General features: G+C 38.2%; 1 protein-coding gene across 3 annotated transcripts; it reads left to right on the top strand.

The window, feature by feature from the left end:
* The first annotated feature begins 58,889 nt into the window (after positions 1–58,889).
* Positions 58,890–497,785, top strand: ntm (neurotrimin). 3 transcript variants are annotated; one of them, XM_067494550.1, is made up of 9 exons: positions 58,890–59,117; positions 352,515–352,605; positions 442,344–442,576; positions 461,845–461,970; positions 482,821–482,949; positions 484,436–484,556; positions 484,808–484,959; positions 488,760–488,795; positions 491,241–497,785. In XM_067494550.1, exons 1-9 carry the CDS (start codon positions 59,057–59,059, stop codon positions 491,339–491,341), a joined length of 1,050 nt encoding a protein of 349 aa, XP_067350651.1. In that variant the 5' UTR covers positions 58,890–59,056; the 3' UTR covers positions 491,342–497,785. The 3 variants fall into 3 exon arrangements, with proteins under 3 accessions (XP_067350651.1, XP_067350652.1, XP_067350650.1); XM_067494551.1 differs by lacking the exon at positions 58,890–59,117 and adding an exon at positions 230,241–230,259; XM_067494549.1 differs by lacking the exon at positions 58,890–59,117 and having other exon boundaries at positions 352,281–352,605.
* The last annotated feature ends 17,644 nt before the right edge of the window (positions 497,786–515,429 follow it).

The following is a 515,429-nucleotide window of genomic DNA, read 5'->3' as shown; positions in this document are numbered from 1 at the left end:
TGCTGTGGCTCCACAGTTTGCCAGTCAATGTTTTTTCACTCTCTTCCAACTCAAGCCCCCCTCCCTCCTCAGTTCCCTTCCCGCTGCAAGAAGTTGATTTGCCATCAATTGCCATCTTGGCTGGCGCCATTAATGCACGCCCACAAAAGGATGACACATCGCATTATCACCTCACTCCCTTTCAAATTAGAGCTGAGCGATGCTTCGGCGCAGCTTGTGACTGGCTAACACTATCAGCTATTTGTAGGGATTGTTCCCTAATACGCAGCGTCTAAAGATTTCATCAGGCATTTGATGACAGAAATAAACCACTGCCCACTGGGAAATTGGACTGATTAATGGAATTATGCGATGGAGGGGAGTCGATACAGGCAGCAGACACTCACATAGGGATGAGCAGAGCTGTCTGTCATGGACCAGACGGGAGTGGCTTGGCTAACGTGCCTTGGCCAGCAACAGGGCCTGTCAGGAATTAAGAGCTCAGTGTGGCTGCTCTCGACCTGCCTTCAATCTAAATGCCCACAACCGTATGGAGACAGTTCCAGATACAGATTTACATCATCCATCTCAAAGAAAAAGGGCTATAAATCATAGCATGTAGGGTGGGAACAGCATTGAAACGCCACTTCTTCTGCTTTTGTGCTCTTATTCTGAGACAGTTTTGCGCCCTCACTCAGACTGGCCCCCCTCAGCACTGTTAAGTGCTCTCTTAGTCCTCCCTAATGCACCTCTATAACCACCAAAACTGTAGACGACTCCCATCCACCACCAGAGCCCAGTCTGCCTTTGCTGCACAAAACAACCTGTTTTTGCATGAATTGTTTCTTGTTGTTAGGGAGGGTGCAGATATAGCTTGTCCCTTGATAATAATCCATACACCTTGAAGCAAATGGCCTATAAGCTTTTTTATTCGTTCCCTCATACAAACTACTTTAGTGAAAAAATCTTTTTCATGAAATGTCTTTGGGTATTTTATGTGAACAAAATGAAAATAATTAAAATAATTTATGCATGTTTATATTCTAGTTGTCAGTGATTAATTTGTTGAAAAGAGTGGTTAACCTATCATAACCCTTCCTCAATCGACTAACAAAATATAAATGCTATAATTGAACAAATCTGTTTGGCGTATTTGAATAGTGTTTGTGCAGAACATTTACCATTTAATTAAATTATCACAGCTGGTAGAAGTACACAAACTCAGTACTTTTCTAAAAGTGCAAATAAATGGTCTGCACCTATAGAACTTTTTTACCTATGGTACTCAGAGCCCTTTACACTGGTTCTCATTAACCCATTTGAACCCGCATTCATGCACACTGATGGTTGAGCTGCAACTAAGTTGGCGTGTCTTGGACACTTTAACACGTGACCGGAGGACCCAGGGATTGAACCAGCAACTGTGTGATTGGTGGACAACCACTCTACCTCCCACGCCAGAGCTGCCCCACAGTTGCAAATACCTGACTAAAGCAGGGCTCCAGTAGATGTAATCGTCTTATCTTTATTGAAGTTGAAGTGCTGAGTACAATTTCACAAGATAAAACAATTCAGCCACAACATTGGTCTGAATGTTGTGGCTGTGTTCACATTTAATGTAAATGTTGCAACTCAGTGTATATGCACAGAATATGAGAAAGTAGAAATAATTCTATCAGTATAGTCAATATAATGTACGTTCAGTTGTATTTATCTGATATTATGTGAATATAAGGAAAAAACGATTTTTGCCAAAATTACTATAATTTACCTAGTACAGTATGTACTTTTCTGTATGTGTGAGAGTTAATTAACACGTTTCAATATTATATTCAATATTATATTCATATGCTGGCGTATTGGTTGGAGAAACTGGCTACTGTACTGTACTGAACCTTCACTGTAGGTCGAGGGTTGTAATCTCCCCCATGACAATTTGGGCACATGCCACAAAGGTCCTCTATCCCCTGTTAAAAGACTTCTAAACAGATATATTCAGTTTATCAAAAGTATCACAATATTGACAAGAACTAGTTTGTTAATGGAAATCATTAAGACTAATAATCAGTTTAAAAAACCTCTTTCATATCCAAAACCATGCAGGTACTTTTGGTGCCGATATGTCCTCAATTACGTTAATAATTCAAATGTGTGATGCATTCACCTCTTGAGTCTGTGAGAGATCTGTTGATGAGTTACATCAACATATCAAACATAAGTGTTGTTATAAAAAGAAATGAAGTGGTTAAGGTCAGATTGAGTTCAATACCTGTGCTGTAAACTGCTCTAAGAAAATCTTGGCCCATTCCTCTTCAAAGCTTTAGCAGGAGTGCCCTCTGGTGTATTGTTAGTGAAAGTGGAGCATGTTCGGTCCAAGTTCACTAAAAAAACTGAATGGAAAAACACTACCTTTAATATCCACAACATATATGAGTATGTACATCAGATTTTGTACAAACTCAATGTTAGGCAGAATCCATTTAGAACGGAACTGCTTGTACACATTTGTGATGGTTTAAATATTATTGGTTGCTAAGTGTTAAACCATCAATACTAAAAAAATATTTTGGGCTCAAAACCAAAGAGTAACAAAAATCTGGTATGAATGAACAGATGAGCATTATGCCACTAGCAGATCCAAAACAAAGAGTTACTAGGCATTTTCATGAATTTTAGCACTGTGATTGATTTTTCAATTTTTTAATTAAACGGCAAGTCCACCAATGTTCAACAAACTAGAACCAAAAGAAGCAAGTTCAAAATCAGTGGAGGTGCCCTTTAAATTAAAAAGTGAAAGAGTCTATACCCAAGGGGAATAAAACGGTTCACCAGTATTAGGTTTTTATAGTCATTTCACAGGTACTGTATTTTATAGATTTACAGGTATAGATTTAATTGCTTTAAGTATTTTCCCAAACAATATTTCTGTGAACAGTTTTTGTTCAGTATTTAATATTGTGGTTTTACTTGTGTTGGCATATAACTGAGAAAAGCTTTCTATTCATTTTCATATACTCCTAGTCTTTGGCAGATCTTTCTTTTTATGGAGGATATATAGGCTCTATTTTCATTACATTTTGCAGGTCACGCTGAGTTAACTCTTGTTCTAAAACAAGTTGGTCAAATGAAGAAGATTATTCTTATTTTACCTAGTGTTGCTGTTTTTTTCTATTGTTTTGGATTAAAGCCATTTAAACCATTCACCTCACTAAACTGGATGCACACAATGGTATATAACAATACCACTTTCTTATCCTATTACTTTGTATGTACACTGTATTATTATGTGTAACAGCTACTGCAACACAAACATATCCCTCTGGGGATTAATGACATATCTATCTATCTATCTATCTATCTATCTATCTATCTATCTATCTATCTATCTATCTATCTATCTATCTATCTATCTATCTATCTATCTATCCTATTTGATTCCTCCCCCCCCCCAGTGTGATCCTGAATGGGAAAAGAAAGAACCCACTGTACAACTTAAAAATTGATGTTATGCCTGATTGGTTTATATGTGACAAATAAAATGCACAGTTTCCTCTTTTTATTCCAATCTTCCCACAGTATAGGCCAAATTGTATGATTTATTATGGAGTGCTGAAGCAGGGAATCAATTTACAGATGCAATGTTTTTAATTAGGTTTCACTGCAGATTGTAGCATGAAGAATGAATGTGAATTGTTAAAAGCATAATTAAGGCAGGTTTCAGTTTGCAAAATAATTATTTCACTCTATTTTACACTGGTATAGGATTCCTAAAGCTGCAAAACAGTGCTTATTATTTCTGCAGGAGAGTTAATGTGTGATTTAAGATTGTGATTGTAACTAATAGACATTCTTATAGTGACTTTGACTTATACTTTGGGATCAGTTCAGAGCCATCTTTTTTATAATTATTTTTAATATGAACCACATTAAAATCATTTGCCACGGTGTTTTTTTGTCTTGTTCGGCTGGGTCTTTCAGATCTCTTTCTGCGGCATTAAACACACCATTTTTGTGGTACTTTCCTTTGAAAATGAATGCTGATCCATCTGACCCATTTATAGACTGATAGAAACATTCATTAATTACGTCACAGTGTCAGTCAATTTCAGAAGGTAATGTAAGTTTTAAAAGTAAAGCAAAAGTTGACATCATAACCAAGTGTAACAGTGATGAATGCACAATTGCATGTTTGAAGCCACAGATGGGCCAATTAGACATTCAGTTTAAAAGCAGAGGGATAAGTAATCTGTGCAGTGCCTCTCCTTCAAATCCCCTTAGTCAAGGTTTCTCTGCAGTGATCAGCTTTGCTGCAGATCCGGCTGAAACCGGAATCTTCACTCATGTCTGGAAATAACCAGACCTTTCACCCATTAACCCTTAACAATCAACTAACACACTCTAAACTGCATCTTGCCATACATTTCGCTAATATGGGGGAAGAGCTTGAGAGGATGGGATTCATTAATTCATTCCATTCTCCTAATGTGAAAACATTGCTAAAAACCTCTGACAGTGGCATTATGGGAGTTTCTGGTAGGTCTTCTGAACCAGCTGAGGGGGAATAAAGTGACTACAAGTTAATCACTTCATTCCCCAGGATCATCTGTCTTCTGTGTTGACTTGCTATTGGTTACTACAGAAGCACAAGATTGGGAAGTGATGGGAGTCACACAGACTTAGCTTTTGCCCTGATTTAGGGAAACAATGTAAAAAAAATACCACAGACCGCACTCTGAACCCCTGGAGACAGTGTTTTTAAGCTTCTGGTGGTTTGTTCCTCAAATACATTAAATAAATCCCTTTTCCACTGGCAAGTCGATAATGAGATTACACAGAGGCTGTGAGGAAAGTGGGCCGAGGAGAACAGCAGGGCTGAGTCAGGTTGGAGAGATGAGAGATTTAGGATTGTATAAATCAGAAGCGGGTGGAGGATGGTGCAGACGGCAGAAATAAACCAATGAGTTTAGATAATGCTGCTTTGGTGCAATGAAAGGCAAAACAATGAGCTTGTGAAACAGGTATGATTAAAGCTGGTATTATCTGCTGTGGTAATATATTATGTATTAATATTAGAGCACATCTACCTGTGCATGTGAAAAAGGCCTGTGAGTCTGAGCTATTTGAATAAATAAAGAAGCAAGCGTGTTTTGATGCTACCAAGGCTATCACAGTCTATGTAAGGGAGACACACTCAGAGAGCAAAATGCCAGGAAAAAAGGGGAAATCACTGACTTATTTAAGCAACCTCAGCTCTGAAACCCTCTCTGTATAGTTTTATGCAGTAGACTTATATAATGCATGTCTTATAATACCTTTTTCTTAGGTCTGTTAATCATCAATCAGTCCTTCTATTATCTGTAACCGCTTATACTGATCAGGGTCACGGGGGGCTGGAGCCTATTCCAGCTGTCATTGAGTGAGATGCAGGGTCCACTCTGGAAAGGTCTTAGGGCTTCTGTTACAGTAATCATATCCTAATATAAGTATTATAATTAGCTTTGGGATGTACACTTGGATGGTGATTTGCTTGTGAAAAATGACATAGGAGGATTGATACCAGACAGATGTCCTGAAGCTACAGCTAAGTGGTTAACTGCTCTGAAAACTGCATTTCACCATCTCTGTTAGTCATCAGATCACAGACTCACACTATTTAGAATCACTAAGCCAGGAATCTGTAAAGATGTACTTCTGGAATTTGTTAGTTTGCTGCTGATACATTTGAGTGCGAGGATCAGTTGATCTAATGTGATGAAAACCAAAGTTAATTTTTATCCCCAACAAAGGATGAAGATTAGGTAAAATGGTAACAATATACAACGGACGAGGTTCTGAGACAAATCATCACAAAATCAAGTGTGTATGTTCCCACACATTTTATTTTATTTTTTTATTTATTTTTTGTCCTTTTGGCTTATCCCATGAGTTCAGGGTCGCCACAGCAGATCATGTTGATTTGGCAGTTTTTATGCCGGATGCCCTTCCTGGTGCAACCCTCCCCAATTTCTACCGGGCTTGGACCAGCACTGCACAGATGGGGAGGGGAATGGGCTCTTGGGTGTTCAGTGTCTTGCCCAGAGACACTTCGACATATAGCTGGGGCTGGGGATCAAACCACTGACCCTGTGTCCGTGGATGACTCTCTTTACCAACAGAGCCACAGCTGCCCCCGTACGTTGTACGTTCCCACGCATACTGTTTATACTCAGTAGGCACTTCGATTTAATGGACTTCCACTGCCATGACACTCCCTCGCCAGGAGGTGTCTCTGTAAGACTGTGACTAGACTATGGGGATTCAGTACAATAGGGGAAGTGTTTCACTCATCAACACAAGAATAGGACAGACTGGGAAACACAATGGCACAAAATGACAACAACCCACATCATCCAAATTGACACTAAAGCAGAAGAATGAAGCAGCGAGTATAAAACCAAGACAATTCAACACGTTCAGTTTCAAGTACAACTGACTGAACCCCAAGTTGAGCACTGCATGAGTCATGTCAGTGGGCCACAGTTTCACAGAAAAAGAGTACGGAGCATAGGGATGTCTGAGGAAAGCCTGGAAATGTCCGATGGTAACTGTAAAGGACGAAAAAAAACAATGATGTAAAATAAAGCAAAAACAATAAACAATAAATTCATCCATCCATCCATCGGAGGGGCCTGCTGGATCAGTGACAGAGCATTGGGTTGGGATGCAAAAGGCCGTGGGCTCAAATCCCAAACACCGAGCACGGAAAAAAGTGGGATGGTTGCGGTAAGAAGCGCATCTGGCATAAAACTCACTGCAAATCTACTTTCCTGAAATGACAAGCTGAAAGCTGTTGATCTATCCATCAATTATCTGTAAACGCTTTTCCTGTGTAATGTCACAGGGAGGGCTGGATCCTTGGGCTGTCATTGGGCGAGAAGTGGTGCACTTCCTGGATAGGTTTCTAGTCGTTCTGTCTCAGAACTAGCACAGAGAGACATACACAGACTGACAAATATTCACGCTCACATTTACACTTTCAGGAAATGTACCTGTACCTGTTTTGGGACTGTGGGAGGAAAATCCGCACAATAGAATTTAATAACATTTGCAAGCAGGCAAGTTATTTAGTATTTTCTTACAGTTATTATTGTGAGAAGTGGCATATCAGAAGTGGCAGAAATAACCAAGTAAAAGTACAGGTCTAGTCCCATGTTCAAAATTTACCTCATAAATGAGGTTTGTGCATAACTCTCCAGTTTAGGTCTTGCTAAGTTTGATTCATGTACACATACAAGGAGAGAACTGCTTCGAAAACATGAAAATCAAAAAACAAAATTCATTTAATTTCCTCTATTTGAATCTGGCCATTAAAAAACAAATGATGCATTTATTTTGTTTGGACAGAAGGTCAATCTGTCATAACACATGAGCATTTATTACTTGGGTAACAGTATATTTTGTATCTGCATCTGCTAAGTAACTAGTTACTACAGTTGACAAATAGAGGAGTAAAAGTAACACAAAAATGACAAACCCCATTAAAGTACAAGTACCTCAAAAATGACCCTAACATGAAAGAGTCATGCTGTTTCCAGCTTTTGTGCCAAAATAATGTGAACTGCCAGGTGTCATATTCAGTGCAAAGATATCAGTATGGCATCAACATTGTCACGGAACTCTCAGGAAGAAAGCTAGAAGCTTTCTAAACTAACAGCTGGTTTGCAGCTGGTTACCTCTGTATAATTCTCCTGATTTTCCTTCTCCTCCAATCATCACTGTTATTGATTGTCTTTGTTTGTCTTTTAAGTCTTTGATTTTCATGTTACTGATCATGCAGAGCATTGATAAGACTAATTACCAGGGAGGAATGTTCAATGAAAAAAGGATCTGAAAAAAGAGTCGTAATCAGAACTGTGGTGTGAGGTCAGTGTGTAACTGAGTCAAAAAGACAGTTGCTTCAGAGGAAATGCTAAAATATGCAAAAACATTTAACCAGTCATTGGTATCGATCAGATATCATATTTTAAAGACTTTGAAAAGACTTTGTCACTTAAGCAATTAAGTTTACTGTGTAAACAGATGGCCATAGCAGGACGAGATAAGACAAGCCTCTAAGCACCTTGAAAATCGCTGCCTATTGAATTAGCTGATTCAACCTGTCTTCTCAGCCAGAGTACAGGGAGGCCTTGCTCCTCTCACACACTACACATGTTGGCATCCTTTAAATGCTTTTCTTTGAGAGGTTGGTGTGTTGTAGCAGCTAAACTTTCTTTGACTTCATTTTGCACTCAAGTCTTTTTCACAAAGTCTACTTTGCTGCTTCACTGGAAAAAACTAAAAAGGTTATGGTGATATTTTCAAATCATTACTGTTGCAAACCATAGCAGGTAGTTACATTATACAAGAATTCAATATCCTTGCACAGCTGACCCCAACCTAAGAGCGAGCAATGGTAAATGGTCTGCACTTATACAGCGCTTTTCTACCTATTGGAACTCAAAGCTCTTTACACTGCTTCTCATTTACCCATTCACACTCACACACACACCGATGGGGGAGCTGCTGTGCAGCAACTAAGGCCCAGAAGCAACTAAGTCGGGGTTCAGGTTCTTGGTCAAAGATACTTTGACATGTGACCGGAGGAGCCGGGGATGGGAACCAACAACTATAAGATTGGTTGACGACCGCTTAACCTCCTGCACTACAATCCATTCTACAACTGCAGAAAACTTTCAACCCATATTATACCTGAATAACAAGCTCTTGCATGGAGTTGCTTGAAAACTGTTGATGAATCTATCCTGTTAATTCTTCCAAATACAGTTGCTTGCTATTGCATTTTAATTTCTCCTGTGTCGCTTTTCTTCTTCTTTATCTTCTTCAAACAGATTTTTTGTATAAATGAAATGCCGGTAACTCATTGTAACTCCTGTAGCAGGCACAGGTAAAAAGACCACAGTGATAACAAAATGTTCCCCACATCTTTCAACAGTGTCTTAATGTGACATAATTTCACATTCTCCATAGCGTGAAATGAATCTTAAAGCCTGGAAATCAATCAGCATCTTCTGGTTTCCTCATCCCAAAGCCCATAGATTTTTTGAATGACTTATTGGCTAAAAACCTGAAAAAAGGTCTGTTGTTACACAAGGTCGAAAGATTTTCACTTTTTATTCCTCATAAAATCAGTAAATAAATCACTGGATTCCACACGCTATTTTTGCACTTCAAAAGACATTTGCTAACATTAACTAAATGAGAATAAAGAAATCGTTGAAAACATAAAATGTCATTATGTTGGAGACAGAGACTCATCTACTTACTAATCCTAGAGGACAGGACCACTAACTATGTAAATTCAATCAAAATTAAAGGAAGAGAGGTAGGAACTGGCCTTCTGACATATTTGAGACTACTATGAGGCATCAGGAGAAATTAATTACCCTGTTTTGTGGGGCAGTTTTGTATTATCCTATTGTTCATGTGTGTTCCAACTCATATGTTTTTCTGTTGGTGTTAGTGTGTTTAAATGTTAGTGCAGTTGGAGCCTTCTCTTACAGCTTGTTATTTAGTGTGCACATAAGTGAGTGCTGTACAGTATGTGTCTCACAACCACATCAGTTAATGTGCATTACCCTTCAATACGCCAGCAGGACAAATGCAGTGTGCTGCAGCAAACAGAAAGGAGGAGCTGAAAAAGAAAAGCAGACATGGTAGATAGAGGGTTGTCAGTGTAATAAAAAAGTAGACGAAGTGTTTGGGCGTCAGTGTCACTTTCGGGCTCCAGCAGCAGGATCAGTGCATGAATCTCAACATGGAGCAATGTCCATTTTGCGCACAAGGCACTGTAGCTGTAAATCCAGTGGCACTGTGCTCTTTGTCTCTTTATCTCTCTTTATCGCTCTAATTGACCTATTGCCTTTTCTTAACAGTTCACTATAGGGCACTATACAAACATTAATTATTGTCCTCGCAACCATAATTTTCTGGTAAGTGATTTGCAAATCATCACATTCTGTTTTTTTTTTTTGTCCTTTAGGCCTATCCCATGAGTTCAGGGTCGCCACAGTGGATCCCTGTCCACATGTTGATTTCCTGAAGCAACTTTCCCCAATTTCTACCGGCCTTGGACCGGCCATCACATTCTGTTTTAACGTGCATTTTAAACAGTGTCGTATCCCTGTTTCCAGCTATTTGTACATTCACTGACCACTTTATTCCATACTGATGTCTCTAGTACATGTAGTCCAAAAATCCTCCCATAAATATTACCTTCACACTGCCAACATTGGCCATGGTTATAGATAATGTTTTCTACTGCATTAAATAGTCTGTGATAATGGATTGTCCTAATATGTGCTCTACGTTTGCTTAATTTAATTACAGTTTTTATATAAATTTGAGTAATGTTGTTCTTCTCTGAATTCCCACAGATTTTATTTTCTCTACTGCTTCAGCAAGATATTTTTCTCCGGGTGATCATTAGACCTAATGGCTAACTCTCCTTCTTTTTCCCATAGTTTCTTGTTGGCTGAAGGTTTGCAAAAGAAGTGAACTACAGATTAGAGAGAAGCTAAAAGAAAACTATATAATTCTAAGAGAACTGACAAGAGAAGTGTGGAAATGTATAACTGTATGATCATGACAGAACATGAAATATTCTTCTTTATAGATATTTTCCTTTATTCACTTGGCATTTATGTAGTGTGTCTGCAGCACACTGCTTATAATCATGCATACTTAATCATCTTCTAAATATCTTCTTTTTCCTCCCACAGCTTTGGGAAAACCCAGGCAATATACATCAAACTGAGTTGTTCATCTGTATTAGTGTGCTGTGACTTTTAGTAGTGATCAGTGTTACCATGGTGACGACAACAACTATGCATAAAGTTTGCATTCAAATGAATGGGACAAGCAACTTGAAACAGGTTCAGACCCAGCCCACTTTCAAGCCTGTGTACAAACTGACAGTTTGTCTACCTCATGATAAACAGTGGAGACAGCAGCTTCATTCAGATAAACACACACAGAGAAGCATAGAGATACAAACCTAGATGCCACATGTCTGCCTACTCCTACATTAACGTGGATGCTGGGCCCTATTAGACATTATCATTTTTTTGTATTTTTTGTAGTAGTAGTTATCATTATACTACTACTTTCTTTTATATTTTTACTTACCTATACTCTCCACTATTATAATATTATTTTCATAGTATTGCTACCATAGTAAGACAATAATAGTTTATCTTTCTATACATCATACTATTTACACTGAACTATATTTTCACTACTTTTATGCATTTTATAAATATTCAAAGCAGACTGAATGGCAGAGCCTAACTGCTTGATATGTATAAGACATCGTTATCTCTGTGTTGGGGAAGTTATATAGGCCTCTCTCCACCTCTCTCTTCAAATCTGTAGTTGACAAAGTTTAATGATTCTGTATGACAGTCAGTTATTTTGCATCATGTTAGTAGTTCACTTCATGCTTACACACACTTCTAAAGTGTCCAGCAGTCCAACTATCCAGATTCTGATTAGCTGTACACAAGACATTTTTTTAACTACACTCTTTAACATAAAAATAATGTATTGAATTTGGTTGACAAATTTAAACATTGTAATGCTTGAAAACTGATCTCCTGTGTTTCTTTGTACTTGTCTAGGCCTGATCCAGTGTGATGGTGATGTTGGCATATCACTGCAATGGGCTAAAACAGCCATTGCTGCATATACATATATATAAGTAGGTATAAATCCTAACATTTTAATTAGCTTTTGGGAAACTCTATCTTCAGTTATAGGCACAAGTTGTAAAATTAGCTTTCAACCACTTTAACTAAAGGATTCATGCCTTCAAAAAACAAAGCTTGTTTTTTTTTATAGCATTCAATAAGCATTGAACTGCTGAACAAAGCTTGGTGACCACTGCCTAGTTCCATACCATCACAACTCCTACTTAACATCAAAATTGTCCGTTTGTGTTTGTAGTGACATTTATGTGTTTATGAAATAAAAGGCACAGATTGTAACATGAGCTCACATCAGCGCCCAGCATCATTTAGCCTTTCAAAACTAAAGCCTTTTTGCTGATATCCTTCAAAATAAAAGCTGTGGGTTCTGGATAGTGGCTAGCTGTCTCAGCTATTTCTTAAGCTATCTTAGCTACAATAGTTTATTATTTGGCAGCAGGCACATGATCATAATTTCTGTTGTGGAAAGTTTTTAGTTTTCCCTACATCACTGTTTCCACTGCCAGAACATACAAACACATTAACTCCAACCTCAGTTTAGAGGACATTTAACCAGGAACTTCCCCCTGAGAATCAGAGAGCATCACTCTGTTGTTACAAAGCTCTTGACTCATCTCATCACGTCTCTCTGTCTCCTTTCATTTGATATATTGTGTACTATTTCAACCCATTTGCAAGTCATTATTCTGGGTAATGCCTGCCTCACAGCTCCTATTAACTCCAAGCTGCTTCTAAAGTGCATGAAAAATACCCTTGAGAGGGTTCAGCTAAATGTATACACGGATATTCCACCTTCACAATCACTGCTGTTAAATAACTTTCACATCATATTCAAACAGGAAATGCAATGGCATCAGAAAATAAGGGTAGCAGCAGCTGAGATTAGCCCATGCAGATGATGGAAAAAACAAAACTTTTTTTCAAGTGCAAATATTGACACAGCAATATCAAGTTTTATGTGATCTCAGCGGCAAGTTTGACAATTTACCAATGTTTGACAGTTTACCCATGTGCACAAGACGCACATTAGGCTTACATCAGTGGTACATCATGCAAAAATGGTAGAGTAAATTGTTTCCTGCCAGTTAAAGCAGATACAGGTGTGTTTCCTCTCTCCTAATACCAGAACCACAAACACACACAGTTGTAATTTGCCTGATGATGGATGACAAGAATCATATTTATTGAGATGGAGTTTTGTTAGGAAAGTCAGCAGAGGGCGCACAACTCAAATCTTTACAAACAACATCTTTGTGAATGTAACGGGTGACAAAAATTTCAGTAAAAGAATAAATCAGGTTATACGGAAAGTCTTATTATCCCAGTTGTTTGGAAACAATGCCTGAGAGTGACAGAGATGGATAAAGATAAAACAGAGAAGCAAAAATAGTGCAGAAGCCACAGTATAATTAAAATATAACCACAACATCAAGGCTCAGCAGATTATCAGTTAACACAAACAATTTCTTTTTATGTTAATATTTTTTCAGTTGCATGCAAATTAAAGTTTTTGTATCAGACTTGATATATTCTCCTGACGATAATAAAATCCTGCACAGACTCAGAACTGTGAGATATAATAAATAAATACATAAACAGAGAAGCTTGTTATGCTAATAGAATAGAAAAGACTTTGTTGTTGCCGTCAGAAAGATCATATTCCTCTCCTTCCAGACACAGACTGAGGGTTAAATGAGGCATCTCATTAGACTTTTTCAATGGGTTTCATACATTACAAGACTACAGCCCTGGCAGTGCTTCAACACAACACAAGAGAAAAATGAGTGAAGAGAAGTGTTCATCCTGTGAACAAAGAGGATATTGCTTTTCTCTGCTTTGCCTTGTTGCATGAACAGTAAATTATCAATAACACAAAAGAGAAAGGCATATATCTAGAGTAGACAAAAAACATCTGCAGCAAAGCCAGTCTGGGCATGAATGCAGTCATAGCAGCTTCACCTGTAGCAGTGTGTGCAGTATTTCGACAACACACTGCTACCTTGTACTGTATGTTAGAGCAGGGGAAAGTGGATGCAATTTATACTACAAGAATGCCAGTGAGGAAAGAGCTTCTCTACAGGGCTGCTTTTTATTGCTCCTGGACGCTAATACATTTACAGTATACTTTCATCTAAAATTTTGGATTGTCCATTACTGTAACAGTACACATACAGATGTACTATATATTTGCATGTTTGAGTCTCCAGTCAACTAGATCTGCCTGTCTCTGGACTCTGGGACACAATATGTGGGGGCACCAGTGTCAGATGGAGCTTTTCAGTTCCAGCCTGTTTCACATAATTGAGTTTTGTACATCATGCATGTGTGCTCACTCACCCCACTGTTACCTTATACATCAGTGACAGTCTTAGCTGCTGTCTATCAAACTACAGGTTTGTGGATAAAGACACTCTAGGGGTCTGATCGTAAGCTCATGTAGAAGACAGACTGAAGCTGGAGATTAATGTGTATGCAGACAGGGGCATGTAGGGCTGCCCAAAGCGGTTAAATCTGATTAACGTTTTTTTTAAAGAGGCAGTATTATGGAAAACAAGAAAAACTAGTTTTGTGGTGGACTGACGTGATGGTGGAGGTACTGTTGTCATATTCAATTCCTGAACTCTCTGTCTATGAATCTCCCGTCTAAGTGTTTGCATTGCAGCCAGATGAGGACCAAGACAGAATGGTTGCTCAGTGTGGCCTGATGGGCAACTCTTTTTCTGCTCTATCACTTTTATAACAATTATCACTTGGCTCCTGGGGACATTCTGAGCTTCAGAAATAGTTTTGTCTTCAAAGACTTGAAACTAAAATATAGACATACAATGTGAGTAGTGGGGCATTAAATTTGCCTTTCTGAACTACATCCAATCAATTTAATTTTCAACAGGTAGACTTGAGTCGACAAAAAATAAAAAAGTAAAAACAATAGAATGCACCTGACCACAATTGGTCCCAATTGTGTCACAGCAAAGAATCTAAATACTTTAGAAATTATACATTTCAGTTTTCATGTTTAATAAAGATATAAATAATTAAAACAAATAAAGTGTTGAAATTTGTGGTTTTTGGTTGTAGTATGACTGCTAGACTGCTACTTTTAAAATGTATAACACTAGAAAATGTACAAAAAGTGCTGTATTCTGACGTGACTGTATTCTGAAGCTCAGCTGGCCTGGTGGTGAAAGACCACACCTCCTGCCATTTGGAGAAGATTCTCATGAATAATACATATTTCATATTAATAGCTTCCGAAATAGCTGCCAGAGGGCAGAGGGGAAGCTGTTTGTAAAGCTTGATATAATGAAATGTGAACAACTTTAGATAAATAAAATATCACAAACATGTTTAAAATACTCTCAATATTTCTAATCAAAAACTAAGCTGATTGTCTTAATTACAATGTACTGTATATACTGATATATCACCAACCAGATGTCTCTTTACAGTATGAGATGCCTGATTTCAAGTCTCCTTCTAAACCACATAATAAAGTTTACTGATGTTCTCCAGCCAAGGAGACATAGAATGAAACCTTAAGACCTTCACTATCCTCTAAGAAGAAAAGGTTTGGCAAAGAGAACACATGCTTTCTCAGTTTTTAAGTCAAAAGTTGAAATGTGCTTAGTACAGCTATAATTGTTCAGGTGTGACTTCAGCAGAGTCGTGCACTTTTCAGTGTCCAGCATCTCCAACACACTTAAATAAGGACATCATCAGCTTAATCAAGAAAACCCAATAAAGAATTTCTTCCTGCGGCACTCTGTGACTCACAACTGATCCAGGTCCAATTCTACCTCTCAGCACTCGAAAGCTTTCCCTGCATCATCCATCTTTAAGTCTAGTTTCTCTCTGCCTCCTCCAACCCTGAGGCGTAACTTATTTTCTACGCTGGTGAGAGGGTCACCAGGAGTAGTAAAGTAAAATAGAGGAAGTGAAAAATATAATCTATAGGTGCAGATAGTCTCCGTGGTTCGTTTAAGACTAAACAAGCTTAAAAACTCGGGAAAACTTGATCTCTCTACACAGCAGCCAATGCTTTTTTTTTGTTGCTACGGTCTTTTAAGCAAAACGAGAAAAACTAAAGTATTTATATGGTGAACACTTGACACTTTTTGCTATCGCCAGTGCTCTTTTGTCTATTGCCTCAGTTGTGTTTACAAGGGACCATTGTTAATAATGATATAGCTGTATAGCCCTGAGATAGACTGAAGACATTTCCAGGATATAGCCCGTTTCTCACTCATTGACATCTGGGATAGGCTGCAGCCCCCTACGACCCTGAACAGGATAAGCAGCTAAGATAATGGATGATTGGGTTTTTTTGTTTCCATATACCTACCCTGTAAATATTATTTTATTATGGTAAGTCACAGGTGGAAATCTAAAGCATTTTTAACAGGCACTCATGGATGAAACAATGCCCATACATCTTATTTTGAACTATGGGAGGATTGATATTTAGCTCACAGTGAAAAGTCTCAGCAACTGTTTCGATATTCGATATTCTGCAGTTGTATCAACAATGATATCAACAGGTTTTGGAGCAAAATATATTTCTTTTCAGCTTACATTTCTTTTAAAGAAGGTGTATTTGTGTATCTTAGCAACAAAATACCAAACCAATGTACTTGTGTTACATCAACATGGCTCAGTAGTTAAACAGTGCAGGTGCTAAACTGACCTGCCTGCAGTATGGACCTGTCATCCACTGAAAACGTGTAAACTAATATGTCTAAGGAGCATCCAAAATCCTTTATATAGCAAGAATAGGAAAATAATTTATTTTAAAAACATTTTAAATTTATATACTGTCTTCTTACTATCTAAAATATTACACATATTTCACATTATTATGTGCTGAAAGTAACAATAATAGCATTTTTCTTACTGTCTAGTTTTTCACAATTTATTTTAATAATTTGTATTTTTGTAAGGTCCTGCACTTTGTGTTGTCACTGTTAAGCTCATGTTTTAAATGTTAGTTAACAGTATTAGTTAACATATTTTAAATGTTAGTTATAAATAAAAATAAATAAGTAAATAGTATATATAAATAATACTTTATGATAGGATAATTTAATAAAGAGACTACTTAAAGTCTCTTTTAATAAATGGTGAAGCAGGGATTCTGACATAATCAGTCCACCTTTCTGAAAAAGTTTATGAGTTGAACATGAAAAGCACAGGAACAAGACAGGAACGAGCTCTCTGTTCTTTTAGAATGACTTACTTTTTCCTCAACAGGAAGGAAGGAAATATCTGCTGTGCAACTAAGAGAACAATTAGTACCAGACACAGTTTCATCTCGTCACTTTGAATCAAATTCTGGCCATTGCAAACCTTTCGTGGAGTTAGAAGTGCTGGGGTGGCTGAAATAATGATTGAATGAGTCAAAGATAAAATTTCCCGTTAACAAGGCAAATGGTCCCTCTGGCTTGGGATTGAGTTGCTGCCCCAAGTAAAGGAGTTCAGGGTGTCATTCATGAGTGAGGGTAAAATGGACCTGGAGATTGACAGCCAAATTGGTGCAGTGTCAGCAGTACTGCAGACATTGTACTGAACCGTTATGGTGCAGAGCGCTAAGCCAGCAGGTAAAACTCTCAACTTTCCAGTCTACGTTCCAAATCTCACCTATGGTCATAAGCTTTGAGTAAAATCTGAAAGAATAAATTTCTTAATGCAAGCAACCATTAGGAGTTCGTTCTATAGGTTGGCTGGGCTGAGCCTTAGCAATAGGATATGGAGTTCAAACATTTGGAAGGAGCTTTGAGTGAAGCCACATTGCAAGGAGCCAGTTAAGGTGGTATTGACTTTTTTCAAGGCTGTTATAAGCACATCCAAGTGGTGGGTGACCCTTGGTTGGATTATATTTTTCATCTGGCCTGGGAACACCACAGAATGCCATCAGAGGAGGTGGAAAATGGATTCCCTTGTTGAACGCATTTTCACTGTGACCCAACTCCAGAAAAATGGGTGAAAAATGATACTCAAAGGGCTCACAAAGTCAGGAGAATGTCAGGATTCCAGTGCATCTCTGAAAGGGGCTCAGGTGTGACCTGTCTGATTCTTGTGTTTCTCTCATTTGACAATTGTGGGTGTCTTTTTCAGTCAGTACTACAGGGTGAAGATGTAAAGAAAATGATGCTCTCACTAGGCAATTTTATCTTGTACTGTGCCTGAACATGACTGTCTCCCCCGCCCCTCTCCCCTGCAGGCCAGTGGTCACATTGCACGTATGCACTATATCCACTTCGCGTGACTTTTTGTTTTAGGGAGGAGTGTATAGCCACACCATTGGTGTTCCATGCTTGGGCACAGTTAGAAATCTCACTTAGTGTTTATCACGCATCCATCAAACTTGAATCATATCAAAGCCCAACTCTTCACTGCACGGAGGGATCACACTAGTCAAATGAACCACACTTTAGGGTTCAAATGTGCTTGGCCATAAGGCAGATTGCCTAGTGACTTAATGCGGTTAAAATGTGCAGGAATACATCTAACATGGCCAATCATCTATCTATAAATCCAATTATCCCGTTTTAGTTGAAAGGTGCTAGAATCTATCCCAGATCAGATTAAGTGAGAGATCTATCTCAGGGCTCTCACATAGAGACAGCCAAACACTCATGGGGAGACCATGCAGCAGCGCTTAACACTTTACTACCTTGCTGCCCACCAGCTGGTTTTTCAAAGCAAATTACAGAATGCATAAGATAAAATTTAAAGGCCATGAATGGTATTCAGGCAGTTTCATATAAGCCCAAGAACCTCAAAGTGCTCTTGAAGATGGAAAAACTGTCCATGCTAACAGAAACCATTCATCAGCACTCAGAGCAAGGCCAGAACTTATATTAAACGCTTTTATCAAGACAGACCTGTTCATACCAATAATCTTCACCATACAAAGGCTTTTAGTATAATTCATCTCTTTGCTCTCCCTCAGAGTGCCCGAAGATGATCATTCCTGTAAAAAAGTGTATAGTTTGTGTCTTGGAGAACAACTTATATAGGCAGTTTAATCAAGATGTCATCAGGATTACAAATGCTGTAAAATTTAAGGGATATTTAGATCTGACATGCATTGAGATTGTTTTTCTAGGTTGACAACAAAAATATATTTTGTGTTTAATGGATAATGGTTTAATGCATTGTTCTTGTTAACTTACCTTTTGTTAATTCTCTCAGTATCACGAGGGAACATGAAATGCTGACAAATAGGATGCAAAAATTCTTGAAATGACATTTAATATTAAACGGTACCAGCAATTATTGTTTCTGTGACATCTTGAGTCCTGAAGTTACTTTTTGCCTCTGTTGCTTCTGCCTGTGTCCTATATTTGTTCTTCTTTCCTCTCTCCTCAAATCTTGGGATGAACTAAGATTCAGGGATAGACACAAGAGAGGGAAATGTGGGGGCAATTAACTGTGATGTAGCCGAGTTAAGATTTTGTCTTTCCAGTGCAGTGCTCTGAGAAATGTTTGAAAGTCACTTATAAACTTCGCCTCTCCCCCTGGTCAGAAATTGTAATTATCTATGGGAGTAGCCATATTCATACCACTGAGTTAAAAATTCTGTCCTCTTTTGTGCTGAAACAGCAGAATCTGACGTTCTTATTGTAGCAATTGATTGAGTTTGTTTATGAAATTCTGTGGATTTTTCTGTAGGCTCTGTCTACATGATAAAGGACTAGAGGCTCATCCTTCACCCTCATCGGGCAGTTTTCTAATCAGCTCCATCGACTGTAGTGGCTACAAACACTGTTTAGTGTTTTAGTACAACCAGATGAGGAAAACAGCATTGGACTGGACTGTTTCTCAGAGGAAATACTGGTACACTCCTGCTAATTCAATGAAAGTGACTCTGAAGGGGATTTATTTGCACACCAGCACATAGAGCTGCTTAGTCTGTGTTGTTTAATGAAGGAAAGGAATTCATCCAGGTGAATGTGTGATTCATGAGACCTTAGAACTGATCAAGACAAAAACATTTAAAGAACATGGAGCCATGAAGTTACCCCAATGTTTCCATATGCATTCAGAATTATAAGCATTTCAGCATTTCCACTGGTACTCACGCTTTTTGCATCAGGACTCTTTCAGCTCAGGGCTCTGCTCGAAGGTCTTTCAACCTAAATGACCAGAAAGGTAGTTTGTCCGTATAACCTCATACTGTATGACTTTATGTGAAAAACAATGGGTCACTATCCAGTGTCTTTTAGTGCCAGACCCAAGTCTGGATACATTTATCCAGAGGGTTGTGTCAGGAAGGGCATAAAATACATACCAAATCAAATACGCAAATCGTGACTTCCATACTGAATATGACTTATGTATGAGCCAATCAAGGGTTTCCTAGTTTTAGTGTTTTTGTTATGTAGTATGTATTGTGTATTGTTAACTGTACTGTAATGTGTGTTGTGTTGTCTGTCTGTGTACTGATGATGTCATTAGTGAAATCATTTGGCTTTGATAGTTGCCTTTGTAGTTTACCTTTTAAGTTGTTGTCCACTTGTCAAGGAAACAAAGGATAGCAATGATTTTGTTACAAGAGAGTGCAGTTCAGCTCAGCTCCTGAAGGGTGCACCAGATGTGAGATGGTAGCTGGAGCAGAGGAACTGACTACAAAGTGGTTTGGACCGCAACAAGGTCGAAGAAAACAGTTCAGTGTGTAGCTGTGGAGGCACACGGTTTCTTATTGAGTTCTGCGAGTCCTGTGAGTTCAGCCATACTTTGAGAAACTTTTTTGATGAAGCTGTTTGCGAACGTGCTAGTGAGATTGCTGTACTTAAACTTGTATGTTTAAGTACATAAACATATTAGTAAGTAATTTCCCCGTCATCGGCTTAGTTGAGAAGCAAGTACAGCAAATGCATAATGTTCGTCATACAATGGTCTCCAGAGTGAAGTATTTGCTGGAGCAGCAGACTCGTCAGATTTGAGTTAGATCGCCTCTACAACTATCATATTACAACTATCATATTAGTGGCAGCCCGGCTTAAAACTAACAACTGGTGCAGTTGACATACAGGGTGCCGGTGGAAATTGGGCTACTGTTGGTCAAGAGGAACAAGGCTTGTTGGTAGGCAGAAAGTGAGGGGAATGCCAAGAGTGTAGGACTGACAGTAGGGACTTTGAATGTAGGGACCATGGCAGGGAAGGCTAGAGAGTTGGTTGACATGATGCAGAGAAGGATGGTGGACATACTGTGTGTCCATGAGACCAGGTGGAAAGGTAGCAATGCTAGAAGCTTAGGAGCAGGGTTCAAGTTGTTTTACCAAGAGAAATGGAGTAAGAGTTATTCTGAAAGAGGATTTTGTGAAGAATGTTCTAGAGGGGGAAAGAGTATCAGACAGTTTCATGAGTCTGAAGCTGGAAATTCAAGGGATAATGTTTATTGTTGTTAGTGGTTATGCCCCACAGGTAAGATGTGCGTTGGGTAGGAGGGAGAAATTCTGGAGTAAGTTAGATGACGTGATGCAGAGTATCCCCAGAGGTGAGAGAGAGGTGATCCATGGAGATTTCAGTGGACATATTGGTGAAGGGAACAGAAGTGATGAGAATATGATGAGCATTTTTGGTCTTCAGGACAGGAACAACGAAGGACAGATGGTAGCAGACTTTGCAAAGAGAATAGAAATGGATGTAGTGAACACTTTCTTCCAAAAGAGGCAGGAACATGGGGTGACATATAAGAGCGGTGGTAGAAACACTGTGGAGGACTACATCTTGTGTCTACATGTTGTGTTGTACGAAATCAGTGACTGCAAAGTATTGGTATGGGAGATTGTAGCCAGACAACACAGGATGGTGGTGTGTAAAATGACTCTAGTGGTGAAAAAGATGAAGAGGACTAAGGTGTGGAAGTTGAAAAATGAAGAATGCTGTGTAGCTTTCAGGGAGGAGATGAGCCAGGCTCTGGGTGATCAGGAAGTCCTTACAGATGAATGGACAACTACAGCTAATGTGATCACAGGAAGAATAAGGAATAAGAAAAGTGGACAAGGAGACTTGGTGGTGGAACGAGGAAGTTTAGAAGTGTATACAGAGAAAGAGATTAGCTAAGAAGAAGTGGGACACTGAGAGGACTAAAGAGAGTACACAGGAGTACGGGGAGATGCATCGTAAGGTGAAAGTAGAAGTGGCAAAGGCTTGGTGCCAATTTTTAAGATCAAGGGAGATGTGCAAAGCTGTGGCAACTACAGAGGAATAAAACTGATGAGCTATCAGTTGTGGGAAAGAGTAGTGGAAGCTAGGCTTAGGGCATAGGTGAGCATTTCTGTGCAGCATTATGGTTTCATGCCTAGAAAAAGTACAACAGATGTAGTATTTACTTGGATGCTGAAGTACAGAGAGAGTCATAGGGAGATGCATTGCTACTTAGTAGATTTAGAGAAAGTGTATGACAGGGTGCCTAGAGAGGAGCTGTGGTATTGTATGAGGAAGTCTGCAGTGGCAGAGAAGTATGTTACAGTGGTGCAGGACATGTATGAGAGCTGTAAGACCGTGGTGAGGTGTGCTGTAGGTGTGACAGAGGAGTTCAAGGTGGAGGTGGGTAATTGTTTACCCCGTTGTATGTACTCCTGTCTACCTTGCTCAGCCTGATCCTCATGTTTGGACTCCTCCATCCTGAAGCGTGAACATTCCTATGGACATTCTTTTTTGCAGTTGTGTGTACTCCTTCCGGGCTCAGCTCGATCCTCATGTTTGGAGTCTCTCCCCTTACCTTTTGGTCTGAGGTTTGGTTTCCTATTCCTTTTTCACCAGTTGTTTCATTCTGTTTCCGTGAGTAGGTTTAGTCTTGTTTGGTCCAGGTATTATGTAAGTCTGCATTTTATGCTTGTTTGTTTGTTTGTTTTCCCCTTTTTACTTCACCTTAGGTTCTTAGTTACTTCCTTGCTTCCGTGACACGGTTATAATTTAGGTTACCTTCCCTTTCCAGTGTATTTAAGTTCATGTTATGTTTTACCTCGGTTATCTAGTTATTACTATTACTACCTGTGCTTTCCTGCCCTCCACGTGGAGGGATTTTCAGTTGTTTGCCTTTTTGTTAACAAAAACCCTAATTTACCATTAAACCTCCCCTCTCTGTCTCCTCTTTTGGGTCCTAATACTAATTTAAATATACGTGTAAGTGTGACACCTTGTTTGCTCTGGTTATAGAGGCTAACACGAGGTTAGACAGGAATCTCTATTGACTATGATGTATGCAGATGACATTGTGATCTGTAGCAAGAGCAGGGAGCAGGTGGAGAAAGATATAGAGAGGTGGAGGTCTGCTATCAGCAAGACAGAATACATGTTTGAATGAGAAGGACCTCCACCACTATAGATTTGTGGGAATCAGAGGGACCCAATAGAACAGTGAAGTTACAGGGAGCAGAGGTGAAGAAGGTGCAGGACTTTAAGTACTTAGGGTCAACGGTTCAGAGCAACAGAGAGTGTGGAAGAGAGGTTAAGAGGCGAGTGCAAGCAGGTTGGAACGGATGGAGAAAAGTGTCAGGTGTGTTGTGTGATAAAAGAGTATCAGCGAGAATGAGACCAACAATGTTGTTCTGCTTAGAGACAGTGGCACTGAAGAAGAGACAGGAGGCAGAGCTGGAGGTAGCAGAGCTTAAGATGTTGAGGTTCTCTTTGGGATTGACGAGGATGGACAGGATCAGGAATGAGGACATCAGAGGGACAGCTCATGTTAGATGTTTGGGAGATAAAGTCAGAGTGGCCAGATTGAGGTGGTTTGGACATGTTCAATTCAATTCAATTCAATTCAACTTTATTTATATAGCGCCAATTCACAACAACGTTATCTCAGGGCACTTTACAGAATAAAGTCAAGATTATAAAGATGTAAAAAGAGAACCCAAGACACACAGCTTCAAAGCCAGGGACACCTTCAGAAAGGGACAGAGAGAGGTGGACAGAGAAGGACAAAGACAACTAGGGGAGAGAACACACAGAGTTAATGACATACAGTGGTGACAATTTGGGGGGTGAGAGGAGAGGAGAGAGGGTCAAAAGGAGGAAAGGAGATCAGTGCATTGGGGGGTAGGTCCCCCAGCAGTCTAAGCGTATAGCAGCATAACTATAACTAACTATATGCTTTATTAAAGAGGAAGGTTTTAAGCCTAGACTTAAAAGTAGAGAGGGTGTCTGCTTCTCGAATCTGAACTGGGAGCTGGTTCCACAGGAGAGGAGCTTGATAGCTAAAGGCTCTGCCTCCCATTCTATCTTTGGAAATTCTGGGAACCACAAGTAGGCCTGCATTCTGAGGAGAAACTGAATATATCGGTAGAAGGATGCTGAGGTTGGAGCTGCCAGGCAGGAGGTCTAGAGGAAGACCAAAGAGGAGATTTATGGATGCAGTGGGAGAGGACATGAAGTTAATTTGTGTGTATTGTTCCCAAAATAATTTTGAAAAACTATCCAACTATCTACACTACACAAAACACAGATGGCCTACATTTTGCAGTGTCCCTGAACACATTTTTCTTGCACAATGCATCAGACTTGCAGCTTTTTCTGCACACTCAATTCGGCTTAAACAAAAACAATATTGAGGTCAATAAAATTGATCAAAGTCATGTCATGTCATTGATCATACGATAAGTCAATAATTGTGACAAGAACATTTCTTAAATTTTCACCCCCATGGCAGCAGGTGTCTTTGAAAATGGTAAATGGTCTGTGCTTATATAGCTCTATAGCTCTTCTACCTATTGGTCCTCGCTGCTTTGAGGACATTGCTTGAGGACACTGCTTCTTGTTTAACCATTCACATTCACAATCACACACACTCACACACCGACGGGCGGAGCTGCTATGCATATGGCCAACACTCACTGGGAGCAGCTAAGTTGGGGTTAATTGTCTTGTTTAAGGACACGGGGGGAGCCGAGGATCAAATCAACAACAGTGGGATTGGTAGGTGACCGCTCTATCTCCTGTGCCACATTTGCAACCGTCTCAAATTCAATTACATTCAACTATATTTTTATAGTGCCAATTCAACAGTCATCTCAAGGCACTTCCCAGAATAAAGTAGAGACTAAAAAGATGTATAGAGAAAACTCCCTTCAATGGTAGAAACCTCCAGGAGAACCAGGATCAGGGTGGGCGGCCATCTGGCTAGACCGGTTGGGTTGAGTGGAAAGTGGAGAGAGAAAAGAAAAGAGCAACAAAAGCTACAAAAAAACATCAGGCAGATTGGTAGGACCAGTAGCTGTGTACTGGAAAAAACACAGCTCTAAAGTCGGGGACACCTGATGAAAGGGACAGAGAAAGGCAGACAGAGATGGACAAAGAAAATTACCAAAGAAAACACAGAGTTAATGTCATACAGTGGTGATAATTTGGGGGTGAGAGGAGAGGAGAGAGGGACAAGAGGAGGAAAGAAGCTCAGTGCATCGGGGTATGGTTCCCCTAGCAGTCTAAGCCTGTAGCAGCATAACTATAACTTACTATAAGCTCTACATTAAAATTTAGTCATTTAGCAGATGCTTTTATCCAAAGTGACTTACAAGTGAGGTACAAGGCAGCAAAAATCTAAGTCAAGGAGAAATCATCAAAGCGAAGTCTTATCAGAAAAGTGTTTACATTTCATGAGATGCAAGTGCAAGTGTTTTTTTTTTTATAGATTTTAAGTGCATAGGAAGGTGCGGAAGAGTTCTGATTTAAGAAGTTTTTTGAATATTGGGAGGGAGTTTGCTGAACGTGCTAATTCAAGCTCTATCAGAGAGGAAGGTTTTAAGCCTAGACTTAAGAGTAGAGATTGTGTCTGCTTACTGAATCTGAACTGGGAGCTGGTTCCACAGGAGCTTGATAGCTAAAGGCTCTGCCTCCCATTCTACCTTTGAAAACTCTGGGAACCACAAGTAGGCCTGCATTCTGAGATGTCTACTGGGATGATATGGTGCTATGAGGTCTTCTATATATGATGGAGCCTGACCATTCAGAGCTTTATATGTAAGAAGCAGGGTTTTAAATTCTATTCTAGATTTAATGGGAAGCCACTAAATGTTCTGCACTTATATAGCACTTTTCTACCTATTGGCACTCAAAGCAAATTACACTGCTTCTTATTCACCCATTCACACATGCATAGGGGAGTTGCTATGCAGCTGGCCAAAACTCACTGGGAGCAACTAAGTAGGGAATCAGTATCTGGCTTAAGGACACTTGACATGTTACCAGAGCAGCCAGGGAGCAAACCAACAACTGTGGGATTGGTGAATGACCACTCTACCTTCTTGCACGACAGTGGCCACAAGTGGAGAGAAGCTCGTGAAGGCGAAATATGATCTCTCTTGCAGTCCAGTCAGCACTCTTGCTGCAGCATTTTGGATTAATTGCAGGTTCTTTAGGGAGTTACTGGGGCATCCTGAAAGTAAGGAATGCAGCATTTTGGATTAATTGCAAGTAAGGAATTACAGTAGTCCAACCTATAGACAAATGCATGGACTAGTTTTTCGGCATCACTTTGAGACAGGATTCGCCTAATTTTGCAATGTTCTGTAGATGGAAGAAGGCTGTTCTAGAGCTTCGTTCTTAATGTGAGGTACAAATAACTCCAAGCTTCCTTCCAGTAGTGCTGGAGGCCATCTGATGCCATCTAGAGTCACGATATGGTCGGACAGTATATTTCTGAGATGTTTAGGCCCAAATACTATGACTTCAGTTTTGTCTGAGTGTAGAAGTAAAGATTGTGGGACATCCGGTCCTTTATGTCTTGTAGCCTGAAGCTTGATTAACTGATTTTTTTCTGATTTGTCATCAGTGAATTGAAGCAATTCATTTTAACACCTAACCATTCTTATCCAATACCTATCCCAGCGGGGATGTTCCTGTGTCTAACCCTAACCAAACCACTATGTGTCGTGTGTTGTAGGGCAAAAAATACAATGAACTGGGTGCCATTTGTAATTGATGGAATCATATTTTCTAGTGCCTGTTGCCAAAAAGTGCACAATAAGAACATTTTTGCTTGCCTATGTGGGCTATTATTTTAAAAAAATGGCTGTTTGCCCATGTGAGAGGGTGTTAAAGAACTTGTTGCTCTAAATGCATCTGGATATTACACTTCAGAATGTAATGTCTAATTTTTCAAAAAGCGTGCAGACATACTTTTTTTAATAATAATAATTTTTCTTGCACAAGCGATAAATAAATTAAAACGTTTTAAGATGACAATGCAGTCTTCAAAGAGGTACACTATTAGACTAAATTGGTACAAGTTTGTCCCATACATTTATCATGTTTATCAACCTTGGAGGAACATGGTTGCCAATCAGTCACTTTAGTGTTAATAAGGGGTTGTTTTTTATAGATACAAATGTGTAAAAAATGTACATTGGAGTGAAAATTTTTTAAATCAATAGGTGCTCAAGCTTAAGTGTTTTTCCTTAAAAGAAAGGAAGACAGGTAGTGCAGGTGAGGAAGACAAGAACAGAATGACCAGCAACAACGACAGAAGACAGAGTAAAGAAGATTAGCGGTTGGTCTGCATCAAGCAGCTCAACACACAACAAGGGAATCCATTACCCTTACACATGTAAATTAGGGTTTAGTATTGCATGCTTGTGGATGCATAGTGCAGCTGAAGAAACAAGTCCATGAGAAAACAGTTACTGTAGTGTAAAACCAGGCTGAGGTATCCAGGTTTAGTATTGGATGTTGGAGTTTATATGCAGCAACTCAGGCCAGGCAAATGTTTTTGTGGTTGCAGTGGTCCATGAGGGGATATGTTGAGTATGGTTCTAGGTTTAGTCCCAGTTTTAGTCTGGATGTATTTTTGATTTTGTCATGTGTTATGCATATATTAACTTATAGTGGACATTTTTAGGCCATTGTGGGGGAAGACAGTGGAAGACTCACACAGGAAACATGGCTACAGGCTAACTCAAAACCATAAAGCAGTTCTGTTAGCTTCCTGTTCTTTCTACTGCTGCTACTGCTGAATGTTCAGTTTGAAACATTGTAGCTCTTTCCATTATCCCTCCTGATGGTGGAAGCTTTTCTAAAACTGTGCTCATCTTTCATTTGGTGTATATAGATCTGAGTCTGTCCTGCATTAGGATTCAGCAGGGCCATTATGCACATTATAATATTCTGCTTTGAACAGAGAAGCCTTTGTAATGGCTCCATTGAGTGGTACAGTGTGTGACTGGCAGGGACAACTTAATTATTGATGACAAAGACGAACAGTGTAAGTGAGGGCACAGTTTAATAAGCATGAATAGTGCCAAACTTATATGGAATTTGGGGACAATTTTTATTTGAGTAGATGCTCCAAAGTAGCTGTGAACTCACCAAGGTTAGTTAAATGGTTCTGGAACAAGTCCATCCAGCCATCACATATGCATCAGATCCCTCAGTGTTCCATTCGACCCCCAACTGTTCACCATTTATTCTTCTCAGTCAAAACACTTTCTTAGCCAGCATTTAATCTTATTCATGTTCTATAATGAATCATATCTATGCTTCTCATTTCCATCCAATTTTCTGTCTCTCCATTCAGTCCCCAGATTGTTTGCCTACCATCAGTACTCTGACAGTAACCACACCACTTCTAATCTTCCTCAGCATGAGTTTACTGCCACTCATGAAAAGGCTCCACACTGAGTGTAACTTTGTTCTCAGCGTATAAATGATCAGTTTTTCAGAGGAGCTGCTGCTTTTGTTTCATCAACTGATTACACATACTATAGGTATATTTGCATAAAAGACTAAGTTAATGAAACGTTTGTCTTATATGCTAGTCTGAAACTTTTATTTTGATTACAAATAAGAGATGAGGTCCAATAGCACAAATGTAAGTTATTACTCTGTCACCAAATACCCCACAGTCTTACTGATCATGCTAAGTTTAATATTAATGAGGTAACTTGTTTTTTTTCTCAATTGCTAAGATTCGTCATCATCACTTTTTTACCATAACCAAAGCCTGCTCTTCTAAATGCCTAAACCAATGTCATTTTTCACATCGTTTTTTAAAACAGTTAACAAACATGTCAGGGACCCAAAACTTTATTGAATAACTGTCACAGTATATAAGAAAGCACATGTTCCCAGCTGATAGAAATTACTTTGATAGGAAATTAATTATGAATCATGTACTGAGCAGTTTCTCGATCTGCGTTCTTCAAATTCAATTCAATTCAACTTTATTTATATAGCGCCAATTCACAACAAAGTCATCTCAAGGCACTTTACAGAATAAAGTCAAGACTATAAAGAAGTTTAGAGAGAACCCAATGGGTATGGAGCAAGCCATAGGCAACAGTAGAGAGGAAAAACTCCCTTTAATGGAAGAAACCTCCAGCAGAACCTGCAGAAAGGGACAGAGAGAGAGCGAAAGAGAAAGACAACTATGGGAGAAAACACAGAGGGACAGGAGGAGGAAAGTAGCTCAGTCCATTGAGCTGGTCGCCCAGCAGTCTAAGCCTATAGCAGCATAACTATAACTAACTATAAGCTTTATCAAAGAGGAAGGTTTTAAGCCTAGACTTAAAAGTACAGAGGGTGTCTGCTTCCGGAATCTGAACTGGGAGCTGGTTCCACAGGGGAGGAGCTTGATAGCTAAAGGCTCTGCCTCCCATTCTACCTTTGAAAACTCTGGGAACCACAAGTAGGCCTGCATTCTGAGATGTCTACTGGGATGATATGGTGCTATGAGGTCTTCTATATATGATGGAGCCTGACCATTCAGAGCTTTATATGCAAGTAGCAGGATTTTAAATTCTATTCTAAATTTAATGGGAAGCCAATGGAGAGAAGCTAGTGAAGGTGAAATATGATCTCTCCTACTAGTTACAGTCAGCACTCTTGCTGCAGTATTTTGGATGATTGCAGGCTCTAAAGGGAGTTACTGGGGCATCCTGAAAGTAGGGAATTACAGTAGTCCAAACTAGAAGTAACAAAAGCAAGGACCAGTTTTTCGGCATCACTTTGAGACAGGGTGCTTCTAATTTTGGTAATGTTCTGTAGGTGGAAGAAGGCTGTTCTAGAGATTTGTTTTATATGTGAGGTAAAGGGAAAATATCCTGGTCAAAAATAACTCCATGTTTCCTTGCAGTAGTACTGGAGGCCAGACTTATGCCATCTAGAGTAATGATATGGTTGGACATCATATTTAAATATATAAATAATGTTCTGGGCACAGAATGCTATTTGCTGCTGCTTATTTTTTGCGTTTTCACAGATGGTATTTACAGTAATGGGCTTTTTGAAAAAAGAATAAAATCTTAAGCAGTAGAGTAAAAAATAGTTTTTGATTTTAGGTGAAATTTTTACATTTTAGTTGTTCTTTTATTGAAAAACAGTGTGAATGCTGTGCCATATAGAATGTCTGTCTGAATTGGTCTGGTCTAGATGCTCACTGTTGGTCTAGCATGTTCATAGACTGTTGGTTGCTAAAAGACCTCAACACAGGCATGAATGAAGAAACTTTCTTAGGAAAGAGTTTCAACAGGCCATAATAAGTGCAGGTGCAGAGTGCAGCTGGGCTTGTTTGCTCATGTTTTAAATGTTTTGTCAGTGTGAAACATTTTGCAAACAAATGTGTGATTTTGGTTCCGTCTGTGTGTTAACTGTTGAAAATGTGACTTGAGTGGACACCAGTGTAACAGACACAGCTGTAGATTACACTGACTTAATTTGGGTTGGGTGTAATCAGCTGACAGCTGAGTGTGATAGAGTGTTCCATGCTGTACACATTGTATAGTCCTTTGTGGCAAATTTGTCATTTCCTGCTAGGTAAAAATGACAGTAGATTTACTGTCACTTAAATGGATAAAGAGATTGTCAGGCCTCAGCAGTTAATGGCCAAAATGTGAAGTTGTTGTCTCCTAAAATTACATTTCATTAAGACCTACTTCTTCTTCTTTTCATTTCATCTGTTCCCTTTCAGGGTTCGCCACAGCGAATCATGTGCCTCCGTCTAACCCTGTCCTCGGGCCTCCTCTTCCCTCACACCAACTAACTTTTCATGTCCTCTCTCACTACATCCATAAATCTTCTCTTTGGTCGTCCTCTAGACCTCCTGCCTGGCAGCTCCAACCTCAGCATCCTTATACAGATATATTCACAATTTCTCCTCTGAACATGTCCAAACCACCTCAATCTGGCTTCTCTGACTTTATCTCAAACACATCTAACTGTCCCTCTGATGTCCTCATTCCTGATCCTATCACTCCCAAAGAGAACCTCAACATCTTAAGCTCTGCTACCTCCAGCTCTGCCTCCTGTCTTTTCTTCAGTGCCACTGTCTCTAAGCCAAATAACATCTCTGGTCTCACCCCAGTCTTGAACACCTTTCCTTTTGTTCTTGCTGATACTCTTTTATCACACAACACACCTGACACTATTCTCCACCCGTTCCAACCTGCCTGCACTCGCCTCTTCACCTCTTTTCCACACTCTCCATTGCTCTGAACCGTTGACCCTAAGTACTTAAAGTCCTGAGTCTTCTTCACCTCTGCTCCCTGTAACCTCACCGTTCCACTTGGGTCCCTCTCATTGACAAACATGTATTCTGTCTTGCTGCGGCTAAGCTTCATTCCTCTGTTTTCCAGAGCAGACCTCCAACTCTCTAGATTTTCCTCCACCTGCTCCCTGCTCTCACTACAAATCACAATGTCATCTGCAAACATCATAGTCCATGGAGATTCCTGTCTAACCTCATCTGTCAGCCTGTCCATCACCAGAGCAAACAAGAAGGGGCTCAGAGCTGATCCTTGATGCAGTCCCACCTCCACCTTGAACTCCTCTGTCACACCTACAGCTCACCTCACCACTGTCTTACAGCTCTCATACATGTCCTGCACCACTCTCACATACTTCTCTGCCACTCCAGACGTCCTCATACAATACCACAGCTCCTCTCTCTGCACCCTATCATACACTTTCTCTAAATCTACGAAGTCCCAATGCAACTCCCTATGACCCTCTCTGTACTTCTCCATCAGCATGCTCAAAGCAAATCATTAGGACCTACTACTTCTCCTTTAAATTGAGCCAGCTACTAAGACAGACCATTATCAGAAGACAGAGGAGCTTTTTTTTAAAATGTGGCCTGTGATAATTTCCCTAGCCCTATTTGTAATTTAACTATAACTGCATTATGTAAAAAGTATATGTTGACAATGTTATTCACAAGTCACAAATACATTGCCAAGGAACATATCAGTTCACTCCAACCTCAAAAATGTTTCAACAATTCTTCTTAGATGGAAGAAACAAGTCTCTTTAAAAGAATCTAGTTTAAAAATTTTCTTAAATTAATATTTTTAAACTTCTGAGCAATATGTGGATTTGTCTGAATATATATTACTTCTCCTTTAGCTACTTTCAAAAAGAGTAAATTGTAGGTTTCTTGGCTTGGGCTACAAGCAAAGCTCTAGTTTGAAGATGCATGAGTCATCAGTATGTGGAGTGTCTCAGGCAACTTCATGCCTGAGGAGTTAAGACAGGCAGCATTTATATCCCCCTTTTAAAGCGTTATTCTAATTTACCATTTATGAGCTTGAGCTATCCTCACTACAACAATGATTCTGAAATTCAATGATGAAATCTACTGAACTTTGCCACCTAGTTCCTTGTGTTATTTGATGTCCGCATGTAGACAAAATCAGCAGAGTCAACCATCCACTTGTCCACAGCATTACCATCAGCACTTAGAAGCACCTTATTTACCAGCTAATTAGAAATGATGCTGAAGCTTTGAGCAGAATTAAGCATGAGATGAAGTCTCTCGTCATTCGACCTCACTGTTAGGCAGGTCTGGTTTGATAGCTAACCTATCAGATGGCCAGTGGTGATTATCATGCAATACAGGAACAACAAATAAATGTCAGAAAAAGTCAGGCTATTCATCTGTCTCTCTTGGGTTTAAACGTCATTACACTGAAAACGATTAACTACAAGTGGGCGACATTCAAGCACAAGGACACAGCAGCTGTTAACTCATCAACTGCAATTCAGTCTTTTATCAGCAGGGAGGAAGCCTTCTTTTGCTGTCCATCAACACAGCATGTCTCCCAGTGACCCCCCACCCCTTCCATCTTTGGTGCATCACATAGCTTCAACTGTACAGCTCGAACACTCCAGCTCAGTGTTCTAGGAGTTCCCTTTTTCTAAGCACCAAATCACACATGCACGCACGCACACAAATGTATACCTTTCCCTACCCTTTCACCTAGTATTCTTTTCTTGGACTCATTGCAAATCCTTGTGTAGTAGAGGCAACACTGAAATTTACATGTGGATTAATCGGACTAAGGCATAATTTTTCTATGAAACACATGAGATGCTGGTGGTGAATAAAAATGCACAACATTGCTGGTATTAAATATGCCAACATCTTTCCCAGGTCCCCCGAGTTAGAGCCTCTGGCATATTCATCTTTGCTCTATTTGTCACTGCTCCCCACAAAACTTGTTATTTTTTCATTCCGTCTTTTTCCATTTCGATTTCAGCACAGTTGCCAGGTCGCTGAGGTATTTTAACAATTGTTCTTTTCTCTGTCAATTCTGCTGGAAGAATTGCAAGAATAGATTGGTAGGTGCAATTTTCTAGAATACAAGCAAATAATTTGACACAGTGCAATGTTCTCTCTGGGAGGTCCATGAGCAAGAATCCTAGGAAGTATTGAAGCTACTTGATATTTCAGTTCTCAAAGCTGCTGCATTTCACATCTGCTCTTGTCTGTTCTGGAACTGGTATAGAAGGTGAGGCTGTATTAGCGTAAGGAAACCAGCATCAGTGGAGAGCTGAAATATGCAAGGAGGCACATATAGGCTGGTGGACCTTCATACTGAGGGGCAAACAGATAAAATTAAAAATGAAATCGATGGTTCACTGAATAGAGACGTTGACTCTTGAGGACACCTTTTACTTCATTCCCTGAGCAGATTGTCTAAGGGGCGACTGTGGCGCATGAAGGTAGAGCAGTTGTTCACTGATCTTGCAGTTGTTGGTTCAATCCCCAGCTCCTCCAGTTACATGTCAATGTGTCCTTGAGCAAGACACAACCCCAACTTAGTTGCTCCCAGTGAGCATTGCCCAGCTCCCTCATTGGTGTTTGAGTGCATTGGGTTGTGAGGGGGAATGGGTGAATAAGAAGCAGTGTAAAGATCTTTGAGTGCCAATAGGTAGAAAAGTGCTATGTAAGTGCAGAACATTTACCATGATCACATTAGACCTTTCTGGACCTAACTTCACATCTCAGCTTTTACCTCTTGATGCCGAAGTACTTGGCAACACAGATATGTTAAGGGTATCATAAGACAAAAAAACTTATTTTCATTTACATTTAGACGCAATAAATTCTGCATGTACTTTAAATTTTATACCAGACCTGTATAGTATATGTCAAATTGTCATCTAATGCTACAGCAGTGTTTTTATGGATGTCAGACAGATATATAAAGTAGGTATCTAATGGCAAATACCCAAGACTAACTGAAATATAGTCACTGTATAGACCAGCAGTAGAAAGTAACAAAGTACAAGGACTTTGTTTCTGTCCTCAAGTTCCTTTTTTCACATATCTGTACTTAAGAAGATTTAATTATAGCTGGTTTGACTTTTATTCCACTACAATTCTAATCAAGCTGTGCTACCCAGCTGCCTTTTAGCTGAAAGTTGTAGAAATCCAGCACCCAGCCTGGATTTGTCCCTGCTGAGGATATGACACTAACTCCAGCCTGAGGTCATAAGCTCCTAAAAAAAGTCATCTTCACTTTTCCAACATTCCAAGCTATGCACACCTGGGAGTAACTTCTGTCTCATTTTAATAATGGTAAACAAGAATTTATTTAATAATTGGCATCATCAGAGTTGGCAGATCTCCGTTATTAACAGGGTCATACCAAAGTCTCTGTTAATAAAATGTTTTAATTCATGTTGTGTCTTTCCCGATTAAACTGTTTACTCTTTATTGTTTTTTATTAAAACTAAGGGTTCTGACACCCAGGCTAAATTTAAAAATTTGGGGTATTTTCAGAAACTGTAAAAATTCTGTAAGAGTAGGTGAAGTAACCTGGGGGAGGCTTAAAAAACACTTCTTTTATTACTTATGTTATTTTCAGCCTTATTGGTTAACATTAGTTTTATTATAATTATTATTACTACTATTATTATTGATATTGTTATGAGCATTATTATTTTAATTCCTTGCTATGTAGATTTATGTGTGTGTGTGTGTATTTTTTATATAATTTTTTCTCTTTTTGTTCTGTTTTAGCTCATTTATATGAAAGTACTATCAGTTTTCTAATAAGTATTATACAATATATATGCTTAGAACATGTTTATATCCTTAGTTTGTATACCCCTACCCTGTACTTTCCCATCCCCATGCCAACTGTTGTTTCTTTTTTGATTATACCCTTCCTACTCATCCTCGCTCTCGCTCATCCTCACTACCCATCCTCACTTCTCCAACCCCAATGCACCTGCACAAGCAAACATACAATGTACAAAGGTAACAAATGTGTTGTCTTTTTACCGTATCTCGTGCTGTATGCTGTTATGTTTTGTTTTGTGTGATTTGTACTGTTTTTTTGTTTTTTTGTTTGTTTGTTTGTTTGTTTTGTTTTGTTTTTTCAGATCCAATCACACATCTTCACACATTTCACAAAAAAGTGAGACAGGAGTCAATCCACTCAACCAGAGAGGGCAAGCAGGTGTTATCCCCTTCTCCCAAGGCCTTATTTCAAATGTTTGAGTGAAGAGTAAAGAGCACAGTTTTCTATGAAATGCCTAGTAAGTAGTAAGTACATTCTAAATCATGTACTTGCTTTGTTGGTATATTTGTAATTTTACTTAAGTACATTGGATACCGCAAACTTTTTAGTTGAGAGCACAGTTTGTGAATAGAAGACAATGCATCCATTTGGTTGGTGAATACAGTATTTTGTTAAGGCTTCTGTCAGTCAAGTTTGCATTTTCATCATTATTCCCATAATGACATTATGGACTGTCTGATGAACTGATATGTTTGAGATGCCTTTGACACCCACCAGGTCCGGGATCAGGGCTGATCTGGGTCTGTTATCAGCTAACCTTTTACCCTGAATTCTTTTCCATTACTGGGGTTTTAAGACCTCCTTCTATTACTCACATTAAGATGCATAGATGTCATTCATATGAAGGTTTTAGCACATCCTATTGTACTTTCAGCTAATCTGCCATTTTAACCATCTTTTGCAAGAGACACATTCCTTATTCCATGCAGAAACTGCTGGTTTATAATCCACATCTCAGACAAACACCTTCAATAATCTGAGGGAGCCAGGCTAATCTGCCTTTTAGGTGAAAGTTTTAGAAATCCAGCACTACTCTTAGCACTAACTTCAACCAGAGGCCATAAGCTCCCTAAAGTAATCTACACTTTGCCAATGTGCCAAGATATGCTCATCAGGGAGCACTTCCTCTGTCTCCTATTAATTTTGGTAAGCAAGATTTTATTTTATTTTGGGGGGATCAGATTTGACACATTAATAGGGTCATTTCAAAGTCTCTGCTAATAAAGCGTTTTAATTCATGTTGAGTCTTTTTCTCTGTTTATTCTTTATTGTTTTTCATTAAAACTCAGGATTTTGACACCCAGGCTAAATTTTGTCATTTGGGGTATTTTCTGAAGTGTTGGGTATTCTGTGAGAGTAAGTGAGGTACACTGGGTGGGGCTTATGTAGTATATGCACATGTGAAAGATAGGATAATACTTGTGAAAAAATAAATAAATAAAAAGCTCTGAATGTGCTCTGTGCCTTTGAGAAGCTGGGAGAAGACTAATCATGTTGATTACGCTGGGTGTTTGTGATTAACTCGACATGTAGTGCATAGATTCTTGGCCACCAGTCATCCTCTGCAGCGGTTTTATCTGCTGTGCTAGACATAACTGTTACTGATCCTCTGGCTGGGCAGCACACAGTATATGTGACTTACTGTCCATGAGTGCAATGTTAATCCATAAGGCTTGGCTTGCTGTGTAGAGTTAAGCAGGATTGTCAAATAATCAATTTCACCCCAACGACTTATTATTTGCCAAACAGCTTTGCTGTTTCTACGGGGAGTTGTTTTTGATTTCTTCAATTGATCCAGGGGATTTTATAGACACATGGGCTTGACTGCTCTTGCACTTTGTTGAACTTCGTGGCAGTCAAGCTTGGCTAGCCTGCTTAATGATTTCTTTTGTTGCATATTTATCTAGTAAGATGGCTAGGTTTTTCAAAACAGAGTGGCACTAATAGTGCATCAATAATGTATGTGATGGCCTTACAAAAACAGTTTGATAGACACTGGGACAGAATTCAAATAAATAGATATCTGTATTGCTGCTGTTACATCCGACAGTCATTCACTATATATTATACTGGACACTTCTGCTGTTAAACACGGGGGATCCATAATGAAGCAACTCACTGATGAATGATCACTGAGGAGCCTTTGTGTGGACACACATGTCCATCCTTCATGTTAGTCTTTTAATGGTCCAATGCAGCTCTTATATTGGAAATCTTTTAGTTGTTTCACTGAACTAAAACTGTATTGTTGTATTATTTCATCATTTCATCACTGCACCTGTAAGCAGATATACAGTAAAAGTAACCAAACCAGTTTAAAAACATTATTGTTACTGTTTGTGAAAACTTTGTATGAACTTTCTATGAAAAAAATTCTATGAAAAGTCTAAACTAATCACTGATGCTTTTAATAGTTTTGAATAACTCGGCTACAGGCAAAAAGGCTAAATCAGGTTCAGGATCTATAAACCTTATGGAAGCACGTGCAATTGATGGATGTTTTTGGTCACTTTATGGGGTTTGTGGGCAAAACACAGACTCACTGGCTTTAGTCTCGAGTTTTTATTGTACTAGTGTATTTGTTTTTTTTTGCTATTTATTTGTGTAATCTGTAGGTCTGACAAATTAACTACAGAACACTTTCTCCATTTATTAGATAGATTTTTTTAGGATTGTTATTTCCTTCTATAAAAAGAATGTCAAGGTGAGGACAAGAGTTGAATGTAATTTGCCAATAAACACATTTCTATTAATGACATGTTTATGAAAATTTCCATTCTATAACATTTGAGGCTGAAAGATGCCCCAGCAAATGGAGCCTGAGTGAAAAGTGACTACAGGGAAGAGCAAGATGCACACAGTTAACGCACTCAGACCTGTGACATGTGACTTGTTCAAAAAAGAGTTTGACCAGCAACTCTAAGTTTTCAGAGTAATTTTAAAAACCCTGGATGAAGGTGTGTATAGTTAAGTAACCACAGCCGTCTTAGCTGTTTGAGGAACTAAAAATCTATGATAGTCATTTATCTGCAGAAAAAAAAACAAAAAAAAACTCAGTTGCTAAAAGTTTTTCAGTGAGTTCGGCTACAGTGTCAAAAGGACATTTAGAACTATTTTTAGTGCTGATCAGAGGAGATGAGTTTATCCTGTTTAAACAAGGAGCAAGGACGTCCAGTAATTACTGCCAGTAGAGCTATTGAAGTTATTGCACCAGTGTGATGAGTGGTACTGTAAATAAATTTGCACCAATGCAACAAGCTGGGCTAGTGTCCCCTCAAAAATGAGAAAGTGATTTCACATAATGGATGTAACAGTGGAAGCACATTAGAAAACACTTGTGGGATAGTAAGGTGGTGATCCACCACACAGGAGTTACCCAGCGACTGCTAAACTCAACAATAACAATCTTAATGCAGTGTGAAACAAGGACTGTGATAAATTGTCTAGATCCTTCCAAGAATGTGAATATGGGCCAGATGGTCTATAGAGAACCACAAGTTGGAATAGACTTTTTTTGGCAAAGCAATTTGTAGTCAATGGTTGCGTATTTTAGATAACTTAAAAAAAGTAAAAAATAATATCATGCTCAAAGGCTAAACTCAAAGTAAATTTATAAACCATGGCAACACCAGCATACTGTTTAGTAACCTGTTCAAAGGACATTTGTATTTGTATTTTTAGCCATGTATTACATAAACCTACAAAGTCAGGGGTCAATGTCCCTTATTGTCATTAACATAGGTCATAGGCTTAATTTTGGTGGTTTACTGTATGATAAATCAGTTCTACAGTTGGTCAATGCTATGTGTGATACAGTTAAAGGGCAATAAAACCTCACTGACACATCACTATCAGTAAATCTTCTTCCTGATTCTTCTTCCTTTGCTTTTGTGTTGTGTTTTAAGTTGCATGAATGTATTATGACATATACATGGTTTACAAAAAGTTATAATAGTATAATTTGAATAAATAAAGATTTATTGTAATAAACTGAATCCCTGAGTAGTTTTGATTTGTTTTTGCTTTGTTATTCTAATAGTTTTACTGCAAGGACTAAATGAAAAGACACTGTCAGCATATTCCACTGGCTATCAATGCAAGCATCAAACAAAGTCGTCCTGAGCAGGAGCATAGAGAGAGAAGATGGCAGTAGTGCATGATAAGACTTTGAATGCTTTATTGTTATTGCATAGAGGATTAAACCATATTTACTAGATTACAAAAGTGTTATGTGGGGCCTTAACAAAAATGTGCTTTATACAGTATTATGCTTGTTAACGCATGTGTTCATTTAAAAAAAAGAATTTATTTCTCTAGCGTCTTTGTTATTACGTTCACTGTTTCAGAGTGTAAAAGAATCATGTTGACATAACAAGTTATTTTATGTCTGAAACTGTCAGTGTTGTGTGTTCATGGATGGATATTTGGAGTGGAAAGTATTAGTTCTATTCATTGATGCTTTTTGTCAGACACTGCTGCCAATTAATTTGCATTGTATCACTAATGACTAACTGCTGAGGTTATACTGTGCAAGTGAAACTGATTATGATTGTTTTTCTTGTTTTTGTTGCTAGGACATTATATTTAAGCATTTATTTATGCTGTTATATTTTCTGGCAGCTGGTTGAGATGAGGGGCTAGCTTCCTGTATTCTAATACTTTACCTGCCTTTTAAGAACTGACAAACACTGTCCATAAAAAAAAAAAAAAAGAATTTCAAAGAATTCACAAACATCAGAGCAAATAAAAAAATGCTAAATTACAAAATAATAGCTGGATCTTGCAGAATAATGAGAGTAGAGTAATTTTAACAGAGTGAAGAAGTACCACAGCAAGAGACACATTGGAGCTTGGCAGGTATGGTGTTGACCCAAAAAATTAATGACTGACAGATTTTCCGGGAACCCCGCAGGATTCATTTGAAGAAGTAGGTAACAGTTAAGCATGCAAACTGCTCCCAGCTTTCAGCGTCGACAATGATACCCATTGTTATTTAAAATTAACAGTGCAGATTTCAAAAGCAGAAGTGGTGGGTGCAGAAGCAATTAAAGCATAAAAAGCAATTTAAGATTCATTTAAATATAATATAAATAAAATAAAAACAACTGTTTTAAGATGAATTGCTGCACTGAAAAATGTGTTTGCACAGGTTCCAGAATTCACTATTGCCTTTTTACTTAAAAACAGGAAACCCCTTTCCATTTGGTAGTTACAAATTTTTTTTTAATTCTGTGAGGAATGTGGCAGGTGATAAACCATCCCATTTCTTCATGACACTTTTTTAACCTCATTTTTGTGGCCCTGACATTTTAAAAGTTGATTAACATTCTTCTCTATTTCAGAGTGCAGCAGTAAATATTTTTCCATTGCAGACGAGGCTGCACAGAGGCACAGACCATTTTCTTTATATTGCTGACCTTTGAAACTGAATATGTTTGAGTGATATTGATCTTAAATCCTTCAGTCACTCACTAAAGGCAAATGTTTGACTAGTTGGTTCGGCTAAGTGTAGTTAGCGATTGTTCTTAAAATCTCTGCTTTTGACTCCCTTCACCCTCTGTCTACAGACTCTCCCAAACCCAGACAATCAGATCAATAGCATCTGTTTAAAAGTGCAGTAAAAGTGCTGGTCTGAACAAGGCACCTGTATCTGAAGGACACATTCATAACTTTTGCTAGATTCAGGAAAGCGAGGATTTTATTGACTCCCTCCTGCGGCTCTAGTAATTGAGGCAAGTGATTGCCAGGGAGCTCACCATCCATAACATATTGAGGAGCCCTTCGGAATTTCTAGCAGGGCATTTTACCATCTCATCAAAAGACGCTTAGAAGCTATTTATCAACGGCAGCATCACTGAGGATGTGCTTCCCCTTGAGGAATGGAGAGCAGCAGACATCCAAGGCAAGCAGAAGGAAGAGATCGAACCAAATTAATTCTTTTGTTGGTCTGAGTCTTCTTGAAGGGAACAAGTAAATCTTGGATGTAGTGGTTCGTGAACAAATTAATGTTCTTTTACAACATGTGCACAGCCTCCATGGCCACTGAAATCCATGACTAATCTGCCACCCAAGGGCACTAGAAATGTTTGAGGAGAACAGTTAATATATGGCAACATTCTAAGGGGGGGACTTTTCAAGGACAGGCACAATACATCCTATGTAGATGGATGCAATGGATTGGAATTCTTGCATACTGTGCATCAGAGCACGATAATTCATTGCAGTGTAAAGAATCCTTTTTGCTGTAAGTATATCTTCATAGAGGGAACATGCACATTTACAAAAGCTTAGACCAGTGGTTCTTATGAAACGTCAACATTGCCCAAGATTTCTGTGGCTGAAAACTGACTGAAGAATTGGATGATGTGGGAATGCCTTTAGACGGGGCTTATGACAGATGCGTAGGAGTTTATTTGAAAGACCAGGTAATCATAGAAATGAAAGCGGTTAGTGGCATTTTATGGAGGACCGGAGTGAGTAAAATAACTCATAGCTTCTTACGTGCAGCAACAACACCACCAACACCAAAGGAGCATCTTTCCCTTTAAATTGAATCTGTACGTATGTCCACTGGAGAATTACAATGGGAAAATGCCAGTCATATTTAGACAACGTAGTAAATGTAGTAAAGTGTAGATTTAAAACGCACACTCAGTAGAAGTCAGCATGTAAATCCTGGTTTAGAAGTAAGCAGTTACACAATGAATAAATGAAAGGCTCATCAGATTCTGTCTGGATTTGATCTTCTAGAAATTGGCACAGCCTCCATTAACAGGCAGGTGTGAAAGGCCATACGCAGAAGAGTGTTTCTGTTACTGATCCAGTTTTAATGTGGATGTAACAAACAAATGTGTGGTTCCAAGCCTGTGCAGTGCCATGTACTGTGTAGTACATTAAGACCTTGTTATAGTTTGTAGCTGGATTGCTGTGTTGTAGGTCATTTGGGCTCATTGCCTCGCTATGTAGTGAACCATTGACCAACACATTTTGATGCACTGACATCATGTCACAAAACATGATACAGCAGTGTTTGTGTTGTAATGTATTTCAAGAACAATACTGAAATGTGGGTCTGTTTTCTTCGTTATTTCATGTCGTAGCTTTGTCAACATTGCATAGATGCAGGAAGTAAAACGAAAAAATGAAGCCAGTGCTAAAACTGTATAATTGCAAAACACATTTCGCCACTTGATGATATAAATCATATATTAAGTCACCTGCACAGAGCCGTGATTAATTTCAGCTGCTGTAAAATTATATTGCAATATTTGGAACAGACTGCATTTAAGCACCAAACGTTTTACTTTTTCTCAGTACAATATGTGCAAAATGTACAATATGTAAATAGAAATACGCTCCAACACTTAACTTGATACGAAAAGGTGCTTGCTGAAGCCTTTAGTGACACAGACTCACTTAATAGCACAGAGTTCACTGTGGAGATATTGAAGTCTTTTGAGCTAGGTGCAGCCTACTGACCAACCAATACGTTTGTGGCATTCCCTAACTAACCCAGAATACCTGAAAGGCTGTGCGAGGCCTGGTAGAGCTTATAAAACTAAGCTAAAGTGCTTCAGAGCAGGGAGAATTAGAGCTGGTCAGGGCAGAAAAGAGTGATTCCCATTATGACTAATGACTGATCATAAGGAGAACCTGCAAAATCTACACAAAAGCCTCAGCTGGCCACTAGTTTTAAAACCAAAGACCTTTTGTCAAACAACTTTGTAGTCTATATTATATGGTAACTATATTACTAGTTGTCCCTTAACTGAATTTATCTAAAAGCAACTGTAATGCAACCCTGCAGTGTACCTCTTTTCCTCTTTTTATCATTGACTCTATGATCAAATGTTTTATAATGCCATTAAGCTGTAGGCTACTTTATTAAACTGCTCTCATGTGGGTTAATCTTGTCCTATTAAAATGTTATGATCACATTTATTAGTAAGTTTATGCTCACCAGGAGAGATTGTTTTAATTTAAATGGTACATGGTTTGCACTTATATAGCGGTTTTCTACCTATTGGCACTCAAAGTGCTTTACACTGCTTCTTATTCACTTATTCGCACTCACAATGACCAACACTCAATGAGAGCAACTAAGTTGGGGTTCAGTGTCTTGCTCAAGGACACTTTGGCATGTGCCCGGAGGAGCCGGGGATCGAATGAACAACTGCGGAATTTGTGGACAACTGCTAATTTAGATTCTGGATCTGTGAGTCTATGTAAGTCTCAAAGCTGACTGTCCGGTAGGACTAATTTAACATCATGACAAGGGGTTTTGCACAAGGTCAAAGCTAATTTGTTTGAACAGAAGGTGTGCCCACCTCTGGATTTACACCATGCCCCAGTTGTATCATCATCTATAGTGCCTATAAAAGGAACTGTCTCTGCACCGTTGCCATTGCTGATCAATATCGGGTGTGCATTGCTTAAAGTTTCTGCACAAAAGAATCATGTGATTTTCTTTTTTGACAAAACCTAAAAATGAAGATATTTTCAGTTTGGGGTAAACTCTTTATTCTGGGGTTGTACTGTAATAGTTTAGGATGAACAAAACTAAACAAAAGTTTACTTTATAAACTTTTGTGTAGTATTTTTTCTTCCTATCCGTCTCCTCCCGATTGTATTCAGTTTTGATTAGCTAGCTTGTGAGAGCCTCTAAAGAGTCGCAACTGAGTGATAGGGAAGACAGACACGAAATTAGATTTCTGTGTGATTTTTCCAGCCCGTGCTCATTTCCGAAGTGTCGAAAAGCATTGCTTTGTCCAGTCCCTTTGTGGTATATGCCGACCCTTAAGGTACCGGTTGCGCCGCTGATCAACGCTTGGCGCTTTTTAGTGTAATACAATGGAAATGCTGATGCTTCAATATTCGATGCCCTTAAAGCACCTTGACTAATTCCTGTTGTCTCCTAATGTAACCTTACCCTGAAGTTGTTTTGTCTGACCCTAATGGGTTTTTGTGTGTATAAAAAGTTGTAAAAAAGCAGCACAATTTGACACCTTGGGAAGTTTTTTAGTTTTTATTACAGCCATCATCACGACTCTTAAATTATAACTACAAATACAAAAAGAATATGACCTCTTTAATCAAATGTTAGCATAAGCAGTGGCTGATTTGTTTATCTCTGCTCTTCTTGTTCTTCATTGTTTGTGAGGAAGTCGTGTTCCCTCTTTTAATCCTCAAAAGTAATGGCCAATAAAAAAAACACACATAACACATTGATTGTCTATCAAAATGATGACTTCATTTGAAAAGAGAGGCAGATGATCTTGGAAACATCAATTAATTATGCCAATTTTGTTGTAACAAGCTGTTCAATATGTTATGTCCAATTACAAAACTGTGCTTCTAATGTCATTTCTGTGTGAGGTGTGAGTAAAAAACGTTAAAACATGGTAAATCTCAGGAAAATTAAAGGTTTTAATGAGAAATTAGTTATTAAATGAGAGAGTACAGGCTACTAAATCGGGTGTTCTGAAAACAGCCTTGAACATGAACTTGAATATAAGTGAAAAAAAAATGATTTTACCAATGGACAGTCTTCATCCAAGAGTTATAAATGCATATTTAACCATTAGAGAGTTGTTATAGTCATTGTCACAATACAATTAAGTCTTCACTGACCTTTAAGTTTGAACAATTCTTGATGTTTTTAATTTCAGAATAAATTTTTGTCCAGAAAATTCTTTTAATATCTTTAATTCTATACATTTATATTTAATGTGAATAGTTGCCTTTCTGATGGAGGTTTGGCACCTATGTGTCCAACCTCCACTGCATAATTATTTCTAACTCTGCTTCCTTTTGTGTGGTCGATTCTGTGCAGCCCCCTGTATTCTTGGGCATCCCATGGTTGTGTAAACAGTCCCCCCACATAGACTGGTCGTCCGGTAGAATACTCTCCTGGAGCCCATACTGTCTGTTGAACTGTTTACCTGTTACTACTGTGCTACTCTGTGTTCTCTGTACTGTCCCTACTGAGCATCATGACCCCGGTGCCATCTTCAGCAACGCTAAGGCACGATTCTTATTACCGCACCAGCCCTATGACTACGCCATTGAACTCCTCCCTGGTGGGTCACCTCTAGCCCCTCACAATGCAAGAGCGAAAGGGCAATAGAGCAGTATCTTGTCTGCCTGTCCGGCAGATGATGTCCCTGTATTGTCCCTGTATTGACTATCATGGATTCAACCAGGTTATAGTAATATTCATTTTATTTATAAAGCATTTTATGTTTATCTCAAAGTGCTACACAAGCAGATTAAAAGCAAGAATAAAACATAAAAACATAATGCACAGAAACATATAAAACATAAAATAACATAACAAACTAAAGATCAGTTTAAAATGTTTTTCTAAACAGAAAAGTCTTTAACTGTTTTTTTTACAGTTAAAGACAGTCCACTAGTGATGGGCGATACCAGTGATTTCAGATTCGATACGATACCAAGTAATACCTTGGCTAGTATCGCGATATCGATCAGATATCCAGAGTGTTATGTTAATTCTGTCATCTGATTACAATGAAACACAATCACGTGAGCCCTTACAGGGAATAATTAAAAACATAAAAACGACAGCAAAATCATTGTTCAACCTATTGGCATTTTTAACATTTTCATTATTTCAGATAAAACGTATTGAATGTTAATACGTTCTGACTTATCTCCATGACAACAGCATGACACTTTCTTTATCAGGTGAACAGTTTATGTCACTTGATATCCATGACTCGCCCTCATCTACATGTATGTCTTATATACCCATCTGTATTTCCTTCCCTTTTTTTAAAACCAATTATGGATTAGACACACTTTGCCTATTTCTACAATTCTCTTGAAACAGAGCGTTTGAGCGAAATAGTCCGTGAATAAAAATGATACATTTCGCTCCGAAATGCTGCCTGTGTTTGGAGGCGGAGCCGCCAGCCGGCCGAGCACGTGTCGAAGAAGTTTAGTTGAAGATTGTGGATCATGGGGCGGATCGGCGGAAGGAAAAGTAGTTCCTATGCGGTGCATCACAAATAATATACAAATTGATGTAGAAGGAGCAGAAAACATTTGGATATGACTGCAGAGAAAATATGAATAAATAAACAGAAAATATCGATATTTTAACTTGAGAATCGATATTTAAAAATTGGCCGTCAAAAATCGAAATATCGATTTTTTGGTATCGATCCGCCCATCACTACAGTCCACAGTCTATGGTGCCCTCAGGCTCTCAGGCAGAGCCGTGGAGCAGCTGCTGAGAAGGCTCAATCCCCCATTGTGTGGAGTTTGGTTCTGGAGGGGTAGAGGCGATAATTGTTTGTGGAACGAAGGTGTCTTGTAGATTGTGATGTGAGGAGTTCTTTAAGATATTGTGACACATTTCCATGGTGGGTAAGTAGACAAAGTTTGTATTCAATGTGGAGGTGGATGGGGAGCCAGTGAAGTGTCTGGAGAACAGGAGTGATGTGCCCATATTTCCGCACCCTCATAAGGATCCTTGCAGCACTGTTTTGAATTTATTGGAGCTTTTGAAGGCACCTGCCAGAGATCCAAATGAGGAGTGCATTGCAGTAGTCCAGCCTGGAGGAGACAAAGGCGTGGACCAGGCTTTCAGCTTTGCAGAGGGAGAGGGAGGGGCTATGTTTCTGAGATGAAAAGATGCAATTTTACAGAGATGTTGTACATGTGTTTCGAATGACAGGTGGGGGTCAAACTTGACCCCCAGGTTGATAACAGAGTTGGAGATGGTAATGGTGTGGCCAGAAAAGGAAATACAGTTAATGGGGGAGGAATGAAGCTGGTGGATGGTACCAATAAGAAGGGCTTCGGTTTTGGTGCTGTACAGCTGAAGTAAGTTCTCTGACATCCACAACTTAATGTCCTCCAGGCAGCAGGTGAGAGTTGATAAAAGTGTTCGGGAGGTTGGGCTCAACCTCACATAGAGTTCTAGGGTGGTCCTATCCCACAAATAGAGCTGAGTATGTGGCCCTGGGGGATGCCAAATCTCAGCCACATTCGGTCACCTGTGGGGTGCCACAGGGGTCAGTTCTTGGGCCGACCCTTTACAACATCTATATGCTCCCACTGGGCCACATCATTGGCAAACATGGAGTCTCCTTCCACTGCTATGCTGATGATACTCAGCTCTATTTTTGCCATAACTTCAGGATGCAGGGAGGGTGTTTTTTAGATGTGGTGTAATTATTGCAGTTTTCAATGATGTTGGGACTTTGCCACTCTGGAGGGAGTAATTTCTGATGTTAGTCATGAGGGGGCTTTTGTCTGAGACATTAGCTTTTACCAAGGGAGTGGGGAGAGGGTCCAAGGTACACGTTGAGGTACATGTTGTATGAGACCCTCAACTTCCTTCACTGTAGTGACCAAAAACTGTGACAGACAGCCTTCTGGCCTTGAAGTGAGGAGGTCTAGGGGCGGGGGGTTGGAGACAGACAGTGCGGCGCAGATGGTGTCTACCTTAGTGGTGAAATGTGCAATAAAACCGCTCCTCTGTGTGATTGCTACAAGTGTGGGTTACAGTATATGATTTATTATGGAAAAAATTTGCTTTGAGTTGCTGGGACTGTTACTGATTATATTTGAGTAATATTGTAATCTGGCAGTGGAAAGTGCTCTGGAGTAGTTTTTTTGATGTTCCTGGTAGGCTATTTTATGGACAGTTAAGTTAGTTGAAACAAAGTGTGCTCGAGGTCCCGCCCAGCTGTTTTCATCTGTCGGAGCCCAATTGTAAACCACGATGTAGATTTGGAGAAAGTGACCAGCATTGGAGAAAGTAATATCAGCATTTAAATCAGAGAGATTTATGTTTCTCATATTCCTGAAATGGATACAGGGTTGTGGACTGGAAAATTATGTAAATAAAGAGAAGTCCTTTGGAATGATTTTGTTGTCAGAGACACCCAGGTCCTATACTTGGGGATAGAGTTGGTAATGACTAGGTCGAGGGTGTGGCCCTTACTATGAGTGGAGACGTCAACTTTCTGCTTCAGGTTTAAGAAGTCCAGCAGTTTCAAGAACTCTGGGTGTGTGTGGGCAGAAAGTTGAAAGAATTGTTATAGAGAGTGGATGTTTACATTTGATAGCATACCTTCAAAGGTAGGAAATGGATGATATCAGTCCCATTCTCCAAAATGTGATCAAACAGGATTTATTTGATAGCGATTGGACATTAAAAAGTTTAACTTTAGTGTTCAGTGTAGTGTTACTTTTGGTCAGAGTACAGAGAACTCTGGAGTGCACTCCAGGATTCAGAAAGTCCACTCCAGAAATCCCGTTTCGCCTGTTCCGTGGCTTAGCAGTGTTTTCAGTCTCCATGGTGACAGTGTTCGGATGATGTAATCAAGATGCCACGGAGCGAGATTATGACCACAGTGATGGAGTGGAGATCCTGGTTGTGTTGTGAACAAACCCCCGGCCGGATCCTGTGTGGACATAACAGGGTCAACGGAGGAGTCCCAGTTGTTCAATGACTCCAATGTCTGATGGGAGGCTGTGGTAGCGATTGAGAATAATGGAGAATACTGGAATACTAAATACTGGTTTGTTGTCTTTCCTGGGGCCGTCGGGATGGATCAGGGTAGTCCTCCAATGCCCGGTCCCTGCAGGATGCAAGCAGCTCCAGACCTTCTTTGGCTTCGCCAATTTCTACCGGTGCTTCATTAGGGGCTACAGTGGCGTGGCTGCACTGTTGCATAGGCTCACCTCGACTAAGCCTCTGCCTCTGCCTGTACCTTCCCGGCCATGGTCTTACATTGCCATGGACTTTATAACCTGGCCTCCTCCTTCTCAAGGTAGAACAGCTATTCTGACCGTTGTCTACAGGTTTTCCAAGCTAGCTCATGCTGTGGCCCTGCCTAAGCTCCCATCGGCCAAGGGATTGGCCTTGAACATTTGTTCCGTTTACATGGCCTCCCTGTGAACCTGTGGGTGTGTCTGTCAGTCTAAGTTCAGGTTTCCACCCTTAGACCAATGGCCAGGTAGAACGATACAACCAGGACCTTGAGACCACCCTGCGAGCCTTATGCTTAAAGAACCCTGGCTCCTGGGCTTCTCAACTACGGTGGGCTGAATATGCCGATAACGCCCTCGTCACCTCATCTGGTTACTCGCTTTCCAGGCTGCCTACGGCTACCGTAGCCCTCTTTCCCCAGAGTCATTAATCCTGTTGCTGTCCGACTGGGGATTCCCTTCTCCCTACGGATACATCCTGTGGTCCATGTGTCTAAACTGAAGCCTTTCCGAGAGAGCCCAGCTCCGGCCACTGTCCATGACCCTCTTCTGAAATCTGAGAGAGAGAGAGAGAGAGAGCGAGAGAGTGAGATAGAGCAAGAGAGAGAGAGAGAGAGAGAGAGAGAGAGGGAGAGAGAGAGAAAGAGAACGAGCTGACTGGGAAGCATCACCAAACAGATGTTGTTTACTTGTAGCAGAAGCTTTAAAAATATTTTTATTATGATCTCCTACCATTTTGACAAGACAATGGGGGATCAAATGGGGATATTTCTCAACACACATTATTTCACGACAGCGCAGCAAAATCTTATAGTCACATGGTCTCAACATTGGTAGGGACACAACAGTAAACCAAGTTAATTTACTTTATAGATTGGATCTGTATTCTTCAGTGCAGAAATGTAGATTAATTACAAGAGCTTCAACACACTATCTTCACTTTGTACTTTTTTCTCCCTCGTGGCCTTCGAAACTTTTCAAAGAGTAGAGAAGTCTACTTCAGCTAAAGGAAAACACAGAGATGAAGCGAAAAACACAATTAAAAGTACTGCCTTTACATCAGGTCCAGATTTTAATTTAATGTCTGTGTCCAGAATGTTTAAAGTGAAATCTAAGTGATTAAAAAGCTGGTTGGACACCTAGGTCTTTCACTAGCTGTCCAACTTTAGTCTAACTACAATCTGTTAAGGTTCCTGAGATTTGTAGCTTTTACACCTGCCTAAATATTAAAAGGCCTAAATAAACTGCAAAAGATGCAAGGGTAGAGTTGTTCACAAAGCTTATGCTAACATAACTGTAGCCTCCCTGTGGTCACCTACTTGAAGAAGCCAGTCTCCATTTATTTTCCTTTTTGACCTGTCTCCTGTAATCTAAAGAGCAGTTAATGGCATTAAACAGCAGTCTTTTAAATTTCCAATGATATTTTCCACCACAGCCATTATCACTTGTTTCTTGACTGTAGGAATTAGCAAAACCAGCAGAAACTCAGCTCATGTCCACAACATTTAATCCCCTACCTGTCCTCTTAATTCCTTCTTATTAACATGTTTCTTTTGATTAATTATAATAATAATAATAATGTCTGAATTGTAAATCATTATTCTGCATTTTAAACAGAACACAAACTTTGATGTTTTATTTGTGGTAATAGACACCATGTCATGTGACAAGTGTCCTTGAGCAAGACACTGAACCCCAACTTAGTTGCTCCCGGTGAGCATTGTCTAGCTACATAGCAGTTCCCCCATTGGTGTATGAGTGTGTGTGATTGTGAGTGCAAATGAGTGAATGAGAAGTAGTGTAAAGTGCTTTGAGTACCAATAGGTAGAAAAGTGCTATATAAGTGCAGATCATTTACCATTTAACACGAACCAACCAACCACGAAGTCAACCAATCAGATTGCTGAACAATGATCTGATGAAGCTTGTTTCTGTTTACGGCCTGGTGCAGTCAATTTTACTATGTATATGTGTAAAAATGTGTGCTGGGTGGTGGTCTGATTTGGGGGGCATTGCCTAAACCCTAACTTCATAGATCCGCATTGCTTGAAATAAACCCTGTTAACAACTGTGCTCAAATATAACTTGCCTATATAAATCTTTTTCTTTTTCAGACTATCTACATTTGGAGGGTTATTGCAAATGTAACCAAAATGCAAGTCTGTTAAAACTTTTGTTGTGCTCATTTATTATACCAAGTGTTTTTTTACCCAAGTCATCCTAAGGACTCCAGTCCAGCCTTACTATTTAAATGTGCACAGTTGCCACCTCAGCTCAAGGTCTAAAATTGTGTTTGTCACAACTGCAACTGAAGCCTGTTTGGCCAAATCACAATGATGTACCTTTTTTGGGAGTACCTGTTATTCTAGATGTATCACTAAAACTAGCAACATTAATTACCTGGATCACAAGAATAAATCACTTGTCACCATGCATTTGCTGTAAGAAAGTTTTGTTGTACAAATAAACTCTTAGATTTGCTCCTCTGTTTATTAAATCTGCTGTGTCAACATGGATTGATACCAAATTATATACTGGTTTAGTTTTTAATATCTTGCTAAGCTGGCCTTGGGTTTCTCAGAATTTACTCCAGTTGCAGAATATCGTTTATTAGAGATTAGTCTAACTGAGCTAGGTAAGTTTGTAGTTTGAATCAGTTTTATTAGTCAAGTATGAAAACATACAAATAATACAGCATACACAGTCATGTGCAAAAGGTAGTACCCCTTATTTTGAACTTTTATTTGATTACATTATCAATGCAACCGCAAGGGGGCACAAGCCAGTGTCTTCTTGTGTCAGTCCCAAGTCTGGATAAATGCAGAGGGTTGTGGCAGGAAGGGCATCCGACGTAAAACACATGCCAAATCAAACATGCGAATCGTGACAAAGACTTCCATACCGGATCGGTCGGGGCCCGGGTTAACAACGACCGCCACCGGTGCTGTTGACCTACAGGGTACCGGTGGAAATTGGACTACTGTTGGTCGAAGACGAAGAAGAAGAGGAGGAAGGTGTGTTCGTAGGCAGAGAGAGAAGAGGAAAGCTAAGAATCTAGGACTGACAGTAGGGACTTTGAATGTTGGTACTATGACAGGGAAGGCTAGGGAGTTGATCGACATGATGCAGAGAAGGAAGGTGGACATACTGTGTGTCCAGGAGACCAGGTGGAAAGGTAGCAAGGCTAGAAGCTTAGGAGCAGGGTTTAAGTTGTTTTACCATGGGTCAGATAGGAAGAGAAATGGAGTAGGAGTTATATTGAAAGAGGATTTTGTGAGGAATGTTCTAGAGGTGAAAAGAGTATCAGACAGGTTGATGAGTCTGAAGCTGGAAGTTGAAGGGGTGATGTTCAATGTTGTGAGTGGTTATGCCCCACAGGTAGGATGTGAGTTAGAAGAGAAGGAGAAATTCTGGAATGAGTTAGATGAAGTGATGCAGAGCATCCCCAGAGGTGAGAGAGTTGTCATTGGTGCAGATTTCAATGGGCATGTAGGTGAAGGGAACAGAGGTGATGAGACTGTTATGGGCAGGTTTGGTGTTCAGGACAGGAACGCAGAAGGTCAGATGGTGGTTGACTTTGCAAAGAGGATGGAAATGGCTGTAGTAAACACTTTCTTTCAGAAGAGGCAGGAACATAGGGTGACGTATAAGAGCGGAGGGAGAAGCACTCAGGTAGACTACATCTTGTGTAGACGTTGTAATCTGAAAGAGATCAGTGACTGTAAAGCATTGGTAGGGGAGAGTGTAGCCAGACAACACAGGATGGTGGTGTGTAAAATGATGCTGGTGGTGAGGAAGATAAGGAGGACTAAGGCAGAGCAGAGGACGAAGTGGTGGAAGTTGAAAAAGGAAGAATGTCGTTTAGTTTTCAGGGAGGAGCTGAGACAGACTCTGGGTAGTTTGGAGGTGCTTCCAGATGACTGGACTACTACAGCTAATTTGATCAGGGAGACAGGTAGGAGGGTACTCGGTGTGTCATCTGGAAAGAGGAAAGCGGACAAGGAGACTTGGTGGTGGAACGAGGAAGTTCAGGAGTGTATACAGAGAAAGAGGTTAGCTAAGAAGAAGTGGGACACTGAGAGGACTGAAGAGAGTAGACAGGAGTACAGGGAGATACAGCGTAAGGTGAAGGTAGAGGTGGCAAAGGCCAAACAAAGAGCATATGAGGACTTGTATGCTAGGTTGGGCACTAAAGAGGGAGAGGTGGATTTGTACAGGTTGGCAAGACAAAGAGATAGAGATAGAAAGGATGTGCAGCAGGTTAGGGTGATTAAAGATAAGGATGGAAATGTATTGACAGGTGCCAGGAGTGTGATGGGAAGATGGAAGGAGTACTTTGAAGAGTTGATGAACGAGGAAAATGAAAGGGAACGAAGAGTAGAAGAGGTGACTGGTGTGGAGCAGGAAGTAGCAAAGATTAGTAAGAGTGAAGTGAGGAGGACATTGAAGAGGATGAAGAGCGGAAAAGCAGTTGGTCCTGATGACATACCTGTGGAGGTATGGAAGTGTCTAGGAGAGGTGGCAGTAGAGTTTTTGACTAGTTTGTTTAACAAGATCTTGGAGAGTGAGAGGATGCCAGAGGACTGGAGGAAAAGTGTACTGGTACCAATTTTTAAGAACAAGGGAGATGTGCAGAGCTGTGGCAACTACAGAGGAATAAAGCTGATGAGTCACACAATGAAGTTGTGGGAAAGAGTAGTGGAAGCTCGGCTAAGGGCAGAGGTGAAAATTTGTGAGCAGCAATATGGTTTCATGCCTAGAAAGAGTACAACAGATGCAGTATTTGCTTTGAGGACGCTGATGGAGAAGTACAGAGAGGGTCATAGGGAGTTGCATTGTGTCTTCGTAGATTTAGAAAAAGCGTATGACAGGGTGCTGAGAGAGGAGCTGTGGTATTGTATGAGGACGTCTGGAGTGGCAGAGAAGTATGTTAGAGTGGTGCAGGACATGTATGAGCGCTGTAAGACAGTGGTGAGGTGTGCTGTAGGTGTGACAGAGGAGTTCAAGGTGGAGGTGGGTCTGCATCAAGGATCGGCTTTGAGCCCCTTCTTGTTTGCTCTGGTGATGGACAGACTGACAGATGAGGTTAGACAAGAATCTCCCTGGACTATGATGTTTGCAGATGACATTGTGATTTGTAGTGAGAGCAGGGAGCAGGTGGAGGAAAATCTAGAGAGTTGGAGGTCTGCTCTGGAAAACAGAGGAATGAAGCTTAGCCGCAGCAAGACAGAATACATGTGTGTCAATGAGAGGGACCCAGGTGGAATGGTGAGGTTACAGGAAGCAGAGGTGAAGAAGGTGCAGGACTTTAAGTACTTAGGGTCAACGGTTCAGAGCAACGGTGAGTGTGGAAAAGAGGTGAAGAGGCGAGTGCAGGCAGGTTGGAACGGGTGGAGAAAAGTGTCAGGTGTGTTGTGTGATAAAAGAGTATCAGCGAGAATGAAAGGAAAGGTGTTCAAGACGGTGGTGAGACCAGCAATGTTGTTCGGCTTAGAGACAGTGGCACTGAAGAAAAGACAGGAGGCAGAGCTGGAGGTAGCAGAGCTTAAGATGTTGAGGTTCTCTTTGGGAGTGACGAGGATGGACAGGATCAGGAATGAGTACATCAGAGGGACAGCTCATGTTAGATGTTTTGGAGATAAAGTCAGAGAGGCCAGATTGAGGTGGTTTGGACATGTTCAGAGGAGAAACTGTGAATATATCGGTAGAAGGATGCTGAGGTTGGAGCTGCCAGGCAGGAGGTCTAGAGGAAGACCAAAGAGGAGATTTATGGATGTAGTGAGGGAGGACATGAAGTTAGTTGGTGTGAGTGAAGAGGATGCAGAGGATAGAGTTAGATGGAGGCACATGATTCGCTGTGGCGACCCCTGAAAGGGAGCAGCCGAAAGGAAAAGAAGAAGATTTGATTACATTATCAGCAGTGCCAAAAGTTGGGAAGGGTTGTGTCGAGGAAGATAATCCAGCATAAAAATGTGCCAAATCATTTGTGGATTAATGATCTACTGTGGAGACCCTGAACTTACGGGGAAAAAAAGAAAGAACTAAAAAATAGATCTATTTAGCTGAATATGCAAGTTAGCCAGTCAGCTAGTACAAGTGTTACTTCATCATCAGAAGTAACAACTGTATATTAAAAAAGTCATAGTAAAATAATGAAAATAAAAAGTGCATCCACCTTGATAAATGAATTTAAAATTAATTAATAAAAAGTTATTTGTTTTAGTCTTTTTGACATTTCAAATTAGGTGTAATAACTTTTGCACGAGTATAACATAAGAGTAGAATGAAGAATAAGACAAAGCAAAGGGGTGGAGTTCGGTTATGTTTCTGAGATGAAGAAATTTAATTTTATGAGGTGTTGGACATGTGTTTTGAATGACAGGTGGGCTTCAAACTTGACTCCCAGGTTGATAACAAAGTAGGAGAGGGTAATGGTGTGGCCAGAACAGGAAATACAGTTAATGGGGAGGAATGAAGCTGGTGGGGGGTACCAATTAGAAGGGCTTTGGTTTTGGTGCTGTTCAGCTGAAGAAAGTTCTCTGACATCCACGCCTCAATGTCCTCCAGGCAGCAGGTGAGAGTTGATGGAACTGTCGGTGAGGTCAGCTGAGTAGGACCCAAACCACCTCAGAGCAGTGCCAGAAAACCCAGCGATATACTGTAGACAATGAAGGAGAATTGTGTGGTCAACTGTATCAAATGCAGCAGTGAGATCCAGAAGAGAAGTGATGGGAATATATTCTAATGTGTATGCAGTAGTATATATTGTTTACCACACATTTAAGACACAAGGCAAAAAATATCCTGGTACAAAACAGATCCATTTCTACAGGTAGCTTCTACTGGGACAACAAAGGGTTGAACAGGTATCCAAACTACATCATTGTTATTATTAATAATAATGAATGTGCTGTAATTATTAACCATGTAAATATTTAAAGGTTTATTCATATTTCTGTCATACCGCAATTCTGTTGCTGTCAGGGTCTTGTTGCACTTCCTGTCCCTGGACTTTTATTTTGTGGCCCCTTCTCCTTACTTCCTGTCCTTGGTTCTTTTGCCCAGCTTTGCCCTCGTTGTCCCTCATTGTTTGCACCTGTTCCACCCTCTATTTATGTTCAGTCTTCCCTTCACTCCCCTGCCAGATCCTCGTCATTGTTAATGTGGTCTCTGTTATTGTGGTCACTGTCTTCATCGCGGGCATCATTGTCGTCATTAATACCCTCACCAACTCCACAGTAGACTCTGGACTTTTGGTAAAGCCTGAAACTTACGTTTCTCGAACTCTTGGGAAATTTGGACTCCTGCATCTTGGACTTTGGTATCCTGGACTCTGTGTTTCCTGTGTGGTTTTGGTCTGAGGTTTTGCCTTTTGTTTAATTCAGTATTTTGGTCTAGTCCATAGTTTTTCTCCGCTTGTTTTATCCAGGTTTCTTTCATGTTTAGGTTTGCTCGTGTGCTCTTCAGTTTGCCAGTGCCTTATGTTGAGTTTGTTTGTGACTGCCTCCCTTTAGTCCTTGTGTTTATGTGCTCTAGTGGTTTAACGTTTATCTGTGCCTTATTTACCCAGTAGCCTCTGTTAGTTCTTTCTTCTCCTAGTCTAACTTATTCCCTGACCCTTAGTTGTGTTTATTCTGGTCATTCTGTTCCCCTCTTGTTTTCAAGTTAACTCCTTTCGTGTGCTGGTCCTGTTCACCATTTAATTCAGTCAATAAAATCCCTTTATTTGCAATCCCTTTCACGGTCTCTTTACTTGGTCCCTCCCTTAACCAAAAACCCTGACAGTTGCAGCTCCAACCAAAGCTCCTGCAGATGATGGATTTCATCTCCCCCCAGAGTGTGAAATAGGGACAGTTTCTGCCCTTGCATTTGTAAATTACCGGCAAATTGTCTGATCTATACAAAAATGGAAAGCAAACAGATTTGTTCCCCTTTAAGAATGTATGTTACACCAAGTTCAATATATACTGTTAGTGCTTCCCATATTCCTCCTGCTTCACGATGTTTTCCATGTCTCCTAGCAAGAGTGAATTCAACAGCTGAGACAACAAGAGCCTACAGTTTAAAGTGTTTACATTTCCTTCATATGTTTTATTTGAATGATTTCTCATTGACAAATATTGATCCAGGGCTGAAACTAGCCTGTCTCATTTAGGGGTGCAATAAAAATATCAGGGGGGCATAAGGTTACAGCAATACCCATTTTTGTTTAATAAGGTTTTATGTGTTTCCACATTTGTAACACATTTTAACTCTTAATTATATCTGTATATTTGAGACTCGTAGGTTATATGGTAACAATGAAATCCGAATCAGAAAACTGTTTGACAGGCACAGTTAAGAACACTTTACACTACTAGGAATTTGTCTTGGTGTCAGGTGCATACACATAATCTAGAATATAAAGTTAGAACGCAAAGTTGTGACAAAAAACAACAGTCATATTGGAGAATGTATTCCATCATGGTAGTGTAGAAGTTCATAACATCTTGATAGGGAGGTAAAACCGCAAGAAGTACAGCCTCTGCTGAGCCTTCTTGGTTTATTAAACCTCACATATTTAAAGCAGAAAAGAGGCTCCCGTCTGTCATGAACCTTTTGAGCAAGTAGGACCTCTACAGATTTACAATACATCTTGTCTTGAAGCAACGGCTTATGGTAGAAAATTGACAGATCCAGAAAAGATTTTGGCTGTGAGAAAATACAATTTCCAGCACTGTGTTCATCAGGCCCAGATTTTCAAATTCAGAAATTACTGTAATCATATGGTTGTGCTAAAACACAGTAATAAAAAGCTGCAGACGTTATCAAGGAAGCCTAGATTGATCTATTGGTAGATTGGACCAATCTACTATAAATTACTTATAATGCCAGGTTTTCAGATTCGACCTGCTTTATATTTAAAAATATTTACTAAGTCAACTGTAAAGAATTGAAGGATCAAGCATGTCCCATAGCAGTACCATATAGATTACCCAGTAGGTTAAAAACCACACAGGTCTAACAAAATATTATTTTCAATATTTTTTTATCACTTTTAACTCCTTTTTCCCCTGTTAACTGAAACCACTTTGCCACTTCTGCATCTGCCTCAACAAGCTTCACATAACTAATTTATTTGCCATAAAACAACAGGAGCACATGGCTAATTTACATTTAAAGTTACTTCCTACCAGCATTACCCATCAACCCCCTGACAGCATTCTATTTTCCTCTATTATTTGATCTTATTCTTATTCTGGTTAGTTATTTGCCATTTCTGTTGTTGGAATTCAAAGTTTGAATTTTGAATACAGTAAACCTTTACGTATATCTAAGTTTACCATGAAACACTATGACTGTGACACAAGAGCTCTGGAGAGGGCATTTTAATTAGCAAATGAACAGCTTTATTAAAGAATGTCTCTGCATAGCTGCCAATCCAATTCTCAGTTGGACTTCTTGGGAGGCATTGACAGAACCCCTACACAGTAAGACACATTTGAGAGTCTATTTTTATTTATTTTTATAGAAAATAAAGTTGCACTCTGTAGATTTTAAGTTGCAATGTGTTGAGCTCCCAGGTTCCCCCCTAATCCTCAAGGGTAAATAAAGAGCTAATTAATGCCAGTAGCCTCCAGATGAGTGGGACGTGAGAGCAGTGAGAGAGACAGGCCACGTGCCACGTGCAGGGATGTTTTCAAGAGCTGTTGTTACTCAGTCACACTAGAACCTGTTGCATTGCTTGTCTAATACACTAATGTTATGCTGCCAGGTACAGTGAGGCTATGACCGATAAGCTTACATGCAGATCGCGTTTCACGCAGAACTGCTTTTTGCCTGAGTAAGACAGAGACAGCATGAGAAAGGAGTGATTAAAATATACTGGCTTCTTTAGTGAGCGGACTGCTGGACAGCAGCGCCTCCACAAGTCGCCGCTAACAGCTACTTTAAGCTAGCTACATACAACCGGGCCAGGACAGGAAGTGCGTCCATCTAGTCGCTAAATTCAAAGCGCAGCTGCTACTCGCGGATAACAGGAGCCCCTGAACAAGCAAGTGGGTTTCTGTTGAAAAGCCAAACCGGAAGTGGTGTTATTGTTTGCCTCTAACTTGGCACCGGCGCCGCTGCCAATAACCTCGCAGCTGAAGGAGGGACTTTGTGGAGCGCTGCGTTGGTGGATGCTGTACAGCCAGACAGAAAGACCAGGGACTTGAAGAAAAACACTTTTCGGGATTTTCAGAGACTCCAAGGCTAAATTTGCCAGACGACATCACACAGCAGACAGACAACAGATCGCTAAACATGAAGAATCCTCTGTACTGGGCTCTGCTGGTCGGGATGAGCATCCTGCTGATGGAACAAGGTAGGTGACAGAGCACTTGTTATCGCTGGCGTTCACTCTGCTTGCTTGGGACTGTTTGTCAATTTCTGAAGTTCCTTTCGCATGCTGTGTGGGATCGTTTGCCTACACTTGACATCCGGATGCTTGTCACCTAAGCTTCAATTATGCGATTAGAGAAGCGCTTTTGAGCTGTTTAGGTGCTGGTGCCTTGACTCTGTAAGTGCCCGAGTGCGCTTTGCATGGATTTTAGGTTAGGTTACAGCCTTTTCTCTTCTGTGGAACTTTATTCCTATCAAGGTTATTCTCAGCTGGTAGTTTTGCTTTAGTTGTGAATTTCTGTAATTGAAACGAAGGATAACAATTGACTGTGTAAGCATCAATCACACAGCTCTCTAAATTATTGCACCTACACTGGGCCAATTGTGTTTTATTTATTTATTATTTTTTTGGCGCTTGTGGCTTCTGCTGCCCGCGGATCATCTTGACGCATGCTAAATCTCCTGGACTGGAGCTCTTTGCTTTAAAGTTGATTAAGTATTAGTTCCTAATCCACACTGACTTCGTGGGCAGGTCATCTAAGTTAAGCCATGTATTCTCCGGGCAGGCACGAGGGCTTTGCTGTTGCGGTTTCTGAGCTTGTTTACCTGACGGTGAGAATAACTGGACTGTGGCAAAAAAAAAAAAAAAAAAAACAACTAAAAAAACCTAAGCTCACCTAAGCAAAATGACAAGTGCATATTTAACGGGTTTAATCGAGCCACTGTGTATTTACCTTTGTTTGTCTTTGAGCTCCATCAACAGCCCACAATAAAACAGGGACTCCAGGAAAGGTCGATGCTTGTAAATCCTCCTCTGATAATGGCCCCTGAAGTCAGGTGATCAATTCAATAAATAAATAAAGTGAGTGGGCACACAAATGAATGAAGTGGACAAATCAATAAATAGGAGGAAAAGAGGGAGAGCTGTTTCTTTCTCATTAGTTCTATTAGCCTCACTATATTTTATTCGGCCAGCAGCCCCTCAGCTCTTTGTAGTCCCACAAAATGCTGCCCTTCAGAACCAAAGTCCTCCTCAGTATTTGAGAAGCCTAAATAGAGCAGCTCAAGATTCTTCGTAAAGAGCCTTAACAATGACATATGTTTATAAAAATGATATCAAACCTATTTCTTTAATAATGGTTTATGTTTTCTCATCAATATGTATCAGTTAAGTTAAAAGTATTATAGTATTTTCAACTGTTGTGAATGAGGTTTCTTAGCATGTAAGTATACTGTATATACTGTCTAAAGCTAAGACTCACCACTTTTCAACCTAATTGTCAGTGGTTAGAAAAAGACAAGTGACTCACTCTGTGTGGTTTAGTAGATCAGAGAGAGCTTGTTTTACCCCACTTAATGACATTTGCTACAAAATCTTAATGTATGTTGCATTATAGTATAGCCTAGTCATTATTTTTTAGAAATAGTGTCAATTAAATGAATGCTCTTGCTTACCTGACAGTAGTTTGAAAAACACACACATTTCTGCTGAAACAAGCAGTCAGGGAGACAGTATTTAGTTTTGTGTCAGTTTGTGGCGCTTTTTTAAATGTCTACATTTAATAGAGCTGGAAAAAAAATGTCCCTTTCCTCCCCACTTCAAGTCCAATCCATTTTCCAGTCAGCTCTGAAGTTGTGCTGAGTTCATTTGCATATCAGCAGATCTCTTGCACAATCAGGGATGTGTTAGATTAGATTATATGAAAGTTAAATGTTCCCCGTGGGGAAATTGGGTCACTGCAGCAACAGAATAGGGCACAGATAAGGAGGATGAAAATATACAGAGCAGTTTTGATAAGATAAAAAAAACAAAAAACAAAAGTAAAGAACATATGGAGGATAATAAATTAATGAAAAGAAGATTTACAGATGTACGGTGTGTGAGGGTATGAGTGCATGACCAGCCGTAATAAAAACTATTTCTTTACTACAGTCATCTGTAGGGTTGAGGCTGGATACTGCAGCCTTTTATCGTATTCCTTTTTCAACCTAATTAGCTTCTAACATTTGCAAATGACTACAGTTACACACTCAGTGATTCAGTTTAGATCTGTAATCACCTTTTGTTGGCTGAGAAACCAGAGCATTTTGGTTTTTAGTAATGGTCTACAGTAATTCAATTGAGACAAATTTCTTGCAAATAAACAGCCATTGTCTAAGTACAGACCCCAGATTGCAAAGAGCACATTAACCAGACAATGGTAAAAAGTTTCATCATCTTAATTATGTAATTATTACCTGATATATGGCTATCAGGCAGTCAATAAAGAAAGAAACAGGGGGCTAAAATGCAGAGTTTTGCTGTGCCCTCTGTCATCCGCCTATTTCATATCTGGGGGTAAGAAGGGTGGTGCACCTGTAACAAAACCCAAAAGCAATGTCATGGGTGCTGCAGTACACATATGCCTCATTTCACCAAGGTGGAAAGGAGCTCAGATTTATTCAGGGCAAATCTGAGGTGCATGTCAGATTTAACAGGGTTATATTAGCAGAAATGCAATATAGGCTAGTATTCATAATGATGTATGCTTTAGTGTAAAACATCTAGAAAAGACTTTACTTTTTAAATCTATATAGAAAATGAGTAACCTTTCACAAAGACACTACTCTTTAGCAGTAGCAGCAATAGCAGTGTGAACTGATCAGTCATAATAATACAACAACCTGATGGTTTTTATGCTGTGGTGAACAGGGGGCAGCATGTAAAAAATTGTACACTGGCAGCGCTTGTCAAGCGTCAGAACACCGAGTGTATCACGGCTTGCTGTATATGGGCCTGTGTAGCTGCAGACCAGTCAGTGCTCATGCTGACCCCTGTTCACTGCAACATTCAGAATTCTGCTTAGAGAATACACTCTTAACTGTTCTGTCCTGTATTCACATTTTGATTTATAATAATATAGTTTACAGTGTCTTTTTTACATTTTTATAATCTGTTTATTTTTCTTGTGTAGGGCGAGACATGTCATTCAGTCCTTCATGTGCATATGTATTCTGTGTCCCTATATTTTTTTATGTGTCCCCCCAGCTGTCAAATTAATGCAATTTTGTAGAGAGTACAAGTATTAAAAGAAGGTACTCTAGGTACGTACCTCATAATGTTACTTGGGTGCAGTATTTGAGTAAATGTACTTTACATTACATGTGCACGTTACAAGCAATTGCGATGTTTGTCATTTCAACGAGTGGATGCATCACTCACTTGCTTACACCAAAACGTGTTGTAATAATACAATTAAACCAAGAGAGAAAGAACAGTTTTGTCATGAGATTGTTGTAGCTATGGAACTCTAAGACCTAAAAATGGAACTAGTCATCAGAATTTAACTACATATAAAACGAATATGTTCTATTTTGTACTGTATATAACTATAATGAGTACTTTCCCATTACCAAATTCAAATCATTTATTGCTATTTGGGTGTGCTGTTCTGATTTTTTTTAACAAATGTGACCACATTTTTTAAATAGAAAGTAGATTGTCTACCTGGTACAGTTGCTATTTTCATGGTCTGATCATGAGAAATCAAATGAATGCAGCTTGTGCACATCATAAATATTGGGGGGGAGAGAGACAGAGAGAAAGAGAGAGATAGAGATACTTAAGCTAAAATACAATGTAGAGCAATATGCAGTATACCCTGCAGGTCAGAACTAGGCAGGTTAGGGGGATGTAGAGAGGCAGGGCAGATCACAGGAGCAGAGAAAAACAATCCGGAGCGATTGATAGAGACAGTAAGGACTGCCTGGGATGAAGCGCTCTGGTAGTTGGCTGGCTGAGGCCAGAGCCAGTGTGGCAGGAAGCACTGTACATCTGGATGGCAGTCGACACGAATAAGTGCTTGAAGCGCCTCTCGGTGCACCTCGAGGGGATGAGCCGCAGGCTAAATTTGCTGCGAGGCTGCGTCAGCTCACTGGAGAGAGGGTGGGAGGCTTTGTCTAAAGTGAAGAACAGTTCATATTCCAGTTGATGCATTTTCACTTTTGTCCTTCTTGTTTCTGTTTCTTTTTTTTTTTGTCAAAGAGGAAATAATTTCCACTAGACAACTGACATCACATTACGTGACATCATTATGTCATGCTGTTCTTTGGCTGTCTCGTGGGCAATGGGAAAATGAGTGTGAATATGTCAAGGTCAGCCTCACTGTGCCCTTCACTGAATGCAGTTTTGCATTATTTTCTATCATCCTGTTTGCCTAGCACAGGCAGTTTTACACATTCACCATGACAGAACTGATTTATGCTTGACATGTGAGTCACACAAGAAAACAAGCAGGAGTATAAGGAAAGCGTGCCTGGAATAAACTGTACAGATCTTTTCATGTTTCTGTAAGGTCAAGCAGAAGACTTTATGTGACTAAAACAGAGAGCAACTCTTTCTTTTGTACAGCCAGTTTTACTCTTTATGTTATCGGACTGAATATGCAAGTAGCTTCAGAACGCTTCCTCAAATAAGGAAGGATCTAAACCCCAACAGTTGATAATCTGAGCAAACTCCAACATGTCATCATGTTATAGGAAACATGGTAAGCAATCAGACATTAACATCTGTGGGTGTTTTTGCAAGATGTGAACAAAGTTGCAAAAAAACAAAAAAAACAATGAAGAACAGGAATTCTAAAATGCAGAAAAAGCCAGTATCAAACTGGTCCAAACAAAGCAGCACATGTTCTTTTCCTGATAAAGACAAGATGAGCATTTCATTCTGGAGTATTAATCCAGCTTAAGATAAACACTGGTAATGAGGCAGCCTTATTGTTTAAGGGGGGCTGCTTCTCTACCCTTTTCTCTGTATGTGGCTGGGAGAAGACAGTGCCGGCAGTGTTGCCAGGATGCAGCCACAAACTCTTGCTTTTTTTTTTTCCCGAAACCCTTGCAGGCCTGTGTATTGTGCCTTTGTCCTTCCTCCATGAGAGTGTGTCAGCCAAAGACCAGAATTATAGCTGGTTAGATCAAAATTTAGAGCAACAGCTGTTAGTGTATGACCAGCTGAGAGAGCAGAGATGGATAGGGGTGGTGGTAAGGGAGTCGTGGTGTGCGTGTTGTATGCAGCCTTTTGTTAAAGACATTGAGATCATTGTTGATGGGTAGAGTGTTTTCTCTTCTTATCGCAGGGCTACAGCTACTCAGTAGGGAACTCAAGGAAGAAGAAGCAGAGCTGGCGCTCTAATAAAATGAACGTGTCCTACTCCCGGTGAACATCCATACAAAGCCATGTTCATAATGTATGGGCAGAGCTGGCAGATGGCTGACAATGGCAAGTAGAAATTGTCATCTGTGTACAGTGGCATGATGTCAAATGAATGCCATGTAGACTGCCCATTAGATGCTATTAAAGATAGGTACTTCTCAGCTGGAAAGAGAGTTCTGCTCTCCTACAGTAAGATGTACTTAAGTGTTAATTTTTATGATGCATTTTCCCTGAACTTTCCTCATCTACGTCTATTACACATAGTTATTTACAGTGCAGTGTTTAGATCTGCAGGTATAATGACCCTAAACTACTGTGTAGAACGGACATTCTGGTAATCTGCACAGCTAATTTGTTGTCATGGTAATGGTACTGTTTTTGCTCATCCGTACTTCTGTTTTAATTAGTTGAACTCCTTCATTGTATCAGTCTGAGACCCTGCTTCACTAAAGTCCTGTTTTGAACTGGCTGGGTGGAATCAGTTAATAAAAACACCCATTTATTTCCTGAGTATCTCTCATGAAGTCCAGTGTTTGCCACAGAATTAGACTGGCTGACTGGCAGCATGCACATACATTCTTAAATTAATGTATACTTCAATAATACTTTAAAAATCATACAATGCATTGACCAAAGTGAAAATATTTGAATTGCCAAATACTTTTTTCAATCAACTGAACAATATTTAATTCTATAAACTTTGTTTGAAATAAAAGATAAAAGTGACTCTGAGTACTCAAAGTTAACACTTTAGAGAATTGTTCCACAGGCTGTGTTTACTCTCCATCAGACCTGTTGCTTCTGCACTAGCTGGCTCTCCCACAGGCTGTTGGCTGCTGTCCTTCTCCTCCTCTCCAGACTTTTCAGCTTCCCTAGATGTGCTTTCTTAAGTTTCTCTGGTCCAGACTGTCTTTGCTTCTCCTCAGAATGAGCCCTTTGATTCTTGGAAAATGTTTTAAGTATTTGTCAGGATAGAGGAAGCAGACATTTAGCATCAGACTTAAAAAAATAGCACTCTAATTGTTGATGCTGTGATGGACCACATTAAATAGGTCCATGTATGTGAAACACTGGACCCAGTGCATTAGTCTGTCTGATCAATGATGGCTGCCTGAGCTAAACTTTCTTTAGCACAGTTTCATCTGAAACCAGGTCCAAGTCACTACGACTGAACTAATGGATTTTTCACTTGCACTACTGATATGTTTCTGTTCAGGATTCAGGATCAGACTATTTTATATTACAAAGTCAGAAAAATGTACAAAACCAATTGTCGTCACTGGACTGAAAGGTACAGCCCTTTTTTGAATTGAAAACTCACCTAGAGGTGGAGCTTAAAGGTAAGCACCTTATTGTTCTTTAGACAGACCAATAGAAATACAGATTTAAATGAGCCACTGATTTGTGTGTGGCAATTAAATTTCTGGTGGTAATGTGATGATACCTTTTCCCAAAATGCCAATGGTCATATGACAGAATTGCATTGTGGTCTATCAAGTCTGCTGATAGAGGTAAATTCAGTTTTCATTTTTCTTGTGTAGAAGTTGGAAATATTAAGATGTGTTATCTGAGAAATAATAGAAATAAAGAACAAAGCAAAAAACAGACACACAAATAAAACACTGGCTGGATGTGTTGCTTCAAGGGGCTTCCCTACAGAAAATTAGAAATATTGCAAGATGATGAGTGTGTGTAACTGAAAATTGTTTCTCCACAGATGTGAGAGATGTGACTTTGCTTGTTTCATGGGAGCAACAAGAGGCCATATTTGCTTACTGAAAATACAAATTGCACATTGAAGTTATTTGTTATCTAGTTGGTTATATCATTCCTGTGATGGGAAACTATTTCCACGTTGCATTCTATTTCTGAACACACTATTGTGTTTTGTTGGTGTCTTTGATATTTTAAACATTTCACATCACGAATGGATGACTTCTGGGTTGTAAAAAGTTTGTTTGTAGTTTGTTTAGCTGCCTGATCAATACCTGATGTCAACAATCATTTTGCAGATTTGGAACGTCACAAGTTAGGATCCAGGCAATTCTGCATGTGAGAAAAATGCTAAGAAAAACAATATTGCCTGAATTTAATTATATTATTATTTTGCTATTTTTCTATTACCTGTTTCACTATGGTATTCTCCTAACCCTTAAAAACATGCAGTGTGCCCAGTCCTAGTGAAGTGGTCATGTGACTTGGTGGCCACAAGCGAACTTGCCAAGGAGAGCTGATTAATAAGCAACAGGGATAGTGACTTTAGACTGTGTCCATTCACCAGGTTGTCGTGTCTAAGGAATGCTGTCTCGCTGAGAAACTTACAGCTTTCTCTTTGCACTGTTTGTTTCTATTTAAGCTGCTTTTGTAAATATGCTGCTGGATTAATATACTGTATGCTGTACATATGTCATTTGGCGTGAGGCAGTGCTAAAAGCTGTTAAGCAGAGATACACAATGTGCTTAGACTTTCTAACTCTTCTGCTGTTTTTTGACTTTTGACACATAAGAACAAGAAACTGAAGCAAAAGGAAATCGTTGAGAGACAGCCATTCCAAGTTACCAGACATTTCAAAAGTTATTCTAGGGGGCGGCTGTAGCTCAGTTGGTAAAGGCCGTCGTCTACGGACCACAAAAATAAATAAATAAAATAAATTCTTGTTTGTGAAGCAACTACTAGATGTGCAGCTGCATGTTATGGCACTTTTTTACATCTTATTTGCATAATCAAACAGAACATCTGCTCTTCAAAATTATTTATTTTTTTGATCAAACTTGGTAAAACAGAAGGAAAGAGAAGAGAGAAAACTGACAAAGCTGCTTCTCACAGACCAGATATACAGTCTCCACAAAAAACCCATTTTGCAGCAAAAGGCAGCTACTGCTTCCAGGATCTTCTGGTGTGCTGCATCTTTGTTTTCTTGTATGACAACACAGCAAAATGTAACATTCGTACACTGACAGCCATTCTTAAGAATGACAATGGAAACACAGTTGATATTTTGACATGGAGGCCTGAGTGTTGCTTTCAGAATTCCTTCATCAGTACACACTTGTTGGATTGTTGGAGCATGTAATCTACAGTTGTAGATTAAATGGTTGTAATAGTGGCCAATGGAGCCAATGGAGCCAATGGAGCCAATGGAGCCAATGGAGCCAATGGAGCCAATGGAGCCAATGGAGCCAATGGAGCCAATGGAGCCAATGGAGCCAATGGAGCCAATGGAGCCAATGGAGCCAATGTCACGTTTTTGATCAAAGCTATAGCTGAGGTTTGCGGTGTGGGATATGAAAACGTGTCCTTATGTGAAAAAAGTTGTTGTGGATACCTGCGGTAAGTCCCAAAAATTAAGAACAGGAGAGAAACAGAAACTATCAAAACAAGCCACACTGAAATAATTTGGGCTGAGATATACGGTATATCAAAATAATTGTTTAGTTTTTTGGTTTGTTTTTTAAATAATATGAAAATGAATGAAAAAATTAAGATAGTGGTGCTTCCTCTGCTGTCATTTAAACAGACTTTCCAGCAGTTCTCTGGAGTTACATCACAAATATTAGCTGTTAGAGTTTATTTAAAAAGCCTGAAGCAAGATTGATAATATATAAACGCTTTGCCAGTCTATAAGCTGGAATAATATGGCCACTGACAAACTTTTATAGAGTCTCCTGTGTGTTGAAGTCAGCTCCCTTACAGCCAAAAATTATGTACAGTATCCTATACTCCTTTTCCTTTCTTATTGTCATAACTTAAATTTGTCTTTGTCTACAGCCTTTCTATTAAGAAAGTAACACTGTGTCTACACAGAATCCATTTCATGTGCAGCCTGTCAGAGAAAAACTGTATCTGTGTTGGAGTCATTCAGGGGCTGTACAGATTATAGGTCACCTCTATTTGGGAAGCTTTCAGAGCCCAGTATGCACTAATTTTTGGTTGGCGTTACTTTTTTGTTATTGCTACGTAAATGCTCCCGTTTTCATTCCTTACTATGTTTGCAATATGTAATATGAGAAGAGCCTTGCCAGTGATGTTTTTCTATAGTTATTATTGCACATGTGGTCCAACAGAAAAGCATCTAGTGTTAATAAATAGTAGTAGTGAATCATGTTTCAAGATCATGAACTCATCATTTTAAACATGAATCATCCATAATACTGATAAAAAGAGGCTTAGCCCTACTCAAAACAACAGGTCATCAAGCAAGTAACCATTGGGCTTTAGCAGGGCTCCTTGAATAGTAGCCTTTGGGCTACATTAAGCATGCAGAACAGCTCTCGACAGCCTGCACTGTATGCACCCCCTTGCAACCCTCTGTCCTGTTCACAACATGGCACATGTCTGATCATTGATGTGGGCATGTAGTGGATTCCTAAATCCTCACCATGACTTCTCTGGATCCTGGACATCTACAATGTGATAAGGAGGACACTTGAGACTTGACCTGCCCTCATGCATTAATAGCAGGGGGGTGGGGGGTTCTGTGTACTGGTGCAGTGCTGCGGTTGTAATTTTGTAGATAGGACAAGTTGATGGTTAGCCAGTAGATGATCTGTGTAATAATCTGTGTGCTCTTCAATGGGGACTTGCAAGAGATAATATTTCAATTAGTGCTATCATTGTGCTGGAAACACCTTGCTAAAGACTTACAGTACATGGTGCACTCAATGAGTGAGAGCTGCAGTCTTCATCAAAGACAAATTTTAATATTTGAAACGTCAATTGAACTGCAAAGTTGTGTGACTAGCACCTAAACTGTTACCAGCTCATAATTACTTTATCTCATATCTGTTTGTGTGTGTGTGTGTGTGTGTGTGTGTCTGTCTGCTGAGATGGTATGTTACAACCACACACTGAGGTGACATAGTCTTTATCACATTGGTACAGAAAGGTATTCATTGTAGATTCCTAACTGGGGAAGGACAGAGCGAGCTGATGTTATCTGAAGCACTACCCTAACCTTGTGATTGATGAATGCAAAGTTAACAGATCAATACAGCTGATCAAACTTAAGGAAGGCTCTTTCAGTGTCACAGAGAGCTGGTAGGAGAGGTAGCAGAGAGGAGTTATGAGACTTAGGAGGCTTTGTCTTGTTGGTTGTTGCTCACGAGTGCATGAATTTGCAGGTCCACGTTCAGCATTTGTGAACTCATGAATATGTAAGCAGGATTTTTAACTAGGATTTTCTGCATTATGGATGTTGTGATTTATTTGTGAGTGATTCAGCTAAAGAAAGAAGACACATGACATTTACAGAGCCACCCTGTGTTCATGAATATTTCTGCTACATTGGTTGGACAGGGAAACTTGTTGCACTGTCCAAATGAGAAAAGCTTTTATCTGAGACATGTTCGTTTTTGGCATCATAGTGTGTGTCGTGGTTGTGAGTCTTCACTAAAGTAAATATTTAATTACAATCACGTCAGCAGCAGCTGTCTGAGATGGACCCTGATGCCATTTAACAGGTTGATTAGAGCAAACGCATGGAGCTCAGTGAATGTACAGTGCTCAATTTGTTTGGGCTTCCTGGTGGTAAAGCATCAATGATGACCAACAGCAGATTTAATGTGCCTGACTGTGCTGCACCTGGTCTAATTCATTGTGCTTTATCACTTTGACATGGTTTTACAAAAAGTGTCAGGAGACCATTTATATCTGGGTTTAACATCAGTGTGAGGCAGTGAAACAGGCTCTTTACTTAAAAATAAATATGTAGTAGTTGTTATGCTGTAAAACTGTAGTTTTGATTTAAACTCTAAACAAAATCTCTCTGTATTTTCCCAGTTTTTCTTTTTTTTACTGATTGTGAGCAGTGAGTGTGTATGAATAACAAACATTTTCTTTCTCAGAAAACACAGAACATATCATTAGTATGTGCATGGAAGACAACGTTGGCAGGGAGAGTTTAATACTACTGTTGTTTTAGGACTTCATTTACAGCCTCGTTCTCTAAGCTCCTTGCATTACTTCAGAATTTACAATGCTCATTAAATTTCATGGAAGCTTATGGAGGCCTTCCTTATAATTAATGCTCAATGCTTGAGTGGCAATCTTAATAGTCTTTTAAATGGTCAATACAGAAATGAATGTTTCTCATTTATCAAAATCCCCTTGCAGTAATTTCTGCTAAGCCTTTTTCTTATTCTTGCTACACACATTTTGGCCCAAAAAACCTATTGTCCCAAATTATTTTCCCTTCTCTTAATGTGAAAATCTTTCTGGGGTTAGAAATGGCAATATGTTCTTTTTCTAAAAAAACAAACTAGAAGCTTTAATGCTTCTAGGTTTGGTCAGGTTGTGGCAAATTTGGGAAGCCTAAACAATTCCCAGATCTACAGGAAGTGCAGATTTGCAACGAATTTTGATGAAAATATGTTCCAATATATGCAATAAAACTGAACTTTAGGGTCCTTTAGAGTTATGTTGCTCTTCGAAAGTAGGGATATCTGGTATCATTTCTAGCCAAATAACAAAATACTAAAATTTCTGTCTTTTGAAATATTTTGATGTGTTAATTATATTGACATAATAAGTTACTACTTTTAAGTTTGTAATATTGACTTATAATAGTTTTAAAAGAATGAGTTTGTTGTGTAGTAAAGAATAGTTGGAGCCAAAATTACACGGCACTGAAACATGAAAAAATCCATTTTAATTTCACATCAATGGCATCTCACTTGGTGAAGCAAAATGATTCTCGATTTACCTGCAGGGGGTTTGGATAATTGCACAGACTCACGTATCTACTGGATAGCCTGTTAGCAAGACATCAGATGGGTTTTGGTAATTTTGGCCATCGTGTTCTGGTAGGGCATTAACAAAACCATATATTTCGATGTCAAAACATTTATGCACACATCAAGATTGTACACTGGAAATAGTAGTTTTTTTACATTTAAATGACTCACTGTTATAAGGAGCAGCACAGCCAAGTGAAATTACTTTGTGCTGTATTATACAGACTGATACCTGCTTGCAAACCTGCACTACTAAATGTTTGCATGGCAGAGCCTGCAGAGATGAAAGCATCACACAAGACACAATTACTTTTTTCCTTTTTTTTTGGACCGCACCACCATTTGAGCATGTTTTGGTGAGAAAAAATGTCTAATTTACATAAATGTCAGGTCCATCTTGTTTGAACAAACAGATTGACTATTATGTTTCTAGCAGTACTAAGGCTTATCCTTCGCACTCTAAGCAAGGTAAGGTGGTAATTATATCTTAATCTTTTTGTAAGTGATGTAAAAAGCCAACGGCATACCTTAGGCATAACGTTCATCATGGCCTGTAATAAATGTACTTTATTTGCACCTTGGTGTACTACTACTACTGTTTAGTGAAACCTAGCATTGAAGCCAGCATATACTGTATAATATATCAAAGTAGGTATTGGAGTCGTACTGAAGTGTATTGTAAGAATAGCTGTTTCTATGAATGAGGTGTCAAAAACATTAGAATCATCTTTTCTCATAATGCAATAGTACGACTCCACTACCCACTTTGACCTCAATAATAAACACATAGTGGAATTATCACTTTTCTGACATATTAATCGTAAAAACTGAGAAATTATAACATTGTAAAAGTAGAATTTATTGCAAAGCCACTGTATAGGTGCAAATCAATCCAAAGGTGGTCATAGTGTTTTCCCTGATCGGAGCATTGTGTATATACACACACAATGCTGGGATCATGTGATCTGCTTTCCTGCACAGTAACTGACAGTGTTAGTCTAGTCATCTTCCTAGGCATCCTCCCTGTACCTGAAGTGAGGACTTTATTGGAAGATGTTTATTCTAGAGACTGCTAAAATCAGCCCTGCTGTGGTGAATTTAAGTCTTTTGCTGAACTGTAGGTTAGTTTGTGACACGCATGCAAAACCTGTTAACTAACTAAAAAGCTTTGCAGGAGCTATGAAAGTCCTTGTATTTGTGTTGAAGTTGCAGTAGACTGTGTTTTTTTACAGGCAAGTTTGTTGCTGTGCTGTTGGACTATTTGCACTTGTGTGTATTGATCACATAGTGATACAAATTTCAAATGTCACTATACCACATTATTTGAAAAATTCAACCAAATTTTGGTCCAGTCTCTCAACTGTGACAATTTGCTGCGTTTCCCATTTTATCATTGCTAACTGAATGTATTTAAGTTGTGGAGTGCTGGTTGGCTGTGGTTCAAGAAGTAGAGTGGTTGTACATCAATCGTGGGTCAGTGGTTCGATCCCCCGCTCCTCCCGTCACAAGTCAATGTGTCCCTGGGTGACACATTGAACCCTATTACTGTGGACAGTATTTTGATTTGCAATTGTGATTTAAGAAACAAATGGTATGTTAAGTCTATTTGCTTTTTACTAAGGAAAGTGCACCTATTACTAATAATTTTAAAATGTTTATTTCTCACCTCAAATGCAGGGGAGCACTAGGAACAATCTAACATAGGGTAAAAACGTCAAGCAGATGTGTCTGTGGTAGAAAATTGTAAGCATTTATAAAAAACATGAATCAAACATGAATTTTTGCAGCACAAGTACTTTTCAGTTACTGAGGGGTGTATGTACATCATAAAGTCTAACTTATGTTGTGTTAATCATTATCTTGTTGCCAACAAAGTGCTCATTTCTGGAGTTGTAACATGGTGTTACAACTAATCCACCTCTCATAAACAATGGCAGTAAGTAATATAAAATTATGTAACTTGCAAGAGAAACATTCAGGAAGTTGTGATGTCTTTTCAATTAGCTGCATTGTGGACATTTTTTTCACAGTTTGACACATTCTTAAGACGGTATTCCTATTCACTCAGCTGGTTGATTATCTTGGCAATTAGCATCTGTCACATACCAGTCACACAAACATTGAACACTGATTGTTGATTGACAGGCCATTCCTTTAGCCTGTTTTCCTTTCCACTTGAGATTAAGCCACGTTTCCAAGTGTTTTGGCAGCACATAATATATTTGGCTGCACCTTCTTTACCTCTGCTCCCTGTATCCTCACTGTTCCACAAATGTATTCTGTCTTGTTGCGGCTAACCTTCATTTCTCTGCATTTCAAAGCATACGTCCATCTCTCTAGATTTTCCTTCACCTGGTTCCGCATCTCGCCACAGATCACAATGTCATCTGCAAACATCGTAGTCCACAAAGATTCCAGTCTAATGTGATCTGTCAGCCTGTCCATCACCAGAGCAAACAAGAAGGGGCTCAGAGCCGATCCTTGATGCAGACCCACCTCAACCTTGAGCTTCTCAGTCACACCTACATCACACCTCACCATGGTCTTAGTGCTCTCAGACATGTCCTGCATCACTCTAACATACTTCTCTGCCACTCCAGACTTCCTCATATAATACCACAGCTCCCCTCTCGGCACCCTGTCATACGCTTTTTCTAAATCTACGAAGACACAATGCAACTCCCTATGACCCTCTCTGTACTTCTCCATCAGCATCCTCAAAGCAAATACTGCATCTGTTGTACTCTTTCTAGACATGACACCATATTTCTGCTCAGAAATTCTCACCTTTGCCCTTAGCCAAGCTTCCACAACTTCAATGTGTGGCTCATCAGCTTTATTCCTCTGTTGTTGCAACAGCTCTGCACATCTCCCTTGTTCTTAAAAATTGGCACCAGTACACTTCTCCTCCATTCCGTGTTCCTTGTTCTCAGTCTCCAAGATCACTTCCATACCTCCACAGGTATGTCAGGACCAACTGCCTTTCCATACTTCATCCTCTTCAACATCCTCAACACTTCACTCTTACTAATCTTTGCTACTTCCTGCTCCACACCAGTCGCCTCTTCTACTCGCTCTTTCCTTTTCCTCATTCCTCAACTCTTCAAAGTTCTCCTTGCATCTTCCCATCACACTCCTGGCACCTTTCCATACTTTTCTATCTTCTTTCCATCTGTCTTTAATCACCCTAACCTGCTGCACACCCTTCCCATCTCCATCTCTCTGCCTCTCCAACCTGTACAAATCCACCTCTCCCTCCTTACTGTCCAACCTAGCATACAAGTCCTCACATGCTCTTTGTTTGTCAACTCTACCTTCGCCTTACACTGCATCTCCATGTACTCCTGTCTACTCTCTTCTGTCCTCTCAGTGTACCATTTCTATCCTTTGCTCTCTATACACTCCTGAACTTCCTCGTTCCACCACCAAGTCTCTTTGTCCACTGGTAAAACAACCCTGCTCCTAAGCTTTGAGTCTTCCTACCTTTCCACCTGACTCCTGGACACATAGTATATCCACCTTCCTTCTCTGCATCATGTCAACCAACTCTCTAGCCTTCCCTGTCATAGCTCCAATGTTCAAAGTTCCTACTGGCAGTCTTACACCCTTCCTCTTTTCCTTCTTTGACTAACAGTAGCCCAATTTCCACCGGCACCCTGTAGGTCAACTGCACCAGCGGTGATCATTGTTAATGATCCGGTATGGAAGTTCGTGGATGTATTTTAATGACACACCTCAAACACACTGCTTCCTTTGGTGACATCATGGGAAATAATAAGAAATCAAGATATCAGTGTTCAATGTTTATATCAGGAAGAGAATTGTGAACCTCCACAAGTCTGGTTCAACCTTGGATACAATTTCAAGATGCCTGAAGGTGCCACGTTTATCTGTTCAAACTATTATACTAGTATAAACTCCATGGGAATGTCCAGCCATCATAACGCTCAGAAAGGAGAGGGGTTCTGTGTTCCAGAGATGAACGTGCTTTGGTGTGAAATGTGCGTATTGACCCCAAAACGAAAGCAAAATTAACTTGTGAAGATGCTGGGTGACGCTGGCCATTACTCAAAAAGCCAAAGTTAAAAAAGCCTGATTACAGTTTGCAAATGCACACAGGGGCAAATACCTTAATTTTTGAGACATTTCCTGTGCTCTGATGAAACTAAAATTTAACTGTTTGGCAAATTATGGTCATCATTATATTTGGAGGAAAAAGGGGGAAGGTTGCATGCCTGAGAACACCATCCCAACTATGAGGTATGGGGGTTGTTGTGGGGTTGTTTTGCTGCAGGAGGGACTGGTGCACTTCACAAAATAGATGGCATTATGAGAAAAGAACATTATGTAGAAATATTGAAGCAACATATCAAGCCATCAGCCAGGAAGTTGGGAGCTTGGGCACAATTTGGTCTTCCAAATGGACAATGACCTTAAGCAGCCTGCAAAATTAGATACAAAGTGGCTAAAGGACAACAAAGTCAATGTTTTGGAGTGCTATCACAAAGCTTAATCCGAGAGAAAATTTGTGGACAGAGCTGAAAAGGTGTGTGAGCAATGCGGCCTACAAACCTGACTTAGTTACGCCGGTTCTGTCAGGAGGAAAGGGGTGGAAGGTTCTGCAAACTATTGTTAGAAGCTTGTGGAAGGATATGCAAAGCATTTGACCCATACAGTCATACAGTTTAAAGGCAATGTTACCAAATACTAAGGAAGTGTATGAAAAACTTCTGACTCTCTCATTATTCTGGCATTTAGCGAATAGAAATAATTTTAATAGTTCTAACCAACCTAAAACAGGAAAAGTTTAGTCTGAGTTTATGTCAGACACTGAGAAAAAAAGGTTATGTGTCTTTTTAAACAGTAAACATCAGGTTTCAGCAAATATTAATATTACTTTGCAAATACAACTTTTGATCTGAAGCCCATAATTGGTAAAAGCTTGATCTCAGTTGCTTAATGCAAAGCTGCTCTTTTTTTATTTTTGTCCCAGCATGCTCTTTCATGTAATTTCAAACGTCAGCCTATTATTGGCCTTAACACATCTGACCTTTCTTTAAATGCCCTTTTGGTATTTTAGAATTCCTGTTCTTTGACAAGAAATACAATTCACTGAACTCCTCATTTAAGCTAGAAACAAGCTTAAAAACAGTCAGAGCCTGATGAAGGCCAGATAGCTAGTGAAAGAATGGTGTTCTGGAGAGGAGCTCTGGACATAAATGGTGTCGAATTTTTTGTGTCCGCATGTGTCTCCATTTCAAAGCTACATGCTGACATTTTAGCTCCCTGATGAGGTTGACTAAGTTCCACCTCGTTTAAAGTTCTAACAGCGAACATTGAACTTTCCATTTATGTATCTGTATGTCTGATACCCTTTCTTTAATTTTCTGCCTTAGACAAATCAAATTTATTCTTATAAGTGGTTTTAGTTTTGTTCATTGTTCACCTACATCATATAGAATAATATATTTTTGAAGTAATAATAAACAGTATTAGGTGTTGTTTACCCATAGCCTGTGCTTCTCAGTTACATATTGCACTATGTGCGCTCAGCTGTATTATCCAGGTTTAAAATGTGGTGCGAAAAAAACTAAAAAAAAAACTAAGCAAAGCAGGTAAGAGTGCTTTGGAGTGAATGTTGGGTGCAAAGGCACACTTACCTCAATCAGGTGTTACTGACCAGCCAACCAGCACAGCTTAATTCTCCTCAGAGCATTTTTTTATTAACATTACAACATGCTTTTGATAATATTATACCTGCTACCTGTAATTAACTCAAAATTTAAAACCATGTCTGCTTGTGTTTAAGTATTTACATGTTTTCTTATGCATAAAGATATGAATTAAGTAGCACTCTAAGCAAAACACATCACAACTACATTCTTTTCACAAAGACAGATCAAGAACATATGTGCTGAAGACGGGCTATATCTGAGATCCGTGTCTCTAAATGGGTGTCTTGGCTTATTTGGCCGCTCAGCAGATGCAATCTAAAATCCAGCCTCAAATATTGGCCTCCACCCACTCCTCTGGCTTACCTGAAGCCATCTGTCGAGAGGCAGCAAAACACCAATAAGAGACTTTTGCTTGCAGCCTGCCTTCTCTTTCATCTCTTTGTTTTGGACTACATAATTGCACTTTATGCTCACAAATTCACTGTCATCTAGTTTCTTCTTTTTCCCAAATCTCTGCTCCTTTTTAATTCCTGATCTTAATTAAGAAAATTGTTCTTATCTGTCTATGAATATAGACAGAGTAATGTAGAGAAATTGATGCATGAATCTCATGCTTAGCTATGTTTTTTATGCAGGTGTAGGTCAATTAGTCACAAGTTGTTGACATAAGCAATAATAACTTAACATTTGACCTACAGGATCACTAGTTTTTATTTTATTCTGTCTGTCTTCTTTATTGAACCAACAACCTTCTTACTTGTATCTTTCTTGCTTGAAAAGTTAACTTGGAAATATCAGTTAATCTGTTAATCTTAGTTGTTTATTCATTCATTATTTTAACTGCTTATCTGTTAAGAATCACAGCGTGATGAAGTCAGTCCCAGCTGTCATTAGGCAGAAGGATGGGTAGACAATGGACAGTGTGTTTTTATGGACTTGAGTAACCAGGTTACAGCTTTTCAGGAAAGCTTTCCTATTTATATTATCGTTAAGGTAATTTAAACAGGAAAGGTAGTTTTCAGGGTAGAGGATTAGGGAAACGTAGTTGACCCAGGTAGATTTCTGCTACAGAATGCCAATTTCTTTGCTATGTCCATGTGTAACAAGGTTCTAATCAGCTTTCTTCAGCTGTGCATTTGTGTAATAAAACTCTGCAAACAGGAATTCTCAGCTTAGTCAAAGGCTGAATGAAAGGAGGGATCATTAACGTGGTGATGCCACCTTGTTCTCAAAGTCCATAACAAAATTTAATTAACACAAAGTGTTAATTTAGACCGTTCACGCTATGGGTCAGCTATATATCTGTCCTCTCTCTTTTCCTTTCTCCAATCCTAGTGGTATCACTCTGCAGCAAAACAAACACAGCAACAACAACAAAAAAAGAAAAAAGAAAAGTCAGAAAAACACCTTTTTCTGTCAATTCACAGACTTGGGGCAGATAAAATAAGGTGGAGGAGAAAGCAGATTACACATCTGCTGCATGTGCTGGATTTTCAGCACCCAGGTTTCTTAAGTCCATGCAAACATTGTTCTCTAAATACCAGAGAAAGCTCAATTCTTGATTTCTCTGAGTAACCTGGTTACTTACATTACAGCTATGGGCAATTTGGAGTCACCAATTAAGGAGTCTAACACGTATCTTGTTTATATATGCTATATACTGACCTGCCATATACTGCTAGTAAATTCTAGGTACAGCAAATAAGATGATAAAATATCAAAGTAATGCAATGTTCCTGGAATGAATACATTTTAAGTTCCGGCCCTGCAGCTTCACTTCCTCTTCTGGACTTTTATTTTGTAGCCCTTTTCTCCATTTCTTGCTCCCATTGAGGATTCTGGCAACTTCACTCACCTCATTCAGTTCTAATTGTCACCTGTGTCCCCGGGTCTATTTAAACCCCCAGCAAGCGACAATCTCTGTCAGATCCTTGTGGTTTATTCACTGAGTGAATGCGCAGCCTTCAGGTGCTACCTAAATCTTGCGAGTTGTTCTCTGTTGCCTGTTTTTGGTCTGAAGTTTGTTTCATAGTGTTTTCTACAGCCATGTTTGCACTTTTAGTTTCATTGGCTATACCTGTTACTGGTCGGTCTTTCCCACTTCTTGGTTAGTTGTTTATGTATAGATCCCGGATCTCCTCTTGTTATGTGCACAGTTAAAGTGATCCTGTTCTTGACCATGTTTCTTATTTGTGTTTGGATTAGTTTTGTCATCCATTCTGGACTGATTCTTATTTACCATTTTTCTTTACTTTATGGTCTAATAAATCATTATTTAGCACACTTCTCTCAGTCTCTTACTTGGGCCCACTCTCATACACCAAATATTTACATAATATTCATATTCAGTGGTGCAGTTCTGCTCTAAAATGGAAGCATATTTTTACTCTTTATTTACAATGTGCTGTTTTGGCCAAACAGATACAATAATAAAGTCTCATAGATGTGTGCATGTATGAGCAGTCGTACACATGCATACAACTCCATTTGACTTTGATTGGGCAGTAATATTCTGGGATAATGTCATAAATGTGTGATATAGAATTTACGAACGAGCTTGATGCGTACGAGGGACTGGGTGCATACTGGAGAGAATGAAAGCTCTCGTCTGTCTCCACATTACTCTCTTGAGGAATCCCTGGGTTTCTTTCTAAAAGTAGGGGGGAAAAGATGAAGCTGATTCAGTCATTTATTCAGAAGAATACACGGTGTAAAGGATTTTACAAAAATAGCTTATGCAGTATCTGATTTGAACTCGCTCAGATTGGGACCGTCATAGCCTTGCATGCCTGGGGCTATTCGCGAGGCCATGCATTGGTAATGCCCTCTGGGATGGTGGACACCTGCCGGTGCCATCCATATTTTTGTTTCTACTTTTTTCAACAGGGGAAGGAGAGCCTTTGTGTCTCTATTGAGTTCAGTATTGGAGATTGACAGGGGCCCACTGGCTCTATAGCTGTGGTGCTTGTTGCTGTATTAAGGCTAAAGGTTTCACCATGTTTTATTTCCTCCAACAATATGCTTACGCACCTATGGCTTCCTATCAGCAGCTGTCAGCTGAAACCCATTCAGGGAGGCATATAGTCTTATCTTAAACAGTGTAATGCATCCTCATGGTACATGCTTTTTGTGCCACTTTTCCCTGCACAACGTACACGCTCCCACACACAGCAGATATGGTGGACAAGTTCATTGGTATGTACAGTGTTCTAAAATAAGGCAAGCCCACACTGGGATCATCAATAGGCTGACACACTGTTGTGGTGGTGCAGCCAAGAGGTTAAAATAATATCTAAATCTGGGAAGAGTGAGATTGAAATGAATCACTTCTGTCTCATAGCATTTTCTACACCATTCTCTTTGAACATCCAGATATGCGCTATCTTTCCCGGCAGATGGTGAGCCTCTTGGGAGTTGTTTTTACAGTGGTTCTTTTTGCTCCTCAACTAAATACCACAAGCTCTGACAAGTGATACTGCCATTAGCATGCAAAGAGATGCTAACATATTTTTACACAAACCTTGGACTAGCTCTGACTCAAATCTCTGCTTGACCAAAGTGAGTAATTCAAATTAGGCTTTCTTTTGAGGCAAAAAAGTAACATTAAAATACCTGCAGTTATTGTGGTTCTAGTATTTGGACTGTATCTTATATCCAAGGAGATGGTGATTGTGTGATCTATACAAAATTGTGGAAATTAGGAGACAAGAAGCAATGTTCAATAAAATATGAAAATACATTTCAGTTCAGGGAGAGACCTTTATCTGTACGACAAAATGAGAAAAACACTTCTTGCTGTCAAAAGCTGCAAAGGAAAAGGTTAGCTATGAAAAGAGGAGGGTGGGCACAGAAGCAAAGTGGTGGATTAGCACAAGAAAACTAATATCTTGGTTAACAAACATTAAGCCATTAGCTAGAAGTCTGTATCATCTCATCATTGTTTAGGTTATCTCACCTCTCAGAGGACAGGTAAACACCAGTAAATGCAATATACCATTTTCCAAGTGAATGCCTTTATCTCACAGAGAGGCATTTCTATCCACACAGGAAGTTTGCCTCTGTACAAAGAATGGAATTTATGTGCCAATGTTTAAATTAGCATGAAAATACACCACATGCCTCTGCAGCATCATAACCTTACTTGCAGTGCAGCTTAGACTAAAAGTTCTTGAAATTTAAACCTGTTATCTGGCCGCAAAACTTGTCTCTATGCAAGAAAACTGATACTTTCTCGATGCATGGAGCATGCAGCAAAAATCACAAGTCATTTTCTGGCAGTGTATTTGTGTGATCTGTGGTTTCATCACCCCACAATCCTTGGGACATCTTGGTGGACCAGTGGTCTAGGAGGCACTGTGTTATCATTGTGTTCTATGATCATCCCCCGTGTTTCATGTCACAGTTGACTGTCAGATATCTGTTTATCTAAAATTGGTATTAATTGTTAGAAATGCCCGACAAACTGTTATGTTAGTGTTTGTGTGACAGGGAATGGCAGGTAGTGACAGAACAATGAGACACTGCACAACTGCTTGACAAGTAAAACAAACAAACAACAAAAAAAGACTTTTCAGCTTTTCACCCCATATATGTTTATAAAGTTCATACTGTATATGTGTACTTTAAAATGTATATATTTTTATTACATATACAAATCCTATTTTCAGTCAATTTAAGACATTGTATAATATGTTAATGAAAGAGAATGAAGGAAATATTTTATTGCAAACAGTACAGAGACAAGAAAAGGAACTGAGACTTAAAATTAAGTCTATGACTATTAACTATGACTTTTTTATTTGGAAAAATACCAGATTAAAAACCTGGTAGTGAATTGACAACTAATAAGGTTAATTGGCAACAGATTAGTGTCATGATTGCCTTTAGAAGTAGAGATGGGGCAGTGGTCAAGACATTCAATATGTTGTCCTTATACTACAATACAAACTTCATATTGAAATAATTTGAACAAATTATTCCTTTCACCCTTTAATCAAAGAAAATCAGCTAATTTATAACTAGTTAATATATATTCTTTCCTCTTTTGCATTAACATGCACAAGAAAATATGAGTTTTTAACTGCAAACATATCTAAATGTCATTTCACTTCGGGATAAATTAGTCTTTATTACCCATCATCTAGATTTTAGGTTACGAGGATGTTTTTGCAGGCTCACCTAGCTTTGACCCAGTAAATTGATGGAAATAATCACACCCATTGCCCTTGGCAGAAGGAGAACGGACCGATGCTTGAAGATCCCTCAGACAGGCTTATTATTAGGCCGAGACTCAAACATGTTTGACCTCTTAGACTCTCCAAAAAGAGGACATCATTAAGAACTCAAGGTCAGACACATAGACTGCAATCAAGTAATGATAGGGAGGCCTTCATGCTTGTCTTCTGAAGAGTTGGTCTTGAAATGTGTCTGATGTGGCTCTGTTTGCTTTTGCCTCTGCGAGGAAATTTAATTGTCTCTCACTGTTCAGCCTTCTGCACTACAGCCCTTAATGTTTGGTCTATTAGGTTAGAGTCAAATGAGGTCTGCTCCCACTATTGAGTTCACTCGTACTTGGTGATGGTTAATTATAAGTAGCAATAATCAATGAAAAATGAAAATGAAATTTCAAAATAAAGCTTGATTTATATTCCATAATATTGGCACTAGATTTCAGGTACTGCTTTCAGCCTCTAAACTGAGCACTTTTCTATTTATATGACTTTTTTTTACTTATTGAAAAAAGCTGTTCAGAATCTGACAACATTAGCATGACAACTCTAAATTTCTGCAACCCAAAGAGGTAGGTCAAGGTTAGTTGTCATCAAGCCTACATTGAAATGAAATCAAACATAGAACAGGCAAACCATCAGCAACAATGTGGTTCTAAACAGGACCCTCCTCTTGTTAAGTCAAACTTATCATGTTTTCGTCAGGACTGTCAGCCGCTGTTCATCTCTTACAGATGCAGTAGGCAGTCTCCTGAAGATCCTTGAGACTCTAGTCTTTATGCACAGCTATTTTTCTGTAATAGCTGAAGACATATAAACATTACCAATGCCTTCAATTTGTCTTTTGAGGTGTGTCACCTAGCAAGCAGAGCCTTTAGCACCTGCCGGAGTTGCTGGCATGTGTATCTCACTCAATATCAAAGTTTCTATTTCCCTCATATAAACATTATTGGGGCACTTAAAAATGATGGGTAAAACTGGACTTTAGGTGGGGGGGCGTAAGCTGTGTGTGGGGTTAAGGAATTTGCATGTGCTAACTAAGCCAGGCAAGTTAGTTATAAAGTTAATTAACAGTAACTCTTAAGTGGTTGTGATTTTAAATCCCCCACAAACCCCCTGCAGCAAGCCGGAGGGGAGGCTTGTGATTAGGATTTCTCTTAAGTGACTCTCCCGCCTACATGCTCGCATGAATCACTGCTTCGTTTTGGCTTTGCATCAAATCCTGCGCTGTACAGGGGTAAATCTGCATTACTAAAACCACATTTTCAGCTCGGGAAAGTCATATCCTCCTTCCACAAGATCCTCGAGCACAGTCAGCGCATGTTATTGGTGAAGCTGTGCCATTCTGCAATAAATCTGTAAAGTCAACTCACTTGCTTCCATCAAGAGGATAAAGTAGAAGTGGCTTTAGTGTAGTGCTTGGCTCGAGGGGGAAGCTCGGCCATCAACATTCTCTTCCCCCTTTGAACCCTGTCAGTCTCGTCCCTGACAGACAGTTGCTTTATTAGATGAGGAGCAGTGGACCCACCAATTCTAATCCTGTGCTTTTTTTAAAAGTATGAAATCACATATTACCACCTCCACAGTTTCAGGTGATGAAGGTCCAGAAAACAGTAGAAAAAACATGGCTGCCTCGAAAATATATTCACCTCAAAAAGATACATTAGAAAACCTAATCCCAACGGTAACAGGGGCCAAATAAATTACAGAAAGTGGGTTTCCATGAAGTTTACACTTATATTTGAACAAATCTTAGCATTTCCATAACCGCCTTTACACTTGCCTAAGGTTAAATAGCTGCTGTATCAAAAAATCTATCTGTGATGAAGTGCACTAGACAGATTTAGAGAATTGATCATGGGCTGCAATAACGTGATGCGATGTCCCCAGAGGGGACAAAAGCCTAACACCTCTGTGATCTCTGTGGAGTAATGAGTTTGTAATGTGTATAAAACAGAACAGAAATCTCTAATACTTTCTAATATTTCTTCACAATTTGAGACACTCTTTTAATTACATCATCTTAATGCACCTTCTTCTTCTGCAATAGTTTGATGCCTGACTGGAAAATTACCAGCTGCGAACCAACTTTTAATATTTGCAGATAGGTGGTGGATGGGAATGCTCATCGCACAACATTCAATTAATATGTTGGCTTCAATTGGATGGAAACCTACTTCGACACATCATTTATTCATTAAATAATATTTTTTAAAGTGATATAATCAATAAATGAAATATTAAGTTATTAATTGAAAACTACGAATACAGAGAACAAATACATCAGGTGTTAAACCAGAATTATTAATGTATTATCAGAATTTGAATAATTTGAGTTTCATTTGTAGGGGAGCCACATGCAAAGTTTAAATCATCACCATTTATGTATGAGAGCCAAGAGGTTCACTTGGAGAAGGGTACCATTGAACTAATGATTCCATAGGGCCATAAACAAGTAAACATGAATAGAATTTTTTATTTATTAATTAATTTTTTTGTACTGCTGAGCAATTTTCATAGGACTGATTTGGGCAAGATGAATCTTATATCTATTCTCCTTGATCTATGGTCCCCAAATAACATTTGTTTGCCTATTGTTCAAGTATACGTGTTACAGTATTAGAGTGACATTAATTGGACATATGTTTTGAACATTGCTGGGGGTTTTCCAGTTTTCTACCTATGGCCATTGTTTTCAGCCATGATCATTCCTGAGCCACAACAACAGTTATTATTATACCCAGGGTGACATTACTTTGTGGGTCTGTCGGTTAGTCTAGAACAGTGACTGATTTTAATGTCATATGGTGATGAAAATCCACCCCTAATGTCTAACAGAAATTAGTATATAACAGTCTAATTTTATTTTCCCTGATGCAGACGGCCTCTGTCACATCACACCACAGCATTTCATTTCTGTATCTGCAGAGGGGATGAGGTGAGGAATAAAAGATGGAAGGCAGGTGAGCCAGCAGGGCTCATTTTCTCAAGCCCTTTGCCATCTTCAGCTATATTTTAAGTCTTGAAGCGGGGAAGGAGGTCACTGAAGGTTTTGGCTGTGGTATTGTCATGTTAGAGGCAAGAGATTATCTTGTTTAGATACAGGAGAGAAGAAGAGAGAATGCAAAGCAGAGGAAGCAAAAGTGTTTTTCTGTTGGTAATTACAATCTCAGCGTCAGATCAATCTTGCTATCTCATGCACTCTGCTGAAAATGTCTCTGAAATAGGTCTCGCAGCTCTGAAAATGAGACACTGGGGATTCTTGCATTGATGTTAATATTTTGTTTTGCAACTAGAACACATTTGAAATAATGATATACTAATAGACAATAATAAGCAGTCAGCTTGCTAAATTCTCAGACAGTTGAACAATTGGTGCAACTGAACAATTGGAAGAAGTGCAGGTAGAATAAAATCCTGGCCTATTTATCATCTTTGAAATACCAGCTATCAATTTTTGCCCCTTAATCCTGAAGAAAAGTACATAAATACATAATGTGATCAATATTTTTTCATTATGTTCTCTCACATGCTGTCAAGCTTCAATTGAAACCTGCTTTTCTCTTTTTCTTACTTTTTCTCTTTTTATTATTTTTTAGATTGAGGAGCTTATTTTCACTTGTTTTCCGCCACAAAAAACTAGATTTTTACACAAACACGCACAAGCTTGCGCTCACACACGTTAACACTCTTTTCAACGAGAGCTGAACAGCACGCTGTCTAATCAGGTAAGTTCCACAGTGGTTTTTGATGTGAAGGCTTAAAAACTGGGTTTATAATAGGATTTAGTTTATGTGCTGGTCATTGCACAAGTAGTGAATAGTAGTGGACAATTATACAGTAAAGATGGCAGTCGGACATATCACAGCAGGAAGTAGTTTTTCATGTGTCTCTTGCTGATCCAGTGTTTTCCGCTTTTAGGAAAACAAAAGAGCTTCACAAGGTTCATCCTAAGGATGAGGGAGAAAACTCTCAACACTACACTATGTTGTAGACAGTCCTCATCAGGACTTGATGCTGAACAGTGGAACTTTTTTCCAGCTGAGTTTCTCCATTTTAAGCATCAGCTCAGACTAACTCAGTAAGCACTTGTTGTTTAGTTGGTATAGACTCCACAATAACCAATTTTTCTCTTAGAGTTCTACCTTTATATAAAGGCAGTGCTGAAATCTTGACTAAGGAATGATGAATTACTTTGCAAACACTTCAGACGGGACTAGAAATCAAATTTTTTAAATGATAAACCCAAAGTCCTTGAATACTAGCTGGAATCCCACAAAAGCTCGGTTGATTTTGGGAACAAGTGTAAAGCAGCCTAATTCTAATGTTGTAAAGTGATCAGATTTGGAATTAATCTAAAACACACACTCGCTCGTGACACGAGAAAAACAATATGCCATGAAAACTATGTTGTGCCACAACATAAAGAATAGCCTATAACATGTACCTATGACATAAAAACATACATTTTGATTTGAAAAAAATAATAAACATTCAGAAAAAGCCAGTAATTTTAGTTAAAGTTTTGAGGCTTGCGGTTTTAGGAGGCTGTTTTTGAGCAACCCCTTAGGTTTTAGAAGGTGTTTTTAGAGGGCGCCTTAGTTTTTAATGGGTTAAACTATACTGATTATGGCGATTATAGGAAAACACATTATCATGTGTATGGTTATTATATACTAACAAGACAGAAACAGTGTGTTTCCGTTTTTATTTTATTCATTTTCAGTCCTGTAATATTTTACATGAAGATTTTCACTGACATCCTAGACTGTATTTCTTATTGATGGCTGCTTATCAAATAAGACAGAGCAGCTAAACCCAAAGAAAAGATGACACATTATATTTAAATTAACAGTGTGCAAACCATGAGAGCATCTGTCTACAGCAGCAGGGGAGCAGCAAGAGTTGTAATCCAATTACAAGGAACATAGATGAACAGACTTCACCCTGCAAATCTAATAGAAACCACTTTGTTTGAGGGTAAAGACTTTTTTTCTCACCCAGCTAAGGGCCGCTGTGCTAGCTGGGTGACAGCATTTTCCCCTCACTGCCCCATCTCCTGTTCACACAATGTACCTCGCTCTTTCTCTCAGTTCTTTTATGTGGGATAGATCCACTTATGCTTCATACAACTGCTGCCAAGTAGCCCGGAATATAAAATATGACTCCAAAGCCTTTTTTAATCCACAAAAAGCTTTGTCTGCCCCATGTTATGTCAACAGGCTTTACATATTCTTCAATTATGTCTCTCCAAAAGTCTGATGAAACTGCTGGCAAGTAGCACTGTAATGGAATAGTTGTACACTTCACTCTGATTTTAGGTCCTTTTTCTTATCAACCTCAGTGTCTTTTATCTTTTTAAATGAAACCCCGACAGATGTAAAATGTATCCCCTAATGTCTTAGGTGCATATGTCTTGGAGTGTTGTTATTACTGTAATGTTCAACTAAACAAAATGTTTTTGGACACAATTTTATTATTTCATTTGTAATTTTCAGTTTTTCTCCACAAAAATTAATGTTATGTGCTATAGAGGGTGAAAGACAGAGAACTTATGCCATTGTTTTGCCATTATAGCTGAAGAACTATAACAAGATTATTGGACAATGCTTCAAATGTGCATTTGCAAATAATAAAGGAGCTACTGTTTTTGAATGTGTGTCAGCCTTTATGATCACAGGGAGGAATGGAGAAATACTAGCAACATCACTGCCCCTTCCCCTTGTGCTAACTGGGCATCAATGAGAGGTGTAACTATTGATTCTGTTGTCCCTTTTATTATTGCTTTGTTTTGTGTATGTGTATTACTGGACATTTATACCAGCAAGTTTTTAATTCTGCAATTTTTTACTTTTTAACTTCACCGGTCAAACATCTATAATTACCAGCAACAGATAAACCATATAGCTCTCCAAAGTAATCTAATTACTTGATATTGCAGGATGGATCAGGCCACCTGACAGACAGTAATCGCTTTCACACTTGAAAAGGGATGGGTGTGGGTTAGGAGGTATTCACGTGTTTACAGTATGCACTCACTGCTTGAAGTCCATAGATGTTTAGAAAAACTTAACTCTGACCTCAGACAAATTGTGTTTAATAACCTCTTAAAAAAACAAGAAAAAACTTACCATAATCAAATGACTTGAACGCCTACTTTCTTTCCCTACAAATATTAACGTACGAGTGCTGTTGCATACAGTAGGAGTTTAATTTTTAGGAGACATGGTTAATTTTGCACACTTCAGTCCAAAACATACCCCCTCTATTATAATTTATTAAGTTATTTTGAATCTATTTCCTGCTCTCCTTCCAAACACAGTCATGCCCTTATTCCTTCACATTTCAAAGCTTGTCTGCACATAGTGACTTGACCTGGGTTGGTTTACCAATGTGAGTGAGAATACAGGACGAAATCCACTCCATCAAAAATACAATCTCTTGTCATTATCTTGGAAAGCCCTTTAAGTACAGTTCTTGCTCAGATGGTTGGCTAGAGCAGTTCACTGAACAGTGAAGTAAAGGGGGTTTAGCTGGACAAATTCCATATTGGAAAGGCAGAAAGAGAGAGAGGAAAAATAAAAAAACATTCCTAGGAGGTCTACATATTATGATGATTATCATGATCTTCGGTTGTTTACCCATTGCTGTTAATGAAATTCAGGCTACATAGAAACCTTTTTTGAAGATCCTAATGAATACAGTGTTTGTCATTCCCCCCTCTTAAAGAAAATGGATTACTGGCATGGGACTGGGGGCATCTGTATGCAACAAGCAGCCCCAGTGCACATAGCAACAGTAGCTCTACCAGCGTGTCCTTACATTATCCCCATTGCCGCACACAACTACACAAACACATATCCACCTAGTTCAGCAGGAGAGGTAAGGTCATGCATTTCTGTGTGCTCTCCTGGTGCCTGTCAGACTAAAGAAAAATTAAGGCTGTTCAGAGAAAGCTGCAGAGAGGTGCTTACTGCATGATGCCGATAACGTCCTCCCTCCCAGTGGTGCTTGCTCCCTCCCACCTCTCCTTTTTTGAGACAGTTAAGATATTGCTGGACTGCCTCGGGGTGGGGGGGTGACATGGGTCCTGTTTATGCAATGGCACGTGTGTGACAAACACGCTCCTAAATTATGTTTCTGTACACCTATTTTGCAATGGAAAATCAGAAATATGTTTTATATATATTTCTATTAATGCAATGAAGAGATGATAATGTATTTATTCTCCATAGTATCTGATCTTATAGTACAACATCTACATTGCACTGACCATAGCATCATTCAGCTTTTTTCTATTCAGATCAAAGTTTAGAAAGATACAAAGTGTTTAGAGATCTGCTGTTGATCTGAAATCTGTTTTTGCAGGAGGTGGAGATTGATTTGAATGGGGGTTATCCAGGATAAAACCGGAATTAGGAGATTAGGTCTTAATAAATGTTTTCTACAGTACACGCCTATAACGTCATGCGTGTTTAGGTTGTACTGAAAGGTAGGACTGCGCCTCCTTATACTCTGCTGCAACCAGCACTTGACTCAATGGGATTTACCAGGTCATTCAACTGATAGCACTGTGCATTTGTTGAGGTGGTCTCCTGCCTCTTGTTGATGATGATGATGATCAGTATGATCATTGTTTTACTTTATTTTATATTTAACAAATTTTAACTGCTGTTTGTGGATTTGAGAAAAAACTGACACAGCTATGAGGTCTAATAGAAAATTTGTGCTTTTGCTTGAATTACTTTTGCCCGTTTAAGCTTAGAAAAATAAAAATCCACTTAACAAAAAAGACCTGGATTTAACAAAATAAAGAAAAAATGGCAATTGTGCAACTCCAGCGATGACAAAGGTGACAAATCATTTGAAATGCAGTTTTTGACAAAACCTGTTAAGTGTCCAAATAGATATGACACTTCAAATTGATTTATTTTAACACTATCAGACCTGGAGCTTTTTAACAAGCCATGTCTGGGCAAACAAATGCAGATTTTATTTGTGTCATTACTCATGTGTTTTAACTTTCTTCTTGACCTGTGTTTGCATTGCACTTGGCCAGGTGGGCAAGCAGGCATATACAGTATGTGTGCATGTGTAAAGTGGTGTCCCACAGTTTGCTGTCCTTCAGTTGAGTTTTCCACATGGTGAGCTAATTCGCTGTGAGTGGACAGATGGGTCAGAATGCACGTTTAACACTTGATGGACTGGTAAATTGCATTCACTCTGCTTGTGGCTACCTCAATGATTTCCCCATCCTCAGGAGAGAGGGGAAAAAGGTTGACAACAGAATGAAGAAAAAGCATCTGTGTGTCCATAGTGAGGTGTGTGTTATAGAAAGAGAAAGGAAAAATATTTTTTTACTTATAGGAATAGTGTTTTTGATGAGATCAATCCTAAAAACACAAAACGGAGTAACTTTGATTGATAGCAAGGGGGTTTTAATTCTGAAAAACATCCTGGCTCATTTCTCACCTCACCTCTTCCGTACACATCCCGTCCCGTATGATAACCAATGTCCAGCCAGAAATGGCAATATACCTGTGATTAAAGGCCTGAATAGATATTACACCAGGGGACTCATTTGTTTCCTGCATGTTCCAAAGTCATTTATTTGAGCTGCACTATAACTCACTACCCATAAAATACAGAATGGTAATGACTCAAAGGTCAGAGGCAGAAGTCCTGGTGGAGGTGCCATTTGTTTCTTAATACCCACAGAAACTCGAACATTATTGATCCTCCACAACACATGACTTTGAAAAGTAATTACTAGGTTATATATGATGAGACTTCCCTCCCCAAGGGATGACTTTATTACTACAATATAACATCCTCTCTCCACCCCTGGAGAAACACAAGGCAGTCGATACAGCGTCCAGTTGTTTGCATAGAGAAAGGATGGGCAGTTTTAATGTCAGTACCAATTTATTATAGCTACAGATATGTAGGGGGGTTGGAGAACAAGGGAAAAAGGATGCATTCTCATTAGAAACCCCCAAACACAGTCTTTTGCATGATATGGGCGCCCATCTGCGTTTTACACTGATTTGTTGTCTCTCACAAGGGAGCCAACCTGTTTATTCCTCAGAAAAAATAAAGCTGCATTTTCATATGACTGCCTTAAGAGGAAAATGTGAAAGAGCAACTCGCTGCGTGCTTATAGGACCCGTCTAGAGGTGAGAGACAGAGGCAGCAGAGAAGACAAAAAGGAGACAAAGGACAAGATGAGGAGGAAGAATCTGGGAGCAGAGAGGAGAGGAAGAGAAAGCAAAAGAGTGATGAGAAAGTGAAAAGGGAAAATGTAATGGTGGAAAGGGGGAGAGTGCGGGAGAGTTATGATTACTATGCTCCATGCTGTTTCCCATGGCTCCTCTTCCCAATAGCCTGAAGCGACCAGGGCTCAGATTTGGGCTGCCAACCAAAAGGTGGATATCAGCATTCCTTTGAGCCTTGCTGCCTCCTTCCCGCTAACCAGACTTCACACACGCTGCTTCTATCAACTTAGACCGTGTGTGCTGCTCTTTGAAGTGTGTGCTACGTGACGCTTTCATGCAGTTTTAAATTCCCTTTTGCAGGTTATAGCAGTAGTATTAATTGTCAGTTAGTAAAAGGTCCTACAAAGCCAATTGAGTTGATGAGCATATGGCCATAACAAGCCACATCGAATTGGGCACACACAGTATGAGAACAAATGTGAAACTTTTAAACGGATTGTAAGGGGGTTATTCAAAGTGCAGTAAAATTAATGCCGTTAAATGCAGTTTTATAATTATTGTAGTTTTTTGGTACAGTAGTGGCCTCACTTAACATCACCTGTAATGATGATGTTTCTTCAAATGAATACTAAGATATTTCTCGTATCTCTTTCCTTTGGTGCTTTGGCATTTACCCTATCCGCTTTGGTTGACCTTAACCAAAAGAGGTCAACTAAGGCTTTAACCTCTATTTATCAAAGTAAATCAAATCAGTTTTTTTCGAGCCGTATGTCAATGTATTGGATTTTTTTCAATACAGATTTAGTAGCTTACAGTGGAAAATGTTTTTTAGATTACTACATTACTGCTGCTGCAGATGCTGCTTTTAAGTGCATGTCTTTTCATAAAAATTAAGTGAAGTCAGGAAGGTAGGTTTTTATTATTTATAAGTAAAAGGTTACAAATCAATACAGAAGGAACCTGCAGAACATTAATTGCCAATGTATCCACTTGTATCAGTTTTACAGTGAAAGCTAATTAGCAGTTTTTGATCCAAACCCTTTAATATTTGGCATATAAAAAATGAAACATTGTAATAAATGCTGTATTTTCCTTAATCTGACACATTTTAATTATCAGGAGATCATTGAAACATATACTGGAAATCTTGCTTCAACACAGGCTTAAATTAGCGATATTCTATGATATAAAACTAAATTAATAATTGGAAGAATGCAACTTCTGAAATTAATGGGATATTCCAGCATCAAATAAACAAATCACGCCTCACAAACAATCTTTTGCTGAGTACATATTATGTCAAGATACTAGTGTGCCCAATATTTTTAATATTTACACACTAATTGTCACTTACCGGTGCAGCTGGATGCTTTTTCGCAGATACCAATGCTGCAGTATGTAACATTTTCCATTAAAATCATTTTGATTGTGCACTGACTTGTAATGAGGCACGTGGCTTATGGCTAATCCATTATAAAACTGCATTCCCTTACCAGAGGCCTCAATTTTCGGTTTTCTTAGCATAGCTCAACAGCAGCTGCAACAAAAAGGCGATGAGACAGGATGAGGAAAAGAGTTTAATTAAGCAAAAACACTGGACGAAACTAAATATCAGAATGGCTTTTACTTATTTGTAAAAGCTAACAGCGAAAGGTGTCGCAAATCCTTGCATACCAAGCAATTATGCCACTGTTGCCCATATGAAGATCCCGCAGGGCCTTGTGGTCATTCTTGGAAACTCTGTGTTGTGCTAGCGAGAGCCTCCTTGGACACCATCCTTCACATAGAGCTTGTTCACAATGTAACTCAGTGTGTTACAAACATCATCCAATCATTCCAGGACAGTCTCTTCTTTTTATTAGAGTTATTTGAGTCACCTAGTAAAAATTCTTTTTTTGACAGTAAAAATGTTGCATTGTAATATGTTAGTGGACGTGTCTTCTTTAGGACATAATTATGCCACATTTAGTTAACTTCCTGGATCTTGCTGGCACCTTGAGGATGTGCTCCACCTTTGTGAGCAGTCACCCATATTCATCAGCTACATGCACAGTTTGCGCAAACACTCACGATGTTAACGACAATGTTGTTCTCTCTCATAAAACCTCGGCACTAGTTTGCTTTTGCTACACACTGATCACTCTCCCTCTACTCATATTATGGGCTCTCATCCCTGGTGAATTCCAATTTTCCACTGAAAAACTTTGTTCTTCACCGTTAATTACAGTAGGGCAATGTTTTCTCTCACCCTATAATTACAATTCAGAAAACAATTACATATCATTCAGGCAGTGTGATTACCTCCTGTCACTCCAGCCTTCCGTGTCATAATTTAATATTTTGCTCAATGATCACTCTGAGGATCCATAAAGGCAAAAGAGGCTCCCACTTCTAGTGCGTTTCCTAGTCATCAGCCACTCTGCTTGTTCGTCTGATAAATGCTGGGTAGAGGGAGGCACTCTGGTTTGACAATGTGCCATTAAGCCATCCACAGACCCACTCTTGCACACACTGGGTGATTAATGTCTTCTCCTTCTCTCCATTTAGCCCTTCAATAATGAACCTGAATTAACAAGCCCTTGATTCCGGTGACAAGAACTGCAAACACTGACACTTTGAGTATGAACACAAATCCAGCTCCAAAAAAGTTGAAGTACCTCTTGTTAATGAAGTTGGATTTTATGATAAAGATGTATGATAACAGTGTCAGACACAACATTCACCAGTTTTTTTTAGCCTGAATTTGAAGTACATCATATAATGAAAAAAAAGAGCTATTTTGGTCCAAAAATTGAAATGTCGAAAAAGGGAAAACTCAAGTGTGACAGATGGATTTTTGTCTTTCGAATCCATTTAACTTTATCTGTGCAATAATGATGTTTCCACTTAAATGTCCACTTAAGAAATTGTTTAAAAAAATTGTATCAGTGCTAAATAATTGAATCCACATTGGGCCTTATCTGTTACCACAGATAAGCAGCAAGAGGGCTCAGCCGCTGTAATGCAGTGAAGACATTACAAGAATAAGTGAGAATGATAACATAAACAGATCGTGATGCCTTGTCAGCTTGTACATACATACGGGGATTTGGAGGTTAATATCATGCATAGTGCAGGTGGAAATTTACATTTCATACACAACATAGCCTTCTATTGTGAGAAGTCAAGGAACAAGGTTTTACTGCCGTGACATTTATGGTTTCCACCTCCATCATTTTTCAATTTTGGCAGCACTTTGACGCACCGTCAGGATGGTTTGGAGATGCAGCATGTGTTGAATGTCATGTCACGCATAAAATTGGATTACATTTGGCCAACAGAAGTAGGTTAGTCCCACTGCTCACAGGGAGTAACCCCATAAGATAAAAAAGCGGTATTGGTGTTGCATTGTCTTATCACAGCTCAGTTGATGTTGAGTACTGTAACCTGAGATTCAAAAAGCAGCCTGCTCCACATTTAATGTGATAAACAAACTTAGAAGTGAAGTAAAAGTTGGCATAAGCTAAGACACAGCAGCAAGTTGAGGGTATCAAGGTGTTTTCTGTGTCTATTGAAATAAACGTATGGTAAGAGAAACTTTTAATTAGCTGCACATGTTGGCTTCTACTGCTAATTAATTTCAGTAAACATTTTTAATGATACATGACAGTAATATTGACACTAATATGAATAACCTAATGCTGAACACTAGGGCTTCAGAATTCGGTGGGGTGATCTGTAATTACAACTTAGTAATGAGAGTTTCATATTTCAGAAAAAGCAATGTAACAAGATTATTATTTCCATAAAATAAAATTAAAAAGTAATATTGTGGGATTTACAAAAGTACTATAGCCAGCTGATATCCTGATATATTAGTAAAGGCTTTATTCAGGTGCTGTGATTAACAGAGAACACATGCATATAAATTTTGAAACCAAACACCAAGAGCTGTAGTAATTAACTCAGGGGATATGTCAGAATGCAGGTTCAACAAACCCTGATTTGATTAACTCTTGAGTTTTCAGCTGCAGAAAAACTGACTCAGTTCAGTCAAAAGTTCACTCTGCGTTAAGGGTGTGGATAGACGATTCAACATGGTAACATTCAAATTAAAAGCAGAGCCGACATTTTAAACCAGTGGAGATAGAAATGGTAATGTGTGACATTAATGTCTTTTTATCTTAAAAAATCAGAGCAGCAACAGTGAAAGAAGTGTGGAGAAATATAGTCCATAAATTATTTTATTAAACAAAGTCCAATCACATCAGTATTTAGCAGTATGGAATTTCCTTAATTGATGATGAAGTGCTGGAATCATAGTGTTTCTTACAATAATTTATTCAATTTATTTGTTGCTGCTAGAAACAGAAGATGGACTGAAACATATAGCACATGACATAGACTTCCAAATGTAACTCTAAAACCAGATTAATGGTTTAGGAGATTTGCAGTTGAAAACCCATTAAGATTAAAAGTAATGTCAAATGTTTTTTCTTTAAGAGTTACTGTTAAAATTAGCTAATGGCTATTTCAGTGTGTAGTACTTTTATATTTAAATGAAAAAAAAAAAAGCCTCATATGCAGCTTATTCAACAACTTATATTTAGAAGAAGAAACAAAATTCATCACCAAGTAAGGAACATTTGGATAATACAGAAGCTCAGTGACAGGGATATATAGTCGAGTAAAAAAATTAGATAAGTTGCAAAACAAATATAAAAGAAGCAGGAGAGGTGGGGTTAAAATTCTGTATAAGCTTCACGATTGCAGTAAGCCTAAAGTTTATGAGTTGCCGTTCCATTACACTGTATATTCTGTCAATCAAATAAAATCAGTGGTTAATAAGAACAGCAGCAGCTTCATGATACATGATGTAAGGTAATAAAGTAAGGACAGTGCTGGCGGATTGTGTAACATTTAGTCCAGTTCTAAAAATGGTCAGCATACTCAGAAATATTACCTATAATATATATAATAATCCCTATAATGATTGAATGAATTTGATTGATGATAAAAGCTACAGTATATCTTTGGTAAAGGCAGCTGGCTATTGACTAAGGTTTACGTTATCCCAATGTAAACTTCTTAAAATGAATATGCTCCAATCTGCAATGTATGAATGAGAAAATTAATGTGTCAGATGCCAGGCCCTGAGTTTTCAGGGTTAAACAGGGTTGTTGAGTTTTAAATCCACTTTCTGGAATGCCCCCCTGGAAGTACTTGTAGTTTCTGTGCAATAGCCATAAACTAGATCTGCAAAATGCAAAACAACATGTTAATCTTTGTAGTGATGCAGATGAACAGAAAAGTCCACAAATGTAGTTTAGGTCATACACCCTCCCCCCACCAATGCCCAAGCTTTTTGTCTGACCCACAGTTCAAAGTCTAAATATTCTGTGTATTTACTTTGACTACAGAAGAACAACTGCACATCTGTTCAATTGAGATAATGAAGCCATTAAAGCCACATTTATGTCCTGAATAAATTATTAGTATATAAACATAAAACATTTCTATTAAGTTAATAATGCATTATTTGATGAATAGTTTCAGCTGTAGTGAAATCAATAACTTTAAAGGTCTGTGAAATTTTGGTGAAGGATTAATTTATGGTGAAGGATTAAAAGTTAGCCCTTTTTGCATTATTAGTGCAAGCATGTTGCTAACTTAATTGTTTTATCAATTCTATTAATATTCCATAGAGTGAAGCATGGTGAACAAAAGCATGATACGGACGACTGACATTTGTCTCCTGTGGATGTAATATTTATTTTAATATTTATCGACTATCACTACAGCCTTACAGCCTGTCTTCTTAACAAATATTCTTTCTTGTCCTTGAGAATTTTTGTGTGTTTCTGCTTTGCTTTTCTCATATAAGTGCTTCTTTTTTTTTTTTTTTTACATGTGCTGCAGAGGACAGAATTGGAAGCCACTGGAAGTAAACTTTTCAACTTTTCACCACTCATCTTTCACAATTTGTTTCGATTTCACTGTGTGCAAAATTGTAGAAATGTGCCCCTTTCTGTAAAACCAGCACTGGCTTGACCAAATAGCAGCGCAGAGATGGCAATTTCAACCACTGTAAAGGTGCAAATATGGGTGTCATAATGTTGTAACGCTCACTCATGCAGATGACACATAGTAAAATTCCAACCTGTTGTTGGCTTTAACCCAAAAGTATTGCAGTGAAAAGCTGTCAGGGCCTCCATTCTTACTGCACTACCTGTCCTATTTCATGTTCTATGGCTCCTCGGTCACCTGTAACCCTCACGTCTGTGTTGAGGATTGCTGGGCTTTAGGGGATAGTGCAAGAAGAAGCTAATTTTCCCACCCTAGCCAATCTCTCTGAAGCATTGGCCAAAGCCCTTTGCTGTACACCATTTGGAGGAGGCTTCCAGATTGTACAGTGCAAGCCCTTACTGAGAGCCTATTATTAATGGAAAGGTCAAAGCAGGGTGGGTGGTTAGATACTAGCAAGGAGATACTGTCTGTCCCCTTCACTGTCTGAGGCAGAGGGAAGTAAAGAAAAAAGGAACAAGCTCATGGAGGTGTTATAACTCAGAATTCCCCCAGTAAAGCTGGGGTGGTTCAAGGGAACAGAATGTTTTGGGATCTCTAAAAACCTCTTCAGCTGCCATTCACTGTGATGGACACGTACATGATGAACGATGCTCATTTCCTTCAGTAGCAACAAAGATCCTTTTTGTTTTCAAGAATTTTGTTCAGATGTTGTTCAATCAATATTAAGCTGCCTCTGAACTCAATAATTACTTCCTGGGTTTGAATATGAGAATCTTATTCCCTGGTGGTAATAAGAATAAATAGGCCGGTCCTTGAGGTCCATCCCTATACCCTTTATCACTGCTCATTATGTGCTCCAGTAATTAAACTACAGATGTCAGCAGTTACTCTGCATGTAAAAGGGTGTCCCACTCCCCCCCTGAAAAAGAAACCATAAGTGTAATGATTTCTGTGCACTTCATTTGTTCTACTCAAATTCAAGGAGGTACTCAAATGATTTGCTGATTGCTTTGCCAAGAAGGCATATTGACATTCACAGGAAATGAGAGCGTGAGATAATGGTTGTTTTGGGAAACACTGCAGCTATGGAAACTAGGAGGTATAATTGCTCCAAACAATATGGTGTCTCATATAAACTAGCATGACTTTATTGGATCGGTGCTTTTAATACTGTAATTTGAGAAAAATCTATCTATCTGCAACAAACCCTACTCTTGATATTTGTCCAACAGTGTCAATTGTACGAGGAGTCATCAGCTTTGCAAACTTTCATCATTGTTACACATGACCAGAGTACTTTTATGAATGCCTTATAAACCCTAAAAAGTTATCTTCCCTTTGTACACCAGCTGGCGGCAAAAATGTATCATTTGTTGAGCATCTCTGCTTACTACCTCACTCCTCTCCGGCATTTCAGGCATCCTCCTCATTTTATTTACCGCCATCTATTTTAACTGTCTTGACAAGGTTAATGGTGTCATAAATGTCTGTGTGTGTCTGTGAGGCAAGATTTCTTGACTGGAGGACTTTCCTGTCTGGTTTGGCGTCTGCTGGTGCAAGAGGGTCTTTTTTTTCTTTGATCTTTGTAGTTTCAGTTAACTGGATGCTGAAGGCATGACACGGGGGAGGGCAGCACTCTGCTCGACTCAGACCTATTTGTGTCAAGGTGTTTGAGTCACAGCGTGTCATGGCAACAAATGTTTTGCCCCCTCAGTTGTCAAGAAATATTGCAGTGATTGAGTAGCGGCTTCACGTGTTCCGTCTTCGACAAAAACCTACTTAGCATGTGGATATGCATGAAGTGCATCAAGTATGGAGTGTTCTGTCAATATGTTTGTGCTATTTACACTCTAAGCTCTGGGGAAGAAGTGGATTATACAAATAGGTTGCATTGCAGTAAATCACTCTCAACTGCGCCTGTCATTGGTAAAGGAATAAATGGATATGAATAGGTTCCCACTTTGGTGGTGCGTTAATCGTTTCACAGATTTTCACTCTAAAATGACGGTATACTGTAAACATCTATGATGATTATATGTCTGGGATTTGCAAAAAATAGTTATGACATTGTCATGTAAAGTGCAGAGTGTCAGGTAAACCACCGTTCTTTAAAAGTAATGTACAGTATTTGGGCTTTCACAGAGAGGAAAGGGGGGGAACTCCCCTCACCGAATCACATTTGCACACGTGTTAATTTCTAGAATATTAAGAGTCTGAAAACTTAGGACCATACTTCTTCAACATAATTAGTGATGGCCTGCAGCTTATACAGTCAAAAGTGGGTTTTGTGGCTTTTAAGAAATACATTTTGTAGTTATAAATTGCCAGAAGTGTGTATACAAATCAGCCAAACAATACTACCACCTGGTGGTATTAATGCTGTGGCTGGTTAGTTCTGTATATCATCAATGCTGATAGTGATAGTCTACTGTTTTGGAAAACTGAGCTTCTAGTCCCTCTCACACAGTGAATTGCTTCATCATCAAACCACTTTGAGGGAGAATGAACAGAGTACAGAGAATACAGATGCAGCACTTCAATAAGTATCACCTTGGATTCACCCTTGTAGCTGCTGTTTGGAAAAAAAAAAAAAAACTAATCATCAGATGACAAAATAGAACAAACCAGCAGGAGTTTTGGGATAAGCATCACTGTGATTGACCTCCAGCAATGTGACTTAAGATATAGAATTAAACATTCTATATCACCACATTATTGGTGTATGTGCATGCATCTGTCATGTAAGATGTTATTCTCGTTTACCCTTGGGCATAGCAAGGGGCTGGAGCCAACCCCAGCTTTACTGCAGGTCAAACCTAGTGTAGTAGTTTGAAAGACGTACAACAGTAAATGCAGACAAAAACCCACTTTATCATATCTACCACCTCGGGTGTGGTACTTTTAGGACAGCGTGGCTTTTAAACCTTTATCACAGTGCAGTGTCAGTCAGTTAAAATGACCAGTGTGTAAGACTCAGCTTAATTAGGCAGCAAACAAGTGTTATTTGTGCATGCACACATAATGACAATGTGACTCCAGCAATTTAGGCCAAATTGATATATATGGACAGAGTAAGACACAAATATAATTTAAAATTGGTTCTGCTTGAAATGAAATTACAAAACAATGAAAACTAGCAAAGACAGCAGAGCAAGAAAAATAAACACTATAATAATAAACACTAATCGAACAATTAAAAAAGATAGATTTCATTTAAGGACTCACCTGTTGATCTTCCAATTATTCTACTCGGCAGGTAGCACTCAGGATTTTGTGTCAGAGCCATGAAACCAATGAAAATGAGTGTGCCTGAAAAAAATGACTAAAAAGAGTCAAGTTTGTTTAATCAGCCAGTTTCTTAACCTATGAATTGTTGCTATTGTATGATATACAGACTCAGGCTCAGTGACAAAAGTGTTTATTAAAATGATCCGTTTTTCAATTATCGTTTTCCACAGCTGCACTTGGCGACTTTTATAAAAACAATGTTAAGGAGGATAAACTGTCCAGCCAGCGCAACATTTCAGGTTGAGACAAAGAAGTTAGAGACAAGACATTGTAAAGATCCCCGGGTAGCCTTTTCCTTTGGAATGTGATTACTAAGTTCAATATCCTCATTTACAAACACTCCCACACCCACAGTTGAAATCTGTGGTAACAGATGACCTCTAATCCCTGCTGGGATGTAAGACCCAACACAGTCAATTGTAATTTGGTGGCACTACAGGAAAAAATAAAGCTTCTTTTGTTAGTCTTAGCAGGCTTTATCTATCCATTTCCAATTACAGTGTGGGCTCTGTGCTGACATGCCCATAAGACAATCCCTTGCCAAGTTCTCTGCCAGCTTTAAATATATTAATTCTGTTGCTATCCTGCTGTCTGTAACTACTATGTTTTATTTTTATTTTTTCACTAGTAAAAGTCAGAATTTGGCAACCCCCTGACTTTTAACAAGAAGTCAGAGTTTGTAAGATTCATCCTCAGGCATTCCACAAAGTAATTGTTAAGATATTTCAAATAGACCCAGTTGTGACCTTTTTCCACCACAGGGGTGAGCGCCTACCACTTGCACTGCTGTTGCCGGTTGATGGGTTCTGCTGCAGTCCTGACATGACAAACACCTGTGGAGCCTGCTGTTGAAATTGGATTCCTTTACCTTAAGATGTCATCATTTTAAAGTTTGCATCACATAGGTGAAGTGGGGTGAAAGAAACTTACCTCTTTTGCTTCAATCAAGAATTCGCTCTGACTGACGTTTGACCTACAGTATACAATTGCAAGGTTGTCATATGTCCAGCCAGATTGAGAGGATTCAGAAAATAATATTTGTTTATACTCTTTCTTTGTAGCAGCAGCAGATACAGGATGACATTGAGAGTTTGATAAAACAATGTTTAATGTACAACTCTGTGAAATGCTGTTATTCTGCTACATTATGTTTACTCAAACCCACCCTCTTTCCTGTCCCCTCCTGTGTTTGGCTACACACTTTCAGAACTAGGGGTACAGTAGACCCTTTCTGTCCCCCAATGTACAATCTACACAAAAGTTGACCCTAGGGCTAATTAACTTATTAATTAATTAAGTAACTATTTGTGCATACATGTTCTCAATGCAGTCCCACCTGAGGGCCCAAAGATTACACGGATCCAGTTTTGACCTTTGGCCTTGTCCCATGTGCACAGAGATTCCTCGTGATTCTCTAAATCTTTTGATATTATATATGTTCTACATATGTTCTACAATGTTTTGGAGCAGTTTGCTGCTGATTGGTGAAACCTCTCTGAAGGGAGGGTAGTACATGTACATAAATGCCATTAAACTCACCTTTAACTTCCTTATATTAAAAATTTTCTCTACTTCTAGCTGACTCGAGATGAAATCACTTGAAAGGAACCTTCAGTTAAGATTATGTCATCTCGTGTCTCACACTATAATTTTTGTAATCATGGTCAACCTGCTTTCCATGAGCTCCCACACATGACATCATCTGAATTTCTAATTATGAAAAATTCCTCTGGGTGATGTCATATGAGTCCTTCAGCTAGAAGCAGAGAAATATTTTAAGAAAGGGAAGAAAGGGAGAAGCATTAATGTACATTTACACATTAAACTAAAGCCATAGAGAGCAAGTTCCACTAAAGGAAAGCAACTTTAATCATGTCCTTTCTACTCATTAGAGCACTACTTTGATTTGTCATGTAGCAGCTGCTGGAACACAAAGTTCTGGGAAAATATGAGGACACTTCCACCTTTTATTGTAGCCTCATACTATCGGTGATTTCAGGAGGAGAAAACATAATGGAACAAAACACTGCTCCTGACTTGGGTCAGCAGAATGAGCTTCATTCCATGACCAAAATTCAATTTAATATAAGAAAGCATTCTAATAGTAAATCTTTGTTGAACTTTGGTTGAAGCGCCAGATATACCCTATACTGTATATTCAACGTCCTCACAATGATGATGTTAATGTTTATCAAATATATTAGTTGTTTAAAAGTGTGTCATCACTAGATCTACACTAAAAATTACAGGTTTTTGTTAAAATTTTTAAATATTTAACTTTTCTGTACATTTGCAGTGTTGTTTGAAACAGCTACAGGTTTAAATTAAAGTAATTTTGCTCCATGGGTAAAGAATTGGGTTGGTATGCAGATGACTAAATGTAAATGTAAGTGGCTGCAGGATTGAATCCCACCCCACCAGGTGTGGCCCTGCCCTCGGTGTCAGTCTCGAGCTCAGATAAAAATAGGAGGGTTGGGCAGAACAGCATTCAGCGTAAAAACACAAGCCGAAAGCCGTTGCTTTTTTGTTTGTTTGTTCTAATTAGTGTTATTTGATAAATGGTAAATGGTAAATGTTCTGCACTTATATAGCACAATTGGCACTCAAAGTGCTTAACACTGCTTCTTATTTACCCATTTGCACTCACAATCACACACACCGATGGGGGAGCTGCTATGTAGCTGGCCAATGCTCACTGGGCGCAACTCAGTTGGGTTTTGGTGTCTTGCTCAAAGATCAAGGATTGAACCAATAAGTGCGAGATTAGTGGACATAAACCGTTTTTTTTTTTTTTTTTTTTTTTTTTTTTTAGCTTTGTTAACTTATATTTCAGATATGCCAGGTATACGTATATGCACAGGAAATTTCAGTCTTCTTTACCTTGCAGTCTCCTTTACCTCTGGGATTGTCGGTTTTGATCTGTTACTGCATATAGCAACTGCTGACGTTGAGGTATTGGGGTAGGTAATATGAGGTATTATAATAAATTCATGCCTAGGGAAGCACAACTGACTGAGCCTACTTGAGCCTCATTATATATATAGATGACTAGCTGTGGTAGCACCTTAATTGAGCTGTTATCTAAATTCGCATCAGTAATAAAATTAAACAAACGAACAGTGCTCGTTTATCAAGCCTAAAGAAATATCCATCTTACAGATATTATGGGAGGAAATAGGGAATTCAAATGGGCAGCCAAATAAATGCCCATCTGCCACTGCATGTTTGCAAACCGAATGTCAAAGGATATTACAACAGTCTCACTGGAAGACACTATTTTAAGCTGCCAACATAAACATGTTAACAGCATATTTCACAGCTAGCTGGATTGCAGCTGGTGTGGCCTCAGCAGTAGAAGTGAGAGGGAAGAAACTGCTATAGCCACTTGGAGGGTACACAGGAAACTCTTGGAAATGCAGGGACTGTCTGGCATTGAGGCGAGGGATCAAAACAAACAGCTGCTATTTTCTTATTGTAGGTTCAGGCCACTGTGCCTGGCGGCTGAGTACCACATCCATTCATCATGCAGAAACTTTTAGCTGCTTCGCACTACTGGGTAAAACAATGCATTTGAGAACACTTTGCAAGAGATGACAGACCTGGCCTGGATTCTCTACTAAACCATTGGGTACACTGACACAACACTAGAAGACACTTTGATGGATGCAATTATCACAAGGTTGGAGAGCATTTACGTGGACATCTCTCATAAGATCATACGTGAAGTCATTTATGACTTACGATATTTGACAGGGATAATCACTGAGAGGACATCATAGCAATAGAGATATCTGAAGAGCTCCCCCACTAAGAGGCCACATTGACCTTTAAGTAGTGGAAGGTGCTCACTAGGCACAAAGCAGACACCCTTCAGGAGCGTCTAGATTTTCCTGCACTGTCATGGCTTGAAGAGCTGCAACACAGTGTTTGCAGGTGTTGTATTGTAGTTTGCCTCCCTGCAGCTGTTTCTTAGCTACTAACAACTGACCCCGGTTATTCTTACAACCTGATGGCACATTATCAGAACTGAGTTTTTGAAGTTCTACATTTCTATTTTGTTTTGGAGGGAAGGGTAAAAAACATATATCATAGATACATTTATATCTGTTTTTAAAAGTTTTAAATTTTATGTAAATTTGGACAGTGCATTTCTTTAAATATTCAAAAGACATAATTCATGGATGAGTAGATAGTAGGTGTTCATAGGTGTCATAGGAAGTGGTTTTAAATTTAGCCTAAGGGTACAGTGTATTTCTGACACTGGGGGAATATTAATGAGGCTAAAATTTGATGAAAGACGAAATCATATTTACTGACATTAGGAGCATTGGCAGCTATTTAGCCATTCACCTGACTTGCTTGCAAATGATTGATTTTATTACAGGTCCTCCCAGCTGTCACTCTGTGGAGACACCGACAGCTATAAGAGACACTACATATGTCAGATAGAGAAAGAAATCTAAGGTAGACATTTCCAGTCAGTTGCTATCTTACAAAGAATCCCAAGCACATCAGCACATTACGTAATACAAATGTAGGCTGAGCTCTATGAAACGAGTGCTTGATCTCCCCCTGGGGTTCACAGCTATGTCAGGAAGGGTCAAACTGCTATAAAGGATGTGTCAGAGCTTAGCATGAAGACAGGCAGGGCCATGCTTCTACAGCTCCTTTTCCAATGGTGAGAGTCAGGCAATTCGATTCACAATGAGATCCCACCGGAGCCTAGACTCTCAGCAATTCGCCTCAGCCAAGCCTGTAATTGATATTTGTCAGAGGAAAAGGGTGGTCCATGTCAGCTCCAAGGCTGCTGGGAGATGGAAAAAGGCAGAAGGGCCTGTAAGCTTAAGATAGTGGTGGGAAATGTCTGTGATGTATTATACGCCTGTTGATGTTAGAATCAAACATATATATTCACGCTGTTGTGTGTTCGGATGCAGTTCTGAACTTCATTATGATTCCTGTTCACCGCACATAGTGGTAGTAGGAACATTTGTAGTACTTCTGTGAATTGTACAATTAATGATAACAGCAATAGCAGTAGCATTTGCGGCAGCAGTGTTTCCTCTCACATCAAGTACAAACCCAATAATTACCATTCAGATCTTTCACTGTTAAAGTAAACATGCCTGACATAAAAGTGTGATTGTAAACAAGAATTTGCTCTCATTTGGGTAAAGATAACAGAAATGCAGAACGCCTTGCAGGCACTAGCACTAAAAGTAGGAAAGTGGCAGTTAAAGTCAGCTACAAAAGATACGAAATGGCAGCAGATTACAGAACTAATTGTTTTGTTATTCCAGACGTGAGAGAATACTCTGAATGTAAATGAACTGGAAAATCTATCCTGAAATTTCACTTGTTTTGCCACTTTGCCTCTAACTTTTGCTCATTCACTGAATTTTAGAACTGATTTTTATTCCTGTCACAACACAGTTGATGGAAATTTTTTTTTTTTGCAAGGCTTGTATCAATACCTTACACTACCTCCAGCTCTTCAGCTGAACACACTCTAGGTCAGTGAATCACTATTTTCCAACCCTGTCACCTAGAAATGACATTTCAGGGCTTCTACTAGTAGCACTCCCTGATGAAAATTTTAGGATCGTTTGGCTATATCATTAGTTTTCCTTATTATAGTCTGCTCTCTTAAGTCATTGTTTGGGTCACTGTTTGGTCAGTAAATGCATCACTACAAACTACACTTTAAATCAAATAAGCCATCTGAGTGAAAAACGGGGATGGGAATTTAAATATACCTAGAAATAGTTGGTAAACTGCTTGGATTACTCTACTTATAACATCGTAACAGCTAAAAAATTTGTTTGCAAAAGTTTTTTTTGTATTGGCAAATTTCTTAAATCAGTCTTTACTCGCATTTCTATTCTAACCTTCAACTAATTCAATAAATCTCAGTTTTAGCATGAAGCAGTTAAACATTATTGTGCTTCACCTGTCTTAAGAAAGATCTCACATTCAACTGTAACCTGTTTCTCTACCAATGTCTGCAGCATGTTTGCTGTATCATCAAGCACATAAGAACCACTTTCATGGTTATACATTAACTCCTTACTGTAGAATCCAGTATAGTATATTGTATAACACAAACGGAACATTATCACCTTCATTAAGGATTTTTTTTACATGACTGTAGTTAGACTGACCTATACTAAATGAATTTACACATCATTAGTTTGTATCATATAGCAGGGGCTGCTATAGGAAGTCTATCAGAACCTGCTCATTTCCAACACATTATGTGGCAAATTAGGCTGAACAAAGACTGTCTGCCACATACAGTCATCCTTGGAGCACGCTTAGCAAATTTATAGCAACAATTGGCAATTAACCAGCTTGCATCAGTTACTGGTGAATTGGAGCTGAAATTATTGCTTTTCTGCCTTTTTCTAATCATTTAACAGGTGTTTGGATAAATTCTGATTGGGTTTTTACTCACACAGCATTTATGACATGTACAGTCATACGTAGTGTCTGCTTACTGTCACCTCTCTCACAGCTATCCAGTGTGTGTGTATGTGTGTTCGTGTGTGTGTGCATGTGTGGATCTCTTCAAGTAACCTACTGATGTCCTTGAACTTTTGATCCAAAATAATCTTTCAGATTACACTGTAATCACACTGATCACACTGTAGGCACAATTTAATCCCCCCCTCTGTCATGCACAGACAAGGATTATAAAAAATATATGTTAATGGCAGGTTTCACTGGTGTCTTTAATTATTAAATTAAAATAAATTTAGTTGCACTGTTTCAAATGTGAGTCCTGTATAGCTCATTTACACTAATACGTTTTGAAACGTTGAAACTTGCTTTACATGCTTATAGCCAAGATTTCTGATCTTGATTTTTCAATATCCACTTGTAGTGACCAGAGCATAAATAAACATTCTTGATAGTTTTTTTTTTTGTCCTCAGTGTTTTTTATCTGGTTTAATATACTGTAGGACAGGTTGGAAGTGACTTGAGGCAAATAGGTTTGTTAAGAAAATCATGACCTTTCTCTAACCTTTGAAATGCTCTTATTAGATAAGACGAACCCCAGATAGGAGTTACAGTATCTTAGGATCATGTTTTAGAAAATAATTAACAGATGAGATACTATGTTTTCTCCCTCTGTGTGTGAAAGTCTTTTCAATTCTCTGAACCTCTTCAACCTGTTTCATCACGAGCCAGGTTTAAACAACATGCTCTCTAGAGGTCATATCTTGTCTCTTTGCTTCCCCCCTTCTGTCATTCTCAATTGAAAAATTCAGTGACAGACATACCAGTGACTGACAAGCCAGTAGGGGGAAAATGACTTTGGGAAGACAGCTGCCTGGATGTTGAGCACTCGTTCAGCTTTTTTGCTCTGTGTTGCTTGTCCTAGTTATTTCTGTAACTGTTGACCTTGTGGAAATTGCTGGTTGCTCCCCAGGGCCTTAGTGCTCTGGGTCACAGCAGAATGCATCTCATCCACTGAAAACTGGCTCTCAATGGACGCTACATTAAGTGCTGCCGATACTCTACAGACCACTCACTACAGGGACCCAAGATCAGCAAGTGCTTATAGGTCTGCGCTTATATGCATCAGGCTGGGAAATGAAGCAGTTCAGCATGAGTAAGCCACAAAGTTTATGTTCTGACACTGAAACACAAGCTCTCTACTTCCACTAGTATGTTCACCACATTTTGCGATAGAGATGCTGTCAGAATTATCTTTCTTATTTTGTCATCCTCTACATCCACTTAAGCTTTTGTTCCCATTTGATGAAAGCCGAATTTTAAAAAGTTTTTCCCCCATTTTTCATCTGTAGAACTCCCATTGCTTCTTTCTGCCTGTAACCCCTAGAGATCGGTTTAGAGGTGGAGATGAATTGATGTCATAACAGAGGAGGAAACTATCAAAAATAAAAGGAGTGAGAGTGTGATCGGATGGATTATGAATAGGCTTGTCTGTGAGGAGAGCCTCAGAGGAAAGGGGAGTTGCAGACGAGAGGCAGGCTGAGACACACACTGATGCCAGTGGCAATCTTCTTATTGTCCCTGTCATAATTAGAACAGAGCAGTTAACATCAGAGAAAGGCTGGTGCAGATTGAGGCTCCTTCGATACATATTGAAACGATGCACTCAGTACTTGAAAACCATTCTGAATAATTCAGGCAATTGCATCACAGAGTGCCAGTGATATACTGGTCGTACAAGGATCATTGATATCTCATCAAATTCACAGTAGTGATACTCAGAGGGGACATTGTGGATGAGGCTCGTATTTTTGGGGTAAACCAACTGTGGCCTCCTTTTGGGAAAAAAAAAGAATGTAGAGTAGAAATCTGAACAAAGGTGCAATGTCTTTGTAGTCAGAAGCACTATTTGGACTTAATGACTAATGGTGGACACAATTATTCAATTAACTTCTGTGTAAATTTGCTGTATCTCTCATTGGACAAGTTTTACAGTGAGTTGAAATGTGCAGAAGACTCATACTCAAAAATCCAAAGTAAATTATTGGTTCTCTTCTTCCTGCTCATTCCAGTTTCTTTCTTAGTGGAATCTGGAGGTTATCATCAGTATTTGTGATTTTGAGGGTAAGATGAAGTGAGAAGGTGCAGAAACAAGATTATCAAAATATTTGACAGTATTTGTACTTTAAATTATAAATGACAATCTGAGAATTGATAATTCGCCATAATCTTTTTGGCCACAATTCACATCCAATTCATCAGTAACTGCAGTCTTATTATTCATTATTTGTATGTCGGCTCTCACAACAGTTGGTTAAGGTTAGGGAACGTTAGTCTGGTCTGGCTTAGTAGAGAAAAACTGAATTGTGACTCCACACACAACATGTTTATTACCTGTAAACTAAACCACAATCTTTTTACACACTTAGACTGTGAAGAGGAATTGAGGTCCTGCCCTTTTTACACCTAGAATCCTGCCCAACAACAATTGCCTTACTTTCTTGCTTTCTGTTACTAAATGTATTACTTCATTCATGCAAAAAAACTGTTGCATTGGAACATAATCATCCGCTTTATAACATTTACTACAAAAACATAATCCAACAGTGTGCTAGTCAAGAGGTTGGGTTTAAATTTCAACTGTCTTCATAAGGGACTATGTGCAGTGTTAAACATACATGCTGCGACTTGTTGCAGAACTGGTTAATTTTCATTTGCAGTCCCTTGGCAGGTCACAAGTATAAGTTTTAACTGAACAGCACAAAACATTCTTATAGGCGCTCTGGGAGAAAATAGGAGCTGTATGTCTTATCTGTGGTATAATACTTGGGTGGGTTACTAAAACGATTAGGTTGAATTTCTTATTTGTTATCTGTGAAGCGATGAGGGGCACACAGCCTTCGAAACTTAACCAAAACAGAGACGTTGAGAAGTTCCTGCAGCAGTCAGTTTCTTAATCTAATCCTGGGATGGTTTTCAACAGACTCGAGCAGCGACTTACTGGTGAGAATACAAATTGCTTGATGAAATGAAATGAATTTCTTGATGCCAGGTTATCTTCAGCAGATAATTGCTAAATCCTTTGGCTGCCTCGATCAGCAGAAGGTAGCACAGGATGGATGTAGCTGGCATTAAGACCACAGCGCCTGTGTCAGTTGTGCTTCTTTCTGTTGGGAACAGGAAGAGCTTTCGTATTTGGACCAGACTGTAGCTAAGAACATAGTTTCATCTCTGCTCTTTTAGCTTGTACTGGAGAGAGCAAACAGTCAAGCGGTTGTATCAAATAAATGTTGCATGTCTTGGTCGTGCATACTAACTGCATATGAACACACAGTATGAACACCATTCTCATAAGGAATGAGAAATCCTCATCAGTTTTCATGCCTCTGGGACACCATATGCCCCAAAATACCAAGCCATTAACTAAACCCAAACCCAACAAAATAGAAATGTTGTTAAACTCCCAAGAGTCCTATTTTTGCCATGTAATTATTATTCTTTTATTATTCTGGACTACTGCAACACATTGTGGGACTTTTCCGAGTCTAAGTCCAAGCTAGAGCTTAAAAGAGTTTTACTCATAAAAAAATTAAAAGTTTATTGGTACATTTTACTTTTCTAAAGGTTATTAACTTCAGTGTGTTGATATTGTGCATTGGAGGCCTTGAGTTTATTTCTGAGCCATTAGTGTGGTTTGCTCTGCTGAATTATTATATGGAAGAATTTTTTCACCTTCATTTTTTCACTGGGACTAAAACATTATTGATACAAGACTGATGGAGATGTAAGGCAAACATTACTCTTCCTAAATTACTATAAGTTGAATGTTCCATTTGTATTTTGTCTAATCATTTTGACAGCAGGTACAACATATGCCTTCTTGCTCATAAGCATTCAGTGCAGACCCTGCATGCAGGCCATAAGGTTAGGAACATTGTGGCATATTATAGACATTCATCTTACAAGAAAATGACGTATTGATCTTCGGTGCACCACAGGTGGATCATGAAATGACCTGCAGTGCACAATTTAGCAAATTCCACTCACTCACTTTTGCTGTACAGTACTAGAATAGAAGGTAAGGCATTACAGTGGACTCATTGTTCAGAACTAAACCACTACAAATGGCACTTACTGTCAATCACAGTGACATTTAGGCTGTTAACAACCAGCTTTCCCAGCATGTTAAAGATTATATTAGTAATTTTGCAGGCTCTCTGCTTATTTCCTAAATATCACATATACTTCAGTGACTATTAAGCATTTTTCAAAGCAGGGCCATAGGTTTTTTCGATTATTTGAAAGCTTTTTTTTAGCCATGTTTCGGCCAGCCATTCTTCATTTCACCGCAGTATAGAAAATCAGCTTGCAGAGACATTTTTGAGATACACAATCCATCACAATGAATATCATGTCTGCTTTTATTATTGTCAAAGTTACATTATTGGTGCATGATAATGAACACAGATGAATATAAAATGTCAGCTGATGTGCTGCCTTCATGTGTGGAAGGAAACTTTTCAGTTCTACAGATTTAGCTTGAGCGGTGGTGGTGGTGGAGTGATTACTGCTGCTAGACAGCTAGACAGTTCCTGGGTCGATTCCAGGCCGGCTTTTCTGTGTGGAGTTTGCATGTACTCCCTGGTTTCCTCTTACAGTCCAAGGACATGCAGTAACATTTATCAGTGACTGAAGTGCCTGTAGATGTGGATGGTTATTTGTATGTAACGGAGCTCACACTGTTTTCTTTACATAACATGGACGCAGTACGAATCGCATGATAGAAATTTTATCAACACGCCTAGTGGCTCACTGTGAGTTCTCAGGTCAATGACCTGCTCTTTTTTCACACATGGGCTCAGTCGGACATAGATTTTTTACGAGGGACCTCATATGATAATCTTAATTTAATGCATTCTGACTTTGAATTTCGTATTCTAACATGCAGCCCCTTCAGGTAAAGTATAGATAAGTTCAGGGCTACAGTGCATGTCTGAGCTAAATCCAGATGCAGTTACACAGGTATTTGTTAGCAAACAGAGCATGGGTGCTTAAGTTAAAATCACTCCAACTGCACTTTTGAAAAGATGAAAGAGGATCATGCTTTTTTAGATCAATGGAATGTGTGGTCTCAAATACTATAGATAAATGTACATTATGCCAAAAAACGGAAAGAGAAAACACTGGTAACATGAAGTAAGGAAATCGTAACTCTTGTGATTCTGAGACAGTTTTGGTGTTTTGCACCTATGGAAGTAGCAAATATGCAAATACAGTCTTTGTTCAGTCTTTGAATTAGCAGGATACGACTTTTCTCTGCAGCCACACATTGGGATTCTGGGTAATAATACATATTTTACATAAAGATCATGCATAATTCAACATAGGGAATCTTTGATACTATACGTTGAAACAGTATCAACCATAGCTTGTCTCGTCAAACACAACAGTTGTAGCAAGATAAATGAATGTCAGAGTGACCCCTGGACTCAGGGATCGTTCCCCCTTTTCACAGTGGAAGCCTTTGCTTTCCCTATGCAAGGGAAAAGAAATACACTTGTGCCCTAGAAAAAAATGTAATTATTTAAGTGGGTGGAGGATTCCAGTGTGTGTGGGGGTGAAATCTCATTTCAGGAGGATAGCAGACCTCCTGCAAAATGTGCCTTTCCCTTTCAAAAGCCCAGCAAACTGGGACAGTGAGGACCAGGTGCCACATGGGGAAAACATTGTATTAAGAAGCTCATTTAAGATTGCAACACAAAACATCAAGCACATGCGACTTTAAAACGATGATTTTTTTGGAATTGCAGAATCCATAATAATTTTTCTATTTAATTTCGACGTGTATTCAAAGCTTTCAAAGGCACCTGTTTATACACAGCGTATGGCTGTTGTTGACTTGGATTTTATTTCTCATTTAGTGTTATGTCTTGAAAGCTGGTGGCTCAGTCATATTTGAGGGACTAAGGTTGCATTCTTTTCTATATATACAAAGAAAATCATGAAATCATACTCATGACTGCCTTCAAAGTAAAGCCTGTATTTGGAATCACTTTGAAGGATCTTCGAGGATATGAGAATTTCAAATAAGAGGATCCTGAAACTTTTCTTCATCTAAGAGTGGCCATCAGTTCACTTTAAGAAGAGCTTAAGGGAACAAAGAGGAGTATAATGGTCTTCCTTGGTGGAATCCTATAGAGAAGGACATTGGACTTTAAAATTTAGTTGGGGATTAGAGTGGGATTAATACAGGCACGGCAGATGAAAAGAAGGAGCGTGTGTGCTGAGATGCCTCTGTTCTACAATGTTGATATTCAAGAGATGTTCCTAACACCTCCCAGCTGTAGATCACAGATGCAAGGATTTGAACATCTCTGTCTGGTCTGAACACACATTTAGAGCCCACTGTTTTATTAATGTGCTGATTAAAAACATGTATCCATGGGATGATTATGTGCTTCAGTCAAGCACAGCGGTGCCACTCTGCAGTAGCTAAATTTCCGGTTTTCTCCATTAGTTGCTAATGTATTGTAGTGTTGAACTAGTAGCCTTATAGAAGAGAAATTGGTAAAATAATCTGTTCAGTTTAGTTCAGTATTGCTCACTGGTTCATTATTGAGACCTTTTTTTGTTACTACAGCCTCAGTGAATCTGATTGGTTTGCAGTGTAAAACTTGCTGATATCAAGACTCAAAATCTATTGCTTTAATTAATTAAAGGTTAACTGAACTTGAAATATCTTGTTTAAATTTTGACAGCTTAAAAACACAAGTTGTTCTGACTTGAGGATTTTTGACTTTAAATGAGCTGAATGAATAAGCTGCTTATTATTCACTGAATGCATTAAAAAAGGTTTTCAATCAAGCCACACCAGAGGACATACCAGGGTGCATTTCATGAGAGTTAAAATGCTTCAGATTTGAATGCTAATTTATAATGGAAATAATGGAAATGTTCTTTTTGTGTATTTAATTTAGCTGGATTCTCTGAAACATTTACTATATTATTTACTGTAGATGATGAAAACCCCATTTTTTCATTATTCTGGAGTTTGGGAACTTTTTGACCCCACAGTCTTTCACCTAGAGAACTTCACTTCATTTCACTGTTACTTCTGAAATGCTCAGCTTCTCTGTGATTTTCATCTATATGCAATCATGATATCGAGCTGTTGCTGTCCCTTCATGAGACGGACACCAAGTTTGATTTCAGATGTAGTGAGAGCACAACATTCTAGCCTGTTAGTGTTAGTAATTTCAGAATGGTGCAGAGACAGTTAATACTGCTATGGTTCACATTTTATCTTTCGGCCTCTTTCAAATTGAACCTTCCTTGAGAGCTTTTCAGATTGAACATCAATTCTCTATTCATAGCAGTGAAGTAAGAAAGTAAAAGAAAGCTGCTTTAATGCTACTGTTTGTTATTCAAAGCCCCTTTTTCATGTCGAGCTCCCACCCCTTTTACAAGACAGAAGTATGAACACATTGTCCAATCAAAGGCAGAACACATGGTCACTAGAATTAAGGGGGGCATTTTAATAAAAATTCTACATTTGATATGTTCTCTTCTGATAATTTTATGAAATAATGTGCTTTCACTTCCTCTTCCCACTTCACTTCTTCGTTATACTTTAAAAAGAAAATCACTGATGATTACACTAAAATAATAAGCTTAACAGCTGCTCCCAGGTTTGGAGGACAAGCTGTGTCAGGTAATTCTGGTCTTGCTCACCTTCCCCTGCATATCAAAAACCTTTGGGCCCTTTTCGCCCCATTATGGAGATGGTGAAAGTCATCAGTAAATCGGGTGACACACTTCAGCAGCGTTAAAATGAACCACTTAAGAAGCTTGGCATGGTTGTATGTGTCATTTTATTGTCATAGCAAAGTTTGCCTCAGTGTTTGTCTGTTGGACCGTTTCCTCACACGTCTGTCCGTTTTACTATATTTCAGGCCCTGCATGCACGCTGGTTATGACAGGTTGAATCTGATCGTTTGTGACATTTAAGGGCCAGATGCTTGTTTGGAGGCAGCTGTGCAGTTTGTTCTGCATTTTGTTTATTTATTTTGTTATTGGAAAATAGTGTAGCATTTGAAATGGCATTTATGTATAATATAAAATCCCTGGATAGACCTGCTACTTCCAATACTTTCATATTTTAGAGCACTATTGATGTAATCTATCTTAGTTTAGGGAGAGACAGTCCTGCTCTCTGTGTAAGAAAGTGTGTTCCCCAACTTTCCTCATTTTTAATGTTGCAGTGAGTAGAATGTGACTTTTCTCTCATAACAACTATCTCCAGACTTGGGGAAAAATAATAATAAAAGTCAAGCCATGCACTCACAGAAAGAATCATGAACTGTTAAATGAGATCAAATAAATTTGGTCTGCCTGAAAAAGATTGTGTAAAGTTTATCTGTTCATATATATCAGCCTGGGAACAAAGGCCGGACAGAATGAGAAAAGACAGTTTTGTTCTCCAGAGGTTGCCACCACTAAACTGTGATATGGATTAGAAAAAATATTCCCACAAACACAGATGGGTATCACGGTGTTATTAACTGGCTAATGACTTTTTGTCTTCCTGGCTGTTTGCTTTGCTTCTACAGTCATGTTTCACGGTGGCACTTCATTGAACAAATAAATGTAAGTGCATATGACTTCTGCTTTATCCACTGGGCTTTGACTGAGGGAATTATCTGAGCATATTGAATTCATAGATCATTGTTGGTTGCTGGAGGCTTCAAAGTATCATTAATATTCTGATTCTGGAGATTTGTGAACTGCTCGCACCTTCCCTCTCTGTTATTGCAGCATTGTTCCAAGGGTGAAAAGAGACTCTGCTGGAGATTTTACATAACTTTGTGTGCTGACTTTGAAACGTGCAGATAGATACTGTAAACACTTAATTCCTTTGTGTTGACTGGCATGTATTCACTGCTGTGATCATGGCTGTCCCTGTTCTGTTCTATCTTGATGTAGAAAGTCAGGTCAACTACTACGACTGTTAAAGATCTACTGAGGATCAGTGGGCTTTGTCAGGCTTATGCAGAGAGGATTTATCTCTGTGCTTCCTTGTGGATTGGATTTTATTACCACAATAGTTTTCAAACTTCAGTTTTTCTGTTTAAACTGTTTTAGTGGAATTAATATTTTTGGTTCCTCTGACAGAGTCTGTGTGTTTGTAACACAAATCTAAACATTTATATGGACTTTATGTTGTGCCCTCTACGAATGGTACTATAGCCAATGACTACTAAAATGCATCTACAACTAAAAATACAACTAAAAAATATCATCCAATGATTACATTTGAGACTGTCCGGTAAATTACAGCTATAGTAAACATGGCACAATCGTGTAATATTTCGATACTCTTGTGAGGACTTGTATTGTGACTGCTAGTATTGGTCTTAGAACCACACGTTAACGTCAGTGACCTTGATTTGCAAGGTAAAAATAACAACAATGAAAAATTTGACAAAAATTACAAAACTAAAATAAAAAGTCTTGGAAAAAGTACATGTGTTTCAATTATTCATGGCTTTTATCTTAAACCTAACCATGTTTATTTATTGCCCAAATTTTACTTTGTGTTTGTGCCTGAACAACTAAAACACATCTCTATGTTTGCACAGTTGTAATCCAGCGTTATTGACAGTTTAGGATATTGAATTCTATAACACCAGCTTCCATTTGGATTCCTGGTTCCAAAGCAATTTCAACACACACCTTTTGGCCTGGAGGTGCTCTTTCAAATGCAAATGGCTATTTAGGTTGGAAAACGTGTTACATTTCCTATAAAAACTTCATTCGTAGCTTAGTTTCATAGGATTGTGGATTTTAGGACATATGGTTGCTGAGGTTAAACAGGGCAGCACAGAGGTAGAGTGGTTAGAAATGCTGCCTCACAGGTCCCCAGTTTGAATCCCTGACCAACTGCAACCTTTCTGTGTGGAGTTTTGGAGCATGCTCTCCCCACACATGTGTTGGTTTCCTCTGGAAACCTCTGCTCCAATGCAGTCCAAAGACATGCATGGTTGATCTCTAAATTGTTCATAGGTGTGAATGTGTGTGTCAATGGTTGTCTGTCTGTGTGTGTCTCTCTGTTTTGACCTGTCCAGGCTGGATCCAGCCTCTCACCTGGTGACAGCTGAGATAGGCTCCACCCCCCTGTAACCCTGAACACGATAAGTGGTTACAGATAATGGATGGATGGAATACATGTTCTAAAGACGGTGCACATTTTAGAAAGATCAACTATTCACAGTAAATAAAGAGAGAAAACATGACATTTTGTTTTTTTGTGCTCGTTTAAGTCTATTATTAGAAAATGTATTATAATTTTTAAACTTAATTTTCATTTAAGATAATTTAGGGACTTACATAAGACTTTAAGTTAGGCCAGATATAGTGGTTATGGTACGGCTGGAGAAAAATCCTTCTCTCAAAAAGAATGTAAAAGGAATAAATTAAAGAAAAATATTATTAGGAAATTTTCAAAAAGAAATCCTCATTTTAATATAAGCCTTTTTAATTCTTGCAAAAGATGCTTCTTATATAGTCCAACAATATATAAGTGATATACATTGCTCCTTTTGTGGATAATGCATTAAAAAGTTTCTCAGTTTCACAGATTCCACGTTTGTTGCCCATAATCTGCTGTTTTTGTTCCAGTCCTTCCATTTCAACTGTAAACCCCATTCACGGTAACACAACAAGGATGTTTCTACTAAAGACATTAACTTGTGAAGTTTATACACAGATACAGATAAACAATTTAATACATTTTTGCAGAAAACAAGAAAGAAATTTGGGAAAGAAGTAATGTGAATATTTGTGGCAACTCTCTCAGTATTCATTTGAGCATCTTGGGACTGTTGTTTTAAGGTGCACAAATCTACCCACTAACATCATTTTTTTTTTTTATACTAAAATGTAAAATATATTTAATGTCGATAAAATGTAATTAAAATACTGGATTTGATGTTATTAACAATACAATGAATAAGAACTAATAAAATTGAACCAAATCTGTACAGTTAATTTACTCTGGCAAAATGAAGAGCAAAACATATAAACACAATTCTAACATGACAATGCCCCACATAAAAGTGTTAAAAATAAGGAATGTAACATAATCAATGTTTATCCAATTGAAAGGTCAGTTTTCATCCCATTAAGTGCATTTCCCCCTCTGCTGCAGAACATCATACCTAAACTTTGATTCGGCCCATGTCAAAGATTGCTCTCCCTCTTAATGTTCAGACTCTCCATGACACTTCTGATTCACGTTAAAATATCATTAAAATAGATGTGAGCTTAACCCTCGGCTGTGAATGTTAAATCTATTACATTTGTGAAGGAAGCAGATGGGCTGATGAGGATTGATATGTGTGTGTGTGTTTATGTGTGTGTGTTGGGGGGCCACTATATGCACTTCCATCAAATTTTTTTTTCTGTGCTCTTTCCCATTAATCTGTCAAGGCGAGTGCAAAGACATTTCTACAAGCAACATGCTTCCACCTTTCAATTCATTGACAATGGCTCTCTTGTCCTCATCATCTGTGGTATTTTTTTGGGGAAATGTTGGATTAAGTCAATCTTACATGCCCATTCCTTTGTGCAGATGCTTAGACTCTTTTCAAAAGTTTGCCTAATCCTTTTCTCATTAAGAATGTGCTTTTGTGTGTCACTTTGTGATATTTTATGAATGGTGATGAAGCTAGCTGCTCGCCACAGAAGCATATGTGAAGTCTTTAAACAATAGTCAATGATTCAGAGAGTATAAGTGTTATCAAGTCACTGAATGGTCATTATTAGTTATTATATCCAGTAGATGTCCTGTAGAGCATTTACTACTGAGCATTAAGCTAGTTGTTGTCAATGGTTGTCATAAGGTGGCGTTTTGTGGCCTTGATATATGTATGTAATATGACCTAACCGCTGTAAATTATTTTTTGCCTAAATAATGTTGTTGCTCCACATGTTTTTTCATGACAGTAACACAACTTATGCTCTTATTTAACTACCAAGGATATATTCTAAAATAAACTGACTTTATTTTTTTAAAGCACAGTCTTGTCTTGGAAGCACTGGTGTAACCTCCAGTGTTGCTAATGATGCAGGGCCCATAGGCCATGTAGGAAGATGTTATTTACTACAAGACAGGCACCAGGGCCAATCAAAATAGTACTACTAGAACATAAATCCTACATCAAACCTAAAGGATATAGGTCAAGCTCTGACACTCTTTCAGCTGTGTTCTGTGCAGGGCAGAAATGACTGACAAACTTTTGACACATATGCAAGTAGCCCTTCGTAGTTTCTAATAAAAGCTAGTGGGGAAATATAGCATCGGATGTCACTAGCCTCTGAATATTTTAGGAGTAAGATTTTCAAAGATTTAAAAACATTGAAAGTGACGCCCTGTTGGTGCATTGCTACTGTTCTCAATGCTAGTGCAAAAATGAAATATTAACAGTTACATCAAATAACAACAATGTAGCTTCCTTATGCTTTTATGACTTTCTAACCAGTCTTTGTCCCCAAACTTTTTCATTTTATTTCCCAAGTGATGGCTTCTCCTGTAATTCAAAGACATTGTATGGCAGAAATATTTCCAAAAATGTCTAATAATGACAGCTCTGTATTGGATATAAAGTTGTGGGATGGCAGCATGAGTGAAATCTAGTTGGATCAGATGAATTATCATTAAATGAGTGCTACTGTGCAGGTTTTACTTGTTGACTCCTTCACTTATCTATTCCCTTCAAATGATTACAATGATTCCCATTAAATGGCACTTTCCTTCAATGTGGTGATGTGCTGTACGTCACACGCCAGCATACTTCACACATAATTATCAACTTCAAAGTCAGCTGAGTTAAAAGCCTGCTATGCTGCTGTTGCCTCCACTGTTCTCTTGTCAGTAATTAATAACTTAAAGAACTGAAGAAAGGAAGCTCAGAAAAAAAAAATTGTGGTTGTTTTAACTATTTTTAGTTAATAATACAAAATGAGGTGGCTTGAATATGACAGTCATGCATGCTGAACTCCCCAAAGTTTCTTTAAAAATAATGGGAAACTTTTCTAACTGGATTTGAGGCCATAGAGGCAAGTGCTCTAAGTGTTCGCAGTTACAATAATGAAAGGAATTACAAGCTTTAGAGAACAAAACTTGCTGCGGGGGGGGTGGTTTTTTTTTTCTACACTGTGCCCTTACTGTTACTTCCACAGTCCAACTTGAATTTGAAATGCTATTACAGTAATTAGAAACCAATGTTTGCTGAGCATAGAACAGAGCATTCAGGAACAGTTGTAAAAGCATGAGCTTGTTTCTACCATCCAAATTTCATGTATACAAAGCTTTCAGCAATGATTGTTGTGTTTGGTATTCACTGACATTATACAGTAGCTTAGAAACGTCCCCAGCAAAATTAGTTTAAATGTGTTTTTCACAAATTCCCCTTTTCGTATTATTTAGCTGCTATTATGCAGTGTTCACAGTGTGCTAAGGTCATGATTGCCAACTTACAGCATAACTAAACAGTAAAAAAAGCCTGTGTTTCTTGCTGCAATGTATCATGTACAAAACGTCTCAGAATCAAGTGTTTTAGGACACTGTTCATAAGTCAGTATTACTCAACTGGACTTCTTGCTTCTTGGTTCGCTACTTATCCAAGCACCTTCTTCAGTCTTAAGACGTCCAGCTGACATGATTCAATCTTCTGATAACCAAAACCTGGTTAAATGCATTCTATCCAAATAAACTGATCGCTGGATGCATTATGTGCTGATGGAGCACACACACCTGATGACTGAGTAAATTGTGGGTAACACAATTATTGGGTCAGTAAAGACTAAATGTAGCCTACACAAATCCGCAACTGCCAAGAGAAATTGTCAGACATTATTTTGCCCTAAAAACATGCAACCTGATATTTGGCCTACACCTATCAGTCAATTGTGCTGAACTTAATGGAAGAAGAAAAAAATAACTATAAACTAAAGCTAAAGCAGTAGTTACTTTACTGTAGGTTGTGGCCTGATGTCAGGCATTAATAATAAACATCTTTGTCAGGAAAATGACGGTTACTAAATCTTAAGATCAAAGACCAGAATCTTTATAAAAAAACACACTTTATGATTTACTCTGACTGCCTGACTGACTGTCAGCACCAACTAACCCAGACCAGAAAAACTCTGACTAGTCCTCACACTGAAATGACATTCATAATCAGCTCTCGTTAGGTGTGTGCCAGCTTTTAATGAAAGTTTGTGGACTTAGGCAAAAACGGGTTGAATAAACACATTATCTCCAAAACCACAATCTTTCTTTAAAATGAAACAACTGCTGAGTCCTAACACAGCCTTAATAAAGTTGAAAAGGGCTGTTATCATACAAACTGGATGTCACAGAGTATGTAGTGTCAACATATTTGCAACTTGTCATTTATGTTAATCAACAACTTATGCTTTTATGCTGACAGAAAATATAATCCATCTACACTGCAGTTTAGCTGTATACCTTTAGCTGTTAAAGTTTTTATCTATTTTTATTTTACTTTTACATATTATTGCATAATGCTTTATTTACTGTGACAAGCTTAACCTATTAATCAGTGACTCTGACTACCAACCACTGCACAAATCTTTTCATTTTAACCTTGATCCATATCGCTGAGGTCACTCATATGCAAACAGCATATGGATGCATGTCGGTGGAGGTCTCTGCTCCAGATGTGCATGAATTTCAAATTTGTCCCTGAAGTACATTAGTGCCTCACTCCCAACGTGTTATTTGATGCAGTCTGTTGGGAGATGTCAGGAATCCTTCACCATCAAGCTCTGCCTTCCCTCCTGTTATATTTGTGATTGTGACCCCAAACATATGCATTTATAAAAGAGCATATCCCATGATTAGGTTCACTTTTTGAACCAGTACTTATACACATTAATTAGCAGCCCAACAAATGATGAGAGTAGTTATAAAGTGAGGTAAAATGGAAAAATGACAGCTCTCCATTAGCAGCACAGCAAAGGGGTGGCTCAGTACTGAACACAACATTGATTTTGCAACCGTGCAAGAATAAGGATTTATTGAGTATTATTTTTCATCATAATGTGTGGACTGGACTATATTATGGATAGGTTATACGAGGTACCATCTCTATTCTACTGAACACCCTGTTGATATTCCTCCATTATCACCTGAGTGAACTGTATGCAGATAGTGATTAGAAGGCAGTGCAATCATTTCAGAGCAGCTCTATGTATCTTCAAAGTCACATCCAAAGTAAGATAAGAAAAGGAAACAGGAGGAGAAATAATGCCATTAGCTAGATAGTAAATGTGTCCAGTGAACACACACACAGGAGTGCTCAGGTCAGAGTGTATACACCATCTCTCTGCAAATTACTCCTGTACTCCTAGTTGCTTAATAGTATTGATCAGTCTGTCTTTTTCTATGTAGACATCAATTATTTTGGGCCACACCAAGAATGTATGAATGTAAGAGAATTTACAACAAGCTCAAAAACCACAAAGGTCTTTAATGCACTTTTATCCAAGACTGTGAAAACACAAGCAAAGTCGAACTGGCAACCACAGTCGCAACCACTGACTCCATGGATTCCTGATTCAACCAATCAAATGACAGGTAACATTTCGCAAACCTGTATCACTACTGCCCAAGCTGCTGAATGTCTAACTGCATACAAATCAGGTTTTTTATCTCTACATTTGTGATTTGCCTGTAGTGAGGCTTTAAACGGGCATGTTGGGCATCCAATCACTTCATGAAGTATTGATGGTTAAGTATGAAAGTCCAAAGTTTTTTTTATTCCCCTGGTGCAGTGTGACATAGAGACAGGCAGCTTACAGTTTTAGATAAATGGTAAATGGTCTGCATTTATATAGCGCTTTTTAACCTATTGGCACTCAAAGCACTTTACACTGCTTCTTATTCACCCATTCACACTCACAATCACACACACTAACACACCCATGGGGGAGCCGCTATGCAGGAGCAACTAAGTTGGGGTACTGTGTCTTGCTCAAGGACACTTTGCCATGTGACCGGAGGAGCCGTGGATATATATATATATATATATATATATATATATATATATATATATATAGATAGATAGATAGATAGATAGATAGATAGATAGATAGATAGATAGATATATAGATATAGATATATAGATATATATATAGATATATATATAGATATATATATAGATATATATATAGATATATATATAGATATATATATAGATATATATATAGATATATATATAGATATATAGATATATAGATATATAGATATATATATATATAGAGAGAGAGAGATAGTGAATATATCTACAATAAGACTGGTATCTATGATTCATGGCCTTGTTAGAGACATGCTAGGTAGAGTGAGATTTGAAATGTGATGAGGTGGATATAAATGGAATTGTATAGTGTACTGTACCATGACGTATTCTACAGTCTGTACAAGGTTAGCTAAAGTGAGGGATCCTCAAATGTCCATCAACAAAATACAGTATAATGGCAAGTAGCTTGGTATAAACTGCGGTTCTCTGTGATCCTCTGGGTTCTCACTCTGTCCCTTGAGGTGTACAGGTCAGATCAATCCCGAACATGTCCATTGCTGCTTTGACCAGTGTTTCAAACCTCTTCAGTCTGTGGAAAAGAAGCCTCTGTAGTTTTTTCCTGACCACAATGCATATGTCTTCACCTTATGTGGACCCCACAGTACATGTACAGGAAACTTAGAAAGTATGAGTCAAACACAACTTGGATTGGGGCTAAAAACAGTGTAGCTGTGCTGAGACTTACTGTTCTAAGCCTGAGCACATCACTATATATTTACAGGATGTGACTGTGGCGCAGGAAGATAGAGCGGTTATCCACCAATCTCACAGTTGTTGGTTCAATCCCTCTGGTCACATGTCGAAGTGTCCTTGAGCAAGACACTGCACCCCATCTTAGTTGCTCCTGGTGAGTGTTGGCCAGCTGCATAGCAGCTCCCCCACTGGTGTATGAGTGTGTGTGTGATTGTGAGTGTGAATGGGTGAATAAGAAGCAGTGTAAAGCGCTTTGAGTGCCAATAGGTAGAAAAGCGCTATATAAGTGCAGAACATTTACCATTTACTTTACTTTATCTCTAACTCAACAATGAAAAGGATCAAATCTAACTTTAAAATGTATTGGGCTCATTCATTCTTCCTGGAGATGAACACATTTTGGACATTGGGCATGAGGTGGTGCACCCAGGTCTCCCATCTATCTCAGTGCCAACACAGAGAAACACACACCCTCACATTCACACCTATGGGCAATTTAGAGTCACCAGTTAACTATACATACATGTCTTTGGACTGTGGGAGGAAACCTACACAAGCATGTGGAGAAAATGCAAACTCCACACAGAAAGGCCACAGTCAACAGGTGGATTTGAACTAGGGACCTTCTAGATGTGAGGCAGCAGCACTGACCACTCAACCATCGCGCTGCCCTAAATGTGTATCTTAACATTTAAATTACAGTTTTGTAGTAAATTTTCTCCAAACTAGCCAAAATGCTTTTGTTCCCACGTGTGACAGTCCTGTACATTACACACCCATCACCCTCCTTGTGACTCACTTTCCTTTAATAACTGTAGCCCTTCATTCATTGTATGGGACATAATCCATTCAGTACATTTCAGTTCCAATAAAAAATGTTTGCTTTGCACTTTATGTGTAAAATGAACATATTTTGTTCTGTCTGAAGTATTTACAGTTAATTTCGCAGTCAACATGCCAATGACTTGTCAAAATGTTACTCGTTGCACCGTTAACTGCTAATTCAGGTTTTTCTAGAATGAGCTGATACCCACTTTTAGTACATACAAATCATTTTTATGTCAGTATGAATCATTAAACAGGTTTGAACAACAGTATAATTTAAATTGGACTTAACAATAAATCACACATGTCTACATAGTTTTGACGGGAGGATTATTTTGCACATTCTCAAATTACGCAACCATTCAGCTGTGATGTTAATTATACTGCTGGATCCTATCAGTTTTTTTCTGTGTAATACACCTACTCACAGTGCATGCAAACACTGATCACTGATAATTCTTCTAACATACATTAGTCATAGCAAGTGCCTAGAACAAATTATTCAGAAAAAATTAGCAGCAGCAAATGACTGTTTTGTCACATTTGAATATATCCATATATAGAAGCCATCATATAAGTCATTTTCAGAAATGGGCTTTGGTAAATGTTTTCAGCATTAGTGGGGGTTTTTTGTCAGATTTTTGGCAGGAAGTCTGGCAGTACTCTTCTAAAACTCTTTTGATTTGGAACAATGGTAGTTATCAGTATAGAGAGACATACCTGCATGTTGACATGTTTCTCTGCAGAGCCACAGTATATATTTATGTCTCCACGCTGGCAATTGCTTTGGCTGCAGGCGTTTTGTTTTCAGGCTGTCTGTCCATCCTGTGCTGGTGAACACGATATCTCTGGAACACCTGTAGGGAATTTCATTACATATGGGACAAAGGTGCAAACTTAGACTATGAGTCTGCAAAGACATGACTATAAACTGCAGCATGACTGGCTTGCGGAGGCAAACAACTACAAGGCGGTAATTGTAGTTTCTTGTGTCTTTAATTTTTAAGCAGAGAGAATGATTGAGCAGCAGCCATAAAAATTAACTCTAGGGAATGCAACTAAGATAAGCAGCATATGGAATAAAAGATTTCACATCAAACTGTAATGAGAAATAGGAGGAGGTTTAACGTGCTGCACAAACAATCTGCAGATTTATGATCACACATGTCAGTCAGTTGAAATGACTGGCTTGCCATAATATAAATACATTTTGTGCTAAATGAAGCTTGTGAGCTTCTAACTTGTCTCGCTTCGACTTTGGGCTGTCAAATTTGAAGTATCTCAGATGTTCTTCAAAATGGTTGAACTAAGATTTGTGACACATAACTTGAAAGTTGTACATATTATGTTTAATGTTGGATGTCACATGTGGGTTTTTTTACGTATTACCAAAGTCACAGAAAAAAAACAAGGTCTCGATTTCTTGATTTCAAATACAGTTTTGATGTATGACTCCCCACCCACCCCTTACTTCCCACATCCCACTCCTCCTCTCCCTTCTTGGTTACCTTTTGGAAACACTATGATGTTAAAAAAGTGTTCCTATATATAATAACTCCTGTAGCTCTAGGTACCTCTTGAGCCTAATTAGGACCCAAAAATAAAGGAGGGTAAAACACTGCACAAAGAGAAACAGATGAGATGCTGAATTCAAAGAGCGACTCCCTTCTGTAGCTGCAGGCTTTTTTTTTTTTTTTTTTGAATTTGGGGTAACAGCAGGGTTCATTTGCAACACCCAGGGGATCTTTCAGTAGATTGCCAAGTCTCAGGAGAAGAGAAGGGAGGAGTGGCAGCATGAGTGGCAGATCTGTTGCTTTGCTCTCAAAAACCAATGATTAGAGGAAAGATACAAATATTGTGCTTCCGACCCTGCCACCAGGGCTCAGTGATTCAGAGTCAACAGTAAGTATAGATCAATACACTGCAGAAAATAGGGCTTTGGTGTAATCGTAATGCATTATTTCTGCAACGACTGCATCTTTTGTTGCACAAAGACACACAAACAAAGTTGTTATCAAGGTGCACACCGCAGTAGCACAAATCAGATAAAGAAAATATCAGCGCTCGTTACTAATAACATTACTTGCTGTGCATGTTCACTTCATGGTCAAGATACACTTACCTAAGCCAAATGGTAAGACCTCTGAGCAGCTGTTCCTACTAATTATCATGCCCATTCATAGTTTTATTGATTTATGGGAATCACATATGGAGGCAAATGTGCTGAAATTTTTAATTTCAGAATATTGAATTAATCTTAAAAACTATAAAGATATATATATATATATATATATATATATATATATATACACAAACTATAAAAATATATATTTTACCTGGATGTTTGTAATTGAGTTTCTTCAATTGAATCACTGACTGAAATGAGTAAGTTAGATTCCAGTGCTGTGTTTTTGTGCTGCAAACACTCACATCTATACACACATAGACTCAGCATCACTCTGCTGTCATTCATACACAGACTGCGTTGGATCCTAGCATGTCACACATCAGCTGGTCTGCTTTTAACACAGTTGACAGTGATGTGGTAACATGTGCTTGATTGCCCTTGACCTTGCACAATAAATGACCACACACACACACACACACACACACACACACACACACACACACACATAAATACAAGAGACACTAATCCTTATAGGTCTTTCTTTGCCCCTGCCTTCTCTTCCTGTACTCTTGACATAGTATAGGCTATTCAGAATGACTATTTCAAACAACAGGATTTTTTTCTAGTGAAACACAATGTGCTCATTCCAAACAATACATGTATTGAAAGTGGGCTAACTAAGGTGATGTTTTTTCATCTTGGGTGAGGGATCCAAGGACAAGGTCAGTGGTCCTAACTTTTCGGATGTGTTAGATAATTTACTGCCTTGCTTGTCATTGCTTCCTTTGTTGCTACTAGATTGCTTTAAGTTAGCTTCATTCCAAAAAAAAAAAAGAAAAAAAGAATATTCTCTTTTTAACATGCTAAGATCATGCTAACATCATACAAACTAATAACAAGTACATTACTTCTTAAAATATAATTTATAATATAATAATAAATATAAATATTTGAAAAATATTTGAATTTACAGTGAACTCTCTGCTGGTAAAATGGGCATTTCAATGTTTTACAAATACATATAGTAGGATTTAGTTGAGTGATGCCTAAATTATATATATTAATATATGATGATCACTATGTATTTTTTGTTCCTAATGTATATTCAGAAACAACTGCTGTGGGCAAACAGATAAAGGTATTACCAATGTGGTTCTTAAGTAACTTAAATGGGAAACAGGAATAATGTCCTGGTGGTACCAAGGTAGATTTTACTTCAGAAATGATTTAACATGACAGAAATGTGATGTGATGAAATCTCCAGTAAAACTCATTAAGTAGTAAAATCTGCAATAAAAAAAATACTCCATCTTCATAATCTTATGAGTCAACCCCAGGCTTTTAATTGATAACCAAAGTATTAACTTTCTCACGAATGATGATTGAACTGTCCCACAGACACAGGGATAATACCTTTGGAAAGGCCAGTTCAAACATCTTTGTGAATTAATGGGTGTTTAATATTATAATGTGGTACTATAGAATGAATAAATGCAAATGCTCTATAATTATAATATGATGTGTGCTCCTATACTTGAAACTTGCCATATGGTAAAAATATAATTATTAAATGCCAGCGCCCAAGTGGGCATAAATCAGTAAATCACCTTTCCTCTGAAAGAATGGTTACATCTTTGTTCTGTACCATATGTAAACGTCTCCTATGGGTTCTAACAGTATATAACTAAAATCAGTGCAGAATCCATTTACTTTGAGATTTAACACGAGTCAAATTCATCAAACTAAGTTAGCAGAGCAGCCTAATGTGTCTGGTTTGCTGGAGTCACCAGAAGTCAACTTATTAGCTTAGCTAGCAGCCTGCAAAGAACCAGCTAACTTGGACAATACTTCTTCTGTAGTAAAGTGATGAAAACTGTGTCCAACTAAGCTAACTGTCAAGCTATGAATGCTAAGTTATTATATTTAGATACTAAAAAAAATGGAGAAGTGTACTATAAATCACTACAGTATATTAATGTAAGTGTGGCGAGGTGTGTATTTTATTGTATTTTCCATATCTTAAGCATGGCGGTTTATGATGCATACATTTTTGGCCTAGGGTCCCAACAGACTCTAGGGTCGCTACATCTACACATCGTCTGTCTTACTGTCATACAGCATGATTTCTTTTAAATATTCTGAAGAAATACAATATTCATCACTATTGTATTGTGCATTTTGAACATATAAAATTGTTCACGCACACTGTGGGTTGTTATAGTGACAATTCAGCAAAAGAAAGGCAACAACATTGGCCACATTTATCAACTATGCCTATGGATTTGTGCCCAAATCATCCATAAGCTTGTTCCTGCGAACAGTGAGGTTTTTAGGCGTCTTGTTGTGCTTGAACCTCTCCTGACTAGGCGTAGTGGCGAATTTCCAACCGTAAACAGGTGTACAGTGAGCGATTCATGATTTGTACCATTCCTATAGACACATCAACCCCAACTACATTGCCAAGCATGTAATAATAGACATACTGTAAACTACTGCTGCTAAATTACTGGATTGATTTGGATTATCATTTGGGAAAACAAATGTTTCTCATTGTTCTTGCAATGCATCAGTGTGCGCATGCAAAATACAATCATCAGTCGGCATTAACATTTAACTATAATCTTCTATTATGTTTAAGTTAGATGAGACAATACAATTAAAAATGCATTTTAATCTAATCTTGTAATCTCTGAATTTCACAGAAATGATACTGCAGCAAACTGTGTTCTACAAAACGTTTGTCAGTCACCTGTTCCCACACTGTAATCAGACTAAACTGTCTGTGTTTAAATCTTTATGTGTTATCATGGTGATCTTCAGTGTTAAGCTACTGTATAATACAGTCTTACATAGAGTTTGATATTACTGTATGTCCCAACAACAAGCATAAGTTAGTGTGGCACCAGCCGGCATGTCTGCAAGGTGGTGAGCTCTTACACTACTCATCACTTGTGTTCTCACCACATTCCTACAAAGGAATAATTTGTATGGCACCAAAGAAGTGTGGACATTTAAAACACAATGCAAATGAAATGTATTATTCCTCATTGAGTGAAGCAGTGTGTGTGCTTTGATAAATACCAATATTGTACATCATTTTTTATATTTTTAACACAGTGAATGAACATTTTTATAAATGAGGCCCCAGGTTTTTTATTACCTCTGCTAAGATGCTTTAGTTTTGCTCCTATTTGTTCGAAGAAGATCTCTCTGTAAGACATCAAAGAAATCAAAAGGTTTGTTGCAAGGCAGAACTTTTTTTTGTAATTTAATATACCAGCTGTTGAAAATGTAACACAAGAGTTGCATTTGGTGATGTATTTATAAGCTGGTAAGGTGTTTGTACGGAGCAGGTTGGGGGTGGTCTTTGAAATGAGAGACACTTTGTGTCTTGTGTGGTAGCATTTGTCTGTTTGGTTTGTTAAATCATTGTTGTTCTGTCATTTACCCACACTACGATCTTTCCCTAACCATAATCAACCCTCCCTAACCCTAACCAGCCTATTCCCATTCATTCTAACTATAGGCCTGCGTTCTTTGTGCCTCAACCAGTCAACATAATATTGCATTATAGTGTTCTACAAAGCCTGCCAGCACATGGGGCAGGGACGTACTGACCTATAGCTATGATGGTGATGAAAAACCATACAATTGTATTGTGGCTTTGGTTGTAAGAAGTAGTCTTTTTAAAAGAATAGAGTCTTTTTAAAAAGAGGGTGGAATTATTTCTTTATCTTTTTTTTGTTATTGATTTTTTTATGTTTACTTTTTTAATCATTCTGTGTGCTTTTGGTAATTCAGTGTCTATTTTAATAGACGTGTTTCTTTTTTTCTCTTCATTTTTTTTTGATAGTTTTAATGTAAAGTTGAAATGGCCTTTGCACAACATTTTCATTTCTTGGCTTAATTACCCACTCTTACAGATTTTTACTGATAAAAATCTCTTCAAATTTGTAATTATGCACTGGAAATAAAAGCGTATGTCTAAGCTGAGATGATGAGCATTGAATGAGTGACAAGCACTGAGAAACAGCCAGCTTACGGGATGAGAAATGCACTGTTTCTTCATAAGCCAGCTGCAGTTTCTAATCCAAGGCTTGATGAGGTGAACCATCTTCTGCCTGGGAACCTCTCTGTGCTTTTTTAGGAGTTACTGTTTGTAGGAGAGGCTTTGCAGTGTAGAGGCTGCTGCTCCCTGTAGCTACAAGCTGCCCTCCAGGGAAAATAGTAAGGAAAAAGTGTTTTAAAGTGCAACTGAAACACTCTTGTTGTTGTTTCAATTTTATGATAACAATAAAGAGAAAAATAAGCAACAATACATTAAATTTTAGTGACCCCGAGAGTTAGCTGGATAAACATTATGTTTTAATATATTGACCCAAGGTATTGAGAGCACATCCTCTGCAATGCTGCGCATGTTTCTAATTCAATATCCAGTAATATTATATAATGTTGGATATACACACACACTCTTCTCTGTACTCTGGACAGAGATCTCAGATGTTGTTGCTGGTATCTACTGGAGCCATTCTCCCACTTGTGGCACCACCACTCCAGCTCATCTTTCAACCCTTGGTATTTCTTGAGTTTATGTTTATTCTTCCTGATGTTGCGATTGCTACATATATCACAATGGCTACTTTCTTCTGCTTGTCCAACACTGTTATGTCAGGCCCTCTCTTTGAGTACATCGAGTTCATCATTAGGAAATGGAAAGAATATGTCTCACATCAAGTCTTTCTAGAGCAGGTCATCCTCAGAAAAGTGACTATGAAAAAAAGGAGAGTAGTGAGGGAGGCAACCAAGGTGCCTACTGTGTGACTCCTCAGCCGCTGAGATGAGAGATTTATGAGTCTAATATTTATTTAATTCATTCATTCTTAATAGTAAACTTAATACTAAGGCATCAGTGCTCACAAATGCATATATCCAAAAACATGTGGACAAAGCCTGACACAGTGCAGGTCTCCCTTTGCTTGCTGTCATTTTCCACCAATGTCTCCTGCCTTTGCCTCAGGGGAATTTACTGGCAAGTTTTCCCTCCCCACCAAAAAATGAACCCTGTGGTATTTTGCAAAAGAATGAGAATTGTTGTGCAGCTTTCATAATGGGGCGTTTGCATCAAATCACTGGAGTGGCCTGACACCTACGATCTGGGGAAATCTCGACAAAACATGGCTGGTAATGATGAATTTAAATGCAAATGGCAACTTGACGGGGGAAACAAATTACACCCATCACTTGGCTAAATTGCTCCAAATTGAAGACGAGTCCCCGAACCTGAGCACACTGCACCACTGCTTTATGAAAAAATAGAATATGGAAAACAAGGTAATAGCTAATTTTCCCTCATCCAGTTGCCATGGCCTGGGGAAATATCTGGAAGTACTGATTTTGATGTATGATTACAGATCGTACACACAAATTTGATTCTTGTAACTTGAGAAGCAATGACCATTTCCTGTTTGCCAGCGCATTGTCTTTCTCTGAGTGAATAACAACAGGAAAAGCTTTTACGGCCACTTGTCTACATTGTTTCCTCAATTGTGAAAGACGGCATCCTGCCCAAGTGCCTCAGCAGAGTAATGAGGAATCACAGCCACTGTTTATACTCACATTCTTTTTGTGTCTGTAGGAGTTTCACCTGTTGTAGCACTGTGAGTTTGACCAAGTGGCTTTTTGGTGTCTGACAGATCGACTGGATGACACTCTGTTGACCTTTCTCCATCCCGTTCCAGCTGCCACACATTTATTTCCTGCACACCTTCAACACTGACTAAATGTTCACTTCATTGAGAAGAGCTAACATGGGAGGGGAATATTGTCTCTTTTTTCCCATTAAGTCACTGAGGATAAAAGAACACTCTCCTCCTTTTCACCCATCCACTCTCAGTCCCCACCCCCCACCCCCTCCTCTCGCACTCTCTGTTATCCTCAGAGCAGGGAATGCAGGGAGTGTCCAAGATCAGCGTTGGAGTTAGGCACAGAATACAGATCAGCAGTAGGGAGAAGTGATGCCCAGACTGCTTAGCATACCAAATTGACCTCTAGCTCAAAAAAACCCACCACTCTGACTAACCCCACCTCCTAGCCCCACTACCACAGAGCAGCACCCACCATAATACCATTTTCTGACTCGGTGCTTACAGCATTTTTATTGATGAGTGAGCTTAATCATTGTTCAAGCCATGGGTGTGTTTGTCTGCTATGCAATTTGCAGCAAAATGAAGCCCTTGTGAGGCTCTGGTTTGTTTTGTTCTTTGTTTCCCTCCCCCTTACACCCTCCTCGCTGTCAACCAGAGAAAAGACAGAGTTCACTGAGGCTTGACTAGAGTTGCAGTTTCATTCACTTCCTGTTACGTGTTTCAAAGCCATGATTTGTTCAGAAAATTACCAAACATAAGAAGTAAATTACTTTAGTTGACAGTGGTTAGTCTACACAGAAAAATCTGTGCCAGCTGTTGCATGGATTTATTAATGGGCTCCCACGCACAGACCACAGAAAAGCCAGACCACACAACATTTTTAGTGCTTTTGAGTCGGTCAGTTGTTTGGATGTTTCGTGTCTGTGTTTGGTCAATCTGTCCTTTTTTAAAATTTGATGTCTGTTTTTAGTTATTCCTTGTGTATTTATGGTCCTTTTGTGTCTTTTTTTGGATGTTTCTGTCATTTGGTGTCTATAATTGGACATTAATAAATATTCTGGAGGCTATGTTTATATTTGAAAGTTGTGTGTATGGTCATCTGCCTGTTTTTGGACATTTCTTGACTATCTGTCATTCTGTAATTTTCCTCCGGTTTTGAAGTGTTTTTTTTTTAGGTAATTTTTTGTCATTTTAGGCCCTTTCTACATCTTTTTGGGGTTGTTGTGAATCTCTTTGTGTCTTTTAACTGGGGCTCTGATCTCTTTGTTCCTTTGGTAGGCCTATCCAGTAATCCACCCTTAAGCTGTTATGACTCATTTGAAACCAGGACCGAATTATTTAATACGCCAGCTTGTATCAACCTTTACATTCAAACTGGAATGAGGATAGTTAGTTTAATGCATAAAGAGGAGATTAAAGACTAAGCAGTTTTAAATAGAGTTATCAACAACAGTATTGCACTGTCTCAAATAGCCTTGCCACCGCAGAGGGATATCCCAGGAGGCCTCTAAAAATATGCAGTAATTAAGTGCTCACCTCATTCTAATGGGATTATTACAGTAAAAATATCCTAAGACATATTTTTATCCTTAGGACGCAAAATGAGGAGCTGAACCATATATTTCACTAAAGAACAAGTTAGGAAGATGTCTCCCACCCGTGCTATTGCAATATTTCAATGATTAAATGCAGACACTGATTAACTTGAGAACTTTCACCACCCACAAGGACTTAAAAATGTATATTAACTGTTATGAAATTAAAGTGTGGGTGTTTTTTTGATCAGAAGATCAAACACTGTTTCTTACAATAGTGATTAGGAGAAAGCTTTATACACAGTGTCCAGAAAAATACCCTAAATATTTGATCACATATATCAAAAAAACAATGTATATTTAGGATGGGAAAAGAAGAATTAATTTAATTTATAACCTGCCTGATGGAAATTAGAATAGAGGGGTCCTGAGAGGAATACCACATAATGACATTTTACAATAAGACGTGCAAAATTTATAGTTATCTCGTTAACTTGATTGGCCTGAATACTTCCAGAATAATGCTATTAACACTAATTTAGCACCACACACACACACACACATATACACACAAAACAGATGACACACCACAGACTTGAGTTTATAGGCAACAAATGTCACTTTGATGAAGTTTCAGGAAATACTGTGATTTCCTTTAAAGGTAAATAACCGCCCTTTTCCCCTTAATCGTCTCCAACCACTGGAAATGCCCTAACATAAAGTAACTCTGTCAGATGAAAGTGACAACATTTTTTGAGATGTTCACTTTCAGCGTATTTTCAGCTTGTCATTTACGATAATTAACAACACATTCTTTACATTAAAAAAAAACCTGACCTGGTTGCAATTGTAATTCATTTTTGTAGTTACAGTTGTAGGGTAATTTCATATTAGCCAATTTGAGTGTTATCATGTCATTAAATGGCAAGTTATTAATACTAATCAGCACAGATCTGCTTTTGTAGGTCACCTACCGTAACACCCATTGTTATAGTTTTTATGAAAAAGACCTGAAGAATTGACCACATCTAGCAGCCCATGGAAATGTTACAGACATTTTGTGTTAATTTTTGCACCTGATTTTAATTTTTCTGTAATTTTTCTAGCCCTATCTTGTTTTTTTCAAAATTAGCCAGTGTGTTATTCTTTTTTTTTTTGTTTGTTTGTTTTGTGCCAGACTTAAACAACAATCTATTATATAATATGAGAATCAGGTACCTACTTGCTCAAAGCTATAGTGCTGGTAACAACAGGAGACAGGGTTGAGATGTTAGCAATAAAGTTGATGATCATGTAACCATAGTTCAAAAATGCAGCACATCTATAATATACCCGTTATGTACCCAAGACACTAATACATTACAGTAAAACACTGTCAGGGCTTAGAAAATCCACCATCCATCACATACATTCGTCTTGATTTAACTGTAAGCTACTGTATCCGATGTTCTGTAGTTGTTTGTTGAGTTCCTGTTTAGTTAGAACATTAGACCTTTCTGTAACACTTAACAATTTAGTTGAATGTGAGTTATATTTTACAACAAATAATGATAGTTCTCAGTCTAGATTAGCATTTGAACCTGGAGTCCAACAAACAAACACACTCATGCCAGCATCTATGTTTAACAATCCCAGCCTTTCTTTCCAAAGCTTTGGCTACATTTTTTAAGGGGAATATCACAGTGGGCTTGTCCACTATTTCCTAATGTCCTGTCAACCGTTATGTGGTTTTGTGACACTACTTGCTGCAATTTAGAGACAGAGAAAAACACTGCTAAGGGCAGCATTAGAAGCCATGCAGTGGCTTGTACACAGTAATTTGTACTAAGTGGTTGAGCCACAAGGATGCCCTGGTCACTTGGGATTTATATACTGCCACTGGTTCAATGTCCACAGGTGCAACACACACTTGTCAAACAGACTGAAACCAAGCCGAGCTCTCTTTTCTCCCAAAAACAGTCATGAATCTGACCATGTAGTGTGCAGTCATGACAGTAAGGCAGCAGTGAGCTGGACAGCTACGCTGCTGTTTGATGGGCCCTGGGCTATAAATCTTAAACCCAGAGGCACTCATAAGAACATGTTGCCCCAGTATGTGCACGACTTCAGCAGTGGAATTTATGATACCTATAGCAGAATCATCATGCATCACTCCAAGTGCTCCATAACCGTAACATTATGGGCTAATTTAAATCTCATAGGGATTAGTGTCATAATGGAGCTCTCTCTAATTGGTGTTTTGATGACATCATCAATGTCTTAACTCACTTGTTAGTCTCAGCTTTGCTCTCCAAGATCCTGGTAGAGGGATTAATGTTGGTGCTTGAAGGAAAAATGTTTCCAATAGATGATTATGGAAGCACTCAAACCTCCTCAGATATGTTGCTTGACATTGTAGCGTGATTGTAGCGTGATTCTTAATTCTTCAAGTCCTGTGCTGCGACAGATTGCTCATTTGTCGCAACAAACTGTAAACCAACGAGTTTTTCAAAGCTATCAATGTTTAAACACATTGATAGCCGCAGCCGGTGCACACACATGCCGAGGAGCTTGAGGAGCTTGTGCATGGTTCCATAGACCCTTAAGTCTCTACCAGCTTTGCACACCTGCACACCTTTCTTAGTACATCCTGTCAGTGTGAGTGTTGAAGGGCAAATTTACCTATTTAAAATAAACCTACAACAAAGTATGCAAGAAGTGAAGAGGTCTGAATATTTTAAATGTCTGTGTAGATAGCAGGTTACACACAAAGAAAACATTTTAATTCTAGTTTCCAGTTTTAAATTTTAGTTTCAATAATAATAATGATGTCAAACCTTGCTTGAAACTACCAACAAGGATGCCTTGAAACAGCACAAGTGTGAAAAAGACTGTAAGGCCACAGATCTGGAGGGATTAATTCCTGGAGAAGATTTTTCTTATGAATGACAGGTATTTGACAGTAAGCAGCGCAAAACATAATCTGTGGCCCGATTTGTGAACACCTGACTTGAAGCTAAGAAATCCCATTCAAACTTTGAGAATCCCACCCTGCCAGGTCTCATGTTTGCTGTGATAGATCACCTACTTTACTGCACATTAGATCATTTTCAGGTCTGTGCTTCTCCTTTTCAAGAATTTATGGTGAATTTATGGTTCTTCTGAAGATGATAACGATATATTCTATATTTATGTAGACTGAGAATGTATGAGCTATCCTTATTTACCATTAACGTACTCAAGGCTTCTGAAAATGAAATGGAGATTGATCTTGTCAAAGACTGTATACTAGCTGCTGTTAAGCCAGTAAGTTTTATGAGCTGATTTATTTTTGCTGTGATTACAAGGCTCATTAACAAAGGTTGGGCTGATGTGTCCACCTTGTTTAGTTGTCCTCTTTCCTGGAGATCCACTGAAAGCGGAGATTGATAACTGCCTTGGCTCCATCCTTGTTCTTTAAGGGAACTTTGATTTTGGACATATAGTTATTCAAGTTGTTTCAGCGGTTTTTTCGCATCAGTAGGCTGGTGTGTCCCTTGGCTCTGCTGTTTTCATACTGGAATGTGGATTTTGGGACATTGGTAAGTTTCACAATACAGTGCTGCTGAGAGTATCTGTGCTATGATTGTAAATTAGGCTCTTTGAGAGTATGCTTGATGTTTTCAGCCCAGTGGTGAGGAGCCATCATGTTGTTTGAAGTCCTCCAAATATAATTACTGCACTCTAGCAGTAGACAGTGGGTTTACTTTGACATTGGATTGTTTGAGATATGGCCCCAGTGTTATTATATCTATATACTAGGAGTGTAACGATAGACAGAAATTATAGCTTGTTATCTGCTTTAGTTTTTAATTCATAGTTTATTTTTTGTACAGTACAGGAAAAAAATTACATCATATGACATTTGATAACATCAACATTTAATTATTTATTTATATGACAACCATCCATTGTGAGTGCTGCAGCACTTTGGACCACTACTAGACAACAGCAGCTTTTGCTTTTGCTCGACTTCCTGGCTAAAATAGGACAAGAGGGAGTTTTATACCCAGGCTAATTTACCTACAGGATGTGTTTAAAACCTATGTTTGAATATGGTCATAGACCTGCTGCAATAAAAAGCATTTTTCCATTAGTCTGAATTTCCAAAGAAAGGCTGTTACGATGATGATGTTCGTTCTACACTTGTTTGTTTTGCCTTGCAGTGTACCCAATCTCCACTCAAAGATGTGGGCTCACTGCTTTCATCTTATCCACTTGTCTTTGTTCCTTATTGTATTTTACCAGCAAGCCTAAACAGAACTTAATGATAAGAGAGGGTCTTCTAGCATTTGCTTGCACTACCTATGATGTTTGCTGGCCAGTCTTTGTTAGAATTTAACACCAGAGTAAAATATGGCCCACAATCACTTCTATGACAGGTGCTCAGTGGTGCATAGTCTGAAAAATTCAAGTCTTTAAAATGGCCCAGGTGATTCTCATGCCTTCCCATTTTGGACCCATAGAACATGTACTCCAGTGACCCTCTCCATTTGTGGCTTTTAGCTATGTCAGGTAAAATAAAATAATCTCTAACAAATTTTCCAAATTCTATTGATCCAAATGAAAGGCTGATAATAGTCTATTAATTTGGTTTGTGATGCTTAGAAAAATGTATTCACTGCTCTATAGTTGCTCCTTTTGCAATGAGTAGAATTTTTATTTAATTCATGCATTTATTAATATGTTCATTCATTTGGGCCAGCGCGTCTAATGATAAGCATGGAAGTTTCAATGCCACCATTGGACCCTGCCTCAAAATTGCTTCACTGCTAATCCTGGAGGATGGGTTTATTGACCTCCTGTCCGTCACTCAGTAGGTTTGTACAGGAATTGGACAAAACAAGCCTGCTGTTAACTACTGTCAAAGAGTGCATTTAGTACAAATCTGTACCATCTTGATGGTCCTGTACTAAAGTTGTTCTATGTGTACCTTTATATCCGTAGTAGATGCCTTCAGTATATTTGTACCTGCAGTATATTTATCTCTGTCTCTTTGTCCACATTGCTAAGAGATGAAAGTATACATCCAACCAGCTGCTTACAATAGTTAGTGGCAAGTAGTTTTCACTTAAGTAAAATCTTCCAGCCCATTCGCTTTCCCAAGACGTCGCTATGACATTCTGCGTTACATGCTGATGCAGAAGGTGCCCACTTGCGTCTCTGAAGCTCAGAGGTTAATTAGAAACCCCGGCACCTTAATATTTGACGCCAAAATCGATGACATAAAATAAGAACTGAAAAAGTCCCATAGTGAGGGTGACGGGGTTGTGGATGGTAGGCAGGAGACCGGGATTTGACTGTAGTTCGAGATAATGTTTGTTTTTATATAATTTTTGTAAACGTAACCTTACCCTGACGTTTTTGTGCCTAACCGTAACAGTAGTTGTTTGTTACCGTAACGCTGCCCTGAAGATATTTTCCCTAAGACTAATGTAGTTTTTTTGTGCATATAAAATCGTTCCTATACTGATGCCAAAGTGCACCAGCAACTTCACTACGTAGTGGACGCAGTGTTTCCCTGGGTGACAAATAGTGGCGGTCCGGGAGAGTCCAACAGTAAAATTAGCCAATATGATACGCCAAAGGGCGTACAAAGCAGCACAATTTGAAGCCTTAGGAGCTTCAATATCTGACACTGTGGGATAAGAACGTGTTGAATCTTCACATTTCTAGAGATGGCAAACTTAACCACTCACTTTCACGTGTACTGTTTTGTGGTTGGGTGTTCCTGAAAGGCTGGGACAAACATATTCATGGCACATTTCTGATCACAGCAGAAAAAACAGTAGTAGGACATTAGTAGAGTACGTTGTTCCAGCCATAGTTAGCTTTCTAATTCTATAATTGTGAAGGTTTTTTTTTGTCTCATGATTGACAAAGTGTCAGAAAGCTTGTGTACCTCACACACAGACACACAGTTTGGCTGCTGACTTGCATCAGTCAGTGAGCTGATCAGTCAGCTGCAGTTCAAGTGTTGAGGGGCAGAGCAGGGATGATAAGTTGTGAAGGCTGGCAGAGTGTCTGGCGATTAGGCTGGCATTGCTCAGCACTGTGCCGTCCCAGGCTTTCCTCCCATGCCAAAGCTAGCATCACACAAATAACAGAGCAGGGGGAACTAGTGACAGCAGCTAGTAAGAGATAAAAATCTGCTCAGAAATGAAGACACAACCGAAAAACAAACTGGGGGCTAGGAGGCTACCTGTCAATCAATTCTTTGTCGTGATAGGCTCAAGTTTCGCCTAGCTGAATATGAAGTGACAGCAGTGTGTGTGTGTGTGTGTGTGTGTGTGTGTGTGTGACTTTGTGGGGGGTAACTGCTTTGTTTTCTGAAAAGGTGTGCTCTGTCACTGTCAGGACTGACATCATAATCGACACACGTAAGATGAAGGATGACCTTATACACGATGATGCAATAAGAAATTAACTATGGCAATAAGCAAATGGCTTTCATCAGCCCTGAACACATACATAAAATAACACACGTCCATTTTCTGCTTTACTGTGCCTTCAATGACTGGTAATGTTTTAACCAGGAAACAGTGTCTTTTGAAGAAGTAATCCAAGACCAGAGCAGATGGAAACTTATTGCTGAAAATACACCATCACCTCTCTTTCTCCTCACTCTTTTGTCCACTTGGGGTATAATCTCAATTCTCAAACAGAAGACACCTTTGCCTTCAGTGTTTCCCAGCATGGCGCCTACAGAATAGAAAACGAAGATGGAGAGCTGAACGGTACGAAAGATGAGTGGACCCAGCAGCGGCTAGTGCTTTGTGTGTCACCTTAGGGCTGGAGATAGTCTGTTATCTAATAAGTGCACAGACACACAGTTATGCTGAACAAGACCAGAGGGAGAGCACACTCTGACTTCAAAGTGCTATTGTTAGTTGCCTTGTAGTTTGTAGAATAGACTTTTTTTTTTACCTTTTGCTGCTGGATTCAAAATCGCTTCTTGAGCAAGTAGAATGATCTGTGAGGCAGCATTGGAGAATGTAATCCTTTACTTTCTTCATCTCTTACAGTGATAGTAGTACTCTCTCTTCCCAATACCTTTATTCTGCTATGAGATACATTTATTTATGGATAAGATAATCAGTGGTGGCAGGAGCCCACTAAGGTCAGTAGTCTGGTAAAATGCAAGAACTTGCTTAATAAGCAGCCCATTAAATGTAAAAGTAGCAGTTCTGGTTCAGGCCTGGTTCGGTGTTTGATTTAAATCTACATATTCTTCCACTCGTGGCCAGTATTCGGTATTAACTACAGCAATAACACACATTGTCTGTAGTTGGTGCCAAATTTTAAAATGACCACAGCTACTACTATTATTATTATCACTGTTGTTAATATTGTTTTGCCTGTATGTGGTAACAAACATGGCATCTGCAGTTCTAAGCGACTGATTTCACTTTCCTACAGGTGGACGTGGTAACAGCTCCGCCTTGTGCGGGATCTGCAGCCCGAATGCGCGTGAATGAGTTATTCCATTAGTAACATTAAAGTGCAGTTCTGCACCCTGTATATTTTGTGTAACTTTGCATCAATTTGCTAAGCTTTTGTAGCCACCATAGCATGCGTATGTTTATAGTCTTATACAAATGCACCTCTTTGTTAAGTTACTTTCATTAAGCCTTGGCACTCCAACAACCACACACATTTTTTTCCATTTCAGTTTTTATTTTTTTTCCCTTTTTCTCAGCCTTCTTGAATTCTGCCACTTTTCATTTGTAATAACCCAATGTATGTGTATGAGCAGGTTGGAACTGCTGCAGGCTGCCTACTGATAACCCTGTCAAACAACACAGCAACACCAACTGCCTGCTCTCCTGGAAGGGGTTTGCTCCTCTGCTAATGGAGACCAACTTTGGCTCCACCAGAGGAAGAGGCGTGTCACAACACTCATTATCTTCTTATGAAAAACACTGGCACAGTACATAAACCCTTCACACACATTTGACTGAGTTTATGTAGAACTCATAAGTTCTGTCTGTTAAAATGCGTCAGAATGTTGTCCAGAATAAACAGCTAAAAAGAAATTGCTTTGTATTGCTCCTCTTTTCTGATTTACTTACACACAATTTACACAAACAATAACTGTAAATAAAAGCACAGTATCACAAAAATGATGTGATGAAATAAATGAAATGGGAACTGATCAGCTAATATAGCGGTTTTATCCAAAGGACTTTACAACTTTGCTTCTAAAAATAAATTTCCTTAACACAGGGCCAAAATGACAAATGTGGTACAACTGAAAGTAAGAGATCTTTATTTCAATAGTATTAATTTTCATGCAGTATGACAAATGAAAAACAAACCAAGGACATTTCGAGCTCATGAAAAGTTTGGCAACATTTCCATGTCACCATTGGTACTTTATTATTTACCGTACAACAAAAGCTGATATCAAAGTGCTGCCAGAACTCTCTCCTCTCCACCAACCACTGTGCCACTAATTCAGCTCAATTAAAGCATATGAATTAAAACACAACCTTACAATACGTTAAATGTTCTGCTCTGTGTTCTTTGCACATGTCCCTCTATCCCTGTAAATTGGCCATATCCTTTCTGAAAACACATTGCGGAACAAAATATTAAAGCAATTCTTCATCTACCACAGGAACCTGTCCCTGGGCCTCATTAACTATCCTGTCTTCTTCACTCACATGCTCTCAATGTTTGAGCAGCGTTGAACCAACCTGCAGCACATCCTTGAAAGTGACATTAAAAGGGCTAATGAAGGAGGCAATTCACTACCGATTGGCAACAATGAGGATCTGTTAATACTGGACCAAAGGCTGCATATAAAGGCTGCTTTAAAGCTTTTAATAATATCTGCATCTCTAATAGTGTTAGAAATGTTCTTGGTGTATTTAAGCAAATGATTTGTTAATTAAAAATGTAAATCCCAATAAATCCAGAATTTTAAGATATTTAGTGATTTTATGTTTCCTATTTTGTGCTTCACTTTCAAAATCAGAAATTTGAACTTTAAGTAATCCGACTTTGTCTCTTCTCTGACTTTTCACAACTCAGGAGGTGTCATAGCGGTTTAGCAAGCTAAGCCAGATTCCAAGTTCTATGCTGTGCCACTGGTAAAGCTTGAAGCTTTGTCTTTCTTACTGTATGTCATCTGTCCCACCTATTTTCTCTCAACTTTTCCTTTTTGTCTCACATTTGCTTTGATTGCATAAAGAAAAAATGGTTTCTGAATCTCAAACGTGGTCTTCATAAAAACCAGATAATTTATGATGCGAATATCACCTTTAAACTGAATTATTCATACTGTAAACAGCACATCTGTCTCTGTTCTGTTTTCAGTAGTTGCAGCATTGACAAGAACATGTTATCAGTGATTCAGAACTTTAAAAAGAAGCAGATCAATTTATATCAGTTTTCACAGAAAAGACTGCCTCTCAGTTTTGAATGATTGTTTGAGATTTTGTCATGACCTTCAGACGAAGTTACTATTAGGTCAGAGAAAATGAGTGCAACAGTGGCACAGATAGAGATGGTTAACATTTTTGTTAGAAACATACCTCTATGACAACAATAAACCAGTTTTATTGTTGGATTCTACAGTGCTGTTAGGTGTTTGAATGTGTCCTCATCTGAGTGAACAGGGACTCTTGTAGAGCCTTGTTGGTGCAGTCGGCACAAAGCTGTTTCATCAGTGACTATAGTTGTTTTATTTTAATGGCAAATACGATTTCTTAAATGTGCCTTTGGTTAAAAAGGAGGTGATGATCTGGGTTGTTTTTATGTTGCTTCTTCAAGTCCTGCTGGCTGAGTGACACAATTGTGAATGACTTCTTTTACTTCTGACTGGAAGAGAATTATAACAAAAGGTGCATTGAACTGTAAAATGATCAACATTCCAAAATCAAATACTTCATCTTCTCTCTACTTTTTATTAAATGAATACTAGTATTTTTCTTTTGAGGTCTCCTGTCAGGGCTATGAGGACCCAAGAGGCTATACAGCGAGAGGGATGTGGCAACGTAATCATTTTATTAGTGAAGAAACGAGGGACGAATAATAAATCTAAACAGAGTCTAGGCCAAATAACAGAGAAGAGTACAAACTAAGCACTTGAACCTGGGAACTTAACTAGAAACTAAAATTCAACAACATATTACAGAGAGCCAGGGCTAATAAAACTAAAAATTACTCCAAAAACACGGAGGGTATTTGTTGTTATTAAAGAGTGATATCTGGCTAATGACAAAAACAGGGCTACCAAGCAAGAGGAAAAACAACCAAACCTTTAGACCTAAAGCAGATAACAGAAGTCCATATGAGCATAAGTCAGGAGTCCAAAAAACATGGGGCAGGAAAAACTCGAAGACATAGTGTGGCAGGAATTACAAAGATGATCTGAGACATGGAACCTTGGAGAAAGGGTGTTGCACCGGTAACAAAGACGATGACCTGACAGGGAATCAAGGGGAGAGCTGGGTTATGAAAAGGCAGGGGAACAGGTAAAAACAATTCTAACTATTGATGACTGGTAAGCTGGAGAAAGTAACTGGGCATAAGAATTGGAGCAAAAGGGACAAAATAAAAGTCCAGGGCAGGAAGTGACTGTGAGGGCCAGATCATGGCATCTCCTCTTTGGTTCCTTCACATTGTGGCTCATAGTTAGAACAGTTTGCCACTGCATAAACGGGTGATGCCCACGACACATAGAGAAATAGGTTACACCCATTCACCAATGTGATCAAATGATTGGTATGATGATCCTCTCATAAACATGATGATGAAGCTATTTGTAGTAAACGTAAATGACTTAGACAAAGCCAGATAAGACTTGTTTGTTTAATGACTGTGTTCCACTGTGTTTCGCAATACATTAAACTTCATGATAATGTCACTTAGAATTGTTTTCACCGAAAAGCTGTACCTTATCTAATTCTGAAAACATTGGAGACATTGTGTTGTACTGCTGGGTACAACACAAGTAATTGTCTCTGGCAATTTTTTGTGCCCATGCAAAATATGTCATATTGTATTATAAAACTGCTGGCCGACCCAGAGAAAGAAGTGAGTTACCTCTCACAGGGAAATGCTTCAGAAATCAACAGTCTACAATCTATTCAGGCAAAACAAGTTACATGTTGGCAGATTTCAGCTAAACTTTCCCTTCAAGAGAAATAAATATTAATTAAATTGGATAATGAATTAAAAGATTCTAAAATATAAATAGGAAATGTATTACATGCCAGGGTCTATACAATGACATTTTCCATGCATTGTGTGTGAAAAAAGTTAAAATCTGATGCAGCTTTTTTCTTTTTTCTTTATGCAACACTCAGTCGCGTCATCTGACGAAGCTTTGTACATGTACGTGCAATGCGTGGACCCATTATGGATTAATGCTGTGAATGCTTTTATTTATTGCAATCAATGATAAAACAGTTGCTACCATGACAACTTTTCAGAGTTATACAACTTTTCAGAATTATACTTAGTCTGTTAGTATTACAAACTACCGTGCGGTGTTCTTACATCTGATAATCATTAATGAAGTTCACATCTATGAACAGCGACAAAAGCCGGCTGTTGCCTTGTCTTGGCACCTGGACACACTACAAAGTCACCAACCAACAACACAGCCCACGGCCAAGAAGCATGTACATTCTGTGGCTGTGTAAAAGGAGATTATTCTCCAAACCTGCAGGTGGTGGTAGTCTGTATTTGTCACTGCAGATATAACCTGCGAACAAAGCAGCTTTGGCTTATCATTTTCACACCACTCTCACTCACCACAAATGGTTGGTGTCCTTATTCCAGGTAGCCATGGAGATGAGATGAAGATAAAATCTGGAAAAAGCCTTCTGTGTATGCCCTTCTTTTGTACTTGCTTTTGTTACTTCAGTTTCTCTTCTAGTGTACTAAACTAGTGCCAATCAGAGTGTTCTCTCTCCCCAACGAGAACAATTTACGCAAAAGCTGCTTAAAACAGTGTTTCCACTGCCAATAGTTTGGGACACACTGCTTCAACCAGATTGTCTGCTTGGTGTGTGATAGCCTTTAAAAACACAAATACTCCAACTGGACTTTTGGATGACTGTAACAGCACACATCCCCAGTATTCCCCCAAAATATGTTAAATGTCTGTCTCAATGCAACTTTAACCGGAAGTTCTACTGCAACTTTCTGCAGCTACAACTCCAGGCTGTACAAGGGCTATTTTGCCAAGCAGATGAGTGATGTAGTACTCTACCAGATGAGCTGGCCGCCTTAATCACCTGGCCCAAACTCAACTGAGATAGTTTGGGATGAGTTGGACTGGAAACAAAAGTCCAACATTTGATAAGTATATGTGGGAATTATTTCAGTCCTTCGTGTTGGAAAAGCATTATTTGTGACTACCTCATGAAGCTGGTGGAGAGAGTGCAAAGCCATCATTCAGCAAGGGATAATAGACAAAGTAACAAACATGGTTTTTGAAATGTTTGCACATTGATTAAAAATCAAAAACTGACCAAACCAACTGAGTATTTCTCCCAACAGGACTTCTCAATCACTTCACCAACCATGTGTGTCTGGACGCCTTTGTAGTTCCAACTGTATCATATTAGAGAAAGCCCAGAGAGAAAATGGTTAAACTGCTGATTACTTCCAAAACACTTTGTCACATGATCACACAGAGAAATTGAAATGACATTCATGTGGTGCCAATATTGGACCTGGTAATGTGTCATTATGAGCAACAGCCCTGCAGGGATTCACAACATTTATTGAAGTAGTGGAAGTGGGTGGGAAAACACTTACCTTCTCCAGCCAGTACCATCAGTCTCCTTTAACAAAGCACTGAGATTGAACAATGCATCACCACATCCCTACTCTGTTCTCATCAACCAAATTAATAAGGGCCTTTCCCTATTGTTTTGTGAGTTTCTTCAAATGTGTTTTCTGTTCGTTTTTGCTCATGTACAATGTGGCTTCACTGCATTTGCATATTTTGTCTTATGATGGTGCAGCAATCTATGTGCGGGGTAGTTACACAGTCACACAGCATATTTGAAAATGTTTTGATCACATTTTGAACAAACCTGGATAAATGATGTCTACTCCGTATTCTACTCTAGGCATTTCTGACATTGTGCATAATTTTGTCAGTAGTTGGGCAAAAAATGTCTGTGTGATTATTAAAAACAACAGAAAAGCAGTGGACATCCAGCTATATACTGTATGTTTCTATCAACCTTACTCGTCTGTTTTTAAACTGATAAATCAGCATTTCTCTGTGTGTCTATTCTATTCTGGATTGATTTGGACAACTTTGATCACATGACAGCAGCTTTACACATATTTTTAAAAGGAGAAGGAAATTTTACTGCTATCTGTACAGGTAGTTTAAGGTAACTGTGTACATATTTAGTCTCTAATTGTAACTCACATGTAACTTGTTTGGTCCAGTTTAATTGAACTCTGGTTTCCCCCTTGGTGTGGATGGTTTAGATATGTAGTCTGCATCACTCTACATCACTCTTGTAAACCCTTTATTTGTTGTGGTGTTGATCTACTCCCAAACCAATTCTGAAGGGTTTAGTTTTATTGTAAGAATGTGATCAGACCTCAGCCCATTACAGTAGGATTGAATGTAGGAACAGTAGGATGCTGAATGGCTAGTTGACAGCACATCTTCTTTCCAAAGTGTGAAACAGTGTTGTTCTTACCGCATCTGAACCATGGTTCAGTTTGTGTCTAGGGTGAAAAAACCTTGTGGATGGTTTGGACCTTGGGACCACTTGCAAGAAATTGCATGACATACCTAGTTTACCTATGATGATGACCTTCATCAAAGTCTTTTAGTGCTCTCACAAAATGTAAATGTGAAACCAACCAAAAAAAAAAAAAAAGGGGGGGGGATGGACCAAACTGGTCCACTGATACAGACTAAATAAACTAGGTTGGAAAATGTCCTTTCTCTTGGAAAATGTGTTTCTACACAATGACAACTGAAAAAATGTTTTGTAGGCAACTGAATTGCAGTAATCAGTAATCAGTAGTCATTAATACAGAAACAATTGCACTTTAGTTGCATATGAATGTAAAAGTGGGGAGACCCAGGCAATGGAAGTTAATAGGATTTCATTTGCTGTGCTCACAGCCTGGACGCATGACTTGGAAATTCAACAGGAAAATACTCTTTCCAGAAACTTTGTCGTTCTTAAACAGGAAAATACAAATACCTCACGGTGAACAGTATTCATATGAATTACTTTTTAGCCTAAAACTACTTACTTTGCAAATTGTTAATGTGTTCTGCATTATTTAGAGATACTGACTTCATAAAATACTTAAAGAATTTAAGCATTAATACTGAAATTCCTTTCACCTCCACTGTATCGAGCAGCAGGCAGAAATCTCAAGGATGCATATTAAAATCTGGGCAAATAAAATCAGAAGTACACGTTTGCTGCTGTTGTTGCTTTTTAGAAGAAGTGAGCCTTTAATAGCTTCCATTAATGGCTCATAGTACTGGAACATGTACACTGAAAGCTGGAATTTTCCACATGGAAGTAAGCTTTGATTACTCTGTTTTTTATCCCTCGCCCTCAAACAAACATGGCCTGATTATAGAGGCCATTCATTGCCTCTAACAGTGTGTCTGAGTTGTGATTTCTGCCAGTTCAAATACTGATGCTGTTGTGCTGCATTCTATCAAAGTGTCCAATATTACCTGGAGCACTGACTTTGACTGAAAGATGAAGGAAAGAGAGGGAAGTTTGTGTGTGTGTGTGTGTTTGTGTATGTTTGTGTATGTGTGTATATGTCTGTGTGTGTGCGCAGACAGCTTTGATTGTAAGAGCTTATTTAATGCACACATTCGGTGTCCATTCTGCATATTGACATCACTCTTGTCTCTGTACCTTGTCAACTGTTCACAATATGACAATTCAATTCCACTAATCTGTGAGGATCGACTGCAAAACTGCCACTTTTTGCATAAATAAAAGTTAAACATTTTGAATCCTTAGTTCTCAGCAATTAATGCATGAACTAATATTGTGCAAACTTGTCTCTTACTTCTGATAAACTTTTGATCATTTTAATAAATCTTAATCTGATGTTTGTGTTCTGAGGTTATCACGTTACCTTAACTGATTCAGGCTGATGATGAACAGTTATACAAATGCTAACATCTCTTTACAGCAGGAATGCACAAAAGAGTAAATGTTGGAGCTGAATGCCTGTAGTTTATAAAAACTGAGTCTCTGATGGAGCCACAACAGCTTATAGCTGAGTACGTATGTGGTGGAGCATGTGTGGACAATATCAGGAATGAAATTTCTATTAGCCGCATTCAGTGCAAGTGGTTTCAAAGCAAGAAATAGTGTGTTATTAGGCAGCTAGACTGAGATCAGGGGCACATAATAATATTGATGGAAGCTAGTTTAGCTTCAGGTTCTGTGAGTAGGACATATGGATGTTTGGGTCGTCTGTGTGAGAGCGATGGAGTGGATGGCAGCGTTGACCAGGGCGTAATAATGTTGGTCTATCTTAGAACAAGACTTAGTCTATTGAAATGTTTCACAAGAATAATGCAAACGTAATTTAAAAGTAATAAGCTACTGCATTACAAGTAATACTAATAGAAGTAATACTAACCCTAACTTATATGACTTTTTGTGAACTTTACTGAGTAGCAAAGATCTTTTGACAGTTAACTTCCTTAATAATAAGAGTGAATGGGGGGATTGTTTTTTAATTCAAAATTAATTTGTTAGAGGCATTGTTCACTTCTTTGCATAAACTTACCAGGGTGAATTTTATCAAAGTTAAAATGTCCCCTAAAGTATATTTCATTTCTGATACAAAAATAATGGGAACCATTTGCCTTTTTTATCTGTGTCTCAGAGGAGTGTGAAGCTTTCTTTCTGATTATAATTAAGACAATAAAAACTATGATAAAGGAAGGTCAGATGCTTTTGTGACCTGTTCTTCTACATAACAATCTTGAAGGGTCATACTGAAGAATACTGATCCTGGGCAGATGACAATACAGCAAACCTTTTATGAGGGTTAACAAAGATGACATGATTGTTGAACACATTTATAAAAGCTTTTAGAATCTGTGTTTACCTGAATCCATTTAAATTAACAAATTATGTTGATGTAAAATAAGGTGATTTCTATTTGGAACAAGTACAAATTTGTTGGATACATTTACAGCCTAAACTGTAGAAATTATGTTGTTTAACTCAATATTTTGCCAGGGTTTGTTAATTGCATAATTTCAGGTTTATGTTTTTATTCTGGGGCTTTGCTGAAATAGTGTTGGACAAAATCAGCCTACTTTTCTTACCAAGGGCCTTCAAGCTGTACTATTTCTTTAGCTCTGTTTGAAATGGTTCATTTTAGCTCCTGTTGTGTCTGCACTTCTCACAAGCTGCTGGTACTGAGATTGGTCTTCCTGTTAATATCTGCACTCGTAATAAGTTCACGTCTAAAGCAAAGAACTGTGCAATGCTACTGTGTCCTATGTCATCAGTGTTTAATTAGGCTAAACCCAATTGCCAAGTAGAATTTCCTTCATAGGATTTGTCTGATATTTACACACTCTCCTTGATCAATGTCTCAAAAGAGTTTCAGAAAATGGGCTGTTTGATGCTAATTAGACTTTGTTGTGTAAGAAAAGCATTTAAGATATAAGGACCACTCTTTCGGGATCACTCATGTCAACTTTACTGTGCCATGTCCACAGTAAACGTCCATCAAACATCGGTGCTAATATGTGGTGATACAGGCCTAAAACAACTAGCCCGCCAACCACCTTGTGACCTTCAAATTTACTTTTGCTGCCTGTATACAAGCACTTTGCACAGAGATGTGGAGGAGAAGAACAAACAGATGATTTTTTTTCTGCTTGCACTTTAGGGACTTTATTAAAAAGAGCTAACAAACACACACTTACATACATTTCTTCATCAGAGTCAACTTGTATAAAACATCAGTTTTCTATGGCTCAATAATTCTTAGTGGGTTTTTTTTGTCTGTGCCCCTCATTCTACGTTTGCAAACTCTGGGAACCACAAGTAGGCCTGGGATCGAAGTGGTCTAATCGGACGATACAGAACTATGAATTCTTTTAAATATGATGGAGCTTGACCATTAAGAGCTTTGTATGTAAGGAGGAGGGTTTTGAACTCTATTCTAGATTTTATGGGAAGCCAATGGAGAGAAGCTAGTGAAGGTGAAATATGATCTCTCTTTCCTAATCCAGTCAGCACTGTTGCTGCAGCATTTTGGATTAATTGAAGGCCTTTTAGAGAATTATAAGGACACCCCAGAAGTAGGGAATTACAGTAGTCCAACCTAGAAGTGGGATGTTGAGGGTTCAGTGTCTTGCCCAGAGACACTTCGACATACAGCCAGGACTGGGGATTAAACCACTGATCCTGTGGTCTGTGGACGACTTACCAACTGAGCTACAGCGGATTCTTAGTGTGATGCTTTTTATTTTGAGCAATTATTCTTTAAACATTTCAGACCAAATTGCCTCTGTGGTGTTATCAAGCCCAGATTCAGGCACAATTCCTTCTTTTGGGCTGCCGGCTTGCACCAATCTGAAAAGCATGCACACTCTCACACACACCTTAAGGTGAACCAGTTTCAGCATGCAATGTATATGTTGATTTATTTATGCTGCTTTAAAAAAAGATTTAATATTTTAACATACTTTAGAGCCTAAGTTTTTTTCATTGATAAAATGATTTGAACCAAACATCTTCAGAGTGAAATGACAGGACTTTGACTCAGACACAAATAATAAATAAAATATGAAAACTATTTAAACAACTTAACCACATGAGATGCTTCCTGCGGTGTGTGTGCGTGTGTGTGTGTGTATGTGAACTATGGCTATTTTCTAAGTTTATTTTTCCTTTCATGCGCACAAACTTTTATAACTTTTTGCAAATACATAGTGTATGTGGTGATTCAGTTTGCATGAATCTCAGTAGGACAGCAAACAAAAAAAGAAATGGAATAATAAAATGACAAAACAAAATTGTGCTATTTATCTGTGAGAATCATTATTTTCCTGTTAAGCTCCACTTCTTTTTTCTCTGGGCATTGAACAGAGGCAGCATGATATATAAAGCTCCTTATCGCTTCTTGTTCATTGTTTAATATCTCAGTGGTATTGCTTGGCCATTCGCTCCATATTCTATTACCTCTTGAAAGCTCTTTTTTCCACTGAGACATGTGAAAATCTGTTCATTATCTAAATAATCAACTGCTGCATTATCCGGAGCCCAGACCCTCCAGGGAAACATGTGGGTGATTTTCTGTCTCACATAAAACGTTGTATGATTTCATGAGCATGACTACAACTGCTTGAACTCAGATTACCAGGGCAGTTCCATAAAAGCCTGTTATGTTGCTGGGAAATATAAAGAACAGAACACCAGGAAGAATATTGGTTTAACTTTTCAGCTGAAGACATGAGGGGTGGCTGTAGTTGTCAGTCAGTCGTTTTCCACAAACCACACGATCACTGTTTTGACTCCTGGTCTTCCCTGGGTAAGACATTAAACCCCAAAGTTGTCCCTAGTGTCTGCTACTTCAGTTTGGATAAAAGCATCTGCTAAATGACTAACTGTAATTGAAATGAATTGTTTGGTCCAATAATTTCAACTGACTGTTCAGCCACTGACAGCTGCACCAATAGGATTTGCTCAATGAGAACTGGACCTTCATCTCCTAAACACTTTTTTTTTTTTTGGATTGGAAATACGAAGCTGTCTCATTATTGGTGCTTTAATGACGTACATCTTGGCACAACATGACATTGTGTTGGCAGAAGGACAAAATGTCCTGATGTGAAATGTAGCTAAGTTTTATAGACAGAGCAGCTTTGCTTTAAAAGAGACTTGGCTCTTTGCACTAATTGCCATTCAGTTTTATTAAGTGCAAGCTGCTGCACTGTTCTTTATGTGTTCACCTTTTCCCAATCAGCTGATGTTATCTTTGAACCCAATATAAATCAGCTCAATTTATCTGTTGACCTAGTCTGAATGAGGTGTTTTTTTATCTCTTAACCTTCTCGAAGTCTTGGGTGTTTCACTCTGGTACGTACATCACTTAAGATCTGTTAGATAGACTGAAAGCTTGGAATCTTCCCTGTTTTGGTATTTAGCCCATAACTGCTTTAGAGGGGAAATTACAAGAATGGTTTCTACACAAACTGTTTAAAGAAGAGCTGCACAAATGACAAAACATAATATTTTCAAGTAAAAAAAGTGAGTAAGAAATAATATAATTTTGAATTCCAATTTTTGCTTTGTTCTTTGTTTGTTTTGTTCTTTTGCTACTTGCTGCATCAACACGTGATTTTAAGATAATTTTTTTAAACGGACACTTAATCAAAAATGAACTAATACAAAAACTAGTCACCAACGTTGTGTGTCCAGATTCTTCCCCATTTATGGGCCATTACAGATCCAAACGTGGCTTTAAGCAGTTTAAGCCAGTCGGCCAAGCCGTAGGTGGAAACAGAACGCAGGTGTTTTGGTGTTGCTGGTTAGGTGCTGTAGGGGGTCACTAGATCAAAAGAAGCAGTCTGGCTGGTTGATCAAGCAGAATGGGGAGAACAATGCTTGTATCCTGGAGCAAGCACGGATTGGTCCCAGCAGGTGGTGACGCTGTGCTGCACCATCTTATAATATGTCACGATCATGGCGAAAAAATACATCACTCAATCAGTCTTTCACTATATCATTTATATTATAGCTGCCAATTAAGTTAAGTAAGTAATTAAGTTTGTGAGTAATTGAATTTTGGCAAATCTGTAAACTTCTTGTAGTAAAGCTACCCAAGAAAAATAAATTGCATATGTATGAGTGTTTTCTTCCTTTGCATATACATGAGAAACAGGAAGTCCTGAAGTACATCAACTGCATTCAACTCTGACCCACACATGACACCGAAACAGACATTTACACACAGCCTGCTGTTGACCTAAATGACATGGTGGCATATTGAGAGCTAGGATCTTGCTGCAGGATCTGAAAATTAGATCACCTCCACAGGACCAAGGAGAAAAAAGGAGCACTACATGTTTTGCCTGTGGTTGTAACTCACTCCCTTTCTCCTTCTTCTTCTCCCTCCCTTTCATCTTATACACTTGGCTTGGGGACAAAAGGGACAATGTCACAGGCTGCGTCCCCCTGGATAACGCTGTCACCTGTCATTTGAGAGAGAGGATCCAGAACACCTTTATTTGCCCAGCAACAACTGTAGCCTCTTTTTGTGTATGTGTGTATATGTGTGTGTGTGCATGTGTGTGTGTGTGTGTGCATGTGTGTGTGCACCCTCTCCCAGGGCTGCAATGTTCCCAGGAGTCTGGTCAGCGCATTCGCATTAAGTATTAAAAGCCATGCTGGGCAAAATAACAGTAGAGGTGAAAGGGTTGCCTGGGGCTAGGGGGAGGGGTTGAATGATGGTTAGGGAACTCAGAGCCACAGAGATGGTAGGGGGATCTAGCTTTATCATTTTCACACCGCTTCTCAGGAATTATACAGTGCAGTCATAACTTTGTGTCCTGCCATATCCCTTCCACTAGGGACTGATGTCAGTGCTCAGCAAATGTTCACAAAATTCCTCGTTGGCAGATGAATCTATAATGTCACCTGCCACAGTAGCTACTAACTTTTTCCACTGTATTTTCAAATTTTATTTTTATTTGAATGCCTCAGTGATTCAAGACTTTTTGGCCTTGGGACTCCTGCTGTTGCTGAAAAACTTCCTTCCCCCTTCTGACCAATGCTCAGCTTCTGATTGTGAGCCAATCAAAGAAAAGCAAAACTATGGCTAAGTATCAAAAAATCTTTTGATTGGCTACCTGTTTTGTGGGCTGCCAACAATATTATTATTATTGTTAACATTGTCTTGTTTCTGCACTGCCTGGATAGTTAATTGGCCTAACTTTAGTTGAATTAATACAGTATTATACTGTGAACATTTTACGTTGAATGGATATGTGTGTGTGTGAGAGAGAGAGAGAGAGAGAGAGAGAGAGAGAGAGAGAGATAGAGAGTGTCTCTGCCTCCAAATGCTTAGATGTGAATTCTGTTTCATTCTCAAATGAAATACTGGATCATGTCTACTGGTGACTGAATAAGTTTAAACTTAGCCTTTCTATATGAAATGTTTCAATTCAAAGTGAAACAGTTATTTAATTCAGGTTCTTGTTATTAGCTGCATGAAGCCAAAAGGGCATCCGCTGGCCACCCAATACCAAAGTACCACCAACACTCCTTACACATACAGATACACACCTGCTGTCCATGGACTCATCTGTTATTATGTCCACCCTCACATTACAAACTCAGGACCTTTATCTCGCAGATTTACATTGTCCTTTTTAAGCAGTAGTGATAACCTACAGGCAGATTGCATTCATTTCCTCTTGTGGAGGGCGGTGTGGGTATGTGTGTGTGTGTGTGCGATGCATCATTACAACCGAGCAATGATATATCAGTGCTGCTGCAAGTCACAGCCGCACTGATGGAAATTCAGCGCTCATAGGTCATCATCGATCAGCCAGTTTCTCCCCTTGTCACTTTCTTTCGATCTTTTATTTTTCGCTTTTGTGCTCCTACGACCTCTCCTCCTCTCCCTCTCATGGTAACATCTGTCTGCATTCACTTGAAGAAGCTCATCTTTAAAATTGCTCTAAGTGCCTGTGTAATGCACCATTTGCAACTTCCCCTGTTAGACCTGACTGTTGAAATTTATGTTCTCACATTGCTTTGTTCTTTTTTGACAGAAATATGGTGAGAATTACAAGTTTAAAGTAAATCTGTTAGAATGGAATGCACCATTACAAGTGACAGTCTTTCTATTAATGTACAGTAACACTCCATATTTTCGACTTTGGCCATAAAATACATTTTATGTGGTTTATCTCAGTTGCCACTCTTTTTTTTTTCTTACTCCTTTTGACTGTGTGCTTATTATCTTAAAACATGAAAACATTGAAAAGCAGACTTGCATGTGTTGTTCCTCTGATCAGTGTGCTACTTTTTTGCCTGTTTTTTCTGTTTCGCCATATCTTCCCGTACAAACTAGTCAATTCCAAATATGACAATAGAGGCTGTTTGAGGTTGTAAGGGAAACCCCTAACCATGTTTATTTAAACTTACAACACACCTGCCTTCCTAAATAGTTGTGCAGTTCCAATAAACCATTCTGTTGGTGTATGAGACAAATTACCCATATGGGGGCCTATATATGTATAAAGGTTGGAGGACCTCATTGTAAAAATTAGGTTGGCATATCCAGTACTAAACCACATTTAATGGCCCCAATAAAGCAAATAGTAAACTGCCACAGTGCCAGAGGAATAATGACAACAAACAGCTCAGTTTGACCATGTGTCCTTGGAAGAATTAATTGTAAACCCTTTGGGCTGTCTTTAAATAGTGTTTGTCTGTTCTGTATGTTAGTGTCAGTCAACTTGACATCTGTTCATTTCTCCTCTGTAGGAAAATGCTGAGATGCTGAAGCAGAAGTATGAATTGTAATCTGGTTGCCTGACCTTGCTGAAAGTTGTGCTACAGTGTGAGTGGTGTGCCGAGTAGTCACACATGCCTGGCTAAGGGTGCTCCCTGAAGGCACCTCACCAAATCAATGTCAACATATCCACTGGAGGGTTTCAGCTACCACCAAAGTACTCGTTTAACACAATACACAGCCATTTGCCCAGCTGGGACTCTCTCAAACACATATTATATTTTCCTGCTGCTTTTCACAAATACTGCTGCCCTGATGCATTGCGAAACGTGGTACAGTCATTTCCTTTCTCAGGCTACAGTGGATGATCACTGTGTTTTCCCAGCATGCCATCAAAGGAACTGGTTTGAGTGTTGGCTGCATAGCTAGATATACCTCTCTGATGGTCTTGGTGAGATTCCTCTTACAATAGCATTGTTGCTGTGTAGCACACATTGGCAAATGTACACTTGAGTGGCCTTTGATTTAAAAATAAGCTTTGAGTGTGCAAAGGCATAGTTTGCAATTAGAATGTAAAGTATCTGGAAAAAAGCGTGCAGTTTTGTAAAACCAGCTCTCTCCATCAAAGAAAATCTACAACACAATTCACAATATCAATAATTCATGCAAGTTTTTTCATCTAGCTTAGTGTCTCTCAATGTAATTATGGAAATTCTCTACCCAAATGCAAACTACTTAAGGACTTAGGTGAGCAGAGCTCCGAAGGTGTTGAAAGTTTGTGGCAGGTTTCATATAAAGCTGAAACTCATTCAAACTCATCACACATAGGACAACATGAGAGAAGAATACGCAACCATTTAAGATGACGGCTGAATCTATACTGCAGCCATCCAGGTGAGGCACCGTACTTGACTTGAAGCCTTTTCAAAGTTTATACCCAACGGATAATAAGAAAAATATATAATTCTCCATATGAAACAACTTTCATAAGAAACAACTTCCTTGTACAGCCTTGCCATCAGAGAATTCCATCACTGTGAAACTGAGAAATTACCTACATAAGGGGAAAAACTTTCAATTTCAACATATGCAAACTGTAAAACACACCAAGGACGGCCTGTGTCCAAACTGGTTTCTATCATTTCTCTTACACTAATGGCTGCAGTTTTGAAATAATCATAAGCCCCTCCAGGGTTTTGCAGACCTTATTTGGGATTTTTGTGTTTTCACAGCAGTATTTTGTATTATGCAACGATTATTTTATTGTGTCACAAATCACACTTCCATTTAACACGGATGCAGGCAGTGCAGCAACACAAACACACAATAAGGAAAGTGATGGTGACATAGAACAAAGTAATTAAGAACAGGAGGAGGTGTATGTGTCTAAGCAGATTATTAGGTGAAACCATGGCTGTAATGTTGTAACTGGTGTGACAATGTACGCAACAAATACACACAAGTAGTTCATGTTTTGAATTATTTCTTTTACTTACTTGATCAATGCAAATGAAGCGTTAAACATCCTTCTGAGAAAACATTGCAGTGCAACGTTATTCTTATCTCTGAAAATATAAATTAACCTTTTCTTTGTTTTTACTAGCAATGGTTATCTGCAACGTTTACACGAAAGTTTCATTATAACAACTTTGACCATGTGTTTTTATTCACTTGCATGGTAAATGCTTTGCTAATAGCTTTATTTTAAAGTGCAACAAAAATGCAAATGAATTCATAGTACATTATGCAAACAAAATTTTCTAAATAAAAAGTGGCAGAGCCCGTAGCCTGTGCACTCCAGCAGCACCTTATCTCAATTACACCTGCGCCAAAAAAATCATGTCATATAATTCAGAGAAAATATTTGGATAGGAGCCAAAAAATATGCTGTACATTTTGTTACATGCTTGATTAAAACTCTTAAGTAAAGGGAAAATATCTTTTGGTTAATTAGTTAATTAGAATTGTTAGAAACTGACCTTCCTATATGGTAAGTTTTTGAACTTACAAATATGTTCTATTGTGATACACACTCACTGACCGCTTAATTAGGAAGACCTGTTTAATTCTTCTTAACACAATAATCTATCAGCCAATCACATGGCAGCGCCTCAGTGCATTTAGGCATCTAGAAATGGTCAAGGTGATCTGCTGCAGTTCAAACTGGGCATCCGAATTGAGAAGAATATGATTTAAATGAGTATTTCAGAAACTCCTGATCTACTGGGATTTTAATTTACAAAAATCTCTAGGGTTTACAGAGAATGGTCTGTAAAAAAAATGTCCAGTGAGCAGCAGCAGCTCACTGGGCAAAAATGCCTTATTAATGCCAGAGGTCCAAGGAAGACGACAAGACTGGTTCAAGCTGATAAAAAAGCAACAGTAATTCAAATAACCAATCATTACAACTGAGAAACAGTTTGCAAGAGCTCACTAACATTTGACAATAGAACATCGGAAATGTTGCCTGGTTTGATGAGTCTCGATTTTTGTTGTGACATTCTAATGGTAAGGTCAAAATTGGGCAGAAACAACATTAAAGCATGGATCCATCCTGCCTTGTATTAATGGTTTCAGCTGCTGATGGTAGTATAAGGGTGTGGGAGATATTTTCTTGGTACATTTTGGGCACTTTTTACTAACTCAGCACCGTTCAAATGCCACAGCCTATCTGAGTATTGTTACTGACCATCTCCACCCTTTATGAAAAATAGAAAGAAGTAAAAAGGTTTGTCCTTTAAAGCTACAATACAGACAGTGTGCAATAAATAAAATGCGGCAAAACCTACTATTTAAGTGGAAACAAAATGATGTCAATCTGACTTCCCAGCACCTCTACAAAATAAGATAAGATAAGGAGGAAGGTTACATTCTGCAGCTCTGTAAAAGTTGCCATGAAACAAAATCAGTTGTTTGTGTTGTCCAAACCACTGGTCAACTGCTCTGCTTAAGGTTTCTCCAACAAATAACAGCTGCCCAGCATAATGAGGTCTCAGGAATATTTCTTACATAGAGTCAAGGATGGTTTATGTTTTATCACTTTTTCTAACTATTCAGTGTTGATAAAAAATGATTCTCCCAGGCTTGTCCATGTGAAGATCCACCAACACCGAGCTTAAACTTTGCCCACACTAAACCTTAATTAAACATTCAGAGCTACAGTGCTTACACACTTGAAAATGACTTTGTGTAAACTTTAACATCCACATTATGAAAGTAAAGACTAATCTCCATGAATCAATATTTGTGTTTTATGACTCAGCCTTATCCTTTGTGCCTTTCTAACTCTGCCATCTGTGAAATTTGGAGGGAAGACAGTGGCTGCAATAAAGATTATTCGGCAGCCCCCAGAAATGACTGTGAATTATTAATACACAAACACATTAGCGGAGGATTATTAGTTGTGCATTGTGCTGTCAACCGGCTGCAGCTGTGATTGGCAGATTAGTGCCCATTTGCCTGTGTAGGGATTATGATATTAGCCAGGCTGCCAGGCAGTGAATGCTGTGCTTGGCAGACATGCAGATATGCTATGGTATGTTTACATTTGGCATTTCATTCTTGCCTGCATATGAATTACAGTTTCCATTCATGTCATATGCCTTTTCTGGGTGTGTTTGCTCATATGTAGATGATGCTATATACTTGCTGGCGCTTTAAGCTCCATCTCCCTGGGCACTGCTCATTCTCTCTATGATTGTTAGATAACTCCTTTGTTATGTTGCTACTGCAGCCACATGCTTTGAATTATGTGTGGGAGCATCACAGGGTGCTAGGGCACAATCTTGCAAGCTGCCTTCTCTTTGTGTATGTGTGTGTGTGTTTGTACAGTTTCCAGTGCTGTAGAAGTACACTCAATTCTTACACACCCTTAGAGTTTTACCAGCTTTGCTTCTGCAGCAGTCAAAATAAATACACTAGATCTAATGTAATCTGATACCAGTTTTACTCGAGATTCATATCTATATATAGGTGCACGTACTGTACCTGTGATGTCTTTACCTGAGTAAATATCACAGTATCTGTCATAGAATCCCTGGGCCTGTCCATAAAAATCAGTGCTCCTCCATAAAGAGGCTACATAGAGGATCAGATACAGTCTGCTGCTCATGTGTTGTTTTAGTCAGCATGTCTTGTTATCACTCTCAGTTTGTGTTGTCTGCCTCTCTGTCACCACACACATGCACACACATACACACACACCCCTGACTCCCATCCCGCCCTATTCAATCAAACATGGAAACGGCATCCTGCGACAGCACGCTTCACAAGCCGAGATGGCACGCTCCACACCTCCTCCCTGCCCGGTGTCAACAGTGGTTCCACTCAAGGGCCATTTTTCATGGCTCCTCAACACTTTAACCTTCTCTTCCTTTCCTTTTCTGCGAGGCCACTGACACCCACTCAGAGAAAGCTGTGTTAACTCTCACTCATGCTCTTCTCTTCTGTGTATTTTTTTTCCTTACGCCCTTCTCCTTCATCACATTTGTTCTGCTACAGTGTGGTGGTGCAGTATGTTCAGAAATGGATCAGAAAAAGGAGGAGGGTGTGGTGGGGTGGGATGGGGGGCAAAGGGAGGGGCAGGTTGCCGGAAGGCTCTGCTCTGTGGCTGGCCTTGTCAAATTGATTGATGAGAAAGGCAAGCTTGTGTTCTTGGCAGGCTGGGGATTCATCCTCCTGGCTGCGCTGATACAGTTATCTGGGTTTAGAGTGGCGGCAGTGCTGGTGGTGGGAGGGGTTGCCATCACACTGCAAGGGTGTTAAGAATGAGATTAGGCTGCTGCACATCATGCCAAATGAGATCAAGCACCGGCTGATGCAGATGCAACAGTGTCACACACAAAGTCGGATGGTGTGGCTAGGCGATGATGAGCCTATAGAAGAGATGAGGGAGCATATGTTGGAAGTCCATGTTTTCGGCTAGTGGAGTTTGAAAGAAACACAGCATTACTGGCTAAATGAAAGGCAACAAAAATAGGAGGAAAAAATGAACAGTGCAGGAAGCCTTGTGTTCTGATGAATGGTGTTCCAGCTCAGAGGCGTTATAGTACTCCAGGTACCCCTCAGGTTCATCTCTTTTTGTGGAATGACCCTGAGGTCCTCTAAGTATCATAGAGTGAATCTCAAACCACTAGAAGCCTTTCTTTCTTACGTGTGCTGTTGACAAATGCGGCATGAAATTTGTGAGGCACATTGGAAATTCAGTGCAGCTGAATTTATGGTATCATTCCATGCTGAAAATAAACCAAGCTTATTTAATTTACCCAAAGCCTAACCTCTCAATGTCAAGACCAAAAGCAAGAGAATGAAATATGCCATGTACTGACAGACATCATCTCACATGGTGAAATTAGATTTCTGCTGCTGTCTGTTTTTTTTTTTTTTTTGTGGTTTACTGCGAGTCTCCGCGTCTTAATAATTCCTGTATTCCTCAGTGGCTGCCTTTAAAAAAAAAAAAAAAAAAAAAAAACACAAGAAAGCTTTGATATCCTGCCTGCAAACAACGGAAATTTCGAAGTCCTTAGTATACATGATCAAAGAGTATCTGTTTAGTGCAATGATGGCAGCACTCAAATGTGTAGCTTTTTTGGGTAATTAGAAATCCCACCTGGTTCTTGAACCACAGACAGCAATAAAGCAGTAATAATAAAATTCCAAACATTATAGAAATGATAATAGTTTGGACATAGAAGGAAGTGACTATCATGTGTCACTGTTTTTAAGTTTTTAAAAGTCAATTATATAGCAGCGTCTTTTGTAATTCATCTGCCCATTGACGGTTGCTCCATTCCCCGAACATCACTGAAGGGAGTGAAAAATGTTCTTTCAATTCCTCCGCCATGAAAAGAAGTTCAAATTGCATTGCCAGGCCATAGCAATGAGGCAGAAGGGATTTTTCTTTTAGATGTGACATTATCTTAATCCACTGTCCAGATCGCAGCGCTGAGAAAAAGACATCAGTTATTTTTTTCCCTCTTGCCATATTCATAAGCCTTCTCACAATGTGTGGTGCTATTACAGTCCTGTCTTAGAGTGTCTGACTAACAGTGTCTGCAGCTGACTCGTGAACACTGTGAGTTGCATCATGCTGGAAAAAAAGAACTACTTTGACTTAAATTCCTCTGTCCAAATCTTGCGTTTTATAGGTGCTCTTATAAATTCCCATAAATCAGAGCACATTTAAATGTGTTTAGAATTAGTGTGCAGGTTTTAACTAAAGGCAAATCCAGAATCCTTTAAGGAGCCGAGTGAAATCAGCATCAGTGCTTTCATTCGACTGTGTCCACACCCCTGAGGCCTCAGTGCAAAGCAACGAGGTCAATCTTCCTACCAGTGATAAATGAATGAATGAGATCTTTATTGCTTCCCATTACATCTGACCCCAAGAGAGTAGCAAATAAATGCATACAGCAATTTCTTTTTCAGCCTTTATTTATTCAGGGAACGCTGAGTAGAGATTTTAGACTACACAAGGCTCCTTTTCAGCAGTGCTATAGTTTGCACTTCTGCACACGGCTGCATCGCAGCATTATAGATCATTGTGCTTAGGAGGTGAATCTAGACCCTACGCCCACCGACTCAACTCTTTTCACCACCCCCAGTAAATCTGTTTGTTTAACAATCAGTTAGCAAAATGCTAACCAGGCATCAGGGCTGATTTTTCAAAATTACTTCCTTGTTCCCTTCTTCATATATCTTGCACAGGAAAAAATATATTTTTATTAATATTTTTTGATTTTTATTCACACTTATTCTAGTTTCTCAGATGTGAGCACCTACTGGATACAAAAGGTAAATTAATAAATAGATAAATTGTGTGTAAAATTACAGATTTCTCCCAAACCACATACAAAACAGTGAAATATAAATGTTTTTAATAAACACACCATTGAGAGTTTTCCAGATGTATACACCATAGGTCATTACCACTACATATCCCCCCAGTTCTGCATACTACTGGGGGTCGCCCGGTTCAAGTCCAGGTCTCATGTCAGCAAGTACCTCAGAAGTAGGAGTTTTACAACATTCATAATACATGAATAATTGAAGCTTTACATTATGATGTAATGATTGCCCAGTGCAACAGTCAGGAAATGTAGGTGGGAAAAATGAGTCAGTAAGTGCCTTTAAGCATTTAACCCTCAAATTCTAGTGGAGCAGAGCAGTGGCTAACAGCCAGAGAATGTGGATATAGTGGGCAGCTCCCATTGGCCCAGAGCAATGCCCTGAGTCTGTTTATCTGTGCATTTTAAAGGTTGAGATTCAGGTTTAGTTCCATATCAAGAAAACGAACAGCCAGAGGAGATACTAAATAGTGCATCATGTTAACTGTCAACATTTGGTACAGAAAGAACTTAAATTAATCAATCATGTTTTGTCAGCCTCCTAGAAACAACCTTACCAGTATGTATGTATGTATGTATGTGTGTAAACTGTATACTGTATGTATGTTTTATGCACATATCAAAGTAAGTTGAAATAAGGTGCATTTTCAGGAGAATATAAGTAATTGTGTAGCTATGAGCAGCTCTAAATTAAATTAGTGCTGCGCGGTGACAGAATGTATTTAATTGCTCAAGTTTTTTTTTATGTTCTAAAGTTACATTGACTGATTAGATCTTTAGTCAGTTGTAAAAATGAACGTTTTGTGCCCACATAGGTCATTTGAACCCACCCTCCCATGTGACCAGTAGAAGCTTTTGTTGAACTAACACCCCTAGGCAGGCAGCAGGCGGCAGGCAGACGCATCTGTTGAAATTGCAACCTTTTTGCACTAGGCACCAAAAAAGCAGATGCTGTCTCTTACAAAGGCACTATAATGCCAGTTGGTGTAACACTATTTTTTTTTGTCCTAAACCCTTGATTTGGATGTGGTTAGGCCTAGATTTAGTTTAGGCAGTAAACAAACATAGTTGAGGTTAGTTACAAAAAAATAAAATCAATGTATGACCTAAAAACGTACCTGCTTCTCTTTAGGTCAAGTGATATGTGTCACATGAAATAAAACTACTAGTGGTCCACGTGTTACCCGGTGTTGGTGTGATGTAAAAGCGACGAAGAGGTTGAGATGCATAGGTGAGCACCAAAGAACAGAAATTTGAAACTAGACACTGTTTCACCCACATGCCCATTACTTCTCTTACAAAATCTTACAAAACACTGTGGCCCATATTAAGACACGATAATGAACTACTGAGCCTGCTAGTATGTGGAGCAGGTACCTACTGGCCCATATTTTTTGTGATAACATAAGATAGCGTTTGAATGGCATTGTAACATCTAAAGGAGTTGCAGTAAAACAAATGAATTTCTCATTCGCCTTCAGTAAGCCCAAAACAATGAGTGACATTGCTGCCATCAATCTTCCATTTGTTCCTTATGACAAGAGGAAATTTGTTACAGCCTGCATTTGTTTAGCAGCTCAACTTTAATTACTTAACATAATTGGCAAAACTCATCATTCAGAAAATTACTTCGTATTGCTTTGAAGAATAAGCTGTCATCCAGTATTGTCATTTGGGTTTGGTGAACAACATATTACTTTGTTTTCGTAATGTTCACATATCCCAGGGTTCTTATTACATAATGTTTCTCACATTCTGACAAATATATATCATCGGTGGCTTTTTTTTTCAGTAATGACAAGTGCAACAGTTAGAGGCTCATGGCTTGTTTAGACAGGGTCACTGGGGCAGTGGAGAGCAGTAGTTGAAGTAGAAATCGTAGTAGCAATAGTAATACACTAAACCCCTACATCAGCTTTGTCCAAGAGGAAAAAGTGTTTTCACTGTGAACACATGGGAGAAATATCCACTCTTACTGCTTGTGTAATTAGTCATCATTAGTGCTAGAAACACATTGCATCCACCTAGTTATTATTTCATTTCTCCTTAATCTTTCATACTGTTGCTGAAAATGGTTCAGAGAAATGGCACAGTCCAAGGCATTGTATTATTCCAGTATAACATAACATTTGATTCACGACTAGTGTGGCACATCACATAATTGCTTATAACTTAAGGCAAATTTGCTGAACATTATAAAACCAAATTTAATGCAAATCTAATCAAGGGATTCCAAACTTAGGCAAAGATTTGATTGGAGACTGCTGTTTTACTCATAAAAATGATTAATCCTTGGAACAGCTTCCCTTGTGGCAAGAATAATCATACTGGTTGAGTTAAATATCACTTGGCAGAGTGAGAGAAATACAGTCTAAACATAAATTCCAGCATTGCTCGTTTAAGATGTGTTTGTAGTAGTAGCATGTGATGAATTAGCATTCATAGTCTGTATATTCCCATCTGTTTTGGATAGCCCTGGCTAATAGATTCTATAGCAGTTACCTGGTGTTAATTCAATTTTCAATTCAATTAAACTTTATTTATATAGTGCTAATTCTGAACAAGGTCATCTCAAGGCACTTCACAGAATAAAGTCCAGACTATACAAGTATATAGAGGCAACCCAACAAATCCCCTTTGAGCAAGTCCTAGGCAACAGTGGGGAGGAAAAACTGCCTTTAAGGGAAGAAACCTCCAGCTAAACCAGGCTCAGGGTGGGCAGCCATCTGCCCTGACCGGTTGGGGTGAGTGGAAAGTGAAGAGAAAAAAGAAAAAGAGCAACAAAAAGCAACAACAAAACATTATACAGGTTGGTAGGACCAGTAGCTGCACACTGGAAACACACAGCTTCAAAGCCAAGGACACCTGCAGGAAGGGACAGAGAGAGGGAGACACAGGGGTAGAAGCACAACTAGGGGAGAGAGAAGACACAAAATTAATAGCATACAGTGGTGACCAATAAATGTATAGAGAAAAAGAGGAGGGGAGCTCATTGCACTTGCTAGAGTCCCCCAACAATCTAAACAATCCTATAGCATCTTAAGTAGGAGCTAGTTCAGGTTGACTGAGCAGTTTTAACTATAAGCTTTATGAAAGAGGAAGGTTTTAAGCCTAGTCTTAAAAGTAGAGAGGGTGTCTGCCCCCGAATCTGGATTGGAAGCTGGTTCCAAAGAATAGGGGCTTGATAGCTAAAGGCTCTGCCTCCCATTCTACGTTTGCAAACTCTGGGAACCACAAGTAGGCCTGCATTCTGGGATTGAAGTGGTCTAATCGGGCGATACAGTACTATGAGGTCTTTTAAATATGATGGAGCTTGATCATTAAGAGCTTTGTATGTAAGGAGGATGGTTTTGAATTCTACTCTAGATTTTATGGAGAGAAGCTAGTGATGGTGAAATATTATCTCTCTTGCTAATTCCAGTCAGCGCTGTTGCTCCAGCATTTTCAATTAACTGAAGGCTTTTTAGAGAGTTATGGGACATGCAAAGAGTAGGGAATTACAGTAGTCCAACCTAGAAGTAACAAATGCATGGTCTAGTTTTTCGGCATCACTTTTAAACAGGACGCTCCTAATTTTAGCAATGTTCCGTAGGTGGCTGTTCAAGATATTTGTCTTATATTTGTCTTATATGTGAGGTAAACGCCAAATCCTGGTCAAAAATAACTCAAAGATTCCTCAGCGCAGCACTGGAGGTCAAAGTTATGTCTAAAGTAACTATATTGTTAGACAGCATATTTCTCGCCTTTTTAGGCCCAAATAGAATCATTTCAGTTTTGTCTGAATATAGATGTAGGAAACTGTAGAAAATCCAGGCCTTTGTGTCTTTTAGGCATAGTTGAAGTTTGACCAATTGGTTATTTATCTGTGAAGCTAGAAGACACTAGAGCTGGGTATCATCTGCATAGCAGTGGAAGTTTATGGCATGTTTCATAGTAATTTTGCCTAAAGGTGACATATACAGATTGAAAAGTATTGCTCCTAACACAGAGCACTGTGGAACTCCATAACTGACATTTGTGCATAAAGAGGATTCATCATTAACATGAACAAGTTGGAATCTGTCTGGCAAATAAGATTTAAACCAATGCAGTGTGGTTCCTTTAATCCCAAATCCATGTTCTAGTCTCTGTAATAAAATGCTGTGGTCAGTGGTGTCAAATGTGGCACTATGGTCTAGTAGGTCGAGTAATAGTTTAACTTAGCTCAGGGAGATCTATGGGTAAAAAGCAGTCTAAGAGGGATTGGGGCCTTATTGGGCATTCTAGAGCTGTTGGACATGAAGATCAATCTGTAATATTTGTAGGGAGGTTTTGGTGCATTTTCTCCCTAATGGCTACAATTATATTTGTAAAGAAAGTCATGAAGTCATTGCTGCTCAGAGTTAAGGGAAAACTAGGCTCAACAGAACTATGGCTCTTAGTCAGCCTGGCTACAGTGCTGAACAGAAACCGGGGGTTGTACTTGTTTTCTTCTATTAATGATGAATAATGTGCTGTTCTGGCATGACGGAAGGCTTTTTATACATTATTAAACTGTTTTTCCAGGCTAACCGGGATTCTTCTAAGTTAGTGGAACGCCACTTCCTTTCTAACTTTCATGATGCCTGCTTTAAGCTGTCCATTTGTGAATTGTACCATGGAGGTCGGCTCCTCTGATTCACTGCCTTCTTTTTCAGAGGGGCAACTGTATCTAGTATCATACACAGTGAGGCTGCAGAATCGTCAACTAGATAATCAACTTGTACAGGAGTATGGCTACTCACCATAGCATTGACAGATGGTGGTGGAAAAGATGAAGAAATAATTTCTTTAAATTTGTTCACAGCATTTTCTTAACTGCTGTATCGTCCATTATTGTAAATTCAAATGTTATTACAAAATGGTCAGACAGAAGCAAATTATGAGGAAAAACTATTACATTATCAGTTACAATGCAATATGTAAGGACGAGGTCTTAGAGTGTGACTAAAACAAACAAACAAAAACAGGAGGGCCAGGAAAAAATGTATATTAAATAATAAAGCAGCTTTTTTTTCTGTATCTGTATTGCTTTTATCTCCAGCTTTTACTTTGGCTCAAGCTCTGGAACCAGGGACCCAATGTTGTCCTTGCTGATTGAATTTTTTTTTTTTTTGCTTCCGTTCATATTTGTCCAACAATTCCCTCAGTTATAGCAATGATGGGGGAGTCCTTCCCTCATTGTACTATGCATGTTAGTTGAACTGTGGTGAAAAAATCCTGGTAATGTCAAATGGCTCACTCAACCACACAGACAGCTTCGTGAGACTCAAGGTTTAAATTGTGTACAAAACATTTACTGTAACGTTTGGTGAACAACATTGCTTCATGATATTGTTGGAAAAGAAATCCTGGTCTGTGCATTCTAAACGTATCATGATCATGTATCGTCTCTGCTGAGATATCAACTGTGGTCAGTATGAGATACTCTAAGTCTATCACTATTTGTGCCTGGACTGTGACTTTCTCACTAGCTACCCAGTCTACAGTATGTTATTTTTTCTAAGCCCACAGACCACAATTAGAGCACACGTGCTTGTGCGTTGCAACGAATGTCTTGATATTTGCCAAATGACACACACTGGCATCTTCTGACCATCATTATCCAATGAGATTTTGATATTGAAGTTAAAGAAGAATATCAATACTCTCTTATACACTGAGCCCACAGTCCGCTTTGAATTTTCATATCTGCTTATTCTGCTGACGTTTGGAAAATTGCTCACATATCACAAGGTTTCAGACTGTTTTCTCCCTTTCACAAGAGAGCCAAAAGCATTCTGAGTAAGAGGAGTACTTGGGCTTTTTTCTTGCTTGGGTAGATCTTTAATCTTTCACATTGCGGGGGCCAGTGACAATCAAATTAACATAATTATTCATTAATATGTAAATGAGGCCAGATGTTCAACAAGCAACAGATGTAGACGTCTTGTACACAACAGCTCAATAATAAAAGCTGCACCGAGATGCCGACGCAGAATAGGATAGAGAGCATGGGTAATTTATAACAACTAATTTATCCAAAACCGTAATATTATTTTAAAAAGGGTATTAATGTTGGAGATCCATAAAAAATTACATTTCTATTTCAGTACATAGCCAAAAATCGCAGTGTCATAAACTGCCAAAACCTTTTGAGGAGAGAAAATCAGAGGGGACAAAAAAAAAAAAAAACTAAAGTAACCACACATACGCTGGGATTTACATTTAATGGTATTTCTCAGAATGATATTTGATAATACGAGATTACAAGATGTCTTATGTTTGCTCTACATAGTACATTTCTGCTATATGAAATGACTCATAGTAATATGAGAATTCAAATGCGGTAATACAACAATGTAAAAAAACATTTCAATATAATATTGCCACTGCAATACAAAATGACTAACCAGCATTATGGAACATTTCCTTGCCATAAAATAATGCTTCTTGGGTGTGGAATAAATAAATATGAAAAATACTTTATTATTAATTAGACGCAGCACATCAGGTTTGAGTTAATCTTCAATTATCTGAAAGAAGAGAAGAATGAGAAGAACATGGATTGTTCACATGTTCTGAATGGGCTCCATAAGCAAAATGAGTACTATTATACCAACAATGTAGTAGAACATTTTATTAAATCGTTTTGCATTAATATATATTGTGCACTGCATTCTCAGAAGTTTACATAGTTTACTTAAGCTCTGAGTTTTGAAAGCCCCATAATTTAGAGTGACAGTGTTTACTTAACTCTGTGTCCTAAAAGTTTAGAGGTGGCCAAAGTACAAACATTTACATGTGTAGAAGTACAGATGATCGTATAAAGAAGCTCAAGTAAAGTGAAAAAGTACAGGTTCCACAACAACATTATGATGTTAAAAAACAAAAACAAACAAACAAACAAACAAAATATATATATATATACCAGCTGTTTCTGCACAAAGCTAACAGGACCTCGCATCATATGAATATATCATATGATAATAAATCTTCTATAAAGAAACATTTAGTGGTCAATTCATGGATCAAACATGATCCATGCGTCACATGTTGTGATTTTTGCAGTTACACTAAAATTAATAAGCTTTAAGACTTTAAAAAGCCCCTCTGCCCACCTCCTATAACTGCCTCTTTCTCACACACATCATATAGACACATCTATAAACATTTCTGCCGTGTCAGTCGCAGAGACCCAACACTTCAAACTTATAACCAAACATGCAAGGACCGTCCTGTCATTAGTGAGAATAGCTATTGCTCATAGTTAATATGACTGTTCCTGATTGTGCATAACAGCCATGGAATGATGCAAAAAAAAGCAGATTCTCCTCAGCTGCATTACAACAAAAGTAACAAGCCTGTTTTGAAAGTTGTCAGAAAAACAAATGCTCAAGTAAAGTTCAGATATCTCAAAATTTTACCTAAATATAGTAACAAGTATTTGTACTTCACTTCCCACCTCTGTAAAAAATATGGTTTTGTAACAGTTTTGAAGCCAACAAATTCCTTCCTATTTAGGTTTTCTATTTACAAAATGAGGAAATGTTGTTAATTTATGTTGGTAACTTAGGCTGTGGATCAGTGGGTAGATTGGAAGCAGGGTTGGTGGTCAGGGACTTGATTCACATTGGATATGTTGAACTGTCCCTGCCTATGAACACAGGCTTGCTTCAACACGTGGTCAAGGTTGGGGATTGTCCACATTCTGGTCCTGGACTTCTGTTCTGGTCCTATTTATACCTCTCACATGTTTCCTCACGTTCCAGTGCTTTGTACCTCCATGGCTTCCTTTGTTAAACAGTCACTTTTCTGCAAGTAATTAATGCTTGTTTGACTTCTTCTGATCTTAAAGCAGAAGTAAAAACTGTGAAATATTTTGCCTCACATAAGCCAGTACCCCCTTCATTGGGACAGTGGCATAGATAGTGTAGCTTATAGCTTGTGTACAAAGTCTGGTGAAGCTTCCAACAGATGAAAGACTCCTCCTATTTTCCTCCTCTGCCATTCTGTTTGAAAGTTATGTTAATATGCATTGTGTGGGCCTACTGGGGTATTGCAGGGCATAACAAACAATGTGACTTCCCCTCAGGATTTTTTCATCTGTATGGAATGGAATTCATGGGGGGATTTCAAATAACCACTGTAATACCACCGTCCCGATTACAGCCTTTTTCTGTCCTCTCTCTCTCTCTTTCTTCCCTCTTTCTCTCAAGCACCAGCAATTATTTGACTGGCATTGAGCAAGCTGCTATGTGAGCCACCTGCTCGTTATTCATTGTTACCCTACTGCATCTCTAGAGTACCTTGTCCCCTCTCGAAGAATTTATATGACCTCAGTCTCAATCAGTGAGTTTCAGTGGTGAGAGGATGCATCAAGAAAGCAATAGAGGACGTATAGTAGCACGCTTACTTTATGATTAAACAGTGTCTGGGTAAAAGGATCCCTGTTGCCTAAAATAATTTGCATGCAATAGGACAACACAAAGTGATAGTTGAAGTTTCAGTTGAAACCTTGTCTTACATATGGGGATTTTCCAAAGCTGGAAAAACATTGGGAACGGCAGGGAACAAACCCCCTTTCAGAAACAATTCCCTGGAGTAGTAACGGAGTGCAGTTTAATTTGTCTTAATACACATGGTAGATATTACTCCCCTCACGTGGTATATATGCACACATATGACTGATCCTGTGATGTGAGATCATACCTCTTAATCAATGTCTGGTTGAATTTGGAGCCTTTAGTGGTTTGTCTTTATTATCTCTGTTTAACTATCTGTTTAAAGATAGTAAGCCAGCGAGGTGGTAGAGTGGCTAGTGCTGCCGCATCACAGCTTCAAGGTTGTGGGTTCATGTCCCCGGGTGGCTGCAGCCTTTCTCTGTGGAGTTTGCATGTTCTCCCTGTGCTTCTGTGGGTTTCCTCCCACAGTCCAAAGACATGCAAATAAGTTGGTGGGCGACTGTGGCGCGGGTTGTCCACCAATCTCACAGTTGCTGGTTCAATCCCCGGCTCCTCCGGTCACATGTTGAAGTGTCCTTGAGCATAACACTGAACCCCAACTTAGTTGCTCCTGGTGAGTGTTGGCTGTCTCTCTGTGTTGACCCTGAGATAGACTGGAGACCTGTTCAGAGGGTGTACTTCACCTCTCACCCAGTCATAGCATGGATATTTTCCAGCCCCCCAACCCCCCCACCCCCACGTAGTATATGTCCCAGTGTCATTGATAAACTGCTCACTTTTATAATGACTGTTCTAAACATATGCCCATCAGCTACTGCAGTTGTTAAGTCTTATGTTTTTACGCTGGCCTATGCACGTAACTAAGGAACTTTATGTGACTTAGATGAAATACAGATAAATACAGATAAATCTGCTGAAAAATCATAACAGACAGATTGAAAACCCCTTTTTAGAAATTCTCCTACCTATGAAATAGGAATGATTGTACTAAAAAGAGCATTTGGATTATGCATATGGATGATCTTGCACTGAGATCCAGATCTTGAAGCCCACAGTGCAACTTTTTGTATCTATGGCAACATAACCCTTTTAACATTTAATTTTATTTAAGTGATTCAAAGACTTACTGAATAGGATCTTAAGTATCAATTTCCACGATGCGACATAGAATTTTAGAGAATGTCACATTAAACATTAATGACTTCACTGCTGTGACCAACTTCTACAGTAAACGGGAAGTATTGTGTAGCCATGGATACGAAGAGTCACACTGAATTGAATGTCACTTAATAGTTTAAAGCAAGGTTTAGTTTATAAGCTATTTGTTGATATTTTGAAAAGCTAAATATGCCAAATTATCTAGCAACTGTTCTGTTTTAGTATTGAGAACTATCTCAGAACTATTGTGATACTGAAGACACCCCAAACACCTGATTAATCTAAGGCAGGTTCTGGAACATTATCACATTTATTAGATCCCCAAGTCCCGTATCTCATAATTATAAGAAACATTACTCGTATTTACAAGATCCGTTTCTCATAATTACAAGATATGAATTTTTTTTTCTTTGTGGAATGCAATGCCCTGCCATGATTTGCACTCAAAATCACAACCACACACACCGATAAGGGGGCTGCCTTACAACTTTGACCTGATGCTCACAGAACTCACTTTTCTCATAATCTAATTATGATAAAAAACAGTCTGTATTGTCTCTTTCTCTCTGTAGGGGAACATTAGTGATATCATTACAAGAAGACTTGTATGGGGATTTTACAGTGGACAAAAATATTTTCAGACTATGTCTCCTCCCATTGAGTATCGTATTTACCAGGAAATCTGCATCTGCCAATGACAGTGTCAAAGCTTAAAGCATCCTATATTGCTGTGGCTTGACATGGCTCGAGCGGTTTCTCTGGGCATCAAACATTGGCAGGAGTAGGTAAATATAGGACTCAATTAAAGACACTGTGCATCTCATACAGTATCACATGCCAAACAATGTCTCATAAGATATGATATTATCAGAATCAGAATCAGAAACCTATTTATTGCCAGGCACAGTTAAGAACACTTAACAATACTAGGAATTTGTCTTGAGAGGGGTCGGCCGCAATCCTGGCTGCCCCTTTTTTGGGTCCTGGAGATGTACAACTCCTGAAGAGATGGGAGACTGCAGCCAATAACCTTCGCAGCTGAGTGGATGATGCGCGATCTGCTTTGCTTTATCCCTGGTCGTGGCTGAAGCAAACCAGACTGTGATGGAGGATGTGAGAATGGATTTGATGACGGCAGTGTCGAAGTTAACCAATATCTTGATAGGGAGGTAAAACTTCTTCAGGTGCTGCAAGAAGTACAGCCTCTGCTGAGCCTTCTTGGTGAGGGAGCTGATATTCTGCTCCCACTTGAGCTCTTGGGTGATTGTTGTGCCCAGGAAGCAGAAGGACTTGACACAAGGTCACTGGAGTGTTGCAGAAGATAACAGGGGGGAGGGGGCTGATTCTTTACTGAAAACCACTATCATCTCCACTGGCTTGAGAGTGTTGAGGTCCAGATTATTCTCACTGCACCATGACACCAGACAGTCCATCTCAGTCCTGTAGTTCGATTCGTCTCCATCAGAGATGAGGCTGATGAGGGTGGTGTCATCTGTGAACTTCAGGACTTTGACAGGCTGGTGACCAGATATGCAGCTGTTGGTATACAGGGAGAATAACAGAGGAGAATGAATGCAGCCTTGGGGGGATTCACTGCTGATGGTCAATAAAAGACTTCATGATTACAGAAGTCAAAGCAATGGGTCTGTAATCATTAAGTCTCATTATCCTCACCTTTTTAGGGGCTGGTACGATGGCTTAGGTCTTAAAGCAGATTGCCAGATCTCCAGGTATTAAAAATGTATGTGAACACCGGAGACAGTTGATTGGCACAGTGCTTCAGGGTGGAGGGAGAGACAGAGTCCTGGCCCGCAGTTTTCCGAGGGTTCAGCTGTTTAAACAGCCCATTCACATCTCCTTCTTTGATGGTGAGAGGTTTGAGGGGTGGAGGTGAGACATTGAGGTGACATTGAGGTGTAAAGCTGTGTGTGGGTTAGCCAGCTGTGTCAGTGGAGGCGGGGCTGGTGCTGATCAATGCTAGGTGGGGGGTATCAGGTCTGTCCCATTGTCTGTCAAAGCGGCAGTAAAACTCATTCAGGCTGTCGCCCGTCATTCACAGAGTGGGGGTCTCCAGGCTTGTAGTTAGTGATTGCCTTCAGCCCTTTCCAGATAGAGGCAGAGTCGTTGGCTGAGAATTGCTGTTCTATTCTCTCAACATGCACAGATCTCGTGATTTATTATGATGGTATTTAGATTGTAAACATTGAAGCTCAATATCTGAGAACCAGTCCCAATGCAGGTTAAACCTTAGAATCCCAAGGCCTTAGTAAAGTATATTAATACAACTCATTATGCATATATGAGTATTTCCCTTAGCATAAGACAGACACTTTAATTGAAGTCAAATACTGAATGCAGGAGTCAACTTGTAAAAGGTCTTTAAGTTTCAGGGAACTAACATGGGCACATGAAGTCATACTATGTATAAAATCTACGTATTGGTTTGGGGTTTGTGTGACAGTAGTGTTGGATGTGAGAGAATCGAAACAAACCCATTGAATTAGGTCTGTAAACACATTAAAAGAGTCTGTTATTTTGTGTGGCTGTGCCTGTGAGGCAGCCATGAAAGGACAGAACAGAAAAACACCCTGACCAAGAATGCAATGGCATTGCCAAGCCCTCTCATTTTCTATTGTGTACAGCTGTGTAGGAAGACAGAGGACAAGGAGCAGTTGAAGCTTGACCACCAGTGGATCAGTTGGAGCATTGTTTGTTAAAGTAGCTTCAGTATTTTTTTTTTCCTTTTTACACGTAAGGAATATAAATGTGCCCATAGGGGCATGGATGCTAAACACAAAGAGAAGATATTGTGAACAATACAAGGAGACTTACTTTCACATCTTTACTCTGCGTTGTCTGAAGGGCATATTTTTTCCCTCATTATGAACTAGAGCATTTAGAATAAGGCTGGCCTCATTTCTCAATAGGGGTTCTTTTCTATCATTATGGCTCTGTCTTACTGTCTTGTGAGAAGCACATTGAACCATATAGCTCACTCCCTGTCTCCATCATCATGATTGAATTGCCATTAGTGTTGTACAGATTACTTTGCCTTTCCATTTTAATGATCTAACTGAGAATTGACCTGCTAGAATGAATTAGATGTGTACATCAATAAACTACTGTAACACCACAGCAAAGCGACTCAAAGAACAAACTCTAGCTTTCAACTCCTGCTGATAAACCTGAGGAGGATGTTCTACTTGATGTAAACAGTGGCTGACATGGGTTAATGGTCCCTTATAGCGCTTTTATCCAAAGTGCTTTACAATGTTGATTCCCTTCACCCATTCACACACAAAGCAGTGGCAGTGGCTGCCATGCAAGGTGCTCACCTGACCCACCGGGAGTGACTTGGGGTTCAGTGTCTTGCCCAAGGACACTTCAACATGTAGTCACCCCTGACCCTGTGGTCCATGAACGACTGCCTCACCAACTGAGCTACAGCCACCGTTATATGTTGTCATGATATTCTGTTGTATAAGAAACACATCTGAGAGAAGAACACAGTAAAAATATATATTATATGTTCAGGTTAAACAAATGTGTCTTTGGAAAAAAATCTCTACCACAGCCTATCAGCAAATATTATGACATTGCAGGTCTCTCTAATACAGCATATCACATATTCTGGTATTAAATTGGCAGGATGAGCAGGTCACTTCACTTAAGCCAAGGATTATCATTTTTAATACATCTTTCAGAACTGTAGCAGCCTGCTCTGTATGTACATGGCTGCTAAGAAGTTGAATATATTTCAAGGATCTAAAATTAGGAAATAAAGTTCACCTTCTCCTTTCAAACTTTTTGCAGCTACAAGGCAAAGAAACCGGTAGGCATTACTAGCTGATAGAAAGAAAGACCCGGCCTTATTATTATGCTGGACATCTTACATTCCCTATTTGATGTGGAATGAGTGTTTGCTATCCTGAGGACCCTCCTAGTAAATGAGGTCAATGCATGAGGTCTTCACCTGGAAATTGATTAAATTGTAACCATATATTACAAAGGATTGTGTGCTGTCTTGTAACATATGACCCTGTGTGACACAGCTTAGTTTCCTGGTCAATAACACTTGAAGAAGCACAGGGATTGTTGTCACTCTCTAAAACAGTGGAATGCACTGCTGCTGTTTATTAGGTTGCAGAATCTCATCTTGGAAGCAGTTGTCAGTGGAGAGCTTTCTTATTTGAGTTTGTCAAAACGGTAGTGGTTGTTCCTTAACTGCAGGCTTGACCCTGAAGTGAGCTCTGGAGAATGTTTTATCGAGTTTGACTTAGTTTAGTTGCCTGTGATGCGTTTAGAAAACCTTTTCTTGATGCTTGATGAAAATGCTGTCCCCTATAGGTGAAACATATGTAATGGGATTGCTTCTCTTTACACTAGGGAATACTGATATGAATAAGAATTATGAAGAATAATTGCTGCAAACATTCACACACACAAAAACAAACACACACACAAACCAACCACTGTATTAGCACTTCATCGTCAAAGGAAGAACTGGGGGCCTTGACTTGACAAATTCTACAAACCCTTTGTCGACGTGAAAAACATGCAAAAAAAAAAGACAAAAACATGTTTTATCAAAACTTTGTGCTTCCAGTTAAACAACATTGCCAGAGCTGTTTGGACTGTACACAATGTGAAATGGAAAAAAAAAATCACTCTTCCAGAGGACTGGCACTGATTATTGCTGCAGGAGCAGCTTCTTTCAGCTGGAATAGAAAACCAGCAGAGGTCTCACAGACACATCAGGTAACACATGATGCTTTAATGGTGTCAAAGAATGTCACAGCTAAATCAACTAAAGATGGGGCAACATCACATAATCATTTTCCACCTGAGGGGCCTAACGCTAATACTGTTATCAAAGTACACGTAAGCCTGGCTGTTCAGGTTGATGTAGAATAGTGCAGTGACTTTCAAAATGATTAGAATTTTACAAATGCCGATGTCAGTTTTCTCAAGCCTAAATTCTTCTGAACAGGCACATTGGAAGAGTAGCATTTATTAATTAAAATATCCTAAAAATATATGTTGTTCTTTATATCTTAAAAGACACTTATCTCCCAGTTTTTTTATAGTGCATTCAGAGCAAAATAGTACAGTGGTTTTTTTTAGACATTTTTGATGGGTTTTAGAAAACATCTCCCAGCTTCCAGCCTCCTGTCTATATCCGGGTGATTGACTTAGTCACTGCCTGTTTGTGGAGGTGTTTTTTTTTTTCTTTTAGGGTTCTCGACTGCAGTCATTGTTTAGTTCTACAGTAACTGATGTCAGTAATTTACAGAACTGTACTGATGCCTTGTAACTTCACTCTGTTACTGGATATTGATCAAAGTACTACATTGAGTGAGGAACACCCATGTACATGATGGTCTTTAATTTTATTGCCACTTGTTACTCTTGTGCTCATACTATCCCAGATGTCAGCAAATTCCTCAAAAGACTTATGCAGGTGGATAGTATGTGACCTACAAAGTCATATTTATGGGCAAAATTTGACAGATGACTTGACATTCAATAATGAAAGATGAGTGTTGCCATTCAATGGCGTGATAATGGTCAAAATGGCTAAAACTACTCAGGGCTCAGCCATGTTTTTGTTGGTCCTATGACTTGCCATCACAGCCATAACGGACTGTGGTCTTGTCGAGCAGATGACAGTAAAGCATAGCCAAGAGTTCAACATGTGCGATATCCCAGTGCTGATCAAAGATGATGTAGAAGATGTGGTAGCATCTCATTATGGGACTCAGAGCTGCATCCAATCTGTCTCGAATCAGTTTTTAATTCTTTCAAATGAGCCCACCTCTTTCTCTTGAGACTGAGGTTTATATTTATTTTTAGTCTTATATTGTCAGAGGAAATCTCTTACCACACAGCTGTCAGAAACTTCCTGATGACAAATTAACTCATCTGAACTAGGCGAGCTCACATGCCTCACATGCTCCATCTTGTTGGAATATTAGATTTCTGCAGAATTTCATAAGCCAGAGTTTGAGATGCTTTCTTTTTCTTTTCTCCTGCTTTTCGTTTGCCCTGCTGGAAACTTGAAATCACACTGCACCAGGTCAAATTATTATCCAGAGTGTCGTTATTGACTGACAGGCAAGAATGGGCTGAGTGTAAGTTAGGAGAGGCCCAGGGAAAACACGCTTTCTCTGGTTGTAAAATACTAGAACTGTCTGTGAGGGAGAAGATCTGCTGTGACTTCTATTTTGGATTTTCAACAAGCTTCTCATGTTTTTGTTAAAGTCAGGTGAATTTAGACTGATTTGGAAGTTTTTAGTGACATATCATAGGTTTGTATTTTGCTCAGATCATGTCATCTGGATTCTTTACACTGCTAAAGGCAATTTATTTGTAGTCCTGCCACCAACCTTCCAAGTCATCTTAACTTCCCCTCTGTCCCTCTTCACCTCCCGTCTTACATGTATTTAGCCTCACTTTGCTATGTGAGTAGTCACATGTTCAGCTCCTCACACTTTCATTTTTCGGCGCCCCTCATTTTGCAAACACAAACGTAAGAGCAGTCTCAGTTGGTTTTAGGTGAAGCACTTGTTCCATCAGAGTGCAGCTTCCTTCACTTCATGGCTTTTAATGCTCAGGTTTTTGAAGATTCTACACACAGAAACTGTAGGTTTAATTGTATAACCGCCAGAGCATAAATGTGCATTACGTACAACAGCTTTTTAATATTTCTTTTCGCCTGTCCCTCAGTTTATCATCACACATTACTGTTGGTCCTGAAGATGCTCATAGAAAAATACCTCTAATACAAACCTCATGAAACCTAATTTTTCTCTTACTTTACTAATTCGGTCTGCACTTATATAGCGTTTTCCTACCTGTTGTTACTTAAAGCGCTTTACACTACTTTTCATTCACCCATTCACACTCACAGTCGTACACACAAACACACCGGTGGGGGAGCTGCTATGCACTTACCGGGTGCAGCTAAAAATGTGAAATTTGACCGGAGGAGCAGGGGATCAGGGGATATTAACTAAAAATATGATTTTTCTTTTGTTTGTTTGTATTTTTTACTACGTATAATCCTACTAATTTTGCTTCCAGCTACACATGTCAAGAAATTGCGACAGATGCGTGTTTACCACTGTGAGACAGCTGCTCTCTTCTTATGGTAGTGGAAGAGGTAGTGTTTTTTTGTATAGTAGTCTTTGAACTGACATTTGTGTATGCAGAGACAAATTGTGATCACTGACACTTATTTCCAGACATGCTGCTGAGCCCATGCAGGGATTTCCACTACAGAATCATATCTGGTTTTAATACAGTGGTGCCTGCGGAGCCTGGAGATTATGACCATTTATTCTTGGGCTTTTCCCCTGTGGAAAGAGATTTCTCTGGATTCCCTGAACATTTTAATGATATTACCAACTGTAAATGATGAAATCCTCAAATTCATAGCAATTATATTTTGAAAACATTATTCTCAAGATATGTCAAAATGCTTTCTTTTCACATAGTGTTTAAATTTACCCTCAATAGTTGTGAGATTTTCTACCAGGTGTTTTTTTAGCATCACACAATCTTTTCAACCTAATGCTGTTCAGGTCCAATTTATTTTAGAAACATTGGATTTGTTGTCATGGATTCACTCATTCATTTTTAATGTTTCATATTATTCTCTTTCTATTTACATTTCACGCAATATCTAAACATTACTGGAAAGGGAAGTTATAAATAAGTATTTCCAATTTTTCTATGAGTTTTGACATATTTTGAATATTCTCACAGATGCAGTGCAAACAAATCAAATGTTTCTACAATAGGCTCCTCCTGTTTTCTCAGAAAGATAGAAAGACTCAGAAGTAGATCTGTTCAATACTCAAGCTTCAAACATAACCTCAAGCATAGGACAAATGCAAAGCCATGTTTTCATATTTGTCCTTGCCTGGTCTTGTGTTCCTGTTTGAAAGGTCCACTTTTTGTGTTATGGCATGGAAAAAATAAATCATAAAATTCTATCTTTGGCTCAAGGGCTGTCCTTCCACCATTTGATGTTTGGATTTTCCCAGTTACAGTTAAAAACATGTTTCAACCACACAATAACAATTTGTGGTCTTATAGGAGTGTAGTATTTATTTTATTGATTTTAAAACCCTGAAAGCTCAAAGCATTTTGGATTGCAGCACTAGTTTTCTATTTGTTTGTGTTTTTTTAATTGCCTTAGGGAAATACACATACAACAGCACTAGTGAAACTGTCTTGTACTCTGACGTTTATTAGAGTGGGGTGACTACATGTTCAAAGACTTTAAAGTGCACAGATCCTGCTTACCTGTTTCTTCCTTGGTGCTGTATTAAATCTATTGGATTTTTAGACCTTCAATAATGTAGTTTTAGTTTTTATTTATTTATTTGCAATCTCTCACACAGTCACAACAAATAACAGCATTTGCTCAGGGATTGATCTCTGATCTAATGCACTGTGTTTTTTATTAATATTAATATTTGTAAACACTTAGTTAGAGAAACCGTGTGCCATCCAGGGGAAAAGGCTATTATCAGTGAATATCTAGCTGTGTTCACTGTGAAGAGCATGTTCATCCTACCCTTTTAACACATCACTGTAATAATTTGTTTGCCATAATGTCTTGAATTATTTTTATCACACTGAAATTATTTCCATCATTGTGGTTAAATGTCTGAGAAACATGAGTCTTGTATTATATTCTGAAACTATATTCAGAAAGTGAAACACCTGGTTACATTCATGCATTTTCAAGAAATGCTAACATTTCAAGGATTGTTTGAAATTAAGGAAAATCCATTTGTTTCTTGTTAATTCTTTCTAAATGTTCTTAGATTAAAATTCCTCCTACTCATTTTAAATAATCTGTTTCAGAACTTTAAGCTCCCAAACCCTAAGGCTGCTACTGATTTTTTAGGGCGCACTCAAACATCCAATTCTTATCCTCTCAATTGAATTCCTTAGGGTGGTTTCCATACCACCAAGTTTCAAACTGAGTTGAGTTAAAATCTGCAGGTTAAACAGTATGAGGGAATGGAAGTATGGTGCAAGAAAGACAACTAAGATTAAAAAGAAGTGTTACAGGTGCACAGTGCTTTCCCCTCTCTTCATGAATTTCAGCAGAGGGCAAAGCATATGGTTTGACACATTACTGTGCTCCATGTGCGGATGGGCATGACCTTGTTAAAACTAAAATGTGAGTATTCTGTGTAGCAGAGCTTTTTATTAAATGCTATTTATATTTGCTAACAAACAAGAATAAGTATCCTACTACATGTTGGAAAAGACCCTGTAGGGCAATATCCAGTGTCAGTTTAACCCAATAGCATTTAGTATAAGCATTCATTGTTTATACTGTTCTGTAGTGGAAGGTATCATCCAGTTGATCCAACGGATGGAGCATATTTTACACTTCATACTGTTTAACACAACTGAACTAACTGAATTGTTGGAGAAAAAGTTTTAGCTAGATGTTCATCATATTTTCTATAATATTACATTGGCCATACAGTTCCTCATTTGTAATTTGAGCCTAGTTTTCCCTTAACACTGAGCAGCAATGACTTCATGACTTTCTTTATGAATAAAATTGTAGCTATTAGAGAAAGAATTCACCAGATCCTCCCCCCAAATATTACAGATAGATCCTCATGTACAACAGTGCTAGAATCGTCAATAAGGCCTCAATCCCTCTTAGACTGCTTTTTACCCATAGATCTCTCTGAGATAACTTCAGTTATTACCTCATCTAAACCAACAACCTGTCTGCTAGACCCTATTCCAACTGGACTGCTCAAGGAAGCTTTACCCTTAATAGATACGTTCGTATTAGATATCATCAATCTATCTTTAGAAACAGGCTATGTACCACAGGCCTATAAGGTAGCTGTAATTAAACCACTACCTAAAAAACCCTGTCTTGACCAGGTGTTTTAGCCAATTACAGATCAATATCTAACCCCGCTTTATTTCTAAAATGCTTGAAAAAGTAGTTGTAAAAGTCACCAACGATCTACTTATGGCCTCAGATAATGGACTAGTCTCTATACTTGTTCTGTTAGATCTTACTGCTGCATTTGATACCATTGATCATAACATTTTATTACAGAGACTGCAACATGAAATTGGGATTAAAGGAACTGCACTAGGTTGGTTTAAATCTTATCTATCTGATAGATTCCAATTTGTTCATGTTAATGATGAATCCTCCATGCACACAAAGGTTAGCTATGGAGTTCCACAAGGCTCTGTGTTAGGACCAATACTTTTTACTTTATATGTCTCCTTTAGGCAACATTATTAGAAAACACTCCATACATTTCTATCGCTATGCTGATGATACCCAGCTATATTTATATATGGAACCAGATGAAAATAATCAGTTAATCAAGGTTCAATCATGCCTACAAGACAAAGGACTGGATGTCCCACAATTTTTAACTTCTAAACTCAGACAAAACTGAAGTTATAGTATTTGGGCCCAAAAATATGATGTCCATCCATATTGTTTCTCTAGATGGCATAAGTCTGGCCTCCAGTACTACTGCAAGGAACCTTTGAGTTATTTTAAACCAGGATTTGTCCTTTACCTCACATATAAAACAAATCTCTAGAACAGCCTTCTTCCACCGACGGAACATGCAAAAATTATGAGCATCCTGCCTCAAAGTGATGCCGAAAAAGTAGTCCATGCATTTGTTACTTATAGGTTGGACTACTGTAATTCCCTACTTTTAGGATGCCCCAGTAACTCCCTAAAGAGCCTGCAATTAATCCAAAATGCTGCAGCAAGAGTGCTGACTGGAACTAGCAAGAGAGATCATATTTCACCTTCACTAGCTTCTCTACATTGGCTTCCCATTAAATCTAGAATAGAATTTAAAACTCTGCTTCTTACATATAAACCTCTGAATGGTCAGGTTCCATCATATATATAAGATCTCATAGCACCATATCATCCCAGTAGACCACTTCAATCTCAGAATACTTTCCAAAGGGAGAATGGGAGGTAGAGCCTTTAGCTATCAATCTCCTCTCCTGTGGAACCAGCTCCCAGTTCAGATTCGGGAAGCAGACACCCTCTGTACTTCTAGGTCTAAGCTTAAAGCGACTGTGGCGCAGGAAGGTAGAGCGGTTGTCCACCAATCCCCGGCTCCTCCAGTCACATGTCGAAGTGTTCTTGAGCAAGACACTGAACCCCAACTTAGTTGCTCCCGGTGAGTGTTGGCCAGCTGCATAGCAGTGTATGAATGTGTGTGTGATTGTGAGTGTGAATGGGTGAATAAGAAGCAGTGTAAAGCGCTTTGAGTGCCAATAGGTACAAAAAGCGCTATATAAGTGCAGACCATTTAAAACCTTGCTCTTTAATAAAGCTTATAGTTAGTTATAGTTTTGCTGCTATTTCCTCAATTCCTCATTGCATTCCAAGTAACAGTTAACATTTTCAATAATTGTTTTTTTCCACAACCTCAAACTGTTTAGTTTCTGAAACTGAATTAGTTTCAATTAGAACTGAATTAGTTTCTGTGTAAGGGCAGGGGACCAGCTAAAATGTCTAATCCTTTTATAATGTGACAAAGGTTAAGGTGTTTTTTTTTATTAATTTGAATTAGGCACAAAATAAGCTTGGTTAGGTTAAGGAAAGATGATTGTTTGTGGTAAAATAAGCATTAAGCATGATGTTTTGATGCTGCATGACACAACCACTAGATGCCTGCTTAACATTAAAATATAACTGGATTGTAATATACTGCTTGCATTAAAAAATAAATCAATAAAATAAACTGCTGGTGTCAGATCACACCATACATTGTAACCTCTTGTGTATGGGTTGCAATTGGACAGGAATGCATGTAGAAAGCAGAATGTGCTTGCAGTAGTGTCTTGTCTGTCCCAGCATCAGTTGTTTTGTGTCACACAGATGGAAGTCACAACTCAACTTGTGAGTGAAGAGTCAAGTTAAAAGCATTCCAAAGCTCAGCACTGGTCTCAGTTTAGCCAGGGTTTACTGGGTCTGCCAGAGGGCTTCCCTGTCCAAATCCCCACTAAAAGATGGCTTTAAGTGATGAGCAAGAAGGGAGAGGCATTCTCCCAGGAAAGTAAGAAAAGCTGGAATTAAAAAGCTCAGCAGTCCTATGGAAATGGCTTCCTTCACTGCTCCTGTTTCTCTTCATCCTGTGTCTCTATCGTCCATACATCCATCCAGCTATATTATCTTCCCATCTTTGTCTCTGTCTCTCACCTCCTACACTAAAGCTCTCTAGCTGCTTGAATTTATATTTGGTGCTATCCAGGGATTGCTTTGCATGCAGATTTCCTCAGTAGTTTGCCAGATACCGTCTGTGTTTCTCTGAGTGCAACCCCAACAGGACCAGTAGGCCCCATTTTTTGCTTCTCTATGTTGCTTTCCAACTTTGCTAACAAAGAGATGGGAGATGGAGTAGACACGTTTTTAGTAGCAAATCCTTCGGATCTGCACTTAGAGCAAGTGTTGCACAGTTGCATTTGAGTTGTATGCCTTTAATTCTGGTTTAAGGTATTTTAGCTGCACAGGCTACGTTGGTAGCAAAGATTGCTGTTACACACAACAGTGACAATGAAAGTGACATTAAAATTCAGATCATTCTTTAGAATTAGATGTAAATAACAATCAAGATTCAAGGCACAGGTCAAACAGCATTTCTCACCAAGCTAGTTAGGTTGGCAAATGCATGATTTGTGAATCATTATATGCCTCACTCTTATTACAGAGCAGCATACAGCAGCTGCCCTGTTTCTTAATGGAAAGTGAGTGCTTCATGTTTCTAGTAATATTTCTTCCAACCTAACATCTTTTCTTTGCTGAATATAAAATATAGTATATTCAGTAGTGCTCAGAAGTATTAACTGACTTGACATACGATGACATAGTGGCCTTTTGTGGCAAAGGAGATAGATATAGAAAGTGTGTAAATATACCAAAACCTGGATAATTAAAAGCCAAAAAAACAAAGTGTATTGACCCCAAAGTCTGGTTTATTTAATTAATGTGATCGCTCCTTTCTGTGCTTAGGCCCATTTCAGTCCAGTTGTAAGTTGCCCTGGTGCACTTGAAGTACGGAATTTCAGTGCTGTGACTTTGCAAAGGTGGTTTGTGGTGATGTAAGTGTGGGCACTGGGGGCCTTAATTAAAGCCCTCTGGGATGTTCCCCCTCTAACAGGCTTTTTATGCTGATGTCATATATAAACTGAATATTCCTGCCAATCATGCCAGTTATAAAAGACAATGTTGTAAAAGACTGAAGTTCTTCTGCAATGAGCTTGACATGTTGCTATCCCACTTCCCTGAAAATGGCACCCCTCTCATTGTCTTGGGAGACCTGAACAAGCCCAACACCTGGACAAACCTCAGGCGGCTGACGTGTTTGCTCTTCTAAACACAACCTGAGATTGGTCTCCACTCTTCCGACTCACAAAGCTGGCAACAACCTGGACCTTATTCTTACCCGGAACTGCACCACAGACAGCATCACGGTCATTCTCGGTCACATTTCGGATCTGCTTGGATCTTTTTCTCACAGTGTCACCAGGGCAAAAGCTGCAGGTCAGTCTTAATCCTGCTCGACCTATCTGCAGCCTTTGACGCTGTGAATCATAAGATCCTCATGTCCACACTCTCTGACTTGGGCATCTCTGGATCAGCTCTAGCCTGGCTTCGGTCTTACCTATCGGGACAAACCTTGGGGCGACTGTGGTGCAGAAAGGTAGAGCGGTTGTCCACCAATCTCACAGTCTCGTTCAATCCCTGGCTCCTCTGCTCACATGTCAAAGTGTCCTTCAGCAAGACACTGAACCCCAACTTAGTTGCTCCCGGTGAGTGTTGGCCAGCTGCATAGCATTGTATGAGTGTGTGTGATTGTGAGTGTAAATGGATAAATAAGAAAGAGTGTAACGCGCTTTGAGTGCCAATAGGTAGAAAAGTGCTATATGAGTGCAGACTATTTACCTTCAAGGTATCCTGGCAGGGGCATGTTTCTCACTCTCATAGTCTCTTTGTAATGTGCCGCAGGCTTCAGTTCTTGTTCCTCTTCTTTTTCTGTTTATACTACATCCCTGGGTTCTATCTCATGGCCGTTCCTATCACTGTTACACACAGCTTTTCCTGTCCGATTCCACCAAACAACTGTGTCACTGTGTCATCACGCATTTCTGGCTGTCTTTGCTTGGATGAGAGAGAGACATCTTCATCTTCCTCAATCTATCCAAGGCCGAAGTTCTTTTTCAGTCAGACCTTTGACACAACACAACATCTGCATCAACACTGTATCTACAGTGATCCCCACTAAGTTGGCCAGAAATCTGTGGGTCATCATCGACGACCAATTTAGCTTTAAGGACCATATCTCCTCAGTCTCTAGGGCATGCAGATTTGCCATCTACAACATCAGTAAGATCAGACCCTACCTCACAGAATATACGACCCAACTCATTGTACAGGCACTGGTCATATCTCATATCTACTGCTGTTAATGGGGTTACTGGTATGCACAATTAAACTCTTGCAAATGATCCAAATGATGTGGTAGCACGCCTCATTTTTAATCAGCCAAAAAGGACTCATGTCACACTACTCTTCAGATCTCTACACTGGCTTCCTGTAGCTGCTCGCATCAGGTTCTCTGTCTCTTCCCTATAGGGTGATCACCTCAACAGCTCCTGCTTACCTCAATTCCCTTATTCAGGTCTACAATCCTTCCCGTCCACTGCGGTCTGCCAGCGAACGACGACTGGTGGTCCCCGTTGGTTCAATCCCCGGCTCCTCCAGTCACATGTTGAAGTGTCCTTGAGCAAGACACTGAACCCCAACTAAGTTGCTTGTACCAATGTAGGGGAAACACTGATGAGTGTTGGCCAGCTACAAAGCAGCTCCTCCATCGGTGTAGGAGTGTGTGTGTGATTGTGAGTGTGCATGTGTGAATGAGAAGCAGTGTAAAGTGCTTTGAGTGCCAATAGGTAGAAAAGCGCTATATAAGTGCAGACCACCAAAGTCCTTCCTGCAGGTTTGTATGTACGTGTGACCATATTTGTTTGTGTTTTAGAACATAACTGCTGTGTAACTATCAGAAAAGCTAACATCGCTCCCTCTCTTCATTCACTCATTCACGGGGCGACTGTGGCGCAGGAAGGTAGAGCGATTGTCCACCAATCTCACAGTTGTTGGTTCAATCCCTGGCTCCTCCAGGTCACATGTCGAAATGTCCTTGAGCAAGACACTGAACCCCAACTTAGTTGCTCCTGGTGAGCGTTTGACAGCTGCATATCAGCTCCCCCCATCGGTGTATGAGTGTGTGTGTGATTGTGAGTGTGAATGGGTGAATAAGAATATATATATATATATATATTATATAGCGCCAATTCACAACAAAGTCATCTCAAGGCACTTTACAGAATAAAGTCAAATTATAAAGATGTATAGAGAGAACCCAACAAATCCCCCTTGAACAAGCCATAGGCAACAGTGGAGAGGAAAAATTCCCTTTAACAGAAGAAACCTCCAGCAGAACCAGATCAGGGTGGACGACCATCTGCCTTGACCGGTTGGGGTGAGTGGAAAGTGAAGAGAGAAAAGAACAGAGCAACAAAAGCAACAACAAAAAATGGCCAGGTTGGTAGGACCAGTAGCTGCACACTGGAAAACACACAGCTCCAAAGCTGGAGACACCTGCAGAAAGGAACAGAGAGAGGGGGACAGAGAAGGACAAAGACAACTGCGGGAGAAAAAATACACAGTTAATGTCATCCAGTGGTGACAATTTTGGATTGATGAATGTAAATAAACTTTACAGATACACTTTCACACATGGCAAGTACTAGTCTGAATGGAAGATGTCAGAATAAATAATAGAAGCTGCGCATTGGCAATAAGGAAGATTAAATATTCATCATTTTTTGAAAGAAAAATGTAACTATGAATATACCTGTGATAAGTTTTCTTAAATCTTCATTCCTTTTTCAGAATTTATGTGACCTTACAACTGATGTGTTTAAACCTTTAAAAGGCTCAATTGTTCACAGTAAACACCACCTGGTGTAAAAAATATTAATAAATCTGCAGCTGCAAAACATTGTCTTTATCTGTGAGGTTGTGGGTTTTTAATGATCATTACAAATGATGTACTTTAATTTAGAGGAAACATTGTTCAAACACTTGATATTTTGACAATTTGATTCTTTTTTATATCTAAATGTGACATTTAATAGCCCCTCAGGCATCAACAGTCTACTTTTAAGTGCATAGTTAATTCATCTCATCTTCTGCCAGAACTTTAGCTGTTAAAGAGGACTGTTGTCAGAAGCTTTAGTCATAAATTTCATCGTAATCACAAGAACAAAAATCACCTAACTGCTTTGGACAGCAGTTGATGTGTAACAGCACTAAAGTTCTCTGGCAAACGGCATGTGTCATGCCTAGATAGACCACTGCTCCATATGTAGAATTGACAGCACTTTAAAAAGCATTCAGTGGTGAACAATGCATGTGTCTCCTCCACTTCCTCTTGGCTACACTGGCCTCAACTATTTGGCCAAAGCAGTGCTTAAAGGGATCTCTGTCAAAAGGGTTCTGTCACTGCAGGCTGATTTTCAAATGTAACCAACCATGCAGGCCTGAGTGTATACTGTATGATGGAAATAGCATTTGAGGAAAATTCAAGGCATACAGAATTCATGCTGTGAAGACTTCTTTGGAATTGCCAAGAAACTGGGTCAGGGGAAATGCACAATTGCATGGCTTTTATAAAAGGGAAAATCATAACAGGGTTTAGATTGGAATAGAACAAGATGAACAAAAAAAGTATAAAATAAATGTATTAAAGAAAGTCCAACATGTTAATCAACAAGTACGACTGCTTTTCTGAAATCCGGTTTTCTCCTGCTTTAGCAGCTTGTAGCATTTCTCTATAAATACATCACTGCTGCACAGGTAGTTAACGTTGCCCAGTGGGTTTACGTTGTGGCTTAGCGGCTTATGGAGGAGGCAGACTAACCCAGATGTGTTTGTGTCTAAACCAAGTGGTCATTGTGTGATAAAACCTAAGTTTCTTATCTTTTCAGTTATTACATTTCTACCGCAGTTATTTCCTGCAAAGGATCAATAAAGTATTATTCTATTTTATTTTAAATCAGGGCAGGGCAGATGCATGATTCACGAAAAAAATTCAAGATAGGAGTTAACAGTTTATCTCCCACTTTGAACGACAAGTGTTGTACTTTTTGTTTGCTGTTTGTACTTGTTTGTAGACTGTTTCTCTGAACCTACACCAGTTTTTTTTTCTAAACAAGGTGGTTTTAGTGACCTAACTCTTTGTGTACTTTAAGTATATTTTGATACTAATACTACTTTTACTAAGGTAAAAGTTTCCAATGAAGGACTTATGACAGTAAATTTGCAAATGCTGTGTAACAAAAGGAAACTGCATCACCTAATAGATACATTACTCTAAAATTAAACCATTAAAAACATATATGATTATTTTGAAATATTTTCTGCATCTTTACCAATGCTACATGATAAGCATTGGCACTGGTCTATTCCAACCTCCCATAAAACCTGCTTTTGTTTTCAGCTTATATCATGTATTACATATCATCTCTTATATATGTGAGGTACTTTTTTTTCAAGTAGAAGGTTCTACACTTTTTAAAAGTCATTAGAGCCTAGACATGGCTATGCCCCATTTATGAGCAGGCCACTGGTGGTGTTGTATTCAGGAAAAGAAACCACATCATGCCAGGGTCAGATTTTCATCAAACCTAGTTCCAAAAGTATATGACAAGGCTCTGTGCTCCTATGCCTGCTCCTTTTCAGAATACTATGAGAATAGAGTTAAATCATAGAAAACCTTCTTTTTTTCACAAATTATTAAATAGCTACCTTGTAGGTTAAAAAAGGTGTTATCCTCTGCTTTTAGTCTGATTATCTCTGCTATTTTGTGGCTTTCATAATGCCTGTGATAATGTCTGTGTCTCTCATTATGCAGATTTTCACAAATCAAATGACAGGGTGCCGAGAGAGGACCTGTGGTATTGTATGAGGAAGCCTGGAGTGGCAGAGAAGTATGTTAGAGTGGTGCAGGACATGTATGAGAGCTGTAAGACCGTGGTGAGGTGAGCTGTAGGTGTGACAGAGGAGTTCAAGGTGGAGGTGGGTCTGCATCAAGGATCGGCTCTGAGCCCCTTCTTGTTTGCTCTAGTGATGGACAGGCTGACAGATGAGGTTAGACAGGAATCTCTGGGGATTATGATGTTTGCAGATGACATTGTGATTTGTAGTGAGAGCAGGGAGCAGATGGAGGAAAATCTAGAGAGGTGGAGGTCTGCTCTGGAAAACAGAGGAATGAAGCTTAGCCGCAGTAAGACAGAATACATGTGTGTGAATGAGAGGGACCCAGGTGGAACGGTGAGGTTACAGGGAGCAGAGGTGAAGAAGGTGCAGGACTTTAAGTACTTAGGGTCAACGGTTCATAGCAATGGAGAGTGTGGAAAAGAGTTGAAGAGGCGAGTGCAGGCAGGTTGGAACGGGTGGAGAAAAATGTCAGGTGTGTTGTGTGATAAAAGAGTATCAGCGAGAATGAAAGGAAAGATGTTCAAGACGGTGGTGAGACCAGAGATGTTGTTCGGCTTAGAGACAGTGGCACTGAAGAAAAGACAGGAGGCAGAGCTGGAGGTAGCAGAGCTTAAGATGTTGAGGTTCTCTTTGAGAGTGACGAGGATGGACAGGATCAGGAATGAGGACATTAGAGGGACAGCTCATGTTAGATGTGTTGGAGATAAAGTCAGAGAGGCCAGATTGAGGTGGTTTGGACATGTTCAGAGGAGAAACTGTGAATATATCGGTAGAAGGATGCTGAGGTTGGAGCTGCCAGGCAGGAGGTCTAGAGGAAGAGCAAAGAGGAGATTTATGGATGTAGTGAGAGAGGACATGAAGTTAGTTGGTGTGAGGGAAGAGGAGGCCGAGGACAGGGTTAGATGGAGGCACATGATTCGCTGTGGCGACACCTGAAAGGGAACAGCCCAAAGGAAAAGAAGAAGAGGAAGATGGAGATATTGTGAATCCAAATGAAATTATGTTTATCTGTTGTGATTTTATGATTGAGACACTTAGGACCTACCAGAACGTGTTTCATGCTCCAGAAGACAGATATGAGTTATTATTATCTCTATAAATTTTATGGTGCAAGACCAAAATTATTTGGGGCAAATAGAAAAATAAAAATATAATAGAATGTATATACATATTATAATATAAATAAAAATTTGTCATACAACATTTACTTGCAACATATAGAGTAGGTTTACGAGTACATATGCAGATTCTACACACTAATACAATTATCTGGGTGATATGCCCTCGAATCCAAATGTTTTCGGGGCAGCTTTTAAATGGTGGTGTTTTAAAACAAAATCAACCTAAACAAAGCTTCAGTGTAAAACGTGCCTGCTGTGGGTTCTTGACCTAATTGTGTGTTTGTGTGTAGAGAAAATAAAACTGTTATTTTCATACACTGTAATGATGTTACTCTGTCACTGAGCCACAGTATGAACTCGGCACAGCTTCCTGCTGTCTCCATGCTCAGTTTTAAAATTCCACATTTTCAGAAACAGATGTGTCATGTAACTTTATTTCTGGTTACATCCTTATCGTTACATCTGGTAAACTCATCCTGTGGCTGTCTTCTCTGAGTTATATCTTGCCAGTTTGCCATTTCTGATGTTAAAACATTACAGCGACTCATAGTGACTCCTGTTGCAGCGCTGCATGGCAGTGACCTGCTCTTCTGCTACGGCAGGATGTCTGTGGAAATGGTAGGAACCAAGTAAAGTGAAGAGAGATGGGTGTCTGTGTGCACCAATTTATCTTAGTTTAGTACAAGTCCAAAGAGTAATACAGAGCATTGTCACTTCATAGAATCCAGTGGTGTCAACTTTAAAAGTGGCATCCACTGTTACATTCATATCAATCATTAAAGTTTTAAACTTCCTATATTTAAACCATGACTTCACCTACTGCTTCAAAGAGCTACTCAAAAGAAGAATAAAAGTAAGTAAGTGAATAAAAGTATCAAATCAAACAGAATATATTACTATTAAACGGCTCAGAACAGGATCAAATAAACTTAACTGATGTTCAGTGGTAGAGCACCTACTGCAATAGTGTGTTTAGTGTGTGTCCGTGAGGTTTAGCAAACATGTTGAATGTGTGAGCTTCATTACCAAAGCCTTGTTATGGTATTGAATATATCACTACTTATCTATATAAACCAATATGATAAAATGTGTTGTGATATTATTGTGATATAATATTTGAGCCATATCAACCAGCCCTTTGTTTGATGGATATTCAAGTCTACACCTCTGCAACACCCCAGACTTGACCAGACCAGCTTTCACTATTCAAAATGAAATGATACACTTGTTCCCATTGACTACACATTAATATTAAATGCGCGAACAAAGAAAAGCAGAAGTTATGGACAGCTCTCCAAAGTGCAAGGCACTCTTGGGGATCCCCCCCTTACCTTTTCTGTGTTGTTCTTTCCTTTGTAAGGTTTGGTTTCAAGGACACTGTGGGCTCCCTGATGTCAGCTGTATAAAGGGAAATGATTTGCCTTGTCATCTTGATTCACCTTGCAGCCCAGTAGTAGAAAGACAGAGAAGTTAGGCGACGGTGTGTACGCTGCTGCGTGTGTGCTGCACTACAGTGGCACAAGCCAGAGAAAACATCTAGTCACTAGAGCTCCCTCACTTACCCGTGACTGAGGAAAGACCGTTTGTAACTGCTCCAGACAGCAACTCTTTAGTTTGTTCATTTCATGTTTATGCAAGCATTCCCTTATCAAAAGCTCACAAATCAATCAGACAACATCCCCACATGTTTTATGTTTGTCATGCACATGCCATCCATCAGTTTTCCAGTTTTCTATCCTGATCAGTTTTTGAGTGGCAATGGGCAAGCATGTGGGAGAAGACACAACAGGCAGAGACAAATATCAAATTAAGAGGCTTTCTGCTGCTATAGCTGCTTGTTAGAGACAACTCAGCTGGTCAGTTTCAACAAAGTAATATCCCCAGAATCATGAAAGCCAATTTTAGGCAAATGGGATTTGCACACGTATACACAGGGTCACCCACATGCTTAGGCTTATATTATATAGCATATCTTTTTTTATAATTAATAATCTCACCATGATTTTGTGCATTTGCATGATTGTTGTTGGAATTTTCGTATTTGTCTTTGTTTCCTGCACATTCGTTCTACTGTGGACTTCAGGTTTAAAATGCCCACACATCAGATTGTGTAAGTGCTGTGATGGACTGGCAACCTGTCGAAGATGTTTCTCTGTCTTTCATGCACTTCATGTCTGGGTAGGCTCCAGTCCCTGATGTGTCACAGAAAGAACATGCAGGTAAAGGCAGGAAATGGGTCTTTGCTTGAATCCTTACTGGATATTTTTTCCACTCACATGCTCTGCAGAAAGTTTCAATTTGTGAATGCTTCATAAATACAGGTTAGAGACGGTTTCTAATGACCTTGGCACAACATGCAGCACCTTTCACCTATTATGATAATGTCAGTGAATACTGTTGACCATTTAACCCTTATGAAGGTGACACCTGCAAAAACAACACCACCCACATAAGGGTTTATTCAAGATTAATACAGTGAAAAGTGCAGAGCAAAAAGTTCAAGCCTCATATATACAAAACAAAAATTGGTGGACCAACTTAAAGTGCAGCATTGTACACTCATTTTTAATAAAAACATAGGTTAATGTGTAGTGGAAGGTTCCTGTAACACTGATAAAAATGCTTTAAATGAGAGTATGAGTGAATCCTGCCCTACTGAGTAGAAAAAACATTGATTGTATATTATACCAAATGCATACATTTTTTCATATGTGATTTTCAAAATTTTCAAACAACAGTAAAGTCATATTAACCAACCTTGTTTTTAATACGCTTACCTACTTTTTGTAATGGACTATGGAATTTTTTGTCATTTTAAAGGTGGACCCCCAAATCTCTACACAATAAGATATGTAAGAAAGTGTCCAAGACATTATATGTTCAATTTTCAATTCAATTCAATTCAACTTTATTTATATAGCGCCAATTCACAACAAAGTCATCTCAGGGCACTTTACAGAATAAAGTCAAGATTATAAAGATGTATAAAGAGAACCCAACAATTCCCCCTGGAGCAAGCCATAGGCAACAGTGGAGAGGAAAAACTCCCTTTAACGGAAGAAACCTCCAGCAGAACCAGGCTCAGGGTGGACGGCCATCTGCCTCGACCGGTTGGGGTGAGTGGAAAGGGGAGAGAGAAAAGAACAGAGCAACAAAAAGCAACAACAAAACATCGGGCAGATTGGTAGGACATGTGAAGTGTATGGTTTAATATATATGTATTAATTACTATTAATAATAGTTTTTACACATATGTATAAACCCTTAAGAGGCTTTTAGCAAAAAAAAAAACAACAACTAAAAACTGAAATATTTGTGTATGTGTCCCTAATGACAAAAAATGTTACCTTCCCAAAGACTGCTGTAAAAAAATATGTATTATTATTTTTTCCACTTTAAACGAGTCAGTCTTTTAAGACCACTTCTGTCTAAAATACACATATAAAATAATCCCTTTAAAGGTCATTATGTTTACATAACTCCACAGTTTGTTTTAATCAAAATAAATATCATATTCTAAGAAAAATCACAGAAAAATGCTAAACACACAATCAATCCAACATCAGTAGTGACACACACGTATCATTTCATTAGCAATGCACCTTTGCAGATAATTCTAAAAAGTGGGAAATTTTGCTGCATAGTTTAAATAGGAAAATGTAACACCATCTTGTGGACAAATAAAAAAAAGAAATAAAATAGAAACCTATTAGTCCTTAATGAAATCTGAACATAAAGGAATGATTTTGATTTATGTTAAGATAAATGAGGGATCAAAATGGCATTTTCAATTTAAATTTTTTTACTGTCGTTCTTTCAATTTCTAAAAATCATATTGTTGCTTTTTGTGATATTGATAGACAACTTATTCACATAAAACCAAGTTGTAATATTTAAAAGTTGTTATGGGTCTCCACTTGAGACAGACTGAAAAAAGCTTTTCATAGACAACCAGATACTACACCGAAAGCTCTTTAATTAGACTACTGAGTGAATAGGGTCCAGCGTGTCCACATGGTGCTTTGATCAAGTCATTAATGGCAGTTTATAAGTGGCACATTTTTGTAGTGTATTTCTGGCTTTCACTAGATGTTGATGTAGATTTCAGAGACTGTGTACAGCAACTCTCACCATGTTTGCTTACATTTCCTGTTCATCATCAAATTTTGAAGTAGCGCTGATCTTGCTTGTGTACATTCTGTCTTCACCTGTCATGAAGTGTTTGCTCGTGATGTTTTTTGGCTCAGAGGCTGCATGTTCAGCCTTTATGGTGTTTGGCTTAATGGAAGTAGTTTTTTTGTTGTTGTTTTTCTGGAAATGGATTAACACGGTTGAATTTTCTGTCTGTTTAATCTGACTTCACTGCTCAGGTAGGCACAGAACCATGAGTTACACTAATACATCATGCTGCTGTAATCATGCTGTGGTTGCTTCTCAGTAGTCGTAGGTGGATTTTATTTATGGTGCGGGGTTTATGTTGTGACGGCCCTTCTGTTTACGTTGTCTTGCCTTGCTGGTGCTCTACTTTCTGTCCTGAGGCCTACAGAGCTGTGCGTGCAATCCAAATGTGATACACCTGGGCTCAGTGTGTCCCCAGAGCAGTAGCCAGTCTGGGCACTTTTTGTCTCTCTCCACTTCCCACACAGACCTTTATGATGTAGCCTCATCTTCCCCTTTTACAGCACAACATCCATGCAGCAAACATCCACTCATCCACTGCCTATTGACTTTACAGATTTTTCCTGCTTTTTTAGTGTATTTCTTTTGATAATTGGGTTGTCAATATGCTCATGTTGCTCACATTTTTGTCGCAGTCAAAGAGCTGGGCTTTGACAGATGGGACATTATCCTATCTGTTTTGGGGAAATTAGAGTTGTTTAATTGTTACCTTGGCACCTTGTGTATGTCCTAATTTATTTTTAAATTAGTAAAAATAAATTAATAATAAAATTATTATTAAAAGGTGTAGTAAAAGGTGGTTAAAATGTATAAAAACTGAGAAGACACACCACATTCTCATAGATCTAACGTGTACTGCAAGTACAGGATCTGAGGTCCCTCTATGAGCAACACAAGCAGTTTGAGGAAGGTTAAGGATTGTGATGCAGATTAGTTGTATATGGATGTAGCTTCTAGTAAATCGTTGTTATAGAAGTACAGATTCTATTCAATTCACTATTGTGTTTCTCAATGTATTTTCTATTTAGTTAAAAATAATACAATTATTGCTCATGGGTGAAACAATAGGCACATTCTTACAGAAGCGCACATTTGGATATTTGTAAGATTTACAGCTATGGCTTTAGCAAATAATTCATAGATAAATTATATATCTATCCATTTATTGTATTTTAGCTGTGTAAGAAATGCCAAACATATTGTTACGGTAGTTTTTGATTTGAAATAAGTAAATTGCACCAAGTCCTTGCTCTTGTTTTAGTTGTAGTTGTGTAAATTTCAACTTTACTAAAAGATGGAGAGATTAAACTAATCCCTCTGTTCTTTTCATTTCTGCAGTTGTCAACTGGACCAATTTTATTGAATTTCACTTTTGTACCTCTGCCGCCTTTTCTGGACATCACAGGCAAATGTTTCTTTTCTCAAACTCTAACACTGCATGAACAGGACAAATATATTACCTCTCATTATGATTCAAAATGAAAAGAAAATGTGTTTGCCGTTTAATCCATCTCTGTCTACTCCATTTACGTAATCTCTTCTTTGCAAAACTGAAAGCCCAACTCTCTGTGGTGTTAACACATATTGATGTGTGATTAATGCAGCATGGTACTGTCAGACGATGCAGGCAGATCAGTTTCATGTCAGCTACTGTTTGTGCATGTGGCTGACAAGCATTTCAAGGGTTTAGTGGTGTCTCATATGAGAGAAGGGAAACAGACATCTATACTATTTGGCAAACATTTCGAATTCAGTCATTAGGATTTGTCTGTGTGGCTTAGTTTGTGCTGTGGCACTGTTGTAACAGCCGGTTGGTTAGTACTGTCGATGCAGTCACTTTACAGTAGGGAACTGCTACAGGCCTAATTGAGGATGCTTTTTAAATTCTAAATCGAGAAAAATATGCCTCCACACAGCATTCATACTGTATACTTGACCAGCAAATGTTTTAATGACAATTCTCAGGCCCTTTAGTTATTCATTACATAATCAAAAGGTTTCCTTAACATAGGCCACAAGGAAGTGTTGACTTATTTATGCCAAAATCACATCTCCTCTGGTTCACCTCACCCTGGCAGCAAAATGCCTCTGCGTAAAAAGGCAAAAAGTCTTTGCTGTCACATTGAGATGCTCCACTCACTCTCCAATGGGAGCACCAATCACTCCACATGTCAATACTGTTGGATGCGTATTTTCACTCTCATTAAAGGCATTAATGAAGTTTTGCATGCTGTAACTTGGTGGACTGCTCAGGGCTTAATGAAGTCATTCCATACATGACTTGCCATCTATAGTAGCCCCCCTTCACACCCCTCCGCAGCAGAAAGTTGTTCATTAAAATGTCGGATGCCACAGTTGAACTGTTTTTCTGTGGTAAATACATTTCCAAGCAAACACAGGCTGTGTACAGTATGGGTCAAAAGTAAAACATCATACAAGTGGGTGTAAACATTATGTTTAGTATCACATTAGGCTTTTTGATTTGATAAATTCAAGGTCAGCTATTGTTTGGGCATCTCTTCCATCCATTTATCCAACCATCATTCTTTCATCCATTGTTTATTTGTCAGAACTAATAATGTATTAACTGTGGATACTATTATTAAAGTGACACCATAATCTGTCTATATTGCAATACATTATTGTGCAAATAATGCTAATCACATTTCTGCATGTTACAACTAAAGGGTGGTACTTTGACTTTGACACTGGTTCCTGCACAATATTTTTTTCAACGTCAATTGAATAAAATGCATTTTAACATTTTAACATTCCCTATCTCATATGGAAATTACATTACACTACAAATCTTCTCTTAATTAGTTTTTTATGTCCTTGGCATTTTTAAACACTGAAAGCCACTACATGGGTTAATTTGTCTATCAGCAGCTTTTGCCTTCATTAAGGAGGATTTACTCCAGGACTGTTTGATTAGATTGTGTAATTGAGGATACCTGTAACCTCTAAACCAAGTAACACCAAGTTGTTTTGGCCTAGCTATTGTAGCTGAATGAAGTGGCCAAAACATTAAAATCACCTTTATTGCAGTACAACTCCAGTACGAGTCCACTACCCACTATGACCTCAAAACCAAACAAAGAGTAGAATTTTTAACTTTTTGACAGTTTCAACTTAAAAACTGAGAAATTATAACATCAAAGTAAAAGTAAAATTTATGGTAGAGCTGCTGTATTGGATTGGGTTAGATTGTACAGGTGTACCTAATAACGTGTCCAGTGAGTGTTTATTCAGTGTAGCCGGCAGGTGACTGGGGGCTTTCCTCCAGATCATGCTTGGCCATCCTCTGTGTTAGACCCAAGTACTGCCAAATCAGTTCCAGCTGATATGGAGTTTTTTATCAAGTCAAGTCCCTGTGGGATTGTGCTAAATATGGTATGGATGGAGGAGTGTGGGGTTGTTTTATGATATTAATGATGATTTTAGAGCAGCTTTTGATGATAAACATACTTCCAATTTATAATTTGGATTTTTCACTGTAAACATATTAACTAATATGTTTTCTATTAAGAGAAGCAGCTTTAAAATTTGAATTTGCCTATTATTGGAATGTGTTACCTGTAAATGTAATTCAACTCAATTCAATTCAACTTTATTTATTTAGCGTCAATTCAAAACAAAGTCATCTCAAGGCACTTTACAGAATAAAGTCAAGACTATAAAAATGTCTAGAGAGAACTCAACAATTCCCCCTTGAGCAAGCCCTAGGCAACAGTTGAGAGGAAAAACTCCCTTTAATGGAAGAAACCTCCAGCAGAACCAGGCTCAGGGTGGGCAGCCATCTGCCTTAACCGGTTGGGGTGAGTGGAAAGGGAAGAGAAAAAAGAACAGAGCAACAAAAAGCAACAACAAAACATCGGGCAGGTTGGCAGGACCAGTAGCTGCACACTGGAAAACACAAAGCTTCAAAGCCGGGGACACCTGCAGAAAGGGACAGAGAGAGGGAGACAGAGAAGGAGAAAGACAACTTACAGGAGAAAACACACAGAGTTAATGTCAGACAGTGGTGACAATTGTGGGGTGAGAGGAGAGGAGAGAGGATCATGAGAAGGAGAGGAGCTCAGTGCATTGGGGGGTGGGTCCCCCAGCAGTCTAAACCTGTAGCAGCATAACTATCACTAACTATAGCAGTGGTGCCCAATACGTCGATCGCGATCTACCGGTCGATCTCAAAGTTAGTGTGGTTAGATCACATGGAATTAACAAAGTAGATGTCAGCCGATCATCCGTCCTCACTGTGTAATTTGTCACTTGATTGACGTACAGGGCAGTCAGTCTGACATCAGTTTTTTTTCTGACACATGGCTCACCACGCATGCACATGCATACAATGGCACCAAGTGCTGCAAAACTCTAGTAAGCTAGTTTTGTTTTACAGTTCTATCCTTCTGCAGTTAATTTATTGCATTTTATAGATAGAAAACATTCAATAAACCCATGTTCATATTCAGCCAATACAAAGTGACAACAGTTTTACAAATTCACCCTATCAAGACATAGCTCTCTTATTATAATATAGAATTGGGGTGGGGGTTAGCTGGGGGTGGGGTTAATGGGGAGCAACAGGGGGAAGAAATGAAGGAGGGATTAGCTGAAGAAGCCAGATGGTGGAGGGAGGGAGTTCAGATGGAGTCCTGGGTAGCCAGACCTGGGAGGAGAGCAGAGCAGATGGGAGGATGAGAGGCCTCATAAAACCATATTACAACCGGTATTATCATTGTCATGATCACAGGAACCATAGCAGCGATGAAGCTTATTATGTCAAACGTTTGATGCAAAAAGACTTAAGGCTGACTGAGGGTACAGTGCTCAGGGTGGAAGGGGAGTGGTAGGACCCCAAACGACAGTGTTTACTTGTTTAATGTAGCTGAATGTAGCTTAAGAAAGGGGAGGGGGGGTTGGGGGGGTATGGAGACGATGATCTCCTCAGTTGGCAATCAGTGCCTTGTGCAAACATAGGCTGCTTGAAAACAATCTCGGCAAAAGCGTCATCCTGCTCCAAGAAAACTGAGTTCTGAAAAGAGTGTGGCTAGGAAGCCAGTGTGCTGTGTGAGAGAGTAGCAGATGTGTTTCATAAATCTTATACTGTCAGCATGTCTGCATGTACAGGCCTGCCAAATGCTGTAGGTAGTGGACACCCCCTGCTTACAGTAAAACTAAGTCAGAGTGAGATAGGGAAACAGTCAAAGTTAAAGATTTGATCCAGTATATAGATATAATAGCTAACTTACTTTCCTTACATAAATAAAATTCATTTTACTAGTTTCCATTCAGTGGATGTAATTCAGTGTTTCCTACTGTGTAACCGAGTCAACAAAGCCATATAAAAAGTTCTATTATTGTAAAACTTGGTGACATTTCAGCACCTATTATACTTATTTATGTCAGCAACTTATATGACCTCAAGCAGTTTATGAATTACAGCGTTTGTAAGAATGACCTATTATGATTTTCATTTGATTCCTTTAATCTCCCATAACGCTGTGAAATTCTTTAATCTGTAGCTCATTTTTTTAAAGCAGAAAGGATTGATTGTTGCTTTTACACAGAATTAAGATGCAGTACCGACATCTTCATTATGCTACTAAATTAATGCACCAGACATTTGTTGTGATAGTTATAATTACGAATATGAAACAATAACAGAAAAACTATAAAATACACTACCATGACTTAGTTTTTGATAAACGATCAAGGTTTAAGCACAAACATAAAATATTGACGTGTCAGAGTTTCCTTTGTACTACACTGAAAGCTCCGGCCCAAACGGGTACTTTAAACATCAGTATATAACGCAAAAGGGACTGGGTAATGCAGTGCTTTTTGACGCCTGGGGAATGAGAATGGACTGGCATCCCTCTGAATTACGCAGTACATGGAGTTAGAATCAGACTAAGGTGTTTCTTTACTTGTTAATATACAGAGTTGAAAGAAATTCACGAATTGAACTCATTCTTCCAAAAAAAGTTCAAGTTTAAGCAACTTCTGACAGCAGAAACTAGTCATCTTAGTGTAGCTGGAACATATAAAACCCTGTATCTTAATGAAAACACACTACTTTTAAGCAGCGTTGGAGCAGTATGAACAGAAAGTATTGTTCCTTATGTTTTGAGAATGGCAGCATTTTCAGAAAAAGAAAAGAGAATCTAAAAGTGGTAGATATAATGAAAAAGAAAAAAGAATTCTGTACAGGCAAATCTGTTGATGAAACAGTCTTTATTAAAGTAAAACGTGTTGTGTGTGATTTTAAAGATGCTGGTGTCTGCTCCTCCACCATAAAGTAAAACTAGAAATCTTTTATTGCAATTGTTTATTTTATTCTATAATTTTATAATTGCAATTAGTCAGAGTGGATGGAAGATAAATACACCACCAGAGAAACAACAGATCAACAGTACCAATGTGTATAGAAGAGTTTATTCACATCTATAAATTACAGTAACAAAATGAGTAAAAAAAAAAGAAGTTAAGTCTACACTGAAACAGGAATTGATAAATGTCTCTAGTGGGTTTGAAATAAATCTGTAAAGACTGAATAGTTGTTTCACAAACAGAAAAATGCAAGAAGTGATAGTTACATCAGAGGAGACAATGTCGGGCTTCTTGGTGAGCTCTTGAAATACCACAGCAGTGGCAGCTTCCCATCAAATATGGTGACAGCTTAAAAAGAAATGAGGATATTGCTTGACTGTGATGGCTTTCTGTCTGCTAGGGAATGACAATAAATTTCCCAAAGCTCAAGGTAAGCTGCAAATGAAAAGCTGCAGAGCAAACAGAAGAGGTGGCACCTGTGAAGTGACTGACAGCGTAGCACTTGTGTATTCAAGATAAAGAAATATGTGTGTGTGTTTTATGTTTTTGTATAGTGTCTTCACAAGGGTTGTCAAAGCCTAATGTCTCCGTAGTTTCCTGATGGATTGTATAAAACAATAATGTGCCGTACATCTATAATATTTAGACATGCATTTGATTACGAGTGTGTCCGAGAGAGCGAGTGTGTGTGCACACATCTGAGTACGCAGCATTAGCTTTGCCAAGTATGCACATATTAGGATATTTGTCATGTAATTGCATTGAGGTTGAGCAGCATTAGAATGTGGATGGGGACATCCTCTGATGAATAATACAACAAGGCCATAAAAGCGTCTGCTTCAAATGAGCTTAGCTACATAGCACTAACAGAGCAGAAAAAAAAGGAAAAGGGAGCTGGTGAAGGAAACGTTGGAGAGCAAAGTAACATGAATAATTGAAGGGATGTTTGAAAAATTCAGCATTATCTCACCTGCTTGAAGGTCACATCCCTGTCATGATGTTTGTGTCCCCTTAAAGGGGAAATTGAGTTATCATTCATTGCTCGGCTAAGATCAGATCCCACTAAGGGCACGGTTCTCTGCCAGGAAATAACTGGGCTAGTAGCTACTGAAGGTGGACCAGTGCTCAGTGAACTCTGACGGCACTGTTAGCAAAAAGACCTTGTAAATCTCAACTTTGGCGGGAAAGCCTGTAGCCATGCAGTTCAATCTCAACCTTTACGAGCAAAGACACTGTTAAACAACATGACAGTAAATAAATTCCATGACAATAGAGGGGCTTGTTCCTGGCTAAAAACAGAGTCAAGTTGTTTTAAACTCTCGTCTCTCTCTAGTCTGATCCCAAACCCTAAAGACTGAGACAGACGTGGTGCAGGCAGTAAAAAAAAAGCCTCTTACACACCTCTGACTTCCTGGGATCAGTTGTTTTGTCACGTAAAACGCTCATTTTTTTTCTTGTAAGTACATAATTAAGAAAATTGTGATAAATGTAAAAGCTGTTGCTCTGAAATAAGACTGGTGATTAGGGTCTTGCAATTATTCATTTGTGCTTTTCTTCATTTCAGCATGAACCAAAATCTTACAGGATGATTACTAGCGTTGGAATATGATCGATAAAAAGCAATTAGTATGGGTTTTTAGATCCTTTTAATTATTGATCACCCTCCTCAAGAGTGTGGGTCTGTGCAGAACATTAAAAGAGAATTTTATTCACCAAACACTGTCATGCAGAGCTGAGTCTCTTAAAAATTCATTTAATTTGGTCAGACTTCGCGCTGCTCTCTGGGCCTCTATTTAATCAAATTACCAAAGTTACATTCAGTCTGCCTTCAACCCAGGTAGACTGTTAATATCAGCAACAGTAAAGTTAGAAGAAGGCAGCTTTCAGAAGCAGACAAGCGCAGGTCAAAGCTGCAATCATCATGAATAAGGAGAAAAGCATCACACATGCTCTGATTTGCGAAGTGTTTTCATCTTGCTCCTGCTTTTACAGTTGTTACGGAGAAATATAATATATAATATAATTTTACAGGCACGGGATGGCGAGGAACTTGCACACTGTCATTTATATATAGTTTCTTTTGTTATCGTCTGAGCACAGAGCCTGAGGACTGAAAATAAATTGCACTCTCAGCTCTATGCATTATTTCTTTAAAGCGCAGTGCAAAATGTGTCTTTTTAAAGGCTTTTCTTGCTCCACTAACTTTGATTGCTTTCCTTTGGCCAGCTGTTATGGCCACTCAGTATCAGTTTTAATGATGTGGAGACGCAACTGGGACACGGCTAGAGGTTGACCACACTGCGGATGCAGTCAACCGAAAATGCGGTACACGACTGAAGTTCTGAATTAAATCCCAAAGGAATGTTTTCAAAGCCTTCGGCCTGCAACATCATGTTCTTCAGGCTGCGCAAGAGCAATTAATTCACCGTTTTATGGTCCAAAGTGTAAACAGTGGTCCTCAAACCTAAAAGAAGCTTTACAGTGTAGCAGTCATCCAACAATCCCGCTTTATTTAGAAAATGACTGCAGTTAAAGGAGTAGTGAAACATTCTGAGAAATAGGCTTTCTTACTTTGCAAGTGAGAGGACCGTTCTGTAGTCAGTCTTGCAAGAACACACCACTACATATGACATTTGTAACGCGTACATGAACTTTATTTCAAATGTTTACTTTATAGTAATATGCTCCAACTGATCTAAATGTGAAGAGATGTTGTCAACACCTGCTGTTATTAAGACTCACACCACAGCACTAGCAGCAGTGCAGCCTTTCACTTATTTTTGCTTGATTAGTAAATTTGGCAGTTTGTCATTTATAGCGATTTGATGGTTTTTAGCACCTGGAGGGCTGTAGAGAGCATGGTGGAGCATAAAGAGCGAAGCAGAGCTTTTTAAGAGCAGGGAGAGTGAGGCCTGGGGTGAATAGGGTAAACTGATCATGAGCCTCGTGCTACCAATAACCCAAGTTGCACATTGTGGTTGTAACAGAAATCTAAAAACGACCACAAAGGCAGGTCTGATATGGGCGTGTACACTGTAAAATGCACATATTTTTTATATTTTGGAGAAACACACGAGATAACAAGTGCAAATAATTCAGCAAGTGCATCCTAACTCTTCCCATCATTTTCAGTTTCTAACAGTGAACAGTGTTGTCATTCAGGGCTGTTTCTGGACAGTTTGGTGCCCTAGGCCAGACATCCTGTGGTGATGTTTAGTAATTATATATATCACCAGAGGATATGTTTTAATTATAATAAACATGAATATTTCATAATTCTTTACTATGTCAAATCAAATTTAATTGTTCTCTGTCATACCATCGACCCGCACACTAGTCCCATTTTAAACTTAAAATTATGTAAAAGTACATAACTTGATTCTTTTTTTATCCGTACGATTTTAATATTATCTGGCAAGTGTTCATCACACTGTGTTTTATGAGACACGATTAATTTATCTTCTATTTTTCAACTCTTTAACTTTCCCACACTAAGAGAGATGATATCAAGTGTGAACAAGCTTTGCACAGATGTTTTCACCTGCTAAATATATAATATAAATAATATATAAAAGTTGTTTAGCACTGCCATCACCTCAACCTGTATCAGAATGTCTGGATTTCCTGCCTTGTGAAATCAGCGGATTTCAGTGGTATTCATTTCAGAGCAAAACCTACAGGCTCACTGACTACAGGATTCCAGTTAAGGACAAACCGTGCATATGTACTTCCTCATTATCTGTATCTATCTATATTTGCATGGAATGCATGGAATGGAACCTGGTTATTCATATGCTATTCTTATGTAGTGGTGTCTGCAAATGAACTGAGGGGTTAGAAAATCACATAATCAGCATCTTATATGAGAGACAGCTCAGAGTGTCCTGCCTCTGAGTTATCCTTTCAGGTATTCGGTGCAGTAACTACAGTAGGTGACCTATCACTAAAACAGCCGCCATGCAAATCATAAATTATATTTCAAATGCTAATGAAATGCTCAGATAGATCAGTCTTAAAAGGACTTGATACTAAAATCTAGAAATAGCTAAACAACACGCCCTTTTCAGTTTAAAAGTTTAAATTTGCATTGCCAGTGCTGTGCCACAGAAATGCTATATATGAGAAAATGTAGCTGTTTAGAAAACACCTGAATACTAATGCAGCTAATGCCACAGAGTCAGGACTCAGCTAATTTGGATACATAAATGTCAAGTTGTTTTTCCAGCCCTTCCTGACTAATAATAGATTGACTTCCCCAGCCCCCGCTCACTGCTCAATTATATTTTATAGGTGACTTTACAAATAACAATTGTAGCTAGTTGCAGGGCAAGAAAACCTTTGAATGTATTTTACATTTCCTGTAGCTCACAGTAGTTACTGTGCGGCAGAAAGCTCTTTGTCACAGTCCTCGCCTTGCAACAATCTGTGCACATGGAAGATTCAGGAAATCAGATAACAGCATTTATGCATCCATCATTCAGTTTGCAGTCAGTTTACAGTGGTGGAGAGTAAAATAGTAGATTGCACAAAGCCTAGGATGTTTTCCTCACGTGGTTCCGTTTGTGCACTCTGTCACAAGGTGTGACAAAGCCTCAATCAGTGGGACATGTGTAAGCATGGCTCACACGACAGGACAGGGCATACTGTGCATTTGTTGATTGGTTGTTGATATGATCTCTGTAGGTGTGGAGACATAGCAGCACCTGGCCCCAGGGGGTGTGGATTTGCGTTGCTGGGAGTGCAGATTACCGCAGCAAAGTTGCCTTTTTTCTTCTGCCTGCAGCAATGTCAACTTTGTGTTTTGCTGTTAGTTTGTAGTGGCTGAATTGCGGGGCTGATGTTAGGAGGTAAAGAGGTGAGGATCATCAGGGATGTGTGGATAAGGCGGGACAGTATGAATGAATGAACAAAGTCGCCCAGGATCTGACACGTTTACGAGAGCCATCTGAAATTAGAACTTTTATTCCCAGCAACCAGAACACATGAATTTAGCTCCACTGTGGGACCACAGCTCATTAAATCCAATGGATTCTTATATTACATGTGAATGAACAGCACACAGATCGCACGCACTATTTTAGATGCTGACCTATAGTTGAAAAGATTTTGCAGCACTTTCTGTAAAAGTTTTGTAAAACATACGTGCTAGGTTGTGGTTTAAAGTATAGACAAATTAAAGGAACACTGAGGTGAATTTCTACTGTGAGGACTAGTGTGTGTGAGGCCACATCAGAAAACTGTTGACTCAGTCGTGTGATGAATCACATCCAACTGTATGGTGTTGGTAAGGGGGTACTTGTGACTAATGCCTTCCTGTAATTGGCCTGTATTTGGCTTCATCCCGTCATGAGCTTTGACACTGTTTTGAAAAGTTAACAGGATTCTGCAGCTGATATGTTTCTGGTTTGTATTTATCCTTTTGCTGTCAAACTGAACAATGAGCAACCGTGACCATTGGAGCTGCGCTAACATAGTGCAAGTGTTTTCCACAGCAGAGAAAAGATAAAAGGTGTGGGCGGTGTGTTGAAGGTGTTCTATTTGGCACAAAGCACAGTGCAGTGTCTGCAGCACATCTAACAGCTCTGGATGCCTGATCCCCTTTGTCCTGCTCATCTCTTAAAACTAAACTAAACAGCATGTGCAGGAAACTGTACTTAAGTAAAATTTCTTTTACTTTTAGTATGATTTTCTCATTGTCTCCAAACCAACAAGTGCTCTAACTCTGTTATTTTGACTTATACCTGTCTACACTGAATGTAGGAATGTGTCATATTGTGTAGAATCAGACCTTCTGCTCATGGTCACCAAGCACCTACATGATCAAACTATCAAACCATTACTGTAGTACAGCATGGAAGAGTGTCTGAGCTGACGGAGAAAGAATTTTAGATTTTGCCTGATAGTCTTAGTGGTTATACGAAATGCTGCCAGTATGATATTTCTTTCACCCAGTGGAAAGTTTGTATATATGTTGTGAAAATGTCCTATATCTGAATGTAAAACTCTCATACAGTATTCTTTACAGGATGCAGTGTTTCGTTGAGCGTGTACTGTAAGTAATGCAATCACAACATGGACACAGTTATGAATCGGTTACTGGTCACCTCTTGTAGAACATAAAGTTAATGAAAATTAATAAACTGATTTGCAGCATGCACCAGCTCAGCTTTGTGATTACTTTAACTGCAATAGTGTCCTACAAATGATATCAAACCCAGCAGATTTTGCTACCAGATTTGTTCTCCAAGTGCTTATTGACTTTAGCAATGGTTTCTGTTATTTCTAGAATAACAGCCTGAGCCTGAAAAGGACAGTCTATAAATCAGGTTATAAATGTAATAATAATAATAATTCATTTTATTTCTAAAGCTTTACATTTGCTAACAAATCTCAAAGTGCTACACAAGCGGATTAAGACCAGCAATAAAACATAATAAACATGTAAAGCCTAAAAACATATAAAACATAGAATAACACAGCATTAAAGTAAAAATTAATGATCACTTTAAAATGATCACTTTTAAAATGTTTTTCTAAACAAAAAAGTCTTTAACTGTTTGAGTTTTGAAACAGTCCACAGTCTGTGGTGCCCTCAGGTTCTCAGGCAGAGCATTCCATAGCCGTGGAGCAGCTGCTGAGAAGGCTCGGACCCCCAATCTATGGAGTTTGGGTCTGATGGGGGTAGAGGCGATAGGTGTTGGTGGAACGGAGGTGTCTAGTTGTAGATTGCAGTGTGAGGAGTTCCTTAAGATACTGTGGGGCATTTCCATGGATGCACTGGTGGGTGAGTAGACAGACTTTATAATCACTGCGAAGGTGGATGGGAAGCCAGTGAAGTGTCCGGAGGACAGGAGTGATGTGTTGGTGTTTCCGAACTCTCATAAGGATCCTGGCGGCGCTGTTTTGAACATATTGGAGCTTTTGAAGGCTCCTGCCGGGGATTCCAATGAGAAGCGCATTGCAGTAGTCCAGCCTGGTGGAGACAAAAGCGTGGACCAGCCTTTCAGCGTCACAGAGGGACAGAGAGGGGCGGAGTTTGGCTATGTTTCTCAGTGTTCATCTGAACATCATAGTTATTATTTAGTTCCCTCAGATTATTTTCTTTCAGTAATCAAAACATTTAATTATCTGTTGATACTAATTCTATCAGTAATGTGATGCCCAGATGCTATAGATCATTAACTACTCGTTCAAAATAAAAATGATCAAAATGGATAGAATGGACACTAACTAATCTGCTGCTACAAGTTTTGTGTTCTAAATCTTGTTGAGCCAGCATTGAGTTTTTACCTCTTTTTTACCTTGAAGAAAATAAAAATGAAAATAAAATAAGGGAATCACATTTCTAATTTAATTGCATAGGAACTGATTTTTAGGATACACAGTTGCTGCTCATGCTACACCTTTGATGTAGAAACTGTAGTCTGACCACATTGGCTCTGAGAAGGCTTAACGAAATAGCTTAAGAATGGTTTGGCTTGTTGCTGTTGAAAGCTTTTCTAAGCCACTTTTATGAACAACCCTGCCAAGAAAACAAATTAAAACAATAAACGTGCAAGATATGCCTAAATGTACATTATTAAAGGCAAACAAACATGATGCACTGTAAGGTGAAAGTGAGAATAAACTGTGTTTCTCTGTCCACTTGGCCTTCAGGCCAGAGCAGTTTCACGTTATTGTTTTCTGTGGTGTATACACGATCATGGTGATACCAGCATGGCTTTCACTGGCTCACTTCCTCCACCCTGGGTCTCCTCTCTGCCTCATCATAGTGAGATGGAGAGAACTCATACACTTCCTGTGCACTTTAAGTATGCATTACTCAGTGCATGCCTCCCATCGGCTCACACAAACCACCATTACAGAGCAACTAAAAGTGCCTGTCAGTGAGGGTTTTTAGAAAAAAAAATTACTTTCCTTTTTCTTAGACTGGTCAGAAAAATCTGAAAAACACATTTTTCATAGAATTAAGTGGGACCAATAATGTTTGATAAATCAGAATTTACACCAGTTTCATTTGCTAACAGTGCTCAATGTCAATGTGTAATGCTCAAGTATGTTTCTAATGATGAAGTGATAGGGAAAATAAATTGCTCATGCAGACTGTATAATTACTGATGAAGTCAGCGCACACAAGAGCCATGACAATCTGCGGCCTCTACATAAGGAGCCTCGTGCTCCTCAGTGTTAAAGCACGCTCCATAAGTGAGGTAGATGAGAAATCCACTTCTCACATTGTTGCCGTACTAAACAGGTACTGTACCACTGAATAGTAGCACATTCTCAGATTGTGCTGTGCACTCTGCTTGTAGTGGGGCGACTGTGGCGCAGGAAGGTAGAGCGGTTGTCCACCAATCTCACCGTTGTTGGTTCAATCCCTCAAAGTGTCCTTGAGCAAGACACTGAACCCCAACTTAGTTGCTCCCGGTGAGTGTTGGCCAGCTGCACAGCAGCTCTCCCATCGGTGTATGAATGTGTGTTTGATTGTGTGTGTGAATGTGTGAATGAGAAGCAGTGTAAAGCACTTTGAGTGCCAATAGGTAGAAAAGCACTATATAAGTGCAGACCATTTACCATTTAGTTATGTAAAATAAAAGCTGTCTATCCAAGAAAATAGCACATGACATTACCAACTTCATTCTTCATTCTTCATTACATGTACACCCGCATGTCGTCATTCAACCGCTGGCTGTCTAGGTGGTGTCCAGCAAACGATGTGGGCTACATAGACAATTGGAAACGTTTTTGGGGAAAACCTAGGCTGATTAGGAGAGATGGCATCCATCCTACTTTAGATGGTGCAGCTTTCTTATCCAGAAATATGGCTGGTTTTATTAGACAACCAAAACTATGACAATCCAGAGTTGAGCCTAGGATGCAGAGATCCAGTCCTACACACCTTTCTGCAGTGTACTTACAACCGTCACCCCCCCACAACTCCCACATACCTATAGAGACTGTGTCTGTTCCCCGACCTAAATTACATAAAGTAAATATGACAACAAGAGGAGTTAATCATAATAACCTAATAAAAGTTAAGACTACTCCTCTTACAGAACAAAACCCCAAAACTATTAAATGTGGATTATTAAATATCAGATCTCTCTCTTCTAAATCTCTGTTAGTAAATGACTTAATAAGCGATCATCAATTCGATTTATTTTGTCTCACTGAAACTTGGTTGCAGCAGGAAGAATATGTCAGTCTAAATGAGTCAACCCCCCCAAGTCATATTAATTATCATGTTCCTAGAAGCACAGGCCGAGGTGGAGGAGTTGCAGCAATCTACCATTGTAGCTTATCAATAAACCCTAGACCTAAACATAGTTATAACTCATTTGAGAGCCTTACTCTAAGCCTTTCACACCCAAACTGGAAAACTCAAAAATCACTATTATTTGTTATCGTGTACCGTCCTCCAGTCCCTTATTCAGAGTTTTTGATTGAATTTTCTGATTTTCTAGCTGATTTAGTGCTTAGTACAGATAAAGTCATTATAGTGGGTGACTTTAACATTCATGTAGATGCTGACAGTAACTGCCTGAGCACTGCGTTTAATTCATTATTAGATTCAATTGGTTTTTCCCAAAATGTAAATAAACCCACTCACTGTTTTAGTCACACGTTAGACCTTGTCCTTACGTATGGAATTGAAACGGATAATTTAACAATATGTCCTCACAACTCTCTTCTGTCTGACCATTTTTTAATAACATTTGAATTTAACAACAAAAAGCTGTCAACAAATTTAAAGAAATTATTTCTTCATCATTTGCTTCACCATATGTTAATACAATGGGAAGTAGTCTCCTTAATGTTACTCCTGCACAAGTAGATTATCTTGTTGACAATTCTGCAGCCTCACTACGTACAATACTCGATAGTGTTGCCCCTCTAAAAAAGAAGGCAGTAAACCAGCAGAGGCGATCTCCATGGTATAGTTCACAAACACGCAACTTAAAACAGGAAACACGAAAGTTAGAAAGGAAGTGGCGTTCCAGAAAGTTAGAAGAATCTCATTTAGCCTGGAAAAATAGTTTAAAAATGTACAAAAAAGCTCTCAGTGATGCCAGAACAGCATATTATTCATCATTAATAGAAGAAAACAAGAACAACCCCCGGTTTCTGTTCAGCACTGTAGCCAGGCTGACTAAGAACCATAGTTCTGTTGAGCCTAGTATTCCCTTAACTCTGAGCAGCAATGACTTCAAGACTTTCTTTATGAATAAAATTGTAGCTATTAGAGAAAGTATTCACCAGATCCTCCCCCCAAAAATTACAGATAGATCTTCATGTACAGCAGTGCTAGAATCATGGATAAGGCCCCACTCCCTGTTAGACTGCTTTTTACCCATAGATCTCTCTGAGCTAACTTCAATTATTACCTCATCTAAACCAACAACCTGTCTGCTAGACCCTATTCCAACTAAGCTGCTCAAGGAAGCTTTACCCTTAATAGATACGTTCATATTAGATATCATCAATCTATCTTTAGAAACAGGCTATGTACCACAGGCCTATAAGGTAGCTGTAATTAAACCATTACTTAAAAAACCCTGTCTTGACCCAGGTGTTTTAGCCAATTACAGACCAATATCTAATCTCCCCTTTATTTCTAAAATAATTGAAAAAGTAGTCGCAAAACAATTATGTGATCACCTCCATAGGAATAATTTGTATGAAGAGTTTCAGTCAGGATTTAGAGTTCATCATAGTACAGAAACAGCACTGGTAAAAGTCACCAACGATCTTCTCATGGCCTCAGATAATGGACTCATCTCTATACTTGTTCTGTTAGATCTTAGTGCCGCATTTGATACCATTGATCATAACATTTTATTACAGAGACTGGAACATGAAATTGGAATTACAGGAACTGCACTAGGTTGGTTTAAATCCTATCTGTCTGATAGATTTCAATTTGTTAATGTTAATGATGAATCCTCCATGCACACAAAGGTTAGCTATGGAGTTCCACAAGGCTCTGTGTTAGGACCAATACTTTTTACTTTATATATGTCTCCTTTAGGCAACATTATTAGAAAACACTCCATAAATTTCCACTGTTATGCTGATGATACCCAGCTATATTTATCTATGGAACCAGATGAAAATAATCAGTTAATAAAGCTTCAAGCCTACAAGACATAAAGGCCTGGATGTCCCACAATTTTTTACTTTTAAACTCAGACAAAACTGAAGTCATAGTATTTGGGCCCAAAAATATCAGAGATATGATGTCCAACCATATTGTTACCCTAGATGGCATAAGTCTGGCCTCCAGTACTACTGCAAGGAACCTTGGAGTTATTTTTGATCAGGATCTGTCCTTTAAGTCACATATAAAACAAATCTCTAGAACAGCCTTCTTCCACCTACGGAACATTGCCAAAATTAGGAGCATCCTGTCTCAAAGTGATGCTGAAAAACTGGTCCATGCATTTGTTACTTCTAGGTTGGACTACTGTAATTCCCTACTTTCAGGATGCCCCAGTAACTCCCTAAAGAGCCTGCAATTAATCCAAAATGCTGCAGCAAGAGTGCTGACTGGAACTAGCAAGAGAGATCATATTTCACCTTCACTAGCTTCTCTCCATTGGCTTCCCATTAAATTTAGAATAGAATTTAAAACCCTGCTTCTTACATATAAAGCTCTGAATGGTCAGGCTCCATCATATTTAGAAGACCTCATAGCACCATATCATCCCAGTAGACCACTTCGCTCTCAGAATGCAGGCCTACTTGTGGTTCCCAGAATTTCCAAAAGTAGAATGGGAGGTAGAGCCTTTAGCTATCAAGCTCCTCTCTTGTGGAACCAGCTCCCAGTTCAGATTCGGGAAGCAGACACCCTCTCTACTTTTAAGTCTAAGCTTAAAACCTTCCTCTTTAATAAAGCATATAGTTAGTTATAGTTATGCTGCCATAGGCTTAGACTGCTGGGGGACCCACCCCCCAATGCACTGAGCTCCTTTCCTCCTCTTGACCATCTCTCCTCTCCTCTCACCCCGCAATTCTCACCACTGTATGTCATTAACTCTGTGTGTTCTCTCCCGTAGTTGTCTTTGTCCTCCTCTGTCCCCCTCTCTCTGTCCCTTTCTGCAGGTGTCCCCCGCTTTGAAGCTGTGTGTCTTCCAGCGTGCAGCTACTGGTCCTACCAATCTGCCCGATGTTTTGTTATTGCTTTTTGTTGCTCTGTTCTTTTCTCTCTCCCCTTTCCACTCACCCCAACCGGTCGAGGCAGATGGCCGTCCACCCTGAGCCTGGTTCTGCTGGAGGTTTCTTCCGTTAAAGGGAGTTTTTCCTCTCCACTGTTGCCTATGGCTTGCTCCAGGGGGAATTGTTGGGTTCTCTTTATATATCTTTATAATCTTGACTTTATTCTGTAAAGTGCCCTGAGATGACTTTGTTGTGAATTGGCGCTATATAAATAAAGTTGAATTGAATTGAATTGAATTCTGTCCTTCAGTTTGCCCTGCAACAATATGTCCTGCTACATTCACTCTCTTAGAGTTTAAATACATTCCTAAAATGCTGCACTGAGTTGCTGATGATGGTCTAAATTCACAAAGATAAACAAAGATCTCTCTGTGACCTTCTTGGCTGGTTAAATTCCAAAGATTGATTTAGCTGCTAGGCTCTGACTTGAAAAGCTCACATTTGCCTGACTGCAATGGGAGAACACTGAACAGTTATAGCTCATAATATATTAAGGCACAGATTGCAGGCATGTTGCTATCCTCTTTGTGGAATTGACTTTTAATTCGTAATGAGCAATTGCATATTAAAGTACTAATAGCCTCTAATGGAGGTTAATTTTGTTCCCCTCGGGACATGATATTAACCAGCATCAAATGTTATGGTGGAACTGCATTGAAAGGATAATATCAGAGATTCTCAGAAGTTGTAATTGTTTGATATAATCTGCCACAGTGGTTGGGACATGCTCCTGTCTTAAAGGATTACAGCTGGCTGTGGGTTTACTTTGAGACACCCACAGAGGACAGCTTATGACAATTCGCTGCAGGATCTGCGGTGTTGCATAAGGTCAAGCTTAGATTGCTGGAGTAAAGGCTAAATGAATGCAGTCAAATTACAATAGCAGTGTAGCTGCTTAATTAAAGAGTAGTGGATCCAGCATGGATGAAATAGAGTAAAGCCAGAGAGAAGCAAAGATAAATGTATTTCAATAAGAAGAATTCAGCAGTCTGTGTAGTGGACATCACAGTAAACTCAGGTACAGTTTCTAGACTCATTAGACTGATTTGACATGTGATCAGCATTTTGTCAGCATTTGCCTTTCTCAGATGTGAGGAATATCTCACATATGACAAGCTTATTCAATATTAGCAAAGCTGAGGTTGATGGCTTGTAGTGAATCGTCAAAGTCACTTCATGTTTCTGGGTTTCTGATATACAAATCAAATCCAATTGATTTTACTGCAGTGTGAAATGTGGATGCAATACGTTATTGCTTACTTGTATGTTCAAAATATCCCATAAAATAATTCTTGAGCTAAACAAAGACGGTTCACTTGCCTATATGAAGAAGGAAATAAAAAAAGTGGCTTTCATGAATCTTGCAGGCAGTGCTACGGGGATCAGACAGTAGTCATTAATGTGTAGCATTAGCTGAATGGACTCATCCTTCATGTTAAAGGTTCATATTATTTCCTGACTGGCTAATAAGTTAGCTTGACATTTATTTCATGCATTAATCACCCGCGGTGGATGTTCTATTCAGTTTAACCTTGACTTTGAGGAGAACGGAGCAAACGCTTGTGTGTAGTTCACTTACTTACGTTTTCCAATAAGTCACAGGCATCATTGTTGTGTTAGGCTGCAGGTGAATGCATCTGATGTTAGTGCCTGTAATATCACTGCTTTCATTTGTTGGTTTCAATTTTCAATATATGGTTATTGAAAAGGCTTGATTGTGGAGGAGTGGTTAGTGGTGCTGCCTAAAAGCTAAAAGGTCTCTGCTTTGAAGTGAACCTTTGTTGCAGCCTTTCTGTGTGGAGTTTGCATGTTCTGCCTAGGTCTGCGTAGGTTTCTTCCAGTTACTCAAGGAACATGCATAACATGCATGTCTAAAGACATTCATCTTAGGTTAATTGGTAACTCTAAATTGCCCATAGGTGTGACTTTGAGTGTGAATGATTGTCTGCCTGTCTATGTCTCTTTGTATTGGTCCTAAGATAGACTGGAGACCTGTCCCGGGTGGACCCCACCTCTTACTCAATGACAGATGGGATAAACTCCAGCTCCTATTGTTGGATAAATAAATATCCAACAATAGCTAACTCTTGTAGCATCTCTTTGCTTGTCTTGGGTCCTTTACTTTTTTTGACAGGGAACTAAACACTAATTCAGACTTGAGTAACATACAATGAAAAGGCTGGTTAAAAAGACTCACATAGAAAGATACATTTCGGACTGTGATGACTTGAAAACACAATTGCCTGTAAAGTTGAACTTAAATGATAACGAAATCTACATACAACCAACAATGAAGATTCTCTACTAGTGTTCAGTGTCTGTCAATCATCAGCCTGGATTACTTCTTATGTCTGTGCTGTAGACCTCAAAACTGTCCACTCTGAGTGTTTTGGATTGAAGAAGCATGTTCCCCAGTGTAGGAGTTTGAAGGAGTATGTCAGGTTGCAGATAAATGGACATTACCCATGATTCGGGGGTTGCGTGTCTGTACTGTATGTGTCATGATCTGGCTCTTCAGCTTCACTCCCTGTTCCCAGTTCATTCCTCCAGCTTCACCACTTATCACTGGTCATAATTCTTTACACGTGTTCCCCAGCTCTCCCGACCGTTTGCTGCCAGATCCTTGTCTTTTCTATCCAGGTGAAAAGACAAGGATCTGGCAACACCCTGCCTTCTGGTTTACCTGACTTGTGATTATTTGGACTATGTTGCCTGCTTACCTTTGGTCAGAGGTTTGGTTGTTGTGTTCCTTATTTATCCTTTTGTACACACTTTGTTGTTTCTAGTCTTTCTGTGGTGGCTCAGTGGTAGAGCATTGGATTGGGATCCAAAGACAGCCGTTTCAAATCCCACCCCACCAGGTGTGGCCCCACCAAGGGCAACCTTGGTGCCAAGCCCCACCCAAAAAAATGGGAGGATTGCAGCAGGAAGGGCATCTGGTGTAAAAACACATGCCAAATCAACGTGCCGAACATGTTCTGCTGTGGCAACCCCTGAAGGGACAAGCTGAAAGCTGTTGATCTTGAGCTCTCCTGGTTCTCCACACACCTGTTTTAGTCTTTATACCCGTTCCCACCACGCTGTTTATCTGTACACTTCAGTTTATGCTAGTTTTTGGTCAGCCCTGAGACGTGCTCCTTAGGTATTTCGTTTGTGTATATATTTCTGACTTGCTCAGTTGGTTCCCAAATTTAGGTTATTGTTCAAACCTGCTCTGGATTTTGATTGTGCTCTGCTTCCCTGTTCTTATGAAGGTTGTTGTTGTGTTAGTTGGGTGTGGTTTCTTTTCGTTTTTTGTTTTTTTGTTTTTTTCTGAATCTTGTTAAGTCAGCTTGTTAAGTAGATTGAATTTGTTATTCCTTCCTTATCCTAAGTGAAATGTGAGCTAGGTGCTCACAACAACGATGGCATATTTGCCATAAGTTCAAATAATGCAAAATGCTTGATTACCATACTGTAGGTTCTCTTCAGTTTGACTTGAACAGAATGTTCAACAAATCTGACACTTCCTCATGTCCTCATTCACCTCTACCTCTCTCCACTATTTGCATGTGAGCAGACATCAAGAAAACCACATGTATTCCAATCTGACCATTCTATTCTAGGACCACATACGAAAGTGACCTAGATATGATTAAATAAAATGCAATTTTGTTATTCAAACTTAACTTGAAAAACTACAAGTCATTGGTGGGCATAAAGATCAGATTTGGGCCACTTAAGACTGTAATGGGAACACTAAACAAGTTTAGAATAGTTTATTCTGCCAAACACTTGTTTCATTACCTGGCCCCCAAATCTTGAAACAGAAAAAGCTCAAAGCAAAATCTCAATCTGGATGCACATTGAGGACCTTTGTATTTCTGCCAAGGGGAGCTATAAGGAATCAAAGAGGGAAGGATACCTGTCATAATTTATCCTTTCATCCAGAGATTTGCTTGACTGACTGCAAATGGTGTGTGAAGCTCGACCTGAGTTTGTTATGAACTACTATTGCTGTGAGACTAAACTATTGTATAAGTATGACTCAGATCCTCTAATTCAGCAAATAATCTACTCCCATTTAAATTTCAATGTATAAGATTCAAGAATGATCTTGTGACAAAAGGCAAATACTGCTTCAAACATCTGACAAAAATTTTAGAACAGTAAAGTGACTTGTAAAATTTAAACTTACTATTCATGCACTAAAAAGGTGCCTTTTTCTCTATTAAATATTAAGATTCAGACAACAAATTCTGGCTTGAGCAAAAGCTTTGAAGGTACAAAATGAACTAATAATGGCCAATTAATAACATATGTTTGAACAATGGTTTATTTTCCTTCTGGCAAATCCTGAGGTCAGAACTTTTAAGCTATTATGAAAATTATATGAATATATATCTATTATATAAAAAAAATGTTATCTACCCACATGTATCCATCAACCTCAAGTAGCCCCAGCTTTAAACGCCTCAACTATTTTGACAAAAATAACAAAGGTGACAAAGGTGGCCATCAGATAAGATAGTGAAGATACTATTCCTGATTAACTGCTCCCTCCAGAAACTACCCTTATGTTGCACACAGGGAGCCTTGTGTTCCACCCTGACAAATTACCATATGAAAAAAGGTTGGTGAGGCTGAAACTGAAACTCCGTGTCACCCTAAGAAAAAACTGTTATTTTCACTTTCACATTATGAGATTCTGAAGGAGATGAAGTGGCTCGAATGTTGATGATATCAGCCGTAGGTGCATTCGAGCGACAACATGCACTAAATCAGGCATAAAATTAATTTCCAGACTGTGATTCAACAGGGGCCTGTGTGATAAAGCAAATAGCCGTTGTAGTCAGGATGTGTCATTTACAGTGGGGATCTGTCATTTGACTCGTCTTACACAATCAGCAGTTGTTGTTGTACATCTCTATCAGAAGGCTACACATGTGGTTGTAATAACAATTTGGACTTTTTCCCTCTTTCTGTTTGTGTGTTTGAGTGTATGAAAGTGTGTGTTGTGCTGCAGGTTGGCCAGATTACTGCAGGGCTATATCCCAGCATCCACATGGTATTATATTATTTATTCCTATGTCCAGTATCACTGATGCTAATGATTAGACTTTGACAGAAACTGGAATAACTTTATTTTCAGAGCTGTTGTTGGAAAAAGCAACAATCCTTTTAAGAAACCAGAACCAGAAAATCATTGACTGTTGTTGCTTTATAAATTATTTAAACAACTAATTAATAATTTAAATATAGATAAATGACTATTTAATTCATGATGGTAATGTCATTATGTTGGTCAGACACTTAAAATATTTAATCAATTAGGACTTCCGTGACATTTTGCGACATTCATGGAGCCCAGTGTACTAAGTGTAGTGACTTTGTTGATCAATCTGACTTTTTCTTTTGCGCTACCATCAGCTCAATGTATTCAATTATCCAAAGTGTTGACAAAAAGGTGAAATAATGTTTCTTTAGTTGCATGTCTGCTGCCCTGGATCAGTTATTGTTGTTGAATGTGTAGTTTCCTTTGACTTTACCAGTTTGTCCATTTTATTGACTGTATATGTCCTCAAATTTCCTCTCACACACACATTCACCTACCTACACAAATAAACACACGTGCACACACACTTGACTTGCACTTTTCCTTAAAGTTTGACTATTTTTACCTTCTTCTAGGCATTGGTGTAATTGTAGTTAAACAAAGCTGCTTCCCAAGCAGTTGACCGGTTCGATTCCTTCCGATTCTGGGCCAATGTTATTGTGCTAATGGCCTTTTTTAGCTTCGGTGGCTGTAGCTAAGTTGGTAAGATGTCGTCCCTGGTCCCGACGTGTCGAAGTGTCCTTGGGCGAGACACTGGACCCCGAATTGCTCCCAGGGGGTCAGCCACCACCATCAGTGTGTATGTGAATGGGTGAATGAGAAGCAACATTGTAGAGTGCTTTGGATAAAAGCGCTGTATGAGCGGCCATTTATCATTTAAACACAACAGACTCCTCTAGTTAGTAGTAATCTCAGAAAATGGGCCCAGCTCTGTAAACTGGTTTGCAGTAGTTGTAGAATCACAAAGTGAATGAAGCAGAACATCTTTTGCAGCTGTGATGGGTGAGATCAAGATGGGGAAACAATGCATGACAGCTGTATTTGGTATTATCCTATACTAAAGGAATAAACACTAACGTGTGGAGGCCAGTGCTGTGTAGGCATTGAGGAAGCCATCAGATCTGAGACTGCTTGACAGTTTCCTCTTTTGTGGAAGTGAGTTGTAAATCAACAAGTCCTATTATTTAATGGAGAAACAAACTGACTTCCTTCAAACTAAAGCAAACAGCTCACTCTGTTCGCCCAATTATTTAACATGTTCACCATGTTTCTTTTTCCTATAGCTCTCTAAGTTTAAAGTGACAACACAGACGCAGGTTTGCCTGGTTGGCACTGATCATGATTTGTCAGATCGGTTTCATTCTCATCACTCATCTCTTTCCACTTTATACTGTTAATCTACCCTCACCTCCTCCTCTATCTTGCCATCTAAACTGTTACTCAATCTACAGTTCATACCGTCTCCCTGTCCCAGTGCCTAATATTTCACAGCTGTCAAGGCTCATTTAGATTGAGCCTAAACAGCATTAGCAATTACTAGACAAGCCTTTATCTTTGCTTCCTCCTACCTGAGAGGGCTGCTTCTGCCTTTTGTGGGTTCCCTATGTGTAATCTGAAAATGTGTACACCCTCTGACCATTAACACTACCCATGTTCAATGTAACACATACTCTTAGCACAAAAGCTTTAAGAACCAAGACGAGCACAGACACACAGAAATATAAAATGAAGAGGTTGTAAAAAAAACACATGTTGAGGTCCAGGCTTATAGTCATGCAGGCAAAAAGACAGTAGGCAATAAGGTACAGCCAGTGGAGGAGGCAAAAGGCAACTCCGACAAATAAGCTGGAGGGCCGAACCTCTTTAATAATCAGCCAATTCAAGTGTTATCAAGACAATAAATGGTCGTAATCAGCCGTTATGATGTCAGCAGTTATGGATCAGTAAAGTAGTTGGGCTTTCATGGGGCCTGGTGGCTCAGTGGTAGAGCATTGGGTTGGGATGCAGAAGGCAGCGAGTTCAAATCCCACCACACCAGGTTTGGGCCCACCCAGCCACCAAGGGCAACTTTGGTCCCGAGCCCAGACAAAAGATGGGAGGGTTGCGGCAGGAAGGGCATCTGGCATAAAAACACATGCCAAATCAACGTGCGGAACATGTTCTGCTGTGGTGACCCCTAATGGGACAAGCTGAAAGTTGTTGGTCTAGAGTAGTTGGGCTTCCAGAAGTAATGGCACTGTGCTGACTGTTGGGTTTACAGCAAAATAATAGTAGGAGGAGTTTTCAAAATATATTGTGGGACTAGTCACTATGTAGCAAGAATTCACCTGTACTAATAAAATACTATATGAAAATTAAACCTCTTTACCTCATTATTTTATTTCAGGAAATTCAAGTCTGTAGAGTTGTTGAAGGATCACTAGTCCTACAATGTGTGCACACATCTGTTCTGTTGGCCCTGCAGCTCTTTGTGCAGTGATCAAAGTTCAACTCAATTCCAATTTGTCTTTTGTGCATGTACTGCACCTGCACTCTGCTAAGGGCTGCAACAAGGCAGTGTGTGTGGCAAAACTTATGGGAAATAATGGGTTTCAGAGCACAGCAGTGCCATTATTGTGTTGTCTGAAATCCCTCTAAGGGATCTACTACCTGCTGTATCACTAGGTTAGTAGGCGGTAATAATTAGGTGGCAACAACCAGTTAGTCCACGTAAGAACAATTTCAGGGTGGAAGAAAAAGAAACTTCAGGTATTTTTATATTTTAGTCAATGTTTTACCTTTTTTGATCCCAAACTATAATCTTGCCCCTAAACTCTTTTATTTTATTTGTACCTAAACCTAACCAAGTGGTTTTCAGGTCTAAACTTAAGCCTATTGCTTTTATCACATTTATTACATCATGGTAATAAAAGCAGTTAAAAACAACACTATTGCTTATTGGTACAATAAGAATAACATCATTTTGCTCGCTCTCAGCAGCACATTGATACAATCGATTGTATTGACCCCACCAGGTGTGACGCTGCCCAGCCTTGCTCCCGTTCCCGAGCCCAGATAAAATGGGAGGCACAATTCTCTCATCCGGCATAAAACCTTATGCCAAATCAATGTGCGGAACACGTTCCACTGTGGCGATCCCTGAAGGGACAAGCCAAAAGCTGTTGGTCTTTAAAGCAGCACATATGATAAATTAGATAGGATACAAAGAAGATTAAGGTAGGTGGAATAGCGCTATATAAGTGCAAACCATTTACCATTTTAAGAAAAACCTGTTGTGCCTATGTGTGACTGCAGTACACTGTATGATCAGTCTCCAGTGCCTGCCCACAGACAGAGTGGGTGTGTCATTGTTTTTAATTTTTATATTCTTTTTTTGTCATATACACTGCAGGCAGCTCTTATGGGGAAGAGATGCATAACTGCAAGTGCAGGAGCTCTTCCCCACTGCACACGAGAAGGTTGATGCAAAAAGAAAATATGGCATCATTCATTCATTGTATGTGGAGGTGAAAAGTTATTTGTATTATTTGCACAAAGTCATACTAAGATTAGACATTGACCTTGACAAATGACAAAAATGGCTTTGTTAAACTCTGATGCTGTTTAATGCTGTAGCAAAGGGCAGTTTACATTCACTTGAGCTAGCAGCTTTTATGGTTAAACAGACTTTTTGTAGCTGGTGTCTGTACAGATCTAAGAATGACAATGATTATATCTAAGTTAAGATAATTCACCCCGGTAACAGCACTGTACAACCTCAAGACCTGAACAAAGAGTGTATGTAATTCAAAATAATTCCCCCCATAACAGGGCTCAAACCCAGGATTAGCCAGCACACTTCAGTGGTGCATAAAAGTAGACTTGATACAAATGACTCACCTCTTTAGGTCTGTACTCTACTGACGGTATTTTCTATATTTCTATGTAGTCAGCTTAGATTTTTCCATGATTTGTGAAAATGTTTTGTTTTAGCTTTGTTTTAAATTTCATGTTCTTTCATCTTATATTATTTTTCTTAATTTGTTTTTTTAGGTTTATGCCACGGTATCATTTTATTGTATTGATATTGAAGAAGTATTTTCTTGTATTGTGACAACATGCACGTTTGCAGTAAACCCTAGCGGGCCTCTGGTGTGTACCTCTCACGTCTGAGACAAATTGAGGCAAAATTGATAGGCATGAATTCAAGAATTTAAGGAAACGGGAAATAAAGGCAAAAAAAGAGAGAACATGACAGTGTTTAGTTCATACGTAATTGTTTAGACATTTAAGTTAGGCAGTACATTGAAACCTACAGAGCACTACCCTGACCAGCATGCAAGGACAGTGTGCTTTGTATTGTTCTCACTGGTGACTGCAACCAAGTTGGAATTTTTCATTAGGGAAGTTGTATGACAGTACACATGTTTTAAAGTTAAGGTGCCACATCTTCACCTGAAATAAAGTGCACCTCTACTAATGTCAGAAGAATTAATATTTGAGTAAGATTTATTCAAAAATCTGAATAAATCATCCCAGTGTTTGCAGCACATGATACCTCTCAGATTTTTTTCACTTCTCGGTTCTGAGTCATAATGTCTTTTACACAAAGGTGCTCTGCCTCTTTGCATGTTTTGACAGTTGGCAGATATGTGACTCTCCACGTCTTGAATTTTAAACAAGATCTGTACTTTTGCTGCTCATGTGATTTGTCACGCAGCATGGTACTGCATACAGTCTATACTCCAGAAATCCAGTGCGATATCCTAAAGTGAGAAGTGAACATTAGCACCCACTGTCAGCTCTGTACTCTGCATTTAAATCTACTCTTTGCTTCAGGCATGGCTGCCACTGCTGTGCCCTTACTGCACCTCTTTACCTTAGCGTAGCAGAATGTTTGGTCATTGGAATTTCATGGTAGTAATGTCCTCACGTGCCTTGGTAGTTTCAAGTGTTTAGGAGATCTATCACACCTGCTCTTATAGTCTTCACAATTACTCATAGCCCGCTGCCTTGATAGAGACATATGGTCTGAAAGCTTTCAGCGCAAACAGTATTTACTCAAGTGAATTAATGTCAACAAAGAACATATGGGGGAATTTAAAATGCTAGTTCAAAGCCCATGCTATAACATCCACTCATGGGCTACCATACCATATGTGTGCAGAGATTGTAGATTATGAGCTGCTGTCATTATCTCATGTGCACTGACACAGCCTACAGCATTTCTTTAATTGAGCACAAATTTTGTGCCCAATTACACATCAAATCCTTTAAACTACATCTTTGCAAATGGCATCACCTTTTTTAATTATAAGACATTCATATAGTTATATTGAGTGTTATTTCTTTTAAATTGGTGATACTGGCAATATCAAAAGTGAAAATACATATGATAGGTAGCCATAGAATCAGCTATGGCCAATTTGATTAGTCTTGATTTCTGTCTAATCACACTGTAATTATGGGGAAGAGTGGCAATTGTTAATACATTCTGCATAATAATGCTTTTACCTCCAACTCACCTCATCACAGCCCACTTGCCACTGATTATTAAGCAACTGAAGTGGGAAAAGTTTTTTTTCTTTTTGACAAAACTGTCAAGTAGTCGGCGAGTGCTTCTGTATTCTGACATATTTGACTTTTTAGTTTTTACTGGGAATTCACATTAAAAGCACAAGGGCTGCTAAAGCATCATTGCTGACAATCTGCACTGACTCTGACCTCTGTTCAGAAGCTCTAGCCTACTGACAGGCACACAGACCACTATTCTGAGGACAGAACACCAATAGTTGGACAAACTGTCTTCACCATACTGACAGAAATTCATCAGACAAAAAACTCAGCAAAGTCAGCAAAGTTTTGATTTTGTGCCTAAAATGTCTTTTTATCTATTCTATGAGATGTGCAAGTGATGAATGAGAAGCAACACATTAAAAAAATGGGTGTTTCTATTTGGGTGACATCTGGCCCCAGCAAATTTGTCGGCTTTATTCAATAAGCTACACATGACTACCGCATACTGTGGCCCCGCCCAGGCACAAAGGGCCACGTTGGTGGCCGTCCCAAGCCCAGATAAAATGGGACGGTTGCAGCAGTAAGGACATCTGGCATAAAAAACACATGCCAAATCAATGTATGGAACACATTTCATTTGGTGACACCTGAAAGGGGTAAGTCGAAAGCCGTTGATCACACATGACAGTAGTAACACTTCTCATACTCTAGAAAGCACTACATACATCTTTTAACATATTTAATGAATCCTTATTGACTCCTCTCTGGATGAAAAGTAAGGAACTCCAAGAAAAATATGCAGTATGGTCCTCATCATACTGCATCCACTGTAGAAGTCTGTGGCGGCCATTTGCATTAACAAAATTATTAAAGGGGGAAGTTTTTTGTGCACTGCTTTTGTTTTACGAAGCGCCTTGCCTTTCTCTGCTCTATACACCTTATGTTTTTTGCAGGAGGGCCCTGAACACATTAAGTTAAACAAAGTTTAACTTTGAGCTGAAAAGCACACAATGCCCTTAGAATAATTTTTTATTGTCAAATGAGAGTAGGCCTGATGATTAAAAGCAGGTTGTTTTGATTGACTGATAAGATCCTAAAAAGCACCAGGAAATAATCAGCAAGGCGAAACTCCTGAATGAGCCATAGGCACTCCTCCGCTTTCTGTGTCACTGTCAACGAGAGCCAGAGCAAGGACCTTTTGCCTGTCCATTATCATAACTAGCATGTTTAGCAGTCAGGCTAAGGATGATGATTTGATGATTGCCTTGTAACAGTGAAATAGATGCAGCAAGCTGCTTTTTTAATTGTGTCATTTTATACAAAACAAGGCATTGTGGTGCAACTCACATTTTGTAATTTCAAAGCACATTGTGTCTGATTAGTCTGCATTTTGGATATCACAATTTCTTCTCTACAAAAGTATAATTTGACTGACATTTGGCGACTGGCTCAGAAGGTAGCAGTTGTCCACCAATCCCACAGTTGTTGGTTCAATCCCCGGGCTCCTCCGGGCACATGTTGAAGTGTTCTTGAGAAAGACACTGAAACCCAACTTAGTTGCTCCCAGTGAGCGTTGGCCAAGTGCATAGCAGCTCCCCCATCGGTGTGGGAGTGTGACTGTGAGTGTGAATGGGTGAATAAGAAGCAGTGTAAAGTGCTTTGAGTGCCAATAGGTAGAAATGAACTATATAAGTGCAGACATTTATCATGTATTTATAGTCATGTAATTTTAGGCAGCTAAAATAAACAGAACTTTTTATTATTCTTAAAAAAAACTGTGACTTTTGATCAAAGATGAAGATGTCAATTTCTCTGTGTCCATAGTTGTAGAAATAAGTCAAAATTGCCATACCTTAGTAACCTTTTTCATGTACCTGATTCTTTGTATATTGCATAGAATGATATGATTATTATGATTAAAGATTATGAAGGTTCAGCAAGCACCTTTAGAATATGGGTAAACGTTGATAAATCCCTTAGAATTTAAAAATATTTGCCATGAACTTCTTTCTTGGGTTGGGCAGAGTTAGCACTGTGGCTCAAATGTATTTAATACAAGAGAAGCACAAACCGGTGATATCCAGTTTCCAACAGGTCAAAAATACAGGTCAACTTGAAGATCTGATATGATCTCAAAGTGCAACAAAATCAACCAGCTAAACTGCCTTTCTTCCTTCTTTCAGCTCTGTCACAAACAAGTCAATAGATCCTTACTATAGATCTGCCATACTATAGAAGTGTGGCCCAGTTCAAAGCAGTTATTATAATAATTTCAGAACACATAGTTGGATATTCATCATGACTGGAGTGTAGCTGCAGCCTTTTCTAGGCATAGAAAAGTAATAGGCACCTGTGCAGCATGACCAAGGAAACTGCCAATTGCAGAAAACTGTAATCACACCACTCTAAATGTTTAAACCTAGCAAGAAACACACAACACGATAAAGCTACAGGGTTTGCCTGGAGCGCAACCCCATGACTGAGTGGTCAGCTATTTCAGTTCTAGTGTACACATACAGATATACACACACACACACACACACACACACACACACACACACACACACACACACACACACACACACACACACTCACAAACACACACAAACACACTCACGACAGAATAAATCCAGACCTTTAAAGATTTTGTCCAGACAAACACACAAACTCCAAAGACAAGAGCGTTGAGCTCATGTTGAGAACAGATAAAGGCAACGGAATGAATGACATTTAAATCTATTGTGAAATCAAGTTATCTTTATGGCTGCAAAGGCTTAGCCTCACAAATCCAAAGTCTTGCTCACAAGTTCAGATAAGATTAAGTCAAAAAATATTCAGAAAATCGATAAAGCCCAACCAGATATGGTGTGAAGCAGACGAATCAATGAGCAATGAGAAGTGTTTAAATGGTGATGTGACTTTCCACCACTAAAATACCTAAACCTCCTAAAAAGGATTAGTAGTGCAGATGTGTAACAAATGTGCTGCTTGATTGCGCAACATTTCGCAAAGTCTATTTTTCAAAAAACATGTTAACTAGGGAGCAGAAAACACTTCTAGTTGATTTAGATCACATGATATTATGGTGCTCTGTGCTCAGCGTTGTCAAACACATTGCAGACGGTGTGGAGGGAAAAAAATCAGAGTAGAGACTAGACTTTGTGTCTAGACATCATCAATATGTTTCTGTAGAACTAAATTCAAAGTGCAAATTTTTTTGGGGTACTTTATGTTCCTATTAACATAATGAGGATATGTTGACAATCAGCATAAATGTCATGCTGAATGACTGAACATATCAACACAGAGTTCCCAAAAATGCTTTTTCCTTGGAAAATACACAGCGTCATTAAACTCGTTCAGAAAGGTCTCACTAAAGAAAAACTAAATGGTCACTTCATACACATCAACGGTTTACTACCTTTGAACAAACCCACAGCCTTTTCTAACTCTAACTAAAGTGCATCTGGAACAAACGTGCGTCTGTGACAGTCCTGCACTTTGTACACCTGCCATAGTCCCTGAGGCACACATCTTTTCCATGTGTCACTTCTTTTATTCCAAAACTGTGTTGCATCAGAAAATAACTCATCCACTGAGTTATTTTCATACTCATCCACAATCCTCACAAAGATTTAACCTCATTTGCAATTCAGTGATCAATATACGTCTGAGGATGCTGTACTGCAGAGAGGGAAAGCAATAATTTCTTTAACATGTTATCTTACTTGAATGTAATTTATAGCTGTCCCAGATGGAAAGGACTGTATCATGTATTGATGGACGTCATCATTTAAAAGTGTGAAGCAAAATTACTGGAGTAAGGCAGGCTTAGCTTTCTGACATCTTCACAAAGCATGGTTGCAGGAAGGCTGAGGCTGTCCCGGCTTGTTCACATCAGCTTTTGTTCAAAGCTTCTTCTTTGTTTCAGTGGCAGTAATGTAGCAGGTCTTTGGTATTGCTCTGATGTGTTGTGTGATTGACCACGTTGCTGCTTGCGTTAACTGATTGTATTTCTACTCACCTGGCTGCAAAACCAAAGTCCCTCGTCTGTGGGGACAATGGAGATTGATTTATTGAGTGATAAATGTCGTTTTTTTGAGAGAGGGGCATAATGAATTTAAAGGACTAACAGGTAGATACTTCAGTGAGTTTTTCTGTGGGTTTTTGTAAACCAGACTGAATACGATGAGAAAACATCTGTAATATTGCATTATACAGCAAAATAACTGTGAAAGTAAAAACAAGGACTGGTTGACTCTGGGTTATTAATGTTAATATTAACATTAAAGAGACAAAATACAAGAAATCCACAAATCTGGATCAGTGTCCATACCTACAAAACCTCCCCATGCTGCATCCAGTGCTGTGGTCATTCTGCTTATCTGCTGGATAATGATACAAATTTCATGGCTTGAGATTCCTTGATTACGTTTACATATGATATGATCAGCAATAACATATGCATGACCTTGGAAGAAGTGTTTGAGAATGCATGGTGGAGTAGTGTGGGCTCCTGTGTTCTGCAGTGCATTCTAAACACGTGCGCTTCAACATACAATAGATGAGTTCACTCTGGTTCCAATAGCGTATCACCTACTGTAACATTCCAATGGAATTTCACTTTGATCAAATTCCCTTTTGGTCCATCAGTGCCAAAGCAGAGTGCAGTGAACAAATGAAAGAATGTGCGACTCGTAGTAATGCAGCATACACTGTGAATGCATTATTTAACTGTTTTTTTTCTCTCTTCTCTCTCTCTCTTTAGGTAAGTGAAACAAATGGCTCAGACTGATTGAAAGTGGACTGCCTTGGGGTATAACATTCAACAACACACCCAACTCTGGTACAGTACTCAGCCTTCATACTGATGGAGCCATTGCTTTCCTTAAATAACATACACACACTACCTGAAAATTGTTCAGACTAATATTACGCACTTTTCTTCTTCTTTTGGACAATATTGCAATTTGAGCAATGGGGCAACTTTGAAATTCTGTGCGTTTGATGGTCGGTTGTTTGAAGAGTATTGTGGAAATACTACAGCAGTAGATATACTGCACTATATTTGCTTTTCTGTTGTTCTTTGCCGTGAAATGTCAGTATTACAATACTGAATCTATCTGTTCTGGTTTGACTTATGGCACATGTGACATTTTTTAGGATTTTTCTATGAAATGAAATTCCTGAGGAACATATAGATATGACGAGGATGCATTAAATCCTTGCCTAAATGTCCAAAACAGTGTTATTTATGTACTGTAGATGTTGAGTGTATATTTCAACACAACAATGGAAATATGGGATTAAACACAGCACTGTGAAAAGTTCAGAAGAGAACTGGGCCTCCATAAAAAAATCAGTTCTGATTTTTCTGCCTGAAGTCTGACTTGAAACTAAAAACTTCTGAATACAATATCTGTTAGGATGTTTTTTTTTTTTTTTATACCAGTGAATATGTAGTGCGTATTATAAAGTGTGTGTGTGAACATGAAACAGGTTCGCGTTTGGTTCCGTGTTAACTCTTTTTGCACCACATTTTTCTTGTGTTACTGCAACGCAGGGGGCCAAGTTGGTGAAAGTGTGTTGGAGAGACAATGAAAATAACTGGAGAAATTGAAGAAACAGATGTTTGTGTTTAAAGCTTATCAGGCACCAATAGTGCATGTGGACTGGAGTGCTTTGTAATAGTTACAGAAAGGATTCTACAACAGGAAAGTTATGATGGCAGCGGCCGTTCATCTTTGGTCATGATCAAATTAAATTGAACTGCAGAAATTTTTGCAGTTTCATGTTTTACATTACACTTTAAATGTGCTCTTGCATTTGTTGTATGTGACTGGCCAATCCTGCACCTTGCTACATGACGTAACACCATGCTGCAAAAGATTTGTGGCTGCTGTGATTTACACTTTGATTTACAAACAATGTTGCACCAAGAACATAATTAAGTGGAGATCTTTCTTTTTACATATTACTGTTACGATTTCCAATCAGATGTTTAAGTACTCACAAGTATAGATAGTGGGGAATATCTGGGTAAATATCACTAAGTCCTGGTGATCTGTACAGGCTGTTTAATTTTAAAAATTGTTTCTTTAAATTATTTTGTCTTTCTCTGTGAACACCAATCATCAAAATCTTAGAGCCACACAAACAGTTGGAGCTGGCTGAGATCTGTTTTTTAAAGCATGTTTTTCATTTGGTTAAAAGTCAAACAAGTTTCACTTTGCGCCACATTAACTGATGCCTTGAGTCTTCAGGAGAAAGAAAACATCTAATAACGTATATCTTGTCTTCTGGAAACACACCGTTTCTATGTAATATTCATCTCAAGTCCTGACATCTCCATGGGAACTTATCAAAGACAAGCAGACTTGTGTTGAACTTGGCCACTCTCTAACAGCCGAGGTGCATTCAGCCAAAACATGTTGCAGCTCAAGTTCTCTTAATTGTTAGAGACGTGTCTTGTGATGGACAAATTGTCACTCTAACTTGCTCTAATACAACTATACTTCCTCATTATGACCAGGCTCTGTCCTTCTGTAGCTGTCTAACCGCTTTGCTTTAATTGGCAGCCACTCGTGGTGTGTGTCATTGCTGCATCGACACAGTCAACTCTCAGCAGGGGGGATGCCCGCACTGGCTCTGAGGGCGATCTGCTGCATTTGTATCTGACTTCTTCTGGCTGTGTGTCGTGCAAGATAATTGAGTTCAAATTGAATATGAGCTACCAATCAGTGCAATTAATGGAGGATTGGAGTGTGTTGTGAGGGCACGGGGTAGACAAATCTCCCTAGTCCTCAGATATTAATATCTAAGCACCCGCATGGTGCAGTGACTCCCCTCAGATTGGTCATGCCTGTAGGCCCACTCATTATTTTCCACCAAATTGATTATGGTGGATGCTTGTGCACTCTGTTTTATTCTTTGTTCTTTATTTATTGTACATTCTTGAAAGCTTCATGAGGAGATACATTTCCACATAGTATTAAATAACAGAGTGATAAAGGGGAATCAAATACTACTCCTTCATGTTCACTGTGTGTCTATCTGTGTTCATGTTGCGCGGTATGTGTCATCTTAATAGAATCTTTATTCTATCCCATAACAATGTCACTTCAAGTAAAATATTGACTTTTCCTGGGGAATCCAGAACTTCCATAACTTAAAACTAATGAGCAATCACCCCAGAGAACATTTTCATATTAATCTGTAAACCACTGGCTGTGTCACCACCTGGCATAGTGCAGGATTTTTCAGAAATTCTATTGTCTTTAATTACAGACCTTGTCTTTAGCAAGATGTGATTTGAATAACCTTGTCATTTCTTGCACTCCTAGTCTTCTCATCATGCCTTTATTCCATGCTTAATGCTCCTAATCATTTTTTCTACCCTTTGTAACATGTGACACGCTGACTCGTTTACGGTGATTTTATGGTGACTATTTCTAGATGCTGGCTTTCAATTTTCTTTAAATGTGGTTCTGTTAATATGACACCTTTACTGTAATTTAGAGTATTTATGAGTATTAACTTAGGGCATGAAAAGACATATCGTTTTAATTAGACATTGTTGCCTAATTTGGAGGTTCCCAAACATTTCATGCCTAGGTATGATTTTCAAATAACCAAATCTTTTGGCTAGGATCCCATTTTTGCAAGCTTTCATAAAAACTAATTGACAATACTATAAATGTGGGGGTGGGGTGTTTTTGCTTTTACATTTTGAGAATACAACTGTCACATCTTACAGATGAATTTGACTCCAGACTCCCATATATGGATAGGGGTTTAAGCTGAAAAAAGCACTTAGGTCAAGGTGAGAGGTTTATTTTTTTTTTTGAAAAAAGATGAACAGGTAGCTCTACGATCTTTGTGCTGTGAGTATCTAAACACAACCATAAAACAGCCTGTCTATGAACATTTTATTGTTAGTATCAGCATCAGCATTTTTGTAACCTTATATTTACATGAAAAGAATGCTCAGCATGTTAATAATTAATATAAACTGACTGCGTACCCTACAAAACACATGTCTATTTGGAGTTTAGTTGTATTGGAACTTAACTTCTAGCAGTACAGTTGGGTTAACAATAGAAAAAGATAAAACTCTGTGTGTGTTTTTGTACAGGCAGCTTTTTACTAGAGATGATGCTCCATCATTAGTCCCTTGTAAGACCCAAATCTGTTGTCTTTCAAAATGACAGACAGGACTGTTGGCTTGTGCATTTGACAAAACACACTTTCCTGAAATGTTAAAAGATCCTCCTCTGCTCTTACAAAAAGGTCGCTAAAGGGAGGTAGTATAAGTCATTTAGGACCTTGATTTAACCTACTGAGTGGACTACATAGTAGTGTTAGTGTCCTGGTTACTTAAAATTAGTTTTTTTTAATCAACATTATGATCATAAATTGATGTTAAACATATTTGCTTGACATGTATTTTTTTAATCTATCACAAAACATATTTTTTACATTCGTAAACAGAGACTAAAACCACAAATGAATTGCCTTTAAATTGCAAACCTGATTTAAATTACAATTTATTAAATGTACCAGAGCTCTGTTGTTTTTCAAATGTGTAACAGACTGCTGCAATTGATAACACAGTTCTTCCTCATGAAGGAAAAAATAATTTTATATATAACAATTAATATAATTTTGTATATATCTTGTTATTAATAATAATTTTTAAATACATTTTGAACAACAAGCAACATCTAATAAAATTAGCTGTAGTCTGAGGGCAGATCAAAAACAACATGAGTTCTTCTTCAGTGGGATAAAACTACAGTAATTTGCGGCTAAATAAACAGCCATTGTTTAATAATTTGATCTCTTTTAGTGACAAATGGTTTTGGCATTAGAGCTATTGGGGATTTTTATAAGGCTGGTTTAACTGTACTGAGCATTAATCTGATCTCCTGCAACACAGACCATGTGTCCAAACATCCTTGCCTCTGATCAATAAAACCAATCAGTGAGAACAGATTGCATTTCCCATGGCTGCTTCACAATATGAGCCACCCACAATTTTGAATAGTGAATCCTTTTATTGTGAAGGAGTAACAATAGGAAATAACTGCTATCATAGCAACATTACTACGAGAATGTCCCGGTCTTAAACAGTATTTTTATTACTGCATTTAAAAACTTTTCACAACTATCAGTGTCTGTGTCCTCTGGAATCTGTCAACAGTCGGATGTGGACTGTTAGAGTGACCCACGAGATGTTTCACTGCACAGGACCAGAGCTAACCCCGTTAGCTTCAAGCTAATTTTATCTCTTTAAACACATTTATTTTGCACATGGGACGATGATCAAACATCACCTTGTTTTATGTAAGACAGCCCAATTTGATTGTGTTGTTTACTACAGTAAACATTTGATAACAATGTTACTGGCCATATTATCATTGGCTATACGATCAATGATCAATAAATATCCGCTATAAGGCTTTAAAAGTGCCAAAGCTACATACATGTATGTAGGTAGAAAAAGAGGAGCAATCTTATAATTTTGTAGATTTATTCATAAAGCATTGCAAAGCAAGTTCTTGGTGTGTGTTTAAATCAGCTTAAGACAGTTAACTATGATGGATGGGTGCTGATTTTAAATGACTAGGATTTTTGCTTGAGTTTGCTTGATGGCAACAAGACACATGCGTCATACTCGTGACCATGTACTAGTTTAACTTGATTAAATTAGGTGCAAATGACAAAAAAGCTAAAAAATAAGGACACACCTCCACAGACATCTACGTTAGACGCATAGATTAGAAATATTTCACATATTTCATGACTCATTCATTTAAATTGTCCCTGCTCTATGACCAAATTTGTGAATATGTTAAGTAATGACACCCCTAAATAACAATGGCAGAAAAATACTGTCAGCTTTATACAATGATTTGTCAAATCTCTGTGTTCCTTCACCATATTGTTTATAACAATAGCATGGAGCGCTTTGAATAATCTTCTTTGTTTGAGCTGTTAATATGTTGAAAAAACATTCTCTCTTACCCTGATTGTAAAATGCCATTGCTTTCTGAATAAAGCCAGTGTTTAGGGATATTAGGCATATACTTACAGTAATATTAATGTTCAGAATTCTCTGAAGCTTTGTGTCATTTCCACTGAATTCTGGGCCATCATTTTCTGAACCGATCAAATTGGTTCCATTACAGTAATTGCAATGAGCTGTTGTGAAGATGGGAGACCTGAGAAAGTGTTCTGAGAGATAACAGTTTATGATGGTTACTTACCTGGGTACTTCTTTGTACAGTGTACGGCTGCAACTATCAAGTCTGAATGTTTGAAATCACCGCTGTTTCTGTGCTTACAGTATATGTAACACATTTTCTATTGTAGTCTGTGCATAGGGCTATTGTACAGAACAGTAGTGTTGTCAGGTGGAAAATCTAAAAATATCACACACAGTGTGTCACAGTAAACAAGACCGAACACTAAAACATCACAGCTAGTGCGAGTCAGTCTGGATAGGTAAAGATGTCAGCATTTCACATTTCTTCATCCTTATATTCTTTTAGTCTTTTTATCAGGTCTGTTTTTTAAGTTTTTTTTTCTCTCAGGCATTATGACCTCCGTCACAGGCGCTGTGTTGGTTCAGCTTCTGGCCATATAATAAGGGCACTTTGTTTTGCTTTATATCAGAATCATAATACGATTTAGCCGCGAGTCAGACGCCTCTGCTGCACTGCACAAAGGAAGTATTGTAACCCCTGCTCTTTTGTTTCTTACCAGAGCAGTAAATATTGTGTCTGGGGGGTCTCGTGTTGAGATCCTTAACATGCTGATTCAATGTAGATTTAAATGAGAAGAAATTATACTGAGCAACAAAGTGAAGAAAAACAAAATAAGATGCAGGTATTTGAGTACACAGAGGCAATCTTTCCATTCTAATACAGTATGCTCCATTGGCATCGCCATTATGCTAATGCGCAAGGCTATGCTGGTGAAATGATTCGTTAGCGTAATGGGAAGAAGCTAATTGAGTGAATTCTTGCCAAATTACCAGACATGGTTAATCATCCGCCATAAGCCTCAGTCAGATGTGAACATACATACACAGGTACAAATGTACTCACAAACACACAGACACACTTCCACAAATGCATGCAAAGGGGAAGAAGGGTGACTGTGCTTCACCTATGACAGACACTCCATTTACAGCAGCCGTGCTACACAGGTGCTCACTGCTCTGAGACAGACAAGATCTTAGAGTGGAATTGACTTCGAGATGGCAAAAAAAAAAAAAAAGACATGAATACTGAGCAGCTCTCTCAGCAGCAGTAAAGTCAGAACCTGGCTTGTCTTTCAGTTGAGTCAGAAACTGGTAGATCCTTAAGGAATCACATCCGAGCCAACAGCAGTTGCAAAGCTGGCGTGACGATAGCTGGAACAGATTATTTTTGCTTCGAGATGCATACACTGCACATCAACCAAATGTCTAAGATTTTACCAAAATAACTTTTCTTGCTAGGCGGAAAAAGAGCAGTGTTTAACAGTTCCCTCCCTTCTCTAGCCAAATCTGGAACTGTGTGTGTGTGCGTGTGTGTGTGCGTGCGTGTTTGTGTGGAGAAAGACTACACCCAGGAGAATGTCACATTAGCATACTTCTATTCTTGCGCTGTCACTCAGTGTCAAATAGAACAAATACCTGTAGAGTCTGCCTTATACTAACTCCTCCAATATGTTTCTAATGTAATCAGGCGTAAGCCATGCGATTCTTCATACTTGTTAGCTCCATACACAAACTTGTGTACCTGACTAGGGCGTGAGCCAGGGAATAGATACATTAGCTTTTGATCCTGTTGGATCAGAAGGCCGCAGGTTCGAATCCCACCCAACCAAATGTGGCCCCGAGCCCAGATAAAATGGGAGGGTTGTGGCAGGAAGGACATCCGGCGTAAAAACACGTGCCAAATCAACATGTGGAACACATTCCACTGTGGTGACCCCTGAGGGGACAAGCCCGAAGGCCGTTGATTAAAAAGACATGGCTCAGCATTAAATGAAATTGCAGAAAATGTTATTGGCATCAAACACAATTTCTCAGTTTCTTTCTATAATTTCCAATCACAAACAGGTCTTAAAGGATTGTATCCATTTTACACAGCTCCCTACTTTTGTAGAAATTAGGTTTGTAAACACAAAGTTGATGTAAAATGAAAAAATGTAAAATGGGAATTGTCTTTTGAATATTCCAAAAATATTCCAAATGGCGCTGTTGCCCTCATTCAAATACACTGGTGGGTTAATGTGAATGTATGAATCGAGTATTTTCATAAGGAAATCGCAGAGGGAAATAAACGCCACTGGGTAGAGTTATCTTTTTGTAGAAGTGCATCCATCTTTTCCAGTCTGGGTAGAGATTTAGAGATAGACATTTTTATATATTCACATATACCTCATTTTAATAAAACATTCTACTATATGTAATTATTAAGTAAATTTAATTATGACTACTTTGCTCTTAGATGAAGTAGAGTAAAATTCAAAGATCTACACTTTTTAGTTCTCTACATTTCTAACAAAGTTGTCTTACACATTACAATCACACTACACGTTATATATTTCATAATATGCCACTTTTAGTTTTTTTTTGTGTATATACATTTTTTGTCTTTTATGAAAACAATCAATATTGTCACATAATCTCTTCACTAAACCAGGTGCGGGCATAGTGTCATTTCCTCCTTCCATGGTCTTATGTAAAATACTCACGTGACATATTAGCAGTACTCAAAGTGAGCTGGTATGCATTAATTTTACTCTTTGGCGCGTTGTGCTGCGTTTGGCCCCTCTACTGAGATGTGCATTCACTGTGCAGGAGTGGCCACAGTTAGTGAAAACGTCTGTTTGTTTTTTTCAGACATAAGATAGGAAGAAAAGTAGGTGTTGAGGAAACAGATTGAGAAAGATAGAAGAAGGATTGGAGTGTGAGGAAAAAAGAATGAGAAAGAAGGATGAAAGTGTGATTGAGGGCTCCCTATTTAAGGAAAGGTGAAGAAAAGGAAGGAGGAAGGCGGAAGGACCTATTGCTGTCCAGCAGCAACCTCTTCTACCTTACTGTCCCTGTCATGGCATAGCTTTAGGTACATCCTGCTCCAGAACCCTTTCTTCCTCATCACCTTTTTCTGCAGTTCAAGGCAGCGCTCCTCAAGTTCTGCCTTTTCTTGCTCAAGTTTGGTTTGGTCTGGCAACAGTTGTGTTGTTTCTTTCTCCAGATTCTTCTTGTTATCCACCAGTTTGGTCTTTTCTTTTAGCTGTGTGTTCTTCTGCTTGTCTTTGAAGGTGCTCTCTTTTAATATACTTTCCTCCTGTACCATCTCAAGATGCGGTGTGAGATTGATGTGTAACTTGTGTGCTGCAATGTTCTCCTGTAGCTCCTGCTGAGTGCTGAGTGCTTCTCTTTTGCCTCTGCAGTAGTGCATTGTTCTGACTCGCAGGGAATAGAGAATTTTCCATTTGCAACATTTTCTTTTATTCACTAATCAACCCTTTAGTTAGTAGCAATTTTGGAAAAAAACATTTTGGTTGCTACTCATCCTTATCGTCATTTTTTCTAAGACTACTTGAAAGCTGGGATTTATTTCACTCATTTCTATAGCAGGTAAAAATAAACTCCATTCATACCAAACATCTACATACCCTCCTACTGTACATTTTCACCATGGAAAAATGCAATGGATCATTATCATTTGATTATTTTTCAGAGAGCATAACTTTACACGCTTCAACATCCATCGTGGCACTTTTATCATAAGTGAAGTCAGAGACCAGAGACACAGTTCATAAGCTGTTTGTTTACTTCTCTAGACTTTATCTTTTCAGTATAAGTTAATCTTGGTTTCATCAGTCCATAGAATCTTATTATATCATATTATTTTATATATATTATTATTTTTTGTATTTGCACTCATGAAGCTGTCTCTTGATTGTATGGACAGAATTTTGTAATCATCCACTTTAGTTATCTGCTCTGGTCTTCCTGGCCTTTTGCTGTTGCTGACCTGCCAGCAACAGCAAAAATTCCTTCTTTTTAATAATGATTCCAACTGTTGTATTGGCACTTCCAGTCTTTGTTATGTCTCTGTGGAGTATTTATTTTGTTGTTGTCAGACTAATGATGACCTAATTTTCTTGCATAAACACCTCTTTGGATCTCATGTTCAGAGTTCCAGTGAACAGCTACCAAATGCAAATATAAATCGCAGGCCTGAGGCTGCTCCCAGTTCTGAAGCAAAATGGATGGCTTGTACCAGTGACATCCTGGCCAAATGTCCTGCTGTGTGTTATCCATTGCATCTGAAAATGATTCATTATTTATTTAATCTAATTTGTTTTCTAGTTTTAGGGTTGACATTGGACTCAAACTGACAAAAAACAACTTAAACGTGAAAATCAAAATTGTGCTTTATCCCTTCCAGAAAGAAACATGTTGACACTTCAGTACCTTACAGTGTTTCCTCTAGACACAGTGGGAAGAGGATAATGGAGGTTTTGCGTGCAGACAACAGAATTTGGGTATTTATTTTTCATGCAGCAACTTTGGTTGGTAAATTCCATGTAAGGTCAAGTAAAACAAAGTGAATATTAATAAGATGTATTCCTGGGGGCCTCAATTAAATCGCTCTGGGAGGGTCCTCTTCTAACAGGGTGTTTACACTGATGGCATGTACCTTGTGATAAAATATTCCTGCCAATCCTGCCAGTTATAAAAGACAGCTGTACTATTTTTATAAATATTGCTTTTTAAAAAACAGAAAAAACTTTTCTAATTAAAACTTCATTTTATATTTATATGGCCAACAAACTGGAAGTTACCATGGATAGTAAACATTTAAAACTTTTGCAATGATAGAGATTTTATTATTTTCCTAACTTTCTTTTTCTCTCTTTACACACATGCATACTTCGCATGTCTGAATGTGGGATTTTTATTTTTAAAGTTCAAAAACATAGATGATTTACATCCTAGCATGTATGTGCAAGGTAGCACAAATAGAAACAAAAGTTATGCCAGGAAAATTACTGTTTTGTTATTGTTCCCAAAAGCAGTGAGAGTCACATGATTAGAAACTGTGGGTTGTGTATGTAACCCCCGTTCCCTTAAGGAGAGTTGGAGAGCTGAAAAAATCTCCCATCATTTCTGGTGTTGGACTGAGCACATTAACTGATGGAAATGCCGTTGACGCCCAGTCACTTACTGTGAATTCTCAGAACAATGACCTCCTCTATTCATACATGGGCTCAACAATTGGATACAACACAGACTTTGTATTCGGGAGCTGGGAGTGTAATGTCCATGCCAACTTACCCAGACATTTGTGTTTTCACACAAATGTCTCCTGCAGGTAATGTCTACATACAATAAGTGCAAGGTTACTGTGCATGTCTGAATGCAGCTCAAACATGGTAGGTGCCTTAAAAAAAGCCTAAAACAGCTATATTCATCATATTTTACTGATGTATTCAACAACTTTTCAAGTTGCAGTAGCACATAACAAAATCATAGGTTAAAAGTCCATTTGCAAGTCCATATGTAGGCCAAAGTTAAGGTTTAATTCACCCAATCACTGGTTACAGTTAAACATATCTTATATTGTTGCAGATCATATTACAAAAACTTAAACAGTATTGCACTATTCATTCATTCCTTTATAATACGTATTTATTCATTTGTTACACTAAATAAATACTGTACTTTTTATTACTGATTACATTAAAACTAGAGCACTTTATTGGCCAAACATATTGCTTGTTATAGGGTTGGGTCTAGCCTGTCAGGTTTAGGGGTGCAGTAAAAAATGTTGGGGGACATACAATTACAGCCATAAACTTTGGTTTTTGTCTTTCTTGCTTTCTGTGTTTGCATATTTGATGTTTTTAAAACTTTGTTTACCAAAGTTATGGAGAAAGACATTTTTGTGCAGAAATTTAGATTTAGTAACAAATGAGTTTAAAGTGCTTTAACATAACTTCCTAATTTTTGTTCTTTTGCCTTCATAACCTGTGACATGCTTAAAACAGTAAAGAGGTCCAACTCCATGCTGAATCTTTTGAACAATGTTCTTGGAAGCAGCTGCTGACAGTTGAAAAGTGACAGCTCTAGAGAAGATTTAGACTGAGAGAAAACAGAATTTAGAGCACAGATTTTACTTTCAGACCTATTTACATTTTTAGTTTCTAACAGATGGACTAGCCAGTTACATATGAAGTTAATTGTGACACATACCATGAATGTTACTACAAGTGACAAAAGTAAATTACTTTAGCACTTAAAGTAGACAATTGGAACATGGAAAAATAATTCAAAGAGGGTTATTTTATTGCTTATTTCAGTGTCTTCATCAGTGCAGTCTGTGGGACAGCACTTAAGTTGAAGGGGCATGGAAAAATCTGGGGTCCACCCCAGCACCATTTTGGATCTGGGCCCACCTTGTCATTTGCCCCCCTTGGTGTGAGCTGTAAGTCTGTGATTTCAGAGCTTAATGCTTTTATTTGCGAGAATACAAAAGCCTGTTTTTAGATCATTTCTATCATATGGCAACTATTGACGTTGAGATATTATTAAACCAGATCAACAATAAGGGTGGAGACAAGTGATTGCAGAAATGGGTTTGAAATTATATGTTTAATTAACATTTGACACTACTGCAGTTTCTTCTTAGCAAACACACAATGATTTTAAATTGTTGTCACATACAATAAGCCAATAAAATCCAGGCTTTTTAAGAAACACACCTGTTGGCCTGTAAACCATGCTGTTTTATACCTCACTGGATAAACTAAATAGATTAACACTGGTCTGTACCTTCTAAAATAAAATCAAGCATAATTGCATTTACTAACCAGATCAAATTATGCTTAGTCTTTGAAGAAGATTTCTTTAAATAGCTGCTGGCAAATAGTCAAAGAGGAAACAGCAGCATGTTATAGACAGTACATCAGGACTAAGCAATAAAGCACCTTATTACAAACATCTAAACTACAATGTGAGTCAATTGTCAGTGCATTTGAAAGGCTTGTTCTGCCACTGACTACTTATAGAGATTAATAATAGATTTTTATTTTAAACACTAAAGCAAGACAGAGATAATGATTTGCATGAGGCAGCTTGTTTATTATTGCATATAATGCTGTACTTGGTGAACTTCTGCTGGCTGTGTGCACCAATAGAACAGGTTTTACCTTTTTAGTATACCAAGCAAGCATTCTCACTTCGAATAGTTGACCCATCAGCCAACACTAATACAACAAACCTGTGTAAATACTATACAACTCATTGTTGATGTTTCACTATCAGTAAACAGATGTATGATTATATAAAAAGAAGCACTAAGATAAAAATGTGAGATGTTGTTTGCAGCTATAGAATTTATCTGAATTCTTTGCTGTTTCCTTGATGTCAGTATGCTTCTGAAGATTACATTTCTTAAATTGTGTGTACTGCCAAACAAAACACAGATTAGTTGATATAATAATTCTCCGATGTAACATGGTCTTACACACTGCACTTAGTGTGCCACTGTTGTCAGTGCTGTCAGGTTAATCTCAACTAAGCTACTCATGCTCCCGTACTGCTCCAGTGTTATCTGATTGATCCCTCACCACAGTGACATACGAAATTGCTTAATTTTCATGGGGATGAAAAACTTCAAAAAACCAAACCAATTTTAAGGCCCCTTTAGGCATTTCGACACCACAAAGTCTTAAATACTGAAAATATGTTCTAGGTTTTTACTAAATGTGCAAATCATCTTCTCTATGAGCTCATGTCTCAGCCAATTTGGATGTTATCCATTGAATTATGAGTTTTCAGTTGTTATCAGCCTCTATGGTTGAGTCACTGGCATAGGGATTGTGAGCAAGACCTGTGAGAAACTGGTGATATTCTGCTGACATAGTAAATATTAAAGACACCAGAGTTGTGATGTAATTTAAAATCAACAAGGTGGGTTGGATAGGTGGGCGATAAAATAAAGCTCTTTTTTTTGTATCTTAAACCACATCACAATCTTTACCTAACCCTAACTGTGTGTTTTTTGTGCCTAAACCAAGTGGTATTGTAGAGCATAACAGTGCATGATCATGATCCACTGAGGCTAATAGCATGTGCAGCACCTAATTAAGAATATGAATATAATTAAGATATATATATAAAAAAGATGGACAGTGTGTGTGTTGAAAGTGATGCTGACCAGATATTGCAGACAGAAAAGATTAATACAAGTTATAGCAGGCCTGGTCATGAGGCCCAATCTTTGTTCACCCCTAACATAAACAGTTTCTGTCTTCACACAAGTTGCAACTATAGAACAACATTTTGTTTTTTATAAACGCATAATTCCAGTGCTTGCAACTTAGTTTTCAGTGTCACACATTTGCTGGGCTTTCATTAAAATGTTCTTGTTATAAAAAGTTTTCAAATTCTACAACTCTTATCAAGGGGAGGACAGAATAGGATTGTTTCCTTTCTTTGTATGCAGGTCTCCAATACCGTAAGACTCTTTCACTTTGGAATCTATTGCAGTTTTCTTTACAAATTCATGTTGAGCTTTTGTACAGGGTAATGGAATGCAACATTTTAAAGTGTATTTCATAAATGTGGATACTTTTCATGCTTACTTGCATAGTTTAGATTCTTTACATTGTACATCTCATTCCTCTATGCATAGTCCCTGACTGGAAACCAAGTGGCACTTCACTGATTTGTACATTGATCTCCTATGTTTTTATGTAACTGTTACTATTTTATGCTTTTATATGAATTTTGTTTCATGGTGAAGGAGTTAATGAGCTTTTACTGAAATATGCAGCCTTCATGTTCTGCTGTTTAGTCACCTCTTCGTGTGTTTCCTCTGTAGCTCTCCTCTAGTGTTTTATTACTGTATGCTGGATATTAGGCTAATACTATGCATTGCCAGAGAAAAGTGTTTTGTAGCACACAAAATTCAATTCAAGGTAATGCACCTTCAATTTTGACCAGATGCACTTGACAGAATTTGGTGCATAGCAGATTTAGTGTTTATATGCAAGAAAATATAAGATGCCAGAGTGAGTTGTCGTGCATGGTCCTTAGAGTGTGGAGTAATGTTTGTTTTGCTGCCTTTTCCACTCCTTGAAACAGTAACTGCCGCAAACCAGAGAAATGAATGAGTGCACTCTCTGAACAATTGGTTACACTAATGGATCAATTTAGCTGAGAGGAGAAGTAAAAAGCAAGCCACAGCTGATACAGGTTTACTGCAAAAGTGCTGACAATTTCTGAGCTGATCACAGCTAGAATGAGCTATCTCTTCTCTTTTCTCTACAGTGCCTTTTAATGACTTGTGTAACATTCTGTGTCTGTGTGTAGGTGTTATTCTTTGTGTAACCTATTTTAGCTTTTCATATTATAATCCAATGCTTGCTTTCTCTATGTAAACATTCATATCATGAGCTTTTTGCCTTGACTTGTTTTTATTTAAGCTCTAAGTACTTGTTTGGTATTTCGACAGTATTTCTACACAGGTTACTGATACAAAGATAATAACCAAAAGTTGTTTTGGAGTTGGTTACCAAATGCAACTGTCATATAAAATATGACGTAGGGTCATTTGTACATGCAGGCAAAAATGACCAACAGATATATATTACTGCTTGGCAACATCTAGCAGCTGTAGTAAACATAAGAACTTCATTTAGTATTTAGACTCTCAAACAATCAGGCTCCAGAGTTGCAGATTACTTAGTGGCAGCCAACACTGTTGTAACACCATTTTTTGCCTTAAACCAGGGGTCTTTAGAAGTCCAAATATAATTTTCTCTATCTAATTATATTTTCTATTACCAATGTTGATGGATTAATTTAGACCAGTAGAGTTGCTTGTAAAGGGCTCAAATAGGTTTTGCAGCTGCAGACTTTTTTTTTTAATGGCCCTTTCTCTTCAAACTAAGATAGAAACGTTTGCTGACACTTGCTCTTAACAGTCAAAAACACCGGATTATAACTGTGCAAACATAATAGATTGATTAAGTTTAGGCACAATGAAATCAGGGTAAGGTTAGGTATTAGCTACTAAATAAACAAGGTTAGGTATTGTTAAAATGTTACTGTTTTACATTAATATTTGTCACAACTTACGTCTTATGACTCACATTACATGGTTTGCTCGAACAAAGCAAGACAAAGTTGTTTCACACTAGACTCATACTCCAAGACATCCTCCATTTTGTTAACCTGTCCTTCCATGTAACAGTGTTGCATTGTTTAAGGTCGCTTTGAAATGACTGCGTGAATGTTACTAATGGTGGTGCGAGTTTGTGTAACTATTTCACATTTTTCCCATTGAATAATTATATTACCCTTGTTAGATAACATATATTATATGATAATATATATAATACAAATTGCCTCATTCCAGTCAATAGTATGTCTTTTGGAAAAAAACTATAGTACAATAAATCTGGCTTTTATTGGTGATTGGAATGACATAATGCTCTCAGTATTTTACTCTCTGCACCTTAATAGACCAAATAAATGCTGTAGTTAGTAAGATGTGCTGAATAAATGCTGTTAAATTCTCTTCAACTTTACAACAAAATAATTTTAAGGCATTTTATATAATAAAAAGCCAACACTGATTTGTAGAAAACCCATCATCCTTCATTGGTTTGTTGAGTTGTTGTAGATAGCAAATGCATGATTTCATAATATAATGAATGCCAGTCTATTTATATTCAAATAGCTGGACTCTTGGGATGTCTTGAGCAACACCAAGTCTAACATTTAGCATCTTGGATAGTCTACATGCAATTTTTGTAATCACAGCTGGGTGGGATTGATGGCTGCTGATGATAAAAGTCTTAGTTTGTTTGCCTTCGGCCTATGGGAGGCTCAGACTCAGCCAGAGCACATTGTCCTATAGGAAGGCCATCGATTTATGACACACAAAATCATAATAGAAGTCCTCTAAAGATCCATGTAATGTACTGTTCTTTTGACAGTCTCTAAACTCTTAGTAAAAACAATAGACCTCTGTTTTAAAATATATGCAAGAAAAATATAGCCAATATGAAAAAACTGACAGGTTCCTTTTTTTATCTGTAGGGTTTTTTATTTCTTTTTCTTTTTCTTTTTCTTTTGGAACGCTACCACAGGTTTTAATGCAAATCACTTAGTGTCATCTGTCTGGCCTTGCAAAAATGACTAAGTGAGCACAGGTGGCCACATTTGATAGACATTAGGAGGGAGCTTGTGCAGATATGGCATACAGACAGGTTTGAGTTATTTAGTCATTTCAGGAAAGCTCTCTGATTTATGCAAAATACTGTATAACCAAATAAATATGCATAGAGAGTAAATGGCCAGGGAATAAAGAGCAATTTGAATATTATTTTATATGTTTTAATCTATTTTTCAATATTACGGTTTAACAGTATAAGATAATAAAGTATTTTTTACCTAATTATCAGCCACGAACATTAGATAATTGCTATAATTAAATGAATATATTGTGCATACATTACTTAACACTGATCTAGACGAAATATCATTGGCATCTATATTTGCAAGTGATAGTTCTGTAATAAACAAGATTAACCTCTGTTACCATCATTTAGGCCAGTGACCCCCAGATATAATGACAGGCATGAGAAAAGTGTATGATAGCACAGTATGACATTAAACATAATGAGAAATCTCTACACTGTAACGTATTAAAGGTTCTGTGGGTTTGCCCAAAGGTTACACACACCTAATATTGGCTTAGGGAAAAGGTACACCACAGTAGGAAATAATTACTGTGAAGGATGTGAGTGAGAAGGGAAAGAGGGGGTGTGCTGTTCTTTAACACCTGCTGCCTTTGTGCCCTTGAGCAACAGTAGAATGCTGAGACAGTACTGCACTCTGCTGCCCATCCACCTTCAATAAAGCAATTTATTTATCTGTTATTCATGTTCTTGATCTTGAGTCCTGACGTCTCAAATAATTTGATTCAAGTATAATTATTTTATTGCCCTTCCATTCCTGCTCACTGATGTAACCACATGAAATATAATTTTTCTAAGGAAAGAGCAGCCCCACCACATTACAACGGTACATTGTGATATTATATTTTTATGCAACTAAACTGAAGCTGCAAATGTGTTTGGTACCAACACCATTGTGCCCAGGTTTCTGTTACCAAATTCAGAATATGTTGTTAAATGACAAGTTGAATCTATGGTGATACTGAACTCATAAAGTGTTCCCAGACAATGAAAGCTTTCACTAACCATACCCAAAAATTCTTTTGTTGGCTAAAAAAATTTAAGTGTAGGGTGTGACAATCACCTTTGTATGCCTGCCATCCATCCCAACCATCTCCTCATGACTCAGGTTCCATTAATGAACGAAGTCCTTTCTTTATTCAAAAGTGCTTTGCACTAGAATAAAATGTATCTTCACTGTATCTTGGTTTGGAGTTTCAGACAGTGGGTTGGATCTGCCCTGGAGTGGTTCTCTTTTTATCTTTCAGACAGGAGATTTTCTGTTACTGTTAAAAACTATGTTTCATCAAGTACAATTCTGTCTTGTGGTGTATGCCAGGGTTTTTTTCCGGGTCATATTCTTGTTGTCGTGTACATGCTTCCTCTTGGGCAGATAGTAAATCTGCACAAAGGTATTTCTTACTGTTTTTATGCAGATGATATTCTTTCATATTTTCACCCTAGCTGGTTTTGTCCCTAAGATAAAAGAAAGTCTGGAGATTATTTTATATTCTGTTAAGCCTACTGTTCCTAACTTAGGTGTGTACATGGACCAAACTTTGTGTCTTGACCAACATGTACATTTCTTGATTCATTCCTGTATTTTTTCAGTTAAGGAACATTGCCAAGTTCAACCATTGCATCAAAACAAAAAATATGATTATTCAGGCCTTTATTTTATTGCAACTTCACTAGTTAATCCCTTTCCCCCTGCCTTACAAGGCATTCTTTAATCATTTACAAGCCATTTAAATGCTGTAGCTAAGTTCCTGATAAAGTCTCTAAAACATCCCCAATTTTGATTTCTTAACTTTGGCTTACTGTCCTACAATCCTATCTTCCTTGCTTTTCTTATTTGTGCTTTTTTAAAATTTTCTATTTTACTGTATAGATTTCTGCATTGTTGTTTTTGTAAGCACTTTGTGACATCTGTTCTTGAAAGATGCTATATAAATTCATTTACTTACTTACCTACTTGCCCACAGTTTACTCAGTCACCAGGTGTGTGCCCCTCCCAGACTGTGTAAGACTAGAAGACTGTGATAGCTGGTGCAGTCTTTGAAAGTTTTGGCTAGTCTTCAGGTGTGTCCCCACTGTAATTGGTTATTATTATGATTATTATTATTATTAATGTTAGTGCTACTTCATTCATTTTATATAATTATCAGGCATAAACATGTACAGTAAGCAATACTTTAATATTGTGTTTCGATGGAATTATTTGAACTGTTATTTTTGTTAATTATATCAACTATAATTGGATTGTGATGGTGTCATATTACTATTTTACACTACACTACTATGTGTAATTTTAGATTACACAACTATTTAGCAGCCATTTCTAGTGCTGCAGTCTGTGATACTCTGAATTAAATAATTCAAGTCTAAGTAAACTCCTGACATCTTTATTTGGAACTGTGTCAGAATAGATAAGTTACACTCTCTGCTAACAATTACTCCACAGTGTGACCAGTCGTTTTCCAATATGATGAGTGATAACCTTTTCCTCCGAAGCTCTCCATAATTCTGATAGTGATGGACAACATTGCATTATGTTTTAGTATAACCTTTTGTACTATTGACAGATTCTGAGTGCCACAGGATGACTTTATTTTTTGGGCAAACCCAGTATTAAATGACTGCAGTGTGCTTGAGTATGCGCTTAAGTATGAGAGATTAGAAGTTTGTCAGAAGTTGTTCTTTGCCTATGTTGCTGGTATTGAGTTAGTTTGCTAAACCTTGAATAAATACAGAAAGACATTTTTTCCTGTTTGTGAGTCTTAGTTAACACAAATTGCCATCGCATTGAGATGTATTTTTAATGACACTCTGCCAACCCCCAAACTGAATATATAACTATTCAAAATTTAAAGAATCAGCAGATGTTTCCTGGAAAAGATTAAGTAGTCTGAATAATTAAAGGTTAAAATGGAGCGGCATAATGAAGGCTCGCGTCCGTAGTGGGCCACCGCTGACATTTTCTCAGCTGTTTTGTCAAACTAAAAGAATCCGAGTTTTTGCACTCGTTGTGGCCTTCAGGGTCAGTGCATGATGGCCTCGTGCTGATAATAGTTAATTTTCTTCCCAATAGCAGATTTCCTACGTTCATCAGAAAACTAAATGGAAATTGAGATTAGTCCTTAATTTTCATTCAAAAATTTAAACAGTGGAAGGCATTGATAAATCACGAGCAATCCATTACTTTAATTTCAATAAGATATCCAATTGACAGCATGAGGACACATGCGTACAACCCAAGTCCTGCAAATGAAAAGGTTGGCTCAGACAGAGCCTGGTGGAAAACAAAATAAATCTTGGCAATAGCATTCTAGGTGGTTGAAAATGGCTCTTAAATGCAAGAGTAATTTGGGTGTGCTTCTTAGGAGCACCAATGACTCAGAATGGAGACATGGTGAAATTACAAGAGGACAAAAGGTACATAAACCAGACCTAGTCAACACAAATCAATGACAGTTAATTAAATGGGGAGATGCGGTAAACAGAATATTGAAACACCTTTAACAGCAGCCTACATAGATTTTGCTATTCAGGCTGATAGTTGTAAATAAAGATTCACAAGCATCACAGTAAAGCCTCACCTCCAAGCTATGCTGGGCGACCGTGTTTTATTGTTTACCATGATTTATTATTCTTATCTGGAGCCAGAAGTCCAAGGTATTGTGTCAGAAGACAATAAAGTCAATACGTTTATAAATTAAACTGGGGTGAGTTTGCTCATCACAGAAAATAAACACTGCTTTCAGCAGCTTTTTTTTTTTTTTTTTTTAGGGGAGTTTGATGAAATTGCAGTCTGTTTTAAAGAAGAACAGTGGCCCTTGCATGGCTGCAGAAGGATTCAAATGGGAGCTTGTTCTCACAGCTTTTACTGTCTTTATTCCAGCAGCACTGTCCTTCCTTAAACACTACCTCCAGTCAGTAAGTCAGTAAGAACCACATACATGCTAATGGCTCAATGAATGCATAAATCAGCTGAGTCAGATGAAAATGGCATCTACGGTAATTGCCTTGGTACAATTAGATTGACCGCTATTGTATGACATACTGTCAACAGCTTGTTAGCACATTCTAAATTAATAAAGTGAAGATATACAGGTGCAGCAGTGCCACTAACTCTGCAGGAGTCAGATTACCAGTTTTAACCATTATGCTTTTATGTTTTTCCAGCTCCAAACACGTACAGTATGTCATACAAAATGTGTGTACTGTCTGTGTCAAAGAAGTCAAGCGTTTTAGGTTGTTTACTGACTTTTGGAGTATAATGTATCCCTTACTTGTTCAGTCTTTTGAAGTCGATATTTTGTGTTAAAAATATGCATAGGGACAATCTTTTACTGGCTGAAACCCTCTATTGCAATTGTTTGCTATTCGTCAGTCCCGACCCCTGACTTTCCAGCCCCTCCTATAAAATCAATGCATCCTGCTGATGCAGACTTCTCATTTTTAGTCCCTGTCAGGCTGCAAACAGCATAAGCTTGTAGTTCTCTGTTTCCCAAAAATGATCAAAAACACATCAGCCAGACATACAATTCACTAGGTGATATGTTGTGTGAATGTTGTTTTATTTATGGTCGTTCCGAAATGTTAACCACATGTTTATTCTTGTAAGTATGATAATGATGGCTTATTTTAACACAAACCACAAACTGTGTACTTTGGTTACTTCACTTCAACTTGACCAAGTCATTGTGAGTCCACAGTCATAACGAGTGATGATGAAGTTCAGGTAACCCATCTACTGTTTAAACAGAAGCCTACTATTGCATGGGTGCTTTCTCAAGAGAGCCTGCAATGGCTCAAAAGAGAAGGCAGGCAGAAAGAACTTTTATGGGTGTTAAGGTTGGAGGACTTGTTGGTTCTGTGGTATAGAAAGCGACCCCAGTCAATGTCTTTACTATCTGCTATACTAACGCTAAAGTACATTACACACTATTCATCACTGCTGACAATGAGCTATTTGAAGCCGCTATAGGTAATAAACAAAAAACTGATGTACAACATCAAAAGACACTGAAGGACATTCATCAAACTGACATGTTGGAACATTGCTGCCAATTTCCATTTTCAGACATAATATAAACCAAATTTCTTTTTTGAAGGAATTGTTGATTTTTGTGAGATTTGTTGTCAGCTGTTTTCAGAGCTGTCCTCAGTTTTAGCATCCTGTTTTGGTACAGCTGTAAGTAGCTCTCTTTTGTTTGTTGTACTTTTGTTTTTGAAGGACAATAGGTTCCATTGACCATAGTTAATTCAAAACTGTATTTTAGCTTGTATGCGTTTTAAGCATGTTTCATTCAGTCAGTGCAAAATACAGCTTATGTAATGCAGGGGTTTGCTGAAGCCCCATGGGCTGGTGGATGTCATGCTGTTCACGTTCTGTCACTGACTGACAACACCCTAATCCTGGGTGTTGTTTTGCAGGTTACAATGACTGTAGCATATAGGCCATCAATTTGATGACATTATCCTTCTGTCCATATGTCCATGTGCACTTGGACAAGACACATCATAACAGATTGCTTCAAATGTCTCCTGCATGGCATGAGTGTGTGTAAGTGCTTTGGGAACTAGTAAGGTGGAAAGGCTCATCTATGCGAAAACCATTTAGATTCAAATGTTAGTCTTGGCTTGCATAGTGTAGTTGCCTTAAGCACATAATCTATAAGGTGGGAAAATCACAAATTGTGGCATTGGACATTTGGGGGCCGTAGATGAAAATTAGCTTTGAGATAACTTTGGTGCAATGTATCAAATGAAAACATTTTATCTAATATTGCACATGGTCCCCTTTAAATAACTTAGAATAACAATTGAATACTGATGTTTAATGGTTGAGTTAAGGTTCTGCACGAGTTTGTATTTTACTGTGACTAATCTGACACATAGCTGCCATCATCTACAACAGTTCTACATCAGTGTTTCTCAGTAGCTCTGTTACGGAAGGGGCTTGGAGGGCTCCCCATGCAGTGGAGGATAAGACTGGGGATAAGATGACTTGAAGCAATTGATGATACAATTACACCCGGCCCCTTAGGAAGCTGCCCTGATGAAGCACTGGCATAGCTTTGATTAGAATTACTGTTGCAGGGTTTATAATGAAGTCCGGGAATACGCAATTAGCATATGCCATTTGATGATGTGATATCAACATATTGTTTTATCAGCTGCAGCTTAATTAATATTTCATAATGCTTAGTGCACACTTTAAGCCTGGTGTTCTCTAGGGAGGAGAAAGACAACACAGTAGACGTTTTTTTTTTAAATTTTTTTATCTGCAAGTCTCCCATAAGCAATCTCTTAAATAAGAATTCTAAAGAGAAAAAGAAAATCTAATATTTGGCAATTTTATCCTGCGTGAGGACTACCCAAGGGGTGATTTTGAAGATATGTCAGTGATCAATAATACACAGAGTGCTTAGTCCCACTTTCATTCATAAAGTGCATTTTTAGAGTCTCATTATTCACAACAACCACAGCAACATGTGATTAATTACCATCTGCTAATTAGACTTGCAGTGTCAGTGGGCTTTAGATGATTTCATCTCCAGGAATATTTATCACATTTTCATGCTGGTATTCAGATAATTTTCTTTCTCCGTCTGCTGCACATTCAACTCACACACAGGCACACTTACGCACAAACACAAGCGCGTTTCCAAAACTTTGTTGAATGGGAAATATACGTGCCACAGGCAAGTCATTATCAATATTATTTCTGCATGGCATGAATTAGGTTTGATACAGGTTAAGGAGGAGCTTCAGCGTTTATGAGACATCTTCTCACCTACTATAAGACAATAACCTTAAAGGTACAAGGCTGAAGGTTAGGGTTATAAATGTACTCAAATATCTGTGCTAAAAATTGAGGTGACTCCCTTTAAAGTGTTTTAAAGTGAAACACAGTGGAGCAGAAGGCATTCGATTCCCAGCAGGTGTGTCCTTCACTTAGCTTTGTGTTGACATTGCTGTTTTATTGGTGGAGATGGGCTGATTGCAATGCACTGCCTGCTGCCATTTTATGATCTCACTCCAGCAAACATTATTTCCATGCTGTCTTGTGTGGTCTGCGAGCAAAGCCTTTAGCACTGCATGAACATGCAAATCCATTTCTGGACCCGTTTTGGCTGCTAGCAACAACATTATAAATACATACTTGTCTCTGGTCTCTGTGGAGATGCACAGCCCACCAGCACTATCACCTTTTTTCTTTCACAAATGTCACTGACAATGCCTAAATCAGGAGCTCCTCTCTGGGATACAATGCTACAATGGATTTTATTCTCAATATACATCAGATAATGAAGAGGTGTACTGCACAGTGTCATAGATGCACATTAAACAAGGCTCTCTCTCCAGTAGAATAATAACACAAACACTGACACAAATAAGCCCAGGCGACACAGAACTGTGATGTATTTAAAGGTTACCACCCACATAACTAGGAGCAATGTATCCAATCACACCTCGGATCATTACGTAAATTCTGCACATCAAATTCACACACAAATCTAGGTGCTGTGATCAGTTAAATTATTTTAACCCATTGTTTTCATAATGCATGTTTTTCTCTCTGCATCTCTTTTTTTACTTTTCATTATTGACTTGTGGAAGTATCTTGTTGCTTAGAGAGGTGTGCACAGAGAGCTTTTAATTAAAGGTGTTGGAATTTGTTCCAACACAGATTTCAATCAATACATGCAAGCTATAATTTGGTCCCGAGTGAACGGTTCTCAGCCTTGAGTGTGCAGCAAATATGGCAGTGATCTTTTAAGAAAGCCCAAACAAACAAAGTCAGTGTGAAAACTACTATCTATGTAGTTGATTAAGAGTTAAAATGGTGAAAAGTCCCATGGTGCTATGGGAGTGCTTACCACCATCCATGAACCTCTTTTTTCTTTTCATTAAAATATGATTAATGAGCATTTGACAAAGCATTTTACTAAGCTTGCTGTCAGTTGCCAAAGAGACAAATGCGCTGAACAATTCCTCAGTTCTCAGGTATTTGTTTTATCATTCTTCACAGGACATGCCAATAGTTCAACAATATTAACTGCAGTTCAATGACATTGTAATCCTGCAATTTTATTTATTTATTTTTTTTCAGGATGGAAATTCTTAATTTTTGGATGTGTTGACAGTGTTCCTCTAAACAGTCACCAAGCCTCTTTATTAATTTACAGTTTACTTTGTCCCAAATGTTTCTATGCTGAATATGACTTGATGCTGTGGGTTTCTGTAAAATTTCACTTTTACACAGTTGTTTTTTTGTTTCTGTTATTTGTCTGTGTGTGTTTTTTGATTGCGGATCAATTTGGAAGAAAAGTGAGTTTCTTTGTTGGACATTGATGGTTGTATTTATTTGGGCTGTGAACATGAACATGAATCCAGACAGCACTGCTGGAAAGCTGGTTCACATCAGGAAGCTCCTGACAGGTGCAGATTTGAAAGATGCATAGATTGGCATCTAGTTCTTTTTCTGCTTGACCTTGTGATTGGCTCCTCTAAAATTGTACCTGGCGCCTATTCAATTTAAGAATTTCTCCCTTATGCTACAAAAAGCCAAAAAAACTAAAGCCAGACTGTTCCTTTTCTTAACCCTTTATATGTTAGGCTCTCTTTACTTTGATACTCATGGCATACTGCAGTCAATACATGACAAATCCACAGTAAGCAGGCCTAATGAAGTTTAATACAGTTTCAGCCAACTCCGGTCATTAGTTGGCATGATTGTGTAACATGTGGTGAAAGTGGAAGCAGCATGAAGTGAAAGATTAGAGATTGCCCTTGTCAAAAGTAATATTACATGTTGTTCATTGGAAGTGGTTTAGCTTACACTACAATTTAAACAAAAAACTGAAATTCCTCTGTCCTTAAGTAAAATTGTTAAACCCTGGTTATGAAAACATAATCTACACATCTGCTTTTCATGAATGCTCAAGAATTGTCCACTCCATGCTCTCACATTGGTATTTGGCACTGGCATTATTTATTATCCAAATTCTTCCAAGGTTATAGACCAGTGAGCTACTCACTCACCTCTTCGTGCTTTGACTGAATACATTTGGTCTCAATGTTGCTAATGAGCTTTCTGAATGTAAGATATTTTGCTGTTGATATCGTCAACATCTCCTCCACTGTGCTAAGAATTGCATTACCCTCTTCAAAGATATAGTTTTATACAGATGAAGTTTGCTGCTTCTCACTTCTCTGGCCTCCGGAGATGTTTGCATTTCTGTCAGGTGTCCAGCATGTGGGTTGACTGAAAATGAAGATGTTTGAGAACATTTTGCCCCGAATATACCTTACTATTAGTAACTCAGACATGGAAGAAATCTCAATTTAATATTACTAAATATAAAGATAGATATGTATGTAGATATGTAACTTTTTGAATAATTTTAAAATAAATGGCTCAGACTCGTTGAACAGCATTGGTTGGCGATGCAGCGATATTCTCCTCTAAAGCTCTTTAAGCCAGGCTGCTCCTTCTAACCAATGCAAGGCTTCCAACATTTTTTGCACTATTAGTAAGTTTTGTACCTTCTTATTTATTATAATTTCATAACAAAGACAACTGGGCAGAATGTAGCAAAGTGGTGTGAGGGAGCACTAGGTGGAGCAGAGTGCATTGACTTGGATTCTCCTGTTGGTTCTACCCTAAATTGCATTTTATATTTTTGATTAAATAGCACATTACATTCCTGTATTTCTTTGGAAAGTAATATTATTATACAACATGTACAACACTGGTATTATCTAGCCTTTTGTATTTAATTTATTATTTCAATCATCATCTCTTATGCACAAAAACAAAGTTAATAAACTACAAATATCAATGAAAGAGCCATTATTCTTCTTCACATCAGAGCTAAATAAAAACTCACAGCCTCGGGAATAGTCTACCCAACACAACACTATAGCTTTAGATAAATGAGCATCCAATGAAATCCTTTCTGTACATCATGGGAGCAAATCAAACAAGTCCACCAAATGAATGTTCCATCACTCTGTTTGAACAATGTTGGACCTTTTGAATACGGCTGCAAAATTCTCTATTCAAATTGAGGCAATTGATGATTCTGACAGTGAATCCATTGCATAAAGCACAGACACATGTCCCCCATGCTGATAGCTATGTTAAGGCTTTGACTGCAAACGTTATTTTTAATTATAGTTTTAAAATTAGTGATCCTAAAGGAACTGTCTTCTACTCAAACTTTGTTTTTGAGATTGCTGCAGCCTAAACTGCCAGAATTTGACACATCTTTTCTACATAATGGCAATGCAAGTCACAACAAGCAGAGATTATATCACTAAATTAAAAGTGTTGCTCTAGTGGAACCGTAGTTAAAAATAAACTTACATTTGTAAAAATCTATTCAAATTAAGTAAACTTAATTTTAAAAAAGTAACTTATCTGAAATTTAATTTACTTCAATGTTACTTCACTTTTGGCGAGCTGTCATGTTCTCAATTTTTATCACTACAGATGCCACTAGTGTTGCAAGATAATTACTGTTACAAATACATTACTATTACCAGCCACTGACTTTATTTTTATATTTTATTATCAACATACAGTAATAACCCATTACATCCTTATTACAGAAATATTATTAAAAATATTTGCTTTTTGTTGCTTGTACCAAACTGTAAAGTGGTAACAGGAAATGTACTTTGTTACAAAAGTGAAAGTTAATTGTTATTTGTTAGTTCCTACCCTGATTATTAGGGGGTTGTTGAAATAAAATTGTAGGAAAAAGCAAAAAAGGCAAAAATAAAATTTGATTTATACTGCGCTCACATTAACACTAACCTTGCCTAATTAATCAAGCTCACCTTAATTCTTTTAGCACTTGCAACAGAAGTGATTGCAAAAGCCTTTGTCACAGTGATTTGTCTTGTCTGTTACTGCGTTTCAGTTTTTTCTCCAGGTGTGTAGAAAACTGTTTGTCGATTGATGACTTTCCTCTTTATTCCACCAAAACATTGTAAAAGGTGCAAAGTAGTTTATCCCCACTTTTTTCCAGACCATTATGGAATTGCCTCACACTGTGTATAGTTAAGTTAGTTTTATCAGTAACTTTCAGGAGTATCTGGTTGGAGACCTCTCCAGCATATTAATAGTGGCTCCCTAATGCCTGCAAATATCCTAGATGTCAGTTATTTCTATACTTATTTGACTTTACGCACAGGCTTTAGCTTAAAAATATAACACTTTAAGGGACCACAAGCCTTGTTCAACTCGTCTGGCACCATGTCTTCAGGTAGAGTGTAAGTCGCGGTGATTGAACTAACTTGCAAGGTCATAAAGAATCCACAGAAAATGGTTGATTTTGAGTTAATTGTGACAAGACAAGAGGAACAGACAAGACAGCTCACCGCTAATCTCTCTCCTGTGTTTAAGCGTGTGTGTGTGTGTGGACAACCATGTGTCAGGACAGATAGAACTATTGTGCAAACATTGTGTCTTTGCATAAATATCCTGTCTTGTCTGGATGATGCTATAAAACAAACTCATCTCTATGCGAATGATCAAAATACCTCACTGTGGCAGAGACATGAAATCAGGTATAAATAATGGTATGTCTGAAAGTGGCTCATTAATTCTAATTCTGTATCCATGATACTTTAACATCAGACAGTGTATTCTGAGTTTCAGGCTTAATTTAAAAGTGATGGGCCAAGCTGTGTTTTTTCTATAATAAGCAAGAGTTTACACACGGAGCAGTTTGTATCACTCTCAGTGTGACTATTGAATAAAACTCTTTGTTTTCTTCTCAGCATGGGGACACCTCTGGCCTCTACATGACAAGAATGGAGCTCCTCTAATGACAGTGTTAATGGGCTTTGCACTCGCAGGCAAGGTGCTTCAGAGTGCTAATGAAATGCACAGCACAAGCCAGACTGTTGAGCTGGAGGTAGAGGGGCGGAAGGCTGCTTCCTGACACAATAATTCATTCCCGTTTACCATAGGTCCAGAGTGAGGAGCAATAGGGGAGGCATAAATCTAAGCTGAAATCTCTCAGATTGCATCCGAATGGCCCTTTAAACAACCTGCACGGGCTGCCACTGGGACTCCATCGGAGCAATCTATCGTTTAACGGTTGCTGTGTGAGCCTCTTTTCCAATCACATAACAACGAAGGCAGGTACTTCTGGCAAATTATGTGAGGGGCCCCTTTCTATTTTTGCTTCAGTACTTATAGGCATAATACGCAAAGTAATTAATTGTCACTGACTAACACACACAGTTCATTTGGCTGTCACCGCTGTGAGTGGAAGATTTGTCAAGGTCACAGCTAAACAGGAAGTAAGTTTGTGTATCTTATGTACATTAGGTGACAATGAAGCAGAGCAGAGGATACAGTCTGCTAAACATTGTGCAAAGCATCATCCTGACTCTTAGGCAACACTGCTCTACACACTTGTCAGAGGTCGACATGTTCCAGTATCTGAGACATTCAAAGAAACAGCAAAGCATTTTACAGTTGCCATGTGATTGCTGCCAAAGCACATAAGACTTTATTAGGCATTCTCGAGCAGGCATTTGCTGACCTAACAGCAAAAGGCATGAAAAGTGCACGGTTAAGGAATATCTTAAATTACAGTTTAAGAAGTACTAATTGAAATTTGAAAGTGGGCGATAAACTGAATTAAATATCCCTATTCTTGGTGGATGGAATTTGAAAGAAACCTATTAAATGAAGGGAAATTGCAAACAAGCAGTTTTTTTTTTATTTCTGTGTAAGAACTTTAGATGCCACAGTCAGTACACTTGTGCGGTGGCAGCTTGGTTGTTTTGTCATGAACGACTTTAAGAAACGAGAGAAAATAAACACCAACAACTTATTGCATGTTGCTAGAAAAGTTGCCTTTTGTAGAAAGGAGAATGTGGTTATTATCTTCCTGAGACAGAGCTTGTAGCAGATCTATGTGCATACAGTAAATCTAACGCTTACCGCAGAATCAGTGCGATACATAACGTTTTACTTATTTGTCACTTGGTCAGGGCAAAACAAAGAAACTCTTTATGTCACACAGCAATTGGCATGACATGCGGCATTGACGGGAAGACAATGTCAGATCGAATGTTCAAAGCAAGACAAAAGAGTCTGATTATCAGGACTGTCATGTCATGTCTGGTTGTCCTGATTCGTGTAAGAAAGATTTATTCAGATGACAAAATGTCATGTAAAATCCAACTTGGGAAGGCAGAAAAAGAAAGCAGGTGAATCTCATTAGTCAAACACACGGTTTGTATACAACATGAAAGCCTCTTTATACAGTTTTACTTAAGTAAAAATTCATTACATTTACAAAAAAGGTCATTACATTCAGTCATGTGATGGACTCTTTATTCTAATACTACTTACAATAGAAGGAACTTAGAAACCAGGACAAACCACAGCCAGTGATTAATCCGTCAACCTGCCTAACTACCCGCTATGAATGTTATTATGCCATTCATAGTGGGAATAGCTGTTAAATGGGCTATTAGGTCTTTTCCTCAGGTTTAGACACTAAAACAACTTGCTACCTTTAGGGGAAAGCTTGTGGTTTGAGTTAAAATAAAGATAAAACTTGGGGGCTAGTGTGGCTCAGTCAATAGAAAGTTCATCCACAAACTTTGGACACGACAATGTTGAGGCACAAGTAATGCCCACATATTTGCAGCTATTCAGCAATATCCCCATGCTGGAATGGTGGTGAACAAAGTTAATTAAATTGTAAAAATATTGATCAACAGTTTGAAACCAGAAAAAACTTGATTAAAAGTTCTGCATGAACATTCCAAAGTAAATGCCTAAATAGAACATTGGATATACCATCAAAAGAGCTGCATATGGCATAACATCTACAATACACCTGAATAGGGAAAACACACCCAAAACAAATGAAAAGGCGCCCAAACACCCCTATTGACTTCCTGCACCACATACAGTGCACAGACTTCCATTCTAAAGCAAATGGAGCACATCCATGCAGCCATTAGAGGAAAGTAGACAGGTATCTGTCTGCCTCCTTACTTGAACAGCTGTGTTCCCACTGCAGCTGTGTGCTTCATGTCATACTATTCCCAACTGTCATATGGCACAGACTCCACCCCCCACTATACAGCACATTTAATATGAATAAATTGGACTCATTCATCTGTCCAGTTGGTGTGATCCAAAACAGAGTGTACATTCTTTAATGGAAAATTAATGGGGAAATCTGGGGCGGGTTTTTCTTTTTCAGTGATGAATGTTTGCTGCTGGAGCTGCTGCTAATGGATGAGGCAGCACCTTCTCTAATGAGATATACATCACCTCATCTTTCAGGGTTGCTTTGGTCTGGCACTAATCTTTGGTAATTGCTAAGCATGAGGTACATGAGATTTGGACCTACAGATCGTGATGAAATGAAAAGAAATGATCAAGGAGGAAAATTGTTGAATGTAGCTGTTTTACAAGTGTTCAGATATATCAAGTTGTTGCTTGTGCTACTCTAAATGTTCAGCAAACTAACTTTGTTCTTTAGGAATCGGGACATTTATTGTGGACTTACAAATACATTTATTATTTATTCATTTTCTAAACGAATTATTCAATCCTATACACACACAATCATACACACTAAACCAGCAATGGATTGTCTTTATTAATGGTTAATTACTCATCCTTCTGCAACCTGGATTGGCTAATACATCTATACTATAGACCTCTGTGATCTGAAAAAGGATTAACACATCAGGCAGACACACTTCTCCACTGGGTGACATGTGTCTTTGAAAAGAAAATGTTTGAGATGTTTGTGCTAAAAAATAACATATCTTGCACAGAAATGTGGTGCATACCAGGATTATAATTAACAAATGGTAAATGTTCTGCGCTTATATAGCGCTTTTCTACCTATTGGCACTCAAAGAGCTTTACACTGCTTCTTATTCACCCATTCACCCACACAATCAGACACACACACTCATACACCAGTGGGGGAACTGCTATGCAGCCACACACAAACGATTGGTTTTTAAACGTTTTTAAAACTAAAATAAAATTATTTACCCAATGTAAATCGACTATGAATCCTGGACTTAATCAGAAATTCTAAACTGCCTGCATTAATTGATTGTGATTAAAATCCAAAGAGCAAGTCTGCTATTAAAGGTGCACTGTGTAGGAATTAGATGGATCTACTATTAGGTGAAATTGAATGCAGTATTTATAATTATGTCATAATTATTCATTAAAGCCATGGTGTTTTCTTTATCCTAGAATGAGCAGGTTGTGCTGCCCTGTGAAGTCTACAGTAGCCCAGAATGGACAAAAAAAAAAAACTGACTCTTAGAGAGAGGCTTTTGCATCTTAATTTACTTGAAAGCTGTGCTTTATATTTTACATACTAAATATGTTGACTATATTTATCTAAACTAATTAAAGTAAAGTCACTTGACACATTGATGCTTGATGCGGTTATATGCAGGCACTACCTGATTTGCCACCTGATGGACACTGTTGGCTTTCTCACACTAAGATAGGGAGGGTTATTCAGATGGGTGCACCCATCTGACACTGCACCTTTTTAGTTTTTAGTTTGTCATATTGTTGCTGATGCCTATTCATAACATGGCATGAGTCAGAAGGTTCACATTTTCAGTCAGAGGTATAGTGTATAGTATATTGTATGTATAGTAGTCAATACATTTATGATGTGTAGTTTTTTAGGAACTTCACAATGAAGAGATTATTCCTAACACACTGGTCTATGGTCAACTTTTATTCTCATCTAAATTGACTTAAACATTAAAAATAAAAATAAAAATAAAAATTAAAGTTACAGTTAAACTGAGTCATCAAACCAGAACTATGTTCAAAATAGAAATTAATTTAGAAATGTGAAACTATTACCACGATGATACATATGCAGTTGGCTTTTGCGGAATGAAGCTTTGGTGATTTCACATCACCCAGCGGAGTAGTGTGTCCACAACACTGGTCTATGGCAGCGAATCCAGGTTGCAGACTAACACACACTAAATGTAAGTAAGGGCAATTCAGTGTTGGTTTTTGGGTCTCTGTGAGGATTGTTGACAAGCCTATTAATTTGGAACTCGACCAAAGATATCTTTTAAGTTTACTCAACTTACTTTTGCTATTATAAGAGGTGCTTCACAAAATCTTTATTGTCCAATAATCCTCAGTGATGGATAGTGTCACCACGATGTCAACTTGACTCAACTACAGCACTGATGACATACAGTAGAGCTTCTTACCTTTAATGACCAAACCAATTCATTTCTTAAAACTAATATGTTCACCTTTTTTGTCAGTAGCTTAAGGAAGATATTCTGTTTAACCTTTATTTGAGTTCTTAAAGAAAGTCGATTTGATCCTTATTCAAACTATAAGGGCCCAGCAATAAATAGAGCTTAACATGGAAGCTAGTGAGTGGTTGCCTAGCCGAGCAGTGTGTATTGTGGATTGTGAACATGGAAAAAAAAGAAGAAAAGTCTAGGAAAAAGGTAGGAATCAAATTCTTGCTAATGGTGTTGGCTCCAGCATGCTCCATTATGTGCAGATTGCTTTATTGTGATGTGGCTAATAGAATAGGATCTCCCACTGCAATTGGGAGATCCTATTCTATTAGTTCTTCTGTTTTATCTAGATGGCCTGTGCAGGCATCAGCATAGCTTAATCCCAGCATGATATGTGTCAACCTAAGAAAACTATGGATAGCCAGCGACGTAGAAAATCTCATCAGTTCAGGAACCATTTAACATTTTGTTATGTGTGTTATGCCAAAAATACACCTACCTAATGACAGTGGGAGTTGCTTGTTATCATTTCTGCTTCTCCTTCTTACCTTGGGTGGCTTCTCCAATACTATTCACAGTACAAATTGCATTTTTCTTCTCATGCTCCCAATTATGTTTGCCAGACAAGGACATATTGATCTACTGTAAGTTTGCTTCTATATTTAGGTATAGGAAAAGATAGGTACTGTGTTCCAGTTGAACATGTTGAGCTGCCATGCAATAACACTGCGGGTAGTTTCAACCACAGGAATTATTTGGGGATAAACTGTTGGCATTTGTTGAAAACCCATCATTTTAATAGTGTAGCCAAAAACATTAAATAAAGAGTAAAACTGTCAAAAAGGCAATTTAAAAAAGTCTACCCATATCCTTCCACTGCTCCCACACTTTAGGGTAGTAGTTTTACCTCTACTTGTGACAGGTTGTGGATAAAGCAGCTCTGTGTGTCTTTATTGCTACACACCCTGGATGTGTGTTATTCAGCAGCAGCTGGTCAGTTGAGTCTCTAAAAAGCATCTCCCTCTGCCTCGATTAGGCTCAATAGAGTCATCAGCTGCACCATGTTTCTATAGCTCTCTTCCCAAGGTCGCCGGGCCCCCAGGCACTCAGATCTGCCTAAATATCACACATTCTGTCATCCAGGGCAACAGGCAAGCAATGCGTCTGTCAATGCTGTGCCGGCTGTGTTACGTTTAAACCAGGATAGAAATATAGCAAAAGTTGGTTGCAGATACTCTAAGTATATAGCCAGCAAAATGCTTCTTTCAGAAAACCAGCACTTGGACATTGATTTCGAAAACTCTCCATTAAAGTTATTTATCCATGGCAACAACATGACTTTACTCAATCTGCATAGTGTCTGTTGTTCTTGCCTCAAAATGATGCTGCTGTACTGTATCACAAGAACGTACTGTATTAGTCCATTACTCGGTTTAAAATCAAGTGCAGGAACATGAGAAACCTACATTTGCAGGTTTCTCATTATTGACTTTTTCTTAGTTCACTGAGCAGAATTGAAACTTGAGTTGGTTAACCCACAGAGTGAACACAATTTCTTATTCAATTTGAATTTGGATTAGAATTTTAAAAAAGTATGAATGGTCATAGAAGGATTATGAGAAGATGGGCACAGAATGGGGAGAGGGCCACGGCACTATTCAGTTTTGGTCATTTTATATCTAGATGTGGTAATTTTACATATGTGTTTGGAAGTTTGTTTTTACTTGCTTTGCTAATTTGATGCTGGTTTTAGGGTTTTTTAGTCATTTGGTGTTAATTTTTGGTCATTGTGTATCTTTTCTGGGTGTCATTTTTGAGTTGTTTTGCATCATTTTGCAGTTGTTCATCTCTCTTCAAACAAGAGATGTAAACAGTAACTGCAGAGGCTTTGGCCCATGGCTCGACACCTCATCTATGTTCATTCTATTACTGCCTCATGGTAATGAACCTTTGTGCTTGTCTTTGATGGTGAATAGGACAACAAAATGCACACAAATCTTTTACCTGCTTGTTTGTTTTGTATTTATATTTTAATGTATCTTAAATGATTACTTTTAGCCCCTTCAGGCTGTTAAAAAATGAACACATTGTGTTAACTGTGGATTTCATATCAATATTTAAAAACTCCATTAAATTCATATTAACATGGTAAACATTTTCTACAAAACAAATTCATTTAGCAAATGGAAATTTGTTGCATGGGAGAGTCATTTTTTATAAGAGACAGGGTTGGATAAAAACATAGACAATAAAATTATGCATTTATCCACATTAGATCCTTTTTGTTCTGGTGACCCATGAATATGCAAGTTTTGTCCTTTGCATTCTCTTAAGGCGAAAAGACGGCCATCGCTTTAGAGATAGATGGCAGTGAAAGGGCACTATTGGATTTTTAATAAACTGACAAAATTGGCTCAATTTATCACCCAATCCCCACTGTGTAGTGTACATGGGATTGCTGAGTTTTATGTAACTGCACATTTGCAGGAATCTAATTTTTCTTTGGTCAACATGAATGATACATAAATAATAAGGACACATTTGCTGAGATGACTTCCTTCAGAGACAACATTCAAATGTAAAGATTTGAGCTTAAAATAAGACAATGTGTTGTCATTAATAAGTATTTAACTTAATGGTCTTTAATGTCACTAATGTGTTTACACACATTAGTGACATTACAAGAAAATATGTTCTTAAAACAGGTCATGGTCATTTTGTCCCCCAACATTCTAAACTTATAGCATAAGTTATAGCACAAGCTTTATCAAAAAGGAAGGTTTTAAACCTAGTCTTAAAGTAGAGAGGGTGTCTGCCCCCCAAATCTGTATTGGGAGCCGGTTCCACAGGAGAGGGGCTTGATAGCTAAAGGCTCTGCCTCCCATTCTACTTTTGGAAACTCTGGGAACCACAAGTAGGTCTGCATCCTGGGATTGAAGTGGTCTATTGGAATGGATTTGATGGAGCCTGACCATTAAGAGCTTTGTATGTAAGGAGGAGGGTTTTTAATTCTATTCTAGATTTTATGGGAAGAGATATTAGTACACCCAATGTTCAATACATTCCAAAAGTAGGAGTTGCATGTGCTAGTTTTTCAGCATCACTTTGAGACAGGATGCTAATTTTGGCAACATTCCATAGGTGGAAGAAGCATGTTCTATACATTTGTGTATTGTGTATTATGAAATTAAAGCACATCCAGGCCTTTATGTCTTTTAGTCATGCTTGAAGTTTGACTAATTGGTTAGTATCTTCTGGTTTCACAGATAAATATTGCTGGGTATCCTCTGCATAGCAGTGGACTTTTATGGAATGTTTACTAATAATGTTGCCTAGAGGTGACATATACAGAGTAAAAAGTATCAGATGGGCTATTTCTGTACAGGTGGTCACATAATTTCTTTGCAACTACTTTTTCAGAAATAAATGGGAGATTGAAAAGCTGTCTATAGTTGGAAAAAATACCTGGCTCAAGACAAAGTTTTGATTACAACAAATTTATAGGCCCTTGTTACATAGCCATAGATTTATCAAATCTAATGTCAAATCTAATGTGTCTATTAAATGTAAAACATCTTTAAGCAATTTGGTTGGGACAGAGTCTAAAGTTAAAGTTAGCTAAGCAAGATCTATGGTTAAAAGGCAGACTAAGAGGGATTGGGGTCTTAATGATGATTCTAGTACATGTTGTAGTTCATGTACATGTTGTACATAAGGATCCATCTGTAATATTTGTGGGGAAGATCTGGTGAATTGGCAGGATTCATTTTGTGTATGGATCCAAATGCAACACAGTGAGAGGGACCGGAGAGTTATATACAAAAGATATCAGAAACAAACAAAAGAAAAAACAGGAAAGGAATAAAATACTAGACGGTAGCTAAATTACCAGGGTGACTAACTAGGAACAGGAGTGGGACAACTAAGGAGACATGCCGAAAAGGGAGACAGACCACCAACAGACGTGAACAAAAACCCAAACTTAAAGGTGAGCAGAGACCGAATGGATACAAAACACTCAAGTGATCTAAAAGGGGTCACAGGACAGAGTAGGAGATGAACATGCATACAAACAGAAAAGGTTGGGAATCAATATGAACAATAAACCTAGTGACATTCAGCTAATAAACCAAACAGAGCGACATAGCTGAAAATAAAACACAGTAACCAAACCTCAAATGAAGATACAAGTAACAGAGTCCAAAAATCACGAGACAGGTACCCCAGAAGACAGGGCATTGCATGGATAACAAAGACAAAACAAAACGATAACCTGAAAGGGAACAAAGGGGAAAGCAAAGTTTAAAAAGACACGGGAAGCGCTGTGAACAACTGTGAATGATGAGTGGTGAAGCTAGAAGCGAGAACCGGGAACAGAAAACGGGGAAAAAAGTCCTACAAATTAAAATTCCAGGGCAGGAAGTGGAACTAGAGGGTCAAAATCATGACATTTACCTAATGGCTCCAATTTTATGTGTAAGGAAAGTCATGAAAGCATTGCTGCTCAATGTTAAGGGAAAACTAGGCTCAATGCTGTTAGTCAGCCAGACTACAGTGCTGAAAAGAAAACAGACGTTTTTCTTATGTCCTCTATTAGTTTTTCCTGGCTAAACGGGATTCTTCTAAATTAGTGGAATGCCAGTTCCTTTCTAAATTTTCTGACGAGTACTTTAAGGTACGCATTTGTGAATTGTACCATGGAGGTCATCTCCTCTGAATCACTGCTTTGTTTTTTTTTTATTTTTCATTTTTACTAGCCCAGATGACACAAAGACTAACATAACTGTGCACATGGCCTTCTGAACTTTTAGTGGAAGAGATGCAGCAGAAAAAACATCTGAATTCAAGTGGTCTGCAGAACACATCGATATATCACATACATAGGTGTGAACGATGATGTGCCACTTTCCACGTGTTTTAAACAAAAAAAAAAACTGGAGTCTGAAAGTTCAATTCAATTCAATTCAACTTTATTTATATAGCGCCAATTCACAACAAAGTCATCTCAGGGCACTTTACAGAATAAAGTCAAGATTATAAAGATATATAAAGAGAACCCAACAATTCCCCCTGGAGCAAGCCATAGGCAACAGTGGAGAGGAAAAACTCCCTTTAACGGAAGAAACCTCCAGCAGAACCAGGCTCAGGGTGGACGGCCATCTGCCTCGACCGGTTGGGGTGAGTGGAAAGGGGAGAGAGAAAAGAACAGAGCAACAAAAAGCAATAACAAAACATCGGGCAGATTGGTAGGACCAGTAGCTGCACGCTGGAAGACACACAGCTTCAAAGCCGGGGGACACCTGCAGAAAGGGACAGAGAGAGGGGGACAGAGGAGGACAAAGACAACTACGGGAGAGAACACACAGAGTTAATGACATACAGTGGTGAGAATTGCGGGGTGAGAGGAGAGGAGAGATGGTCAAGAGGAGGAAAGGAGCTCAGTGCATTGGGGGGTGGGTCCCCCAGCAGTCTAAGCCTATGGCAGCATAACTATAACTAACTATATGCTTTATTAAAGAGGAAGGTTTTAAGCTTAGACTTAAAAGTAGAGAGGGTGTCTGCTTCCCGAATCTGAACTGGGAGCTGGTTCCACAAGAGAGGAGCTTGATAGCTAAAGGCTCTACCTCCCACTCTACTTTTGGAAATTCTGGGAACCACAAGTAGGCCTGCATTCTGAGAGCGAAGTGGTCTACTGGGATGATATGGTGCTATGAGGTCTTCTATATATGATGGAGCCTGACCATTCAGAGCTTTATATGTAAGAAGCAGGGTTTTAAATTCTATTCTAAATTTAATGGGAAGCCAATGGAGAGAAGCTAGTGAAGGTGAAATATGATCTCTCTTGCTAGTTCCAGTCAGCACTCTTGCTGCAGCATTTTGGATTAATTGCAGGCTCTTTAGGGAGTTACTGGGGCATCCTGAAAGTAGGGAATTACAGTAGTCCAACCTAGAAGTAACAAATGCATGGACCAGTTTTTCGGCATCACTTTGAGACAGTATGCTCCTAATTTTGGCAATGTTCCGTAGGTGGAAGAAGGCTGTTCTAGAGATTTGTTTTATATGTGACTTAAAGGACAGATCCTGATCAAAAATAACTCCAAGGTTCCTTGCAGTAGTACTGGAGGCCAGACTTATGCCATCTAGGGTAACAATATGGTTGGACATCATATCTCTGAGATTTTTGGCCCCAAATACTATGACTTCAGTTTTGTCTGAGTTCAAAAGTAAAAAATTGTGGGACATCCAGGCCTTGATGTCTTGTAGGCATGCTTGAAGCTTTATTAACTGATTATTTCAAGACGATTATATTATTATATAAGATTATATTTAAAGTCTGCACTGACTTGAGTTTTATTTAACTAAAATCTTTCCTTAACCAAATTGGTCTTGTTGCCTAAACCAAAATGCAGATGTGAGTCAGTGTAGCACCTTGTTGCCAGTCATCCACTCTGACCACCTTCATATCTAGTGCAGATCATAAATGTAGCACATTTGAACATAATTGTCATGGCAGTAATTAGGAAAAGTGTTTAACAGATATAACTTCAGGGAGAATGTCAATGATGTACTTACTCTGTGGACATTAGTTTGTGTCCTGTCTCTCTTTTACAGGTTGTCAAATCTGCACCTAAATGTGATCTGTTCCTTATAACTATCTCATACAGATTTAGCAACACTAAACTCACATTTTGTCTTTGGAACATCATCAGTCATTGCCAGCAATATTAGTACTGCATGTAATTTTATAGTAATGATACCGAGAATCTGAAAGTGAAGGAATCTGCTTGATGATGCAGCTTTTACTTTAATGTGGCAACTTTTATTTTTTTGCACACTGATGCCATGTGCTCCTTACTAAGGTAAAGCTAAAAACAAAGCTTGGCCTACACTTTATGCAACATTCTTTTTAAAATTTGATATCAGTAATAAATATTGTTAGATTAAAATTATTGACGCATTATTGTTGCAGTTGGCAACGATGGAACTGATTTTAACGACCTTACACTCTGTTTAGGTGGTCATGAGTTTGAATTTAATTTTTGTCTTTGGATTTTTGAAGTAGAAAATGTATTTGGTTACTGTGGTGCAGGAAGGTAGAGCGATCATCCACCAATCTTGCAGTTGTTGGTTCAATCCCCGGCTCCTCTGGTCACCGGTCAAAGTGTCCTTTAGCAAGAAACTGAAAGACACTGAACCCCAACTTAGTTGCTCCCAGTGAGTGTTGGCCAGCTGCATAGCAGCTTCCCTATCTTTGTGTTTGAGTGCAAATAGGTGAATCAGAAGGAGTGTAAAGCTCTGAGTGCCAATAGGTAGAAAAGCACTACAGTATATAAGTGCAGACCATTTACCCTCAGGGATCTGACAGTAAAATTCAGTTTAAGTTTTATAGTTATTATTTCTTTTTCCAAAACTATAAAATTATTTATGCTATGTCTGATTAGATTCCTCCATCACTTCCTCATTGTATCTCTTTAAACACTACAAAAATGAATTAAATTCCCTAAAAGGTTGTGTGTGTGTGTGTGTGTGTGTGTGCGCAGGTTATTAAGTGCTCCCACACACATTACACAACCTTTGACAGCATTTCTGTGAACATACTGAAGATGTTAGAAAAACTATAATTGAGAGGAGAGTGTAATGTGATTTGCTTCCTGGGGCTTTGGATCTCAGTGTGATAGGCAAAAAGCAGTCCTGCCTCATGCTTAAATGTTCTTTACTTATCAGAGGAGTTCATTTAACTTCTCCGTTCGACTGAAAAAAAGACATTTCTAGGTTGCTTGTACTTAAAGACCCCCGAACATATAAAAAATGAAACATACTTCTGAAATGATTGCTGTCTAGTGTTCCTGCATGGACACTAACTGGATGGACAATAGAGAAAAAAGGAAAAGGAAACCTTAAACCGTAACAGAATTCATGCTTGTCCCACCTGAGGGATGGTTGTGGGACTGATGGAAGGGCCTGCTTGCTGCAGACTGTTTCAACCCCGGCTACAACTTTGTTGATGGTGGCTCTGTCTATCCCAAAGGGAAACCAACATAAGGAGGTTATTTTTCTTTCTGCTTGCCGTCCACTCTTGTGTCAGTCTTCCAGGTCCAGTGTTCAATGTCCTTACAGATTTCCACAGCAGAGACCAACAATCTGTCAACTCCCAGGTTTATATTAGTGTAAAGATCTTTCCATGTTAGCTCATAAGCATCTGCAGAGTCTTTTTATTTACAATGCAAGTTACTGTGACAATAGTCTTAAATTTATTGATTTATGACTCTTCTATTACTGATCCATTGTTCTATTGTTTTTCTGCTGTAAAATGTGACTGTAAAGCTTGTTTTCACCAGCAACATAGAACCGACATCAGAGACGCATTGCAGTTGCATGACATCTAGCAGCTTTAGTGAACATGAAAATGTCATGTAGCATTTAGATGTGCAAACTGCGATAAGGCCAGAGTCCACTGTGGAACTATTTACTGTGACTGTTTAAATACCCAAACGGATGTTAGGGAGGCTATTTTTCCTGCACCTGTCGTTATGTAGAGAACCCAATTGTGTATTTGTTCCTAAACACACAGAAATGCACAGTTGCAATGCAGTATTTTTGACCATTTAGGATAAAAATTGTGTTATACCAGCCACCATTTTGGTGCGGTTGTAAGAACAGTTGCCATTTTGGTTTCTGGTGCAAGGGTGCAATTTGAACATATGCCTGCTGTCCAAGGGGCGCTCTGTCATCAGAACTCTTCTGTGGGTTGTATGAGTGGGACAAATGATGTATCGGGTTGTTTGGGTTGGCAGATTTGATGTTTATACAGGTTTGTCAGTTGCAACTCTCTGAGGGCTTTTGATTGAAGTTTAGTAATTTTTGCTATTACTGTGAAACCTCTTCCAGGAAGGCATTCTAAATTGCCAAGAAAGGTGGAAAAAAATGTCAGCTTGCAATGACGGCAGCCAAAATGAGTTTTTCAGTGTGTCATTTTTGTAAAATGATGATGCAATAGCCCATCCAAGTTGGTGTGAAACATGTACTCTGTTATGAGACTTAATAAATAGCCACTGGCTTCCAGTCCCTTTAGAAATGGCTCTCTTTTTGTGATTTGTGCCTCTCTTTCATAGCAATGCAGAAATAATTTTTGAATTCCATTCCCACTTTTGGCCGCTGTATGAAATCAGATGTCTTTTTACTGTGTGACTATATTAGAAGATATCCCTCTTTAGGGATGTTTATTTAGATATATGGCCACACAATTTCATAATAGGATCTGCCATAGTTTGTCTAGTGGAGGAGCTATTTTAAAATAAAATAAAATATTAAACTTTATGTGAGAGGTATAACAACTTTTGAAAATTCTAAGTTATAAATATACATTAGAATTACTGGACAGCTTTATTCTTTAATCATGTAACTGTGTTGACATCAACAGTCCCATGATGATATACTTTACAGCTTATGTAAGACTGTCAGCAAGCCCACTCATTACTGCCGTTTGAACTGAAAACTCTTTTTACCACATCACTGTACTGTAATGGGTGATGTTACAATATGTATATTAATCACAATTCATACCCCCTGCTTCCAAAACCATTTGGTTTAGTTGATCAGATGGTGTATAATGACAATGTGATATAGTAAGACAGCTCAAGAACTTTTGAATAAAGAAGAAAAAAAGAGTAAATGTGCTGTGCTTATATAGCACTTTTCTATCTATTGGCACTCAAAGCACTTTACACTGCTTCTTATTCACACACACACTGATGGGGGAGCTGCTATGCAGCTGGGGAGCAACTAAGTTGGGGTTCAGTGTCTTGCTCATGTGACTGGAGGAGTCGGGCATTGAACCAACAACTGCAAGATTGGTGGACAACCGCTCTACCTTCCTGCACCACAGTCGCCCCAGACTTGTATTAGGCAACAGATCACTATCATAACCAGGTATACATAATACATCCCAGTGGAGTCTTCCAAACATAATGATGCGGTGAAGTTCTGTAAACCAATACTACAGTGAACAATTTAGTACAATGTGTCTTAATTTAAAAATGCAAAGAATTTAGCCATTTAATCATCTAGCAACATATGCTGCCATCAACATTGTGTCTTGATGGCAAGGTTTTCCTTATTTCAGCAACAAAATGCCAAACCACATTCTGCATGTATTCCCCCTAAATGGTTTTGCGACAGATTTTCTAAAGAAATGTAATGCATGTTTCAATGTTTTTATGATGTTTTAAATTGCAAGGTTGAACACAGTTCCCTGGAGATCAGTTGAATTAATAGTTACAATTACAACATTGCACATCCAGGTGCTAAACTGTCAGAGCATTATAAGGTAAAGGAATTTTCATTTAAAATTACAGCAATTATTTTAAATTGGTGTACTTAGGATTGGGAATTTAGGATTAGGAATATGCTTTTTCACATGCTCCTAATTTTCATCATTGAATATGTTGTCTTTGTACTATTTCACACTTTTTAAAATGATTTAAAAATCATTGCATCCTCCTGTTGTCTACATTTTACACAAAGTCCAAACTAATTTGAAAAAGAGCTTGTAGTAGCATTTAGTTTCTGGCAGTGATTTAAGGGCTGAGCTGGGAGGGTGTGTGTCTGCGTCTGCCTCACCACCTTTTCTCCTAAAGCTCTTCTCATTTACTTGTCATCAAATGTGGGGCTTACTATGGCAACATGTATTTTGTGATATACTATAAATAAAATGTATTCTGCTCCATTGTCTTTCAAAATATTTATAGCCCATTGAGTCTTTAGATTAGAAATAACTTTCAGTGAGCTGATCTTTGCAGCTTGGCATCAATATGCCAAGCTATGAGTTTTTACTCTAGCATCTTTAACTTGCTTTGTCAAGTTTCCACTTACTTCGGTTGTACTTGAAATTCAATACGTGTTTACATAAGGCACTCAAATTCAATTGCACAGCGCTTAGCATAATAAGCTAATTAAAGGTACTTCACTCATGATGATAACATTTTTAGATTATGCACAGTGAAATGCACTGCAGTAAATCTTCTTTATAGACGTTCATCATATTTATAACTTGTTTGGTGCTTACATAAACTGCATTTCAGTTCCATTATATTAATAAGGCTGCACTACAGTGGGCTTACTGTATATTGGAATGGTGCAGTGACAATGGAATTCATTTATCAAGGTGCGTGGACATTTTTACAGAAAACATTGTTAATGTGCACAATAAAAACATGTTTTAACAGCAAGCAGCCTGTTTTTTAATTAAACAAGCACTTGGCCTTTACACTATGTCTTGTTTATATTAGGCCCCTGTTTGACTGAGTGTTTAATTGCTTTTATATGATTGAAATATTCAAGGCCTAATACTGCACTGATGTTTTGGGAGCTTGGCCCACCTGTTACCTTATGCAATATCTGATGAAAGGCCTGACTCCCAGCACGCCTCCTTTTATTAAGGTTCAAACACTTGAGTATGACTCCTGAGTCATTCAAGGATAACGCCGTCTGTACTTTTCTTATTGTCAACAAATCTTATTATAAGAACAAAACTGAAAGTGGGCAAGTTCAGACCAAAGTCAGCCACGTGTTAAAGCTGTATAGCTTTCAGCCTTACATCTACTACAGAAGTCATACCTATTTAAATAGGGCTCAAACAAAAATACACTATTAAATGTAACTTTGTCACAGTAATGATTGTTGCAACAGCACCCCCAAAAATGGGAGGCAGTGAAATTTCACCCTTTTGATACTGGGCACTGAAATGGCTGCCCAAAAATTACTTGATTTCCCAATCTCCCATGAAAAACTCCTCTGCTAGGTTGACCCATCCTCCACCCTGACCTCATCCTCACAATTGTTTCTGTGTTTAAATATTAACAGTAACAGTGTTATCTTCACTATAGCTGATACTCATTACCCCATGGTAATATGCCTTTGTTGGATGTTTTTCCCAGTTTTGTATATAGCCTATACAGAGTGCTCTCTGTTATAAGCACACGTTAGGAATGTGACTATGCTGTAAGAAATGGGGTCCAAGATGTACACTACAGTCCTCAATCTATATAAAATGCATCTAGAAGTTCCCTCTGATTTAAATCAGTTTAAAGTGTTTCGAAAATAAAGCTCTTAAAAAGTTTGCATCAACAAGGACTGAAACAAAACTTTCCTTTTATTGTCATACTTGCAAACCTGTACTTTATGTTCTTTGCTTAATTTACTTACAAATCACAAGGTGTTGCAGTATGGAGAGGGAGATCTGCTTGGGCATGAAGTGGAGTGCAGGTCTCAGAACACTTGTCAGATTACTGTTTAACATAAGGAAATCAGACACAGATAATCTCTATACTAAAAATTAAAGCCTGAGCCTCATTCCTTGGGCTGATGCCTAGACAGGACAGTGTTATTCTGAGACAACACTTGTGCTGCTGCTGTGGAAGAAAAGGCAATGTCAGTTTGCATTATTGGATCTGAAGTACTGCGTACTGTACTAATTACTATGTAAAAGTATGAGACGTAGAATAAGAGATGTAAGTATTGATTTGCATGGTGTTTTCAACATATGTATAGTTATATGTGACACATGTTGTTTATAGCAGTGGATATTTAGTGGATGTTCATGGATGACTGGATTAAATGGCAAATGTTAGCCTATTAGAAATATATGAGCACAATGCAGAGACTATAAAAGGCAGTCACCTCTGCTGTTTTACAACACAAGCTTCGGGATGATAGTGCAGGTTGGCAGGATTTTTCTAAAAGTGATTATTAGATGTGAAGAACCCTGGTGCTTATAAAGAGCAGCATTATGTTTGATTCTCATTCTGGCTGCGTCAAGCACAAATTAAGTCCTGCTTATGTCATCTTCTCCTCTGCTTTCAAGGCAAATATCCATACTTAAGCCACAACAATCCCTTTCATCTAGTCTTCTTTCAGATGGTAAAATACAGCTATTCTGCCCTACCACTCTAACAATCTTTCTGCATTTAGCTGAGGACACCACACAAGCCCTTAAGGGAGAAAATTGATCCCTTTCCCTGGAGTCTTCTTGTCTGTCTCCACTGTTACTGAACAAATGCATCCTTTGAGCTTTCCCATTTTGTCGTCTTTAGAGGAAATAAAACTGACTAGTAGACTGTTTTTTTTTAAGTCCTTGTGTGTTGTCACCTCTCTGGGGCTTGATGTTGGGTGAACCTTTGCAAAGCAACCACTGCAATAATCCTCTCAGTTAGTAAGCAGGACAGACATAGAATCTGGAAGAATTAAGACTAGTGGCCTTGCCCTTCTATTGTGGAGCAGATTAATAGAAAACTGGTAGCACAACATCAGCAGCCTTAGTAATACTGCAGACAGTGTTGCTGTTAATATGTGTGAGAGTCTGAATACTTCATATTCTTATAAGCTGTTGTGGAAATGATGAATCATTTTCCGCCTTCTTCACTTTTTTTATCTTCCCATATACTATCTGTTCTATGGGTGGGCTCATTTATCATGCAACCTCAATGTCAGTGATGAAAGGATGACAGGATGACAATTCAAACACAGAAAAAAATGTGCACATCAATTTTTCCTGTTGGATAATTATGAAAGCCAATTTAAATATTGGTAAATGGCATGTGCAGAGGCAAAAAGAGACAATTGATATAGCTCTTTTTGGTTCACCAGCCATTGAATTATTTGTAGCTCTTCTGTCCTCTAGAGGAATATTGAATAAATCACAACTCATCCTCCCTGTAGTGCCTGCACGCGCTAAATCATATAACAGACCAAGGACGTTTGCAGAGGGGAGGAGGGTGGGGAAATGACTACACCCCTTTAAATTCTTTTATTTCACAGTTTTCACTCCATCTCTCATTCATCCCCATCTATTCACTTTTTTTGTCATTTAGAGTCTTTCAGGTGTTCTGGCATTTCAATCAAATAGACAGCTCAATGTGGGGCAAAATGTGTTGTTACAAATTTTATAGGTTATGTGAAGCATGACTCATGAGTCCAACTGCAGACATTGAAGTCTGAAGTTCTCTTTTGATTTGTCTGCTGCATCCATCTTTATCCTGTCTGGATGTCCAAACTTTATGAGGTCTGTGTTTACCTGGGCACAAAAAAAACCCCTTCCTGACCTTTTGTAGAAGTTCTTCATTGACACATGTGAAAGGAAATGTTTTTGGAAATAATATTGTCTTCCTCTGTTTTTTCTTTGGAAGATGCTGAGTACATGTAAGACGCATTGATGGCAAACATGTTGTATTGTTGAAAAGTGAAAGGCTAAAACAAATGCAGGTCAAAAACATAAGACTAACATTACCAGTCCTTGAATCTTTTTGTAATATCAGCACATTTGTGTAAAATTCTTTTATACCGTTTATTGGTGGAATTAACAAGAAGATATCACACATAAATTAAGTTTAGTGTAATATCTTCTAGCATGTATTTAAGGCTTGCTGGGTATTCCTAGCCTGCTGTGTTGCTATGGACAAACTGCACTGTACTGCTGGACTACAAGTGAAAAACACGTTTTGACATCTCAAACATTTAGAAGCAGCAGTCTTAAATTAAATTAGATTCCTTTCCCCCCTCAGACAGCCCATTCTTTTTCATCAGTTTAGACCAGAGAGATACCTGTAGCAGTCACAATGGTGATAGTAAGGTATTTGGTTTCAACAGTCCTGGTCAGCACTAAGCCCAATTGGATGTTAAATGAGTTAAAAGGAAAATGTAAAATAAAAAGACAATGGAATGATTTGCAATACTTTTTATTTTATTGATGTTTTTTTATTTTTTATTATTCTTCTCTCTTTCTGAATTTAATGCCAGCACGACATTTCAAAATAGTTGGGACTTTGGTGACAGCAGCTGGGGAAACATTCACTCCTAATATGGTTAATAGCAACATCCGAAATCTCTGTGAGCATAAATGCCAAAAATCAGGAAAACCTCTAAAAATCATTGTCTGTAAACATAGTATGTATTTATTTTAGAAACACAATGTCAATGTTACAACAGCATGGATCAGTAGTAAAATTGTCTTGGTGCCGAAAATGTCTTAATGTAAAAACTTACAGAGTGTTGTTAACAATAAGTACAAAGAATGCTGCTGTGACAACTTTTCTGAGAAATCTTAATCAAACTTAAATAAGCAATTGCTGTATTTGAAAAGATACATAGCATTGCATTCTGTTTAATTTATATTTTACACATAACAAAAAAGCAGCTTGTACAGTATAGCAAGCGCATTAAATGTAGCTTGTGTGCAGCACTACTACATATTAGTTGAAATATACAGTTTTACTATGAGCATGTCAAAGCTGCTTCAAATGTAGCACAGTAAGAAACTGAAATTTCTATTCATTTGTCTATAATGAAACATGGCACAGATTTGATGCCGTGTTTGGTGTGCGTAATTGATATAGACACCAAAGAATGTTCAAATGCAAATTTATAAGTCGAGCCATTTCTTTTCAGATATAATGCTATAAAGGTGCAGTCACAATGTGTTATGTTTGTAGTGATCATAAATATGAGCTACAACGTCTAAGGTGTCTGAGATATACTGTAACATGATCTTAGCAGGTCATTGCAAAGTCAGTGTGTGATGAATGCAGCAGCGGGACTCTATTTTGTGCAGTAGGTAAATGGAGCAGAATACAAGTTATGAATCACACGCTTTACTGTGAGTGACACAAACACAACTCTAAGTGAAATAATCTTTGATTTAAAGGTTTTCTGAATGGATTAGATTATCTAGTGCTGATGATGGAGTGCTGTTTTAATTCAACGTAATGTCCCTTGACTTGTCTTAATGAACATGTTTGTCTCATTAGAGACAGACAACATACAGTATAAGTTGCAGGACCTAACTTTCACACAGATGTAGTGTTTTTTTAACATCCTATGTCCAGTCTTGGTCTTTTAGATTACAGGAAGGTTTACATTGTCAACTTCTTTTAACAAAACATCTGCTGTACTTTCACGATTGAAACTTTCCCGTGTGTGAGTTTATTTTCTCAGTCAGGGTAAAGCAGGGTAAGCTCTGAGTTTGTCACAGCAAAGGGTTATTAGTAACCAACAATTCAAATATGAAATAATAACCAAGTAATACAAATTAGTTCCTAATTAATAATAGTATCTGAAAACCTACAGTTGCCATAAAATAAAATTAAAAGTGCAGCATAATGGTTGTTCCATAATAAGTCTCTTCGAAAATAATTGTTTCATCCTTGTAAATGCAATACAGGATACACTTCAAAGCCAAAGAACACTGGCCTCGCTAACAATCAACCTTTTTCCTCTCAGAACAAAATTATTCTTATGCAATGGTGATGTGTTTTATAACATTACCTATCATAGTTAATTTGGGTCAATCTGCTCATGTTTTTATAAATGTTATAGTGTTATGGGAGGATTCGTGCTAAGTTTGGCGTAATTTTATAATTGTATTAGTTTAACAACAAATCACTAATTTTACTTTTGCAGAGAGAATATTATGGTGATCAGTGTATAAACTAGCATAAAATAAGGTCTAGTCTTGGTCAGACCAATCATAAAATGTAGAATAATTTGAAATGTTTTCATGGCTTGCCACTTTAATTTGAGAGTTGTGGTGAGGCTGCAATCCCAGTAGTGGAAGATCAGGAGGATTTAAATGTAATTTAATCTGTATAATCCAACACTTCTCATCACAGGCTTGCTCTTTGCTTAGAGCTTGTTTAAGGTCAGGACATTACCTGGGATACAAGCCTTATGTAAGTGTTATATAAAACATAAGACAGCATATGTATATCTGTAGCTTAGTGAGAATACCCCTGGAATCATTCTGCGCACATCCTGTTTTCTTACATTTTGGTTCTGCTTTTAAATCGTGTGTACAATATATTTAATATTCCCTGACAGATCAATAAACAAGACTTTACAGAACAATGCTCCTTACCGCCTCTACCTTCCCCTTCCCTGGCAGCTTTGGTAGCTTAGCAACAGCCTGGGTAAGTGGCTTGGAGCTGGAGAATAGAGGAGGGACGGTTAATGGACCAGCATGTAGAGTCTCTTGTTCCCACGTGCCTCCCATTGTTATTGTCTCTCTAATTTGACACAGTTTAATTGTGTATTTGTATCCTAATGACACATACATCATCCTGTCAGCAAGCAAATACAAATATGAGTTTGGCCTTTAGTACTGCTGACAGTTTATTATTAGAGACAAGAGCTTTTTTCAGCAATCGGAGAGGAAACGTTGACTTTCAGTACAGAGATGCAACCTGTAATTTCCCTGTCGCCCTTTTAAATTTAGGCCACATCTCATAGTTGCTACTGTTGTTAAATAGTATGTGCTATTGGGGAGACACAAATAAAGTTGTATTTCTAATGTTTGTGTGAGCAAACTTTAACTGCGGCTATTTCAGGCGGACACAGAGCTGCTTTAGTCATAAGCAGGGTGCCAACATTTACTCACCAGGGACGGTTTTCTCCTGTCAGAGACACTAGGTCTGTCCCAATATATTTCTCCCTCCAAAATGTGGTCATTTACTGCATGAGGGGGGAACAGGTACTGTATCTTAGTGACAAAATGACTTCTCCTGTGGGGGGTGCAGACGGAAAAACAATCAACCATCACCACAGAGGCCCAGATCCAGCTCTCAGCAGTTCTACATTCAGCAATTTGCTGTGTTTGCAGGGGAGAAACCAGACCTTGTTATTGATGCCCCAGAAGTAACTGCTGCCATTTGGTCAGGTTGCCTGCTCAGTGGGGGAACCTGCTTGTAACCTGCTCTTTACAGGTGATAAGGAGCAATCGGTGGCTCCATGTGTACCAAGAGCACACAGAGTGGTAGAAACTGGTGATGTAAGTCACCTGGTTTTCTGCATTAAGTCGTCTTAAAACAGGACAGGATTTTCATAAAGCCACAAACAAACAAAACTTAATTGTGATTTTCCTGTTTTATCATCCAGCTCCTGGTGGGCAGCTCTGACATTATCCGGTAGGACACTTTGATAAGCTTGATAACATTAATTTTTCCCCTCCACAGTGGCAAAACTTTTCAGGGCTGAGACAGCCAAGCCCCAAAGTATGATGCACTCTGTACGGCAGCAATTCACTCTGTGTTTGTGCATCTGGCTGGTTTTTCTGGCCATTATATGTTTTGTTTGGGGGGGGGGGGGCTCTGTAGTGATCCACATCACGTTGAAAACACTGGTATTGGATACATTCTAAGCCTACATTCAAAGTATTTTCAACAATCCACATGCTGATACACATAAAGCGCCACTCAGTGACATGTTACACCATTCCTTTTTTTTTCTATATGTTGCCCTAGTGGCCTGAATCACCATTATTCCACCAGGAGATCTCAGTTGAGTCTTGCTTACTTCAGACTACTTTACACAGTTATGGCCATTCACAACATTTGGGACAGAAATACCAAATGACCCACCAGTTTGGGAATGACAAAACATGTGGCGTGTTTTTATTGATAAATAACATAACTGTCAGATAAATGTAATGCACAAGTTAAATATTTACCGGAAAAATTAAGAAAAAAATAAGTTTCTGCAGTACGAACTGGAAGCAATGACAATTACTTAACATATCATTCCACACCGTGTAAATCGGTAAATACACTATACATCTGAGAGGATGTTGTTGTTTTGCACATCTTTGCTTATTTTAACATATTATTGTATATATCACACATTTTCTGTTTATTGAAACCACAAACTTTGTGATTCAAGGTGTGGGAGTACATTAAAAGAAATACTCATAATGTGTCTTGAAGTCGAATTTTGCCTTAGTGTATTTACTCGACACAGCATAAATCTGGTCACTGAGCCAGAGCTTCAATCCTTCTTGCACAAGTCGGTGGGTGGCAGCAATGTGTCTTTTGAAACTATTTGATCATACATGAGTTTGTTGATAAGCTTCAAGATGAGAGGGAGACAAATCGAATGGCAACAAACAGTATGTGTGAAGAATAAACCCATTGCTGTTATCCTTGCCAAATATTTTTGCAATCAGACTGGTTTTAATTCTGGTGATACTTAATGCAGCATTTAAAAAGTCAGTGCTTAGTCCTGTATATTTGCTAATCGTTTAGAGCACAATTGACCTCAAGCAGCTGAGCTTTGAAAATAAGAAAACATTCAATACAACAACTGTGAATGGAGGGCACACACTCGTGCACTGTATGTGTATCAGGCCCAGCAGCTTCTCTACACTTCTGTGGTTCAGTCATAATTGTCCGTTTTCTACTTTTTAAAAATAGTTTTTTTCCTCTTCAGTGGATCGTCTACTTTAGGGACATGAGAGCGTGAAGCCAAAGCCAAAAGCATGAAAAGCCAGATGCAGTGTTGGGAAGCCTGTATTAATTTTGAGAAGGTGCCCCCCCCCTTATATTTTCTAAAAAACATGATTGGTGAGAATGTTTAAAAGATGCTAGGTCGAGGACATACGTCATGCAGCGTTTGGTGTTCTGGAAGCTCACACAATGCAGCAGGCCTGTGGGAACTGAGAATAATCGGTTTGAATTGTGAACAAAAGTGCCTAAACCTCCCTGTTGTGTGGTTTATTGTGTGTGCCCAAAAAAGTACATTTTTATCCAGCTGGATTGCGTCTAAATCTGTGTCCTGTCAAGTTCTGCCTCCCACACCGAAGCTTTCTCCCACTAACTACGGGTTTATACAGTGGGGAGGAAACAAAGGGAGAGGCATGCAATGCTTGATTCCAACGCAACAGAGAATAAGCCATTTTCACTGTAGTCATTTACACTCAGCAGAGCTTCCATTGTACGTGTATGCGAACCGTGGGCCACATTTGTTGAAGCAGTTATTAAGTCAGCCTTACAGTGCACTCCAAGGTGCACAAGCTACTTTTCAGTCATGTTGACAATTCCACATATAAAGATGTACGAGTGCTAAAAGGGCTGTTGTGTTCTGACTGACCAGCATGCAGGTGAATAGAGACAGTGGAGATCATAGCTGCCAGACATCATGAAAAATGTGTTTTTGTTTTGTTTTTTGCTTTTTAATAGCCGTTTCCATCATGACTTTTCACTCTGTTCAGTGGTGTGGCAAAAACATTTATATCCATTTGAATAACTCAAAACCTAAATGCAGCCCCTTGGCTCTGAGAAAAAAGATGTAGTTGGATCGGAGGTGTTCACTTCAATACACAGATTGTTCAGAGTTGTGTATCTGTGGGCTACAAAGATACTTTGAAATAAATGATGGCTGAGAAATAAGTTGAAAATAAAATAAAATGGTGCTATAAAAAAGTACAATACTGGACATTTGATAATAGTTCAAATAATAAATAATTTATCTAGTTTTGTGGAAAATATCCAAATATTTGTAATTGTTTTGTACTGTTTTAAACATTTCAAACATTTCATTTGACCATCAATAACACTTATCCTCCCCAATCGACTAGGAATCGCCCGATTCGATCAGATTAATTTAACCAAGAATGGCAACTTTAGCTTAACAGAATTCATTTAGGAACTTCTTTACGACTCACCTGGTATCTTTGTTGACCAGTTTTAATTTTTACTTCGCGAATCTGGTGGCAGTCACCATAGGAGACACCATGTTCAGTTCTCCTTCTCTACAGCGGAGGTTGAGAACGGAGTTTGTTTTCTTTTCCGGGGTTCACTCTGGCTCCTCCTCCGGTGACCACTCGCAGATCCTGCCGACAACGCCAAATTGTCACACTTCTTGGCAGCTTGATGTTGCTCTTTGTAGATATTTCTGGTAATGTCATTTGCATCTTTGAGAGATAAACTCAAAATAATAACAAAACTTTCCACATTCTCTGTTCTTTGTTTCACTCTTTTGGTTATAGCCTACATGAACTCGCCTGCAGTCACATTCAGGTAATGCAGCTGTATTTTATACACAAAATGAAATACTGTTTTGCTTGTTTCTGCTTCTGGTGCAACTCGCTTACTGTATAGTTTTTTTCATGAGTAAAGTCTCAAATCACATTTTTTATTTGCTTTTTTTTTTTACAAACAAAAGGATAAGGTGCATATGATTTACATGAATAGGTTCCTACTTTTTCAAATCAGTCAAAACAGCAGGTGCCAATACTTTATGAACACTGCTTCTCCTTGGTTTAGTCATTTCTCCTGTTACGGTATATACATAAGTATATACATCTCTCTGGTTGGGGTCAATCCACAATCCTCCCTCCCTGTGCACATGTATTTTAATGTTTACCTGAACATAATAACAGCATCAGTGCACGGAGTGTGTATGTTGGTCCACATCTCTTTTACTCTAAGTCATTTAAGAAAGAGTCAGTTAATAGCCAGTATGATCACAGTTACAGAATAAAAAACATCTTAAAGTGTTACTATGGACACCTGACCTGTCCTCTAATACATAACAATAAGAAATGACATATGCATTTGCTCTTCTCACAGCACTTTTGAAAAACCCATATTCATGATTAAACTTCAAGCATTACTTTCTTCATTAATTTAGAACTTTAACGTGTTGACTAGGATATTTACTTAGCACTACTTTCAGGGCTCACTGTTCTAAGCTGCTTGTTATGGTAATAAATGTTGACTTCTCTCACTTAACCAAATGACGTTGAAAGTGAGAGCAAAAGCGAACAGGCACCCATTCTTTTATTCATAACTTACATACAGACTGGATGCTTGCTGTTAGATTAGACAGCCCTCTCCAGTCCCCTACAGCTATCTGACACTGCTGAATAAATGTCATTTTACTACGTCTAGTTATCATACAACTGGGAGATCCAAACATTGCTTCTTTACAAAAACAAGCCTGAATTTGACCGTTGGTTTTGTCTGCAGACTGTTATTGCCTGTCAGAGACTGATAGGCTTTGATTGAATGCATTTGTGGCCAAAAACACAATTACATATTATTGCAAGCTCTGCAGGAAAGCACCGAGGAAGCAGCCTGCCGAACCTGGGGATATTTCTTGTAGAACAGCAGCCCCATCTTCTGTTTCTGCCAGGCAAGGACAGTGCTATTTATCTTCATCATGGAAACAAACTAAACTGTCTGAGAAGGAAGCAAGAAAAATGGGTCTTATTTTGGTGTCTTTTTGGTTTGCATATTCCATTAATCATTTACTGATTAATACTATATCATTTCATCCAGGGTCTCTGACATGATTGTGAATCATATGTTTGCAGACAGGAGTGTGTGAATAGAGAAAAATCAGCCTGATTTGAGCTATGTCACTCTCGGAATTAATGTGGCATCACCTGAATGGGCTGTGCAATCATTGTTGGGCTGTGCTGTTTTCATTCGTTGACATCAAGGCAGCAATTTTAATGATTCCACAAAAGACTGGTATGAGGATTTCATTATACATATAACAGTCCCTCCAAGAATTCACAGTGTTGAGATTACACCAATTAATTCAACAAATCCCCCATAAATTCTGTGCAATTTTGTTTAACATTCTAAAAACAAAACTAGATACATAATGTTTTTAAGAAAAGCTGTCGTGAAAGTATTTTGTGTAGCAAACTGTCGCTGATGTAACAGATGCTCTCTTTCTGTATCTTTTTTTTAAGGATGACTTTACATATTGTAAAAATTAAATGTCTTGTCTGCATGACAACTTTCTTGACGTACTACTTGACAGCACTGACAAGCTATCAGGAGTTATTATAACACTGGGCTGATTCATTACTTCTTTACAGTGTCATTCTAAAGGAGAAGTATTTTACTGTAAGTTTCTAATTCATAGTCTTGTATCCACAGATAGAATTATAGAATTAAATTATAGACAGAGATGATAAATTATAATGCTGTAAGGAGGTATAGCTGGTAAAAGAAAAGGTTTGGATAAAGTGGGCTTCATTTAATCTTAACATTGCCTATGCTGTGTTCTACCTTCAAAATACCTTAAACAATATCTACAAGGATGGATGCAAAAGCCATTTAATTTTTAAAAATCATAATGTGACTAGTCAAAATTCTAATTCAAGATATCTACAATTGCATTCTGATTAGTAAGAATGAACGTGTAGATATCTGCATTCCCTTTTAGTAATCAGGATGTAGTTGTGGATGTCTTAATATAGAATTTATAGAATAATAATAATAATAATAATTCATTTTATTTATAAAAAACATATATAGAAGTATAAAGAAAACTGGTCACAATGGAGTTTCACAAATCTGAAATCATATGATGGATAGAACCATTATAAGAACAGTTCATCCTGTTAAAAGTTGTGGAGGTGCTGGAGTTGGGATCAAAACTTTTTTATGTAATAACCGGCATCCTAAAGTATCCTAGCAACATATCCACCAATCCTTTTAAATCTTAAAAGGAATTATTACTATTAAAAACTTTCTTAATTTCTTTTAGTGCAGATTTAATTGTGAAAAGTTTAGATTTCTATAACTTAACTAAAATCTTATAATGAATAAAGATTAAGTATATCCTTATTTAGAAATCTGACCAATCAGAAGTGATTCACATTTTACATAGACAATGTATTTTTGATATGTGAAATTAGATAAACACAAGTAGTTAATTGCATTAGAATGTACAGTACATTATACAATGTGGATAGTACATTGCAGATATATTTTACATAAATTCTGTCTTTTTAAAATATTTTTCTTTAGATGTTGTCAGTCTAGCTTTACTTCATTTTCAATTCTAATATTAAGATGGTCAGTAAATTCCAAAAATAATTTAGTTAAATGTTTTGGAAATAAATGGGATCCAACATTTTTCACATTTTTCAGCCCTTTTACCACAATGATTTTCCACATTGTAAACTGAAAGCGAAAGTGAAAAAACGAAATGACTTGTTCTAATGGGTCTTTGCAGCAGTGTGTGTGTGTGTGTGTTTGTGTGTGTTTGTGTGATGGTGTGTGTGTTTGAAAGAGAGAGAGTGTGTGATGAGCGGAATACAAGATGTACGCACATCACTTTCCACTCACTAACTTAACTGCTCGTTCATGTGGCGAGTGAAAGCTTGAAAGAGCAGCTTATGGTCATGAAGATGTATAGCAGTTTGGCATTGTAGGAGGCATTCGAAACTTTCAAACACTATAAAACTGCTATCATGCAGCATCATGGATAGATTCCAGACTTCCAAATTTTTTTTTTTAGCTGCTGCTCTGCTTTTCTGCAGGGCCTGGAATTAGCTACTACATCGTCACTATCTGTCTCTACAAAGCTCTTTCACGTTAGCTTTCAAATTTAAGAGTAGGCAGAATAAAGGATAAAAATCCTCATTGTAGTTTTATTGTAACATTTATTATTGATCAGGTAATTCGAAAATGTAAATCAAATTTTAGTGGCACCATGTGATTAATATAACTCCCAGTCCCACCCTCCCAAACAATATTTGTGCCTTTTCCCTTCTTTTTTTCAAACAAGGACCGGACCAATCATACCCACATTAAGCACTCTATTTATCTGCCGTCTGCCAGCCTTACATCTAGTCCCACTTTCAGCATCAGCTAATCAGTCCCTGTGGATCCATCTTCACTTTCATCCAATAGCCTGTTAGCCTACTGTAATGGGATTTTCTCAAGCTCAAAGCCTATTTTCTACTCTTCCTATGTCCTCCATAGATAATGTACTTTTATTTTTCTTTAAAGCTGCTGTGGACAACAACCGTCTCACTGAATGCTGTGTGCCTAAAGCACCATATGTTGACAACCTTCCAAAACTGCATTACTAAGGTTTTGTATACAGACGCACTGCAGGAAATAGGCAGGTATACTTTAATGAATGTGTCTGAAGAGCAATGTTGCCATGAGGACATTGGTGAAATCCTTCCTCCACAGGTGGTCAAAGATAGATGCAATCCTATCTTTTTGGCAATTAAGTCCTATGATCTGTGATATGTGTGTGTGCGCACATGCATTGTGTTTTTATCTAAAGTTGGATCCTATCCTTGTCACAAAGCCCCATTTTTTCCAGACACTGTTAAAAACACCTACAGTTGAGGTTGCATTGTTTTACAGTAAAACACACACTTTGTAGTTTATTGTGATTGAGTCACCATCATGATGCCACATATATTAAAAACTTAAAAACAATTACTGTATGTTGTCCTGTTATCCTGAATTATCTTTGCTAAAAACAGTGATGATTGATGTTATAACTTGATTCTTTGAAAAATTAAGTATATTTATCAGGTAGTTGTCATCTTTTAACAACAGTACAAATGCATTGTGTTGTTATGGATACACAGCTCAATTAGACATACTGTAAATAGAAATCTTGGGACTAAGACTAAGTCTGGCTAATGCTGTAATATCATTATCAAATGTAGATTGTAAGGATATCTGTGAATAGGAAAGAAACCACATGATGATGCGTTTACATGCTAGTTTGAAAGAATGATGTACACAGCTCAATAATAAAGTAGTGCTTAGAAGTTCAGTAGTTTTTCATACTGGATGGTGCACATCTGCAGCCGCAACAATGCAGGGCACACTAACGTGCTATGCCTTTAATCAGTGGAAATTAAGCAATATGCAACATTTTCTTCTTGGATACCCAGTAAAGAGTAAATAAAAATCATAATCCATTTATATTTATATTGTACTGACATTACCAGATAAAAGAAGTAACAAAACCAAAAACAATTATTTTCACCAACATGCACTAAAGGTTATGTACCTAATCAAAATGCAGCAGCAGCCAGTTCCTCCAAAGTCCACAGCCAGCAGGCATCATGCAGGTATAATATTCCCAGGCTAACAAGCACTACACTGCTGCCATTAGTCTACTGTCGGTATAACAGGCTTCAGCTCAGTAAGCCTCGGTAGGGAAGTAACTAAGGAAAGGGTGTTTGTTTGAGAGCTGTTTCTAGCACCATCTCAGTCGAGTTTGTACTGGATGTAGGATAGTGATATGTTGTTGTGATGAAAGGGATCTGAGGCACATACAACTCAGCATGTACAGGAAGTAACGACAGATTATGGTTTCATACATGAGCTGGTACTAGTATGATCTCAGTCGAGTTTGTGCCGGATCTACCAAACGGAGTTAGCAGCCGACCAGAAACAGCTGCAGTAAACCTAGAGGCTACATCAGACTGTCTTCTGTTGAAGACTGTCACTGCTTGAAGTTAAAGTTTCTCATACAGTACTCAAACTTTTCAACAGTATTTAAAATGAAAATGCTTCCTTATGTGCTTTGTCGATATTGTGGTAACATAAAAGTGCTTAGGCAGAAGGTAAATCCTTTTCTTAGTGTTTGTTATTTGAGTCCAGAATTACAGCTATTTCCTGAAGTCAGTATACGTACAAGTATATAGTCATTTTGTATTGAGGTACCAAAATATACCAGTACACAAACATAAAACATTCATTTGGTAACAGCACTATAATGGAGGCAAGAGCAATGTAAAGCCAAACCCCAACCCTAAATGTTCTGTTCTGTTTCATTGGTGTGCAACCGCCTTGGTTTTTGCTCTATTCGTTTTTTTTTTCATTATTTATTAGTCATCTCCCCTTGTGCCAGCAGCTGAAGAGACAGTTGTCAATGATCACTTGGAGTGGACGTTCTAATCTGTCCAAATCCTCAATCATGTCTGCATTCTCAGCATATAAAATAAAGGTTCTGAAAGCATTTAGACAACTTTATTTCCTTCAGCCAGCACTGAAAAGTTATTATCATCAAGAGAACGGCCATGATTTCATAACAAGAAAACACTGAAACTCATTTGCCCTGCAGTACTGGCTTCACTCTGGGTACAATTTACTGGGTTGCATGGGAGCACAGCACACTTGCACTGACACTAAACACTTTCTTTAAACGGAACAGCTGTTGACCATTTGTACAGCGATGTTTTGGCATGTCGGAAATGCCCTGGTCTCTGCTTTATCTGCGGCTAAGCTCCCAAGGAACTTGGAAGCTGTACCTGGACCTGGTTCACCTTAGTATGGAAGATACTATCGCAGATATAGATGGTGTGGAATTTGGTATCTTCTAGGATTTGATTGACTGAATACAATAGATCCAGGTAAGGCAAGAGTAGCTGGAAAACAAGAAGGACAGAGGGCTCTGACAACCACCATTATCATTGTACACTTTAATACTAGGCTAACTTGGCTTTTGGGCTCAGCAAGGGTGTGTTACTACTATCCATTACCATGTATATTCATATTTTATTTTATTTTATGTTATCTTCTTCATATTTTTCTTTGTAATATTCATTCTTTATTTGGTTTTATTTATATATTATTTTGTCTATTTGAGCATTTTAAGCTGGGTAAGCTCTTGGATGCCTTAAATTTCCCCTAGGGATCAATAAAGTATCTATCCATTCATCCGTCCATTTAAGTCTGCATAGAGCAGAGTGCATAGTGGGGGCAACTGTGGTGCAGGACGTCGAGTGGCCGTCCACCAATTCCACAACTGTTGGTTTGATCCCTGGCTCCTTAAAGTGTCCTTGAGCAAGTCACTGAACCCCAACTTAGTTGCTCCCGGTGAGTCTTGGCCAGGTGCATAGCAGCTCCCCCATTGGTGTATGAGTGTGTGTGTGATTGTGAGTATGAATGGGTGAGTAAGAAGCAGTGTAAAATGCTTTGAGTACCAATAGGTAAAAAAGCGCTATAAAAGTGCAGACCATTTAGCATTTCATTGGGTTCTTATCATCCTATCAAGTTGGGCTAGAAATTGGTACAAAAAGATTTGGTACCTGGGACAATTTTGGGATAATAACAAATGACCTCACAGTGTGCGGATTTAGATTTAGTTGTTAAAGGTTAACTAGAGAATGAAATATTAATATTTGTGTTCTTAAATCACCAGATATAAATTCTTCAAGAAACCACAGAGATTAGCGAATGAGAAAATGAATTTGTGGAGCAGCTTCTTCTCTCTGTGTATGAGCGAGGGCAGAGCTCAATTAAGTGACCCTGTCTGCAGCAGAGAGGGAGCAGACAGCACAAGTAAATTCAAACTTAACTCAAAACCGGACAATATCAGTGTTAGTTTGTGTACCGGCATAAAACACACAATTAACGATTTATAAGAGTAAACTATCAAAACATGTATCATAAACATGTATTAAAGTGATAATTTTAGCTGTGCCCGCAGTTCACTGAAGAAATGTAGATTGCACCACATTCTTTTAACTTAAATGGAACAAGCTCTTACTTTAATTATTATTTTCGAGAGACGCCATATAAGTCTGTAAAACACAGATTACCAGTTAAGACTGGCCTATTTATGGGGGAGGAATATTGCCAGTGGGTGGAGTTTATGTTGACAACATGTCTGTGAGTGCTGCTGCAGCTGATGGCCTCCAGTCGCTGTTCCTATTGTGTTGTATTAAAATTGATTTGTATTCCGCGGGTTGTGTGGTGTATGAAGACCAAGAAGCTCAAAAGGAACTTGTCACACACGTTACTTTCTTTTGCACAATGTCACAGTATTACGTTAGAATGTTGCAGTGTTATATTGTTATATGTTAATAGCAATATAAAAAAGATGTAAAAATGTGAAAATAATGAATACATCAGCCCTAATCATGTCATAGGCAAATCAATAGGCTGAGAAGGTTCATCAGGTTCTTATCGTGCACCATGCTGCACCCAGCTGAGGCTGTCACGGTTAGAGAATGAACACAGATCTTAGATCTTTTTGCAGAAATCTACGTCGTTAAGTTTAAGCCCAAAAATGGGGATAATTCTGGCCTGATAACAACTGATAATGCTCCATTTGAAAAAAGGTGGTTGTTCCATCAATCAGGACCTCAAAGCATAAATATCTGCTGTCTGAATCTTAAACTCTGACCATGATCTTCTGGCACCAAAAGACCTAGTCATGTCAACCTCGAAGGAAAACCCTCCCAACCTTCATTGCCTCTGTTACTTCCCTAAAAGCAGACATTCACTTCAAGTTCCATTGATTAGGGCAGATCATACCAAGCCTCTGATCCAGGCAGCCAGGTCTCTGAAAGGCAGAGGGAACAAGCCTGAGCATCCCTTTCTTCAGGTATTAGAAAAAGACCTCACTCCACATAGTGATAGAAGGGAAGGAGAAGCAAAACCCATTACTGTTCCTCTCCTAATCTGCATCAGGTTTTGTCTCCCACACCTCCCCATTCTTCTGGCAGCATGACTATCTGCATATGCTGTTTTGCCCGGGGATTAAAAATCTCTCTCTGTGCACCTTGAGGGGTAAAAATAAAATAGAATTAACTGAGGTTCAGTATTATCAGCCTACATGCCATAGGTGGCTGTGAGTCTATCAGCCCTGAGGAAAACGACTTAATAACAGCCTCATTAAGAGCATAGTCCATTACAGATAAGGGTCCCCCTGAGATGTGCTAATTAAAAGCAAAGAGGGGGTGTCAGAGTGGGCAAATTGGACACAGTCAGTGAAACTTTAACTTTTCATGGTGAAACAAAAGCCTGGCTAATCTGGCTGCCTCCTGTGTCTCACCTAATGCACCTTTCCTTCAGGTATTTCTTCCGAATGGCCCTAGTAAGACTTAAAAAAAAAGGTGACTTTGCACAATGATCCTACCAAATTAGATTCTTGTGTGCATGGGTATCAAAGGCATATGTGTGTGAAAATGTTCACATTCCAACGTGAGCATGAATGCAGTTGTCCACTTGGTGGCAGAAGAGCTCCACTGTATTGCACAAATTCTTTGTCGTTTCTTCCTTGTGCAGAATAAAAAAAAAGAGAGAAAAAGAGAGAGAGAGAGAGGGAGAGAGAGAGAGAGAGCTGCATCGGTGAAGTGGGAAAGCACAGGAAATCAGTTGTAGATGTCATGAGTATCAAACTGTTTCTGTACAGGTTGACATACCCACTCTGCTGTTTTCACTATGTAAAATAGGTTGATGATGTATTGCAGAGGAAGACAATGGAATGCTCCTATTGGGATTTCATGACATGATGTTAGAAACTATGCAGTTGTACATTGAATGACATCTTCTTTTCAGAGTTTCAAGTTTCTTGTTTTTGTGTTTAATGTGGGTGCTTGTGGATTCATCATTGTACATGGATCCCTGAGGTACCTCAAGGGTTCTTTAGTTAATTTTTATGTTATCTTTCAATCCAACAGGAAACACATTAAAGACTTAAACAGTTCATGGCTGCAACAACCATGAACACATACATCTAGATGACAGAGTGGCCCATTTTGGCCACTGTGAGGATGAAGAAAGGAAAATGATTAAGAGTATAGAAATTGTGTTGCCTATCAAAATTCTACATCTTCTCCGGGCGGTACATTGTTGAACCACTTCAAAGTTATTCTTTGTTGCTGCACAAACAACAACAACAACAAAAAAATTCCTACCTCAGTAGATTTTGTGTTGGGGGGATAGAATGTTTCTGAAATTACTTTCATCCTTGAAAAGGGGGGAAGAATAAGTGACTGTCAGGAAATATTGTGCTTGGCGGCCCACGTGCACGTGGCACACCGTCCTATTTGGAAACAAACATGCATGTCTAATAGAATGGTTCGAGCAAGCAGAAAATACATTTCCTGCTCTATACACTCCAGTTGTCTCCGGTTTCATCCTTATCCATTTCAGTGCTGCTGCTAGTGCTGTCATTGATAGTAAGGGCAAGGACTGTTCATACACAAACCATTTTTCTTCCAGGAAGGATTGATTTAATGACAACATCCAGTGGCCGCAATCGATGGGGTAGAGGGAAAAGTACATTATGAGGATAGGAAGACAGATAATGGAGAATCACATCGCCATTTCCATCACTCTAACTAGCATCCTTGAACACTCCTCCCCTTCTTAATCCGAAAAGAGCCAGTGGAACAGGCCTGTGTGCAAGTCATTCTCATTTCCTTCCCTCTGTATTTCATTGTCACGCATGCTTACCTATGACCCACTTGCTCCTCGCTGTCCAGCAGAGCCACATCTGGGATCACAGTATCATGCATTACCAGCCGATGATCATTTTAGTTTGCACTCCCACTGTTTACCCCACATGTGTCTACCCATCTAAGTGCTGTAACCCCGGCTCTTAGAGATGCTATTGTTTTTTCCTCAAACACTGTCGCTAAGCCTCAAGATCCAGCTGCTTGTTTGATAGAGAATTGTGTCTGCATGTAAAGACACATCCACTCTAAGCACATTTGATGAGCTGTCTCATAAAAATGAGGAGGTTTAATTCTTCTCTCACTACAAAGATGGATTGTGGGTCCCACGCCCACCATGACATTGTTTATGAGCTACAAAAAGCTTTGGTTGTTTTCATGATAATGAGTGTCAATCTGCAGGGCTTATTTTTTTCCTCTTGTCCCAGTTATTATGACTTCTAATTTTAGCACACCTTTACAGTGTTGCATATTTAAAAAAAATCGTATTTGTTTCACTTCCGTATTCTTAATGTATTAATGAGGGAAACATACTCTGTGTACAAAAAGTCACTGTGTAGTGTGAGGGAAGGAAGAACAAGTGACAGATTTGGAATGATTGAAAGCACCTAGATACTGTATATAGTATAAACAATGTACAAGATAAGCAAGTCCAATTGAAAAATTCAGTCTGTTCATGTGGACTTGAGAGTTTATTTAACCAATATTACTGGTCTGGCACTTCTCACCTCAGGCAGGTTGTTCTGAAGCCTAAGGACCCTCACTTATCTGTACTTATGAGCTGCCAACAGAGCACTGCCTGAGGACCTGAGGCTGTGCTCTGTATGGGTTAAGAGGTCTGAGACATGGCCCAGAGTGAGGCCAGGACCAAGTCTTCAGTTAGAAGTATACTCCTAACATCCACCAAGATACCAGAATAAGAATTGTGTGCTTTCTTGTGTTAAAATTATTATCGTTAAAAGTTTCTTGTATTAAACTCTTGTGATGCTGTTAAGGCTGCCAGTTTTTAGCAGCAGCCATACATCATCATACGTGTATTCTCTATTTGCCTGGTTGTCTTGTGGATTCTACTTTTGCCCCATGGGAATCACATTGCTTCTGCATACTCAAAGGATTCACAAGATACAAGAAATGCAGATTCTGCGTGTAATATGAGAGACATAAGCAGCTGCATACGTGTATGTTCAGAGGCTTGGTTCGTTTCTTGTAATGAAAACCATGCAATCCTTTGTGCCATATGTCAGTTAAAAAACAAACTGGGATGCAGTGAATCCTAACAGCCCTTTATTTCTAAACCAGCCAGTTTTACTGCAATTTTATGTTATTCAGCAGGGCTTTATCAGTTGTTATCTGATCATAAATATGGCTCGGTAGGTGACTTTCATTCTCCTAGTGATCTAAAAAGAGGCGTCCTCTAGCATTCGATGTAAGTATTACACAGTATTACACGAAGTACTTGTACTTTTGTACTAATATTAAGGAACAAATATACTACACTTTATACTTAAAAACTGAGCTTGTGTATTTGTGAAAGAATGGCTGTCCATAAAAAATTAACTGGCAGAAAAGTATCAAGATTTCTGCTCATTCCTCCTTTGTTTAGTCCTCTTTTCATGTAGCAGAAAACTTTAACATACACTAAACATTGGTTTCTTCATCATCTTACTTCCTTTGACATGCTAATTTTCTCACATAATTTCCACAACAGAGGTGTAATTAATGGAAAACTTTCCACTTTTCCTCCACAACTAGGAAGTCAAAGCTCTCATTTTCAGTGGTCATGGAAACTCCTTTAACTTCACAGTGGATCTGTTTGTGTTAAATGAACAAGCCCTGCTCGGCCTACCAGACTGCCCGAGGCTCTGAAGCTTGTTTATAACTCGTTGGTGGGTAATCACTCACTTAAAGGTGAGGCATCACACTTGTGATGTGTGGAGAGTTGATTGCTCAGTGTTTTGTATCTGTTAAGAGAACAAGGGTAACCTGAACACTCCACATAATCACCACTATGGTCCAGATTAAGGCTTTTTCTCTTCTAAAATGAATTGCGTTCAGGCATTGTTCCATTTGGAAAGGGGTAAGTGGAACACTGTTACAGTTCCTAATATGTAATTACATTAGAGTGCTTGTCAGACTGCACAAACTCCATCATTTCTCTGTACTTGCAGCCTAAATAACATCTTTGTCAAATGAAAGACGAACTCTAGCTGTCAGACAATGCAATAGAGCAATATTCCAAACTTTTCTCAAGTCCACTTGGCTATTTAAAAGCTGCCATTGGCTGCTTTGCTTGTGTTTCTCTTGCCTTTATTCTCTGAGCACTGAGGAGCCCAGGTGTTGGCAGTGAGCAGCTTGCATGGCAGCAAAGTGATATTTTGATGAGATGACAGTCAACTCGCTTTGCAATTCTGCTGTGCAGCGCAGCATTGTGGCCCAGCGCTCCGGTGGGACAGGCAGATCCTTAGGTCTACACAGCTGGCATCGGCTCTTGCCAACTGCGGCAGCTCCCCATCACAGATGTTCATGCAGAGCCCCCACACTGGCAGCATCTAGCCCTTTATGCTGACCTCATTCGTGGTCACAGCAAGCCAAGGATGAAAAGTAGAAAGCTGCACTCATCATTGAACCTGTTTAAGTAACACACTGAGTTTATGGGAGATAGCTTGTGATGAGAACACAGCCCCCAAAGTGATCCATGTGTGTACTGCTCCATGTTACACACTAGCATATGTCAAGTAATAGTAGCCATGGCAACTAGCAGGTGACTGACCTTTTTCTGGTAAAATTGTTTAAGTGCTTTCTGTTTTATGAGCCTCTCAATTAATCTGTGTGGGACTGGTTCATTGTGTTCCTGATGGCTCAGCTGACAAAAAGTCCAATCTCCAAATTAATAGCTATGTGTAGTCGCTTTGTGTGGTTCATAAATACTGAGTGTACTGTACTATAGTACGGTATATTATGTTAGGGTTGCATAGCATCAAATATATTTTTGATTATTACAGTATATAGACCCTGAACTCACAGGATAAGCCGAAAGGACAAAAAAAAAGTATATAGACCAGTAATAACTGCCGATATTTGTATCTTGTTATATCCTGCTCAGAATGACAGTGATTATTTTATTTCTCCATTTGTGTCCAGTTGACCTTTGCACAGCTTTTTGCAAAATAAAACAAACTGCTCTGTTGAAAACCACTGTTGTTTATGGTTATGGCTGTTATTGATTTAATTACAACATCATTATTATTTAGGGATATTGAATCTATGTGTAAAAGTAAATCTATGTGTTAGATATTCCATCTCAACTGGGTATTTTAATAATATAATGCAATTTATGATTTTTTTTAGAAACATGACAAGTGTGACAGCTTTTAAAATTTTCCATATCTGACACTCTTCTGTGAGCATATGAGGATGCCCCGATTGCGTCACCTGTGGGCAGTGAAATAAAATTTTGATAAATGTATTTTAATCTGAACCTCTGCCCACACAGTCTCTTTTAAAATGTATGTAATGAAGCCCCATAAAAAATAGATATACATTTTATATCTTTTTCATTAGAGCCTCTTCCCCAAAAATATCCTACACAAACATTCTTTGTCACTAAACTTTCACTTTATTTCATTTTTTAATTTCAATTTTCATGTCCAACGAGACTTTCACTAGCTCCACAGCTTTTATACATCTGTTTTTGCTGCTACTGTTTGTGAAGGTGGATTTAAAGTTAATGAAAAAGAAAAACAAATATGATTTATTTAGGTACAAGTTATGGTTTTACTATTGTGCTGACAGATTAAATGGTGATGCCTTGTGGGAACCACATCCTCCATGTTGGGAAACACTGAACTAATCATCCAAATGTTTTAGCACAAGCAAAATAGTCACCTGTTCTCTGTATTAGAGAGTCTTAATAATTTCTCAGATAATTGACGCGGTAGGGTCTGCTAATACCTCAATGAATCAAAGACACCATTGAGACAGTATCCTAGAGTGCTACAGTTCTGCTGTGTCATCTTCAGTTGCTTGAAATCGATTTTTAGCATTAGGCCTGTGATAATCACTGTAATATATGATATCTAATGTATCTAATAACTGTTGATATGTTATAAGACAAACAACTGTCATTTTCTTATGGTTTAAAGCTCATGTGCTTAAAAAGCTTTTTTTGTTTCCTAACAGAGATTTTAAGGGAGACACTTATACACCATCACTGCACCTTTAGTCAACAGCAGCACTATCCTCCTGCCACCCTCAATACCTCCAATCTCATATGCACAGAGGCAGATGCAATTATTTTCACAGAGATAGAGGGAAATGTCATCAGGACTCTCCAAAAGCCTCCATATACTGTCACCTTCGCTTCTTTTTTCACTTTCATGATTCCATTTATCAATTAAGTCTGCTCTCAAGATTGTCTCAGGCAATTTCATTACAATCAATTAGCCGGGACAGAGAGAGACACAGAAGAGAGCTTTCCGGTCAGTGAGGGAGCTGCAGAAGAACAGCATGCTTCTCAGCTCCTGCATATCAAACAGTGGCAGCAGGAGGCTGTTGGCCAAAAGGCCCTCAGAGCAGCTGCGGACATTTACCTCTCTCAAGCCTATTAATGTTTCTGTGACACTTAATGGAGGCCGCACAGACTCACTGCTGGGCCTCTGTGCCTACTTATATTTATATAAAGAAAGTTCTGATGGACATGTTGCTGAGTGCAGACGTAGCAACAATAATCCCCCCCAAGTCAGCGTTCAGACATGAGCACTGGCCAGCAGCACAGCTCAGGGGACGATATTCATAAAACACAAAGAGTTTTTATGGAGACAGAGTTTTATGCTCTGTCAGCAGTGTAGCGTGTAAGGGGAAACATTTATTTTGCAATTAATTTGACTGCTGTGATCAAAAGCCGATTAATAACTGTACATAACAAAAAGAGTACAGTTAAGGCCATATATATTTAGGCAGAAACACAGTTCTCATCATTTTGGCTCTGTAAGCTGCCAAGAGCTTTTTTATCATAGACGCCTAATTTTATTGAGCTCAAAAGTATTCAGACAAGCCAACATATCCGAAAATTAAGTTTTCATACATTCAGTCAATAACTGCCCAAAGTCTGTAATAAACGTCAGCAGATTCTTGTTTCGGCCCCGGTAATGCTTTGCCGGGTTTGCATTGCAGCTGCCTTCACCTTCTGATCGTTTTTAGTTTTACTTTCACCAACTAAAATAAAGCTCATTTGCAAGTCAGGTAATGGACTTGGCCTAGCTTCAAAATAGTTACAAAATAATTTGGGATATATTATGCCAGTGGGTTTTAATCCTTGTATTAAAGTACTATAGGGTTCCATCTGCATTCTAACTGGTTTTAAGATATTAAGCTCCAAAAGTTTAACACATTAGATAAAAAAGTAGAAGTAACAGCACCAAGCAACTTTTAAAAAACGATATTTGGGAACAAAGGCTATTGTGCAACATTGCTTAATGTAGACAGAAAGATATTTAGAGAAATTCAAGATAATGTCAAGTTAATTACGAAAATAATGTAAAAAAAACAAAAATCATATCTCTCCCTGAATGTCTCCTCATGGCTTCTCTATGTCTTACATGTGTCATCCATCTGGCCACTGTTTGGTTTCTTTATCACTCTGGTTTAGGAGGTACAGCAGTCATCCAATAATCCCAGGGTTGTTGATTTGATTCCCAAGTGTACTTAAGCGAAACACTAAACACCAACTTGGTGAGTGCATGTCAGGCCTACGCCATCAGTGTCTGTGTCATTCTGAGTGTGATTGGGTGAATGAGGAGCAGTGTAAAGCGCTTTGGCTATAATACGGAGAAAATTCCTATAACTGCAGACCATTTACAATTTACCACTAATGGACTGTTGGAATGGACCAAACAAGACAAATAGAAAAAACATGATTTTATATGCTACACATCAGATGACTTCTGGTCATCTAGCCCCACCCTGTGCCTGTCTGTCATTAAATCCTCAGTTTTATTAAGTCGCATTTGGTACAAAAACAATAGACTGCTCACAGAAAGTTTAGAAAGAAAACTAAAAAACTAAATTATGGAAAGAAATTTATGGAAAATGGAAAAAGTTCATGATACAGTGATATCATATCCTAAAAGTAGAGCATTTAAGTAAAAGAAAACAATGGTAATTTCTTCATCTCAAAAATTTATTGAAACAAAGTTAACAACAGTGGTGGGTACAAGACAAGTCAATATAAGTCAATTGTTAGGGGTCGTCTTGGTCTCAGGATGTCAAAATATGAACAGCATGATGAGAGCGCTCTGTGTAAATACAAATTGTCATTGAACCAGAACATTTAGTGGTTGATTTATGGATAAGACGTTGTGATTGTTGAAGTTGATCATTTTATTAGAGAACAACATGTTATGTAATAAGTATTGAAACATACAACAGACATGTGCATTCAAAAATTTAGAGAAGGTCAAGTTAAGTTCACCTGTAAAGGTTCTAGTGCATTTTAGGTACATTAAAAATTTTCACCCTAAAGTTAGATATCCCTAACTTTTTGGGAGTAGTGTATATAAACATCACAAGAACACTAAATAATGGTAAATGGTCTGCACTTATATAGTGCTTTTCTACCTATTGGCACTCAAAGCGCTTTACACTGCTTCTTATTTACCCATTCACACACACATTCATACACCAATGGGGGAGCTGCTATGTAGCTGGCCAACACTCACCAGGAGCAAGTACATTGGGGTTCAGTGTCTTGCTCAAGGACACTTCGACATGTGACTGGAGGAGCCAGGGATTGAACCAACAACTGTGAGATTGGTGGACAACCGCTCTACCTTCCTGTGCCACAGTCGCCCATGAATAAATGAATGAATATGTGACACAAATAGAATCTTATAATTCTAAGGTCTCACATGTCCCAAAATTTTAATGCACAGGTTTGCACACTTGCCTTAGTTGTCTATACATTCTCTCCACATCTACCCCTTGTGTTAATAATTAGAATTATTTTTAACGTTTCATTTTCATTTCATTTCAAGTTATTTCTGCAACATCAATCCAGAACCTTTTCTAGGTCATATTGAAATGATCCTGCTGGATTGCACCATCTCCATGTGGTACATCAGGTATAACCAGGGCATTCCCTTTAATGACATGAAAACATATGGCTAAGGCGCAGCTGGCTAACTCTCCTGCAGCAGATCAGCATGCCAGAACTCCTGGGAATCCACATGGGTTCTTGGGGGAATAGCCAACATATGCCTGACTATGCAATTTACTGCAACATTACCTGTATTCTGTTTTTGTATCACGCTGTCCATGCAGTGGTTAGACCCGATGGTGCTGTGCTGTAACAGTATCAAACTGTTCTTAATGTTTAGTTTCAAAGTCAGCACTAAATTGATTCTACTTAGAGCAATATTTAGATGAATAGCAGTAATTGCTAGAGAAATAAAAAAAGACAGTGTAACTGTTTTTGAAAGTTATTGGTTGGCCTCATCTAAAAGGTAAAGTGGCTTAAAGGAGTTTTTCATTGTAACATTTGTTTCTGTATCTAAGCTTGCAGTATCGCAGGTGAAAAGTATTTTACCAGTTTGTCATGTCCTTATCAACATATTCATTAATAATAATAATAAATGAATAAATAAATGAATGAATATGAATGTGAATAAATGTTTGAGTGCACATATACAGTGCCTTCATTTGGCACTGTTTGCTATGGCTTTTTTAGAAGTGAGACTGTGTAACTTCTCACCCAGACATACTGTGTGGTTCTATTGAGATGTTACATATATATATATATATATATATATATATATATATATATATATATATATATATATATATATAAAACTCAAAATGCAATGTAACTGTATAGTCTCTGTCTCTTTTGTCTTCAGATGATCACAGATTCCTCCTACATAGTAGATGAATTAGTAATAGTACTCTGATGCATTTGTTTGCATATCAGTAGGAATAAACATATTAATATAAATATATATTAGTATAAACTCTTTATATAAATTACTCCTACAGTTTTGATGAATGTGACTAGTTTATTAGATTTATTTAAAATCTAAAATGTGCATTACAAGACTTTTCCAACGAATTTGCTTTACCATAAATTAATATAGCGTTGTAATAACTTGAAAACTTGAAATTTTGTTTTGAAACTTAATTCAGTTAAATATTTAGTGAATTATTGTTCAATTATTATACACACCAAAACTCATTGTATGTTGCATTTCAATCTAATTGTGTGGCAGGTGTAGTATTTTGGGCATTATTATTAACATTACTATCGCACTGTTAATAAAGCAGATTGCTGATCATATTTTAAATGCATGAATGAAGCCCAAAAGAGAGTTAACACAGAGAATACCAGGAAGCTCCTAGAACTAGCCTGGTGGTACATGTTGATAGCTACTGAACTAGTAGTGCAACTCCATTTTGCACTAGATTGCTGGGAGTTACACTACATAGTATATATGTTTTTCCATCATTGTTGAAGTAGTTACATACTGTTTTTTTTGTGTGTGTGTGTTTGTGTATTCAATTATTCAAAACCACAAACAGGGATGGGGTTTAAGTTAAGCTCCCATGATTGCCAGCTAACTGTCAAAATAATTCAAAATAATTAACTATAGTTTTTAATGTCTTAAATTGTTTTTTATCTAAACCAGATTTATATTGGATGTCAGCTGATCAGAATTATTTATTATTGCTATTTCTGATTAAATGATTAGAGAGGTTTTTACATGCTATTTTAGTAGTGACCTAGCTAACTGAGTCACCCTGCATAGTGCAGTATCCCCACCTGACCTCATAAGTAAGTGTCTGACTGATGAACATTGTCTGATTGATAACATTAACAAACCAAAGCTGACAGTCCTCACACTGTCCCATGAACAGTGGCCTATTTTTTCAAGTAATGTATGATGTACAATATATGGTATGAGTACCTTTAAGCATGTTTTCTGAATAGCTTTTACTAACCAAATTAGATTTCTCCATAGAATAGTTTTGTTATATTTCAGTTAGGTCCAGTTTGTAATCAGGTTTATTGTAACTTTCAAAGTTCTGCTTTCAAAGGAGCTTTGCTAATACCCCCTAGTTACTATGTCACCGAAAATGTCTAAAAACCTGCAGATTAATTTCATTATACCATTCTCTGGCATGACCAGCTCTTAATTGTTTGCACAGGCTTTTAATCAATTTGTAATGTTCATCTAGTTTTTCTTGCACAGCACACAGGATTTGGTTTCTCTGCTGTTTGTCTATCTGGTCAAAACAGAAGCCTGGAAATCAGCCAACAGATAATTATACACAATACAAAGAACTGATAAGGCATGACAGTCTCACTTTCCCTGATGTCTGCAGGCCAAGCTGTCATGCTGACCAGAATTTTACAGTAATGTTCAGAGAGTCCATTTGGGCTATTCAGTAGAACCAGCAAGTCATGCACTCAACTGTAGCACAAACTCTTCACCAGAATCTTTTCTCTCTCCCTCTCCTCTGCAAATGTCCACTTTAGTGTCCATATGAGCCACGCTCCGCTAGGATGCTTTGATTTTAGAAATTAGTCACGCCTCTGCATTGTTGTATTGTTTGCTACAGGCTTATTTGTCTTGAAAGTGCCTGCAAACAAACCAACTGCAGCATCTTCAAACAGTGTGCAAGGTGTGATATTTTGTGTGGATTTCCAGTCACTTATCTGAACAACTGTGAAATCACAAAAGCCACTCATGTGTTTCATCCTTCACCTCTGTTGAATGTGGATCTCTTATAAGTAATGCAGAACTAAGTGAATTCTACAGAGCCCTCAGTTCAACAGCAGCAGCTGCTTAAAAAGATTGCCAAAAGTTTTTATGGATACACTTCTCATATAGACACGCCAACAACACAAGCTGCGAGTGTTTGAGGTCTTTTTATAAAGGTTCAACCTATAGAGGGCAAGTGAGAGTGAGAAAAGTACTCTGATGATCGAAATGGAAGGGTGTCTTTTCCTATTGCATAAAAATGAGTTGCAGTTTAGCAGGTTGAGTGTGTGTTTTCTTGTTTAAGACACAGCTGCAGATGGAACAGTGCCCATGTGAAGGAACTGCAGCAGTTACATCAATCAGTGTTATCGTGCTCCTTTGCACCCTCTTTTCTGCCAAAGGTGCCAGTTTGTTGGGTTTTAGTAAGAGGCGGAAAGAAGCAAAAGAGATGTGACAAGCTTTCCTCACCCCACTACCACCCACAATCATCACCATCATCACCGCCAACACCCACACTCCAGCTCTCTTCATGAATATCCACATTGTTCTCCCTTTCTTCTTCTAGTGCTCACCCAGAGTATGTATCAAGTATTTAATTGATCCCTCTGGGGTGGGATTCTCACAGTTGGGGGAGACTTAGGTACACAATGCTATGAACCTCGATCCTGTGATTTTTAAGCAAATACAACGTTTTGAATACCTAGCTCCAGGCTGCATTAATTAGTTTTACACATGCCTACAGTTGAGTGCAAAACTTTGCATCCTCTTACTTTGAAATAGCAAAAAGAGTAAAACAAAGATTTTTTTCAGCTACTGAAAGTGTTTCTTCAAGTTACAAAGCTGGTCTAGGAATTAAGTTAAGGTAAAATAATGAAAATGATATCATTGCAAAAGTTTGCATCCCCGTTTATAAAATATCCTCTCATACTTTTTACGCCCTCCCTTTGCCTTTGTATAACTTCCTTCATCCTGTCTCTTACATTTCTTGGTCATCTAGGCTTGATCCTCTTAGTAAAATTTCTGAACAGCATTTGTATCCATTCAGGTGTAATTTTGGACCATTTTTTGTGGCATAATTGTCCCAAGTACCAGATTTCTCAGTTGCCTGCCAAGCACAGCCTTCTTCAAATCTTTCCACAAGTGTTCAATTATGTTAAAATCTGGAGACTGGGAAGGCAAGAAGGTCCTCAGTGCGATTCTACCTGTTGGTTGCAGCCCTGCTGTGTGGAGTTTGCATGTTCTCCTCAGGTGCTGGTTTCCTCCCACAGTCCAGTGACATGCATGTTAGGTTAATTGATGACTCTAAATTGCCACAGGTGTGACTGTGAATGTGAATGGTTGACTGTCTGTGTATGTCTCTCTATGTTGACCCTGAGATAGACTGGAGATCTGTCCAGGGTGGACCACACCACTTGCCCAGTGACAGCTAGGGTGGGCTCCAACCCCCTATGACCCTTAAGCGACGCCTCCACTGATCTAACTGGATTCTTTTGATTCTAGTTTGAGTAGTACATGTAAATGAATGCCATTAATGTTCTCTCTGACTTCCTTACATTAAAATAAAAATCTTTTTTATCAAGAAACAGAAATATTTTAATATAAACCAAAAGCCATAAAAAACAAGTTGAAAATTGGTGAAGTTGCCCTTTAACAGAATAAGTGGTTAGGGTAGATGGATGGAGTGGGAAGGCCACCATATTCTTTTTAAACCATTCCTGAGTTGACTTTGTTCTTTAGATACTGTATATATCTTATTGAGGGATCCACGCCCTCTTCATTTCCAGCTTTTGACAGGTAGTAGGAGGCTTTGCTTTAAAATCTTCTATTATGGGGCTGCATTCTTTCCTCTTTCCACTATCTGCAGAGCTCCAGTGCCTGATGCAGACACATATCCACCATATTCGAATGTAGAAACACTGTGCCTCTCGCTTCATTTTCCACCACAATAGATTTGAATTAAAGCAAACAAACACAAAAAATAGTGGTTGACCAAACAGTGTTTTTCAGATTTTCCCCATTGGCTTTCTATCTCTCACTTTCTCTATCTTTGATTTACACCCTAATCCAATGAATGTTAAAATGCAATTAATTAGACTTGGTTCAGGGTGTTATTAAATAATTTTTGTTTAAATAAGGTGTAACTTTGATGTTTTTAAGCAGCATATAAATGAATAGGACCAATACTAACAAATCAAATAACACAAACCAGTGTGAATGTTTTTTATAAATGTTGAACTTTGCAAACGCCTTCATGTGAATACTATCAGCTGTAGCAGAGCAGATTTAAACTTTCAGCAGAAACCACAATATTTTTATACCTAGTCCCTTGTTAATTTTAGAAATGACAGAGAGTTTCTGGATTTGGAGAAGTCAGACAGACTTTCTACAGAAACTGTGACTGTATCAGAAACGTAATCATATTAGAGAATAACTGAGTTTTGGTTTCTCTACGGTGCTTATTCATGAGTTATTTATAATGTTCAAGACATGCATGTCCCAAATATGATAGACAGGGCTTGCTTTTTTTTTGTTTTTTTTGGAAAATGAGTCTAAATGCTACAACATCTCAACTCATTTACATCCACATCTATATGTAGGAGTATGTGTGTGAAGACTCTCAGCTCTGACTCATTTCCTCACGTTCTCTTTTATTGGTCCACAGTGCTGGCAGTAGGTGAGTGTGCACACGCATGCCCTCTTCCCTGACTATGACTCATCATCAGAGACTTTAAACTCTGCCTATTCCTTTGGGGTATTAAATGTCCTCATCCTTGTCCCCAGACTTTTTGAGAGCAGATGATCCTCATTTATGGTGTCCGGATGGAGGGCATGTATCTTTGTAGTCTCTTTTGCACTTACTCTGAGAAACCCAATCTGACAAATCCTCTTATAAAGATATCATTCTCCCACCAGCCCAACCCAGCCCCTGCTCTCATCAGACATCGATGCCTGAGTCGTCCTTCCTTATTTGCACACAGCATTGATCAGATGAAAGTAGCAGTGGAATTAGGACAGGCGCTAGGGATGACTTTTAATAAATGATGAATATCCTTTGCCGAGCATTTTTGGCTGGGATCTGACACATGAGGTATGGCACTCACAGTTAATATCGTCTCGCCGGCATGCAGATGAAGGGTCAGGTTGCCATCACATCAACTACAATAATTGAACTGTCGTCCAAAACAGTCGCTTACTCCTGTTCTCTTCCTGTGTTCCCTTTCTTAAATCATGAAATTTTCATTAGGTCAAGCAAGGACCTATTTCCTGTGTGTGTGTGTATATATATATATATATATATACTCATCCAACCTGAATGGTGTTGAAGACTTTGCTGACAGCAAACGAGATCCCCCATTTTATAAAACCACGCTGATGAAAGAGTAGTTCAGCTGCGATCACAGGAGTCAACCTCTAAATTTGAGGAAATGACAAAATGCCAGTTTTTCTTTTCCTTTCTTTTCTTTTTTCACTTCCTAGTGTTTAAAGCCAACTCTGTGGTTCAGTTACCTCTGCCTCACAGATTACAGCTGTTCTGTACTGTGGAGTCAGAGTGTGGATGGCACCTCAAGGTAACTGATTCAATAGACTCTGCTGTGGTAGATCAATTTAGAGTGACAACATCACGATGCAAAGGCAAAATATGAATTCCTTTGCAAAATATTCAGCATCAAGGAGTCTTGTTGCTGTTCACCTGAGAAGGAGTCAATATAGAAGATCTATACCCCTGGCCCTACTAGATGACTAATACTTTAATAAGTGCATTTCTAATGATGTCACTGTAAAACTGTACAGTAGATTACTGTGCACCTGTCACCTCTTCAGACTTGAAAAAAGCTGTGCCCTCCAGTGGAAATATACAGTGACTTTGTTGGGTTTTTGTTTGGTGACTTCACCATGCGGTCTTTTCCTGTCACTAAAAGAACACATTGACTTTTGACATTTTCTGAACAGATTTATGTTACAATGTGAACTAAGGTCAATGGTCTAACCTGCTGTTACTTGTTCCTATTTCCCAGCTGTGTATGAATTCTTATGTACTTTTTGATTGCAAGGTGACTCTTTTTCAAAAAGCTAAATGTGCAAAAAATAGGGAAAGTTCAGATGCTCAAAACACTTTGAGTATATAAGCAGAAAATCTGGTATCTTTTTTTTTTTTTTTTTACAAGAAAGTAAAATGTTTAGGTCCAAAAAAACTATTCACAATTTAGGGAACAGCTGAAATGTGTGATCACATGCACAGGGTCATTTGTAAACTTTTTGGTGGCCTAGGCAAGAAGGCTTCCAGTCCAGTTACAGCAATACATGACATACAACATATTGGATTCAGTGTTATATGTACATTCACCCAATTCTTTGCTTATACTATACTTCGTATACTATTTTTCTTTCCAACTTTCTCTTTTCTCTCTTCCACCTCTCTTCTCTTTTCCGTTCTGTAGGACTTTGATCTTTTCATTCTGCATATCGATGTGCTTTCTAATTTCCCTACGATATCTTGAAAAATATCGACATTAAAAATATCGATAATTAAAATTAAATATCTAAAATTATGCTTTAAGGCATAGAATGGTACTACGAGAGAAATATCACTTATTTTTTCCCCTTCAGATTAGCGCTTTTACTCAATAATCTAATCAATCTCAGGAAATAAGTTAAAAGTAGTGTATGTTAGGCATCTAAGTTAATTTACTTACTGTATGGCCACACTATATCAACTCAAACTCAGCTGTATGATTCCTCAGACACTCAAAAGTTCAAAACATAGTTATAACTTAAACACTGCAATGAACCTATAAACTCTAAAAAATTTAGATAGAAAAAGTCTAATTATATTAAGCTTGAACAGAAATGATAAAGGTAATTTATCTAGACAAATAACATTGATTATTAATGGGCCATTTAAGAACATTTGCAGCTCATTTACTTCTCAAAGTGCTGGTGTCCTCTCTTACAGAGGAAGAGGTACAGCCACAGGAGAGATGTTTACTAAGAATAAGTAGTGACTTACATTAAGGAAAGTCTGATCAACAAGTCACTACATTTGTCACTGGTCCATTTTTGCTGGCTCTTAAATGTTGCTACATCCAGTGAGAACGTGGCTAAATTGCCAACAAACTGTTGATGAGAAGACAGAACTGTAAGAAGGGAGGAAGTTGTGTAAAGTGTGCAATGGAATTCAGTGTATTTGGACAGAAATATGCAGAATTTATGTTATGTATATACTAAAGTTCTTCCTTAAACATAGCTTAAACTCACTTTTTAAAAACAATTATGAAAATATAAGAACATTTTTGTAACCCCTCGTAGACGTAATGCAAAATTGGGCTACAACCCTGTTTTAAGTTGGGAGACTGTGCAAAATAATGCATTCACTGCAACTGCAACTGCACACTCTTTTACTACAGTATGGATGCAGTTATTTGGGGAAAAAATGCACAAAAGCTCCCAAAGAATGACACATCTTCCATTATCAATTTGGCTTTTCATGCAAAAGTGCTAATCAAGATGAATTTCAAACCATCTATTCCTCCCATCCTTGTGTTAAAAATAAACATTTGGATGAAGCCTTATAAAACTGGAGTGTTTGGAAGGTAGACTATGGTGGCGTGCTCCTATTCATCTTAATGCTTTACTTTACTTGAGTAATAGACATCTTGATCATTACCACAGTGTAATAGAAAGCATGCCAATGAGAGTCAAAAGACAGAGGAGTGTGAGGTAAACACTAGCACACTGACTAGGAGAGCTCTGAACATCTGTGTGTGTGTGTGTGTGTGTGTGTGTGTGTGTGTGCATCACCTGGGTTCCACACTGAATTTGAGCACTATTACAGGTATTAAAGGTAAACACAGTAAAGCTGGGAGTGGGCAGATTAGCACAGAAAAATGGGGCGAATAATAAAAAAGAGGGTGGTGATTAAATAAAAAGAAATATGCCTTCATGTAATCATGCAATAAGTCATTTTAATGTCCACAGGCGGCAGTTGTTTTTTTTTTTTTTTTAATCGTCCTGCTCTCTGCTTATTTCTATTAATCCTCAGCCCTCAGCCTGAAAGAACATTGAAGATGCTTCAGCTGCCATATGCTCAGATTGGTTAATAACAGGGACACCATCAAACTGTTAAATTATGGCTTTTTATGGTTATGATGGGAGGTACTGTAATTATTGCTGTTGACACCCCTATGGTGGACTCAATTACAATTAATCTTGCACTTTTTTAAGTGTTCAACTGTTTTAGCCCTCTTTTATGGCCTTGTGCATCACTTTGAATTCTGCTTACAAGAGGTGAGGTGTTTGGCAAAGGCTTCTGAGGAAATTATATGTCCCATAAGTTTTATTAGTGATTCTGTTGGTTTTTAGCTACTGTTACCATAACTGACATTTTTTGTTATCTCTTACCTCATCAAAACTACAAGAACTGGAGTCAGATTCATTTATGTTCAGGTGTAAATGTTGATATGTAGTAGATGATAAACCCTGGTCACCTTTTTTTCAAGGAGATATACTGCAAGGACTACATTCAGGAGAAATGTCAACATGATTGATACCCACAGTCTGTCATTAAAAGACTTCAAAACTTGGCCAGTTCCCAAGGCTGGGCCCCGTGTCTCCATGGTCTCCAGCAGAACCACCCACATTACCCCAGCAACAAGTCAGTGTGGAAGATGGATGCGAGTGTCGCAGCATTCACTGACACACAGAGCATACTCCTTGACCAAGAGGGAAGGTTGGGGGGGGTGTGTGCCTGTGTGTGTGTTTGTGCGTGCGTGTTAGGGAGGGGGGTCCTGTCCAGGTCTGGGCTGCCCACAGCTTTTGTATGTCTGTCTCATTTCACAATTCATCAGCCGAGCGTGACTGTCAGGCGAGCCTTCAGCTCCAGCGATCCATCAGGGCCTGTCACCTAGCCATCACAACTGAGAGATGAGGCCCCAGCATTCGAATTCCATTAGCCCTATCAGCCCTGGCTATACCGCCAGGCAGCTCAGTCAGCCAGCCAGCACCTTGTTCACGACTCAAAGAGATAATAAAACCGTATCAGCAAATCAGAAACAGCTCCGGTCTCCCTCCAACTGCTGCCACTCCCTCCGACTTCCCATGGGATATGCTGCTGTATTAAAGCAGCATTGACTGACATTACTTTTCTTTTCTGTCCTTTCACATTTTCTCCATCAAATAAATTATTTCTGTTTCTTCCAACCCCTCCACCCCATTTCATCCCCCACCCCTTACATTAGCTGCTTTTTTTGTGGGGAAAAAAAGGAAAAGTAAATATATATGATTGATTTTAGTAATCATGATTACATATGAGAACTTTGAGTCCTTTGGGGTTATAATAGACACTAGAAACTTGCTGAGGACAGGTATGAATGTCTCTGTATTGAAGCTGGTAGTTTAGAGAGTTTAGAGTTTTTTCAGATTGATTGACACAGCATCTTCATAATAAAGAATTACAGTGTAGGTAAATATTAATATATAAAATAAGTTTTTTTTTAAATTAAAATAAAAACACCAAGTTTAGATGTTCTATGATGTAATATATTGTCCATACATCCATGCATCCATCATCAGTAACAGCTTATCATGATAAGTGTCACAGGGGGGCTGGAGCCTCTTCCAGCTGTGACTGGGCAAGAGGCGTGGTACACCATGTCTATCTCAGGGCCAACATAGAGAGACATACACAGACAGACAACCCTTCACACTCACAATCACACCTACAGGCAATTTAGAGTCAGCAATTAACCTAACATGCATGTCTTTGGACTGTGGGAGGAAACCCGAGTACCTAGAGGAAACCCATAGATGCACAGGAAGAACATGCAAACTCCACACAGAAAGGCCCCAGCACGAACCCGCAGCCATCAGGCTGTGAGTGAGTACTAACCACTTCGCAAGAGATTGTATCTCACCTATTTATTTTTGTGGCGATAACTGCCAAAACCAAACTGCCACCGAACACGCAAGGTATGGAGTCTACAAGACCTCTGAAGGTGTAGTGGGGTATGTATGGCCCTGTTGTTAACAGCAGATTCTTCATTTAATGTATGTAGGTTATGTAATCTGTCCTCTTCTGGTAATTAGTGGTTTTCCCTCTTTGGACCACTGCTGGCACAGTACTACTTCATGCTAACCACTAAGCCTTGCTGCTTTGTCTAACCAAATAAGGTCCTTTGTTTGCACAGTTGTAATGCAACATTTTTGATGCCATTGAAGGAGAAGGCAATTTTGTAGCTGTTGCTACAGGGGTGTAATTTCAATAGAAGCCTCCTAATTCTGTATGTGGGTATCTGTGGGTCATATGACATGGTACAAACAAATGACATGTAGGGTTGGTTAGGTCAAAGCACTTGATATCCATCATATTAAATAATCTACTAAAGAGAAGACTCTTTACCTATATAACAGCATTGCCCAGACTTTGACAGCATTGCTGTTCTGTAGAAATCTTCACTGTTCCCATCGTGTTAATGAAAATGTTTTGGGTCATCAATGTGGTGTTTGTATGATATCACTGAACACCATCAGTCATGAGCATAACTTTTATCATTTGTAACCCACTGAATTATTGTGAAAGTGTTTGGTACGTATGTTTTATTTATAGAGATAAATGGGAAAACATACTAAACACATATATAACTGTGCTAAAATTATGTTTCTGTAAAGATAAAATGCAATTAAAAAACGTTTTTGTAGGTAATTGCAAGCGGATTGCAGTTCCTGTTGTCGTTATGTTAATTTGTAATTTGTGTTAAGAGTGCACTTCTTCTCTGCTAGAATATCAAATTTACCAGTAGGTTCTGACATTCAGTTTTTGTAATAGCATCAGTTCAGTTTAAGGAAAGATTGTGGTCTGGTTTTAGAAAAACAAAACAGTAACTTCAGACAAAACACAGGAATCAAACACAGGCCTCTGCCAAAAAAGGTTTTTATAGTATATAGCCTAAAATCACAAAAATGCTGCAAAGGGGCTACACAGTTTGTACAGCATATTGTTTTCTGTCCTCTATGGGCCAGCGGTGGCTCAGTTAATAGAGTGGCCGCCCACTGACCACAGCGTTGGAGCTTCACACCCTGCTCTCCCTGGTCGCATGTCTAAGTGTCCCTTGGCAAGTTACTGAACCCCAAACTGCCTATCCACATCCCTTGCTGTACCTTGCTAAATCGTGGAGAGCTGTTTCATCAAGGGCATCCGGTGTCAAATTCAACATGTGGACCAATGATCCGCTGTGACGACCCTGAACTTACAGAATAAGCTGAAAAAGAGAAAAAAGATAAAGGAAACAGGATAAATAATTAGATAAAGGCAACTTCTGCTCAAAATTCCTTTTATTGGCCAACGAGGGGTTTCTAAAGTAACTTTATCTAACATGTGACTTTGACCCAGTTACTACTTTGATCTACTTTCTATTGTACATTGACAGGAGATTGATCCAGGTAAGTTTATGCCCTTCCATTTTACCAACAATACCCCAAGTGCCAGGATTATGTCCTGTCACGCTGCCTTCTCTTTCTTGAGCTCATCTCCAGTTTTTTCAAAGCACCCTGGGTTTTTTAGTAGGTAGAGAAGATGAGCAATGTTGTCTCATCTCTAGCATTGGCATCATTGCCTTTCTCCTTAATCCTTCAGGCAGTCAATTTGGAGGCAGCGAAGTGTGAAGCCTTATAATGATGGGTTATTGACCCGTTTGCTGTTTGGCCATGAAAACTGAGGAAAGTGAAAGGATAGTTCCTGGTTTTCCATGTGATATTCAGATGGCTCACTGTTGCTTCTGGTAATTTAACTAAAATTGAGGATGTCTGATAATTGCCATACAAATATCAGCAAAGGCTCGCCAGCAGTAGTGCTTGATGAATTGAGTGTGTCTATGTGTAAATTCAGTCGTCTTCTCCTAAATGTGGATTTAAATCATTCTCTCCAAGCAGTTGAGACCATGTTGCTGATACAAGGCATATTTGGGTTTTTTTTCTCAGCAACCTTTAGCAAGAAGACTTTTGAAGCAAAAATAAAAACAACAATGTCACTAATTTACCAGGTTTATATGTATAAAATGTGTAGACCTAAAATTAAGACATATTTGTAATTGTAATTGGCACAGTATAGAAGAGTCAGAAGCTATGTTACAGTCAGGCACCTATGTTTACAACCACACATTAGTTTTCTTCCATTAGAGTCACTCATTTACTGAAAATTTTACTGTAACATATAACATGGCAGTAATATAATTCTACAATATGTTGTCAAGGATATAGTAATGACAGACTTTAGAAAATGCTGGTTTTACTAAAATGTTTTAAATCATGCAAATACAGCAATGTCCACTGTCACTCCGATGCTATAAATTCCAACTGGATAAAAAAAAAACGATAAATACATTTGTCGCAGGATATATAATTTAGATATAATGTAGTCTTCCTTGAAAACATTTTTGTGGCACTTTTATTCATGTCTCTTCTTTTACTCTCTGTCTCTGTTTCTCTTTTCAATGCTGTCTGTCTCTCTGTGCTTCCCTTGAGGTTCCAGTGGTTATCTATCTTGACATGAGGGAGGGGAAGCCTCAGGGTAACACTTGACAGGGATTCCTCTCCATGATTCCACGCATCTCTCTCCATTCCCCTGCTGTCACTGTAGGGGAATATAAGGGTGTCATAAAGAAAACTGTCATGTCACTGTCACAAACATCGTATAGAATGAAGACGTCCGGCACCATGCTCAAATTTGAGTTGCAAAAATGTTGTGTGCATGAGTGTGTGCTGCATGTCTTTGTGTACTGGTAAGGGTAAAGAGAAACTAGGTTTTCCTATGACGCTATAGTTCTAGCACTGACATGTTTTGTAACTCCACACATTGTAATTTATCAAAATATTGTTTATTTTCATGATCAGCTTGCGCAAATGCACATGCAGTCAGCTAAATTTAAAGATTACCTGAACGTGGGCCTTTTTTAGACTGTACTTACTGTAAGCATTGCTGTTACAAAGGCAAACGTTAAGATCTGGGGCCACTATGACATCACTGCAACCAGGCAATAATATGTGTTTATATAAAAACCTAAGTCATTATGTCGTACAGTCTGAGGCAGCCTCCGCCGGATTTGTACGCCGGATGCCCTTCCTGCCGCAACCCTCCCATTTTATCTGGGCTCGGCACCAAGGTCACCCTTGGTTGCTGGGCCGCACCTGGTGGGGTGGAGTTTGATCCGGTGGCCTTCTGCAGCTCAAACCAATGGTCTACCCACGGAGTCACCAGGGCCCCGGATGAATAATAATAATTAATAGTACGAATATTTAAAAAAATAAATACTCCAAAAACTGCATTTGGCCCATCGAACATGATCTACCTCAGTTGCTTGGTCACTTATTGTTTGTCAGCTTTATTGTAAGAGAGACTATATACTGTCTTCAGCTCAGAGTAGAGTAAGTAGCCCATAGGGAGCGAGTGTCATATGGTGTGTCTCATGTCATAATTGAATGTTTGAAATCACAGTACTGAGTAGAACATGCTACAGGGCATTAATAGATTCCGTGGTGGCTGTGGTCTGTGAAGATATGAAGAATTTCTGATTTACAGTTATGTAAATGTTGAACAAAGGCGCCATGCCTCAGGGCTTTTTCTTTCATGTAATAGAATGAGTTTTACAGTAATTATGCTTGAATGGTGAAACAAAATGATCCACTATTGGCAAAACAGGAAAAGAGCAAATGTCACAGAGTATTAATATGTTAATCTAATGTTTTTGGAAAGGAGAAGTGAGACATTATCTGGATACCAGAGCCAAAAGTGAAACCATTTAGCACATAAAGAGCTCACAGTGCACTGCTGAACTGTATTACATAAATATTTCTTGCATCTTTTAATGATCTGAAAGATGCATTACAGAGGGTGAACTTCTACTTTATGTTTCACAGTTCATCCTCAGTATTTTTATTTGTGCCTTTTTTTCCTACCGTACATGTGCATTTTTTCAGAATGCTTTCTTTAATAGTTCTTTAGCAGTAACCCTTTGCATTGTATCCACCTCTTCCTACTTGTCTGTATTTATCTGCAGTTAGTCATCAGGTTCTCTAAACCTTCTTTGTTTGTTACTTACCTCAGCTCACTTTCTCACCTGAGCAGGCCCTCATGGCTTTTTGACACACAAAACTTTCTTCATCTGCAAAATGGCTTCCTGTATTTGCAGGCACCCTGATTTTGTAATTCTTATTTCAAATTTCTATCACCTTACTTTAACCACCTTTATTCTGCAGATCATTTACTAACTGTGTACAAGGGATCTGTTTCATTCAAATTGGCTTATGCTTGAAGATGACACAGGAAAAGGCCGGACTGGTATCTATCAGCATAGGAAACCTTTACCAAGGAAGGGACATCAAATTCAATTAGGGACTGAGGCAATGGCTGTATGTCTAGGATGTGTCTGCAGGGGACAAACACTCACCTCAGCCCCTCTGATCCATCAGAAATCCTAGGCTAACCACGTTCAAACCACTCTGCAACTTATACTGGTCCAAATCTCTCATTCTGATGACACATTTTTCTTTGATCTCTTCAAAGAAACCCTCAACACACCCCACGAGGCATTGGAATTTAAATAATTTTTTGTAATGCAGAGCGAGAAAGCACAAGTTCGTTCCTGTAAAACTGTTTCCTAAAAATTCAAAATGAAGCAAAAATTTTTAAAACGAAGGTTAAGTTGGTTGTTGTAAAATAGTAGTAACAGCAGTAGTAAAAAATGATCAGGTCATTTAACTTTGCTAACAAGGGACAACCCTTTTATTGACTGCTGTCAGTGATCATGTTGGCTCACTGGCTTGGAAGGAGTTGTGATCAGTTCAGGAAAGACCAGCATTTTTATGAAACACCACCACAGGGTGTCGGACGTCACCTTGGGCTGACTTTGTTTTTGGATCGATTGCAGAGAGATTGACCATGACTTCATATTTTTAATTGAGCTCCATTGTGGCCTCACTCACCCTGCTGAAAATGCCAAGAGCCAGTAGAGAGAAAGAAAGGAACTGGGCCAAGGTTATGGAAAACATGAGCATGTATTTAGTGTATGGAGAATGTCAAGAGAAAAAGAAAAAAAAAACAGCACCTAGAAAAAGTGTCCTTTTTCCTTACGACTGCAAGTAATAAAAGATATTGTGTAATGACATTGCACTTTGACAACCAAAGCTAGTTTCCTTGTCTCACAAGAATTGCAGCATTGTTTTCTCCTCTAAAGCTGGAAATGAAAAGCTCAGTGTTGGCTATCAGTTGCAGAACCGAGAAGGATGTGGCTTATGTATTATAACTGTCAGGGACAATGAGTAAACCTTGTTATTGACCCTGTAAAGACTACTGATTGTATGTTTAGGGTATTGAAATGGATTAATAAAAGTCGATCACATATATACCAAATGATGGTCAAACTAAAAAAAAAAAATGTTTCCCCTCTTTTTCTTCCTCATTTAATTCATAAATGGTTGGGCTTTTTAGTTTTGGAAGGATTGAAGTTCTCAGTAAAGAGAAATAGGGAATTTTTGTCTTTAAAAAACATTTTGTCGTTGAATTTTTAGAGGTGGATAACAGCTCTTTGTAAGTTTTTTATAAAAGCATAGCAGAGTCATATGTGAATATTATCCATGATCCTTAAAATATGACAGAGATACCTGTAGCTCATTATACTGTTCTTTTAATTGCACTCCCCTTGAACTGTGCCATTAGTCCTTGTCAGGAAGATAATCTCAGCAGCCATGATGTTAATATGCTCATGGTTACAACCGTTATAGAGTATGATGGCTCATTTGGCTCTCATAATTTCCCATCTACAGAGATTAAGTGGCTATGTCATGCAGTGAAATGTATTCTTGTTAGTGTTGTAGTAAAGAAAACGGGCATATTGTATCATGCTGGTTTAATTCCGAACAAAATAGAGTTTGGTATTAAATATTGCATTTGTTTTTGAATCTCCCTGCTGTGTCTGTGTACTAGTGTTGTGGTAATACTCAACTCATTGTTTAGGTAAGATAGAAATACTTTAGGTTTTACACTATAAATGTAAAGACATATAACTTCTATTATGAATTCTCAAAGCACAGAGCTTACAGTAGCTCCTACTTTATGAACTGTTGACTTCTGCTGAATATTCAAATTTTCGGAATTCTCATGTAATCTTTTAAAAATAATTCTCAAGGCCTTTTCAAAAGGCATATCAAGTTCCAAAGGGTTATTAAAAGTTGTTAATTCACTGCACCATTATCAAGCTTTCTCACAGCTTTAATTATGGGGAAGGGTCCACAGAATAATACCCAACCTGCAAAGAATAGGTTCCATTCAGTTACTTAACGTGGCAGCGTTGTGAGCTGAGTGAATAAGAACTAAAACACATACAATGAAAACTATTCAAAGTAGGTGTTGTACTGTACATTCTTATATTTATTAAGAGACATTATATAAACAAAGGCCAATCAAATACCAAAATGAAACAAAAACCAACTTGAGTGGTTCAGTTAATCATATGCAGTAGGATTTCGTTCTGGATTCTGGTTTCAGCCATGATTGATTGACAATCAATAACTGATTGACATTCTAATAGTAATTTATGTGTGCTGTACACCACCTCATCATTCTGTTACGTAGTTTTCAATTTTGCCATATTTAACATTACAACAAATAGCCCAATTCAACATGTCCTCCAATCTAAATGGCCATATACATCCTATGCTACTAGTCCTTCAGAGTTAATGGTAAATTGTATAGTGGTTTTCTACCTGTTGATACTTAAAATCCTTTACACTGCTTCTTATTCACCCATTCACACTCACTCATAAACACACTCAAAGCTCAATCATAAACAGACTGACACCAATGGGGGAGCTGCTCTGCAGCTGGCCAATGCTCACCAGGAGCACATAAGTTGGGGTTCAGTGTCTTGCTCAAGGACACTTCAACATGTGACCAGAGGAGCCAGGGATCGAACCAACAACTGTGGGATTGACGCACAACTGCTCTACCTCCTGTGCCAAAGTCCCCCGAGATTAATTTGGCAAAAGAGCACCCCCATGGCAGCAACCTTCTGTTGAATAAATTAAAAATGCTGGATTCTAACTTTGTGCTTAGAATGGTTTGTTTGGTCTTAGGCACATATACATATTAGTTTGGCTTAGGCAATAAATAAACCTTGTTAGGTTTAGTAAAATGTTGTGGTTTGGATCAAAATAAACCTACACACAAATTATCCTTATGGCTACAATAACACAGTGTGTTGTGTGTGTTTTCAGACTGGATGCAAAGACTAGTCTTCTGTTTCAAAGTCCTGTGCTTTGTTAACCCAACCTCCTCTCTAAAAAAAAGTTGTGCATCTAGATATTACCATGTTCACTATTAATACTACTTAACACATCTGTTGGTAATTTAACGCTGCAGGTACAAATGCCCTGTGGAACTGTACTTAACTGGAGGACACTCAAACTTGCTATCTGAAATAAGTCTTTGGGTGTTTATTATCTGTCCGCCCTAAAGTGTAGAATGGCACAGCCATCTAGATTATTTTGGTGTCTTAACTCTGAGTTAACCAATCAACTAACTTATGTAAACTGCTTTTTGTAAGCAGCCTTTGCAGTGTGAAATATGGATTGTCCCCATCTGCTGAGGGTTTGAGACTCGTCAACCCTTTGTGCATCTTGGGTCGACATCAGACATATTGTTAGAGTGAGAATGGCTGTGCACCAGGTACTGCTGGCCATCCCCTGCCTCTGTGTCCAAATCTGAGGGCAGGTAGCTGGAAGAACACTCTGGGATTGTTGTCCTCTCTATCTGGCCACCTCTTTCCCTCTTGCGTGAGTGTATGTGAGTCACAGTTACTGCCAAGTAGAGCTCGCTTCAAAGAGGAAGCAATGTGTTTATTTGCCAAATACTTCTGAAATATTTCTTTTCAAGATGGGCAATTATGTAGCAAGTGTATTTACAGTGAATCTTTGGCCCTCGAGCTCAAAAGCTGAACACAATAATTATTCTCCAAAAAATTCAGCAGGGACCCCTTGATGATGTAGCTTTTCTATGCAGCTTTTTCTCAACAGCGTTATTACCTTATGTGTCTTTTTATTTCACTCCTGGTGACACAGTGGTGTTCTTGGTCTAGCAATTATTGCAGTTAAAGAAGTGGAAGATTTGGTGATGTGTTTATTGCTGAGATATTTTGTTTCAGTATCTGTGTTGGGAGATAGCAGACACGTGTAGACCACAAAGTTAATGGTACCAATAACAGCAGGAGGAGAAATAATGGATGTTGGCTTGTTGAATAGAAGTACCTGCCTCTAAATCGAGTTCAATAAGACTAACTGAGGTAGCTGGAGACCTGTAACCTGCAGTGTAGCCTGGTATTAATTTTGTATTAAGCCCCTCCACATTTTTCTTTCTCTTTTAAGACTTCAAAATTTTCTTGGAAGGAGATGTTTCAGGCAACAAAATCCAGGAAGGTTCATTAGTAAAGGAAGCCAACACTCTATTTCATGGTATATGTATCTTTTTAAATTATTTTTCCTGTCGTACTTCTTCCAATTTTTTGGGTGTAAAAGATGACCTTATCCACAAGTATAGTGTATGTTCTCAGCTGCACTGGTCGGTTTTCTCTGCTCTATACAAAATACCCAGTCAATGCACAATCCTTATTGGGGTTGTCTTTGAGAAACAATGTCCCACCTGGTCACAGGAACAAGCATGGTTCCTTCTGAGAGCACAGGTGTCATTCATTGGGAAACCACATAGATAACCCTGGGGCAGCCACAACTTTCTCCTATCTGACACAGACCTAATTCCTCTTCTGCTTAACGAGCCACTTGATCATCCTGCCAACTTGTGCTGCCAGATCAATTCGAGCATAAGCAGAAAAAAAACAAGGGTAACTTTGCTCGCTGGCTGGAGAGATTCAAAACTGCTTATCAACAAGAAGCAACAGAGCAAGACAGGCACCGTTGACCCCATTGGCCTCTGTGTAATATGGTAGACTCTAGTAGGAAATGAGAGCTTTTTGCTGTTTTGAAAGGTGGCTTCTGTAGCTAAAGAGGATGTCAAAAGCCATTTTGCTTTCATTTAAGAACAATACAGAATCTGCAGCAGTTGCTTTTTGTGTTCCTCCCAATCCTTACAATATTAGCTTTTCCCAACATTGGTTCATCCCATGGCTTTATCCTTAGAAATACACCAATATGGCCCATTAATGCCACCTGATGGTTTTAATGTTATGGTGGACAGCTGTCAGCATGAAAACTCTGACTCTGACTTGCAGCTACACAGCGAGCTGTGAGGCTCTGTGTTTTCTGATATCTGTTGATCATGACAACATTTCTGCTGTATTGACGCCCCCCCCCCCCCCACACACACACACACACACACACACACACACACAACATTAAATGTGTAATGCTGTAGCTGATCAGTGTAAATTTTTTACACTGCTGTACATAAGTCATATTTTTGGGCTCTGTAATGTTGTAATGTGGCCAGCATTTATGCCTTTAGTGTTAAGGCCTTGAATGCTCTCATATTCTGCTACAAGCTATTCAACTGTTCAGTAAGAATGCCCAGCCTTGACCCCCAGTTTGTAATAGGGGCACCAGCACAACTCAGCACATCAGCAGTTGCCATCTATTCTGCAAAGCCAAGGCTACCAATTGACTGGAAATTTCTGTGAATTTTCAGAACATAGTGCAAGGTCAGTGGGTATTCAGATATGTTGTTTGAACTTTAAACCCAGAGATATGGATCAAAGTTTACCAACTCTTGATGTTTTATAGGAATGTAAAGACAGTCTCTTGAGCTCCTACTTGAGGCACAAAACCTGAAAAGGCATTTAAATCAATATTGATATGGTTTGCCTTTATAGCAAGCATTTTCCTTTCACTGTTTGACGGCGAAAATTGAGTGCAAGTCCCAGTTATTTGCCATCTATCTAAGATAGCTGTATGTTTGTCTAGTCAATTCTTGTTTGCAGAGTTAATTGGTATAAGGCGGTGGGTGAGAGTAAAGAAAGGCACATGGATTAGCTGGAATGCAAATTGCATTAGAGAGAAAATATCTTTAGACGACAAATAATGAACAAATATATAGCATATGTTGATTATCATTTTTTATTCAGCTGAGTTAATGAGCAATATACAGAAGCTCAATACATCCTTGAATTTCTTGCAACACAAATCTTCAAATTAGTAGCCTAACCAAGGCCTGATTTCCACCAGGGTTAAGGGGCCATATGTCTCACTCAGTTTTTAGAATAGTATCTTTCTCTCTCTTACTTTTAACATAAAATGTTGATTAACGTATAAAACTGCTCTAAGCATTGTCCACTTAAAGTTCATTCTCCATAGATGAAATTCTAAAAAGATAAAACAGAATCGCCTGTAACATGGTGATTATTAAACTTTTCTGTGATTACTGTAATTGGGCTGGTTTAGCAACCTTTATTCTGAAGCCCTAGATATAAAGTTTTACATAAACATATCTGTAATTTTGTTGAGTGGTCATTAGATGTCACTGATGACACTTAATACTGAGACCATAATACTATACCGCAAAGAATGAAAAAGGTTTACATTCACAACGAACTGAAATATAAGTCTTACTGTTTCCAAGAAGACAAATGAAATGCAGTAAAACTGTCTGGGCACAGTACAAGGTAACCATGCCAAGTGTGAGTATATCTAATACTTCAATCCAACTTTTAGTAGTAGATAGTTTACCTATGGCATTTTGGTCTTCACGGTATTGTAGTAATACAAAAAATGTATATTCTGTCCAATAATTCACTTCAACATTAGTTTAATTAACATAAGTTGCAAAGATAAGTCACCAGATAAAAAAAACTACTACTATGTTGCAGTACCAGGATGCCAAGTACTCCCAGCAGGTCAAAGTACATTTGTGACAGTTTCTTTCCCAATTTGTAATTCCTGTTTAAGGTGGCCTAATTCATTCCACTGATGGCAACCTCATTTTCCATCTCCACATGTACATTTGACAGAAATGTCCCCAGGGAACATTGCACCTTCAAACCTTCAAACCAAGGTCCTTTATGAGGGACCGCAGTGATATTTGACTAACCCTCATTAGCCTGGCCTTGTTTCTAAGACTAATGCCCCTTTACTGCTTTTAGCTCTTTTTCTTCAAAAGGATAATTTCTTGGGGGAAATTGTCACAATCTGCACATAATAACCAAGTATATGAATGGTGACAAAGTCTCTTTCTCCATTTTCTTTCTCAAAATGGAGCACAATTCCCAGGCTACTCAGCGCACCAAACCTAAGTGTCACAGTCACAAACATTTGAGTGCTTGTGCTTATGCTTTTGTCTTACAGTCACTCATGTTGGCAAGGTCTGGGGCTCTCTGTATAACTGATAAGTATATCTGTCTTGTCCTTGACTGTTATACATTAACGATATTATTTATTACTGACAGCGTCGATTTTAAGTAAAAGCTTAAATTAACTACCAGAGCAGTGCCAGTTACATCACTTACATGGTTAACTCCCACTGTGAAATGATCTTACCACTTTGATAAATGGCTTCATATTTAGCTTAACCATGAACTAATGCCTTATACAGTAGATTAGTTTTATGTGGTTTACTGTTTGTGTAAATATGTAAATGTTTTCAGTTGGGAAATTATTACCAGCAGCTGACAGCTCCGCGGTTCAAATCAATTCATGAATGAAGCTACAATGTTAAGTTTGTTTTCAGCTAGACAGCCCAGGATCAATGATGTAATGACAGGAAACTGGGAGCAGCTTTGTTGATGAATATCTAATTACCTGTTTAACTGCAGGAAGGTACTCTGGCAGCATGTTACAGTTTGAAAGCGGTGAGAGGTGTATTTAGCCTATTGTTTTATGCCTGCTGATGAGTGCAAACCTTGATGTCTCGCTTTTAACCCATGTGAACACAAAACATCCCTCTGCTGTGCTTTTGTGGAAAATATCCCACAGTGACATCAGTTTGTCACCCATAAGAGCCGCTTATTAGTTAAAGTGGCCACTTAGTGCCTTTTAAAAAATAACGAAATCATTGTTCATAGGATGACTGTAAACAAACAAGATGAATGTTGTGATTGATGCTTAGGTTTTTTCCTTTTTTGCTAGTTTGTACTGTTTAGCTGTAGCTGAAATTCAGCTGAATTACTTAATGCCACACAACCTGAAGACAGCACTGTTCCTGCACTGGAAGTGAAGCTAAATCTGTCAACATTGTTGGTGATGGCAGCTGTTGGAATGGTGGAAAATTGCCTGCAACCTGAGCACCACTTCTACAACAATCACTTCTTTTGATAGGCCGAGCAGAAAACCTTTGACCTCAGAAGCAAAATCCTTTTTGAAACAGGAAGAAAAGCTCTTAGATGAAACACAGCAGTTTAGGGCCAGAAGAAGAATGTGAAGAAGAAGGAAAAGAAACAAATGCAAAAAAAAATACACACTGCCACATTAGATGACACTATGAAAATGCAGACTTGGCTGCCCCCACTATTTTCAAGCAGTGATGTGGAGACTATTAGGAAACTGCAGAAAAGAGGAATAGTGGCTCTAGCATGAACAGCTTGAGCAAACCCTTCACAGAGAATCTCTAGGCTCACCATTACAGGATCTATCTCAGCACTTTGCTTTACTTTGGTATAAAGAATCAAAGGACACTAAGGTTGTTGAAACATCTAGGCTCAGTACAATGCACAATTAGATTATATAATATTTCTCCATGTTGAATTCAATATAGAAAAAATGCCCTGTTAAATGTAGTTAAAAATAATTTGGATATAGTCATCCTTATGATTTAAATAGCATATTTAACACCAAGCATTAGTTTTATTTCCACTATTAGCTGTTTTACAACTCAGTAAAGGGAAGATCTGTGTGGAATCAAATTGATTAAAACTTGAACTATGAAACTGACATCATGATACAATACCTGTGACTTAATAATCTCCATAAAATATCATTGACAATATTGTTAGTGATGGCAATAAAAAAAGTGAAAAAATGCATTGACATTCTGACCCAGTTATCTTGGGAAGACAAAGCATGTTGTATCCTGTAACATACAACCCTATAGGTTCTATTTGGATAAAGTCCAGTAGCAATGGGAGGTCCGGCTCTTTTTAAAGATCCGTCTCTTTCGCTTCGGCTCCCTTAAAAGAGCAGGCTCCTATGGCTCCCAAATGGCTCTTAATTTAGTAACACCGGGAGCCTTATATTTTAGCCTAATTTCGCTAATATGAATGGTTTGTGTGTTGGTCAAGCTATTTCTTTATTCAGTATTTACATAAAAGATATATTTTGTTGTTCTTTTTCGTTGCAAAAAATACACAGTTACTATTGTTTAAAATTTTAATCAAACCTTTAAATGAAAAACTGAACTCAGAACCCCAGCAAAAAAGTCAAATAAATAAAGGCCAAAGTCTTAACATTGTGACCCATCTGCCCACCTGCCTTCTTTCATATAATCGTATGAGCCTAGTTTATCTTCACATGTGAATGGCCACATGGTGGGGCCATCAAAATAAAGTCCCGCCCCTGGTTGATTGGATTCTCAGAAAAGCTGAGCAGGAGCAGTTGAAGATAACGCTCTCCCTGACGGGAGTCGGCTCTTCTCATTCTCTACAAAGAATCGGCTCTTAAAGCCAACTTGTACGCGAATGATAAATCACTAATGTCCAGTTTCTGTCCTGAAGCCTAAAGATGTTTGGGATAGGATCCAGACCTACCCCCCCACGACCCAAATTGGAAAAGTGGTTACAGATAATGGAGGAATAGCTATATTAAAAACAATATGTTAGCAGCCCACAAAGACAGGAAATTGCATCATTGCTTACAGATGAGGGATTAGTCTCTCTAAAAGGTCAGTAGCCCAGGAGCTATGTTGGCTAACCTTTTCTGTTTAAGACAGATGCAGGTTGTTTTGTTTTTTTTTCAGTTGTGTAAAAAGAGTTATGTTTTTCTGGACACAGGGTTTGTGTTATCAAACAGATATCTAAGATTGTAAGCCATTATCGATTACTTTGAAAGGGTTAAAATAGCCCTAGCTTAGGTGATGTCTTAATTTACAGTTTGTTGTTTTCTGACTGTTTTATTTATCCCTATGCTGAGGTGGTTGACACATGGGCACATCTCAGCAAAGTAAATGACCAAACAGGTACTGACGTAACAGGTATTGATTTAAACTTTGACCGATGGAATTTACCTTAATGATCAGTTGATTTCATCGGTTGATTGTCATTTTTAATGATTGGATTGCAATGGCATTAGGTTTAAATATTTACTGTCTTCAAAATTAAATATTTAAAACAAAACAAAACAAAACAAAATTGCCTTGTGACAGTTGTTCAAAACACAAAAACAACTTAACAAATAGAGGTAACGATTTGGTTATTATCCTCAAACGGTAAATGCACTACTACATAGTCACGATACTGACTTAAAAATATCAATCAATAAGCAAAGTTGTTCATTTTAGCTTTTAGTTAGTTTATTCCATGATTCTATAATGATAAAAATATTGTTCTTTCACATCTGAAATTTGTTTAGGCAAGATGTCATTTCAGTAAGCATTCGGCCCTTTGTTGAAAATCTCCAGAATCAAAGCTATTTGATTGGAATATAATTGTAATGAGCATATGCATATGAATGTGAATTATAATGAATGCCATAGTCATTGACAGTGACAACAATCTGTCATTGTTTTGTTGATCACTGCTGCTGCTGCTTTCTCTGTATCAACCTCCAAGTATCTTTGATGAAAAATCTCACACTCGTTTAAGCATTCATTCTACTTCAACAAACTGAGGCAAAACATTTTTTTTTTCAGTGACATGAATAACACACTGCATCTCCTGGATGTTGTGTATTCATTTATTTGCTGAGCTTCTTGGTAATTTAATGTATCAGTTTTTGCTTTTTCCAAATGATCAGGGTTATAAACATGGTTTACACTGCAAGAGGCATACCATCAAAGGAGGCAAACCGGACAAATGTTTTGCCCCCCCCCCCACCACAAAAAAAGGTTTGGGACACCAAGCTCCCACTTTCCATTCATATTGGCACATTTTAAAATAGCACTGACTATAAATCCCATTAAACCTCTCTTAAAGGCACTATACAGTGCACCACTGCCACAAAAACCTCTCAAATGGGGGGTCTCGGTTGGATTCTTCACTTTGCGACCCCAGAATCTAGCACCCCAAGTGTACACTGCCCGTCATATTTTGTGATTTCAGTATCAATCAAGGTAACATACCAAAGATTGAGATCAGTGGTTTCCTTCCCATTAGCTAGTGATACGTGGAGCCACTGTATGTACAGAGCACATATTTGAGGGATCATCTCAGCTACTCTGAAAGGGATATTATCCCATAAAACACAAATCTTTTTCTGTACGACATCCTGACTAAATTGCACTGACTGTGGTGTGAATGCAGTGATTTGTCTAGGCTACGAGAGAATTGGAATTAGAATTTGGTTGGGGCAAGCTACATTTTGTATTTTTTGTTAGATTAATCTAACAAAAACAATGCCATCTAAAACCAAAACAGTCCATGCGTGTATCTATATAATGTAGATCAAGGTAATGGATTGACTGCAATGTGAACTGGGAGACAATTAAATATTTAATATGGTGTAGTTTATGTCAGAATTCCCAAAGTGAAGTACCGACACTTTTATTGTGAAATCGACTGTGCTGCTATATTTGACCTCCACATGTTATTGCTTAGAGACCAAGAGACGCCAGCAGTCTTAGATGGTCATATTCAGATCGCATCTGTTTTGGCAATGGAAGAAATCAATGTGCTTACCAGTCTCGTGACGTACAGTTATTAATACAGTGTGGAAATTTTCCATTGTCAGCGGAGGAAAGATCAAATGCCAAGGACAGCTCTGGGCAGCCTTTTAAAAACCTGATGGAAAGGCGAGATCCCTGAATCCCACCATAGCACTGCACATCCATGTGTGCTTCCATGTGGATAAGTGAGGACTTATTGGTTGGGTGGGTGGTTGGGGTGCTGGGGTGTACATGTAGGTAAATCAAAAGAGGCTGGTGTGTGGATTTCCTAAACCAAACAAGTTGTTCCAAGCTGTGTGTAATTCACTCCACAGATGATAGGTTTTACAGCCTTTTTGCCTGTATTCTATCCAGTGGGGATCTGTAAATCTGTCAAGGAGAGAGTCAATTCCATTCCCCCTGCTGTAATCTCATTTGCCTCTGGTGCCAATGGTGCATCAAATGTCGTCGCTGGCTCATGTTGTTGGGTGTCTGCCGCCTGCCTGCCGCACTGCCGCGCTGCCGAGTCGAGCCTGGGAGTAAATCCCACCTGTCCCTCATGAGGTGCTCCATCAACCACAAAAATCCATTATCCCAGAATGTTTTAAGGGGCTAATGGAATCCTTATCTTTATTTTGCACTGGAAGAATTTAATTACATGCTGTAGTAGAAGTTCCCCCTGTTTATCAGCCCTACATGCATATCTGTGCTTTTTTCAGGTCTCAAGCTGTTTAGCAGTACTGTAAAACAGACATCAGCCTAGGAACATCCTCACAATCGCAGGATGTAATCATTATCCTAACCCTTTCTCTATAAATAGCTTCTACCACTAAAATGAAATTAGGCAAGTCAGGAATGCTGCCATTCTCCTACAAATCCATTAGTGTGCAACATTTCCCCGCAAACTTGCTATGTCTCATTAAGAAGGTGAAACCTAAAAGAAATGAATCATGATAATGTGTACAGTGGGAATATGATCCAACGGAACGTTTTTACTCTGCTTCCCTTCCAGTGTGGCAATTCTATAATAAGTTCCCCAACACTCACTCTGTTGTAATGGTTTAGGAGGGAGGGGGCTGCATGTCGAAAGGAAAGAAAGAAAAGAAAGCCAGAGAGGGAATGCAAACGAAACCAAATAATTACTGTCGTTACTTTCTGTTTAAGAAGCAATAATGCTGAGATATGTTTTGTTTCCAAGTCATCTTGAAACCTATGTTTGACAACAAGTGTGTTTAAGCAGAAGCTGCGAATGTTACAGTTGTGGCTTGTTAAAGCCGAGTGTTTTCATGCTCTACTGTCAGAGAGAGCTAAAGAGGAGGCGTTGCTGTGGCCTTTTGCTGCAAAACATTTCCTACCACATAATTTAAGGCCACCAAGTTGACTTCAAAGCCCCAGAAAGTTACAGTTAGGTATTAATTTGGGATAATTTTACCAAATTACAATGATGTGAATGAAGATACATAAATAAAAGGCTATAAGTGTCAGGGGCTGTGTGGGTTATTAGAAAGCTGCAGCAGTACAGTTTAATTCATGGTGCCTTATTTTTCGCTTTACCAAATTAAAATGACTTAGGCTGTTTATCTTTTGCCATCTGTAATGTTGATTCTCAACCTGGTAACACTTATGTATTGAATTAAATAAACATAAAAGTTAATTACATCATATATCAAAGAAATCTCACTGCTATTTCAAAGTTAAAAAGTGTGATTTTTTTTCTCACTATCTCAACTCTAATAGCGTAATTTGTTCTGCACACATTAACCCACATGCAGTTTGGTTAAGATATAATTACAGATAGGCAACATATAAACACCTTGTTAAGGGGAACAACTTTGGTCATGGCTACTGAAAAAAGGAAGAGCAACTTTAATTGTTAGCCTGTGACGTCTCCTTCTTTGAAATCAGCTGTTCTACATGCCCACCCACCACACTGACCCTCATACCCTCACCATCTGCTGTGCTAAATAAAGGCTTCCTGCACTGGCACTGAACATTTAAGTAAATCATTTGTTGCTTTGGGAAATTGGGTTGGTTGTATTGATTTCTTTAACCCCTATGCAGTTTTCAGGGCAAAGCTGACAGTATAAAGTGTCTTTTTTTTTTGTCTCTAAAGAACATGTGATTCTACAATTCTACCCCAGACAAGTCTCAAACAAACACAAACATCAACACACTCACACAAACATTATATAGGAGTTTGCCAAAAACACACAAAAAAAAATATGCATGAAACGAATGTACTGTTATCCCAAAAGTGAATTACATTAGGGTACATTAGTGTTAACAGGCATTTTTCAATGCTTTTAGCACAAACATGCTTTATTCACATCTTTACATGCACAAAGACCAAAAATGATATATAATAATCATTTTCAATGGTATTGGTAAACTGCAACTTTGAATATGAAATGCAGCAGTGTAGCTAAGGAAGAAAGGACACAATGTAAAATGTCTGCTTCAATGAGCTTGCAAGATGTGTTATGTGTGTGAGATTGTCAAGGGAATGTATCAGTACAGAGCAATGTAATGTAATAAGCCTTATTGCACAGGTTACTCATTAACATAAATTGATCCATTTACATATTTTAAATATAATTAAAAAACCCTACTTACAAATAATCAGGATATTAACAAGAATGGTGGGGAGGTAGGATATATTTGTTTTTTGTTTTTGTTTTGTTTTGTTTTTGTTTTTGTTTTTGTTTTGTTTTGTTTTGTTTTGTTTTGTTTTGTTTTTGTTTTGTTTTGTTTTGTTTTGTTTTGTTTTGTTTTGTTTTGTTTTGTTTTGTTTTGTTTTGTTTTGTTTTGTTTTGTTTTGTTTTGTTTTGTTTTGTTTTTTTTGGGGGGGTAAATAATAAAGTTAATTGTGGGAAATTGTTAAAATGTTAAGCGTCTCATTTTTTTACTTCTAAATTCATTGTCTTATAACTAAAATGCAATGTGACATTATGTCAGCCAACATAAGCAAACAGCTCATGTTCTGCTAAAAAAAAGAAAAGACTTTCCATTCCTGTACAGAACTTTAGTTATAAAATCTCTTTTTGAGAGGGTCACCTTGATTCACTCGGATCAGGAGCTCTGATCTCAGAGAGCACTTCCTTCTGCATGAGCCTGGTTAAAGTACATAGATTTTGAAACTGTCATAATACCAGTTTCAGAAATTTGCTGAATTGATATTAACTGAGGAATAAAGCATCATCTTTTAAATGTTACCCAATGTTAGATGTTTCAAATGTCAAGTCAGACACAAATCTACTTTTCATGTTCACAAGTACCAGGCCAGATACAAAGTTATGTAAAAGAACAATAATGTCGTTGAGTTTATCAGTACAATGTGAAACAGTGTAGCCCTGAGTTCTTCTTCAGGCACTTTACATTGGAGCTTGAGAAATGCCTCCCTGCACAGGGATATATCTTTTTGTGGTACATTTAACTTGCAGTAATTTCTGAATACCATTCAACTCAACTGTAACTAAACTAAGAAGAATACTGTGACATTTTCAAAATTAAAAAAAAAAACTACACAGGACAGAAAGGAGAACTACAGCTTCCCCTTTATTATTCATTCATATATTCAAATGTCAAGAAATAAATTGGACCAGCAAAATGATGTCTCAGACTCACACTGATGCTCCACATTTAATAAAGGTTTCTTGCAACATATATAAACAACAGTTGATAATCACTACACAGTATTTTTTGTTTCTGTGTCATAACCAGATTGTCAATATCTGAATAAACCAAAGAAACAATATATATATATATATATATATATATATATATATATACACATACACATACATATAAAAACAGAACATCACACCTCTTCTTAGAATCAACTCAGGGTAACAAGCCTCTTATATAACATAAGTGATCTTTCGCTGTGGTCCTCAATATAGCTGCTGTCCATAACACAGTTGATGCAGTAATTTATGAAAGTCCCACAATAAAAAATGAAAATTTTTGCTAGTAGGATGTAAAATGTAAATGTAGAGAATGTAAAAACCACACCTCAGGTTGTCCCATAGTCACACTTGAAAACGTAGGCACTTAATGTATGTTCATGAGCATACGGGTAGTGAGAAAGTGTGTCCCACATCAGGAAATGGTGACACCGAGTGCACTCAACTACATGTGAAGCACACCTGTAATACAGCTTCAAAGTAGTTTTCAGAGCTGAGTATAAACTACAGAAGTAGAAAGACTACAAAAGTCCATACTCAAGTAGCCATATAAGAAATATGCTGCAATTCAGTACAACTTCAAATTATGTCCTTACTATAGGTTGAAGTACTGAGTACAAGCTCACAAGAACTACACCTTTAGTCACTGGAGTTTTATTTTAAACATGCTGTTGATAAAATAAAAGTCCAGATTTGTATTGACAAACTTTAAAAGGGTGAAAAATATGACATAAAAACATATTTAGAAAAAAAGATTTCTATAATAGTGCTTAGTTACTTACTCCATGTGCTTGGAGTTAGCCTTATTTTAGCATTAAAACAAATCACAGACATTAGGAAACTTTGTTAAATGACCTCAGCTCAATTGTTCCACATTACCTACATGTCCCATTTACCTTTGACAAACTTTCACATGCTTCTTTGCATTGTTCACGGGCATTTGGAAACATATCACAAAATTGCTTTCTGTTATTGTTTGCTGTCATTGTAATAGTTTGTTCAGTTTTGTTAATTTACTGTTATTAGCAGTAAATTAATGTGATCAGCAGTGCAGCAGCTGTGTGTCCTGGCTGTGTTGGGAATAGATTGTATTTTGACTGCAGTTTGTTAAATGCTTTTATACTTCAGTTTAGTGCTTACATAGACATTCAGTTAATAATGTATTTATATCTTACTGTTTTTTACATTTACAGTAAACTACAATCTAACTCGGCAGTTGGGGTGGGGCAGGGGTAGTGAGGTCATCCCCTAATCAGAGGTGTAGCTCCTCCTGTCCATGCATTGAACTGTCCTGAGGCAAGACATTGGACTCTTTCATTGGTGCATTTGCGAATAGGTGAATGAAAAGTGCAAACACACAGTACTGTACTGTTTACCTGTAGCTCTTTACTTTGCAGCTTGTGAATATCAGGATAATAATATTGTAATATTCCAGAAATAATATGGTAGTATAGGGGTAAAACATAGTAAGCTACTGTAAAAAGCTAATTGTGGTAACCTGCTGGAAAAGTAAGTAATGAATAAGTTACAGCAAAAATACAATAAAAGGTTTAATAGTTTAACAGTGTAGGCACTGGGACACAGCCAGCATGTTTTTGCTTCCATCCTATTAACAGAGATTGTCATTATCTGAGTAAGCCATGCAAGACTTCCTTGTGGTTATCCCTGCATGTTTACCATGCACATACTGATCCTAGCTCCTGCTGGTGATTTACTGGTGCTAAGGACTAACACTGCCAGGAAATCACCTTGAAGAACAAACCAACACTTTCATTCTTATAACACAGAAGAGGATTGTGAAACATATAGAAAACTGTTCAAACTCACTTACATAAAGAAAATTACTGGGTTCCATATTGACTTTAATGACTTATGTCACTAATCTATCTTTAAACCCACCAGTCTGAAATACCATGTAATGGCAATTACAATTATGGGCTGAATATGCTGAAGTTTAGACTCTGTATAAAATTTAAATAAAAATCTAATGATTTGCAGATCATTTAAAACCTACAGTATTTATAATGTTAAGTATGAATAGAACAACATGTAAAATATTGAAACTAAGAAATTTCTTTTTTCAAATTTTCAATTAGATGCTAACAACACGTAAAAAAAAAAAAGTTGGGACATGGGTGTTTACCACTGTGTAACATCACCTCTTTATTTATCAGCACTGTAAATGTGTTTGGGAACATAGGAGACCAACTGCTATAGTCTTGAAAGGGTTTTTACCCAAAGGGACAGGATTTCAGCTGTTAAACAGTTCAGAGACTCCTTTGCTGTATTTTTCACTTTATAACTAACCAGAAGTTTTGGGTGTGTTTGGCCTGTTTATAAACAATAAAGTTTTGAAATGCACATCAGTGCATTTTTGTATCATTTTCCATGTTGTTCGAACTTTTTTGAGAAACAGGGTTGTAATCGGTGATGATTGCTCTGTTGCTGTGAAGCTGTAACAGTGGAACCACTGGATAAGCCAGTGTTGATTTCTTGTCTCTTTTTACTGTCATTTGAAGCAGACTATGTTATTTCACACAGATGGTGTGTGAGCACCCAAGGTCACACCACAGCACATACACATTTACAGTTCATGAAAGATGAATAAAGAGAAAAGATTTGATCTGACTGAAAACATTGGTAGTAAGGGACGCAGGTATGTGAGTACTTTCTGGCTGCTGTGGTTCTCATTCTCTTTACTGGAGGTTTTTAAAATTTCTTATCCAGAATCTCAGGATCCCAGAATCTCTCGCAACAGTTTCAATCTATTGCAGTATGTCTCTGTTTTTGGATGTGTCTCTTACAAATTATGTTTCTATACAACTAAACTGGAAACAGAAAATTCGTTTGGCGTAGGATAAAATTTTGGTCTGGCTATAGCATTATGAGATGTTTTCGTGGTTCCGTTTAGGCACTCAGAACCCATGGTTACCGTTAGGGGAAGACTGTGGTCTAGCTTACTCAGACACTGCACACTGTTGACCTTAAACCAAACCCACAATTTTTTCTGGCCTAAAGCCAACCACACATGGACATAATTCACGCCTGTGGTATCCACCCTGGCCACCTTCTCGCAGCTTGCTTTTGGATAATAAATGTAGTGCTTAATTTGTTTAAAAATATATATTGCAATGAAAACTAATGCATCCACTAACGTAGTTATGGTAGACAGGGTAGAATTGTGAGAACAGTGATTTATTTGACTGCACTGTGCTATAAAGTGCAATGCTAAACACAAGGAGAAATTACTGTAATTATGTGTATACAGTGTAATAGCAGTTCTATGTAAGACAGAAAACACAAAACGGTTTGTTGTGTTACATTGAGCATATGGCTTGTATGTTTTTCTAACATAGCTATCAGCACGAACAAGATTCTTTTTTTATCAGCTTTGGCTAGTTTGAAAGAAAAGATCAAAATCTGCAGTATTCAGCTTTGTGATATAACTGGTGATGTTACATTTGGCCATTTGTTGCTTTTCTTCTCATGAGGCACTTGGCAAGGTAAATGCCTATTGAGTGTTGTAAAATATTTTAAAAACTAAAGTGATGGTATTGTTTTTATGCAGTTAAACCTCACGGCACAACTAAGTATAAACTCTCAAAGAGCTCTTAGAAGTTGGAAGGATGTCCACACTGTCCACAATGTCCACACACACAAAGACATGTATGCATCTCAAAAGTCGAATATCCATAACATCCAGTTGTCCTTTATTGTCACCATGGTAACAACAGGGTTACGCTGCAAGAAATTGGGCTGAGGGTGTTTGGAGGATGTTAGGACTGATTCAGGACCTTTGCTCCAATATTATATTACCATTATTGGCATATCGTATTGACGCCACGGGTTACCTTTGGCATTGCTATTGGATGCTCCAGGAGCACCAAAAACTGTGTTAGGGCTCGACAAAACAAATTTGGGGTAAGGTTACATTCGGAGACAGCACAGGTTAGTGTCAGGGTGTGGTTAAGTTAGAAGATAAATTATAGTGATAATGGCAGACATGCAGAAGGGACTGGACCGTTTTTTGATGCCGGGAATGAGAACGGGCTGGTCACTACACTGTTTTCAGTGTTTTCCATTCTCAAAGCTCCGACACACACGTACAGCGGCCAAGTCAACAGCACCTTCTTACCTAAACTCCCTCATCCAGGTCTACAATCTTCCACTGTGCTCTGCCAAGATAGGCATCTAGTTAAACCACTGAGCTGGTTCAGCTCAATCGTCCCACAATGGTGGAACAAGATACCAAAGTCTTCATTCTCAGCAGCTTCACTCCCAATATTCAATAAACTGCTGAACAGACCAACTTTCTATGTACTTAAACTAAAAATATTTAACTCTTGTCTTTCTTTTCCTATTTTCCCTATCCTGCACTCTGCTTTTAACATCTACTTTTTGAATTCAATTTTTGACTGCTTTGTACCTCCCTTGGTAGTCACTTCAGATAAAAGGTGTCCGACAAATAACTAAATGTAACTGTATTAGATTAGGCTGTTTAATTGTTTTTATTTTTAAATCATTTTTAGTCTTTTTTCTTTTGTTTTTTTTTAACACAGCAAAATGTTTTTGTTTAGCTGCAAAAGCCACATATATAATGTGTTTTTTATAGTAATATCAGCAAGTTGTGGGTACAAGTCAGAGTTATTGGGTGTGAGAATACATTTCACCAATAATTGATTAAATATGCTAGTTGATTTGCCACTTTCACTTTAATTAACCACTTTATCCCTCTAAAGACTTTGTCCAGCACTGCTGAGAATGCTGACATGCACATGTGAAGAACAAACATCTACCCATAGTAACTGTTGGCTGTTGGCTGAGGGAATGTGACACACTTGTGCTCCTATTTCAGCACAATCCCTCACTCTCCCACTGCCTTGACAGGCCTCATCAACTAAAAGGCAGGTCTGGGGTTGGCATTTAATCTCAGTGACCCCTCTGCCACTGCACACGATGCAAGTACCACAGCAGCTGTATCATCTTTAGATAAGAGAGAAGAATTGATGGGCAACCTAGAAGTGTCCTGGTTGTGTGTGTGTGTGTGTGTGTGTTGATGAGTAGGTGTGCGGTCTAGCACTGCCATCCTCCTACTATCATCCAATTCCCAGTTTCCCACTTGGCACTTTTTCTTTTCACATAAGGTGTAGACAGAGGTTTGAAGAGTTTGTCACTGCAAATGATTGTACATATGCTTTGTCCAGTTGTCACTGTGCAACTGATTAACTTGGAGCAGCAAAACCAATTCAGAATGCCAGTCAAGCCATGTGGAAAAAAAAAAAAAGATTCTATGACTTTGACCTTGATTTAAAAGTTGGTCATTGTTGCAGTTCTGAAGCTGATGCCACCTATATTTTATTGTGCTTGCATCAACTTAAAGTCAATAAGAGCCATAACAGGCTGGGACAGATCCTGCAGATCGTGCTATTGCATTTAGTTAAAGTGGAACATGGGTTAGTTTTTTTATACTTTGCTTTATATATGGTATGATCAACGGCTTTCAGCTTGTCCCCTCAGTGGTCGCCATAGCGGAAAATGTTCCGCACGTTGATTTGATATGGGTTTTTACGCCGGCTGCCCTTCCTGCCACAACCCTCCCTTTTTTTTCTGGGCTTAGGATCGGGATCAAAGTGGTCCTTGGTGGCTGGGTGGGGCCACACCTGGTGTTGTGGGATTCGAACCCAATGCTCCACCACTGGGCCACCAGGCCCCTTGAGGCTTTATATATGGTATGAGTTAAGAAAAATATTATATTCCATTCAGCTGCAGTTTTGCCTTCTTTTCCTTCATCTTGCATTTTCTCTTTGAGCAGTTCCTGCATATGTTTCATTTCCAGACTGTTTGACTCTCCGTGCCTGACTAAGCAAAGGTGACCTTATGAGTCTACCCATGCTGATGTTACATCAGCTAACAGTAAACACAGCAGCACTTTCTGTGAAGTATTACACTTAGAATTGGATCAAGAGGCAGTTGAGGTCTATTTATCTTGCTTTGTTTTGGTGGCACATTGCATTTAGAGTTCATAATTTTTACTGGGCAGCAGGTTTCAGGGACTCTGAACTGGTCTTCAGTGTGCTGTTGTAGGAGATAAACAATCAAATAAATCATGTGGCAGGAAGGCATTAATAGCACACAACGTGTTATGTGAATTGCAGTCAAGGTCAAAAACAGCAGACTGTACAGGCATTGAGGTTGTATTATATCAGTGAAGTAAAAGCTGTTCTAAATACTGGTTATTATACTGAAATACTGAAATGATGGTAGCTTTTTTTTTTTTACCAGCCATAGTAATAAAATGCTTTGTTGTACAAAATAAAGGCATAATTTAAAGTATTTATTAATATGTTTGTCAACAACAGAAGAGTGACACTCTGATTTTGCAGCACAGCTCCTACAGTTTTATTCACATGCTTTAAAATACTATTTTCCTCTTGAGTATGCATGAAAACCCTCGGCCCTAAAAGTCACTACGTTTAGGTGGCCATGAGGCTTGCATATTTTTTTGGTTAATGTATTGTTAGTCACAGTAAGCTCCTTCTTTCCATTTCCGTAGGAGAGCTCGTAGAGGCCTGATTTTGTCAACAAAAAGAATATAACCACATTATAATTAGATGTGTGCACCTTCCCGCCTTAAGCTGACACTTTTATAAAGCATTATTGAAAAAAACTCCATAGAGCAGCAAAAACGTGTTTATTAAAGTGCCTGTACTCAAGGGAAGCAAAGTGTGTGTATGTCTGTGTGTGTGTGTGTGTGTGTGTGTGTGTATGTGTGTGTGTGTGCGCGTGTAGAGGGAAGCTCTTTAAAACAGCTGTGTGTCTCGCCATTGAATGAAAATGCTGAAATGAATAAACAAACAAGCCCACACCATTGCCATTAATAATTACTGAGCTGCTCCTCAGCTCTCCTGATTATTAAGACAGTCAAGATAAAGTGCTTTGTTCAGTTTGTGCATTTATGTCCGATATTGCTTTGACCCGTGTGAATCAGTGAGTGCCTCTCCCGAAGACAGATTTTTTTTTAAACCTTGCTCTGGGTGACCATAGTTGTTAACATGGATATGTTGCTGAATGATACATGTTTTCAAATATACTTCCTGTCCCCACACAGCTCTCCTATGGAAACATAGAACAAAATATGTTGCTTGTGAAAATGCTGCTTCCTCTACAGTGAGGTGTAAATGCAATATGTTCTTTTTTCCTTCACAGCGGGGTGGGGGTGAAAGTAGAAGGGTTTCTGGGGCTGATAGCTGAGGATGTGTCACTGCAAAAGTGCACTTCACATGCCTCGCAGTCAGGAAGCCATTGCTAAGGGGTGATGAAGACAGCTTTACCAGCATCAATCTCTTTATTACAAAGTAATGGTCACTTCCACTCAGGGATGTCTAACACCTAAGGGCCACTTTGGTATTGATTGCTTGAGCCCACCGTGATTACGATCTTGGCAAATGCTCACTCTTGGTGAGTATCAGGGATGAAGGGGGTGGAGCAGAGCGCGAGCCTCTGGGTGCGATTGCCCTCTGATTCAGTGCCAGTTGGAAACCTCTCCCAGACCACAACCAGCCCTCTCCACAGCCACTCAACCACAGTGGCTCTCTCACAGCTGCTATCACCACTGTTTGTTCACTCTTAATTATTGTTTTTCTCTAAGAGCACAAGCCCCAAGTCAAGTGCTTTGTGTCTACACATCTGCAAGTGCTCCAGCGCAATTACTTAGACATGCAATCACTTGCATACAATTGGGAAATCTCACAAAAACACATTGTCTTATTTTATGTTATTTTATTCACTAGGCTCTCTTGAGATCCAATTATTCTTTGAGCTTAATTTCAAACTGGGAGAAGATGTGATTAATGTTTGAACACTTTATCACACATTTGAAATCACCAAGGTTTTCCAGTCATATTGCCATTTCATGACATGTAGTAGGTCAGACTTCCTTGACTGAGATGCTCTTTCCAGTCTGTGAGGTGATATCATTAATGCCAGTGACTACGACCTCATTACCTGAGCTTCCCTTGTGGACAAAAAGAGTCTTAAAGATGGAGGATTACCATCTGGAAGTCATCAGGAGTGATCACAGTGCAGAGCAGCAGAGAGAACCATTTAACTTGCTGTCCAGAGAAACAGTGTGATCCATTTCATGCACATCTGGCCTGTGGCTCACAACTAAAGTGTAAATTACACTGTGTAAGATACTGCAGCTGGTCAGGTGCTGTTTGTTGTCATGTGAGGCTGTATCAAATTTGTCCCTGTCATTTTCTTAGCATCAACCTGTTCTGCTTGTAAAAATGTATTCCTAGACAAGCTACCAACTTCTTCTGTACTATTTGTTGTCAAGACAACCTATGACATTATCATCGATGGGGCAGTCAGCTCCTTTAGTTTTCTGTTAGAACATGATATTTGGAAAGATTGCAAACCACTTCTTATAAATGCAGCTGCTTAATCTGTGAACCACGGTTGTGATACAAAAAGGACATAGGAAATAAAGAGGACTCTTGTGATGTAGACCTCTAATGAAAGGTTTGCAGAATAAAGGGTGGGGCAACCCTGCTGTTTGGAGCATAAGTAGCATTATAAAATATAATACAGTACCTACATCGCAAATATCTGCAATATTGTTAAGAACTACATTTAAAGGTAGATAGAAGAGGGATCGAAATACAGATAATATTTAATAATTTATTCATAGTATTTTTCTTAATATTTAGGTTTATTTATTCCTGTATTTTGTTCATGTTCACTGCACATGGTGAAGGTCACAAAAAGATTTATATAATATAAAAGTGTGACAAGATAAGTTACTCTTTTAAAAGAACAAGCCATGCCAGGCTACCACCTTTGTCCACCTTTGTCCTAGACTGACTCTTATGTAACTTGCATTTGGTACAGAAATGTAGCACAAATGTAGCAAGATTTGGATTTAATATAATAATCTTTACTCAAGGTCAGCTTATTAGTTTTGTGCAGATATAGCTCGCTCATTTTCCATGGAGATGACTCAGCAGTCAACACCAGACCAAAAAAATTATCGGTAAACCAACATCCCAACATGGACTGAAAAGGGTCAATTCATTGACAAAGGGGTCAATGGACAGCTGGAGAAGGAACTTCGAACATGCTCACATGATGACAACTGAGTTAATTCCACAACGACTAAACAAATTCTATTTGCTAATGGAGACTATGGGATGGTTTTGTAAACACCAAGCTAAATTTTATTTGATCAAACTTTGTCCAAGATGTAAGATGAACTTTCGCAGTTACATGAACCTTGGTGCCACTTAGGGAAACTTGCAAGATAAGCAATTAGTTTTGTTCGCCTTTGTTGACATAAGGGTAGAAATTTGTCTCCTCGGACAAAGCCCTGTCGCAAGGACCATTTTCAGGAAAATAAATTTTAAAAGATTACATTCAAAATCACAAAAATAAAGAAAAGGAAAAAAAAACATTTAGAAGCTCCAAGATTGTCTTTGAGTTAGGGAGACGCTACAAACAGCATTGACTCATCTATTAGTCGTTTGACCTATGTGACGTAAATGATGACGGATTTTGTGCTTTCACCATCTTACTAAGAAGCTTGTGCTTAAAGTGACCCCAAACAAGTGTTTGTCTGTCATTCGTGTGTCACTGTGGTTGTTGTTTACAGCCTAATATTTTAACCTCAGCTTTCACAGAAGAAAACGTTTTTTGTTTTTTTTGTTTTTTGTAAATTTAGTCCACATACTTAGAAAAAGGTTAAGGATTTGATGCACAACAGCCCCCAGGTATTGAATGGAGGTTGCTTACTCCAACACCTGGTTGTTAATCAACACAGCCTTGAACAGAGGGTTCAGCAATATGGTCTTGTTGCCATCTTTTTATGTATCTTTTGTTTTAGAAATGTGACAACAACTGCTGTCAAAATTCAGTTACATGGTCTAAATTCATGTAATTCATTCAGAGCATTCCCACCTAATGCCATGTTGCCAATATTTTCATTATTTCCCTCTTTGCGTAGATGATGTGATAAAATGCAGCCTTGAGGGATACAGTTAAGATAAAAACCATTTACTCTGTTGGGGGTTACACACAAATTCTCTTGCATGTTATCTTGCACAGTCTCTCAGTCTGTCCCAATGTGTCGTGATTGTGTAAGAGTCAGGCAAGCATCTTTAACTACTACTGAATACTGTCTCCATGCTTTTGCTGAGAACAGGGGTGAAGGTGCAGGGCTGGTGGGAATTCATATCCTTAACATTAACGTTTTTTTTTTGGAATGGTGATAATTGTTGAACTTGTCCAGTTTGATGGGATTGAACTATTGTCCCTAAACAGCTGGTCCTGAAGATGTCTGAGCTTGGATCTTCTTTAGAGCAGGTACCATTTTATTCATTTCATTCATATTTGTGAGAATACAAATTGCCACATCCATTCTGGTGTGGTAATTTAATTAGATATTAGAAATATTAGAAATAAGCATTAGAAAAGTGAATTAAATTCACTGCAAATCTAGTGGGGTTAATCCACTGCAGGCTGTGGACATGTTTGTTGTAATAACCACCACAGCTATGAACCACCTGCTGTACATGCTAGTAGGCTCAGTATGTCATAATCAGTTTATGTCCTTTGCCTGTACTGGTTTTTCTTTGTTCAAAATCCCATGTTTTGAAAGCCACTTACGTATCCACCCTGACCATCTCCCTAAAAAGTCAATTTCATGTACTTATCTTTTTATGTTTTTTAGCCAATTTCTGTGCATTATTTGACAGTGGACAGTATAGAGACAGGAAATCAGGTCAGAATCCTCAATGTTCCAATTTGCATGCTTTATTTCAGAGTCTAAGTCTTTATTCAATCAAATACATTCTAGAAATCCCTTTTAAAAACAATACCTTCTTTTTAATTACATCTTTAATCATTGAGTTCCTAATTCACTAATTGTGGTTAGGAAATAAGCTTAAAGTTTGTCTTGCAAATATGAATTGATTGAGTAAGTAAATCAGTAAGAAAATCTAGATCATTATTGCAGCCTTAGAAAAATCTCTAGCCTCTATACACTTTTGGAGCTGTTCATTATTGTAGCATTATCACTCCACAGGTTGTGCTTTGTATGTTATGAGTTTTTAACTTAATCATCTCTGACCATTGTAACCCCTGTATTGCAGGGTTGTTTACTGTTCTATAGTGAGATTGGAATGATATTAGTCTGAAATATATCCAAAAAATGAATGCAATTTTAAAAAGACCAGCTTCAACGGTTATCTTGTTTAATTATGAAAAAACTATTTTAGAATAAAGCTCTGAACATCCACTAATGCCAATTTTACTTTGGAATCTATGTGTTTCTTTCTGTCATAGATTGGTGACCATTCTGCTATTTTACTGTTATTTTTTTATTGTTATTTATTTATATATTTGTTTATTTTATAAGCAGCTGATTGTTTATTCACCATTCCTACTGTAGAGACAAATGCTAGTGTGGTTACTCTGATGATTAGTATTCCGGTTCTAAAGAGGTGATGAGCAACAACATTTCTCTGTCAGCCATTGTCACAAATGCTCTTCATGTCAATCATTCATCTCAACTTAATTTCAGAATGTGTGCTTATGAGCCTGTGCTGATTTGGCTTTACATTGATACACTCCTTTACACTGGGTCAGGCCAGGAATCTGTCCAGTCAACTCCAGTTTAATCGCTGGAGGTGAAGTAAATGGTAAATGGTAAATGGTCTGCACTTAAACAGCACTTTTGTACCTACTGGCACTCAAAGCGCCTCACACTGCTTCTTATTCACCCATTCACACTCTAAATCACACACACTCATACGCCGCTGGGGGACCTGCTATGCAGCTGGCCAACACTCACCGGGAGAAACTAAGTTGGGGTTCAGTGTCCCTCTCAAAGACACTTTGACATGTGACCGGAGGAGCTGGGGATTTAACCAACAACTGTGAGGTTGGTGAACAAAACCTGCCCTGTGTTTTGCTCACTGACATCTTGATATTTTTTTGAAGGAGAAGAAGCTTTTCGCTGTGGTCCTCAGATTTAAACTACCCAATTAGACCTAGTGATTACCATTAGTTTAGCATCATTATCTAGTAGATGGGATGTTGATTTCAGTCCTGCTGTTTTCCTCTCATTGTGGCTTTTATTTAGTTCATTGTTTTTGGACAATTCTTATTCCATACGTATCATAGTTTTCTTATAGAAGAAGCTGAATGCTGCTGATTAGCTTTGTTGATTTGTGCTTTTGTGGGTTTCAAGTACTTTGTCCAAAGTCATGCATGTTAGATCAATTGGTGACTCTAAATTGCCCATAGGTGTGAATGATTATCTGTCTATGTATGTCTCTCTTTGTTGGCCCTGAGACAAACTGTAGACCTGTCCAGGGGTGGACCCTACCTCTCACCCAATGACAGCTGGGATAGGGTTCAGCCCCCCACAAATGGTCTGCACTTATATAGGGCTTTTCTACCTATTGGCACTCAAAGCACTTTACACTGCTTCTTATTCACCCATTCACACTCACAATCACACACACTCTCATATACTGATAGGGAGTGACTAAGTTGGGGTTCAGTGACTTGCTCAAGGACACTTCGACATGTGACTGGAGGAGCCAGGGATTTAACCAACAACTGTGAGATTGGTGGACAACCACTGTACCTTCCTGCGCCACAGTCGCAATCTAAACACGATAAGCAGTTACATATGATGGATGCATGGAATATTTCATTGAGGTCAAAAAACGTTTGAAAAAGTCCACATATCCTTGGGGTTAGATATTAGAACATGCAACAAACAGTTCCCCGTTTACATATCCAGCAGACCCAGGGCAACATTAGCATTCATTTAGAGTTCTGCCAATGCCATGAATTCCCTCTTCAGCTCTGGTTTGGTCTCCATCAAGCTCTGATGAAAATAATAAACTAAAAAATCTGTCTTTTATTCAGATAAATTCAACACAAAGCTCAGCAGCAGTCTTTGTGTCTGTCTGTGCAGTTTTGCAGTTGATTATTTTTCTAGAAAAGACCCATGGTACAGTAAATGCCATTTAAGTAAATAAAATCAGTTCTCCAGGGTCCTAAGGATGCTCATGTGATATACTTGTGTATAAAAAAACACAACGGTCATACGCCACCGTCCCATTCTATCTCTGGCTGCCATACTCCTCAGAAAAGTCCATGATAAGCCTCTTCATCATTCAGCACAGCCAAGGAAGCAGCTCAGCACGCACCAATATGTTTTAGAATCCTTTATTGTTATTATGAAATTTATTTAGCAATTTGTATGTAGGCTAATGCCATAGTCATAGTCACAGACTCTGCTCTATGATTGTTTGATCTGTGACATTAAAGCAAATAGGATCAAATATGTTGATTAAAGATTTAAGGAAAGCCATGAGAAAATCTTGCAAGAACCTATACAGAGCAGATACAAGATCTGTTTTTTAGGCAATTACTCCTACATATGTTAACCTCACCTGACCCTGTTTTGGAAATTTAAGCCTTGTTTAATATGATTGCCTAATATCACAACCTTGACGTTACAAGCAAAAATACAAAAAAATAAACATTATATGTCCATGTTACCTTGAAATATATCTGTGCTTCAGCTAGTAATGTGCTTAAAATCAAAACCTTTAGCTAAAAAATGATAAGCTTATAACTATATAATACTTATAACTGCAAATAGGAAATTTCAAATTTGTATTTATTTCTTTATCAGTTCAGGCAACCCCACATTCAGAGCTCCATCCAAATTAAAATTCCAGCTCATCACTTTCTGTGGGCAAGCGCAGCTTACTAGAAAGTCTTATTACAAACTAATAACATTGATAAATGAGGGAGAAAAACAGCATATTATATAATAACATAGCTATAAAAAGAAAGCTGTAGCTGCCTATTTGAAGCAGTGATAGGTGATAGGATTGGTTGAAGATGTCTTGGGTGGACTTAGCCAATGAGTTTGGGCAACTTTTTCTCATAAAAATGTCTCTGTAGAACTAAACTGATCCCACAAATCTGTGTCATAGGAAGCGTAATTGCAACATATTGTCATGTTAACATAAAAGGGATGACAATTAAAATAAATGGCAAATCACAAATATATTGCATATCATCAAAATATTCACAGGTAATGTTTATTTATTTATTTTTGCTATTATTTATAAAACAGGTTATTTATAATTTTATAAATAATGTATTTTTTTTAACTTTATTTTAAACATTTATTCTTATGTATTTATTTATTGCCAAAATATTCAATTCTGCAGTTTAACATCTATACTGAGCTGACTACTACCTCCCAAACCATGATTGGAAAAAAAATCCTAATTTTGTGCACAATGACATTTGCGGTGATGACCATATTGATGGATGAAAGGAAAGCTAGCAGAATCATTTTAGTTGTAGGTTATTTTGAAAATGGTCAATAGTGACTAATTTCTCTAGATTGACTTATTAAATTAACAACAACAGCAGTCTAATGTTGCATGACATAGGTCCTCCTGCTGATGTGCCTCTGTCTATGGTGTTGGTGTCTCGCTGCAGCTGTTGCTCTTCTCTACTAATCGTCTTTATCATTTGGATTTAATGAACAAGAAGAATGTGAATGAATGAATAGTTTTGTGCTTCCTCTTATTAAGAAGAACAACCTTTATTGTCATTGAGTACCTAAACATACTGCACATATATTTACAATGACATTTTTCTCTGCATTTACCTACCAGAGGAGAGCCAGTGTCTCGCGGAGGGACATACCTGGTGGGTATACTGGAATTTGATCCTGGTGATGTCTGCATCCCATCCTGCTGCTCTAACCATTGAGCTACAGGGTCGGAAAAATAAATGAAAACAGTTTTCCTATTGAAAAAAATTATACACTCTGTAGATTAGTTGCACAAGAACATTATTTTTAGTAGTAGCAGTGTTGCTGCAGATACAGTAACATGCAAGAAGTTATTGACTTATCACTGATCCAAATGGGGAAAGTGAGTGAGTGACTAAATAGATGACAGCACAGGGGGCTGTGTGTCCCTCATTCATTTTTTTGACAACTTCAATCAGCTGAGATGGAGAAGTGTGCAGAGCAGTGGCATTTATAGTCTGCGATGGAGGTGAAGCCTCGATTATGAGCTGCAGCGCTCGGAGCAAGTCAAGTGACATGACTGCATGGCTTTCTGGGAATGTGCTGCCTGGAGGCTCGTTGTTCTGGATGGTGACATCTCATTCTCTCCCTTTCAAGATCTGGACTATAAAATAGCTCAGATACTGTCAAGCCTGAAGCATACCCACTTCCTCTTGCCTTAGAACACAGAGCTGGCAGGAAGCAATCTGATAGGTATAGTATGCATAATATTCATATAATATTGTCGTAATGTAAATATAACATGTTTTGACAGTCTTGAGATAAAGACTCAAAACTGCAAATGGACAAAGTTTGTCACTGTACTTTGAAGTCTGGGGCACTGGGTTCCATTCAGGAAAGAATCCAGGTTGTCATGTTCTGATCCATTATGGATTTTGACACTTACTGACTAGGCAGTACTTCTTCAGATACAGATGACTAACTGGCACATTGGGATTCACACCAATTAAAACTTATTATCAATCCCTCAACACGGACACTAGGAGAACTGGACATACAGGAGATAATTTCAGATTGGAATGATGTCCAGAAAGGTGAAAATGTGCAAGTCATAAAAATGGTGCAGCATAAAAAAAGTCAAATTTTATATTCACCATTAAAATGATTTCAAGTGCAGCTGCTGTGATTGACATTTGTATGACTTCATTACCTGCACTCCACAGTGTGACAAATTGAGGTAAAAGTGCTGAGAAGCAAAATATTGGCTATAGAAAAGAACTGGTGAATACTGTGATTAAATGAGTGAGAGCTGCAGCAGTTGTGAGCACAGAACTGAATAATTGCATGACTTTCTTTTCTCATCAGGGTAGTCATATGTCATACTATGAAAAGGAATAAAAGACTGCTATGGGGCTGCAGTAATTAGGCTAAACCTAGCAAGCATACATTTTAGTGATTGTCTCTACCCATATTTTATTCCATCAGACATGGGATTATGGATCAACAACACAAACGGCACATATTTCGACGATACAGTGCATAAAAACCCTTGGTATTGAAGTTCTAATACGAGGTGCACTGGATAACAAGATGGGAAAACACAGCTTTTAGAGACATTACGACAGCATAGCTTAAGTGCAGTAAAACATGTTTCTTTCTAACAACAGTTACTGTCATATTGGATGAATTGAGTTTACTTATTGGCGATACTTTGAGACAATAGATTGGTACCAAAATGACCTCTTAGTCTCAGAAAAATGCAGCAGCTTGGTCCATTGTGCATGCATTGGAACAAGCGTGCGGTGAAAACAAACTTCCAGAGTTCAAACTAGTATCAGTTGCTTGGGCAGCACTTTGATATCTTGTGAAAACATGGTCTCTGACTGGACTAAGCTGTTAGTTAAGCTGTCAGTTAAATGACACCCAGTACCCATCATGTTAGTGAAAACAAAGACAAACAAATTATATTAAAAGAGTTCAACAGTTTAAAATCTTGCAGGTATTTTCTGATCCTGAAACACCTATTTAAAAATAAAATTAAAAGAGACTAAACAATAATGCAATATGATGAAGTCTAATCAGCTTTTTAGAGGCAGTATGAGCAATACTCTGCAAAGTTTATAACAGCTTTTGTTAGTTCATGACAGATTTCTGTTCTTTTGTTCTGTTGTCACTGAATTGCAGTGCGCCAGATGCCACCAATTTTCTGACATTTGAATTGAAAAGTAATGAGGTTCAAGCTTCAAGGTCTCTTTTTTCCCAAACACATGCCTGCAACAGACATGGCGGTGATTAGTGGCAATGGAATGCTCGAGCTTAAAGCTCTAAAAACAGTGCAAATGTTAGTAATAACAAAGTAGAAAAGTAATACGACTTGAATATGATTCAGTTTCGGAAATGTTTACTTTTGAACATCACATTTTGAATACGGAGCTTCTAACAAACTATTTTCAATCGTTGGTAACAACAGTTTTTCTTAAGCAAAACTATAACCACCAACCTCCATGCAGTTTTGCAAACTATTTGTGACAAACGCTTTTTATTGCCAGGTGTGATTGAAATTAGCCACTGTTTGCCTTCCGGCTAGTGCAGTTAGTTGTGGATTAAAGTAGCATTATGGCAATGTATGGTGTGAGACAAAAATATCCTATATCCAGATTGTGACTCACTGTCTTAAAATAGTCTGTTCAGTCCACCTGCAGCTTTAAGAACCATGTATTGCAGTATCTTTCTCTTTTTTATGTTCAATTCACTGCAATTTGCTATGCAGGTTTGTAGTGGATTACAAAATGCACTACAATTTGCTGTGTAGGCTGGTTACTAAGCTGAGAAAATGTTTAATTAAAGACATCACCATACTTCTCTCATCCAATTCCCACAAGCGAGGTGCTACCTGATGTTTGTTTTTAGAAGGGAAAGATGATACTTTACTTAAGTTAGCCCATACTCATTCCCAAGGTGTCAAAAAAAAGACCCTGTGTCCAGTCCTTTTGCGTAACATGCTTCTGCTAAGGGTGCCAATTTGTGTCTGTGATTGCTGCCCAGAGCTCTCAGTGTAGTACAATGGAAACCCAGATGCTTTAGTTTCTAAAGCCTAAAGCAATGATGTGTAGTAAGGAGGTGGATGGGGTGGTGGATGTTACAACAAGACACAGGACTTTCCACAAAGTAGACCGGGGTTTGACTCTAGTGTCAAATGTTGTGCCCTTGTCTTGTAACCCAACCTTACCCTGAAGTTTTTGGGCCTAACACTAACCTATGTTGTCTCTTTATGTAATGGAAGTTGTTTTCCTTAACCCTAACGCATTTTTCTGTGTTCGTAAACTTTCTCCCATGGCATCAAATAGTGGCGCTCCTGAAGCGTTCAATTCAGACAACAAAGTCAGCAGTCCACTGATATTTCGAAGACTTGCTGTCAGTTGAAACATTGTGTCACACTCTTTTTGGGCCACGCAACGGTAATCGCATTGTGTGATTGTTAGCAGAAAGTAGTATACCTGAAATGCACACTACTTTTAACCATACTACTACTTTGAACCATATAGAGGATAGATCAAAATTCGGACACTACTACGAAATGGGAACAAGCTATAAAGTGAGAAGGGGATGATTTCGAAGTGTACCTACTGTATGGCGTCATGTCAAAAGATGCAAAAAAGCAACGCAATTTAATGTCTTGGATCAGATGAGCACTGTGTGTGTATGTAAAATATGATACCATATAAGCATTTACCACTTAAAAAATATTAAGAAGCTAAAGATTTTATATCCACTTATATAAAATGTCCCTTTTTAAATTGCATTTTGTATCAGGAATCTGAATGTGTAAAGAGTGTAGTTTTCTAGTGGTCACTTACTTGTGGTAACAAGTAACAACAGTTGTAATACAATATGTATTATGCAGAATGAGTCACTTCACATAAGGGTATATTAATGTATTATTGATGCAAAAATTTGTTCACCACATTAATGTATGTTTTTAGCCATCTTATATGCTGTTTTAATAATCAAATGTTTTGCATATTATAATTATATTTTAAATTATTTACTTAATTACTGCTGGGCAGTTTGTGAAGGTTGATTGCACTGTATTTTTTTTATCAATGAGATTTCAGAAATGATCTAATAATAAAAAAGGGGTAAAGTTGGAGTACGAAGTAGCAGTACGTAGAAATCAATTACTAACTTAAAGAAATGTACAGGAAGTTAAGTACAGAAGCTAAGGACAGAGATGTACTTAATCTCATTAGTTCTCATTAGTACTTAGTTTGCAATCCTGCTAATTTTTTTTTAATAAAAACTTTTCATTTTTTAAAAATACTCATATTTTTATGGCTTACATTATGAACTGTAGATGACCTGTTATGTTCTCAGAGGTTGTTAAAATGTAATCACTAATCAGTGTAATCAAGCATTGATTGCAAGAGAGCCAGAGACTCCCTGACGCACCACGCACACAGCACACGCCCAAGCGGTGCAGTGTAAAAGGCTGTACATGACTCCATACTAAATCTGTAAATATTAAGCATACTGTGTAAACGCTCAATATTTAACCAAGGTTTCAACATGTTCATGCCTCATGGTAGCAACTGCTTTTGTGTTGCAAATGGAATAACTTAAGACCGAATTTTTTACAAGCAGTATCGTCCTCAACAAAAGCCATGTGCTGTAAAGCCTCAGACTGAGCTGTGCCATCAAGAAGCTTGCTGGGTAATGCTGGACTGCTAAAAGGATGGACAGTGTCTCATGACAGGCCTGTTAACAGCTGCTGTCTGACTTGTCATAGTAGGAAACAAGGGGATATGAATGACATTAAGAATGTTCCATTCAGGTGTTCCAGGAGGCTGTGTGACAGTGAGTCAGCATGAACAATACCAGAACTGTAGAAGCAAAATGGAGTTAAGACAATATGCATTTTATTCCGTACACCTATCCTGTCTGAGCACCTCCCATCAAAACAGCTTTAATTTTTTTTTCTTTTTTAAAGCTTACTAGCTGGTGACAGCCTTTAAAAGAACAGAACCTGAACCTGGGAAATGGACGATGTTAACGTGTAGTGTAACAACAGCACATTCAGAACAGATTCAGGCAGTTAAGTCCCTGATACATTAAAAAAAAAAACCAAACACTTTGACTCAGACAGTTCGGCACACAGTAGAGTCAGCATGCTGTATTTACAGGTACATGATTTGGGATAGTGTGATTTAAGATGTACAGGCCACCGTACGGGTCATATGTTGTTCATATGGTCACATAAGAGTTTATGAATTTAACTTTCAGTTGTAAAAGAACTGATGTGTGATTTCTTTCATTAGCCCTACTGTAAGAAGTCACGCTACAGGTTTAACATAATTCCATACTGAATCAGTCTTTGTCCTTTTGTCACTGGGAAGTTTATTCTTGTCTTTGTTTTTCTAATTCTGTATTAACGAGTCTTTTTAGGATTTGCAGCCTTTTTTGGGTATTTTTATGGCCTGACATGCCACATTTCCTGACAACTTCAAAACAAAAAGTGTGTGATGCTCTTAGACATTATTATGCTATGAATTTTTTGGAGCTGCAGTGAAAACACGCTTGCACACACACAGAGTCGTGTGAATAGGCAAACATACTTCTAATAATCTTGACGTTACCCATACTTATTTATTCTAACATATCCCGGTGGTCCCTTCTGCATTTCCAGTAGATCTGAATGTACAGAAACAGCTTCTGTCACTTTTGCAATTCTGCAGATGTGTTTGTCAGTCAGTGGCTTTGGTTTGTGTTTCACCCCATAATACAAGAAAGTAACGGTCCATGGCCTCAGCTGCAGCTGTTTATAGCATAGAAAAACATCTGATTGTAGCTTCTCAGATGTTTTTTGTTTGTTTGTTTTTCTTGTTTTTGGTCTATGGTATAAAAAAATTCCGAGAAATCTATTTAAATTTATCAACTGTGTTGAATTAATCAACTGTCCTTCATCAGTATTTTTAGTAAATAGTGACTGATGAAGTCAGGTTTGACTATTTTTACTGTTTAAATTATTTGTCTGGATAATGTGTAAATATAATAAGCTATAAAGAAGAACTAACATACTAGATTAGTATGTTAGGGATCTTCATTTGCAGCCTCCCTGATTCTATAATATAAAGATAATTGATATACAATATATAAAATGAATATCAACATTACTGAACACACCAGCTCATGTATATTGGGAAGGTAGACTCGCTTTTTAAGCATCTGAGTCACAAGTAAACTGATCCCAAGACTCAATGAAAGTGAGTCAAAAGAGTCATATTGACAGATGTGAGGTCTTGCTTTTTTCTGTGATGACAGCAGAGTTGAAGTGAACGTGAATTAAGTGTCCGCTTCTGACGTAGGTTCAGACGCTCCGAACACCGAGCAGCCACAGAGAAAATACTCATTGGCAAACGATGCAAATCGTAAACTTGGCATTCACTCTTTTCTTTCGAACATGAATTACATATTATTTAACTTCTGGGAATTTTTAGATCGTTGCTAAATAGTTTTCATACACATCTGAGACTTTCTCTTGTTTTTTTTCTTGTTGAGTTTTAATTTGTAAACCCAGCCTGCTAAAATAATAGGGGCATCACCTTTCAGACAGACAGGGAGGAATGATTATTTAGTTCCTCTTTTTTTTTTTTTTTTTTTTTTTTTTGGAACAATAAACAGCGGCTGTTTTACAGTGCAGCCAGATAGTGTCGAGTCTCTCCTCCCTTACACACCGCGGACACCTGGCGAGAAGATTTGGATTAAGACTAATGAGCCGGGGGTAAATAATCTCCACGGGAGCGTTTGCAGGGCGAAAACCGACTGACTGTCTCGCTGTGGGATTTGATTTCTACACCTCTGTAGGCTGAAGACGATGTCTGTCCGGGGATACTTAGTCGCTTTTTGCAAATGCACAGTTCTTCTCTCTCTGAGGATTTTGCTTCTTGTGCCTGCAGGGTTGCCAGTCCGCAGCCAAGGAGATTCTCAGTCCGACAACAAAGTGATGGACAATATCACCGTCCGACAAGGGGAGACTGTCTTTCTCAGGTGAGTCAACACATTTTTTTTTTAATGCATTCCTACTCGCGCTGCTGCGTTTGATTCCTATCCCCAAAGTTGAGCGCTGCCTGCGGGCTTTGGTATTTTCATTGTTAAGTGTGGAGAGACAGAAACACGACTCAAGTGTTGTCTGTTTTATCGTGTTCCCGCCACTAAGAAAAAAAAAAGAGGAGGATTTCAAGGGATTAGTGTCTGGAAAACACTCAATTCAGAAGCGATACTCTGCTAATCTGCAGCAGCTGTTAACGAGAGACTTAGCGACTTTAATTGTTGTGTGACGGTGCAGAACTAAAGGTAGGAGGGAAAGTGTGTTTCAGAAACAGTCGTCTGCTGAGGACTGAGGTAGGATGTTGCAGGTGGGAAAAGGAAAAAAAAAAACAAAACCTGACTGTAAATAGTCCGGCCGTAGAAATGGATTGACTAGCATTCCATCAAGACTGGAGATTGTCTGCGGTGACCTTTCCCCTCCTCTGCGCCCTCTGAGGCTTCAGCGGACACAAGAAGGATTGACGTTGCTTTCAAGTGCTGCCGGAAATGTCCAAAGTACCTTGAGCAGTAATCACAATGGCTAAAGGAAGAGATTTTCTTTGATGTCACAGCTGGCGAGATGCTGTGCGTGGGATGGGGGGCATATGGTGGGGGGTCAATGTTACCAGCTGATGGTGACCGTATTGTACATTATGCTTGATAAGCTGGTTGTATGAATGACATTAAAATAAGTGACAGGAAGGTCTGTGTGAGGCTGTCTATACACTGTCTGCAGACTTTTGTGTGACAGTAATTTTGTGTAGTTTTACTTGATGTACTTGACGTCCAATATAAAACAATTTAGTCAGCTACAATGACACCTCAAAGATGCAGGCTATGGTTACTGTATCCATCCACAGCTGTCGAAGACATGTAGCCACAAACATATTTTACAATAATAATAATAATAATACCATGAGTTGTTGTCATTGTTCATTATCTGAGTTCATTGTCTGCATGCATTTATTTGCTGGGGATGTAGAAACACAGCTATTTGGCGTCTGTATCCTGAAGAAGGACACGTATTATGTCTCTGTGTGAATGTGCCATTACAACTCAGTATTTATCTTGTACATATCTACTTAATTTTTGGCCAATGTTTTAAAAATCCCATCAGTCCTTAACGAACAGACAAAGTCAAACAGCTACTCATGTTGCAACATCATAACTGATCCTAACTTAGCAAAGTGTATTAGCAACCCAACATTGTGGTTCTGGAACCAGCACATTTGGAAATTATTTACAACCTCACACTGATTCATAAACTGGAGTCCTGACAGGCCCATTGATTCATCAGGTTCCAGCAGGGCATCAATAAGGTGAGGAGGAGCTCAGCTTGCTTCATTTACTGAAAGCAGACATGGTGAGAGAAGGAGGAAAGGTCAGTGGCCAGGATGCTAACCACGGTACAGCAAAACACAGTAAAAGGGAGGGTTCTGTCTTATAATGTTCTGGTCTCTTACATATGTACAGGAAGATGTTTATCAACACCTGTCCAACACCATGCATGGGGCATATATGTCTGTTTAAGGTTGACAGGCAGCCAATTTTCACAGAGAATTAATGTATAAATGAATAAAAATTCAGATACCCTTGCCCTTACTGTATAAGGGCAAAAATATTTTTGATGTTTTTATTGTTGATGAACGGTGGCAGAAGAAGGTTGCATTTGCATTATGACCACCTGTGCAATTAAATGCAATCCAACACAGCGGCTCTGCCATGAATTCTTCTTTTACAAGGTGACAATTTTCTTGGGTTTTAGGTTAAAACTGTCAGAAAGGTGATAATTCTACTATGTGTTTATTATTGACGTGAAGGTGGGTATTTGAGTCGACCTGAAGTGCAGTAGAAGAAGAGGTGGTTCTAATGTTTCGGCCACCTCATTCAATTTAAATAGGGTCGCAAAACATTAGAAACCACCTCCTGATCAGAGTATTTGCTAATGTTACATACACAGTTTAAATACTGAGAACAATGGAAAGTTGTAGACCCAGCTGTTAACAGTTCCAGATGACTTTCAGTGTTCACTCGTGACCCCCCTTCAGCACCATGGACAGCACACTGCCTGCAGGCTGCAAGCAGCAAAGAGAAGTTAGCTGCCAGTCCATGTCTCTGCTGCATGTTACCCTGTCAGAGCTCTTTTTTTCTTTCAGAGACTGTCCTCTAATAAAGACAAACAAACAGGTATATTTTGTTGTAGACATACTATATGCTGCATATTTTTATTCATTAGTTTCACTCTGGTGGTCTACTGAAATAATTATCTGTATCTTCTGCTAGCATCCTTATACAGCATCCCTTCTTTTGCTCTGTCTGACATAGTTCATCTTTGATCATGTCAATTTCACTGATTCTGTTTTGGATCATGGTCCAAGTCAGTAAAATATCCATTGCTGTTGAGCTTCGTAGCCAAATGAATCCCCAAATGGACATTATAATATGTCTGTTACACTAACCTACCGCTGAGACAGATACTGGCAAAAAAAAAAAAATGAATAAATAAACTAAAAAACAAATGACCAGCAAGTCTTATTTAAATATATCCAATCTAATAGGTCTAATGTCCAAAAAATGTATTTATTTATTTTTTCTTGATAACTTGATCAGCATTACCCCGCTTATAAATGGTAAATGGTCTGCACTTATATAGCGCTTTTCTAGCGCTTTACACTGCTTCTTATTCACCCATTCACACTCACAATCACACACACATTCATACACCGATGGGGGGTTCAGTGTCTTGCTCAAGGACACTTTGATATGTGACCAGAGGAGCTGGGGCTTGAACCAACAACTGTGAGATTGGTGGATAACCGCTCTACCTTCCTGCGCCACAGTCGCCCCGTATAGTCCGTGACCGGTCAGATTGTAGTTGCACCACTGCAGATATTACAGATACCTGTAGTGGTGCAACAACGCTACAGGTTAAGTTTGACTTAAAGTAATTTTATGTGCACTGTGAAAACACCAGTAATTAATTTATCTGATATACACTAAATGACAAAGTAATTATATGATTGTCATAGTCTTGATGACTGAGACAACATCAGGTATTTATGACAAAGCCCCAAGCTTGTTTATGTATTTAATGGCATTAAAAGTGACAAAGCTTTTTACTTTTAATTGTGATGGGGTAAAGGAGTCAGTATAGGGACTTAACCATATTCTGTTTCCTGTATGTGGCTATTTTTGTGCCTAAACCAAGCACTAAATGGTTTATTATCTGCAACAGATTAAAAGGGAAAGTTGGGAAATTCAAGAAAAAAACTCCACATGTTGTTTAGTTTGGATAACTTTTTTTTCTGGTCTGATCAAATACATATTACTATATCGAAACCAACCTGCACAATACTCCTAGTGCTGTAGATGAAAACCTATTGCACTTTTGAAATTGGCATGCAATGCCATTATCACTTCACTCTCAGCTATGTACAGGTCAATGGATCTGGCAAGTCTGAACTTGCCATGATGTGCATCAATCCTGCAGGCTGAGCAGTAATAGCTGTTTCAGTCTTCAATTGATTCACTCATTGTATGGCTGTGCCATGCTTTTATCTTGTTGTTGAGTGCCCACTCATACAGTCACCTTAGCTGAAAAGGCATTTGAAACTAAACTGCACGGTGTACTTCAGTATTGACTGCGCACTCTTTTTCAATTTGTCGTATACACTGATGAGCCACAGTATTAACCTGGTGGCTTTGATACTGTGATGAACAGGGGTCTGGTTTCTGGCTACACAGCCCCATACACAATGCCCTGTATGACAACTAACCAGCATTTAAACTACCTGGTAGTAATAATGTTGTTGCTGAGCCTTATACTTAATTGTCTACTGGCATCCTAAGTGACAAACACAATAGTGTGTAGGTTTGCTGTATTTACTGTAATGCATACAGCACTTTAAAAAGTTCAAAGTATGAAAATTCAACCCATTTGAGGCACATGGGAAATATAGCAAAATTAAATACAGATAGTGTAGTGACAGTAGCATCCATGACACAGGTAGGCCACTTTATATCAGCTAACTAAGCCAGTTTTTATTGCATTTATTGCATAGAATTGTGTTTTGTGGCACAAATGATGTTACAGACGTGGGACTCACCATCCCTGCTGTGCTCTGTGCTAACAAGCTCCCCACTGCCCTTTTTGAGGACTTCCAAAACAGAGGGTGGCATCACATGTTAAATTCAAGAAAGTCAGAGCTGCTTTGTCCATTTTTATGTATGTTGGTTTCAGAGCTGTGGTCTCATGGAGATGATGTATAAATAACACTAATTATCCATTTATTTCAGTGTGATATGAGCTCCGATTCTCCAGTCGATCTGCTGCTGAAGCCTCATGGGGACTGAGCAGAGTATTACAGAGTTACAGCTAGTTATCTAACAACATGCTTTACATAAAAAAAAATTAAGACATAAGCAAGATGGACATATCTAGTTAAAATTTCAAACAATCTGCCACTGCAAAAATACAAAAACAGTGTTTCCTTTTTGTTGATTAGATGACACCAAAACCAAATCAACATGTGTAGAAATGGCTTTACCCAAACAGTGATGCAGTTTGATTGCATCCAAAAGTAGATGAGGGAAGTTTTTTGTGTGATTGAATAAGCTGAGCCTACGTTACAAAGGACACATCTTTACTGCAAAAGCAAACGACAAACTAGTTGTATTTGGTGAATTTGAATCTCAATAGAACAACCTTTTAATATAGTTTCTTTTGTTAATGTACTTTACAAATGTGTTGCTGCAAGTTAGTGTATAGCATCTTATAATAGTACAAACATAGCTGCACTAAAGTAACAAATAGATAAAATAAACGTAAATCAAATTTTAATATAGCCCAATATCACAAATCACAAATTTGCCTCATGGGGCTCTCTACAACATTGTTGTAGAAAAATAACATCATCTGTCTTTACACCCTATTAATTGGATAAGGAAAATGTATTCACAGGAAATAATATGGAAGAAAGCTCAGTAAGAGCAACTTAGGTGGAAAGACTCTTCCATAACAGAGAGACATGCAACAGACATGTGTAAAAACATAACAAGTGAGATTTACACTCATCACAAAATCACCCATCACAAAAAATGTTGTGGAACCTCCAGGCGTAGCCAACAGACTGGACTAACGACCTCCCCTTCACCATGAAAACCTTGAAGGAGGACAGACCACAAACATATAAGAATAGGCTAAGCCTTCTAGGTACTGGGATCCAGATCCAACCTGTCTGAAATGAAGCACTGACAGTGATGAAAAGAGGTTGGTGGTCAGTGGTTCAAAGAGGACCAAAAGGCCTATAGTGAAAGGCAGGTCAGGGACAAGGATATTTGTTAGTCATTACTCTATAATAATGTGCATCACAAACAATGTTGTACTTAGTGGTGAGAATACTGTATAATACAAATGGAATAAAGTATTTGCTGTTTGGGGGATCAACAGTGAGGAATAGACAGTACTTGAGTGAAAAAGATATTATATTTAATGGAGAAAATATGTGCTTGTATAACTGCAAACATCGAGTGTGCACAAATCAGCCACAACATTGATACATAGTGGTTTCAATGTGTGAATGATGTGCTAAAGTTTAAATACTGAATAAAATGTTTTTAGAAAATAGTGCATTTTTGGTCTCTGTTGAATTTAGTATTGTTTAATCGAGAATGCTTATAGAGAGAGTAAAGGAGGCAGAGTGGACAGTAAAGCAGAAAGAGTAAAAATCCTATTTTTTTGGACAGCTAAGCATGCACATATTGACTGCCTGGGGACACTGCATCAGTTCAGATCAAGAATTCTACCTTCAGCAGAGCAGCTGCGACCACAGTCTCCCAGCAAAGGTCTCGGAGTGTGAAGAAGCTCCAACTGCATCCCAACAGGGCTGCTGACCTTGGCGAGTAGACCTCCCAAGGCCTGAAACCATAGTACTACAGGGTGCTCATCATCTTTCTGCATATACCATCCAGCATCTCTCTTGAGATCTTATTTTGGAGTTATTTTGGACATTTTTGCTTCTTCCTTCAGACTTTTTTCAGAAACCCTCCACAGCCTGACTAGACGAATAATAGACAGAAATCTCAGCATTTAAGGCATTTTTTAGTTTTAACTGATAACTTCTACACTCGCTTCATAAACCATATAATCTGAATGAGTTTTGTCGTTTTGCTGTGTCGTTTTGGTCCCTTTTCCTATGTGTATGTGACGTAAAACCTGTAGATGCCTGCTTCTGTTATCTTGTTCTTGATTTAACTATAATATTCTCGTAGCAGCAATAGAATGATAGCAGTTTAAACTGTGTTCTCATGTAGCATATTTAATTTGTGTCAGTGCTAGTGAGAAGGTAGCCGGGTAAACATTAGGGGACAGTAGCAGGTTATGAATGCTTTTACCTCATTTTCATTAAAAACCTGTTTTTAGAGTTTTAGAGTTTTAGTCAGGCTAGTCAGTGTGAAGGCTGAACTGCATTCCTGGGCTGGAGTGCTAGGGCAGCACTAAAGAAGAAAACATTTCAAAGTCTCACAAAAAAGGAACTATGAAAATGGATGAGGCTTCATTCCGCCCTTCATGTTGTCATTTTTTTTAGAACGATTATATGTATTTTTTTCATTGCCCTACACTCATGGCTTTCTGTTGATTGGCCACTCTTGGCTCAAGGTGTTTTAGATTTCTCCTATTCTGCAGAATAAGCAGTTAAATCTGTAAGGATGGCAGTTAAAGGCACATATACTGAGTTTAATATACGGACATTGACTATATAAGGTTAACACGTGGCATTGAATTCAAGCAGCAGAAGGCTGAACCACCTTTTTGTTATTGTATGTTAGCATATTGGTAGCACTGTGTTTCCTTAAAGTTCACTATAACTAGACTAAATAAAAATCCATGTCTGCCCACTGACATGGATTTAAAAAGAAACCAGCTCCCTCTTGAGACTGCGATTAATGAATGTCACCATAGTGGCCGAGGTGGGCCGACAACCTCCCGAGACGCTTATCTACCAGCACAGACCATGCTGGTCTCAGAGCCACGTCTTGTTAACATTTATTCCTTTCTCTTGTAGCTGCCTGAATGCATTTGTGATTCAGGCTAAATGTTTCAGGGAAGAGTTGCTATTCAAAACAAGGAGACACTTTTAATTGTCTTGATATTTAGTTTCTGTTGTAGAAATGTTTGCTTGACACATGTATACGTTTGTGTTCTTGGTCTCACTCTCGTGGCCTTTGGCTTGTTTATTGTATCGTGTTATGAATACAAGTATAAGTGCAAAAACCTCTTTGCTGTCACTCATGGAGACTTTTCTATCTTGTCTATATTTGGAGTTAAAGGAGCTTTAAGGGCATTCATTTTATTCCGCATATGCCACGGGCCAAGACTGGAAAGCTGATAATTTGATTTCACAGAGGGATGCTAATGATTCTCTGTAATTCCATTTTCTTTCACCTTGCATCATCTAGCCAGGGTGCTATCTATCAGTCTCATGTTTTCCCCTTATTGTCTTCAATGTTACTGTCCCAGAAAGAGGTTTTCACCATCAAAACAAAAAGGCTTTAGTTGCGACAATAGCAGCAGATCTAGATGTAATTTTATAAGCTTAGAAGATTTTATTGAGTTATTTCTGTTTAAGTTGTACCATAAGTGAAAGCATTTTTCTCATTTAAGTTGTTGATTTGTGTTTGTGTTATTGAATGTCACTTATTCTAAGTGGCAGTCAAAGACTGAAGTCTGTGTTAGCGGTGAAAGGTGAATATACTAAACATGCACAATTCATAAATCATAAGCTCCTTCTTGGTCTTATTCCAATCATGCAGTATGAGGAAGTAATATCAGATTGCAGCTAAAATATATCGTTGTGCTTTTGTGAAATAGAAATTAAATTTAGTTGTTTTGGATCGTAGAAAAAAAATGTAATTAATAAAACGGTAGCCTTTGGTAACATAAGGCAGAAGCGGTATCATCAGCATAAAAGTAACATTTATTCTTCTGTTGAAAAATAAGTATGTTACGATGTTATGGTTTGTATTTGAAGTGGGGGTAACATTAATCTTTGTGAGCCATGTTAAGAGTTGATTTGAAAATGTGACTCTTTGTCAATTGTCACCCAGCTTTCATATTCAGTTGTGTCTAAAAGATGATAGAAGAGTGTAAGAATGACCTCTGGTTAATGACTGATGAAACATGATTTTGATGACGGCAAAGCCTTCATTTGAAACCTATTAGACATACGATAGTGAGAGATTTAAATTTTATTTGATGAGTTTTTACAATGAATGTGCAGTTTGATGTTTGATGACATGCTTATTTGGAGATGTAATATAATGCAGGCACTGTTAACGATCGAGTTTTCTTACTTTGACAAGTTAGAAAATTGAAGGGTTCATTAATTTCACTGTGATTTGAGTTGTATAATCAGGCATCCAACAGCTAAAAGGCAGCGGGGTGAGAACTGTTGGGCCGTGTGCTACACTCACATTTCATCCGCAACATACTGTATCATAATGAAGAACATGTAGTTGTTGTTTAGTGTTGGATTTCATGAAATTAACTTGTGCAGATGCTCTGGGAAAGAGCTTGGCCTACATTTACAGACTTTGTATTGTTGATAAGAATAATCTCATATCTCCAGTGGATTACTGAGTAAGGACTGAACTGTGGAACAACGGTGGTTCATCGTTAGTAATTTCTGGAAGATGCCCCCCTTTTTTTTCATCTCTGTCTCCACTCTCACACTTGTCTTGCTTTTGAAGTGATTTAATTCTGCCTTGAATGCTGTCCAGGAAATTACAAAGTCACTGTAATGAAGTGTGGCTGATTGGACAAGTGCCCTTGTGTGAACATTCATTTTTCAGCTATTCAGGAATTTTGAAGATGTGCAGGTTGGATAGAACAGATTGATTTTTATAACCTTAACCCCCAGGAATGTGCAGCTTTCTGCTACCATTTCTGTAACATTGATAATCTTGTGAGAGGGCTGTTGCCCAAAAAACCAAGCTGAGGCTGGAAGTCTGATTTAGTCATTTGGAACAACTTAAGCAGTTTCAGTCTGTGCCTGTATGGAGGCCCAGTAAACTAAATGGTTTTGGTATTTTAATTAAAGTTGAATATATCTTTAAAGATAACATGGAAACAATATATTATTTTCACTTAATATTTTCACTGCAGATTTTTTTTAAAAGTTATTTTTATTATAATTTTCAAAACCCTATGTATTTAATGACAAATTCCCCCTTTTTTTCCATGTTACATTTTCCATCATTCATTTCATAGTTTTTTACATGACACTAGTGTCACCATTGCTCTGCTTCCAGCCAATTATATGTGTCATCAGCCTCACAGCAGGCTCAACATTAGCTACTAAAATGTAACCAGCTAACAATGACAAAATCATTCTAAATCAATCTAGCAGAAGCTGCTGCTGTATATAAAGTGCCTGGTTTCTGTTTTATTATCAAAGAGTGGCACATGCTACCCGGTGAGCCAGTTAACTGGATAGTTATAGTAGTAGTTATAGTCGTTTTTCATAAGAATTAGGTGAATTTTAATATTTGAATATATTATATATATATATACTTTTTACTTTATGTCTTTAAAGTAAAATAGTGTCTTCATTTAGTTTAAAATGTTGCATTTATTTGGCTAATATTTACTTTGGCCCTCCAAATGCGTGTGCCACCAGGATGGCCACCAAAGATCATTCTGTTGTGTGATTGCAATAAACAGTGTGAGGGTTTGCAAAGCTCTGCTTGTGCTGCAGCATCTTGTCCATTTAAGAAGGACTCCAGTCCTGTCTGGGTATTAGACGAGGAGATGGGTGGGAGAGAGGTGGAGTGCTCAGGATTATGTGCTTAAAAGATTCTCTCCCTCCCCTTTAGCACCAAGATATCAATACTGCAGGCCACTGTGCTCATGCACACACACAGTGACACATGCACGCTTTTTACTAACACAAGGATTAGAAATGGATATACCTCTCAATTGCTTTGGCAGGCCAAACACGGGGAAATATATAAAGCATCCACAGAGGTCATAAAATCTGCAAAGTTATTAAATATGATTGGGAAAAATATTGATGTGATTTAAAGTGTGAACAAACAACACGTCCTTTTGGGTAAAGGTAAAATAGAGTTTTAGCCATAGTTTGAAACTCATGGGAATAGAATTCACATTGATTGTATGAATTAGGTCTGAAATTAACCACACACAATCTGAATACAGTCAACAACAGTAATATAAGCTAAATATAAAATTACTGTTTACTTGCAAATAGGTAACCAGGTTACTGGAAATTCGCGTGTACATGCAGCAGATCTGTCCATCTCAGACCTATTTTGGTACCATAGCTCACAAATTTTACCTGTAAAGTGACAGAAAATGCTGCTTTCTTTTTACTTTTTTCTTTTTGCTGTGTTCATGTCTCTGCAGAATAGAGAGGCACAGAGTGACAGCACAGAGGGAGAGAAGAAAAGAGAGGGGAGAGAGACAGCTGATACACAGTGTGAACTGTCTGAATAGAAAAAATAAATCAGGGGTGGAAAGCGACATTTTTAGACTTCCATGAGGCACTTTGTGTTAGTTTCACTTTCAGTCAGACTTTGATTTAAAAATGAAGCAGCATCACTCCATAACGATCTCTCCTTTTATTATGTCGTTCACTCTGCTGCTGTCCTGTCTGGAGCCTTTTTTTTCACAAGCTGTTGGAGAAAGCTGATTAGAATCCTGGTTACACATATACATGGCATCTTTGGGAGATATCTACCTGAATACATCAGGTTTTTCTAATCAACTATCCCAATTTCAGGTTCCCTGTTTATATGACAGTGCAGGTTAATTCACTGAGTGATGGATAATAATAGCACACTGTCCATTCATGGAATTGTATGTCTGTATATTCATACATTTCTGGTTTTAGCACTTTTCTACTATTTACTCTATTGAGTTAGATTCTTTGAACAAGGTCAACTATGAAGCCCCGATTCACACGGCCTCCTCCAAAACCTTGATGTTAAGATTTGACTGCTAGTTGAACTCATCCATGGAGCATTAATGTTGGCATAATCTTCTCAGTGTTTGAGGCTGGTATTCTTTATTTTCTTTAGCAGAGGTAAGTCTTAGTTTTAATTTTCTGGTGTAGCCCTCATAAGTGGCAGTGCCGCATAGCACTGGCGTCACAAAGTTTTTCAGATTGATCTGTCTTACTTAAAAGGATGGCTGTTGCCACTGTGGGCTACTACAATCAAATAGGCCTCTTTTCTGCATCAACACACAAGAACACAAGTGATTGTTTAAAATTTCTTACAAAGGTCAGGAAATCAACTAATTAATTACCTTTTAACAAGGCCCAGCCTATTAATTTAAAACATTTTCAATTGTCTTTGTTCTTAATATGGTTACTTTGAAGAATCTAAAGAAAGTATCTCTGTTTGACAAAGACATAAATCTTTTCCTTTTTACATAATCCTTCATCTCTATCTGGCAAACATACTAAAAACAAAACAAAACAGACATGAAAAAAGATGCATTTGTCCTTGCATCTGTGAAGGGTTCCATAAAAAGTGTCAGTGGATGATAAAGTGTAGAATCAGTAGTAAACATAGTAAACATACACAGTAGCTGGAGTATCTGGCAGCTCCCTCCCATGAGCAATTGATGAGAACAAATGAGTGATTGAATGAGCACATCCAATCAATGTGGAAGCCTTACCTCTGCTTTCATTCAAAACCCAGATGGCATTTATGGAAAAAGACATACTGTTGTATTTATTTTTCAGTTTTAATTGTGCCCAACAAACTTCTCCTCTGGCTAAAATAAGTTTTTACTGACTTAAACATCAAAGTAGGGAGACAGGAGTGTGGAGTTATAACAGGCAGGAGGAGGCTCAGCGATACCCTTCATGGGTGATCAGAAACTGTGTGTATGTGACTGTGTGTGCACGCTAGTGGGGGACCTATCTAGATTTAGATATTGATCTAGTGAGTTGAAATAATTTTATCAGAGAATTGTGTGGTCTACCAATCCCAGGGTTGTTGGTTCAATCCCAGGGCACATGTCAAAGTGTCATTAAGCAGGACACTGAACCCAACTTAATTGCTCTTGGTGACTGTTAGCCAGCTGCATAGGAGCTCCTCTATGAGTGTGTGTTATTGTGAGTGTAAATGGGTGAATGAGAAGCAGTTGTAAAGCGCTTTGGGTACCAATAAGGTAGAAAAGTTCTATATAAGTGCAGACCAGCAGAATGCCAGATTCATTTTCTGGACTTTGTCAAAAAAATATTCCATGAATTGTTTAGGAATTTACAACCTTTTTTTTTTATTATTCAAAGGCTCCCACCATTGCTAGGCTGTTAAAAGGGTTAAAAGTTGGATAAACTAATACAATCCTAAATTAAATTGTCAGCTTTAATGCTTAGTAACAAATTTTGTACAGTAAATGACTATTTGAAGTCTGGAGCAACAGCAGACGCTAGTTTTCGTCCTACTGAGCATGCGTGGAGTACTGACAACCAACCCACCTTTAGAAAACAAGTGATAGTATGTTAAAATAGCATTTAATTTCTGGTTCTGCTCCATGCGTTGTTCATAGTGAGTCAGCAACAAGAATTTCTGAGTCATTGCTTCACAGAACAAGCAGAGAATGGTATTCGGGAACAAGCAAACCAAACGTATTTAACAGCATTTCTACTAGAGCTACGATTTCCCGGGTACACTACATGCCAAATTCTATAGCTGGCACTGGTTTGCAAATGCTCCAGTTTAGGGGAAGAAATCAGCTCTTCAGTCTGACTGGACAACGAAAATGGGGTGAGAAAGAAACTGTTACAGATTTGCCAGGCTTAAAGTGGACAAGCTCTTAACGACTGTTTGGCTCATTATGAACGTGATTTGGTTGTTATGACTGTTTGGACCAACTTTGTCCGGGTCAGTCAACACTCACAGTCGGCAGAGACTATTGTTAAGTGTGTGCTGTGTAAAGATTGTATTTCCTGGCAGTTGTTCTCACAAAGATTATTATCAAAGTTCCTGGTTGCCTCCATGAGAACATGCAAGCATTTCCAACTATTGCAGTATTTGCAGGTGTGTCTATCTCCAGAACTTCCAAGTCCTTAGAGTCCTTACAGTTTATTCAGTCGTCAGTTGTGTGCTGCTTCCAGATTGTCAGAGACTGGTAATCTGTAATAGATGGTGTGGAAACAGTCTTTATGAGTAAATTAACCAGTCCTTGATTTTTGCTAGTCTTCAGGTTTGTCCCCAGCCTTAGATGAATTCAAGTCAGGTGATTGACTAAGACATTGCAACAACATTCCACTTCTGTATCTGAAGAATTGCACTGGTGAGCCCGGGGACAGCAACAGGTCTTTAAAACCATGGGAAACTGCTGCAGTGCCTAGCTGGATCACAATCCTCATAAAGAAAACAAATCCAGCAAGGATACACAAGTGACAGCATTTTACTCCTATACAAATGGTTAGTTTAGATTTGGGATTAATCTTTTGTTAAGCAAATATAATTTAAAAGTTAGAACTGGGATAATAATGAATAGGTAGAGATGATGTAAGATGAAAAAGGTAAAAAAGGTTGCAAGCTGAAAGACATTACAGTACATGTGAGTCGAGGCAGTTTGTTTAAATGTCTGTACTAGGATTGTTAAAAAATATGCATTTAAAAAAAATAAATAAATAAATTTATATATATATATATATATATATATATATATATATATATATATGTGTGTGTGTGTTTTTTTTTTAATACATTTTTTATTTCCCCTTATCGGGGAAATCTAGTAACTATTTAGTATTTGGTGATGACAAATTTGGCAGCAATGATACTGTGGTTTTGATAGCTACCTGACCTTTTCCTTACATTATAATGTGCAGTAAATCATGCACTATCTTTCTTTTCTATTAAAACTGAAAGTATTTTTGCAGAGACTCATCCTTCCACCCATGCACAGTTTGGTTTGGTGTCCACTTGTAAGCTTTCAATGAAAACAGAAGGTTGCATGTGAAAATATTCTCGTACTATGAATGTTCTTTGACTCCCCCCTTTTTGAATTTACTACTAGGTCAATAGGGAATTGGACATGGTGAAATCAGTGCACTGTGCTGAGGATTACGGATGATTGGAAGAGTAGAGCGATGGTCTGGTGTTCTCAGAGGAGGGGGGTTGAGGCAAGGTCAACAACAAGTACCGACTGTTATATCCCATCATAAACAGCTTGATTTATTTGACAGGCAATTGAACTAAGGGTGCATAAACATGTAATCACCATCTGTACTAAATCACACTGATTTTGGTGTGAGGGAAATGGAGAACATGTTTTGGGGAGTTTGACCTCCGATAAAGAGAGTCTGGCATGGGGCAAGGATGTCATCCAGTCAGTCTGTCTGTCTCATAGTACAACTCATTGCTCATTGGAATAGCGCAAAAAATCTTGACATCTTCTAGCCACCTCTAGGATATATACATTTATAATCCCCATGAAATGAATCCATTTGGTTTTGGTGTGGCCCATGACTTCCATCATCCACACTATCAGTTCAACCCCCTCTGCTTCCCTCTGCATTGTGTTACTGTATACTGTGTGCAGATCTATCAAACTCCAGTTTGTGATGTAGTAAAGCAATTTAGGTAAATTATATAAATGTCATGCACAATGCACTGGGATTTGAATGTCACATTTAACTGGATGGAAGTGATGCTGAGAGATAATTAAAATGTGTCAGTCGCTGAAAGACAACAATCTCAGCTCTTATCCCTGCCTGTAATATTATCCATGATGTTTCTAAAAAATCACATATACAGTAATTATATACAGTCACAAAACTTTTGTGGTGATGAATTGAAATGCAAACCAACAAAAGGGAGTAAACAAAAGCATTTAAAAGAAGTAGTACTTTAAATGTTATGTAAGTTGGTTTTATTTTTGTATTGATGTGAATGTGCAGTAATGTTGCTTTAAAGATCAGATCTTCTTTATTGTCAATCAACAGATTTCTTTGAAAAAGGCGGCTGATGGTTTGGAGGCTGACTTCAGCTGGCGTTATATATCACCAGAAAAACCTCCTAAACTTCCTCACTTTCTTGCAAGAAGAAAGACCGGCAGTGAAACATAATTTATATTTGTCAATTGAGGGATCAGTGTCCAATTGAAGACTAATTGACAGAATAGCCATGCAATCATTGGTTTTGATAACTTTTTGTTCCTCTATTGCCATTATTACAACAATTCAGGATTTCTGTGAATGAGACTCCCATGAACTTTATTCAGCACAGAAATATTTCTTACAACAATCTCAAGCCATAGCATTCCCTTAAGCAAAGAACATAGTTCAGATATTTAAAAAATATCCCATACCGTCAATTATTTACAGCCATTGCCTTTTGCTAAGCCTTTTCATGGTTGAGCATGGGACATTTTACTGTCCCTGAGGACTTTCCTCTAGTGCTACATTAAGGACTAAATTTACATCTGAGATACTGACATTAAATTTAACACAATTATTGTGCGATTGCTAAGGCAGGTTTCCTCTTCCTACTCTAAAACATTGGCTAAATCATACAGTCTTGTCAACAATGTGACACCTAAACTCTCATATACTGTACAGTAAATCAATTGTCCCAACCCTCTTGCTTTATACATGTAGGCTTTGCCAGATCTAACTCTGACCCTCAGTTTTTTTGTAAGTCTAAATACTATTTGACCATGTTTTGTTCACTAAACCCTAGAACTAGAGGTTGTCCAAATATAACATGTCTGTCGTTTTTTTCGGTACAAATGACCTGTACAGCTATATTTTACGGGAGTTTTTACTTATGTGTCTAAAATCTGAATCACAAATAAAAAGAAACCCTAAATCCAATGTCAACATTTGCTCTTCTCAACTTTGTTGTAATTCTTCCTGCTTGTTTGTATGGATATTAAATACATGCGAATGAATGAGGATCAATTGTTAGGAATAGGAACAGATGATGTGTATGCTGCTCCATGTGTTGTGACATAAAATATCAAGTTTTCATAATTTTTTATTGAATAGATTTTTTTGTTTTTTTGTTTTCTGATGCAATTTGTATTTGCACACATTATTTATTTACAATGCCCTTTGTGCCTTATTATATGTAGGGCAGTTAATAAGTCAAGGATTTGTTTCCAAGCTGTGTCAGTCTGCAACAAGGAACATGCTCTATTCCTCATGGGTATCTCTGCTCCATTAAGCAAGCACGACTAGGTATCTTCCTGTGGATACAGTCAAATCAGCTACTATTCAGAGCAGATTATCTTTCCCTGAGCAGTATTTCTGAGCAGTACCTCACTTTCCTAAAGTGCTCAGATGTCTGATTCTATAGTGGGAGCAGAGATAGACTGTACTAGAGATTAGGGAATTCTTCATCCTGAATGCACCCGGGAGCTTTAAAGAAGAGGTAAGTCAGAGATGTTACTTCTCACCACTACTTTAGTTCCTAGTTTCTTCCCTCCTGACATGCAGCGCCTGCATCACAGTGTAACGCAATATACTGATGCAGGTATTGAGCTTTCAGCAGCTTTCTGTTCATTCAGAGAAAGACTGTCTCCTCATGTTACTGTTCATCTCTTTAATACAGTATGAAATGAAAAACAGAGTCCTGGAGTGCAGCATTTAGTTCAGCTTGATCCTTGAAAAAAACATCCAGCTTTATTTTTTATTTTCTTTGTTGTTTGTTGAGAAAATAGCGGTCACCACAGCATGAGGAAGAAGTCCTCTAACTGCTAAAATCATTCTGGAATTCTTCGGTACATTGAAACAATATATTAATTGGAATATTTTTCTACAAATGTCTACCCAAATATTGAAGTATTTTGGAGAAACAATTGTTTTGTATTTTGTTTTTGTTTGTTTGTGTGATTTAAAAAAAAAATTGTATTTAATTTCTTTTTTTTTTTGTAAGCTGAGCATATGTAGAGTAAATCACACAAAATCGAAGTCTTGAGTCACCGATCTGCTTCATTGATTCTTTCACAAGACTTTCTAGAGACTTTCTATGGACCAAAAAGGTCCTAACAGTTTTGCATTTCTGGCGCTGTAGCACAGTTGGTAGAACACAAACCACAAGGTCAGTGGTTCGACTCCTGGTGCCTTGTGGATACATGGCACCAGGAGTGTACTTGGGCAAGACATTGAACCCATTTCACAGGGGCAACTGTGGCGCAGGAAGGTCGAGTGGTCGTCCACCAATGTCACAGTTGTTGGTTCAATCCCTGGCTCCTCCAGTCACATGTTGAAGTGTCCTTGAGAAAGACACTGAACCCCAACTTAGTTGCTCCTGATGAGCGTTGGCCACCATTGGTGTGTGTGTGTGTGTGATTGCGAGTGTGTTGTAAAGTGCTTTGAGTGCCAATAGGTAGAAAAGTGCTAAATAAGTGCAGACCATTTACCATTTTACCCCAACTTGCAGGGCAGCAGCTGTCAACTATGTTTGATTTTGTGAATGGATGACTAAGAACTAAGAAGCAACAATTTAAGCAGACCATTTAATAGTTCTCTGTAAATTTGCAGAGAAATTCTACTGAATTAATCCTGCAGCAATTATCATGACTTTTATTGGGTGCCTGTTCCAGAAGCAGCCTTGGAGCCTTTGCCTCATACTGTATGATTGTATAGTTAGGTCATGAGCAGATCCTTTCTTCCTCCACACTTTGGTCTTTCCATCACGTTGGTAGAGATTCATCTTGGTTTAATCAGTCCATATTTTTTTTTTTTTACAAAACTTTTGTAGCTCATATCAAAAACTCATAATTTCTAATGTACAGCAAAAAACTAATGAATTAGACTTGGCTGTAGCAGAAATGACTGCTCTTCTCTGATTGGTCAAAAAGTTGAGCCTCACTAAAGAAGTAAGTGAGGACTATAGAACCCCACTTTAGAAGTAAATATCTCTGCACTTCCACGCGTGCTGTTCAATGTGTCTGTCACAGGAGGCTTCAACCACACCTCTGCACATTAAGTGTGTAAGTGTTATAGCATATTTCCAATAAAAATCCAGTATATATGTAAAAATGTTGAACACTAACTTGAAGTCACAGTTATATTTACTATTCCTCTTCTTATTGGCTTATGGTGGGGATTTGATCCCATTTTATTCCATCTACATATCAATACCTGATCATTTCAAACTCCTTTTGAAATATATTATATATTAGTTTGTTAGTATTCACTGCTAAATTTAATTCTGATTAAGGGATTGTTAGCAGACAAGCATGACATTGACACTAACTGACATAAACCACAGATATTCTATGAAGAGAGTTCTGCACTCAAGGGTTTATTCCGGCTTTCACCACTTTGTCTGCTCTGTGACATTTATTAACCCTGTCCTGAAGCATTTTTCCTTTTGCTGTGTTTGTTCTTCACTGGGAGGTCATGCTGTTGCTGCAGTATCATTTTATTTCTACTTTACCATTCAATGAACAGCAACTAAATTAGCTGCTGATGTTTTGCACGCAGGATGCACTTTACATTACCTGAAGGCAAACTTGTTCCATTGCTACTTATTACAGTGGTCATATCTGGCCAATGAGCTTTCAGTTGTGTCCAGGTTAAAGCTTTGTCATGTGCAGTCCACATTTTAAGACCAAGTACAGTAGATATAGAATTTAGGGATTTGCAATGATGGTACAGGATAACGTTTGACAAAAGCGATTGCTGTAAAAATATCAGAGTATAGTTACAATGCCAATTTTCCAATGTTATTTGAATTAACTTTAATTGATTAAACACAAGAAAAACAGGTTTTGCTCTGTTATTTAAACCAAAGTCTAGTGGGTGATACCTGAACCAAACCTGACAAGACTCATTGGGTTTGGACAGAAATTTAGAAATGATGTTCAGGTGGGTGCAGGATTCATAATGGCATAGTGTAATGTGATCAATGGTTTGGCCACTTTGAAATATGACTATACCTAATAAATACTGTAAATGTTCCCATTAACATGTCTGCTTTGTTTAATGATCAGGGCACGCTGACACTTTGATTCACAGATCTTCCTCAGTCAGAAAGAAGCCTCACTAGAATAACACTTCACCAACATAACTGCAATGGTCTTGGGTTTGGTTTTGACATGAAATACAATATGCTTGACAAAAATGTGAGAGCTCTCCATAGCTGTCTTGCATGTGCGTTTGAGAGAGTCCCTAACTTTAGCTATATTGACTTTTATCAAGTCACCAACATGTAACACTCACAATATCTGAACATTAGACAAAACTAACACCATACAACATATTTTGTGTCTGGTCACAGTATGCTGTGATTTACACCAACGTTAAACTGAAAAAGATTGCATAAATGTGCAATGAAATGTTCACATTTCAATGTATGTGTGTGTACACGTGTGTAAGTGTTTGTGCAAATGTAGCTGGTTCCCGTTCACAAATTATTCAATTATTCAAATTTACACCCCTGATTCCTGCTCACCTTTGTACAGTAGCTTTCATAAATTAAGCAAATGTTAAATGATTTAAATGTTGACTTGGAGGCACAGAGGACAACTGCGCTTCACACCTACATGAAATGCAAAGTGTGGCCAGATACATATTGACATAACCAGTGTTGCATGTACATCTACATACTTACAATAATGTACTAATGATTTGCATGCTGTCTATGGGTTGGACCAGCACTGTGCCTCTGTCAGTGCTTTTTCCCATAATGCATTCTGATTCACCACTTTTGCATGCTGGGCTGATTGCAAGGTGTGTCCTCTCAGACCTGGTCCGCAGTTTGACAAGCTGCCAATGTCAGGGAGTAGAAGCATGTCTCTGATGGCTGTATCTGTCTGTCACTTTGTGTGTGTGTGTGTGTGTGTGTGTGAGACAGAGAAACAGAGAGAGAGTCTGAGAAAACCTAACTTTGATATGTTGTTCCTTGTGGTTTTTGTCAGAATCTCTCTTGAATGTCATTTGTTTGTGCGATAATCTGTTTGAAAAGACGATTTAGCATTTTGAACTGCACAAATATTCAGTTCTAAAATTACCTTGTACCAGTCCTAGTACATAGCAGGGTTTCTTATACTGTGGTACAATTAATCATATCAGGTCTAATAGAACATCATTTTGTATGTGATTTTTATCTTCTTTGTTGCAACATAACTAATTAACTGTGGTGTGATTTTAAATCAAACCCTGACAGAAACTGTCTGTTTTGTGAGCGATTAAGTTAGACCCCTTTACTTTTCAGTGTACATTTTTCTCCTAACTGTATCAAGAGTGAGGTGTTAAATATATCACTGCCAACTGTAATTGCAGTGAAATCACTTCAAGATGATATGCTGCTATGGCTAATTAACTCAAGCAGTTAAAAAGCAGTGGTATTATAACAAAATACTGAAAATCTGTCTGCTCAGAAAGAAAGTATAAACAAGACTGAAGTAAAACGACTGGAATTATCCAACTAATGCATTTATGACAACTTCATTCTTTTAAAATGCTATAGATCCTTCTAAATGTTCCAAAAGTCTCCACATGTACCACAAGCCATCATGGGAGTGGAACAAATTAACAAAAAAGAGGTGTTCACTTCCCCAGCAATAGAATCAGACCCTGCTCCCTCAGGAGCTGGGCCACAGACTGCTGAGATCACCTTGGACTTAAGATTTATAATATTACAAATCTGGATAAACTGACCACATCTCATCTTCTAAATATAAATGGGGATTTTGAATATAACAAATATGGCCTTATTGTGCCACCTGTAGAGTGTGGAGCACTAAGAATTATTAGTTTGTTTAACACTGACATGACACGATCATATATTTGTTTTTATTTATCACGGGGCACAACTTGCAGTAATGTCTTTCATGTGCTTTCTCTTCCAGCTTTTATGTAAAAACATCAACTATAACAACAACAACAACAACAAAAAAAGGCACACAGGTATCAAAAGACTGACAAGTCTTAAGTCATGTAGCAGATTGGGTGACTTTAACTAAAGGGACCTATTATAAGTCCATGCTAACAAACCAGGCAGCGATTAAAGGAATCACTTTTTATTACAGACACTGGAACATGAAATAGGGATTAAAGGAACTGCACTACGTTGGTTTAAATCTTATCTAGTTGATAGATTACAATTTGTACATGATTCATAATTTGTTAATGATGAATCCTCCATGTACACAAAGGTTATTTATTAGTTAGTGCCTCAAGGTTCTGTGTTAGGACCAATAATTTTTACTTTATATACTGTATGTCTCCTTTAGGCAACATTATTAGAAAACACTCCATAATCTTCCATTGATATGCTAATCAAGCTTCAAGCCTACAAGACATAAAGGCCTGGATGTCCCACAATTTCTTACTTCTAAACTCAGACAACACCAAAGTCAAAATCTCAAACATATTCTGTCCAACCATGTTGTTGTTCTAGATGGCATAAGTCTGGCCTCCAGTACTACTGCAAGGAACGTTGGAGTTATTTTTGACCAGGATTTGTCCTTTACCTCACATATAAAACAAATCTCTAGAACAGCCTTCTTCCACCTATGGAACATTGCCAAAATTAGGAGCATACTGTCTCAAAGTGATGCAGAAAAACTGGTCCATGCATTTGTTACTTCTAGATTGGACTACTGTAATTCCCTACTTTCAGGATGCCCCAGTAACTCTGTAATCAGCCTGCAATTAATCCAAAATGCTGCAACAAGAGCGCTGACTGGAACTAGCAAGAGAGATCATATTTCACCTTCAATAGCTTCTCTCCATTGGCTTCCTATAAAATCTAGAATAGAATTTAAAACCCTGCTTCTAAACGGTACTACTATGGTACTATGAGGTCATATCTAAAAGACCTCATAGCACCATTTCATCCCAGTAGACCACTTTGATCTCAGAATGCAGGCCTACTTGTGGTTCCCAGAATTTTCAAAGGTAGAATGGGAGGTAGAGCCTTTAGCTATCAAGCTCCTGTGGAACCAGCTCCCAGTTCAGATTCGGGAAGCAGACACTCTCTCTACTTTTAAGTCTAGGTTTAAAACTTTCCTCTTTAATAAAGCATATAGTTAGTTATAGTTATGCTGCTATAGGCTTAGACTGCTGGGGGACCCACCCCCCAATGCCCTGAGCTTTCCTCCTCTTGTCCCTCTCTCCTCTCTTCTCACCTCACATTTGTCGTCACTGTATGACATTAACTTTGTGTTCTTCCTCCTGTAGTTGTCTTTGTACTTCTCTGTCTCCCTCTCTCTGTCCCTTTCTGCAAGTGTCCCCGGCTTTGGAGCTGTGTGTCTTCCAGTGTGCAGATACTGGTACTACCACCTGCCCAATGTTTTTTTGTTGCTTTCTCTCCCCAGTTTTCACTCACCCCAACCGGTCAAGGCCAATGGCCGCTCAACCTGAGCATGGTTCTGATGGAGGTTTCCTCCGTTAAAGGGAGTTTTTCCTCTCCACTGTTGCCTAGGGCTTGCTCAAGTGGGATTTGTTGGGTTTTCTCTATACATCTTTCTAGTCTTGACTTTATTCTGTAAAGTGCCTTGAGATGACTTTGTTGTGAATTGGCGCTATATAAATAAAGTTGAATTGAATTGAAAAGTTGAATCAAACACTAGAAGACTGGCAGAGGTCAAAACCAGGCTAGCAATCAAAACTATGGCAGAGGTTTCAGCAGGTAAAGCAAAGTTCCTTAATTCCAAATTCCAAAAAACAGGAAGAACTTAGTCATCTTTGTTGCCCTAAAATTACATTTGTGTGACACCAAATGTGTTTTATAGAGAGAGTACAATGTAGTCGGTGTCTGTGATTATGTTCTGATGCAACGTATAATTTCAGATACGTTGACTTTGGCTCCACAGGGTTCATCAACAACTGCAGACTTAGCTATTTGAGACACAAACACATAGGGTTTAAGATTTAGCACATAAGACATGTGGTTAAGATTAATAGAAATCTTGTCAGTTGTCTTTAGTAAAATGGATGTGTAGTCTGTGTTAGTGACCCACCAATCCACCACAAAACTCTCTCTAACAAAGTTCTACCTTCAAAAACTAAATGAACATGTCATGAGTACTACAACTTCCACATATCAACCCATATTTATGTCTCAGTTAGGCCACTGGTATAAATAACCTGTACACTTTTATTGTAGAGCAGAGCAGTCTCTCTGTGACTTTGTGGGTGTGATCAGTGTGTTCCTGGTCGCTGCAGTTTTAATTTTTGCACATTCAGTTAAGGATGAGTACTTGAGAAACAGAAGCATGTTTAACAATCTGGCATATAACTAGTAAAAAACGTCTGGATTACAGCAGGTATCTGGGAACTGCTGAGGGAAATCAGGTGTGTCAGCAGCACTGACAATAGAGAAACTAAACCAGGTGTGCCAGGGAAGCAGTTGTACAGAATGTTCTGGAGGTAGCAGAGCATCCACGAACTCCATGGTCAGTGGTTTGATTCCCTGTCCCGTCTGGCTATGGGTCCTTGGGCAAGATGTATAACCCTGCATTGCTCCCTGTGGGTCAGGTGAGCACCTTTCATGGCAGCCACCGCCGTGTGTGTCTGTGTGAATGGGTGAATGAGAAGCAGCATTGTAAAGCGTGTTGGAGTGCTATATAAGTGGACCATTTACTAGAGTGTTTTTTTTTTTTTTAACTCCAGGTCCTTTTGTTCACATCCAAGTGTCCTTGGTCAAGACACCACGTTTGTGAAGAACAAGGACACCTCAGATTATCTTAATGATGCTCTCTACAATTGGTTAAGTGTGTCTTTATTGACATGGTGTGCAGATGAGGGACTCAGATCTAAGTACCATGCTAGTCTTTTGTTGAGTCAAGCATCTTTCAAGAAGGTGGCAGTAAAAACGGAAATTTGACAAGCGAATAAATTAATCTAGACATTTCTACATCACAGAAGCTCCTTTAAACAGCATCTTAAACATGGTGAGTGTCTAATGAAGATGATGATGAATGCCCAGCAGAATGCTTCAAATCATTTACGCCCTCACTGCTGAGGGATTCTGTCTTGTTGCTTATTACCTTGAAAAAAAATTCCATCTTTTTCAGAACCCCTCACTTCTGCAAACTGTGCATTCTTTTCTTATCTGATGCATTAACTCTTCATTACAACAACACAAGTTTTCCCAGTGCTCATACCTCTTCTGGGGAAGTATGTGTCTGATGTTTAATTGAAAAATCCATACAGAAATCAGAAAACATGGATCCCCCTTATGAAAAAGATTAAGCTGTGCAACAAAAGCTTATGTGATCTGTTGTTACAGGACCAGAAATAAGAGCAGATCAAAAAAGACAGCTGACAATCCATTACGAGACAGCTACTGTAACACCAGTCTAAGGCCAGATTTTGTGTTGTAGTCAGTAAATTTTCTGCACTTATATAGCGCTTTTCTACCTATTGGCACTCAAAGCACTTTACTGCTTCTCGTTCACACATACACACTCACACGCCGATGGGGGAGCTGCTATGCAGCTGGCCAACACTCACAGGGAGCAACTAAATTGGGGTTCAGTGTCTTGCTCAAGGACACTTCGACGTGACCGGAGGAGCCGGGGATTGAACCAACAACTGTGAGATTGGTGGACAACTGCTCTACCTTCCTGCACCACAGTTGCCACATTGTGTGTTTTGGGAAGATGCTGTAAAAATGGTCTTAACAAAGCAAAAGAAGACCCTCTGGCACCACCCCACTTGCTGTCTGTAAACTGTAAAGATCAAAATGCCAGCAACACTTAATAAATGTAAGATTGGCTCAGATACAAAATACTAAAGGACTCAGATTAGGACCATAAACTGAAATGTATTATCATGCATATCATGCATTATATCATAATGCATGATATGGGACAGGACATGTAGTACATCCTTTTACAGTTAAAACCTGTTGTACATCATATCATAAGCTGTAGGTAAAATGCACTATAGGGCAAGTGTCTTTGTATTTTGTTAAGACCTGCTTTTTTTATGTTCTGTAATGCTCTTCTGTTCTCTGCGTGTTTCATTACCTAAATATTTTCTGATGAAGAGCCTTATATTAGTTGCTATAATTTAGGATCCACCAGAGGGGCCAGCTCTCACCCCTTGTTCTCTTCTTCTTGTACTTAAATATGTATGAGGCATCTGTCTTTGTGGGGATTCATTTCTTGTCTCCCTGTGCTTCACCAAGGTGCAGTTTTCAGTTCTTCATTTTGGAACCTTTTATCAGTAGAAAAGTGTAATTCAGGCAGGCGAGCTCCAAGTGGGCAAAGGGAAATCCAGTGAGAATTATTTATAGGACCGTGGTAGTTGTTGTGGTTGTCGGGTAACAAAGTCAAGAATGTCAGCATTTTCATGCAAGCAATACCTGAGCTCATCCTCAAGGTCAAGTGTGTGTTTTTCAACAGGATGTGCTACTGTCACATCCCAAGTATTTTTCCAATCTGTAAATCTTAGGTCAAACTGATACCAAACATCAGTAGCAGAGACTATAGTGATGCGTGCAAGTAGAATAGTTCAGTTGGTCAGAGAACATTTCTTTTTTAAAATACTAATTTCAGCTCAGTGAGTATGCGTGTGAATGGTTTTCTGTTTTTGCATGTCTCTTTGTGTTGGCCCTAACCTGTCCTGGGTGGACCCCACCTTTAACTTAATGACAGGTGGAATAGGCTTCAGCCCCCCGCAACCCAACAATGTATGGATGGACGGATGGATGGATTTCAACTCACCAATTACTGTTCATAAGTACTATTCACTATAGCCCTTTACACTAAACAGGAAAGATGGATAGATAGATACGTTATAGATCCCAATGGGAAGTTCACAACTCAGGACAACAATTCAGGACCGAACAACTCCTTCAAACTAAGAAACCATATACACAATTTGTCCTCTTCATATGTCCACAAAAGTACTTGTTAAAAGAGTCCCATAATGGCAACCAAATGGCACATGCTATTTCTTATTAATATGATAGATGGCATAAAACAATATTTATTTGGGTTTTTAATAACAATTTTGGCTCTTCAAATGTGTCTTCAGAATAAATGCGGTTATTAGGCTAAAATAATCCTGTTAATTTACTTATAGCTTATTTGGTTATTAAGTTAATGGATTGAGTTGGTTCCAGGTTGAACTTATATTGTGCTTTACAAAAAGTAGGAAGGAAATGAACATGTGATTTTTGTGTTGATCATGTGATTTCAGGTACATGACATAGGGCTGCGTTTGGAACACACATGTTTCTGTATTTTACTATTACTATTATTTACTATTAATAGTAAATTAGGTAATGGCATGAGTGATGTTTGTGCACGACTAGTGAAGTTCCCCATAGGTTTGCAAGAGATTTTTAAATTAAGGTGAATCATTTTACAGTTACCATGAGTTCTTGCATGGTTTTGCATTTAATGATGTATTCATTTATTTGCTTATTTTTAATTTAGGGACCATCTTCCTTCTCTAAGAACTTTCTCATGATGATACGTGATGCTATATATGTCTCATCTACTGAGAGTCATTGTATGCGCCCGGTTAAATGTCAGGTAAATGTAAACATTTGAATGGCTTTAAGGATGTTTAAACTAGTGCAGTCACACTTCAGGGACGATAACCTGAGTTTTCTTATTGTGTATTTACATTCCAGGTAAAATGTGTCACAGCATTTGTGGAGAACAGAAACAGTCAAAGCAAGAGCTGTTAACATGTATCTATCATATAAGAAATTAGGAGTGTATTAAGAACATCTGGAAAAATAGCAAATCATTCCATGTAACATTTTTATTACAATTCTTTTACTCATATTATTTAGTTTTGTTTTGTTTTTTTATCGTGCTTTAACCTTGCATATCGTTTCTTCTATCTGTGTCCTGAATAAGCAGTAATAGAATTTGCTGAGTTACTATTTTCAAAGAAAACTTGTGTGACAAATGAAACTGCTGTGGCTCTCTTCACCTGTCATCTGTGAAGTGATACAAGTGTGTTTGTGTCAGCATTGCCAGGCACAAAGTCATCATCTAGCTGAACTCTGCCATCTGCTGAGGTCGGCTCCTGCCCACACACACGGACATGTGCTCACCACATGCACACACACGTGCAAAGTTGCACATTGACAGATAATCTCTCCACATTCTCCACTGTGACTTACTTTAATTTACATGCCTACACAAACCGTATTTTCAGATTAGATGGGGCACTAAGTAACACCTCAATAACAATCCCAATTCAAAGAAAGTTGGGACAATGTGTAAAACATAAATAAAAACACAATGCAATGATTTGCAAAACAATTCATATTTTATTCACAATAGAACATAAACAATATATCAGATGTTGAAACCATTTAACCATTTCATGGTAAATATTAGCTCTTTTTGAACCTGATGGCAGCAGCACATCTCAAAAAAGTTGTAAAAGGGCAACAAAAGGTTGGAAAATTAATTGCTGCAAATACAACAAACAACAAACAAAACAAGTGAAGGAGCATTTGACAACTTATTAGGTTAATTTGCGACTTATCGTTAACTTGACTGCACATCAAAGGAGCATTTCAGAGAGGCAGAGCCTCTGGAATGTAAAGATGGGCAGAGGTTCGGCCATCTGCAACAAACTGCATCTAAAAATTGTGGAACAATTCCATTAAAATGTTCCTCAACATAAAATTGCGAATACTTTGAAAGATCCCACCATCTACAATATAATAATACAATATATCATCAAAAGATTCAGAGAATCAGAATGAATCTCACAAGGGACATTTCCAAAAGTGGAGTGTGCGTGATCTTCAGGCACCTCAGGTGGCATTAAATTAAAAACAGGCATAATACTGGACATCACTGCATGGGCTCAGGAACAGTTCCAGAAATTACTGTCTGTGAACACAGTTCACCGTACAATCCACAAATGTAAGTTAAAGCTGTATAATGCAAAGAAGAAGCCATATATCAACGCGATCCAGAAACTCCACTGTTCTCTCCGGACCACATCTCATTCAAAATGGTCTGAGGCAACAAAAGAGAAAATTGTTCTGTGGTCAGATTAATCGAAATGTAAAATTCTTTTTGAAAACCATGTACTAAAGCGGAGACCTATCATCCATCTTGTTATCAGGGGACAGTTAAACGCCTGCATCTCTAAAGGTATAGGGGGCATTAGTGCCTATGGTGTGCGCAGCTTACATGTCTGGTAAAACAACATCAATGCTGAAAAGTACATAGAGGTTTTGGAGCAACATATGCTCCCATTCAGACATCTCCTTCAGGAAAGCGTTCATCAACAAGACAATGCTAAATGACATCCTGCATCAATCACAACAGCATAGCTTTGCAGGAGAAGAGTTGCCGCCATCAAATTCAAAATGAGCCAATATTTTGCATAAAATAGTAAAATGTCTTGATTTCAAAATCTGATATGTTGTTTATGTTCCAATGCGAATAAAATATGAGTGGATGAGATTTACAACTCATTTGCATTCTATTTTTATTTACATTTAACACATCAATAATTTAGGGTTGTATATTAAAACATCTAAAATCTAAAATTATATTTTTTTATTCACATTTTATAAAAATGTGCTAATTTTGAATTTGATGCCAGTAAAAAAAAATCTGTCAGCACATTCACTAGTAATACTACTACTAAATTAATTGACAACAGGTCAGTATGATGATGAAAAGACCTTCTCAGAACATTAATGATCGGTGAAGTTTACAACTTGTAAACTCAAAAATGCTTGTCAAAGTACAAGGCAAAAAACTGCGTTAAACAAGACTAGATTCAGTAGTGGAAATCCCTGCATAGGCTCAGGAAAAGTGTCTTTGTGCGAGACGCTGAACCCCTAAAAGCCCATTCCCATCCCCAGCTGTGCAGTGCCGGTCCTTGCCGGGTAGAAATTGGGGAGGGTTGCGTCAGGAAGGGCATCCGGCGCAAAAACTGTGAAATGCGGAAAAAAAGCTTCCTTGATACTCAATCGGAGCTGGACCAGCGGACTTGTCAGTGGACAGTGTAAAAGCCAGCATCTGTGATTGTGCATGTTTAACTTACACATCTGTGAAGGGTCCATTAAGGCTGAAATATTTAAACGTGTTGGAGCAGCATATGCTGCTATCCAGACAACATCTTTTTCAGGGAATGTCTTGTATATTTCAGCAACACAATGAGAAACCACATACTGCATGTGTGTAACAGCATAGCTCAGTATTAAAAGGAGACTGTCCTCTTGTGAGAAGCTCAGGAAGTGGATTGCAGTGGTGGATGGTTCACAAAATTTAGGACTTTCACACAGGAGAGCAGAGTTAATGTGAACTAATGTGAAACAACATGACACTAAGGAAGTGCTCATGTTTAGGGCAAACTACAACTTTTTTTTTTACGAACCCCAACCTTTCTTTAGTTCTTAAAACTAAGCTAACATTATGCAGATGTTTTTGTATCAAACGCTAACCAAACTGCTAGGTTTAATTCCTACAGTTTAAAGTGCTTATTGGAAAAAAAGTGTGAAACTGGCCACAACTTTGGCTCCATTATAAGTAGTGGTATCCACCATTTTGTTGTCTGAAACCAAAAAGAGTGCAGTTTTAGCAAATGCCTGCTTCCCTACGTTTCTAAACTATTTCAAAAAATGGTGTCATTGGGTTGTTCTTGAGTGTAGGTACAAATGACCATGGTTGTAGTACAAGAGTCCAGGTACTAAACTGATCTGTCTGCAGTCTAGATCTATCATCCATTGAAATTATTGGATGCATTTTGAAGTGCAAACATCATAAAGGAGACCCTGAACTGGTGAGCAGTTGAAATTCTACTTCAAGCATGAAGGGAATAAAATTTCAAAATTAAAGCACTTGTTCTCCTCAGTTTGCAAATAGAAAGTGATTTCAAAAGCAGAGGTGATGCAACACAGTGGTAAACATGCCCCTGTCCCAACTTTTTAAAAATGTGTTGCAGGCATCAAACTTAAATTGAAAAAAACAATCAAACTTCTCAGTTTCAACATCTGTTATATTGTCTTGTCTTTGTTGTCTCTTTTTCTATTCTCAATAAAACAAAAACATGGGTTCTTAACTTTACATTAGGTCGGCCTGGTGGCTCAGTGGTGGAGCATTGGGTTGGGATGCGAAAAAATGGCAGGGTTGCAGCAAGAAGGGCATCCGGCGAAAAAACTCATGCCAATTCAACGCGTGGAACATGTTCCTCTGTGGCATCCTCTGAAGGGACAAGCCAAAAGGCGTTGATTTTGACATGGCGTCCTAATTTTCCTGAAAAAGGGGTTAATTCTATTTTCTTTTACTTGTACTTTGTTAGGAACTCAGTGTATGTATAGTATATGCTGGTGTGCACCATATTTTGACAAGGATCTTTTTATGAGTCTTGTTTCTATTATGCATTGTTGTGTTCTGAGGCTAGAGTTCCCAGCAAATAAAATCTGATTAATTCAAGGTTTAGGTCAGTTTCCTTTTTTCTTTTCTTTTTTTTTTTTTTTTGAAGCTGCAAAATGGTGAAATACTAAAACATGATTGAAACATATTTTTAGGACTTAATGTGCAACACAGCAGAGCAAGAATAATAAAAGACCTGCAACACCTGCAAGGGTGTCATTGTTATGCATTTTCATAAAATGCAGGTTATCTCATACAGCTATGGACTGTCAGTAGCACCAGATGTTTCATCTAAATAGAGCATGGACAGTTTAATAATCAGTCTCAGCACAGACAGAACAAGAACGTCTGCATACTAATTCATCTGCTCCTGCTGTTTGTGCTTCATGACAAGACATCAGTCTGATATCTGCAAACAGCTGGCTGGCTAGAGTTAGTTCTCCAGCAGATAGGGACACGCACTGTTCAGTCAACACCCAAGGCTTCACCTTTCACCGGCAGAGATGATAAGAGGTCAACATTTTCAAGTCTGTCTTGAAGAAACCTTCAGGGGCCTGTATGAGCATCAGAAAATGTTCCTGCTATTATCAGTCTCCCAGTTTAAAATTACATATTAAGAAATGCTTCCTGTGCATGTGCAGTGTGAGTGATGGGAGACACTCAATTTAATTTGTACAAATAAGTTAAGCTTTAGATTGACTTCAACCTTAGAATGTATATTTTGCACAAAACAAGCCTATTCCCCTCTTACTACTATTGAAAGCTTATAAAGAGGGAATCTCTGGTAGTGTCGTCTTTCAAATGGCTACTGACAATGCTAATTTCCCTTTGACAGCTGCAGTTGACATACCCATTTAGTGCTGTGTTAGTGTGTTTAATAGACCAATAGAGCAAAACTGGATTTAAGCAGGTTCAGGAGCAGAATTCTGTTTACTTAAGAAGTGAACGGGCAAATAATGAAGTATTCTACTGGGCCAGATCTCTTAATGGCCATGGTGTGTCTGCAAGGCTTTCGTCTGGTTATTGGTCAATACCTGTAAATCAGTGATCATTTGACCTGGGGCTTAGGGGTCTAGATGCGAAATCAGAGCACAGAGGAGCACAGGGTTAGTGAAGAGATCAACTTTTCCCACCATTAGGGATATGTGTCAAGGTTTTGTATTAGAGGTGGACCCAAGACCTACAAGGAGAGAGTGTGCGACAAGAAAACAAATTTATTAACAAATGCAGGGGTAAAAGACAAGGGAAGACTAACAGCAATTACTTCAATGCGGACAACATAAACTGGCATGATAGCAAAGGCAAGGGATTCAGCCGCAAGAAATCTAGCACTGCTGAATATAAGCATACGGGGGAAATCAGTGACTGAAAAACCAAACCCCAAACCAAAGTAATGAGTCCATGAAATACGATCAGGCTGAATCAGGAACTGGGCGGAAGCACAAGGAGAAATGACAAGAACCTGGCAGGGGACTGTGGGGAAAGCTGGGTGTAAATGAACCAACGAACAGGCGAAAACAATCAGATGATGATGATGACTGATAAAGCTGGCGGAATTAACTATGGGACAGGAAGCAGGGAAAGGGGGCTGCAAAATAAAAGTCCAAGGCAGGAAGTGGTTTGATTTTGTTTTTTTTTTCATTCTATTTAGTCTTCAGTCAGTTTCCCTATTATCCTCTTTGACACTTACTTTTTGTTGCTGATAGAAATCTCATCTCAGGCCAGAGGATTGAGTATTGAGCTCCTGAGTTCCACACGACTGTACTGTATTGTGTACTGTAATGCACCGAGGCCAGAACATTAACAGAAGAGCAACCACTGAAACGAGCAAGACTTATTTTCTTGCTTATGTCACTCTTGCTTTGTTTAAGACTTCATTACTGACACAGTGTTTATGTCTGTCAAACACAGATTGCCATATTGTAAAAATGCTGCACATTCAAGCTCATAAGGTTGGTATAGATGTGAAGCAATACATACAGTATGTGGTATTGTCACATAAAAGCCTTCAAATAAAGAATGCTGGTCCAGGCTTATATTTCTTTTCTTGTTTGTGAAGACACTTCAGGCAACTTGCTGAAGTAGTGATTGCTTCAATTCTGTCGATGTTTTATGAGAGCTTTTGCTTAGTTGGAGCAGGCATTGATTAATGACAAAATAACTCAATGGTATTTCTCTCTTTCTCTTTGGAGTTGTCAGCGTCAGTTGAAACTAAACAGGTTCAGCTGTAAACTTTAAAAATTACGTACTTACTTAAATGCATGTTTCCACGATAACAATGCTTATTTACTAGTTTAAATAAACTTTGAATTTGAAAAGTTGTGTTGAAATAATAATGTTGGTACAGTAATTACAGGAACTTATTTTTGTGTGTCATGTACACTCAGTTTCATGCAGATTTAAGTCGTGATAATTTAATAATTTTAATAAAGTCCCCTGCTCTATCAACAACAACAAGACTTTGTTAGAGCTTTTTCTTGAAATTTATAAATGTATTGTGAAACCTATTGGATGAACTTAATATTTATGAGTAGTCAACTTAAAAACATTTGTTTATAATGCCACTAATTAAGTGGATGTTAAATAAATATGCATTTATTTCCAGCAGAATTAGTAGTTTCCTCTAAACAATGTAGTTTGTTTGTGCTCTTAATTTGACCAGGTACTGTCATAACTCAAAAAGCTTGATACAAACTGTTGCATTATTTGTCTTTGTTGTTGTTGTTGTGCAGAAACATTAGTTTTTAGAGTGTGTTGATATAAAAACGTGTATTTTGATGCAGCTGTTGGAGCCAATTTGTACCTAAATCAGTCAAAAATCCTATGAAAAATATGTATTATTGATTGTGACTCCATAATGTTGTTGTGCATCCTCAGCTGTAGCTGAACATTGCAGGTAGATTTTCTACAGCAGAGTTAGTTAATCTAGCTCTCTCAATGAGTGAAACAGACCCCATGCGGCTTCCTGATTGCTTTTATAGCTAATGTTAACAGGAGCAGTAAAGAGTACTTACAGCCAAAGCCACAGCATCACTGATTAGACTACGAAATAAAGTAATACGCTAAAAAGAGGAAAAAACCATTATGAAGCAACAAGTCACAACCGATTATAGAAATCAATTCATCAATTATATACTGTACCTGCAATTCCATATGAGAAAGGGTAAAAAGCCAGGGTGCACCATGGTATCCAGTCCATACATGTATGTGTATAAAATCATTTAGTAGCATTTAGTCCATACTGCTCACTGCTACCAGGTTCTTTTTGTAGACATATGTGTGTCATTAGTATGGGATCATTCTCCAGATTGCAGGTGTTACTGGTAATTATTTACTAACCACTAAAAGTGATCTCATCCCACAGGTTTTCATCGTAACCTGCTCTAATTGCGTAATTGTGTTGCTACATCTCTTATCAAATGTTACAGAGAAAAATAAACCTTTTCAAAACACAATCTGAAACTGTTTTTTTAATTTGTTATTACCGGCTGCCATTGTCTTGTTTAATCTGATTGAGTTTATTACCTGCCAACACATGCACAGGCATAGACACACACGACAGTCAGAGGTGGCCCGAACTGTATTTAAACACACTGAGTGTAAAATAACACACTAACTTAAATAACAGTGTCATTCACACACTCTAACTTTGCTATATGTGACCCACCACCTGCAGTTTCCTCCTCAAGCTGAGCTACTGAACGAGGAATATGAAAAGGTGGTTCATGTGTACTATGTGCAGCTGCTCTCTTTGCATTCATACTACTTCAGCTACCCATGATGACCTTACACATGCCTACCATCATAATTTTCTGTGCTGTAGGAAACATAGGTCTCAGGATCTTCTAGTAAGCAAAAATAAACCCACTGCAATCAGCCAGTCAGGACCCAATTCTGCATGGAGGCACTGCAATGTTACCATTCACATCTTTTCACATGACTCACATTTGCACTGCTGCAGCCATAATTGTATGACTCACTAAACACCCTTAACAGATTCAGGGGAAACTTTGGCTATCTGTATAAGTCCTGAACTTCAAAATAACATTATTACATAAATGCTAAAACAGCGTTTTTTTCAGATGACAGAGAAGAACACAGTTGTCTAACCTTAAAAATATATATTTTTAATTTTATTAGCTAATATACCATTTCAGGACAGAATTGCTTTGCTTTTGAGAAGGAGGGTATGAAACAATATTCATGTTAAAGTGATTAATTTTTAATACAGAAGCCATATAAAGCTTTGCACATGTTTTAAAACTCACAAGGTAATACTACATCACTAAAACTACATTTGTCCACCAAAGATCCTCAGATTCAGGAGTCAAAAATGCAAGAATTAGACCATATCTATATCTCACTTGTGCACAGGAATTGATTAGCTGATGTAGTACAATCAATGTACACACTGTACAGTGTGAGCTTTAGTTTATCCAAAATGCAGCCAGCAGATTTTCAGCGAAAAACAAAATAATAGCACATTACACCTGCTTTAGCAACTTTACATCAGCTTTCTGTGGGTTTTAAAATTGATTTTTAAAATGTTATGAAAGTTCTCCTTACACCAACATACTCTTTGCCACTGCTTCAAATAAAGCATAGAACAGGATTGACGTTTAAAATATATGCAATGCATTTCACACCAGCCAAAAGTGTAATTACAGATATGTGCAATTCAATTTTTAACTTACCAAGTTCAAATTAAAGATATTTGCAATTACATTTGGACGTTTGAGGATTTTTCATTGAGCTGAATAGGAAAAGTTATTAAACATATCCACAAGTCAGTTTTGCCTTTTGGAATGTAAATTCCAGATATTTATATTTACTTTCTGACTAGTCAAAATTAAAGCCATCCAAAAGAGCCTTTTATTAGATGACATTATTTTTATAAGTTAATTTACTCTATATCAAGCAACTCAATCAATGTTGATTATTTCAGCTGCCAATTTTTGCATTTACGTGTATCTGGCAGAAGATTTGTGAAGGGAAGAAAAAGCTCTTAAAATTCAAAACACAGCTAGAATTTGGATAGCACTGAAGTTTTTATTATTATTATTATTATTATTATTATTATTATTATTACTATTATTATTATTACTACTACTACTGTACTTCTATTATTAATAATAGTAATGGTAATATGAGAAGCTGTGCTGTTTAATAATGTGCATATGAAATACTTTCAAGTGACTTATTTTGAAGCATAGCACTCTGATGTGCGGTTTGGCAACAGCACCTCTACTGTTCTCTTCAGCAACTTAGCCTCAGATCCAATTTTAGAACCATGTTCCCAGGGCGGTATTTTAGACACTAACAGACAAGGTGGTGAAAGTATATTTCTCACAATAATTAAAATGAATTGCTGTTTATACTGTATTGTTAACAAAGTGTTGTGTCTTGTTAAGACTTTTGACTCAAAATATTTTTGGAACATTATCATTAATTGCCCATTAGTTTTTTACCACCTATCTGAAATCCAGCTTTTTCTGCCATAGCAGCCGTGGGAGAACCTGGCACTGCATAATGCAATGATGAATCTGCCGGAGAGATAATCAAATAATTATAATGAGAAACGTTATGCTTCGTTATGCTACCCTTTGATAAATGCACTGCCTCTATTTCTTTTTTCCGTGACAAATGTAGATTATGTTCCATCAGAGGCTACAGGTTGTTTCATCTATATTTAGTAGTGAGTGACACTGTGCTGCAAAGGGTACGTGAGTTTTGAATTCAATTTCCTGTACAGACATGAGACACTATTTTGGTTTGTATTCAGGCATTTATTATGTTAGGCCAAAAAAGAGATTTTAAATAATGTATCCATATTGCTATTTACCACTGACACAGAATAGCACATTGATGACGAATGAGTATCGCAGTAGTTTATGACAAATGCTATAGTTATAGCAGCTTTTGAAACAAAATGTAGCCTTCTCTGGGTGTTATTTAGTGGAGGTGGTGTGATGGACAGTTTATTTCACCTCTTGATATGAATTCATAACACTATTTTTCTTAAAAGGCAACAGTGGGTCAGGCATTTACTGAACATCGTGGAATCAGCTGTTTTTCTAGTTACTTTAGTAACTATGTCAGTTTAGCTTATTTCAAGTTAGTTAAACTTAATCTATCTAGTATTACTTTCCATACCACTTTAAAACTAAGAAGGTTCTTCTGGCTTGTGCCCATTTATGTTGGGGGAAAAAGTAAAATGAAGGTAAATAAAGATATATAAATAAATATATATATATAAATAATAATATATAAATAAATATAATCAGGTTAAATATAAAAAAAAACACATTCTTGATGGAAACTTTTTTGCATGTCTTTATTACATTATACTATATTGTATATTTTCATAATAATAAAAATGATGGTAACCATGAATGTTAGTGTTGCATTCATTCACATGAAGAACTACATCTGTAACAATTGTCCATCCTGTGTACCTGCCCATCCTGTTTAGGGTGGTTGGGGTTGGAGCATGTATCCTGGCTTTCATGGGGTGGGGTCCCATCTATCTCAGGGCCAGCACAAAGAGATAAACACGAACAATCAACCATTCACACTGACATTCACAGCTAGACTCACCATTTAACCTAACATGCATTTCTTTGGACGGTGGTAGGAAGCTGGAGGAAACCAAATGCAAGCATGTGGAGAACATGCAAACTCCACACAGAAAGGCTGCAGACCCCAGTCAGATTCTAACCAGGGATGCCGCAGCATTAACCACTCCACCACCATGCTGCCCTGTAGTAATTGTCCACATCACTAAAAAGTTGAGTCAATGTGATTTTTTGAGTTTAATATATGTGTTTGCTCAACTTTAGTTAACTGCTGAGATAGTTTAATATATTTTCAGAATATAAAGTTTTTCTTTTTCTTTGGGCTGTTCCCTTTTAGGAGTCGCCACAGCGAATCAAGTGCCTTCATCTAACCCTGTCCTCTGCATCCTCTTCTTTCACACCAACTATCTTGATGTCCTCTCTCACATCCATAAACCTCCTCTTTTGTCTGCCTCTAGACCTCCTGCCTGGCAGCTCCAACGTCAGCATCCTTCTACCAATATATTCACAGTCTCTCCTCTGAAAATGTCCAAACCACCTCAATCTGGCCTCTCTGACTTTATCTCCAAAACATCTAACAGGAGCTGTCCCTCTGATGTACTTATTCCTGATCCTGTCCATCCTCATCACTTCCAAAAAGAACCTCAATGCTAGAGAGTTGGTTAATATGATGTGGAGAAGGAAGGTTATACTGTGTGTCCAGGAGGAAAGGTAGCAAGGCTAGAAGCTTAGGAGCAGGGTTCAAGTTGTTCTGCCATGGGTCAGATAGGAAGAGAAATGGAGTAGGAGTTATCCTGAAAGAGGAGTTTTTGAGGAATGTTCTGGATGTGAAAAGAGTATCAGACAGGTTGATGAGTCTGAAGCTTGAAATTAAAGGCATGATGGTCAATGGTGTTAGTGGTTATGCCCCACAGGAAGAATGTGAGTTAGAAGAGAAGGAGAAATTCTGGAGTAAGTTAGATTAAGTGATGCAGAGCATCCCCAGAGGTGAGAGAGTGGTGATTGGTGCAGATTTCAATGGACATATTGGTGAAGGGAAAAGAGGTGATGAGAATGTGATGGGGAGATTTGGTCTTCAGGACAGGAACGCAGAAGGACAGATGGTGGGAGACTTTGCAAAGAGGATGGAAATGGCTGTAGTGAACACTTTATTCCAGAGGAGGCAGGAACACAGGGTGACGTATAAGAGCGGAGGTAGAAGCACTCAGGTGGACGACATCTTGTGTAGACCTTGTAATCTGAAAGAGATCAGTGACTGTAAAGTATTGGTAGGGGAGAGTGTAGCCAGACAACACAGGATGGTCATGTGTAAAATGACTCTAATGGTGAGGAAGATGAAGAGGACTAAGCAGAGGATGAAGTGGTGGAAGTTGAAAAAGGAAGAATGTTGTGTAGTTTTCAGGGAGGAGCTGAAGCAGGCTCTGGGTGGTCAGGAGGTGCTTCCAGATGACTGGACCACTACAGCTAATGTGATTAGGGAGACAGGTTGGAGTGTACTTGGTGTGTCATTGGGAAAGAGGAAAGTGGACAAGGAGACTTGGTGGTGGAACTAGGAAATTCAGGAGTGGATACAGAGAAAGAGATTAGCTAAGAAGACATGGGACACTGAGAGGACTGAAGAGAATAGACAGAAGTACAGGGAGATGCATCGTAAGGTGAAGGTACATGTGGAAAAGGCCAAATAAAGGAAAGGGATAAGAGGACTTGTATGCTAGGTTGGACAGTAAGGAGGGAGAGGTGGATTTGTACAGGTTGGCCAGACAAAGAGATAGAGATGGGAAGGATGTGCAGCAGGTTAGTGTGATTAAAGATAAGGATGGAAATGTATTGACAGGTGCCAGGAGTGTGATGGGAAGATGGAAGAAGAACTTTGAAGAGTTGATGAATGAAGAAAATGAAAGGGAACCAAGAGTAGAAGAGGTGACTGGTGTGGAGCAGGAAGTAGCAAAGATTAGTAAGAGTGAAGTTAGGAGAACATTGAAGAGGATGAAGAGTGGAAAGGCAGTTGGTCCTGATGACATACCTGTGGAGGTATGGAAGTGTCTAGGAGAGGTGGGAGTAGAGTTTCTGACTAGTTTGTTTAACAAGATCTTGGAGAGTGAGAGGATGCCCGAGGACTGGAGGAGAAGTGTACTGGTGCCAATTTTTAAGAACAAGGGAGATGTGCAGAGCTGTGGCACCAACAGAGGCATAAAGCTGATGAGCCACACAATGAAGTTGTGGGAAAGAGTTGTGGAAGCTCGGCTAAGGGCAGAGGTGAACATTTGTGAGCAGCAATATGTTTTCATGCCTAGAAAGAGTACAACAGATGCAGTATTTGCTTTGAGGATGCTGATGGAGAAGTACAGAGAGGGTCATAGGGAGTTGCATTGTGTCTTCGTAGATTTAGAGAAAGCGTATGACAGGGTGCAGAGAGAGGAACTGTGGTATTGTATGAGGACGTCTGGAGTGGCAGAAGTGGAGGCCTGCTCTGGAAAACAGAGGAATGTAGGTTAGCCACAGCAAGACAGAATACATGATGTTACAGAGAGCAGAGGTTTAAAATGGTAAATGGTAAATTTCTACCTATTGGTACTCAAAGCACTTTACACTGCTTCTTATTCACCCATTCACACTCACAATCACACACACACTCATACACATACACCGATGGGGGAGCTGCTATGCAGCTGACCAACACTCACCGGGAGCAACTAAGTTGGGTTTCAGTGTCTTGCTCAAGGACACTTCAACATGTGACCAGAGGAGCCGGGGATTGAACCAACAACTGTGAGATTGGTGGACAACCGCTCTACCTTCCTGCGCCGCAGTCGGGGCACCATTAGAAGGTGCAGGACTTTAAGTACTTAGGGTCAACAGTTCAGAGCAACGGAGAGTGTGGAAAACAGTTGAAGAGGCGAGTGCAGGCAGGTTGGAACGGGTGGAGAAAAGTGTCAGGTGTGTTGTGTGATAAAAAAGAATCAGCAAGAATGAAAGGAAAGATGTTCAAGACGGTGCTGAGACCAGAGATGTTGTTCGGCTTAGAAACAGTGGCATTAAAGAAAAGACAGGAGGCAGAGCTGGAGGTAGCAGAGCTTAAGATGTTGAGGTTTTCTTTGGGAGTGACGAGGATGGAAAGGATCAGGAATGAGGACATCAGAGGGACAGATCATGTTAGATGTTTTGGAGATAAAGTCAGAGAGGCCAGATTGAGGTGGTTTGGACATGTTCAGAGGAGAAACTGTGAATATATCTGTAGAAGGATGCTGAGGTTGGAGCTGCCAGGCAGAAGGTCTAGAGTAAGACCAAAGAGAAGATTTATGGATGTAGTGAGGGAGGACATGAAGTTAGTTGGTGTGAGAGAAGAGGAGGCAGAGGACAGGGTTAGATGGAGGCATATGATTCGCTGTGGCGACACCTGAAAGGGAGCAGCCAAAGGGAAAAGAAGAAGACTGGCTTCCCGTAAGAATGCTCGCCAATTTTTGGCACATTAATTACTATGATTGGTAAATAGTCTGCTTATATAGCACTTTTATCCAAAGTACTTTACAATATTGCTTCACATTTAATGCTTCACATACACACAATTATCGATGACAGCAGCTGCCATGCAAGAACCCATTAGGAGCAACACTGTCTTGCCCAAGGACACTTCGACATGTAGCCAAGAGGAACTAGGAATCGAAACACAGACCCTGTGGTTCATGGATGAAGTAGAGCTAGCCTGTGCCTTACCAACTGTTAATAATGCCATGCAGTTAAATCCACTTGTGTTGGTTGCTGCAACATACAAGGCTGAAAAATGATGTGTTCACTCAGCCAACACAGTATTAATTTCTACTGCCCTGCATATAGCAACTCGGCATTGCCGGACAAAATCCTTGGAAGTCAGATCAGTCTGATATTGTGGGTCTAATGGCACCTCAAGTTCAAGAAGTAAAGAATATGAAGGATGACATACATACAGAATTAACATTTTAATTTCTTGAGAGTTCAGGCACAGTGCAAACTAGGTTGGGTCACATATTTTTCAGGCGTTGACAGCATGCTGCTGACAGGCTCTGCAGAAATGGCCAATAACAGTTCAGGGTTGATCTGCTCTTTCTGATGCATAAATGTAACCTTAACCACAGTAAAGATGATAAAAGCTGAGTGGTAAGAAGGTCATCTGGAACTCAGCTACATGTCCCGGTCCACATTATCACAGTTTATTAGAAGTGATACCTTCCGCTCTTTCAATTATACAGGGGAAAGATTAGGACTTTTTCATTAACCTCCTGTCTGTCTTACATAGAAAATAAGTTTCGGAGAAGTCAGACATAATTACAAAAATTATGCTGGACAGTTGTCTTGGAAAGTTTTACTGGGAATTAATCAGACTTGCTTTATAAACCTTTACTCCCTTAAATGTTGTCATCTGTGGGGTTTTATTTGTAGTGCTCAACAAAAACACTCTGCTATACTGCTTCAAACATAGGGTCATATGAAGTGCACATCCCGCCATTACAGCTTTCTGAGCAGATTTGTTTTCCTGTTACTGCTTTCCAGCCCAATTTCCAGTTTACTGTAATCCATAAATCGAATTTGTCTAATTGGCTCATGCGCTGGTATCTTGGTGCGAAAAATTGATTGCTCATGTTAATATACAGTACATGGGATTAATAAATGAAGCACCACTTAAGGTTATCAAAGATATTTTGCCCTTTTTTTTGCTGTTCAAATTTTATCATTGATCAAAATTTTAAGGGATTTCCTGAGCAACATATCTTCACAAGAGTATATAGTATCATTTTATTTTATGGTAGTACATGAAGACACAGCAGGAGTGAAAACATCTTTACAGTATCATTTATCATTTTTGTTTTACTTTTCAGAGTTTGTGTTCATACTTTTTTCAAAAAGCTGCCTCCAAAAAATGTCAAGTTGGCTCCAGAATAGATTTCCCCAAAAGAACCTTGTCAAACTTTAAATAATATGTGCACATCACAAAAATTCCAAATAGCCTCAGAAAACAAAGATATCCAATTGTCGTTGAGATTTATCACTGTTTGAACTGAACCCTAGAGTCAGACAGAATTATCTCTAATGGAACAACTGCAGCCATTTTTAAAATGTCAAGCTACAAAAAACGATAAATATAATGAGAAATAAATTAGCTGTAAGTTACTATAATTGATAAGATAAAAGTAAATGTTCTGGCCTATACGTTTGATAATAATTCATCCACATCCATTCAGTGCATTTATTCCATGTTAATAATCTATCAATAATCCTTCTTACAGTCTCTAAAAAATAAATATTTTAACAGTCCAGTGAGTGTCTGTTTGTATACTTGTGCCCTGACAGCTTCTGCTTGCAACAGTTCAGCATTTTTCGCCTCCATGTCTCTATTCTCGACAAGCAGAAGTATCCTTAGGAAAACAGAACAACATCCTTGAACTATTCATATACTGTCTCAGCTTGGTTTGTGCTTAAAGGCCCGGTGCCTCAGTGCAACCCTGTCCAGTCCTGGATTGATTATGGTAAATGGTCTTCACTTATAAAGCGCTTTTCTACCTATTGGCACTCAATGCGCTTTACACTGCTTTTCATGCAAAATATTTAAAATAATTTTTTGAAATAATTTATTGTTGGGCTGTTGTATAAGTGCACATGTTTAGATATATTTTGGGAGTTTGCACTTGTCCAAATGCAGCCAAATCTTTAAACAGAAAGTAAGTCCCTCAGGCCTGCAGTGTTGTACTCCACATGTGACGATGCCCCAGCCAGAGTGCAACATAAACATAATGAAACAGTTATTTAGACCATGGAGTGATGGAATCGGCATCTGCTTAACCTCTAGTTCAGTCTTCACACCCCAAGTATATTGTTGTGGAAATTCTTTTTCGTTTCCCACAATGTGCCTTTGTGCCTTCTGCTTTGATATCGCTGTTGTTTGATGTAACCCCCTGACTCGTTTCTCCTCGCATTGTTGGGTCTTATCATTCCTCCTGTAAAATGGGGCAGCATGTACTGCCGTTTTAATTTCAAGCTTATTAAAAAAGAGGGATGAAACTGAGGGAGAAGTATTAAAGGGTAGAATTAGCATGTGGAGACAATCCTCTGTGAAATTACTGCAGACGAGGGCAGCTGAAGTTACCTTTGTACGTGCACTGTGTCAAGCAGATTCACTGTGTTTACCTGTTTCCCCAGAGCCTTAATTAACCCATAACTCACTTCTGAACTGCTTGTAAGCATTGCAAAATTAGACAAGCCACCATTCTTCATGTGTAATTGTGAAAAAATCTTTTCATTTAGAATAGCTGATTATTTTCAAAAGAGTCACAAGGGCAACATGATCATTAAATCTTCCATATACAGTATTATTCCTAAATAAAATGATTAGTTTAACTTTGAAACGAAGAGCAATCTATTTGATTGCACAGGGTACAACTGATTTCACCACAGCTGTGTTTTAGTGTATGGGCTCTACTCATGATGCTGAACGAGGGACTTTGTGTCAACCTTGAAGCATCTTACACACATAAGTTTAATATTCTTTTTATTATATGTAATCATGCTTTGAATTTCATTTTTTCAAATGCCACATTATGGGTTTATATTTTCACGTGAGATATGATGTTATTTAAAAACTTCTTAACTAGATGATAATGTAAAATAGGGTGCAGCTTGTTTTGAATGAATCTTTCAACCAAGAAATCTACTTTTGGAAGTTTGGACCTGTCGCTGAATACTCTCCTCTTACAGTCCATGTGCTCTAATGCTGGTTTTTGGTCTGGCCCAGCTCTGTTTACGCATTAAGGATGGGATAAGCTAAAACCGTGGCTTACAGTGTCTGTAAAAGTAGGATAATGTTTGGAGTATTTTTACTGTACCAAAAGCTTTGCAGGTCTAGGGTTTCAGAGATATACGGTATACTGTCCATGGCAATGGCCCAGATTTGATTGTGGTTAAGATCCTTAAGTCCTTTTTAGACAGAGTTAGTGGTACATTGCTAAAGAAATTGGGAAACACTAAAGGACTCAAAGGTAGAGTCTGCAAAGGTAACTGTGTTCGGGTAAGTTTAGCATCAGGTGAAGGCCCTCAACAGAAGGGTTATGGGATACTTCAGTTGCACTGATTGCATGTTGTGTTAAACAGTGAGGCCACCAATACACAAATTAATTGATGGTTGGAGCTCTCAAAAGTGTACTTTGTTTTATGGTCAGGGGGGACTGGCATGTAGTCGATTTGCACAAACTACAACACAAACTCAATGGTGATGGGCTCTGGTCAGGGTTCTGCCACTGGTTAGGTCTGGTTCTGACTGAAATATGTGACCTGAGCCATACTCTACAATGCCCAACAATGTTGGTCTATTTAGAATTATGACATCGTGCCATTTCTCTTTAAATGTACAGTACACGGAACAGTCTCCTTGGTAGTTGGTCTCACACACAGATCACAACTACCCATGATGCAAATAGCAGATCAACAAAAGTTAATCCAATAAATGACCAAAATAACAAAATGTGCATTTCGTGTACTGTATTTCGTTTTATCTTCACAATGTATTCAAATATAAATATATATTACAAATCTTAAATAACTCTCATATGTCACACTAACTTTTCTGATGTAGATCACATCTGCTGAGTATGCATCTCAGCATGTGTGTTGATAATTAGGAACAACAGAGCTTACACAATGTTGCACAATTGTCTTACACACAAGGTAGCTATTAGAGGGCCCAGAAGTCATTAGGAGTCTCAGATGATCCCACACACTAAATTGCATATGATTATATTTGTTATACCTCTATAATCCTTGGCTTGTTTGAAGTGCTGACAGACATATTTGAATAAGAGACTGTAAACACAAGGGAAATGATAAGGAATCGACTACTTCAATCTTTTTTTTGGGGGGGGGGGGGGGGGGGGGGTGGCATTATTTGGGAGGTATTTTAACTATGGTACAATATGTCTGTACTTACAAATTATATATCTAGTATATAATGCTATAGTATATAAAATATAGCATGAGACCTAACCTTGTACAATTACATGTGTGCATAAAAGACCTGCCTAATAAAACACTCCGTATCTCTCTCTGTATAATCTATATATAAAGATCATCCATATCCTGTATTGTTTACATAAAAACATTTCAAGAGGTTCAACAAGCTATTTTGCTGACCATGCATATGGTACAAAACTGTGTAAGTTACTGTGGAAGCATGTTAAGAGCCACTAGAAGCCAGGTGCTAATTCCCTTGTAAAGACAAACAAGGTCAGTAAGGCTGATTCTAATTCTGACATTTGGGCCGAACCAACCCTGCCCTGGCAAAAATTTTTTTTTGAGAAACAGACAATTTAAGCTTATTAATTATTTTTAATCTATCCTATTGGTGAATGGTGCTTCATCCCTGAAGCTTTTTTGTGATTTTGAATTGTCTAATTTCGTGATGTAGAAAGCTATGCTCATTTTGTGCATGTTGGTTTAACATACTGCATAGACTAAACTGGATAATCTGTATTTTAACAAAAACAAAAAAAGAAAAACAAACAACTCAGAGGAAGTACATCTTACTACTTACTTACTTCTGTGATGTGATTGCTAGCAGGAGGTTGACGTAACCAAAAGTGGTGGAAAAGTTGCAAAAGTTTTCTTAAACATGAATTTGCCCGGGACTAAAAAGGCATGCTAAGTGAAATATATTTGCATGTTCTAAATTTGAGAAAATAGATCACCATGTTCACCATAATACCTAAACCAAAACCAGCCATTGCTTTTGGGTTTGTGGTGGACAGCATGGGCAAATTCTAATGCTGGCTATAAGGGACAGGTTCCACAACACACAGCAGCTACCGACAGGTTTGAGTGCCCATGCTGTTGCAGACTACCTCAACATTCAGACCAGCAGGTGGTGTTAATGCTGTGGCTAATTTGTGTTTATTATATTGCTTTTCAACTACATATGAAAAAGGATTGCTGCATTGTATGTGATATTAATCTTTTGAAATGAAATGGAGAATCCCTGAGGGACAATGAGCACATCGCTCTGTAGTTCTGTTTATCCTTTGTGTGAGTAAAGATCAGCGAATGAAAGTCGACAGCCTGCACTCATCACCTCACTCTGTGTGTTACACCAGTCATTATGATACAGCATAGAACTAAAGATCAAACTCTTAGTAGTTATGACCCTCACATTAAAGATGTGAGGTGGATTAATGGCTTAGATAGGTGGCTCGGTTACTTTAGTTTCATACAGCATGTATGTCAAAAATATTATCTTAAGATGTAAACCTTTAGTGAGAAAACAAGGTAATTATTTAAACGTTTTGTAAAGTCTATTCTAACAAATCTCTGTGTGTGACCCTGTCAAATGCTCTGCCTTTGTATTCTGTCCTGCCAGCATTCTATACTTGCAGCGTCTTAACTCCAATACTTTCAGCATTCAGTGTTGACGACTGCTCTTTTTATTTGTTACATTTTAGATATGTGTTAAAACATGTTTTTTTTCTTTTTGAGTGATTTTATTTTTTGTTTCATTTGTTTTAGATGTTACAGTCTATGTACAAAAACAAATTGTGAAATTCCCGTCGGGATCTATTTAAAATACTGCAACGTATGTATTTCAGATAAAAGGCATCAAAAGGATGGAATCTGTTTTTCTCTACAAGCCCACATGCTGTTGCCCACTAGTCAACACATGACAGTAGTTTACTATCCTATCTACAATTACATTTAGTCATCTGGCAGACACTTTTATCCAGAGTGACTTACAAGTGAGATGATGAGAAGAACTTTTTCCGTTTAATGAGATGCAAGTGCAACAAAAAACAGATAGGATGGTTTTTATTTTTTTCCTTAATATTTAAATAAATAGGAAGTTGCAGAAGAGTTCTTTGTTCAGCGTTTTTTTGAATACTGGGAGGGAGGCTGCTGAGTGAGTTGGGTTTAGAGCTTTGCTTGGAATAATGTGTGGTCATGGGGCCACCAGGCGCAATTTTTTGGTAGAGCACAGTAGGCAGGAGGGATTGTAGACCTGAATAAGAGAGTTGATGTAGGCAGGAGCTGTTGAGTTGACCACCTAATGCAGGAAGGTACAGGAAGCTGGTGCAGAGGTCTGAAGAGCGGTGTGATGCGTGTCCTTTTTGGTTATTTAACAATGAAATGTGCAGTTGCATATTGTATCATCGGTAGGGGTTTGATTGGGCATACCGGTAACCCCATAAAGTGGGCATTGCAGGAGTCAAGACGAGATATGACCAGGGTCTGTTGATAAGAGGAGTGATTTGAAAGTGGAGAACAGCTTCCTGCTGTCCGTGGTGTTGCTAAGGTTGTCTTGAATTCTGTTCTTGCCCTGGTGACAATGTGAGAAAAAGACTCAAGTCGACAGAGTCTTGGCTTTGCACCACGTCCTCTCAGCACTTTTGAGCATGGTGCGTTAATCATGGTATGAGCAGGTCTGGAAGTGGCAGAGACTATCCAGAGAGGTTAAAGGTATTTTGCAGAGACTGTCAGTGGCTGAGTCAGTATTGAGAGTAGAAAGGTCCTGTGGCAGGGACAGGGTTCCAGAGACCAAGGAAGAGAACTGCTCTGGACTGAGAGACCTGAAGTTGCAGTGGAAAATGACAAGTGGGGAAGGAGTATGTGGAGCTAAATAAAGAAGTGATCTTATAAATGCAGAGCAGTGAGAGAGATGTTGTCACACTGTCTTTGTATCGGTGAGCACTTATTTATCCAAATTATTTTACTCCCACTAATGAGCACATTGAATTGTCCCTGCATTGTCTGTGTGCACTGCCAGCCCATTCAAGTGCTGTCAGGACCACTGAATGGACGCTTTCAGCCCATTGGTATGCTTTTGTTGATCACCTACTACCTACTGGCACATTTATTATGTTTGAAATTTGTGGGAAATTTGTAACATCTTAAGGGTGTATTAATTACTACAGGCACAAGATTGGTTGGTTGTGCAATTCCAAGTTGACAAAGTTGGTGGGTGTGTGACAAAACAGAGGGCTTTGACAGGAGAGATGCAAGTTTTTGCTCTGTTTGATATTGTTAGTCAGTGTTTTTTCTGTATTTATTTCTCTAACTCTAACCTTTGTCATTTTCTGCCAAAAGGAAATTACATTACAGTGCATAATATGATAATGACCTACTTAGCCTACAAGCACGTTGAGCAGATACTGACTGAAAGCTATTATGATGATAATAGGCAACAGGCAGAAGTTGACCTACTGACATGAAATCTGTAAACATAGGATTGATTATAGCCAATATTTGTATTGGTGTTCAAGTGAAAAGTACAAGGAAGGACAGTATTACAAACATGACATGGGGCCCACACATAAACACAAACTTTATAAAGGCAAAAAAATAAATAATAAATAAATAAAACAGGCTTTAGCTTAATCATCAAGCAATATTTCAATTAGTCTGTTCAAAAGTTAATCAGTCCAACCAGGACCAATCCGAATAAAGTTCTATTGTAGTATTCCCCTAAAGGGAGTGAGAGAAGTCACTGTGGGAGGTATTAAAAAACAACCAAAAAAAAGGAAATATCAATCAATCAATGAAAAATTTAAAAAGAACAATTGTTAGGCAGCTAACAAAGAGTATAGGGTAGTGATGGTTTTATATAACTTTAATAAGAGAGCTTACCAATAATTTGTTTTGCACAAAACTTAACTCTGGTCCAACTGATAATTTAAAAAATATATTTCGCAATACTGAAAGAATAGACCTTATTCAAAAAGAATAACATTTTTTCAAAAGTCGACTGTCCAATCACACTAGTTAAGCTCTATAGAAAGCATTGTGCTGATATTGTTAAGATATTCAGGGAGAGGCAGCATAAAGAAAGTTTGGGCAATATACAATATTCTCTTTTAGGAAAAGAATTTGAAAAACTTGTCCAATCACATTGACATATTTTTAACTCTGCTAGACTCTCAGTTGTCCAGACTATAATCACCTGACTCATGTGTCTAAGATCACAAAGATGTGTTTTTGATCGAAACATTGCTTAATTAATAATATTGCTGGGCACCTTAGGATAGAATTTAGGGGCGGCTGTAGCTCAGTTGGTAAAAGCAGTCATCCACGGACCATAGGGTCAGTGGTTTGATCCCCTAGCTATATGTTGAAGTGTCTCTGGGCAAGACACTGAACCCCTAACAGCCCATTACCCTCCCCAGCTGTGCAGTGCCGGTCCAAGCCGCGTAGAAATTAGGGAGCGTTGCGTCAGGAAGGTCATCCGGTGTAAAACCTGGGCCAAATAAACATGCGGACAATGATGCGCTGTGACGACCCTGAACTCACGGGATAAGCCGAAAGGACAAAAAAACCAAAAAAACCTTAGGATACAATTAGCCTATATGCTGCATACTAGGGATGTCACAGACTTTCGTTTCATTGAGTTATTTTTTGCCATGATATCAAAAGTAATATTGAGAAAAAACTAAATTTAGTTGCATTGCATTATATTAAAAATATTCACTGCTTGTAATATTACCACTGAAATGATCTGTTCTACTTTTGCTGTCACTTGAATGGATATCCATCCACTAGTTAACATTGCTTGTGTCGAATTGGGGAAAGAAATCAAAGCACCATTCAGGACCTCTCAAGAAGCTTAATTTGGCAGCATGATCATTTGATTGCTGCAGAGGATTTGATTTGTCTGATGCAGGTGTGTGACATGATTTCTCGCTTTTAAGCTGAGTGAAATCATGTTCTTTCAATCAAAGTGTCAATATTTTGATCGCTTTGGAGGGAATAACATCAGTATTAGAACTGACAAAGCTTTGGAAACACTGATGAATCTTGCAAATCGACTGTAATTGCCAATGTGGCTTCAGGAGAGGAGGAGCACACTCCTGCTCATGTGTCTTACTTATCAAACAGTAAGAGTTATAAAAAATTAGGGATGGTTGACTGAATAAGACCTCACTGTCGATTGAAGTAGAGAGAAGTGATACAGCAGCAACACTTTGACTTGCAACTAAACTATGAAATATACTGAACTCAGAAGTTGAATATTTGACACATCAAACATACAAATGTTGCTACAGATCTGTGTGATTAGTTGTACAGTAATTGAGTCAGTAAAATAAAAGGATGGGGAAGGCAAAAAGATAAAACAAGAATAAAAACATAAAGCTACAGTGTGTACTGTAACTTCTAATATGTATTTTTAATATATTAAAAGGTCCTGCGAACCATACTAATTGAACAGCACTGGCAGTAGTGCATATATTTCTTCCAATTTTAAGAAGTGATTTTAACTTTTTTGACTGAGGCTGACACTTCTAACCAATCAGATCAATCATTTCTTCACTTCTAGTTTCTTATTTGTTGGACTTCCGAGACAGAACAACAGAAATGCAGAGTGGATTAATTTTGAATGTCATTCTACCACCACCTTGATTCCATAAAATTTAAATATTGAGGCCTTAAGACAAAGCAAGTTATTGAGAGAATAAGTTAATAAATTGAGTGCAGGGCTCCAAATTTTCTGTAACAGAGCCGGTGTCCCAAAAAAGAGGCAAAATATTTTTCCAACCTGAATCCAATATTGAATTGGCTTCTTTAATTTAAGTCCTTTTAATCCTCCTTGGGAACCCATTTATATATGTTCTTCTTTAGGTTTAGAGTGGAATTTCTAAGCAAATGCTTGTACCAAAGATGCTCTGTAAACATAGTCAAAAGAAATGTAATGTATACAGGGTAACTAGTGAAATATGTATTTTAAACATATTTAGTAGCCACTTGCTCCAAATACCAGAGGTCCTGATTTAGATCTATAAGCTGATGCTCGATTTATATGAAATCTTGTTTTTTTTTACTCAGAGCTGAGTCCTATAAGTTCACAGTCACTTTTTTGATTGTTTCTTTTTGTAGTGATGCCTCACTCTGTTGGATTTGTGCACAACAGAAATACTTCATACACTGAATTGTCCACTCCAGTTGTTCATTATTGTTACTGGGGGATACTGTAATTACAGTTTAAAGTATTTTTACTTGAGTATTTGCATTTTCGGGTGCTTTATACTTTTACCTAACATTGTCCAAATTTGATTGGCACATATTACAATTTCACTCTAGTACATGTATTTGATTACTATAGTTCATTTTTAACATGTAATAAAACTAAATACAAACCCTGATCTGCTTGTTGTAAAACTACCCACTGCTAATTACCTGCATCAGGTGTGTTCACTCAATAAGAAGCTGAAACATATAATCTCAGTTGAAGTTGGTGAAGACAAAGTAAAATCTTATCTTCCAGCTCCTGATTGACTTAACACACCTGATCCAGGTAATCAGCGGTGGGTAGTGCAGGGTTAGTTGTAAAACAAGCAGAGCAGGGGTCCTTGAGGACTAGGATTGAGAAGAACTGGCCTAACCTTAACCCACTTTTGTTTGTCTGCAAAGTAATTTAAACTGTGATGTTTCTACAATTGAAACAGCAAATTTCATAATAAGAGTCTGGCACCATTGCACTCCCATGGCATCCAGTAGTGATGACAGACGGTTCCTGTAGCGTTGTGTATTTGGTAAAATCTTTGATGAGCAAGTTTTGCTCAGGGATATGATTTTTTTACACCAGCAATCATAACTTAATTATGCCCTAATTTAATCCCACATTCAGACAAGAGGAATGTAGCAAACTGAATTTTAGAGCTTTGTTTTCCCAAGGGCAGATAAAACCATACATACAGCATGACAAAGGGGTGGTGATTTAATTATGACTATAGTGGGGAAGCCAGCGTATTGTAAAAGCTTTTCAGGAGCTTATATACTTGACACTTCAGAGAAACTGGCTAAACAAGCAGTGCAAAAACCTGATCAGCACTGTATTGAGGAACAGGAGTTGTAGTAAACACTCGGTAAAATCTTAGAGTTAAAGTAAACACAATGTGGTCAAACAGAGAAAGAGTTAACACACCGTGTGCCATCTCAGTGTGGGAGGCACGGTATAGCATATCAATAAGGGTATCAGCAATGCAATATTTTAAGCACAGGTTTTAAAATGTCTATCTTTGGCTGCCTCTTGCCTCAAGTTGTCCGCTTCCTCTCTTTATCTTATTTTACAGCTGCTGTCAGCTCTCTTGTTATAGTTACAGGACCACCTCATAAAAACATAAAGTAGACTTGCATAGGAATATCTGTGTTTGGCACCTGAGTAAGACACTGCAGTTTAACTGACATCTCAATAAATCTGGATTTAATGCATTAAAATTATTTTTAAGGAAATCAAACAGAATATTATATGTGACAAACCACATGTATGTACATAAAAATAACATGTTTATGTCATAAAACAATTTAAATTGTTTTCATACAATAATTGTTTTTTAAAAAATTGTATATTTACAAATGTGAAATTTTTTTATTATATTTATTCACTCAGATATGTCTAATTTATGATAAGGTTTCCTCTACAAAATAACTAATATAGATAAATTATTATATAGCCTCACTTTTTCCAGATTATTGCTATACCTTTTTAAAAAAATTGCTAAGGAATATTTTATTGTTGCTTTCAGCTGAAAATATGACTTAGGCTTTCAGGATTGCAGGACCTTTATGTTTAAGAAGTTCTCCAACCTCTTGGGCGTATAAAAGCCTTCAAAAACCCAGCGGATTGACTGAAATATTCATGCTTGTCAAGCTGTCAAAGCTGCATTTTGCCAGTTCTTGAAAAATTGACATTTGTGGAGATACGAGGATTTTATTGCGCAGGAGAGAATGTAAATTTGTTGGTGGAGTTTACCCTTGCCTGAGAGGACTTTCAGTGACAGGACGGTTGTGTATTATGTATTATGTTGTATTTTCCTTCTCTAGTCAGTGTAAAAACTTTGATCACTGTGATTGAGACTGATAAAAAAAATCATCAAAATAAAAAATCACTGTATGTGTTCTGACCTCTATTTCAATTAGTTGTAGTTGTGCACAGCCATTCATTCAGATGGGCCGAGCTGCTCTAACACCTTGCCACAGGGGTCCTGGGGAAGTGATCAACTTTGACATTTTTATGTTTTAATCATTAATAAATTGAAAAATTGTGACAACATTGTTTAGTATCAGTTATAAATCTTGAGCTGTTGAAGGTCTTTTTTTCCCCCACAGGGTAAATCTGCCTACTCCATTGCCTCCCACAAGATGAAAGCTTTCCCACCCACCATATTGTGGATACCACTGTAGAAACCATTACCTTTTTAAATTACATCCAGGCAGAATCTGCTTAGTCAAAAGGGAGGGAAGTAATGTTATACATTTTATATATTTCTTTCCTCCTAGGAAACGTCATTCCTAATATTGCTGGCTTTTTGTAGTTCTTTTTTTAAAACAAGGTGTAAATCTATTTTAAGGTCTAAACCAAATATCCTCAATTAATTACAATGAGAAGGATCAGTACGATGCTGTCATGGTAAGAATGAATTATCTAAATGATTAATATCTTGTATAAAAGTCCTCTAATTTCTTTGTAATATTTTTAAATACAAAAACTGCAAATAAAACCATAATAAAACTGTAGCTGTTGTTCAAATGTTTAACCTTTTGACATTTGAACATCAGCTACAGTTTTGTCCCCACCATCTTTATACATTCCTGTCTCATCTCACATGATGTGGATCACATGACTGGTTGCGACAACAATAGCAGCAGTCGAACTTCAGTTGCCGGTGTAAAAAATCTGTGTTTACCTATTTCACAGAAGGACAGTCTAATCCTCCTGGGAAATACAGTTCTATACAGTATGTGGTTTGTACCAGCAACTGCTCTGTTGATTAACTAACAGAAACATATCACATATGGTGACACCTAGTGGCTAAATTGAGCATTACACACCTACCCAACATGGTGCCCTTGCTTAGCTGTACAGATTTAGAGCATCAGTTGTGCACATCCTAAGAATTTAACACCATCCATACAGGAAGTGTGATCTCACCAACACGTTCTCATCCCCCAGCGTCAGATATTGATGCTTCCTAAGAAGTCAAACTGGGCCACTTTGTACATACTTTGGCGTTATACAAAGTAAGTTACTGGGGGCCTGGTGGCTCAAGGGGCCTGGTGGCTCCATGGGCTCCCATTGGGTTGGGATGCAGAAAGCCGCGCCCAGCCCTGCCCAGCCACCAAGGGCCACCCTATTGGACACTCCAGAAGCGACACTATTTGACAACCCCTGGAACAACTGCGTCCGGTATCGACGCTGCAGGCTAACTGTGGTGTAAGTGTTGGATACTTCAAGAACATCACCTTTTGACGCCATATGAACACTTTTATATACACAAAAAATTACTAGGGAAAACAACCTTAGGGTAACGTTACATTAGGAAACAACAACGGTTAGGGGTAGGCACAAAACTTCAGAGTAAGGTTAAGTTTGAAGGAAAATTATATTATGTGTCTAACATCTCGCACTATAGACAAACCCTGGTCTCCTGTGAAAAAGTTCTGTATTTTGTACCATCCACCAACCTTGTCCACCTCCTTATGAGACTTTTCACTCATTATTTTTTACGCCATTGTCTTAGGCGCCAAATATTGAAGCACTAGGGTTTCTAATTAACCACACTCAAAGCTATCTATATTTCCATCCTTTTCTGGTTAAATTATTTGACACAATTTACAAATTGCAAATATTTAATTCCCATCTTTTTTGTTGCTGAACCACCACCAACAGATTTATTTTCTGAATTTACTCTTCCTTTACAATGGGGGCAGCTGTAGCTCAGTTGGTAAGGCAGTCATCCACAGTCCACAGGGTCAGTGGTTTGATCCCCAGTCCTTACTATACGTCAAAGTATCTCTGGGCAAGACACTAAAGCCCCAACAGCCCTTTCCCATCCCCAGCTGTGCAGTGGCAGTCCAAGCTGAATAGAAATTGGGGAGAGTTGCGTCAGGAAGGGCATGCTGACAATAACCCGCTTTGGTGACCCGGATAACGGGATAAGCCGAAAGGACAAAAAAAAATTGTAATTATAACAATATAACAATTTTTTATCATGTGGAGAAATTATCATGATACACAGTTATAGTCAGGATATACATGGAGAAAACCTAGTCTGATGTTGTCATGAGTGTCAAAGTTTGGCGTTACGTTGTAGTATTTTTTTGTTATTTGCATCTGATTTAATCAAGGCACATGTATGGTTACTTGTAATCCTGCACACTAGCTGCTATTAAAAGGAGAAACCTTTATTTTTGTATAAAGCAGCTGTGGACAAAAAATTCTGTCAATCAATTATATTAATATATAAATCCACAGGGAGTTCTCAATGCAGTAACACCAAGACCAACATCTCCTTTTTGTTTGTGGCATGTGTGCTGGCACAGAAAGAAGGAAATGTAGGCAGAGGGAATTTTAGGGTCAGAAGAGATTTGGAGTTTTGGTTATTATAAGCACATAGGAGCACATGCTTAGTGAATTCGACATTGGTGATACCCATATAAAGGTGCATTTTACCACAATGCAAGTTGGATATATGTCCAAAAAGAAATCATCCCATCATCTTTTCTTTAGCTGCACACTCCTACTTGGTAAATGCATCCTGTGAGAAGTGATTTTTCTGTAACCCAGTAAAGCAATTTACATGCAATGCTACATAACAGAACAAAGAGATTGGATCACTAACCTTAAGAGTCTGATGGGTTAACCTGAAAGTAAACCACAATATGGTGTTTTTTTGTGAGTGAGTGATTGCAGTGTGTCAAAAAGCACAGCCTCCTCCTCTAGTGAAACAAATGCTTTGTCATTTCTGAGGTGTCACCTGCCTCTGAGGAAGTTATTCTGCTGCACACTTTGCATTTGGCAAACTGACATGTCACACAATGTCATCTGTTTTGCGATCAGTTGTCATTCTGCCAGAAATAGAGCAGAATTAAGTGTACTTAATCGCTCATTACACCATGCACATGTAATAAAAACTTGGCAACTGAAGCTGAGGAAAAAAAGAAGTGTTTGAGGAGAAAGTCTGAATTATTTTTACATGATGTTACATCTACCACATGTGCACTTTGAAATGTCAAAATTTTATAAATAGTTTGAACAGTAAACTTCATATTAGATGCAGTAAACCATTTGCTGTGACTACCCTTTGCCTTTAAAACAGCTCTAGTTCTCCTCTTTTCACTTGCAGTTTTTCAAAGTACTTGCAGGTTGTTCCAAACATCTCCGGGGAACTTGTCACAGTTGTTCTGTGGGTTTATTCTGTCTCAGCGTCTTCTGTCTCTTCATATAACCCCAGACTGACTCCACAGTGTTGAGATCAGGGCTCTGTTGGGGCCACACCATCTGTTGCAGGACTGCTTGTTCTTCTTGCCTCTGAACATAGTCCTTTGCGACTGGCTGTATGTTTGGGCATTTCTGCAGAATGAATTCGGGATATATTGTACTGTATGCCTCCCTCTCTGGAGTTGTGTGAAGGATGTGAATCTAAAGTGCCTAAAACCTTTGCACAGGACTGTATACTCATGAGTGGGAAAGCAATAGCAAATATTTACTAAATACTGAAGCCAACACAACACTGGTTTTGCGTCACTGTAGCTCTTTAGTTATTTTACCTGCACCTGACAAAAAAAATGTCAGTCAGTGCAGTGAGTTAAGAGAGTAGTGTGAATAGAAACTCAAATCATCATTCGTCAGCCATCGGCAAAGTAAATAGTTTAAACCTTGTTTAGCTGGGCAGAGAAAGAACATAAAATGTGACAGAAATATCAAAAAATAATTACTATACAATTAAACCTCCAACAACTAACAACTTTACTATAATCAAGTTGTTAGTTATATCCAACTGTGATGACAAGTCAAAATCAATCAAGAACCTTTATATAATACTAATCTCCTCTGCTTATTGGAAGCATAAAAATAAATTGGAATAATAATTGGCCAGTAACTGGTTTTCTTAGTGTTTGTCACAGTACTTCAACAAATTAAAAACAGTATAACAAAAGAATAACAAAATGGAGTGCATGGAAATAACGTTACGAGTACGTTACGTTCTAATACTTGTTTTAAAAGATGTAATTGATGAGTCTTAGAGCTCAAAAAGTGAATCTCATCTCAACACCTCAGAAAGTGATTGTCAAAATTAGATTTCAGAATAAGAATCAGATTTGGATATTCACGCAGTGCTAAGTTTAAGAAATTCAGTATAGTCCAGTCTCAACAGCACAAAATAAACATTAACAACAACTACTGCTACTACTACTACTTATACTGCCACTACTACTAATGCTACCACCACTACTACTACTACTAATAATAATAATAATAATGAAATAAACATAAAAGTAAACAATGAAAATTAGATCATTTAGATTCTGCATTGTGGGAGGATGGGTTGTGATTTTACTGACATGTTGTGCCAGGAGCAGCATGAATATATAATATACATAATATACAATAGACAAACTGAACATCAGCACACACAAACATAACATACAGTCCACTTTTTATCACAAATTGTTTAATTCAGCTATGGTAAGGGGTTTTACCTAGCATGATGACGTGATCAATGCAAAAGTTGTGCAATAAAATAAATCAGGCAGATTCATGGGATAATATTTGTACAAATGCAGGACAGCCCTGACAGCCCAAAGACAAACTAATATTAAAAAAACATTTTACAGCTGCACAAATTTGCCACGATGGCAAATGTCTAAAATGTTGTGCATAAGAAGGAATGTTGATATGTATAGTTTCCTCTGTGTCATATATATTACAATGGCTTATGTTCAGAAGCCTATATTTACATATACAGATGTTTGGTGAAATGGAGTGTGCTAACAGGGACATTGTGTTGGGGGCGGGGGGGCAGGCGTACAGAGCAGAGGACTGTTTGACATCAGTTTAGGGAGGAAATGCACTTTGGTATGGTTAGAGATGGATAACTGTAAATGTTACTTAACATGACATCTTAACATCTTAACTTAACATCTGTCCTAAAACTTAACTTAGTGCTGTAAGAAAGTAAAAATAACCATAGCAAACGTATTTAACAATACTTACAAAACTAAATGGTGTGGTTCAAGACTAGCACCTATTGTATAATTCTGTTGTATTCCTTTATCCTCTATCAAACTAAAGCATCCTCCACTCATATAAAAAGGACAAACGCTCGCAGGAATAGTAAAAGGGTTATGGTGTGTTTTAGAGAGTAATAAATCAACACCATAACTTTAAGATAGGACTATACTTACCATAAACAAACAGGAGCATCTCTCAGAGGATTGGCAAGCTTAATGTGTGCTTCATATTTGAAGGCATGAGGTCAGATTTGGCAGGATAATTGCTGGAACAGTTCACAGTACTCAAACAAAAGGAAGGAGCTGCTCCCTCCAAGTGGTGGAAGAAGTACTCAAGTCATTTAGTTATGTAAAAGCATTGTTACAGCAGTAAAGAAATACACTGTTTATGTTGATGCTGCTGCATGGATACATTCAATTAGAAGCCCTGCAGTCAAAATGCTACTTAGGTAAATGTGCAAAATATAAAGTTGACATACTTACAATGCCAAAAAGTAAAAGTACTCTTATACAATTTTGTGTTCATCATGCAATGGAGTATTACAATAATTACATTGAAGCTTACATAGGAATTTTATAAATTATTTTGTATCGTATTTTTTATATTCTCACATTGCTGCTGACTAGCTTGTGTAAAAGAATGACGTATTCTGTATTTTGTATTTTTGTTGTGAATCTGAAAAGTAAGTAGTAACTTTGTAGTTCTTATTTAAACATATTCAAAAGTAGAAGAGTAAAAGAATCATATTTGCCTCTGAAATTTACTGAAGTCAGAGTACCAAGCATTACAAAATTGAATTGCTTAAGTAAAAATACTTCAGAATTGTAGAATAGTTAAAGGAATGTACCTATTTATTTCACACCACTGCTCCCTCCTGTTGTTCATGTTGTAGCACAAACAGAGATTACGATCACAGAGCTGCTTTGCTCTAAGCTGTGACAGTAACCATCAAGTGTAGTTTTATTTTTGACAAATACTATGTAAAAAGTTAGATGTTTTTCTACTTTTAACATTTCTTTATTGTACACGTGTTAAACAGAATTAGAATGTATTGATGCTGTACTCTGGTTTAAAGCATCACATGTAAAATCTTCAAATGGTACTGCCCATTGTCAGTTGTGGACATTTTAATTTTCTTCTTTTCCTGTCTCACTCTGGTAAATACTATCAGCTGTCAGCACACTTTCGCCCTCTAGACCATCGCTGTCTGCAGTCTCAATGTCCAGAACAACAGCTTTCTCTTCACGAGTGGATCCAATGACCCTGAGGCGCTGAGTGTGACTTGCTGCTGTATCATAGTCAATTCTTCACTGTGATAGCACTGCCCTCGGACATGTGGGATATGGAGTTCAGATAAATGTTGGCTTTTACTTAGGAGAAAAACACACACACACACACACACACACACACACCCAATAACAAATTGTTCACCTCTCAAAGGGCAAAGCTTTGGCATATTGAAAACAGATCAAGAAATTAGTCATGTTTACAATATAAATGGTACTGCCAATTGTCAAGCTTTTCCTGCCAAAGTGAATTATGCAGAAACAGCTGCTCCTCTGTTGCAATGGTTAAATGAGTAACACCAGCAATCAGTAATCAGACATTCTCTAGTGCTATCAGGATTGTGTTTACTAAGCGTTGCAGTAGTGTTTGCATTAAATTCGGGGTTAATGAATGTAAGTCATTTCCCAATTTAAGAAAAGTATGACTTTAGAAGCAACAGTTATTTCACCACATATATATGCAAGAGTGATAAGATTATAGGATCCACAAATATTCACCAGTAGTAAAATTGATTCTGTCGTTTCTTGAAGTGCATGGAAAGGATGTGTTAATACATTATTATACAAAGTTTCTGTGCCGAACCCCTGTGGTCTGTTAACGTAACGTTACCCTGAGGTTACTTTCCCTCACCCAAATTTTTGTGTGTGAATAAAATCCTTCCCATGGCGTCAAATAGCAGCGCTCCTTAAACATGCGATAGCGATGCCAAAGGGTACCTGTAGCATCAATATGATACGCCAAAAGGTGTAAAATAAAGCGATGCAATTTGACGCCTCAGGTATCATCACTATCGGATGTTGTGGGGTAGGAACGCATTGACACAATCCAATAGAAGGTTTTAGCATTCTGCTTTGTTTTAGAGACTAGGTCCCATGAAAAATTTGCACATACCACTGTGGACCATAATGGGAAAAAGGTGATATCTGTTCATTCAGTAGATTTTGTGTCTGGATTTTCATTCAAACCATGATGTTTCTCTAACCGTAACTGTTGTTTTTGTACCCAAACTTAACTGAAGAGTACAAACCCAATCAGCACTGCTACATATAACACCACATGACTGTGACCTACTGAGACTATGTGCTTTATGGTGGTAAATATCTATGTGTTGTCCTGATAACAACACATAACAACCACTGATTCGCATGATAACATCCAAAGAGGGTGGATATGGCTTACTGCATGTTGTAGTTGTTATTTGTTGTTAAAGATTTTCTCATGGTGTTACGTTCCATTATGAGTCATTGGCTTCTTTCTGGCTTTCATCGGTGACATGCACCAATTGTCACTGCATTTGAATCCGTCGTCGGCAGATAAGCTAACAAATTAACTGAATGTATTAAAAATGCTAAACAAAACCACCCATTTCTTTTGTGTGTCTGCCGTGGCCTAGAAATCTGCCTCCTGCCCATCCCTGCAGCTGTCTGCTCTTCTCTGATTCTCATAATAATGGAGCACGCTGGTTTACGGCTGATAAATACACAGACACTTCCCCGTCCTGCCATGTTTATTCTCTGGGAGTTTTGTTTACCCGCCTCAGATACCTTCTTGCTGGGCTTTTAGGCCCACTTAAGTCTGAATCAATATTCATCAACAGAGGCCAGGGGTGAGTGTAAAGGCCTGACAATTGTGCACTATTGATTAGCATCCACCCAGACTAATTCAAACTGCATATGGCATTATCAATACCTGGTGCTGACCCAGATTCAGTATTACTATTCAGTAGGCGTTCATCAGGGCAGCAGATAGGCGGAGCAGCTGAATGCTGGGTAATTACAACAGAGACTTGTGGAATCCCTGACGATACTGTTTGCCAGCAGCCCTTTTGTTTGTGGGTTTGCTTGTTTGTTTGAACTTTTCCTCCATTATGGACTGATGGGTAATGAGGTCCTGATTTAAACCATAATCAGGAATGTAGGCAAGACTGTTTTTCTGTGTTGTCACCCTCAGGCTTCTAATGATAGTTGGCCTTTGTGAGAGTTGGAAAAGTTTTAGAGATTTATGGTATAGATTTATTTTTGTTGCCATCAACAAAATCTGGAGGGATTGCATGGCAGAAGGAGAAAATCCATCACATTTATTTAACCGAATGGTTCGTGGCAATGGTGAAACACTGTGTTTTTGAGAGGGAAGAATCACCCATGTCATGTGGATTTGAGGTTAACTGCAGGTCTACAGTTCCTCTTCCTTAGGGGCGACTGTGGCGCAGGAGGTATAGTGCTTGGCAACCAATACCTAAGTTGCTGGTTCAATCCCTAGCTACTCTGGTCACATATCAAAGTGTCCTTGAGCAAAATACTGAACCCTAACTTAGTTGCTCCCGGTGAGTGTGTGTGAGTGTGTCCCACCGATGTGTGAATGGGTGAATGAGAAGCAGTGTAAAGGACTTTTAGTACCAAAAGGTAGAAAAGTGCTATATAAATGCAGACCATTTAGCATTTATCTTCTTATTGTAGAGTACTGGACAGAGCAGAATGGTTGATGGCAATTATCAAACTGAATGAGGCAGCACTTTTAGATCCTTATTAAGACTTATTTCCTTAAATCTTTCTTTCTGCCATATTTTCTTGTCTTGCTTTAAGTTGGAAAGGTGAAACAAATTAGTACAAGACCACAGATGTGATAAATGGATAATAATGACTTTTTAGGAAACCAATTAAACTGTTTTATTAATACCTTGTGCATGTTCTTGAAACTACCATACATGATCAGCTGGCAGAGGTGTTTGCACTCATTAATTGCAAGCTGGCACTAGGCAGCTACTAAATTGTATAAATGGCTCAGATCTTAAGATCAGTGTTAATGTAATTTACCTTTTACGCTTGTTAACCCGCACACAATCAACAGAAACACAACTCAGAACGATTATCACATTGTCAAATATTTTTCTTTGACTCTTGGAGTAGCAACAGTGGACCTGGATTGTCTGCAGTTTTTTCTCCTTCTTCTCTAACTGAATACAATTGGAAGTATCAGTGAACTACCACCTGCAGGTCTCTTCGCAGATATTCTTTGAGGTTTAAATCTTTGCTTGGATCACTCAAAGACAGTCAGAGACTTGTCCCAGAGCTACTACAGAGTTGTCATCGCTGTTTGCTTTGGATCATTGTCATTCTGAAAAGTAAACTCAACCCAGCCTCACCTCAGATGCACTGAGCAGCAGGTTTTCTTCAAAGACTTCTCCATACTTGTCAGTGTCTATTGTTCCTTAAATTTTGACCAGTCCCTGTTGCTGCTGGGAACCCTCCTCACAAGTAGCATGACGCTTCCACCACCATGCTTCATCGTAAGAACTGTATTTGCGAGGTGATGAGCAGTGCCCAATGTTCAGGCATAGTGCTTGGAGTGTTGCAGAATGATATTAGTTGTGTTTTATCAGACCAAAGAATAGTTTTCTTCATGCTCTCAGAGTTTTTATAATGCCACAGGCATCTGTCTTCTGTCTAACTACTCACATCACCACAAAAGTCTGATTGATGGAATGTTACTGAGAAATCCAGCCTTCTGCAGATTGTCCCATCTCCAAGAGAACTTTAGTTAGAGCGATCACTGGATTCCTCATCATCTCTCTGAGCAACATGCCTCTTCTTTGGTTACTTAGTTTGACCTGACAAGCAACTCTAGGAACTCAAATTTATCGAGGCCACTGTGCTCCTGATAACAGTCAAAACTTTAACCATTTGTCCTGATATCTTCTTCACTACAATGGTTTTAATGAGAGTTTCTTGGACTTCATTCCTTGGTTTCTGTCCTAACATTCTTATATCCACAGCTGGGGGACTTTTAAGATTGCTCCACAGCATTTGTTGAAACTGAGCTGTAGCACTGGCCTTTATGTAATGTTTTTTTCTGATGGAAAAAAAAAATATTGCTTACAAAAATTGTTTCTCAATCATTACATGATAAAATACACAAAGTTTGATGACATTATAACAAAAGAACATAATGAATAAACAAAAAATATATATTTGCACACTGTGTACACTGTGTATGCAAGTACACAATGCAGTGTACTTTTTCCACACAATAATTAGACGCAAAACATTTTTTTAAATGCACATGAAACATTTTCTAAATCAGAATGTACCCTTGACTCTTGTGAACACTTCTTTTTGTGAGCTTCTTAAAAACCTATACTTTAGGGAATATGAAACCAGAACATGCTGTGATGTCCTCTTTCAGCATTTTTTATCAGGCCAAAAATAAGGAGAAGAAACCAGACTTAGTAAGTCATTTCTCTTATTGTCTCTTGATATTCCATGCACACTAACACGTGGCTTTGACTCACCTCGTTTCAAGATGGCCTGCTGCACAAGCAGCATGTTACATTATGTAAAAATGACTTGGCCCGTGAAGCAAATAAAGAGCGCTTATTCATCAAAACAGATTTTGTGCTCTTATCTCTTGTGTGTGAGCTACATAATGGAGGCATGCTAGACTTAGGGAAAAAACATAATGGTGAGTCTCTTATTGGATAGAGCAATTTGTCTTCAGTCTGCTTCCCCTGTAAACAGATGTATTGTAGGTGAAGTCAAACCCCACTCACTGTTAAATCAGTAGGAAACCATACAAGCACACTACTAAATTAACTGTAACTCTACTAAAACCTGTTGGTCACAGTTTACATTCAAATACTCCTTACACAGAGGGAAGAATATGGCTTCCAAATAAGAAATCCTCCAATCTCTGCACTATTGGAACTCAAGCACATTTGTGTTTTTGTGTTTTAAAAATGTAAAGCAGGTATATAATTAGATGTGTAGTTTCAAAGTTTCAATGCGGAATTCGGAACTTGTTTAATATTATTAAATAACTGTTATGGATGTGTACATTTTTTGAGTACATTTAAAGTACAATTTATAGCAATGTAGATAGTTGCGGATGACATGACAGATAATGATTAAAGTTTATAAAGATGTGTATCATGTCTGTGTTCAGATATGACAGACTAGGGAAAGTAAATCTAGATGCAAATTGCAGCAACTGGGCAATGTGCGTTATAAATTATTTCAGTGGTAATAGTCCAGCTGCTACGTTTGGAGCACCTGCAGACATTTCTCAAAAAAATCAGGAAGACATAAATAACGTTTTTTTGTTTGTTTGTTTCAATAACTGAGCCAACTTAGGTAATCTATTGAAGTTAGTCAATAACAGCTTTTGATACAAAATGACTAACTTTGTTCCAGAGCAAAAAATCTGCAAATGCAAATATGCAGTGCAAGTGTTACATGAATTAACATACACATGGAGGTGCTTGGCTTTGACTATGGGTGTAGGCTACAAAGCGCATGACTGTCACACCACAGACCCCATTTCTAAGCTTAGAGATAGATTGTGGTGTCATTTAAAGGTTATTTACTTAAATCAATAGGCTGCTTCAGGATTATAGGACCTTTTTAAACACAATCATAAATGCTGTGGTAACAGCATCTTGGTCTTTTACTATATGATATTTTGCCAGAAAAAAAATGTTGGGGAACATGTTGGTGATATGTTTAGTATCAGTGTTGGTGAAGTTACGTGTGAAAAGTAATAATGTCATATTACCTTTTACTGTTTCTTAAAGTAACAATATTGCTTATGGGGAGTAAATTCTAACTTTGTTGTTACTTTTGCATTACTTTTGCAAAACATGAACCGACATTTGATCTAACATAAAAAATAATAATAATAATAAAAAATAAAGGTAAAGTAAAGGAATCTCCAGTTACCAAAATCATCTACACATTGCTCTCGGTGCTCTCACACAGACTACCCAAAGTTCACATGTTCTACTTTCAAAAGCCCCCAGCTCCGACTCCACTTGGTTTGAATGTGGCTGATAATTCTTTTTGTTCACACATTCTCGACAAATTCAACTACAAGGTAGTTCCTTCAAAGACACTGTTTCTATCAATGATGAGGTTTCATCTCCAACTGTAACTGCTTTGCACCCAGTGAGAGTCTGACATGCCAGTGTAGTGCAAAAAAGTCACTGTCTGCCAGAAAATTATTTTATACCCTGGACGTAGTTGTCATAAACATGCGAATGGATTCCGTTTGTCCAGAATACATTAATTGTCTAGTTATAAATTAAAACAAAATGCGGTTCACTGTTCAGTATCAACATACTTGTGACTTTTCTTTTACATAAATTAACAAATTGTTTCTGTTATATTAATAGAAAACCTACTTTGAATGTAATTCATAACAGATTTTACAGAACTGCTGAGCATGTTGTAAGCTATCAACATAATTAACAATCCGATGCACTTCATGCAGTAAAATGTGATATTCTGAGCTTGACAGACAAGAATTTTTCAAATCTTTTTTTCTGCATTTATTTATATTTGTGGCTGAATTGTGATTTAGCACTTTATCAGTTTTCAGGAAGGGAAAACTTCTGAACTAAGCGGAATGCAGCAGAGTGTGGGCTCAACCGGATGTGTTATGACATTGGCTTAGGGGGGTCATTCAAACACTTTGGGAAAATTATTTCCTCTGGTCTGCCAGATCTGGGCCATTACCCAACTGTACCTGGGTACAGTTAAATTATGTATGAATTAGAAACACTGTGTGAAACACAAATTCACACTAGTAACTTTTCTTAAATACTCTAGTATTTTTTTTTCTAATGCAGTGGCATCATTAAGAAAGAAGTTTTTAAGAGATATACAGAAACAAAAAGGAAAAAAATAGATTTCAAAGAGAGCAACCAGACTACTAAAGAATTATTTTACACTAAAACTTTCTTTCTTTCTAATGTGTGACACAGATACCATCATAATATTGCCCTCTAACAAGCTTTATTTTAATATGATTTCCTGCCCGCAGTCATGCCCTGCTGTGTTCTTTCTACTTTGAAGGACACACACTGTGGATGTCTACCCGACCTTTGCACCTCTGTCTCCTCAATTCTGATGATTTTTAAATGGAAATCAGCAGGCCTTTGATAGATTTGTGCAAAGGCCTCTGACCCTGACACTTGACCTGTGTGAGCAAATTAAGAGCTGTAGGAAAACTAAAACCAACTTTGACCACCAGATCTTAAAGTTATAAAACAATCCCATAGAAGTCAGTCAGTAATAATCTAGAGAGCATACTTTTGTTTCTCCAAATGTAATGTCTCACTCCAAAAATACACTTTGTTCGCAAATACTACTCTTTTTTTTGAAGCCCAGAAACTTTTCATGGCCAAAGATTTAGCAGTGGAGCTAGTTAACCTTGTCCAGAGTCAGGCTTTTCCCCTACTGCCACACTAGCCTTAAGTGATGGGCCTCTCATAGCAACCAATTAGGCGGTGTCATTTCTCGAGGTGTGCAGGCCCTCACTTTGATAGATCATGCACTAGAAGCATATGGTTGAAAAAGCAGCCAAGCATGCTCTTAGGTCAACTCCATCCATCCCACACCAACCCCCAGTATCAGTCAGCCAAGGATCTGTGATCAATGGGGAGGAAACTGTGTAGTTATTATTTATAGGATCAGCAGGCCATTAGACCCAACTATCCACTTAGCCTTTGCTACTGACTGTTTCTGTGTGCCAGACTAGAGAGAATTGGAGACTGAGGATGGCTGGCCAGCCCATATTCTAGAAATCACTCTTTTCATTTATCTCCATCCACACTAAATTTACTCTGGTTTCCTAGTGCCTATGATACAGTAACCCAGCTGAATTTTGAGCGAGGCAAGAGCACACCATTTACAATCCACACTCAGCGATGTAGAACCAACGTTCAAGTTCAACTAAAATGTTGACTAAGCTTGCAAACATACAGTATTATTTTTCTTTATTGCAGAAAAGTTTGTGGAGACAGCCGATAAAAATAGGGGTTGAACTGTGCATTCCAGGAAGCAGCATTTTTCGACCTATAAGGCAGATTTTGTTTTAAAAATGAGCTGGCATCGCCCCATTAATGATCTCTCCTTTGTTTGTGTGTTCCTCTCCATAGCCTTATGTTCCACACAGCAACACTTAGAGAAACCTGGTTCTGCATATACATGGCAAAGAAATTGTCATTTTCCAACAGAAATCTACCCAATGACCTACACAAATTTTAGAAACGAGCTTTTCAGTTTACATGAGTTAAGAAATCAGCTTTCCAGAGAAAGCCGACTGTAACCTGGTTACTTAAGTCTATGTAAATGCACTCAGGGTTTGTCATTCACTTACCTGCAAAAAACACATTTGATACCAATCCAACTGTTATGCAGGTTTTCCACCCCCAATGTCATTTCAGCTTATCCCGTGAGTTCAGGGTCACCGCAGCGGATCACTGACCGCATGTTGATTTGGCACAGTTTTTACGCTGGATGCCCTTCCTAACGCAACCCTCCCCAATTTCTACCGGGCTTGGACCGGAACTGCACAAATTTCTTATAAAGTAAAAGCAATTTTATAAATGTACAGTATATTTTTAATAAATGCAAAGTGTAAAATACAGTTATGTGTAAGAACTCTCAAAAAAAACAAAAGAAGACATACCCAATCGAAGTACCGGGTGGAGGGTTAGAGCAAAGACAAAAGAGTAAGTTTAGAGATAAAGACACTTAAGTAAGCTAAAGTCAAATTTACTCAGGTGCATTCCATTTCCTAATGGCCTTTGCTCCTCTGGCAACTGGCTTCTGAGACAGGAAGTCAAACCCAGGCAAACAATCACTAGGCAGAGAGGGAGTGATGTCACATACAGATAATGACACTTTCACATGGATGTCTTGATGTAATTATGTGCTTAATGTTGTGTCTCTGAGTCTCTGTTTACTTCAGATGAGTTGTGGCACTTCCATTTTAAAATGCTGTTAGAAAACCTGACTTAAAAGATGTTGTGCTGCAAATTTGTTACACAGTAAAAATGTGCTTGTCGTATGATACATTTTCAAATAATCTCCCTCACGTCCACCTTATATTGAAATATGCACAGTGAATGTAATGCCAAATTAAGTTGTTTCAAGGCTTAAGACATTGCTTTTATTTTTTATTACTTCCAAAGCAGTATTACCTAGCACGTGACATTCAGGAGCAAGACTGTAGACATTCACCTCCTGTTTCATACTGCATTACCTCTATTTCCATTCCATTTCTAAAACATCCTTTCCCATGCACGCTTTTTAGTGAAGTGCAGAAGTGTGGAAAAAAAGCTTCATAAACCGAGCTCTGGAGAACCTTTGGTAAATGCACATAAATGTGAGGAGAAAAGTATGTAGTATTGTCAACAGCAGTCACATTTGAGCTGAATGAAATTTGACATGTGCTCTTGACAGATGACCTGCGCCATGAGGACACTTAGAAGGTCTAAAATGCCCCAGCATGACAAGAAAGTTGCACCATGCTTCAAATTTCCCACCCAGCAATTCCCCTTGAACTCTGTAGCTTAGTGGGCTGATGAAAGGCCAGTGGGTATTACTATTTGCAGTCTGTGTAGCTGACCAAAGTCTGGTGCTGGTTTTCATCTGGTGAATTACAGCTGTGTTTAAATAGAGACCACGGAAGAATTTTGATCAATGCATTTATAAATACAGTAAGATTACATTAAAAATTACTTTTTGCTAGAAGCAACTGATTTCCTGACTTTTATCCAAACAGCGAACGAGAAAAACGTGACCTTATTTTAACAAGAGATGATACTAAAGCAAATGTGCTGCTGCTAGGAGTAGTTTTAGTAGTGGTTGAATGTGTATCAAAGCAGGAAAACTGTGACATTACACTTAAAATATGACTTACTTCCATTTACTGTCCTACAATAACAATGTATGGCTAAATTCATAAATGGACTGTAAGCTTTGGACTGTAGATGTTTGTCTCTCATACTAAGCTGTTTTACATCTTCAAACTAAATCTAACACTACTTTAAGGCAACCTCAGGAGAAAGAAAATAGTGTCACAAGGATGCTTGGTACAGTAACTTCCCCGGATATGTTGGCTCCATGCTCTGCGACAAATCTTTCCACTTCTTCCAATTCTGGAAAGGTTCACCTTTGTTCCAAGTCTTCTCCAATTCTCTGATAAACAGACTTCCTAAATGTAATTTACACAAGAAATCTACAGTATTTGATGTACTGTAATCAGGCTAGAGGAAAACCTGAATTCTTGTTCAGAAAATGTATTTTCCAGCCATATTTACCCTTAAATACACCATATAGGCAGTGAAAGGACTGGAACTGTGTATTGATTTATTGATTATATTGATTTCTTAGGCGATTGACTTGGCCTCAGCAACACATTAAACCTGAAAAGAGATGGACTATCCACTTAGATTAAAGGCGATAGTTTACACTTTAAGCATACCTGCATTTGTTTCAAATGCATTGTGGTGGTGTAGATATATATATATGAATATCTGAATCCTATATATGAAGCCATTTTCAGTTGTACTGACACTCCGATGTGTTCATAATCTTTCAGGGTTTGGCCCAAACTTTTCATTTGAGTTCTTGTTTTTCCTTATTTAATTCAGTTTAGGACAACAATACTTGTCTATACCATCCACTTCGAGAGAGACTTTAGACTTTAAACTTGAGAATCATAAGACTGACAAATGTTTAGATGGAATTTAGAAAAGAGATGCTGGATACAAGCTTCTATTTCAACAACGCAATGTATTAATGTTCTGTATGTCAATCCTCTTTTGAAAAAAAACTAACAAACTTATATTTGTTAAAGGCACAAGATTATAAACTGCATCAATGTTCTTTTAGAAATTACACAATCCTACTGGGCACGGCACTGTAAAATCTATTAACAGCCTTTGCAGCAGGATGATGTTTTCCTCAATGACATTGTGACACTTCTCAATTCTCACATTTTTTAAACGTTTTCTTCATTTTCATCAGACAAGACTTAACTAACCCAAGAGATAAGCATCACAAGCTTTAATGGATTTTGGCCAGAGCAGGCTGATAAATGAACCAAATGAGTCCAGCAAATAGACCGGCTACTCACTGACTCTCCTGAGACCAAAAAAAAAAAAAAAAAAAAAAAAAAAAAGGCTGGCACATTCTGGCCATTAGCAAAGTTAATACTTTAAACTAGCCTCTTTAATTTTCCATAGATCTGTTGCAGGGGGAATGGAAACACGGGTATTGCTCTGGTCTGTGGCATCTGATTCATTGTAATTACTGTGTGCTTGTGAAAAAACATTTAGAAGACAAATGGAAAGTGCTCCAGCAAATTTGGCCTGATGTGTAGAGCAGTGAGTGCGCTGATATTATTCACAGGGGTGGTTTTATCCACAGCTTAGCTTTGTGTCCAGCTCAATTAAGCAAAGCTCACACACTTTCTCAGACACTGAGTCTCGATTATCATCAGAGGAGCTTGTGGGACGAGGCCAGTAGCTCCTCTGATTGTGTCCTCTCTCTCATTTTAGCTTTGTGAATAGAGAGACTGGGAGGGGGTGACAGTGGTGGGGTTCTAACTGTCCTATTTTCATGTGTCAGTGTGGGACACAGCGGGAAACAGGGATACTTGTGTTTGTGTGGATATTTCTTGGCCATGTCAATTGTTCTGAGCCTGCGGAAACTCCTTCTGAGACAAATCTTATACTCCCCAAACAAGTGTTTTGTCCTTTTATTTAAGGGCCCCCTTGAGAATTAGAACAAGCAAAATCTGCCTGTGCCACATGACCTATGAGTGACCCCCCTTCAAGCTAGGGGGGGATAAACTAGAGCAGTAATGTTGCCATGGACAAATTCTAAGGCAGTTGGCCCCTGGGCATAAATAGATCTAAAAATTAAGTCCTACAAAGGGCAGGTCACATGAGAATACATGTAAAATATGTATTTTTTTACAGCACGTCAACACAAAGCAGGTTAGTTGCTGACGCGTATTAGACAGGCCAGTGCATCATAGGATTTTTTACTAAATAAAACTTCCACAAAGACACATCCGCACATCCAACACAAAAAAATCTATTGACTTGAGGAGCGAGTGGAGGTGCAGTCGGTGGGGACAATTTGTTTTGTTTTGTCTGTTGCCATATGCCTGTGTAATTATTCTCTGAATAACAAGAACAGGTAGTTAACTGACTGTCCTAAGATACAGTAGCAAGGGGCCCCACTTAGGAATTATTTGGGACAGCAGTGGATCACTGTTTAATTCCTTTAGCTTTGCAGAATGTGCTAACATGAATGGCCACTTGATTTTATTTTTTATCAAAACCAGAGCAAATAACTCTGATGAATGAGGTTTGAAAGATTTGTGTTTACCAGACATGGGTGCCATTACAACACTGTGGGGCTATGCTGGCCAGATTAGGGCCCTTTAGGCAATTAATATTTCTAGACCATAAAGCACATATTTAAAGGAATGTAAGAATGACAATAGACTGAAGGGGACTGTAATCTCATAGATAGTTAAAATGCTTGGCTGTTGCTGTGAATATAATGATCTGTCACTTCACTGTGGAGATGTAGTGCATGTCCACATTTCTCTCCCCGACTGCTTGTATCCTTGTTGCATGACTTTTCAGCAGGAGGAAGGGATTACTCAGATGGTGGACATACACACAGTAATTGCTCTTGAGATTTCTCCAGTTAGTGCTTCTGTCTCTTCTTTGTTGTTTGGTTTATACGTATAAGGGCTGGGAGAATTCCTGAGGCATTTCTTACCAACTCATCCATTTTGTTAACAGTTCTCAAAGTAGTCAAAAAATAAACATAGAAATTACTAAGTGATATCTTCTTTACAGGAGTTTGACGGCAGATACATGGAATTAGTGTAATGATTGCAATTGTTTAATCACATTTGCTAGGATGTTTTTTGTAGGATTTTATTTATTAGTGTCTTGATTTCATATACATACAGTAGGTATCTTTTGTGCTATGTTAACTGTATGCTAAATGTTCAATACTGCATTTAGTCTATAAAAAAATGTTATACACTTATGGCTTCTAATGATTACAAAAACAAAATAATAAAGAAAAAATAGTATTGTGCTCTGTTTTGCCATGCTCTTTTGTATTGTGTTGCTTTATAAATCCAGTGTGCCCCTCCAAAGCTCAAACTCTCTCATCCAGGCTGCAGCATGTTTAGTTCAGCCACAAATTCTAACCAACAAAATGGTCCATTTACTGACTAAGCCTGTTAGCATCCTGTCACACAGTCAGCTAGTTTTATTACCACAAAAGAAGAGGCAAATGGGCAAACCCACAGAAACGGGGTTTCTTTAAAGTCAGTGGTCAGTTGTCTGGGTTTGGAACAAAACAAGCTTGTATCCAGACTACAAGGTCTTGTTTTGATGAGATTAATTAAGAGCCACAGTGTGCCCACAAATGGGCAGGTCCTTGTCCTGCTTTTTCTTATCCAGTCGGGCGGATGAAATAGACATCAATAGGTATCAGACAGATGATACAGTAAACATTAGATCCCAAAGCTCGGGAGTTGTCAGAGGTAGCTTGTTATCTTAAGGTTAGTTCAATATATGGTGAAAGGAAATGTATGTCAACACGAAAACAGACTTAATTTCTCAATCTTCTCTACAAATGCTAACTAAAAGCTGAAGCACATCTCGTGATAGAAACAGGTGCTTTTTTCAGAATTTGAAGAAAAATATTTAAAGATAAGTGGACACACCAACATGCCTTTATTACCCTCCAGCAAACAACAAGCTCAGTAGAAATGCTCTGCTGTGGTTGCAAAAAGTTACAGTTACCTGACAGGTGCATCAGAAAAAACATCACACACAGTCTCAATTATGATGTGAAAAGGTATTTATTTATTAACACAGTTGTTTTTTTAGTTGAATGATATTGATTTAATGTAAAAAAAAAAGGTTTAAGAAAAGTTCAACAAATGCATGATGTTATAAGTGTGACTACACACAAACCCACCATTGCTGTCAAACTGGGTGAGTCAAGCCATCGGTTTTACCTCCACTGTCCTTCACTTTGACTTGTCACCAAGGATGATGCTGGATTCTTGGCATCTGGCCTGAAGCTTAATTTAGTTGCCACACTGTGGTTCTGAGTTGTCCATTCACCTGATGCCTCATGTTGCTGCAATGTTGTCCATTGCTGCAGGGTCTCCCCTCACTCACTCACAGTGCCCAGAGTTTCTGCTCTTCTTTTTGGACCCTGGCCAGTTTTTTTAGTCCATTTAATTTTAAAGAAACATAAAACATTCAACTTAAAATAAACTCCAACCTGGAGGAGGGTTTAAAAAATCTCCCAAAGAGTTTACAGTTCCTAAATCAAAACCACTAGTGTCCTTCGTCCATCTTTTCCCATGATTGTTATCTCATGCCATGACTCCACTATTCAGTCTATTAGCCCTACCCCCCTTGAACCAACTTGATTCTCTTTAAACATTGGCTTATACTGTTGTCATAGCTCACCCCTCCTTTTCAATCAGACAGTTTGTAATTATTTAAATAATCAAGTCATAAATGGGATCATGACAGTTATTAGGTTACACTGACAATAAGAAGCTTCTCCTCTGCATGTTGCTAAACACTAATTACAGTATAAATATGAGTTCATGAGTTCATTATGAATCCCTATTTTCAAGGGAAGTCCATTATTTTCTGAACATTTTAAAAGAAGTGGAAGTACTCACATGCAATATGTCTATGAAACAATGCAAAGAAATGTCACACCACAGACCACAGTTTGACTTTGGATAAGAGACTGACTCCAGAGTTGAATTTGGATGGGTTTATCAAACACATGCACTTTGGTTGGGGAAAGGTTGTGCTTTTGTTATTACGTGAATAAACATGTTGAGTCTCTGACTGTTACATATTACCTCATTAAGCCAGATAAAAATATTTTCCTTCTCTTAATCATATGCTATGTCTATAAACACAACCATAAGACAGTTTTTTCAGAAAAAAATGTATTCTGGGAACTTTTTACTGAAATGTTTTGTGTCGATGTTTTGCCATTTGCCATTTACTTTGTACATGAATTTGTAACATAAGATAACATTAAGGAAATACAAAATGTAATCCTGCTGCAATTATATTCCCAACAAAACCCATATTTGTGGTTGCATTTGGGTTCTAAAGTATAAAAAAGCAACAAGGTTGGTCACAACATTTCACTCTTTGGCACAGTCAAACAGTGCTTCAGTGCCTGCATTATTAAGTTCTCAACAACATAAATAAACTGTTATTCATCTTGTAACCATGTTCAACACAACACTCCATATAACATGCTCAGTCACTGCTTTGACCTGCTCTGACATTTTTAACTAACTACAAATTTGGGGTAACCAACACAGGGCAGCACCTCAGCAGTTACACTGAAGATGGAATGCAACAATGAAGGGTTGACTGTTGAAATGTTAATGTTTCCTGGAGGATGTCCAAGCTTATATATTACCACTATTTATTACTCTCAGGGGTTGCATCTCTTAATCACTCTAAGTTAGACTAAATAAATATATAAAAGAGCCGACTTCCTGTGGGCCAGGACAGTTAAGTTCATCATTTGTGACATGTTACTACAGCACTATGTTTAGCATTGGAATGCTAAGTCAAAGAAGGAGGAGAAGGGGGAGGCTGTTGTCTTTTCACTAAAAGTGCCCTCATTTGTGGGCTCAATCTCCCAGATTCATTTATGAATAGAATGTTGTCCAATTCTGCATTTTCCATTTTCCTCCCTTTGAAAACGTCACTATCACATTCATCTATATTGCAATGGTGACCCGCATTGCTTGTATAAACTGTAAAGAGCCTTCAAAAAGAGACTTCAAAAAATGGCAGAACTTCAGCCCCGGCAGTTATACTGTACCATGTTGGTTTTAATGTTTTAGTGGACAGATGTCAGAATTGACACAGCCCCATTCAGTACACAGCAAGTTGTGATGTGCTGCATACTCTGATACCTGTTGATCATGGCCAGCATTCAGTTTTTCCTAAGCTGAGCCCTGTTCATTACAATGTTAAAAGAGGTGATAATAATGTTGTAGCTGATATTTTGGTAGATATGTGTAAACAATTTGACGACTATGCCACTTTTGTGGTTTGTTGACATTATGGGCTATAACTACTGACTAGGAATCTTGACCTCATAATTGCACAGTATAACATAAAGTATCATAGCATACATGTATTGATTTTGAGCTGCTTTGACAGATATACTGTGATAATGTAATGTTTTCATCACACTAATACAGTTTACATTCATCGAGAAGACCCATAAATGGCTATAAATAGTAAAACAGGAAAGACCTCCACTCTGATAGACACAAAAGATTGGTATTGTCATTTGTCACTTCCTTGATCCCAAATGTGACTCACACTTCTGCCACATAGAAGGTTCAAATACCCAGAAACAAAGCTGCCTCACTCATTCTGGCATTATTCCAAGGACAATTTAAGCAATCTCTATAATGTATCTCACACTGCATGACCTTCACACTGTGCCATGATGCTATTCATTTAACACAAGCTGCTTTATGCTCTAGAATACAGGATGTTGTTTTTAATTTAAGTGAAGCTTTGTTTATATGATGGGAATACAGTTTGAATAGAATGGACTATGTACAGCTTAAAAACAAAAAGTAAAATCTAAATATGTCATAGCTCATATTCTCATTCTGGCTCTGCCCTTTCTGGTGTATAGGTAGTGCAGAGGGGGGAGAGGAGAACCAATATCATACCATGTTCAGCTCCCAGACCAGTTTGTGATGCTCTCTGTTAGAAAACTTTTCACAGTACCAGAGTATCAGGTGTATAGGACCCCCCAGGGAGACTGAATTTTCTAAGATGTCTGGTGGAAAGTGGAAAAGGTGTTGCATCACCTTTCTCACTAAAGTGTGTGTTTGTGTGTGTGTGTGTGTGTATACATCATGTCAGATTCTTTGTAATGTGGACTCCCAGGTTCTCACCTTCTCCTGTCAGCTCTCAAGGGTGTGTAGTTCTTCTGTTGTTACTTCCCAAAATTCACAACAACCTTCTGGATTTTACTGGTGTTTAGTGATGTTCAGTATGAGGTTGTTGCCATAGTGACAGCAAAAGCCCCAAACTCTTGGCCTCTTTCACTCTCTCTGTCTTACTACTGCTTGGTTGGAACTTGTCCTTACCATGTATTCATGTGTGTACAGGAGTTACTGGATATCAAGTTTGTAAATTCCTACAGCTTGCTATAGCTTGATTAGATTTTAAATTAGCCACTTAGATTTTATAAATATGCACCTTTGTTTTCTGTTTGCAGTGTTCAGTGGCAAGATTTCTTAGATAAATTATGTGCTGCACTTTTATACCAAACCATAAAGACACTATTTTGTCCAGAACTAGTACCAAAGACCTGGTGTAACTTTCTAAATCATGGATCTGGTTAGGTTTTCTCTGACTTCCTTCTGACTTCCCTACATCAAAATATCTCTCTACGTCTAACAGATGCCTCCAGATGACATCTTTTGGAGGAACCTTGATCTCAGATTATATCATCTTGCTGCTCATACTGTAGAGTTTGTAATCCTGGTCAGTCTGCTTTTCAAGGGCTTCTCCAGATGACACCATCTAAACTTCTAAAGATAAAAAACTCCTCCAGATGATCTGAATCCTCCAGAGTTTTTCAGACAGAAACAGAGAAATATTTTAATATAGGGAAGTGAAAGGAAAGTTTAAAAGCATTTGTACATTTACACCCAAAACTAAAGCCATTGGTGAAGTTGCCCTTGTAAACATAATTGTACTTAAGTAGATTTGAGCGCACATACCTAAATTATAAAAAACCCAGTCTAGTGGTCTTTTTTCGGACATAAAGCTGCTGAAATTCACTCTGCCATGTCAAAGTCTATAAAACAATATAACGAGCAACCTCCAGACATTTCCTGAACTTGAACTCAGCTTTGCCTCCCTCTCCTCTCTGTGCCATGCACTCAAAAAGGGGGAGATGTAAAGCAGAGCAAAGCCAGTTCTTGGTGTTACTGCGTTGAGAACTGGGACAGAGCTGGTCACTGCTGATTCACACATTAATATGATTGATGGATCGAGGACATTATTTGCTCTCCTCTCCTTCTGACGGAAGCAGCCACATGCACTAGTGCTCAGTGGGTTTACAACCATCCACTGTGTTTACTTGAATTAAGTCCAGGTGCAAATAGCAAAATAATGCTACACTTGTATGTTCTTCTTGTTAAGAGATTTCTCTGGCTCTTTAATTCTGTACATCCTGAGCTTAACGTTGGTAGTATCAGTGTTTTATTCTTCAAATGATAGCGTGCTAAGTTAGGTTGTTACTATCACTATACAACATGAGGAGTTCAGGAGGAGTAATACTGAAAAAACTCTCAGATCATAAAACAGCTTCAACCCCTCAGTTTTGTCTGTCATTCAATTCAATTTTTATTTCAACTTTATTTATATAGCGCCAATTCACAACAAGTCATCTCAAGGCACTTTACAGAATAAAGTCAAGACTATAAAGCTGTATAGACGGAACCCAACAATTACCCCTGGAGCAAGCCCTAGGCAACAGTGGAGAGGAAAAACTCCCTTTAACGGAAGAAACCTCCAGCAGAACCAGGCTCAGTGTGGGCGGAACTATGAAGCCTGAACATTCAGAACTATCTATGTAAGAAGCAGGGTTTTAAGAGAAGCTAGTCAAGTTGAAATATGATCACTCTTGCTAGTTCCAGTCAGCACTCTCGCTGCAGCATTTTGGATTAATTGCAGGTTCTTTAGGGAGTTACTGGGGCATCCTGAAAGTAGGGAATTACAGTAGTCCAACCTTTAAGTAACAAATGCATGGACTAGTTTTTCAGCATCACTTTGAGACAGGATCCTCCTAATTTTGGCAATGTTCAATTTTTTTCATCTGGTTTCATAGACAGATATAGCTGGGTATCACCAGCATAGCAGTTGAAATTTATGGAGTGTTTTCTAATAATGTTGCCTAAAGGAGACATATATAAAGTAAAAAGTATTGGTCCTAACACAGAGCCTTGTGGAACTACATAGCTAACCTTTGTGTTCATGGAGGATTCATCATTAACATGAACAAATTGAAGTCAATCAGATAAGATTTAAACCAACCTAGTGCAGTTCCTTTAATCCCAATTTCATGTTCCAGTCTCTGTAATAAAATGTGTTGATCATAGTAGTAGTAGTAGATAGTATTGAATGCAGCACCAAGATCTAACAGAACAAGTATAGAGACCATTATCTGAGGCCATGAGAAGATCGTTTGATGACTTTTACCAGTGCTGTTTCTGTACTATGATGAACTCTAAATCCTGACTGAAAGTTTTCATACAAATTATTCCTATAAAGGTGGTCACATAATTGTTTTGCAACTACTTTTTTAAGGATTTTAGAAATAAAGGAGAGATTAGATATTGGTCTGTAATTGGCTAAAACACCTGGGTCAAGACAGGGTTTTTTAAGTAGTGGTTTAATTACAGCTACCTTATAGGCCTGTGGTACATAGCCTGCTTCTAAAGATTCTTTCATGCAACTTTCGTGTTGCCTGTTTTAAGTCGCGTGTTTATACCATGGAGATCGCATCTTCTCGTTTACTGCCTTCTTTTTCAGACGGGCAACACTATTAAGTATTGTACGTGGTGAGGCTGCAGATTTGTCAAGATAATCAACTTGTGCAGGAGAAACATTAAGGTGGCTATTTTCCTTTATATTGGCATATGGTGAAGCAAATGATGAAAGAATTGTTTGATTGTTTTTCTTTTATTGTTCTATTATTGTAAATTCAAATGTTATCAGAAAATGGTCAGACAGAAAAAAGTTGTGAGGAAATATTGTTATATTATTCAATGCCATATGTAAGGACAAGGTCTACATCTACAATCTACATGAATGTTAAAGTCACCCACTATAATGACTTTATCTGTACTAAGCACTAAATTGGAGAGAAATTCTGAAAATTCAATCAAAAACAAAATAGTGGTTTTTGAGTTTTACAGTTTGGGTGCGAAAGTCTAAGAGCAAGGCTCTCAAATGATTTATAACTATGTTTAGGTCTAAGGTTTATTAGTAAGCTAGAGTGGAAGATTGCTGCTACTCCTCCACCTCGGCCTGTGCTTCTAAAAACATGATATTTAATTTGTTATCATTACTTAGTTAATAGGCTCCCACCCCCAAAAAAGACATATAACAGCACTGGGTCACAGAAAGGGACAGGGAGACAAATATTTTTAATTTTAATACTATAAATAAAATAGAAATCATACACTTACTTATTTAGTTTTACTTAAGTAGAAATGTCAATGGGTACTTCTACTTTTACTATAGTACCTTTTTGTTTGTGTGTTTGTACTTTTACTTAAGTAGAGTTTTTATTACTTTGTCCACCACTGAAACACTCATACTTACCAAATAGAGTGCAGGACAAGTCAATAGATAAAACATTGACTATCCACTTTTAGCAATTTTCCTCAGGAAAAGTAGTTAAGTTTTTGCCCAAAAAGTCACTAGATTTGTCAATAATTTCTTTTTAAAAAATCGTCCTACTGCTAAAGGCACCCGAACCGTCATTAAATTAAATTAAATTAATAAAATATTAATAATATTAATAAAATTAAATTAAATCTAAATCACAAAGTTGGTAACACTGATAAATTGACTCTGAGATTGATCATTGTTAGTAAATGACTGACTTATACAAGACACTAGACTTCCCACAGAAAATGGAGGAAAATGTAGCTCAACTTAAATTTGCTTCCTGGTTGTTTCTGCCAGGTCAGGCTGGCCTTGCTGAGGGCCAGTCTCACACTTGTGGCCGCACCAGGAGTGCACCAGAAGACTCACAGGATTGTAGTGTTTTTCCAGGTGAGCATGGAGGTGTGTTGCTCAGATATGAGCAGATCTGGACCACACTGGGATGGCTTGGGTTCTTCTGTGCAGGCGGTGTCCGTATAGGACTTTTGTTTAACTTAGACTTGACTGTTGTTCAAGTTTCAAGAGGTAAACAATTGGAACATTATAAATTCCTGCAAGGACTGGTTATTTTTGGACTGGGCTAAATGACAGTACTTGCATTTCACTTCAGAGACCCATGTGTACTGGTTTAGGCAACAAAAGCACTTTGGTTAAGGATAAGTAAAGACGTTTTTTCTTTTTTAGTCACCATAGTCATAACCTGTTAGGTGGTAAACACAACTATTAAGTGTGTATCCTTTATTTTAAAAAATTATCTTGTGCTGCAAGATTTGATGTTTTAGTGGAAAAAAAGGTAACAAAGCAACATTTGTGATTTGCCATTTTTACAACAAGATATCATTATTATGGTGCCACAAAATAGCATCTTTTTCAATTACATACTTAACAAAAATGACTTTGCTGTTACAGGTTATTATGGAAATAATATTTTTAATAGACAGGGTTAAGTATTAGCCCACCTATGAGCTGAAGAATTTACTGCAGGCAAATGTGAAAAGAAACAACCACAAACATGTATCAGTGCACGTCTTGCGGTGGAATGCCTCAAGCAATCATGTTGCTAACTTCCATATTGCTTCATACAACAGAGTTTTGTTCCCTGACATCAGTCTTTAAGGCAGTAATTCTTCCAAGAAATCATGAGAAACGCCATCAAACTTGAGAATAAAAAGAGGAACTAATTGCCCTGCCAATGCAGTCGTTCATAATGAGGAAGCTTCATAAATAATTAGGCACATAAGATTCCAAACATGAAGCAAATAAAGTGAAGTCACTGCACAAAAATGCAGAAAAGTATGTAGAAGCCCCTGTTTTATCAACTGGCCTTAAGGTAAAGTCATTAAGAAGTGAAGCTCAGTGATTACTGTTCACTTACACCACTCTCACTAATGATCTGTCCATTCACTGTCCTACAGTACAACCCATGATGTGTATCACTGGTGCTACAGAGCCTTGTCTGTCTGTGTGCCCGACTGTCAACATATTAGAGCCCTCCAGTCAAAATACCACGTGGTGCTTCAAGATGCAGAGCGCAGATTTATTTCACCCACATGTTAGGTTGAGACAAGTATGTTGACACAGAAATGTTTCCTAATGAGTACATGGATCAGGTTAATTAATGGCCTCATCAGAATAACTGGTGAGGCTTAATATATCATCATGATTATGGTGGGACACTAGGCAGCTCAACTGGCTCATTTTATATCAGGTCTTGACAGCACTTGTTTATCTGCTTTGTTGAGCACAGTGGCGGGAAACACAAATACTTACTCACAGCATTCACACACTTAGAGCTAATGTATTTTAAACACAAAGATAAGGAGAGGTTATTAATGTGTCAAATCATTACCAGCTTTATTTCTGAAATGCTCTCATGAACTCTGCAGTGGGTTCTCTGTTCATTAGTTTGTAAAATAGTTAATAACTCTGTTGTCTATTGAAAAAAAATGATTAATGGCAAAAAAAGAACAATTTCAGTCAGAAAATGCAACAGGTATATTTGCCTTTTTTAACTATGTATTTAAAAAGTGCAGCTTGTTGCTTTATAATAATTATTGGTCAGATATTGATAGTGTCTTTACTGGAGAAACAATGGATGTTATGTTAAAATGTAACATTTAGTCATTCACTAGGGAAGCATTTACTGTCAATAGTATAACAGTAATAACTTAACTTTATTTATTGCAGTTTCCTAATTCCTGTGTACAAACAATTTAACTAATTAGATAACAGAAACCAATAGGTTATTTTACCTTGTATCTAGTTAGTAAATCATAATTTATTGAGACTGAGTGTATTTGCAATAATGCGTGAAATACTTACGACAAACTGCATTAAATCACTTCAGGACACATTCACTTATGTATTTTTTACTTTTTATTTTTTATCTACATGTCATTTAAAATGAAATTATTATGCAAGTATTGCTCATTAATCTAAACAAAATATATTATTATTTGCAAATTAATTCAACATCAGAAATTTAATCTCTTAAAAAAACACTGCATGTCTTTGTAGACCTCCACAATAACATTTTGTGGTGAGACACTGATTAGGGCAAATGTAGGGAAAAATATCAGTGGAGTTTTAAGTGTTCCAAGAAGCACAGTGGCCTTGGCAGAATGTGAAGGTGACGTCACACAACGTTACCTGGGTAACGGACATTGTATTTTTGTTGATCTATATTACATATTACTAACAGGAACATAATATAATGCAATAGTTCATTAGTTTAGTTATACTGATGCAGTAGTGTGATACCATAGTCAGAAACTATACTGTTTTTGTTTTTGTTTGTTTTTTAGTAGTAGTAGTAGTATTAGTAAGTAATTTGTCTTCTAGAAAAAAGAATTTGATGATATAGACAAAAAGCTAGTTGTTTGTGCATCAGGAGGGTGCAAAGCAGTAAAAGTTTGAGCTAAATCGTTTGCGCAGGTAAAAACTGTATTTAAAGGAGCTAACATGGCTCCTAACAGAAAGTATAAAAATATAACATTTTGTGTATAAGTAAAAGTAGTTTAGCTTCAGGCTCTGTTAGTAGGACACATACATGTTTTGGGTTGTCTGTGTGAGAGAACTGGAGTTGACTAACATTAAAATGTTGATCAGTCATGAAATCCGTCAGAAAACCTGACACGTGTAGGTGGTATTCTGTAAGTATTTTGGTTACTGGTGAGGAATTCTCACTTACTTTTGCGATGGATATATGTGCTCTCAGTTTTCCAGCTTGTGAGATCTAATATCCAGCTACTGCAAAACTGATGATGAGCTTCAAGGGATTTAAAACTTTTAAAGTCTGTATGCACTTGGTTTGAAAACAAGATCTTTTACAATGTATGGTAATGAATAAAGATTAGGGTTGGTAATCCAGTCTTGTGCTGCCAAGAGATATGGGCACACCTGATTTATTTTTGTTTATTCGTCCCAATAGCGCTGGCTAGTCGATTTCATTTATTTCAATAAAGTGACTTTTCTTTCTCTCTGCTATTCTCCATCTCTTCCCTTCTCTGCTAATTTGTGAACAAGAGCAGACCAACTTTTATAGTGAAACTAAAGTTATGCTGGTAGTAGGCATCGGTGAATAGACAGCATAGATTACAAGAAGTTGCTTGCATCTTAAGCATTAACACAGCATGACGTAACTTCAAATTCTCTATTGTGAAATTAAAGAAGTCTGGAACTACTAAGACTACTTCCTAAATATGCCTGTCAAACAGAATAACGGGAGTAGGAAGTCCTTTATCAACAAGGTCAATCAGGTTGTTATGGCAATGTTCACCAGTCTTTTTATGTCCTTGAGTGGCCCAACTAAAGCCCAGATTTCAGCCCCACGAGACCTGAAGATAGCAGTACACAGAGAGGATCTGCCAGGAAGAAAGAGATAAACTATTTGAATCCTTTAGATTTTAGCTTGTAAAGTCTTACCCAAGAAGAGCTGGAGCTGCAATTACTAAATCACTGAATGTCTCTGTAAATGACATTTCAATTTTTTTGTTTTTGTTTTTCAACTTTCATAGTATATATAGTGTATAGATTAATGATAAAAATGTGTTTTCTGTGTGAGAATAATTTTACAAAAGAGAAATGCGCACATTGTGAAGAGCTGCAGTGGCTTTGGATGGACACCTCCACTAAAAGAATTATGCTATGACTGGGCATTTTAAATGAGGATGGCATTGCTGGAATTATAGCCACTGATGACATAGCATTAAACATTAACTCAATTGATCCACAGTGTAAACAGTCTGCTGGCGACATCTAATTGTGGAGCAACAGGTGTCATGTATTTTTAATGATCCACATGTTACTGTCAGCGAGCACATGAGGAGGAGAGTGGAGAAGCTGATTGCAAGGTAACAGTTTCACCTCCCAATCTCACATCTCTCCATTCCTCCCTCCTCTCATGCTTTTGAGAGGATTGTCAATTTATTTGGATTTTTTTCTTTTTGCCATCTGTGCAGAAGCGATAAGGGAAGAATATATGAAATGTAAAATATTTATCCTTCCATTTTTTTTCTCGTTGATTTACGCAGGGATTTAGCTGCTGAAGCATACAGTACAGTTTTTATAGCAGTAACAAGCCAACCACAATGTTTTTGTCAATACATTTCTAAAATATATATTTAAAGTCAATTATTCCAACTTGATGCTGAACATTTTTACTTCTAATGTGATATTGAGAATATAAATACCAGATGATTTTGGTACAGTGTGCTGCTGATGAAGTAGTATGTTCATGTACGCTGAAATAAAGAGGCACTGGAGCTACACGATCGTCCTCTTTTAATGATTATTGAAAGACCAACAACTGCAATGTCATGTTTTATGAGCTCTTCTTTTTTGTAGTCTTTCATTGCACTCAAAGAGGCAGCACACCCACTCATGCAACATGACAGTAAAGAGTTTCTCATGAAATAGAAATTGGAAGACAGTGTAAACACGGTGCAAGAATAGTCCTAACTGTGTCACTGACCCTCTCAAATGAAATTAAAAGTCTTAAAGGCTACATTTCTGCAGGCAACTGTGGCCATGAGCTCAAAACTGAGAGGTAAACAGGAAGGTTTAACATTAATGTGATGACTTTTTGTCATTGATTTAATCCTAGATCAAGTTGCAGTGTGGTCCATGTAAGGAGTCCACCACAATTTCAGCAGTTGATAACCTGTGTTACTGTAACTTCAAGAAACACTTTACCACCCCACACTTTTTTCTGTTAGAGTCTTTTCAATGTCTTGTTCAAGAATAATAATGCTGTTATTATACCTGTGCTGTTGCCATGGTAAAGCTCAGCACTTCAAAACACAAGGGAAATGGAAGAAAAAGCTGGAGAAGGGTGTTAAAAAATAAATTGTATGAAATGTACAGTCCCTAGGAAAAGTATTGGAACAGCAAGGTCAATCCATTAGCTTTTGCTATACACTGAAGACATTTGGGTGTAAGATCAAATGATGGATATGATATAAAAGTTCAGCATTTCAGCTTTTATTTGATGCTATTTACTTCTTGAAATACCACACATTCCAGTCCTTGTCCTCACCGGAACTCATCATCTGATACAAAAGCTGTTATGTTCTATGCTGTTTAATGTATCTAGGTGTAAATAGCATTGAATAAAAGCTGAATGTATGTATATGTATCATGACAATTCAAATTCACAGACAAAATCTAACAATTTACTCTGAATTGTATGGTTACAAATTTATCTTCTATTCAAAGGTCTTCAAAATCTGCACTTTCTTGTAGACGCCTTACATTTTAAGCTGCACTTTTTAAGCACAAGTGGAGTTGGGGATTTTAGAATCATTTTTATCGTACAGTACCTTTCAAATCTCCCTCCAAAGCCACAAAAGACATTGGCTGCTTTAACAAGCTGAGTAGTACTCATCATTATGAATTTCCTGCCAATTCATAAAACGATGAGAGAAGTGCCCCTCCACTAAAATTGCTGTCTTATCATATTTGTACAAATATAAACTTTGGATGATAAAGTATCCGAAACCATAGCTTTTGTTGTAGATTAAATGGTACAAATACATGGTCCACTGTATTCTTGCCATGGTACATGCATGAATAGTGTACACTTTAGTAAAAGTAGTCACCTCATTTACTTTGTACATTAATGATGTATTCTTTTTAAAATATATTTACATTACACCCAAAAAACTTTCTCCTAAATTGTCTAATATGGAGTACCACTAATTACCCAAATACTTTGCAAGTATTGCCTACACATCTCTGAGATGTTTCTAATGCTTTATTAGGACAGCTCAATAACATTGTCAACCCTATTGCTCACACACAAGCACTACTCAAAGCCAGTGGATTATGGTGTAAGTATATTAATTTAAAATACTGTGCACTTTATAATAATAATAATATAATAATAATACATTTATGTCAGACAGAAGGACAGAAATATAGTATTGTTTACTTCATTCATGGATACCCACAGTGAGTTACAGAGGAAACACTAATATCCTTTGTTGGTTGGTTTGTAAGATAAAGTCTGAGTTTAAAGACTTGGGTTAAATAGACAAAGGTTTAAAGGGCGAGTTCAACAATTGTTAATTTGTGTGCTATGGTTCTAGTTTGGGAAGTGGTATCAAATGTACAGCCATTCAGAATTACTGTTCAATCAAATTGTGTCTTTTTGTGGGGCGGCAATGGCTCATTTGATAATGGCTCATTCGCCTACTGAACATAGGGTCGGAGGCTTATGCCCTGCTCTCCCCGACCGAATGTCCCTGGGCAAGACACTGAACCTCCTACAGCCCATTCCCCATCCCCAGCTGTGCAGTGCTGGTCCCAAGCCCAGTAGAAATTGGGGAGGGTTGCGTCAGGAAGGGCATCCGCCGTAAAAACTGTGCCAAATCAACATGCGGACAAATGATCCGCTGTGTCGACCCTGAACTCACGGGATAAGCCGAAAGGACACACACACAAAAAAGTGCCTTCTTATTTGAAAAGGTCTTTGAAGAGGTCTTTCTTCCTTTCATTTTTACACTTGATTGAGAAGCCATGTACATGTAAGCATGTGTCCTTGTACAGTAAATGTGTTTGTGATCTTAGAATCCCTGCATATCAGGTGTTGTTTTAAGGCATAACACAGGTGTTGTGTTCACTTTAAAGGGACATAAAAGTGAAAGTGCAGTTCAGAATCTGCTGGTATTGATGTTATTTATAAAGGTTAACATTTAGCAGTCTGTATGTACAGTGAAATATGTTTACAGCTTAGAGAAATGAATTTAATGTAGCCATTAGAATAAAAAGTCTACTTTGAATCCACTTTATCAAAGTAAATTGATACCCTCATCATCTCACATACACTGTGATCCGTTATTTTTGAAAGCCATTGCTTCAGTGTATTGATCACTCAAACACTCATGCACACACACCAGTGTTTTTTTCTCCACCGTAGCACTACAAATGCCCCAAGGATACCATTGACCCCATTGCAGCTGCTGAAGTGGAAGTGACTGATGCTGTAAGAAAAGATGCTGTGACAGCGTAAATGGAGCTGAGTCTTTCAGCTGCAAATTGTTGAGCTCCTGCTCCACTGCTACCATTCTTAAAGGTTTCAAAAGTTGAAATCTTGGAATCTTAGTCTCGGAATCTTAGATGTTAAATAATACCACATGATAAACAGGAATTTGGCAGCCCACAGTACAGTTTAAAGTATGACTTTCTTTGGCAAGCTCACTCGTAGGTTATACTTCATTTATATAATTTAAAAAAATGATTATGGAGCTCTGGCAGTAATTTCTCAGTGGGATTCAGATTTGTCGTGAAAAAGCAGCAGATGCGTTGCAGTGTAGAAACAGTCAAAGATCAGACATGGAGTGTCTGTATCAAAGCAGCATTTAGTGACTGGTGAAACCAATCTCTTGTAATTACAACAAAACACAAAGATGCAGTTTCAGCTTAGTGTTTGTCAGTTTTGAATGTCATGAAACAATTGTGTGGGCAGCTTAACAAAAGAAAGTTGATGACTGCAGGAGAGCTGCATCTGCATTTCTATAATATGTTTGCAAGCTCATTGAAACTTGTTCATATTCTAAGCGTGCTGTTAACATCGTTGCTAATAGCTTGAAGGCTATTGATAATAAAATTGATGTTCTGTATAGTCTAACACTCATACAGTAAACGTTTAAAACATTGTCTATGTAAAAGAAAAATAAATCATATTATAAATATTTCAAGTATTTCACTAGCAAACCTTGATTTCCAGAAATCAAGGTGGATCGCTGTGCAAAAATATAATTGACAAATTATTTCAGACCTATTTTTAATTTAAATATTCAATTGATGAAAATGGTAAATAATACAAAAACAATATATTAAATGTTAAAACAAAACTTAAGATTGTTTTTTTGTTGTTGTTGTTTTTTTTTAATTTGATGCCAGCAACACGTTTAAAACAATTGCTATAGTCCTGAAAGTGGAATGTTCCTCATTGTTGCTTGATATAGGATTTAATGGCCTGTGTTGTATTTTTCACTTCATATTTGTCCAAATTTTTTTGGGTGGGAGTGACAGGTTTATACTGTGACAGGCCAGTTTAGGACCTGGGCTCTTTTACTACAGATCTGTGATATGTACAGAATGTCTTTTAATATTGTGTTGCTGGAATTAGGAAGAGTTTTCCTGACAAAGACGACTTCCACAAAGATTTTTTATTTTTAACAAGTTATATAAGTCCATTTAAAATGAGCTTGGGCTCAGAAATCGTGGTGGAGTATCTGGATCTTCTTAATATATATTGTTGTTTCTTGGCATGAAGTTTTAACTTACATTTAAGGCTGCAGAGACCAATTAAAATATTTTTCAGAGGTGTTCCTGAGCCCCTGAGTTTCACCACAGAATCATGTCTGGTTTAAACAGTCATGTGCAAAAGATAATAGTGGTAAATGGTAAAAACAGATAAACTAAGAATTTCTAATGTTTAATGGACTATTACAAAGGTTTTATCATCAGCGATTAACTGGAGGTAGTTTTAGAATAATTTATCAAGGTGGATGCAAACCTTTGCACTAATTTAATTTTTTATTATAACTTTGTTACTACTTGACCATTTTTGTTTCTTCTGATGATAAAAGAACATTTGTACCAGCTGAATGTGCATTGCTATTTGGTTTAGGGTTAAGTGTATATCCCCTTACACTGAAAATGCATCTAGGGGGTGAACAAATCTGAACCTTAACCTAGTACAATAACAATGCACATTCCGCTAGTACAAAAGTTCTTTCACCATCAGAAGTAAAAAAAAAAAGTGATCAGGAAAATTTGAGTTATCGTTAAATACTAAATAATAATAATATAAAATTTTGTGCAAATGTTTGCATGCACTGTGATAAATTATTTAAAAATGAACTTCCTGGAGAGACAATTTGAAATAGCTAATTGTGCAATAAAATAAATTTGATGAAAACAAAAAAATCTTAAAGGGGTACTAACTTTGCATATAACTGTCACTAAACAAGAGGTAAATGGTCTGCACTTATATAGTTCATTTCTACCTATTGGCTTCTTATTCAACCATTCACACTCACAATCACACACACACACACCGATGGGGGAGCTGCTATGCAGCTGGCCAAGACTCAACAGCAGCAACTAAGTTGGGGTTCAGTGTCTTGCTCAAGGACACTTTGACATGTGACCGGAGGAGCTGGGGATCGAACCACCAACTGCCAGATTGGTGGACGACTGCTCTACCTTCCTGTGCAACAGTCATCAGATGTCTGCTTATTATATCTATTTCATGCTCAGTGTGCTTATAAACTTGTAAACATTTAGTTAACCCAGGTAGGCACAAGTTCACCTTTTAACATATTCAGTGAAGTTTTAGCACTTAAAGCCAGAGGGGAGATTCGGCATTCTGCAGGATTCCATCTGAACCAAACACTACAGCAGCTGGTCTCACTGTTTACTTCCTCTTCTCTGGTTGAGTGTTTGCTAATCAGCATAAAAACTGTCCACTTCTGCCACACACAGGAAAACTTCCAGAATTTATGTTCTGCATGCAGGTGCAGTAAGGGAGAGAAGTAATTGCTGTGCTTTACAAACACTTTCAAAATAGTTTACTTAGTCTGATATATATCAAATAAAATTGATCCTATTACTATATGAATATAATTATACCTTCTGGTCTATTTAAGGTAAAGTGTTACTTTCAGTGTTTTTTTCCTATTACAGGTGTGCCCAGGGGGACATCGTCACACACACAGCATGGCTAAACCGTTCAAGTATACTGTATGCTGGAGAAGACAAATGGTCAGTGGATCCTAGAGTCAGTCTGGTGACCCTTAATCAAGAGGAGTTTACTATCAAGATTGAAAATGTGGACATGACAGATGAGGGCCAGTATGTGTGTGCAGTCCAGACAAGCAGTCGACCAAGAACCACCTCAGTGCATGTCCTCGTCCAAGGTAACACACATGTACTGCGGTTATTACTGGAGTTACTAATGCTAGTACTAAAGCAACTATTTTGCCTAATTTTATTTCTGAGTGAATTTCTATAAAATGGCTATTTTTAACTTGCTACCAACTATAAACCTGTATAATGGATTTTCTACAGTCTCAGCTTAGCGGGTGTTTAATGAAACATTGTTAAAAAATATGCATTGACATTCAGGCACATGCAAAATCTAATGAACACACCAATCCTTTGATTATGCCCAATTACCGGCATCACACTGAGAATGTGATCTACAAACCCCATTTCTAGAAAAGAAGTTTGTCGATGAAAAAAATTGACCACCTTTGTATTGAGTTTAACACTGGGGAAAAAAAGGGCGACAGAGGCACAAAAAAACTGAAAACTGTATAAAAATAACATAAAATATATTAAATTGGCAGGTTAAAAGGTGAGGATGTCACAATGGGGAAAAAGGGACCATCAATCTAGGGCTCAGTCTTTGCAGGCAAATTCAGTCTTTGTGTCAAACTTCAATCTTGGATCACTTGGATCAAAAAACAATTGCAGCAAATGTAGGTCACTTACCATCAACAATACATAATGATTTTAAATGAATTAAAAAAGAGCAGAAATCACTGAGTGTGTAGCCTTCAACTCCTCAGGCAACATTGAATGACAAACCATCCTCCTATTGTGATGAACATAACCCCATTGGCTCAGGGTTACTTTGAGAAAACATACTCACTTAACAACATTCAAAAATTCAACCTAAAACTTCATTACAAAGAAGGAAGCCAAACAATATTTCTGTGCAGAAATGCCACTGAGTTCTTTGGGCTCAAGCTCATGTCAGATAAACTGAACGGCAGTGGAAATGTGTTCTTTGGTCAGACAAGCGCATGTTTAAGCTTGTTTTGTAGAAAAATAAAAATCAAGTACTCAGTGACTAAGATGATAAAGATCTATCCAAAATTTTATGAGCAAAAGATGCAAATGCAAGCATCTGTCCAAGTGTGGGGCTGCATCAGTGCCATGGCAGGGCTTGCATATTTGTGAAGGCACTGTATTAAGGCACATACTGTCATTAAGGCAACATCTTCACCTGTTGTGTTAGTGGATTTTTGGGGCAGGACAATGCCAGACCTCATTCTGTATGTACAACAGAATGGCTTTATAGACACAGATTTTTGAGCCAGTTCCAGGGCCGGTTTGTAGCCAGTGCATTCTTTACAACCAGTTCTTTGCATTTTGACAGTGAAAACTGTCAAATGCAACACTATGCTAGTGTAGAAGCAAGAAAGCGTACAGCGGCAAGAATTAGCAAATATAGACACTGTAACTGTAATTATAGTTTCCCCAATTCCCAAACTTTATTAAATGTCAATAAAATAAAAACAAATTAATAAACATGTCTGTCCCAATATGTTTTAATGTGTAGCAGGCATTAAATTCTAAATGTCTTTACAATAAAACCTTTCTGAAAATTGATTTTTGAGTTTTAAATTCACCTTGTAAAACAATATAGTCTTTAACTTTACTAGATTGCACTATGATTGTTTTTTTTTTTTTTTCCTGACCAGCACGAGGACACAGGTGAATAAACCGGTGTAAAAGCTGCACTCTATTTTTTGGATCTCATTACCATATTCATTACACCACTGGAGCAATTATGGCCTAAGTGCCTTGCTCAAGGAGCGGTAGGGGAGTGTGTTTCTCATTCACGACACTGGGTGAGGTTAATGGGGAATACCAGATGTTAAGATGCTTTAGCTAAATTGATGTGTGGAGTTGTAATAGCATCCTCATAGAGATGCATGACACAGTGAGGTGCACTGTGCAGTATACACATGGCATAATGAGACAATTTAATGTTATCAATTTAATATGCAGATGATCCGTGCAGTAAGTGCTGCTGCCATCCCAGAGTCCATAACAGAAAAAGAACCAGATATCACTGGCCAAGTTTGGATTTCTTATGATTGCAGTTTTATTTTGCAATGCTCTGCCACACAATAACTATGCAAGCTTAAACACACAGAAAACCGTCAGGTCAACCAACAGCACCTGCATTATAAAACACTGCTATTCAACAGACCTCGGTTTTGATTTATTTATAACTTCTGTACTGATAAAAAAGATTCTTTTCTTGAAGCAAATGGTTTTTACAGGACTGACAAAAGTAAAATTAGTGGTAACTCACCTCTCATTTTTAAATAAAGATATTTTCTTTAGATTTTTGTGTATTTCTATTTTGTTTTGTTTTTAAATTGTGCACTGTTAAAATCACATTAATTGTTAGTAGCGTTATGATGCAAGCTGTTAGAAGCCTGGCAAGTCATGGCATGCATTTTCATGAATTTCACATCACAACCATGAGAACAGAGCAGGAGTTTAATCATTATTCACCACCTTTAATTGAGAAAATAGAACAAAAACTGTTGCGGTAACCTGTAATACTCAAGCTTTTACCTCCTTACATACAAAATCATCATACTTGCTTCCAAAACTACCTGCCAGTTTTAAATGTTATCAGTGCACTGCATGAGACAAGAACATAATATCTATGCTGTTGCTGACAAACTGATAAGAGCCAATTAAAGGGGTGACACGTTTAAAGTGGGTGAAAATGCAAATGCTAATAGAAACACAACACATCATGTTGCACTGTGCATGAAACTTCATAAATTCTAAACTGTAAAATTAATAAATCCCCTGTTAATTGTTAACATGAGTAAATAAAAGACAAACTGTTACTTTCATTTAAAAACTATCCTCACTCACTGTATCTAGATGGGTGCAGTGAAGGTAACCATATTTTATTACAAAATGCTCAAAATTTTCTTTCAAAAATATTGGAACAGCAAGCAAACTTATTTGTTGAATAAAATAATGTTGTTTTTTAAAATCACCCAAATGTGTTGTATTGGCTGTAAAATTGGCTGCTCTTTTCTTTTCATATTAAAAGTCTTTTGCTTTCTATAGACTGCTTTGTGGTTCTACAGTAGGTGCTGTCTGCTTCATTCCATCAGAGTACCAGGAATTAGCCATATTTGAGTGATTGATATAATGTCTAAGAGTTGGGTACTGGCAGTTTTCCATTGTTGAACATTCAGTATTACTTTTTTATTGCTGGCCATGATCGCGAGGTGTCAGAACACGTAGCTGCATTGAGGTGTGTAGCCACACACTAGTCAAAATGCTCATACTGACTCATGTCCACCCTAACATTAACACCAGAACTCTGGACTTAGCAAGAGAGTAGAGTAAACAAATGATGACTCGATAGACCCCTGGGGACAGACAACAAAATCCCCCAGCCCCCCTGCTATAATATTTAAACAAAAATGTCCCTCATTTTGGTTTTAATTTTTGTCATTCTGCATCTTGTTATATAATATTGCATAGTTTAAGTTGTTTTGTATCTCTTTGTGGTTATTTTATGTCTTTGTGTGGTAATGTTTTTATTTTTTTTTATTTTTTGTCTGCGTTAAGTTTGTCATTTTGCTTGTTTAGTCACAGTTGTTCTGTGTATCTTTGTGTTCATTTGCATTCTAACAAGAAATATCATCAATGACAGAGGCTCTAGTTGAGGGGCTCCCTGACTTCTCAGGCTCCTGGGGCTATTGCCCATTAAACCTATTTATTAATCTAGTTCTCTCCTATTCTTATCGGAGTGCTTGAAGCACCTTCCAATTTAATGCAAACAAACAGTATGTCTGTCCTTTACAATTTAGTGTGAAATTACATAAACTAATGTAGAGAAGCTAACAGCTCGAGCCAGAGAGGCAAGGAGAAAAGCACATGCGCAAGCCTTCAGGATTTAAGTAGGTTTCTAAAGAGCACTTTGACTGGGCTCACGGGGGTCAATGCAGGACCAATGTAAGCTCAACCTTCTGCTACATTAACAAGGAATATTAAAACTCGAATAGTATTTGTTTTCTTCCATTGAGAAATCTAACCAGTCCAACAAATCCTGTAAGATGCACCAACTATGGACCTAACCTTAATATCTTTTGCTGCTTCATTGTCGTTTTTGTGGAAAACTGGAGATGCTCTTCTTACCAAACTATGTCTATGGTTGATAGCTTTTAAAGTGCAGGTTGATTTTTTCGACATGAAAATCTGCCTCTGTATCAGTTATGGATTTCAGGTTGTGCTCAGACAATGTTCATTTGACATTACCCATCCAGCCATTCATTTCCTCATAGCTTCTAATTGTGAGTGAATACATTAAAATGTTCTGTGTGGAAGTATTTATATGTACACCTGAGAATAATTGTTAATTGTTACTGGTACATAAATGACACTTTGGTGTCATTACAGATTGTCATATTTACACAGTATAGCAGTAATGGAAAACTGGGACTAACAGGATCTGATATTGACGCTGCCTGTGCACTTTGGGAATAAGAACGGGGTGGTCTGTCCTGTATGCAAGAAGGAGGTTTTCTTGCTTTCACAGAGAGCACATGAACCTGTAGTAGATATACTGATCAGTTAAAATGGCTTCATAAGCACACCGATGTTGAAGTTTTATAAATGAGTGAAACCCTTGTTTGTCGTTTTAAAAGGAGCTCATTATATAGAACTTGTTGTCCTCTTTCTCTTTTAGAGTATTTCATCAGAGGGTCTTGGTCTCTCTCCAACATGAGCAGTCAGTTGCTGGAACCTTGCCTGATCACTCCTCTGATGTCAAGCACCAGTGTCTGACTTACTTGAATTCATAGAATATTTATAAGACAAAATATCTCAGTAGACTTAACTAAACCCTAAAGTGGAGGTGTCTAAAGTATCACATCAATTCATAGATTTGTGTGAAGAACTAATACTCATCCTTTAATATATCACATAAAAGTCACCCTATACTACATAACAATGGGTGTTATTGGTATGATTTTCCTTTCAGATTTGGTTCTGAAAATTAAATAAGAACATAATATAAAGTAAAGACCGTTCCTTTGTTTCGACCCACACACAAACCCTAATAAGTCAGATTTGTTCTTAAGCCTGACATGCACCGCTCCAGAAGTGTAACTGCATATCACGGGGGAAGCAGCTGGCAAAAACTGTGATTAGTCACCTTTGTCCTTCTGCCTGAATTGGTTCAGTGATTGTACTTAAGATCCCCTCTGCTCTCTTGCCTGCCTTGCAGTAACTTCAGTAAAAGTAACTGCTGTTTAACATTTGTTGAACTTCGACTCCAACTTTGACTTCAACATTATCTGCTCAGTTTTAGTTACAAGTGTTTGAAGAACACCAAATAAACTCACTAGAGTTGTGGAGAGACTCCACATGGAGTTATAGAAACCCTGACTGCAAACTAGCACGGACACTTCAGCACATTAATATAAATGCTCACAACTGTATAGGACACTTGCATAGCCAACGACTCAAATTAGGTCCATAAGTTAAACCTAAAAGAGAACAGAGAGGATAGTTACAGTGTTGGTACCTCAGTAGGTTTTTTGTTCTACAGTAGATCTGTACTTCTTATCTTACGTATCTACTTCACATACACAGATTATTTAAGTTGCTGTCAAGTAAAAAGGTTTAGTTGTTACTACCAACCCCACCACTTGTGTGAGTCGTAACACTAGCTGAGGGGTTTTTGTATGAAATAATTTGCTAAAGTGTGATCAATACTATCCAATTTAAGCAAGAACTTTAAATTAAAGTGAGCAACTTTAAGTGACATTGACGCATTTCTTTTAAATTTAACACAAAAACTGCCGTTTCTTTGGACTGTGTTCTGTGGACCTGAATGTGCTTGTGTCACATCCAGTAAAGGTTCAGTGACTGTGTTTACATGCACTTAAGTAACCATGGTACTTGGAGAAATCAGCTTTTTCGGGTAATCAGGAAATTATGTTTACATGCACTTAGGAAATGTGATAACTGGAAATCCATGTATACATGCATCTGAAGAGTAATCTGATTTCTCCTCCACCTCTGACACATTGCTCTACCCCTTTTTCAGAAACCAGCTTTGCTGTTTACATGACATGAAATGACAAGAAATCAACTTTCCTTGAGAAAGCCGACTGTAACCTGGTTACTTCAGTTTATGTAAAGGCACTGAGTTGTGTCCCTGGGATGCAGGCTTTAACTAGATAACCCCTTAGTGTTTGCACAGCAGGAAAAAAGAGGGTCCATTTAGGCAGCTAAAGAAGGATCCTTCAGAATACAATGTTTGTGTTGCTGCTGCTGCCACTCTTTACTAAACAGCACAGGATATCATAGAGCATTTGTTACCTGACTGAAGGTCATCATCCAGTCCTCCAGGCTTGCAGCAGTGCCACCGTGAGGTTCACACTCAGAATTATTTGATGGATGCATCTACTTAAGATGGATTGGAATAACTTTTCAACAAGGCTAGTACTCTGGTTATGACCAAATAGGATTATCACTGCCTTTTTGTTAGGATGCTACTTTACTAGAATAATGACACACGTTATTTAGATTTTTACTGAAAATTCTCTCTGCTTCATCACAACCTACATGTTTTCACAACCAATAATTTTCACCAGGATGTGTCTCCAAGAATCCAAAAATTGTATTGTTTGCTGCTGCAACAAAACATAACTAAGCTATTTACTGTAAACAGTAAATTTATGCAATGTTGACAATGTGTTAACCACTTCCATGAAATCTCCATTAACTGATTTAGGTTCTACTAATCTCAGAAAAAGCTGGTAGAGTAAATAACATGAGATCATTTCATTCACAAACTTTCTTTTATACTAGATTTTCAAGAATTTTTCCTCTTTAAAATGAAAATCAAAAATAATGTAATGGCCCTTGATAGCTACAGGGATTAGATGGTTGGTCATTCTACTTCATGTACAACATAAAGTATGTTCATACAAACATATTTTTATTGCATTTCATGAAAAAACCTTGTTTATGCCTTTAAGACAAGTTAATATAAAGGTCAGCTTCATTTTCCGGCTGTGTTACTGTCAGTGCAGACAATCAGCTTGGATTGTACTGACTCCATACTGATGCCTTCAGGTTTGCTATTTTTAAAAGCAAATATGTTGCAAGTAAATCCACACTTCCCCAATGCAATCTTACATAACTTACAGTCATACAACTGCCTAACAAATATCTATAAATTATATTTAGATTCTCTACTCGTCAGCCACAACTTTAAGACCACCTGATTCTTTTCTATACCCACTTTGTATCACAGTCCTTTAGTCTTACTAATGCTTACTTTTCCTGAAATATTTTTACAGTATTTCAAATAAGCATTTTTGACAGTTTCTTATCACCAGTAATGTCGTGATTGTCATTGCTGTGGAAATTTGTATGCCTGAGAGGATGAGTCAAGCTTTGTTGAAAGTGACTCATCACCAAAACTTGTTTCCTCGTGTCCACGGCATGGGGATTGCCATGAAACATGTATCCAGCACTTTGATAAATCTAATCTTTATTCTAGCTATAGTGTACTCATTAATTCAAACACCACAGAATGCAGTGATAGATTGTGATTAAGTTGAAATGTTTCACCCAGGGCTGATTCTGGATATTTTGGTGCCTTTCAGGTGAGACATCCTAGAGAATTCCTTGGGGATTCTGAGTTTTATTGTTATTTTTTAATTATATTTTATGACCATTATAATATGCTGTAGCTCAATTGGTAAGGCAGTTGTCCACAGACCACAGGGTCAGTGGTTCGATCCCCAGTCCCGGCTATATGTCGAAGTGTCAAGAAACTGAACCCCCAACAGCCAATTACCATCCCCGGTTTTGCAGTGCTGGTTTAAGCCCAGCAGAAACTGGGGAGGGTTGCGTCAGGAAGGGCATCCAGCGTAAAAACTATGCAAAATCAACATGCAGACAATAATCTGCCATTGTGACCCTGAACTCACGGCATAAGCTGAAAGAAGCAATAAATAAATAACAAAAAATTATAATAATATTACATTATAATGCATTACTATTTATTATTATTATTATATTTTTTAATGATAACATTTTTGTCATTTTATTATGATATAAGTATCTGTATATTTATGTTCCTGCTACTGTATGTTTGTATTTACAATTATATTCCAAATTTGATAAAGAACGTAACCTGATTTTTCAGCTGCCTGTTCTCATTCCCAAGGCATCAGGCTGCTTTGTCCAGTCTTTTGGCATTACATCCTGATGCTGAACGTACCACTTTGCACACGATATAGACGCACAGGTCTATCAGTGAAGTACAATGAAAATCCTAAAAACACTGGATGCATAATGGTCTGCACTTATATAACACTTTTCTACCTGTTTGGTACCCAAAGCGCTTTACACTGCTGCTCATTCACCCATTCATAATCAGTCACATACTAATGGGGGAGCTGCTATGCAGCTGGCCTACACTCACTGGGACCAACTGATTTGGGGTTCAGTGTTTTGCACAAGAACACTTTCCAGAGGAGCCGGGGATCCAACCAACAACCCTGAGGTCAGTGCGTATTAATGAAAACTCAGTACATATACATGACGGGTAAAATATGCCGGATATAGCTAGAAACTCATTTTACAATTTTCATTATGGCTGACCATTTCGCTGTATAATAGATGTTTTCGTTTAACTGATTATAAATACTTTTTCCCCCCTAAATTATTCAACTTTAAATAATTACTTTAGGCTTAGACCAAGAGAGATGATGTTATTGTCAATTTATTGTGGTCCAGGAGAAAACATCTGTATTTACAGCTTTATGAAATCATTGACAATTTCAGAGCAGCCTAACTGTTTATCATTCTAAGCTTTGTTTGGTCCTGATTATATTAGAAAAACACAAATGACCAAAATTAATGAGAACTGACCTAACTTATACAAATGCATAGCTGTTTCAAACATTATGGAAAAAGGCCCTCACAGCAACGTTCTAAGAACTATTATTGTTCTCAGTTCCTGCATTGTGGCTAAGAATTATGAAAGTTCACCCTGTCTGTGGTATTTGAGCAACTGTAATCATCACTTACATTAGTGTACTGATGAAATGGACCCATATTTACTTTTTAAATCATGATTTATGATTTAGTGAATAAATCTAGTGTATCATTAGTATAGCAGTGAGTATCCCCACCCATTATGTGGGAGACTGAGGTTCAGTTCCCTAAAAGGGTGTAATATACTGCGTAGCAGTCTTGCCTCAACGGGTAGAAGGTTGGGATACAGAAGCCTCAAAAATCAAATCTGAGCCCACACATAAGGTGTGTGTGAGCAAGACACTCAGTGCTAATTGTCTGGGTGCTGTCTGTGGCTGCCTGCTGCTGCCCCCCAGGGGAACGGGTTAAGTGCAGAGCAAAGATTTCAATGGAACACGTATATGTGCTCAATGACGACCAATAAAGCTTCTAATTCTTCTAATGATGTACATAAAGCATGCAATTGAAATGTCTACTGAATATTTTGCTCTATTCAGAAAAGAAAACAGACAATAAAGTATGTTGGATAAGATGATGATTTCTATTACGTTTTTTTGTTAACAGCTGTTGCATAGTTTCTTAATTTAATTTGATAATTTACTAGCCTGTAATTTAAATGATTCCAAAGAAACATTAAACTGCACTTCTGCTGATGTGTCCCATACTGTAGCATGAGGGGTACTGTATTCCCAAAACTGTTGTTATTCAAATGAAAGTTAGTTAGAAAATCACTGTTTACACTATCACAGCATCACGAAGGCTCAGTGTCCCCTCTACACACTGACAAATAGTATAAGACTCCACTGGTCTCGTGGTTTATAAAGTAATTTATTACAATAGTCTGCTAGTTGACTTGGGGCAGTCTTTGAAGCACTGTAGTACTCTCTCTCAGAGACGATGTGAGGTTACACCTCTATTAAAAAGAAATTTCACATGCTTTATATGAAATTGAGGCCAGAGAGTAGCGATCTGATTGCAATCCATACAAGCACACACAATAACACACATTTTCTATTTAGCTTTTACATCAACAGAAATTTTATTGGCCCATATTATTACAAAAATACCTGGGACAGGAAATGTAAAAAAAACAAAAAACAGACTGGGGCAACTCTGGCGCAGGAAGGTAGAGTGGTTGTCCACCAATTTCACAGTTGTTGGTTCAATCCCTAGCTGCTCCGGTCACATGTCAAAGTGTCCTTGAGCAAGACACTGAACCCCAACTTAGTTGCTCCCGGTGAGTGTTGGCCAGCTGCATAGCAGCTCCCCCACCGGTGTGTGAGGGTGTCTGATTGTGAGTGTGAATGGGTGAATAAGAAGCAGTGTAAAGCCCTTTTAGTGCCAATAGGTAGAAAAGTGTTATATAAGTGCAGACCATTTACCATTTACATTCTCCATGCAGTACAATGGGATTTATTGGGCATGAAAGTGGAAAATTGAGAGGGTTTTGTCTGTGAACCATTTACAGTAGTTGTAGTACAAAGCTTGCATAACTTTGCAGACAGCAAATACACATTTATAATTCTGTTAATTTATTTGCATTGTTCCGACTGTTAATAATGAAGAATAAACTACATTTTCACAGTGCCTGGTTTTCTAATTAGCAATATTGCCACTTCAAATATACAATAACCTGACAGTTTGTATTGAATAAATCAGAAACTTAACCTTTGTTTATTTTTTTCTACAAACAGAAGTTCTGCCTTGGCCTTTTGCACCACAGCTAAATAGAAGCAACGCTGGTGCGTTTGCTGTATGCTTTTGTCATTCAGGAAGGGTAAATGGAGATTAGGCTGACATCCAATAAATTATTCATGGAGATTTCTGTCTTACAAACAAGTCTGATGAGACTAAAACAAGTTAAAGCACTGGTGACACTCTATTCATACATTTTAAGTTGATCCTCCTTAAATGTAAAATAGAGATGACAAAGAAACAGCTTCAACAGTTCTGTCAAGGATAACAAATAAACTCTTTATTCAAAAAAACCTACTGTAAGAACTGTGACTGGAAAAAATCATCACTGCCATCAGCTAAAGCTCCAGATGTAGTTTGTGACTGACTGCGTGTATCTCCCACAATGCACCTCAGTATCTATGTATGTTCAAAGAAGATACAAATTTTCAAAGTGGTGCAAATGGCTGCAAATGTTATTAGAAAGATTCACTTAGGAGCGAAATTGCCCAGGCAGGCACGAATTTTCCGACAGGAAAATGTTTTAACTTGGGCAAAAATACATGGACCGTTATTCCAGAGTTTTATGAATCTATTCGTAACTATGCTGAGATGAGAGGAACATGGAGAAACTCAGGGACAATAATGGGATGATCTAGATTTTGTGTCAAATAGGTGGTGGAAGTACACAATTTCAATACTCAAAAGTAACACATTTTTGACTCAAGTAAATATTTTCTAAAATTTAACTAAAGCAAAAGAGTTTTTTCACAAAGAAAAGTATAGGTTAAAAAGTATTTATTTATATTGTGTTGAAATGTCCAAACACAGATTTGTTTGACAGATTCCCAAATATAAAAGTAGTAGCAACAGCTCTGTGCACCAAAAACAGCTGGTAAAGGTTGGGCTAATTGTAACCACTTCAAGCTGGTGCATTTTATTAGTTTATAATATTTCTTATAAGAAATTGTGTCTGCAAAAAGTAACTACTGAGTAAAGCTGTATAATTAGCTGTAGTAGCATAAAATGGAAATACTTCTGTAAATTACTTGGACATTTAATTAGTTTAATTACTTAAACCTACTTGCCTTAAATAGTACTTCAGTACAAGTAAAAGTATCACTTCAAATTGTATACTCAAGTACAAGTAGTGTTAGTACAAACATAATGGAATTTGATGCTGTCTATAACAAATGGTGCGAATTTACATTTACATTTAGTCATTTCTCAGACGCTTTTATGTAAAGTGACTTACAAGTGAGGTACAAGGCAGCAGAAATCTAAGTCAAGGAGAAAACATTAAAGGCAAAGAGCCATGAGAAGAAATTTTTCAGTTTCATGAGACATGAAGTGCCAGATAGGGGATAGGAGGTGTTCCTTTTCTTTGTTTGATGTGCATAGAAAGTTGACATCCTAAAAGACATTTATTTAATTGTATTTGCTACACTTGAGGGTTAACAAAGCTGTGTGGTGCAATTCATTGGCAGAGTGGAGTGGGCACCAGGAATGTTAGACCTGGATGAGAGTCAGACCTTTAAACCTAATATGGGTAGCAACTGGAAGTTAGTGCAGTGATATGAACAGCGGCGTAACTTGTGCCTTTTTGGATGATCAAAAATGAGATTTTCTGCTGGATTTTGAATCATATGGAGAGGTTTGCCTGTGTTGCAAGTTGTCATGTTTTAGTGCGCAGCAGTAATCAAGACAAGATATGACCAATGCCTGCATGAGGAGTTGGGCAGCATATTTGGAAAAGTAGCGCTTGATCTTTACGATGTTGTAGAGGGCAAAATGGTTGTCACTGATGTTCAATAAACTCTTAAATGATTTCAAATAATAAGCTCTGTAGTCAGAGATCTGTGTTACATGACTAACATGCCATCTTATTGAATTCAGTTGTATATATAGCGCTGTATTTAGTGCCACTTTACAACCAAAGTCTTTTTAAGACACCACTAGAAACAAGGGTGTGTGTAATGAAAATGGCTCTTACTCCTGAATGCCACACTTTTCTCAAGTCCTTTAAATTAAAGCTTAAAGTCATTGACTGTCATTTCACTTCAATGTGGTTGTGTGCAGAGACTAAATGCAAAGTATTGAATGTATGTAAATGTAGCAGAGTAAACCAATATTTCTTCCTAAATTGTAGTAGAATAAAACTAATGCAAATTGGAAATACTCCCGTGAAATGGAACTATCTCAGATTTGAACTTAAATAAAATAGTTAAGCACTTGCCACCTCTGGCGGTTGGTACATTTCTTGGTGGGGTAAATTACATCCAAAAGTGCAGCAGTTTTAGTAAAAAACTCAAGTCAACAATTCTGTTAATATATCAAAAATAAATATGAATATTCACATCGCTGTTTACATGTAATGATAGCAGTCTGAGCCAGTTTCTGTCCTTTGAGACAAAGTTTTGTTGTACTGTATAGCAAGTCTGACTTTCATGCAAGATTCACAGATGAAATGACATTATTAAACATGATCCCGGGTTTCGCAGAGTCAAATCAGCCTCCTTGTCTGGTGATTGGGTTGTCTTTTTACCTTTACAGTACCTTCAGAACAAATTTCCTCGCAGAGGCTAATGGAATGGAATTTCAAATGAAACAGGACTGTGGAGTTTTACTCTTCTCCTACATTTAAGCTGCCCAAGGATTTCTACCTTCACCTAGTTGGCAGAATAGAGTATTGATTACAACAAATACATAAAATTAATTTTTGTACAGAATAGGGATGTGAGCTTTACATAAAACGTAAAAACTGAAGACCTTCTTTTCTCTGCACAATCTTCCTCAGACGTATGTAATTAACCTCAAAATGCAAATGAGGTCATAGTCTGATGTAACTTTCAGTCAACATTTCAAATTTCATGATTGGCTGACCTGTGAAGCACTATCTAAAAATGTCCTTGGAGCTTATGGAAGTCAAACACTCCGTGTGAAATGCAGTCACAATGAAATATCATATAATCGTAGAAAAGACAAACAGTCTCGTATCTAAACAATGGAGTTTGGCCAGGAACTGGAGGCAAGGTTTAGAATAAAAGAGGACATTTATTCATTTACATCATTTTTCTTTTTATGTTGTATTTTTGGAGCAGAAAACCCAAAGTCAGGTCCACAAAGACCTTGTTTACTCTTACCTGTAAAATTATTTTTCAACTAATACTGCAGTATTTTTACATGTAATCCCTCGTTAACAGGGGTGTGAATCTTTCCCTGTTAAATGATTAATTACATATCCCGTTACATGGGCCACAATACAATACAGAAATGATACACCTATGTTTGTAACAATATGATACAGTATGATTTAGGGGGGTACAGTATCAAAAAACAGAAAGGTTGCAGCTGGCAGGTGGATTTGAACCGGGGACGTTCTAGCTGTGAGGCAGCAACGCTAAACACTCCATCACTGTGCGTCCACTCTGTGATATATCAAATTTAAAATTTGTGTTTACCGAGAAGCTGATTATGTACTGGTACTGTGAACTGGGGATGAAGAAGCAAATTTGTGAAGCCTTGAAAACTACAGGTTGGATTTTTTGAGCCTGGTTCAGGATTAAATACTGCTGCAAGCACATCACAGTGAAAACGAATGCCATCAGTACATCTGTAACACAGTTAACACTGTGGATGCATTTTCATTACAGAGGTGCAATCACAAGAAGTTGGTTTGTGGATGCCGACAAAATGTTACCAGACAACATTTTTTTGTCTGCCAAAATATATGATCTTGCAGCAAAATATCTGGTTTTGTTGTGCTATCCCTTTTAAACACACCCACAATCTTCCCCTATCAGTGCTTTTCTTGCAAAAATATATTCACATATAATTGTGAATGTCAGTGGGGCGGCTGCAGCTCAGTTGATAAAGGCAGTCGTCCACGGACCACAGGGGCAGTGGTTTGATTCCCGGCCCCGGCTATATGTTGAAGTGTCCTGAAGTGTCCCATTCCGCTCCCCAGGTGTGCAGTGCTCGTCCAAGCCCGGCAAAAACTGGGGAGCGTTGCGTTAGGAAGGGCATCTGGTGTAAAAACTGTGCCAAATCAACATGCGGACAAATGATCTGCTGTGGTGACCCTGAACTCACGGGATAAGCCGAAAGGACCATACATTAGTGAATATTTGTAGTTTCATTGCTGCTTGTCTAGTCATAATCCTAATTGCCGATATCTGTAATTGCATTTTCACTACTCATAATACAAATTGTAGATATCTGTATTGCCGTTGTATTTTTACTAGTCACATTGTAATTTTGAATATTAAAAATTAGATTATTCATTACTGGATTTTTTTTTCCAGAAATTCTAACTTATTTATCATAACTAGTAATAATTGCATATATGCAGAATATTCATTCTTGAGATCTAAAACGATGTGGATAGCTGAAATTAAAAGGCCACACACACTGTATACATAAATGGCAAATGTGACTCTATATTTGCTATTGGTAGAATGATGCTGTGGATATCAAATATGTTCTGTTTGACTAATAAAAATGTAATTCTGTAATATTTATATCTATAATATATATCCAGCCAAGCCAATAAATGTTAAACAGCGACCTATACATTTGAAGGAGTTTTAGATACCTTAAATGTAATTTTGATTAGTGAAATTAAAGTTGTAGGTACTTTGAAATACAATTTCTGTAAGAATGCGATTGTAAATATCTTTAATTACCATTCTGACTTGTGAGAATGCTTTTTTGCTTTTAGAGATATCTAAAATGTATTTACAGGTGGGGTTTTGTTAAAAGCACTCACCATAGACTAGCTGTTGGACTGTATATTACAAATGTACTTTATACATCTCCTTAATACTAACGGTATACGATTTTATCTCGTAATGGTAAACTTAACAAAATGAAACATGACAGCATTCTCAGAGGGTCCTATTAGTGTGGTTGTGATCCACACAAGGGGGTTTACACTATTGACCGAGGCCATCTGTCCTCACCTTAGAGCAGAGCTCTCCATGGAGTTGGTAATACCTTTCCTGAACAAAGTGCTCTGTATTATGGATCTATCAGAGGCAGTTTGGTCTGCATTTTTTTAAAATTACTATATAAAGTTTAGCACCAAGTAGAGACAGTTTGACATAACCTGCTTTGCTTTAAATAAATTATCTTTTTATTGTTTTATTTCCTGGCTTTTATTTATGCTTAAAAAAAATGATCCCACTTTGCTCGCTGCATTATATACATTTTATTAATCTTGTTTTTTTGAGAAACTGCATCTTCAAACCACTTGCTGTATTCAACACTGGACCAGCCTTTCTGTGTACTGTGGATAGGTAAAGTGGTTGTCTGAGCAGACCTTTGTTTAATACTTCACTCTAAGGGCAGTTTGATAAAGCTGACCTGAGGAAAAGACAAGAAGCCATAAATGTATCTGGCTGTAAAGAAATCAATACATATTTTTGCATCTCAGGTTTATAACCCTGGATGTACAAATGCAATAAAACTAAAACTAGTGCACTCTTCCTGAGGAGTAAACAAATAAAACCACACTGCATCTCAACCCATTCAGAGAATCTTTATGTTGGTTTGAAGTAAAATACTTTTATTAGTCTTCCAGAGCATTCTTATTATCAGAACCTAATGAGCTGTGCTGCCTTGAAAATATGTTCACAAGTTCTGAAAACATCTCTCTAGGTGACAGTGTGGATATAGTTCTCAGAGCCTAATTTTAGCCTAATCTGATGCTAAATCTGACTGTCAGGAATTTGCAGTGCTGTTGAAACTGCTTATTCAAACTAATAAGATTTCAACGCCTATAAACAAGATGTATTCTTGAGAAGCTCTGATGCTACAACCACTATTCTGATTAAAAATTGTCATTCATAAAAATGGAGGCAAACTAAGTCAGCCCTCATCAGTCTTTAGACTCTTTATGAGTTCTAACAGGTCTCAGCTGTCCCCCGCTTTGCTCTGTTCACTGCTCTTTTTTACCTTAATCACCTGTATTTTACCAAAATACATATTTAGCCCTGCTCACCCTACTCAAGTGGTATTTGAGGCTTGGCTGCATTTAACAGATCTGCAACAAGGACAACAAGGAAGCAGAAATGCAGCACCACAGCACTGACAGTCTGATCAACAAGAGGCTACATTACCATTTAGGAATCTTACCTAAGAAAGTCCAGCACTCACTCTGCTTCAGTTGCATTTTAGTGTGTTTCAGCTCCTGAGGAAAATAAAAGGTCTCAAAAGCTCCTAAAAGCTCCACTAGCTAACTGTGTCTGTCTGCTGTAGGCTATACAACAGCTACCACACTTTTACTACAGGGAGGTTGGCTCAACTGCACAAGATGTTTTTATAAACAGCATGCAAGTAAAAATACTTGCAAAAAGACAGGAGCACACAGACATGCAGTACAGACCTTATTCAAAAAACTGATCTTTGGGAACCAATATGCCTGCTTCAGAAATGAAGCTTCTGCGAACTGTGACAAAGGAACCAGCCCATCATTTGTGGCTGAAACAAAAAAACAATAGAAAACATTCCAGCATTTACTTTTTTCCATAATAATCTTATTAAATTGTAATTACATGCTAAATTAATGTTTGTAGCATAGACACAAATACATAGACTTTTGGCATAGAATGTATTTTTCTTGGTTAACTTTTGCAGGTTTTTGTCAGCTTGGATTTGAAAGTTTAATCAAACTGAAACCTCTGGCCTGTCCCAAATTATAGACCTTATTTCAGGATCTATTAAGTAGCACATCATGAATTTTTTATTATGTAATATGTGAATGACACTTTATGATTTGAGAAAGTTTAAAATTCGACATTTGGAAGTAAACAACTATTTGATTAAGCTTCTACTAGAATCAGGACAATTACAATTGCCTTTTGCCCACCTGTGGCTTGCATTTAGTCAGAGGAGAAGTTTAAACCTGTATGAGATAGTAGAATGGTTATCGCTGCCACCTCATAACCACTTATGCCACGTATGCCACTGCCACTTTATGGCAGTGACCTTTCAGTGTGGATTTTGCATGTTTTCCCTGTGCTTGCATAGGTTCCCTCCCACAGTCCAAAGACATGCATGTTAGCTTAATCGGTGACTCTAAATTGTCTGCAGGGGTGAATATGAGTGTGAATGGTTGTCTGTCTTTGAATACATTATGTCAGCCCTGAGATGCACTTGCTGTACCTAGTGACTGCTGGGTTTTGCTGTAGCACCCCTGCCACCGTAAACAAAATACGCAGTTTCCATGATGCACGCATGAAGCCTTTTTTAACTTTCTCTTGTAGTGTATCTACTTTGTTTTTTTAATCTGTCATGCTCCACAGTGCTCATGTCATATCCATGAATGCAAAGGCTGGTCTTAGTCACAGGAGGGTTTTGCTGTTCCAGCTTTTTTTGAATGCATATTGTACTCTCTCCACATGCACATTTTAGGGGTGACCATTTTTCGAGCTATGCTTCTTAGAAAGTGCATATTGCTAAGCAGATATGAATGAAGAATACTGCTAAACAACCACTTTCGTCATTTAATTTTCACGGAGGAAAGGAGGACAGAATCAACCTTACTCCCAACATTAGGCAGCACATCTTTACTTGGACATATAACTTTCTGTCACAGAGTAGGGTGAATTAAACACGACAGTAATTACATTTTCACATAAACATAATTTCCCATTATTGATTTGTCTTTAAGATGATATTGAATTGGTGCTGCTTTGTTGTAGTATAGAATATAATTGCATAATTCAACAGTTTTCCATGTATCAGTGGGTAAGGGAATGGAGTTCGTGAGAAACACTTCCATCTGTACACATCACATGCACTCATCAGTGTACCTGCACATTTCAGCAGATGTGAAGCTTTCAATATGTGTAGCAGGATGCAAAAAAAAAAAAAAAATAAAGAGCTGGTGCTTCAAACTTTCCAGAGGAACTAGCTTCGGGAATCCATAGAGCTACCTCTCCCACTCGCCTCTTTTGTGCCTTCAAGCAGCACACTGGAGGAGAAGTCAGTGTTTACACCTGAAAAGTTCCCAAAAGGCATCTGAGATAGATAATACTGACAGAACAGCTTCAACAAATGAAATACAATCAACATCTCCAAAAAGCAGGATAGCAGCATAGTGGTTTGAACAATTTCTTTTGTGCAGAAAGACTTTTTTTTTATTGCATAACAATAAGTTTCTAAAATTATAGCGTAACACTGCATGATTAAAATCAGATGTGACATTAACATTGATTACAAATGAATGCAAATTAATTACATTCCCAAAAGTGTATCTAGTGACTCAGTGTGGACTATAAATTATATTACTCATTTTAAGGGATGTAACATGACTAGAACATAAAAAAGACAAACAAGTAAATACACCATTTTTTAATGTATAAACAAACTGATACATAGATTTGTTATCAGTGTTTTGCTATAATTCTCATATCTTCCTCAAACTCTACTCTCTTGTCCTCTTATGCATTATAGTTCAAGCCCATAAAACTGTTTATTTACTGTTGATTGACATTTCTAACTTGCGAGCAGCGCTCCAGTTGTGCATCTACGTACAAATGGTTACTCCAAATAAACTCTGCCAAAGTTGGGTACAGGCAAGGACAGATAAAAAAAGAATGGGAAATAACTAAATAATAAAAATTGATGCAGAAGATGCATGTCAAATTTACACATATTTCCTTTTTCTTTACAGTACCACCCAAAATCATCAACTTGTCAAGAGATATTGTCGTAAACGAGGGCTCGAATGTCACGCTGATGTGCCAAGCCAGTGGTAAACCAGAGCCTTCCATCAGCTGGAAACTCATCTCCTCTTCAGGTAACTTGTTGCCGGTGAATAAGTACATTACTTAACCATCAATTTCCTGCTATACATATATAGCTTCCTCTTAAATGCATCACATTTCCTGTGCTTCCCTTTCATTTTCCTCACTGTCTGTCTGGCTGCCTCTCTCTCTTCCACTGCCACTATCTGTTTATCACCTCATCTTTGACTTTGTTTGACCCCTGGTGGATTTCACGCTTCACTTATTACCCATCATTACCTGTTTCCAGATCTTCATTACAATGTAATTGTTCACAGGAAAATAAACTGGTCCTGTTGTAATTGGACTAATTAATTAGGATAATTGGATGGATGTAAATGTTGTGGAGGCTCTTTGAATGACAGGATTATTGCAGAGAAAGATTATTGCTGTGTGGAGCATTATGCATAGACAAGCATGCAGCGGCAATTGTGTCCAAAATTGGTTTACTTGCATTTTATATGCCCACTTGCATTTCTTCCTTTATTCTTCCAAGTTGCAATTTATGCACCCCTGTGTGTCTGTGTTTTTGCTTAATCAGAATCATGATTGCATTTAAAGGCCAGAGCTGTTGTACTGTCCTTTGTTTTGAAACACAGATCTTGGAAATAAAGTGTAAATATAACATTGCTTTGATTGGCCTGTAAAGAGCTAAACATTGAAAGAGGACACTGATTTGCTCCTGTTATTGAAATACTACATGGTTATGAATATATTTCTGCACGAAGGTGCACATTGGTGTCACTATTGGACTCTCCAGGAACGCCACTGTTTGTTGCCATGGTAACAATAGCGTCAGATATAGATGCTATCAATATATTTCTGCATACTGGTACCCTTTGGCATCAGTATAGGATGCTCTAGGAGCACCATCATTTGATGAAATGATGATGCAAATGACCTCTGAAATGAGAATGCATTGATTTGGAATTTTTTTATTTTATTTAATACAAAGAAAAGATTAAAATCCTACAACTGAGAAACTGAAATAGTTTATACAGCATTTGCTCGTTTTTAATTTAATACCAGCAACCAGTCTCAGGGAAACTGGAAAAGGAGCTGTAGAAGTAGGTTTCAAATGATTTGCAAATTCATTCTCAGTTTATCTACACTTTACACAGTGTCCCAGTTCCTGAAATGGGGTTTGGACATGTGACACCAATGAGGCAGTTGTTGTAAAAGACGGAGTATCCTCAAGTTGACTTGTGTTGTCATTCTGCAGGAGCTTCTCTGTCATCTGTGAAGTATTTACCAGTAATAGAACATCAGAGCTTCTGTCTGAACAGCAGAAAGACAGTGTGTGATTCTGCGGCACAGTTAAGGCTGGATTCATTGCTTAGTCCACAAGATGAACATCAATTTTTATGTTACCTGTGTTGTTACATATTTTAAATCCTTAGTGTCCAACAAGCTAATAAAATTGACTATTTTAGGGTGAGTGACACACAGTATCTAACAACAAGTAAAACATTATATTTAATGACTAAGTGCTGAAACGTGTTGTTAGCTCTAGCTTAGGTTTCTAACTGCTGCTTGTGTAGAGCATAAGGCATTGACCTGAGAATACAGCACATTTCTTGTGGTTTGTCACATTTAGACAAATCCTCCTGAACTAAGGTGAACACATGTAACATAAAGGGTTCCTGCAGGATACAAATAAAATACAGTATTTAACCAGCACATAAGTTGTAGAAACAGGGGATGTCCCATTCTTACTGATACTGATCTTATACCTTTATTATTCAGTAATTGGTATTTGCTGATAGGATAGATAGAGCCTCTTGTGAAGGGAAGTGGCAGCAGTGCAAAAGTAGCAAGTTAGGATAAACACATTAGAGTTCAGTAAATTAAGGATCAGATTTCAATTACCTTTATTTTTGTACAAGATGCTTAGAAAAATGCTCAATCTAGTGACAACCACAATATTAACCATTTCTAGAAACGATTGCTTCTGCTCAGGAAAATTACATTTTCATGAACTATGAATGGATCTGAATTGAAAATTGTCTGGAGACTGTCAGACATCATTAGACACATCATTAGACACACTACACTCCTTTTGTTGGTTTTGCTCTGGGAAGAGCAAGCCAACATCTGTAAATTAGGGTGATGACCTACAGCAGGCAGTTGTTTTGCCCAAGCTTAAAGCTTACTGTGGGTGCAGTTCTTTTCAACTGTTGCAAAGGACTGCAGGTAAATTATTGGAGTATTAATTTAAATGGAATAAAACAATACAGGAGCTTGACAGGGTCACATGTTTTTTTATGATCATGCTCAATTTTTACATCATTTGTGTCTGACATGATCAACATTTTGAGAAAGGTAGACTTCCGGTTGGTGGGTCTTGTGCGTACTCTGTAATAGAATTTACAAGTAGTAAATGTGGAGTTGACAGCACACTGTGTTGAATTTTTGGTTTTGTGCATCCAGTTGTAGAATAACTTATCTTTCCTAATGTGAGAATAATCTGTGTGTTGAAAAAACAAAAAATGTGTGTAATACTGTATGTCTTAAACATCGCAGTTTTCACACACTGTCTCATACTAAACAAAGTAGAATATGGCCCCTTTTCTTTGACATTATTATATGTAGGGTATATGTTGCCGACACACTATTTCCCTCTGGGATTAATGAAGTCATGGGAATTTTGAATTACACAGCATGATTGATGCGTGTGTGTCCAAACTGTAAGAGGGGCAATGCACACTTGGCTTAGCAGTCACTTTATGAATCATTCAAACCTTTTGGACAAATGTTAACTGTTATTCATGAGTGCAATGATGCCTCTTATATTACAATTTGTCTTTTTTAAATCAGCTATTCATCACATGTGGGGGGAAATCGCTATTGGGTTGTTGAATAAACCTGTCAATCATTTCACAAGTATTATTGACAATGGATATTCAGGCCCACTGACCTGAACAGAGCTGCACACTAAAACAACTGATGATAAAACATTAGTTTTTAATTACACTTTATGAATTTCTTTTAGCTCATTTTCCAATCCTACTTATGTTATTATCAAAGTGGCCCTGAAAATACAGTCAAGAATTGCTTCATATATTTAATTTCTTTGTAGTGGATTTTTGAAAGTGTACATTACACTACAGGTTAATGAGCTTTTTTTTCTTTTTCCTTTCACTAACAGTACTTGTTTAGTTACTTTGACTTAGTTACTTAGTTTACTTACTTTAGACTTTGGACATGAACCGAACACATTTTTTTATCTGAGATCTAAGATCTAAAAAGATTCGTTTTGGCATCCTACTCAGGGACATTAAACTCGGGACCTTGAGGAAAGAGTTACCATTATGTGTCCTGTGTAATATAGTCAAGGTTGTTATTGTAAATGAATAAATACAAACACTTACTAACTTTCTCACTGTTGTGCATAAACATAAACCAAATGGCATTGCACATACTATTTTACCTAATGAGTCTGCTAAGATGTAGAGCATGTACATTGGTAGAAACCTGTCTTGTGGCCTTCTAATGAGAACTCAAATATTTTTACCTGTGTAGTCCAGTACTTCATCTTCACAGAAGATACTGGTTTAGAGTCTATGTGAGCCTTTGCATTTGTTCCAGAAGTACATGGCATCTCCCCTGTTTGGCTTTGAGTGATGTAATTGCTGTATGCTGTTGTTGTCACACATCCTAGCAGCAATGTGATCTTTTAGCCACAAAACACACATAACCAGCTACGCCTGTGTAGGCCAAGAGCAGACCGTTAACACCTGTCTCTCCCACCAGACTGCAGTTCCTCAATCATAAAAAGATGCTGAAGATACCTGCTCATTGGTTTGTCACTTCATGAAAACATTGCAATACTTCATGGTTTACCTACTAAAAAAATCCCCCCAAAATCCTGATGATCCTATCCTAGTTTCTTTTACAGTACTTTTAAAATTTTAAATTCACATGCATGTGACCTGTTTTGAAGAGCAGGTGTCTAAAGAAAAGCCTAATTAGGAAACATGTCTTTAAGCATGTGACTCTACCTCCAGAAGCCCAAGAAGGGTTCAGTGACATCAGTATATCAGTTAAAATCAGCATATTCTGCTGCCCATGGCACAAACTGAAGGTCAAGTTCAATACTTGATTTTTCTCAAATCTTTCCTATTGTTGTTTCTGTTTTGTTCTTTTTTTTTTTAAACAGTTATACTGGTGTTGACGTGATATGTTGGAACAAAACCCCACAAGGTTGTAGCAGTCACTTCTAGGTTGTTAGCTCGAGCCTGCTGCCTCTTATTGCCCTTCAGCAGAGCAACAGTCATGAAGGTGGAAGTGGGGACTTATGATAGACTTTTATTGTTAATTATTGTATGTGGACATGGTAGACAAAACTGACAAGTCCAGGTTCTTGTAGATCCTATGAAAAGGCATCGATAACTGTGTGACAAATAGGCTGATTATCTACTGCTGCACTTACAACTACAATAGGTTATTGATACTTACTGTGTGATGCTATCGCCAAATGTTGATTTGATATTTATCTCATTGTCACATTCTGTTGTATATTCATACAGCAGCTGTACAAATGGCATGATGAGTAAATGAGGAGATGGAGTGTTTACCAGCAGGGAGTCAGATGAGTGAGGCTGCTGACTCAGTCAAAGGCAGTGATGCATTTTGTCTCTGGAGAATTTTGTCTTGCTGCTTCATGTGGGCAAACAACAGTAGTATGCGCATTAGAATCCATTGGCTCACCTTGCATATTCACAGTCTACGTCCAACCATTGGATGAACTGTATTTGAACAGACTATAAAGTACTTTAATCTGTGCATTTGGTTTGCCTATGACTGCCTTGTGAAATAAATATTAATCATATTGTAGCTGATGTTGGAATATCTGATGTCAGTGAAGTTGTTTGCTGTAGGCGCTTTGCCCTGGGCTGTTTTTAGACATGGTGGGTTGAAAAAAGGAAAAAAAAAAAAGATTTACAAGTTACTGTCAACCACTTACCATATGCTGCCACTGTACCAGCCTTTCCAAGGTCACTCCGTCCTGGCACTTTGACCACATCATGGTGTTGAACACGAGATGGAGGCAGAGGCGCTCCATGCATTCAAGGCAGGCAACTGCTTGGCACCCCAGGCCAGTAGGCGGCCCCCGAGGCCTGACAGCAGTTAAACTATGTACAGCACTGACTGTGTGCAAAGTTTGCAACGACACTACCAGTTGCAGACCTCCCTAAGAGGACCCCAACTCTAATCCGTTGCAAGTTGCGCATGATTGATTGTAAACAAACACCTCTAATGAAACAACAAAAACCAGCTGACGAAAATTAAGAGGAGTTATAGTTCTGGGAGCAAATAAAAAAGGAACACATTATTTGTTCAACAATGTTGAGGGATTTACTATTCAAAAGTAGTATATTGCATATTATTAATTACTGTTCACAGTTATAACATTACTTTCTAAGGTACTAACTTTTTTTAGTTACTTTTGCAAAATGTCCTCATGAACCAATATTTGGCTTAATATATAAAGTAACATTAGGAAGCCCCAATTACCCAAATGCTTCCCAAATTTAGTTTACAGTAAACATCGCTATGATATTTCTCATGCTTCCACGTGCTGTCATACTGACTACTCCAACATTCAAACATGTCCTACTTACTGTACCAAAAGCTAAACCTGTTTCAACACAGCATTACTTGCATTTGAGCAGCTATCTAGCTAACAACTCAGTTTTATGCTTTGACTCTAAACCACAAATGTAAATGTATTTTAATGTGTTTTAATGTGATAGACCAACACAAAGTGTTACATAATTGTGAAGTGAAAGAAAAATGATAAATGGTTTTCAAACTTTTTTACAAATAAATTTCTGAAAAGTGTGATGTGCATTTGTATTCAGCCTCTCTAAATCAACACTTTGTAGAAACACCTTTTGCAGCAATTATCGCTGCAAGTGTTTTGGGGTATGTCTCTTCCCACTTTGCACATCTAGAGAATGAAATTTCTGCCAATTCTTCTTTGCTAAATAGCTCAAGCTCAGTCAGATTGGATGGAGAGCATCTGTGTTTTCAAGTCTTGTCACAGATTCTCAATTGGATTCTCAGGTGTATTTATACTGACATTAAATTACACACAGGTGGACTCTATTTACTAATTAGGTGACTTCTAAAGACAATTGGTTCAGCTGGATTTTAGTTAGGGGCTCAATACAATTATTTTTTTGTAAAAACTGTTGAAAGCCATTTATCATTTCCCTTTCACTTCACAATTATGTGCCACTTTGTGTCAGTCTATCACATAAAATTGCAATAAAATACATTTATATTTGTTGTTGTAACGTAACAAAACATAAAAAAGTTCAAGGGGTATAAATTACTTTTGCAAGGCACTGTAATGTGAGTGTCAATGATTCAGCCCCCCCATGACCGTGATTCATGCTGGCCATGATCAACAGTTGTTAGAACACACAGTACATCACGGCTTGTTTTGCGTGGGGCTGTGCGGCTGCAGATGGGTCAGAGTACCCATGGTTACTCCTGTCCACCTTAATATTCAAAACACCAGGTGGTAATAATGTTGTGGCTGATTAGTGTACATGACAGTTTAATGCCTATGTGAAGGCAGTGAAAAATCATATCTAATTAGGAAACAACGCCTCATTTAAGCTTTACACTGAGCAGCCAATCAATAGCCTTGTATTTTTTTGTTCTTAATTAGGTAAATAGTGAATTAGGGAGGTAGACAGACAGACAAAGGTCTGATGGAATTGAGTGCTGGGATGGAGGGGTGGTAACAACTGTTTGTGAGGCGTGGGCCTGAGCAGCTCAGCTCTCTCTGGGAGCTATTGCTGTGAAATCTCATTAACTGGATCCAACAGCTGGTTTCATTGCTGCCTAACTTCCTGCTCTAATGTGAACAACAGAGCCTTTTTTCCTCAGAACTCCTAAATGTGCAATCTATTATAATTGCCTGTAAATACATGTTGATGTTGGATTGAGGAAGCTGATTCATCCATGAGCGAAATTATATGTTGTATTTCAGTACACTACATTAGGCCAGTAGACTTTTCATGAGCTCCTTCAACTGCTTAACCATATGTAACAGAGAGAAATGAACAATTGTTATTTCCAGAAAAGGTGGGACGCTGTTTAAATGTAAAGAAAAAAATGCCTCTTTGCAATGATTTGGAAATCATTTCAAACATGTTTATTTTATTGTTAACGGAAAAACATATCAAATGTTGAAACTCAGAAGAACATTTTTCTTCTCGGAAGAAGAACATTTTGATATTGGACTTAATCAATTTGTCAAATTTGACAAACCTTTGAACCTTTGGAGCGGAAAACCTTTGGAGCTTTATGCTCCAAAGGTTTTCAGTGGGTGACAGTTCTGGACTGGAGACAGGACAATTTAACACCTGGACCATATGGTTCACATTGTCCCGGTGACAATAAAATAGGACACATAGATTTGGAATCTGGGACAATTTTGGGAACAATAAAGAAAACAGCCTTAGAATGTGCACATTTTATGGTAAATAATATAAATAATTATTTGTACTTTGAGTTCACTTCAGGGGTCACCAAAGCGAAGCATGTTCCATACATTGATTTGCCATGTGTTACACTGAATGCCCTTCCTGTCACAACCCTCCCATTTTTATCCAGGATTGGGACCGGCACCAAGATTGCCCTTGGTGGATGGGCGGGGCCACAGCTGGTGGGGTGGAATTCAAACGGCCTTCTGCATCCCAACCCAATGCTCTACTACTAATTTATCAAACCCCATATATATATATATATATATATATATATATATATATATATATATATATATATATATATATATATATATATATATAACGAAATGAAAACCTGCAGAAAAGTGATCATTTCAGCTCCACCTGGAGTCTCCCACCTACCCCATGCTTGTAGGTTAATCTCTAATTAGTAGGAGTACATTAGTGTACATACACTATAGCTGTAACCCCAAACCAGGAAGGACCCTGTAGCAGATTTAGCTGTCAGCAGAGAGTCCCCGTCAGCAGCAAACAGAGGAGGAGAAGGATCAGTGATAGCAACTGATTTTATGTTCAACTGTGGCGCAGGAAGGTAGAGCGGTTGTCCACCAATCTCGCAGTTGTTGGTTCAATCCGTGTTTAAAAAAACAATCAGACAATGTTTTTGGTTGGATCCCCGGCTCCTCCGGTCAATTGTCAGAATGTTCTTGAGCAAGACACTGAACCCCAACTTAGTTGCTCCCAGTGAGTGTTGGCCAGCTGCATAGCAGCTCCCCCATCGGTGTGTGAGTGTGTGTGTGTGTGATTGTGAGTGTGAATGGGTGAATGAGAAGCAGTGTAAAGTGCTTTGAGTGCCAATAGGTAGAAAAGCGCTATATAAGTGCAGAACATTTACCATTTACCATTCTTCTCAAATTTTCACCTCTGATTCATTCCGGACACTTTATTGTTTAAGTTCTACATTTTTATTTAAATTTGCTGTTGTAAATGTGAATCAATGATTTTTCATTCAATTGTATAATTGTATAAATAAGTTTATAACAGTACTGAAGTATATCAGCCTTCATAATGACGGTAAGACCCAGTTTGTGTTCAAACACCGAGAGGAGTTGATTCAGTAAACTGTGCTGCTTTATACAGAGAGGAGATTATGTTATTTAGTCATCACTGAGGTATTAGTTTAGTTTAGAAAAAGCGAGGCCTATCACACTGCCGTTTTTATGTTGAAAGGTCCAAAACGGACCAAAATCTTGTATTGTATTATTTCTTTAACCTATTATTTCTTTAGGGAACCGTTGATCCATGGTCGACTATGCGCAGGCGCGGTCCCAGCCGCAGCCTGTTGCAATTGCTCTCCTTTCATTTTAATTTATTCTTCGTTTTTCATATTTTAGTGTAGTATATTAGCATAGTAAAGTATCGAGTTTGTTGTGTAAAGCTTACCCTCTCTGATCATGTGGTTGGATGGAGTTTTTATTTTTGTTTTTATCATCGCGGAACTTTTTCTTCTTCAAGCTGTGACCAGCGCGCAACTGCTGCATGGAGCTGGAGCCGCTCCTTTGTTTGCAGTCGGGAACAGCTGATCGGGCTGCAGCAGACCGGCACCGTGAATTTACATTTCGGACATCCAAAGGAATAAGAAAGCAAACAGGGAGAGATCGCAGAGCTGGTAAAAAGCGGAGGAGTGGAAAAGAAAACAGGCGAGCGAGGGAGAGAAGAGTCCAGCCGTATCTCCACATCTAGAGAACAAGGTGGACGAGTTGACTGCACTGGTGAGGAAGGAAAATATCTCTCGACAGTGTAGAATAATGTGTTTCACGGAAACATGGCTGCGGGACGGTATAGCCGACACATGCATCAGTAATAACGGCTTCAGCACAGTCCGGGCGGATCGGAGGAGAGAGGAAAGCGGAAAGGAGGGGGCCTGTCATGGACATCAACAACAGGTGGTGTCTCACTGGTCATGTTACTGTGAAAGAAAGAGTCTGTTGCCCGGACAGTGAACTTGGCGGTGGGCGTACGTCCTTACTAATGCCCAGAGATTTCTCACACGCCATATTAATCGCCGTCTATATTCATCCCTCTGTCTCCTCAGACGACGCATGCTACGTCATACACTCGGTTGCCGCCAGACTCCAGACCCGACATCCTGACGCCCTCTTTATGATCTCAGGTGACTAAATATGCAACCCTCTCCAAGACCCTCCCCGCCTTCACACAGTATGAAGAAGAAGGCACTGGACCTGATGTACTCAAATATTAAAGAGGCATACAGCTCTTCTGACCATGGGCAGGTCTGATCACAACCTAATCCACCTTCTAAGTGTGTACAAGCCCCTGGTTCAAAGGCAGCCCCTTAGGAGAGCTGTTTCTGTTCTGGGAGAGGAGCTGGACCCTCTGCATCTTGTGCCTGAGAGGAGAATGTTGTCCAAACTCCTCCCAATCCTGGACAATCCCTCCCGACTACTCCACTGTGTGCTGCCTGCACAGAGGAGCACTTTCAGCCAGAGACAGTCAAGTGCTCCACAGAATGCCACAGGAGATCCTTTCTCCCATTGGCCATTAAATTGTCCAACTCATCCCCAAATAGACAATTATTATTTTTGTAATTTCATTTATCATTTTTATTTCACTTATTTTTACTCTCGCTTGGTTTTTTTACTTATTGATCAGTAGTTTGTATTTGTTTATTGTCTTGGTTGGGTGAATGTTATTTTCCTTTCTTTCTACTTTTCTACGGAGAGCAGCTGTAACAAGGTGACACAATTTCCCTGTGGGATCAATAAAATCGTTGAATCTTGAATCAGTTCTCAGCTGAGCCCCTAAGTAAAGGCTGTTAGTTAGCTAAATATCTCTAAACATTTATTTAAAAAAATTTATTTATTATTATCATTATTTCTCTAACCATTTACAAAACAGACAGGTGGAGAGTACTCTGATATTCACTTCATGACTTATTTTAGGATGGGCCAGGACAGCTTGGTTTGCTGTCAATCATCAACTCTCTCAATTGATCTGATTGAACAATGAAAAATAAAACTAGTGATGTCTCGTGCATTTCCATGTAGAGTTGAATGTAAGCACATCACAACTCAAAAGCAGATGGCAATGAAAAATATTACAAAAAAGCCAACCCAGGCTGATAAAATGTGTCCTGTCTGATTAGGCTCCACTTCTCTACCTTAACATTGAGCCTAATACAGTAAAATACAAATTTAGTAATTAAAATATATAATGTTTATATATTTTAATGTTTACTGAATATTCCAAGTGTGTCCATATGAATTTCCATATGAACTGTATGTCAATCCTAAGTTTTCCCTCTATAGTGTGGTTTTGCAGTGATGCAACAGTGATGACTAAAGGAAGCAGGTTATAGGCTAATAAGGAAAACTGATGATGCAGTTTAAGATACAGAAGCTTTTATTCAGACAAAACCTCAGAGAATATAGCAGAGTTATATATAGCAGTTTGTAAGTTAATGGCATTAGGCAAGCTGCTAAAAAGAGATACAGCTGGGTGCAAAAGTTTGCATGCCCTTATTATGAACTAGAAAACTATAAAACAAAAAATATGTTTATTCATCAACATAATGTTACATAGTACATTATTAATTCAAGTTGATTTTTATTAATCAATTTGGATGCAAGCTTTTGCACTTTGGTAATTTGCATTATTTTACTATAACCTTTGTATATATGCCCTCTGATTAGTTTTTTTACTTCAAATAATGAAATTTGTACTAACTGATGGTGCGTTTTTATTATGTAAGGTTTAGTGCCAAGATTACATCCTCTTACATTAAAATGCCATCTAACGGGATGCAAACTTGTAAAACAAGCCACTTTTAAAGAGCAGCAGCCCTGGTTCAAAGGCAATCTTTATTCAGTGCTCATATCAGGGCTCTTCGTGATCAAAATGGGTGCAGTGACTGGTTGCTTATGTTTATTTATCTGTTTAAAGTCCATATTTGAGAAAGTACATTTAAATTCATAGCAAAGATCGTTTTTTGCAGGCACCAACATAACTACAATTCAGGAACGTATTTTGGCTTTTAGTTGAGTGTGGGATAAAAATGCAAATCGACTAGCATTATCTCTAGAAGCCGTCGTTCAGATGTTTTTTCTTGCAAGATAAAAGACAATGAATCAGTCTTTTTCATTTGTTTCTCATATGTATTTCTTTCAAATTGTTCACTATCAATGTGCTGAATTCTAGAAGCTATTTTTTATTTACCTTTTTTTGTCAGTTTCATCTCTAGTATTGGCTGAGGGCCTGATAAGGAAGCTGGGTAAGTGTACATATAGACATTGCAAAGTTGTCACCCTGAGAGAGGGAGGGAGGGAGGGAGGGTTAGAGAACAGCAGAGCAGAAAATGTCCCAGCGCTTGCTGAAGTCCAAACTTCAGTTCCAGTATCTCCCAGCTGCAGAGCAACTCACTTCCAGCCCGGGGCCATTCAGTGTGGGCCCAGCTATTGCAAGCACTCCGGGGTGTTAAAAAGAGTGAATTAAATAAATAAAACTGCTGTCTGTGTGTGTGTGTGTGCGTGTGTGTGTGTGTGTGTGCGAGTGTGAGTCTGCTTACGCTTGCGTGCATAAAGATTGATGATTTCAGGCTGTGGCTGAGGCTGGGGCACTCACACAGTCATGACCTAGCTCCCCCTTACCTTTGATAGATAGATGGCTTTAGGGGCTTGTGGCGGATCAGAAGTGATCCTCAGTATCTTCCACATCCCCACACAACCTGACTGCAAAGTTTGCCAGCCCAGGTGGCCAGCTGACGCCCTGCTGCATTAAGGCAGCTGAAATGAACATGCACATGATTGAATTTGGCCTAGGAGCAATAAAAGTTTGCAGATTAGCACAGCCTTGGCTGCTTGGAAATATTCATTTGAAGTTGGAGTTGATGGAGTTCGTAGAGTTAGTAGATTGGAATCTCTTTGACCCTTGTGAAGGGAAGAGGAAGAACTGACATTCTGCAATACCATGTAATTGTGTTTTTTTATTTTATTTTACTATGTGTCTCTATGTTCTGAATCTTCAGCTGTAGTTACCATGGTTATCACTGTTGATCTTGTGGATTGCAGCATTAGCAGAAAAGGCACGTTTACTGTTTTTAACAGGCTGTAATGTTACTGGAGAGCACACTCTGCTCTCCAGCAAAACAACAGACTGACTCCTCTTATTAGTTACTATTCCTGAACTCCTTAAACAAAGAAACTCACTTTCTGTGTCTTTTTTTGTGTTTGTTTCTTTGTTTTTTTCACTTGTCATTATCACAGCTACCTACGCTGTTAACTGCAAAACTGCCTGACTATTCAGAGGTTGGACTCACTCTTTTTGCTTCACTTAAAAAGTCTAGCATTTATGCTTTTAATAAGTTGTTGATGTCTGTGTTGCTCTTGTTAAGGATACATCTACTACATATGGATTTATTATGCTTAGTTGCATTTATTAAATTGTGTGAATGCTATAAATAGCCTTGTTTCTTGGCTGTATAAAAACCACACTGACAAATTGATATTGTTGCTAAATGTAATGTATAGACTAGATTTAAAAGACAAAACAATATTATGTAAATTAGCTAAGTTTGCTTTAATTCCAGCTGTAATAACCATCCGTTTAATGCAGTTATTCAGTTGCTCTGTGCATCTAATAATGCAGTGAGTATGTTAACATTGGTGCCAACAGAAACCCTGGGCTTCTGTGTTCAGACACCAACAGCTTTGTACAGACCTGCCTCCTTAGCCTACATGTCTATATAACAGCAATTGGAAATCCATTTTTGTAGCAAAACATTTTCCACTGGATTACTGTATGCGTTCTATGAGCATAATACAGCATATGATGTTAATTTAAATTACATAGAAAGAAGTAAATAATGTATGTTGGTACTAAACATATACGTAAATTTGGTACAGTAGTCTGTAAAATGTCTGATATTGTGAAGAAAGAGACAACAACCTTTTTTTTTTTTTAATTTTATAGTTTTGTTAATCATTTTTAATGGGTGTGCTTAGACTTTCACAGCACTTGGTTAAGGTGGCACAATGGGACTAATATGTAAAATTTGTGACATGAGTATCAATCACGCTTAATCCCTAATGTGAAACAATTAAACAACTTTAACGACATTCACTAAATCTGACTTCCTAACCAAACTGGAAACTTAACAGTGTTAAACAAAATGGCAGTCACCCCCTACAGCTTCAACATTATTTACTGTACACTTACATGACAGAAGGGATGATAACTATAGGATTTACAAAATATATAATAAATCCCAAACTATTAACCAACATCCAACAATCCAAAATTCTAATAAACGCTATCAATTAAAATACTTGAAGGCCTGGGAAAAAGAACCAGATGCTGCTGTCAGAATTGCCACCCTGGCTGTTGGGAACCACCTTTTTTAAACTTGAGCAAGTGCAGGAAACACCAGTGGCTGGTGGGCTTCTAATCCTGAGGCAGCCAATCAGGCTTGGTGACCTAGATTCTCATACAGAGATCTGCTCAGCAGACGGATGCTCACTCTCACACAAAAACAGGCACACCAAACATAACTAAACCAAACAAGTTACACATTAAGTCCACAGCTGTAACAGGATGGAACCATGTTATGAGGATGTGGGTACCCATTCGTGCTTCCCCAGACACACCCCCAGAGTTTTAGAGGAGACAGTATTGCTTATAATATTTTATATACTCATATTGACATATGTTTATGTCTACTTTACATAGACAATTAATCTACAGCATAATTATTGTATTAGAGTTTTGTATGATGTTTGATCAATGATTCTAAAAAGCCCTAAATTTTACATCTCTTGGTCTTTTTCACCACAGTGAACAGCTGATTTGAAACCAGCCTGGTCAGTTATTTTTTGCTAATGGTGTCAGTAATCTTTAATGGAAAACAACCAAATTTTCAGTCACCACTGACTGTGTACAATATAATTCTAGAGGTTGTATACAGCTATTTAGTTTGCAGGACCTGGCAACAGTGAGTAAACTTCATTGACCTCTTAACAGCAGTAACAGCATGTGATCATGCTTTTTGACCTTGATCACATTGTGAGGCTGACCACTTCCAAATGTTGTGCATCTATTTATTATTAATGTGGCATTAATGTTATTAATATGGGGCTTTTTTGCCTCAGGTACAATATAAGTGAAATACAAAACAGATTGTGGTCCAAGGGATGGTTGTAGCAGCTGTATGCTTTTATATGGAATGCTCAAAAATACGTATGCTATTGACAAGTTAAATCTAAACTGTTCTGTCACAACAGATTCTTTTCACTTGCAAGCCTTTTCAATAGAAGTAAAGCTGCCCTGTTACACTGCATTCATACGTAGAACCTCGAGCTTGTGTGATTCTGTTTACTGCTCACTCCTTTCATGTTTGTTTCCTTCATAGGGGATGATGCATCAAAAGAAGCTTGGCACATTAAGAAATTCCATACGCCGAAGGCTGATAATCAGTGGAAAAATAACTATCTATATACCGTATTCACCCCACACAGCAGCAGCAACAGAGGCCCAGTTTAACACTCAAGCTGCAGTGCAGCAGCAGTCAGTTGCTGTCCTTCATTGTCTTCTTGAACCTCTTTTAAATAAGGATTCTTCTACAGTGTGTGTCTAACAAAAGCTTTGTTTCCTCTTCAAAACATTTCACTCTGACTAGCCTTCCTCTCAAGACAACAGCAGTAACAGGATCTTCATTCCCACTCTCTGTGCGGTTATATGTGCTTTTCTGTATTTTGACTGCTCCAACTATTCTGCTTCTATTTCTTTCTCCTGCCCCTTGCTTGGACTCATCAATTTAAAATCTACCCTACTATATCCCCTTGCTCCCTCTCCTTAAATGCCTCAAGCATCTGGTCTCCCTCCACCCCCCACCCCCCACCCCCCACCCCCTCTGAACCTGTTCCTCTTGCCCTGCGCGCAAATATCTTTCTCCCTTTTTCTATTTCCTAACCCCTTTTCTTCTTTGCCCTTGAGCTGGAGGATGGAATTTCAGGGACACAGAAAGGGTACATTATCTTCTGCCGGCCTCTCCTGAGACATCCTCGCTCTTTTTGCTTTCTTCTCCTGACCACCATCTCCCGTGTGGTCTCCCCAATGTCCCGCCATGTCACTTTGATGGCAGTGCAGGACACGGTTCTGTCTCACTAATGACTTGGTCACAAACCAAGCAGTCATCTTTAACAAAGAGTCAAAAATTAGAAAGGCAGCTGACTTGTAGAGGTAGGAAGAATGTATTTTGCCCCCCGATGGATGGAAACTAAATCTGCAAACTGTCGAAATGTCAGTAGTCGTGCTGTTGCTCATTTTGTTGGTCTTAGTTAACACACACCATTTCAGATGTAGGAATGCTATAATGAGGAGTTCTTTGCGCATTTTTCAAAGGTTGGTAGTGCTGTGTAGTGGTTACTGAAGTGTCCTGTGAACTCTTTTGTTTTTGCTGAGACAACATTTGTTCTCCCTCTAGTACACAGAAAGAAGAGCTTCATTCTTTGGCATATGGAACTTGCTGTTTTTATTGGCTTCAGTTGCACAGTTGGGGCATTGGCGGTCAAACTGACAGCATCAACACATGAAGAGGCTCAGCAGTGTGACCACAGGAGGAGAGACCAACAAGAAAATAGTGATTTATTACTTGATTTCTAATTGCCAGATAATTGGGCAAAAAACCCCAAAACAGGCACTTTACTTTATTTAAAGGTTTGCAACCTCTGGTACTGAGCCAGTCAAGACTGTGGATGCAGGTGGAGGAGCAGTGTGTGAAATGAAAGACAATAATATGACAAAATAAAGGGTATGCCTGACATGAAGGACATGATTTACTGCAGCGCAGGCTCAGAAAAACTGCAAATGATGATTCTGGTTTAACAATGTGGGTGTAAATATAGAGAAGGAGGCAGAGAGACTGGTTTGGTAATGTGGTTGTGAAGTTATTTTCAATTTCTTGCTGGGATCAACATCTCTTTTGCAAAACAGACCTGAGATCAATCACTCCAGTGGTGAGGTGAGGGAGAATGTGCACTGTATTCCAAAGATAATAAGGTTATCGAGACATAATAGGATTGACAAGTCCATAATTGGCTCCAAATAAAACATCAAATTATGTAGTTTGTCCATGCCCTCTAGAGAAACACACATAAGTCGATATTGACAACATAATTTCTCTGTTCTTTCCAAAATGATTGATTGAAAAATAAACTGACCTGCTTCAAATATTTTCGGCCCATTAAATGACTGTTAACAGTTTGTCATTGGACCCACGTTAATCCTCCTCCTCCTACTGTCAACTCAGTGGGCTCAGTACTAAACCTCCATCATCATGGTTACACAAAAAAAAAAAAGTAGTGTAGTGTTCAACATAAAAAATACTTGGATTAGGTTAAAGATGCAGTATGAACCTTTTCTGGAATTTTGTAGTACAATATGATTAAATTTGTGTTGTAGTTGGAGGTGCTGCCAAAGCTTACTGGGAATTCAGACTTACTAAACAGTTACATTGAAACATTGTGTAAGGGGAAACCTGCAAACCTGACCCTTAATGGTGAATGGTCTGCACTTACATAATGCTTTTCTACCTGCTTGGTACCCAAAGTGCTTTACACTGCTTCTCATTCCCCCTTTTACGCACCGCTGCTATGCGCCTAGCCAACACTCACTGTGAGCAACTAAGTTGGGGTTCAGGGTCTTGCTCAAGGACACTTGTGACATGTGACAGGAGGAGCCGGGGATTGAACCAACAACCCTTGGATCGGAGGATAACTTCTTTACCACCTGAGCCACAGTCACTCCATTAATAGCTGCCTAATATAATATGAATGCACATATAGCTGCACATTATTCTTTAGTGCCAAAAATAAATATAAATTGTAAATGGAAATTAAAAGTAACATTTAGTGGTAGACTTGGGACTAATTTATATTGTATCATTATATCCTTTAAACTTGGGGGGAGCAGTGGGCACCCAAAGTTAGCCCCTCTAGAGCTAGCACTGGGCTGGGATTTGATCCTGGAGACTTCCTTGTCTGAGTGAAATTCTCCCCAATTTATCTAGACTTTATCCTGCAAGCCCCTTAGTACCGAATCTGGATTATGTGTCTGCGCTCAATGCGTAAAGCTCGCTTGTCAGTCCTGAATTATCGTGAGGACTTAAATTTTGGGAATGGACCCGTGTGTTAATACGGTTTCTATCAGTTGTCTTTTTCAGATCTCCTGTAAACTAAACACTTTTTTTAAGAATAATTTTTCTATCATGTTGTGCCTCCTGTATGCACCAAAATCACTAAAATCAAGTAGAGTTTCTCCTGTGAAAACACTTCAGATGTCCCAATGTGTTTTACATGTGTGCAACGCAACTCTGTACAATGTTTACATTGGTTACAGGTCTGTAGGTAGCGGTTGTCCACAGATTACAAGTTCTGTGGCTCTGTTCTGCTGCTAAATGATCCATTGCAATTATAAACCATGTGTAAATGTGAATCAAAGCTGTAAAGAGGCTTGGATAAAAGTACTATATAAGCAGACCACTTACAATTGTTAAGTCAGGTTTTTTTGGGTCTATATGCATAAGGCACTTCACCAAAAATCTCCAAACCAATATATTTCAACAGAAAACAAAAAGTAAAGTAAACACACCTAATAAAACAAAAATCAAGCTTTTCTTACTTACTTCTATTACTTCGGTGGTGCCGTAATGTGTTTTTAACAACTTTTTTAAAACCGAACGCATAAAAACAAAAAGATTTTTTACTGACTGGAAAAAGAAAATTGTTGTTTTCTCTGAGTTTTGAACAGTAATTTTCTCTTAGCCAACGTGTTCCTGTAGGGTCCTTGCTGTGCTCTTTGTAACAAAGCTTCTGCCAATGTGGAAGTTAACACTCGTCCTGTGTGGACCCAAGCGGAAGATTCTCTGCACTTCACAGAGTACACTTTAGGCAAAATAAGATAATAAGATAAAGACTTTCATAAGAGATAGAAGGTAATGTTAACTATGGGTTGCCAGCCTGAAACCAGATGCAGACTATGCGAGGGAGCTTCACTATTACCATCGTCCATTAGGCGAAAGTGTTTTTTAATTCCTAATAGTTTTGGTTATGTAAGAAGTATTTGTGATTATTGGTTAGTACACTGACGTTATTTGTGGGTTTGATTTTAATGTTTATTGGGTTTTTGTTCCTGTGATTTCTAATGGTTGTACTCTTTAGGGCCAATTCCTAGTTGAGGATGGTGCTTTCATTAATGCACACACACCCTTTGCTCCACCACTTGTTGCCAATTAGGACTATACCATGTGTGATGATGAGAGGGAGGAAATAATGTTTTTTATCCTAGACTAGTAAGATTAATGACAGCCTTAAAAAATACAATATTGTACACTGTAAAGCTACATTGAAAAGCTATTTTTACCAACAATTTAAAGGTTTTAAGTGCCGCTTAAGTTTACCATTGGTATTTACTAAGTGTTATGACTGGGCAGTATTTAAATCTGTGCTTTGATGATTGTGGCTGTTTGTCTGTGGGTGAGGTGACCACCTTTTAGTGTCTCTTTATGTATTTGTATATGTGGTACTGATGGGAGGTCCAGCTCTTTTCAAAGATTCCTCTCTTTTGGATCAGCTCCCTTAGGAGAACCAGCTCTTATGGCTCCCAAATGGCTCTCAATTTGGAGCCTTATATTTTAGCCTAATTCCGCAATTTTGAATGGTTGAATGTGTGTCCGTAAGCTACTTTGTATTCAGTATTTATATAAAAGCTGAAGTATTTATATTTTTTTAATTGCAAAAAATACAGATACATTTGTTTAAAATTTTAATCTAACCTTGAAATGTAAAAATGAAGATGAAACCCCAGCAAGCATATCAAATAAATAGAGGCCAAAGTCTTAACATTATGACACATCTGCCAACCCCCTTACCTTCTTTCACATAGTGGTATGAGCCTAGTCTGACTGTCAAGTAGTGCACCTTTACCACAAAGCACTGCGGGAGACCCTGTCATGATATACAGCAGGGCTTTGAACGTCTGCAATGACATGATTATTTTTAAGCATCCACACAAAGCATTATACAAACAATCTTGTGAATATGTGTAATCTTAAAGCTAGTATTGTCATCTATTTCAGTTAATGAATGTTTTTATTTTTAGGCCAATAACTACAGGGAAACATTGATTTCATGTGTCATGGAGAACAGCTGTTTATGCTGCTCCCTGCTTTGAGACTTAATGTGAGTACTTTAACAGAATGCGTCACCTGGCAGCCTTGTCTTGATTAACTCTCCAAAGAGGGTTACAGTGCTGCTTTAAGTGACTCTGCTGTCTCTATTGACGACATGTAGCCTCTTTTGAGAGAAGGCCGAGCAGAAAAGGAACAAGAGGCACAGAAATGGAACAGAGTGGAACACTTATATGAGTTCTCCTGATATTCCTCGTCAGGTGATCACTGAGCACTTCTCACCAGAACAGCCTTCCCAGGTGCAGTTCAGCGTGTTCCCTAAACCCAGCAAAGTGAATCAACGTTGCAATTTATTCCTGTCACCTACCAACATCTTGGGAGGAGGCCTGAAGTCAATTATGTCTTTTGTTCTATGTGTTGAGTGCTGTATTAAGCATCTTTGTCAAGCGTGTCAAATTGATACAAAAAAAGTAGCTGGGCTGCCCCCCACCCCCAACTCTCATATCTCAGTAACTGTCCTGGTTCACTTGCAGACTTGAGAGACACACAAAAAGAGGATGATAGGAAAGATTCTGACAGACGAGTGATAATGAGTGGGGGCTGAACAAAGCACTAATCACCAAGTGTTGTAACATCCTCTGAAAAATGTCAGGAAACTCAAGAACTGGGCTTTGTAAGTGTTAAAAGAAACAATAGAGGAGCAGCAGAGAAAGAGACAGAATTGGGCAAATGTCATGATATTTACTAGTGTAAGCTTTGACACAGACGTGGCTGTGTGAATTTTGTTTTGTCATTCTAGATCAGGTTGCTGACAGACTTTTCAGCATCTGTTACCACTCCTGACGTTGCTGCTAAAATGAGATCTTTCATTTCAGGACTGGCGTTGAAGTTGAAGTTCAAGCTTACAAAATAATAATTAAAATTTTAAAATGCCACAATAATTGTCACTCTAGTGCATCCTGGGTCAAAAACAAGCAAAGAACAAATAACTTGATGAATTATAATTGTAGCAATTGTAGTAAATGTCAGCCCTCATAATAAACACCTTCCTCTCCACGCCCCAGTGTGACCATTGCTTCCCAGCAGGAACTCGGTGTGAAAATACCAATTCAGACCACAGCTGTTGACTCGCATTAACCCTGAATAACCATCGTTCACTTTGTGCTTGTCATCTTTCACAGGGGACCTGGCATCAGATGATGAGTACCTGGAAATCCCATCTATCTCCAGACAGAGAGCAGGGGCTTACGAATGCACAGCTGTCAATGATATCGACGCAGATGTGCAGACAGTAGACATTACCGTCAATTGTGAGTCCAGTGCTCACTATTTACACATTTAAATAATGCTGAACTATGCTTTGATCAAATCATCATTTAATCCTTTATGTGCCAAAAAGGGTTCCAGCTGTAGTACTTAAAGGTATAATTTGGGGCTGTTGTGAAAATGTCCCATAAAATTATGAGTTTCCATCATCTACATAGTGATTATTGTCAAAATAAAAAAACCTGAAGTTTTGCCCCCTTAATAACAATTGATTGTGCACAAACATGATTTTGAAAATGCAACAATAAGATGACAGTATAAGTCGAAACCTAATATGTACTAAATGCTACATAAATGCTACATATGCTACACAGATTTACTCCAATTTTTAATAATTTTCTGATGCACAGTAAGATAAAATAACTGGGGTGTGTATATGGGCCCGTTTCTAGTTGTCATCTTAATTTAATTGCGTACAATGTGTTCTGCATTTGCATTTTCCATTCTAAAGTATCAAGCATACTGTAGGTTTAATGCCTTTCTTTCAGGTCCTTTTAATTTGAAGTGTGTGATTGTTACAGTACACTGAGGGTGTACTAAGCAGCATAAAGCATCATACTCTGAGTTTGAATTTCAGCGTGGTGAGGAGCAAGGAGGGGTGATGGAAGTGCGCTTTAAACACTAACTATACTTGATGGCGTTTTAAATGAAGCACAATCATAAGTCAGTATTTTTCTGTCACTCAGCATCTGTTCTAAAGCTAAGTGAAAGAACCTCCAGCTATATTTACGAAAAATAAAGTTTACTTTATTTGGAAACCAGCAGGTTCTTCTTATTTACATTCTGGATCCGACTTTGCTACACAGATTACTAGATACTGATTACGCACCATTCCAGTTGCTGCCATTACTTTGCTGACACCGTTACATAAGATAATTACTCATAAGGTTGTGGAGGCCACACCTATAAATAGGATGGATTTTGAGAAATCTGAACAACTTAAAGTGGGCCAAAATACCAGCTCTGTAAATAATTTGATTTTTTTCCACTAGTTTCTATTTATTTATACATTACATAATCCAAATGATTGTTTCATTAATCAAAATATTCATCAAGATAAAATGATAAAGTAAGTTTTAAGGGCAGCCCTATAGAGTTGCATAGTTATTGCTCAAATGCCATATTTAAGGCCCAAAGAATCATTTCTAGGCCTTGCAAAAACAGCAGAAAGAAACATTTTTAATAAGAAGTTGTGCCTTTGCTGCAGGGGCTAAAGAATGGATTGTAAAGCTGGAACAGTTAATTCCCTCATCATACCCTGACACTATGCCATTTCACCAGCGTAATAAATATTGTACATAATTTGAACTTATAATTCTTTTTCACTTGTGGTCATGCTGGAGATCACAGCTGTGAATCAAAAATCGTGACTGAGGAGGAGAAAACACTGACCTTTCTCCTCATATCCCTGACTTATGCAGCCTTGTAGTCTTGATCACAGTGCCCCTATGTGTTGGTGCCTGCTTGTAGATGCTCCAACTGTGTCAGAGGGCAGAGACGTTGGAGTGACTCTGGGCCAAAGGGGAGTGCTGGAATGTGAAGCTGATGCAGTGCCTGAGGCAGATTTTGAGTGGTATAAAGATGACAGAAGGTAATGGGTTTTACATTTGCATTTTAAGTAGGCAAATGGAAGAAGCGCAGTATGTATCTGTGTGTTTGTGTGCACTTGTATTAATACAGTGTAAAGTTATTGCTGTTGTTGATCAACTGCTAGTCACACAGGCATTCAAATAATAATATTGCTACACATTTGCTTTAATTATCAATGCAGTCTTGTGTTTGAAATAAGATGAACTACGATGTGCATTCACTGTCGTCTCCCCCCCCCCACCTCCCGTACAGGATCATCAATGGTTTCAATGATATGGAGATTGTAAATACTGGATCAATGTCAAAGCTGACATTTTTTAATGTGTCTGATGGAGATTACGGAAACTACACCTGTGTTGCCATCAACAAACTGGGGAGCTCAAACACAAGCTTCCTTCTGTATGGTAAGTATGGCTACACTTATTCTATAGATAAGGGAGTATGACAAAGATGCTATAAATTTAAGTAAATGTAAAACTTTTCAGTGTTTATAGAACATACGTACGGTACCTACATACAGTAGACCTGTGCATACAGTTGGTGTGTTCAGAAAGATCCGTTAAGAGATCTGATGCTGTATTTTAAAAGTTTTTTTCAGTATTTCCCATTTCTTGACCTATAAAGCATCAGCCTTAAGGGCTGAATTATACCCTGTTGGCTCCCCAGATAAATTAAAGGCATGAAAATGCTCTGTCCCTCCAGGAATTTGCAATGTTGGAATTGCAACAATTAATTCAAACAATCCCTTGTGAATTCTGTGGCACCTGTGGTTTAAAACATTATAAAAACATTACAGCATGCATCACCAGTTTGTAAGAAAAGCTGTTGTGAAATCAGGCATTTTGGACCTTAACTTGTGAAGCTTAGAATCTACCCTACTAAATACAATCACTATGAAAATGGATTGGATTGGATAGGAATTAGTTTTGCTTTATCAAAGAGCAACAGTAAAATTACAAAAGAAAAAATAAGTCTCATAACACAAAATTTATTGGGATCTTTAAAAAAATACTTTTAGTTGACTGTGGCACAGGAGATAGAGTGGCCCAGTTTCTGGTTCGATCCCCAACTTCTCTGGTCACATGTCAAAGTGTCCTTGAGCGAGACACTGAACCCCAACTTAGTTGCTCCTGGTGAGCGTTGGCCAGCTGCATAGCAGCTCCCTTCATTGATGTGAGTGTGTGTGTGTGTGTGTCATTGCGCCTGTAAATGGGTGAATAAGAAGCAGTGGAAAGCGCTTTGAGTACCAATGGGTAGGAAAGCGCTAAGTGCAGACAATGTACCATTTACCATGATTTGGAAACCGTATTAGCCTATTTGTCAAAACTAAAAGCATTTTCTCCAACTACTTTTTGTGCTGATGGGTAGTTGTTCTTTAATAATATTACTACTTGATTATGTTTGTATAAAGATATATATTTTTTAAATTAAGAATAAGCCTCCAAATAAATGTAGTGGCATAAGTACAATATTTCCCACTGTGTTTAAACGAAATAACTGCTAATGCTTTAGATTATAGCCCACGACTTACAGGGTAAGTACCGTGAACTTATTGTGTACCTATTAGTAACAGGTGTACCTCCACAGTACCTGGATACATATTTGTATCCATATTACATACATTCAATCGTTACATAATAACTTAAAATAAAAATTCTCCAAGTACCCTGATAGTACTTTACTGCAAATTTTTCTTCACTGATCTAAATGACTGAACTGTTGAATAGTACAGTAAACTGAAATAAAAAATCTTCATGGGGGTGGCAGAGAATGAGTTTGGGGTGGCCACTCACTAAAATTTATATCCGTCCATGTTTTTTTCTCTCTCTTTTTCCCATTATGTTTTTAAAATGCATAGTTTACTTGTTAGCTAATTCCATTCTTTTTAGGTTTTTATAAAAATATGTGCAAAATCTGGAATCAATTTAAGCTGAAAAAAGCCCTCTTCTCATTGCCCTTTGCTATTGTCTGTCTTTTTCCATTGTACAATTCACACCATCACAAACATATAGCACACTGTGCTACAGTAATAATAATCCATGCCAAACACAGTGAAACTGTATATAGTTAAACGGATTAAACAAAGTCTTGATGCAAATCACTTGACACTGATTATCTGGCATCTCATATGGAGCTACAGGTACCCTTTGGTGCCACTATTCAATGCCTTTTTACAGTTATGGAAACGTCACTGTTTTGTTTACTTTGCACACAAACACAACTGGGTTATGCACCAAAACATCAGATTAAGGTACATAAAGATTACTGGAACACTCATTGTTAAAGTGCACAATGTTTCGCATTTGATCCTCGATTTGAACCTCTGTCACCGGTAGAAAAGTCCTGTTGTCCTGTTGCAACATCCAGCCAACATAACCATCTTCCTAAGTGGAAATTTGGCTACTAGTATACTATGTGATTGCTGTAGCCATCAAATATTGATGCGTGTGGGTTTCTGTTGTACTCAACAGCCCTTTGCATTTTATACCGACACTAAGGGGTACATTTAGTTTCAACATGAAACACCAAAGGAGTGTCCAAAGCAGCCACTGTTGAGTGGTATAGTCTTCTTCAATTTGTACTTTTAAAACATTCAGCTGAATCACTGCAGTCCCAAACAGCATAAAAAGGCGGTGATGGTAAATGTAGAACTTACTAAGTATTGTAAATGTAAAATTGACATCTCAGCAAATGGCAATTACCTAGCATGGGTTAGGGTTATGCTATATCATGCTGATTTTGTTGGACACAAAGTTTATATATAGCAATTATTTTGTAGCATCTAAACCTTTATATTTAGTTTAATTTATGTTATATTTATATTCATCATATATCTAAATATGTACAAGGAAAAATGGAGGGTACCTACTCTGGCTCTGGTTGAAAGTAGAGATGCTGTTCTCTAATGTATCAGAAACAGAAATTGAGATCTGCATCAACATCAACTGACATTTATAATAAATCAATAATCACTTATGAGGAGTTAAAGAAGCTGGAAGTGAGCAACTTTAGCCTAACATATAGTAAGTTGTAAACCGAGGGTCTCCAACATGTCAGCCCTTTCCAAGTAGCTCAACAAAGGGTTGATGAATCCTACATAAATTTGAAAACTTAATTAGTCAAATTTGAGTGGTCACTCAGCTCACCAAATTACACATATCCAATTAAATGTATCAAGTGTCCCGCCCCCTTCTTACACGAAAGGATTATTTGACAATTAGTTGTCAAACAGTGCACTGCTCTCAAGCTTGATGAGACAGTGGTGATCAGTGTTACCAACTTGGCGAGTATTCAGACCCCTCTAACAATTTTATTTACTCCAAAAAGTCTAACTACAAATCTAACTACTTTTTTTGGTGTTACTGGAGACTTTTGGAGACTCTGATGTGAACGCTTTCTCAATCTGATGTGAAAGCGTTCTCAGCAGCAGGTGCTGCCGTAGGTCCCAGTACTCATACAGCAGCCCCTCCCAGCTGCAGTCAGAGCAGGAGATGTTCACCCCTCTGCCACGTCCAGACAGCAAATGAAATGGTAAATGGTCTTCACTTATTTATTTAGCGCTTTTCTACCTGTTGGTACTAAAAGTATATACACTGTTCTCATTCACCCATTCGCCCAAAGTAGCTCACAGTAAAAACGTTTTTACAACCCCTGTTATAAACGTGGATTTTATTTACAGTTTAAAATTAAGAAAACATATGTAGGTTTAAGCTAAATACCATCTGACTGAAGAATAGAGTGGAAAAAACACTAATGACACTGGGCACAGTTCCACTCTGAGCTGTTTTTTCATTTTTTATTAAAGAATTCTTGGTGCACCTGCAAAATTGTGAAACTCAAAGGACAAAGATATGAGGCAGTCACCAACCCAAATGCAGCAAGTAAAACTATATTTGAAGAGTACAAAATGCCATCCCAGGTGGCCAGTCTGATCGGGATCTGATGCTATTCTCAGGGTCCTGTTTAAAATCAAAGAAATCACTGCACAACATAATGACAGATCTGGGTGGGTAAGAATTAAAATACTTTAGAGTTTAAGGCTCAAAGTGGACATTTGACACTACCTGTACAGTCATAAATAGCTGTTGGCACTATAATCAGTTTGAAGTCCATTCAGCAGCCTACTTTTCATGAGTGTTGTCAATGATGAGTTGCTGTTCCATTTCCAATATCTTGCTCTGTTTCATTTGTTCCCCTGGTGTAGTTGTAATTGAACCCACTAGCTCAACACTATTGCAAGGTTAGTATTCTGCACCTGCATGCACTTCCACTGTTGTGGATCAAAAGCATCAACCGCATGCTAGAACATGACAAACATGGCCATTTTCACAAACGTGAAGGAAGGCTGCAGTGCCACTGGAAGTATACAATTTATTTTTTTTAGTATTTGACAAGAACAGACAAATCATTTATTCTGTTTATTGATCCTGTCAAAATCGTACAGTTTTAATACCTCTTTTTTCTCGTTATACATTCATGAGTTAGAGCTGCTGTGTGGCATGCGGCACCTTTTTTAGAAGACTAGCAGAGCAAGTTGGCATACAAATGTTTTGTGGGTTTTTGTGAAAATGGTCAGTGCATTGTGCATAATCCATTGTTCTAACCATGTTTCATCTTTCTCCTTTCTAAACCTAACCCGTACACTGTTGGCCTCATTTTGATTTTTGCATGATCTTTCTTTCCAATGTAAGTATTTTTTAATCATTCATTATCCTAATTTCTCTTCATCTAACTCATACCTGTGAATATTGTAAACTGTACTAAAACACTAAGATGTTTACTGTTTTTTCAGACAGTGATTTTCAGTATTAGATCATTCTGATATAGATTATGCCTTTCCATTCACAATGCTTAAACTCACTAGCTGAGGCTAGTGCAGAGATGAACATCTCAGTGTGTTAGTTATGTGTCCATGCGACTTGTGGTAGCAGCAACTTGAAAGCAAGAAAACTCACACCATTAATACAACACAACTATATTAATTGCTTTGATTTTGACTATGAGCGAATGTCATTATTCTAATTAGCCATATGCAGGATTAGGGATAATCCAGTGTCGCAGGGTAATTGGATAGATGCCCCAAAGGAAATTGTAGTGAACTCATGGAAATCCAAGGGAAATGAGTAGTCATTGTATGACAAGCTTCAAAGTGAAAAGTTAAATTTTGTCCTCAATCCTCATGCAGTACATTCATTTACATGTGTGAAAAAAAAATTTGTTTTCATTTTGTAGTACATTTTAGTAGTAGATAGTGAACGCCACACAGTGTTCCTAAAAACCCAGCGAACACTTTAATAATACATTTAATAGTAATACTAGAATATTACAGGTTCAATATATATAATAAAAGATACACTCTGACTCTGTGTTGCATTATTAAATCTAAGGACAAACAAATAATTGGATTTTAATTTACAGAGGTTGTTATTTGTATGAGAACCATTTTATTGGATACATCTTTTTTTGACTCAAGAACTTTATTTCCAACAAGTTCAGAATGACACTATTGACTGCACATAGATTATTCTCCACCTCTACCCTATGCACATGTGTATGTCATTAGGTTGAAATGGATTACACATACATTTATTGCACATTCAAGTAGCAGGTTGAGGTTAAGTTTGAATCTCCTTATACTGGAATGACATGCAGAGCAATTCAAAGGTAACACTAAGCTTAAAATAATAATGCACATTCAGGTAGTACTAATGTTTCATCATCAGAAGTAACAAAAAAAAAAGATTGTCTTCACTGATATTGAACTTGCTTCTTTTGTTTCTAGTTTGAGTAGTACATGTAAATGAATGCCATTAACTTTACCTACACTAAAATATCTCATTACTTCTAGCTGAAAAATGCCTCCAGATGACATAATTTGGAGAAACCTTTAGTTCAGATTATGTTATTTTCGTTCGTCACACTGTAAAGTTTGTCATTCTGCTTTTCCACAGTTCACATCATTTGAGTTTTTCAGCTAGAAGCAGAGAAATATTTTAATATAGGGAAGTCAGAGGGAAGTTTAAAATCATTCATCTACACCCTAAACTAAAGCCTTTGAGAGCAATTTGAAAATTGGTGAAGTCACCCATGAAACAGTGTATAAAAAAGATAAAAAAATGAAAAAAAGAAAACTCGAAAACTCCTTATGTTTTTGTAAATGCACATTTTCGGTTGAATTACAAATTATTATACAGAAGTAATTTTTGGGAGACTGGTTTGCATAATCAAAGGATGATGGGTCACCTCAGATGTCATTGTGCTAGTTCATTCTATGAACATTTTAACAGTGAGTACCGAGAGTTTGAAATCATAGTTGTACTATGATTTCGGTACTCACAGGAGACAAAGTACAGAAAGGAGCTCATTATTTATATAAACTCCATGTTTAATGTTGAGATCCAGACCCTAATTCTGTTGTGCACTGGGTATGTGTAGGAAATACCGCATGGCAAAGTCACATTGTGTTCTTACACAAACAAAAGTACTGTACAAGGTTTGTATGGTAAACTCACAGTAATCATAAAGTCACATATTTAATGTCATGGTGGAAGGGGATTAATCCACTGAATTGTTGTCAGCAGATAGATAATTAATTTAATATCTAACCTCTGCAACAAAAGAAATCCTCAATGGTGAAACTTACAAGGGTGTTTGTTTTTTCCTTTTTCATTTTCCCTCCTGTCAGGACCGAGAGCAGTTCAGGATGGCAGCGGCGGCGCAATGGGATTGCACTCACACACCTGTCTCCTCTTCATAGTGTTTCTGCCATTCCTCCTCAGATTTTGAAGAGGAAAGGTTTTTAACACAAGTATTGCGCGTGTGTGTGTGTGTGTATGTGTGTGTGCATGTGTAAGTGCGCGTGTGTGTGCGTGAGTTTGGTTTGTTCTTTGGTTTGTTTTGTTTTGAGTTTTTTTTCCTCAAACTGGAACCATAAACTGATGCACATGAGTGTATGAAATATCCTGCTACAAAATGATGTTGACCCACTAGATAATGAAACTAAATATTATTTTCTTTAGTTTTTAAGGACGTAACAAAGGCTTTCCATTTTAACTGAATCGTGTTGCATTTAAAAATGTTTCCCTCTATTATTCTGGATTGTCTCTCTTTACGTATATGTCTCGGAACAGTTTTTTTTATGTGGCATTTCTTGTTCAAAAGGATTTGTCTTAATTTTTAACTGCATTGAATATTCATTCCAACTCCAGGAAAAGACAAATTTACAGCAAGTATGAGAGGTGAATGCTAAATACCTCAAAGTCACACAGAGACAGTGAGGCAGGAGGAATTTAGGTTACCCTGAGGCTGAAAGCCTGCTATTATCATATTTTAATGTATAATAATTATCATTCAGTCTGGTTGTTGAAAGCAGAATTTTTGACCTTCAAATATTTTTGTTCTCAACATTATAGTGATATACTTGCAATTGTGTTATGCTAATCTTCTAATTTCATTTTTTTCCAAGTATGTTTAGTTTTAAATATTTTTAAAAAGGAAAAATATAAAGTTGTAATTATTTAGGGCAAATATCTTAGTTTTATGTCTTTGTCTTTATTTTTTTCTTTCTTTATCAGTACAGTTGTACAAAATAATGGTGTCAGGAATAATTATGTTATAATTAAGTCAACTGAGGCACAGTTTACTCCACTTGTGTGGAGTCGATGTCTGACTTAAGTAATGCAAATGTATTAATGCTGTTGCTACTCGTTCAAACATCATGCAATTTCTACACAACACATTTATTTGAGAAACGTTGCTGTTCATGATCCAAACCAGCACTGGAAGGTTAGTGAGCACCCAGTCAGATCATGTTAACAGAAAATCAACTCAATTTGCATGTATTTAGACACCAATAACCCAAAGAACTTAGCAGTTTATACATATATCACACATATATTGCACATATTTTTGTTCAAACTTTTTCCATAGTATCGTCTGTCCACAAACAAGAAGGTTAACATGCTGGGTTTTAAAATGGGTTTAGCATAAAATAACGTAAAATCATTGATACCTTTAAATCAAAGTGTACAGTGTGTGGTTCCTGACCATGAAATGTCCATTACAATGTGACATTTTCAGCTGGTAAAGAAAGGAATAAGAACTGCAAGCTGATTGTACAGTGTGTGAGCCAATTGCAATAACTGAGATTGAACATAGGTGTGAGCAAAAATGGCTACAACTTTTCTTATCACTTGATATATAGCTTACATTATCAGAAAAGACAGGATATATGAGAAAAACTGGAAAATCATATCCCTTATTATGGAGAGAGATCAGTGCAGACAAAGGATGGCAGGCATTTTGAGAGGCAGTAAATAAACAACAGACCCCATTACCTTATTTTGTTGTGATCGTGAGGATTTTATGCAACAGTGAGTAACAAGACTCAACAACTCAACAACACAGCAGCGAGAATTAAAGCCAGTAATTTATCTTTTTCATGTTTCGTGTTAAAAAGCGATTTGCAACGATGGCTAGATTGCACCCAGGTTCCAGCCAGCCATTTGGGGGCTGCTGAGTGACACCAAAAGAAAAGAATCCAGATTTGCATTTCTGCCATTGGTTTTTGTAGTGTGGACAAGAATTTTCAATCATGAATCTCTCTATTCTCTTTTGTCAACACACCTCAAACACGAGCGTTCACGGATTCTAGAGCTGCACTCTGGACTGTGTGCAGCACTAACACATTTGTAGGATTCCATTAACACAACATGAGACAGGAACAGTGAATTAAAACAAATCAGTTTGTCTGTTTAGTGGTGCAGCAATGATGTGCTACTTAACGATCTAACAGCTCTCATTGAGTGTGTTTTCACATATGGTTATTTTTTAATTGAATGCGAGCTCAGCCGACACAGAGCGCGCCCTGCAGGAGGACAAAACCAGTGATCTCTGCACTGCTTACTTTCACATTTTCTTCTTCTAAAGGGAGACTCAACTGTCTTTTTTTCCTGGACTGCTTTAACTTTGGTGAGCTTTTAGTCCATCATCCACGGGCAGCTTCTTTTGAACTCTGCTCCTTTGTAGCTCATGGTTTGCGTTCCTTGACGTGGAAAAAAAGAACCAATATCCAAATCAAAAAGGCATGAAACAGATAGGCCTATTATTGAAATTGATCAGGGTAATCATCAGCTGAATCTGACAGGCTATTCATGGTTTGTTTTCACACACAAGACAAAGAAGGAAAGAGGGAGAGAGATGAGCACCACAGACTATTATTCATCTCCAGCACAGTGCTGTTTGGAAATGACATTGTAATTATTCCATCCTGGCTTGAAGGATGGCACCACTGATCCTCACGTTTATTTTGCACACAAGATTAACCACATTTAAGATGAAATAAAGTCAGATCCCCTCCCAAGGAGGGTCTGTGCTGAATCCCTGCAGACAGCCTTGTGTGAAGTGGTTGCTGTCAATATGCACAAATAATCACAGCCTCATCACTTTGAGATCACTTGAAAGGTTGAAACAGAGCCGAATGTGAAAACACCTTTCCTAACATTTTCCGTGGAAATATGAATTGACAGCAAACATCTTTTCTTTTTCTCACATACAACTATACACAGACACACAGTTTGCTAAGTTTATTATTAAAAAAACATTAACAGAGATCTTGTGTAAAATGGAAACAAAAAGAATACAATGATTTGCAAACTATTCAAAACTTAATTTAGATTTTTATTTAAAACCAGCAAGGGTCAAGACCAAAAGCTAATACTGAAAGACCATGCAGCAGTGCAATAAACACAGGCATTCTGTCGGTGAATCCAGTTTCTCTACACGCTCAAATGTAAGTTAAACCACTACCAAGCAAAGAAACAACCCCATTTAAACAAGACCCAGAAACTCTGTTGCTTTCTCTAAGTGCAAACTCATTTGTAACCAAACGTCTGGCCTGCAAGAGGAGGTACTGACATGCAGATCTTGAAACATCATTTTTCTAAGGCTAATTTTATGTCTTGGCTATGCTGACAGCACATCTGGGGAGGCTTGGAAACTCTTTTTGTTTACATTAGCATATGTACAGGACAGAAGAAAGAAGAAATTATATTAGAGTAGAAAGAAAGAAAGATGAAAAAAAAAAAGCATTTTAAAGCAAGGCTCAATTAATGCTACACAAAATAGCAATTTTCCGGGAAGGTCTTATACATTTCAGCAACACAATGTCAAACCAAACTTTGTAAATTTTACAACAGCATGGTTGAGTAGTAAAAGAGTCCAGGTGCTAAGCTGACATGGTTGCAGTTCAGACCTTTCACTCATTGAAAATCATTGGAGCATTGTAAGGTGAAGAATGTGACAACAGAGACCCTGAAATGTTAGGTAGTTGAAATCCTATATAGAACTGCTAGTCAATACTTTCTTTCAAGTTGCAAATCTGTGGTCAATTAACACTGGTGCACCCGTAAATGTAGATAAATCTATTCATTTATTTAGCAAGGTGCAACATTTTACCCTAGACATACAGTAGGGGAAGGTGCTGTTCTGGGTTGAAGGTTCCTTAAAATTGCTCCTCGTTTTGCAATTTAATTTCACTGCAACTCCAGTGAAATTATCCACATTCACCTTTTCTTCACGGTAAGGTAGCATTTGCCTTAGATGTGAATATTTGTGTTGCCTTTAATTAACAAACTTTTGACTTTTTCTTATTGTTTACACATTGATTACACCTTTTACAGTGTTGTTAAAAGAAAAGGTAAAGAAACACATGCCCCTGACCCACATTTTATGAAATGTGTTTCTGCCATCAAATTCAAAATAAGCGAGTGTTGTCTTTGCACAATTTACAATCAAAAATAGGTTTCAAATTATTTGCAAATCATTGCCTTCTCTTTCTAAATTCAGTTTACACAGCATATAGATGTGCATTTGTGTGCACAGTAATAATGAGGCTCATTGTCAGAAACATTTACTACACTGTACCACACTGCTGCATTAGTCAGCATTACATTGCTCCACAGGTTTCTCAAAGGACAGTAAGCTGACTGTGTACAGCTTATTGCTATGTACTTAATGATTGTGATATTGTTTTTATGTGATTTCAGATGCAATACAATGTAATTTCTTGAGGCGAGCACACTATTACTGAGGACAAACCAGTGCTGATGTTTAGAGCAGAGGCAGATCTGAACAAACCATGCTCAGAATCTCAACATGAAATGCAAATGATTTTATTCACCTGTAACTGGACACAAGGAGGTGGTTATAGCTCACTTATAGGGGCACTATGGCAGCGATACAGAGTTCAGTCTGCACTGAGCCGCCCAGATCTCCAATCAACACCTAGCACAATAATATTCTGACTTGAGATGAATCATTAAAAGGAACCCTGCTAATAATCAAAATATTCTTTTATTAGGTGTGATAAGATCTGGGGTTCTGGACAAAGCTTTGGAAGCTGTGAAAGCGATGGGATGTAGAAGCAGGATAGAGGTATATCACTGTCTGAGCTATGATCTGGGTATGAGGTGTTTTGCCTGTTCAGTGGCGATGGAAAACAGTCAGTGCCTGTCAGATCACTGCTGGAAATATTGCTAGATCACATTTCCTCTGTTTTCACCTTGGTCTGAGCTGTGTGCAGCCAAAAGAAAAGTATCATCTTCATTTCCTTTATCTACATCCCCTGCTGCTCCAAATGTGTAAAAAGAAAAGACATGAGGAGAAATCCTCTGTAGGCTGCTGCTTTAATGGTTTAATTTGGATTTCTTTCTAACCTGAGGCCTTTTATATTACTTAGCACCAGTGTTTTCCTATGCATTTTGGGCACTGGTAGCCTCAAGGTTAGACACGCTGGCCTGCAGAGCAGTTAAACAAACAATCACATTACATTTATTGAGACATTGTGATGGTTTGGGTTGCACAACACAGCTATTTGCCATGTTATGGCTCATTTAGTTAAAAACAGTCTAATAGTTTCTCAGTTGGTCCTCATGTTGTCTTGGACTCGTTCTCCATTGTATAAGTGAAGCGCTCTCTCCCAGTGTGATGATTGCAGCTCTGTGCTAAATACAGCAACACCCTGATTCTGCAGCCTGCCTCTTCAGGAATTCAAAGTTTAAAAAAAATGAGCATCTCCACATGATGTCCACTTCCAGCAGCTACACATAACATGCACCGTGGTCAGGCAAAGTGAACCCCAGCAGCTATTGATGGACATATTTCAATAGGAAATATGAATCTTCAGTGATTAAAAATAATTCATCATCTCTTCAACAAACAGCAGGCAGTCGTGCTTCAGTTCTATTTTGTGTGGCATAAATAAAAAAAAACAGTCAGGCTCTGTACTGTCTTATTAGAGCAAATGCAAATGTTCCCAACTCCCACCAAGCATGACTTATGGATATGCAAGATACACTGCAAGTCCTTTACAAGACGCACTAGTAATGATAAAAACTAGTGTACACTCGGGGAGAGGATCTCAGAAATACACTAGTAATATACTTTTGATCCACCCCCAAAGTTCAGCTCGCAAACTGTGCTGGAAAGGCCTGAATACACATAACTTTTTCTGTTTCTGCCTGACTCCAGTCAGCCAATTCTGAATCACAGCCCATGAAGGATTATATTTTGGCAGTAGAGCTGCATATTTATGTTGATATGACCAATTCCATTGTCTGTTTGAAGACTGCACAAGGATTGCAGGGCTCATTCTTTCTTTCAGCCTAAGCAAACATGGGCCCAGTTGGAACATGGGCTGAGTTAAAGAGAAAAAATATATATATAAAAGCTATGGCTATATTTGTTCTCATTTTCTCCATATGTGCAAAAGAACGAAAGCAGTCTTTGACAATAATTTGATGCCATTTAATAAAAACGACTGAGCTTTATCACACCCAGGATATAGTAATATTCATTTTACGTGTTTTGTGGCATTTGTGTGCTTTTCATTGGAGTCAGGAGAAGATCCTCTTTGGAACTTTAGTTGTGAACTTTGCTTAGCGGTAAGAAATCAAACCGTTGGCTCAGCTGCCAGGGGATTGTCATAACAGACGCATGAATTAGTCTCATGATCTGACGGGTTTATTTTGGATGATTCACATGAAAAAATTCTGCCCTATGCCTGGCTACAAATTCACGGGGCTCCCTTTAGTTGGACTGTTCACAAGTGGAGGGGGATACCATGCTATTTGACTCCCTGTATTGTAAAGGATTGTTGGTTAATATGTATTTTCTTGACGAACAGTGTGTGCTCATATTTAAGACTGACAATAATAAAATGTTGTATCTTAATGTTGTGTGTTTTTAATTTCTTTCTGGTCTTATTTTGTGAGAGAAAGAGAATGAATATCCACTGAGTTCCCTATAGTGGCACCTATCCAGAAACATGACTAACCTATTGATTTTCTTATCCCTCAGAAGTCCTGACCTTGGACTGAGTTCATTGTGGTCTGTCCGCTACATTACCAACAACTGCTAACTGCAGCTCTCTAAATGACACCAGTGTCTTCAAGCCTGAACACAGTGTATTTTGAGAGTTCTGGTACATCAATTATGTACAACCGCAGCAGGGGATTCTGCCATAACACTCTGAATCTGTTTCTCTTCACCCCCCACCCCTCGTATGAATCTTAATTGCATACTGTAGCTGCATATAAAAGCTATTTCCAATTCTCATTCACACGCTGTGTAGGTGATACATGCATCATCTGCACAGCAGATGAATTTGTATGTATTTAGAGTTTCCTGTGTGAGTTGTCATTATTAGAGATGATTGTGACCTGGAGCAATGGTTTACTGCCTGATTTTGTACAACATGTCTATTATATGTACAGCATTTCATATTTTGTGATTTTGTGACATTTTTCAAACAGAGATAAGTCAAGTAGCTTTGCAGTTAATACACCACCACGTTTCTTCAAGCTCAACAGATATTTAGTTAATGCAAACTTCTGCTCTCTGCAGCTGAGAACGGTTCCATAAGAGACTGGATATTGGCACTGCTTGAAAGATTAAATACATTGTCTTTCTTTGTGTCAAAGGTCAGTATTCCTAAAATATAAGAGAACACAGCATTTCAGCAAGAAATGTGTTCTTGATACCTTTAGATCTAGAGTAAATGGATGCTACAAACTTAGTGCTATAGGCCTAGGGGTATGCTGTGGTGGGCTGTGCAAACTGAAATCTTATTTATTAGGACCTCATACATCGTTTGTGTTTTGCCAATATTTTATTATTTCTGAGGTTTAGTTAGTAAACTGCACTTTTCTCTTAGCACAACTGCTCATACAAGCTCTAATTAAACTGGTCTTCAGCCCCAGCCAAAGCGCTACACCAAATCCAGATCAAGCACCAGCCCAACACTTTTCTAAAACTACCCTTACCTCCCCAGAGTTACATTTTTATACCAACCGCAACCACACGTTTTCCAAAGAACCTTATTTGAACCAGATTATACAGTATTTGCTAGTAATTTAATATAGTTATACAAACATGTTGATACTCAACATCCATTCCTTATCCATTATTAGTAACCACTTATCTTGTGTAGATTCACAGGAGGCTGGAGCCTATCCCTGCTGTCATTCGGCGAGAGGCAGGGACACCATGGACAGGTCTCTAGTATGTCTCAGGGCCAACACAGAGAGACATACACAGACAGACAACCATTCACACTCACATTCACACCTACAGGCAATTTAGAGTACAACATTCATTTTTTGTGCCTGCACCATTAGTGAGGCCTTTCTAGACTCCTATTTAATATACACTAATTATGAGTTATTTGAAGACATTACCACAAGAATTAGATAATATGTTTACAAAAATGAACAGGCATGAGGTGAGAGTGAACTTGACCTCTTGACCTCTTGACTTCGATGAGTGCAAGTGGTTATTTGTGTTAGAAGTGAAGAAGTTCCCTCATAGTGAGATGTAGAGTTGACAACAAGAACATACATGAGGCAGTAACCTTGACATTTGACCACTAAAATCTAAACATATCATCTATGATTCCAAGTGGATGTTTGCGCCACATTTGAAGAAACTACAAGGCTCTGATATCTAGTTCACTAGAATGGTTACACATGAGGTTCCATTAACCTTGAACAACTCCAAGTGGATGAATTCATCCAATTCAATTCAATCTAACTTTATTTATATAGCGCCAATTCACAACAAAGTCATCTCAAGGCACTTTACAGAATAAAGTCAAGACTATAAAGATGTATAGAGAGAACCCAAAAATTCCCCCTTGAACAAGCCATAGGCAACAGTGGAGAGGAAAAACTCCCTTTAATGGAAGAAACCTCCATCAGAACCCGGCTCAGGGTGGACGGCCATCTGCCTTGATCGGTTGGAGTGAGTGGAAAGTGAAGAGAGAAAAGAAAAAGGGTGAATCTATTGCCTTAATTAATACAAATTAAGAAAATGGTCCATGGTGACACCTTCATAACGGTGGTTTTGTTCAGCCATTGAAGGTTTGCCACCTCTGGGAAGATCTTCTCCATTTGCAAGCAGTGTCTCTCCCTGTTGATGTGAAGTCCCGGGGCCATAGAAATAGGTTTGTCACCCATAGCAGACTGACGGATTTTATAGTTTAAGAGGTTTTACATTATTTCCACAGATCTAGTTGGGGTCACATCATTTTTTTAAGAAATACAATGATCATTTCAAACTTGTATTTAGTGTTTGCTCATGTTGGCTTTCTTTAATGTTACAGATAGATTTAGTTTGAACACCTAAAACAGTTTAGTATGAGATGCACATGAAAAGAGAAGAAATCAGTAGGGTATCCAACAATTTTCCCAGCACTTTATTGCAGAAGGTTAACCAACCTACTAACAAGATGAGAGATGCTACTAACATGTCTATAAAAAACATTTGATAACATTTGATCCCACTGGCATTATGAAAATGACAGAAAAGCAAAGCACAGCATGGAATGAGGTGCATATGTAGTGTATGTACAAAAGGTGACAAAAGAAACAGAATCACAAAATGTGCTGAAATGACATTAAACTTCACTGAAGTTAAGAGGTTTTTCTGAATAACTTTTTCTTTTTCTCTTACAAAACTCTAACCCTACACTGTGTACATGAGCTCTATGTGAGTCCAAGCAAGTAAACTTTCCAACCATAGTTCAGACAAAAGTCAACAAGCCGTAGGTATGATGTAACCTTTCACTCTAAATCCAGCATACCTTCCTGAGTTTCTGGATACTTTGTGGAAGCAGCACAAAATCCAGGGTCAGCTGTGTGCGAGTAGACTTTGCTTACTCGTACGAAAGGATGTTCCAGCCAAGAGTTATCTTGGTGAGGTGGCCTCTCTCCAGCATAGGAGCATTTAATTTCTTTATTTTTTCTGCTCATGTTATTTTTGTTATTGTTGTTGAAGCTTTTCATGACTTGTTTTGTTTTACTGCACACAATGTTTCCAGTTATAAGTATTTCACACAGCCATAAGACTTCTGAACATCTCTGTCCTCCCGAGGGCCGACATCTCCTTTACACCAGTCCTTTGGGAAAAAACTAAACAGAAAACAAGAAGTCCAAAAATCAATACTTACTTTGGATATGCTCCATTGGTTGTTTGCAAGCATGGCTATAGGGATTTGGTTTTTATTACTAGGAAAATTATTTATGCTCAAATGGCAGTCCAGGCAACCCACTCCATGTTTAATTACTTTAAATGAACTATGTTACTTTTTGTAGGATGATTGACCTGACAGATTGGTCTCTGCATAGTTGGTGGTGGTATGGAGCAAAGCCTGAGGCTGTGGGCCTGTTGAAGAGGGATTCTTTTGGGACAATCTTAGCCTCATGTATGATAAATATTTCTGTTTGTGTTTGCTTAACATTGCTGTTGACGTCAGTATCGTGACACTGTTGGTTTTGCAGATACACTCTAAAGTCACCATGTACTGGTATGAATAAGCATAGGCTGTGAACACTAAAGTAAATAAAGAAAGACAAAAATACACAAGGTATTAAGTCCTGTTAAGTTTGCTGCTAACTACCTTCATGTCCTCTCTCACTGTCCATGAATCACCTCTTTGCTCTTCCTCTAGACCTCCTGCCTGGCAGCTCCAACCTCAGGATCCGTCTACCGATATAATCGGAGCATCTCCTCAAAACATGTCCAAACCACCTCAATCTAACTTCTCTGACTTTATCTCCAAAACATCTAACATGATCTGTCCCTCTGATGTCCTCATTCCTGATCCTGTCCATCCTCGTCACTCCCAAAGAGAACCTCAACATCTTAAGCTCTGCTACCTCCAGCTCTGCCTCCTGTCTTTTCTTCAGTGCCACTGTCTCTAAGCCAAACAACATCTCTGGTCTCACCACCGTCTTGAACACCTTTCCTTTCATTCTCGCTTATACTCTTTTATCATACAACACACCTGACACTTTTCTCCACCCGTTCCAACCTGCCTGCACTCGCCTCTTCACCTCTTTTCCACACTCTCCGTTGCTCTGAACCGTTGACCCTAAGTACTTAAAGTCCTGCACCTTCTTCACCTCTGCTCCCTGTAACCTCACCGTTCCACCTGGGTCCCTCTCATTCACACACATGTATTCTGTTTTACTGCAGCTAAGCTTAATTCCTGTGTTTTCAAGAGCAGACCTCCACCTGCTCCCTGCTCTTGCTACAGACCACAATGTCTCCTGGAAACAACATAGTTCATGGAGATTCCTGTCTAACCTCATCTGTCAGCCTGTCCATCACCAGAGCAAACAAGACGGGGCTCAGAGCTGATTCTTGATGCGGACCCACCTCCATCCTAAGCTCCTCTATCACACCTACAGCACACCTCACCACAGTCTTATAGCTCTCACACATGTCTTGCACCAGTCTAATATACTTCATCCTCTTCAACTCCCTCCTCACTTCACTCTTACTTATCTTTGCTACTTCTTGCTTCACACTAGTCACTTCTTTAATTTCCTCCACCAACTCTTAAAAGTACTTACAACTTCTTCCCATTACTCACCTGGCAACTGTCAATGTATTTCCATCTTTATCTTTAATCACTCTAACCTTCTACACATCCTGCAAGTCCTCATATGCTCTTTGTTTGACTTTTGCCACCTCTACCTTCACCTTACACTGGATTTCCCTGTACTCCTGTCTACTCTCTTCAGTCCTCTCAGTGTCCCACTTGTTCTTACCTAACCTCTTTCTCTGTATACACTCCTGAACTTCCCCATTCCACCACTAAGTCTCTTGGTCCACTGATGACACACCAAATGGAAGTCAGATTTGATATAGAATACATGATTTGCATATTTGATTTGTTATATGTTTTATGTCAGATCCCCTTCCTGACACAACCCTCTGCATTTATCCATGTAATAGGTTTAGGTATTAGGACAGAGAGGGTGGGGTTGCGCTGGTCAGCTGAGGAACAGCCCCTGATCTTGCATTGGCTGACTCTGGAAGAGAGGCGGCAAAGCGTTCAAACCCCTGAGCACCTTGGCCACCACAGCCGAACCACAGGCAACAGCCATGGTCTGGAGAGAGAAGAAGAAAGTTCAGGGGGAGCATCAGAAAACTCCGAGGCAGATTCAGGACCAGGCTGGTTGTCAGACACAGGCAGAGGAACAGGGTCTGTTATTGTGGTGGTGATTAGCTATCAGAGACAGAAATTAGAACAGGAGCCTCAGCCACATCGAGGGAGACTTCTGTGGGTCTGGAATGGGAGCTGGCAGGTGATTAACAGGAGAATACTGGAGGTATGAGGTTGAGGCATGCTGATGACCTGAGGTTTAGATTTGGTTCTGCATGTTAGAGGCTTAAAATAATATGGGTCTATTAAATTTGAGGACAAATTTTGAGACGGGAACCCTTTAAATTACTTGTGGAGAATGTTTGAGAATCAGGCAGAGCTCTAAAATGTTACCGGAATGGTGGCTAAATCTCTAGCATGTCACAGGGTCCTAGTTGAGTACTGTGGGGTCCATGTTTGGCCAGATCATACTGTACTGTTAGGTATTAGGACCTAGAAGAACAGGTGCGACAGGTGACTGAAGGGGAGAAAGATAAGGGCGTACAAAGCATAAATGCCAGGCTGCAGGTGTGTACTGTGTAGTTCCTGTAGAGGAGCTGAGGACACAGGGAAATGTTTTTTTTTTTGTTTTGTTTTGTTTTTTTTTTTGTTTTTTTTGCAGAACAGATAAGTAACATATAATCAATAGCAATAAGAACAGCAATATTCAAACATTCCAAGATCCAATTTACACAATCCAGAAATAATAAGTAATGGGTGACTTACCCCAGAGTACGTGGGGGAAGGAACGTCTGGAGGGATGGGTTTCACAAAGGCCTTTGTGTAACCCATCCCTGCAGACTCCATCCGGGATCGGTTTGCGAGTCGGTCAGTGAGTTTCATAATAATATATTCATTATTTAATGAATATTCATTAGAAAGTCGTTATTAGAAAACTCAAAAATACATTATCAGTTTCAGTTAAGTGTCCAAATTTGTGTGAATTATTTAAAAATTGTGGACATATATTTCACAGTATGCATTTCACCAAGGTTAGAAAATTCTCCTTTATATTTTTTTTAATAAGGTAGAAATTGAAGTCATTCAGTTGTTGCTAGATATAACACTAATATCTTTTTTTATAATTTGAAAAATGTAAAATTAATTTCTTTCACCTGGCTTGTGATTGTTTATTCAGCTTCTTCTGTGTATGTATTATGCAATTGAATTTGAAGGGCACATGATTCAGCATTTTGCTGTAATGAGGTTTCTAGTATAACACAAACTGTATTTATTTATTTCAATAAACCATGCTGTATTTGTGTTATTCTTCTCTCTGCTTCAGTTGCCAAGTGGAAACCTTTGAATCAAATCATTCTTATGTGTTCATATCTGACATATCAAAGTTAATAACCTTTTTTAAAATTTAATTTGTTTACAGAATCCATCCATCAATAAAACTTAACTGTTAAATTACCTGCTGTTATTAGATTTAATAACATCTGATAGATAAGGCAATAATTTGTTCCTGAAAGGTGATTACTTTCTGTTTGAGCTGACCTATGTGTTCTTTAAAGAGACAGGGTTAGACATTCACCAGTAATCTACAGTATAAGTTACTGAACAGAAATTAGTAAAACTGTCCTTACTCAATACTCTGCTTGCTGGCCTACCTGAGGTATGGGGGTTAACCATTAATTGGGAGCTATTTTTAATTTAATATCACTTTATCTGTAACATAGGTGATATTTCCATTCACCCATGAGTCACTGTAATCTCTCTAACATATCTTTATTGTTAGTTTGATTATTATAGCCATATTTACAAAGCAGAATAATGTGTTGGTCATACATCTCTTCTGCCATCAATAGCCAGTCACTTCTATGATCAGTCACCTTTTCTATAAAATGTTAAATCTATTATATGTTAAGTAAAGTTTGCCCCATAGTTTTTATTTCTTAGGCTCATTACACTCTGCTTTTAATCAAATGCTCATAAAATGTACATGTATCCACAGATCCATTCACTGCATTTTATTGGTTCAATAAGTAATTCCCTCAGCACTCTTAGTTATGGTTAAGGATAGATCATCTGACATTCATAATCACGCTTAGATACCTAGAGACGACTAGAACTGCCAGCACATTTACTGTAAATGTTAATTGTCAGACAGCATGTACAGTATTTGTGTTGCAGAGCGCCCACTTAGAAGCCCATGATAGACATTTAAGCACTGGAGAAATGTCTTGCCGTCTACATTCTTAACTCCCAGTTGGAGCTATCTCTTTTCTCATGCTCTCTTCACTATATTTCAACCTAATTACTGTCAACATGGAGTAAAAATCATTAAGGATCTGTCTCCAAAAGTTGTTGATTTCTCTTTCCACTCTCCTCATTTCCTCTCTCATTGAGGCGAGCAGATGATCTTAATGGCTGGTAAACATCTTTTGATTGGCCTGATTGTCTCACAGGACTGGGAGTGTACTGTAGCTGAGAAGAGGAGAACTGAGGAGGAATAATGCAGTGCTTATCAAAACCAAAGAGAATAACATCTGCGCTGAAAGGAGCCATGCTGCAGCTTCCTCCATGCACATTCATTTCAAACAGCATTTTCCAGATTCACTGTTAGATGTTGTTTGGCACCTTTCAGTCACAGAGTAAGCACTTCTTACAACGTCAAGAACTAATGATTATTTGGATAAAAGTAACCTCTTCCCAATTAATCAAAACACTTTGTTTTTATCATTTTCCTGTGCATATTCATTAAAATAAAGTTAAAGGCAAATGCAAACTCTTGGAATTTGAATTGAATTTTTATTTCTATACCCTTATGCTGTATCTGTTTTTCATGCAGTTTTTGTATGTATAAAAAACGTTTGCCGTCAAATGGTGACACTCCTTGAGCATTCAGTACTGATGTCAGTGTGTACAGTGTACCTGTAGCATTCATATCAGAAGCCGTTGTGCTTAGACCGGCCAACAGTATTGGGACCCAAAAGAGACCCAAATAAAATAAATAACAATAAAACTCAACTGTCATTTTTCTGTATATTGTTCCATTCACACTATAAATACAGATTGTGGTGAAGTAATAATTAATATAAAATTGGAGTACATTTTACACAACAATAACAGTGATCCAGCTAGTATGAAATAAAATTATATTTAAATCATAAAATTTAAACAAGTGATTTATTGTAATTTTGCATATTTTTTCGTTGTTGAAACTGAAGTCCATTAATGTTGAGTACATTTGAAGTACTGTCAGTAAAACCAAAGACACAAAGATTTAATTAATTTCACTCAACTTAATCAACTTGTACTTTCACCTGATCCACAACACATAATTGTTACAAGAGATGAGGCACCACTTTTTGGTTTTGACCACCCTGGATGTGATAAGAATGTGTCATGTGTCATATATGTCGACCTTAGTTGCACATATACATTTCCTTTAACAAAGTGAATTACTGTACCTATGCTTGTTGTGGTTAAAAAAGTTAAGCTCTAGTATAGGTGTTGTAGCAACCATCTTCATGATTTTTGGAGATGTAGTAACATTTCAAACAGTTATGTAAAAAAAAAAATCCGGATTTTAAACATGTTCTGCATGTTGATTTGACGTAAGTTTTTACACCAGGTGCCTGCTGCAATCCTTCCATTTTTATCCAGGCCTGGCTCCAAGATGGCCGGGAAGGGCTACACCTGGTTGGGTGAGATTCAAACCCGCGGCTTTCTGTATCCTTATCCGATGTTCTACCAACTGATCCACCGGGCCTGTTTGACTATAAAATGTCAAGATTTGAACATGAATAATTACCCAGATATACCGTTTTTTAGCTGAAGAAGGTATTCATCTATACTAGCGCCTTATCAAGTGAAGAGGTTGGGCAGAAAACCCTCAAATTCAAATTGTGTCAAATTCACAGTAAAACCACATGGACTGACCATGCATGGTGATTTGGGGTATGTGCACCTGGAGAGTAGAAGTCAAAGGGGAGATCTTAAAATTGACCACTGAAGGAAACCAAGTGAGATAATGGAAAAGATGCAGAGAGAGAGGAATGACGCAAATGTCAGCATCCAGCAGCAGCAGCAGACCCTAACACAGTGAAAAGATCAGTGAGTTGGTGACCAGCTGCAATCAAGATGAGGACAACATCAACAAAAATGATAAAACATACTTGTCAATGTTTTTATTGAAACTGGTAGTTTTATTTTATTTTATTTTTATGTCACTGACATAAAAAATAAGTAATAATAATAATAAAAATATTTTATTTTTATGTCACAGGCATATATGATCAGAAATGTTAGTGTCTTGAAATGTTTAATTGTCTCACTAGATCAATTTTTATTTTGCACTAGATTACCTAAAGCTGAAACTAAAATAAACGTAAAGAAAATTAAAGACTAAATCTAAAACTAAATTGAAATCAATGAGATGGAAGTTCAGATAATATGCAAATATTAACTAAAATGAATTTGAAAATAAAAATTTGAGGCATAAACTGTCCTGAGATCTTGAGCATGGATTAAAATAGATTTTTAAAACTAGCTCAAAGTAAATACTGGTGTCTTTATTATTGTTGAGACCTGGTTTTAACCATCTCTTTTTACAGAGTACAAGATATGACTAAGGGACTTTAGGCACAGCTCAGTTTTACACTGTATTCACCCTGTATCTGTTATCAAAAAGCATGCTTTCAATCATCTCTTTTTTCAATTAAACAAGCATTTATCCTGTGATAAAGCTTTACAGTCAGGATTAATATATTAAAAATTGGCTCCTTTGGTCTTTCTTAAGGGATGGTTCGTTTTTTCATTTTTTTTATGTGTGTGAAATCTCAGTGTCTTTACAATTGTGGATGTTTGATACTACTAGGTTTCAAGAGAAACCACGGGTGGCTAATTAAGAAAGAATAATGAATGTCACTGATTAGGCTAATGACACCTTCCACATAAATTAAAATTACTAGTAAGGGAGCATTTGAGCAGCCTGAAACATGTTTTGGAATTAAAATTCTTAATGAGATAACTTGATTGTAAGAGAATAACTGCTGCCTGTGAGGCCCTCCAGCAACTTTATGATATATTAAAGGAAACTACATTGCTGCTGCAGGCTTCATATAACTCAACTTGATATATACATCGATGCATTTATCTGATTGTTGTATATTACTTACAAATGAATGCATGCATCACAATGGTAAACATACTGTATAAGAAACGTTATAGTGATGAAGTAAATGGCTAAAGTATGTTCACACTGCCTGCAGACTCAAAGGTTGGAGCAAAGTTTCCCTTTGTATATATGAAATGTTTGGAGGTTTTAAGTATGGAGTGTTGCACACCCTTCAGGTTACAAAGCTTAAGAATACAGTACCGTGTGGTACTAAGTTGAAATAAAACAATAATCATCCTAAATATACATACATACATAAACACTACATAAAGATGATAAGTTAGTATTACATAATGTTGCAAGTGTACACGTACAGTTAATAAACAAAACTTGTTAGTTTCTCTCCACTGTCACCTTACTGTTTGTTCATTTGTTATTTTTTGATGTGGTTATGTAAAGTTCCTTGAGATTGTTGTGAAAAGGTGCCATCTGGGACATACAGAGGGAAGAATGTCACCCATTAGGTCTAATAGGTACAGCTGTCACTTTATTGTTTTTTTTATGTGCTTTTTATTTAATGTTTTACTGTGCGTTTTATCATGACTTTTTTTCCCCCTTTATTCTATTTATTTAGTAGTGCCGGTCCAAGCCCGGTAGAAATTGGGGAGGGTTGCGTCAGGAAGGGCATCCGGAGTAAAAACTGTGCCAAATCAACATGTGGACAATGATCCGCTGTGGCGACGCTGAACTCACGGGATAAGCCAGAAGGCCAAAAGAAAAAAAAAAAAGAAAAAAATTCTACGTTATTTTAGGTATCTTCCAATGCAACAGCAAGGGGACCAGTGTCTTCTTGTGCCAGTCCCAAGTCTGGATAAATGCAGAGGGTTGTGTCAGGAAGGCCATCCGACGTAAAACACATGCCAAATTAAAAATGCGAATCATGACTTTCACACCAAAAATGACTTGCATACCGGATCGGTAGGGGCCCGGGTTAACAACGACCCCCACCGGTGCTGTTGATCTACAGGGTACCAGTGGAAATTGGACTACTGTTGTTCGAAGAAGGAGAGGAGGAAGGCAGAGAGAGAAGAGGAAAGCTAATAATGTAGGACTGACAGTAGGGACTATGACAGGGAAGGCTAGAGAGTTGGTTGACATGATGCAGAGAAGGAAGGTGGACATACTGTGTGTCCAGGAGATCAGGTGGAAAAGGTGCTGTAGGTATGACAGAGGAGTTCGAGGTGATGGTGGGTCTGCATCAAAGATCGGCTCTGAGCCCCTTCTTGTTTGCTCTGGTGATGGACAGGCTGACAGATGAGTTTAGACAGGAATCTCCATGGACTATGATGTTTGCAGATGACATTGTGATTTGTAATGAGAGCAGGGAGCAGGTGGAGGAAAATCTAGAGAGGTGGAGGTCTGCTCTGGAAAACAGAGGAATGAAGACAGAATACATGTGTGTGAATGAGAGGTACCCAGGTGGAACGGTGAGGTTACAGGGAGCAGAGGTGAAGAAGGTGCAGGACTTTAAGTACTTTAAGTCAACGGTTCAGAGCAATGGAGAGTGTGGAAAAGAGGTGAAGAGGCGAGTGCAGGCAGGTTGGAACGGGTGGAGAAAAGTGTCAGGTGTGTTGTGTGATAAAAAAGTATCAGCAAGAATGAAAGGAAAGGTGTTCAGGACGGTGGTGAGACCAGCGATGTTGTTCAGCTTAGAGACAGTGGCGCTGAAGAAAAGACAGGAGGCAGAGCTGGAGGTAGCAGAGCTTAAGATGTTGAGGTTCTCTTTGGGAGTGACGAGGATGGACAGGATCAGGAATGAGGACATCAGAGGGACAGCTCGTGTTAGATGTGTTGGAGATAAAGTCAAAGAGGCCAGATTGAGGTGGTTTGGACATGTTCAGAGAAGACATTTCGACTATATTGGTAGAAGGATGCTGAGGTTGGAGCTGCCAGGCAGGAGGTCTAGAGGAAGACCAAAGAGGAGATTTATGGATGTAATGAGGGAGGACATGAAGTTAGTTGGTGTAAGAGAAGAGGACGCGGAGGACAAGGTTAGATGGAGGCAGAGGATTCCCTGTGTCGACCCCTGACAGGGAACAGCACAAAGGAAAAAAAATTGTAGTTATCTTCTATTTTTGAACGCTGCTAACATACCCCAGAGTACTGTATTTCATTCAACATGACAATGACACTGAATGACAATAAAGTGCTTTGAGTCTTAAACCTTAATAAAATTTAATTGAATTGAGTTTGGCAGTAGCACAAATCTGAACTTTTACACAATCATAAATAAATAAACAGATAAAACTAACAAGCACTAAACAATGTGTGGCTTCAGATTCTCCAAAGCCTGCAGACAGAAGTTTGTATCATGTACTGTTTGAACAACTTTGGTAAGGCCTGAAGCTCAGTGTCTTCAGCGCACAGGCTGCAGTTCATCCCCTACAGAAAGTTTCAAGGGCAGTAATTTTATATTGTACGAGTTGAGAGAAGTTTATAGAAGTGGTCTCTACAGCAAGAATCCAACTATGAGGGTACTTAATTTATTCATCACGAGTTTCACTGCTTTAAATAGCAAGATAAAGATTGTTTACTCCCACTCGAGTTTTTTTTTAACAATTTGAAAAAAAGGCTGGCAGTCAAGAACTTTTGTTATTTTTATTATAATCATTGCATTATCTATTACACTTTTAAAAAACTATTATTTACTCTGATAATCAGATTGTCTATTCATACAGCATATCTACCCCCTCAAGCACTGCACTTGTCCACTTTTGGTGAAGGTTAGCTAGATCCTCCACCTTTAAGCCCTTCACCAAACTGGACATACTAGAACAAAACTATCAAACCTCATATCCAGAAGTTATCAGTCATTATCACAGCACAATTGTGGTCCACTTCAACATGTTATTAATAATAATGACACTTCCCACAGCATCAAATATTGTCATGTATTATGCTCTTTGATGTCTCATATATCATATATATATATATATAGCTACACCCTTTGTCATCACCATTGGTTGCACCGGCATTGTCAATATTTACAGTAACCCCATGGGAACATTAGTGCCTGCCTGTTGAACTGCTTGTCATCAAATGCTGTTAAAGTTGTGAAAACATCACAATTTTGTTACCTTTATTCACAAACATAGCTAGGTTAGGGTTAGGCACCATAAATTCAAGAACAGTACAAGTTAAAGTGGATACAGTCAAACCCTTATGTAAATTGTGCATGGCGTATTGGAAAAATAATTTAAGCATCTCATGTTGGGCTCAAACCTCTGTCTCCAAAGTGGAGCCTTTAGTGTCAATAAATAGTTTTAAAGGACCATTTTTGATGCCGAGGGAATGAAAGAGGGCTGTCCAGTTTGTTTCTTACAGTACTATTGGCCAGCCTTGTTATGAACAGCAAGCCATTTGATACATTAGTGACTAGGACTGGTACAAAAAATGCCAGAAGCACGAGTGGCACTGGGTGAAAATAAAACATAAAAACATAAAACATGCACATTACCATTAACACATCCCTTGGCCAGTGATAGCTGTCATTCATAGTCACTTAATTCACCCAGCTGGTTGAGACAGAGAAAGGACCCCCACAAAATTAAATATGACAGAAAACAAAAACAAGTTTCAAGACTAAATGACATAGCAGTACATACAATGGCATGATAATGACCTTTGAACCTGCCAGTATATGTTATTACATCATAACATCAGACGCATGTGTACAATCAGTACAGTAAGTAAGTGTAAAAGTCGGATTTTGGACTCTATTCTTACAGTTCTGTGGCCAAATGAACCTTCTATGCAGCAGAAGGCACAAAGAATCATTTTTACTGTGTCAATCCAGCAGAGGCACTGAAAAAAAAAAGAAATCTGAATTGATTTTGCTTTGTACAGAGACATGCTAGACCAGTGAAGCATCTTTCAAGACGACTCTCCCCCTGAACATATGATTAATGAGCTGACAGCCATCAACCTTCACAGTCCTCACTGCTTTCATCTTGGGCCAGAAACTGTGCTTTGAGCGACAAAACTTGGAATTCTTTTTTGGATTTACACTGGGAAGTGCTACGATTTCTAAAAGCTGTCTTTAGTTTTTGTGTGTATTTTTTTTTATATCAAAGGGACCTACCTTTGGGCCAATTATGCTGCGGTGACACAAATACAACCCCAATGAATACACAAGTGCAAATGACGCCTTTTGAGGGGTTTTAATTGCATATAGCTGAGATTTGTTGGCTGCATGTGAGACAGAACTACAGTAATGCATACAGTAAGGCATAATTATGTCAAGATTAACTATTTTAAAGCATCTAAACACATGGAGCTGAGATCCAGAGTTGCTCCCTAGGTGATACATTATTCATTGAGCTTTTAAAGAAAATTGGATTTTATTTGATTGAGTGGAGTTCTGCTTTAACCATTACTTTTAGAGCTTAGTCGGATGCCGGCCTTCTGTTGCTTTTATCCTCAAAGACAGGAGCTAAATGCTTTAAATCAAGTTCTCAAAGTGGGGTCGGCCCTTAAAAAATCACACCAGAAGAGAGTATTAATTTGAGTGGACAATGCGAGGTTACTCACTGACTGAAAGTAAAAATTAACTCCTGACATAGACTGGATTTTTAAATGGAAGAACATTCTGTTTCTCTTATGGCAAATATGTAGATTGAATGATCAACTGCAGTGGCTGTCTTATCAGTCCATAATTTAACACTGCTCACACTAAAGGCAAGACTACTCTATATCCAGTGAACAATGCATCCACAGTCATCTGTGTCAGAGCAGACAGTGTCCCTAAGTAACACTTTACTGAAGTGAAACACACTGAGATCTCACAGAGACTACGTATACTGCTGCTGCTGTGTTAGCCACTTATTACACACACTAAGACAAGAGACTGACATAAGTACACATAAACATACTGTACACCTTACTGTATCAGGCTTGAGGTGCATATGTGTATTACATGCAAACTAAGTGCATACCCCTTTGCCCAACATGACATCTAATCAATGTTGAGTAGGAGGAGACAGAGGAGGTGTTGTTATCACAGGAATGGAACATGGGGAATACAACACCTCTGCTCTGGGAGAAAGTGTTAGCTTCACAAACAAAGTACAGATCTGTGAAAAATCACAGAATGCATGCATCAAACCTCTGACTGTGTCTCGTCAAATCCTTCTGTTCAAACTTTACATTCATTGGCATGTGAGTACAGTCACTGTGGAATAGAAATGACATATTAAGAAAACATATTAACAGTAGTGACCTACAATGCAACCTTCCTCAGCTCACCTCACCATGTATTTTGAAAAAAGAAAAGGAAAAGTGCCAAAGTACCAAAGTGCCAAAAAGTACCAAAATCAAATATTATCAGACTATCTACATTTTAGTTAAAGTACAAAAGCACTCCACTAAGAAAACAAATGTATTTTATACAAGACTGATTATGATGATCACTACAAAAAAATTAACAGTAATTAATCAAAAATAAGCGTCAAAAATCACTGTTTATAAAGGTGCAGCCGATTTTAACCACTTCATGTGTTGACACCTCAAGGGGTTAATACTTCAGTATTTATTAGAACATCCTATTTTTCTAAAAACCAAATGATATCAAACTCTAGGATCACCACTGCTCAGGAAGTAGAGCAGTCATCCACCAATCCCAGTGTTGTTGGTTTTATTGCCACAAGTGCCCATGAACCATGAATTGCAGGTTAGTTGCTCCCAGTGAGTGCAGCCAGCTCATCTACATCAGTGTAAAATGGGTCCAATAGTATTTATTTCCAGAAACACTGAGATTTTTTTGTTGGGGACTAAACGAAGGAGCAGTATGGCCTTCTCCTCACTTAACAGAGTTCCAATTTGCATTTCTGGATGCAATGCAGATTGTGTCATGTGACGTGTTATTGCTTGCATTTACAAAATACAATTACGTTGGTCAGTGAAAGCCGTGGAAATCTATTCCTTTAGTTATTTCAGATAATATTTATAAAAAAGAATCACAGAATGTTTTGTTTTATTGCGTTTTAGAAAAAGTGGAAAGTGGAAAATTCCACTTTCATGTTGAAAGTGAAGTTTTTATTAATATTGACTGTAACTTGAAACATTTTAGTCAACTAGATCTATTTAGATTTCTCCAAACCCATATTTTCAAACAGCCCAACTTTTTTAGAGCTTCTGAAGAAGGCTGATTCCAAAGTTCTTAACATAATTTGGCTGGAGGTGTGGTTCCCACAAACTCAATGCAGCCACTGGGGACAGTACCTATTAAATAATGCATGTTCTGTTATGCTACAGCTGCGGCAACAACAAGTCAGGTAAATAAAGTTTATTATAAAAGAATATTGCTAGCAAAGCAGAGTGGAGATTTAGTAAGCCCTCCAAGTGGGGGTGAACTGCAGTCTATGAGAGGTGGAAGAAGTGTCCACTAGGGAAGATGTAGTCGTCTGGATCCATAACTCAGAGGCAGGCCTGGTAGTGAGTGTCTGGGACGTAGCCAGGGTGAATCTCCAATCCATGACATGAAAAAAACTCCAAGATCCTTTTAGTGATCCAATATCTAAACTCCAAAATCCCTTTAGTGACACAATATCAAAACTCCAAAAGACACAAGTTGCACAAGGTCAAGAATAGTATAATTTCCTTTCATGACATTAACTTGGCTCACAACACTGGCATACATGAGAAACCTTCTAGGGTATAATCTTGGTCAACACTGACACACATGAAAATCCTTTGCGTGAATATTTTTACTACCACTGGAGAAGGTACCATTGGAGAAACCCTTGATACTTGACACAGGCAACCATAGAACATGTAGTGGACACTGAGCTCTGAGCTCCATGTAGAGTAGTAGACAGATAATCACATGGCTTGGTAAAAACGTGTTTATGGCATGATTAAAGCATAGACATGCCGTGGTAAGTCCTCTCCTTACAATGACTTGGTTACAAGGGGTCGTGATTATCTTAATTCGACATTCATGTGGTCGGCAACAGGGAGTCAATAGGAAGCGATTACTTAAAAAAGTGGCAGGCAGAGTCAGTTCAATAAAAGTAACGTAGTCTGAACCCTAGATGAACTTAATGCAGACTGGAAAGTTGGAAAACCGATCTGGCAGCTTAGTAAGGGAACTGATGTGGTATATTAGATAAGATTAGATTAGATTCAACTTTATTGTCATTACACATGTACAAGTGCAATGCAACGAAATGCAGTTTAGGTCTAACCAGAAGTGCAATAGCAGCAAAAAGAATATCGAGTTTTTGCATAAATTAATAAGTTAGTATTGTACAGTATTTTGAGGA

Source organism: Channa argus, chromosome 24 (genome assembly GCF_033026475.1).
Source record: "Channa argus isolate prfri chromosome 24, Channa argus male v1.0, whole genome shotgun sequence".
Taxonomy (NCBI): domain Eukaryota; kingdom Metazoa; phylum Chordata; class Actinopteri; order Anabantiformes; family Channidae; genus Channa; species Channa argus.
The sequence above is the reverse complement of the archived record's forward strand: the minus strand, read 5'-3'. Positions and strand labels throughout refer to the sequence as shown.

What these genes read in the sequence shown, in the direction of transcription:
- ntm (XM_067494549.1), top strand. Translation starts at nt 352,433, where the DNA reads ATGTCTGTCCGGGGATACTTAGTCGCTTTTTGCAAATGCACAGTTCTT. An exon ending in AGTGCATGTCCTCGTCCAAG is followed by an intron (nt 442,577 to 461,844) that starts GTAACACACATG and finishes TTTTCTTTACAG; the next exon opens with TACCACCCAAAATCATCAAC. An exon ending in AGTAGACATTACCGTCAATT is followed by an intron (nt 482,950 to 484,435) that starts GTGAGTCCAGTG and finishes GCCTGCTTGTAG; the next exon opens with ATGCTCCAACTGTGTCAGAG.